General features: G+C 43.4%; 1 protein-coding gene across 1 annotated transcript; it reads left to right on the top strand.

The window, feature by feature from the left end:
• The first annotated feature begins 231,935 nt into the window (after positions 1–231,935).
• On the top strand, positions 231,936–556,354 carry RBM33 (RNA binding motif protein 33). Its single transcript, XM_070944365.1, has 19 exons — positions 231,936–232,046; positions 247,417–247,492; positions 287,663–287,711; positions 288,186–288,262; positions 303,573–303,882; positions 309,765–309,881; positions 314,248–314,419; positions 393,816–394,021; positions 404,114–404,402; positions 407,432–407,490; positions 416,426–416,455; positions 461,452–461,602; positions 462,383–462,711; positions 471,114–471,380; positions 485,077–485,364; positions 491,026–491,661; positions 551,078–551,290; positions 553,483–553,671; positions 556,289–556,354. The coding sequence occupies exons 1-19, from the start codon at positions 232,016–232,018 to the stop codon at positions 556,340–556,342; spliced, it is 3,543 nt and encodes a 1,180-aa protein (XP_070800466.1). The 5' UTR covers positions 231,936–232,015; the 3' UTR covers positions 556,343–556,354.
• Positions 556,355–576,716: the final 20,362 nt, after the last annotated feature.

The raw sequence follows: 576,716 nt of genomic DNA, 5'->3' as shown, positions 1-576,716 counted from the left end.
GGAGAATTCTTAAAACCTTGGGGTAATCTTGTCCAAGTATACTGACAATGTCTATACGTTTTAGAGTCTTTCCACTCAAAGGCAAACAAGTCTTGGCTATCAAGGTGTAAGGGTATAGTGAAGAAAGCATCTTTTAAGTCTATGACTGAGAACCATGCGGCCGTATGAGGAATGGTTCCCAACAAAATGTAGGGATTCGGGACTACTGCATGGAGCATGACCACCGCATCATTCACGGGTCTTAGATCTTGAACAGGTCTCCACCCCCATCCGGTTTCCGAACAGGCAGAATGGCTGTATTCCATGGGGATTGAGTTTCCCTTAGTATTCCTGCGACTAAGTATTTGTCAATTAAAACTTGAATAGCTTCTGCAGCCTCTTGAGGGAAGTAATACTGAGGCACTCTGATGGGCTTGTATCCCAATTTCAATTTTTTTTATATATAATTTTTATTAATATATTCTATACACCAATACACAAATAAAATATACAATCCTGCCACCATGGTATAATGTGATTACATTGTCCATAAGTATAAAGTCATTCCTTTATACATACATATTTGCCATCATATATATACATCATCATATATCTATTCTATCCCACCTTTTCTGGACCCAATCGTACCATACTTTCCAACTGTTATAAAATTCTGAATCTTTTTTACCATTGATCAATCTAGTTAATCTATCTGATTCCGCACACTCATTAATTTTATATATTATTTTCAAATCTATCGGTAAGTATTGATTTTTCCACTCCTGCGCATACGCTAATCTTGCTGCAGTAATAATGTGAATCAACAAGAACCATATATCTGATTTAACATTTAAAGGTTTTGCCCCCAATAGGAAAATCTCAGGCCTTAATTCCAAATTAATCTGTGTAATTTCCAAAATCCATTGCTGTATTTTTTTCCAATATTTAACCGCCTGCGGGCAGGTCCACCATTGGTGAAAATAAGTTCCATTACTGTAACCGCACTTCCAACAGCAGGCAGATGTCCCGGGAAACATTTTAGCTAATCTCGCCGGGGGAAGATGCCACCGGTAGACCATTTTATATATGTTTTCTTTATATGAGGAGGCCATGGTTAATTTCATATTTTTCAACCAAATCTGTTTTCATTGCTGGAAGTCAAGGGGATATCCAAAATTTTGCCCCCATGCTATCATACAATCCTTCACTACATCCTGTCCTATCTGCAGAGACAATAAATATGCATAACATTTAGATAGTATCCCTTTCCCTCCTTCTAATAAGATCTTATCCAATTCTTGTCTTTTACGGTAGATTCCTTCACTATATAAATCTTTTTTATACCTGGAGTTCACTTGAGAATAAGACCACCAGTCTATCTTATATCCTTGAAGAGTTAATAATTCTTGTGACTTCAGATTACCCTGAACATCCAAGAAACCTTCATACGTCAAGGTTTTCTCCCCTTTATACAATGTCAGGTAAATCTGAGCTTCCTGCGCCGAAATCCAACATGGAACTTTTGAATATACTCTTCTTCTAACCTTTTCCCAAGTGTACCCAAGCGTCCTATGTAAATAGTGATAATCAAAGTGTCTAGGGCAGCCGGATGCTCCCGGCCATAGAAAATAGTGCCAGCCATGTTGAAGACTGGCTCCCTCAAATGTCAAAAGTCGTCTCTTTTGTAGGACCATCCATTCTTTCACCCAAATCAAGTTCGCTACTTGGTGATAGAGCTCCCAATTTGGGAGTCCAAATCCTCCTCTATTTTTGGGTTCTTGTAACATTTTAAGTCTAATCCGCGGCCTCTTTCCCTGCCAGATAAATTTAGATATACTCCTATCCAAATTTGTAAAAAACTCTTTATTCAACCTTACCGGGGCTGTTTGGAATAGAAATAACCAATTGGGTAACACGCACATCTTAATGGTTGCCACCCTTCCCAAAATTGATAGCTGGAGATTTTTCCATCTTTCTAAGTCTCTGAGCATCTGGCTGTAAAGAGGAAGATAGTTATCCTCCTTTATGGAGGAGCATCTGGCGGTCAACCATATACCCAGATACTTAATTTTATTTGTTATTCTTAAACCCATTAACTGCTCCAGCTGTTGCCTTTGCATCTGAGTCATATTTTTCGCTAGGATTTTAGTTTTTTCTTCATTCATCAGTAATCCTGCTACCTTCCCATACTCTCTAATCAAGCATAATAATTTCAGGCCCGAGTCCAGTGGTTGATCCAAGATAAATACAAGATCGTCTGCATAAGTCTGGACTTTAACTTCCTCCTGCCTAATCTTCATTCCTCTTACTTCCATGTTTCCTCTCACTTCTCTAAGCAGGGGTTCTAAAGTTAATACAAATAGCAATGGGGAAAGGGGACATCCCTGTCTTGTACCTCTACGAATTTGAATTCTCTCCGTCTCCTCTCCATCTATTATTATTATTATTATTATTATTATTATTATTATTATTTAAATTTCTATACCGCCCTTATCCAGAATAGGACTCAGGGCGGTGAACAGCCGGAGTAAAAAACAATACATACAAAATTTAAAAACAATTTAAAATAATTAAATATTGGCCGTAAATTAAAATAACCCAATTTAAAATCAATTTAAAATTAACTCAAGCCAGCCCCGCTAGTTGAAATAAATGGGTTTTCAGGGCCCGACGAAAAATCCGGAGGTCTGTTATTGTACGTATCTCTGGGGGGAGGTTGTTCCAGAGGGTGGGCGCCGCCACAGAGAAGGCTCTCCCCCTGGGGGTCGTCAGCCGACATTGTCTGGCGGACGGCACCCTGAGGAGGCCCACTCTGTGCGAGCGTACTGGCCGGTGGGAGGCTATTGGTGGCAGAAGGCGGTCTCGTAAGTACCCCGGCCCTAAGCCATGGAGCGCTTTAAAGGTGGTCACCAACACCTTGAAGCGCACCCGGAAGACCACCGGAAGCCAGTGCAGCTCGCGCAGGAGAGGTGTTACGTGGGAGCGCCTCGTCGCCCCCATAATCCACCGCGCGGCCGCGTTCTGGACCAGCTGGAGCCTCCGGGTGCTCCCCAGGGGGAGCCCCATGTAGAGAGCGTTGCAGTAGTCCAGGCGGGAAGTAACAAGTGCCTGAGTGACTGTGCGTAGGGAGTCCCGATCTAGAAAGGGGCGCAATTGGCGTATCAGGCGGACCTGATAAAAAGCTCCCCTGGCCACGGCCGTCAAATGATCTTCTAATGACAGCCGTGCATCCAGGAGGACACCCAAGTTACGAGCCCTCTCCGTGGGGGCAAGTGATTCGCCCCCAATAGCCAGCGATGGCGTCAGCTGGCTATATCGGGACGCCGGAAGCCACAGCCACTCGGTCTTGGAGGGGTTGAGTTGGAGCCTGTTTCTCCCCATCCAGGCCCGCACGGCCTCCAGGCACTGGGACATCACTTCAAGGGCATCGTTGGGGTGGCCTGGGGTGGAGATGTACAGCTGGGTATCATCAGCGTACTGATGGAACTCCACCCCGAAGCCACGGATGATCTCACCCAGCGGCTTTACATAAATGTTGAACAGAAGGGGCGAGAGGACCGACCCTTGTGGCACCCCACAAGCAAGGTGCCTCGGGGTCGACCGCTGCCCCCCTGTCAACACAGATTGCGACCGGTCAGAGAGGTAGGAGGAGAACCACCGCAAAACGGTGCCCCCCACCCCCAACCCCGCCAACCGGTGCAACATGATACCATGGTCGATGGTATAAAAAGCCACTGAGAGGTCTAACAGGACCAGGATAGAGGAGCAACCCCTATCCCGAGCCCTCCAGAGATCATCCACCAACGCGACCAATGCCGTTTCCGTGCTGTGCCCAGGCCGGAAGCTGGACTGGAGCGGGTCTAGATAGACAGCTTCATCCAGGTACCGGGGAAGCTGTTGCACCACCACACTCTCAACAACCTTCGCAACAAAGCGAAGAGCTCTTGCAGTCTGCTCCCGGTAGATAGCTCGAATTGCCTGAATAAAATTCCCACCAAACTCCATATATTCCAATTGAGAAATCATAAATTCCCAACTGATTCTGTCAAACGCCTTTTGGGCGTCAACAAAAATTAAAGCTAATTGTTTATCCGGGCGATTTTTGAAAAATTCTAGTGTATTCATGATAATTCTAAGATTATCTCGTAGATATCTATTAGTGTGGTAGACAGGTAAATCCCATTATCGTTTTAAAGAGACAAAGACCAAAATAATCCTGGAACACAGTTTATTCTTTGCAAAGGGCCTTTCTCTCTAGAGTAGAGAAAGACGAAAATAAAACAATTTACACAAGTTTTTATAGTCTTCAGGACATTCAGAATACACGTCAATAAAGTACCTTGGGAATCAGTTTCAGATCTTACATAACATCTTATATAACATATGCAGTACATAATTCCACCCTGGAAATTCCCCAATTCCCAACAGAAATACCCCTCAAAAACATCAATTGCGTACTTCCTTTAATTAATGAGGGCAAGTTGACCCAAGAACATATTTCCTTCAAAACAAACATCCTCTAAAAAACACAGGAATTACACACTTCCTTTCTCATGTTCTTAAATGTCAGCTAAATTATATAATCAGGTTATACAAGGTAAAACAAAACCTTAACATGATTTCAAAATGGCGTAACTCAGGTTATGCTTTTACAGGAATGATTCTTATTTTTCTCACAATCCCCAATTCTCCTCTTCATTATCTTTTATTCCTGTAAACTATGAACATCCTATAACAGTATAGAAACTCTTCTCCATACAATAGGTAATTTGGTCAATGCCATGTTATCACATAAAAACATTAACTTGGAGGGAACTTGTATCCTTAGACATAAAAAATGTAACCCTTCCTCCAAAATCCAAAACTTCTTGTATGAAGGTATATAATTACCAAATAGCTCAGTGCACTGCTTATATAAAAATTCCATTCTATTTGTAAGGCCAATGTATTGAGGAACTATCTCATATGTACGTTTGCACTTAGCACACACCATCTTCAAAAGATGACTTAATACATATCTCAGCTTCCTCAGTGGTGTCTATTAGGGTTAGTGGTGTTTCTATAAAAGAATAACGGTGCTCGAATTCAGTATGGAAACATAGCTGCTACCATGTTATAGGGTAACTAGGCAACACAGCCAAAATCCCCATTCCTATCCACACCTGTAGAATAACAAACACTACCACAAAAAACCCCATTATTCCTAGTGAACTAGCTCCCCCAACATCAATCAATCAATCAATCAAGGAGAACTTACATCCACTGGATACCAAAACATAGATTTACACCAATCAATAATATCTTTCCTCAATACAATCAAAAACACAACAAGAATTATTACCACTCCTAGCCAAATACAAAATTCTTCATAAAACTCTTCTTCCATCCATTGGTCCCCAATCGTCTAAGGTTTGTCATCAAAAAGTCAATTTAAAAGGGTTTGCAGGTTCCGTAGCAACTGTCCTTCCATAAGGCAAAGCCACCAGTCCCTTGACTCTGGAATAACATACCCAACCTTGTTTCTTAGTCCTTACAGCCGATTCAGTAGTCAGCAAAACTTGGAACGGTCCTTTCCACACCAGCTGCAACTTCTTCTCAGTAATGGCTTTTATTGGACCCAGTCTCCACTTATGTATTCATGTGCTTGGAAATCAAGCGGTGGATTCTGTCCCTTTTACCTTAAATGAGAAAAACACTGGGACAGTCCCTGTATATATATTTTCAGAAAAAACATCCTTCAATTCTATCCTAGGCATTCCAACTTTCCCCACATATGACAATCCAAACATCATTTCATACATAAATATCCCAGATCTTTCCTGGAACTTTCTTATTCTTAATAGAGCTAAAGGCAAACACCTCATTCAAGGTAATTGAAGCTCTAACATTTTTTTATAACATAGATTTACTTATCTGATTAGCACATTCACAACACCCTATAGAACTTTGCATAAACAATAAATGTAATTGCCAATCATTTCCTAATTGTTCCATAAGCTTCATCACCTTGGACAATGAAATGTATACCCCTATCACTATCAATAAGATCAACCAATGCATATTTGAGTATTATTCACTCCAATATAACTTAACAATCTTCTGAACACCTATCTTTACACAAAGATTACATATATCAATAGTCACACCACCAGCATTTCAATGTAATCTACTTAGATTCACTGAAAAGGCCAAATGGTCAAATCTCTACATATTTTTTACATACACAATGTATTCATTTCCGTACCATTTATATAACTATTGTATACACACCCCTAGACACATATATGCATATACATTTAATAAAATCAATAAGTGCTTGCGTTCCCCAATAGGTTCCCTCATGCACTCATTCAATCACATTCCACATCACAACTTTAGTAAAAATATAATATCAAGTTTAGAAGGATCCCCAGCTGCCTTTAAAACAGCTGTGATAAGTTCCACCTATCGCAATTCCTTTTACTAAATATCAACTCCCTTTCAATCCAGATTATCCCAAAAGTATGTAAGATACCATAAGCATAGTTCAAATCAGCATAAATATTCCCTACCTCATTAATTAATATGCTTACAATAAAGCAAAAACCTCACATGTCTGCACTGACCATTCAAACGGTAACCTTCCCGCTTCCAATATCTCAATAGTGTCTCCATTCACAACTGCATCTCCATCCAGTCTCATCCCATTCTCAATTCGTTTATTCATAACCACACAATATCCCATCTCTCTCTCCTATTGGTCAAGAGAACCAAACTCTCTTGAGACAATTTTAAAAACCTAGCATTTGTGCACCACCTTTAGTTCCCAGTCCACATGCGAACCAACACTCCTCTGGCTATACCATCTTCCATTACTACAGACAAGTGGAAATTTTTCCCTAAACCAGGCAAACATAACACTGGAGCAACACTACATTATTACTTTCTTCAACTCTTCAACCTTTCTTCCAAACAACTTAGTTTAAAATTAACTATCAATAAATCAATAAAGTCTCAATAAATACTCAACTCTCCCCACTTCAGAGGAATCACACCACACCTCTATCACAAATTAGCTAAACTATTTCCACAAGCTTCAAAGAAATGCAAAGCTTAATCTAAATTCACAAGTCTATACAGACTAACTTACAAGTAACTTCCTAGCTAACCAGACCAAAAGTCCATCTTTACCTTCTATCAGTAATTCTTCCCTCAAGGGAACATCCCTTATCTAGACAACACTAAGCTAAAATAACATAGTCAACTATTCCCCAGACTATCCAGTATCTAAAAATCTCCTTCTCAGCATTCAAAATCATTCAAAATACACAGACATAAAAACATAAAAGAGGTTAATAAAAAAACTTCAAAAAGCAAAAGAAAATCACCTAATAGAGGTACTCCGGATCTCTACTCCCAAAAACTTTTCAAACTTTCAATGTCACTTCTCTAGAGCAGGACAGGAAATACATCTACATAGCTGCCAATGCAGTCAGAAACAATGCAGAATCAAATCACCCATTCGCCCCTCCTTTCTCTCAGACAAACTCAGCAAAGGAAAAAAAAATGTGTAAAAGGGAAAACAAACCGCACCTTCCCTCCCCCCTTTCTTACTTCTCTTATTCAGAACAAAAAGACGGGGAAATATAGAGAAGAAAAATACTACTCCTGTCTCCAATTAACATCGCAAATACCTCTACCTAATCCTACTTCTCCATAGGATCTCTCTCATCTCTCACTTGCTCATTCAAACACTTGCTATTACAACATAACAACAACTACAACAACAAACTCTTGCCACTCACTATTTCAATATACAAAGGGAGATTTCTCAGGTTCAACGCACAGGCATTCACAAATATCATGATCACCTTACCACCCCCATTTAAGGGCTTACCACACACACTCATATTTATTCTGCAATCAGACCTTTTAGTGTATTCCAACACACACATGCCTTTTCCCTGCCAATTAGTCAGCATAAATACTTCAAGGAACTTTATTATCATTCTCAGTATTATTATTTTACAAGACAATGAGCTCTATTGCCTAAACAACTCTCATTACACATACATATACCATTTAACAACATTTGCAAACCTGGAATAAAACCTAGAAAGGTTCCATCCTTTCAGATACCCATTTCATTTTTATCCTTGACATCTTGTAGCCCATTCCTCAAGCAGTGGAAAACCTCAGGATGCAGTTTTTAATCAAAAACTTGATTTCGGGCCCTAACCACACCTGTTCTCCACAGCTCCAGGCTTAAGCCAAGAAGGTCACTTAATTAGCCGGCACACACATATCACCATCACATCACATTAATCAAAGACAAAATATTCACATTCAACCTCAGGTAAGAAGAACAATAAACCCTCATTACCACATTCCTACAGAGTTTTCTGCCTCATCCAAGAACAAGAACGATCTGTATACCAAGCTCACATCCCAGAAGAGACAATGCATCTCTCCCAAGCAGATTAAGACCTACTTCTAGAACAAATATCACATCCAAACATATAATACACTTTCCACAACTCAATTTCACATTCTTCAACAATGGCACATCAAAAGGTATACCCTTGACACCCCTTATCTTAATAGTTACACCTGTGGGATGCACTCCTCTAGGCAATTTACAAATATAGATTCTAGTCACACCCGTATCTATTAGAAACACATGATCTTCCTCTTCTGGACCCACTAATCATCCTCTTCTCAGGACAAATTCTAGCAAAATGCCTCTCCTACCTGTTGCAACACAGACACTATCATTCAACTTTTCTTTCTTTCTTTTTCTCTTCTAGTCTTGGCCTTGTCCCTATTCACATAGACCTTTTAAGCTTCTTTCAACAGAGCAGCAATATCAGTAGTAGCTTCTGTATGTCTGGCCATGATTTCGTCACAAATTTCATTTTCATTAAGGACTCATAAGCCGGCGTTTCAGGAGAAAGACCAGTGTGCTTATTCAAATTGTCCTTAATATTTTCCAGAAACACAGATGGTGTTTCTTCCCACAACTGTTCCACCTCAAAAACTTTTGTTAGAGTTTCTTCCTTGAGGTACAGCTGTCTTAACTCCCTCCATTTGCTCCCGATCAGCTAAATTATTATTATTCCAACCAGGATCAACTAATGGAGACTTAACATCTGCAGCAACGGGCTGAACAGCCCCCACTTGGGTTTTATCCCAACAAAAAAGCCATAGCTGCCTTTTGAATTTGTGACCTCTCCTCAAGGGAGAACAAATAACCCAATATATGCTGTAACTCTGCAAAAGTATACAGATTGGGTCTCAGGAATAAATCCAATGACTCAGACAACTTGATCAGATCCGCCTATAAAGACGGCATATTTCTTTTATAATCTTCCAGATCAGAAGATGTCAAAGACTCATTCACAAAAGCCGCAATACCATTCGACATTCCTTTTAAAGGAAACATTCCTTTAGTTTGTGAACATTTAACATGAGGAGAAGTGGATGGATTCTGTTTCACAATTACTAACAATTCTCCAGCTACCTATATTACTGCCCTGCTGAAGTCTCTTCCTTTCTGCTCCCAGCAGCAACATCAATTTCACCCACAACTTCCATTATACGAAGGAAGGGGAGGTGGGCATGTAGCATAAGCTAAAGGATTCCAACCTTCCTCTTCTTCTTCCTTCCCATACAAAACTCTAGAACTTCTCGGGGAAGAGGGGTTAACATGGAACTGAGGTTCAACATATAACAATTGAGCTTTCAACTTCTTTTTTTCACCAAAACGTTCTTCAAAGCATTGATCCAATATGGGTCTGACTCCCCAAACTTACTCCACCTATAATTAGGCTGTATCAACACAAACATCAGCCAAACCTCCTTACAATAATTAATCATAGTCACCTTATCTAATACCTTTGTACAAGCTTTCAACCAATCCTCTAACCACTGTACTAACAATTTCCCTAATGGAGATATGGGGGATGGAGGATATTTCAGTCTCAGCAGCACCTTTCCCTAGTAAAGGCCCCATACTGTCCCCAACCTGTATTACACTAATTATACACACAAATCATACAGGCCATACACACACAAACATACACAAATCCAAACCACCAAAAAGAAAACATATACTCACTCCTGGTGCACCGAAGTTTTCAGGAACGTTCCTCTCTCTGTCCAGGCATTCAGGTCTCTGCCTCAAGGTTCATAGAAAAGCAATTCCGGCTGGAAAGGAAATAACCCCATCTCACTGAAATCAGTGTTTGTGCGCACGTATCAGGGAATTCCATTCCAGACAGAATGTTTTCAGTCCCTGTTCGGGCGCCAATTGTGGTAGACAGGTAAATCCCATTATCGTTTTAAAGAGACAAAGACCAAAATAATCCTGGAACACAGTTTATTCTTTGCAAAGGGCCTTTCTCTCTAGAGTAGAGAAAGATGAAAATAAAACAATTTACACAAGTTTTTATAGTCTTCAGGACATTCAGAATACACGTCAATAAAGTACCTTGGGAATCAGTTTCAGATCTTACATAACATCTTATATAACATATGCAGTACATAATTCCACCCTGGAAATTCCCCAATTCCCAACAGAAATACCCCTCAAAAACATCAATTGCGTACTTCCTTTAATTAATGAGGGCAAGTTGACCCAAGAACATATTTCCTTCAAAACAAACATCCTCTAAAAAACACAGGAATTACACACTTCCTTTCTCATGTTCTTAAATGTCAGCTAAATTATATAATCAGGTTATACAAGGTAAAACAAAACCTTAACATGATTTCGAAATGGCGTAACTCAGGTTATGCTTTTACAGGAATAATTCTTATTTTTCTCACAATTAGGAAGGAAGCCATTTTGGTCTGAATGAATGAATTGGTTAAGGAAGCAGCTAAGCCTGGCTGCAAGAACCCCCGCAAATATCTTATTTTATTTATTTATTTTTATTTTTATTTGATTTATATGCCGCCCTTCTCCGGAGACTCAGGGCGGTTTACAATGCGTTAAGCAATAGCCTTCATACTTTTGTATATTTATACAAAGTCAGTTTATTGCCCCCACAAACTGGGTCCTCATTTAACCTACCTTAGAAAGGATGGAAAGGATTATAATCGGAATTTAGTAATGATATTGGTCTATAGTTCTTAATAAGAGATAGATCAGTTCCTTCTTTTGGGATAATAGAAATATAAGCCTCAGTCCAAGATACTGGAACCTGAGCCTCTTTCATAACCACATTGAATAAATCCGTCATGTGTCTTCCTACCACGTCAAACACTATTTTGTATAATTCAACTGGAAGGCCATCTCTACCCGGGGTTTTGCCATTCGCCTGTGCTTTCATAACTGTTTCTACTTCCTCCATCATAAATTCTGCATTAAGAATTTCCTTCATTGTTTCCGAGACTTTAGGCAAGTCTGTCTTTTCCAAATATTTCTGAATTTCACAAATATTTTCCTCTCCTTTCTGATAAAGCTGTGTGAAAAAATCCTGAGCTACCATTCTCTTGCCTTCCTTAGTACAATGAAGATTCCCAATTACATCTTTCAGCCCTTCTATTCTCCGTTGTTCCTGCTCCTTTCTAAAACGGTAAGCCAACCATCTTCCTGTTTTATTCGCCCTTTCAAAAAAAATTTGTTTAGTCCACTTTATTTTATTTGCTAATTCCTCTTGATCTAATAATTTAATCTGGTGTTGCCAGTACTCCCTTTCCTCTATCAATGTTGTCTGGGTTAATCCATTTTGCATCCTTTCTTCCACCCGTTGTAATTTATTCAAGAGGTTGTCTCGGTGTTTCTTACCCGCCCTACGTTTATCAATCATATATTTGATTAACCATCCCCTCATCACTGCCTTAACCGTATCCCATATATTGTATATTGATGTATCCTCTTTCTTATTTTCCTGGAAAAAAAGATATAACTCCTTCTTAAATTTACTCATAAATTCTTCATCTTTCAGAATACCTATATTCATTCTCCATCTACCCTTCCTACAATGTGGGATCTTCCAAGTTACCATTAACGGGTTATGGTCCGCCCACTGGTTGGGCCCTATTTCCACTTCCGAGACCAGCCCCCTCAACTCAAGAGACATCCATATCATATCTACTCGGGTCCATGAGTGGTGTCTGGGAGAGAAATAAGTATATTGATTTTTATTGGGATTTCTCAACCTCCATATATCCTGTAATCCAAATTCCTCCCTTAAATCATTACATATTTTTGGTAATGTTCTCTTAATATCCTTCAACCTTCCTTGTATGTTTCCTGGGACATAATCCTGCATTCTATCCGTTACAGCATTGAAATCCCCCACTAAACAGATATGTTCATATTCCAGTTCCCCCAGTTTAACATATAAGTTTTGATAAAAAGTCCTCCGATTGTCATTAGGGGCATAAATACAAACCAATAAAGACTTCCACTGGGCAATTTCTATTTCGAGCATGAGAACCCGGCCTTCCTGGTCAGCAAAAACCTGTTGGGATTTCAAATGATGTCGTACATATACCACTATGAGCAATTGCGCATGTCCAAGATGGCGGCGTCTGCCTGAGCCGCGGCGTGAGGATGGGGGCTTTTTGCCCCACGGGTCCATTTTGGGGGTCCTTTGAGCAATTTTGACCCCCCGCCCTGTCGTGGGAGCTCCCCACCAGTCGGCTGAGGGGTCTGTCTCCCCGGAAGATCGAGGCTGGGGGGGATGGTGGCGTCAGCGAGATCCGGTGCTCGGGCGCATCAGCGGGGCGGCGGCGGCGTTTTTCTGGGCCGGAGCCAGCTCAGAAGTCGGAGCAGCGGCGGCGACGGGTCCATTGAGGTCGTCGGGTGGCCCCAGGCCCAGGGACGTTTCCCAGTTGCCTTGGGGCCGTCGGACTCCCTGGTGAGCTCGGGGACGCTGCCGGAGTTTTTTCTTTGGCAGCAGCAGTGAAAGCGGCGTTAGCGGCGGCTGCGGCTGCAATGGCGGCCGTCTGGCGATGGCGGGAAGGAGAGCGTCGGCCATCAACCCTGCTGTGGTGCTTGATGGACTTAACGGCAAACTATAACATCGTCCGGGATGGGCTATGACCAGCGGGGGGGGGGCTGCCCAGTTGATGGGTTAGTCCCTCACGTCGTTGGGAGGCCTCCGCTGAATTTTGGGGGCTGGGAGATTTCTCCCCCTATTTTCCACCGTTTCCACCGTTCCCCTTGGCATTATACCTATCTCGGACTGGTTACCGTTTATGGACTCGCTGGCACTGAAATCCTGGTTCATATTCATCAGAGCCCTTCTCCCTGCCGTGGAGGGGGACTGTAAATTGTGTTGGGAGCTTATGGGGAGCCGGTACACTTCTTCCATCCCACGGGCAGAGGGGACTGTCCATCATACCAGCCACCATGAGAGGGTGGTCTTGGGTTTTTTTTTTTGTTTTTTTTTTGTGCCCCTCGAGCGGAGTCGGTATGGTATTATCTGCACGTCACCAGCAAAGGGGACTGAACATCAGACCAACCACCGTGAGAGGGTGGTTGAGGACCATGAGACAAGCCACTGTGAGAGGGTGGCTATGGACTTTAACCCCTTATGCTGAACTGATATTGCAAAGGTTCACTACTTCCATCTCACCAGTAGAGGGGACTGACCATCAGACCAATCACTGTGAGAGGGTGGTTGGATTGTATCCCCCTTGAACTGTGTCGACTTGGCAAGAGATCCTTCCCACTGTGGTGAGGGGACAGTGGACTTTGGACCTCGGATCTTGGATGCCCCCATTTTATTTGCTCCCTTTTGGACCTCTTATTTATTTTCCATCTGACCCTTGGGACATGGTCACTTATCCTCTGTGGCAAGAATGTATTCAGCAGCTGAGCTTCTTGTTCTGCGAGACTCCCCCCTCTCGCAGGATTGGCCCTCCACTCTATCGAGGGCCTACCTCGATGACGGATTTTGGAATCCCGAGAGGTGGCATGCGGCGAAGAGGGGGTTGAGGGGTTTTTTAAAATTGTCATTTGCCAATCTTTTAAGGGGTTCTGGGAGGGGGGAGGGTTGTTTGGCAAAGGACAGGGAGGGTGATTTGTTGGGGAGGGGACCAGGCCCGGCACAGGGTCGCGCTAGGGGAGGTGCGGAGCGGGGATCAGAGGGGGTTGGTGTTGGTAGGGAAGAGGGCGATGTCATCAGGACCGTGGGTGGGAGGGGCAGGTATGGTGGGAGCAGGGGGCCATATCATGTTGTGGGGGCACGTATCCGCTGTCTCCAAGCGGTGACATGCTCCGGCTCCCAATGCTCTTCTCGTTCCCTGGGTTGTCCGGAGTCTCAGAGCCTGGGTCTTAGGCTGATGTTGTGCAACGCCAGGTCCATGGTTAATAAAGCCCCCCTCATTTGTGAGCTGATTCAGGAGGGGGGAGCAGACCTGGCGGGTATTACTGAGACCTGGCTGGGCCTGGAGGGGGGTTCCCCCTCGTAGAAATGTGCCCACCGGGTTTCCGCGCATTTCATCAGCCGAGGGCCCAGGGTAGGGGTGGGGGGGGGGTGGCGGTTATTGTAAAGGAAGGTCTTGATCCTAGGGAGGCCACTGTACCTCAGATAGCCGGTTGTGAGTCTCTCCTTGTGAAGTGGGGCCATGGGAGGCAGATGGGCCTGCTGGTTACGTACCTGGCTCCTTGCTACGTGGCAGCGACCCTGCCCGAGCTCCTCAATGTTGTAGCCGGGGTGGTGGTTGATACCCCCAGGCTTTTAGTCATGGGGGATTTCAACCTGCCGTCCACCGGCGAAGCATCTGAGGTGGCTCGGGAGTTCATGGCTTCCATGACGGCCATGGACCTGACCCAGTTATTTCAGGGCCCCACTCACATAGGAGGAAACACGCTGGACTTGGTTTTCGTCTCTGGTCAGTGGTTGAATGGCTTAGATACAGGGGATATAGTTATTGAACTCTTGTCATGGTCAGACCATTCTCTCCTTAGACTTGACTTCCTGACCGCTATGCCCCACCACAGGGAGGCGGAACCGATCAGGTGGTTCCGCCCCAGGCGCCTGATGGATCCTGATAGGTTCCGAATGGAGCTTGGGCCATTTCCTGAGACTCTGGCGTGCGACTCGACGGAAGACCTGGTGGCCGCCTGGGATAGGGCGGCCGCTGGTGCTTTAGATCGGGTCGTGCCTTTGCAGCCTCTGACCCGGCGCCGAATCTGCCCAGCTCCTTGGTTCTCCGAGGAGCTGAGGGGGATGAAACGCCGGAAAAGACGCCTAGAGAGTAGTTGGAGGGCCAGTCGCTCCGAATCTGACCGTACACTAGTGAGGTCTTATATCAAGACCTACTTAGTGGCGATAAAGGCGGCAAAGTGTAATTACTTTTCCGCTCTTATCGCGTCGGCAGAAAATCGCCCAGCTGCCTTGTTTAGGGTGACTCGCTCCCTTCTCCATCTGGGAGCGCGGGAAGACCCTTTGCAAGGTCGTGCTGAGGATTTTGCGCATTATCTGCACGATAAAGTCGCTCAGATTCGGGAAGGCTTGGACTCTGACTGGGTAGGTACAGGCGGGTTGTCCGAGGTCTGTCTTGAGACGGTTATCTGGGATGAGTTTGATCCTGTGACTCCCGAGGACGTGGACAGGATGCTGGGGAGGTTGAACGCAACCACATGTTTATTGGACCCGTGTCCCTCCTGGTTGGTGCTGGCTACCCGGGAGGTTACACGAGGCTGGCTCCAGAGGATTATAAATGCTTCCTTGAGTGAGGGGTTCTTGCCTCCCACCCTGAAAGAGGCGGTGGTGAGGCCCCTCCTCAAGAAGCCCTCTCTGGACCCAGCTGTTTTAGCCAATTATCGTCCAGTTTCCAACCTTCGCTTCTTGGCGAAGGTTGTTGAGAGTGTGGTTGCGCGACAGCTCCCGCAGTACCTGGATGAATCCGTCTATCTAGATCCGTTCCAGTCCGGCTTCAGGCCCGGGTACAGCACGGAAACGGCATTGGTCGCGTTGGTTGATGATCTCAGGAGGGCTCAGGACAGAGGTTGCTCCTCTGTTCTGGTCCTATTAGATCTCTCAGCGGCTTTTGATACCATCGACCATGGTATCATGCTGCGCCGGTTGGAGGGGTTGGGAGTGGGAGGCACTGTTTTATGGTGGTTCTCCTCCTATCTCTCCGACCGGTCGCAGTCTGTGTTGGCTGGAGGGCAGAGGTCGACCTCAAGGCACTTGGTTTGTGGGGTGCCACAAGGGTCGGTCCTCTCGCCTCTCCTGTTCAACATTTATGTGAAGCCGCTGGGCGAGATCATCCGTGGTTTTGGGGTGCAGTGCCATCTGTACGCTGATGACACCCAGCTGTACATCTCCACCCCAGACCACCCCAACGATGCCCTTGAAGTGATGTCCCGGTGCCTGGAGGCCGTGCGGGTCTGGATGGGGAGGAACAGGCTCCGACTCAATCCCTCCAAGACTGAGTGGCTGTGGATGCCGGCATCCCGATAGTCAGCTGGTGCCATCGCTGACTATTGGGGGCGAGACATTGGCCCCCACGGAGAGGGCGCGTAACTTGGGTGTCCTCCTGGATGCACGGCTGTCTTTAGAAGAGCATATGACGGCCGTGGCCAGGGGGGCTTTCTATCAGGTTCGCCTGATACGCCAGTTGCTGTCACTGCGTTATTTTATTTGCCAGCTGAGCTCATTATTTCTGGACTATCTGACTTTCCGTACCTTGCCAAGAATTGTTATCAAAAGCTACTACGCATGTCCATCCACCCACATTCCTTCACACACTCTTTCCTTTTGTTCTCCTGCCAGCAAGGTCCGGCTTGGACCGGCAGGAGACCTCGCTTGCCAAAATGTAACAATTAACTTTTCTTAGTTAGTGAGGTGTTTTATTTTCTTTATAACAAATAAATGAGTTTTATTAGAAACCTTTCTCGCGTTTCTTTTTCGGAATATTGCAAACAAGGAGAAGCCACGATTCATCTCCTCTAATTAAACCAGGGTAATTAGTCCCAGAGCCAAACATGGGATTAATAAATGCCCTGACATATGGTAGCAGATCGGACGGTTTGATTTATGGCTTTTTCCTTGTTTTGTTACTTCTGATAAGAGCGCATAGGCAATTAGTTTTTAGCTACTGAGGTACGCTAATTATATTGCTAAGATGCCAAAACAGAAGAAGAAAAAAGGCAAAGTGAAACCAAGACCACTCTTCGTAAATGATTTGATTGATCTTTCCAACGAAGAGGTGGCAGACAGGAGATTTTCAGATTTCCAGCCCCTTACTTCAGCCACACGCCTGGAACAAGAAGCTGTGGGAACAGAAATGGAGGGAGATAAGACAGAAGCTGTTTTTGAAGATGATGATTTACGACTGAGGTCAGTAACATTTTCTTCTGATCTTCCAAGCTCTGAAAAAGTCTTCCCAGAACCTTCTGAATTTGTAACGCTCGATGCAAGGCTAAAGCAAACTGCTGAGCAAAATTACTCCCACGCAGAGAGAGAAACAATTCATTATTCTCCTCGAAGCTCTAAGCTCACCCTGGATGAGCTGGCTATGAAAGCCTTTCGTGACCGTATAAAACTCTATGAACAGCAGCTATCCCAGGCAAAAATGGCTATATCTATGCTTGAGCAAGATAAGGGAGATAACTTAAGATTTTCAAAAAGCGCCATATTGCCTTCTTCTCCAGAGCCAAAGACACTCCCCCTGGTGGATTTTGTGTCAGGCCAATTAAGGCAAAGAGCACTGCATACGTCACATGAAAGTCTCCTTGATCAAGTTACACATGTCTTACATAACCACTCCTACTCTAAAGCATACAATGCCACGTATGCAAAGCTGCCCAAAGGTGCAGCACCATCTGCTGGCAAAAGTAATTTACTACAGGAAGCTGAAATGCCACAAGTGTTTCCACAGGCCCAAACTCAAACACCCCCTGGCGGTGTTGGTGTCCTTTTAGATGGAACACAGCAAAGGCAAATGACTGCATCTCCAGCAGGTCATGCCAATATTGCAGATCAAGCACAAATGGCAACTGGAATACAGCAGATTCCAGTGCATCAGCCACAGCAGCTACAAATGCCTGCATATGTGCCACAGCCACAAGTGCAAATAGGGCCACCTCCTGGCCCACCTCCAATGGCACAACCAAGACCATTTTTAGGTCCACAACAGGCACAGCAAATACCACAGGCATTTCTGCCAGCACATCCAGCATATCAAATGCAGGCTCCTCACCAGGCATTTTCTGTCTCTCCACTAACTGGTGAGTCAAAACTAAAAATGTCAGGACACAATTACAAAGCCTGGGTCAGTGAGATTACACTATTGCTTCTTAGAGAAGGTACTCACTGTATGGTATTTAATCCTCCTGCTCAACCATGGGACTTTGCAATAAGAGATTTAGAGATAAGGGCTCGCACAACATTATTGATGTCCATGGATACTGAACTGCAGGTCACTTTTCCACCAAATACAACAGCCCGTCAAATTTGGGCTGAATTGGAAAATTGCTACAGGCCTATCTCAATTGAATCTTCATGTTTACTCATGTCTGAACTCCATGGTTCGAGATTGAAACCTGGTGAACAAATTGGAGGACATTTGACCAAACTGAAAGGTCTGAGAACAGAATTGAGAGAAAGAGGCCATAACATTGAAGATATTCAAATGATCAGCATCATTATTAACTCTTTGAATTATGAATGGAAAGATGCTGTTACAAAAATTAACCAAGTCCCAATTGCTCAACGCACAGTGGACAATGTCTGTAGACTTTTAATTGAAGAAGAGGCATTCATGTTGGCCACGCCACATTTGAGAGGACCACCCGCATCAAGAGCTCCAGCTAGGCGCCCCTTCCGAGGAAGGACCTACGCTCCAAGGATGCCAAGATGCAACACCTGCAATCGTGTGGGACATGCCACCCGGGATTGTCCCCAACGAGTTCCAGTTCCCGTCACGCACCAGCCCAGAGGAACAGATTCCAGAGGCAGAGGCAGAGGTGGTAGACAAGGTCGTCGTGGTCCCCGGCGTGATCCACAAACTCCACTTGCCACATTGGCTTTAACCAATGATCCACAACCTCAACCAGAGTACGACAGACGACTCCTGTGGACTTTGGACAGTGGTGCAGCATTGCATGTTACCTACAGAAAGGAACTTTTCACAGAAATGCACGAGCCTGAACCAGAAATACGTGAACTTTATTCTTTTTCAAATCATCCTTGTCAGGTCAAAGGAAAAGGAACTGTTTATGTTGAAGAGCTCGATGCATTCATTCCTGATGTTTATTACATACCAACAGCAACCAGTAATTTGCTTAGTCAGTGTCACTTGTCTAGAATGTTAAAGTTCCAAGTTCACCACCTTGAAAAAGCAAGTTACATAGTTAAAGATGGAGATATTGTTGCTGAAACCATATTAATTGGTGGTGTTTATTACTTAAAGCCAAAGCCTAAAACACAAACACAGGCAAGTATACAAACTCCAAAAAGGGAAAGCACAGGCCCAGAGAGAGATGCTCCAGTGAGAGATCCTGTTGCTATTCCTAAGGCTCCTAGAGCCAACAAAAAGAGAATTGGTAAACAGGTTGCTCAGAGCCAGCCTGAGGTTCCGCATAAAAATGTTAATGTTGAGAATTCACTAACTGGTAAACCTTTGCATTCCAGGTGTATCCATAAATGGCATAGAAGATTGGGGCATGCCAGTTTCCGTGTTCTTAGGAAGATGCCGGAGTTCGCAAAAGGTTTGGATCTAAAGGGGTGTAAGGTGTTTTTGGATTGTGCTGTCTGCAAAAAGGCCAAATCCAAAGCAGCAGCCATTCCCAAACACGCTACACGCCTGTCAACACGCATTTTTGATTTGGTTCACATTGACATAGTTGGTCCATTCCCGCCATCATTTGGTGGTAGAAAATATTTTCTAACAATTGTTGATAATTACTCTAGATATGGATATGTATATCCTATGAAAGAAAAATCAGAGACTTTTCAGATCTTTAAAGACTTTGCAGCCCTTGTTTCTACCCAACACCAAGTTCGCATCGCCAGAATCCAGAGTGATCGTGGTGCCGAGTTCATGTCTCAGCGTTTCCAGGACTGGATGCGTAAGAATAAAATTATTCATCAGACTTCACCCCCTGACATACCGGCTCACAACGGAGAGGTACTGCAAACCATGATGCGTTGTCTCCTAGAAGACGCCAACCTTGATATGATATACTGGGGTGAAGCTATCAAGTACGCAAATTACATTGTCAATCGTACTTGGAGCAGTGTAACAAATCAGACTCCTTTCTTCATGTTGTATGGCTACAAGCCTGATCTTAAAAACATCCATATTTTTGGTTCATATGCTATGGTGAACATTCCCTTAGCTCAAAGAAGAAAAGGAGGTCCAGCAGCAAAGAGACTGAGATTTATGGGTATTGATGATAATTCAAAGTGGAGCAAATTTATTGACTCTAAACATGTAATTGTGATTTCCCAATCTGCTAATTTTGAAGAAGATATTGACTGGTCCAGGATTCATTCCAATGATCCTGGAGTTTATTTTCCCAGAGATGTTACTGCTGATGCTACGCAGATTGATGATCAAGATTCCACTGATTCTTCTCAACCCGATGTTCTGTCTTCGCAAGCCGCGGATGCTGACGCTAGCGACGAAAGTGAGGACGAGGACGAACCAGAAGAAGACTGGACAGTTGTTCCGAGACGTTCCAAGAGGGCCACAAAAGGGATCCCTCCACAACGATATTCTTGGCAACTGACAAAAGCACCCTTGCCTTTGATTTGCAATGTTACACTTCCACCTGATAATTTCACACAAATCAAGCAGCTCCCTGATTCAGAGCAAGACAAATGGTATGAAGCAATGCAGGTTGAAATGGACAGTCTAAAGAAACTTAAAGTATTTACACCTGCAAAACCTCCAGCAAACAAAAAGATCATTGGCACTCGATGGGTCTACAGAATCAAAAAGAAACCAAATGGTGAGTCACTGTACAAGGCCAGACTTGTAGCTCAGGATTTCGCTCAACGTTATCCTGAGGACTACACAAATACTTACTCACCGACAGTCAGAACTGAGAGTGTAAAAATTGCTTTAGCAACTGCAACTATCCTTGGTTTAGAAGTTTTCCAGTTTGATGTTGACACGGCTTATCTACATGCAGACCTAGATGAAGAGATCTACGTGAGAAGTCCTCCAGGATTCCGACAGCAAGAAGGGGATACCTGGTTTCTAAACAAAAGTCTTTATGGTCTGAAACAATCTGGTTTAATGTGGTATTTATGTCTTACTGACAAACTAAATTCAATGGGCTTTATTAAGTCCGAAACTGATGAGTGCGTGTTCACAAAATGATCTAACAATGCATATGAGATAGTTCTTGTTTATGTTGATGATATTGTTTATATTGGTCCAAATAAGCAAATGAGTGAGATTTTTGCCAAAGCTTTGCAGAGATACTTCACATTGAAATCATTAGGTCACATTGGCACTTATTTAGGTGTTCAGATTGAAAAAACACAGAAGGGGTTTAGTCTTTCACAAGAAGATAAAATTGAACAAATTTTGCATCATTGCAACATGAAAGATGCTAACACAACAAAGACACCCATGCAAACAGATTTTCACAACTTGACACAAGAAGAAAGTCCTGAGTTCGAGGATCAAACACTTTATCGTTCAGTCATTGGGTCACTATTGTACATTAGTAGTTGGACCAGACCCGACATTGCACTTAGTGTTAATCTCTTATCTCGACACGTAGGTAAGGCAAAACAGTTTCATTGGACATGCATTAAGAAATTATTGAGATACCTAAAATACACTAAACACTTGAAGTTATTGTTAGAACCAACACATACTGATTATGCAGAATTATGTTGTTATGCAGATTCTGATTGGGCAAGTGATAAGAAATCACGCAAAAGTACTTCAGGTTATATGATGTTCTTAAATGGATGTCCTGTTTATTGGCAAGTACGTAAACAGAATTTTGTTTCTTGTTCATCTACTGAAGCTGAATATGCTTGTGTTTCAGATGCATGTAATTCCCTAACTTGGTTTGATGCTTTAGTCACAGATATCTGGACACACCCGATCCGACCGATCACCGTGATGGAAGACAATGAATCGGTGGTTTATATTTCTGAATCTCATTTTACAGGTTCTAGGTCCAGACACATTGACATTCGTTACCAAAACATAAAGCATTTAGTGAAAAAAGGTTTTGTCAAAATGCAATATGTATCTACACATGATCAAATTGCTGATATGCTCAACAAACCACTTCCAGCAGCTCAACACGAGTATCTGCGCAAGAAGATGTGCCTTATTTGATGATGTACTGATATTCACTCAACTGGCAAAGAAGGGGAATGTCACTGCGTTATTTTATTTGCCAGCTGAGCTCATTATTTCTGGACTATCTGACTTTCCGTACCTTGCCAAGAATTGTTATCAAAAGCTACTACGCATGTCCATCCACCCACATTCCTTCACACACTCTTTCCTTTTGTTCTCCTGCCAGCAAGGTCCGGCTTGGACCGGCAGGAGACCTCGCTTGCCAAAATGTAACAATTAACTTTTCTTAGTTAGTGAGGTGTTTTATTTTCTTTCTAACAGATAAATGAGTTTTATTAGAAACCTTTCTCGCGTTTCTTTTTCGGAATATTGCAAACAAGGAGAAGCCACGATTCATCTCCTCTAATTAAACCAGGGTAATTAGTCCCAGAGCCAAACATGGGATTAATAAATGCCCTGACAGTTGCGCCCCTTTCTGGATCGGGACTCCCTATGCACAGTCACTCATGCCCTCATTACTTCCCGCCTCGACTACTGCAACGCTCTCTACATGGGGCTCCCCTTGAGGAGCACTCGGAGGCTCCAACTGGTGCAGAATGTGGCCGCGCGGGTACTTATGGGGGCGACATGGCGCTCCCACGTGACACCTCTCCTGCGCGAGCTGCATTGGCTTCCGGTGGTCTTCCGGGTGCGCTTCAAGGTGCTGGTTCTCATCTTCAAAGCGCTCCATGGCTTAGGACCCGGTTATTTACGAGACCACCTTCTGCCTCCGATAACCTCCCACCGGCCAACACGCTCCCACAGAGAGGGTCTCCTCAGGGTGCCGTCTGTCAGGCAATGTCGGCTGGCGACCCCCCGGGGAAGAGCCTTCTCTGTGGGGGCACCCGCCCTCTGGAATGAGCTACCCCCAGGGATATGACTAATCCCGGACCTCTGTACCTTCCGCCGGGCCCTGAAGACATTTTTATTTCAGCAAGCCGGACTGGGTTAAAAATTTTAATTGGGTGTATTTTATGGGTAAGGGGTTTTAAATTGGAGAAGCCAAAGATAATTTAATTTTGTTTTTAATTGCATTTTAATATTTGTATTGTGTGTTTTAATTTTGGCTGTTCACCGCCCCGAGTCCTTCGGGAGAGGGGGCGGTATAAAAATTTAATAAATAAATAAATAAATAACTATCCCTCTTTTTTTTTGACCTGCTAATGAGGTATAAGTTTTACCCAACGCCCGGCATTCTAACAAATGGTTTTGATCTTTTTTTATATGGGTCTCCTGCATGCAGACAATATCATACTTAGCCTTTCTTAATTTATTCAAAATCCTACTACGCTTATTAGGAGCATTTAAACCATTAATATTTACAGATATCAAACGCACTAATTCCCCCATTTCCTTTTCTCACCTAAGTTTTTACTTTCCCGCTGTTATAGCCTTCTTAACTGTTTGTCTTGTCTCCCTCTGAGGTGCTGTTAATTCCTCAACTTTTCTTTTTTTTTTTTATTAAAAAGTTTTATAAGAAATACAAACAATTTTCTCCCCCCCACCCTTCCCCTTCCCCACATAAATTATACATTTTCTTATACATAAGAAATCCTCCATATACGTGTTTCCCTTAAAGAAAGCATTAAAATAAAACATTTTAATTATATTCGGAGTTGCTCTTCTCCTTCTTCCCTCATTCCACAACAAACCTTCTTCTCCTCCTCCTTTCTTTCCCGTCCCTCCCTCCTCTTCCCTCCTACCTCTTCTCCCACCTCATCCTACTTCCTTTCCCTTTCCCCCACTTCTCTCTTCTTTTCCCCCTTCTCGCCTTCACTCCTACTCCTGTCCCCTTCCCTTCCCTTCCCTTCCTCCTCTCCTTTCTTCCATTCCTCTCCCTCCCTCTCCTCTTCCTACCCCCTCCTCCTCTCTCCTTTCTAACTTCTTTGCTGTGAAATATTTTCCTCCTTTAGTATCTGAGCAACTCCTATATTCTAGAATACACTTTCTTCTGCTAAGACCTTTCTCTAATCATCACTTTTCCCCCCCTCCCTTATCCCCCCTCCCCACCCCACCCCTGACTTCCCAGAGCAAAAACAGGGTATAGCATCTAACAAACATATGCTAAAATAAATTAACAAATTATAAAGTTCAAAGCTCCCACATGTTCTTTAACTCCCTTTGCTCCAATTCAACAACCTCCCTTTTATAAATTCTCAATACCAATTAAATTAAATCATTCTTCCTACTTATATAGAAAAAAAAGAAAAAAAACCTTTTTCTTAATGCATAATCCGATACTTTAGCAGTCTTACAAACAATAAAAATCATGAATAAATTCCATTTCTATACCAGAAAAAAAATTTTCATCTTAAAATCTTGCACATTTTATCTCATATATCTTTTAAAATAATATAGTCTAATGTTAAGCATTTTAAAAATCTCTTAATACCTTTAAAACACTTATTTACCAAATATAAATTTCAGAATCTATAGGAGGGTATCTTTCAATTTTTCAATTAACTGTCTTAATACCTCTAACTTTTTAAAAGAACAACCCTTAACTATCCAAAACTAATTATCAGTTTACAATAAAATTCTGAGTTTAACATTAATCCTCTTCGCTTCAAAGGGTTAGACATCCTAAAAGCTTATGCAATTTATCTCATATATCTTGTAGAATAATATAACCTTATGTTAAACATTTTAAAAATCTTTTAATACCATTAAAACACATATTTGCCCGTTGCCAATTTCAAGATCCACAGGAGAATATCTTTCTTAATCTTCTGTTCTTCACTTCTTTTTGTATTTTTTCCAATCCTTTTTTTTATAAATTCTTTCAACAATCCCCCCAGTTTTATTTTGGAAACTTTTAAAATAGTGATTTGAGGTTGATGTTTCTGAAATACTCGCTCTCTTCTTGAAGTCAGATTTTCTAATTTAAAATCCTCATCTCGTCTCTTCTGGTTTGTATAATCATTCAATCCATTTCTTTGTCCATATAGCCAAAATTTGTTGCCATAAAGATTGTCAGCTTGCAATAAAGAAACCATTTGTTGCTTTTCTGTCATTGGAATGGAAACGTCCACCAAAACCTTTGTTTCAGCTGTACCAGCCAATCTCTTAATCCTGTCCATTTCCTGATCTTCCAAAAACAAATTCTTCTGAATAATTTCCTGCTTATAATTTCCCAAGCTATTTTTTGAAAAAGCCCTTTCGATTGTATTCAGCAGGGCTGAAGTAAAAAAGTCTAGAAGTTCTTGAAAAGCCTGGACAGTCACGGCTTGGGAATTTGCTGATTCACCAGCCCTGTTGTCAGCCATACTTCAGCTACTTTGTATTTATCCAGCTATCAGGACAACAATTCAACTTTTTTCCACGCAGTATAAAGACCAGATTTTAGTTAAAATCAGAACCAAATTCTTTTCCTCAATACCAAATTCTTTTCCTGGCCGCTTCCATTTAAAACTTTCTCTTAGGGTGTAATCCAGTAGCTGTAAAGTGTTAACAAGCCTTAACGAGCGCTTCCCCTGGTAGTTTCTTCCTCCCGCCCTCAGGCGCCATTTTCTGCATATTAAAGCGGAGTTAAAGTGTTACTTGCAAATTTCCTTTTGTTTTCTCCTGATTTGCTCCATCTGCGATCGAAGTAAAGATGTTAAAAATCCCCCCTGTTGATTTTCTGCAGATTCTGGTCGCAGCTTCTAGCTCCGCTTCAGCGGAGTCGTTTCTGGTCCGGAGTGGCTTGACAGGCTTCAATAGGGAGCCCACACCCTTTGCGCCCCAGGATTTCTCCTAGCGCACTTGGGGGGGCTCTACCCACGCCTGTCGACTCTTCTCTCTCCCCTTTGCCCGGGGAGAGGGTTCCAAGCCTCCAGACAGCAGTTTTTCGGCTGTTCTGGGGCTTTTACGGAACCAGAGAACGGGCGCTCAAAAAAGAGCGTCTTCAAAGCTGCGGAGCCAGGCAGGAAGTCAATTCCTCAACTTTTCGTGTTCCCCCACCCTTCTTTCCCGCCTTTCCTTCTCTCCTCTCCTCTACCTCTTCTTCCTCTTGCGATTCCTCCAGACTTCTACTTTCCCCTTCTCCTTCAACATCTAATTCTGACAAATTAAATTGTTGTTCCATGAATTCTCTTGCTTCTTGAAGACTCCGAATCCTCACTTTCTTATCCCTCTATGTCATCAATAAACCTTCAGGTAATAACCAACGATACAAAATTGCATTTTTCCTCAGGAAAGTTGTCAAAAATTGGTATCTGCGTCTCTGTTCTCTTACCCGACGTGGGATTTGTTTCAAAACTATCATCGGTTGGCCTTTATATGTAATAGTTTGATCCCTTATTCGTTTATAAAATTCTTCACACAAAGCTTTCTTGTTAAAATGAACATGAATTTCCCGAGGGAGATTGTTCCTTTTTGCGTAGCTAGTGAATACTCTAAAGGCCTCATCAATATCCCGTTGGATCATGAGTCTATCTGCCTCCAAAGTTTCTGCAACTATTTCTCCTACAATGTCATCCAGTTTTTCCCCTTTCTCTTCCGCCACATTCTGTATTCTAAGAAAAAAAGAAGATCTCTCCATTTCCAGAAAAATTATTTCTTCCTCTATTTATCGTTATTTGTCTCTTCTCCCAACTGTCCATCCGTCCTTCGCATTTCTCCATCTTCTTCTCTATCTCCTTCATTTTTTCCTCTTGTTGTATTAATGTCTGTCGTATATCTCCCAGTTCACTTTGCATCTGTTTAATTTCTTCTTTAACCCCTCTCATTTCCGCTTTCACATCTGCTCCCAAGTCCTCAAAGTTCTTAGATGTTGACTCCTGGTTTTTAGCCATCGATTCCTGGATGGCTTGTAACATATTTTGAAGAGCCTGCATAGAGGGCGTCTTCCCCGTCGCCAACATATCTTCCGATGTTCTTCTAGAAACTAAATATGTCACACTTGGGGTTACAGAGGTAGGCAGAGAGATAACTTTCTTATTTGTTGTGGTAATAGTTGAAGATGTAGACATAACTGAAAACAACCACTGTTCCTCTACTCTTTATTGAATAAATATATCAATCAAGTCTTTTAAATCAAATAAGTTAATCCATCAGCTCTTGATATATCCAAATTAGTCAATTTTCAATGTTTACTATGAGGCAGTGTATATATATCTTCCCCCTCCTCCTTTCCTTTCTTTTCCTTTCCTTTAGTTGTAATATCCAAATCCACCACTAGGTGGCAGTACAAGACCAACCAAGGGCAGTCTCCGTCTTCAGCAATGGGGAAAAAAGAAAAAAGTGTCAAGTCACGATGTAGCAAAAAGCTCACCTCTTCTGATAATGTGACAAAGAGAGAAGTAAAAGAGAAAATCTCACTATGTCTTCAACAAGATCAATCAATTATTCCTCATCCAACAGACAATATATTCAAATTAAAAAAAAGGGAGAAGATGAAGTTTTGATAATATCAAAGTTCAAAGGGAGATCAATAACTGCTTCTGAGGGGGAAATAACAGCTAGCAGCAAGAAGTTTACAAGACAGCCGTTTCTCCGTTTCAGCCACTCCCCCAGTAAATGGCAAATCTTACATGTTTCTTAGGCAGGAGGTTCAGTCAGCTCGGAGCTAACTTAGTAAAGTAGAATTCTTACACCATGCTGGCGGGCTCCCCTCTCCAATTGGTATAGTCATGATTTCGGGGCGATCCCACGCCACCCTCTTTCTGTGCTGGTACCCTGAGAAGAAATCTGCTGGCGTGCGGGAGAGCCACCTCCTCGCATGCCCCGATGCCTCCCCTTCTTCGCGAGCCTCTCCACGGCTCACGATGGCGCAGGAACAACCGCCAGACACAGAAAAGGGAGAACTAGGATAAGCAGCTACACAATTCCTAGTCCTCCATTTCAGCGTGACGCAACCGGAAGCCCTATCCCAATTTCAATTTAACTTCGACTGGGGAGGCGAATTTAGCTAGCCCAGGGGGATTGTCCTCTGCCCACAGGGTGGGAACATTAAATTCCTCCCAATTATTTTCTGGGGGTGTATCTTGCATTAACATTAATCACCAAGTTTCTTCCACTGGGTGCGACACTGTTAGGTATTGTCCATTATCATTGAAGGAAATGGTGGCTCTCATCTTAGAAAGTAGGTCTCTTCCTAATAGCAGGACTGGGCATTCAGGCATGTACAAAAATTGGTGTTCTACTAGGCCATTTCCGACTTTGCATTTAACAGATTTCAGGAGGCTGTGTGTGGCAGCTGTGCCTGACACTCCTTGAATTCTGACTTTCTTATTTGACAAGGGGGCCACTTGTTTATTAATTACTGATCGACTGGCTCCGGTATCGATCATCATGCGGACTTGACGTCCTCCCACCCATAAATCCATCATGGGCTCCAGGGGTGGGTCCGTGGGGCCCTGGCTTCTTCAGTCATCCCATTCCATCTCGGCTAGGCCGATTACTTCCTCATTCTGGTACGACTGGCTGGGTTGTCATCTGTCAGTACCTCTTCTTCCTCTAAAAGCTCCTCTCGGGGTTCCTCTAAAACTTCTTCCTCTAAACATAGGTCACCCACGTCCGTAGGATACTCCTCTTGATTCCATCCATCTACGGGGGCACTCTCTTTGCCAATGTCCTTCTTCTTTACAGATGGCACATTGGTTGGGCCCTAAGGTAACTCCTCCCAGGGCCAAAGCTAACATTTCAGTCCTCTTTCTCTCTCTAATATCTTGCTTTTTTTCCTTTTCTCTATCTCTATTCAGGTAGACCTTTCTGGCAACTTCCAGGAGTTCACTGGTATTTTTCCCTAGAGCTCCTTCTAGTCTCTGCAATTTTCTCCTGATATCCATGGCACTTTGAGTGATAAATCGTTCATTTAACAGGTGCCTATTTGCTGGATCTTCTATGTTTATCCCAGTATGAACTTTGTAGGATTCTACTAGTCTGGCCAAAAAGCCCTCAGGACTCTCATCTTTTTCTTGGAGTATGGTGGCGGTTTTGACATAATTAACGGGACCTTTTGCTGCCTCTCGTAAACTGTTTATGCATAAGAGGCGGTAGGCATTTAATAGAGTCTGGTGTTGGTTATCATTGGGATTCCAATTGGGATCAACCTCTGCAGCTGCGACGGCTTTTTGCGCTGCATTTGCATTATCCGGATACATTCGGGACAGAACCTTTTCTTTTGCAATTTTGAATTTCTCCCTATCTTCCATGAAGAGTAAAGTATTTAACAATTGTTGGATATCTCCCCATGTGGGTCTATGTGTTTGCATTATGGTACTAAAGAGATCTACTATTTCGGCAGGTTTCTTGCTAAACGGGCCATATTGCTGTTTCCAATTAAGTAGATCAGTAGTAGTGAATGGCTGATATTGGAGCAAGGGACGAATGCTGGGCTGTCCCTGGGCATCAGTTCCATGACTCAAAACTTCCCTCAAAGGGGCCAGAGTCTCTACCTTCTTCAAACTCGTCTGGCTCCAAGTTCGAGAACTAATGGGTTTAGATTCTTCTTCTGTCTCTTCTTCCCCATCATTCTTAGCTTCCCATTTAACTTGTGGTTGGCATCTCCGGGGCTGGATGGTTCTCGGCACCATATCCACTGACAAGGGTGGATAGGGGTTTTGTCTTGGGGGCACGGGGTGTGGTGCATATGGGGGAGGACGGCTAACATCTTCCTCATCCTCCTGACTAAAAACTTTGGTTTTAACTATCTTTCTGTTGGTCCTACTTTTCTCCTTCATCAAACACACTCTCACACATTCCATCTGACATTTCTTAAGCCAAGGGGGAGCTGCCTTCTGAGTGATCTGCCACTGATCTATGTATGGGTATTGGTCCCAATGGCCATCCCGCGTAACAATCTGATGTACCTTGTGTGACGAAATGGGGTTGAGGGGTACCCCGGACTGTGAACCAGCTCATGAGTAAACACACTGAGACTGAAATAATTCTGACAGAGGCGTCTTGTGTAAAAATATAATTTACTTTAAAACATTTAAAAAGCACTATGTCTTTAAGAAAACACATTAAAAACAAAGTCTTATCTGGGTATGTGAAGCAAGGCTATCTCCCTAGATCCCTCTCCACAATACCGAAACAGTTCACAAAAGAATAAAGCTAGCATGAAGGTAAGCAGCTTCGGCGTCGATACATCATCAAGGCCATCATAATGGGAGCAGCATGAGCTTCACAGCTGAAAGTCACCTGAAGTAAAAACAGTTCAAACAGCAAACATTGCTTGAAGCTTGTGGGAGGAAGAAGGTCCAGCAACAGCAGTCCCGATGATAGCTTGCGTGCTACAAAACAGCAAAAGGCAAGCATCCATGGGAGTCTCTCTGTAGCGACGTCTGGAGTCCTTATCTGCATTCTTCTCCCATCTGCGGCGTTGAACCAAGCTTCCTGCAGGAGCTGTGCATTTAGGCCTAGAAGACTAGGCCCAAGTAGCAAGCAAAAGGTCCTTGCTTATATAGGGAGTTAACCTGCAATTAACTAGGGCGGGGAAGGCTTGCAGGTAATTGCCAACAGTAGATGGCTTGATTAAAACCATACTGTTTGTGAGTAGGCAGATAGCCACAGCAATCCTGGAAACACTCGTGACAATCCCCTTCTCTGTGGCTATTTGACTGGTTAACAAACATACATTCTACATTGGGTACATATATACATCAATGGTAAGTACATTCACATAGCCATCGACATTTTACCCAGAAGATAGAGGTGTTGGTCACGGGGCAGCGGTTTGGTAAACACGTCCGCTACCTGTTCCTTGGTTTCACAATACACAGTCTTAATGAAACCTGTTTTCACCAATTGCCTCACATGTTTGTTTTGTATATCAATATGGCGTGATCTCTGGCCTACAGCATCAGCTTCCGATATGTTAATGGCAGCCATGTTATCCTCATAGACTTTTATAGGTTGCATGGGCTGCCTCCATAAGCTTACCAGAAGATCGTCAAACCAAACTAGGTTATTGGAAGCTTTGGACAAACTCACATACTCAGCTTCCGCTCTGGAGGTTGCAATTAGCTTCTGCTTCCCAGAGTACCAATACACGGGGCTACTATTTAGGTATACAATGTACCCCGAGGTACTTTTTCTAGATCTAACATCCCCTGCCCAATCGGCATCCGAAAAACAACTCAATCTTAATTCTCTAGTTGCTTCTGGTTCCAATAACAATGAATAGTTCACAGTACCCTTTAAGTATCTCAGGAGTCATTTAATTCCGCTCCAATGGTACTGTGTGGGATGTTCAGAATGTCTAGATAACACATTTACACTTAGACTGATGTCCGGTCTAGTCCAATTTGCAATGTACAACAACGACCCAATCACGGACTTGTAAAGGGTCTTATCTTCAAACTCCGTGCTCTCAGTGTACATGTTCTTAAGGAAGTCTGTTGCCATAGGGGTATCGCATGGCTTCGCTTCTACCATGCTACACTTTTTAAGCAATTCCTGAATCTTATCTTCCTGAGAGAGCTGAAACCCCTTCTCGGTTTTTACGAATTGCACCCCTAAAAATTTGCTAATGTGACCTAATGGTTTTAAGGCGAAACTCTTACTTAGGTCCTCAGAGAACTTCTTATGCCTGTTCTCTGATCTGCAAATATATAGTATGTCATCGACGTACAACAGTACTGTTTCCCTAATGCCCTGATCTTCCTTGACAAAAACACACTCGTCAGCCGACGATGGTAAAAAGCCCATCTCAATCAGGCTTTTTGTGAGACACTCGTACCATCGTTTACCAGATTGTTTTAAGCCGTATAGGCTCTTGTTCAACAACCACACATCGTCTTCCCGATGGCTTACTCCCTGAGGAATCCTCACGTACAGCTCTTTGTCTAACTGGGCGTGCAGGTACACGGTCTGAATATCGAACTGATATACATGTTCGCCTCGCATGGTAGCGATGGTGAGAGCTGTTCTCACACTCTCAGGGCGCACCGTGGGCAAGAAGGTGTCCTCATAATCGTCAGGGAATCTCTGCGAAAATCCCTGCGCCACTAATCTTGCCTTATAAATAAAGCCCCCACCTTCAATGGGCTTTTGCTTGAAAAGCCACCTGGTGCCGATCACCCTCTTGTCCTTGGGCAATCTTGTTGGCATGAATACATCGAGCCTTCTCAGGCTATCTAATTCTGTATCCATAGCGGCCAGCCACTTCTGTCGTTCATGGTCAGGTAAGGCCAACACATCCTCATATCTGTGAGGGGTGGCCAAAACCTGGTCGACTGAGGTAACAAAGTCGTTGTACCTCTTAGGCTTATTGCCCCTGGTAACCCTAACTGGTCTGCCTTTAGGAGAGTCACTCACATCAGAGTCGTCCGATGAGTCATCTACCTCGTGACTATCACTATGCGTCTCAGAAGCTGGGTGCCTGTCCTTCCTGGCTACCCCCATCTTACGCTTCAATACCCCTTTCAAGGGTGCCTGGGATGCACGCTTCCCAGAACCAGATGTATCCCTATCCTCGGGTAGGTTCTCCAATACATCCTCCGCTCGCCTATGACAACTACGGGAAGGGTTCTGAGTAAGAATCTCATTGGCATGGATCTTACTCCAATTGGCCCCTTCGTGAAAGGTGGCAGACCTTGATATCATTAGTTTCCCGTTAGGGTAGGCAAACCTAAATGCCTTGGAGCCCTGCTCATAACCAACAAATCTCAGTTTAACAGAGATTGGGTCTCCCTTTCTCCTGAGCTCCTTCGGGACATGAACATCGGCCATCGCTCCGAAAACGTGGAGGTGTGCCAAGCTAGGCTTATGGCCGTATAGCACCTCGTATGGGGTCTTCTGCACCACGCTAGACCACACACGGTTCAGGGTGTAATTCGCGTATCTAACTGCTTCTACCCAATACGCGAAGTTTAATCCGGAATCCTCTAGGGCGCACCGCATCATTGTTTGTAATACGTCGCTGTGCTGTTCTGCAACGCCATTTTGAAACTTAGAGTAAGGCACGGTGCGTAAGTGGACTATGCCCTTACTCCTCAACCAGCTGGAGAACTGCCTGGAATTAAATTCAGTCCCCCTGTCAGTTAAGATCTTCTTAACTCTGACCTGGTGCTGGTTCTGGACTAAGTTACAAAATTCCTTAAACTTAGTCAACGTTTCACTCTTGGACATTAGGGGAAAAACGAATCCAAATCTGCTATGGTCGTCTACTATGGTAAGAAAGTACCGTCTCTTACCCACGGAAGGTGCGAATGGACCCACCAAATCCATGTGGACGAGCTGAAACGGGTGTTCAGAGTACCTCTGAGACCTCTTGGGCGCAGATTTCACCTTCAATTTTGCGCTCCTACAAATTGAACAGTCTAGAAATGTGTTACAATCATTGATCTTGGTTCCCCTTGAGTGTTCGGTTACCTTTTTCACTACGGGAAAACTCACATGACCTAGCCTGCGATGCATCAAGTGAGCACATTCATTGTGCAACGGCTCACCTATAGCAATTGCATTAGCATTTTCAGGTTCCCTATTATCTGACTCTAAGTTAAAATTTAAAAACTTTTTATTAACTTTACATTTGTCTTTACAAGGCTTCCTCTGGTGAAAGTCTTGATCCTCATCACCTAGTTCTAACTGTGATTCATTGTTACTACCAAATGAGATAGTATAATTGCTATCACTGCAGGACTCAGCATTCGTATTGGGGGAATAATAAGGCAAGCCACCTATCTTCAAAACCTCCCCAATGACACATTTGTTGTTTTTGATCACAGCTGTTCCTCCTGAGAACAGAATCTCCATTCTAGGGTTCTCACATATCCTCATTAGGCTTAGCAAATTGTGATCTATCACTGGTACGTACAATGCTCCATGAATCTTTCCTATCCCAGGAATATAAACATCTCCAATGCCAACAACATTCACCTTTTTACCGTTTGCAACTTTGACCATGGATTGATGCCTTCTCATATTAACAAACAACCTTCAGTCACTAACAACATGGTTACTGGCTCCACTGTCCATTAACCATAGTTGCTCTCTCTGTTCCCTTGTAAGCTCTGACTCAGTAGTTTCCACTATACCTACAGAGCTATCATTAAACCTGGGATTGTTCCCTTTGTTGCCTCCATTTGGCTTTTTACCCCTTCTGTGGTTAGGAACATCTACACTTGGCTTTCTACCAGGAGGTAATGGCCTCCTTTTACATTTATTATCAGAAGGTACCTTTGAGCATGCCCTAGCATTCACATTATGTGGGCAATCCCTTCTATAATGTTCTCTTGAACCACAATTGAAGTATTCTCCGATAGCATATGCTCTATCTGAACTATCGGGCCTTCTTGAAGGTTTTTCCTTTTTGTGAAAAGCCGCCCTGCATTTTCGCAAGTTATCTTCAGCAATCAGTCTGCCAGATAACACTTCTAAAGATAAGTTATTACAACTAACATTATCCAATTGCGATATAAAATTATCCCAGCTGGGATCAAGGGAATTGAGTATAACAGTAATGAGGGTTTGTTCAGACACTGTTTCCCCCCTCAACATCAATTCCTGCCTTAACCTGTTTAACTCACATAAGTGTTCATTAATATCTACTCCCGCCTTCAACCTTGCGGAATAGAACTCCCTATAAACTCTGTTTGTAACATGGGAGCTTTTTGAACAAAATAGCTTATGCAGTTTCACCCAAACTTCTGTTATGGTTAGGTTACAAGATATACTGGGATATAATGCAGGGTCAATAGACATCAATAAAATACAAAAGGCCTTATGATGTAAAAGATCAACTTCTAAGGACCATGGTCTAGGTGGGGGTTTTAACAGCAACGATAAAACACTCTCTTTCATTAAAATTACTTGAATACTTTTAACCCATTCCTTAAAATTTCCTCCACCCACACTTAAACTTTTCAAATTAGGAGGAAGGACCTGTACATTATTAAACATAGAAACAGACATTAATTGATGTTCAAAATGTGGTCCATCCTGGAACGGGCAATAAGGCATTGGAATGGAAGCACACAACACAGTGTCTTCCATCTGGCATTCTGACGGTCGTTCCTCCCCAATGGGAGGGATTAAAACTTCACGTTGTGCGGATGCAAAGCTCATCCTGGCTTGATCACAAAAACTCGAGGGTCCTCTCTGGTGCACATCTCTAGGAATTTTTGGACGCGCTCCCAAATTCCTATCTTCAGTTGAGGCAGCCTCCGGAACCATCCTGGATGTCGATGTCATCACGGATGGATATATCCCACTCGTGGCGTGCGCTGAATTAGTCGCAGACATCAGGGGTGCTTTGGTATGTGCAGCTACTATTTGTTGAGCCGATGGTGCCTGCAAACCATTGCCTAAAATGGTTGCCAAAGTTTCTATCACACTTGCAACCTTACGCTCAACATGAGAATCTCTTAAATTTTTAGCAGAAGTCACTGATGTCATCAAGGGAGCTAAAGTCTTTATGGCCTGATCTATGATGGCTTCAACAGCAGGTGGCGCAATATCAACTTGGCCATGCTGGTTTAACAAAGAAGAAGGAACATTCGAATCAGGCAGTCTGTTATCCCCCATTCTCCACTTATGGTCTGAGGTGGGGGTTTTAGGAAAAGATTGAAAGTCTCTTACCAATCCGGTGTTTTCTAGGACTTCGATCTTCTTTCCTTTCACGGCTGGATTCTTTAATAATCCGCTAGAATCAGCAGTCGGGTTCTGACTTACTGTGGGAAAACCTAAAAACTGAAGGATTGCCTTCCTAAACTCATCATCCACCTCTGTATTTGTTTTCAAGACCTGAAGTGGCGTTCTTCCAGTCTCTACTTCTTTAGGTGATGATGGTTTACTCACTATCTTAGGCCCTTCAGAAGTTGAGGCCTCTGCTCCAAAACTTACAGCTCCACTATTCTCTAAATCAATTAGAGTTTGGGGTTTTTCAGCCAAAACATTTTTGGCCTGAGCCCCAGACAGTCCAGTTTGTGACTTCATACTTTTTGCTGCTGCTGCTGCCCTAGTCAACATCTATTCAACTGCAGACATTCCAGTCTAGCGTGCTACCACATGAGCGTAAGTTCGTTAAACCATCCTCTGCTACCAACTGTGATGAAATGGGGTTGAGGGGTACCCCGGACCGTGAACCAGCTCATGAGTAAACACACTGAGACTGAAATAATTCTGACAGAGGCATCTTGTGTAAAAATATAATTTACTTTAAAACATTTAAAAAGCACTATGTCTTTAAGAAAACACATTAAAAACAAAGTCTTATCTGGGTATGTGAAGCAAGGCTATCTCCCTAGATCCCTCTCCACAATACCGAAACAGTTCACAAAAGAATAAAGCTAGCATGAAGGTAAGCAGCTTCGGCGTCGATACATCATCAAGGCCATCATAATGGGAGCAGCATGAGCTTCACAGCTGAAAGTCACCTGAAGTAAAAACAGTTCAAACAGCAAACATTGCTTGAAGCTTGTGGGAGGAAGAAGGTCCAGCAACAGCAGTCCCGATGATAGCTTGCGTGCTACAAAACAGCAAAAGGCAAGCATCCATGGGAGTCTCTCTGTAGCGACGTCTGGAGTCCTTATCTGCATTCTTCTCCCATCTGCGGCGTTGCACCAAGCTTCCTGCAGGAGCTGTGCATTTAGGCCTAGAAGACTAGGCCCGAGTAGCAAGCAAAAGGTCCTTGCTTATATAGGGAGTTAACCTGCAATTAACTAGGGCGGGGAAGGCTTGCAGGTAATTGCCAACAGTAGATGGCTTGATTAAAACCATACTGTTTGTGAGTAGGCAGATAGCCACAGCAATCCTGGAAACACTCGTGACACCTTGGATATCACTATCGGATTCAACGATCCTTCTTCTGGCCACCTTATGCCAAAAGTAGGCCACTCATTTCTACAATATATCTTCAAGGTATCAGGATCACACAGGGGATCACCATAGTCTTCACTAAAGGCACTCTTAAAATTGGCTAACATGCATTATAACGGTGTCCTGGGGACACTATTACGACCACCCATCCTAACAACACTACCCTTGGCTCATGACGCTGGATGTTCCGACAGTCGTCAATGAGAACCGCAAGGGTTTAACTACCCACACAGTCCTAATAAGAGACTTGAACTCCCTACTGGAGACTTTAGGACGACGCCTTGTCTCCTAGGCGGGTGATCAGGCCCCCTCTTCCACCGCTAAATTGGTGGGTACCCCTTTTACATATACTTGCCTGCAGGTGTCTTCCTCCTGGACTTTTGTTGAGTTCTTTCGGTCTGGCTGACCTTGTGGATCCTTGACTGATCTGCTTCTCCAGCGGGTTCACGGCACCTCCTCACCGAAAGATTCCGTAGACTTCAATGGAGTCCTAATGGCTGGCCAGTGGACTTTCCTTGGGAAGGCGTCGGCCCCCATTGGGGCAGGCCATCAGGCAGAGCAATGGTATCTGTTCCTTAGTCCCATCTGGGGTGCCATGAAATGTTATGGAATGATGAGACCAAACAACATTCCTGGTCAGCCAGAGACAGTTTATTGCGCAGTTTCAGAAATGTCAAATAAGCCGGTGCAACTTGTTCTGTCCCGACCCAGCTGTCCTGAGTCAGCCATGCCCAGTGAGCGCCGTTGAGCTGGCCATGCCCATCCAGCCACGCCCACCTAGTTGTGGTGACCCGGCTGTGACTACTCAGCCACACCTATGCAGCCATGGCCACCTGGCCTCTGTGAGTTGACATAGTCTTACATGAAACTGGCCCTTTGAGGGCAAGCATAATGCTGATGCGGCCCTCAATGAAATTGAGTTTGACACCCCTGGTATAAGATATCCTTGTATCACAGCTTTGCAAGGATCCCAAACTGTTGACAAATTAGTTCCCTTACCCAAATTGTTATTAAAATAATCTTGGTGTACTTGTTTACATTCTTTAACAATCTGTGGCTTCTGCAATACAGACTCATTAATCTCCATTTAAAAGACTGGGAACCAAATTTAAGATATAAGGACACTGGAGTATGATCAGAAAAATATTTTGGAAGAATATTGGCTTTGATTGTTTTGTGAATCAGATTTTTTTGTAATCCAAATCATTTTGATTCTAGAAAAAGATTTGTGTCTCTGAAAACAAAGTAAAGTCTTTTGTCAGTCCATTTTTACATCTCCATACATCGATCAAGCCTAAAGTATCAGTTAAAAAAAAGTTTGGGGCAGTTTCCCTTGTGTTCCTTTAATTCCTTTGTCAGCTGATCTGTCCAGTTGTGGGGTTGCTACTGTCAGCACTTCAACCTGCATTTACTCTAGTGCTGACATAAGAAGGAGAAGAGGGGGCAGCTGGCAAGAGGACGCTTGACTTCTCACCTACTTATTTTCCCTGAAGATAATATCCCCTAGGAGATGAGATGGGAGGGGGGACATTCCTGGGAGCTGAAGTAGTAGATATGGGGAGAGTGATTTGGGAAGAGAGCCAATGAGACGCAGAGAATTGGGGAACGGAAAGGGAAGGTTTTGGGGTCAGGAAGTCAGAGTTGTCGTGCTTAATAAAATGAAAGATTTCTTCAAAGACTGTTTGGAAATGCAATTTATTTTATTTGAGACGACATCGAAACCTGACAGCTACCCCATTATAGTCTTCAATTACACACCAATATTGAAAGGAATAGGAGAGTAAGTGTTCAGACAGATGTTTAAAAAACATAGCTTTTTCTTGGTGTGGGGTGTATAATCTCACTACAAGAGATTTTATTCCCTGCAATTCAATTTGCACAATTACATATCTGCCTTGATCATCGGCAAAAAGTAAATATGGATGTAATTGGGGTTTTATGTACAAAACTACTCCATTAATTTTCTTCTTGGAATTAGCAGAAATAAATTCCAGACCTAAAGTCTTATTTATTAAACACTTTTTATCAGTCTCTTTAATATGGGTTTCTTGCAGACATATTATATCATGATTTTTTTTCTTCGAATAGTGAAATAACTTATTTCTCTTTTGTGGGGAATTTGCCCCATTTACAATCCATGTCAGAATCTTTCAATCCATCTGTTATGAAGAGAAGGTTCCAGGCACTCCAGCTATGGCTTCCATCTCCACAGTCTGTTCTTGATAAGCATCTGACCTCTTGTTATCTTTTTTTTTTCAGACCTAGTTCTTGTGGCAATTGATCTTTATCCTTTGAAAAAATGATGCAGTTCCAATCCATATCATTCCATAAAATCTTGTGCTTTAGAGACTGAGTTTAGTTTAGTCTATAACATTGGTTTCTAAAAGTAAAGATAACCCCTTCCAAGGGAATGTTATTTTGCTTTAAAAGATCTGTCAGGAAGGAATATTCTTTACATTTCCTTAATATTGCAATTGGAATTTCTCTGAATATTTGCACTTCCTTCCCCAAAATGTTAAATCTCTGATGGTATTGTTTCTGAATTACTTGCTCTTTGATAGATTTTCTTACAAATTGGAACATAGCAACTCTTGGCAATTGTCTTCTAATTCCATATTCTGAGTTTATGCTGTAAATTTTATCAATTTCTTTAGAGAAGTCTAATTTCTCATCATTAAACCATTTGGAAATTTCTGTTACAATTACATCTCTTAAATTCTGGATCCCCTCAGAAATTATTCTAAGTCTCAGAAAAACTTCACTTTGTGTCAGGGTTCTGACCGATGCCCTAATTAAATCATGAGCCTCACACCAGAGTTCAAAATAAATCCAGTTATTTATTAGGAGCTTCATGTCAGCACAGACCAGATGAAGCCAACTCTGACCTCACTTAATTTACGTCCCGGCTCTGACCTTGTTTCCCCCCCTCCCCCCAAGGTGTGTCATCAGTCACATTCTCCAATGAAGCAATTTCATGGGTTGAAGAGATCACTCCCCTCCGGCCACTGTGGGTTTCCATGGAGACGACCTCAGTGTCAGACCTGGAAGCCATCTTTCTACCTTTGTGCCTTCAGGCTTCAGGCCTGCCACAAGTCCTACCATGGGAAGTTGGGAGGGGGGATAGTATAGAGTGAAGAAGACATGTAGTCAAAACAAAATCCCATCCCGTGCTCTTCCCGCTGCTGCTCAGCCTCCCTGATGCACGGAGGCAGGAGGTGGTGGTTTCTTTCTCTGCCTGTGATCTGCTGCCTGCCTCTAATCTGCAGTTTACTCGTGAACATGGTGCTCACGATTAAACTGCAGATTACAGGAAGCCGGCAGATCGTTGGCTTACTCGCTCTGCTGCTCGCCTGGCAGAGCGCAGACTGGCAGCTCCAGGTCGTCTCTCAGCCGTTGTGTGCAGGGAAAAACCTTGCAAAGTAAAGAAAAACTGAGTGCGAGAAGTTAGTTGCCTCGCACTCCCTGCACGCAATGGCTGAGAGACGACCCAGAGCTGCCACTCTCCAGTAAAATGCGTGTCTTGCAGTGGGGCACAATTTGGGGTGGCAGGTGGGGCAGGGGATGGGGGAGAGCTCAGCAAGCTTTGCAGCTGTGTGGCTACAAAGGTTGCTGTGCCGGCTCCCTTCTCCCTGCCAGCCAGCACCTCCCAAAGTCGCCGGCGTTGCACGCAGCCACTGCGCTGGGACTGATAGGGGCAGCAGCAGCCCTCTCCTGTCTTTCTTCAGCTGAGCAGAAAAAAAAGGAGGGGGACTTCACAAACAAAAGAGAATTCTCTCTTTTGGCACCAGAGCCAAAGCTAAAAGAAACTGGTGGGGAGAAAAAGAGGGAGGGTAGGAACAGGGGAAGGGCAATTTTTTCATTGTTTTAACTCTGTAGCAACATCTTTCCCAGCTACTGCTTTCTCTGCTCAGCAGCAGAGCTTTTTTTGGGGGGGGGGCGATTTTTTTTTTATTTTTAAACAAACAAAACATAAAATCCATCTTCCATTAACAATTACAAACAGTCTGTCAATTTGTTACATATCCTTTGCGGTTCGTCCCCATATTCATATTTTACTAAGTATCCAATTTTTCATACTATTAATCTAATATATATTTTTATATCATTATCATCATTTGTCGTTTATCTAACAATGGCATTATCATTCCAAAAGAAATTATTTTCACCTATTGTCTTATAACATTCATTTTATAGTTCATATTTCATTTCCATGTTTTAGTATCTAGCCATTGGTAAAATAACTCCCATATCTTATAACATTGTTTATCTTCTTGTTCTCTAATTTCAAATGTCAATTTACTCATTTCAACACATTTCATGATTTTTTTCTTAATAACTTCATCTTGCATTGGTATTTTCTCATTTTTCCAGTTTTTAGCAAACACAATTCTAGCCGCCGTCAATACATTCACAATCAAATATCTCAATTCTCTGTTATATGTTTCTGGCACAATTCCTAATAAAAAAATCTCTGGTTTAAAGTCTATGTGTTTTTTTTATCATTTTTTCCAACCATCTGTGGATTTTAGTCCAGTATCTTTTGGCTTCTACACACGTCCACCACATATGGTAATATGAGCCCGGTATCTGATGACATTTCCAACACTTTTCCGATTTATTCTTGAACATTCTGGCAATTCTCGTCGGGGGAAGATGCCACCTGTAAAACATCTTATACAAATTTTCCTTATATGCTGTTGACATTGTCATTTTAAAATTTTCCAACCACAATTTTTGCCATTTCTCTAAGTCAATACCATAACCAAAATTTTTCCCCCATGCTATCATTGTTTCTTTAACCTGTTCTTCTTCCAATTTTACCTCTAGTAAATAACCATACAGTTTTTTAATTACATAGTCATCAGAACCTGTTAAAATTTTATCTAAATTAGTCGAAGTGTTATAAAGACCTTCTGCCTTACAATCCTCGTCATATCTAGCATGTATTTGCAAATAAGAAAACCAATTCATCTTTAACCCTTGATCTTCCAGTTCTTGCTTCGATTTAAGTTCACCCTTTTCATTCAATAGTTCACTATATCTAACAATTTGTTCCCTTCTAAATATTATTGAATGTGAAAATGCTTCAATGGCATGGGCCCAGGGTACTTGCAGGACCACCTCCTACCAGCCTCCCACCGCCCAGTGCAGTCACATAGGACTGCCCTCCTCCGGGTGCCATTGGCTAGACAATGTCGGCTGGTGGCCCCCAGGATGAGGGCATTCTCGGTGGCTGCACCGACCCTCTGGAATGAATTACCCACCGGGCTTCGAATGGCCCCCGACCTCCGCGCTTTCCGCGCCGAACTGAAGACATGGCTTTTTCAGCAAATTCCCTGATCTGTTATGAGATTTTAGTTGTTGGGGTTTTTACATTTGGATGTTTTTAGTTTTATTTATTGTTATATGTTTTTTATTCTGTGAGCCGCTCCGAGTCCTACGGGAGAAGGGCAGCATAGAAATCTATATAAAATAATCAATCAATCAATCAATCAATCAATCAATCAATCATCGATACTCAGACTGGAATTTTCAAATAATGTTGTTTTTTAATCTTCTCCCAGTTTAACAACAAAGCCTCTCGTATATAATGTCTTCTAAAATACCCGTGTTTTTGTTCCCTTATACCATAGAAAAGCGTGCCACCCCATCAACAAGTCATGTCCTTCCAAATTCAATAATCTGGTATTTCTTAACATTATCCACTCTTTAATCCACATCAAACTTGTCGCTTGATAATAAAATTCCCAATTAGGTAAACCAAAACCCCCTCTCATTCTAGCATCTTGTAAGAATTTTAATTTTATCCTCGCCTTTTTTCCCTGCCAAATATATTTTAACACTATTTTGTTCAATTCTTCAAAATAATATTTCCCCAGTCTAATTGGAATTGTCTGGAACAGATATAAAATTCTAGGCAATATATTCATCTTAATAGTTAATATCTTCCCTATCAGTGATAATTGCAAATTTTCCCATTTCGCCAAATCTATTCCGATCTGTTGTTTGAGTTTATTATAATTATTTTCTTTAAGTCGTCTACATCTTGCTGTCAAGTATATCCCCAAATACTTAACCTTATTTGTGACCTGCATCTTTGATATTTCCGCCAATTCTTCTTTTTGTTTTAATAACATATTTTTTGTCAAGATCTTCATTTTATCTTTATTGATTTTCAAACCTGCTACTTCCCCAAATTCTCCTATTTTGTCTATCAGTATAGTTATTGATGTTAATGGATCTTCAAGAATAAAAACCAGGTCATCTGCAAACGCTTGTAATTTATATTCTTCCTTTTGAATTTTCATTCATTTTATGTCTTTTTCTTCTCTGATATTTCTGTTTAGCACTTCTAATGTTAATACAAACAACAGAGGGGACAGCGGACAACCTTGTCTGGTACCTTTTTTTATCTCAATAGAGTCTGTCAATTCTCCATTTATCATTACTTTTGCTGTTTGTTTACAATATATAGCTTCTATTGCTTGAATAAACTTTCTGCCAAAGCCCATCTGTTCCATTTGAGACAGCATAAATTGCCAGTTCACATTGTCAAAAGCTTTTTGTGCATCTAGAAATATCAAAGCCATTTGGTTTTCAGGATGGGCCTCATAATATTCCAAAGTGTCCAGAATTATTCTCATATTATCTCTAATCTGTCTCTTTGGCAGAAACCCATTTTGGTCAGAATGTATAAAGTTGTTTAAATATTTTTAAGTCTTTCTGCCAGTATTGAAGCAAAGTCTGAATTTAGCAGGGATATAGGTCTGTAGTTTTTGATTTGTTGTGGGTCAGTATCTTCCTTTGGAACAAGTGTAATGTATGCTTCCGACCATGACTTAGGTATTTCCTTCTTTGTCATAACTTTGTTCATAACTTCTAGGAGTGGGAGACTCAAGGATTCCTGTAGTGTCTTATAAAATTCCGCTGGTAGTCCATCTGGACCTGGTGCCTTTCCATTCTTTTGTTTTTTAATTACTTCAGTTAGTTCCATCATAGTAATATTTCCTTCTAACATCACCTCAATATCTTTGGGGATCTGGGGTAGGTTTGCATGTTGGAGATATCGTATGATCTTTTCCTCTTCTATACTTTCCTGCTCATATAATTGTCTATAATAGTCCTGAATAATTTTTTTCTTCTCCTTATTCCCAAATCTACTTTGTCCTTGGTCATCCATTAACTGTGTTATTTTTCTTGATTCTCTCTCTTTTTTCAGTTTATACGCTAACCATCTACCTGGTTTGTTAGCATTCTCAAAATTTTCCTTCTCCTTCTCATGCTGAAGTATCGTCTGAATAGATCGCTGTCCTCCAGATGGTGATGAAGAAGGCATGTTTAAGGAGGAGCCTACAGTCGTTACCTTTCTACTCATTCTGGAAAGTAGTTACAAATAGCCAGAAAAAAGAAAGCCAAAAAAAAGGAAAAATAAAAATTCTTCAGGTTCTTCTATACCCTAATCCAATTTTAAGGGAGCATATATTATGTCGAGCCTAGCAACCTGCTCGACATCGCTAACGCGTGCTGAAAGCATCGAGGGACATATACATACTTGGTGGTGGTGGCACTGGGTGAAGGCGGCCGTATGCGGGGTGTGGGGTGGTGGTATCGGGTGCGACGGGATTAGGGCCATTCCGGAGGACACAGCGGCAGCACCTTCCAGAACACGCTGAAGACCAATTACGCCCCTAGAAGAGGGGCGTGGTACTAAACAAGGGCGCGATCTACGCCCCTAAACGAGGGGCGTGGTAACAAACAAGGGCGCAGTCCTAATGAGTTAATGGAAAGATGGACTATATAAACGCCCCATTCTTGGTGTAATGTAGCGCCGATTTCAATCGTGTTTACGAATCACAGCGTGTAGCCGGATGCGGATGCGAATAAACCAGCGTGCCAAAAGAGCTGAATAAGGCTGTAGCTGTGTTTTGATTGCGTCTCGCACGGCATTCCTGAGAGGAAATCGGCGCTTCCCTTTGCAAGCCTACAGAATGGCAGAGGGAGTGGATACGACTGTTGCAACGCCGCCCTCAGAGGAGGAGGGGCTGCCTGCAGCTAAGGAAAGCCCGGCTGAAGCTCAGCCCTCGGTACGTCCGAAAGAACGCTGTCAAAGCCAGGAAGTGGATGGTAAGGATGCTGTTGCAGCAAGGGGGGGGGCGCCCCGGCATTACTAGGAGAGTGGTGGCAGAGCCCCGCTTTGGCTGCTCCGGCAAGGGCCCCGAAGGACCAGGTGTCGCCCCCTTACAGCGAACGTTTCCACCGCTGGAGAGAAAGGCGCTGGGCGGAAGATGATGACGGGGAGTGGAGCTATTCAACAGGTTTGGGCCACTCCACCATAGAAGTCCTTCGGGAGCGTTTTGGTGAAGCCAGCTTCAGGGATGCACAATCATGGCAACCGTGGATGATGGGGACGGAACCTAACCCTGGCTGGCCAACATCCTCCGCAGGGACAGAGATCCGGTTCCGCCTGGCTAGCCCCAAATTACGGGTGGGTCCCTCCCAAAGCAATCCCCGACCACCGGCCACACAACATGCTGCAACCCAATCGCTTGGATCTTTGGCGGGCGTGGCTACAGGGACAGCATCTGGGTCGCTTCGCCCCCCTCCAGGGCAGGGGCCAAGTCAGGTCTCAGGACAGATAGCTTATCCTCCAGTACCGGCTGGACAGCCTGGGGTATGGGGATCCCAACCAGTCTGGGGACCACCCCCCTTGCAGACCACGTTTGATGGCAACCCAGACCGTGTAGCCCTGTTCTTGAGCCAGGTACTCAGTTATATTGATTTATATGGGCGCTTATATCCAACTCAGTGGTCCATGGTAGTGGCCATTACAACGACTTTAACAGGTGAAGCTGCGGATTGGGTAGCGGACTTGCATAACGACCACGCTCGAGAGCTCACTGATGTTGGCTTATTCCTGGAAGGCCTCAGGGTACGATTTGAAGATGACACACGAACACAAGTAGCTGAGGGGGAGCTTGTGGCCTTGAAACAACGGGGCCGTTCGGCAAAGGAATACGTAAAAGAGCTTCGTCGGCTAGCGGGGAGAGTTAGGGGTTGGCCCGAACGCATGCTTGTTCATCAATTCCATCTTGGACTGGATCGTGACCTAAGACAAGCCTGTGTATATCGGGGCATGCCACCCCGTTTGTCTGAGTGGTGTAAAGCAGCTATCGACCTGGACGTGGGACTAAGAGAGTTCCGGGTTAGGGGAGGTGTGAGTACGATCCCCATCTGACGCCAACCAGATCGGCTGGGTCCTGTCAGAGCAGCGGGGCGAGGGGAGCCTGATCCTCGAGTAGCTGATTCCACACGGTGGCTGTTACGCTGTTTCCGGTGTAATCAACCTGGCCATAGGGCTCTGGAATGCCCGCTACCACCGGCTCAACCACCTGGACCGAACGCCCTGACAGCTAGTGGAAAGTCTCGTGGGCGACCAACCCCGGAAAAGACCAGAGGTCTATCGCAACCAGGACAGAGCCCCAATGGAACCACAACAAAGGAACCGGGTCCTGCTGTACATCCTGGGATAGTTCCTGTGGTGCTAGCTGATAGTGATGAGGAAGAGGACACCAATGACCCAATGGTAAGTGAACCCATCCGTCCCTTCCTCATACCCATAACCCTGACACCATTACAGGGGCCAACACGAGTACAGCATGAAGCCCTTATTGATTCTGGGTGTACAAGGTGTTTGATAAGGCGGACTGTAGCCACCCGTTTGGGTATACGGTTACGGTCGTTAAAAACCCCAATAACATTCGAACAGATGGATGGATCTACCTTAGGGGGAGCCCCAGCAACCCAAGTGACAGAATTAGTAAAAATGGAGATAGGAGCTCACTGGGAAAACATACGGTTTGTGGTGGTGGACACAATGATCGAACCCGTGATTTTGGGATTGGCTTGGTTGGATAAATGGAAGCCCACAATCTGGTGGGAGGGGGGTTTCAGGAAACTCCGTCTGTCGATAGGACCAGATCCAGGTAGCTCACAGAAGGTTCCGAAAGAGCAAGGAGCTTCATTGGGGCTGGATAGCGATATATGTCCCGTTGGAGTACCAGCAGTATATGCAGATCTAGCGGCAGTGTTTGATGAAGGGGAATGTGATACGTTGCCGCCACACCGTCCCACTGACTGCGCTATTGAACTAATACCTGGGGTAAAGCTGCCAAAACCACGCATGTATGCCATGACCCCACGTGAGGTGGAAGAATTACGTAGATACATTGACAAAAACCTAGCCCATGGGTTTATACAACCTAGTCGGTCACGTATGGCCGCTCCGGTGTTGTTCCGTGAGAAAAAGGATGGAGGGCTTCGTTTATGTGTGGACTATCGAGGTTTGAACGCAGTAAGCGTAGAACCATTATACCCATTACCCTTAATGAAGGACCTGTTAGCTGCATTAGCGACCGGAAAGTATTTTACAAAATTGGACTTACGGGAGGCCTACTATAGGGTACGTGTAAAACAAGGAGACGAGTGGAAAACCACCTTTAACTGCCCGTTGGGCAGTTATAAGTTTTGTGTTATGCCGTTTGGATTGCAGGGCGCTCCCGCAGTCTTTATGCAATTGATTAATGAGGTATTACACGATTATCTATACCAAGGGGTTCTAGTGTATCTAGACGATATCTTAATATACACTGAGTCTATGGAGGAACATATTAGTTTAGTCCGTCAGGTACTGGAACGGTTGTTAAAAGCCCGCCTGTATGTTAAGGTGTCCAAGTGCGAATTCCATCGCACAGAACTAGACTATCTCGGATATAGGATATCCAAGGACGGTATAGCGATGGATCCAACAAAAGTAAATACTGTGTTGGAATGGCTGGCCCCTACAACAAGGAAACAGTTACAAAGCTTCCTTGGGTTCGCTAACTTCTATCATCAGTTCATCCCAACATTCGCACATATTTCTCTGCCGTTAACAAACCTGCTACGCACAAAAGGGGAGGGGCCTCCGCGACCTGGACGGCGCTTGGATTGGACGATGGAGTGCCAGACAGCTTTTGAAACCCTGAAACGTTGTTTTGCTGAGGCACCCGTACTACAACATCCTGATCAATCGAAACCATTCATAGTACAAGTGGATGCAAGTGACGTTGCGGTAGGGGCCGTGTTGTTACAAACCGATGTCCAAGGTCAGTTACACCCGTGTGCGTACACCTCCAAAAAATTCAGTCCCACAGAAAGGGGTTGGGCTATCTGGGAAAAGGAGGCGTTTGCTGTTCGTTGGGCTCTTCTCACCTGGAGGCATCTTTTGGAAGGAGCACAGGAACCATTTGAGGTGTGGACGGATCACCGCAACCTTATAGCATTACAAACTCCCAGACGACTGTCTCCTAAACAAGTCCGGTGGGCACATTATTTTCAGCGGTTCCGATTCACGCTAAAACACATGCCCGGTGGCAAGAACTTCTTGGCCGACGCTCTCTCTCGGATGCCTCAATTCCAGAGCAAACGGGATGAAATAGTACAAGCTATGGTGCCCAATGGTGGTAGGACTGCAGCAGCCGTAACCACAGAGACTACAATAGACTGGAAAGAGCAGGTGCAAAGGGAGTTAAACACTGATAGCTGGTTTAAGGAAAACAAACACCTGCTCACGCATAGGGACGGGTTTTCTTGGAAAGGGGACAAAATGTATGTACCGGAAGGGGTCCGGGGCCTGGTGTTACACCGATGCCATGATAATAAATCGGCTGGGCATTACGGTTTCCTTAAAACCCTGCATTTAACACGGCGTCAGTTTTGGTGGCCACATATGAGGAAAGATATAGAAACATACACACAAAACTGTTCCATATGCGCCAAGGCCAAATCCCACCCTGGAAAACCTTTGGGAGTACTACAGACTGTAGCCACACCTACCCAACCGTGGGAGGAGATAGGGATGGACTTTATAGTCGATTTGCCAGACAGCAATGGGAACACAGTTATTTGGACTGTTATCGATTTATTTTCTAAACAAGCTCATTTCATTCCGTGCCGAGGATTACCCTCCGCTCGTAAGCTATCTAAGCTATTTATACAACACATTTATAGGTTACACGGGGTACCCCGTCGTATTATTTCTGATAGAGGGGTGCAATTTACAGCCCGATTTTGGAGAAACTTCCTTTCGGCTATTGGATCAACGCAAGGCCTCAGTTCGGCATTTCACCCTAGTACCAACGGGGCTGCAGAGAGAGCAAATGCAATGATAGAGCGATACCTTCGTTGCTATGTTTCATATCAACAGACCGATTGGTCTTCACTGCTACCGTTTGCGGAGGTCGCCTATAACAATGCGGTTCATAGCAGTACGGGTCTCACTCCTTTTCGGGTGGCAATGGGACGAGACTTCGTAGCGATACCCGAGTTAGATCAACCACCGACAACGTCGCCAATGCCCCATGAGTGGGCCGATAAGATAAATACGGTATGGCCCCAGGTCAGAGAGGCATTAGATAAAGCAGCCCTCGCATATAAAAGCCAGGCGAATAAGAAACGAGCACCGTTTCAACCATTCAAGGTAGGGGACATGGTATTTCTCTCTACCAAATACATCAAATTAAGGCTTCCTAGTAGGAAACTGGGACCAAAATACCTGGGCCCGTTTCCGGTGATACGAGTAGTAAATCCTGTGACTGTAGTACTAAAGTTACCTCCGTTATTGGGGAAGATCCACCCCGTATTTCATAGTAGTCTTCTCAAACCCGCCAAACATATCCAAGTATTCGACCGTCCTGGGCCGGTCACGGAGGGCCATTACGAGATTGATGAAGTCCTAGATTCTAGATGGACAAGGGGGGTCCTCTCTTACCTTGTTAAATGGAAGGGTTATCCAGTAGAAGAGGCTTCTTGGATACCGCATAGTAATGTAAAAGCAAACCGATTGATTCGACGGTTTCATAGAACGTATCCTCACAAACCACGGTTATCTACTAATACGTGTAACTTATCTCTTACAGAAGGACACGTGGTGAAAGGGGAGCCGCCTGTCGAGCCTAGCAACCTGCTCGACATCGCTAACGCGTGCTGAAAGCATCGAGGGACATATACATACTTGGTGGTGGTGGCACTGGGTGAAGGCGGCCGTATGCGGGGTGTGGGGTGGTGGTATCGGGTGCGACGGGATTAGGGCCATTCCGGAGGACACAGCGGCAGCACCTTCCAGAACACGCTGAAGACCAATTACGCCCCTAGAAGAGGGGCGTGGTACTAAACAAGGGCGTGATCTACGCCCCTAAACGAGGGGCGTGGTAACAAACAAGGGCGCGGTCCTAATGAGTTAATGGAAAGATGGACTATATAAACGCCCCATTCTTGGTGTAATGTAGCGCCGATTTCAATCGTGTTTACGAATCACAGCGTGTAGCCGGATGCGGATGCGAATAAACCAGCGTGCCAAAAGAGCTGAATAAGGCTGTAGCTGTGTTTTGATTGCGTCTCGCACGGCATTCCTGAGATATTAGTCCAAATATCAAAAAAATATCAAAAAAACAAAAAGAAAAGCGGGGAAAAAAGAAACCAACAAAGAGAAGAAAAAACAATCTTCAGGCACTTGTACGCCTTAATCCAATTCGATTTATTTATATGATAGGCCTATTAAAAATACTTAAACAGGGGAAGGGTACAGAGAGCTGTAACTTAGCAAAAAAAAAAAAAGGAAAAAGGAAAAAAAAAAAAGGTAGGTTCCAATTTTTATTTACAATTCTCTTTCCAAAACACTAGCAATTCTCTCTCATTCAGTCTCTGACTCCTGCTTCTGATAGTTCCCTGAAGAACACCTGTATAAACAGTTACAGATAGCTCAATTGTTCTCAGATGTGCCTCCAACTATCTTATCTGTAAGAAAGCTCAGAGTCATTGAATTGTAACATATTGTAGCACAGTTGTTACTGCTTGAGCAAAGTAGGAAAAGAAACAAATTTTCCAATCCACTAGATGGCAATGTTACACACTCTCCTTCCTTTCACCCTGTTATAGTCAGTAAACTTTAAACAGAACAAAGGGCCCAGCAAAAAAAAATCCTCCAAGAAGAAGGAAAGATTAAGTCCAAACAAAAGAAAAAAAATATATAGTAAAAAGGCACTGAGGTTTAAAAATGCAAAACGCAAACTCTAAATTCTGTTTGTCCATACCAATCCAGTCCAGGTTAAAAAAAAAAAAATTAAACATCCACCAATCCAATGGTTTAAGAATGAAAAAAATATAAAAAAAACCCAAGTTTAATTTCGTTGCTTATTTTCCTTTTGTCTCCAATTTAGTTCCCCCTTCAATCTCAGGGTGTTCTTTATATTGATTTAAATTGAAAGTCTCTCACCGAATCGACTCACTGTCCTTCTGATCTTCTTCCATTCCGGAGCTGTCCCAACTTCAGCAGCTACAATGGCTGCCACCCCACCACCGGAAAAAAGGGCTTCTCCTGGATCAACCAGGGACTTTGCAGTGTCCCTGGGATCAACAGGACATGCCCTCCACTATCACAGTCACAATAAGACTGTGAGGTCCAAAAAGGACCATCTAGCGGCGGGACTATCGGCGGCAATCCTGGAGCCCCAGGATTCTTCTGTCCGTCTTGTCATGATGTCAGCTCTACCCCCCAATTTCTGTATCAGCTTTTTTTTTTTTTTTAAGGTTAGTCCCCTTCTTCCCAGGAGAGAGAAGAGTGGGGGCAGGGAGAGAAAAAGAAGGCAGCGCGGGATGGTGGAGGGTGGGAGCGGGGGGCGTCTTAGTCCCGGCCGGTTGCTGCTTCCTTGGGTCCCCTCAACTTTTCAGTCCCAGAAAGCGGCTGAAAAATGCCCTCCTCCATGCACCATTTTCTGTCCTTGCCTCCTTCCCATTTTTATTTGGTTTTCCCTCCCACCCTAAAAGGAGTTTCAAGCAAAAGGAAGTGGGGGGGGAGAAGGATCTGGGAGTGGGAAGGGATTGGGAAGAATGAGAACAAGGAGGGCTTCCCGGCTCAGGGAAGGCTTGGAGTCCGGAATCCAGAACGTGTCTTTCCCCTTTTCTCTTGCTGCGCTTTTATTTCCAAAGCCCCTCCCCTCCAGTCCACTCTCTTTCCCTAAAAATGGAGCTCTTGGTCCGAAGCGGGCAGTGTGTAACGAAAGCAAGATTTAAAGGAAACAAAGTTGAGCTAGTTTGTAAGGAAAACAAATACTGTCAAGGTTAAGTGCAAGCCATACTAGTATTCCAAACTAATGAGTCTTAATGTCTGGTTAAAATGGGTAGTACTTCCATTTAAAGAAGAAAAGCATAGCTCAGACTATTGCTATGATTTTTTGCTCCTATATTCTGTTGTTTAGGTATAAATTTTGTTAATGTAGACATTTTACTTACAGCCTATTAAACAACGGAGCTAGCTGTCTGCCTGCAATCATGTGTATCTATTAGGAGTAAATCCCACTGAAAGAGAGTAGCCTTACTGCCAAGTAAACATGCATAGGCTTTACGTAGTTGAGAGATAGGGTATCGATTAGTATGAGGTGTATTATAGAGAGAAATGAGATCTTCTGTAACAACAGATACTTTGTGCCCAGACCAGGTGTGTGTGTGTGTGTGTGAGAGAGAGAGAGAAAGAGAGAGAGAGAGAGAGAGACAGACAGACAGACAGACAGATAGAAAGAGAGAGAGAGAGAAAGAAAGAGCGAGAGAGAGAGAGAGAGAGAGAGAAGAGAAAGAATTCCTCCTTTCAGTGGTCCATGAAAGTACAGCTATCTATCTTTATTATCTACATACTATACATACATACTATAGTATGTAGATAATAAAGATAGATAGTATCTATCTTAGATAGATGTAGATAGTATGTATGCATAGTATGTAGATAATAAAGTTGAAAAAAGGTGAACAACATTTTTATAGAACTATAGATACGCTGAGGCTGGGTGTGACAAGGAATGGCTGGGAAGGGAGGGGCCAGCTGAGGCACCCCTTGACATGAGTGACATTGAGTGACATTGAGTTGGCCATGCCCACCCAGTCACATGACCATCAAGCTACACCCACAAAATAAGTCACGCCCACAAAACCGGTAGTAAAAAATTTTAGAACCCACCCCTGGTGAGGGGCAACATCTTGAACTTTCTTTTGGGTGTGGAAAACCTGGAAGCTCTCAGATTCGGGTTTTCCCAGATGTGCCAATATGACATCTCTAATAAAAGTTAGCTTTGAGGAATTTCAAGCCTCGGAATTTGATTTCGTTGGGGGTGTTACTTAGAACCCTGACATTAACTGGAATCCCCTTTCAACCTAAAGCAGCTCTCCCGAATTTTGGGGTGCTGTCCGGGGTCCTGAGCCCCAAGCGTTGACCCGATACCGGGCGGCACGAAGACTCAGGGAAGTTGGAGGAAGAAAAGAAGTCCATGGAAGGAGCAGTGGGCATGGGCTCAGCAACTACTCCTGAGACCCTCTACTCTCCTTCCCCAGCTATGGAGGAAGCCATGAAGGCCGTGGAAACCGAACACTAACTGGGCACCCGACGCAAGGAGCCGATGCCAGAGCGGAGATCGCAGCCAGACCTGGCCCTGCAGGATGAAGCTATGGGAATTACCCTGATTCAAGGATTGCTGTGGGAATCATGAGTGGGTGCAGGACAAGCCTCAACCCTCAGCTGGGAAGTGCCATGGCAGCCGCGCCGCCGATGCTCCGAGGAATGGGGATTCCCACCACCATCGTGCAGCCAGTCACTAGCTGGTCTCCCTGAGCAGTTGAGCCAACTCAGCATGAGCAGGATGACCCAGCCTTTCGGCACCAGCCAGCTTAGGTGGACATTGGAGCAGCCAACTATCACCTTTCTGAGCCAGGGAGTTACAGCACAATGGACCGGAGCATCAGCCTCTTTCCACTCGGTCCTAAGTGGCTGTGGATTCCCTTCACCCTGGGGCACAAGTGACCCAGAAACCAGCCCTATTCAGCCAAGCCAGCCACAGAGTGCAGGTACTGCTGCAGAGGTTCTGGAGTCTACCTGCCCCACAACAACAACCCGGGCTTGGGTTGCCACCAGCAAGCCAAATCCCTCCTGGGTGGGCTTTCTACCCAGGGCAATAATGGGTGCAATGCCAGTGGGCACCGGCCCCAATCCAGCCGTAGCCGCTCCTGCAACCCCAAGCTGCAATCCCTCAACAGGTGCCAGTGGTTTCGCAGCATGCTCCGGTCCAGCAGCAAGCGCCTGGCCAGCCGCCTGTGCAAGCCCAGCTGCCAGTCCTGCCAGCCGCTCCTCCCCCACAATTTCGGGCAACTTTCAGTTGGATCCCTGGGAAGTTGGCGTACTTCCTTAACTGTGTCTGGGCCCACATTGACCAATATGGAAATCAATACCCATCTGATCGAGAATTGATCTCCGCCATCTCGGATGGCATGAATGAAGGAGAGGTGGCAGAATGGATAGCTGAGCTTCACAACGAGGAGGCTCCTGAGCTAGAAGATGCTGATGAGTTTGTCCAATTGATGCAGGTCAGATTCAACAACGTTGCCCAGCAAGTAGAAGCTGAGACTCAAATAAAAATGCTGAAGCAAGCTGGAAGACCTGCAAAAGAATTGGTATGGGAATTCCAAAGACTGACTGGAAAACTGCGAGACTGGCCAGAGTGCCTGATGACGCACACCTTCAAAGACACCCTGGACCCAGATCTCAGGCAAGCCTGTAGCATAAGGGGGATACCAAACCGGATACAGTTGTGGTACAACACTGCTGTCATTCTGGACCTAGAGCTTCACCCTCACAGGAAACCAACAATGGACAAACCAACCAGGAGACCCTTAGGGCACCGAGCACAGGCAAAAAAACCTAAAGAGCCTCTTTCCACCCCATCTGGGACTATCAAATGCTACCGGTGTGGTCAGCATGGGCACCGGGCTTCAGAATGCCTGGTTCTGGCCCCCATCCCCAAGACCAGGTTGCCTGCTTGAGCTGGGGCAAAGAGAGCTCCGCGGAAGCCACCTGAAAAGGGACAGAGCATCAAACAAGCAGCAGAAACCCCACTCCTGCCCATCGAAGCAGAGGGGACACCAGCCAGCGGATCTCCCCCAATCTCCCCGGGAGAGAGCACTGGCAGTGACGACCCAATGGTAAGTGGAGCCATCCGCCCCTTTGTCCTCAAAATTACATTAATGGTCCCAGAGACGGGGGTCCAGGGGGAAGTAGAAACCATCATAGACACTGGTTGCACACGATGCCTGATCAGCCTCCCCATAGGTGAGCAGTTGGGCATACGCACTAGACCCCTGCTACACCCCATCAGCTTTGAGCAAGTTGCTAATTGGCAGGGCTATGGCCACCTTGGTCACTGAGCTGGTCAGGTTACAGATGGGGTGCCATCGGGAACTCCTTCGGTTTGTGGTCACCCCGAAGATGACAGATTCAGTCATCTTGGGACTCTCCTGGCTTGATAAGTGGGGTCCCACAATCTCCTGGGATGGCAGCCATAGGAAGCTAGTCACTGGGATTGGACCATTGTTACCGGTGAGGCAGGACCATCCCCCAGAAGTCATCACCCCAAAGGAGACGACTGTGCCGGAACCCACAGCCCCGGCCCACAACACCCTACCTGGCAGCCAACAAGTGCCCAAGGAGTATTGAGACTTGTGGGGGGGGGTTTAGTGAAGAGGACTGCAATTTCCTCCCCCCCTCATCGTTCAACTGACTGTGCAATAGAGTTTGTGCCAGGGGCTAAATTACCCAAGCCAAAAATGTACTCCATGACTCCAAAAGAAATGGAGGAATTAAGGAAGTACATAGATGCCAATCTGGAGCAAGGCTTCATCTAGCCCGCAAAGTCCAAAGTGGCGGCCCCAGTGCTCTTTAAAGAGAAAAAAGATGAGAGGGGATGAGGCTCTGCATTGACTTTTGTGATATCAATGCCGTACGCATGGAAAACACCTGCCCCCTCCCCCTCATGAAAGACATGCTCAACCACTTGTCAAAGAGCAAGGTGTTTACCAAGCTGGACTTAAGGGAAGCCTATTACCGCATAAGAATCAGGGAGGGGGGTGAGTGGAAGACTGCTTTCAACTGCCTGCTGGGCAGTTTCCAATTTAAAGTAATGCCATTCAGACTGCAAGGAGCCCCCGCGGTGTTCATGCAATTCATTAACAAAGTGCTACATGAGCACCTCTATAAGGGGATACTTGTTTACTTAGATGACATTCTCATATTTAGTGAAACCCTTGAGGAGCACATAAAACTCATCCGGCAAGTGCTGAAAAAACTCCTTGCCGCCAAACTTTATGCGAAGCTGTCAAAGTGTGAGTTCCACAAAACCTCCCTGGACTATTTGGGCTACCAAATTTCCAGCGGAGGCATAGAGATGGATCCAGGGAAAGTGAAAGCAGTTCTGGATTGGCAACCCCCATGAACCCGCAGGCAACTCCAGAGTTTCCTGGGATTCGCTAACTTCTGTAGGCAATTCATCCTGGCTTTCGCGGAGGTGGATCTACGCCTAACCAAACTTTTAAAAACAGGACCCCTGCCAACGAAGCAAAAGCCAACCCAACCAATCGCATGGACGATGGATTGCCAAAAAGCCTTTGAGAACCTAAAAAGACTGTTTGCCCAAGAGCTGATCCTACAGCACCCAGATCCAGAGCAGCAATTCATTATACAAGCCGACACTAGCGATGTGGCAGTGACTGCCATGCTCCTACAAAGGAACACCAAAGGACAATTATTGCCCTGTGCCTACGTGCCCAAAAACCTCAATGACACAGAGAGACGATGGGCCATCTGGGAAAAAGAGGCTTATGCAGTTTGATGGGCTTTACTCTCTTGGAGACATTTCCTAGAAGGGAGTAAGGTGCCTTTCGAGGTCTGGACTGATCACAAAACCTCGAGGCCCTGGCGGCCCTAAAGACCCCCAGGAAACTCTCCCAAACAGGTTCATTGGGCTCAATATTTCAGATGCTTCAAATTCGAACTGAAATACATACCAGCAGGGAAGAACCTGTTAGCTGATGCCCTATCAAGGAAGCCTCAATTTGACAGCCGTCGAGAGGAAGTGGTCCACACCATCATTTCCCCCCCCAAGCAGCTGCCCAAGTCACCACAAGAAGTCAAGCCAGATGACCCAAAACGGGATGGATTGACGGCTAAATTGAAAGTGGCACTACCCTCAGACCCTTGGCTCACCGACAATAAAGACGTCCTGACCATGAGGGATGGGTTAGCATGGAAAGGATCCAAATTGTATGTCCCAGCAAGTCTACGACTCAAAGTACTTCAGCGCAGCCACGACTCCAAGCTAGCCGGCTACTTTGGATTCCTGAAAACCCTACACCTCACTAGGAGACAATTCTGGTGGCCAAAAATGAAAGCAGAGGTGGAAGACTAGGTCAGGAGCTGTGCCACACGTGCAACAATGAAACCGAGACGTGGAAAACCGCCAGGACTTCTTCAACAAGTGGCAACCCCCAGCAGACCCTGGGAAGAAATCGCAATGGACTTTATAGTCAAGCTCCCAGAAAGTGGGGGGAACACAGTAATTTGGACTGTTATTGATCTGTTTTCAAAGCAAGCCCATTTCACTGCTTGTTCCGGACTACCGTCCACAAAGAAACTCGCAAAACTGTTCATCAAACACATCTACCGCCTGCATGGAGCACCCCGCCCCATCATCTCGGACCGAAGAGTCCAGTTCACAGCAAAGTTCTGGAGAGAGTTCTTGAGGTCCATTGGGTCCACACAAGGATTTAGCTCAGGATTCCATCCAAGTACGAACAGAGCGGCAGAACGTACGAACACCATGGTGGAACAATACATAAGATGTTATGTGGATTACCAACAATAGAACTGGGCAGATCGATTACCGTTTGCAGAAGTGGCTTACAACAATGCGGTGCACAGTAGCACTGGACTCACCCCTTTCCAGGTCACCAGCGGCATGGAGTTTGTCCCCATGCCTGAGCTACCCAGAGAGCCCCCCTCATCCATGTCTTTAACAGAATGGATGGATTCATTAAAGAAGGGGTGGGAAAATACTAAGAACATGCTGTCAGAAGTGGCAGAGGAATATAAAAAGCAAGCAGACAAGCACCGTTCGCTCCAACCCCCCTTCCGGGTGGGAGATAAAATTTTCTTATCCACCAAATACATATGGTTAAGGCTGCCTAGCAAGAAGTTAGGACCAAAGTTCCTAGGTCCATTCCCTATAGTGAAAATAATCAACCCCGTGACAGTTCAATTAAACCTCCCTCGCATGCTAGGGAAAATACACCCTGTATTTCATTGTAGCTTGTTAAAACCATCAGTTGGGTCCAACATAAGACCTCAAACCCAACCACCTCCTCTTCCTTTTTTTTTTTTTTTTTGTAAACAAACATACATATACAAACATAGACATTAAAACAAACTATACATAAACTAACTATACAGAAAAGTCAAGTCTTACAGCTTGAACTTTGAAAGTAGAGCTACTTCGGTAATTATATATCTATGTATCTATATATATTTATCTTTCATCATGTACCAATATTTATACAACGATATTTCATTTTATTTCCTTATTTTTGTGTCATTGGGTGGTATTCCCTTATTTCGTGTTCTTTTTATCTAACCAGTTGTACCATTCCTGCCAAATTAAATAATACTCTGAATCTTCTTTTCCCTGTATCTCTTTGGTAAATTTGTCCATTTCCGCACATTCCATTGTTTTTTGCATTATTTTTTCCTCTGATGGCGTGTCCTCTAGCTTCCACATTTGTACGAAAGTGATTCTGGCGGCGGTTAGGATATGTATTATCAAGTATTGTGTCTCTTTGTTATAGTCCTTTGTCAGTATTCCTAGTAGATATGTTTCCGGTCTGAGGGGCACTTTTTGGGTGGTGATTTCTTCCAGCTGATTCTGAATTGTTTTCCAAAATTTTTTGGCCTTTGGGCATGACCACCACATATGGTAGTAGGTCCCCTTCTGTGTTTTGCACTTCCAACAATTCTGATTCGCGTTAGGGAACATCCTTGCCAAGCGTGCGGGGGGAAGATGCCACCTATAAAACATCTTGTATGTATTTTCTTTATAGGGCACGGACATTGTCAGCTTAGTATTTACCTTCCACATTTTCTCCCAATTTTCTAAGTTGATATTATATCCAAAATTTTTAGCCCAAATAATCATATTTTCCTTCACAACTTCTTCTTCCAATTTGTATTTTAATAGATAATTATATATTTTAGTTATTAATTTATTATCTGATTGCATTATGATTTTATCTAATTCATTCCTTTCTTTTTGGATTCCAAATTTTTTTATGTCGATTTTGTATCTTGATTTTATCTGTAAATACGGCCACCAATCAATGTCCGTGCCCTGTTGTCTCAGTTCGTCTCTTGTTTTCATTTCTCCCTCGGTATTCAACAATTCGTCATAGGTTTTCATCTTGTCTATATCCATTGTGTTCGGATAAATTTGGGCCTCCATAGTTGATAACCATCTTGGGATTTTATCGTAGTGTTTTCTCCTTATTTCGGTCCAAATTTTTGCCAATGCTCCTCTGATATAGTGTCTCCTGAAGTGTTCATGTTGCCTTGGTTTTTCCTCCCATAAGAATGCGTGCCAGCCTTTCGACAGGTCAAATCCTTCTAATGCTAACGTTCGTTTATTTTCGAGTGTTATCCAATCTTTGATCCAAGTTAAAGCTGTTGCAGTGTAGTAGGTTTGCCAATCTGGGAGTCCCAGACCACCCTTTTCTCTAGTGTCCTGTAGGTGCTTCAGTTTAATCCTGGCTCTTTTCCCTTGCCATATATATTTTAAAGTCATTTTATCAAGGTCTTTGAAATATGATTTCCCTGGATTTATCGGTATTGTTCTAAATAGGTATAATAATTTCGGTAAGATTGTCATTTTGATTGAAGCAATTTTGCCTAATAGTGATAATCTCAATTTACTCCATGCCTCTAAGTCCTTTTGGATTTGTTTGGCCAATTTATTATAATTGTCTTCTTTAAGGGATGATACCTTATTGGTAAGCCAAATTCCTAGGTATTTTATTTTTGTTGTTGTTTGTATTCCTAGCGTCTCTTCCAATTCTTTCTCCTGGGTTTTTGTCAAATTTTTGGTTAGTAGTTTTGGTTTTTGTCTATTAATTTTCAATCCAGCGACTTCACCATATTGTTCTATCTTCCTTAGTAAATTCAATCCTGATTGTTTTGGTCTTTCTAAAATAAATACTACATCGTCCGCGAATGCTTGTAGTTTATACTCCTGGTTTTTTGTTCTTAATCCTTTTATTTCATTGTCATTCCTAATTTCATTTAACAGTGGTTCCAATGCTAATATATATAGTATAGGAGAGAGGGGACATCCTTGTCTCACCCCCTTGGATATTTTAAATTGGTCTGTTGTCTCTCCATTTATCCATATCTTTGCGGTTTGGTCGGAGTATATTGTTTTGATCATATTTAGGAATTTATCGCCGGTTCCCATCTTTTCTAATTGTAATATTAAGAATCCCCAATTAAGATTATCGAACGCCTTCTGTGCGTCGAGAAAAAGTAAGGCCATTTTTTCATCCGATTTTTGCTCATAGTATTCCAGGATATTGATTATTGTTCTTGTGTTCTTATTGATTTGCCTATTTGGAATAAATCCATTTTGATCTGGATGGATATAATCCACGATAATTTTCTTCATTCTCTGGGCCATAATTGATGTGAATAATTTATAGTCTGCGTTTAGAAGCGATATGGGTCTGTAGTTTTTGGTTTGGGTGAGATCTGAGTCTTCTTTGGGTATCAATGTAATAATTGTCTCTGTCCATGATTTGGGAGTTTTGGCTTCTAGAATTGCTTCATTCAGGACTTGTAGTAAAACATCATCTATTGGCTGGTGCTCAATTTTGTAAAATTCCGCCGGGATGCCATCTGGACCTGGTGTTTTATTGTTGTTCTGTTTCTTCTTTGCTTCAATTAATTCTGACATCGATATTGGTCTGTTCAAGAGTTCTCTTTGAGTTTCCTTTATTTCCTGAATGTTGGATTTATTTATATACTCTTTAACTTTTTCCAATTGGACTTCTTCTTGTGTATATAATTCCTGATAGAAGTTCCTTACGATTCGCTTTTTTTCCTCATCCATATGCTGCAATTGCCCTTGTTCATCTTGTAGTTGATGTATTAATCTTTTGTCCTTTTCTTTCTTTAATTTATAGGCCAACCAACGTCCTGTTTTATTTGCGAATTCAAATTGGTTTTGTTTTGCCATCTTGATTTTCCTTGCTATTTCTGTTGTTGTTATTAAGTTTATTTCATGTTTAATAAAGTTTATTTTTTCTTTAATCTCTTTCCCGTCGGGTCTATTCTGTAATTCTGCTTCATGTTTTGCAAGGTCAATCAATAAATTGTTTCTTCTTTGCTGTTTCTCTCTATTTTTCTTCGCCTTAAATGAAATTGTTAGTCCTCTTATATATGCTTTTGTGGTATCCCATAGAACTTGCAATGATGTTTGTTCCCTATTATTGATTTGGAAGAATATCTCCATCTCTTTCTTTATCATCTCAATGTATTCTTTATCTTTGATGATCTCTCTGTCCATCATCCATCTTCCTCTTTTTTGCTGGCCTTTCCAGACTATTGTTATAGGACTATGGTCTGCCCATACATTCGGTGTAATTTCGATTTCTTTTATGTTTTCTCTTAATTCTGCAGTCATCCAGGCCATGTCTAGCCTGGACCAGGACTGATGTGGATTTGAGTAATATGTATATTGTTTTTTAGTTTTATTCAATTCTCTCCATGCATCTTTCAGTTGTAACTCTTGAATCATCTCCTTAAAGGTGTCAGGTAGTGTCTTTTTCCTAGATTTATTTTTTTTATTACTTTGGTAGTCATAATCCGTATCCACGATTGCATTATAGTCCCCTATTATACATATATGTTCATAATCTAATTCTTTAATTTTATTATGTATTTTTTTGAAGTATTCTGTTTGGTTCCCATTTGGAGCATATATTGATATCAGTAGCATATTTCGGGCCTCCATCTTAATGTCTATCATTAGTATCCTGCCATCTCCATCTGCGTAGATTTGTTTTGCCTGAATATGGCTTTTAATGTATATTGCAATGCCTCTTTTTTTTTGATCTGATAGTGAGGTGAATAATGTTCCAAGTCTTCTATTTTCTAGTAGCTGTTGATGTTGTTTTTTGATATGTACTTCTTGTAAATTGATAATATCTATATCTAATTTTTGTAGTTTTTTGAAAGTGTGTGTTCTTTTAGTTGGTAGGTTAAGGCCGTTTATATTGATTGAAATTAATTTCACTTCTCGTCCCATTTCCCTTAATTTTTCTTTGTTAGTCTAAGTCTACTTGTGTTTCTTGTTACCATTTGTGTTTTCCCCCTAGCCCCTTCTCTCTCCATCTTCTCCCTTTCCCTAGACTCCTTCTCTTCCTTTTCTTTTTTTGTTTCCCCCATGAAGTGTTCCTGATTTGTGTTTTCTGAGTCACGTCTAGTTTCATGTTCTTCTTCTATTATAAAGTGAGTGTCAAGAAATTCTTGTGCCTTCTCTATCGTGTCGATTTTATATTTTTTGTCGTCCCAAGATATTAGAATTCCCTCTGGCACCAGCCAGCGGAACATTATTTTATGTTGATTCAGTAGGGTTGTCAAGAAATTATAATTTTTTCTGTATTCTCTTATTCTTCTTGGAACTTGTTTTAGGGTTATTATTTCTTTTCCTTTATAACAGGGTTTTCCCTCTCTCATTAATGTGTAGATCTCTTCTTTTACAGTTTTGCGTGCGAATCTAACATGTATTTCTTTTGGTAGTTTGTTCCTACGAGCGTAGTTCGTATGAACTCTATAGATTTCGTCAATCTCCCTACTAATATCGTTTTTTTCCTTCTGGGTAGCCTCTACTAATATATCTGTCATCAGGTCCCTTAGATCTTCTCCTTTTGTTTCTGCAATATTTTGAAACCGTAAAAAAAATGACGCCTTTTCTAATTCTAGATGGGTAATTGACTCTTCGAGTTCTCTATTTAACTCCATTTGATTTTGTTCAATGTTATCCATCTTTTTCTCAGTTAAGACCATTTTTGCTTCCATGTTTTGAATTCGTTCTTCATTTTTAACTATGTTTTGCTGTATTCTCTCAATCTTGTCGTCCATTTTTTTTATATTATCATTTATTTGTCCTACTTCTGATTTCAGTTCCTCATGGTTCTTTTTTGTTTCTTCATGATTATTCGCTATTGTTTCTTGGGTCTTGTTCATCCCCTCCTGGATCATAGCTAATATAGACTGTATATTCTGTATGTTGTGTGCAGTGGCAGCTTTTTCCTTGTCTGTAGTTAGCATCGTGTCTATGGTTTTTTGTTGTGCAGGTGAAGATTGTGTAGGTGTTAATTTTTTCCCTGTTTTAGTTATTGTTATTGAGGATGTTGCCATCGTTTTTTGTGTTATTTTTCCCCAAATTTTCATACACTGATTTGGTTGGGGGTAGATGAAATATCGTTATATAGGAATCTGGTTAATTAATTCAGAGGGGTTAGGGGGAAAATACAGTGTTTTAGCAATTCATTCTTCTATTCTTGCTCCTATGCAATATATTACAATTAATATTTAAATACCAAGTTATATTAATGATAAATCACATTTATGTTTTAACTTTCCTGGTTTCACAGTACTTAAGTTCACTTTAATACTAAACAATTTCTATATAACCTTTATGTAATAAATCAATGGGATTTAGGATTCTCTATAGATCGTCTAAGATATTCTATTAAATTATATCACAATTACCAGTATACAATGTCTATATTAATATCTAACTTTCTAATCAATATACAATATAATTCCCCTTAATCAATATATTACCGTAAAATCTATAAACTTATTTCAATGGGGTGGGAAACTATAAAACAATAAAAAGAAAGATAATATTAAATCAATTCTTTAGTATATATTATAATAGCTTCAAAATTCAATATTAATATTATTTAAGCAAAGTTAAGTAAGTTTTAAGTTTGAATTTTATAAAATAAATGAAATAACTATATTTTAATAATTTAATATTTAAAGTTCTCCACTATATCACTTTCAGATCAATTAGGATTACTTCCTTCTCGTTCTTCCTTCGTTCCTCAGTTCGCCTTCTTTTCACCCAGCTTTCACAGTTCTTTTGTAATAGCTTCTGTTAAATCTGTGAGTCAATTGTTCCAATTTTCCTGTGTAGCAAATTGTATCTCCTTTACCAACAACGTCAATTTGTCTAGTGTCTCGTTGCAAATCCCGTGTCTGTAGTTTGGGTTTGTTGATTGCCGCTGGATACAAAGTAAAAGTTTCCTTCTCTGAATCCACAATCCTCAATCCGCCATTCACTACCATTCAGCTGATTTCCTTCCGCCCACGACAGTCTGAAATAGTCTCGGTTCTTTGAGTTTCGCTTTCTACAGTCACTCTCTTAATTAATGTTTTTTCCTTGTTAAATCAAGATATATTGTTGTAAAATTGTAATCCACCGCTTACTTATAATCCTTTCCTTCTGTCGCTCGTTCCTTTCGCCAGTCAAATCTGCCTTGTCACTTTGGGTATTAAGCTTCGCTCCGGTCACTGTCTCTCGACGCTTGCCTGACGATCTAGCCGCCGCTTTTTGGAGTCCTATTCTCGCCAATATCTTTAAATCCTTATGATTATACCTTCGTATTCGATTAGCTTAGTCCATTACCGATGTTTCTCTTTACAATCTTCGCTTCCACACTTGTCGGTTGACAGCGCTCCGGCCAGCCAAGATGGCTGGTTTTTTCCCGGCTGGAGTTAGGAGGTTTTTCTTCTGAACCTTCGGAGTGATTGCTGTCACACCGAGGTCCTAGAGAATCCTCCTTTTCCTATCGACCTCTCCGCGGTCAATAGTGCCAAAATCGGCTTCCAATCAAGAAATTTGGAACTTCGGGGACGGAGCCTCGTTCCCCTCGTTCCTTACACGCTGACGTCACCGCCGGAAGTCCAACCACCTCCTCTTCCTATAGTAATACAAGGAGAGACCCATTATGAAGTCAAGAAAATATTAGACTCTAGGCTATATAGGGGTCAATTACAATATTTAGTACACTGGAAAGGGTACCCTTTGTCTGAAGCTACCTGGGTCAAAAGTACCTGGACAAACCAAACGGGCCCCCTGGGGGGGATGAGGGGTGGTTAGAGATATGATTAAACCCCCTTGTATTATTCTCTTTTCAGGACACGGATCTTTTCTGAGGGGGGGGCAGCCTGTCAGACCTGGAAGCCATATTTCTACCTTTGTGCCTTCAGGCTTCAGGCCTGCCACAAGTCCTACTGTGGGAAGTTGGGAGGGGGGATAGTATAGAGTGAAGAAGACATGTAGTCAAAACAAAATCCTTTATAGAAAGTCAAGGCCAAGGTGCCCTGCAGCTGTGCTGAGAAGAAGAGGAGGATATCTTCTGTTCCAGACTGTATATGATTGGATGTGTGGTGGACATGTCAGTGAGGGGCAAGGTCTTGAACTTTCTTTTGGGTGTGGAAAACCTGGAAGCTCTCAGATTCGGGTTTTCCCAGATGTGCCAATATGACATCTCTAATAAAAGTTAACTTTGAGGAATTTCAAGCCTCGGAGTTTGATTTCATTGGGGGTGTTACTTGGAACCCTGGCACTCAGCTTATCAGTTGGAATGTGCTTTGTTTTGACTGAGATACCAGCTCCTTGGTGCAGCTGCAAAGTTCATTTTCCCATCCCCCTTGCCTATGGCAACTCAAAAGCAGGCCAGGGATGCTTTGCGAGTTGACATTCAGTTCCCCTCACTTCCTGAAGGTGACCTGTGCAAAGCAAAGACAGTTTGAGTACAGGTATAGATTTTAGGGTTGTGATTCCCCCCCCCCAGGCTTGTTTGGGTTGTCTTCATGGAATTTAGCTATGAGGCGGTCAGCTTGGATGTTTCTGCTCTTTACCCAAGACGCCTCTGATAAGGGGTAGCCCTTCCACTTGATTAGGTATTGGAGCTGTCTCCTGTGCCACCTCGAGTCGAGTATTCGTTGCACCTCATAATGGGTTTGGCCCCCTATGACCACGGGGTCCAGGGGCTCACGGGGTAGTGGTCTCAGGGTCAATCCAATCACGGGTTTTAAGAGGCTACTATAGAATACCAGCTGTATCTTCACTAGCAGTTGGGGCAATTTTAATTGCTCCGTGACCAGGTTGATGATCTTCACTATGGGGAATGGCCCCATGAAATTGGGTCCCAGGTTCTTGCTGGGGAGTTTTAACTTCAAGTATTTTGTGGAAAGGTAGACCTTTTCCCCCAGCTGGAATGGTCGTTGCAGGGCTCGGTGTTTGTCTGCCTGTTGCTTATAGGTCTGCGCCACTTTAGCTACTGTTTTCTTGACATTTTCCCATGCTGCTTTCAGCGTTGACAGCCAGTCTGTCAAGCTGACTGAGGAGGGGGGGATCCCTTGGATATTCTGGCATTGGGGTGAAGTCCATGCCGCTCACTACTTTGAACGGAGTTAGTCCCATGCTACTGTGAACAGCATTATTGTACACGACCTCAGCATGTTGTAGGAAAAGACGGGACCAAGGCCAAGCTCTTCAATGCAGGAAAGGTTTATTATGCATAAAGGTTCAAACAGCAATAACACAGCAAAATGTTTGAACCCTGAAGGGTGTACAAAGGTGTTGTTCTTATACTCTAAATTACGTATACATCATCTGGGTGTTACATTTAGACATATATGGTCTTAGGAGGAACCGAAAGACGCCTAGTCCAGACATTTGGTAACAGATAAGAAGGAAAAAGGGAGTCACATGAATATACAGGGAGTTGCATACACTATCATATGTTACACACGACATTTAGGGTGGAATGCAGAAGTGAACAACAGGATGCATCTGTCTGGGTCAGTCTGCTCTTTTACAGATAAAAATACCTTGTGTCATCTCAGCAACTTCTTACTGGCAGGGAGAGAAACATTTAGCCTTGACCAAAGTTTTGGGCCTTTAATATTGATACTTTAGGTCTGAACCAAGACTTTGGTCTGAACCCCAAATCTAGTCCTCCTCACTCCCCCCTTTGTGACTCATCTGACATATCCAGAAGAGTCACATACTCAGGTTCCTCCCTTGGTTGGAGTTTTTCATATTCCCACATAGCTATTACCTGAGCTGTTGCTTTTCGCTCTACTAACAAAGATAAACTATTAGAAATTGTTTTAACAAAAATGGGTAAAATACATGGAAGCAATACACAACCTGCAGCTATTAATCCAATCAGACCTACAATTGCTTGCAATCCTGGTAGTTTAGGCCACCATCCTGAAAACATATCTCTCAAATTTAACCCTCTCCATGTTTGTACTGGTACATGAGCTATCTTAACCATCTTATCAGTAATTTCTTTTATGACCTTACCACTCTCATCTATCTCAATGCAGCAATTAGTTAAATTAAATTTTCCACATACTCCTCCTTCCTTGGCAAGCAAATAATCTAAAGCCAGTCTATTTTGCATGATGTAAGTTCTTGATTTGACACTTTCTCTGGCTAATTGAGTAAGACCCTTTACTGTTTCATTGGTGATTATTTCAACCACAGCCTGTAGACGAATTAACCGATTCAGGATATACACAGGAGTTCGATAGCCATATAAACCATCTTCTGCCCAGGTGGCTGGTCCATATACCTGGATAATTCATTCTGCAGGCCATTCCTCCTCTCCCCACGTAGGCTGATTGCCACCCACGTGAACTTTTCCTATAAGGGATGTGTCTACATGTCTCCTTCTTCTATTCTGATTTCCCACTTCATCATACACTGGAACCCCTAGAATTTGTCTAGTCTTCAAAGGTAGTAGAAAGAACCCAGGTCTAATTATTCCTAATACACATGCTCCACACCAATTTTCAGGTAGATATCCATATGCCATCTTACCACATATCCAATATAGTCCGTCGGGCGCCATCCATCCAAGGGTTTGATTATCCGGATCGTTTAAAAACGCCAGCCCTTTAATTTTAAACAGGGCTTGCTCATCAATACCCTCTGTTGCGTTACTTCCCGACCACCATATCTTACTTTCCCACTTTCCGATGCATATTAAGTTTCCGACTTCTTTGCATCCTTTTGTACTTTTTCTTTTGAAACATACATTGCCTACCAAATTAGTGGTGAGTGTCCAATCTCCATCCTTTCCTTTAGTATAGGATAAATTACCTTTCTGATCCATTTCCAATACCTTTGAATAGTTTAACTCCTGGGCTTCCCATGGCCATTTTTCTCCCATGTTGGTCCCTCCACAGACAAAACAATTAGACACATTTAGAGTGTGAGCTATGTCTTCAGCTAATTTAACAAATGTATTAGTAACATATTTGGGGATTTCGGGTATGTTGAGTTTTTCCATCTCTAAATAAAATGACCAAAATAGTCCCTTGGTATCCTGTAGTTTCCTGGTGATCTTTGTGACTTTCCAACTAAGTGCTACATGAGGATCTGCTCCTTTGGCATAAATTCCTAATCCGTACCTTACATCCCATGTTCTAGTGGGAGTACAGGTAAACTTAACAGGATTACATCTATTCCTTTGACAGTTACTGGTTGCCACTCCTGTTTCTAGCTTACACTTCTGATTGCCTATGGGAGAGTCCCCAGACCACATAGTTACACAGGACCAATAGGGGCAATAACTATAAGTATTTTGGTCATGACATTCACCTTGATTATAACACATATATTTCTGGTTCAGCATATAGCTTCTTTCCCATTCTAAAGTCCCACAAGAAGCTTTCCAGCAATTCCAATTAATGGCTAGGCAAGCATCGAAAGATAATTCGACTTGCCTATTCAAGGACCGGAATTCAGTCTTATTTAACAATTCCTCTCTTCCACATTCAGTGGTATATATTGACATTTCATATGTGGTTATTAACTTAGCCTCTGCAGGGTTATAGCATTGTACTTTACCATTTAATATACACATATGATATACCGTGGACTTTACCTGACATGTGGGTGGTATATACGGTAAACATCCATCTGGTTTGTGAGTGTGATATACCAGAGTGTTGGAAATTAAAGTACCCTGTATAGTAGTTTGTATACAGGGATGGCATTGCTCTTTTCCTCCTAGTTTTGGCTTTGCTGTTATTGTTGGTTTCATTACAGGAGATGCTATTACAGGAATCATCATAGCTGTACTAAGAGAAGTGGTTGGCGCTCGTAATGCAGGGGTCAAAGTGGTGGTTGTTGTTCGCTTAGCCCAGTTTTTAAGCACTTCCTCTAATGTCATACCTCCCCTTTTCAAAGTATAACACAACACCCCTTCAGTTCCATTACACCTATAAATGACCATCGGGCGACTGGAGCCAAAGACACAAGTGGTCAAATCAAACCACTCACAAGAATTTGGTATCCCTGATCTCAGTCGGATAGCTGTGCCATCCTTACTGACACAAGGTACACAAGGTCCACGTCCTAAGTGGTTTTTAAGCTCCCTGGTTTTTCTCATTTTCCCTTTACCTTGCCTCGTCGCCCCGAATTCAATGGGTTCTATCTTTAACATACATGTCCCTTGCCACCCAGGTTTTAATTGAGCAGGAGAAACTACATGCTCCCAACCCCAATATCGAGGGGCTCCACAATTTAGAGTTACGGAGGAGCTCCCCCCTTTGGATGGGGTTGTAGCACAAATCCCTTTTCTCAAGACATAACCCACATATTGGCACACTTTAGAGTTGGAATAGCCTCGAGTTTGACAAGTGATCATTGCTATTTTATCAAATATTCTAGGTGTTTTACAGGGATGTGGTAAAATACCATTCCAGCAATCCGGGGTAAACGCGATTGGTGGTGATCCATCACAGCTACCAGTTCCAATGTTGTAGGACTTCATTATACGTGGTTGCTCCTCTGGATTGCTCCACAAACCCAAGTTGCTAACACATACTGAGTTGCTTTGTATTCTCATAATCAATACACTTACCAACCACCACTCAATACCATATTTCACAGACATACTTATCTGCCTCTCGCTCTTCCTGTTCCTCTCGTCTGGCATCTTCCAATACAGCCTGTATAGTAGGGCTAGGCTTAAGAGTGTAATAGGAGGGTCCACCTGTACCTGTCACTTGATAATGCTGTAACACGTCCTCTATGATTATTATATCACACTCTACATTACAATGTATGCAAATAACAAAATCAATGCAATGTGCACAACAACAACATCCACACTTACATTCGCAAAACCAACACATAGAAGCAGCAAAAGAGAATGTATACTAAGTAAAGAGAAAACAAAAGACTTCTTCATCCAAGCTTCCCCCGTGCGTAGAAAGTCAGCTTCCGGAGTGACTTAGCAAGGGTTTCTTCCTTCCTCAAGGAACTCCAACCACGTGATCAACTCTGGAGGAGGGATTGACTGGGTGAGGAGAATTGACTGGGGTAGTTGAACCACAGGATCAAAGGGTTCAGATTTTCCACAAAATCTTAGTCTGTATTGATAGAATATAATTGGGGAAAGAGATAATATCGCTACTATCCAGAGTCCCCACATCCAATTCTCCCACATGAGTCAGTACCAATCTTCTGCCGTGCGCTGGGAAGCAGCTTCCAGTGTGCTTCAGCAGGGCAAACGTTCCTTCTTCACACCACCACTCGGATATACTCGGATACAGCATACACTCTTAACAATAACCTATATACATACAGAATACACTTTTATTTAGCTGCGTTTAAAAGTAAGCTTGGTTGGATTATTCGGGTCCATGGACACCCTCCAGCTCGTGTCTGCTGCTGCTTTGACCCGTGTCCAATGGATCCAAGACTTGGACTCTGCAATCTTAATAGCAAGTGGAGAAGACATAACAACAGTGAAAGGTCCTTTCCATCTCCCCTCTAGCTGTTCTTTCTTCCAATGTTTTACCCACACTTGATCTCCAGGTCTAAAGGATGACAATGAGTCACTAGTCTGGGGGGGCACCTGTTCCATTACATATTTCTGTAGTTTCTCAACTTGCTTATTAAGCTCTTGCACCATCTCCATGTTCCAGACACCCCCCTTATGACCTAGATCCGGCCACCCCACCAGGTGTTTCCTTAGGAGGTTCGGAGGTCGCCCAAACATCAATTCATAAGGTGTTAACTTATGTTGCCCTCTTGGGGAACTCCTAATTGCGTACAGGGCCAATGGTAATGCGTCAGGCCACTTCAAATGACTTTCAGTACAAATTTTAGTGATTCTTTCTTTTAGGGTCCTGTTCAATCTCTCTATAGCGCTTCCTGATTGCGGATGAAATGCACTGTGAAACCTCCATCTGATCCCCACTGCTTGAGTTACTGCCTGATTAATATGATGAACAAATTCCGGACCGTTGTCAGAAGAAATATTGGTAGGCATTCCAAACCTAGGGATAATTTCTTTTAGCAATACCCTTGCAACTTCCCTTGCCTGTTTAGTCTTAGTAGGAAACGCTTCAGGCCACCAGGTATACATATCCACTATGACCAACATAGCTTTAAACAATCCACACCTAGGCATATCTGTGAAGTCAATCATAATATAATCCATGGGAATATATGCACGAGGTATTGCTCCAGGGGGCAGCAGGGGTCCCTGTCTAGGATTGACCTTTGCACAGGTGACACACTTAGCCACCACCCCAGCAGCAATACCTGCTAATCCATTGATGTAATAGTCCCTTTTTAAAGCTGTTTCCAGGGCTGTCTTTCCCATGTGAGTAGTATCATGAGCTAATTGAGCTAGGGTCCAAGCTACAGACGACGGCACATACACTCTCTTATCTGGCAAAACATACCATCCGCTTTCTACTCTAGCTTTTAAATCGGTTACAGCTTTTACACTTTCTTGTTGGGAATAGGTAGGTTTAATTTCAGGAGGTATCACCCCCATATCCATGGCTACACATATTGATAAATCAGGAGTTGGTTCCAGATGCCTAGCTGCCTCTCTTGCTTCCAAATCAGCTGCCCTATTTCCCAAAGCCACCTTATCATCTCCTCTTTGGTGTCCCCTGCAATGCATCACTGCCACTCTTTTAGGTTGCTCTACCGCATCAATCAACCGACTTATCAAATGTCCATGCAAGATATACTTCCCAGCTGAATCTCTGAATCCTCTTTCTCTGTACACTGCCCCATGAGCATGCAAAGTTAGGAAAGCATACTTGCTGTCTCTCCATACATTCAAACTTTCACCCTTGGCTCTCTCCAGCGCTCTTATTAGTGCCCATAATTCAGCTACCTGTGCACTGTGTCCTTTTCTCAAGGGACCACTTTCTACCACTCCTTCATCATCCACGATTGCATATCCAGACACTCTGTTTCCTTCCACCATATAACTGGATCCATCTGTATACCAATTAAGTTTTGCATCCGACAAAGGTATATCTGTCAAGTCCGGCCGGCTCGAATACACTTTATCAAGTACCTGTAAGCAATCATTTACCGGTTCTAACTCGGTTGGTAGCAGAGTAGCGGGATTCAATCTATTAGAAACAACCAAACGTACTTGTGGATTTTCAATCATGATAGCCTGATATTTTGCTAAACGCTGTCCACTAATCCACAAATGCCCTTTTGCATCTAGCACAGACTGCACTGCATGAGGAGTATGTACATTTATAGGACAGGAAAAGGTAAGCTTGTTACAATCTTGAATTAGTTCCGCAATAGAAGCTAATACTTTTAGACAGTGAGGCCAGCCCTTTGCAACTCCGTCCAACTGTTTAGAAAGATAAGCCACCGGCTGCTGCCAACTCCCGAGAGGCTGAGTCAACACCCCCAAGGCAACATTTTTGTTAGTATCCACATATAAATTGAAAGGCTTTTGTAAATTTGGCAAGGCTAACGCAGGGGCTTGTGTTAAAGCTTCCTTGATGTCACGAAAAGCATTCTTCTGCTCTCCTCCCCACTCAAGTGGTTCAATATTTGCCCCCCTCATCGCGACATACAACGGGGCTGCCATCAAAGAGCCTTGGTAGTACAGGGGTTTAAGGCACCCTGTTATTAAAGCTGGTTATTAAGACCAGCTGCCTGCAATTACTGCAGGGTTCGAATCTCTCCAAGGCTCAAGGTTGACTCAGCCTTCCATCCTTTCTAAGGTAGGTGAAATGAGGACCCAGTTTGTGGGGGCAATAAGCTGACTTTGTATAAATATACAAAAGGATGAAGGCTATTGCTGAGCACATTGTAAGCCGCCCTGAGTCTTCGGAGAAGGGCGGCATATAAATCAAATTAAAAAAAAAAAAAAAAAAGCAAAATTTGGAATCCAAATACGACAAAAACTTGCCAGCCCCAAAAAGTTGCACAACTGTCCTTTTGTCCGAGGCTCAGCCAGAGCCAAAATGGCCTGCTTTCTTTCCGGTCCCAGCGTTCAACATCCTTGTTCAACATCATATCCTAAATACCTAACACACTGTTGCACAAGTTGGGCCTTTCTCCTAGAAACTCTATATCCACATTCCAACAACAGATCTAACAACACCTTGGTATTTTCCCAACAAGCATCTTTATTTTGTCCTGTTACAAGCACATCATCTACATATTGCAACACAGTATCCCCTTGTTGACATGGCACATAATATTGCAAATCCTTCGCCAAAGCCATTCCAAACAAAGTAGGGGAATTCTTAAACCCCTGAGGGAGCCTAGTCCAGGTATATTGTGATTTTGTTCCATTCCTGGGGTGCTCCCATTCAAATGCAAACAAAGGCTGACTAATTGGGTGGATGGGTATCGTGAAGAAAGTGTCTTTCAGATCTATAATGGAAAACCAAGCAGCTCGGGGTGGAATTAAACTAAGGAGAGTATAGGGATTCGACACAGCGGGGTGCAGGGTTACTGTTAGAGTGTTCACGGGGCGCAGATCCTGTACCAGGCGGTAAGAGCCATCCGCCTTTTTTATTGGAATAATTGGAGTATTCCAGGGTGATTGAATAGGTACAAGGACTCCTGCCTCTAGGTATTTCTGAATGCTTTCGTATACAGCATAGATTGCTTCCCTGGACACAGGTTGTTGGCCTATGCGTATAGGAACGGCACCCGGCTTCATTTCCACCACTACCGGCGGATGGTGAGCTGCGAATCCCGGAGGATTATCCTCAGCCCATAGCCCTGGCACATCAAACTGCTGCCATAAATCACCCTTATTGTCTCCATTAATTTGTCTTCCTACCATCAATCTCCAAATCTCTTCCGGGGGATGTCTCACCATCACTCTTTGTCGACCCTCATCAAAAGAAATAGTTGCCCCTAATTTACTAAGCAGATCCCTACCTAATAATGGAATAGGGCATTCGGGAATATACAGAAACTCATGCTCAATCTTTGCTCCTTTAAAGTCACAAGAGACAGGTCTCAAAACTTGATGTCCCAGTACTTGTCCTGATACTCCTTGGACCTGAATCGTATATGGTCCAGGTGCTGCTATAGGCTTATTTACAACTGATCTCCCCACTCCAGTGTCTACCAAAAAGGTTGTCTGTTGACCCCCAACGTCCACAGTAACCAGTGGCTCAGATGGGGCCTCCTCCAAGCCTGGTCCCCATCAGTCCATCCAATCTGTTTCAGCCAACCCCACAGTCTCTGGTATCTCTCTGAGCCTATTGGGGTTTCCAAAACCTCTGGTAAATCCTCTGCCACCTCGCCGTCCATGAAGTCCATCTCTTCCTATGAACTGACTAGTTCCCTGGCCTCCTCTATTACCCCCGTCCGGTTGCGGTCTTCCTTCTCCTCTCCATGTTCCCCTACCTCTCATCATACGCCGTGGACATTCCCTCTGCCAGTGTCCCTCACCTTTACAATAAGCACACTGATTTGGCCCCAATGACATTCCTCCTTGTAAAGCCACGGCCAACAATTCAGCCTTTTTATGTATTTTAGCCTCTTTCTCTTTCTTTTCCAACTTTTCTCTATTTACGTACACCTTCCTCGCTATTTCCAACAGCTCACTCGTATTCTTCCCTAAAGCCCCTTCTTGCTTCTGCAATTTCCTTCTAATGTCTTCATAGCTTTGAGCTATGAACCTTTCATTCAACATTCTCACATTCTCCAGAAGCCTCGGATCCACCTGCGTGTATAACTCATATGCCTCAATCAATCTCTGCAGGAAACTCTCAGGACTTTCATCTGCCCCTTGTGTTATTAATGAGGGCTTAGACATATTCACTGGGGGTTTTCCTGCCTTTCTCAGAGCTTGTACCACCGCATTCCTATATTCTGTTAAACGAGTCAAATCATCAGGCACCCAGGGATTCCATCCCGAATCCACCTCTGGCACTCGCAGCGGTAATTCTCTAGCAAAGTCAGCGTCGTCTCGGAACGCTTCCCTAACCCCCTTCCTCATAGCTAATTTCCACTTTTCTCTCTCTTCAGGGGTTAGTAAAACATTCAGCAATTGTTTTATATCATTCCACGTAGGGTTATGAGTTTGCATAATAGTTTGAAAAAGATCTGCCATCTCTGTGGGCTTAGCAGAGAGGGGCCCATAATGTTGTTTCCAATTCAACAAATCAGTAGTGGAGAACGGAACATATTGAAACATAGGCTGTATTTCTGCTTGACCTTGTACATTATTTGCTGGTCCACCTGTCTTTTTTATTGAAAAAGTTTTTCAAATACAAATTTTTCCCCTTTCCCCCCCCCCTCCTCCCTAACCCCCCCTCGGCCTCCCCTCCCCCTGTGGCTTCTTCAAGGTACAACCCAAATTCATAACAGATTATATAATACTTTACCATCCCCTTGCTCCATCCCCCATATGCTGACCCTTTCTTTCTAATAATATTATTATATCCCCCTTATACTATACATTTCGAAATAACATTCTACTATAACATTATATAATAACTCCTAATTTAGCGTAGTAATATTATTATATCCCCCAATTTAACAATTTCTACTCATGATCTACTCCTTTACTCCTCCCCCATACATATATCTCTTAAATCAAATCTTTTTTGTATATTAATATGACATTTCAAAGCAACCTTCCACTATAAAACTATATAATAAATCCTAATTTAACATTTATTCAACTCTTAGTCTGCCCATTTCCTCCACCCCCATAGATATATCTCTTAACTAAAATCTTTTACATATATTCATATCTAAACATAATATCCCTTTTCTTCAACTAAACAATCAATAAGCTAACCTATCTCCACCCACTTTCCTACAGAACTACCATACATAATAGTTCTTGATATCTTTATTCTTCTGCCCACACCACTAAGAAGTATTCCCTTATATAAATAAAATCCTCAAATGACTTTAAGCTTGTAATCCATATAATATCTTCTGTAGTGTCTTTCAGCTGGATTGTTAACTCCATCACCCATATTAGGGTAACATCACATCCTAATTCCAACAGTATGTTCGGTATCTTCAATTACCATCTGCCCCCATCAACAATAGATGTCTTGATATATAAAAAACAACCACCTGAGTGACTTTATATTTGTATTCCATATAGTGTCTATAGTAGTGTCTTTCATCTAAATTATTAATTCCAACCACCGTAATAGGGTAACAACCAGATCTTCTGCGTGCCCCAATCCCATAACTCTCTTGCCTTTTAGTTCAACATAAACGTAATACATTTATCAAAGAATCCAAAATAGATAATTCCAATCCATTCAGTTTAAGGCCCTTTTCACATCCCAAAAGTAGAGCACTGCAGAGGTCTGTCACTCTCCTCGGGATAATATAAATCAATACTTTGCCTCAGCTATCTTTTCATATATTCAATCATCTCTTAGATAACTGGCATTGCACTGTTGTTTAGTTTAAAAGTTTTGTTTTTGTAAGACCTGCTTCTTCTTTTCTTGACTTTTTGTGGGTTAGATCTCCATCCCGATTTCCTCTATAAATTGTGTATCAACTATTTGGTTTTCATGCTGATCTATAACTTGATCTTGTTGGTTTTGCTTTTGTGGCTTAAATCTCCATTCTGGTTTCTTTTCTTTGAGCTGTATGTCAACGGATTGATTTCTATGCTGGTCTGTAACTTGATGAATCATCACATTAGAATCCAAAGCCGCCTCTCTTGTATTTATAAATAATCCAGCTGTAACCTCTGAAGGAGAATCCAGAAGCTGCTCATCTACAAAGTCCTCTGTAACTTGTTGTTTTTCCATTACTTCCATCTCTTTCTGCTTATCCTGAATTTCTATCTCTTGTTGATTTTGCTTTTCTTTATTCCACTCATGTATTATACATGAAGATGTTGAACCCATTTTAAGAACCTTATAGTAAAATTCGTCCGCTTTTTCAACAGAATTTAGTTGGTATCTTTCTCCTTGATATCTCAATATTATGCCAACTGGGACATCCCACCTGAATGAGATGTTTTGTTTGTTTAGCTCAGTCACCAAAAATCCGAATTTCTTTCTATCTTTTAATATCTTGGGCGGCAACTCTTTATATATCCAGATCTTTCTTCCATACAATTGTAGAGTGGAATTAAAAGATTTTTGCACAATATCATTTCTTATTTCTTTATCTGTAAAATAAATCACCACATCTCTAGGCAATTGCCTTTGCTTTGCAATCCAAGAATTTACTCTATAAGCCTTGTCGATCTTACAAGATACCTCCTCTGGATGAATCTTTAAAATCCCAGCCAGAACTTCAGCAGATATTTTTCTTAAATCATCTCTATTATTTTCCTGTAACCCTCTCATTCTAACCGCAAATTCTGTGAGCCTGTATTGCATCATTGTAACTTCTTTTTCAATCCCTTGTTTTATATTTTCTGCATTGTAAGTCTCGTGATCAGCTTCCTTTTTAGACTTTACTTCAGAGCTATTGTCTTGAATATTTATCAAATCATTTTCCATTCTTTGTATTTTATTGTTCAAATTATAAATCTTATCATCAACTTCCTCCATTTTAGACTCTAATAACTTGATATTTGTATCCATCTTTATAACTATTTCTGAAAAAGCATTAGTCACTGTTACAATCTTTCTTTGTAAGTTATCATACTTTAATTGTATGAATTCTTTAATTTCCTGCTTAAATTTTTCAAAATTCTGGTTCACAATCTCATCATGTCTTGCCATTTCCTTCAAAACAAATTCTTTTAAATTAAAACCATTCTTCTGAGTCTGTAAACTCGAAACTTGTTCACATAATTGTAAATGGGGGAAACCCCCCCCCCCCCGCTGCTTGTTTGTCTGGCTTTGTTAATTTTAACGCCATCCTGCCACACAGACAAACTCTTTTTGAGGAAAGAGGACTTCTCTCCAACAAGATCAATATCAGATCTCCAAGAAAAAAAAGAGACTTAGAATAGAGATTTTTTCTTTTCTCTATTCTAGCCAGCACTGTTTGCTCCGCTACTTTGTAACTTGTTACAGAAGGACTTTCACTTTCGGCTACTTCTCAAGCCTCAGCGGTCGCCATTTTAAGCTTTTTTTTTTTCCTTCACTTAGAAACGCTTATAAAATCATTAAAAATACTTGCAATTTAGGGTCCCAAGTCCAGATCTCATCCTCTTTAATTAAGCAATCTGTTGTTTTCGTTAGTAGTGGAGAACGGAACATATTGAAACATAGGCTGTATTTCTGCTTGATCTTGTGCATTAATTATTTGCTGGTCCACCTGTCTTAATGGGGCACTCAGCTCAACATTAGCAGCTCTAGCCTTAGCCTTAGCTGCAGCTGCAGCCTTCGCCTTGGCTTCGGCCGCACGGGTCTGCACTCCTTCCACCACTCCCCCAACTGCTCCAAGAGCCTCCTCTTCTTCCACATCACTCTGACCACTTTCATCTGTAGAAGGGCTAGTTTTTACTTTTAGACCCTTCCTATCATCATCCTTCCCTGCCTGATCGCCTGCCACCCCTCCACCAGCAGCACCCCCTACAGCACCCCCTCCAATGGGCGGCTGGTATGGCGGCAGCGGCGGCACACTAGGAGGATGGTGAATGACCTCTTCCTCATCCCCAGCCAAAACCTTCCGTGTTCTATATGGCGTCTTTACGTATTTCTCTCTCCCTTCCTTCACAGCATTCCTCCTACTACACCTAGTCCTTGGTCTTGCAACACACAGGCGCACCATCTCAGCTTGGCATTGTAACAGATCATCAGCTTTTTCAGTTAATGCATTCACCCACTGATCAATGTATGGAAACTGATCTGGGTATTTCTCCTGAGCTACCGCTATAACCCCCCACAGCTCATCTGCCACTTCCTCCTTAAACGAGCCCTCTGGCGGCCACCCAGTTCCCATATGGGGCCACACATTCTTGCATAAATACTTTAAATGTTCTTTTGTTACTTTGGGATATGAGGGATCCCCAAAATATCTATCAAATCCTTTCAACATGCATGCCAACGGGGTGTTGGGCACACTCTGGGTATTCCCCCCCATCCTAACACACTGCCACCAACTCGCAGCCCCGGAACTCACGGCCACTGATGAGAAATGCGGTGACTTAACCTTCCCACACAATAACCTCACACGGACTTCTTTAGGACAATCGTCCCGAGTCCAGGGGAGAGATCAGGTCCCCTCTTCTGTCTTCAAATGAGACAGGTAACAATCTCTTACATATACTCGCCTGAGGTGTCTTCACTTCACATGTCCTGGCCAGGAACCATTCACACTTCCTTTCCTACACCGCAGGGTTCTTGGACTCGCTCACAGCACCGTCGGCCTCACAGGGAAGTTGCTGCCACCTCCCGGAAGCTGGAAACTCCTGTGGCGCCCGGAGGATGTTCAGGAGCGGTTGCCCCGAGGGCCCGAGGGGTTGAACGGCCCTCAGCAAAATATTGCCTCAGCCTCAGAGTCCCGGCAGAGTCGCCATCAACTGTTGTAGGAAAAGACAGGACCAAGGCCAAGCTCTTCAATGCAGGAAAGGTTTATTATGCATAAAGGTTCAAACAGCAATAACACAGCAAAATGTTTGAACCTCCTCAAGCAAAAGGCAGGAGGTCCGTCCAATTAGACTACTGATAGTTCACGTAACACCTCAGGTACTGCTGTACCATGACGTTCAGACATTCTGCCCCTCCATTGGTAGCCAGATGAAAAGCTGAGCTAAGGCCCTGCATTCCCTGACAGGCATGTTCCCTGTGCCATCGAAATCATCCCCGGGGCAAAATTACCCAAACTGTGCACCATGACACCCCAGAAAAGTCAAAAAGCAAGGCAGTTCATCAAGCCAGCCAAGCCACAAGTCGCAGCCCCAGTCCTATTTAAAGAAAAAAAGATGGAACTATGAGATTATGTGTAGATTTTAGTGATATAAACTGTATGTGTGTACACAACCTATACCCCCTCCCTCTCATGAAGGACACGCTGTCCCACCTAGCCAAAGGAAAAGTCTTTACTACATTAGACCCAGGGGTAGTATTCACTTACCTTCGCTACTGGTTTGTAAATGTGAGTGCACGCACTCCTCCGCACATGCGCAGATCATCAAAAATGGGACGTGATGACATCCGGGCAGGTGGGCGGACCCTCCTGCAGCCTCCACTACCGGTTCGCCCAAGCCGGGTAGAACCGACTGAATACCACCACTGATTAGACCTCATAGAAACAGACTACCGAGTCCACATCAGGGAGGGAGATGAATGGAAAACAGCATTCAACTGTCCCCTAGGAAGCTTCCAATTCAAAATAATACCTTTTGGACTGCAGGGCCCCCTGGTGGTGTTCATGCAGTTAATAAACAAGGTGTTGCACGAGCACCTCTATAAGGGGGTCCTTGTCTACCTGAACGACATCCTCATCTACACTGAGACCATGGAGGACCACATACCCCTAGTCCGCCAGGTACTGGAAAAATGTCTGGCTGCAAACCTGTATGTCAAGCTGTCAAAATGCGAATTTCACCGCATTTCACCAGCTAGACTACCTGGGCTACTGAGTGTCAAATGAGGGCATAGAGATGGACCCAACCAAAGTAAAAGCCGTCCTAGGCTGGCAGCCCCTTCACACCTGCAGACAGCTACAAAGCTTCCTAGAATTTGCAAACTTTTACAGGCAATCCATCCCCTCCTTCGCAAAGATTGCCAAACCCATGACAGACCTCCTAAAGACAGGGGGCCCAGGGATGATGCCCCACCTGGGACAACCCCTACAGTGGGATCTAACCTGCCAAAAGGCATTTGAAACACTAAAATAACTTTTTACAAAGGAACCGGTGCTGAAGCATCCTGACCCCGAACAACTCTTCGTCATCCAAGCAGATGCCAGCAACGTGGCAGTGGGAGCACTGCTACTCAAAAGAAATAGCCAAGGAAAATTACAGCCCTGTGCCTACATCTCCCACAAACTCAGGGACATAGCAAGGTGATGGGCCGCATGGGAAAAAGAGGTTTTTGTGGTAAGATGGGCACTGCTAACCTGGCACCACCTGCTGGAAGGGGTGGAGAAACTGTTCAAAGTCTGGGCTGACCACAAAAATCTGGAGGCCCTTAGGACCCTGCGGAAATGATCGCCCAAACAAGTCCGTTGGGCTCAAAACTTCAACCAATTCAATTTTGTGCTAAAGCTCATCCCGGGGGGAGGAATTTCCTAGCGGACACCCTCTCCTGCATGCCCCAGTACAAATGCAAATGGGAGGAGGTAGTAGAGGCCATCATCCCCCCTACCCAAACAGCAGCCCAAGTAACCACCAGACAACAATGCCGCAACCGGCAAGACCGACCCACAAGCGATCTAACCATGAAACTCAAAACCGAACTGCTATCAGACTCCTGGTTCCATGACAACCAACATATCTTGACAAAAAAGGAGGACCTAGTGTGGAAAGGAACAAAACTCTATGTCCCAGAGTCCCTACACACCGTAATCCTCCAGAGGAGCCACAATGTCAAATAGGCGGGCCACTTTGGGCTCTGGTGGCCCAGCATGAAAAAAGACGTGGACAGTTATGTGAAAATTTGCACCATCTGCGTCACTATGAACAAGTGACCAGGAAAACACCCCGGACTGCTGCAACCAGTAGCAGAGCCAACGAGGCCATGGGAGGAAATTGTAATGGACTTTATAGTGGAGTTGCCAAAGAGTGGGGGGAACACTGTGATCTGGACTGTGATTGACCTATTCTCCAAGCAGGCACACTTTATACCCTGCAGCAGACTACCCTCAGCCCACCAGTTAGCCAAACAGTTCCTGAAGCACATCTACTGCCTGCATGGAGTGCCACGAAGAATCATCTCAGACAGAGGGGTCCAGTTCATGGCAAAATTCTGGAGGGAGTTCCCACAGTCCATAGGGTCATCCCAGGGCCTTAGCTCAGCTTTTCATCTGGCTACCAATAGAGGGGCAGAACATCTGAACACCATGGTAGAGCAGTACCTGAGGTGTTAGGTGAACTATCAGCAGTCCAATTGGGTGGACCACCTGCCTTTCGCTGAGGTTGTGTACAATAATGCTGTTTACAGTAGCATGGGACTAACTCCGTTCAAAGTAGTGAGCGGCATGGACTTCGCCCCAATGCCAGAATATCCAAGGGATCCCCCCCTCCTCAGTCAGCTTGACAGACTGGCTGCCAACGCTGAAAGCAGCATGGGAAAATGTCAAGAAAACAGTAGCTAAAGTGGCGCAGACCTATAAGCAACAGGCAGACAAACACCGAGCCCTGCAACGACCATTCCAGCTGGGGGAAAAGGTCTACCTTTCCACAAAATACTTGAAGTTAAAACTCCCCAGCAAGAACCTGGGACCCAATTTCATGGGGCCATTCCCCATAGTGAAGATCATCAACCTGGTCACGGAGCAATTAAAATTGCCCAACTGCTAGTGAAGATACACCCAGTATTCCATAGCAGCCTCTTAAAACCCGTGGTCAGGTCAACCTTGAGACCACTACCCCATGAGCCCCGGACCCCGTGGTCATAAGGGGCCAAACCCATTATGAGGTCCAATGAATACTCAACTCAAGGTGGCACAGGAGACAGCTCCAATACCTAATCAAGTGGAAGGGTTACCCCTTATCAGAGGCATCTTGGGTAAAGAGCAGAAACATCCAAGCTGACTGCCTCATAGCTAAATTCCATGAAGTCAACCCAACAAAGCCTGGGGGGTGGAGGTTGCACCCCTAAAATCTATACCTGTACTCAAACTGTTTTTGCTTTGCACAGGTCACCTTCAGGAAGTGAGGGAAACTGAATGTCAACTCCCCCCCAGGTGACTGAATGTCAACCCCCCCCCAGGTGACTGGAGACTGGATCCGGGCGATTATCAATGCTTCATTGAGAGATGGGGTCTTCCCCACCCTACTTAAGGAGGCAGTGGTTCATCCCCTCCTCAAGAAGCCTGCCCTGGATCCAGCCTCCCTGAACAACTTTCGTCCTGTCTCCAACCTTCGCTTTATAGCGAAGGTTGTTGAGTCTGTGGTGGCGTACCAACTCCCGCAATTCCTGGAGGAAACTGATTATCTAGACCCATACCAATCAGGCTTCAGGCATGGACACAGCATGGAAACGGCATTGGTCGCCCTGGTGAATGATCTCTGGCGGGCCCGGGATGGGGGCTATTCCTCCATTGTGGTGCTACTTGACCTCTCAGCAGCTTTTGATACCATCGACCATGGTATCTTACTGCGACGACTCAGGGGGTTAGGGGTGGGGGGCACTGTTCTACAGTGGTTCTCCTCCTACCTCTCGGGCTGTATGCAGTTTGTCTGGGCGGGGGTCAGAGATCCTCCCCGAGGCCCCTCACTTGTGGGGTGCCGCAGGGGTCGGTTCTCTCCTCCCTGCTGTCAGCGTTCCAATTTATGATTTTCCCCAGCGCTGACATGAATGAGAGAAAGAGAAGCCTTGCTTTAATGCTGAGATGAACTTTCACTTAGTTTCCTGCTCCTTGGTAGATAACGTTACTTAGGTGATAGAGGGAGGGGGGAATTCCTGTGACTGGAAAGGGCTTGGGACGGAGAGATGGATCTGCACAATGGCCAATGAGACATTGGGGAATAAAGAGCGGAAAGGGAGGAGTTTGGAAGGAGATGCCAGTTCTGGCTGCACTAAGAGTTCAGGAATGATGTAGTTAATTCTGAAATAAAGAAAAGATTCATCAAAGACTTTGCGTTTGAGAATGAAGTTTATTTGAGATAACACCGAATCCTGACAGACAGACAGAACTCTTCCAAAGCCAGGCTGGCTGACTTTAAATCATCCCGCTCCCTCCCAGACGTGTGGGCGGATTGGAGGTTATCGCCGGACATGATGGCTGAAGCCAAGCTTTCAGAGGAAAGTTTACTTCAAGCGACGGGAGGAGAACCGGCCATGATTCCAGCCAGTTTGGAAAGTACGAAGGCTCACCTCTCCCCGCCTTCCCCCCCGGCAGAACTTCAAGCCAAGAAACAGAAACCAGATAAGTACCCGGGGATTGTGCCCAAAGCCTCCGAGGCTGAATTTCCCTTTCCAAACATGAAGGATAAAGGGAAACCCCTAAGTGAATTGAGGAGGGCAGACTGGCTATGGGACTGGCAGCAAGCCAGGCACCAAGAAATTCTAAAGAAGCCACTCGAAAGCCCCATAGATGAGTTGAAAGAGAAATTTGATCGTGCCACCCTTCGGGGGGAGGGGCCATCTTGCAGACCCAAAGAAAAGAGGGAACCAGTCTGGGCTGTTGATCCAAGAGGCCGTAGGCTGAAACGCAGCCCTTCCCCCCCCCACAGCAGAAGGAGAAGGAGCCCAACAATGCATCCATGGGTTCCCCCCGGGCCCAGCAAGCAGAGAAGCCTAGATGAGGCAGCACCTCCCTACCCCAGGATGAGAGACGAAGAAGAGGACTATCAACACCAAGGCCGGGCCTACAGAGTTCAGCACAGAGAGGAGAGGGCAGAGAGGGAGGAACCACCCCAGTTCAGAGGGAAGTTCGATGGTGACCCAGACAATCTCGCCCAATTCCTCGATTCAGCTGAGATATACATAGAGCGTTTTGGACACCTCTATCCTTTCCCCAGAGCCCTAGTGAGTGCTATCTCGGAAGGGCTGGAGGGAGAAGCAAAGAGGTGGTCAGCATCACTCTACAAATACAGGGGCCCCCAGCTACAAAATGCGGATGGGTTCTTGCAACTATTGAGAGCCCGTTATGAGGAGGAGGAGGAGGACCCCTATGTGGAAGACGAGCTCAGAAACCTAATGCAGAGGGGGAAGCCTATCAGAGAGCATATCCGTGAATTCAGGAGAGTCATTGGGACACTGCCTCCCCTACCAGAGCGATTGCTGGTGTATTTTTTTAGAACAAGCCTAGATAAAAGAATTTCCCAAGTGACTGCCTATCGTGACATCCCAAACCGACTCGCTGAATGGTTCCGGGTAGCGATAAAAGTCGACAGAGGGCTGCGGGCGAGTGACACGTCAAAACCACCAGAGGGAAAGGAGAGAGGCCGACCAGACCAGGGGCCACTCAACAGACGAGAAACCCCAACATCACAGCCCTCCTACAGACCAACTGCCCCACGGAGCCCACTGAAATGCTACAGATGTGGGGGAAGCGGCCACATAGCAGCAAGATGTGGAACGCCTAGACCGGGACCAGCTCCACCGCCCAAAGCACGACCGGAACGAGGGCCCAAGCACGTCACCCACGTACCGCAGGAAGCTCCCCAAATCCCTGAGTTTTTTGCTCACCTGACTGAAACAAGAGGAATCCCAGATGAGGGAGATCAGTCCCCCGAACCCTATGACACCGAGGACGAAGGTGAGGACGACCCGATGGTGAGTGGACCCGTCCATCCTTTCCTTTTCCCCATACGCCTAACAGCCCCCAAAACAGGGACCCAAGGGACTTTCCAAGCCCTAATAGACTCTGGCAGCACAAAGTGCCTAATTAACCTACCCACAGTTCTAAAATTGAGGATCTGAGCTAAAAAGCTCAACCAACCAATTCGTTTTGAGCAAGTTGATGGGTCCCTAGTGGGGGGAACTTACGCCACACACTTGACTGAACCCGTGAGGCTGGAACTAGCAGTTCACTGGGAAACGATCCGGTTCATAATAGCCCCCAAGATGACAGACCCAGTCATATTGGGACTCTCGTGGCTGGACAAATGGGGCCCAATCATTTGGTGGCAAGAGGGGACCCGCAGGCTGAGGATAGCAAAGGGCCTCCAACCCCTACTCCCCCGACCAGGAGAATTCCCCCCCACGCAGAGACCCCAAAGCCGCCCACCACTGCAGAAGAAAACACCGCCAACACAAGGGCCCCTCCCAGAAGGTACAGCGAAACAACTGGCAGCCGCACCCGATAGCGCTTGTGATACAGATCAGATCCCAGGGGAGTACCAAGACCTTGCAGAGGTATTCAGCGAGGCCGAGTGTGACATTCTACCCCCCCACCGCGAGACCGATTGTGCCATCGAGATTATCCCAGGAGCGAAACTGCCCAAACCTAAACTGTATGCCATGATGCCCCGTGAAATGCAGGAAATGTGGAACTACATAGACAAGAACTTACGAAGGGGATTCCTTGAGCCAGTAAAACCAAGGGTAGTGGCACCGGTCCTTTTTAAAGAGAAAAAGGACGGCTCTATGAGACTGGTGGTCGATTTTCGAGATATCAACACCGTCTGCGTACACAACTTATATCCCCTCCCCCGCATGAAGGACATGCTAGCCCACCTAGCTAAAGAAAAGTTTTCACCAAACTAGACCTTATTACCGAATACGCATCAAGGCAGGAGATGAATGGAAAACAGCATTCAACTGCCCCCTGGGGAGTTTCCAGTTCAAGGTAATGCCCTTTGGACTGCAAGGAGCCCCAGCAGTGTTCATGCAGTTGATAAATGAAGTCCTACATGAGCACCTTTACAAAGGGGTCCTCGTCTACCTGGATGATATTCTCATCTACACGGAGACCATAGACGAACACATACCCCTCGTCCGCCAAGTACTGGAAAAACTGCTGAGGGCGAACCTGTATGTCAAACTGTCAAAATGCGACTTCCACCAATCACAGCTAGACTACCTAGGCTACCGAGTATCAAACAAGGGGATAGAGATGGACCCAGCCAAAGTCCAATCATTTCTACAATGGCAGCCCCCTCGCACCCGCAGACAACTGCAAAGCTTCCTAGGATTCGCAAACTTCTACAGACAATTCATCCCCTCGTTCATGAGAATTGCCAAACCTTTGACAGACCTCCTAAAGACAGGAAGCCCGACAACAAAACCCCGCCCGGGACAACCCCTACAGTGGGATCTGACCTGCCAACGGGCATTCGAAACGCTAAAAGGGATGTTTGCAAAAGAACCTGTCTTAAAACACCCTGACCCTGAACAGCCCTTCGTCATCCAAGCAGATGCAAGTGATGTGGCAGTGGGGGCCATGCTGCTCCAAAAGAACAGCCAAGGGAATCTACAACCTTGTGCCTACACCTCCTGCAAAATCACCGACACGGAGAGGCGATGGGCGGCGTGGGAGAAGGAAGCGTTCGCGGTGAGATGGGCGTTGTTGACCTGGCGGCACCTACTAGAGGGAGGCCAGAAACCATTCGAAGTCTGGACTGATCATAAAAACCTCAAAACCCCACGGAAATTGTCGCCCAGGCAAGTCCGGTGGGCTCAATAGTTCAATCGTTTCAACTTCGAGCTTAAGCACATCCCAGGGGGGAGGAATTTCCTGGCTGACGCCCTCTCCCGGATGCCCCAATACAACAGTGAGCGGGAGCAGGTAGTGAATGCCATCATCCCCTCCACCCAAGCAGCGGGTCAGGTGATCACCAGACGGCAACAACGTGACCAGCAGGGCCAATCTGCAAGTGACTTAACTGCAAGACTAAAAAATGAAACAGTGACAGACCCCTGGTTCCGAGACAATCAACATCTCTTGACAAAAAGAGATGACCTAACATGGAAGGGGACAAAGCTCTATGTCCCACAGACTTTACGCACCCTGATCCTCAAGAGGAGCCACGACGTTAAACCAGCGGGACACTTCGGGTTCCTAAAGACTCTGCACCTAGTACAAAGGCAGTTCTGGTGGCCCCACATGAGAAAGGACGTAGACAGTTATGTAAAAAGTTGCACCATTTGTGCCACGATGAAGAAAAGACCAGGGTGCCCTCCTGGACTGTTGCAACCAGTAGCTGAACCGACAAGACCATGGGAGGAGATTGCGATGGACTTCATAGTAGACCTACCGAGGAGTAGTGGAAATACAGTGATCTGGACTGTAATAGACTTATTCTCCAAACAGGCACACTTCATTCCTTGCAGCGGACTGCCCTCAGCCCGCCAGTTATCCGAACTGTTCCTGAAACACATCTACCACCTGCATGGAGTCCCCAGGAGAATCATCTCCGACCGAGGGGTCCAGTTCACAGCAAAGTTCTGGAGGGAGTTCCTACGATCCATAGGGTCATCCCAAGGGCTCAGCTCAGCATTTCACCCGAGCACCAATGGGGGGGAGGAGAGACTGAACGCTATGATAGAACAATATTTAAGATGCTACGTCGACTACCAGCAGTCCAATTGGGCAGACCTCCTATCTTTTGCGGAGGTCGCGTATAATAATGCTGTCCACAGTAGCACGGGGTTAACCCCATTCAAAGTAGTGAGTGGTATGGATTTTGTCCCCATGCCAGAGTACCCGAGGGAGCCCCCTTCCTCAGTCAGCTTGACCAACTGGATGGCAATGTTGAGAGAAACCTGGGAGAATGTTAAGCGGGCGCTAGCCAAGGCGGCCCAATCCTATAAGAAACAAGCAGACAAGCACCGAACTCCCCAAAGACCATTTCAACTGGGAGAGAAGGTCTACCTTTCCACCAAGTACTTGAGACTTAGACTCCCGAGCAAGAAATTGGGCCCGAAATTTATAGGACCGTTCCCTATAGTAAAAATAATCAACCCGGTTACAGTACAACTGCAGTTGCCCCGGCTCCTAGGGAAGATTCACCCCGTTTTCCACAGTAGCCTTCTGAAGCCTGTAGTGGGGTCTACTTTAAGGCCGACGCCACGTGACTCCCCTGGGCCCCTGGTGGTTGGGGGCCAAACTCACTACGAAGTACAGCGAATTCTTGACTCAAGATGGCACAGGGGGCGCCTCCAATATTTAATTAAATGGAAGGGCTACCCATTGTCAGAGGCTTCCTGGGTGAAGAGCTCAAACATCCAAGCTAACCGCCTTATAGCAAAATTCCATGCAGACCACCCGGGCAAGCTGGGAAGGGGGGGACGCGCCCAAGGAGGGGATAATGATACTTAACTTGTTGTGGTTTTTTTTCCCTTTGGGGCAGGTCGCGTTGGAGAAATGAAGGGAGAGGGGCCGGATCAAAGACTTTGCGTTTGAGAATGAAGTTTATTTGAGATAACACCAAATCCTGACACCTACTCTTTAACATCTACATGAAGCTGCTGGGTGAGATCATTCGTAGTTTCGGGGTGAGGTATCATCAGTATGCTGATGATACCCAACTTTACATCTCCACCCCGGATCAACCCAGGGATGCCCTTTCCGTGATGTCTAAGTGCCTAGAGGCAGTGCGGGTCTGGATGGGTAGGAACAGGCTCAGACTCAACCCCTCCAAGACAGAGTGGCTGTGGATGCTGGCATCTCATGATCTAGTATCCCCATCGCTTCTGATGGGAGGGGAGTGTCTGGCTCCCTCGGAAAGGGTTCGTAACCTTGGCGTCCTCCTGGATTCACGGCTGTCCTTTGTCACTGCGTTATTTTATTTACCAGCTGAGCTAATTATTTTTTGGACTAATAGACTTACTGTAGTTTGCCAAGTTCCTTATCAGTATTTTACTACGCATGTGCATCCACCCACATTCCTTCACATTCCTTCACACACTCTTTCCTTTGTTCTCTTGCCAGAAAGGTCCGGCTGAGAAATAGCCGGCAAGAACTATTTCAAAATGTAGCAATTACTTTTCTTAGTTAGTGAGGTGTTTTATTTTTCTTTATAACAAATAAATGAGTTTTATTAGAAAACTTTTCTTCGTGTTTCTTTTCAGAATATTGCAACTTGGAATAAGCCACGATCCATCCTCTAACCAGGGTGATTTGTCCCAGAGCCAAAGATGGGATTAATAGATGCCCTGACATCTGGTAGCTCGGACGGTTGATTTATGGCTTTTTTCCTTGTTTTGTTATTTCTGATAAGAGCGCATAGGCAATTAGTTTTCAGCTACTGAGGTACGCTAATTATTTTGCTAAGATGCCGAAACAGAAGAAAAACAAATACAAAATGTATTTTGCTGAGAAGGTGGCAGAAAGGAGGTTTTCAGATTTCCAGCCCCTTACTACAGCCACACGCCTGGAACAAGAAGAAGCCGTGGGAACAGAAATGGAGGGAGATAAGACAGAAGCTGTTTTTGAAGATGATAATTTACGACTGAGATCAGTAACATTTTCTTCTGATTTTCCAAGCTCTGAAAAAGTCCTCCAAGAACCTTCTGAATTTGTAACGCTCGGTGCAAGGCCAAAGCAAACTGCCGAGCAAAATTACTCCCACGCAGAGAGAGAAACAATTCATTATTCTCCTCGAAGCTCTAAGCTCACCCTGGATGAGCTGGCTATGAAAGCCTATCGTGACCGTATAAAACTCTATGAACAGGAGTTATCCCAGGCAAAAATGGCTATATCTATGCTTGAGCAAGATAAGGAAGAATCTCGTGACTTAAGATTTTCAAAAAGCGCCATATTGTCTTCTTCCTCAGAGCCAAAGACACTCCCCCTGGTGGATTTTGTGTCAGGCCAATTAAGACAGAGGGCACTGCATACGTCACATGAAAGTCTCCCTGATCAAGTTACATATAAACCTGCCACACAGTCATTTCTTGTAACTGGGCTGCCCGAAGGTAAAGGTGCAGCACCATCTGCTGGCGAAAGTAATTTACTACAGGAAGCTGAAATGCCACAAGTGTTTCCACAGGCCCAAACTCAAACACCCCTTGGTGGTGATGGTGTCTTTTTAGATGGAACACAGCCACGCTTTATGCAGCAAAGGCAAATGACTACATCTCCAGCAGGTCATGCCAATATTGCAGATCAAGCACAAATGGCAACTGGAATACAGCAGATTCCAGTGCATCAGCCACAGCAGCTACAAATGCCTGCATATGTGCCACAGCCACAAGTGCAAATAGGGCCAGCTCCTGGCCCACCTCCAATGGCACAACCAAGACCATTTTTAGGTCCACAACAAGCACAGCAAATACCACAGGCATTTCTGCCAGCACAGCCAGCATATCAAGTGCAGGCTCCTTACCAGGCATTTTCTGTCTCTCCACTAACTGGTGAGTCAAAACTAAAAATGTCAGGACACAATTATAAAGCCTGGGTCAGTGAGATTACACTATTGCTTCTTAGAGAAGGCACTCACTGCATGATTTTTAACCCTCCTGCACAACCATGGGATTTTGCAATAAGAGATTTAGAGATAAGGGCTCGCACAACATTATTGATGTCCATGGATACTGAACTGCAGGTCACTTTTCCACCAAACACAACAGCCCGACAAATTTGGGCTCAATTGGAAAATTGCTACAGGCCTATCTCAATTGAATCTTCATGTTTACTCATGTCTGAACTCCACGGTTCGAGATTGAAACCCGGTGAACAAATTGGAGGACATTTGACCAAACTGAAAGGACTGAGAACAGAATTGAGAGAAAGAGGCCATAACATTGAAGATATTCAAATGATCAGCATCATTATTAACTCTTTGAATTATGAATGGAAAGATGCTGTTACAAAAATTAACCAAGTCCCAATTGCTCAATGCACAGTGGACAATGTCTGTAGGCTTTTAATTGAAGAAGAGGCATTCATGTTGGCCACGCCACATTTGAGAGGACCACCCGCATCAAGAGCTCCAGCTAGGCGCCCCTTCCGAGGAAGGACCTACGCTCCAAGGATGCCAAGATGCTACACCTGCAATCGTGTGGGACATGCCACCCGGGATTGTCCCCAATGAGTTCCAGCTCCTGTCACATACCAGCCCAGAGGAACAGATTCCAGAGGCAGAGGCGGAAGACAAGGTCGTCGTGGTCCCCGGCGTGATCCACAAACTCCACTCGCCACACTGGCTTTAACCAATGATCCACAACCTCAACCAGAGTACGACAGACAACTCTTGTGGACTTTGGACAGTGGTGCAGCATTGCATGTTACCTACAGAAAGGAACTTTTCACAGAAATGCACGAGCCTGAACCAGAACTATGTGAACTTTATTCTTTTTCCAATCATCCTTGTCAGGTCAAAGGAAAAGGAACTGTTTATGTTGAAGAGCTCGATGCATTCATTCCTGATGTTTATTACATACCAACAGCAACCAGTAACTTGTTTAGTCAGAGTCACTTGTCTAGAATGTTAAAGTTCCAGGTTCACCACCTTGAAAATGCAAGTTACATAGTTAAAGATGGAGATATTGTTGCTGGAACCATATTAATTGGTGGTGTTTATTACTTAAAGCCAAAGCCTAAAACCCAAACACAGGCAAGTATACAAACTCCAAAAGTGGAGAGCACAGACCCAGAGAGAGATGCTCCAGTGAGTGATCCTGTTGCTACTTCAAAGGCTCCTAAAGCCAACAAAATGAAAATTAGGAAACAGGTTGCTCAGAGCAAACCTGAGGTTCCTCATAAAACTGTTAATGTTGAGAATTCACTAACTGGTAAACCTTTGCATTCCAGGTGTATCCATAAATGGCATAGAAGATTGGGGCATGCCAGTTTCCGTGTTCTTAGGAAGATGCCGGAGTTCGCAAAAGGTTTGGATCTAAAGGGGTGTAAGGTGTTTTTGGATTGTGCTGTCTGCAAAAAGGCCAAATCCAAAGCAGCAGCCATTCCCAAACGCGCTACACGTGTCAGCGTTCCAAATTAGGCTCTCTTCCAGCGCTGACATAACAAGATGAACTTTTACCTAGTTTTGTATGTACAGATAGTGTTTCCTGGGAGACGAGGATGGGGGCTACATTCCTGTGAAAAGAACGTGCCGGGAGGTAGAGATGGATCTGCATGATGGCCAATGGGACATTGGGGTTGGAGAGCGGAAGAGGAGGGGGTTGGAAGGAGGGGCCAGTTTGGCTCCAAAATGAAATCAGGAATGTCGGACTCGGCTATTCTTAAAATAAAAGTGATTCATTAGAGTTTGCATTTGAGAATGAAGTTTATTCAAGATAGCACCGAAACCTGACAGACAGCCAAACTCTCCTCCAAATCCAGGCTGGCTGAGTTTAAATCATCCCGTTCCCTCCCAGACATCTGGTCGGATGGACTATGGCTGAAGCCAAGCTACGGGAGGAAAGCCTGCTTCAAGAAACGGGAGGAGCAGAAGCGGTCGTGATTCCAGCCAACTTGGAAAATACAAAGGTTCAACTTTCTCCACCTTCCCTCCCCGCAGAACTTCAAGCAAAGAAACGTGAAGCAGATAAGTACCCGGGGACTGTGCCAAAAGCCTTAGAGGCGGAATCCCCTTTTGCAAAGGTAAAAGATAAAGAAAAACCCCTAAGTGAATTGGGAAGGGCGAGCTGGGGATGGGAATGGCAGCGAAGCCCAGACAAGGCAGCACCTCCCCACCCCAGGATGAGAGACGAGGCAGAGGACTATCAACACCAGGGCTGGCCCTCCAGAGCTCAGCACAGAGAGGAGAGGGCAGAGAGGGAGGAGCCACCCCAGTTCAGAGGGAAGTTCGATGGTGACCCAGACAACCTCGCCCAATTCCTCGATTCAGCTGAGATATACATAGAGCGGTTCGGACACCTCTACCCTTTCCCCAGAGCCTTAGTGAATGCTATCTCGGAAGGGCTGGAGGGAGAAGCAAAGAGGTGGTCAGCATCACTCTACAAATACAGGGCCCCCCAGCTACAAAATGCGGATGGGTTCTTGCAACTATTGAGAGCCCGTTATGAGGAGGAGGAGGAGGACCCCTATGTGGAAGACGAGCTCAGAAACCTAATGCAGAGGGGGAAGCCTATCAGAGAGCATATCCGTGAATTCAGGAGAGTCATTGAGACACTGCATCCCCTACCAGAGCGATTGCTGGTGTATTTTTTTAGAACAAGCCTAGATAAAAGAATTTCCCAAGTGACTGCCTATCGTGACATCCCAAACCGACTCGCTGAATGGTTCCGGGTAGCGATAAAAGTCGACAGAGGGCTGCGGGCGAGTGACACGTCAAAACCACCAGAGGGAAAGGAGAGAGGCCGACCAGACCAGGGGCCACTCAACAGACGAGAAACCCCAACATCACAGCCCTCCTACAGACCAACTGCCCCACGGAGCCCACTGAAATGCTACAGATGTGGGGGAAGCGGCCACATAGCAGCAAGATGTGAAACGCCTAGACCGGGACCAGCTCCACCGCCCAAAGCACGACCGGAACGAGGGCCCAAGCACGTCACCCACGTACCGCAGGAAGCTCCCCAAATCCCTGAGTTTTTTGCTCATCTGACCGAAACCAGAGGAATCCCAGATGAGGGAGATCAGTTCCCCGAACCCTATGACACGAAAGACGAAGGCGAGGATGACCCGATGGTGAGTGGACCCGTCCATCCTTTTCTTTTCCCCATACGCCTAACAGCCCCCAAAACAGGGGCCCAAGAGACTTTCCAAGCCCTAATAGACTCTGGCAGCACAAGGTGCCTAATCAACCTACCCACAGTTCTAAAATTGGGAATCCGAGCTAAACAGCTCAAACAACCAATTCGCTTCGAGCAAGTTGATGGGTCCCTAGTGGGAGGAACGTACGCCACACACTTGACTGAACCCGTGAGACTAGAACTCGCAGATCACTGGGAGACAATCCGCTTCATAATAGCCCCCAAGATGACAGAACCAGTCATATTGGGACTCTCATGGCTCGACAAATGGGGCCCAATCATTTGGTGGCAAGAGGGAACCCGCAGGCTGAGGATAGCAAAGGGGCCCCAACCCCTGCTGCCCCGACCAGAAGAATTCCCTCCCACGCTGAAACCCCAAAGCAGCCCTCCACTACAGAAGAAAACACCACCAACACAAGGGTCCCTCCCAGAAGGTGCAGCAAAGCAATTGGCAGCCGCACCCACCACCGCTTGTAACGCAAACCAGATCCCAGGGGAGTACCAAGACCTTGCGGGGGTATTCAGCGAGGCCGAGTGTGACATTCTGCCCCCCCACCGCGAGACCGATTGTGCCATCGAGATTATCCCAGGAGCGAAACTACCCAAACCTAAAATGTATGCCATGACGCCCCGAGAAATGCAGGAAATGCGGGACTACATAGACAAAAACTTACAAAGGGGATTTATTGAGCCAGTGAAACCAAGGGTAGCGGCGCCGGTCATGTTTAAAGAGAAAAAGGACGGCTCCATGAGACTGGTGGTCGACTTTCGAAGTATCAACACTGTTTGCGTACACAACTTGTACCCCCTCCCCCTCATGAAAGACATGTTAGCCCACCTAGCTAAAGGGAAGGTTTTCACCAAACTAGACCTTCGAGAAGCTTATTACCGAGTACGTATAAGGGCAGGAGATGAATGGAAAACAGCATTCAACTGCCCCCTGGGTAGTTTCCAGTTTAAAGTAATGCCTTTTGGATTGCAAGGAGCCCCGGCAGTGTTCATGCAGTTAATAAACAAAGTCTTACATGAACACCTTTACAAAGGGGTCCTCGTCTACCTGGACGATATTCTTATCTACACGGAGACCATAGACGAACATATACCCCTCGTCCGCCAAGTACTGAAAAAACTGCTACGGGCAAACCTATATGTCAAACTGCCAAAATGCGATTTCCACCAATCACGGCTAGACTACCTGGGCTACCGAGTATCAAATGAGGGGATAGAGATGGACCCAGCCAAGGTCCAATCAGTTCTACAATGGCAGCCCCCTCGCACCCGCAGACAACTGCAAAGTTTTCTAGGCTTTGCGAATTTCTACAGAAAATTCATCCCCTCGTTCGCGAAGATTGCCAAACCTTTGACAGACCTCCTAAAGACAGGAAGCCCAGCGATGAAACCTCGCCCGGGACAACCCCTACAGTGGGACCTGACCTGCCAACAGGCATTTGAGACGCTAAAAGGACTGTTCGCGAAAGAACCTGTCTTAAAACACCCGGATCCAGAACAGCCTTTTGTCATCCAAGCAGACGCAAGTGATGTGGCAGTAGGAGCCGTGTTACTCCAAAAGAACAACCAAGGTGATCTACAACCCTGCGCCTACACCTCCCGCAAACTCACCGATACGGAGAGGCGATGGGCGGCGTGGGAGAAGGAAGCGTTTGCAGTAAGGTGGGCCTTGTTGACCTGGCGGCACCTTCTAGAGGGAGGCCAGAAACCATTTGAAGTCTGGACTGATCATAAAAACCTAGAGGCCCTAAAAACCCCACGAAAACTGTCGCCCAGGCAAGTGCGGTGGGCACAATACTTCAATCGTTTCAATTTCGAGCTTAAGCACATCCCAGGTGGGAGAAATTTCCTGGCTGATGCCCTCTCCCGGATGCCCCAATACAACAGTGAGCGGGAGCAGGTAGTGAATGCCATCATCCCCTCCACCCAAGCTGTGGCCCAAGTGGTCACCAGACGGCAACGACGTGACCAGCAAGGCCAACTTGCAAGTGACTTAACTGCGAAATTAAAAAATGAAACGCTGACAGACCCCTGGTATCGGGACAATCAACATCTCTTGACAAAAAGAGATGAACTAGCATGGAGGGGGACAAAGCTCTATGTCCCACAGAGTTTACGCATCCTGATTCTCAAGAGGAGCCACGATGTTAAACCAGCAGGACACTTCGGGTTCCTAAAGACTCTGCACCTAGTACGAAGGCAGTTCTGGTGGCCACATATGAGAAAGGATGTAGACAGTTATGTAAAAAGCTGCACCATTTGTGCCACGATGAAGACAAGGCCAGGGTGCCCGCCTGGATTGTTGCAACCAGTAGCTGAGCCAACAAGACCATGGGAGGAGATTGCAATGGACTTTATAGTAGACCTACCGAGGAGCAGTGGAAATACAGTGATCTGGACTGTAATAGACTTATTCTCCAAACAGGCACACTTCATTCCTTGTAGTGGACTGCCTTCAGCCCGTCAGTTATCCAAACTGTTCCTGAAACACATTTACCGCCTACATCAGTGGTTCTCAACCTTCCTAATGCCGCGACCCTTTAATACAGTTCCTCATGTTGTGGTGACCCCCAACCAGGGGTGGGTTCTAATTTTTTTTACTACCGGTTCTGTGGGCATGGCTTATTTTGTGGGCATGGCTTGGAGGTCATGTGACTGGGTGGGCGTGGCTAGCTGGTTATGTGACCGGGTGGCCATGGCTATGTGTATAGGGACTACTCAAAGGGCTGAAAAAAGTCATTTTTGACAGGTCCTCGCACTTTTGACTGGTCCTCACACTTATGACCATCCTCACATTTATGCCCATGCAGCATTCTTAACAACCATGTCACTCATTTCACAACTGCTTCTCTTCACCATGGTGACAAGATAGGGCAAAAACGTAAAATGTGAGGACAGTCGTAAGTTCGAGGACTGGTCAAAAGTGCGAGGACCAGTCAAAAATAACTTTTTCAGCCCTCTGAGTAGTCCATATGCACAAAAGGACTACCCAGAGGGCTGAAAAAAGTGATTTCTGACAAGTCCTCGCACTTTTGACCGGTCTTCGCACTTATGACTGGTCATCATTTATGCCCATTGTAGCATTCTTAACAATGTGTCACTCATTTCACAACTGCTTCTCTTCACCATGGTGACAAGATAGGGCAAAAACGTAAAATGTGAGGACAGTCATAAGTTCGAAGACTGGTCAAAAGTGCGAGGACCAGTCAGAAATAACTTTTTCAGCCCTCTGAGTAGTCCATATGCATAAAAGGATACAGCAATAGAGAGGGATGAAGGAAGGGAAGGGAAATTAGAGTAGGAGTGAGGGTAAGAGAGGGAGGAAGAGAGGAGGAGAAGGAGAAAGGAAGAGGAAGTAGGAAGGAGAAGAAGAGGGTGAGGAAGAGAAAGTAAGAAGGAAAGAAAAGAGAAAGGTGGTAGGTTTGAGGAGAAAGATTGCTGTACAATAAAAAAGATGAAAGGGAAGAAAGGCAACCCCAAACAAATATAAAGATATTAAGATAAAGAATGAATTGTTAAACTTTAAAGAATAAAAGAGAACAAATATGAATAAATAACAATAATTAGAAACACACATACAAACATACAATGTATTTTCTTTGAACAGAGTATTTGGCCAGTTCACAAATTTAAACAGTGTTTAGTCATTTCAATTAAATTTACAATTTCTATATTTCCTTTTTGCCATATTTATTCCTCATCTATTTTTGTAAAAAAACAATATTACCCTTCATCCTCATCTCTAATCTTAATCAAATTCAATTTTTCCCTTCTATTCTATATTATACCCCTTCTCATTGTCATCTATTTTTATATCCATCCTCACATTGGTTGATTATGTAATATTACAGTTGTTTAATATAAATTCAACATTTTAATATAAATCAATTAGTTATATAACTACCTTTTTTGTATATTAATCAATATGAACATGAATATTCCAATTATTTCCATGCAATCCAATTTCTTACAAATCAATTAATTATATTTACCAATAATAATAAACCAAATAATTTCCCCCATATATTCCTCCAAACCACAACTTAACCATTTCTGCTTTCAACACAATATACAATTAATAGTATCTCTGTTAGATCAGGCGCAGGAAATGAAGACGTGACCAGCTCGATACATTTAGTAACTTTATTGGCTACAAAAGTAACAAGTCAAGACTGCTGGCGCGCTGCCGGAGCTCTCCTTATATTCGCTCCCGGCAGACGCACCGCCCCTTGACAGGGATTCAAATCTCCCGCCCGATGGCTAGCAGCCAATCAGGGCGGATGTCCTTATAAGGACATAACACTCCTCCCCCCTTAGTCCGAACTGTCAAATCTCGTCCACAAAAGTCACGTAATCGCGCAGGTACGTAGGACGCCTCGGCACCCTAGCTGACCTGCGCAGTCTCACTTCTTCTCCGTCTCCGGCCTGGATGGACGGGGCTCTTTCGTCTCCTGGTTCCCTCTCCGGAACCGGGCTTAGTTCGGCTGTCGAGTGAGCGGGGTCACCCCCAGCGCCTCCGGCCGGACCGCAGACCTTGGATGGCTGGTTCTGGTGGTCTTCCTCCTGGCCTGTGGATCTATCGCCTCGTCTCGGTTGCTCGGTTCCGACCTGGGAAGAGCGTCTGAGTCTCGGTAAGTCTGTCGCCTGCCCCTCCCTGGTCTCCCGGGCGCTGTGGTTCGGTTGCGGTCCGGCCTGCTGCCGGTTGGGTGGTGGTTCCGCTCGGTGCCCTCGGGTCCGGTCCGCCGGCTGCGGGTGGTGCTGGCTTGCGTTGTGCTGTCCGACCTCGCAGGGATGGCGTTGGTCCCCTCGGTTGGGCTGGCGTTGGTCTACCCCGTCTGGTTGGTGGTGGTCGACCTGGTCGGGATGTTGTTGCGGGACTACCTCTGCGGGGCGGCGGGGGTCTCTCCTGCCGGGGTGGTGTAGGTCTCCCTGGCCGGGTTGTTGTCGGCTTTCCCTTCCCCCTAGTCCCTGGTCTACCGTCGGGTGGTGCCTGGGGTCATCCGGGTTGGGTTGTTGTTCCCTGGCTGTCTTCTGAGATGGGCGGGGGTCCCTCTCGCCGGTGAGTCGTGTGCCACCCTTGCCCATGGGTAGTGGGTTGCCCGTCTCGGCTGGGTCCTGGTCTACTCGCCTGGAACTGCAGTCTCCCTGGCTGGGCTGGCGTAGGCTGCCGTCACTGGTGGGGTGCGCTGCTCCTCCTCTGGGCAGGTCCCGGTCTACTTGTAGGCTGGGTTGGTGGTCCCTGGCCCTGTTGTGCCGGGTGCCCACCTGGTTGGGTTGGTGTTGCCATCCCCCGTGCGTCGGCAGTCTTCCTCGCTGGACTGCCGACGTGACAGTACCTGGTAGTGTGCCGGGCCGACCTCGTCGGGATGGCGTTGCTCTGCCTCGCAGGGGTGTGGTAGGCCTACCTCGTCGGGGTGTTGTAGGCCTACCTCGTCTGGGTGTGGTAGGTCTACCTCGCCGGGGTGTTGGAGGCCTACCTCGTCTGGGTGTTGGAGGCCTCCCTCGTCAGGCTGGTTTTCGTGTGCTCCCCCCCACCTTTTCCAGAGTTGGTCGATGTGACGTCTACAGACCTGTCCATCTTCCAACTCGACGGTGTAGGATTTGGGGCCGGTTGTGCTGGCAATCTTCCCCTTCAGCCACTTAGGCTGAAATAAAATAAAAGTGATTCATTAGAGTTTGCGTTTGAGAATGAAGTTTATTCAAGATAGCACCGAAACCTGACAACACGCCTGTCAACATGCATTTTTGATTTGGTTCACACTGACATAGTTGGTCCATTTCTGCCATCATTTGGTGGTAGAAAATATTTTCTAACAATTGTTGATAATTACTCTAGATATGGATATGGATATCCTATGAAAGAAAAATCAGAGACCTTTCAGATTTTTAAAGACTTTGCAGCCCTTGTTTCTACCCAACACCAAGTTCGCATCGCCAGAATCCAGAGTGATCGTGGTGCCAAATTCATGTCTCAGCGTTTCCAGGACTGGATGCGTAAGAATGGAATTGTTCATCAGACGTCGGCACCTGACACATCGGCTCACAACGGAGAGGTACTGCAAACCATGATGCGTTGTCTCCTAGAAGACGCCAACCTTGATATGATATACTGGGGTGAAGCTATCAAGTATGCAAATTACATTGTCAACCGTACTTGGAGCAGTGTAACAAATCAGACTCCTTTCTTCATGTTGTATGGCTACAAGCTCGATCTTAAAAACATCCATATTTTTGGTTCATATGCTATGGTGAACATTCCCTTAGCTCAAAGAAGAAAAGGAAGTCCAACAGCAAAGAGACTGAGATTTATGGGTATTGATGATAACTCAAAAAGGAGCAAATTTATTGACTCTAAACATGTAATTGTGATTTCCCAATCTGCTAATTTTGAAGAAGATATTGACTGGTCCAGGATTCATTCCAATGATCCTGGAGTTTATTTTCCCAGAGATGATACTGCTGATGCTATGCAGATTGATGATCAAGATTCTACTAGTTCTGGGGACTTCCGGTTTGCTGCTTGTTCCCGCTGGACGCTCCTCTGGGATCGTCGAACCCACTGCCTGTAAGAGCCGCCTTTTTCAGCGGAATGGCGGCTCGAAAAAACTCCGTTTCCATTAGGAAACGGAGATAGAGCCGGCTGGGGTGGGTAGAGTCCTCTGCCTAATCCCAAAAGTTTTTTATTTACTTTTGGGAGGGAGCGGAAGAGACTCCCCGTATCCCCAGCCGACGCTCCGGGCTCTGGGAAATCTCTGCTACACGCAGAGCTAGGGGGCAAAAGCAAGCCTGTAAATCTGTCAAATAAATTAATTAAAGAAGATATGAGCTGGACCTTTGATCCTGAAGCGCAAGTATTCCTTTTATTCTATTTTGCCTAAGAAGTGAAGTGAAGGGAAAAAAGTTTTTTTTTAAAATGGCGATTGCTGCTGCGGCTTGAAGAGAGGCTGAAAGGGAAACTCCTTCCGTTTTCAATTACAAAGTAGCGGAATGAATACTTTTGGCTGTAACTGAAGGCAAAATCTCACTCTCATTTCTGTTTTTTTTTTCTTTTCTTTTTTTTCTCTTTGAGGATCTGATATTGATCTTGGTTGGAAAAAAGTTTTTTTTTCTCTCTTTTCCAGTAAATTTTGTCTGCGTGGAAAAATGGCACTGAGACTTATAAAACTAGACAAACAGGCAGTGGGGGGGGGATTCCCCCATTAATAAATTACATCAACAAGTTTTAACTCTCCAGTCACAGAAACCTGACTTTAATATAATAGAATTTCTTCTTGAGGAGATTGTAAGAAGGGATGAGATTGTGAATCAGCAACTTGAAAAATTTAAGTTGGAAATCAAAGAAATTGGTGAATTGGTGAAATCTAAGTTTGGCTTTTTGGATCGAAAGATTTTAAAAGTAGCTAATGGCTTAGCAGACTTTATGACTCAGTTGGAAGCAAATACTAACTCTAAAATGAAAGAAACTGAGGAGAATTTGGATGACAAGATCCAAAAAATTAAAAAGGATTTGGCAAACATTCAGGATAATAGTTCAGAAGACAAACTTAAAATGGAGGCTGATCAAAAGACTGTTATTGAAGAAAATGTACAACAGAGGATTGAAAGAGAAGTTTTAATGATCCAATACAATTTTTCAGAATATGCAATTAGATTGAGAGGTTTGCAGGAAGATGACAGAGATGATTTAAGGAAGATATCTTCTGAAATTCTGGCTGGGATTTTAAAGGTTCAACCTGATGAAGTGTTTTGCAGGATTGACAGAATTTATAGAATAAACTCCTGGTTGGCAAAACAAAGGCAATTGCCTAGAGATGTGGTGATTTATTTTACAGACAAAGAAATTAGAAATAATATTGTCCAGAATTCTTATGACTCTGCTTTGCAATTTCGTGGAAGAAAGATTTGGATTTTTAAGGAACTCCCGCCCAAGATGTTAATGGAGAGGAAGAAATTTGGTTTTCTAGTGAATGAGTTAAAAAAAAGGAATATTCTATTTAGGTGGGACGTCCCAGTTGGTTTAATATTGAGACACCAAGGAGTAAGATACCAACTGGATACAGTCGAAAAAGCGGAAGAATTTTATCAAAAAAATTTAAAAATAAATTTAACATCTTTAGGCATAACACAGGACAAGCAAAAGGAGTTGGAAATAAAGGGAAAACATCAAATTACAGAGGCTGTGGTAGATAAACTGTCTTTGGACTCCTTGGATACCCCAGCTGGACTGTCTATAAATTTGAGAGCAGTGTCATCTGATTCTAATGTGATGAACTATCAACTTACAGACAAGTGCGTAAATCAACCAGTTGATATACAAGTGAAGGAAAAGACATATGAGATAATAAAACAAAACCAACAAGATCAATTTACAAAGCAGAATGACAACCGATCAGCTGATACACAACTTGTAGGAAGGAAATCTGGATGGAAATGCAACCCGCAAAAGAAAAAGAAAAGAAACAGATCTCGTAGAAATAGTAGTTTCTAAACCAAGCAACAGTGAAGCCAGGGATTTTAAAAAAAATAAATGAATATGTGAAAAGATATTGGAGGCGAATTATCGTTTAATACTATCTTGAGGAAAGTGGCAGATCTCTGCAATGCCGTGATTTTGGGATGTGGAAAGAGCCTTACATTGTTGGATTTGAACTATCTATTTTGGATTTCTTTTACCGATAAATATATTATATCTATTTTGAGTTACAAGGCAAGAGAGTCATGCTGGGGCATGCAGAAGATCTGGCTGTTACCCACAAAGACGATGGGGATTTATAATCCTGATGAAAACCACAATTACAACTATATGGAATATAATTATAATGTCACTCGGGTGGTTGTTTTTATTTTTATATATACATGAGGATATTCATTATTGATGGGGGCAGAAGATGACTGAAGATTTTGAATAAACTGTTGCACCAGGATGCTATGTTACCCTATTATGGATGATGGATTTAACAATCTAGTGGAAAGACATCAAAGAAGATACTAAATGAATTATAAATTTAAAGTTATTGTCTTTTTTTATAAAATGGAATGTATATATAGACATATGTATATTTTAGCAGAGTGGGCAGTGGATTATATTTAGAATTGTAGTGCATGGTAATCTTGCAGGAAACTGGGTTGAAATAGGCTAGTTTAGTGATTGATTAGTTTAAGAAAAAGGATTTTTAAGTCATATATTTTGGGGAGTGGAAGAATCGGATAGAACTGAACAAATGTTAAATTTGGAGAAGGCTGCTTTGAAATGTTAAATTAATATATATAAAAGTAAAGGTTATGTTGTTGTAATAATAATAATATTTTATAAGTTTGGGGGAGGAGAAAAAGGGTAGATTGTGAAAAGCGGAGAAAAGCGGAGTTATAAGAATACTTTGCTAAGGGTCAGTACTTTGAGGAGTGAGTAAGGGCATGGTAAAATATTATGTAATTAATTATGAATTAGCTTATTGTTGTGAAGAAGAAGTCACAGGGGGGGATGGGTGGTGAGGGGGGGTTAGGGAAGAAGGGAGGAAAAGGGGGAAAAACTTGTATTTGAAAAACTTTTTCAATAAAAAAAAAAAGATTCTACTAGTTCTTCTCAACCCAATGTTCCGTCTTCGCAAGCCGCGGATGCTGATGCTAACGACGAAAGTGAGGACGAGGACGAAGCAGAAGAAGACTGGACAGTTGTCCCGAGACGTTCCAAGAGGGCCACAAAAGGAATTCCTCCACAACGATATTCTTGGCAACTGACAAAAGCACCCTTGCCTTTGATTTGCAATGTTACACTTCCACCTGATAATTTCACACAAATCAAGCAACTCCCTGATTCAGAGCAAGACAAATGGTATGAAGCAATGCAGGTTGAAATGGACAGTCTAAAGAAACTTAAAGTATTTACACCTGCAAAACCTCCAGCAAACAAAAAGGTCATTGGCACTCGATGGGTCTACAGAATCAAAAAGAAACCAAATGGTGAGTCATTGTACAAGGCCAGACTTGTAGCTCAGGGTTTCGCTCAACGTTATCCTGAGGACTACACAAATACTTACTCACCGACAGTCAGAACTGAGAGTGTAAAAATTGCTTTAGCAACTGCAACTATCCTTGATTTAGAAGTTTTCCAGTTTGATGTTGACACGGCTTATCTACATGCAGACCTAGACGAAGAGATCTACGTGAGAAGTCCTCCAGGTTTCCGACAGCAAGAAGGGGATACCTGGTTTCTAAACAAAAGTCTTTATGGTCTGAAACAATCTGGTTTAATGTGGTATTTATGTCTTACTGACAAACTAAATTCAATGGGCTTTATTAAGTCTGAAACTGATGAGTGCGTGTTCACAAAAAGATCTAACAATGCATATGAGATAGTTCTTGTTTACGTTGATGATATTGTTTATATTGGTCCAAATAAGCAAATGAGTGAGATTTTTGCCAAAGCTTTGCAGAAATACTTCACATTGAAATCATTAGGTCACATTAGCACTTATTTAGGTGTTCAGATTGAAAAAACACAGAAGGGGTTTAGTCTTTCACAAGAAGATAAAATTGAACAAATTTTGCATCATTGCAACATGAAAGATGCTAACACAACAAAGACACCCATGCAAACAGATTTTCATAACTTGACACAAAAAGCAAGTCCTGAGTTCGAGGATCAAACACTTTATCGTTCAGTCATTGGGTCACTGTTATACATTAATAGTTGGACCAGACCTGACATTGCACTTAGTGTTAATCTCTTATCTCGACATGTAGGTAAGGCAAAACAGTTTCATTGGACATGTATTAAGAAATTATTGAGATACCTAAAATACACTAAACACATGAAGTTATTGTTAGAACCAACACATACTGATTATGCAGAATTATGTTGTTATGCAGATTCTGATTGGGCAAGTGATAAGAAATCACGTAAAAGTACTTCAGGTTATATGATGTTCTTAAATGGATGTCCTGTTTATTGGCAAGTGCGTAAACAGAATTTTGTTTCTTGTTCATCTACTGAAGCTGAATATGCTTGTGTTTCAGCTGCATGTAATTCTCTAACTTGGTTTGATGCTTTAGTCACAGATATCTGGACACACCCGATCCGACCAATCACCGTGATGGAAGATAATGAATCTGTGGTTTATATTTCTGAATCTCATTTTCACAGGTTCTAGGTCCAGACACATTGACATCCGTTACCAAAACATAAAACATTTAGTGAAAAAAGGTTTCGTCAAAATGCAATATGTATCTACACATGATCAAATTGCTGATATGCTCAACAAACCGCTTCCAGCAGCTCAACACGAGTATCTGCGTAAGAAGATGTGCCTTATTTGATGATGAACTGATATTTGCTCAACTGGTAAAAGAAGGGGAATGTCACTGCATTATTTTATTTACCAGCTGAGCTAATTATTTTTGGACTAATAGACTTACTGTAGTTTGCCAAGTTCCTTATCAGTATTTTACTACGTATGTGCATCCACCCACATTCCTTCACATTCCTTCACACACTCTTTCCTTTGTTCTCTTGCCAGAAAGGTCCGGCTGAGAAATAGCCGGCAAGAACTATTTCAAAATGTAGCAATTACTTTTCTTAGTTAGTGAGGTGTTTTATTTTTCTTTATAACAAATAAATGAGTTTTATTAGAAAACTTTTCTTCGCGTTTCTTTTCAGAATATTGCAACTTGGAATAAGCCACGATCCATCCTCTAACCAGGGTGATTTGTCCCAGAGCCAAAGATGGGATTAATAGATGCCCTGACATCCTTGGTGGACCATCTGATGGCTGTGACAAGGGGGGCTTTTGCACAGGTTCGCCTGGTGCGCCAGTTGCGCCCTTTCCTAGACAGGGATGCCCTCTGTACAGTCACTCATGCTCTCATTATTTCTTGGCTGGATTACTGCAATGCCCTCTACATGGGGCTGCTCTTGGGGTGCACCTGGAGGCTCCAACTGGTCCAGAATGTGGCCGCGCGGGTAGTTACGGGTGCTTCCTGTTACTCCCATATAACACCATTGTTGCACGAGCTGCACTGGTTGCCGGTGGTCCTCCGGATCCGCTTCAAGGTGCTGGTGCTCACCTATAAAGCCCTTCATGGCATGGGCCCGGGATACTTGCAGGACTACCTCCTACCGGCCTCCTACCGCCCAGTGCGCTCACATAGGACTGCCCTCCTCCGGATCCCATCGGCCAGACAGTGTCGGCTGGCGGCCCCCAGGATGAGGGCATTCTCTGTGGTCGCACTGACCCTCTGGAATGGTTTACCCACTGGGCTCCGAACGGCCCCCGACCTCCGCACCTTTCGCGCCGATCTAAAGACATGGCTCTTTCAGCAAATTCCCTGATCTGCTGTGCATTTTAATTTGGGGCATTCGGGGTTTTTAATCGGATTTTAACATTTTAATTCTATTTATTGTTGGGTTGTTTTATTCTGTGAGCCGCCCTGAGTCCCTCGGGAGAAGGGCGGCATATAAATATGACAATAAATAAAATAAACTCACGAAGCATTCCTGACCTGCTCTTGAGTTGCCATAGGCAAGGGGATGGGAAAACTGAGCCTTGCAGCTGCATCAAGGAACTTGCATTTCAGTCAAAATAATGCACATTCCAGCGGCAACTTCAAGGTCATCTCCAGGGGGACCCACAGTGGCCAGAGGGAGTGACTTCTACAACCTGCGAAATTGCTTCGTTGGGGAATGTGACTGATGACACACCTTGGGGGGAGGGAGAAACAAGGTCAGAGCCAAGGCATGAATTAAGTGAGGTCAGAGTGGGCTTCACTTGGATCGTGCTGACATGAAGCTCCTAATAAATAACTGGATTTCTTTTGAAGCTTGGCTTGAGGCTCATGATTTAATCAGTTGGAATGTTTCTACTTGGAAACCTCTTCCAGATTTTGTGCTTGAGATGAAAAAAAGTGAAACTTTGATTTTGGGTTTTGCTGATTAGATAAGTTTGTTGTTATAGAAATGGCTTTTATACGGTACATTACCATGTAAAAGTAAAAAGTTAAGGCTGTAATATTACTATCTTATTCTATTGCACTAAAAAAAGTCAGAAATCTTTTCTTTAAATGCACACAGATCCTAATTTGGAGCTGAGGTTTTGCATTTACAAAATTCAGAGACATAGGAATCTTCAAGGAGTTGCATGTGATAGTCACTTTTTATTAGCATACTTAACTTCTCCACTTCCATTCATTATTTTACTTATAACTGGGGCAGATTTGCCCGCAGTCTCCTGTGGTTTGGCTTTAGGGCTGAGGAGTACCACAGTAGCCCCCCACCTCAACAGACTCAATTCTCTGAGACCAAGATAAACTGGACATTATGAGATGACACAGTGAGGGCAAGTAGATGACTCACGTGTGTGGAAAAGATACCCAAAGGTTATGTGAGAGGTGCTAAAAAGTGAGGCCCCTACCCATACCATCTCTTAGATGCCTTTATGGTTCTGATGGACTTCCCTTTAAGACAACCTGTCAATGCTACAAGACTCCATTCTTAACATTTTTAAAAAGTCCTGTAGGAGATGACCAGGCTGAGCCCAAGGGAGGGGTCAAACTCATCATCAGTCATGAGTTCCTTCATGCCCACCAGAGATCTAAGTCCACTGCATGTTGAATTCCTTCTATTCTTAACTCCTTCTAATTTCCCTTTAAAAAATTTGTTTCTATCCTCACACTTCCCAGTGGTCAAGTTGCAGACTGGATCTGTCTGGGCTGGGGCAATGCCAACCCATCCAGAGTCAAAGCTGACAAAGTCCCAGATCCCAGAGCCCCATGTACCCAAAGCCATTCGGTCTTGCCAGGGTTCAGTTGAAGCCTGTTGTCCCCCATCCAGGCCCCCACAGCCTCCAGGTACTGTGAGAGGACAGCCACAGCATCACTTGGGTCACCAAGAGTGGAAATATAGAGTTGGGTATCATCGGCATACTGTAGATACCTCAACCCATGGTGACAGATGATCTCGCCCAGCAGCTTTATATAGATGTTGAGGAGACTTCCGGTGGTGACGTCACGCCAGCACGGAGCAAGCAAATGGGGCTCCGTTTTGCTTGCCCAAACTTTTGCGATTTTGAGGCCCCTAGGGCGAAGTTGATTCTCGGAGGGAGCAACGGTACAGAGGGGACTCCTCAGCATTGGCGGTGAGAGGTGTGATCTCCCTAAATAACAAGAGGAAGCCCTCAGATCAGACGCAAAAGAAATCGGCCTCCATGGCAGATCCGGAGGCATGATGACCTGACTGTTTGAATGGAGTAGGAAGAAAAAAGAGGTAAAGCAGCCTGAAACATCAGTGAGGAGGGACAAAAAAGAGACTGAAACGGGAAAGACTCTCAGTGACTTTGAGTAAATATAAACAGCTGCTGAGTGAATCTCCGAGAAGGTAGAAAAGCGGTGACTTAGTGGTGGGAGCGGAGACAAGGCGACGGACGATTATGATAAAGATTGATTGCGTGGAAGGTGGGAAGGGAAGTTCTGACAGGGCATCTTGTGAAGAGTTTAAAGATAAACGTGTCAGCACTAGAGTAAATCTGGACTAAGACTGTGATAAAATACATGTCAGGTTTCGATGTCATCTCAAATAAAATAAATTGCATTTCCAAACAAATAGTCTTTGACTATTGCACTTCAACCTGCATTTACTCTAGTGCTGACAATACGAGGTTTGGAAGGAAAAGCCAGTTGGAGAAATAACAGTGACTGAGCTAAATAGAAGGCAGACATCTTGGATTTAAAGAGACACTCACCAAATTGGACATTAATAGAGATGGACTTTTCTGTGGAGATGGTACATACCAGAAATTTTAGAAGAGGCTTTTTTATAAATAAGACATAAACTGAAAACGGACTATATTTATTAACGGTGGGCAGTGAGAAATCAGGTTCTTTGCTGAATCTACAAAGTGTGTAATCAACGTTGATGATGATTCAAGAAACAATGATGAAGATGCAGAAAACAATCACGAGAAACCACAAAGAAATAAAGAATGAAATGGGAGAGGTAAAAGGAGACATCCGCAAATTAGATGACAAAATTGGTACAATACAAGAGACGATAGCTAGAAATGAACAGAAGATAAAGACAGTGGAAGCTAGAACAGAACAAACAGAGAAGAAATTGGAGGAGACAGAAACGAAATTGATGGCGGTAAATCAAAATCTGGAGGAGGCAATAACACACTTGGAATTGGAGAAATCAGCATTTTTCTTACAATTTCAAAATATAGTATAGTTCCGGTTGGCGCTGCGGGGATACAGATGGGGAAATGGCGAGCTCCGTGGAGCTCTGCCAAAACCCCATCTGCCAAGCTGCCACCGACAGGTCATCGGACCTCCCCTGTCTTGAAGGGACAGGGGGACAAGAAGGGACCCCTTGGGCAGCCGAGAGGAACGGGCAGGTTCCTCGGGGCCGGAGGCTTTCCCTTCACGCCGGCGGCAGTGGAACGACAGTCATGGCGGCTGTCCTGAAACCGCGGCAACCAGGAACAAAGATCGTGCTGGAGGAGAGGAGGAGAAGCGGAGAAGAACAGGGAGCTTGTATGCCGGGTGAGTTTAACAATTGCCCAGGCGGGAGCTGCCCTCAGATGTGGATTGCAACAAGTGAGCCCCTGTTTTTAATAGCAGCTAACAACTACAGGGGCTAAAAGACAAAGGACCTGTTTGATGGAAAGCACTTATTATGACTGTGTGGAAATGGCTTAGTTACAATTTTTTAAACTATTTTTATTTTATTTTCATTTTCCTGTGGATAAATGAGGCTAGACTGATTTTGTAGAGTGAGACTGGATTATATCTGGGAGAGAGGAAGGAGAAGAGGAAACAACTATGTTTTAAAAGTAAAGACAAAAGACAAACGGTGATGGATAAAATGGCTCCTAGCTCTGAAGTGAAAGTATGAATCCCAGACTATTTGTTAATTGAAAAGAGAAACTATGTCGCTTGTTACTTGTATTGAATTGACACTGAGAAAAGACTTAGAGACCTTGGTTTCTGATACATAATCTGTTCACTGGAGGATTTATGGAAGATTTGAAAGAAGAAATTAAATGGAATAATGGAAACTGAACTAAATAAAAGTGATTATAAGAGAAAGGAGTGGCAGCAAAAGGAAGGCATGATGATACCATATATGGAATAGTTCCAGAATTAACTTTGCAGAACTTATAACTTTGATGACATTGAAAGGGAAAAGAAATACATTTGGACAGATTGGAGGGGAAAAAAACAATGGAATAAATCAAGTAACAAGATAACAAAATATCACATTTTGATTCAAATGGATGTAATGGTTATTGGGTGAATGATTAATGTTAGGAGATACTTTTATTTCTTCTCCATGCTTTCTTTTTATTTCTTATTTTTCTTTTTTCTCTTTGTTTTACTCTTTTATCATCTGCTTCCCCCCCCTCTTTATTTCTTCTCTCTTTTCTCTCTAGTATAATTGTTTATTTTTTTTGTTATTTTTAAACTCCCCTTTCCCTTTTTACTGATGTCTCTATTACTTCCTTATTTTTTTTATTGTAATTACTATTGTTATTATTTTCCTTGTTATTACTATCACCACCTTGTTTTAATATATATATATAAATACACAAATAATTTGATTAAGAAATAAGAGCACAAATGATCTAAGAAAAATATGATCTCTGGAGGCTTTAAGTTTTTCTTAAACTTTGACTTTTCCATAGATTCAACAATTTAGAAGAAAAGGTTTTTTAAGACATTGGAAGATATTTGTTAAAATATATTTTTATTTTAAATTAGAAATATGGAGGAGAATAAATGGAAAAACAATATGAGTAATACAGTGTGAAGTAATTTGAAGCTAACAGATTGAATAAGAGAAGTTGGAAGGGAGGAAAATGTAAGCAAGATAATAATTAAAACAAAATGTTATTAATCAATTAAATATGTGAAACTAGGAGTAATGTGAAATATGATTTTGGAAATTAGCTAAAGTAGAGTTTTGCTCCAGGTTAATAAATATGGTAGGAGTGGAGGAAGGTATTATATTAGAAAACAGTTGAAACAAAGCTTGGAATTAGTTAAAAATTAAAATAAGAGTTAGGAGTGGAGGTAAGCATGAGCTGGAAAACAGTGAAAGCAACGCTGTGGACCAGCCAATAAACAGAGTTAGGAGTGGAGGAAAGCATACGCTGGGTAACAGTTTATATGAACTGTGAACCAGCTAAAAATAAGAAGGTAGGAGTGGAGGAGACTATACCTGGGGATCAATTGAAATATAATTGTGAACCAGTTAAAAATAAAGGTAGGAGCGGAGGAAAATATGCACTAGAAGACAGTTAAAGTAAAGCTGCAAACCAATTAATATATAGGTTAGGAGTGGAGGAAAGCATATATTGGGTAACAGCTAAAGCTAAACTGTGAACTAGCCAAAAAATATAAAGTTAGGAGTGGAGGAGACTATATCTGGGGAACAATTGAAATATAGTTGTGAACCAGTTAAAAATAAAGGTGGGAGCGGAGGAAAGCACTGCTGGAAAGCAACTATTTAAGTTGCAAACCAGTTATAAAATAAATATAGGAGGAGTAAAGGAGATAAGGTTGGTGTGTAGTTAAAATCATACTGTGAACCAGCCAAAATAATTTAAGATCAGGAGTGGAGGTAAGCCTTGCTGGAAAGCAGCAGATCAAGATGTGAACCAGCTAAAAAATAAAATTAGGAGAAAGTGAAGGAAATTTACAGGAGAATAATAATATAACTGTGAACCAGTTAAATAATCAGATTGGAGTTATATAAACTATGAATTAGCCAAAATAATTTTAATAGTATAAGAGAATAACTATGGAGTAACTAAATCAAAATAAAATATTTTGGAAGTAATAAACTACAGAGCGAAATGTTGATTGATTTTGTAAAAATTCTAAGAGAAAAGGGAAATAAATTTTTGATAAGATTTGGATATTAGTTGTGATCAAGAAGAGGTGAAATATAGATTTGGCGTAATGGGTCTTAAATTGAGAAATGTATATGAAATATTGATTGTTTAAAATGATAGAGATTTAGAATGGTGTTTATAGTTTAGAACAGCGGTTCTCAACCTGGGGGTCGCGACCCCTTTGGGGGTCGAACGGCCATTTCACAGGGGTCGCCAAAGCCCTCTCTCGCCCCCCCATGCCTTCACTCACCCTCACTCTCTGCTCTGTTGGATCGCCGGCCGTTCGTTTACCCCGCCCACTCCCAATCTATTGCTGCCTCCTATGGCTAGAGGAAAAAAAACGGTTTAAATTCTTGCTGCGGGGCTTCAAAGGGCCGCCTATAACCAGTGGTGCAGCCGAACCGTTTGTTAAATTGCTGGCTTGCCCCGCCCCTCCGCACCACTATTTATTGCCAATAAATAGTGGTGGGCGAGGGGCGGGCGAGCCAGCAATTTAACAAATGGTTCGGTGTTTTTTTGTAATTTTATTGGCCCGTGGAGCTTCAGCATAGGCTAATTAGCCCTTGATTAGATCAGCTCCTGACCCCCAGCTGATTTGCTCTCAGCTGTTTTGCTCAGGGCTCTGCTGCTTGCTCGAGCAGATTTTTTTTCCCCTATTTATGCTGAAAAACAAAACTGAAACTGCTTTGCTGTTGCTGCAACCTGGAAAATTAGGCAGGCAGATTTCTTTTCTTTTTCCTCACCAAAAAACAACGGGAAATTTAGGGAAAAAGAGGAGATTTTAAAACACAAAAGAAAAAAAGCTCTATTTAACTAGGGAATTGTAATAATTGAGATTGTTATGTCCTTATAAGGACATCCGCCCTGATTGGCTGCTAGCCATCGGGTGGGAGATTTGAATCCTTGTCAAGGGGCGGTGCGTCTGCCGGGAGCGAATATAAGGAGAGCTCCGGCAGCGCGCCAGCAGTCTTGACTTGTTACTTTTGTAGCCAATAAAGTTACTAAATGTATCGAGCTGGTCACGTCTTCATTTCCTGCGCCTGATCTAACACTGGCGACGAAGGACTAGAGAAGAGAACCTGAGCAAGACTCGTGGCACGATCGCCCACCGAGCTGAAGTCACTACACCACAGCGACTTCCAGAATGGCAACCCCGCAAGCCCCGATGACCGTGCTGAACCCATTCGACCCATCCCAGGAGAAGTGGAGGTCGTACATGGTCCGCTTCCGGCAGTTCCTGCGAGGTAATGGCTACCAGAACCTCGACGATGAGCGGAAAAGAGCCCTCTTCCTGGCTCATTGCGGATCGGACGTCCTAGAGATGGCGATTGACCTCGTGGCACCCAGGGACATTGAGGAGATGTCCTGGAACGACCTGCAGGAAGTCCTACAGGAGCACTACGCACCCACAGGCACCCCTATCGCAAACAGGTTCACCTTCCAGCAAAGAAACCAGCGGGAAGGTGAATCCATCAAGGAAATCGTGGCAGCGCTTCGCCAAATCGCTGCCAATTTCGAGTTCGACAACGTGGATAATGCCATCCGAGACCGCGTTGTTTTTGGAATGCGAGATGTGGGTCTGCAGAAGAAGTTCCTCAGCCGAAAGAGGATCCCGCTCAAAGACGTCCTCGACGAAGCAACAGCGGCTGAAACATCTGAGCAAGCAGCCGCCGCGATGGTAAAGGCAAGAGGGATCCATAAGATCCACAAGTCGGGCCTGACCTCATCAGACGAGGCAACCACGCAATCCGAGTCAGATGAGGAAATGGCCATCCACAAGGTTTCCCGCCCCCCCAGGCGGGAAAACCCACAGCATGGCGACCGGGGAGAACGATGCAGCAGCTGCAGAGGCGACCACCCCAGGGCAACCTGCAGATGGAGGGACGCGACCTGCCGCCGATGCCTGAAGAGAGGGCACATTGCCGAGGCCTGCAGAGCCACAGATCCAGCCCCGGAACCGCCCAGACCACGATTCCGGGAGAATCGCAAAGACAATCAGAGGACATCCAAACGGTCCTCAAACCAGTCCCGGCGCGGGGAGGAGGAATATCCCCGAAATAGAACGGTGCACCAGACCACCATTGCTCACACAAGCGACGAGGGGACCACCAAGTTCCACGTGACGCTGCTGGCAGAGGGGTCACCGTGCAAGATGGAGGTAGACTCCGGATCCGCCTACTCCATCATGGACTGGCAGCACCTACAGCAGCTGAAGCCATCCTACAAAAAGGCCCAGCTGAAAACCCCGAAGTCGAGGCTTGTGGACTTCAACGGAAACCCCATTGGAATCCTGGGCAGAGCTACCATCCACGTAAAATACAACAACTTCAACGGAGAGCTGCCCATCACCATCGTGGAGCACAGCCGACCGAACCTGTTAGGTGTGGAGTGGTTTAAGCCGCTGGGGCTTTCCATCGAGGGCATCCACGAAATCCACAGGGACGAACTCAACACCATCATCGAAGAGTTCAAGGAAGTCTTCGATGGTAAGCTGGGGAAATTTGTGGGGAGGCCAATCTCCTTTAATCTGGATAAGGGAATCACCCCAATTAGGCTTAAGCCCCGCCGAGTTCCGTTTGCCCTGCGGCCTAAAGTAGACGAACAGCTGGATAAGCTGATCGCCCAGGGCGTCCTGGAACCGATCGATCATGCCTCATGGGAGACCCCCATTGTGACCCCACTGAAGCATGATGGGTCTGTGCGCATCTGCGCCGACTACCGTTGTACCATCAACAAAGCGTTGGCACAGAGCGCATACCCAGTCCCAGTAGTGCAACACCTGCTGCATTCCCTGGGATCTGGCTCAATTTTCGCGAAACTGGACCTGGCCCAGGCTTACCAGCAACTGCCAGTGGATGAAAAAACGGCGGAGGCACAAACAATTGTCACGCACAGGGGGGCATTCAAATGTAACCGCCTCCAATTTGGAGTCAGCGCTGCCCCCGGCATTTTCCAATCTATGATGGAACGCCTCCTCCAAGGCGTTCCAGGGGTGGTGCCTTACTTCGACGATGTGCTCATCTCCGGTGACTCAAGAGCTCAACTCCTTGAAAGGCTCAGGCTTGTCCTGCAGCGGCTTCCTGGAAGTGGGGCCAGGAAGAGGAAGCAGCATTCCGGGCCATCAAAGGACTATTGACGTCCAAAAGCGTCCTCATCCAATACAGCGAGACACTTCCCATCAAGCTGACTTGTGATGCGTCGCCATACGGGGTGGGGGCAGTCCTCAGCCACGAACTGCCCAAAGGCACGGAAGCCCCGATCGCCTACTTCTCAAAGACGATGTCCGGCGCGGAACGGAACTACAGTCAGCTGGACAAAGAAGCCCTGGCCATCGTGGCTGGAGTGAAGCGTTTCCATGAATACCTCTACGGAAGACGCTTCACCATAGTCACCGACCACAAGCCACTCCTGGGACTCCTCGCAGGCGACCAACCCACCCCGACCTTCATGTCCCCACGGATGACGAGATGGGCCATCTTCCTAGCCGGCTACTCCTATAGGCTCGTGCACCAGCCAGGCACAGCCATAGGAAACGCCGACGCGCTCAGCAGATGCCCGTCGAAGAATCCAGTCGAAGACCCAGCCCCCACGCTCCACCTATTCCATATAGATGACGACGCCAGCTGTCCAGTGTCATCCGCAGATGTGGCCGTTCACACCCAAAAGGACCCCACACTCCGCCAAGTGAAGTCCTGGATCCTCAGGGGGTGGCCATCGGAAAAGACAGAGGAGAGGTTCAGCCCGTTCGCCAGGAAACAGAAGGAGCTGTCCACCATAAAGGGCTGTCTGCTATGGGGAGACAGGGTGCTGATTCCAAGCACTCTGCAACGGCGAACGTTAGAGACTCTGCACAAAGGGCACCCGGGCATCGTCCGCATGAAGGCCCTGGCACGGAGTTACGTCTGGTGGCCCTCCATGGACAGAGACATTGAGCAATGGGTCTCCAGATGTGACCCGTGCCAAGAAGTTCGCCCAGCGCCGCCGCAATCCGAAGTCGCAAAGTGGGAGACCCCCAGCAACCCCTGGTCGAGGATCCACATCGACTTCGCGGGTCCGATGCAGGGGCGACACCTCCTCATCGTGGTAGATGCCTTCTCCAAGTGGCTCGAGGTGGTACCCATGGCATCTACCACAACAGAAGCGACGATCCGAGCCCTGCGCCGTCTGTTCGCCACACATGGACTACCGGACGTGCTGGTCTCGGACAACGGCCCCCAGCTCACATCCCTGGCTATGGAGTCCTTCCTGGCAGGACTGGGCATCCGCCACGCCCTGTCCGCCCCGTACAGGCTGGCCGGAAACGGACAAGCTGAACGCATGGTCAGACTCACCAAAGAAGCCCTCACCAAGATGGGCCCGGGAGACTGGCAAGAACGCATAGATAACTTCCTCCTCACCCAGCACATCACGCCGCATGCCACCACCCACAAGAGCCCGGCTGAACTGCTGATGGGCAGAAGGTTGAGATCACCCTTGGACCGGCTGCACCCCCAATACAGCCCGGAAGTGACCGCAACCGCCAGCCGCCCGCTTCGCGCCTTCAGCAAGGGAGATTCAGTTTTCGCGCTGAATTTCAACGGCTCTCCTAAGTGGCTGAAGGGGAAGATTGCCAGCACAACCGGCCCCAAATCCTACACCGTCGAGTTGGAAGATGGACAGGTCTGTAGACGTCACATCGACCAACTCTGGAAAAGGTGGGGGGGGAGCACACGAAAACCAGCCTGACGAGGGAGGCCTCCAACACCCAGACGAGGTAGGCCTCCAACACCCCGGCGAGGTAGACCTACCACACCCAGACGAGGTAGGCCTACAACACCCCGATGAGGTAGGCCTACCACACCCCTGCGAGGCAGAGCAACGCCATCCCGACGAGGTTGGCCCGGCACACTACCAGGTACTGTCACGTCGGCAGTCCAGCGAGGTAGACCGGGGCCAACCGCACGGGGGATGGCAACACCAACCCAACCAGGTGGGCACCCGGCACAACAGGGCCAGGGACCACCAACCCAGCCTACAAGTAGACCGGGACCTGCCCAGAGGAGGAGCAGCGCACCCCACCAGTGACGGCAGCCTACGCCAGCCCAGCCAGGGAGACTGCAGTTCCAGGCGAGTAGACCGGGACCCAGCCGACACGGGCAACCCACTACCCATGGGCAAGGGTGGCACATGACTCACCGGCGAGAGGGACCCCCGCCCATCTCAGAAGACAGCCAGGGAACAACAACCCAACCCGGATGACCCCAGGCACCACCCGACGGTAGACCAGGGACTAGGGGGAAGGGAAAGCCGACAACAACCCGGCCAGGGAGACCTACACCACCCCGGCAGGAGAGACCCCCGCCGCCCCGCAGAGGTAGTCCCGCAACAACATCCCGACCAGGTCGACCACCACCAACCAGACGGGGTAGACCAACGCCAGCCCAACTGAGGGGACCAACGCCATCCCTGCGAGGTCGGACAGCACAACGCAAGCCAGCACCACCCGCAGCCGGCGGACCGGACCCGAGGGCACCGAGCGGAACCACCACCCAACCGGCAGCAGGCCGGACCGCAACCGAACCGCAGCGCCCGGGAGACCAGGGAGGAGCAGGCGACAGACTTACCGAGACTCAGACGCTCTTCCCAGGTCGGAACCGAGCAACCGAGACGAGGCGATAGATCCACAGGCCAGGAGGAAGACCACCAGAACCAGCCATCCAAGGTCTGCGGTCCGGCCGGAGGCGCTGGGGGTGACCCCGCTCACTCGACAGCCGAACTAAGCCCGGTTCCGGAGAGGGAACCAGGAGACGAAAGAGCCCCGTCCATCCAGGCCGGAGACGGAGAAGAAGTGAGACTGCGCAGGTCAGCTAGGGTGCCGAGGCGTCCTACGTACCTGCGCGATTACGTGACTTTTGTGGACGAGATTTGACAGTTCGGACTAAGGGGGGAGGAGTGTTATGTCCTTATAAGGACATCCGCCCTGATTGGCTGCTAGCCATCGGGCGGGAGATTTGAATCCCTGTCAAGGGGCGGTGCGTCTGCCGGGAGCGAATATAAGGAGAGCTCCGGCAGCGCGCCAGCAGTCTTGACTTGTTACTTTTGTAGCCAATAAAGTTACTAAATGTATCGAGCTGGTCACGTCTTCATTTCCTGCGCCTGATCTAACAGAGATACTATTAATTGTATATTGTGTTGAAAGCAGAAATGGTTAAGTTGTGGTTTGGAGGAATATATGGGGGAAATTATTTGGTTTATTATTATTGGTAAATATAATTAATTGATTTGTAAGAAATTGGATTGCATGGAAATAATTGGAATATTCATGTTCATATTGATTAATATACAAAAAAGGTAGTTATATAACTAATTGATTTATATTAAAATGTTGAATTTATATTAAACAACTGTAATATTACATAATCAACCAATGTGAGGATGGATATAAAAATAGATGACAATGAGAAGGGGTATAATATAGAATAGAAGGGAAAAATTGAATTTGATTAAGATTAGAGATGAGGATGAAGGGTAATATTGTTTTTTTACAAAAATAGATGAGGAATAAATATGGCAAAAAGGAAATATAGAAATTGTAAATTTAATTGAAATGACTAAACACTGTTTAAATTTGTGAACTGGCCAAATACTCTGTTCAAAGAAAATACATTGTATGTTTGTATGTGTGTTTCTAATTATTGTTATTTATTCATATTTGTTCTCTTTTATTCTTTAAAGTTTAACAATTCATTCTTTATCTTAATATCTTTATATTTGTTTGGGGTTGCCTTTCTTCCCTTTCATCTTTTTTATTGTACAGCAATCTTTCTCCTCAAACCTACCACCTTTCTCTTTTCTTTCCTTCTTACTTTCTCTTCCTCACCCTCTTCTTCTCCTTCCTACTTCCTCTTCCTTTCTCCTTCTCCTCCTCTCTTCCTCCCTCTCTTACCCTCACTCCTACTCTAATTTCCCTTCCCTTCCTTCATCCCTCTCTATTGCTGTATCCTTTTATGCATATGGACTACTCAGAGGGCTGAAAAAGTTATTTCTGACTGGTCCTCGCACTTTTGACCAGTCTTCGAACTTATGACTGTCCTCACATTTTACGTTTTTGCCCTATCTTGTCACCATGGTGAAGAGAAGCAGTTGTGAAATGAGTGACACATTGTTAAGAATGCTACAATGGGCATAAATGATGACCAGTCATAAGTGCGAAGACCGGTCAAAAGTGCGAGGACTTGTCAGAAATCACTTTTTTCAGCCCTCTGGGTAGTCCTTTTGTGCATATGGACTACTCAGAGGGCTGAAAAAGTTATTTTTGACTGGTCCTCGCACTTTTGACCAGTCCTCGAACTTACGACTGTCCTCACATTTTACGTTTTTGCCCTATCTTGTCACCATGGTGAAGAGAAGCAGTTGTGAAATGAGTGACATGGTTGTTAAGAATGCTGCATGGGCATAAATGTGAGGATGGTCATAAGTGTGAGGACCAGTCAAAAGTGCGAGGACCTGTCAAAAATGACTTTTTTCAGCCCTTTGAGTAGTCCCTATACACATAGCCATGGCCACCCGGTCACATAACCAGCTAGCCACGCCCACCCAGTCACATGACCTCCAAGCCATGCCCACAAAATAAGCCATGCCCATAGAACCGGTAGTAAAAAAAATTAGAACCCACCCCTGGTTGGGGGTCACCACAACATGAGGAACTGTATTAAAGGGTCGCGGCATTAGGAAGGTTGAGAACCACTGGTTTAGAATGTTGGGCGAAATAATTGAATGATAAATGTTTAGAATAAGATTTTTTTTCTTTCTTTTTTTTTTTAAAAAAAAGATGTAATTGGATAAAAATGGGAACAAAATTGATTGTGGGAATCTTAATAATTGTACTTATTATATGATGGAACAAGCACCTGCTCTAAAAAGATGTATTTTATGTTTTGTGTTTTGAAAAATAAAAAAAAAATTGGAAAAAAATATATATATAGTAGAAAGTAAGGAGGAAGATCTTCCAACCTTGTTGGCAGAATTACTTGCCGATCCACTGCAGAAAAGTGCGCAAGAAGTTCAAAATGACATTGATGAAGCATATAGGATTCATACCAATTACACATGTCGCCACAAATTGCCCAGGGAAGTCCATATAAGATTTAGAAGAAAAACAGTTAGGGACGAAGTCTACGGTAAGATGAGAGAGGAACCATTAATCTATAAGAGTAAAGAAATTTTAACTTTGAAGCAAGTACCAAGGAGATTAAGAGAACAAATAAGGAACTACCATTTTTTATTGTCACAATTAGTCAAATACAAAGTATTATTCAGATGGCTCATACCGGAGGGTATGCTAATTACGTGGCAAGATAAAAAGTTCCTAATAGACACCCTGGACAAGGCACAAGAGTTCTATGACCATTATATAATAGGAGAAGAAGAACAAGATAGTAGGGAGGAACTAGACAATAAAAGTCAAGAAGATCACATTTCAGAAGAGAAAATATCCGAACAAGACTTAAGAGAAAGGAGGGAAACGGAGCATTATGAAAGTGAAGGAGCCAGGACAAGAGCATAAAGGGAGGCGAGAGCAAGGAAAGGACCAAAACCTTCTGACAAACAGTAAGATGGAAGAAGGAATTAAGTTGTTATCACTTAATATTAATGGTTTAAATTCCCCGGTGAAACAAAAAAAAACATTGATAAAGCTTCAAAGATAAAATATGGACATTATCTGTTTGCAGGAGGTCCATATTAAGAAAAAATACAGCAGTATTCTAGAATCCGCGAAATTAGGAAAACTTTATCTGGCACTGTCATCAAAAAAGAAAAGAGGTATAGCAGTATACATAAAAGAATGGTTAAACCTGAAACAAATTTATGCGGATGAAGATGGAAGAATTGTAGTAATAGAAATAACAACAAACCAAAAAAGAATGATCTTAATGGTAATATACGCACCAAACACAAATCAGAAGAAATTTTATCATAAATTGCATCAGAAAATAATAGAGCTAGAATGGGATAATTTATGCGTAATAGGTGACTTCAACACTGTGGTGGACAATAAGAGAAATTATATGAGCCAAAAAACAAATAAGAAGAAAAGAAGACAACTACCGAATACATTCACAGAAATGATGCAAGAGTTAAATCTCCAAGATGTATGAAGAGAATTAAATCCAAGGAAGAAACAATATACTTTTTTCTCTAACCCACATAATTCCTGGTCGAGAATTGATATGGCATGGATAAATCCGGAACTGATTAGTGACATTGAAGAAATAGAGATATTACCAAATACATGGGCAGATCACAACCCACTAACAATAAAATGGAAGTGATACCAAAAAAAAGCGAGATGGACATTAAATCAGAGGATATTAAAGGAGAAACCATTTGCGCAAATGACAGAAAAAGAACTTGGATTTTTCTTTACAGAAAACTGGAAAGAACAAACAACACTACAAAACTTATGGGTTACAACAAAAGCGCATATTAGAGGCTTAACAATAGCTTATACCGTGAGAAAAAATAAGAAAAAGAATAAAAAACAAAAGACGCTCCAGGAAAAAGTTAAAGAATTGGAATGTCTACTGCAAAAAGAACCACAGACAAGGTTCTCCCAGGATGGAATACTGGGTGTATCTTCACTAGCAGTTGGGGCAATTTTAATTGCTCCGTGACCGGGTTGATGATCTTCACTATGGGGAATGGCCCCATGAAATTGGGTCCCAGGTTCTTGCTGGGGAGTTTTAACCTCAAGTATTTTGTGGAAAGGTAGACCTTTTCCCCCAGCTGGAATGGCCGTTGTGGGGCTTGGTGTTTGTCTGCCTGTTTCTTATAGGTCTGCACCACTTTAGCTACTGCTTTCTTGACATTTTCCCATGCTGCTTTCAGCGTTGACAGCCAGTCTGTCAAGCTGACTGAGGAGGGGGGATCCCTTGGATACTCAGGCATTGGGACAAAGTCCATGCCCCTCACTACTTTGAATGGGGTTAGTCCTGTGCTACTGTGAACCGCATTATTGTACGTGACCTCAGCAAAAGGCAGGAGGTCCGCCCAATTGGACTGCTGATAGTTCACGTAGCACCTCAGGTACTGCTCTACCATGGCATTCAGTCTCTCTGCCCCCCCCCCCCCCATTGGTGCTTGAATGAAGGCCGAGCTAAGGCCCTGGAACAACCCAATGGACCGCAGGAACTCCCTCTAGAACTTAGCCGTGAACTGGACCCCTCTGTCTGAGCTAATTCTCCATGGTACTCCATGCAGGCAGTAGATGTGCTTCAGGAACAGTTTGGCCAACTGGTGTGCTGAGGGTAGTCTGTTGCAGGGTATGAAGTGCGCCTGTTTAGAGAATAGGTCTATTACAGTCCAGATCACCGTGTTTCCCCCATTTTTCAGGAACTCCACTATAAAGTCCATTGCAATCTCCTCCCATGGTCTCGTTGGTTCTGCTACCGGTTGTAGCAGTCCGGGGATTTTCCTGGATGTTTTTACATAACTGTCCATGTCTTTCTTTATGCTGGGCCACCAGAACTGCCTCTGTGCTAAGTGTAAAGTCCTTAGGAATCTGAAGTGGCTTGCCGGATTAACGTCGTGGCTCCTCTGGAGGATTAGGGTGCATAGGGATTCTGGGACATAGAGTTTCATCTCCTTCCATGCTAGGTCATCTCATTTTGTCAAGATGTGTTGATTGTCTCAGAACCAGGGATCTTCTAGCAGTTCAATTTTGAGTTTTGTGGTTAGGTCGTGGGTAAATCTGCTTGTTTTTAGGGGGAAGGGGAGTGTCTGTTTGAGTGAGTGAATCATGTGACTGCAGGGAGGAAAGTTCTCCAGCTCTCCTCATGGGTAAATCTGCTTGTTTTAGGGGGAAAGGGGAGTGTCTGAGTGAGTGAATCATGTGACTGCAGGGAGGAAAGTCCTCCAGCTCTCCTCATGAATGAATCTGCTTGTTTCTAGGGGGAGGGGAGAGTGGCTGTTTGATTGAGTGTAAGTGGGAAGTCTTGTTAGCTGTGTGCGTGGGAAAAACCGGTTAGATGGTGTCCGATAGCCTTGGAAGGCAACTTATGTAGGAGAAGGAAAACTCCGATCTCAAACCTCCACTGCCTTGTGGCTATACCCATCTATGGGAAAGTCTTCAGGAGTCAACCTCGAGGCAAAACCTGGAGCAGGAGTCCTGGAGTGAGGAGGAGTGCTAGAGGAGTAATACCTCTCTAAAAAAAAAACCTTGGTCCAGCTGGCCTGGCTGGTAGCATGTGGAAATTGGGATCGTAGAAACACCCAGGAGCATAGAAGAGTCCAAAGGCAGATGCATGAATAAATGTGATAAATGTATTTATTCATATAACAAAACATATTAACTATATACAAAGGCTGTCTTAATATCCATTGGGATAGGGGGCACACAGCGTGTGTGACTACCCCTATCAAAGATCATGTCTCATGGAGAACAAACGTAAAAGAGAGAGCTTGGTGGAAAGGTTAGAGGGGGTTTTATACTCAGTGTAAGCCCCTCCTCTCCACATAGGGGTGGGGGTACTTTCTGCCTCCACTAGTGTCTGTATGATATATGTGCCAATGGCTTGCAAATACTTGACAGTTCCCCTCCTTGCGAGCCAATGGCATGCAAACATACAAATGCAATGCACAACAGATTTTACCCTGTGAGACATAACTTTTTACACAGATCTTTGTGCCTATCTGCTGGTAGAGGTTTTGTGAAAATATCAGCTGTTTGATATTTGGTCTGACAATGTGATAAAGATATAAACCCCATCTCTACTAGTTGCCTAACATTTTGATAGCGGATATCAATATGTCTGGACCTTTTTCCCACCGCATAGGCTTTGGCAATGCCTATGGCCCCGGTGTTGTCTTCTATAATTTGGATGGGCAAAGTCGGTGGTGTCCAGATGCTAGAAATTAAGGCATCAAACCATATCAGATCGTTCCCTGCCTCTGATAAGCATGCATATTCGGCCTCAGCGGTGGAGCACGAAACAAATTTCTGTTGCCCCACATGCCAATGGATGGGTGCCTCATTTAATAGTACCAAGAAGCCCGAAGTACTCCTACGTGTCTTGGTATCTCCGGCCCAGTCCGCATCCGTGAAGCATTTTAATTGGGCCTTGTCTCTATTCTCAGGTTCCAAGCGAAGCATGTAATCTGCTGTGGTCTTGAGATACCTTAATAGCTTTTTAATGGCCAACCAGTGGAACTGGGTAGGATGTTCCACTTGTCTAGATAGCAGGTTTACGGCCAGGGCAATATCTGGATGGCTCCAGTTACTTATATATAGTAATGAGCCGATCACTGACCTAAATAGAGTATTATTTTGGAACTCTGGGCTATCCTTGTGTGCCAATCCATAATAGTCGGTCTGCATTGGGATAGCCGTTGGCTTGCTATCTTCCATTTTACATTTCACCAAGAGTTCCTCTATCTTTTCCTTTTGGGAGAGAGCAAAACCTTTTGGTGTAGTGATGATTTGTACGCCTAGGTACTTGTCTACATATCCTAAAGACTTTAGAGTGAACTTTTTTTGTAGGGTCCTGGCAAATATAATACTTCCCCCCTTGTCAGGCCCTATATATAAAAGATCATCGACATACACTAGGACTTTCTCCAGCCCCCCTTTGGTATCCCTTGTGAAGGTACATTTATCAGCTGGAGATGGATGGAAACCCAGTGATTTGAGAGTTTTAGTCAGGCATTTGTACCACAGTCTGCCTGATTGTTTGAGGCTGTACAAACTTTTCTTCAGAAGCCAGGTGTGGCCTTCCTGCCGTTGAAATCCAGGGGCACCTCTGACGTAAATTTCTTGTTTTAGATGTGTGTGTAAATAAGCAGTTTGCACATCAAATTGAAAAATGTGTTCCCCATGTGCTGCTGCGGTGACTAAAGCAGCCCTCACACTTTCCGCTCTCACGGTGGGGGAGTATGTTTCATCAAAGTCCTGCAAGTAGCGCTGTGCGTAGCCTTGTGCTACCAGCCGGGCCTTATAGAGGAGTTTGTTGTTGGGCATTGGCTTGACCTTGTAGACCCAACGGGTGCCAATTGCTTTCCTCTTTTTGGGGACTTCCATGGGGATGAAGACTTTCAATTTTTTGAGACTGTCCATTTCCCGCTCCATTGCCACCCTCCACCTGCGCTGTTCTTCCTCGGGAAGCTGGAGGACATCTGAGTACGTTTTAGGGGCCATGGTAACACTGTTGACCGAGGCAACACAGCCAATGTCCAACCTTTTGGGTGGCACCCCTTTATTGGAGCGTTTTGACCATCTGGGAAATTGCCACTCACCATCATCATTGTCATCCGGAGCATCGGTGTCAGAATTGGAGCTGCCGGAGGTATCTTTCCAATCAAAATGGGGCGGGCCTCTGTCCCAGGCGCTGCGAAGATATGGTCATTTAGGTGAGGCAGGAGGTGTGAAGTCACCCAGGAATTCCTTGTCTGAATCGTCAGAGTCAGGTAGGGATTCATCACCATCCGGATCTTCGCTGGTCAGTTGCTTGGAGTTTGTTGGTTCATCCTCTTCAGGTGGTGCTGCTTGTTCAGTGTCGCTTCTAATAGGGGAATAACCGGGTTCATTGGAATGAATTTTTGACCAGTTTGACCCCTCCTCAAAGGAAGCTGATCTAGAGACAATGACAAGGTTATTTTTGTCTACAAACCTAGAGGCCTTGCTGCCGGTTGCATAACCTATAAATCTGAGCCTCCTTGATGCCTTGCCCCCCTTTCTTCTGAGGTGCTTGGGAATATGGACCCAGGCATAGGAACCAAAAATTCTCAGGTGTGAGAGGCTAGGTTTCCTTCCATGGACCAGGAAGTATGGGGTTTGGTTAATGGCACTACTCCACGTCCTGTTGACTAGATAATTAGCCATTTTGACCGCTTCTGCCCAAAAAACTTGGCTCATGTCAGCATCTGCAAGTAGGCAGTTCATGACATTCTGCAGCACGCCATTTCTCCTTTCTACAATGCCATTCTCGGACGGAGTTCGAGGGGATGATTTAAAATGGAGGATACCTCTCTCCTTCATCCACTTTTCAAAAATCTTGGATGTAAACTCAGTCCCCCTATCACTCTGCACCTGAGCGATGCACACCTTGTGTTGCGTTTGGATCTGGTTGTAAAGATATTTGAAGTTGGTAAAGACTTCAGTTTTGTCCTTTAAAATAAATACATGGCCATAACGAGAGTAATCATCTACTACCGTTAAAAAATAACGCCCCCTACCAAGGGAGGGTCTAAAAGGACCAACCAAATCCATGTGTACCAGCTGATAAGGGTACCTTGCACGACGGGAAGAGACCTTAGGTATAGCAGCAGTTTTAGATTTTGCTGCCTTACAGATGGCACATTCCAAGTAGGTATTACAATTCTTTATCTTAAGCCCATCAGAAAAATCTTGCATTTTCTTAATAACCGGGAAGCTGGCATGGCCGAGCCTGCGGTGTAATATATGAGCACAATCCAAATGTAAAGGTTTACCCATGCATACTTTGTCAACCTTATGTATCTTACTATTACAAGCCTTGGTCTGTTCAGTAATGAGAGTAGGCACTGGATTAATGGTCACCTTAGAGTTCCTCAGGGTAGGCTGAGGAGTTGTGACCTTAATGGGCTCAGCCTTAATTGCAGCCATATTGTCACTATGGAACAAATTATATAGGGCAGTCCAAACTTCCTGAGCTGTGAGGCCGTCTGAAAGACTGGCATACAGAGCTGTGTCTATAGAACTTAACAGGGTTGTGTAAGCTCTTTTATGCAGGAGCTCAATTTCAGGGCTCCAAGGTAAAGGGGGTGGTCTTTTGATCATGTCCAGAGTATTTTCTCTTAAGAGAATTATCTGAATCTCTTTACACCATTTTTTAAAATTCTGACCACTTAAATGTAATTTTTCAAAATTATTTGACAAAGTTACAAAATTATTGCCATTAAACTGCATGGGGAGTTGTTCAAATGGCTGAAAAGAGCCTGTTGTGAATGGCATTGGGATCCCTAAGCCTGGGATCGATTGCTTAGGTCTGGCTCCTTTTTGTAGTCCTTCTGTAGTTTGAAGCAACTGGGCACGTGTAGGAAATGGAGCATGCTCCAAAGCCTTTTCTTGTTGGAGCTCCGATCTCCCTCTCTGAGCTCTGAAGTCAGGTCTGGCTGGAGCTTCAGGGTAGGCCAGAACATCAGCGATGTGGCGGGGAAGCCTTGGAGGAGTGGGAAGAAGGCCTGGAGATCTTTCTGGAGACTGGAGGCCCATCAGATGAGGTCCATGGGCTGGGTAGGCCTGGAAATGTCTCTGGATCTCCTCTTCTCCATCAGAGGAGCAGGATTGCAGCTCCGGATCATCCCAGCAGGACCGGAGAGGTGCGGAGGCCTCAGCCTGGGCCTCCCTGGAGCATTCAGTGAATGGTGAGCGCCTCTGCAGTGGGGGGTGGGAGGCTGCAGGTCCATCTGGGTTCCTCCGGGGGTGGGAGGTTGGATTTGGAGCCCTCCTTGAGTGGGCAGCTGGGTCTGGGGCCTCGGGGGGGCCGGTGGGTGGTTGCTCCATAAGTTGCAGGGCAGCGACCAGGGCCTCTATGGCCTCTTTGATGTTTGCCATGGCAGGCGGGGCCTGGCAAGGGGCTTGTGGGTTCGGAGTGGTCCTCTGGGCCGCTGGAATGCTGAACTGACTGGCTGGCGTTGTAGGCCTGGGCTGTGGAGCTGGGGAGGGCCTGGCTCGTGGTGCTGGCAAAGTGCCCAGGGGAGCAGCCATCTTGGAGGAAGTTGCCTCCGGAAGTGGCCTGGCGGCCATTTTGTTTGGCGGGAAACTGGGTGGGGGGGCAGTCTCTCTGGCGGCAGGCGCCATCTTGGAGAGATCAGGCAGGGGAGTCCTTACCGGGATGGCAGGCATCTCTGGTGCTGCCTCCTCAGGCCTCTTTCTGGCTGCTGCCCTTGTCCTCAGGAGGGAGGCGAGCGCTGCTCGGCACTCCTCTTCTGACATCTCAGCCACTTGCCTGTCCAGGCTTTCATCTGGTCCTTCTGCCCCCTCTTCATCAGTGCTGAAGAAGCCTTCTCCAACATTGCCTGGCTCGGCCCCTGGGGTCTCTTGCTGCATCTGGGTGGCCTCTGGCTGCCAGGGTGTAGCTGGATGGAAACCCCCTTCAATGTTTTCCATCGTTGATTCAGACTGGGGCTGCTGTGAAGTTCTCCTCCATTGAAGGCCTCTGGTCACAACAGGGGAGCTTCTCTCACAGGTTATTTTGGAGGGCATCTCACCTTTTCAACAGCTCCTGGAGTGGAGTTCTGCTACCATTCCCTCTGCTACCATTCTGTGGAAATTGGGATCGTAGAAACACCCAGGAGCATAGAAGAGTCCAAAGGCAGACGCATGAATAAATGTGATAAATGTATTTATTCATATAACAAAACATATTAACTATATACAAAGGCTGTCTTAATATCCATTGGGATAGGGGGCACACAGCGTGTGTGACTACCCCTATCAAAGATCATGTCTCATGGAGAACAAACGTAAAAGAGAGAGCTTGGTGGAAAGGTTAGAGGGGGTTTTATACTCAGTGTAAGCCCCTCCTCTCCACATAGGGGTGGGGGCACTTTCTGCCTCCACTAGTGTCTGTATGATATATGTGCCAATGGCTTGCAAATACTTGACATAGCACCTCGTAAGGGCCCCTTTCCAGGGTTACAGGAGAAGATGGTCAACTGTTTTGAAGGCAGAAGAGGGCTTTATGCCCCAACGGCAGATAAAACGGCAGAACATCTCCTAGGAGAAGGGAAACTCTGATTACAAACCTCCACTGCCTTGTGGCTATATCTACTACTGGAAAAGGCTTCAGGAGACAACCTCGAGGCAAAATCCGGAGCCGGAGTCCCGGAAGCAGTTCGTGACTATGTACAATCACGTTCTGGTAACTCCTGTGATGCAGTTGGAACTAATCGTATCGGCTTTGCCATTCCATTGGACTATTTCAGCGATGTGGAGAGGGGTGATCTGCTGCTTGGGTAACAGTCTATCCTCCATATTAATCTACCCAGGCCTCGTGCTCTGGAGAGGACACTCCAGCTTTGCATACAGCATTGAAACAACATGGGAAGTGGCAGTTACCGGTTATAAGTCTTTGCTTGATTGGTGTAGAGCGTGACGCCAGGGGCCACTTTCGTCGGTGGGAGAGGTCATTGTACCTCATTGAGCAGCTACCACCCGCCTTAAGCTGGGCAGCCCCCAGCCAGTAAGGTGCTGCCCCGCCACGGTCTGTTAACCTCACAGGGTGCGTGGGGTTTAGGGTCAAAGTTGACAAGCAGATCGATAACTTTGCACCATGCAACAAACATAAGAAAACTTTAGCCCTAAAGTTGGGCACCTGGAATGTTCGGACAATGACCCCCGGACTTTCTGACGATTTACAAGAGATGCATGACGTATGTAAGACAGCTGCCATTGACATGGAGTTGAGCAGACTGCAGATGGACATCATTGCCCTTCAAGAGACAAGACTGTTAGACTCGGGATCTATTAAGGAGAAAAACTTCTTGTTCTTCTGGTAGGGAAAACCATCAAACAACTCTAGGGAATATGGGGTTGGCTTCGCGGTCAGAAACACCCTACTAGGATCCATTACTCCACCTGCTGCAGGAAGTTGTTCTGTCCCCGTCTCACACACGGACACCAGCAGTCGACCAAGAGTTAAAATAAACCAACAGACAAGAATTTCCTTTGATAACGGAATTGGCAGCAACCCAGTGGCTGCTTGCCAACAGTCTTTACTTACAAAGGAAGGTTTATCTCCTCCGACCGAAAACATCAAAGTCCACAAAAGCCAAAGAATAATCAAATCCAGTGCAAAAAATCAATCCAAGCAGAGCATATAACAAAGTTCCAGAAATGCAGAATGACTTGCTAGCTTTCCGTTTTGTCCGTCACAAAGCCTGAATGGCCACCACACCCCCTTTTATCCCCTGTGGGGTGTGGTCCAGTGACTCAGCTTAATCTCTGGCACGCCTCCTTCTCTGCTGCACGTGCTTGTCTTTCTGACACTGTCGGGGATCCAGCCAAGACTTATCTCCGTCGCTGTCTAACTGCGGCTGCTCGGAAGTGCCTGGCTCCTGGCCTATCTCTTCTCCTTCGGAAGACACCTGAGGCATTGCAAGAGAGGAGGGTCCTGGAGAGGGAGGCCTTGCCAACTCCTCTCCTTCACTTTCGGAGTCTTCTCCCTCCGATAAGACGGGCTCAGGGGTCGGAGTCACAACAGAAGTGAAAGAATTCTGTCCTTGCAGCTCCACTCATCAGCAGGGCTGGTTACTCTTATTAGCGCATATGCTCCGACATTATCATCTTCAGTAGAATCCAAAGACAAATTCTACGACGATCTGTCTGCTACTATCAAGAAAACCCCTGAGAAAGAACCACTGTTTATCCTTGACAATTTTAATGCCAGAGTTGGAGCTGATTATAGTTCTTGGCCCACTTGTTTAGGTCAGTTCGGCGTCGGAAAGATGAACAAAAATGGCCAACGACTGCTGGAGTTTTGTTGCTACTATGGTCTTTGCGTTAGCAATACATACTTTAAAACAAAGCCTCAACACAGAGTCTCTTGGAGACATCCAAGATCGAAGCATTGGCACCAGCTCGACTTGATTCTTACCAGGCGCTCCAACCTCCCCAATATTACAATCACACGCAGCTATCAGGGTGCTGATTGCGATACAGACCACTCTGGTGTTCAGCAGAATAAAACTGCAAACAAAGAGATTGCATCACTCGAAGAAGGAAGGAAGACCACGAATTGACATCAACAAGACCCGCAATCAGGGCAAAGTGGAGGAATTTGCAGAAGCATTCAAGGAAACTCTCCCAGGCCCAGCTGAAGTAAATGCATCTGAACGATGGGAATATTTCAAGAATGCTGTTTATAACACTGCCTTGTCAGTATTTGGTAAGGAGATCAGAAAGACAGCAGATTGGTTTGAAGCCCATTCGGAGGAGTTGACACCAGCCATCGAGGAAAAAAGGAGAGCTCTAATTGCATATATATGTATTTCCAATTTTTTATATTTCCAATTTATATACCGCCCTTCTCCCTGAGGACTCAGGGCGGTGTACAGCCAGAATTAAGAACATGAAATACAAATATTAAAAAAACAATTAAAATATATATAAATTTGGCCCATATAAAGCCTGTTCCAGTGAGCGCAACCTACAGGTTCTGCAAGCTGCTCGTAGCAAAGTCCAACAGACTGCCAGGAGATGTGCTAACGATTATTGGCTGCAGCTTTGCTCTCGGATCCAAATAGCAGCTGACACAGGCAACATCAAGGGGATGTATGATGGCATCAAGCAGACCTTAGGTGCAACACAGAAGAAATCTGCCCCTCTGAAGTCTGCTACAGGTGAGGTTATCCAGGACTGAGCACAGAAGATGGCATGCTGGGTGCAGCACTACTCTGAGTTATATTCCAGAGAAAATGTGGTAACTGAAGAAGCATTAAATAACATTGAGTGCCTGCCTGTCTTGGAGGAGCTTGACAGTCAACCAACTTTAGAAGAACTAAATGTGGCCCTGGACTCCCTTGCCTCTGGCAAGGCACCTGGGAAAGATAACACTCCTGCTGAAGTTCTGAAGTGCTGCAAAGAGAACATCTCCACTGAACTACATGAAATCTTCTGTCTTTGTTGGAGGGAAGGTGGAGTACCACAGGACATGAAAGATGCAAATATCATCACACTGTACAAGAACAAATGTGACAGGGGTGACTGTAACAACTACCATGGCATCTCTCTTCTTAGTGTTGTAGGGAAGCTGCTTGCCTGTGTCGTACTGAAGAGGCTCCAGGTGCTTGCAGAGAGAGTCTATCCAGAATCACAGTGTGGATTTCGAGCCAACAGGTCCACTACTGACATGGTATTTTCCCTTAGACAGTTGCAGGAGAAATGCAGGGAAGAAAGACAGCCACTTTTCGTAGCCTTCATAGATCTTATGAAGGCTTTTGACTTGGTTAGCAGGGACGACCTTTATAAAATTCTCCCTAAGGTTGGATGTCCACCTCAGCTACTCAACATCATCAGGTCCTTTCATGAGGAAATGAAGGGCACTGTAGTTTTTTGTTTTGTTTTTTTTATTGCAAAAGTTTTACAATTACATTTTCACCCCTTTTTCCCCCCACCACCACCCACCCCAAACTTCCCAACCTCCCTAACCCTCCCTAACCCTCCCCTCCCCCCAGACTTCCACACAATATACTCATATCAGGTAAAAAAAACCCCTTAGTATAAAACTTGTATAAAACTTGAACCCCTCCCTCCCCCTTATAATTTTTCTTTTTATCTTCATTACATTAAAATATTTCTAATACATTATTTTCAAATAAAAGCTATTTGATACTTCCTAGTTTGATATTTGTTTTGAACATATTCTATCCACTTTTTCCATTCCCATTCATAAGTCTCTTGTGAACAATCTTTTAAGTATGCTGAAATCTTCGCCATCTCTGCAAAACTGGCCATCTTCAAAGTCCATTCCTCAATAGTGGGCAAAGCTTCGTTTTTCCAGTATTTACCTATCAACAATCTTGCTGCTGTTATCATATACAATATCAATTTTGTTTCACCCACTGTAAAACCCTTAACTATACCCAATAAAAACAATTGTGGAGAGAATTGAATTTTTTTCTTCAAAACATTCTGCATGACCCACCAAATTTTTATCCAAAAAGCCTTAACTTTCCTACAGGTCCACCAAACATGATAATATGTAGCATCCAAACATTCACATCTCCAACATTTTGGCTGAACATTAGGGTACATACATGACAACTTTTTGGGGTCTAAATGCCATCTATAAAACATTTTATAGAAATTTTCCCTCAAATTCTGCGACTGTGTAAATTTAACGTTCTGAACCCAAATTTTTTCCCATGTTTCCAACATCACTGGTTCTTCAAAATTTTGTGCCCACTTAATCATACAATCTTTAACTAATTCGGTTTCTGAATCCCTTTCTAACAAAACATTATAGAGCCTTTTAATATGCATTGGACCTTTCTCTTTTATATGTCTAACCAATTCTTCCTCATGCAACGTAATACCAGTTTTTTGGTCCTCTTTCCATCTCAATTGCAATTGATTATATTGTAGCCAAGTTAAATTAATCCCTTCAGCCAACAGTGTCTGTAGTGTCTTCAGCTGCCATCTGCCCGCATCTGTAAAAAGAACCTCTTTATATAAAAAGCCCCTGAGTGACATTATATTTGTATTCCACAAAGTATGACCAAGATCCAGCCATAGCGGTATTTTATAATCCCATTTGAATCGGTGCTTCTTCCAAACTCTCATCAAAGAGTCTCTAAGTATATGGCTTTTAAATACTTTGTCGACTTTGTTGTCATAAAATAAGTAGGCATGCCATCCAAATTCAAGATCAAAACTTTCTACATTCAATATTCCAGTCTTTTTCCTTCCAAACCAATCACTTGTTAGAGTCAAAGCTGCTGCATCATAATATAGCTGTAGGTTTGGAAGTTTAAGACCTCCCCTTTCTGGAACATCTTGCATAATTTTCAATTTCACTCTCGGTTTTTTCTCGTTCCAGACAAACTTATTCACTCCAGTTTGCCACACTTTCAATTGTTTATCACTTTTAAGCACCGGAATCATTTGAAACAAAAAAAGAAATCTTGGCAAAATGTTCATCTTAACTGCTGCTATTCTTCCAAGTAGAGACAGTTGCAGTTTTTTCCAAGTCTCCATATCTTTCTGCACCTCTCGCCACAACACCTCATAATTATTTTGAAACAATTTCGTGTTTGATTCTGCAACCTGGACTCCTAGATATTTTACCCTTGGTACAATCTCAAAACCTGCCCTCCTTTCAAGCTCGTGTTTATGATCTTGTGTCATATTTTTAACTATCATCTTAGTCTTTTTATGATTCAGTCTAAAACCTGAAACTTTACCATAGTCTTGTATAATGTCCTTCATCAGGATTATTGATTCCATTAGCTGTGTTAGGGTAACAACTAGATCGTCTGCAAATGCCTTTATTCTGTAATCCTCTTGCCTTATCATTATACCTTTCAAGATATTAGAGTCCCGTATTGTATTTAACAAGACTTCTAGTGTTAAAATAAATAAAAGTGGGGACAGCGGACATCCCTGTCTTGTTCCTTTTTCAATTTTAAACTCTGTTGTCAAACTTCCGTTAATAATAATCTGTGCCTTTTGCTCTTGATAAATTGCTGAAATCGCCTGTATAAATTGATCCCCAAAATTCATCTTTTTTAAAGTCTTTAGTAGAAAATTCCAATCCACTCTATCAAAGGCCTTCTCTGCATCCAAGAAAACCAGCACTGCAGGGATCTGTTTATTCTTCTCAAGATATTCCAATAGATCTATTACTTGCCTTACATTGTCCTTCATGTATCTACCCTCGATAAATCCCGCTTGATCATCATGAATCACCTTTTGAATTACTGGCATCAACCTGTTGGCTAATACTTTCGCATAAATTTTATAGTCAGTATTCAGAAGAGATATTGGTCTATAATTCTCCGTTTTTTTAGGACCGGCTTGCTCTTTTGGTATCAAAGATATGTAAGCTGTTGTCCATGATGGGGGTATTTTACCCCCTTGTTGAATATTACAAAATAGATCTCTGAGTTGTTCCACCATTTCGACTTGCAAAGTTTTATAATAGACTGCAGTCAAGCCATCCGTACCAGGAGCTTTAGCTGTTTTTAATTGTTTAATTGCTACTATTATCTCCTCCTCTGTTATGGGATAATTCATTCTTTCCTTTTGTTGGTCAGTAATTTTTGTAACTCTTTTATCATCTAGGTATTTTTCTATAAGTCCATTCTGCACATCCTCTTTAGCATATAATTTAGTGTAATAATCCACAAAAGCTTCTTTAATTAATTTTTGTTGAAAAATTTCTTTCCCTCCAATATCAATACTATCAATAGTCCGTATACGCTGTTTTTTCCTCAATGTATAGGCCAACCATCTGCCCGGTTTATTAGCGTTACAAAATGTATTATGCTTCGCATATTGTAAGTTTGTTGCAACTTGTTCCGCCATAAGCATTTGAAATTGGTCTTTCAGAAGTTTTATAGCACCACATATTCTTTCATCTGTTGGATTTTTAATAAGTAACTGTTCTTTATTCTTTATTTCTGCTTCCAATTCAGATCTTTTCTTTTGTCGAATCAGTCTATGTTTAGAGTTCATATACAGTCAGGTCCATAAATATTGGGACATCGACACAATTCTAACATCTTTGGCTCTATACACCACCACAATGGAGTTGGAATGAAACAAACACAATGTGCGTTAACTGCAGACTGTCAGCTTTAATTTGAGGGTATGTACATCCAACTCAGGTGAACGGTGTACGACTTACAGCAGTTTGCATATGTCCCTCCCACTTGTTAAGGGACCAAAAGTAATGGGACAATTGGCTTCTCAGCTGTTCCATGGCCAGGTGTGTGATATTCCCTCATTACCCCAATTACAATGTGCAGATAAAAGGCCGAGAGTTCATTTCAAGTGTTCTATTTGCATTTGGAATCTGTTGCTGTCAACTCTCAAGATGAGATCCAAAGAGCTGTCACTATCAGTGAAGCAAGCCATCATTAGGCTGAAGAAACAAAACAAACCCATCAGAGAGATAGCAAGAACATTAGGCGTGGCCAAAACAACTGTTTGAAACATTCTCAAAAAGAAGGACTGTACCGGTGAGCTCAGCAACACCAAAAGACCTGGGAGACCATGGAAAACAAGTGTGGTGGATGACCGAAGAATTCTTTCCCTGGTGAAGAAAACACCCTTCACAATAGTTGGCCAGATCAAGAACATTCTCCAGGAGGTAGGTGTATGTGTGTCAAAGTCAACAGTCAAGAGAAGACTTTACCAGAGTGAATACAGAGGGTTCACCACAAGATGTAAACCATTGGTGAGCCTCAAAAACAGGAAGGCCAGATTAGAGTTTGCCAAACAACATCTAACAAAGCCTTCACAGTTCTGGAACAAGATCCTATGGACAGATGAGACCAAGATCAACTTTTACCAGAGTGATGGGAAGAGAAGAGTATGGAGAAGGAAAGGAACTGCTCATGATTCTAAGCATACCATCTCATCAGTGAAGCATGGTGGTGGTAGTGTCACGGCGTGGGCATGTATGGCTGCCAATGGAACTGGTTCTCTTGTATTTATTGATGATGTGACTGCTGACAAAAGCAGCAGGATGAATTCAGAAGTGTTTCGGGCAATATTATCTGCTCACATTCAGCCAAATGCTGCAGAACTCATTGGACGGTGCTTCACAGTGCAGATGGACAATGACCCAAAGCATACTGCAAAAGCAACCAAAGAGTTTTTGAAGGGACAGAAGTGGAATGTTATGCAATGGCCAAGTCAATCACCTGACCTGAATCCCATTGAGCATGCATTTCACTTGCTGAAGACAAAACTGAAGGGAAAATGCCCCAAGAACAAGCAGGAACTGAAGACAGTTGCAGTAGAGGCCTGGCAGAGCATCACCAGGGATGAAACCCAGCGTCTGATGATGTCTATGTGTTCCAGACTTCAGGCTGTGATTGACTGCAAAGGATTTTCAACCAAGTATTAAGAAGGGAAAGTTTGATTTATGATTATTATTCTGTCCCATTACTTTTGGTCCCTTAACAAGTGGGAGGCACATATGCAAACTGCTGTAAGTCGTACACCGTTCACCTGAGTTGGATGTACATACCCTCAAATTAAAGCTGACAGTCTGCAGTTAACGCACATTGTGTTTGTTTCATTCCAACTCCATTGTGGTGGTGAATAGAGCCAAAGATGTTAGAATTGTGTCGATGTCCCAATATTTATGGACCTGACTGTAGATAAGCACCCCTCTCATATAAGCTTTGCTTGCATCCCACACAATTTCTATTGGGGTGCCTTTATTCAAATTTATTTCAAAAAATTATTTCAAGTGCTTTTTAAGTTCTATTATATTTTTTTCATATCTGAACAAGTTCTCATTTAATCTCCAAGAGCGTCTCTCAGTCTTGCCTATCTCAATTTCTATCCATACTGGGCTATGGTCAGTCAAAGTTCTTGGAAAAATCTTTGTTCTTTTTGTCTTAACGAGTAAATCATCTGACAACAAAATGAAATCAATCCTAGAGAAGGATCTATGTCTGTCTGAAAAGAAAGTATAGTCCAATTCTTTTGGATTGTGTATTCTCCAAATATCTTTTAATTCCAAATCTTCTTTCATATCAAAAAAGGTCTGTGGTAACCTGATCCTAGACTTCACCAAACTCTTTTTATCTAATTTGGAGTCAATTACTCCATTCCAGTCTCCCATAATTAAAATAGATCTATAGTCCCATTGCAGTATTTTAGTATGTAACATTTTGTAAAAGTGATCCTGTTGTTGATTGGGAGCATAAATTCCAATCAGAAGAATTTGGCCATTTGTTGTAAATAATTCAATTGCTACAAACCTACCATCTTCATCTGCTTCTATAACTTTAGCCGAAAATTTTTTATTTACATAAATAACCACACCATTCTTTTTTTGCAAAGTTGAAGATATAAAATGCGTTCCTAATTTGGAGTTTATCAAATATTTTTGATCTTGAACTGTAATATGCGTTTCTTGTAGACAAATTATATCATTATTAAATTGTTTCAAGTATGCAAATAATTTCTTCCTTTTCTGTGCTGAATTCAACCCATTCACATTCCAAGACAAACACTTAATCGTCATCTTTATCTTTCTGGAGCAAAGAGCAGAATAACCGAATGTCTTCCGGAATCTTCGGTCTTGCTCCCCCCCATGGCTCCAGTCTCTTGTGTAGTACTCTTAACTCCCTTTTTATCTTGTCGTTCCTGTTGTTGCTTTTCTTTAAGTTGCTTAGATTTTGCTCGAGTTATGCGCTGATCCTTAACTTCAATCATCCGAGCCGGGTCCAAAATTGGAGAAGATTCCAGCAAAGGCTCATCCAAAAAACCTCCTTCAGTGCCCTGCATTTCCTCTGGTTCCTGCTTAGACTGTTCTTGCAAATCTTGTTGAGGTTGCTTCTTATCACTCTCCTTAATCTCCAAAACTGTGGATGTACGTGGAGATGGTGTTCTTTCTTTAAAAATAGTAGTGTAAAAATGCTCCGCCTTCTCCACAGTGTTCAAGCGATGTCTTTCTCCCTTGTATCTCAAAATTATACCAGTTGGGGCATCCCACCGAAATGGTATCTGTTGGTTTTGCAATTCTTTAACAAGAAAGCCAAAATCCTTTCTGGTTTTCAACATTTTAGGTGGTAACTCTTTATAGACTCCAATTTGTGAGCCCCCCACTTGTACAGAAGTATGAAAGGATTTTTGCAGGATGTCATTCCTTATTGCTCTATCTGTAAAATATATGACCACATCTCTAGGCAATTGTCTTTGTCTGGCCACCCAAGAATTCACTCTGTAAATTTTATCTATTTTGTAAAAAACCACATCAGGATTAATTTTTAAAATCACAGCCAAAGCCTCAGAGCAGACCTGTCTCAAATCTCGAATTCCTCGAAGCCGTATAGCGAATTCCATTGCCCTGAATTGCATCATAACAATTTCGTTCTCGACTCTCTGCATTTTATCATCAACATCAGAAATTTTATAGTCATTATCTTTCATCTTAACATTAACTTCTGGTTTAAGTTCTTCCACTTTAGAATCAACTTTGATAATAAATTCTGCCAGGCCAGACGCAACTTCTGATATTTTTTTGGTCACCTTATTTTGATTCTGTTTCACCATATCTTTAACTTCATTAATTTCCTGCATAATTTCCTGATGAGACTTTTGAAGTTTGTCATCTATTTCCTGTTGGGATTTTTGAAATTTATCATCCAAAATTTTAGAAATAAATTCTTTTAAATCTCCCACATCAAAATCTTTTTTCTGAGTCTGTAGCTGTTGAGCAGGGGGAAGCTGCGTTTCATGTTTATGTGTGGGGGATCCCCCCCCCCGTTGCCTTCCCTTCCTGCTTCTTTGAAGCCATCCTGCCACGTAGTCTAGTTTTTCTAAAGAGGGAAGTTCCTTTTCCTTTCCCACCTCCACAGAGACTTCTAAAAAAGTCCCCCAGATTTAATCAGGTAAAAGCTGAAGTAAAGCAAAGTCAAGTATTGAAAAGGGAGAAATTTTTCACTTATTTCTCTTATTACAAACGAGGCAACTTTGTAGCAACTTGGAAACTTTGTAACAAAGCAAGATGACTTCACCAATCCACACTCGCTGGCTCGTTAACTCTAAGGCTGAGCGCCATGTTTTTTCAAATCACTTTCACTCATTTGCATTTTTCTCAGGTTAAAGAGTCAACAAAACGCTAATACTTGCGTTTCCGAGTTTCAGGGTTCAAGTAGATTTTCTCTGCTTATTAAGGCTGGTTCCTTTTGCTTTAAAGTTTCCTGCAGCCGGCTTGTTCCGCAAGAGCAGAATCGTCCCACGCCGCCCGGAGTTTCAGCAGGTTGGGAGGGAGCCGTGCCTGTTCCCTCCCCAGAAACAATTCCCTGGGGGGTTACAGGGGCTCGACCTGTGCCCTGCGATCTCTTCTTCAGCAATCCTGAGGATTTTGAAGTTTTCGAGCCACTTCTGGGTCGCGAAGCGGCTCTACAGGCGGCGGGGCTGGCGGAACTTCAAAAGGCACCGCCGTCGCCGAAAACAAGGAAACCGGCACTGTAGTTTTTGATGGCTTAACTTCAGATTCCTTTGATATTCGAAGTGGAGTGAAGCAGGGCTGTGTCCTCGCACCAACTTTATTCGGGATCTTTTTTGCTGTCATGCTGAAACATGCTTTTGGAACTGCAACAGAGGGTATTTACCTCCGGACCAGATCAGATGGAAAACTCTTTAATCTCTCTAGATTGAGAGCAAAGTCTAAAGTCCAGCTGAAATGCTTACGGGATTTCCTCTTCGCTGCTGCTGCTGCTGTCACTGCTCACTCTGCTGAAGACCTTCAACAACTTATGGACAGTTTTAGCAAGGCCTGCCAAGACTTTGGACTAACAATCAGCCTGAAAAAAACACAAGTCATGGGTCAGGACATGGATTCACCTCCCTGTATTACAATCTCTGCACAAGAACTGGAGGTCGTCCATGACTTTGTGTACCTCGGCTCAACTATCTCTGACACTCTCTCTTTAGATACTGAGCTGAATAAACATATTGGTAAAGTAGCCACCACAATTTCCAGATTTACAAAGAGAGTATGGCTTAATAAGAAGCTGATGGAACATACAAAATCCAGGTCTATAGAGCCTGCGTCCTGAGCACACTCTTGTACTGCAGTGAGTCTTAGACCCTCTATGCACGGCAGGAGAGAAAGTTGAACACCTTTCATATGCGCTGTCTCCGACAAATTCTTGGCATCACCTGGCAGGACAAAGTTCCAAATAGTGCAGTCTTGGAACGTGCTGGAATTTCTAGCATGTATACACTATTGAAACAGTGACATCTATGCTGGCTGGGGCATGTCGTGAGAATGGCTGATGGTCGGATTCCAAAAGATCTCCTGTATGGAGAATTAGTGCAGGGAAAGCGCCTCAGAGGGAGACCACAGCTGCAATATAAGGATATCTGCAAGAGGGACCTAAAGGCCCTGGGAATGGACATTAACAACTGGGAAACCTTGACCTCTGATCGTTCAGCTTGGAGGCTAAAGACGCAGCATGGCCTTCTCCAATTCGAAGAGACACTTGTTCAGCAGGCTGAGACAAAGAGGCAGTCCTGGAACCAGCGAAATCTGGGGGCTGGGCAGGGGACAGAATGTATCTGCCCTCAGTGTGGAAGGGATTGCCACTCTCGAATAGACCTTTTTAGTCACACTAGATGCTGTTTTAGGACCTCTTTCCAGAGCATGATACCATAGTCTCTTGAGACTGCAGGATGCCAATGCCAATGGTTAGGTCACTTACGGGTTGGTCTTGCTGGTCACGGCGTTGTCATCCGGTGGTCACTTGGGCAGCTATTTGAGGGGGGGGACGATGGTATCCACTATCTGCTGCCGCTCACATTTGTACTGGAGCATGCGAGAGACGGCGTCAGCTAGAAAGTTCCTCCCCCCTGGAATGTGCTTTGGCACGAAGTTGAAATGGTTGAAGTATTGGGCCCAACGGACTTGTTTGGGCGATAGTTTTCACGGGGTCCTAAGGGCCTCCAGATTTTTGTGGTCAGTCCAGACTTCGAACAGTCTCTGGCCCCCTTCCAGCAGGTGTCGCCAGGTTAGCAGCGCCCATCTCACCGCAAAAGCCTCTTTTTCCCATGTGGCCCATTGCCTCTCTGTGTCCATGAGCTTGCGGGAGGTGTAGGGGCAGGGCTGTAGGTTTCCTTGGCTATTTCTTTAGAGTAGCACTGCTCCCACTGCCACGTCACTGGCGTCTGCTTGGATGATGAAGGGTTGTTCGGGGTCAGGATGCTTCAGCACCAGTTTCTTTCCAAGCATTTCTTTTAGTGTTTTGAATGCCTTTTGGCAGGTTAGGTCCCACTGTAGAGGTTTTCCTGGGTGAGGTTTCGTCCCTGGGCCCCTTGTCTTTAAGAGGTCTGTCATGGGTTTTGCGATCTTTGCAAAGGAGGGGATGAATTGCCTGTAGAAGTTTGCGAACCCAAGAAGCTTTGTAGCTGTCTGTGGGTGCAAGGGGGTTGCCAGCCTAGGACAGATTGTACTTTGGCTGGGTCCATCTCTATACCCTCATTTGACACTCGACAGCCCAGGTAGTCTAGCCGTTGGCAGTGAAATTCACATTTTGATAGCTTGACGTACAGGTTGGCTGCCAGACGTTTTTCCAGTATCCAGCGAACTAAGGGTATGTGGTTGTTCGTGGTCTCAGTGTAGATGAGGATGTTCAGGTAGACGAGGACCCCCTTATAGAGGTGTGCATGCAGCACCTCATTTATTAACTGCATGAACACCGCTGGGGCTCCCTGCAGTCCAAAAGGCATCACTTTGAATTGGAAACTCCCTAGGGGGCCGTTGAATACTGTTTTCCACTCATCTCCGTCCCTGATGCATACTCAGTAATATGCTTCTCTGAGGTCTAATTTGGTCAAAACTTTTCCCTTGGCTAGGTGAGATAGCATGTAAGTAAGTAAGTAAGCTTTTATTGCGGTCAGAGACCAAATTAAAATAGACAAAGAAAGGGAGCATATTTTACAAATATGGATAGATCATGGGACAGTACACCATCTACTGCCTCAAATACAATCTGTACTGTCAATACTAGTGATCCTCTGCCGTCGGCCTTACCCGTTTCTTTTCCCGTTTTTTTCCAGCCACGACTGCAGCAAATTTTTTTGCCACCTTTAGAGTTATATTGGGGTCTGCGTCCTGGAGTAGGAAATAAAGGCTGAACATATCAGGTGAACCAGGGAATCTCTGGGAAATAGGAGAAATGAGTCTTGATCTTATATCTCGGTAGTGGGGACATATGAATGTAATATGGAACAGGGATTCCCGGGATTGGCCGTCACATGTACAATGGATGGATTTTACACACACACACCCCGAAAGCCTACTGTTGAGGACATTCGAGGGTATCACATTAAATCGTGCCTTCATAAATGCGAGCCTGTGTTTGATAGACTGTAACGTGGAGAGGTAAGGCGGAGGGTGAGACGAGGGAACAATACCAAGGGAAAACGGTGAGCATGTTCCCGATCCATGTGCCAGATTTAGTTGTCTATCAATGTCGTCCAGCCGTTGAAAGATCAACGATTTGGCAGCATCAGGGCCTAGAATAAAAGCTTCAATGGGGGAAATTTCGATCTTCAAAAGTTTTGTATGGATATTACGGGCCCAGGGACTATGAAAAGGGTCCCTCCATAGGCATTGGCGTAGGTAATAGCCTGGGAGTCTGGTCCACAGGAACAACCAATAGCCAATTGCACGTTTCCACAAGATTGTTGCAAGTGAGGATATGCCCAGTTCCAAATGAATTGTGGCGTTACTTACGCAGGGGGGGACTCCCATCAGACAGCGTAGGAACTGGCTGTGAACAGACTCAAGAGAAGAAATGTTGGATTGGACCCAGAGGGAGGCGCCATAGGTGATAGCAGCTATCACCTTTGCCCTGTAGACTTTTAATGCTGAGGGGATGTGATGAGCTCCCTCAGTATGAAAAAAGTGCAGGAGGGCATGGGTGGAGAACTTAGCCTTATTACAGAGGGACTTAACCTGCGCAGGCCACTTGGTATTGGATTGAAAGAGGATACCTAGATATTGGAATCTGTGGACCTGTTCCACTGGGATGCCATCAAGGTTCCATTGATAGATTTTCCTGCTTCTTGCAAAAATCATGATTTTAGACTTTGAGTGGTTTATATGCAGTTGGTTAGCAGAGCAATAGGCAGAAAGGATTTTTAAGGCTCTAAGTAGGCCCACCCGGGAAAATGAAAGTATTGCGGCATTGTCAGCGTAGAGCAGGAGCGGACATCTATAATCAGCTAATCTAGGGGCATGGATGTAGACCATGTGATCCGAAAATGCCTTTCTCCAGTCACTGATATATAAGTTGAAGAGAAAGGGTGCCAGAATACATCCCTGCCTAACCCCCTTGTTAACGGGGATAGCGTTAGAGAGATCCCCCTGCGGGGTAAGGCACACTTTTGCTTCTGTTCCGTCGTGCAGTTGGGAGATAAGCCAAAGTAATCTTTCATCAATACCCCAGGCGGAAAGTTTGGCCCACAGCTTAGCTCTAGGGATGCTGTCGAAGGCAGCCTTTAGGTCTATAAAGGCAACGCAGAGACGACCCTTCCTGGGGGTGGAATATTTTACGGCAAGATAATGAAGGATCAGGGCATGGTCAATTGTAGAATGGTCTGGACGGAACCCCGCCTGCTCATATCCGAGCAGGTCAGCCTCTTCAGTCCAGCACTCCAGTTTGGACAGGAGATAACGGGCATAGAGTTTCCCCAAAATTGAAAGAAGACTGATGTTACGGAAGTTGCCGGGATCGGAATGGGCGCCTTTCTTATGTATTGGGATAATTATGGCATCCTTCCAGAGCTTGGGGATGAGGCCCGTCTGGTTGATCGCATTAAATACCTCGGTGAGAACCGGTGTCCACCAGTCCTTATGGGCTAGAATGGCTTCAGCTGGGATGAGATCCGGGCCAGGAGCTTTTCGAGGTTTGAGTTGTCCGATTAGTTTGGCAATCGTGGATGGTTCCACAGGAGGCCATCTGGGAAGGTGGTTAGGGAAAGAGCCTGAGGTCAAAGAAACTGGCACGTCGGTGTCGTAAAAGACTTGGCGTAGAAAGAGTTCCCATGTGGTGGCAGAGATGGAGTGAGTGAGCCTACTAGTTGGCCTCCTGTTTAACAGACTCCAGAAATCTTGGGGGTTGTTGGATTTCGCGGCCTCTAGTAGTGCATTCCACCTTAGCCGGTGCCAGTCTTGCTTGGCTCTTGAAAGGGCTAGCTTGTATGCCTTCTTGGCCTCGAAATAAGCGGGGGGGGGGGCGTCGATCAACCTGTTCGTTTGTGAGCAGAATATATAAATCTCATATGGTTCCTGGCGTGTTTGCACTGTGAGTTAAACCAAGGGGCTCCCTTCCTCCGGGAAACTCTACCAGGGGTAAGAGTGGGGGGCTGAAAGGAGGCTATAAGACCGCTTAAACACTCAGTGAAGGCGGTCAGTAACACACCGGGTGTAGCCTTGGTGCCGATTAAGGCTGACAAAGTATTGGCTGCTTCTTCTTTTTTTTTTATTGAAAAAGTTTTCAAATACAAGTTTTTCCCCCTTTCCCCCCCTCTTCCCTAACCCCCCCTCACCACCCATCCCCCCCTGTGACTTCTTCTTCACAACAATAAGCTAATTCATAATTAATTACATAATATTTTACCATGCCCTTACTCACTCCTCAAAGTACTGACCCTTAGCATAATATTCTTATAACTCCGCTTTTCTCCGCTTTTCGCAATAATCTACCCTTTTTCTCCTCCCCCAAACTTATAAAATATTATTATTATTACAACAACATAACCTTTAATCTTTTATATATATTAATATAACATTTCAAAGCAGCCTTCTCCCTACATCCAAATTTAACATTTATTCAGTTCTATCCAATTCTTCCACTCCCCAAAATATATGACTTAAAAATCCTTTTTCTTAAACTAATCAATCACTAAACTAGTCTATTTCAACCCAGTTTCCTGCAAGATTACCATACACTACAATTCTAAATATAATCCACTGCCCACTCTGCTAAAATATACATATGTCTATATATACATTCCATTTTATAAAAAGAGAAAAGACAATAACTTTAAATTTATAATTCATTTAGTATCTTCTTTGATGTCTTTCCACTAGATTGTTAAATCCATCATCCATAATAGGGTAACATAGCATCCTGGTGCAACAGTTTATTCAAAATCTTCAGTCATCTTCTGCCCCCATCAATAATGAATATCCTCATGTATATATAAAAGTAAAAACAACCACCCGAGTGACATTATAATTATATTCCATATAGTTGTAATTGTGGTTTTCATCAGGATTATAAATTCCCATCATCTTAGTGGGTAACAGCCAGATCTTCTGCATGCCCCAGCATGACTCTCTTGCCTTGTAACTCAAAATAGTTATAATATATTTATCGGTAAAAGAAATCCAAAATAGATAGTTCAAATCCAACAATGTAAGGCTCTTTCCACATCCCAATATCACGGCATTGCAGAGATCTGCCACTTTCCTCAAGATAGTATTAAACGATAATTCGCCTCCAATATCTTTTCACATATTCATTTATTTTTTAAAATCCCTAGCTTCACTGTTGCTTGGTTTAGAAACTACTATTTCTACGAGATCTGTTTCTTTTCTTTTTCTTTTGCGGGTTGCATTTCCATCCAGGTTTCCTTCCTACAAGTTGTGTATCAGCTGATCGGTTGTCATTCTGCTTTGTAAATTGATCTTGTTGGTTTTGTTTTATTATCTCATATGTCTTTTCCATCACTTGTATATCAACTGGTTGATTTACGCACTTGTCTGTAACTTGATAATTCATCACATTAGAATCAGATGACACTGCTCTCAAATTTATAGACAGTCCAGCTGGGGTATCCAAGGAGTCCGAAGACAGTTTATCTACCACAGCCTCTGTAATTTGATGTTTTCCCTTTATTTCCAGCTCCTTTTGCTTGTCCTGTGTTATGCCTAAAGATGTTAAATTTGTTTTTAAAATTTTTTGATAAAATTCTTCCGCTTTTTCAACAGTGTTCAGTTGGTATCTTACTCCTTGGTGTCTCAATATTAAACCAACTGGGACGTCCCACCTAAATAAAATATTCCTTTTTTTTAACTCATTCACTAGAAAACCAAATTTCTTCCTCTCCATTAACATCTTGGGCGGGAGTTCCTTAAAAATCCAAATCTTTCTTCCACGAAATTGCAAAGTAGAATTATAAGAATTCTGCACAATATTATTTCTAATTTCTTTGTCTGTAAAGTAAATCACCACATCTCTAGGCAGTTGCCTTTGTTTTGCCAACCAGGAGTTTATTCTATAAATTCTGTCAATCCTGCAAAACACTTCATCAGGTTGAAATCCCAGCCAGAATTTCAGAAGATATCTTCCTTAAATCATCTCTATCATTTTCCTGCAGACCTCTCAGTCTAATTGCATATTCTGTAAAATTGTGTTGAATCATTAAAACTTCTCTTTCAATCCTCTGTTGTACATTTTCTTCACTACCAGTCTTTTGATCAGCCTCCATTTTAAGTTTGTCTTCTGAACTATTATCCTGAGTGTTTGCCAAGTCCTTTTTAATTTTTTGGATCTTGTCATCCAAATTCTCCTCAGTTTCTTTCATTTTAGACTCTAATAATTTAGTATTTGCATCCAACTGAATCACAAAGTCTGCTAAGCCATTAGCTGTTTTTAAAATCTTTCGATCCAAAAAGCCAAACTTAGATTTCACCAATTCACCAATTTCTTTGATTTCCAACTTAAATTTTTCAAGTTGCTGATTCACAATCTCATCCCTTCTTACAATCTCCTCAAGAAGAAATTCTATTATATTAAAGTCAGGTTTCTGAGACTGGAGAGTTAAAACTTGTTGATGTAATTTATTAATGGGGGAATCCCCCCCCCCACTGCCTGTTTGTCTAGCTTTATAAGTCTCAGTGCCATTTTTCCATGCAGACAAAATTTACTGGAAAAGAGAAAAAAAAACTTTTTTCCAACCAAGATCAATATCAGATCCCCAAGGAAAAAAAAAGGAAAAAAAAAACAGAAGTGAGAGTGAGGTTTGCCTTCAGTTACAGCCAAAAGTATTCATTCCGCTACTTTGTAATTGAAAACGGAAGGAGTTTCCCTTTCAGCCTCTCTTCAAGCCGCAGCAGCAATCGCCATTTTAAAAAACTTTTTTCCTTTCACTTCACTTCTTAGGCAAAATAAAATAAAAAGAATACTTGCGCTTCAGGATCAGAGGTCCAGCTCATATCTTCTTTAATTAATTTGTTTGACAGATTTACAGGCTTGCTTTTGCCCCCTAGCTCTGCGTGTAGCAGAGATTTCCCAGAGCCCGGAGCATCGGCTGGGGATACGGGGAGTCTCTTCCGCTCCCTCCCAAAAGTAAATAAAAAACTTTTGGGATTAGGCAGAGGACTCTACCCACCCCAGCCGGCTCTATCTCCGTTTCCTAATGGAAACGGAGTTTTTTCGAGCCGCCATTCTGCTGAAAAAGGCGGCTCTAACAGGCAGTGGGTTCAACGATCCCGAAGGAGCGTCCAGCGGGGACAAGCAGCAAACCGGAAGCTGTATTGGCTGCTTCTTGATGATAAAAGCGTGTGTGAAAAAGGGCCAGAGACTTTAACCATTTCGGCAACATCAGGGAGCCTCTGGGATTAGAGTCTATTGAGACAGTGTGAGCAGAATGGTCTTGAGGTCTATATAGCCGTGCAACCATAATGAGAGGAAGGTGATCACTGAAAATCCTGTCATCTACTTTGAAGGAGGAAATGTATGGCAAAAAGGCTCTCGAAACCAAGGTATAGTCTATTGTGCTGTTGCCATTTTTGGCCAAGTGGGTAAATTCCTCGGGGACATCCGGGGCACATCTGCCATTAAGGGGGAAGAGGTCTAGTTTGACGGTAAGAAGAGCTAGACAAGTTCCCGCTTTGTCAATTTTCCGATCCTTGGAGACTCTCCCTTTCAAGGTATCCAGGGGGTGGTCATCCCTAGTCGGGCCTGTCCACCAACGAGAGGCAACCAGGGTTTCCCAAGTCCCCGCAGTGCGGGCATTTAGATCCCCCGCCAGAAAAACCAGAGAATGAGGGAATCTAAGTGTGATGGTAGCGAGAAAGTCTTCCAGACCGGCCCACAGCTCATCCAAGTCCCGGTGAGAGCCCCCAGGAGGAAGATAGACATTAAACACCAGGAGCGAAAGCTTCCCGATGGATATCAAATTTGCCTGGGCATAAGGGGGAAGGGAGTCCACAGGAGTCACGTTTGCGTGCAAATCCAGGGAGATACCTGTTGCAAGGCCGCCCTTCGAATGACCACCAAGCAGTGAGGGACGGGCTGGCAGGGATATGATTTCAAAACCACATAGCGAAATATCGTTAACCTCCCACGTTTCCTGAAAAATGAGAATTTGAAAGTTTTTGAGGTAGTTCAAAAAGTCCGGGTCGGCTTTTTTGGATGCCCACCCTGCAATGTTCCAACTCATGATGGACCAAGGAAGAGTTGGAGAGTAGATCTTTGACTGTCATTTGGAAGCAACAGGGGGCTGGTGGAAGGACCAGGGGACTGTTAGACCGAAGAAATCTGTTATCTTGCCTTGTTTATCTTGCTTAGTTTTGGGATCATTGTTAGATCTTGGAGAATTCTGGTGGGAAGCCAGATTTGGACTGAGGTTATTGTCCTGGTCTCAGTAGTGGCTTGAATGTCGTACAGATGGAACTGTCAGGGGAGACAACTGTATGGTATTGTTGTCATCAAAAGAAATACAGCCGTTATGTGATTTGGTGATAATGATAGATGGCAAAAGAGGGGGAGCCTGAGGAGTCTGACAGTTCAAACCAGCCAGTTGTGGGGACTGAGAGTGTGGCATTTCGGGAGGCGAGATTCTCAGGGCAGAAGGGGAACAAGTGATCAGGAATAAGGGGGCGAGTCCTGATAAGCCTTCAGCATCAGAGGTAGAGAGGGGTTGATTTGGGAGTGCAACATTTCTAGTCCGGAGGTCGTCCTCCCGTTGTTGCTGGGTCGCCAGCAAGTTTGTGGGACTGGTAGATGAAGCCCTCAGAGGGCTACCAGGTTCCGTGTGAAGGTCCTTGCACTCCGGCCCCATCCGACGGCAAGTGTCCACGTTGATCGGCTTCCTCCCAAGAGAGGATAGGTGAGTATTTATAAAGCATCTCTGAGGAAAGACTCCAAAGTGGGTCAGATGGTTGCGAAGACCACATAAAAGCGAGGGGGTCTTAGATGAGCTGAACTTGAGAATCAAACGTTTGTGGTGGGATGTGCTAGGAAGCCATTCCACGGAGAGCAGCTCATTGTTCAGGATGTGAGAATTGGATAGAAGCCTTAATGTGTCTAAAATGGTTTTACGGTTGGTCCAGTCGTACTTGTTAAAGTGAGAATGGGCCAAGTTCAGACATAAATTGGCTGTGAGCAATTGGAGATTCACTAACGGCGTTGGTCATGGAGGAAGATGGCTATCCGTTCGGGACGGACCCAGTGCATGTCTGGTGATTCTACAGGAATGTGATGCTGAGACCAACTTACTGAGGGATTCCACTTTGCCCTCCAGCACTCCAACGGAGGATGTCAAAAGGGTAATAGAGTCAGCCAGACGGACACAGAACTGTTGCAAAAGCTAGATATCCGAGGGCTGAACTGAGTCAATAGGGGAGGGCAATGCAGTGAGACAAGGCAAGACAGAACTACCATCTGATGGTGTCGGGCAATCCAGCAAAGAAGATGTGTTGCAAAGTGAGGCAGCCAGGGATTCCGATTCTTCCAAAGGAGAGCTGGGCAGAGTCTCCAGAGATGTTAAGTTTTGGAAGAATTCTTCCAAATAAGTAATTGATAAGTTTGGATCTTGGTTCAATTTCATGGTGTCAGTCTTTTTGATCTTAGGCAAGGGGCCCATTATGTTTTTGAGGGAGGTCTCCAGACTAAGGTCCCTCGGGGACAAGGAACGACGACGTTTGTGTGGACTCATATCAGGGCAGCCAGTTGATCTCTTGGTGGAGGATGTTGGGTAATAATAAGGCCCAATGCTGGTTAACGTTCTGATAGTAAATTAAAGAAGACCCGGCTTATAGAGTCCCCTGGTTAAAAACAAATTGTATGGGTAAAGCTTCAACGGAGGTCAGCCCATATACATCAAAGCAGTCAGAGCAGTCAAGGCAGCTCGTAGGGAACATTTGCCGGGTTGTTAGCAAGCAGTATGAGCAATGAAAGCAGGACGCTGGGCCACGCAATTAGGCCTAACAAACAAAAATATCAGAGGAATTGCAAAACCGGGCTCATTGCCAGAGTAAAATGGGAGTTGCCGGGAGAGAGTTGGAAAATTAACTGGTATGCAATTTTGCATTAAAACTCCCCTGCAAAAAATCGGGGGGTAAAGGCTAAAAGCACCGAGATAGCATGTTCTTCATGAGAGGGAGGGAGTATAGGTTGTGCATGCACACAGCATTTAGTTCTCTAAAGTCCACCCACAATCTGGCCTCTAGAAGTTGTAGGAAGTCATCTGCATCTTGCAGTTGTGGGGCTCTCGTCTTGTGGAGGGCTGCTAGCCATTCCCTTGCTTCTCCCTCTAGCCCCTCTGCGATGGTGTTCACCATGGCTCTGGGGGATGGATAGAGGTGTCCATAGCGTTCTAGGTGGATCTCAGCTGAGTAAAGGAATAGAGCTAGTTGGTCTGAGTCCCCATCAAACTTTCCCCTGAAGCAGGGTGGTTCGTTCAGCACTGATCCTCCCTCCTCCTGTCGGCCCCTGTACGTTTGTGCTTGATGCGGCTGGCCCTCTTCCTTGGCTCTAGTTTGGAGAAAGGGAGGGGGTTGTTTGCCCTGGATGGCCTGCCCTTTGCGTGGGAGGGGCATTGGCTGCAATCCCGGGCTCTTTCTCCTTCTGACAGGTGGAGAAGGGGGGCTGCGTTCCAGTCTGCATCTCCTCACTTCAAAATGATCCACTGCTCCTCCCCTCTCTTTTGGCCAGCATGACAGCCCCTCCTCCTGAATGGAGGCTCGGTCAAATTCCTCCCTCAGTTGCTCTATGGAACTCCCCAGGGGCTCCATCAGGGGCTTTGGGAGCCTGGCCTGTGCCCAGTCCCACATCCAATCCATTCTTCCCAGCTCGCTCAGGGGCTTTTCCTTTTTCTGGGCATTGGGGTGGGGGAACTCAACCTCAGCTGCTTTAGGGGTTATCTTCCACCAATACTCATTCCTTCTTGCTTTGGTCATCTCAGCTTTGATGTCTGGGAGGGGGTGCACTTCAGTTGCCATCAGGCTGCTAGGTCGTGAGATTGCCTGATTGGAGGTAATCTCTGCTTCCTTTTGGGTTGCTTGCAGCAAGCTTTCTTCAGATAGCCCGCCCTCGGCCATGGTTTCCTGAGTTTCTCTCCAAGCACCCCAGATATTGGGGAGCGATTGAAGAGTCCGGGATTCAGGGAGCCCGGTAATCTTGACTGATTTTAAAAGGAGAGTTGACCTATAGTGAAGGTTTCGACAGATGCCCTAATTAAGTCATGAGTCTCGAGCCAAGTTTCAAAAGAAATCCAGTTATTTATTTGGAGCAGCATATTGGCATCTATTTGAGTGTGGTCAACTCTGCCGCACGTAGTTTATGGCTCAACTTTGACCCTGTTCCCCCCCTCCTCTCAGTCTGTGTCATAAATCACATTCTCCAACAAGGCTCTCTCGGGGGCAGTAGAAAATAAACCTCACAATCCGGCTTTGGTAATCTGAGATCCAAGCTTGGAAGAGGGTATGCGTGGAATGTGCTCCCCCTTGCTGCCCATGGCAACTCAAGAGCAAACTAGAAATGCTTTGCGAGTTGACACCTGATATATGCCTATTGAGGGCATATAGTTGACAGTCGAATAAAACATGGGAATTGGGTCAAACTGATTGATAGGTATTTTTCAAATTGAAAAATTGAAAAATAGTTTTGTTCTTAGCCAAGCAACTTAAAGATCTATTTTTGCCAATACCTCCATGTCAGTTTGAGCCGGGGTGAAATGCTCCCAGTTTGGACCAGATCGGGCAATCCGGTAGCGATGGCGGTCGGTAGTTCAGAGAATCAATAGCAAAAATCACTGCCCCCCCCCCCCGTCATGCCCACCCAATTGCCCGGTCGCCTGCTTGCCTGCTTGGCCATTTGTTGCTTCTTCTTCTTTTTTTTTTTTTAATTTGATTTATGTGCCGCCTTCTCAGGAGACTCAGGGCGGCTTACAATGCGTTAAGCAATAGCCTTCATACTTTTTTATATTTATACAAAGTCAGCTTATTGCCCCCACAAACTGGGTCCTCAATTTACCCACCTTAGAAAGGATGGAAGGCTGAGTCGACCTTGAGCCTGGGGAGAATTGAACTCGCAGTAATTGCAGGCAGATGGATGTTAAATGCTGCCTTAGGAGGCATTAGCCTCCTATGCCACTCAGGCTTAGGAGCTCGCTCACTCACTTTTCCCACCACTCAGCGCTTCTGCTTCCGCCAGTTGCTTTTCCTGCCACTCAGCACTTCCGGCCCACCCACCCCAGCCCCGGTCTATATAGGTTCCCCTTTCTATGCGGCCCAGCTACTTTGCCCAGAAGTTCACCTGGCCGCTCGGACCTTGCCTCGCCTCGCCTTGTCTTGCCTCGCTCAGACGCCTCGCTGACTGCTGCTCGCTCAAAAAGGCAAGCATTGCCAGTTGCGGCCTAGTGTGCTGCCCCCCCCCAATACCTGGGCTTGCGTAGTTTGCGCAGCCTCCAGGGATCGTTTGCGGGCCTCGTGCTACCCCCCTGGTCCCTGGGTCCCCGTGCTTGCCTGCCTGGCCTGGCTAAGCCGACTAGCTAACCTTCCCCCCCCCACACAGCCTCCAGTTTGCTTACCTTAGCTCTTCGGACCGAATCCCGAGCCGCTGGTTGCAACGCCTGCCTTGCTTTGCTTGCTGCAATCCTTGCAATCCATTGCATCAGCAAGCAACTCAATCTGCCTGCCTGCCTGCCTTGTCCCTTCAATTGGGTAAGTAACTGGGGTTTTTTTTCCCTTTGAGAGCTTTAAAAAAATTAGTTAATTGGGAGTTTTTTTAGGAGTTTTTTTTTTTTTTTTTAGACATAGCCATTTAAAGTTTAGGAAGTTTTAAATTTAGCTGCTTTTATCTAAAAATAAAAATAAAATAAAATAAAATAAAATAAAATAAAATAAAATAAAATAAAATAAAATAAAATAAAATAAAATAAAATAATAAAATAATAAAATAAAATAAAATAAAATAAAATAAAAAATAAAATAAAATAAAATAAAATAAAATAAAATAAAATAAAATAAAATAAAATAAAATAAAATAAAATAAAATAAAATAATAAAATAAAATAAAATAAAATAAAATAAAATAAAATAAAATAAAATAAAATAAAATAAAATAAAATAATAAAATAAAATAAAATAATAAAATAAAATAATAAAATAAAATAAAATAAAATAAAATAAAATAAAATAAAATAAAATAAAATAAAATAAAATAAAATAAAATAATAAAATAAAATAAAATAAAATAAAATAAAATAAAATAAAATAAAATAAAATAAAATAAAATAAAATAAAATAAAATAATAAAATAAAATAAAATATTTGTGCAGCTTTCTGAGATTTGGTGGGTTTTTGTTTTTTTTATTTGATTTATATGCCGCCCTTCTCCGGAGACTCAGGACGGCTTACAATGCGTTAAGCAATAGCCTTCATACTTTTGTATATTTATACAAAGTCAGCTTATTGCCCCCACAAACTGGGTCCTCAATTTACCTACCTTAGAAAGGATGGAAGGCTGAGTCAACCTTGAGCCTGGTGAGATTCGAACTTACAGTAATTGCAGACAGCTGGTGTTAATCACAATGCTATCAGTCTGCTGAGCCACCAGGCCCTTTCTGTAGTGTTTCACTCTAACTACACAAACACACACAATCTCACAAAGCTGTATGTGGCATTTTGTGTGGAAAAAGTGTGAAAGTTGCTTTTTGGGCTTTTTGTGACTGTGTGAAGTTCCTGATTGTTGCCGGTGCCATTTTGGGTCAAGCACAGCTGCTTTTACATTGTGGGTGAGCCAGTTGTGTTGTGTTGTGTTGTGTGTGTGTAAAGTGTGAAAGTTGGTTTTTGGGCTTTTTATTTTATTTATTTATTTTTATTTGTTTCCATTTCTATACCGCCCTTCTCCAAACAGGACTCAGGGCGGTGAACAGCCAAAGTAAAAAACAGAACATACAAAATTTAAAAACAGTTTAAAATAATTAAATATTTTGGCCGTAAATTAAAACAACCCAATTTAAAATCAATTTAAAATTTAACTCAAGCCAGCCCAGCTAGTTGAAATAAATAGGTTTTCAGGGCCCGACGAAAAATCCGGAGGTCTGTTATTGTACGTATCTCTGGGGGGAGGTTGTTCCAGAGGGTGGGCGCCGCCACAGAGAAGGCTCTCCCCCTGGGGGTCGCCAGCCGACATTGTCTGGTGGACGGCACCCTGAGGAGGCCCACTCTGTGCGAGCGTACTGGCCGGTGGGAGGCTATTGGTGGCAGAAGGCGGTCTCGTAAGTACCCCGGCCCTAAGCCATGGAGCGCTTTAAAGGTGGTCACCAACACCTTGAAGCACACCCAGAAGACCACCGGGAGCCAGTGCAGCTCGCGCAGGAGAGGTGTCACATGGGAGCGCCTCATCGCCCCCATAATCCCCCGCGCGGGCCGCATTCTGGACCAGCTGGAGCCTCTGGGTGCACCCCAGGGGGAGCCCCATGTAGAGAGCGTTGCAGTAGTCCAGGCGGGAAGTGACGAGTGCCTGAGTGACTGTGCGTAGGGAGTCCCGATCTAGAAAGGGGCGCAACTGGCGTATCAGGCGAACCTGATAAAAAGCCCCCCTGGCCACGGCCGTCAAATGATCTTCTAAAGACAGCCGTGCATCCAGGAGGACGCCCAAGTTACGAGCCCTCTCCGTGGGGGCGAATGATTCGCCCCCAATAGCCAGCGATGGCGTCAGCTGGCTATATCGGGACGCTGGAAGCCACAGCCACTCGGTCTTGGAGGAGTTGAGTCGGAGCCTGTTTCTCCCCATCCCATGCCTCGGGGTCGACCGCTGCCCCCCTGTCAACACAGACTGCGACTGGTCAGAGAGAAAGGAGGAGAACCACCGTAAAACGGTGCCTCCCACCCCCAACCCTTCCAACCGGTGCAGCATGATACCATGGTCGATGGTATCAAAAGCCGCTGAGAGATCTAACAGGACCAGGACAGAGGAGCAACCCCTGTCCCGAGCCCTCCAGAGATCATCAACCAACGCGACCAATGCCGTTTCTGAATTGTTTCTTCAATTCAACAAGCTCGACAAAAATTGTTGGTGGGTCCTCTGAGTCCTCAACTTTTACAAAAACTATCAAAACTGGTTTTCAGGATACTGTTGAGGCTTCATCAATGATCAGACATATTTTCAGATTCTGTGCAATGATGCTGGTAAACATTTGGGTTTTAATTTCATTTGCAATGCACTCAACTATTTTCACAACCGTTGGCCTTGAATGCAATCCTACTCCCAGATCTACTCCATTTTCAGTTTGTAATTCTATCAATTCCTCTATGCTTGAAATTGGTCTGCATGCTTTTGCCAGGCTGTAAACAGTTTTGAACATTTTAGAAGTGGTGCCAAATTGCCTTTCAGAAATCTTGTCCATTGCTTTTGTTATGGCTTCCTGCTCAGCTTGTTTTATGTTGTCTCTACAAATGGTGCGCGATTTTGATACGAAATGTTCTCTCATTTTCTTCCAGAGAGACGCCTGGTGCGCTTCCTTGTTTTTCCCAGCCGGCTCAATCTTGAAAAGCTTCCACTCTTTGGACACATGAATACCGCTCTCTATTGCGAAGCCATGTTTTGCACAGTATGTATAACCCAGTTTCTTGTTTGAAACTTCCAACCCATCATACTTCTCTTGGAAGTAGCTGTACTGTTGCATGGTCCAGCAGTCTGGAAGAATGCTTCCAATTTCGGGTGTGGCAGGTGACTCTATACTTGATTTGCTGCTTTCTCCAGTTTCAAGTGGTGGTGCTTGTGGCTCGGGGGATGGTTTTTGTTCCACTTCTGCTGGTGGTTGTTCACATTTTGGTTTCTTGGCCAAGAAACCCATCAAAGTCTGTTGCCTTTTCATCCTTCCTGTTAAAGGCAGCAGCTACTGCAAAAAGAAAAAAAAGGAGCTTTGTTAGCTGATGACACACAATGTAAAAGCACACAAAAAGCCTCAAAAAGCCCCAAAACCAACTTTCACACTTTACACACACACAACACAACACAACACAACTGGCTCACCCACAATGTAAAAGCAGCTGTGTTTGACCCAAAATGGCCCCAGCAACAAGCAGGAACCTCACACAGCCACAAAAATCTAGCTATTTTGCCGCTCTTATCGCGTCATCACCGCCCTGTTTAGGGTGACCCACTCCCTCCTCCACCTGGAAGTGCGGGATGACCCCTTGCAGGGCCGAGCTGAGGACTTTGTGCGGTATCTGTATGACAAAATCGCTCAGATTCGGGAAGGGCTGGCCTCTGACTGGGTATGTCCGGACGGGATGACTGAGGCAGGTCTTGAGAGTGTTATCTGGGAGGAGTTCGATCCTGTGGCTCCTGAGGACATGGACAGGGTCCTGGGATGGCTGAACGCAACCACATGTTTCTTGGACCCGTGTCCCTCCTGGTTGGTACTGGCTTCCCGGGAGGTGACACGAGGCTGGCTCCAGAAGATTGTTAACGCTTCTTTGAGTGAGGGGGTCCTGCCGGCTGCTTTGAAAGAAGCGGTTGTGAGGCCCCTCCTCAAGAAGCCCTCTCTGGATCCGGCTGTTTTGGCTAACTATCGTCCAGTCTCCAACCTTCGCTTCATTGCGAAGGTTGTTGAGAGTGTGGTAGCGCAACAGCTTCCCCGGTACCTGGATGAAGCTGTCTATCTAGACCCGCTCCAGTCCGGCTTCCGGCCTGGGCACAGCACGGAAACGGCATTGGTCGCGTTGGTGGATGATCTCTGGAGGGCTCGGGATAGGGGTTGCTCCTCTATCCTGGTCCTGTTAGACCTCTCAGCGGCTTTTGATACCATCGACCATGGTATCATGTTGCACCGGTTGGCGGGGTTGGGGGTGGGGGGCACCGTTCTGCGGTGGTTCTCCTCCTACCTCTCTGACCGGTCGTAATCTGTGTTGACAGGGGGGCAGCAGTCGACCCCGAGTCACCTTGCTTGTGGGGTGCCACAAGGGTCAGTCCTCTCGCCCCTTCTGTTCAACATTTATGTAAAGCCGCTGGGCAAGATCATCCGTGGCTTCGGGGTGGAGTTCCATCAGTACGCTGATGACACCCAGCTGTACATCTCCACCCCAGGCCACCCCAACGATGCCCTTGAAGTGATGTCCCAGTGCCTGGAGGCCGTGCGGGCCTGGATGGGGAGAAACAGGCTCCGACTCAACCCCTCCAAGACCGAGTGGCTGTGGTTTCTGACGTCCTGATATAGTCAGCTGGTGCCATCACTGGCTATTGGGGGCGAATCATTGGCCCCCACGGAAAGGGCTCGTAACTTGGGCGTCCTCCTGGATTCACGGCTGTCCTTAGAAGAGCACTTGACGGCCGTGACCGGGAGGATTTTTCATCAGGTTCGCCTGATTCGCCAGTTGCGTCCATTTCTAGATCGGGACTCCCTACGCACAGTCACTCATGCCCTCGTCACCTCTTGTCTGGACTATTGTAACACTCTCTACATGGGGCTCCCCTTGAGGTGCACTCGGAGGCTCCAACTGGTGCAGAGTGCGGCCACGCGGGTGGTTATGGGAGCAGCGTGGAGTTCCCATGTAACACCTCTCCTGCGCGAGCTGCACTGGCTCCCGGTGGTCTTCCGGGTGCGCTTCAAGGTTCTGGTCACCACCTTTAAAGCGCTCCATGGCTTAGGACCTGGTTATTTACGGAACCGCCTGCTATCACCAATAGCCTCCCACCGACCAGTACGCTCCCACAGAGAGGGGCTCCTCCAGGTGCCGTCAGCCAAACATTGTCGGCTGTCGGCCCCTAGGGGAGAGCCTTCTCTGTGGGGGCACCTACGATCTGGAACGAGCTCCCCCCAGAGATCCCGGATCTGCGCACCTTCCGCCGCGAGCTTAAGACTCTTTTATTTCATCAAGCTGGCCTGGCCTAAATCTTCTCCCTTTCAAGTGCAAATTTTAAATTTTAGTGTGTTTTAAAATATGGGTATTTTAAATTAAGGGTATTTTAAATTCAGCCAAATTTATTTAATTCATTTTATTCGATTTTAAATTTTTTCTATGTATGTGTTTTATTTCCTGGCTGTTCACCGCCCTGAGTCCTTCGGGAGTAGGGCGGTATAGAAATTGAATAAATAAATAAATAAATAAGATGCAGAGACAATATGTTCTGCAGTTTTTGAAAGTTTACATAAGGTTGGATTTACCCGGGACTACCTACAAAAAATTTTAATAGCGTTCTGCTCTGATGGTGCCAGCATTATGCTTGGGAGAAAATCTGGAGTGAGCACCAGAATAGCAAAAGAGTTTCCAAACATCATCATATGGCACTGCTTGAACCATTGCCTCCAACTTGTTTTAGATGACGCCATAAAGGAAATAAAGCAAGTAAATCATTTTAAAAATTTTATTGATAAGATATGCTCTATTTTCCAGCAGTCCAATAAAAACCGAATTGAACTTGAAGAAATAACTGAAGAACTTGAAATTAACTTCATAAGGATTGGTTGAGTTTTTGGGCCAAAATGGGTTGCCTGTAGTTTACGGGCAACCATAGCTATGTGGCGTGCTTATCCTGTGCTACATCAATATTTTCATGGGAATGCAAAATACTCAGGTATGGCTGCCTGTCTGGAAAATAAACATTTCTTAAACAATTTGGCGTTGATGATAGACATTTTGGAGGAAATTTCACTTCTTTCAACTGCACTGCAAGCACGCAATACAGACATAATAAAAGCTGAAAAACTGGTGAGAAGATCAATAAAGGCATTTGAACTGCTAACAAAGGGAAAGGGCCCATACGAAAGAAACGTTGAAGGACTAATTACCTCAGAAACCTTCAGGAATATAAAATTCATAGAAAACCATCGATTTGTTGGTCTTCATTGAGAAAGACTTTTACAAAGTATCATCAAAAATTTGCAGAAACAACTGATGGACTGTGAGCATTTAAAAACTGGGAACCAACTGCAAGACACCACAAATAAACTACATTTTCTACAGTTTTTGGTGCCATAGTACTGGGATTTTGAGGAAATAGTCGTTCCATGGACAGCAGCTGAAGAACAACTGCGCACATTTAGTGACATTTTCAACTGCAACATTGACATCAATGACTATAGAGATTTTGTGGAGAACGTCTTAAAAGATTCGAAGAGGTATGCAATTCCTGACTGTATCAAAAAAGCAAAAGATATTGTCAGAACAATTGCAGTGAGTTCTGCAGAAGTGGAAAGGGGGTTTTCGAAAATGAACCTGATATGTTCAGAGAGCAGAAGTTGCTTAGCCGTTTCCAATCTAACCAACCTCATGACCATCAGTGTTACTGGACTACTTCTTCCAAAATGGGACCCTATTCCTGCAGTGAAAAAATGGTTCAGAGAACACCATCGCTCAGCCAATGATCCGGGCATCAAGTGCAAGAAAAGTGGAAGTGAGGAGAGTGTCACTGAAATAGCTATGTGGAAACATCTCAAAGCTAAATACGACTAACAGTTTTATGTAAGTATTTATGTACCTCTTTTATTGTTTTTTTATTGTTTTGTGTACTTCTGTTATTCTTATTTATGTATTAAATGGTTAAATTTGTATATCATGTTATATCTCCTTGTAGGTCATTATTATCATTGGTGCAAGAAGCGATGTTGAAGACTTTTATTGCTCTTATGTAAGTTTTTGTGTACTTCTTATTGTTTTGTGTAGTTCGTTTATTATTTAAGAATTGATTGCATGAAATAATTGGTATATCTTCTTTTTGTAGGTCAAAAAAGGGCAAAGAAGTGACGTCGACTTGGCCACACCCACCTGACCACCAAGCCACGCCCACCAGGTCATCTGACCACCAAGCCACGCCCACCAATTAAGCCACGCCCACAGAACCGGTAGCGAAAATTTTTAGATTTCACCCCGGTTTGAGTACTGATATCCAAGACTCTTCGGTTAAAAATTTTCCTTGCCTAGGAGGCAGTTGAGAGTAAATACTGGGTGGATAACTCATACTGTGAAATAATTTTGGTAAGTTGTCTTACCTAGGAATTGGACTGAGCTATACTTATCTGCTCTGCTAAACATATTTTGGGTAGCCTATCAGGGTCCATTGAATGGATGAAAACTGTGTGTGAAAACTTTGATTGGTGATGTATGGAGTGGATACCTGTTTCTGCTCTGACTGCAAGGGCTAACATATTCTTATCAATTCCTTCTGTATGCTTCTTAAAAAATTGGTATGTCCATATATGGGGATGTAATGATATGGAAGGGGTGGTGGGAATCCATTGATACATCTCTGCCTTTCAGTCTCCTTAAAAAGGTTTGGTTTTAAAGGAACAGGTGAGGTGAGAAGTTACTGTTCTATTTGTACAGAATTAGCAGACTTGTGGAGCATAGGCCCTTTGGGTGCAATGGGAAATAGCAATAGTAATAGCACTTATTTTTATTTTATTTTATTTATTTTTATTTTTTTTATTTAATTTGATTTATATGCCGCCCTTCTCCGGAGACTCAGGGTGGCTTACAGTGCGTTAAGCAATAGACTTATATACTATATATAAGTCTATAACTTAGACTTATATACTGCTCCATAGTGCTTTACAGCACTCTCTGAGCTGTTTACAATGTCAACATATTGCCCCCAACAATCTGGGTTCTCATTTTACTGACCTCGGAAGGACGGAAGGCTGAGTCAATCAGGATCAAACACCTGGCTGTGGGCAGTTAGCCTGCAATACTGCATTCTAACCACTGCACCACCAGGGCTCCTGAACTGAAATATTCAGTTGAGCCATTAACCTCCACAGAATACCTTGGGATTTCGCTGACTTCTCCATGTGTTGTTGAACAGGCCTAGTAGCAGCAAGGAGAACAGGGCCTGAAAGGATGCCTTAAGCCTCAATCCATGCCTTAAGCAAGCGTGCGCGCGCGGGGGGTGAACCAATGGTAACAAAATGTGAAACTCACCGCTGATTGGAAGGGCTGAAAGTTGAGGAAGGGCACCCTAGTTTTTACAGGTTCAATCCTGAGACCCCCACCAGTTTTATAACCATCCTACACACATCAACACTGAGACCCCTCCCCCCACACACACCAGTTTTATAACCATCTTGCACACATCGGGTGGCCAAATATCTTCACCAAGTTATACAACTGTGCAAAACTTTTAATTAGATATGTTGTTTTATTGTCCTATTAATTTTTTCCTTTCTCCAATAACAAATTGGACCACTGTGCCTCAGATTGCCGGATGCGAGTCCCTCTTCGTGAGATGGGGTCATGGGGTTCAGATGGGCTTGCTGCTTGCGTACCTGGCTCCCTGCCGCGTGGCAGCAGCCCTGCCTGAGCTACTCGACGTGATAGCCACGGTGGCAGTTGATACACCCAGGCTTATGGTCATGGGTGATTTCAACTTGCCATCCGTTGGTGAAACGTCTGGGATGGCTCGGGAGTTCATGGCTTCCATGACAGCCATGGACCTGACCCAGTTAGTTCATGGCCCCACTCACGAGGGGGACACACTCTAGACTTGATTTTTGTCTCTGGCCAGTGGTTGAGTGATCTTGTTATAGGGGATATAGATATGGAACCCTTGTCATGGTCAGATCACTCACTCCTTCGTCTGGACCTTCGTACCACTACACCCCGCCGCAGGGAGGCGGACCCAATTAGATGGGTCCGCCCCAGGCGCCTGATGGATCCTGATAGGTTCCAGACGGAGCTTGGGCCAATTCCTGATGATCTGGCACACGACTCGGCCGAGGACCTAGTAGCTACCTGGGACCGGGCGGCTGGTGGGGCCTTGGATTGAGTCGTGCCTTTGCGGCCTCTGACCCGGTGTTGATCCCTCGTGGCTCCTTGGTTCACCGAGGAGCTGAGGGAGATGAAACGCCGGAAAAGACGCCTAGAGAGCGGTTGGAGGGCCAGTCGCGCTGAATCTGACCGAACACTGGTAAGGTCGCATATTAAGACCTACCTAGTGGCGATAAAGACGGCAAAGTTTAATTACTTTTCCGCCTCTATTGCGTCATCAGGGAATCGTCCGGCTGCCCTGTTCAGGGTAACCCGCTCCCTGCTCCACCTGGGAGCGCGGGAGGATCCCTTGGAAGGCAGGGCGGAGGATTTCGGACAATACCTGCATGACAAAATCGCTCAGATCCGGGGGGACTTGGACTCTGACTGGGTAGATCAGGGCAGGGTGACGAGGAATAGTCTTGAGAATGTTATCTGGGAGGAGTTTGATGCTGTGATGCTAGATCTAAGGCTGACCATGTTATGGCCCAGATGGTCACCACGAAGTTGCAGATCAGCGCCGCGCCCACCACCAGGACTTCCATGGCCCGCTCACTGGCCTTGCAGCCCATGAGTGTTTCCCTTTCACCGGGACTGCCCCCCCCCCCGGTGGGAAAGCCACAGCCACCAGTGGCACGGCCACCAGCGGCACAGCCACTGGCCATGCTGCCAAACTCTCCCTCTCCCTTTGTCGCTTCCTGGGTGCGGAGGGAGGGAAGAAGAAAGGAAGGAAGGAAGGTATTCTGCCCCAGCTACGGACCCCAAAGAATGCAGCACACACAAAGTCTGTACAAACCTTAGTTTACTAAATTAAATCAGTCTTTTTCAAACAAAGGCTGTTAATTAACTTTCTTAACAGCCTACAAGAATCTAAAGAATCTTACTATGGTTGGCAGAAAGCCGAGAAGCAATTTGCAGGAAGCTGATAAGAGAACTAAGATCAAGACGCGAAGGAGAGTGAACGAAGTTGTTCCCTGCAAATTGCCTCAGTCGTCGTCCTTCCTTAAATAGGCTAAGGGAGTGGCCAATTAGCCCCAAGCCTTACTCTCAAGGAGATCTTCTCCTGCCTTTTGACAGCTCTGCGCGCCCATGCATCGAGAAGAGGCTCCTCCTCTTCTTCCTCTTCACTTATGGGAGCTTCTGGAGGTTCTGAAGGCCCTGGTTGAATCCCACCTCTGGCACCACATCTTCTCCAGCCTCCTCATTGTCTGACTCGAGTGCCAGCTGCACAGGCTGCTGACGCAGCACCACACCAGCCTCCTCGCTGTTGGAATCAGCTACTAGCTGCATAGGCCGCTGACGGGCCACAACAGAAGGAAGGAAGGAAGGAAGGAAGGAAGGAAGGAAGGAAGGAAGGAAGGAAGGAAGGAAGGAAGGAAGGAAGGAAGGAAGGAGATGGGAATGAGAAGGAGGCAGGCAGGGAATGAGGGGAAGGAGGAAGGAAGGCGGGAGATTTGAATGAGAGGGAGGGAAGATCTGAAGGAAGTCCTTCCTTAGCACTTAGCCACCAGCAGCCCTGCTGCCCTTTCACCTTCCCCTTGCCCCCTCCTCCTGGCCTCTCCTGGTGGTCTCCAATCCTATTGCTGAGGATGCTTTCATTACAGAGCTGGGTCTCCTTGCATGGAGAGGGAGTGAGCCGTCCTCTGACCCACACACTTTGCCCTCCTGCACCCACCATGAGCAATCTGGCCAAGGAGAGCAATGACAGCAGCAGCAGCCTTGATGAGGAGGTAAGCACAGCCAGGCGCCCCCTCAGAGAAGCGGGGATGGACTGGGCTGGGCTGTGAGGTCCTGGTGCCCCAGGAGCTCAAGGGCCAGGCTGGGGGCTTATTGGTTCAATTTATTTATTTATTGGTTCAATTTATATGCCGCCCTTCTCCGGAGACTCAGAGTGGCTTACAATGCATTAAGCAATAGCCTTCATACTTTTGTATATACCTGCTTAGTAGGGCTTTCGGCACCCCCAAGCGGTGTTCTTTTTTATACAAAGTCAGCTTATTGCCCCCACAATCCGGGTCCTCATTTTACCTACCTCGGAAGGATGGAAGGCTGAGTCAACCTTGAGCCTGGTGAGATTTGAACTCGCAGTAATTGCAGGCAGCTGGCAGCTAAGTGCTACTTAACAGCACTTTAGTCCGCTGCACCACCAAGGCTCTTCCCACCACCAAGGCTTGCCCTCCACTTCCCAGGGCTCTGGCAACCTGCCGTCTGAGGGTCCTTGTGTGGCCTGAGAGGGATGGTGAGGCTCCTCTGGTGGACAAGGCTTTGGCACTCATCCTGGTCTTACCTTCCTCCACTGGAGACCTCTGGATCTCCCCTTCCAGCCTTTACTGGCCCCCCACAGGAGGCGGAGGATGCCACTGCTGTATGTGGAAGTGCAGATCTCTGGAGGGGAGGAGGGGGTGGCATGAGAGATGCATGAGGGAAGGCTGCCCCAACAAGCCAGCATCCTTATCACACATGATTGGAAACTGGGATTCCCTTTTGAGAATCCCCTTTCGTGCTACTCCCCTGCCTCCTCCTCTTGCTCTCCAGAGATCTGTCAAAGCAGAAGTTGGACCCGGAGGAAACTGCTTCCTGAAAACTTTCTCCTCCGTGCTTCCACATGCAGTAGTGTTGTCCTCTGCCTCCTGCTTTGACGGGAGAGGGCACCGGACAGGGAAACGCCAATGATGTCTGGAATTGGAAGAAGAACATCTCCTTTGGCATGCTGTGTGCACGCATGCACACACACACACACACACACCATTCCAATCTTGGAGACTTTTATCCACATCTCAGCTTACAAACTGCCAATCATGCCTGGGCTTGAGGAGAAGGCCCTCTCCTGCTTCTGTGGATAGAAGTCCCCAAACTTGGAATGTGGTGTGTATGTGTGCACACATATGCACGCACTTGGCTGTCAACAGTTTGGGGAGGCAAGGAGCTTGTGGGGCACCAAATTGTCCCCACATTGAGTTACTTGGTGCAACTTGTTCCATCATGACCCAGCCATCCCAAGTCAGCTGCGCCCATTGAGCCAGCCATGCCCACCCTGCCACGCCCGCCCAGCCACACCCACCTAGTCGTGGCAACCTGGCTACTAGCCCTTTGAGGGTACCTATAGTGCTGATGCGGCCCTCAATGAAATTGAGTTTGATACCCCTGGCTTAGGGGATAGCTTTCAGGGGGGCCTTCAGCGCTTCCAGGTTTTTATGATTCATCCAGTCCTTGCTACCCTCCAGGAGTTGTCTCCATGTCAGGAGAGCCCATCGGACTGTGTAAGTCTCCTTTTCCTAGATAGCCCAGCGCCTTTCAGTGTCAGACAACTTGCATGGTTGTAATTCCCCTTTGGCATTCCTTTGGAGTAGGGTCTCTCCCACAGCTACATCACTGGCATCCGCCTGTATTACAAACAGGTCCTCTGGGTCAGGGTGTTTATTTATTTATTTATTTATTTATTTATTTATTTATTTATTTATTTTATTATATTTCTATACCGCCCTTCTCCTACGGGACTCAGGGTGGTGTACAGCCAGAATAAAACATAGCATATAAAATTTAAAAACATTTTAAAAAACAATTAAATAATTTTGGCCCAAATTTAAAACAACCCAATTAAAAACCGAATTTCGATTGAGTCTAAATTTCGATTAAAAATGGGATGGGATCAAGCCAGCCCAGCTAGATGGAACAAGTGTGTCTTCAGGGCCCGACGAAAAGTCTGGAGGTCTGATATCATGCGTATCTCAGGGGGCAGGTCATTCCAGAGGGCAGGTGCTGCCACAGAGAAGGCTCTCCCCCTGGGGGTCGCCAGCCAGCACTGCCTGGCCAACGGCACCCTGAGGAGGCCCTCTCTGTGTGAGCGAACTGGTCGGTGGGAGGTTATTGGCGGCAGAAGGCGGTCTCGCAAATACCCCGGCCCTAAGCCATGGAGCGCTTTAAAGGTGGTCACCAACACCTTGAAGCACACCCGGAAGACCACAGGAAGCCAGTGCAGCTCACGCAGGAGAGGTGTTATATGTGAGCGCCCCGTCGCTCCCATAATCCCCCGCGCGGCCGCGTTCTGGACCAACTGCAGCCTCCGGGTGCACCCCAAGGGGAGCCCCATGTAGAAAGCATTACAGTAGTCCAGGCGGGAAGTTACGAGTGCTTGAGTGACTGTGCGTAGGGAGTCCCGATCCAGAAAGGGATGCAACTGGCGTATCAGGCGAACCTGATAAAAAGCCCCCCTGGCCACGGCCATCATATGCTCTTCTAAAGACAGCTGTGCATCCAGGAGGACGCCTAAGTTGCGAGCCCTCTCCGTGGGGGCCAGTGATTCACCCCCAATAGCCAGCGATGGCACCAGCTGGCTATATCGGGACGCCAGAAACCACAGCCACTCGGTCTTGGAAGGGTTGAGTCGGAGCCTGTTTCTCCCCATCCAGGCCCGCACGGCCTCCAGGCACTGGGACATCACTTCAAGGGCATCATTGGGGTGGCCTGGGGTGGAGATGTACAGCTGAGTGTTGTCAGTGTACTGATGGAACTCCACCCCAAAGCCACGGATGATCTCGCCCAGCGGCTTTACATAAATGTTGAACAGAAGGGGCGAAAGGACCGACCCTTGTGGCACCCCACAAACAAGGTGCCTCGGGGTCGACCGCTGCCCCCCTGTCAACACGGATTGCGACCGGTCAGAGAGGTAGGAGGAGAACCACCGCAAAACGGTGCCCCCCACCCCCAGCCCCTTCAACCGGTGCAACATGATACCATGGTCGATGGTATCAAAAGCCGCTGAGAGGTCTAACAGGACCAGGATAGAGGAACAACCCCTATCACGAGCCCTCCAGAGATCATCCACCAACGCAACCAATGCCGTTTCCGTGCTGTACCCAGTCCGGAAACCGGACTGGAGCGGGTCCAGATAGACAGCTTCATCCAGGTACCAGGGAAGCTGCCGCGCTACCACACTCTCAACAACCTTCGCAACGAAGCGAAGGTTGGAGACTGGACGATAGTTAGCGGTTGCTGGTTGTGGTGTGAGGCACTCAGTTGCTCAGTGACCCTCCTTTCCGCAGTGGAAGCATGCCCAAATATTGAACAAATAGCGATCATGTAGCCCTGGGATGCTGCAACTATTGAAAATACATGATGAATGCCAACTGCCTGAATGTTGATCATATGACTGTGGGGTTGCTGCATCGGTTGTAAATGTGATGACCCGTTGTAAGTCACTTTTTTCAGTGTCGTTGTAACTTTGAACAGTCACTAATTGAGTGGTTGTAAGTCACGGACTACCTCTGTTAAGTATTACTGAATTCAACTATACTCACAATTGCTGGTACAGGTTGGTAGTAACAAGAAAGAAAAATAAACAATGAATATATACAGATTTATTTTGTGCCTGAATAGCTACCAAACTTACACAGAGGCAAAATATCTAAGAAAAGAAATATTTCAGCCTATACTTCCAGTCTAAAGAATACTGTCAATGTCTGAGACAGCATGCCGTTCAAAGTGGCCACAATGCGCTGTTTCGGAGTTGCCACATATGCGTAGGGGGAGGGAGATGCATGGGGCCACAGATGGATGTTGGGTGATGGGACTCATGCTGGGAGAGGAGCCAGGAAGGCAAGCCAGCTGCGGTCAGTTCAGAAGCCATCCAGGCCTGAAGAGTACTTGCTGGAGCCAGCCAGAGAGCAACTGGGCTCAAGGAGTGCTTGTTGGAGCCAGGCCAAAATAGTACTTGCTGGAGCCGGCCAGGGAGCAACTGGGCTGCAGCAAGAGTGGTCCACCAGCAGCCTGCAGAGCTGGCAGCAGAGTCGGACAGTGAGGAGGCTGGGGAGGAACATGGGCCAGTCCTGGAGTCTGGGGAAGGCTCGGAAGAGGGCTCTGCGTCAGAGGCAGAGATGGGGCCAGGGCCATCTGGGAGTTGTGTGCAGACTCTGGAGCCTCCAGAGTCGGACATCAGAGAGGCAGAGGAACAGGAGGAGCCTGTTCCTAGTGCGCGCATGCGCAGAGCTGCCTCAAGGCAAGAACAGTTAAAACAAAAGGGACCACTCAGGATTAGGCCTGGAGATGATTGGCCCCTCCCATAAGTCTTAAAAGAGGAGCAGAGGCACATGGGCCCTTTGCAGAAAAGCAACATTGTTAATTCTGTTCCCAGTCGGCATCTCTGTTTGATTCTGGACTCCGTATGGCTTTGCCAAGTAGGTCTTTGGCAGCGTGTCAAGGGAGATAAAGGTTGGTGATTATCCCGAAGGACTTCTCCCGAAGGACTTTTTGCAACTAATTGGGACTCAGCTGTGAATGAACGTAATTCACAGCTGTTGCAATAAAAGAGGTTTTTGGGACTACTTGCGTGTTTTAATGACTCGGGAAGCCTAGGTCACAACAGAGCCAGCCGGGAGCAACCAGGAACAGGAGGGTGGAGCATGCTGAGTCCATATAGCCAGCTGGCTAGCAGAAGCCAATAATGCTGGCTAGAAACCCCTTTACTCTATTGTTCACCATGTGCCAAGCTAGTAAAGAGACCCATTCTACTCACAGTGTGGCCTCTTCCTTTGCTGGCTTGGTTTGGAAAAGTGACAGGTAGCCAGCATTCCTCATCCTCTTTCTTCTGCCTTTTGAGCTGCTAGCTGCTTCTGGCCTGCTCGTAGGGAGCAGATGATCGTTGGCCGCTGCATGCTGATTCTGGTTGGTTTTGCGGAGTCAGATGGTTGTTGTTGTGGTCCACCAGCAGCCTGCGGAGCGGGCAGCGGAGTCAGACAGTGAGGAGACTGGGGAGGAACATGGGCCAGTCCTGGAGTCTGGGGAAGGCCCGGATGAGGGCTCTGCGTTGTAGGCAGAGATGGGACCAGGGCCATCTGGGAGTGATGCGTGGGCTCCGGAGACCCCAGAGTCAGACAGCAGAGAGGCAGAGGAATAGGAGGAGCCTGTTCCTAGTGCATGCATGTGCAGAGCTGCCAGAAGGCAAGAACAGCTAAAGCAAAAGGGACGACTCGGGAGTAAGGCCAGGAGATGATTGGCCCCTCCCATAAGGCTTAAAAGAGAAACAAAGTCACTTGGGCCTTTTTTTTTTTTTTTAATTTGATTTATATGCCGCCCTTCTCCGAAGACTCAGGGCAGCTTACAATGTGCTCAGCAATAGCACAATGTGCTCAGCAATTTTGCAGGAAAGCAACGTTGCTAACTCTGTTTCCTGTGTGAAGTTTCCAAAGATGCCCTAATTAATTCATGAGCCATGAGCCAAACTTCAAAAGAAATACAGTCATTTATTAGGAGCACCATTTTGGCAATATTCGGATGCAGTTAGAACTAATCCTACGTAGATTTACATTCCCCTATGAACCTGTCTCTCCCCTCCTCCCTGGCCATGTCATAAATCACATTCTCCAATTAACCACTTTGTCTGGCTGTGAAACCCAAAACTCTCCTACTGATTGCGGTAGAAAAGCATCTGTGGAATGTAATTTCAGTTATGGAAATCAATCAACTCCATCAGTTCTCCCTTCCTCCTGCTCATGGCAACTTGAAAGCTTTGCAAGTTGACATTTGGCTCCCCTCACTTCCTGAGGGCGACCTGCGCAAAGCAAAACAATTTGAGTACAAATGTAGAGTTTAGGGACGTGACCCCCCCCACCCGGCTTGTTTGAATTTTCCACGTGAAATTTGGCTATAAGGCGATCGGCCTGGATGTTTTGACTCTTTACCCTAGATGCCTCTGATAAGGGGTAACCCTTCCACTTGATTAAATATTGGAATTGTCTCCTGTGCCACCTCGAATTGAGGATTTGCTGCACCTCATCATGGGTCTGGCCCCCTATGACCACGGGGTCTGGGGGCTCACGGGGTAGTGGCCTCAGGGTTGATCCAACCACGGGTTTTTAAGAGGCTACTATGGAATACTGGGTGTATCTTCCCTAGCAGTCGAGGCAATTTCAATTGCACCATGACCAGGTTGATTATCTTTACTATGGGGAATGGTCCCATAAACTTTGGCCCCAGTTTCTTGCTAGGGAGTTTCAACCGCAAATATTTTGTGGAGAGGTAAACTTTCTCCCCCAATTGAAATGGCCTTTGAGGAGCTCAGTGTTTGTCTGCCTGTTTCTTATAGGTTTGTGCCGCTTTAGCTAGCGCTTTCTTGACAATCTCCCAGGTTGCTTTCAGTGTCGCCATCCAATCGGTCAAGCTGACTGAGGAAGGGGGCTCCCTTGGGTACTCAGGCATTGGGACAAAGTCCATGCCGCTCACTACCTTGAACGGGGTTAGCCCCATGCTACTGTGAACAGCATTATTATACGTGACCTCAGTGAAAGACAGGAGGTCCGCCCAATTGGACTGCTGATAGTTCACGTAGCACCTCAGGTACTGCTCTACCATGGCATTCAGCCTCTCTGCCCCCCCCCCATTGGTGCTTGGATGAAAGGCCAAGCTAATGCCCTGGGATGACCCAATGGACCGTAGGAACTCCCTCCAGAACCTAGCCATGAACTGGACCCCTCTGTCTGAGATAATTCTCTGTGGTACTCCATGCAGGCGGTAGATGTGTTTCAGGAACAGTTTGGCCAACTGGTGGGCTGAGGGTAGTCCGCTGCAGGGTATGAAGTGCGACTGCTTGGAAAATAGATCTATTACAGTCCAGATCACCATGTTTCCCCCACTTTTCAGCAACTCCACCATAAAGTCCATTGCAATCTCCTCCCATGGTCTTGTTGGATCTGTTACTGATTTGGGTAGGGGGAATGATGGCATCCACTACCTGCTCCCGCTCACATTTGTACTGGGGCATGCGGGAGCGGGCGTCGGCTAAAAAGTTCCTCCCCCCTGGAATGTGCTTTAGCACGAAGTCGAAATGGTTGACGTATTGAGCCCAACGGACTTGTTTGGGCGATAGTTTTCACTGGGTCCTGAGGGCCTCCAGGTTTTTGTGGTCAGTCCAGACTTCGAACAGTTTCTGGCCCCCTTCCAGCAGGTGTCGCCAGGTTAGCAGTGCCCATCTCACCGCAAACGCCTCCTTTTCCCATGCTGCCCATCATCTCTCTGTGTCTATGAGCTTGCGGGAGGTGTAGGCGCAGGGTCGTAGATTTCCTTGACTATTTCTTTGGAGTAGCACTGCTCCAACTGCCACCTCGCTGGTGTCTGCTTGGATGACGAAGGGTTGTTCAGGGTCAGGATGCTTCGCAAACATTTCTTTCAGTGTTTCAAATGCCTCTTGGCAGGTTAGGTCCCACTGTAGAGGTTGTCCCGGGCGGGGTTTTGTTCCTGGGCTCCCTGTCTTTAGGAGGTCCGTCATGGGTTTGGCAACCTTCGCAAAGGAGGGGGTGAATTGCCTGTAGAAGTTCATGAACCCTATGAAGCTTTGTAGCTGTCTACGGGTACAAGGGGGTTGCCAGCCTAGGACGGCTTGCACTTTGGCTGGATCCATCTCTATTCCCTCATTTGACACTCGATAACCCAGGTAGTCTAGCCGTGCACGGTGGAACTCGCATTTTGACAGCTTGACATACAGGTTGGCTGCCAGAAGTTTTTCCAGTACCTGGTGGACAAGAGGTATGTGGTCACCCATGGTCTCAGTGTAAATGAGGATATAGTCTAGATAGATGAGAACCCCCTTTTAGAGGTGCTCATGCAGCACCTCATTTATTAATTGCATGAACACCGCTGGGGCTCCCTGCAGTCCAAAAGGCATCACTTTGAATTGGAAGCTCCCTAGGGGGCAGTTGAATGCTGTTTTCCACTCGTCTCCCTCCCTGATGTGTACTCGGTAGTATGCTTCTCTGAGGTCCAGTTTAATGAAGACTTTTCCTTTGGCCAGGTGAGATAGCATGTCCTTCATGAGGGGGAGGGGGTATAGGTTGTGTACACACACTGCATTGATATCTCAAAAGTTCACACACAATCTCATAGTTCCACCTTTTTTTTTCTTTGAAGAGGACTGGCGCCGCGACCCATGGTTTGGCTGGCTCGATGAACCCCCTTTCTAGGTTTTTGTCTATGTAATTGCGCATGTCTTGCATTTCCCGGGGTGTCATGGCATACAGTTTGGGCTTGGGTAGTTTTGCCCCAGGGATGATTTCGATGGCGCAGTCTGCCTTGCGGTGGGTAGGCAGGACGTCGCACTTGGCCTCGCTGAATACTTCTGCAAGGTCCTGATATTCCCTCAGGATCTGTTCGGTCTCTGGGGTTTTGTCGGATGTGGCTGCCAGTTGTTCTGGTGTGCTCTTTTGGAGGGTTCCCTGCATGGGTGGTGTTTCTGCTCGCTGGTGTGGGAGGGGTTGGGGCCCCCTTGCTATTCTCAGTCTACAGGTACCCCCCTTGCCACCAGATGGTTGGTCCCCACTTGTGTAGCCAGGAGAGTCCCAGTATGACTGGATCTGTCATTTTGGGGGCTATTACGAATCCAATTACCTCTCAGTGATCCGCTAGCTCTAGCCTCACTGGTTCGGTCAGGTGAGTGGCATAGATTCCCCCCATTAGGGACCCATCAACCTGTTCGAACCGGATTGGGTGGATCAGTCTTTTTGCTCTGATCCCCAGTTTCAGGACTGTGGTTAGGTTGATCAAGCATCTAGTGCAGCCTGAGTTTATCAGGGCTTAAAAAGCCCCCTGGGACCCTGTTTTTGGGGCTGTGGCGTATTGGGAAAATGAAAGGGTGAACTGGTCCCTTCACCATTGGGTCATTTTCACCCTTGTCCTTGCTGTCATAGGATTCTGGTGACTAGTCATTGTTGCCTGGGGTTCCCCCACCCTTCAGCTGGGTGGAGAGGGACCTCTTCAGCCTGGAGGGCCTTCCGGGATGTGTTGGTGGCCCGTTTGGGGCCTCGTTCCAGTTGTGCCCTGGGTGGTGGCTCTGGCCTAGGCCTTGGGGCTGGGGTCATGCACGCAGATGCCATGTGGCCCTTTCCCCCCACATCTGTAGCACTTCAGCAGACTTTGAGGGAGGGCTGGCTTCGGGGCCTGCCATGGTGCTGTGGTTCCCCATTGGCTGGGCAGTTTCAGGTCGGGTTGCCCCCTCTCTTTCGTGTCTAGTTGCTTTTTCATGTTGTTGGCATGCAATCCACTTTCAACTTTTATTGCTACTCAGAACCACTCAGAGAGCTGGTTCAGGATGTCCCAGTAAGCGGTTACCTGGGCAATTTGCTTGTCCAGGCTTGTTCTGAAAAAATGCACTAGCAACCGCTCTGGTAAAGGGGGTAACCTCCCAATGACTCTCCTAAATTTGCGGATGTGTTCTTTAATGGGACGGCCCCTCTGCTTTAGATAGCTGAGCTCTTCTTCCACATACGGGTCTTCATCCGCCTCCTCGAATCTGGCCTCTAGCAGTCATAGGAAGTCATCTGCATCTTGCAGTTGGGGCGCTCTCCTCTTGTAGAGGGCTGCTAGTCATTCCCTTGCTTCCCCCTCTAGCCCCTCTATGATGGTATTCGCCATGGCTCTGGGGGATGGGTAGAGGTGTCCATAACATTCTAGGTGGATCTCAGCTGAGTCAAGGAATAGAGCTAGCTGGTCTGAGTCCCCATCAAACTTTCTTCTGAACTGGGGCGGTTCATTCAGCACTGCTCCTCTCTCCCCCTGTTGGCCACTGTATGATTGCATTTGATGTCGCTGGCCCTCTTCCTCAGCTCTAGTTTGGAAGGAGAGAGGGGTTTGTCTGCCCTGGGCAGCCTGCCTGCTGCATGGAAGAGACACTGGTTGCAGCCTCCTTCTGATGGGTGGAGAAGGGGGGCTGTGTTCCTGTCTGCTTCTCTTCACGTCAAAGGGATCCACTGCTCCTCCCCTCTCCTTTGGCCTGCATGATGGCCCCTCATCGGGAAGGGTGGCCCAGTCAAATTCCTCCCTCGGCTGCTCTCTGGAACTCCCCAGGGGCTTTGGGAGCCTGGCTTGTTTCCAGTCCAGCCTCCACTCCACTCTTCCCAGCTCGTTCAGGGGCTTCCCATTTTTCTGGGCATTGGGTGGGGGAACTCAACCTCAGCTGCTTTAGGGATTAACTCCCAACAATACTCATCTCTTCTTGCTTCCGCCGCTGGAGCAGGCATCTCAGCTTTGATGTCTGAGGGAGGCTGCACTCTGGCTGCAATCAGGCTCTCTTCAGATAGCCTGTCTTCAGCCATAGTTGCCTGATTTTCCCTCCCGGCACCCCAGATATCGGGGAGCAATTGGAGAGTCCAGGATTCAGGAAACCTGGTGATCTTGATAGATTTTAAAAGTAGTTCTAACTGTCTGTGAAGTTTCTGAAAGATGCCCTAATTAATTCATGAGCCATGAGCCAAACTTCAAAAGAAATACAGTCATTTATTAGGAGCACCATTTTGGCAATATTCGGATGCAGTTAGAACTAATCCTACGTAGATTTACATTCCCCTATGACCCTGTCTCTCCCCTCCTCCCTGGCCATGTCATAAATCACATTCTCCAATTAACCACTTTGTCTGGCTGTGAAACCCAAAACTCTCCTACTGATTGCCGTAGAAAAGCATCTGTGGAATGTAATTTCAGTTATGGAAATCAATCAACTCCATCAGTTCTCCCTCCCTCCTGCTCATGGTAACTTGAAAGCTTTGCAAGTTGACATCCTGTCGGCGTCTCTTGTTTGTTTCTGAATTTTGTGGGGCTTTGCCAAGTAAGGCCTTTGGCAGGGTGTCAAAGAAGATAAAGGTTGGTGATTATGCCCAAGGACTTCTTTCGAAGGACTTGTTTTGCAACTAATTGGGACTCAGCTGGGAATGAACGTAATTCTCAGCTGTTACAATAAAATAGGTTTATTTGGAACTAATTGTGTCTTGTAATGACTCAGTAAGCCTAGGTCACAACAGTTGTCAGTTTGTTCAGAATCAGCTGTTTGTTGGGGCAGCTTGCTACTTCCAGAGGCAGCTGCATGTCAGTGCCAACCAGTGGGATGGGCGAAGAACCAGTGAAGGAGACTGACATGGGACCAGCGGAGGGGGCTGTATTGGAAGGTCTGGCAGCGCAGGCTGCTGGAGAGTGGGGGAAAAATTCCACAGCTGCTGCTGGGACTGGGGCTCAACTACCAGGAGGTGGCCCTGACTATTGTCTGTCTGGTGTAGCCTCCTTGGGACTAGGGGCCTCTCTAGGCTATTGGCAGCTGTGGGCCAGGGACCCACCACACCTGAGGGCCACTTATTTATTTATTTATTTATTTATTTATTTATTTATTTATTTATTTAATTTTATTTCTATACCGCCCTTCTCCTGCAGGACTCAGGGCAGTGTACAGCCAAGATAAAACATAGCATATAAAATTTTAAAAAAACATTTTAAAAAACAATTAAATAATTTTGGCCCAAGTTTAAAACAAACCAGTTAAAACTGAATTCAAATTAAAAACTGAGAGGATGGGATCAAGCCAGCGCAGCTAGATGGAATAAGTGTGTTTTCAGGGCCCGAGGAAAAGTCCGGAGGTCTGATATCGTGCGTATCTCAGGGGGTAGGTCATTCCAGAGGGCAGGTGCTGCCACAGAGAAGGCTCTCCCCCTGGGGGTCACCAGCCAGCACTGCCTGGCCGACGGCACCCTGAGGAGGCCCTCTCTGTGCGAGCAAACTGGTCAGTGGGAGGCTATTGGCGGCAGAAGGCGGTCTCGCAAATACCCCGGCCCTAAGCCATGGAGCGCTTTAAAGGTGGTCACCAACACCTTGAAGCGCACCCGGAAGACCACAGGAAGCCAGTGCAGCTCACACAGGAGAGGTGTTATATGTGAGCACCCCGTCGCTCCCATAATCCCCCGCGCGGCCGCATTCTGGACCAACTGCAGCCACCGGGTGCACCCCAAGGGGAGCCCCATGTAGAAAGCATTGCAGTAGTCCAGGCGGGAAGTGACGAGTGCTTGAGTGACCGTGCGTAGGGAGTCCCAATCCAGAAAGGGACGCAACTGACATATCAGGCGAACCTGATAAAAAGCCCCCCTGGCCACGGCCGTCATATGCTCTTCTAAAGACAGCTGTGCATCCAGGAGGATGCCTAAGTTGCGAGCCCTCTCCGTGGGGGCCAGTGATTCGCCTCCAATAGCCAGCGATGGCACCAGCTGGCTATATCGGGACGCCGGAAGCCACAGCCACTCGGTCTTGGAAGGGTTGAGTCGGAGCCTGTTTCTCCCCATCCAGGCCCGCACGGCTTCCAGGCACTGGGACATCACTTCAAGGGCATCATTGGGGTGGCCTGGGGTGGAGATGTACAGCTGAGTGTCATCAGCGTACTGATGGAACTCCACCCCAAAGCCACGGATGATCTCACCCAGCGGCTTTACATAAATGTTGAACAGAAGGGGCGAGAGGACCGACCCTTGTGGCACCCCAACAAACAAGGTGCCTCAGGGTCGACCGCTGCCCCCCTGTCAACACGGATTGCGACCGGTCAGAGAGGTAGGAGGAGAACCACCGCAAAACGGTGCCCCCCACCCCCAACCCCTTCAACCGGTGCAACATGATACCATGGTCAATGGTATCAAAAGCCGCTGAGAGATCTAACAGGACCAGGATAGAGGAACAACCCTTATCCCGAGCCCTCCAGAGATCATCCAGCAACGTGACCAATGCCGTTTCCGTGCTGTACCCAGGCCGGAAGCCGGACTGGAGCGGGTCTAGTTAGACAGCTTCATCCAGGTACCAGGGAAGCTGCTGCGCCACCACACTCTCAACAACCTTCGCAACGAAGCAAAGGTTGGAGACTGGACGATAGTTAGCCAAAATAGCCAGATCCAGGGAGGGCTTCTTGAGGAGGGGCCTCACCACCACTTCTTTCAAAGCGGCCGGAAGGACCCACTTACTCAAAGAAGCATTAACAATCCTCTGGAGCCAGACTCGTGTAACCTCCCGGGAAGCCAGTACCAACCAGGAGGGGCACGGGTCCAATAAACATGTGGTCACGTTCAGCCATCCCAGGATCCTGTCCACGTCCTCGGGAGCCACAGGATCAAACTCCTCCCAGATAACACTCTCAAGACCTGCCTCAGTCATCCCATCCGGACTTACCCAGTCAGAGGCCAGGCCTTCCTGAATCTGAGCGATCTTGTCATACAGATATTGCACAAAATCCTCAGCTCGACCCTACAAGGGATCATCCCGCGCTTCCAGATGGAGGAGGGAGCGGGTCACCCTAAACAGGGCGGCTGGGCGATTATCTGATGATGCGATAAGAGCGGCAAAATAGCTAGATATGATGGGGACCCCACCAGATTGGCTCTATTTGTACGCCAGGTCATTAGTTACATGAACTGCTATGCACACTTATACCCCAGCCAGTGGGCCATGGTGGATGCAGTGACAGTGGCCCTGGACAGGGAAGTGGCAGACTGGGTAGCGGTGGACCAGTGATAATGCTTGGGAGTTGGGAGATGTCAACCTGCAGCTGGACACTTTACAATGCCATTTCGAGGACGTGACATGGACCCAGAGGGCTGAAGGGCAGCTGATGGTATTAAAGCAGGGGCCTCACCAGGTGCTGGACTATATACGGGAGTTCCGCCAGCTTGCTGGCAAATTATGGCATTGGCCGGAACAGCTTCTGGTTCATCGATTCAAAGCAAGGCTTGATAGAGGCCTACAGCAGGTCTGTGCATACCGTGGCCTGTCCCCTCAGCTAAATGAGTGGTACCAGGCAACCACAGGGTTAAATGCCAAGTTGAGGGAGTTCCGACCCAAGAGGGACCTGGTACCTAGGCCACATAGGTTCCCTAAGTGGCAATTGACTGTCGAACACACAGACCCACCCATGGGGGAGCCCCCGGTTGGAGACCTTGTGGAAATTGGGATCGTAGAAACACCCAGGAGCATAGAAGAGTCCAAAGGCAGACGCATGAATAAATGTGATAAATGTATTTATTCATATAACAAAACATATTAACTATATACAAAGGCTGTCTTAATATCCATTAGGATAGGGGACACACAGCGTGTGTGACTACCCTTATCAAAGATCATGTCTCATGGAGAACAAACGTAAAAGAGAGCATGGTGGAAAGGTTAGAGGGGGTTTTATACTCAGTGTAAGCCCCTCCTCTCCACATAGGGGTGGGGGCACTTTCTGCCTCCACTAGTGTCTGTATGATACATGTGCCAATGGCTTGCAAATACTTGACAGTTCCCCTCCTTGCGAGCCAATGGCATGCAAACATACAAATGCAATGCACAACAGATTTTACCCTGTGAGACATAACTTTTTACACAGATCTTTGTGCCTATCTGCTGGTAGAGGTTTTGTGAAAATATCAGCTGTTTGATATTTGGTCTGACAATGTGATAAAGATATAAACCCCATCTCTACTAGTTGCCTAACATTTTGATAGCGGATATCAATATGTCTGGACCTTTTTCCCACCGCATAGGCTTTGGCAATGCCTATGGCCCCGGTGTTGTCTTCTATAATTTGGATGGGCAAAGTCGATGGTGTCCAGATGCTAGAAATTAAGGCATCAAACCATATCAGATCGTTCCCTGCCTCTGATAAGCATGCATATTCGGCCTCAGCGGTGGAGCACGAAACAAATTTCTGTTGCCCCACATGCCAATGGATGGGTGCCTCATTTAATAGTACCAAGAAGCCCAAAGTACTCCTACGTGTCTTGGTATCTCCGGCCCAGTCCGCATCCGCGAAGCATTTTAATTGGGCCTTGTCTCTATTCTCAGGTTCCAAGCGAAGCACGTAATCTGCTGTGGTCTTGAGATACCTTAATAGCTTTTTAATGGCCAACCAGTGGAACTGGGTAGGATGTTCCACTTGTCTAGATAGCAGGTTTACGGCCAGGGCAATATCTGGATGGCTCCAGTTACTTATATATAGTAATGAGCCGATCACTGACCTAAATAGAGTATTATTTTGGAACTCTGGGCTATCCTTGTGTGCCAATCCATAATAGTCGGTCTGCATTGGGATAGCCGTTGGCTTGCTATCTTCCATTTTACATTTCACCAAGAGTTCCTCTATCTTTTCCTTTTGGGAGAGAGCAAAACCTTTTGGTGTAGTGATGATTTGTACGCCTAGGTACTTGTCTACATATCCTAAAGACTTTAGAGTGAACTTTTTTTTGTAGGGTCCTGGCAAATATAATACATCCCCCCTTGTCAGGCCCTATATATAAAAGGTCATCGACATACACTAGGACTTTCTCCAGCCCCCCTTTGGTATCCCTTGTGAAGGTACATTTATCAGCTGGAGATGGATGGAAACCCAGTGATTTGAGAGTTTTAGTCAGGCATTTGTACCACAGTCTGCCTGATTGTTTGAGGCCGTACAAACTTTTCTTCAGAAGCCAGGTGTGGCCTTCCTGCCGTTGAAATCCGGGGGCACCTCTGACGTAAATTTCTTGTTTTAGATGTGCGTGTAAATAAGCAGTTTGCACATCAAATTGAAAAATGTGTTCCCCATGTGCTGCTGCAGTGACTAAAGCAGCCCTCACACTTTCCGCTCTCACGGTGGGGGAGTATGTTTCATCAAAGTCCTGCAAGTAGCGCTGTGCATAGCCTTGTGCTACCAGCCGGGCCTTATAGAGGAGTTTGTTGTTGGGCATTGGCTTGACCTTGTAGACCCAACGGGTGCCAATTGCTTTCCTCTTTTTGGGGACTTCCATGGGGATGAAGACTTTCAATTTTTTGAGACTGTCCATTTCCCGCTCCATTGCCACCCTCCACCTGCGCTGTTATTCCTCGGGAAGCTGGAGGACATCTGAGTACGTTTTAGGGGCCATGGTAACGTTGTTGACCGAGGCAACACAGCCAATGTCCAACCTTTTGGGTGGCACCCCTTTATTGGAGCGTTTTGATCATCTGGGAAATTGCCACTCACCATCATCATTGTCATCCGGAGCATCGGTGTCAGAATTGGAGCTGCCGGAGGTATCTTTCCAATCAAAATGGGGCGGGCCTCTGTCCCAGGCGCTGCGAAGATATGGTCGTTTAGGTGAGGCAGGAGGTGTGAAGTCATCCAGGGATTCCTTGTCTGAATCGTCAGAGTCAGGTAGGGATTCATCACCATCCGGATCTTCGCTGGTCAGTTGTTTGGAGTTTGTTGGTTCATCCTCTTCAGGTGGTGCTGCTTGTTCAGTGTCGCTTCTAATAGGGGAATAACCGGGTTCATTGGAATGAATTTTTGACCAATTTGACCCCTCCTCAAAGGAAGCTGATCTAGAGACAATGACAAGGTTATTTTTGTCTACAAACCTAGAGGCCTTGCTGCCGGTTGCATAACCTATAAATCTGAGCCTCCTTGATGCCTTGCCCCCCTTTCTTCTGAGGTGCTTGGGAATATGGACCCAGGCATAGGAACCAAAAATTCTCAGGTGTGAGAGGCTAGGTTTCCTTCCATGGACCAGGAAGTATGGGGTTTGGTTAATGGCACTACTCCACGTCCTGTTGACTAGATAATTAGCCATTTTGACCGCTTCTGCCTAAAAAACTTGGCTCATGTCAGCATCTGCAAGTAGGCAGTTCATGACATTCTGCAGCACGCCATTTCTCCTTTCTACAATGCCATTCTCGGACGGAGTTCGAGGGGATGATTTAAAATGGAGGATACCTCTCTCCTTCATCCACTTTTCAAAAATCTTGGATGTAAACTCAGTCCCCCTATCACTCTGCACCTGGGCAATGCACACCTTGTGTTGCGTTTGGATCTGGTTGTAAAGATATTTGAAGTTGGTAAAGACTTCAGTTTTGTCCTTTAAAATAAATACATGGCCATAACGAGAGTAATCATCTACTACCGTTAAAAAATAACGCCCCCTACCAAGGGAGGGTCTAAAAGGACCAACCAAATCCATGTGTACCAGCTGATAAGGGTACCTTGCACGACGGGAAGAGACCTTAGGTATAGCAGCAGTTTTAGATTTTGCTGCCTTACAGATGGCACATTCCAAATAGGTATTACAATTCTTTATCTTAAGCCCATCAGAAAAATCTTGCATTTTCTTAATAACCGGGAAGCTGGCATGGCCGAGCCTGCGGTGTAATATATGAGCACAATCCAAATGTAAAGGTTTACCCATGCATACTTTGTCAACCTTATGTATCTTACCATTACAAGCCTTGGTCTGTTCAGTAATGAGAGTAGGCACTGGATTAATGGTCACCTTAGAGTTCCTCAGAGTTGGCTGAGGAGTTGTGACCTTAATGGGCTCAGCCTTAATGGCTTTGGATGTCCTAGGAGTTGGTGTAAAAGCTTCATTGGTTTTAGGTCCAGGGTCCTTGAGTTTGGACAACCTGGGGGCTGGCACAGAAGCTTTCTGCTCTATCTGGGCGTTAGCTCCCTGAGCCCTCTTGTTAGGTTTCTTGTGCCTCTTGACCTGTGCTTTTGGGGAAAAATAAGGCAAATTGTTGATTTTTACAATATCGCCAACAACACCCCCACTTTCGAAAACATAATCTCCACCCTTCTCAAAAACCAGTTTTACATTTTTATCCTCAGTCAATTTTAAGATGCTTAAAAGGTTGTTCTTGATTGAGGGAACATACAGTGCCCCCGTGACATCTCCTATACCAGGCACATTGATCACGCCTTCCCCAGTTACCTCTGCCTTGTCCCCAGTGGCAACTTTTACTGAGGACTTGAGTGGGTGTAAAACCTTAAATCGTTGCTTCGTGTTGGCTATATGCGTTGATGCACCTGAATCAAGAAGCCACAGCCCCTCAGCATCCTTTACCTGGGAGGTGTGATTGTCACTAGTGACACTACAGAATTGGTATCCTTTATGACCACCTCCCCCTCTTCCACGGCCTCTTTTATTTTTATTGTGCTTAAGTCCAGCCGTGTTGGCCCTAGAGCGAGGGCACTCCCTTTTAAAGTGACCTTGTATGCCACAGTCAAAGCAGGTGGGAAGGGTATTAATCCTTTCACTTGTGTCCTGGCGCCTCCTCTGAGGCCTAGGCCTGTGATATGCCTCCTTCATTTCTTGTTGTTCCTCATCTCTGCGCCTTAAATCTTCCTCAATAAAGCAGCCAGAAAAGTATTCTATATTTCTTTGTTCCCTAGAAACCCCTTCTAGAGAAATAATAAAGGGACTCCAGGATTTGTCTAGGGAGTTCAACATCACACTAATTAAAGTGGATTCAGAAACAGGCTCCCCCCTCTGTATAAGCTCATCCCTCATGGCTTTAAGCGTTGCCAAATGTTCCCCCATTTTGACACCAGGTTTGAGTTTATAGTTGTGGAAAATTCTTGACAATCTGCTGGTTGCAGCCATATTGTCACTATGGAACAAATTATATAGGGCAGTCCAAACTTCCTGAGCTGTGAGGCCGTCTGAAAGACTGGCATACAGAGCTGTGTCTATAGAACTTAACAGAGTTGTGTAAGCTCTTTTATGCAGGAACTCAATTTCAGGGCTCCAAGGTAAAGGGGGTGGTCTTTTGATCATGTCCAGAGTATTTTCTCTTAAGAGAATTATCTGAATCTCTTTACATCATTTTTTAAAATTCTGACCACTTAAATGTAATTTTTCAAAATTATTTGGCAAAGTTACAAAATTATTGCCATTAAACTGCATGGGGAGTTGTTCAAATGGCTGAAAAGAGCCTGTTGTGAATGGCATTGGGATCCCTAAGCCTGGGATCGATTGCTTAGGTCTGGCTCCTTTTTGTAGTCCTTCTGTAGTTTGAAGCAACTGGGCACGTGCAGGAAATGGAGCATGCTCCAAAGCCTTTTCTTGTTGGAGCTCCGATCTCCCTCTCTGAGCTCTGAAGTCAGGTCTGGCTGGAGCTTCAGTATAGGCCCGGACATCAGCGATGTGGCGGGGAAACCTTGGAGGAGTGGGAAGAAGGCCTGGAGATCTTTCTGGAGACTGGAGGCCCATCAGATGAGGTCCATGGGCTGGATAGGCCTGGAAATGTCTCTGGATCTCCTCTTCTCCATCAGAGGAGCAGGATTGCAGCTCCGGATCATCCCAGCAGGACCGGAAAGGTGCGGAGGCCTCAGCCTGGGCCTCCCTGGAGCATTCAGTGAATGGTGAGCGCCTCTGCAGTGGGGGGTGGGAGGCTGCAGGTCCATCTGGGTTCCTCCGGGGGTGGGAGGTTGGATTTGGGGCCCTCCTTAAGTGGGCAGCTGGGTCTGGGACCTCGGGGCGGCCGGTGGGTGGTTGCTCCATATGTTCCAGGGCAGCGACCAGGGCCTCTATAGCCTCTTTGATGTTTGCCTTGGCAGGCGGGGCCTGGCAAGGGGCTTGTGGGTTCGGAGTGGTCCTCTGGGCCGCTGGAATGCTGAATTGGCTGGCTGGCATTGTAGGCCTGGGCTGTGGAGCTGGGGATGGCCTGGCTCGTGGTTCTGGCAAAGTGCCCAGGGGAGCAGCCATCTTGGAGGAAGTTGCCTCCGGAAGTGGCCTGGTGGCCATTTTGTTTGGCGGGAAACTGGGTGGGGGGGGAGTCTCTCTGGCGGCAGGCGCCATCTTGTAGAGATCAGGCAGGGGAGTCCTTACCGGGATGGCAGGCATCTCTGGTGCTGCCTCCTCAGGCCTCTCTCTGGCTGCTGCCCTTGTCTTCAGGAGGAAGGCGAGCGCTGCTCGGCACTCCTCTTCTGACATCTCAGCCACTCGCCTGTCCAGGCTTTCATCTGGTTCTTCTGCCCCCTCTTCGTCAGTGCTGAAGAAGCCTTCTCCAACATTGCCTGGCTCGGCCCCTGGGATCTCTTGCTGCATCTGGGTGGCCTCTGGCTGCCAGGGTGTAGCTGGATGGAAACCCCCTTCAATGTTTTCCATTGTTGATTCAGACTGGGGCTGCTGTGAAGTTCTCCTCCGTTGAAGGCCTCTGGTCACAACAGGGGAGCTTCTCTCACAGGTTATTTTGGAGGGCATCTCGCCTTTTCAACAGCTCCTGGAGTGGAGTTCTGCTACCATTCCCTCTGCTACCATTCTGTGGAAATTGGGATCGTAGAAACACCCAGGAGCATAGAAGAGTCCAAAGGCAGACGCATGAATAAATGTGATAAATGTATTTATTCATATAACAAAACATATTAACTATATACAAAGGCTGTCTTAATATCCATTAGGATAGGGGGCACACAGCGTGTGTGACTACCCTTATCAAAGATCATGTCTCATGGAGAACAAACGTAAAAGAGAGCATGGTGGAAAGGTTAGAGGGGGTTTTATACTCAGTGTAAGCCCCTCCTCTCCACATAGGGGTGGGGGCACTTTCTGCCTCCACTAGTGTCTGTATGATATATGTGCCAATGGATTGCAAATACTTGACAGACCCAGATTGGCCTGCTTGCCTTCCTATAATGTACTTTAGATGCGGTCAGCCCGGCCATCAGGCAGCTGAGTGCCCTGCCCCCATGCCGAAGGGGAAGAGCAAAAACTCCGGACCAGGGAAAACTGAGAAGAACACCAGGAAGATCCCTGAGAAGTCCAGGGCAGCCCACCATATGGGTGGGGCCCTGCCAACCCAACCACATGAGGGAGAGACGCTCGCTGAGGTGGAGCATGCACAGGTGCCAGATGACAGAGATGATGAAGGGGACCAACATCTGATGGTGAGTGCCCCCATCCGACCTTTTGTGATCCCAGTGTGTCTCACAACCCCTGGAAGGAAGGCTCGTTGAGTGTTCAAGGCATTGATTGACTCTGGGTGCACCCGATGTCTGATTAGCTTGTCGGCAGTCAATGAGCTGGAGGTTAGGACATGGCAGTTGACCAAGCCGATGCGGTTCGAGCAGGTGGACGGGCCCCTGCCACCCACATTACAGAGCCCGTAAGGTTGGAGATGGCTATGCACTGGGAGATGATCCACTTCGTGGTCATACCAAAAATGACCGAAGCTATGATCCTGGGCTTGGCAGCCTGGTTGGACAAATGGGGCCCAACTGTATGGTGGGAAGGTGGATACAGGAGGCTGAGGATAGTTCGGGTCCCCTTCCCTCCACCACATGAACACGTCTGTAGGAAGACTACCTGCGCTGGATGGGCTGTATATCAGAGAACTGGGAGCCTCCCATATCCCTCGGAGTACACTGATCTAGCAGACGTGTTCAGTGAAAAGGAGTGTGACATTTTGCCACCTCACCAGTTGACAGATTGTGCTATTGAGATTATTCCCAGGGTGAAATTGCCCAAACCCAAAATGTACTCAATGACTCCCCGGGAACTGGAGGAGCTGCGGGAATACATTGACAAGAACCTGGCCAGGGGATTCATCCAGCTGGCAGATTCCAGGATTGCTGCCCCGGTGTTGGGTCGATGCGCTTGTGCATGGACTTTCGAGAAATAAACAAATGTCAGGCCAAAGGAACGGTCAGGGGGAAAAAAGCCTATAGAAGGTTCACTGCAGGCAGAGGGCGCAGAACAGGGTGAACCAAAGGAGTGGTGGTTGGACAATACCAGGACAAGGGACTTTCGCAGCTGCCCACCTCCAGGACCAGTGCTCACCCCATCGGGACAACATTTCACACAGTGGCGCGAATGTCGGATCTCTGAAGATGACAAATGGAGCTATTCCACAGCAGTTGGAAACTGAACCATTGAAGTGCTCCAGGAAATGTATGGGGCAGCAGGGTTTCGAGAACAGGGGTGTGGTAGTGTTTGGCAGAGGCCTGGGGTGGGACCACGCCCCTCACCGGGGTCACAGGGACCGGAGGGCCCCCCTCACCACTCCAGGGGTAGGCCGTATGATATCTCAGGGAACTTAGGAGGCGTGGGCCAGAAGACCATAGCAGGGGAACGTAGAGCAACCAAGGGCCCCTATGAACAACTAGGTGGGGGTGATAGGCCCCAAGGGTATGAAGAGCAGACGTCCGACCTCCCGATTGGCCAGCAAGCGCACCAGGGGCCGGTGTATATGGGATGATCCCCCCGCCATGAGGGCATCATTTGATGGAAGTCCCGAGACAGTGGCCCTGTTTCTTGGGCAAGTACTCAACCATTTTGATCGTTACAGCAGATTGTACACCTCCCAATGAGACATGATCATGGCAGTGACTACAGTCATGGAGAGAGAGGCCATTGAATGGGTGGCGAATTTATATGGGGACCATGCAGCTGAACTGAGGGATTTGGGCCTTTTCCTGTCCGCCCTACAGGAGACATTTGAAGACAATACGAGGGCACAACAAGCTGAAGGAGAACTATTAAAGGTAAAGCAGAGAGGGAGGCCCGTGGTACAGTATATCAGAGAGTTCAGAAGGATTGCTGGGAAGGTGCAGGGATGGCCTGAATGACTGGTAGTGTATCAGTTCAAGGCCGGGTTGGACCGGACATTGTGGCAGGCTTGCGCATGTCACAGCTTGACACCCAGATTGGCATCCTGGTTCCAAGTGGCCATGGAACTAGACATTGAGTTTAGGGACGATCAACAAAAGAAGGAGTGGATTCCGCGAGGCCAAAGTCCACCACCCCATCCACTCAGCACTAGCACTGTCCCAATAGCACGTCCTTCCACCACTCAGGTTCCACAAGCGACTGTAGTCCCAACAGCCAGGCCAGTGATGACGTGTTTCCGGTGTGGTAGACCGGGACACAGAGCAGCTGACTGCACCGATGAAAGTACCAGGTCACAGTCGGGTCCAGGTAGTACCAAATGGAAAGACCAAAATGGGAGGACTGCCAAAAAGACCATTCGAGCCACACCGGAGAAATCCCGTGGAATGCAACAGAGGATCCAGGCCCAGTCAATGCCAGTGGAAGAGAGTACCGTGCCCGGTGACAACACAGATACCAGTGAGAGCGATGGGGAGATGGACCCAATGGTTTATAAGCCTATCAAGCCCTTTATTGTGCCAGTAGTTTTGGAGGCTGGCAAACGTTGGACGTGCTCAGCCCTCATTGATTCAGGATGCACATGGTGCATCATGAGCATGGGGGTGGTGTTTGACCTTGGAGTTCGCCTACATAAATTGGTGCAACCAATTCGTTTTGAGCAAATGGACAGGTCAGTGTTGGGGGGGTCAACCAGCAACACACTTCACAAGTAATGTGGTTATGGAACTAGCCCAGCAGAGAGAAGTGTTGTGGTTTATAGTGGTCCCTTGAATAACCGAGGAGATTGTTCTTGGCCTAGCTTGGTTAGATAAGTGGGGTCCTACCATATGGTGGGCTGGTGGTTGCAGACACCTGAGAATCGGGTTAGGACCCGAGCCACCACCACATGAGGCCCAATCCCAGACCTGGGCCCCGTCGAATAAGAACCAAATTGGGGATATGGGCAAATCAGGGGGGAAATTGGCTTTCCCCGAGGAATACAATGACCTGAGGGAAGTATTTAGTGAGCGGGAGTGTGACGTTTTGCCACCTCACCAGGCCACAGACTGTGGAATTGAGATCATCCCTGGGGCATCATTACGAAAACCAAAGATGTATTCGATGACTCCTCAGGAGTTGGCTGAGATGAGAACCTATATTGAGAAGAACCTCAAGAGAGGCTTCATCCAGCCTGCCAGGTCCAGGGTAGCGGCTCCCATCTTATTTAAGGAGGAAAAAGACGGTGGGTTACATCTATGTGTGGAGTTTAGGGGAATCAATGCAGTTTGCGTAGAGCATCAATACCCCCTCCCCCTCCTAAAAGACATGATGGCTCGATTGTCAGAAGGTTGTTACTTAACGAAGTTAGAGCTCTGTGAAACCTATTACAGGGTCAGGATTAAGGCTGGGGATGAATGGAAAACGGCTTTTAACTGTCCCCTGGAGAGGTATCAGTACAGGGTGATGCTGTTTGGACTCCAAGGCACACCGGCAGTGTTCATGCAGTTCATCAATGAGGTGCTGCATGAACACTTGTATAAGGGGGTGCTCATCTATTTGGACGACATCCTCATATACCCCCGGTCTATGAAAGAACATGTCCAGTTGGTACGGCAAGTGCTATGCAAACTGTTGAACGCTCACTTATATGTTAAACTCTCCAAGTGTGAGTTCCACAAGACATCCCTGGACTATCTTGGCTTCAGAATATCACCAAAAGGTGTGGAGATGGACCCCAATAAGGTCAAGGCGGTTTTAGATTGGCAAGCCCCTAAAACCAGGAAACAATTACAAAGTTTTTTGGGGTTTACTAACTTCTACCGTCAATTTATAGCATCATTTGCCCAGGTAGCACTTCCACTCATGGATCTATTGCAGACTAAACACCTGACTAAAACCCCACGTCCAAGTTACCCTCTCACGTGGACAACCACTTGCCAAGAGGCATTCAAACACTTGAAATACCTGTTCGCTAGGGAACCAATCTTACGACATCCAGACCCATCCAAATTGTTCATGGTACAGGTGGATGCCAACGAGGTGGCAGTAGGGGCACTACTTCTCCAGACCAATGAGGAGGGAACCCTCCAACCGTCTGGTTGTTAGGGAACCCTAACAACCAGATCATCTGCAAATGCCTTTATTCTATAATCCTCTTGCCTTATCACTATACCTTTCAAAATTTTTGAGTCCCGTATTGTATTTAGCAAGACTTCCAATGTTAAAATAAATAAAAGTGGGGACAACGGACATCCCTGTCTTGTTCCTTTTTCAATTTTAAACTCTGTCGTCAAACTTCCATTAATAATAATCTGTGCTTTTTGCTCTTGATAAATTGCTGAAATCGCCTGTATAAATTGGTCCCCAAAGCCCATCTTTTTTAAAGTCTTTAGTAGAAAGTTCCAATCCACTCTATCAAAGGCCTTCTCCGCATCCAAAAAAACCAGCACTGCAGAAATCTGTTTATTCTTATCAAGATATTCCAATAAGTCTATTACTTGCCTTACATTGTCCTTCATGTATCTGCCCTCAATAAATCCCGCTTGGTCCTCATGAATCACTTTTTGGATTACTGGCATCAACCTGTTGGCTAATACCTTCGCATAAATTTTATAATCTGTGTTCAAAAGAGATATTGGTCTGTAGTTCTCTGGTTTTTTAGGACCAACTTGTTCCTTTGGTATCAAAGATATATAAGCAGTTGTCCAAGATGGGGGTATTTTACCCCCTTGTTGAATATTGCAAAATAAATCTCTAAGTTGTCCCACCATTTCAGCTTGTAAAGTTTTGTACACTGCAGTCAAACCATCCGTGCCAGGAGCTTTGGCTGTTTTTAGCTGCTTAATTGCTGCTATTATCTCCTCCTCTGTTATAGGATAGTTCATTCTTTCTTTTTGTTGATCAGTAATTTTTGTAACTCTCTTATCCTTTAAATATTTTTCTATAAGTCCATTCTGCACCTCTTCTTTGGCATATAATTTAGTATAATAATCCACAAAAGCTTCTTTAATTAATTTTTGTTGAAAAATTTCTTTCCCTCCAATGTCAATACTATCAATAGTCCGTATACTTTGTTTTTTCCTCAGTGTGTAAGCCAACCATCTGCCCGGTTTATTAGCATTGCAAAATGTATTATGCTTCGCGTATTGTAAACTTGTTGCAACTTGTTCCGCCATAAGCATTTGAAATTGGTCTTTCAAAAGTTTTATAGCACTTCGTATTCTTTCATCTGTTGGGTTTTTAATAAGTAACTGTTCTTTATTCTTTATTTCCATTTCCAACTCAAATCTTTTCTTTTGTCGGAACAGTCTATGTTTAGAATTCATGTAGATAAGTACCCCTCTCATATAAGCTTTACTAGCGTCCCAAACAATTTCAATTGGGGTACCTTTATTCAAATTTATTTCAAAAAATTCTTTCAAATGCTTTTTAAGTTCTATTGTATTTTTTTCATATCTAAACAAGTTCTCATTTAATCTCCAAGAACGTCTCTCAACCTTATCCATCTCAATTTCTATCCATACAGGGCTATGGTCAGTCAAAGTTCTTGGAAAAATCTTTGTTCTTTTTGTCTTAACAAGTAGATCATTTGACAACAGGATAAAATCAATCCTAGAAAAAGATCTATGTCTATCGGAAAAGAAAGTGTAATCCAATTCATTTGGATTATGTATTCTCCAAACATCTTTTAGTTCCATATCTTCTTTCATATCAAAAAAGGTCTGCGGTAGTCTAATTCTAGACTTTGCCAAGCTCTTTTTGTCTAATTTAGAATCAATTACTCCATTCCAATCTCCCATAAATAAAATAGATCTATAGTCCCATTGCAATATTTTAGTATGTAACATCTTGTAAAAATAATCCTGTTGTTGGTTGGGAGCATAAATTCCAATCAAAAGAATTTGACCATTTGCTGTGAGCAATTCAATTGCTACAAACCTACCATCTTGATCTACTTCTATAACTTTTGCTGTTAATTTTTTATTTACATAAATAACCACACCATTCTTTTTCTGCGAAGTTGAAGATATATAGTGTACTCCTAATTTTGAATTTATCAAATATTTCTGATCTTGAGTTGTAATATGCGTTTCTTGTAAACATATTATATCATTATTAAATTGTTTCAAATATGTAAATAGTTTCTTCCTTTTCTGTGCTGAATTCAACCCATTAACATTCCAAGATAGACACTTAAGGGTCATCAGCCTGTTTCTGGAGCGCAGAGCAAAATATTTGAAGTTCATCCAAGAGCTTCGATCTTGCTCCTCCCATAGCTCCACTCTCTTGTGGGGTACTCTTAGCTGCCTTCTTGTCTTGTCTTTCCTGTTGTTGTTGTTGCTTTTGTTTAAGTAGCTTGGATTGAGCTCTAGTTATACGTTGATCTTTAACTTCAGTCAACTGAATCAAATCCAAAATTGGAGAAGAATCCAGCAAGGGCTCACTCAGAAAACCTCCTTCTGCACCTTGCACATTTTCTAATTCCTGCTTAGACTGTTCTTCCAATTGCCTCTCTTCACTCTCCTTAATCTCCAAAACTGTAGATGTACGTGGAGATGGTATTCTTTCCTTAAGAATAGTACTATAAAAATGTTGTGCCTTCTCCACGGTATTCAATCGATATCCTTCTCCCTTATATCTAAAAATTATCCCAGCTGGTGCATCCCACCGGAAGGGTACCTGTAAATCTTTCAATTCCTTAACAAGAAAACCAAATTCTTTTCTAGCTTTCAGCATTTTAGGAGGTAATTCTTTAAAAATTACAAGTCGTGAGCCCCCCACTTGTACAGAGGTGTGAAAAGATTTTTGGAGGATTTCATTTCTAATTTCTCTCTCAGTAAAGTATATGACCACATCTCTAGGCAGTTGTCTTTGTCTGGCCACCCAAGAGTTCACTCTGTAAATTTTATCTATTTTATGAAATACCAAATCAGGATTAACTTGTAAAATCTTAGCCAGGGCTTCAGAGCAAACTTGTCTCAAGTCCTGTCTCTCCTCCTCTCGAATTCCCCGAAGCCGTATGGCAAATTCCATCGCCCGGAATTGTATCATGACAATCTCATCTTCAATTCTCTGCATTTTATTGTCAGCTTCTTCAATTTTATAGTCATTATCTTTCATCCTAACATTAAATTCTAATTTGAGTTCTTCAACTTTAAAATCAACTTTCCCAATAAAATTTGCCAGGCCAGACGCCACTTCTGATATTTTTTTGGTCACCATATTTTGATTCTGTTTCACCATATCTTTAACTTCATTAATTTCCTGCAAAAATTCCTCATGTGATTTTTGAAGTTTATGATCTATTTCCTGTTGAGATTCTTGAAATTTTTCATCCAAAGTTTTAGAAATAAATTCTTTTAAATCTCCCACATCAAGTTCTTTTTTCTGAGTTTGTAGCTGTTGAGCAGGGGGAAGTTGCGTTTGATGTTTGTGTGTGGGGGATCCCCCCCCTGATGCCTTCCCTTCCTGCTTCTTTGAAGCCATCGTGCCACGTAAGCTAGTTTTTCTAAAGAGGGAAGTTCTTTTTCCTTTCCCTCTTCCACAGAAGCTTCTAAAAAAGTCCCCCAGATTTAATCAAGTAAAACTGAAGTAAAGCAAAGTCAAATTTTAGCAAGAAAAATTTTTTCCTTTAGGTAGAACAACTTTGTAGCAACTTTTCAACTTTGTAGCAAAGCAGAGAGGCTTCGCAAATCACTTTCACTAGCTCGTTAACTCAAGTGCTGGACGCCATATTTTTTCAAATCACTTTCACTCGCTCACTTTCTCTTTGATTTAAAAAGTCAATAAAGCACTAATACTTGCAATTTTCAGGTTTCTGGATTCAAGTTGATATTTCCGCTATTTGTTAGAATTAGTTCCTCTCACTTTAAAAGTTTGCTGCTATCGGCTTGTTCTGCTGAAGGCAGAATCGTCCCACGCCGCCCGGAGTCTCCGCAGGTTGGAAGGGAGCCGCTCCTGTTTTCACCCCCAGAAGCGATTCCCTGGGGGGGTTACAGGGGCTCAACCTGTACCCTGCTGTCTCTGCTCCTGCAATCTTCAAGATTTCGGAGTTTTCGAGCCGCTCCTCGTTCGCGGGGCGGCTCTACAGGCGGCGGGGCTGGCGGTCTTTAGAAAATCACCGCCGTCGCCGAAGCTCGCAAACCGGAAGTTTATCTGAACCACGTATTTTATTCAACAAAAATTCCAGAGTTAAAATAAACAATAATGGAGATAAAGGACATCCTTGTCTTGTTCCCTTTTCCATATTAAAAGTTTCCGTTAAACTACCATTAATTATTACTTGTGCTGTTTGTTGCTGATATATTGCCTTAATAGATTGTATAAAATACTCTCCAAATTGCATCTTTTCAATTATTTTCAATAAAAAATTCCAGTTCAATCGATCAAACACTTTTTCCGCATCTAAAAATATAAGCACCACAGGGACCTGGTTGTTTTTTCCCAAATACTCCAATATATTAACTATTTGTCTTACATTACTCTTCATATATCGCCTATTAACGAAACCAGTTTGGTCATTGTGAATCATTTGTTGCATAACTGGCATCAGCCTATTTGCCAATATTTTAGTAAAAATCTTGTAATCTGTATTTAACAATGATATAGGCCTGTAGTTTTTTGGCTGAGTATGATCTTGGTCTTCCTTTGGAATCAGGGAAATAAATGATGTTCTCCAAGAAGGAGGCACTTGTCCTCCAGTTTGTATTTTATTAAATAATTCTTTAAGTGGTTCCACCATTTCTACCTGCAGATTTTTATAATAAACTGCTGTCAACCCATCTGTCCCGGGGGCTTTTCCCACCTTCAATTGTTTAATTGCTAAAATAATTTCCTCAACAGTTATCAATTGATTCAAACCTTCCCTTTGCTCTTCTGAGATTATAGAAATATTCCCCCTCTGTAAATATTTATCTATATCTATACCTTGAATCTTATCACTAGTATACAACTTTGTATAGAATTCTGAGAATGCTTTTTTAGTCATATTTTGCTGGTACACCTCTTTACCCTTATATTCTATTTTCTCTATAGTACGTAGCTTTTGTTTTTTCCTAAGCAAATATGCCAACCATCTGCCTGGTTTATTCGCATTACAAAAGGAATTATGTTTGGCATATTGCAAATTAGTTGCTACCTGGTCTGCCATCAACATATTAAATTGTCCTCGCAATAAGTTAATTGCTTCTTTTGTTTTCTTATCAGTTGGGTTTAAAATGAATACTTGCTCTTTATTTTTTATTTCTTCTTCTAACTCCTTCCGTCTCCTTTCCTGTTTACATCTATATTTATTATTCAAATAAATTAAAATACCTCTCATATATGCTTTACTTGCATCCCAAACCATCTCCATAGGTGTACCTTTATGCAAATTCATAACAAAAAATTCTTCCATAAATTGTTTACATTCTTTCACATTTTCCTCATATCTAAACAAATTTTCATTCAGCCTCCAGGACTTCCTGGGTGCCTTTTCATATTCTAATTCCATCCAAACCGGACTATGATCTGTTAATGTTCTTGGACATATCTTCGTTTTCTTCACCCTAGAAAATAATTCATTAGAAATTAATATAAAATCAATCCTGGAAAATGACTGATGTCTGTCAGAAAAGAAAGTAAAATCTTTCTCTTCTCCGTTCCTCTCACACCAAATATCTCTCAGCTCCATATCCTCTATCATATCAAAAAAAAAGATTTAGGCAATCTAGCATGTGTTTGAATATTTTGTAGAGATCCTTTTTTGTCCTTTTTAATATCCAAAACTCCATTCCAGTCTCCCATCGTTATATGTGTTTTATAATTCCACTGTATTAATTTAGCATGTAAAGTCTTATAAAAACTTTCTTGTTGCTGATTTGGTGCATATAGTCCAATCAATAATGTTTTTTTTCCTTTCTATTAAGATTTCAATTGCAATATATGTTCCTTGTGGGTCTGCTTCAATTAATTTAGCTATTAAGCCTTTTTTTAGGTATATAACTATACCATTTTTCTTCTCCGGTGCAGATGCTATAAAATGTGTCCCCAATCTTGCATTTGTTAAATATTTTTGATCTTGCATTCTAATATGTGTCTCTTGTAGGCATATAATGTCATTTTTATACTGCTTCAGATAATGAAATATTTTCCTCCTCTTTTGCGGTGAGTTTAATCCATTGGCATTCCAAGTTAGAAATTTACTTGCCATTTTTGGCACTTTGAAGCTTTCCAAGCATTAGCTGAAGGTCATCTTTCACTTTGATCTTCGGCCTAGCCCCTCCCACTGCTTCTGATTTTGTAGTTTCTTGTGCTTTGATCTGAACTTGCTGCACCTTTAATTCCTCTTGGCGTTTCTTTGCTGCTCGAGTCTGTCTTTCATCCCTCGGCTCCTCTACTTTGCCAAATAACTCCATATCTTGGGCAGAGCTTGTAAGTTGTAGTAAATCATCTTCAACAATCAAAGCCCCTCCTTGAGCCTCTGCCTGAGCCTGAGTAATTTCTTTCACTCCCATTCTTGTTTCCTGTATTTCCTTTCTTCTTCTGGTTTCTGGAGAGGAAGAACCTCCAGCCTTTAATACATTAAAGTAAAAATCCCTTGCCTTCCATAATGTATTCAGACGGAATCTCTGTCCTGAATAATCCACCACCAATCCAGTTGGAATCTCCCATCTGTACTGTATCTGACGTTTTCTGAGTTCATCCACCACAAAAGCATAGTCCTTCCTTGCTCTCAACATTTTGGGAGGGATTTCTTTTAATGTTAAAACTTCCTGCCCTGCCACTTGAAGTTTATTTTTGTAGGAAGCCTGCAATATCATATTTCTTAGCCTTCTTGTTGTAAAGTAAATTACAATATCTCTTGGTAAATTTCTCTGCCTAGCCACCCATGAATTAACGCGATAAATTTTATCCATTTGCCAATCCAGTTCCTCCTTTCTTTCTTGAATTATCTGTGCAAAGGCTTCTGCAAAGATCTCTCTCAAATTCTCTTGGGTATTTTCTTTCAGGCCTCTTACTCTTATAGCAAATTCCATCGATCTGTATTGTATCATCATCACTTCTGAGTCTGCTTTTTCTATCTGAGTCTGAACCTCTCCCATTTTAGTCTCCAAATTCACGTTTGATTGATTAACTTCCTCTAATCTTTCATCTAACCCTTCAATATGACTTGCCAAACCTTTAAATGCAAAGATAATATCTTCTCTAATTGCCTTGTTTCGAGCTTGAATTTCATCCTTAATTTCTGTCACTTCTCCAGTTATTTCATCCATTTTATCAGTCACCACTTTTATTTTTTCATCAAGAACAGAAGTAATTTTTTCTTCTAAAGAGTAGGCTTGCAGCTTTAAGGCTTGCTGCAAGGCTTCCAGAGTTAAAACTTGTGGTTCTGCTGGAGCTGTCAAAGATTGCGGTTTGGGTGGTGGAATAGGGGAACTCACAGTAATTTTAGCCCCAACAATCTTTATTTGCTTAGAAGCCATTTTCCAATTTTCAGTTCCAAATTAAAACTTTTACAACAACCAATCCCAGAAATTGACTCAGTTTCCAATTAGTTTCAGTCCTCAGTAAATTTAAATTTCTCTACAGTCCAATTTAATTCTTCTTTCTTTTGAAACAAATTCCATTTAGAAGCAGCAGAGACTATCAGCACAGATGAGTACTTTGAAGTTAACTTTCGTTACCACACCCAATTAAGGCTCGGCGCCATTTCCTTTCACTTTCTTCCCACAGCAATCAAGAAGGAAGTGCTCAATACACAGGAGTTAAAGTTTAATACTTGAAATTGGAGTTCCTCCTGCCTTTGCTCTGCCTGCTTTTGTATCCAAAATAGTGTTAAAATGTTGCAGGGATGGTCGCGGCGTCTTGTTCTGCTAAATGCAGAAGCGTCCTCGGTCCAGAGCTTGTGTCAGTCTTCTAGGGAGCTCTCACCCTTCGTGCCCCAGGAATTATTCCTGGGACTCTTGGGGAGCAATACCCAAGGCTGGCTGCTCTCTTTCCCCTCTTTTCCCGAGGGGAAAATTTTAAAGCCGCTAAACAGCTGTTTTTTGCTGTTTTAGCGGCTTTGACGAGATCGTGGGGCTAGCTCTCCGAAAGGAGCTGCTATCGACGACGCGTTGCCACCAGAAGTCGACCAAATTGTTGAAAGAATTGGGTCCGTTCTTCAAACTGGGAGAGCAAAAGTGGCGGAGTGACAGCAAGTGAAAAGAATGAGCTGTGAGGCGAGCTGCTAGGAAAGGAGGTTGTTAATTCCCAATAACAACAGCAAGCATGTTCTTGGGGGCAGCTGGCCAGTTGGATTGGTGAGTGAGTGAGTTTTTATATGTTTAGGGTTCTTTGTTACAGATATGTTGGTATCTGTGTTCTTTCTATGTTCTAAAGACTGGAGATAATATTTTAAATTTTGTTCTGAGTTTTTTCTTTGGGGAGTGTGGGGTTGTGACTGGTCTTAAGGGCAAAGGGAGATGTAAATCTTAAGAGTGTGTAATTTTTCTGATTTGGTCTTGCTTGCAAAGTCAGTTTCAGTTCCTGCCGTTTATTCGGAGATTACTTTAGCCACGCTTTTTTTATGAATGGAAGTCGGTTTTATAAATGGATACAATGTATGAATGTATCCATTCATAAAACTTAAGCTTCTCCTGCAGCCATTTTAATTCTTTAGAAATTTTTAAATTCTTAATGAGCTAAGAAAAAAAAATAAACCATGGAAAAAGAGACAGACAGTTCAAAACAGGGAAGATAGTGATTAATTATTCAAGACTGAGAACAAAAGGCCAAGAACTCTTGTACACTATTGTAAACTGACACTTCGCAACAGGGAAAATATTTAAATTTGTAGAAATTTTTAATTTTTTAGCAAACAAAGAAAAAAGTTATGGAAATAGAGACTGACAATATAGTGACTTGCAAGGTGTGTCATACGTTTGAGCTTATGCCCACAAAAGACCCAAACCATGTTTCAAATATAAACTATTTATTTATTTATTGGTTCGATTTATATGCCGCCCTTTTCTAGAGACTCAGGGCGGCTTACAATGCGTTAAGCAATAGCCTTCATACTTTTGTATATACCAGCTTAGTAGGGCTTTCTTAACAGTGCTTTAGTCTGCTGCGCCACCACGGCTCTTGAATTACTAGAAGAAAAAGTAAAGGCTCTAAAGGCAACTCTAGCCACTCTGAAACTCAATGAGCAAAGTGAGAAATCCCAACCTAAACAAGAAGACTACACCAAAATAAAACACAATAGGGAGCAAACAGCTTCCAAAAAAAAGATGACCCCTTATATGAACATAAAGAAAAAAACTGATGCACCTAAATTGAACACAATTAGGGAACAAACAGCTTTGGTAAAAAATGTCCCTACATGTGTACCTAAAGAGCAAGACTGATGGACACGTGCCACTTTTAGAAGAAAACAACAACCAAGAGCAAAGCCCCTATTATCTACCCTAGCCCACTCCAATGAAGCCCCTCTGGAATTGAACAATGGCTTTCACAGCCTCCCCCTGGAAGAAAATATACAGAACCCACAAAAGAGCATTCATCAAAAATTTCTTAAAAAGAGGCACAACTCGGCATTCCTACGATAGGAAGAAAAGTATTCCAGACTTCCCTAGGGAAAAAAGGCAAATATTGGTGATAGGAGATTCAATTCTGAGGGGAACAGAAACTATAGTCTGCAAACCAGGCAGTCAATCTATGGCAGGGGTGTCAAAACTCTATTTCATTGAGGGCCGCATCAGGGTTGTGGTTGACCTTGGGCTGGGTGTGTGTGGCTGGGGTGGGCACGGCCAGCTCGACATCGCTCATGTAGGGGGGATCCATTGTCTCCAGCGGAGGAAGGCGAGACCAGGGCGAGCACCAAACTCTTGTCCAGCAGAGGAGCCTCGCTGTCCCTCTCAGGCCACGCAGAGGACCCCCTGACAGTGTAGGCTGCCCGGAGCCCTGGGCAGTGGAGGGCAAGCGCCCAGCCTGGCCCTTGAGCTCCCAGGGCACCAGGACCCCACAGCCCAGCCCAGCCCCGCTTCCCCAAAGGGGCACCCGGCTGCACTTACCTCCTCCTTGAGGCTGCTGCTGTGCTTGCTCTCCTTGGCCAGGTTGCTCATGGTGTGTACGGGAGGGCAAAGTGTGTGAGTCAGAGGGAGGCCCACTCCCTCTCTATGAGAGGAGACCCAGCTTTGTAACCAAAGCATCCTCAGCGATAGGATGGGAGATTACCAGGAGAGGTCAGGAGGAGGGGGCAAGGGGATGGCAAAAGGGCAGCAGGGCTGCTGGTGGCCAAGTGCTAAGGCAGGACTTCCCTCAGACCCTGCCTCTCAATGCGCAGATGAAACAACGGGGGGGAGGGGTCAAAATGGGAAGCCTCTGCACAGGGGCCTCTGCCAGCTTAAAAAAAAAAAAACTGGAGCAGTGGCTTCCCTTTTTGCCCACCCTTCCCTCCGTTGCCTCCATGCCTGGACTGACTATGCCTGATGCCAAAAGGGCAGTTCTGCTTCTGCCCCTCTGCAATGCCAGAAGCCGCACACCACTGCCATTCACAGCCCCTGCGATCGCCCATTGCACGCTGGCAGGCAGAAGTAGCATGATCCTAAAGGTTTCATTCCATCTCATTCCCTCCTCCGCACTCAGAAACGGATGAGGGGAGGGGGAGAGATTGGCAGCACAGCTGGGGGCCATGCTGATGCTGGCCATGGCTTTCCCACGTGGGGGCAGGATGGTCCCAGTGAAAGGGGGCTGCGAGGCCAGGCTGGCGAGTCTGGGTTTTCCTCTAAGCTCAGGGTTTTCCTCTAAGCTCGGGAATCTGCAGGCTGAGTTAAGTTGAAAATGCAGTTAATGAGTTAACTGCATTTTCTGATCTTTTCTCCCCAAGTCCATAGAATAGTGTTTCTCTATCTTGACCACTTTAAGATGGGTGGATTTCAACTCCCAGAATCCCCCAACCAGCATCCATGGACTTCAACTCCCCAAATTCTCTAGCCAGCCAGAATCTATGGACTTCAACTCAGCATGCTAGCTGGGTAATTCTGGGAACTAAAGTCCATGCATCTTACAATAGCTGAGATGGAAAAACACTACCACAGAAAGGATTTAAAATTCTGCTGAAAGGGTTTTCCTCTAAGCTCAGGGGAATCTGTAGGCTGAGTTAAGAGGTCAAAAAAATCAAGGTGGTGGCTTTGATGGTGCGGATGTGGCTGATACCATGACTTTTTTGACCCCCCTCTTTCACAGCCAGCCCATCTAGTCTGCTACAGATGCTTCACATCTAGAATTTCAGTGTAGAGGTAGTCCTCAATTTACTAATGTAACTGAGCCTGGAATTACTGTAGTAAATCATGATGGTTGTTAAGTGTTAAATTGGTTGTTAAATCCAAGAAGAAACAAGCATGGTTGCACAAAGATCTCTCTGATAAACTGAAAGACAAAAAGGACAAGTACAAAAAATGGAAAGAGGGACACATAACTAAGGCAGAATATTAACAGATAGTCCAAATCTGCAAAGATGAAGTCAGGAAACCAAAGGCTCCGAATAAGCAAATATTTGCAACAAAAGTCAAAGATAATAAAAAAAGTTTCAACATATAAATAACACAAAAAATGTCAAGGAAACAGTTGGTCCGCTAAAGAGAGAAGACGGCAAGGAAGTAACAGGCAGCAGGGAGAAAGCAGAGCTGATTAACTCATTCTTTGCATCGGTCTTCGCGCAAAAAGAAACTAGACCAACCTACCAAAAACATAACTGTAAAAGACAGACTAGAAATAAAAGTTAAAATAAGCAAAAAAAATGGTAAGAGAACATTGGTCTGATCTTGATGAATACAAATCACTGGGACCTGATGGATTACATCCCAGAGTTCTGAAGGAGGTGGCAGATGTTATCTCAGAACCACTGTACCACATCTTTCAAAAATCCTGGAGCACTGGAAAAGAACTGATGCGGTTCCCATCTTCAAAAAAGGAAGAAAAAAAAAACAGACCCAGGAAACTACAGACCAATCAGCCTAACATCAATACCCGGGAAGATACTGGAAAAGATAATAAAAAAACAGATCTGCCAACATCTAGAAACGAGTAAAGTAATAACTAGCAGTCAGCATGGGTGTGTTAAAAACAGATCATGCCAAACCAATCTTATTTCGTTTTTCAACATAGTGACTAAATCAGTAGACCGCCGAAATACTGTGGACATAATATACTTAGACTTCAGCAAGGCATTCGACAAAGTAGACCACAACCTACTTCTTGGTAAGCTAGAAAAAAGTGGGATAGATAGCATCACCATCAGATGGATTTGTAACTGGCTGACAAACTGTAGTCAATGAGTAGTCCTTAATGGTACTACATCTACATGGAGGGAAGTAAGCAGTAGGGTACCACAAGGTTCCGTCTTAGGCCCAGTACTCTTCAATATCTTCATAAATGACTTAGATGAGGGAATAGAAGGGGACCTCATCAAATTTGCAGATGATACTAAGCTGGCAGGAATAGCCAACACCCTAGATCAGGGGTGTCAAACTCACGTCGTCACGGCAACATGACGTGACGTATTGGGACTTTTTCCCCCTTCACTAAACTGGGTGTGGGCGGGGCCAGCACGTGACGCATCTGGCCCACGGGCCAGGACTTTGACAGCCCTGCCCTAGATGATAGGTTCAAGATCCAAATGGATCTTGACAGACTTGAACACTGGTCCCTATCTAACAAAGTGAAATTCAATGTAGAGAAAAGTAAAGTTTTACACTTAGGCAAAAAACACCAAAAGCACACATATAGACTGGGTGAAACCAGACTTAATAGCAGTAACTATGAGAGGGATCTTGGAGTCTTAGTGGACAACCAATTAAATATGAGCCAACAGTGTGTGGCGGCAGCCAAAAAAGCCAATGCAATCCTAAATTGCATTAACAGGGATACAATCAAGATCAAGTGAGGTACTAATACCACTCTATAAAGCCTTAGTGAGACCACACCTAGAGTACTGCATCCAGTTTTGGGCACCACACTATTGAAACACTGTTGAGACTCCAGAAAGAGTGCAGAGAAGACCAGCCAAGATGATTAGGGGACTGGAGGCTAAAACATACGATGAACGGTTGCAGGAACTGGGCATGGCTAATCTAGTGAAGAGAAGGACCAGGGGAGACATGATAGCAGTGTTCCAATATTTGAGGGGCTGCCACAGACAGGAGGGATAAAAGAGGCATGGGGCTTCAATAACCCAATCATGGAATTCATCTTGATTTTTTTTTTCACAGTCCCTCACCTTCAGAATTCCCTTGACCTGAGTTTAGTAATCTAGGAAATTCTCAGCTATATACTGCAGTTGTTTATAGCCAAACCCACCCACAGACACCATCAAAGACAATTCCATTGATGAGTCTTAGATCTACAAAGTTTGTTGTTATGCCATTATCAGCACAGCTAGGAGAGAGATGACAGTTATCACATTAGCTGTATGTCCATGAGCTGCTTTACTTAACAGCTTTTGAACAAATATGTAGTCTTATAGCTATTATTTCAATCACAGATTTGTGATCTTTATACAACTTTATATAGCTCTCATTTGATCACTTGCTTCATGTTAGCAAACATTTTTATATAAAATTCTGAAAAGGTTTTGAGGTAGCCGCTACAACAACACACAGATTTTATCTACCAAGGAAGCTCTTTATCAGGGGTTCTTGGTGGTCTCTGAGCTTGGTTGTTTTCTTGCAAACATTTCATTGCCCAAACTAGGTAATATTGTAAGGGCTACTAAGAAGTGGGTTTGCTTTCATTTTATATTCTACTGACTTGCCCTGTCGGTGCTGGTGGGAGTGGTCTTGGTGGTTCTTTGATAAGAATCAAAATCATGTGAAGTATTAGTACCACTTTCAAAAGCCTTAGTAAGACCACACCTGGAATACTGCATCCAGTTTTGGTCACCATATTACAAAAACATGTTGAGACTTTGGATAAAGTGGAAAAAAGAGCAGCTAAGATGATTAATGGCCTGGAGACAAAAACACATGAAGAATGGCTGCAGGAATTGGGTATGGCCAGTCTAGAGAAAACAAGTACTAGGGGTGACATGATAGCAGTATTCCAGTTTTTGAGGGGTTGCCACAAAGAAGAGGGCTCAACTTATTTTCCAAAGCACCAGAGGACAAGACAAGAAACAATGGATGGAAACTAATCAAGGAGAGAAGCAACTTGGAATTAAGGAGAAACTTCCTAACAGTGAGGACAATCAACCAGTGGAACAGCTTGCCTTCAGAAGTTGTAGGTCGGGGTGTCAAACTCAATTTAATTGAGGGCCGCATCAGAGCTGTGGTTGACCTTGGGGCGCCGGGTGGGCGTGGCCAGCTTGACGCCACTCACTGGGCATGGCCAGCTTGACGCCACTCCCCAAACTGCTGGCATGTTTCCTCTTCGCACTGGGTAGACCGGGCCGAAGCCACGCTGGCCCGATGTTTCCTCTTCGCATTGGGTAGACCGGGCCAAAGCCACGCTGGCCGATGTTTCCTCTTCATATTGGGTTGACTGGGCCGAAGCCACGCTGGCCCAATGTTTCCTCTTCGCATTGGGTAGACCAGGCCGAAGCTACGCTGGCTGATGTTTCCTGTTCACATTGGGTAGACCGAGCTGAGGCGATGCGGGTAGACCGGGCCGAGGCGACGCGGGCCAGCCCCTTAAGTTTTCCAGGATGGCCACACGGGCCGGATCTGACCACATCACGGGCCAGATGCGGCCCACGGGCCTTGTGTTTGACACCCCTGTTTTAGGTGCTTCATCGCTGGAGGTTTTTAAGAAAAGACTGGACAACCACCTATCTGAAATGGTATAGGGATTCCTGCTTGAGCAGGGGATTGGACTATAGAAGACCTCCAAGGTTCCTTCCATCTCTATTCTGATTCTGATGGTTGCCATGTGTGTATTCTACTTTTCCAAAGGGCCTTAATTTGTAAAGGAGTATAAAGCTTTCAAATTACAAATCTGTTTGTTGCAAAAGTTTTTTTTTCCAATCCTGAATGACATTAACTTGTATTTTGAAAAGAAGTAAGTTGAACCTAGCTGTTTTCCTGCTTGCTTTTAACATTCATTCAGCTCATACTGCTTATGTTTGATCTGTCTTAGTTGTCAGCGTTCCAAATTATGTTCTCCTCCAGCACTGACATGAATGAAAGAGGGAGAAGCTTTGCTTTAATGCTGAGATGAACTTTTACCTAGTTCCCTGCTCTTTACTAGATAGCGTTACCTGGGTGACAGAGGGAGGGGGGAAATTCCTGTGAAAAGAAAGTGCTTGGGACGAAGAGATGGATCTGCACGATGGCCAATGAGACATTGGGGTTGAAGAACGGAAAGGGAGGGGTTTGGAAGGAGGGGCCAGTTTTGGCTGCACAAAGAGTTCAGGGATGTCGTTCTCCTATTCTTAAATAAAAAAAAAGATTCATTAGAGACCTTGCGTTTGAGAATGAAGTTTATTTAAGATAGCAACGAAACCTGACATTAGTCTTGACTTAGTTCTGGATATAGCAGTGTATCCTTGCCATGTGTCTTAAAGTTAAGTACTTACAAATATCATGATTAAAAAAGGTTGTTACATATTAAGTCTGAATTTCTCATATGCTTTGTTGGATATTGCTCTTTTGCCCAATTTTGTAAATTAGAATTTCTTTGATATGTTTGGCCCCAGTGGCTGCAATTCAGTGTTTTTGTACAGGTATCAAGGTTTAAATAATTTAGTAGTTGTGTGATTTCATTACTTACAGTGTATATAAAACTTCCAAAAATTTTGTGTTGTAACAAAAGTGAAAAATAATTCAAATGAAACATTTTGTGTCTATCCAGAAGCAAAGCTGATCATGTGGGAAGAGCCAGAATGATATAGTGGTTGAATCTCAGTTAAAATTTGCTGCAACGTTTGTTTACTCATCTTGGATTGCCTGTATATCTGTCAGTTTAGCCTCCTTTCCAGTAGAATGGTGTTAAAAAAGGATATAGGGTAGAGCTCTGTTGCAGACCTGAGCATACACACAATTAATATAGTTGTAAATTCACTTGAATTAAAGCAGTTCTCCATGAAACATGGTGGGAGTGGTCTTGGTGGTTCTTTGGTTGGGCCGTTTACTGTTAGCTTGTTTGGCAGTTCCTTGATTGGGGTATTGTTTGCTGCTTGATTGCTGATCTAGTGTTAATCTTGGTGTTAATCTCTGTTCATCTGGGTGTTGATTGCTGGTGAGGAGGTGTTTTGGTCTTTTCGTTTCTTTTTTGGCTTTTTGATTGTCTCCTTTGAATGGTATATAGATGTTTATCCCATGTGCTTATTGATGGCTGATTTGTCAGAGGGCCTTGCTTCCAGGAATTCTCTACAATTTTTGGACTTGGCTTGGTCTGGGATGGTCACAGTTTCCCAGTTGAAACCATGGTTAAGTCTGTCCATATATTGTTAAAGATTTTTCATCACGTCTTCTGACCACTAGTTCAGTGGTGGGCTGCTACCGGTTCGGCCCGGTTCTACTGAATAGGTAGTAACTTTAGGGACTGGTTCTCTGAACTGGTTGTAACGGCAGCCTGGCCACGCCCCTGAACTGGTCCCCTGGTCGCTGCTCGCTCGCCCACCTGACGCGTCCATTGGACAGTAAGCTGACCAGAGCTGGGAAGCAGCTGGCTGGCAAAGAGAGAGGCGCCCTCTCAGCCGCCTGGCTGCAGGGCGCCGAAAAGTCCTTCAGCTAGTGAGAAGAAAGCTGCGCATGCACGAAGATGGCGGCAGCGACCAGAGGTCTTTTCGGCACCCTGCACCAGCGGCTGGGTGGAAAAGAAGCCTCTCGGCTTCCACGTTCAGCAACAGGCTCAGTCCCTTCACAGGGTCGCTTTTCTCCGCGCCCAAGAAAGAGGAGGCGTGGAGCAGCCTTTAATGACAAAGTTGGCATAGCCACCTAGACGAGGTAAAAGAAAAGGAACCACTGAGGGAAGGAGCCCCCCGAAGCTGCCGGCGTTGCAGCTGCCCCCCCTCCCCCTCCTCACAGCTTGGAGCTCCAAACTGAAGAGGTCCTCGGCTGTTGCGAAGAAGCAGCAGCTCTGGGTGCGCCATGCCCGCTTCGTTCTCTTTGAGAGCAGCTTTGCAAACAAGGTGCAAAGTTAAAGCTATAGCATCATGCAGGCTCCCTCCCTCACCTATCTCCCCAGAATGTTTTAGGAAGTGCATGAGAGTGGCTGGAGGGGGATGGCAGAACCCTTGGCTCTAGCAGGAGGGAGGTTGGGGAGGAGAGATGATGATCATCTTGGGGGACATGGGGCAGGACTGTCGAAGCATAAATCACCCTCGTTTTCCCCCTGGGGTAATTGCACTTAATTAGAGATGGATGGATCTTGTTTTCCATGCTGTATACTTTAAAGAAAGAAAACCCGAATATATTCTAATAAGGATTTTATTATAAAAATAGAAAAACTAGCTAACTACATGTTTTACCGGCAGCTTATCACACAGACGAACAAAGGAAGTGTAAATCAGGAAGTTAGAAAAAAAAATGTAGACATGCGCAGTAGCTCAAAATTTCACAAGACTAGTCTTATCTCTATTGCTATAGATACGTGATAAAGTTCTCTGGCAGACTACCGTAACACTCAGAATGGACACTCGGCTGACAAAGACATAACGCAGTGACAACCCCTTCTTTGTCAGTTGAGCAGACATCAGGTATAGCCATCAGGTAAGGCACATCTTCTTACGCAGATACTCGTGCTGAGCTGCTGGAAGTGGTTTGTTGAGCATATCAGCAATCTGATCATGTGTAGGCACATACTGCAATTTTACAAAATCTTGTTTCACTAATTGTTTGATTTTTTATAACGGATGTCAATGTGTCTGGACCTAGAACCCGTGAAACGTGATTCAGAAATATAAACCACAGATTCATTGTCTTCCATCACGGTGATCGGTTGGATCGGGTGTGTCCAGATATCTGTGACCAAAGCATCAAACCATGTTAGAGAATTACATGCATCTGAAACACAAGCATATTCAGCCTCAGTAGATGAACAAGAAACAAAATTCTGTTTTTGCACATGCCAGTAAACAGGACATCCATTTAAGAACATCATATAACCTGAAGTACTTTTACGTGATTTCTTATCACTCGCCCAATCAGAATCTGCATAACAACATAATTCTGCATAATCAGTATGTGTCAGTTCTAACAATAACCTCATATTTTTAGTGTGTTTTAGGTATTTCAATAATTTCTTAACACATGTCCAATGAAACTGTCTTGCCTTACCTACGTGTCGGGACAAGAGATTAACACTAAGTGCAATGTCAGGTCTAGTCCAACTACTAATATACAACAGTGACCCAATAACTGAACGATAAAGTGTTTGATCCTTGAATTCAGGACTTGGTTCATGTGTCAAGTTGTGAAAATCTGTTTGCATGGGTATGCGTACTGTATTAGGATCTTTCATGTTGCAATGATGCAAAATTTGCTCAATTTTATCCTCTTGTGAAAGACTAAACCCCTTCTGTGTTTTGACAATCTGAACACCTAAATAAGTGCTAACATGACCTAAAGATTTCAATGTGAAATATCTCTGCAAAGCTTTAGCAAAATTCTCACTCATCTGCTTATTTGGACCAATATAAACAATATCATCAACATAAACAAGAACTATCTCATACATATTATCAGATCTTTTTGTAAACACGCATTCATCAGTTTCGGACTTAATAAAGCCCATTGAATTTAGTTTGTCAGTAAGACATAAGTACCACATTAAACCAGACTGTTTCAGACAATAAAGACTTTTGAGGGGCATCAGAGGAAAAAAAACAGATGGACAATGAATTTACAGGTAATCAAAGAGAAAGAATATAAGAAGTATTTGGAAAAAGAACTAGAATTGTTCTATAAGGAAAATACAAAACAACACACCTCCCTACAAAATTTATGGGACACTACTAAGGTGTATGTAAGAGGCCTTACAATAGCGTATAATGCAAAAAGGAGAAAAGGGAGAAAATCAACAAATACGGGAGGAAATTCAAAATTGGGAACATAAATTGCAAGGGAAACCAGGAGATGAAGAAATAAGGGTGAAGTGGATAGCGGCAAAACATAAGCTCAACATATTAGAACAAGGGAAATATGTACTAAATTTGAAATATATAAGGCAGAACTATTTTGAGCACGCAAACAAACCAGGGAGGTGGTTGGCGTATAGGCTAAGGAAAGAAAGGGAAAAAAGAACAATTCAGAAATTACAAGATGATGAGGGGAAGATCCAACAAAGCATAGAGAAGAAAAAGGAAATAATACTTCAATATTATCAGAAGCTTTATGAGAAGGACATAGCAACAACAGAGGAAATTGAACAGTACTTAAAAGGAGAGGGGGTACAAATATTAACAGAGGAGGAAAAAGAATTACTAAATAGAGAGATCACGATGGGTGAATTAAAAGAAGCATTGAAGAGACAGAAAAATAATAAAACCCCGGGGACTGATGGTTTACCAACAGAATTTTACAAAACATTTGGAGAATTATTAAATGGAATATTATTAGAAGTGTATAATGAAGCCCTGTCGGAGGCAAAATTACCAAACACATGGAAGGAAGCGTATATCTCCCTAATACCAAAAGAAGGGGCAGATGCCACATTAATAAAAAATTACAGGCCGATTTCTTTGTTGAACACCGATTACAAGATCCTAATGAATATAATCGCTAATAGAATGAAAAAAATATTACATAACAAAATACATCAGGACCAAAACAGTTTCTTGCCCACAAGACAAATAAAAAATAATTTAAGGATGGTAATGGATGTTTTAGAGTATTATGAAGTGCATTCAGAAAGACAGATAGCCCTGATCTTTCTGGATGCACAAAAAGCATTCGACCAAGTAAACTGGCAATTTATGAAAGAACAAATTAAAAGTATGAATTTCGGCGATAAATTCACAAAAATGATATCATCAATATACCAGGACCAAAAAGCATGTATATTGGTAAATGGGGACCCAACGGGATTTTTTGGAATAAATAAAGGAGTAAGGCAGGGATGTCCGCTGTCCCCTTTGCTTTTCATTTTAACGTTAGAAAATTTATTAATTAGAATTAGGGCAAACAAAGAGATACAAGGACTAAAGATTAAGAGAGAGGAGTACAAGGTCCAAGCTTTTGCGGACGACCTTGTCTTTTTTATAGAAGACCCAATAGAAACAATCCCCAAGTTAATAAAAGAAATTGAAAAATTTGGAAGAGTAGCAGGCCTAAAAATCAACAAAGAAAAAACAAATATGATAACAAAAAATATGACAGCAAAGCAAGTAGAGCAATTAGTAAATGTTTCACAACTACAGGCAGTAAAGAAAGTGAATGTGAGAAATAAAGAAATTAGGATTATTCCTGTAAAACCATATAGCCTAAATTACGCCATTTTAAAATCATGTCAAGGCTTTATTTTACTCTGTATAACCTGATTATATAATTTAGCTGACAGTTTAAGGAACATGAGGAAGGAATTGTGTGGTTCCTGTGTTCTTGAGAAAGTGTTTATCTAGGAGGAAGTATGTTTTAGGTCGATTTGACCTCGTTAAGAAGGGGAAGTACGCATATGCTGATATTACACGTATAAGCAATATTTTTAAGTCGGGTATTTTTATATATTGGAGTTATGGGGACTTTCCATAATGGGGATATCATGTGTTTATGTGCTTATCTGTTATATAAAGTCTGAAATTGTACTCAAGGGACATGCTTGTATCCTGTAAGGTGTAACCTGAAATTGTATAAAAGATGGCGAGAACGAATGGTAAACTGCTCCCTCACTTTGAGGGGGACCTTTGCAAAGAAATAATTAATAAATTGTATTCTTGTCTTATCTCTCAACTCTCTGTCAATTATTTTCTGGGTGACAGGCATTTCCTGTATATCACAGTTGGCGCCCGAACAGGGACCTGAGGACCTTTCGTTGGGTAAGCAAATAAATCTAAAAAAGCGCGCTAAACACTGTTTTGGTGTTAAGGTTTGTTTTCTTGCTGGACGGGAGCAGCTTCTCTAACAGCCCTGGGACAGAGACTTGGAGGTTAGGACAGGAGACAAGAGGAACGTTCCGGGGGACTGCACTGGGAGTGAGTATTCTTTTTCTCTCTGGGGTTATTATTAGGTGTGCTTAGTGTGTGTGTGAATGTGACAGTATGGGGCTTTCTTGGAGTAAACGTAGTAATAATACTAACAATGAAATACCCTCTATCCCTCCGATATCACCTTTAGGGGAGTTGTTAACTCAGTGGACAGAGGATTGGTTGAAGGTTTATACCAAACAGTTGGATAAAGTAGCTATGATTAATTATTGTACTAGGGTGTGGCCGAAATTTATATTGATCAAGCCTAATTATAGGTGGAGTAAGTTTGGGGAGTCTGACCCGTATTGGATCAATGCCTTGAAGAAGGTATTGGAAGGCAAGAAACTTATTTCTCAGTTGCCATATGTTGAACCGTGGTTTCATGTTCAATGGTTTGACCCGTTCCCCCCCAGAGATTCTAGAGTGTTGTATGGGGAAGAGGAAGAAGAGAAAAGGTGGGACCCTTTGGCTTATGCTACATGCCCACCTTTACCTCCTCCATATAACCAGAATGCTGCTGGGGCAGTGGGTGGCTCAGATGAGGCAGCTGCTGCTGGGAGCAGTGGGGGAGTACCTTCAACAGCTCGGCGATATCAACAGATAAAGAGGGAGTCGGAGGAATTGCCAGTACCTGTAAGACCTCCTTCCCCTCGTAGGACACGTTTACAAACTAAGAAAATGTTGCCTTTAAGGGAGATGCCAAATGGTTTAACTGGTGCAGGCCTCCCAGTGACAACGTTTGTAAATGTGCCTTTAACATCTTCAGATTTGAGAAATTACAAGAGTAATATGCCGTCTTTGCAAGCGGATCCGATTAAGTTGTCAGAATCATTGGATCTGTTCTTGGGGCCCAATTTGTATACGTATGCTGAGTTACAGCATATATTGGGTTACCTGTTCTCCCCTGAGGAGAGGTCACAAATACGGAAAGCGGCTATGGCCTATTGGGATAAGACCCAGGTCGGGGCTGCTCAACCCATGGCTGCAGAGACAAAGTTTCCATTAGCAGATCCTGGTTGGAATAATAACAATGTAGCTGACCGGGGGCAAATGGAGGACCTGAAGAGGATTATACTTCAGGGAGTTAAGACAGCTGTACCTCAAGGAAAGAATTTAACTAAAGCTTTTGAGGTGGAACAGCTGCGAGATGAAACACCCTCAGTGTTTCTGGAATGTATTAAGGACAATTTAAATAAGTATTCTGGTCTTTCTCCTGAAACGCCAGCTTATGAGTCCTTAATGAAAATGCAGTTTGTGACAAAGGCATGGCCAGACATCAAGAAGAAAATACAAAAAATTGATGACTGGGCTGGGTCTGATATTACCGCTCTGTTGAAGGAGGCTCAAAAAGTGTATGTAAATAGAGAGGAAGCAAAGACTAGACAAAAGAGTCAGATGATGGTGTCAGTAATGAAGGCTGCAAATAAGCCAGCAGACAGGAAAGAGGTGATAGGGCGAGGAAGAAGTTTTGGAAAGAATCCGTCCACTGTATTGAAACAGCGTCCTGAAATAGGGAGAGGGTTTCCCCAGTTGAGAAGGCCTGGAGTTAGTGGCCAGGAAAGTAGGAAATGTTTTGCGTGTGGCAAGGAGGGGCATTTCGCTAGAAATTGTCCAGAGAAGAGGAGGTCCCAGAGGATGGAACCGCGTCTCTATACCCTTATGGGAGAAGAGGATGTTTAGTGGGGTCAGGGGCTTTTGATAGAGGGATCCCACCAAGAGCCCTTGATAAATTTGTTAGTGGGACCAGAAGAAGAGGAATATGTGTTTTTGATAGACACGGGAGCAACTAGAACTTCTATTTGTAAAATACCTAATGGAGTGCATCAAACAGGTGCAACCATTAAGATAAGGGGTGTTCAAGGAATACCTTTTGAAGTGCCATTATTGAATAATATGACTTTAGGTTGTGGAAAGCGAAAAATCTATCTAGATGTCATATTTGTACCAGAAGCTGGCATTAATTTGCTTGGGAGAGATGCGTTATCACTTCTTGGTTGTGAGTTAAAATTCTCCTGTAATGATTCTATAGTTAATGTGTTGACTGAAGAACAGGAAAGGAATATTGATCCTATTGTGTGGGAACAGGAAGGTAATAGGGGTGTTTTAGATATTCCCCCATTGAAAGTGACTTTGAAGGAAGGGACAGTTCCTGTGAAGGTTAAGCAGTATAATATTCCTATAGATTTGAGGAGAGAGTTAAAGCCAGTGATTGAGAAGTTGTTAGCTGATGGATTGATTGAACCTACTATGTCTCAATATAATTCACCTATATTACCTGTTAGGAAGCCTGATGGGTCGATTAGAATAGTTATTGATCTGAGGAAAATAAATTTATTGGTTGCCAATAGACATTCAATAGTGGGAAATCCTTATACGTTGTTAGGGAGAATACCACATAGTCATAAATATTTTAGTGTGATAGATCTGAAGGATGCGTTTTGGACATGTCCTTTAGATGAAGAGTCAAGAGATATTTTTGCTTTTGAATGGGCTGATCCAGATACTCATAGGAACCAGCAATATAGATGATGTGTTTTGCCACAGGGATTTTCTGAAAGTCCGAACTTGTTTGGACAGATGTTGGAACAGGTGTTGGAAGGATTTTGTATTCCTTCTGGACTGCAGGTGTTACAATATGTAGATGATTTGTTGTTATCTGGAGAGAAAAAGGTTGAGGTTGAGAAAGGAACAAATGCATTGTTGAATTTTCTGGGAAGAAGTGGCTTGCGGGTGTCCAAAAGGAAACTTCAGTATGTGGAGTTAGAAGTTAAATACTTAGGTCACTTGATAAGCCAGGGAAGTAAACAGATAAATCCTGAGAGAGTAGAAGGAATAATAACTCAGCCTTTGCCAAAAACTAAGAAGGAAGTTAGGAAATTGCTTGGTTTGGTGGGTTATTGTAGATTGTGGATTGATGATTATACAGACAAGGTGCGGTTTTTATATGATAAGTTAATAGAGGAAGAACCTTGGACAGTTGTATGGAAGGAAGATGATGAGTCTAAATTGAAGGAATTGAAAAGATCTTTGATGCAGGCTCCGGTTTTGAGTTTACCAGATTTGAAGAAACCGTTTCATCTGTTTGTGGCAGTAGAAGATGGAATTGCAAAAGGGGTGCTTGCTCAAAATTGGGCAGGAAAGAAGAAACCTATAGCTTTTTTGTCAAAATTAATGGATCCTGTAGTACGAGGGTGGCCGTTGTGTGTGCAGGCAGTGGCAGCTACTGCCTTATTGGTGGAAGAGAGTAGAAAATTGACATTTGGGGGTGCATTAGTTGTGAGTAGCCCACATCAGGTTAGAACTATCTTGATGCAGAAGGCGCATAGGTGGTTAACTAATGCAAGACTTTTGAAGTATGAGGTTATTTTATTGTCTCAAGAGAATTTGGTTCTTTCTACAGATAGGAATTTGAATCCAGCAGAATTCTTGTCAGGAGAGAGACAGGAGTGGGATTCTATAGAGCATAATTGTGTGGAAGTAATTGATTTGCAAACCAAGGTTAGGGAAGATTTAGAGGATAGTCCATTAGAGGGCGGTATTAACTTATTTATTGATGGTTCTTCTCGAGTTGAGGGTGGAAAGAGAGTCAACGGATATGCTGTTGTGAATGGAGATACTTCAGAAATTTTAGAAGCGGGGAAGTTACCATCTGAATGGTCGGCACAAACGTGTGAGATTTTTGCTTTATTGCAAGCTCTGCATTTGTTGGCTAATGAAGTGGGAAATATATATACAGATTCAAAATACGCTTATGGTATTTTAAATACTTTTGGAAAAATCTGGATGGAGAGGGGATTGATTTCCACTAAGGGAAAAGAACTTAAACAAGTTGATCTTATAACCGCTGTTTTAAAGGCAGCTGAAGGTCCTACTAAGCTTGCTGTTATACATGTTGAAGCTCATAAGAAGGGAACTTCAAAATTGATAGTGGGAAATAGGTTGGCAGATGAAGCAGCTAAGGAAGCAGCTTTAGGGGAAGAAGCTATTATGATTTTAGTCCCGGCTTTGACTGTTGACGTGACACCGGTATTTACTAATGATGAAGAACAACAAATGATAAATGAGGGTGTGCGTCAGGTGAAAGGTAAATGGATAACTAAGAATGGGGTGCAAGTTTTGAATAAAGCAATGATGAGGAATGTGCTTGAACGTGTGCATGAGGGAACTCATTGGGGAACACAAGCTCTTATTGATTTTGTTAAACGTACATATGTGTGTAGGGGGATGTATACAATAGCTATGCAAATATTATGAAAGTGTATACATTGTGTAAGAATTAATAAAAAGATTATGAGAAAACAACTTATGGGAGGTAGAGAGTTGGCTGTCTGGCCTTTTCAACGAATTCAAGTGGATTATACTGAAATGCCAGCGGTTGGAACTCTTAAATACTTATTGGTTATAGTGGATCATTTGACGGGATGGGTTGAAGCTTTTCCTTGTGCTAGGGCAAATGCTCAAATGACTGTTAAAATTATATTGGAGCAATTGATACCACGTTATGGGTTAATTGAATCAATAGATAGTGATAGAGGTACACATTTTACGGCCCAGGTGGTAAAGCAAGTAATGAATCAATTGGGAATTGATTGGCAGTTTCATTTAAGTCATTTAGCTAGTTCCTCTGGACGTGTGGAAAGAGCTAATCAGACTATAAAATCTGCGTTAAAAAAATTAATACTAGAATTGAAATTGCCTTGGACGAAATGTTTGCCTTTAGCTCTATTGAGGATAAGAACAAGTCCGAGAAAGGATATAGGAATATCTCCATATGAGATGATGTTTGGATTGCCGTATACAGGAAAAGTTGGAATAGAATTGAAGGATGTTTTTCTAAGAAAATATATACAAGGACTGTCCCAGTGTTTTTCTCTTTTAAGGTCTAAAGGATTATTGGCGCAAACTCCACCGCTTGATTTTCAAATCCATGAATATAAGAGTGGAGACTGGGTCCTGATCAAAGCACTTAAGGAGAAAAAGTTGCAGCCGGTGTGGGAAGGACCGTTCCAAGTTTTGCTGACTACTGAATCGGCTGTGAGAACAAAGGAACGAGGTTGGGTGCATTATTCCAGAGTAAAGGGACCGGTGTCTTCGCCATATGGATGGACGGTGGATGCGAAATCTACAGATCCACTTAAACTGACCTTTCGTCGACAACCCTTAGATGATTGATGACCAACGGATGGAAGAGAAGTTTTATGAAGAATTTTGTATTTGGCTAGGAGTGATATTAATTTTTGTTATATTTTTGATTGTATTAAGAAAAGATATAATTGAATGGTGTAAATCTATGCTTTGGTATCCAGTGGATGTAAGTTTACCTCGACAGTTTGATACTTTGGTGGTGAGATAATAATATTTTATCTTTCTGGAAGCTATATAGAAGAGGGGGATTAGTCCACTAGGAAGATGGGGTATATGGTGTTTCTGTTTATTTTTTTGGAGGTGCAGATAGGGATGGAAAAAGAGATGTTGGCTGTGTTACATGATTATCCAATAACATGGCAGCAGTTATGTTTCCATACTGAACTCGAGCACCAATATTCTTTAATAGAAACACTGACCCTGATAGAAGGTGCTGAAGAAGCTGATATATGTATAAGATCATCTTTTGTAGATGGTATACCCTTGGGCAGATATGCCAGTTGTAATAACACATATGACATTACCCCTAAATACACTGATTTGTCAGACAGAATGGAGTTTTTATATAATCAATGTACTGATCTTTATGGTAATCATACTCCTTCATATAAGATGTTCCGTATTTTGGAGGAGGGATTACATTTTCCATATTTTGAAATAAAGGCCCCTTCGAAGTTATTGTTTTTATGTGGAAATTTGGCTTTGCCTAAATTGCCTTATTTCTGGAAGGGAAGATGTGTTGTTGGTTATCTTAAAGCACCTTTACGATATACCAGAGGTATTGCTGAACGGAGAACGAGAGAAGGCAATATATTTCTGGATTTAATGAAGGTAGCTTTAAACAGTACTTCCTTTTGTATCAGGGGTGAGACAACTGTCTCTGACATAATGGCTACATGTTTTGTGGGGGTACCAGTACCGGGAAAGTTTTTGTTTGAAGAAGCAAATATTATAATAGAACCAAATAATCTTAATTTGTCACATATTATAACATTATTTGGGAGTCCACAAAAGCCAACTAAGTGGACTAATCAGAAGAAACTGGTGATTGAAGTTAAAATGATATTACCAGCATATGATTGTGTAATATATAAACATCCTGAGAAACGACCAGAGAAGGTAATATATGTTCCTGTGCCTAATAAAAAGGTTTTTCACTGCTCAGAAATGGAGGAAGTGGAAGCTATAAATCAGGTTCTATATTTGCCTAAAGGTTGGTTTCTCTTTTGTGGATTATATGCTTATGCATATATTCCGGCACATGCCGTAGGTGGTCCTTGTACCATTGGCCGTTTAACTACTGTAATGGCTGTTGCACATTTCAAAGATATAAACTATAAAACAGAGTTTTATTATGAAATGATGAATGCAAGTCTGTATCATACTGACCGTGTTCAGAAGAAAGTGATGACTAAGGTAACTACGCATGAAGGTGTTGAAACTGTAGAGGGACATGGAGATGGAGAAATTCCTAGGCCTGAAAGAGAACCTCATTTAATCATATATGCTCCTAAAGATCCTACTAAATGGCATATTACTCCAATAGAATCATATGACCATGTTGAAGAAGGAACATATAAGGGGATTTATAGAGGTAAAAGAGATGCTACACATTTAGAGTTTGATGCTAACTGTAATGATGAAGTGGTAGTACTGAATAAGGTTCAGGCTGGACTTTTGGGAATGTTTCCATGGATGTCTACACAATATAGTCAGAATCAACTTGGACACCTAGCTTGTGCTTTAGCTAAGAGTATAAATGAGACATCGTCTGCTATTGCTGCATTAGCTGATGTGATGGGAGAAATAAGACAATCATTATTACAAAATAGAGTGGCTATAGATTATATGCTATTAAGAATGGGTCATGGGTGCGAGGAATTCCACGGCCTTTGTTGTTTCAATGTATCCGATAGGTCTCAATTTATAGAATCTAAGATAAAAACATTACATAATATTACTACACATTTAACATATGTAACTGAGAATACAGCTTTTAGGGGAGTTTGGGATATATTAACTTCATGGTTACCTAGCTTTGCATGGTTAAGGGAATTGTTTGTAGGCATATTATTGATTGTAGTTATATGTCTTATTTCTTGTCTTTGTATTAAATGTATACCTCTTTGCTGTAATGTTTGGAAGTGTTGCTGCCGAATAAAGAAGCAAAATAAATTAGTTGGAGATTCGCATGGTGGCTTAGGGAGAAGAGAGGTTTCTATAATGTTGCAAGATATACATAGTTTACAGGAATAAAAGATAATGAAGAGGAGAAGGGGGGGATTGTGAGAAATAAAGAAATTAGGATTATTCCTGTAAAACCATATAGCCTAAGTTACGCCATTTTAAAATCATGTCAAGGCTTTATTTTACTCTGTATAACCTGATTATATAATTTAGCTGACAGTTTAAGGAACATGAGGAAGGAATTGTGTGGTTCCTGTGTTCTTGAGAAAGTGTTTATCTAGGAGGAAGTATGTTTTAGGTCGATTTGACCTCGTTAAGAAGGGGAAGTACGCATATGCTGATATTACACGTATAAGCAATATTTTTAAGTAGGGTATTTTTATATATTGGAGTTATGGGGACTTTCCATAATGGGGATATCATGTGTTTATGTGCTTATCTGTTATATAAAGTCTGAAATTGTACTCAAGGGACATGCTTGTATCCTGTAAGGTGTAACCTGAAATTGTATAAAAGATGGCGAGAACGAATGGTAAACTGCTCCCTCACTTTGAGGGGGACCTTTGCAAAGAAATAATTAATAAATTGTATTCTTGTCTTATCTCTCAACTCTGTCGATTATTTTCTGGGTGACAGGCATTTCCTGTATATCACAGTGAAGTACTTAGGGATCCATCTGACGTCTAGAACAGTAACAATAAAACAGGACAATTATGAACCCTTGGTCCAGAAAATTAAAGAAGATTTAGATAAATGGGGGAAACTAAAGTTGTCCCTTCTGGGGAGGATAGCAGTGGTAAAATCCAACATACTTCCAAGACTCCTTTATTTATTCCAAACGATCCCAATAAAATTGGATAAGAAATTTTTTGACAATTTGGATAAAATAACCACAAAATTTGCATGGGAGGGGAAAAAATCGAGAATAAAATTAAACATATTACAAGATGATAAAATTAGGGGTGGTTTCGGTTTTCCAGCGTGGCAAAAATATTACAAGGCTGCCAGTTTACTATGGATCAAGGAATGGATAACTTTGGAGAATCAAAGACTGTTAAAGCTGGAAGGACATGACCTAATGAAGGGATGGCATGCCTTTATTTGGAATTCCGGAAACAAATCATACAAACATTTTAACAATCATACCATTAGGAAATCTTTAATTAGTACCTGGCAACAAATTCAGCGCAAACATTATATGAAAATCCCTGGTTGGTTGTCGACAATAGAAGCAACCACCCACCCAAACATATTATCAAAACAAAAAATACTACGATACAGAGAAATATTGGATACACAGGGTAAATTAAAAACTAGGGAAGAATTAAAAGAACAAGGAATAGCAATAGAATGGTGGCCCTACTCACAAAAAAAAATAAGATACAGGAAGGATCAGGAGGAGGGGGGAATAGACTTGAAACAAAACAGGTTGGATAAATTATTAGAATCTAAAGAAGGGAAATTAATTTCGAAAATCTACAAATATTTACTTGAATATGATTTGGCAGAAGAATTAGTGAAAGGGCAGATGATAGCATGGGCGAGAAACATTGGCCACAGTCTACAGCTAGAAGATTGGGAAAGAGTGTGGGAAACTAACTACAGCATGACAAAATTGGTGGCCTACAAAGAAAATCATTATAAGATGTGGTATTGATGGCATCTGGCCCCCGCAAGACTTGCGAAAATGTACCCAAATGTAGATTCGACCTGTTGGAAGTGTAGAAAAACACAGGGAACCTTCTACCATGTTTGGTGGCTGTCAGATGTAAATGCCTTATTCTCCAATGTGTAAATAGTATATGAACGGGGTATCAGGGGTTAATTTATTCTTCACTCCTTAATGTATTCATAATTCACCACTCCCACATCTAGCTCCTCCCATTGTATATATAAGGAGCTGTCTGCATCTTCTTCCTTGCTTCTATCTGTGAATATTCAGTGAATATAGAATGCCTGCTGTAAATAAAAGAAAATATATTCAAACCTCTAACTCTCACTAATCTTATTGAGTCTGATCCTGAAAATATTGCAACAAGCTGGTAGCAGAGGATGGTTAATTGACTCAATAAAAACTTAAAAATGTCTAAGAAAGATAGGCCCAACACCAGGGCATACAGCAAAGAAATGGAAACAGAACAAGAAATAATCAACGAATCCACAAACGCAATTTCGAGAGAATCCGAAGAATACACCACTGAAGACGAAGAAATTATAGATGAAAATGATGACCAGGAGGAAATCGAAATAGAGAATAACGAACTCAGGTCAGAAATATTAAAACTATTAAAGAGCCAGAAGAACGATGAAAGCCTCATCGCGAACCTCCAAGATATGCTGAAGAACAGCGGAGCAGCGAGAGAGAAAAACATCACTAATGAAAAGTCTAAAGACCCAAAAACAGTGAGTGATATGACTGCAGAAAAAAATATTGTGAAGAAGAAAAACGGTGATCCAGCGCGAAATTTTGAATGGCAGCCATCTTGGTTTCAACAGGCCTCCAAGGTGAGCGAAGCAGAGCCAATCAAAAAGCTCAATTCAAAATTTCTGGCGCGAAAAACGTTATCAGACAACGAAAATGAAAAAGAAGATTCAAACTCCTCAGAAGAATCAGAATCAGAAAGTGAAGGTGATTCAACAAACTACCAAATAAAATCAGCAATGAAAACGCTTTTTGCTGCATTTGGGCCAAAACTAAAAATTACTAAAAAGCTAACGAAGAAGCGAGCGAGCAAGCCAATGCCTCAAGACCTGCCCGCTCCCATCCTGACTACGAGAGCGCCGACGCCCGAACCCAGAGAGCCCTGCCGATACCGCCCCACGCCACAGACCGAAGCAAGCACCAACGCCCTCAGAAGAAAAGGAAGAACAGCCGCCGTCGTCAGGACTCCCAAAATCGAACCAGAGACCGATTCATCTGAGGAGGAGCGGAACGAGCGAGCCGCGGTGAGGAGAACCTTTCACGACGACTCCAAGGAAGAAATGGACAACGCGCATGCGCAAGACTACGCAGACGGCCCGGGAAGACATGAACTGGCGAGGAGACCGTGCAGGCTCGTTGCGAGCATCCCCATGCCGTTTTGTAACTTTCTGCATTTACGAGACCACGGACTACCTCAGGTTGTAAGTAATGGACCTAATAATGTCGGAAATTTACCCAGTGACTTCCCAAAGCTAAGGGTAGATGGCATTAATTTGCAAGAATGGTATCAACAGCTCCAGGTTGTCTTTATGAAGGAAAACTTACTGTTTTTTATCACTAGTCCCCCAAAAAGACCTTGGACTCTAAAAATAGATTGTTTACACCATAGAGCATTTTTCTTATTAATATCTAGTGTGTCTCCTGCAATGTATCACAGCATTAAGCCAAATCTGACTGTTTCAGAAATTATTCAATGCATGTTTAATTTGTTTCACAGTGACAGTGTAGCTACCACCACAAGGATGTCTAAAGATTTCTTTTCATCTAGGATAAAACCAGGGGTTTCCATAAGTGAGCACTTAATATCTTTAAACAAAATAAGAGCTGAGCTGCATTTGAGGGGGGAGGTGATTTCAGACCAAACAATGAAAAGTGTTATTATCAACTCACTTGATCCATCATGGGACAATTATATAACACATTTAGACACAATCAATCTAGGATACTTATCCATAGAAAGTCTATCCAATAAATTAATAGCAGAAGACAATTCAAGAAGGAATCGTTCTAACAATCACATAGAACACAAACCATATAGGAAAGTAGCTTTCCAAGAAAAATATAATGAAACATTTAAATGTCATAACTGTGGATCCAGGGAACACAATAGGAGAGATTGCCCCAAGATTTCAAAAGAAAGACATAGGTCAGAATATAGAAACAAATACAATTATAGACAGTCTTCCATAGATAGACATAGATATAGAAGCCCACCAAATTACAAAGAGAATAGAGGGGGCAGAGATAATTCAAAGGATAGAAAATCTGGTTCACTAAATGGATTAAATAAACAAGACAACACTAACATACAGCAAAATGAGAACAATAATTGGCTTATTGATTCTGGAGCAACTAATCACACCACTAATAACAAAAATATATTGTCTTCATTTATAGAAGATAAATTTGTAATAAAGGTAGCTAACCAAGAAAAGGTTCAAGTATTAGGTAGAGGGAATGTAACCCTGCCTGGTCTAGGAAAAATAGAGGGGGTATTGTTAATACCTGAAATACCTCATAACATACTAAGTGCCATAAAACTAAGTAGAGATTCTGACATTAACATTGTTTTTTCTAAAGGAAAAGCGACTTTGGAGAAGAATAAAATAAATATAGGCACTGTGATGATTAAAGGAGGCCTACCTTATCTGATAACAAAGGAAAAATGGTTGCATAACATTGATTCAAATATGGAAGATTGTATTGAAGTAGATAATGAAAATATTAGCAACAGTGACAATGATGAATGTAAAATATCTCATGATCACATAGATACACACAATGAAAAAAAACCAAAAATAGGTAAGCCAATTCATGATGAGTGTGCTCACATCTTACATAGGAAGTTAGGACATGCCAGTTTTCCTGTAGTACAAAAAATGACTGAACACGCAGAAGGTGTTAAAATAAAAAATTGTGAAAACTATTTGGAATGCTCAGTATGTAAATCTACAAAACTAAAAACTAGTCCCAGACCAAGAAAATCTACTAGATCAACCAACAAAATTTTTGATTTAGTACACATGGACTTAGTTGGTCCATTAACTCCATCAATCACTTATAGAAAACGTTACTTCTTGACAATAGTAGACGATTATAGCCGCTATGGATTTGTTTATACATTAAAACACAAAGATGAAACCTTTCAAAAATTTAAAGAATTTTACAAACGCATAGAAACACAACACAATATCAAAATAAAACAAATTATGACAGATAGGGGATGTGAATTCATGTCTAAAGAATTCTCCCAATGGTTAAAAGACAAAGGAATGTTACATTACACATCTAGCCCATTTTCTGCGTTCCAGAACGGGATTGCGGAGAGGAAGAACTCAACATTACAAACCATGATTAGATGCACATTGGAAGATGCTGGCTTAAGCAAACAATTCTGGTCAGAAGCCTTACATTATTCAAATTACACACAGAATAGAACCTGGTCCAGCATTGTAAATAAGACACCATATGAAGTGATGTATAATAGGAAACCAAAATTAGCACACATGCACATATTTGGAGTCACTGCAGACGTACACATACCTAAGCAATTAAGAAGAAAGGGAGAAAACGTATCCAGAAGACTCAGATTTATGGGTTACGAGACAGGCACTAAAGGATACAGATTCATTGATAATAATAACAAATTTATAGTCTCCAGAACAGCTGTGTTCCATGAACAGGCCAACTGGTCTAAAATACATCTTAATGAAATATTTCCAAATAACAACAAAGATACAAAATCTCATGAGGAAGAGACTATAGAAAAGCAAGATATCAACAAATATAAAAACAAAACCAAAACATGGACAAATAGCCAACACAAAATAAAAACAGATACACTAACAAAAAAGGAAGCAAGATATTTGCATGATAACGATAGTAAACCTAAAAAAACTATTAGAAACACCAGAAATCAAATACCAAATAAATACAAGGATTATATAATGCATATGGATGGTGAGCCAACAACACCTAATACATATGAGGAAGTGTTAAAACTCCCTAGTAAAGAAAAAGAAAAATGGGAATTAGCGATGAAAAAAGAGATGGAAAGTTTACAAGGACTAAATGTATTTACACCTGCAATTGCACCTAAAGATAAAACAATTATTGGTACCAGGTGGATATATAAAATTAAGAACTTAGAGGGAGGCAATACCCTATACAAAGCTAGACTAGTTGCACAAGGTTATGCACAGAAATATCCGGAGGACTATACTGACACGTATTCCCCCACAGTAAGAACAGAGAGTGTCAAAACAGCTCTAGTGGTAGCATCAGCACTCAATCTTGATGTATTCCAATATGACATACAGACTGCGTATCTACACGCAAAACTAGATAAGGAAATATATGTAAGAGCACCTCACAGTCAATACACAAACAAAAATGAGATTTGGTTGTTAAACAAGAGTTTATACGGGTTAAAACAATCTGGTAAACAATGGTATGATTGTTTAGTAAAAGTACTTAAAACCATGGACTTCAATGCTACCACTGCTGATAACTGTTTCTTTGTCAAAAAGGGTGATGATTACATAGAATTTGTATTGATTTATGTGGATGACATTTTATACATAGGAAAACACAAAGAGAGAAGAGAAACTTTTGTAACTAAGCTAAATGAACATTTCTCGTTAAAATCTCTAGGCAAAGTAAACAAATATCTTGGTGTTCAAATTAATAAGACTAAAAGAGGATTCAAACTTACTCAGAGAGATAAGATCATAGAACTTTTAAATAAATGCAATCTAAATAATGCCAAACCTTGTGATACTCCTATGCAAACTGACTTTCTAAGAAATACTGATGAATCTTCTCCCGAATTCAAAGATAACACATTTTATAGATCAATCATAGGTTCACTTCTTTATATATCTAATTGGACAAGACCAGATATCGCTTTACCACTCAATTTATTATCCAGACATGTCAGCAAGCCAACAATGTATCACTGGGAAGCTGTTAAAAGAATTTTAAGATATCTGAAAAGTACACTAGACTTTTGTTTAATGTTAGAACCTAACGATAATAAAGAACCAAAGCTTACATGTTACGCAGATGCGGACTGGGCTGGAGACACCTCATGTAGAAAAAGCACATCTGGCTATATATTCCTCTTAAATGACTGTCCAGTTTACTGGTACACTGGTAAACAAGAACTAGTGGCCACTTCAACGACAGAAGCAGAATATGTTTGTTTATCCAAAGCTGCAAATAACCTTGTATGGTTTAATGATTTAATTTCAGATGTTTGGAAAAAACCTGCTTTGCCTTTTGTTATGCATGAAGACAACAAAGCAGCCATTGAAATATCTAGATCTGACGCCATTGGACAAAGGTCCAGACACATAGATATAAAATTTAAACATGTGAGACAATTATCTCAGGATGGATTTATTAAAGCAGTGCATTGTGATACTTCAGAACAATTAGCTGACATATTGACAAAGCCTTTACCTTCTAAGCAGCACAAATATTTAACTTCTAAATTGTATGTTTTGTATTGTCCTGAATCTGAATGTAATTGGTGTTGCATAACGAATCGGCATTTAGAGGGGGATTTGTCAGATGTAAATGCCTTATTCTCCAATGTGTAAATAGTATATGAACGGGGTATCAGGGGTTAATTTATTCTTCACTCCTTAATGTATTCATAATTCACCACTCCCACATCTAGCTCCTCCCATTGTATATATAAGGAGCTGTCTGCATCTTCTTCCTTGCTTCTATCTGTGAATATTCAGTGAATATAGAATGCCTGCTGTAAATAAAAGAAAATATATTCAAACCTCTAACTCTCACTAATCTTATTGAGTCTGATCCTGAAAATATTGCAACAGTGGCTTTGCCCGGTCATTAAGAAATACTGGAACAAGGTAAGGATATGGATAAGAGAAATTACAGATTGTGAAATTGAATTAGAACCTGAGATTTTCCTATTGGGCATGATCAAAAAGAACATCCGAAATGACATAAAATACCTAATACTTCATATAATCACGGCGGCAAGATTAGCACTAGCACAATTTTGGAAAAGCGATCGACTGCCAACAGACCAGGAATTAATACAAAAAATATATACATGCGCAGAGATGGACAGACTAACTTTAGAGTTACAGGATAAGGAGGACTCTAAATATTATGAAACATGGAATAGATGGTACCAATGGATAAACCAGAGGAAAGGAAATGGGTAGAGATGAAATTTAGAAGAAATTAATACAACAAAAACAGCACTGTCAGAGATATAGAATATGGAATATTTTATTGTACGTTTGTATATATGTACATATAATACATATATTTATATAGAATAATGGAAATTAGTCAATAGGTGACGTTTATGTACTGTATATGTAAATTTGTTTCTCAATTGAGAGAAACTTGTATGTTTTTTAAAATGTTTTTTCTTTTAAACAATAAAGTTTAATTAAAAAAATAAATAAATAAAGCCCATTGAATTTAGTTTGTCAGTAAGACAAAAGTACCACATTAAACCAGACTGTTTCAGACAATAAAGACTTTTGTGTAGAAACCAGGTATCCCCTTCTTGCTGTCGGAACCCTGGAGGACCTTTTACGTAGATCTCCTCATCTAGGTCAGCATGTAGATAAGCCATGTCAACATCGAACTAGAAAGCTTCTAAACCAAGGATAGTGGCCGTGGCTAAAGCAATTTTTACACTTTCAGTCCGGACTGTTGGTGAGTAGGTATTTGTGTAGTCCTTAGGATAACGTTGAGCGAAACCCTGAGCTACAAGTCTGGCCTTGTACAATGACTCACCATTTGGCTTCTTTTTGATTCTGTAGACCCATCGAGTGCCAATGACTTTTTTGTTTGCTGGAGGGTTTGCAGGCGTAAATACCTTAAGTTTCTTTAGACTGTCCATTTCAGCCTGCATTGCCTGATACCACTTCTCTTGCTCTGAGTCAGGAAGATGCTTGATTTGTGTGAACTTATCAGGAGGAAGTGTAACAGTACAAATCAAAGGCAAGGGTGCTTTAGTCAGTTGCCACGAATATCACTCAGGAGGGATCCCCTTTGTGGCCCTCTTGGAACGCCTCGGAACAGCCATCCATTCTTCTTCCGTTTCGTCCTCGTCTTCACCATCATTGCTAGCGTCAGCATCGGCGGCTTGCGAAGATGGAACATCAGGTTGAGAAGAACTAGTGGATGGAACATTTACCTGGGAATCTTGATCATCAGGCTGCGAGGCATCAGCAGCATCATCTCTAGGAAAATAAACTCCAGGATCATTGGAATGGATCCTGGACCAGTCAGCATCCTCCTCAAAATGAGTGGATTGGGAAATCACTATTACATGTGTGGAGTCAATAAATTTGCACCACTTTGAATTATCATCAATACCCATAAATCTCATCCTCTTTGCTGCTGAACCTTTCTTTCTTTGGGATAAAGGAATGTTCACCATAGCGTATGAACCAAAAATATGAAGGTGTTTGAGGTCGGGCTTGTACTCATATAACATGAAGAAAGGAGTCTGATTTATTACACTACTCCAAGTACGGTTGACAATATAATTTGCATATTTAATAGCTTCACCCCAGTATGGGATACTGAGGTTGGCGTCTTCTAGGAGACAACGCATCATGGTTTGCAGGACTCCATTATGCCTTTCTACCACCCCATTCTCAGCCGGCGTATAAGGGATCAAGGTCTAATGAAGAATTCCATTTTTACGCATACAGTCAGGCTGTTACAGGGGAAGATGCCCCCAATGTGTAGTATTGGTGGTGTGTTCCAGTCCCCTGAGCTCATTTCCAGTTCCTGGATAGCATACCTACAGAGGCCCTGAGGTTCATCTACTGCTGGTAAATTCCAGATCAGTCAATAATAAGGCTCCCCTTATTCAAGGTCTTATTGAGGAGCAAGCTGACTTGGCATGCATCACTAAGACCTGGCTGACTACAGTGGGTTTTCCTGCTTGGAGATGTGTCTAGCTGGGTTTGGCAACAGCTGAGACCCCAGGGTAGGGGAGGTGGGGTGGCAGTGGTCATCTGAGAATCTCTTCTGGCACTCAGGGAGCTTGCTCTACAAATTTCTGGTTGTGAGAACCTGTTTCTGAAGCTGGGCTCACAGGATCCGTTGGGAAAGTTCCTACCAGCCTCCCTGCTGCATAGCAACCTCCCTGCCTGAACTGCTGGAAGCCATCTCTGGGCTGGTGGTGGAGTTCCCCAGACTCATGCTTCTGGGAGACTTCAACCTGCCATCCCTGGGTATGGCCTCGGAAGCGGCCCAGGAGGTCATGGCCGCCATGGAAGCCATGGGCCTATCCCAGATCATCTCAGGTCCAGCTCGGGACAGTGGTCATACACCAGACATGATTTTCTTGATGGAGCAATGGCAATGTGATCTGGTGGGTGATTTAACATTATCTCCCTTGTCATGGTCAGATCACGCCCTGGTGTCCCTGAGACTCTCTTATGCCATCCCCCTCTGCAAGGAGGCTGAGCCCATTCAAATAGTCCACCCCCAGTGACTGATGGACCCAATTGGGTTCCAGAGGGAACTGGGGTACTTCCTGGAGATTTTGCTGCACAGCCCTGCCAAAGCCTTGCTAATGTCCTGGAATTAAAGGGCAGCCAGGGCCCTGGACAGGATCACGCCCATGTAGCCTCTCTTGACCCATCACTCCTGACTCTTCCTGTGTTTCATGGAGGAGTTGCAGGTTCTGGGTGGGTGCAAGCAGTGATAAATTCCTCACTGCAGGAGGGGACATTCCCAGGGCCTTTCAAGGAGGCCCTGGTTCACCCCCTCCTTAAAAAAGCCATCACTTGATCCCACCTGCCTGGACAAGTTTCCCATCTTCCTGTCAACTCTGAAGCTGGCCTGACCAAGGCCATCTTGGAGGCTTCAGTGTTGCCACAATGGTGATGAGGAATGGGGGGGGGAGTAGAGAGAGTTGGAGTTCTGTAGCCAAAACAAAATAGTTTCCCCTGAGAACAAAGGACATTCCCACAGGTGGCTGAAAAGAGGAGGAGTGAAGTTTCCAAGGAACTGGACAGCACCTTGATTGGACCATGTGACTGATTGTTTGGGAAAGGGGGAAAAACGTTTACTTTTAATTAGGTGAAAACCACGGGAACCTTTGGAGTCGGTTTTAGTTTGTGCCAATGTGATATATCCAATAAACTGGTTCTTTGAGGAACCTGCTTGCCTCAGAGTTCAGAACTGGTCAGGCTCCACCCTCAGTTCCCCAAACAGCAGCCCATAAATTACCTGACCAGTCCACAAAGCAAAAGTCCAGACAGAAAGCAAGGGCAGGGCTCAGAGCAAGGCAAATGTCCAAGACAAGGAGCAGTTTTCCCAAAGAGCACAGTGAAGCAACAGACAAATGCAGTTCACAAACAAGGGCACAGTTCAAACCAAAAGGTCAAGAACACTTCTCGAAACAAGATGGGGTCCAAGGCAAGGCAGGTCTGAAAGGAGAATCTTCAGGGCTAGGGCAAGCCAAGAACTCAAAATAAGGCAAAAGCAATCTTTGAAACAAAGCAGTCTGAGTCATAGCCGAGGGAGTGTAATCCGAAAACAAACACTTGTTCCTGGCAAAAGCCCCTCCTCATGGCATCTCCTTAAGTGTTACTCTCCAGGTGAACCTCGTGAGGAGGGGCAGGGTGCCCTCCTCCTGAGTAGTCAGGTCGCCATGCTGACTCTGCCTTCTCTCCATTCTTCACACTTGGGGATCGGGCGGGGGAGGTATTTGCTCATCTCCAGAGCTCTGCCGCTCCTCTGCTCCACTGCCTGCCCTTTCTGTCTCCTCCCCCATTCCTTGATCAGCCTGAGCCCTCTCTTCCTCCCTGCCTACTCTTCCGAGGCCGGATGGACCTGGGACTGCCTCGTCCTCAGGTCATTCCTCCTGAGCCATAGGGACTGCACCATCCCCCTGCGCCGGCCCCAGCTCCATCTCCTCCTCCTCAGAGCTGAACTCCAACGGGGCCATGACAGGCAGTGTCAGAGGTTTCTGTATGGAATGGATTATCTGGACCCCTTTCAGTGAGGATTCAGACCCAGTTAAGGGATGGAAACTGCATTGTGTCAGAGTTTGTTGCAGAAATCAAACATCCAGAAAGCACACACAGGTAAACTGATTCAGCAGGATTCATTAACTTCTCTTTATATACAATATAACACATGAAGTAAATTTACAATACCAACAGCAGATTCTTCCAACGTGGTAGAGAGGAGAGATTGCTTTCAGTTCCAGCAGTTCAGAGCAGACTAATTTCAGTTCTCAGCACAGAGCTTAATACAGAGTTTAAAGAACCTCCTCTATACAGGGCAGTTAAACTAAGCCTAAGCCACGCCCAGGCTCCAAAACTGTTTGTCACCAATCAGCTCCCATTGGCTGACCTTATTACCATGTCTCTGCCAGTTCATGAATATTCTGACACATTGGTCATGCTTGCTGATGATCTCTGGTGAAAGCGGGATGGAGGTAGTGCAACCATCCTTGCACTCCTTGATATCTCAGCAGCCTTTGATACCATTGACCATGATATCCTTTTGGGCTGGTTGCCATGGCACAGTTTTGCGTTGGTTTGGCTCCTTTCTCTAAGGCTGGTCCCAATCGGTGTTGATAGGGAGTGAGAGGTCCAGCCCACAGCTGCTCCTCTGTGGTGTATTGCAGGGCTGGGTACTCTGCTCCTTTTTAACATCTACATTAAGCCTCTGGGTGAGATCATTCGCCACCAGGGGTTGAGTATGCTGATGATACTCAACTTTATAGATCCATCCCTGGTGATCCAAGTGATGCTGTTGACAACCTCTCGTGGTGCCCAGAGGCTGAGGAGGCCTGGATGGGGAACAACAGGCTTTGGCTGAACCCTGGCAAGATGGAATGGGTTTGGGTGCACAGAACATCAAGGCTTTAACCAACTGAGTTCTGTGTGGGGTTGCACTACCCCAGACAGACCTGGTTTGATGCAGGCCCCATTGGTCAAGGAATTCCGGCTGGTGGGGTCCAGGAGAAGGGGCTTCTCTGCTGTGGCTCCTGACCTTTGAAACATCTTACCCCTGAGGTGAGATTGGCTCCCACCCTTCTGTCCTTCTGCAGTAGCTTGAAGACCTGGCTCTGCCAGATGGCTTGGGGCCCCAATGGGGGTGTTAGAAGAAAAATCCGTCTGATTCAGTTCCAAGCTGGGAGAAAGAAGCTGGAAACAACATGGAGGCTGATTGGAAAGTTGGTTTATTGAACAAAACCACAAAGACAGTGTGCAGTGCTGGGTCAGCTGACAAAATGGAGTTGAGTGTGGGTGTTTTTTATACCTTCTTTGGGCTTTGTATTTGAGCTGCCTGTTCCTGTGTAAGAACATGTCCTTTAATATTCTATTGGCTGTTGTCAGATTCCTATGGGGTCAAGTAGGGGTTATGTAGGGCTCATAGCTGGCTCTAAAGGCAAAAGAGGAAATGCAAATCCTAGGTGCTTGTCTGAGCTAATCTGGTCAACCTCTGGTTTATTGTTTATCTGAGCTCCCAGGTTTCTGTGACTTTTGAAGTTTCGACTGTTCTGGGATGGTGCAATGAAGGGGCTTGTGTTCTGAAAGGGTGTTGGGCAATTCCTATTGTGGCTAATGGCTTTCGTCCTGTGTTGGATCTTGGGTGAGGGGCTGCTTTCTAAGCCTACTATTCTGCCAAGGAGTTTCAAAATATCCTGTCTTGAATGGATTTCTGCCTGCAGTATTTGCTTTGCTTGTGAATAGAGCTGTCTAGATACTCGTCTTCCTCTTTCAATAAGCTTTTTATCTCTTAAGTGCTGCCATCTGCTGTGGGCTATTAAGAAAGACTTGGGGGCTGCTTTCTGTCTTTTAAGAGCATGTTTCTCCATTTCTCCCTTTGGGGAAATATAATATCCTGCCTTTTTAATATTCCTCAAAATATTTCATTCTTCGTGGGGGGAGGGCTTCCCACAGGGGAGTATCACATTGGAGGTGGTTGTTCAATTAAGAGGCAATCTCACCTCCCACCCCCACGCAACTTGTTCCCTCCCTTCCCATCTTTTAACTATATTTTATCTCGATTGGGATTGATGAAGATGAAGATTCTGATACAGGAACATATGTACAACTCGCAACCGGGGGAACTGGAGAAAGTGCCTTCAGAGATTGAGATTTGAGTCATTTCATATGTATTACTTGTCTTTTTCCTTCTCACTACTATATATCTTTATCCTGAATTGATTATGTTATGCCAAATATTATATGCTTGCATTGCTGATTTAAGCTCTGTAATAGGTAAGACTCAATTGTAGCCAAATAAAATAGAGTCTTAAAGGGGGGGGGTAAAGTAGGATGTAAAGTGAGATTTGGACATAAGAGTGAAATGATACGGGGTTGGATTGGATGACCTCTGAAGGTCCCTTCACCTAGATATTGTAAGAGACATTTTCTGAGTTTAAAATGTCAAACCACAGAGTTAGCTAGCTTTCTCACCTCTGAGGCAAAGCGCAGAGCTAAAAACCACATAAGTCAATATGAAACTAGTATTTCCTGCATGATACCTGTGTCTCAGACCCAAGATATAATCAGCTTTTCTGCTCAGCAATAGGGGGCCTAGCCAATAGGAACGATCTAACATATTTCCGTGTTTTGCTGCTTTTGAAGACTATAAGAATGCGTGTCTTACTCAGAACGTTGTTCAGATATTAGATGGTTATCTTTTCTGTCTGAACCTTTGGCCAAAATAAAGCTTCTCTTGATCTGGAAGCCTGAGTCTTTTGATTTTCTGCAACAGTTTCGTTAGGAGATCGGCGGCAAATCAATTCAATAATAAACAAGTAAAACTAAAAAAAAAAAATTCTTACGCGCATGCGCCTGGCAATCCAGGTTTTTTTTTTGGTCAGTATGATCATAAAGTCATGGGAAAGAGAGGCTCGCTTTTCTCGGTTTATGCTACAATCCGTGGCGTCACCGCAACGCCCTCCCCCTTCTCCCTCGCCTTGTATCCAGTGCGGCAGATTGGCCATTCCGCTGAGTCCACCATCTTCCGCACCGGAGCGGAACAGTCAGTCTTCCAGTATCCCAGACTACAACGCGGCGCTTCTAGCGGCGCTCCCCACCCGCCTCCTCTGCTTTCTCTTCACCAGCCGGCCGCCATGTTGTGCTAGATTTACCTTCGCGGCTGGCAGTCGGTTCTGAACGAGAGTAGCTCCTGCAGTTGGGAGAGGTACGAGGGTTGCGGGCTTTCACGCCGCGACCCGGCAAGATTCGACGCCATGGCAGCCACCCTAGGAGGAGGAGGAGCAGGTGCGGAGGTTTCCTTCTCGTACTCCCAAGACCAAGTGGGTGCGGCTGACGCGCGGGGAAAGCTGCGGGCCCCAACCGGGTGGGGGACGCCCCAGGGTGAGTGGGAAGAAGAAACTGATCTCATTGATCTCGTGAGCTACTGGAGAAGAGATGCTGCTGTTTGCGCCGCTGCGTGTGTGTTTACTCGCGAGAAGACACACTGGGCTATACAGGAGCGTTAGGCTTGTCCTGAGGGGGGGTGGGTGGTTGGATTGAGGGACACCTGGGGAGGGTTTCCTGGGTTTGAGGGCGCTACGATGAGAGAGGAAGCGGGAAGACATCAGAGGTAGAATAAAGTGTGGCGGGCATGTTATTGTGTTCCGGTTTTATTTCCTATTTTCTTCCATTTGACCTTGTTCTTTTGAGGGATTTGCTTTCCTCCCACCCATCCGTATGCCTTTATTAGATACCCTCAGCACATTGAAGATTGTTGCTGTTTCTTCCTCCAATCTTTACCCCGATTTTTTATTCTTCAAGATCTAATTTCCTCATGATCATTTCGGCATACAGGTTGAATAAGAAAGGAGAGAGAATGCAACCTTACCACACTCTTTTCTCTATCTTAAACCAATTGGTGTTTCCATATGGTGTTCGCTCAGTGGCTTCCTGATTTGTGTAGTGATTGCACCAATTTGACCAGATGTGCTGGTCCCCCCCCCAGATCTTGTAGGGCTCTCCATTGCTTCTCATGATCACGAAGGCTTTATCTCTTCTCTATTCCTGGGACAGTTGAACTATATCGAGCAGAGGAGGAGGAATATATATGGCATAAGGGGGAGGGCAACATCAAGATTAGCTACAGGAGGGAACAAAAAAAAGAACTTGAACTCCTAGAACAAAAAGGTGAGAGGTAGCCCAGCTGAGAGGCAGCTCTGTCCCAACTGAGAGGTGGCTCAGCAACCCATTTGAGAGAAGGAGAGACAGCTGAGGTAAGAGTCCGAGAGGCAGCCCAGCCTGACACCTGAGTGGAGGCAGTGCGGTGCAAATGGAGGCCACTGAGCAGCAGCGAAACAGAGCTAGGTGGTGGCAGATCAGTGGCTGTGAGCAGCATGGCAAGTCTTGAGCAGGCAGCGGTGGAGAGAGAAGTGAAGCGCCCAGACCTGCGACTAAGAGCAGCGCAGGGGACCAGCAGTGGCTGAGAGCAGCGCGACGGATCAGTTAAGCAGAGCAGAGTGCCCACATCAGCTATACCTGAAAACCCCAGCAGTGGCCAGACAAGAAAGCAGGGAAGAAAAGGATAAGTACAAAACACTTGTGGACAGGGAGGAAAGGAATAAACTTTCAAGGCAGGGAGAAGAGCAGGGGTGTCAAACTGGCAGCCCGTGGGCTGGATGCGTCACACGCAGGCCACGCCCACCCCAGGTTCGCAAGTGTGAAAAACGTCATGTGATGACACCCGTGGCATATCATAGAAAAACAGTCTGAGATTTCCAACAAAAAAGAAGTGCATATTACTTCATAAAGGGCCAAGGACTCGTGTAAATTTTAAAATTTTTAAAATCTCTGAATTCCTTTTTTAAAAAGTTTTTTTTCAAATTTTTATTTTTTTAATTTTTAAATTCTTTTTTCAATTTTTTCAATGTTAATTTTTTCAATATTTTTAAAAAATCTTAAACTTTTTAATTTTTTTCAATTAAAAATTGAAAAGTTATTTTAATTGTTTAGAAATTTTTAAATTCTTAATGAGCTAAGAAAAAAAAATAAACCATGGAAAAAGAGACAGTTCAAAACAGGGAAGATAGTGATTAATTATTCAAGACTGAGAACAAAAGGCCAAGAACTCTTGTACACTATTGTAAACTGACACTTCGCAACAGGGAAAATATTTAAATTTGTAGAAATTTTTAATTTTTTAGCAAACAAAGAAAAAAGTTATGGAAATAGAGACTGACAATATAGTGACTTGCAAGGTGTGTCATATGTTTGAGCTTATGCCCACAAAAGACCCAAACCATGTTTCAAATATAAACTATTTATTTATTTATTGGTTCGATTTATATGCCGCCCTTTTCTGGAGACTCAGGGCGGCTTACAATGCGTTAAGCAATAGCCTTCATACTTTTGTATATACCAGCTTAGTAGGGCTTTCTTAACAGTGCTTTAGTCTGCTGCGCCACCACGGCTCTTGAATTACTAGAAGAAAAAGTAAAGGCTCTAAAGGCAACTCTAGCCACTCTGAAACTCAATGAGCAAAGTGAGAAATCCCAACCTAAACAAGAAGACTACACCAAAATAAAACACAATAGGGAGCAAACAGCTTCCAAAAAAAAGATGACCCCTTATATGAACATAAAGAAAAAAACTGATGCACCTAAATTGAACACAATTAGGGAACAAACAGCTTTGGTAAAAAATGTCCCTACATGTGTACCTAAAGAGCAAGACTGATGGACACGTGCCACTTTTAGAAGAAAACAACAACCAAGAGCAAAGCCCCTATTATCTACCCTAGCCCACTCCAATGAAGCCCCTCTGGAATTGAACAATGGCTTTCACAGCCTCCCCCTGGAAGAAAATATACAGAACCCACAAAAGAGCATTCATCAAAAATTTCTTAAAAAGAGGCACAACTCGGCATTCCTACGATAGGAAGAAAAGTATTCCAGACTTCCCTAGGGAAAAAAGGCAAATATTGGTGATAGGAGATTCAATTCTGAGGGGAACAGAAACTATAGTCTGCAAACCAGGCAGTCAATCTATGGCAGGGGTGTCAAAACTCTATTTCATTGAGGGCCGCATCAGGGTTGTGGTTGACCTTGGGCTGGGTGTGTGTGGCTGGGGTGGGCACGGCCAGCTCGACATCGCTCATGTAGGGGGGATCCATTGTCTCCAGCGGAGGAAGGCGAGACCAGGGCGAGCACCAAACTCTTGTCCAGCAGAGGAGCCTCGCTGTCCCTCTCAGGCCACGCAGAGGACCCCCTGACAGTGTAGGCTGCCCGGAGCCCTGGGCAGTGGAGGGCAAGCGCCCAGCCTGGCCCTTGAGCTCCCAGGGCACCAGGACCCCACAGCCCAGCCCAGCCCCGCTTCCCCAAAGGGGCACCCGGCTGCACTTACCTCCTCCTTGAGGCTGCTGCTGTGCTTGCTCTCCTTGGCCAGGTTGCTCATGGTGTGTACGGGAGGGCAAAGTGTGTGAGTCAGAGGGAGGCCCACTCCCTCTCTATGAGAGGAGACCCAGCTTTGTAACCAAAGCATCCTCAGCGATAGGATGGGAGATTACCAGGAGAGGTCAGGAGGAGGGGGCAAGGGGATGGCAAAAGGGCAGCAGGGCTGCTGGTGGCCAAGTGCTAAGGCAAGACTTCCCTCAGACCCTGCCTCTCAATGCGCAGATGAAACAACGGGGGGGAGGGGTCAAAATGGGAAGCCTCTGCACAGGGGCCTCTGCCAGCTTAAAAAAAAAAAAACTGGAGCAGTGGCTTCCCTTTTTGCCCACCCTTCCCTCCGTTGCCTCCATGCCTGGACTGACTATGCCTGATGCCAAAAGGGCAGTTCTGCTTCTGCCCCTCTGCAATGCCAGAAGCCGCACACCACTGCCATTCACAGCCCCTGCGATCGCCCATTGCACGCTGGCAGGCAGAAGTAGCATGATCCTAAAGGTTTCATTCCATCTCATTCCCTCCTCCGCACTCAGAAACGGATGAGGGGAGGGGGAGAGATTGGCAGCACAGCTGGGGGCCATGCTGATGCTGGCCATGGCTTTCCCACGTGGGGGCAGGATGGTCCCAGTGAAAGGGGGCTGCGAGGCCAGGCTGGCGAGTCTGGGTTTTCCTCTAAGCTCAGGGTTTTCCTCTAAGCTCGGGAATCTGCAGGCTGAGTTAAGTTGAAAATGCAGTTAATGAGTTAACTGCATTTTCTGATCTTTTCTCCCCAAGTCCATAGAATAGTGTTTCTCTATCTTGACCACTTTAAGATGGGTGGATTTCAACTCCCAGAATCCCCCAACCAGCATCCATGGACTTCAACTCCCCAAATTCTCTAGCCAGCCAGAATCTATGGACTTCAACTCAGCATGCTAGCTGGGTAATTCTGGGAACTAAAGTCCATGCATCTTACAATAGCTGAGATGGAAAAACACTACCACAGAAAGGATTTAAAATTCTGCTGAAAGGGTTTTCCTCTAAGCTCAGGGGAATCTGTAGGCTGAGTTAAGAGGTCAAAAAAATCAAGGTGGTGGCTTTGATGGTGCGGATGTGGCTGATACCATGACTTTTTTGACCCCCCTCTTTCACAGCCAGCCCATCTAGTCTGCTACAGATGCTTCACATCTAGAATTTCAGTGTAGAGGTAGTCCTCAATTTACTAATGTAACTGAGCCTGGAATTACTGTAGTAAATCATGATGGTTGTTAAGTGTTAAATTGGTTGTTAAATCCAAGAAGAAACAAGCATGGTTGCACAAAGATCTCTCTGATAAACTGAAAGACAAAAAGGACAAGTACAAAAAATGGAAAGAGGGACACATAACTAAGGCAGAATATTAACAGATAGTCCAAATCTGCAAAGATGAAGTCAGGAAACCAAAGGCTCCGAATAAGCAAATATTTGCAACAAAAGTCAAAGATAATAAAAAAAGTTTCAACATATAAATAACACAAAAAATGTCAAGGAAACAGTTGGTCCGCTAAAGAGAGAAGACGGCAAGGAAGTAACAGGCAGCAGGGAGAAAGCAGAGCTGATTAACTCATTCTTTGCATCGGTCTTCGCGCAAAAAGAAACTAGACCAACCTACCAAAAACATAACTGTAAAAGACAGACTAGAAATAAAAGTTAAAATAAGCAAAAAAAATGGTAAGAGAACATTGGTCTGATCTTGATGAATACAAATCACTGGGACCTGATGGATTACATCCCAGAGTTCTGAAGGAGGTGGCAGATGTTATCTCAGAACCACTGTACCACATCTTTCAAAAATCCTGGAGCACTGGAAAAGAACTGATGCGGTTCCCATCTTCAAAAAAGGAAGAAAAAAAAAACAGACCCAGGAAACTACAGACCAATCAGCCTAACATCAATACCCGGGAAGATACTGGAAAAGATAATAAAAAAACAGATCTGCCAACATCTAGAAACGAGTAAAGTAATAACTAGCAGTCAGCATGGGTGTGTTAAAAACAGATCATGCCAAACCAATCTTATTTCGTTTTTCAACATAGTGACTAAATCAGTAGACCGCCGAAATACTGTGGACATAATATACTTAGACTTCAGCAAGGCATTCGACAAAGTAGACCACAACCTACTTCTTGGTAAGCTAGAAAAAAGTGGGATAGATAGCATCACCATCAGATGGATTTGTAACTGGCTGACAAACTGTAGTCAATGAGTAGTCCTTAATGGTACTACATCTACATGGAGGGAAGTAAGCAGTAGGGTACCACAAGGTTCCGTCTTAGGCCCAGTACTCTTCAATATCTTCATAAATGACTTAGATGAGGGAATAGAAGGGGACCTCATCAAATTTGCAGATGATACTAAGCTGGCAGGAATAGCCAACACCCTAGATCAGGGGTGTCAAACTCACGTCGTCACGGCAACATGACGTGACGTATTGGGACTTTTTCCCCCTTCACTAAACTGGGTGTGGGCGGGGCCAGCACGTGACGCATCTGGCCCACGGGCCAGGACTTTGACAGCCCTGCCCTAGATGATAGGTTCAAGATCCAAATGGATCTTGACAGACTTGAACACTGGTCCCTATCTAACAAAGTGAAATTCAATGTAGAGAAAAGTAAAGTTTTACACTTAGGCAAAAAACACCAAAAGCACACATATAGACTGGGTGAAACCAGACTTAATAGCAGTAACTATGAGAGGGATCTTGGAGTCTTAGTGGACAACCAATTAAATATGAGCCAACAGTGTGTGGCGGCAGCCAAAAAAGCCAATGCAATCCTAAATTGCATTAACAGGGATACAATCAAGATCAAGTGAGGTACTAATACCACTCTATAAAGCCTTAGTGAGACCACACCTAGAGTACTGCATCCAGTTTTGGGCACCACACTATTGAAACACTGTTGAGACTCCAGAAAGAGTGCAGAGAAGACCAGCCAAGATGATTAGGGGACTGGAGGCTAAAACATACGATGAACGGTTGCAGGAACTGGGCATGGCTAATCTAGTGAAGAGAAGGACCAGGGGAGACATGATAGCAGTGTTCCAATATTTGAGGGGCTGCCACAGACAGGAGGGATAAAAGAGGCATGGGGCTTCAATAACCCAATCATGGAATTCATCTTGATTTTTTTTTTCACAGTCCCTCACCTTCAGAATTCCCTTGACCTGAGTTTAGTAATCTAGGAAATTCTCAGCTATATACTGCAGTTGTTTATAGCCAAACCCACCCACAGACACCATCAAAGACAATTCCATTGATGAGTCTTAGATCTACAAAGTTTGTTGTTATGCCATTATCAGCACAGCTAGGAGAGAGATGACAGTTATCACATTAGCTGTATGTCCATGAGCTGCTTTACTTAACAGCTTTTGAACAAATATGTAGTCTTATAGCTATTATTTCAATCACAGATTTGTGATCTTTATACAACTTTATATAGCTCTCATTTGATCACTTGCTTCATGTTAGCAAACATTTTTATATAAAATTCTGAAAAGGTTTTGAGGTAGCCGCTACAACAACACACAGATTTTATCTACCAAGGAAGCTCTTTATCAGGGGTTCTTGGTGGTCTCTGAGCTTGGTTGTTTTCTTGCAAACATTTCATTGCCCAAACTAGGTAATATTGTAAGGGCTACTAAGAAGTGGGTTTGCTTTCATTTTATATTCTACTGACTTGCCCTGTCGGTGCTGGTGGGAGTGGTCTTGGTGGTTCTTTGATAAGAATCAAAATCATGTGAAGTATTAGTACCACTTTCAAAAGCCTTAGTAAGACCACACCTGGAATACTGCATCCAGTTTTGGTCACCATATTACAAAAACATGTTGAGACTTTGGATAAAGTGGAAAAAAGAGCAGCTAAGATGATTAATGGCCTGGAGACAAAAACACATGAAGAATGGCTGCAGGAATTGGGTATGGCCAGTCTAGAGAAAACAAGTACTAGGGGTGACATGATAGCAGTATTCCAGTTTTTGAGGGGTTGCCACAAAGAAGAGGGCTCAACTTATTTTCCAAAGCACCAGAGGACAAGACAAGAAACAATGGATGGAAACTAATCAAGGAGAGAAGCAACTTGGAATTAAGGAGAAACTTCCTAACAGTGAGGACAATCAACCAGTGGAACAGCTTGCCTTCAGAAGTTGTAGGTCGGGGTGTCAAACTCAATTTAATTGAGGGCCGCATCAGAGCTGTGGTTGACCTTGGGGCGCCGGGTGGGCGTGGCCAGCTTGACGCCACTCACTGGGCATGGCCAGCTTGACGCCACTCCCCAAACTGCTGGCATGTTTCCTCTTCGCACTGGGTAGACCGGGCCGAAGCCACGCTGGCCCGATGTTTCCTCTTCGCATTGGGTAGACCGGGCCAAAGCCACGCTGGCCGATGTTTCCTCTTCATATTGGGTTGACTGGGCCGAAGCCACGCTGGCCCAATGTTTCCTCTTCGCATTGGGTAGACCAGGCCGAAGCTACGCTGGCTGATGTTTCCTGTTCACATTGGGTAGACCGAGCTGAGGCGATGCGGGTAGACCGGGCCGAGGCGACGCGGGCCAGCCCCTTAAGTTTTCCAGGATGGCCACACGGGCCGGATCTGACCACATCACGGGCCAGATGCGGCCCACGGGCCTTGTGTTTGACACCCCTGTTTTAGGTGCTTCATCGCTGGAGGTTTTTAAGAAAAGACTGGACAACCACCTATCTGAAATGGTATAGGGATTCCTGCTTGAGCAGGGGATTGGACTATAGAAGACCTCCAAGGTTCCTTCCATCTCTATTCTGATTCTGATGGTTGCCATGTGTGTATTCTACTTTTCCAAAGGGCCTTAATTTGTAAAGGAGTATAAAGCTTTCAAATTACAAATCTGTTTGTTGCAAAAGTTTTTTTTTCCAATCCTGAATGACATTAACTTGTATTTTGAAAAGAAGTAAGTTGAACCTAGCTGTTTTCCTGCTTGCTTTTAACATTCATTCAGCTCATACTGCTTATGTTTGATCTGTCTTAGTTGTCAGCGTTCCAAATTATGTTCTCCTCCAGCACTGACATGAATGAAAGAGGGAGAAGCTTTGCTTTAATGCTGAGATGAACTTTTACCTAGTTCCCTGCTCTTTACTAGATAGCGTTACCTGGGTGACAGAGGGAGGGGGGAAATTCCTGTGAAAAGAAAGTGCTTGGGACGAAGAGATGGATCTGCACGATGGCCAATGAGACATTGGGGTTGAAGAACGGAAAGGGAGGGGTTTGGAAGGAGGGGCCAGTTTTGGCTGCACAAAGAGTTCAGGGATGTCGTTCTCCTATTCTTAAATAAAAAAAAAGATTCATTAGAGACCTTGCGTTTGAGAATGAAGTTTATTTAAGATAGCAACGAAACCTGACATTAGTCTTGACTTAGTTCTGGATATAGCAGTGTATCCTTGCCATGTGTCTTAAAGTTAAGTACTTACAAATATCATGATTAAAAAAGGTTGTTACATATTAAGTCTGAATTTCTCATATGCTTTGTTGGATATTGCTCTTTTGCCCAATTTTGTAAATTAGAATTTCTTTGATATGTTTGGCCCCAGTGGCTGCAATTCAGTGTTTTTGTACAGGTATCAAGGTTTAAATAATTTAGTAGTTGTGTGATTTCATTACTTACAGTGTATATAAAACTTCCAAAAATTTTGTGTTGTAACAAAAGTGAAAAATAATTCAAATGAAACATTTTGTGTCTATCCAGAAGCAAAGCTGATCATGTGGGAAGAGCCAGAATGATATAGTGGTTGAATCTCAGTTAAAATTTGCTGCAACGTTTGTTTACTCATCTTGGATTGCCTGTATATCTGTCAGTTTAGCCTCCTTTCCAGTAGAATGGTGTTAAAAAAGGATATAGGGTAGAGCTCTGTTGCAGACCTGAGCATACACACAATTAATATAGTTGTAAATTCACTTGAATTAAAGCAGTTCTCCATGAAACATGGTATTGTTTATCACAAACAACATGCTATTTGTATATGAGTTAGCTATTTAAAGTAAATTTGAATTGTTAAACCTAGAAACTTATTTAAAACAAAAACTTAAAATGGTACCTGGTAAATCAGATGAAATGTTGATTTGGTCCAGCATCGTTTTTTCCACAGTGGCTAGCCAGATATGTCCGAGATGCCCACAAGCAGAATTTGAGGACAATTTAATCTCTTTGGTTTATGTTCTCCAGCAACTAATATTTACAGATATATTGCCTTCAAAACATTTGGGCCTAATAGTCATTAGTAGCTTTATTCTCCATGAATTTGTCCAGCCTTTTTTTCAACTGACCATGTTTGTGGTATCATCCCATCATAAGGAAGTACATTCTGTAGTTAAAAACAAAGCTTCCTCTTGCCTGTTGACTGTCTGCTATATTCAGCTTTATTGGGAAATTTGGTGGTTTCAACATAAGAGAACAAAAACTCTTCATTCTATTTTCTTAATAAAAGTGATGGGAGTTGTAGGTCAGCAAACATGGAGGACATCAGGTTAAAGAAAACTGGCATATTTCTACCATCGTTACTCTTTTTGAAAGTAAAAGCCATGCAACAGAAGCATTGTTAAGAATCTTCATGAATCTGTAAATCAGTGACGTGTATATTCCAATACACTGTTAATATAGAAGACATTGCATACATTCCATGTGTGTAAAATGAGTATTGGGTAGTACAAGAAGTGACCTTAGTATGCTTAAAATTAAGATGCCTAATACCTTAATTATTCCTGAACAGTGTGTAACTTAGATTTTGTGAACATGTTTATTTCACATTATTTTGTATGCTACCCACTCCAGTAGATTTTTGGTAGCTTATAACAGTAAATCATATTTACCCAACAATATAGGTAAAAATTCTTAATACCTTTCCTTGAAGGCCAAAGTATGATGTTCTCGTAGTGTTTTTGGAACCCAATAAAGGAAGGAGCTGTTTAATTTCAGAGAGAAAGGAACAAAGAATTCCAAGAGAAACTTGTTTTGTGCTGCCATCAACTAAGCCTTTGGGGGAAAGAGGTGATTTCATTAGTCCCCAGCATACTTTCTTCAATAGAATGCAAGGGGGGGGGGGATTTGCGATTCCAGTTTGGAAACAGCCCTGAAGACCCCAAACCATAAAGGGCTTTATAAGCAATGACCAGCATGTAGAATTGTACTCAGAACTGTACTGATATCCAGTGCAGCTCCTGCAAAATGGAAAACATTTTCTTAATCTGGCATTGGCCCCATCAGCAGTTTGGCTGCTGCAGTCAGTTGTAATTTCTGAGTAGATTTCTTAGGAAATAATTTATTTATTTATTTATTTATTAGATTTCTATACCGCCCTACTCCCGAAGGACTCAGGGCGGTGCACAGCCAGACAATAAAAACACATACAATACAAAATTTAAAAAATAGAATAAAATCAAATTAAATAATTTTGGCCCCGACAAATTTAAAACCCCAAACTTTTAAAACCAATTTAAAATTGAATATATAAATACTAAAAGATATTTAAAATTTTAAAAATCTTTTATAAAAGAGGGGGAAAATTAGGCCAGGCCGGCCTGGTGAAATAGTAAGGTCTTTAAGGCGCGGCGGAAGGTGCGCAGATCCGGGATCCTCCGTATCTCTGGGGGGAGCTCGTTCCAGATAGTAGGTGCCCCCACAGAGAAGGCTCTCCCCCTGGGGGCCGCCAGTCGGCATTGTTTGGCTGACGGCACCCGGAGGAGCCCCTCTCTATGGGAGCGTACCGGCCGGTGGGAGGCTATTGGTGGTAGTAGGCGGTCCCGCAAGTACCCGGGTCCTAAGCCATGGAGCGCTTTAAAGGTGGTAACCAAAACCTTGAAGTGCACCCGGAAGACCACCGGGAGCCAGTGCAGCTCGCGCAGGAGAGGTGTTACATGGGAACGCCATGTCGCTCCCATTACCACCCGCGCGGCCGCACTCTGCGCCAGTTGGAGCCTCCGGGTGCTCCTCAAGGGGAGCCCCATGTAGAGAGCGTTGCAATAGTCCAGGCGGGAGGTGACAAGGGCATGAGTGACCGTGCGTAAAGAGTCCCGATCCAGAAAGGGACGCAACTGGCGAATCAGGCGAACCTGATGAAAAATCCTCCCGGTCACGGCCGTCAAGTGCTCTTCTAAAGACAGCCGTGAATCCAGGAGGACGCCCAAGTTGCGAGCCCTCTCCGTGGGGGCCAATGATTCGCCCCCAATAGTCAGTGATGGCGTCAACTGACTATATCGGGACGTCGGAAACCACAGCCACTCAGTCTTGGATGGGTTGAGCCTGGGCCTGTTCCTCCCCATCCAGATCTGTACGGCCTCCAGGCACCGGGACATCACTTCAAGGGCATCGTTGGGGTGATCCGGGGTGGAGATGTACAGCTGGGTGTCGTCAGCGTACTGATGGTACTCCACCCCGAAACCACGGATGATATCGCCCAGCGGCTTCACATAAATGTTGAACAGGAGAGGCGAGAGGACCGACCCTTGCGGCACCCCACATATGAGGGGCCTCGGGGTCGACCTCTGTCCCCCTGTCAACACAGACTGCGACCGGTCAGAGAGAAAGGAGGAGAACCACCGCAACACAGTGCCTCCCACCCCCAACTCTTCCAACCGGTGCAGCATGATACCATGGTCGATGGTATCAAAAGCCGCTGAGAGATCTAACAGGACCAGGACAGAGGAGCACCCCCTGTCCCGAGCCCTCCAGAGATCATCAACCAACGCGACCAATGCCGTTTCCGTGCTGTACCCGGGCCTGAAGCCCGACTGGAACGGATCCAGATACGTCGTTTCATCCAGGTGCTGGGGGAGCTGTTGCGCGACCACACTCTCAACAACCTTCGCAACAAAGCGAAGATTGGAGACCGGACGATAATTTACCAACATTGCCGGGTCCAGGGAAGGCTTCTTGAGGAGAGGCCTCACCACCGCCTCTTTCAAGGCGGCGGGAAAGTCACCCTCACTCAGCGAAGCGTTTATAATCCCCTGGAGCCAGCCTCGTGTCACTTCCCGGGAAGCCAGTACTAACCAGGAAGGACACGGGTCCAATAAACAAGTGGTCGCGTTCAGTCTACCCAGAATCCTGTCCACGTCCTCAGGGGTCACAGGATCAAACTCATCCCAGATAACATTCTCAAGACCTGCCCCTGTCTCTCCCCCTGAGACTACCCAGTCGGAGTCCAAATCTTCCCGAATCTGAGTGATTTTGTCATACAGATACTGAACAAAATCCTCGGCTCTACCCTCCAAGGGGTCCTCCCGCGCTTCCTGGTGGAGCAGGGAGCGGGTCACCCTAAAGAGGGCGGCCGGGTGATTATCTGATGACGCAATAAGAGCAGCAAAATAACTACATTTCGCTGCTTTTATCGCCACTAAGTAATTCCTAATGTGGGATCTTACTAGTGTCCGGTCAGATTCAAGAAGACTGGCCCTCCAACTACTCTCTAGGCGTCTTTTCCGGCGCTTCAACTCCCTCAGCTCCTCGGTAAACCAAGGAGCCAATTGAGATCGGCGCCGGGTCAGAGGCCGCAAAGGCACGACCCGATCCAGAGCACCAGCAGCCGCCCTATCCCAGGCGGCCACCAGGTCTCCAGTCGAGGCGTGTGCCAGAACCTCAGGAAATGGCCCAAGCTCCGTCTGGAATCTGTCAGGTTCCATCAGGCGCCTGGGGCGGAACCATCTGACCGGCTCTGCCTCCCTGCGGCGGGGTGCAGCGGTTCGAAAGTCGAGACGAAGGAGAGAGTGATCTGACCATGACAAGGGTTCAGTAACTATATCCCCTATATCAAGATCCCTCAACCACTGTCCAGAGACAAAAGCCAGATCCAGCGTGTTTCCCCCTGTGTGGGTAGGGCCATGAATTAACTGGGTCAGGTCCATAGCTGTCATGGAAGCCATGAACTCCCGAGCCATCTCTGACGTCTCACCCACGGACGGCAGGTTGAAATCCCCCATGACCATAAGCTTAGGGGTATCAACCGCCACCGCATTCTTCGCAGAAAACGTGCTGCAGAGATAAAAGGAACACATGGATAGGAATAGAATAGAATAGAATAGAATAGAATAGAATAGAATAGAATTAATTGTAGTATAAGTGATTGCCAGAATATCCTGTTTCAGAAACTATTGCGGGGCAAAGGGTCTCCTGGCTATGACTTCCATCAGCTCTCCAGTTGGAGTCATGAGTCCAGAAACCCCCCCAGATTTTATAGTATCTCCTTCCTGGAGGTTATAACTGCAACTCTGTCATGGCCTAAATAATTAACTTGAATTCAAGTAACTTCTGGATAAACAAAGTCTTCATCTTGCTGAGGTTTAATTTGATTCCATATATAGGATTATAGTGTAAAACAGATTTCTAAATGACAGGCAAAAACATTCAAATGTTGAACCTTTTTAGTAATGATCATCTGGACAATACATGTACCTGAAAATACTACTTGAAGCACTATGTGTCAGACCTGCCCCAGTCAAGTCCCTTAGGAAAGAAAGACTCGACTCAATTTGGGTGAAATGATAGGTTCTTTTACTAAAGGTTGCTGGCTACAGTAAAGTCAGGCTAGAACTAGGTTTCCTGCGTGAAAAGTTACAAATTTCCCCCCCTCATCCCGGCCTTCCCCCCCATGACCAGTTTGTCTTCAGCCAATGAAGAGCCACATAGGTGTTTTGAGAAACACTGAGATGTTTGGGGAAGTCCACATTCCATTCTCAGGGTGTGTGGCCTTGAGTGCTGGCACAAACTGGTTCCCTGGTCTTTGTCAAGCTATCATCCCCCCTCCGCATTTCCCATTGTATCCCCACACAGGTTTATTGCCCATATGTCCCCCTGTGCCCTATCCCCGTGGTCTTTGATGGTAGGATGCCAGCGTGGTGCCAAGTCAAAAATGGCAGACCTGACACTAAGTTGTGAATGCCCATCAGTGTTGTGTAATTAATTCAGAGCTGCCAATAGATATTAGAATTTAAAAAAGGAATGCCTATTCCTAAATCGGGGTAGGCAGCCTAGGGTGTTTTGGACTACAGTTCATATAGTTTTTAATAATTAGCCATATTAGATGGGTTTATAGTCAGATTATCCAGATGGCAGGAAATTACTTATATTTCCCATGAAGAGTCAGGTCTGGTATGGAGTTGGTAGATAGCCAGAGTCCTGTAAGAATTAGATGCCATAGAAACACTTGTAAGTCTAGAGATATTTAACCAATTTGTTTTAAGCAATGAAAACAGGCCTATTTTAACATCTGAGCAGAGCAGCCAGTAGCAACATGAGGCAGTTTGGGACAATCAGAAGTGATATTTATGGGAATTGTACTGTTAGGAAATGATTATTACCTAACTTGTTGGGTTGGCAATATATAAACCATCATTATAGCTTTAAGACTGCTGTATTGCTGTATTGCATCATACTGTGTCCTGATTGGTTAGCTCTGTAGCCAATGTCCTTAAGAGGGAGCTAGAAACATGGTTTGTTTCTCTTTGATTCTCTTTTGCTGACTCTTTGCTGATCTTGCTCTGTATGCTACTGTTTGCAAATCCAGAAGAACTGTTTATTGTGAATGACTACGACTGGTAAGAAGACTTTGTTATTGGATTATCCCTGGACTATTGTTTTACTATCTACTGCTTTATACGTGTATGACCTGGACTGTTATTTGGACTGTGCCTTATTACTATTTTCCTGAAAGTAAACACAACTCAGTGTATCTGTGTGTTGGCAGTGTTATTTCCTAACTACTCTCAATTGCTTTTCATGTGCACACCCTACCTACTCAAGGGTTGCTCTGCGAATTCCTCAACATGTATCATACGTTATTAGTTAAATTATTAAATGAAGAAATAAACTATCAATCTATTTGCATACTTCAATTTTCTTTCCCATTGTGATTGGTAAGGGAGAAAACCTAAAGCCCTTTGTTGTACCACAGGAAAAAAAGCCAAAAATGTTTTAACTGGGGAGTGGAGTACAATAATTGCTATTGTCTTCCCTTAGATTGTTGTGCATTCTGTTTCTGTGGCACATGCCAGTCTATAATTTAATTTTTTAACAAGTATCAGCAGTATCTCTTACTTTGCTATTAAAAAAAAGATTAAAAGCAATTTGAAAAAAGTTGTTCTCCTAGAAGGAATGTGCAGAAACACAGCATGATTCCTCAAAAGAATATCAGTACTGCTGTCTTAGAATCCAAGCATTTGGTTCATGTTGTGCAAATCATTAAATACCTTCTGTTTATAGATGATGACTTTGATCATCATAAGCCTGGTGCAGAAAGGTCTTGGAGAAGGAGAACTGGAGATGATGATTGGGATAGGTAAGTCTCTTTTTCTTTTATGCTGAGATGTTTTCTACTGTATGTCATTTGGTTTCACTCACATTCTAATTTACAGGGTTTTGAAAATGTATAAATCAGGGTGGATTTGATTTAAACCAAACTGATTTAAATCACAATTTAAATCACGATTTAAATCACTAGTCAGTAAGGCTTGATTTAAATCATAGTTTTCTACAGGGTGGATTTGATTTAAATCGAGTCGATTTAAATCATGATTTAAATCATGATTTAAATCACTAGTAAAAAGACTTGATTTAAATCAACTCGATTTAAATCATAATTTTTAAAGAGCAACTGTCATCTCTGCTACTCCTTTGACCCACTGTTGACTCACCGATAGTCCCAGTGTTGCAGAATATACAGCCTTGTGCTACATAACTAAGCTCCATTTCATGCTGAATAAACTAAATTATTTATGTATCTTAAATAGAAAACTATCTTACGATAGATTTTTACCACAAAAGTTTTTTATTAAAATAAATTCAATAAAAATCAAAAAATTCTGATTTAAATCAAAAAATCCGATTTAAATAAAAAAAATCCAATTTAAATAAAAAAAATCTGATTTTTTTGATTTTTTTAAAAAAATCATTGATTTTTATCCACCCTGGTTTTCTACATAAAGACTAATTCTTGCTGGTATAACTTTAATATGCAAGTAGATGAAGATTTTTAGAATAACAACTTTTCATATTAGTTTTTTTATCCCCAGTTTAATAGGTTAATCATTCATATTTGGACAACTTTTCTGTTGTACTTAGGAAGGAGAAAAATAATCATTACCTTAATAATAACAATTTAAATAGATTTATTCAACTGAAACAATAACATTACAGCATATGTTATTTGCTTAAACAAACATCCATGTTTGTTAACTAATTTGGCTAAACAAAATATATATATTTTAAGAAACTTAGACTGTCAGCCCAGCCTACACATGAAAAACTTAAATACTGTCCTCTGTAGCTCACTCGTCATCTTCATCTTCTTCTTTGTTCATAATCTGGAAAAGAAAAACAAGCTTTCCTGCTTTATCGGGTCCCAAACGATTTCTCAATTTAGAATGAATGAGTCCAAAGGAAGAGAATATTCTTTCAACGCCTGCAGAAGAAGCTACTGCTGTTAAAAGTGAAATCATTACTTGAACAGTCTCTAAATCCAAGTGCTTAAGTGACTTCCACCAGTTCACTGGTGTGACTTTCTTTAAAATATCTTCAGCAAACATATATTTCTTGAATGGTTCCCCCTTAGCTTTGAGGTTTATTATAGTTGGCATTACAGATGGATGATTGCTGGATACCCATGTCATAGCTAACTCCTCTTCCTCAGCACTTAAGTTTTGACCCTGATACTGGATATTGACAATATTTGCCAAAAAATGAGCTGGAGACAGTACTTGTCCCATTCGTTTTTTTAATGCTTGTAATTTAATTCTGTCCATGTGTAGTTCTGTTTTTAAGTGTTCACTCAGTTCCTTCCAAATTTCAACAGCATCAGCAATAAAACAGCTATTTTTCTGTATTTTGTTTAAAGCTTCAGAGATGGGTTTCAGGATGCTCAGCATATGTTCAACATTTCTCTTAAGCCCAATGTTGAGGATTTTGGCCGTGACAGTGCCATCTATTTTATCTCGATTTTCTTCACAAACTGTCATCAGAATAGGCCAGTACTTGATATACTGCTCAAAACAGTCCACCACAGAGTTCCATCTAACATCTTGTGGGAGCGTTAGCTTGGTTCCACCCATCCTTTTCAGAGCTGCTGCAGCAAAATGATTGTTACGGAAGTATTTAGCAATTTCAACAACATTAGTCTTTATTTCTGGAACACTTAAGTCTTTGGCTAAGAAGTGCAGCAAATGAGCACTGCAACCATATGTTATTAGCTTTGTATTCCCTTCCTGCTCTTCTAAATTTCTTCTCATCTTGGATACATTTGCAGCATTGTCTGTGACCAAACTGCGTACTAGACATTTGAATTTTTGTTCACGTTATTATAGCTTTTACTGCCACTTCTTGTAAGTATTCTGCTGTGTGTGCATTTCCTGACGTATCAATTGTTTGTGCAAGGAAGACTTTCCCTTCTTCTGTTGTTATACAAGCACATACAATAGGATCATTGTGGACATTACTCCACCCAGCAATACTTAGGTTAACAATTCTACCCTCCAGAGCTGTTGCACATTGCTCCATTTCTCTGTCATACACTTTATCCAGCAGTTTCCCTGCAACATCTGCTCTGCTGGGTGGACTGTATCCTGGTCTCAGTGACTGAACCATATTAATGAAATGTGGGTTCTCAGTCAGACGGAAAGAAGAGTTTGTTGCATAAACAAACTGGGCAATTTTTTCATCAGTTAACTCTTTTTCTAATCTGCTAGTTTTTATCACAAACTTATCTATGGTGGTTCCAGGAGGGAAGGATTTTTTCTTTCTTTTAGGTGATAGTGATATGTGGCTGTGGGTGTCTGATGATGATGATGATGCTAATGAAGCACTATCCTGGATGGATAACTCTGAAACTGTAGAACAGGAGGATGGTGATCTTGAAGGTGGATAGTTTCCAGAATCCATGAATTCCCCTAAACAAAAAGTCAATGCTGTTATTTTATTGTTTATACAATTTCTGCTTATTGTACACAGCACTGCCCCAAAAGGAATATTTGCTTTTCTTCATAACTGTACCAAATGACAGTAACATGCAGTAATAGTAAGAAATATAATTTTGCTCAAACATGACAGTTCAAGGCAGTCTTTAGAAATATGATTCAATAAAAATGTTTACCAACCTGAAGATCCTGCCTGTTCAAATGTGTTTCTTTGGTCATCTTCATCACAGCACTTCTCATGATGTTGCCTCATTCGGGCCACCAGGCCTTGCATTTCTTTGTTGCAGTGTTTGCAGTTTGCACGCATGCCTGCCTTACCGATAGGTAAAGGAACTTCATTAAAATATTGCCAAACTGGGTCTCTTTTACGGCCTGCTGCCATTATAGGTTTTTTCCTCCAAGGAAAGAATGTGATAAACCTCAGGTCATACACACAAAAAGATCCAAAGACTTGTCTGTCTGTGGCTGTGCAGTATTGTGCTCAGAAAGTTTCACTTTCATTTTGTACTGCTTGTCTGCTTGCCCCTTCCTCCTCACACTTAGTTTCACTTTCTTCTTGTGCAGATCTATTCCACTCCAAACAATCAGAAAAATATTGTTTCTATTCTATTCACTGAACTTCTTGAAACTTAGCACTGAAGGGGTTGATTCTGTATTCATAGGTTTGTAGAACAATAGGATTAAGGTCTTTTTCTCAACTCTGTTCATGTTATAACATTTTTGCTGTGAAGAAGAGGCATGTGATCTCTGCTGAGTCAAATTCAGTTTTGAGAACTGCAAAAGTAAACCAAGCATCTGTGATAATATCTTGTAGGCAGAGAAACTGCCCAATAATCTTACAAAAACCTCTGGAAGAGCATGACATTGTGAATGGATTAATGGAATTTATTTACCAAAAAAATTAAACATATACAGCCTTATTCTACATAATTAAAAAACTAATCTTTATTTCATGATGGAATAACCTTTGGATGGTAATATATTTTCCTCAAAAAGCATTTTATTTAAAAAAATCCGATTTAAATCAAAATCCGATTTAAATAAAAAAAATCTGATTTTTTTGATTTTTTTAAAAAAATCATTGATTTTTATCCACCCTGCCCTCAAAACGATGCTACAGAGCACTGTACACCAGAACAACTAGACACAAGAACAGTTTTTCCCCGAATGCCATCACTCTGCTAAACAAATAATTCCCTCAACACTGTCTATTTACTAAGTCTGCACTACTATTAATCATCTTCATCGTTCCCACCACACATCTCCTTCCACTTATGACTGTAATTTTGTTGCTTGTATCCTTACAATTTATATTGATTGTTTCCTGATTGCTTATTTGTACCCTATGACTATCATTAAGTGTTGTACCTTATGATTCTTGATGAACCTATCTTTTCTTTTATGTACACTGAGAGCATATGCACCAACACAAATTCCTTGTGTGTCCAGTCACACTTGGCCAATAAAAAATTCTATTCTATTCTATTCTATTCTATTCTATTCTATTCTATTCTATTCTATTCTATTCTATTCTATTCTATTCTATTCTGCATACTAACGGGGAAATACAATAAAATAATTCAATATTTAATGTTACATGTAATAACAATGGCTAGAATTACGTATGCACAAAATTGGAAAAACAGAAGCATACCTAACAGAGGAAATGGTAATAAAGAAAATATTAGAATGTGCAGAAATGGACAGGTTAACAATGGAAATTAAAGACAAAGGAGAAACAGAGTATTACTTAATATGGGACCTATGGTACAATTGGACAGATAATAGATGCAAAGATTAGAAAATTAATGATGAAAGACAATCAACAAGCTAGAAATAAATACAGGTATAAAGCTATATAGAAGAATACGTATTGTAAGCAATATTACTACCACACTTTACAAAATTGTAAATTAAAAAATATAGAATGATAAATGTATAGAGAATTAAGACAGAACCATGGAAACAATAGATATTATATCTTGTATAATATCAAGTTTCTATTTTTTTTCTACGGACTATACTGTACGAATAAGAGGGAAAAATGGTTGTAATTAGGAGGTATAAGACATGGAAGAAAGACTGATACAAGCCAATAAAGATCTGGAACTGTCGGTTATCCATTTAGAAACAGAAAAGGCAGACCACTTCCTGCGGTTCCAAAACGTGAGGGAAGAAAAGAGTGAAGACCTTCCAGAGATGATGGCAGATTTATTGGCGTGTGCACTAGGAATCGGGTGAAAAAAGGTTCAGACTGGACACAGTGGACAAAGTAGAAGAGTTTTACAGACAGAATTTTGGTAATGAAGGGGAGGTGGAAAAAAGAGAAATAAATGAAGAAGGAGAACTAAAAGGACAGTCACCAGAGAAGAGGGAATCTCAAAGTAAAGAGAAAGGTAATGGGAAAGGAGAGAATGTAGATAATGAGAAAGATGATGATGGAGGACACAAAGAATACAAAGAAGTCAGACAAACGAGGGCAACAAGGCCTAAATACAAGTAGAGGTGTACAAGAGGAAATATCAATCTTATCTGTAAATGTTAATGGGTTAAATGCTCCAGGAAAAAGGATTTTTTTTCAATAAATTGTATAAGACGAACTTGGATATACAGGTGAAACTCGAAAAATTAGAATATCGTGCAAAACTTCATTTATTTCAGTAATGCAACTTAAAAGGTGAAACTAATATATGAGATAGACTCATTATATGCAAAGCGAGATAGTTCAAGCCTTGATTTGTCATACTTTTGATGATTATGGTTTACAGCTCATGAAAACCCCAAATCCACAATCTCAGAAAATTAGAATATTACATGAAATCAATAAAACAAGGATTGTACATAGAACAATATCGGACCTCTGAAAAGTATAAGCGTGCATATGTACTCACTACCTGGTTTGGGCCCCTTTTGCATCAATTACTGCCTCAATGCGGCGTGGCATGGGTGCTATCAGCCTGTGGCACTGCTGAGGTGTTACGGAAGACCAGGATGCTTCAATAGTAGCCTTCAGCTCTTCTGCATTGTTCGGTCTCATATCTCTCATCTTTCTCTTGGCAATGTCCCATAGATTCTCTATGGGGTTCAGGTCAGGCGAGTTTGCTGGCCAATCAAGCACAGTAATCCCATGGTCATTGAACCAGGTTTTGGTACTTTTGGCAGTGTGGGCAGGTGCCAAGTCCTGCTGGAAAATGAAGTCAGCATCCCCATAAAGCTCATCTGCAGAAGGAAGCATGAAGTGTTCCAAAATCTCCTGGTAGATGGCTGCATTGACCCTGGACTTAATGAAGCACAGTGGACCAACACCAGCAGATGACTTGGCTCCCCAAATCAACACAGACTGTGGAAACTTCACACTGGACTTCAAGCATCTTGCAGTGTGTGCCTCTCCATTCTTCCTCCGGACTCTGGGTCCTTGGTTTCCAAATGAGATGCAAAAGTTGCTCTCATCAGAAAAGAGGACTTTGGAACACTGAGCAACAGACCAGTTCTTTTTGTCTTTAGCCCAGGTAAGATGCTTCTGACGTTGTTTGTTGTTCAGGAGCGGCTTGACAAGAGGAATATGACATTTGAAGCCCATGTCCAGGATCCATCTGTGTGTGGTGGCTCTTGATGCACTGACTCCAGCCTCAGTCCACTCCTTGTGAAAGTCCCCAACACTTTTGAATGGCCTTTTCCTGACAATCCTCTCCAGGCTGCGGTCATCCCTGCTGCTTGTGCACCTTTTTCTTCCACACTTTTCCTTTCCACATAACTTTCTATTAATGTGCTTTGATACAGCACTTTGGGAACATCCAAACTTCTTTTGCAATTACCTTTTGAGGCTTTCCCTCCATATGGAGGGTGTCAATCATGGTTTTCTGCACAACTGTCAGGTCAACAGTCTTTCCCATGATTGTGATTCCTACTGAACCAGACTGAGAGACCATTTAAAGGCTCAGGAACCCTTTGCGGGTGTTATGGCTTAATTAGCTGATTAGAGTGGGACACTTTGAGCCTAGAATATTGAACCTTTTCACAATATTCTAATTTTCTGAGATTGTGAATTTGGGGTTTTCATGAGCTGTAAGCCATAATCATCAAAAGTATGACAAATCAAGGCTTGAACTATCTCGCTTTGCATGTAATGAGTCTATCTCATATATTAGTTTCATCTTTTAAGTTGCATTACTGAAATAAATGAACTTTTGCTCGATATTCTAATTTTTCGAGTTTCACCTGTAATAGTTTTGCAAGAAACGCACATAAAAAAGCAACATCACCATCTATTAAAATGCAATAAGCTAGGGAATATGTTTGTATCCTCATCACAGCACAAGAAAGGGGGAATTGTTATGTATGTAAAGGATGGAATTTTGGCTAAACAAGTATTTAAAGATGAGGAGGGTAGAATGGACGTTGTCTTACCTGAACGTCCCTTTTCGGAACGCTGCGGATACACTCCAGGATAGGGTTAAACCCTCATTTCTGCCAGCAACTGAGAGAACTTTACTAAATTAACTTCCTACTCTGTGCTCTTACCACGCCCCTTTTCCACACAGTTCCCCAGTCTTGAACGAAGACACAGCATGTGAAACACAAAACCACTTTATTAATCCAACCAGAATCCAAACTCAGAAACAAACATAAACCAACTGGGGGGGAAATGGAGTGTATCCGCAGCGTTCCGAAAAGGGACGTTCAGGTAAGACAACGTCCATTTTCCAGAACGCTGCTACTACACTCCAGGATAGGGACATACCCAAGCCTAATTCCCAGGGTCAGGCAACTCACTGCTCCCTACAGAGGGACCAGAAACCACAGTCTGCAAAACTCTCCGCCCAAATGACGCCTCCGCAGAAGCGTAAACGTCAATGCGATAGTGTCTAATAAACGGTGACAAGGAGGTCCACGTGGCTGCTCTGCAGATGTCCAACACCGACGCCTGGGTAGCCCAGGCGGCTGACGTAGCAGCGCTCCGAGTCGAGTGAGACTGTATCCTCGCGGGCACCAGGCGTGCCTGCCTCTCATAAGGCAAGGAGATGCAGGCCTTAATCCAACATCCTATTGTGGCCGACGACACCTTCTGACCCATAGAAGCTGGATGAAACGAAACAAAAAGCGCCTCCGTCTTGCGGAATGACTCTGTCCTGCGAATGTAACGCCTCAGAGCTCTGCGAACATCTAGCGTGTGCCAAAGAACCTCACGGTGATGTCTGGGCGACGGACAAAAGTCCGGAAGAATCAGTTCCTGCGATCGGTGAAACCAGGAATTAACTTTGGGTATAAACGCAGGGTCAAGTCGAAGCACAACAGTGTTAGTGTGGAAAATACACAAATCCTTCCGGACGGACAAAGCCGAGAGCTCAGATATGCGCCGAGCCGACGCAATCACTATCAGAAAGGCAACTTTAAACGACAAAAACTGTTCATCTTAACTGCTGCTATTCTTCCAAGTAAAGACAGCTGCAGTTTTTTCCAAGTCTCCATATCTTTCTGCACCTCTCGCCACAACACCTCATAATTATTTTGAAACAGTTTCATATTTGATTCTGCAACCTGAACTCCTAGATATTTTACCTTTGGTACAATCTCAAAACCTGCCCTCCTTTCAAGCTCGTGTTTACGATCTTGTGTCATATTTTTAACTATCATCTTAGTTTTTTTCTGGTTCAGTCTAAAACCTGAAACTTTACCATAGTCTTGTATAATGTCCTTCATCTGGATTATTGATTCCATTGGCTGTGTTAGGGTAACGACCAGATCATCTGCAAATGCCTTTATTCTGTAATCCTCTTGCCTTATCATTATACCTTTCAAGATATTAGAGTCCCGTATTGTATTTAACAAGACTTCTAGTGTTAGAATAAATAGCAGTGGGGATAACGGACATCCCTGTCTTGTTCCTTTTTCAATTTTAAACTCTGTTGTCAAACTTCCATTAATAATAATCTGTGCCTTTTGCTCTTGGTAAATTGCTGAAACCGCCTGTATAAATTGGTCCCCAAAGTCCATCTTTTTTAGAGTCTTTAATAGAAAATTCCAATCCACTCTATCAAAGGCCTTCTCTGCATCCAAAAAGACCAGCACTGCAGGTACCTGTTTATTCCTCTCAAGATATTCCAATAAGTCTATTACTTGCCTTACATTATCCTTCATATATCTACCCTCGATAAATCCCGCTTGATCATCATGAATCACCTTTTGGATTACTGGCATCAACCTGTTGGCTAGTACTTTTGCATAAATTTTATAATCAGTATTCAGAAGAGATATTGGTCTATAATTCTCTGGTTTTTTAGGACCTGCTTGCTCTTTTGGTATCAAAGAAATATACGCTGTTGTCCATGATGGGGGTATTTTACCCCCTTGTTGAATATTACAAAATAGATCTCTAAGTTGTTCCACCATTTCTGCTTGCAAAGTTTTATAATACACTGCAGTCAAACCATCCGTTCCGGGAGCTTTAGCTGTTTTTAATTGTTTAATTGCTACTATTATCTCCTCCTCTGTTATAGGATAATTCAAACTGTATCAATTCCTCTTAATGGATTGGATCGGACAGGAGGTTATCAAGGACTCAATGATTGCCTGGGGGAGAAATTTGGGATATTTGATAGAGCTTGAAAAATGGGAAGAAATTTGGGGGAAAACCCTAAAACTAACAATGTCGGTTTCCTATAAGGAAAATACATATAAAATGCTGTATAGATGGCACCTCCCTCTGGCTAGATTATTGAAGATGTTTCTGGGAACCTCCCTGGTTTGTTGGAAATGTAATGCCGCTATGGGAATTTATTTTCATAGCTGGTGGACTTGTCCCCGAGTAAGAGAATATTGGACCAGAATTCAAAAATGGATTTTAGAAATCATAGGCTGTAGGTTAAAATTGAACCCAGAAACGTTTTTACTAGGCATGAAACCAGAGAACTTAAACAAATCTAATTGGTATCTCGCTCTCCACATCATCATTGCAGCCAGGATCTCGTTTGCGCAAGAATGGAAATCCAAAAATACCCCATCAGAGGCTATGTTAACCGCAAAGATCATGGACTGTGCAGAGGCAGACAAGCTTACCGGACTTTTGCGAGATAGACAAGAATCGGGGCTATATATGAGTTGGGACCGGTGGTATGCTTGGCTGCAAAAAAGAAATCTTAAGAAGAATGTAAAATAATAATCTTAGTGTGACTGTGGGTAAATATTTATAGGAATATTGCATGGCAGCTGAGAATTCTTTCTTATGGATAATCTTTTCTTTTTTGATGATTTGGTTTAATGGAGGTTTGTACTATTTCTAGGCGAAAATTGATGCTTTAAAACTCTATATGTATTATATCACTCTGCAATTCTATCCATATTGCTATATTTTTTTCTGTAATTTTTAATAATTTTCAATAATTTTTTTTAAAAAAATAGAGTCCAATTTAGGGGTTGGCTTGGTCGCATTTGCTGAGCCCCTCCCACCCCCCCAGTCTTTAACAGCTCGATAATGGGCAGAGCAATTTCAGCGAAGGGAATTAATTGCCAAGAAGCTCTGAAGCTGTTTTCGTGTGCAAGGGGTTGCCAGTCTAAGACCGCTTTAACTTTAGCCCATTTCTACGCCCTCGCTTGACACTCGGTAACCCAGGTAGTCTAGGCTAGTCTTTTGGAATTCGCATGTTGACAGCTTTGCATATAGTTTGGCCGTGAAGAGTTTTTTCAACACCTGGCACACCAATTTAACATGCTCCTCTAGGGTCTCAGTGAAAATGTCGTCCAGCTACACAAGGACTCCTTTATATAGGTGCTCATGTAGCACCTCGTTTATCAGTTGCATAAAGACTGCAGGGGCTCCTTGTAACCCAAAGGGCATTACTTTGAATTAAAGGCAGTTTTCCACTCGTCTCCTTACCTTTTTTTTTTTTTTTGAAAAAGTTTATTTTATAGACAAAGAAACATTTAATACATCAATCATCCCTTCCGTGTGACATCTCCGCGTTTTCTACGTGACTTCATCTGGGTTTTTTTTTTTGGTGTTATTTCTTCTATCTTCATTTTCACTTTTCTCCAAAGGTACAATATTCTAATTATATCATTTTTTTAAAAAAAAAGTTTTTTATTTTTTTAAACAAACAAACATTTAATACATCAGTCATTCTTTCCATGTGACATCTCGGTGTTGTCTCTAATCGTTCTTCTTTTTGTTATTCTCTTTGTTCTCATCGAATCAATTACAACAATACATCAGTAACAAAATATTCTGATTATGGCATTTTTATACATAACTATAAATTTACTTATTTGTATCTCTTTTCTAACCAATAGTAGAATTGATTCCATATCTTAAAGTATTCCGAATCTTCTCTTTCTTTAATCATCAAAGTCAATCTATTCATTTCTGCACAATCTAAAATTTTTTAAATTACTTCTCCTTCCAAAGGTATTTTCTCTGCTTTCCAGTGTTGTGCATAAACAATCCTTGCAGCCGTTATTACACGTATAATCAAATAAATATTTTCTTTGCTATTTTTTTCTGGCAGGATACCCAATAGGAACAGTTCTGGTTTTAAATCAATATGTTGTTGTATCATTTCTTCCAGCCATATCTTGTATGCCAATACGTTTTTGCTTCTGGACATGTCCACCACATATGGTAATAAGAACCTGGTAACTGGTGACATTTCCAACATTTAGCTGATTTATCTTTAAACATTTTTGCCAGTTAATCAGGGGGCATATGCCATCTATAAAACATTTTATATTGATTTTCCTTATATGCAGTGGACATTGTTAATTTATAATTCCTTTCCCATAACTGTCTATTGAATGTCCAAAATTCTTTGCCCAGGCTATCATTGTTTCCTTTACTTGCTCCTCCTCCAGTTCAATGCCTAGTAAAAAATTATAGATTTTTTTAATTAATTTATCCACTGTTCCCATGAGTATCCCATCCAACTCTGTTTTTTCTAAGTGAAAACCATATAATTTAGCATCTTTTTCTTTTTTTTTAAATAGTTTTTATTGAATATAAATATTAAAAAAGACATACGTAACATATACACAACGAACATTTATACAACATATACACATAAAAGAGTGTAATTTCTTCTTAAGCATTTTTTCAGAGTGACGTTCTACAATTCTACTTATAATATATTCCTTCACCTCTCTTTAATCTAATAATATTTTTTATTATATATATATATATATATATATATATATATATATATATATATATATATATATATATATATATAAATCGGTAATATATCCCCTATATTTTTTGTATATTTCTGATTTTTAACCAATTATACCAATTATTCCATATTTTATAATAGTCTGATTCTTCTCTTTCTTGTAATTCTTTGGTTAACCTATCCATTTCAGCGCATTCTAAAATTTTCCCTATTACTTCTGTTTCACTTGGTATTTGTTCTTGTTTCCAATTTCTTGCGTAAGTTATTCTTGCAGCAGTTAATATGTGAATTGTAAGATATTTAATATCCTTAGGGTATGATTTGTTAAAGATTCCTAATAAAAATGTTTCTGGTTCTTTTTCAATCTGTGTTTTTGTTATTTGTTCCAACCATTTTTTGATGTTAGACCAAAATTTCTTTGCTGCCGGGCACGTCCACCATAAATGATAGAAAGTCCCTTGCGCCTTCCGGCGGTGATGTCATCACGAACGGGTGAGGAAACGGAGGCTCCGTCTCTGAAACCCAAATTTCCTCATTAATTGCTCTTTAAGGGCATTCCCGAACTTGGAGGGATCGGGAAACGAAAGAGGAATTCGCGAAGCCCCCTGGTGTTGCGCTGTCACCAGGGAGGTCGAGCGATCAACCTCTTAAATTGGTAGAGAAGAAGTCGGCCTTATTGGTGGACAGGAGTGATGGCGCCCGCCTAGATCGAAGCAAAAAGTGGAAGCAAATCCGAGTGACTGTCAGATAGATCACCTACAATAGAGACGGCAAACGGGACGCACGATCGAATCAGAGGAAGACAAGTGAGTTACAACAGCGGCGATACAAGAGGAGAAGGAAAAAAGGGGAAATAACTACAGCGCGGAAGAGAGAATCCCATAGAATGACTAAGCAAAACATCAGAAAAGGAGAAATAGCGCTCGAAGCGGTGTGAGTGCGGACTTTTACAGTTGATCAAAGGGAGCAGCCTGTGGACTCTGTGGATACAGACAAGCCGTTTTGAACTTGGGAATTATAACTGATTCAAACCCCAAATATCGGAAACTGAGTGCAGAGACTGAAAGACTGGACTAAGTGGTGAGCTTCACGGATACTGATACAGAAGACCTGTCTGGATTTCGAACTCTGGACTTACAAATAACTTTGGATAACAAGGATTTAAGTTAAAAAAAAAATTGAAAATTGAATGCAGAGATCCGATTACTGGGAGAAAAAATAGGAAAAAAAAAGACTGGGACGACACAGATCGCATTTTTTATGATTGTGAAAGAACAGATCGAGAGAGGTAAAGCAAGAAGACAATAAAGACTAAAGAAAATTAAAATTAAGTGAATTATTAATTTTGAACTGTTTAATTAGTTAATAAGTTTAATATTTGAAAGAAATATATAAGTTGATAATATTTTTATAGCTATAAACTGTATTGTGAAATTGTAGTTAGACAAGGAATTATTGTTAAAGTGAAAGACTGATTTTCATATAAAATAACATGAGTTGACTATCTCTGAGATAGACTGATTGAAAAAGGGGTAATTGAAAAGATTGCTAATTAGAAAATTAAGAAAATTAATTTAAAATTTTGATTGATAAGTAAATTGATTTATATTGTGAATAAGAATTAATTGCTCAATTGGGATAACTGGCAATATAATATAATATAACTATATATAAGCTGTGCGGTGTATAAGCAGTATTTGGAGGGGAATAGAGATACTAAGGAATAACTTAATAATTGATGTTAAGGTTGGAAAGCCTTACACGAATATTAAAAATGTCTACAACATCCACCATAACAAAAACGGGGAAAAAACCTACAACCAGTACGTTAGTAATGACTCCTTCCCCCTCACAACAAAAAACAATAGATAGCATGATGGGGAAAGAAAAAGAAAAAGAAAAACTGGAAATGGCACCAAATGTAATACAAGATATGTTTCAAAAGATCCAGGAAACACTGCTCCAAACACAAGAAAAAATAGCTGAAAACCAGGAAGAAATGAGAACGTTCCATGCAGAGATCAGAAATGAATTAGGAGAAGTCAAGGAAGATATCAAGACCATGAAGGAAAAAATTGGGGGCATTCAAAATTCTATAGCAGAAAATCAACAGAGAATAAGGAAAACGGAAACAAAAATAGATCACGTGGAATTAAAAGTAGAAGCAATGGAACAAAAAACCCTACAACTAAATAAAGAAATGTCAGATTTCTTGGCCATGCTCGAAATGGAAAAGGCCTCATACTTCTTGCGTTTTCAAAATGTTCCAGAAGAAAAAAATGAGGATTTAGAAGGAAAGATGGTGGAGATTATTGCAGGAATGATACAAAAAGAACCAGAAGAAATAAAAGGACAATTGGAAGAAACTTACCGTGTACAAACAAATTATATAAGAAAACACAGATTGGTGAGAGAGGTTCATGTTAAATTCTTAAAAAAATCAATCCGAGATGAAGCTTATAAGAAATCTAGAGAAGAAACGGTGATTTATAATGAAAAAGAAATTACAATTTTAAAACAGATACCCCGAAGAGTAAGAAATCTATGACAACAATATCAGTTTTTAACACAACTATTGATTAAATACAAGATAATGTTTAGATGGCTGCCAATAGAGGGGATCCTAATTACGTGGGAAGACAAAAAATATAAAATAGACACTCTAGAAAAGGCAAGAGAATTTCATAACATACATTTTAGACTAGAAGAAGAACGGGAAAGCAAGGAGGAAATAGATAGTAAAAGTCAAGAAGAAGAACCAATAGAAACAAATGAAGAAAAAGAAATAAGACAGAGGCAAGAAAGAGAGAACAGAGAGAAGGTGCAAAACCTAGGGAACGGATGGAAACAAGAAACACAAAAAAAACAGATACAATAGGCAATGGATGAACAGATCAAACTCTTTTCGGTAAACATCAATGGCTTAAATGCCCCAAATAAAAGGAATTAAATCTTCACAAAATTACGAAAATTAGAAGCAGATGTGATATGTCTGCAAGAAGTACACATTCAAAAAGATCATCAAAAAATTCTAGAAAACCCCAAATTAGGAAAACTATATTTATCTCTGGCCCCTAAAAAGAAAAAAGGAGTAGTGATTTACGTAAAAGAAAAACTACAATCTAAACTAGTCTATACCGATGAGCAAGGTAGAGTGGTGATGGTTGAATTAGAAATAGGAAAGAGGAAAATGTTAATTGTAGTGATTTATGCACCTAACCAAAAACTACAGGTTTTTTTTAAAGACCTACATATAAAATTAGCAGAATTAGAATATGATGATATTTGTGTAATAGGGGATTATAATGCAATAGTAGATGCAAAGAAGGACTACAAAACCGGGAAGAAAAAACAAAAGAAAAAAGAAATACTTCCAAAAGAATTCTTTACTATGGCTGAAGAATTAAACCTGGCAGACGTATGGAGGGAAACACATGAAGAAGAGGCCCAATACACCTTTTACTCCCATCCGCATAACTCCTGGTCAAGACTGGACATGGCATGGATGACCCCAAATATTAAAATAGAAGTAGAAAAAATTGAGATAGGCACAAACCAATGGGCAGACCACAATCCACTATTCATAAACTGGAAAGGGGAAAGAAGACATAAGAGATGGACAATGAACCAAAGATTATGTAAAGAACATCTGAACAAGTTCTCATTTAATCTCCAAGAACGTCTTTCAGTCTTACCTGTCTCAATTTCTATCCATACTGGGCTATGGTCAGTCAAAGTTCTTGGAAAAATCTTTGTTCTTTTTGTCTTGATAAGTAGATCATCTGACAACAAAATGAAGTCAATCCTAGAGAAGGATCTGTGTCTGTCAGAAAAAAAAGTGTAGTCCAATTCATTTGGATTATGTATTCTCCAAATATCTTTTAATTCCAGGTCTTCTTTCATATCAAAAAAGGTCTGTGGTAATCTAATCCTGGACTTCGCCAAACTCTTTTTATCTAATTTAGAATCAATTACTCCATTCCAGTCTCCCATAATTAAAATAGATCTGTAGTCCCATTGCCATATTTTAGTATGTAACATTTTATAGAAATGGTCCTGTTGTTGATTGGGAGCATAAATTCCAATCAGAAGAATTTGGCCATTTGCTGTAAGCAACTCAATTGCCACAAACCTTCCATCTTCATCTGCTTCTATAACTTTAGCTGTTAACTTTTTATTTACATAAATAACCACACCGTTCTTTTTTTGCGAAGTTGAAGATATAAAATGTGTTCCTAATTTGGAATTTATCAAATAATTTTGATCTTGAGTTGTGATATGCGTTTCTTGTAAACAAATTATATCATTATTAAATTGTTTCAAATATGCAAATAATTTCTTCCTTTTCTGTGCTAAATTCAACCCATTCACATTCCAAGATAAGCACTTAATCGTCATCTTTATCTTTCTGGAGCAAAGAGCAGAATAACCGAATATCTTCCAGAATCTTCGGTCTCGCTCCCCCCATGGCTCCAGTCTCTTGTGTAGTACTCTTAGCTCCCTTTTTATCTTGACTTTCCTGTTGTTGCTTTTCTTTAAGTTGCTTAGATTTAGCTCGAGTTATACGCTGATCCTTGACTTCAACCATCCGAATCGGGTCCAAAATTGGAGAAGATACCAACAAAGGCTCATCCAAAAAACCTCCTTCAGCGCCCTGCATTTCCTCTGGTTCCTGCTTAGACTGTTCTTGCAATTCTTGTTGAAGTTGCTTCTTATCACTCTCCTTAATCTCCAGAACTGTAGATGTACGTGGAGATGGTGTTCTTTCTTTAAGGATAGTAGTATAAAAATGCTCCGCCTTCTCCACGGTATTCAAACGATGTCTTTCTCCCTTATATCTCAAAATTATACCAGTTGGGACATCCCACCGAAATGGTATCTGTTGATTTTGCAGTTCTTTAACAAGAAAGCCAAAATCTTTTCTGGTTTTCAGCATTTTAGGTGGTAGCTCTTTATAGACTCCAATTTGTAAACCCCCCACTTGCACAGTAGTATGAAAAGATTTTTGCAGGATATCATTTCTTATTGCTCTGTCCGTAAAATATATGACCACATCTCTAGGCAATTGTCTTTGTCTGGCCACCCAAGAATTCACTCTGTAAATTTTATCTATTTTGAAAAAAACCACATCAGGATTAATTTTTAAGATCACAGCCAGAGCCTCAGCACAGACCTGTCTCAAATCCTGTCTGTCATCTTCTCTGATCCCTCGAAGCCTTATTGCGAATTCCATCGCCCTGAATTGCATCATAACAATTTCATTTTCAACTCTCTGCATTTTATCATCAACATCAGAAATTTTATAATCATTGTCTTTCATCTTAACATTGACTTCTGATTTAAATTCTTCCACTTTAGAATCAACTTTAATAATAAATTCTGCAAGGCCAGACGCCACCTCTGATATTTTTTTGGTCACCTTGTTTTGATTCTGTTTCACCATATCTTTAATTTCATTAATTTCCTGCATAATTTCCTGTTGAGACTTTTGGAGTTTATCATCTATCTCCTGTTGGGATTTTTGAAATTTATCATCCAAAGCTTTAGAAATAAATTCTTTTAAATCTCCCACATCAAAATCTTTTTTCTGAGTCTGTAACTGTTGAGCAGGGGGAAGCTGCGTTGCATGTTTATGTGTGGGGGATCCCCCCCCTGTTGCCTTCCCTTCTTGCTTCTTTGAGGCCATCCTGCCACGTAGACTAGTTTTTCTGAAGAGGGAAGTTCCTTTTCCTTTCCCACCTCCACAGAGACTTCTAAAAAAGTCCCCCAGATTTAATCAAATAGGAACTGGAGTAAAACAAAATCAAGTATTAAAAAGGGAGAAGTTTTTCTCTTGTTTCTCTTATTACAAGCGAAGCAACTTTGTAACAACTTGGTAACTTTGTAACAAAGCAAGATGACTTCACCAGTCCACACTCGCTGGCTCGTTAGCTCTAAAGCCGAGCGCCATGTTTTTTCAGATCACTTTCACTCATTCGCATTTTTTCTCAAGTTAAAGAATCAACAAAGCGCTATACTTGCAATTCAGAGTTTCAGAGTCCAAGTAAATTTTCGCTGCTTATTGAGGTTGGTTTCTTTCGCTTTGAATGTTTCCTGCAGCCGGCTTGTTCTGCAAAAGCAGAATCGTCCCACGCCGCCCGGAGCTTCAGCAGGTTGGAAGGGAGCCGCGCCTGTTTCCTCCCCAGAAACAATTCCCTGGGGGGTTACAGGGGCTCGACCTGTGCCCTGCGATCTCTCCTCCAATAATCCTATGGATTTTGAAGTTTTCGAGCCGCTTCTCGATCGCGAAGTGGCTCTACAAGCGGCGGGGCTGGCGGTCCTTCAAAGGGCACCGCCGTCGCCGAAGACGAGGAAACTTGAAAGAATTTTTTGAAATAAATTTGAATAAAGGTACCCCAATTGAAATTGTGTGGGATGCAAGCAAAGCTTATATGAGAGGGGTGCTTATTTATATGAACTCTAAACATAGATTGATTCGACAAAAGAAAAGATTTGAATTGGAAGCAGAAATAAAGAATAAAGAACAGTTACTTATTAAAAACCCAACAGATGAAAGAATACGTGGTGCTATAAAACTCTTGAAAGACCAATTTCAAATGCTTATGGCGGAACAAGTTGCAACAAATTTACAATATGCGAAGCATAATACATTTTGTAATGCCAATAAACCGGGCAGATGGTTGGCCTATACATTGAGGAAAAAACAGAGTATACGGACTATTGATAGTATTGATATTGGAGGGAAAGAAATCTTTCAACAAAAATTAATTAAAGAAGCTTTTGTGGACTATTATACTAAATTATATGCCAAAGAGGATGTGCAGAATGGACTTATAGAAAAATACTTAGATAATAAAAGAGTTACAAAAATCACTGACCAACAAAAGGAAAGAATGAATCATCCTATAACAGAGGAGGAGATAGCGGTAGCAATTAAACAATTAAAAACAGCTAAAGCTCCTGGAACGGATGGTTTGACTGCAGTGTATTATAAAACTTTGCAAGTAGAAATGGTGGAACAACTTAGAGATTTATTTTGTAATATACAACAAGGGGGTAAAATACCCCCATCATGGACAACAGCTTATATATCTTTGATACCAAAAGAGCAAGCAGGTTCTAAAAAACCGGAGAATTATAGACCAATATCTCTTCTGAATACTGATTATAAAATTTACGCAAAAGTGTTAGCCAACAGGTTGATGCCAGTAATCCAAAAGGTGATTCATGATGATCAAGCGGGATTTATTGAGGGTAGATACATGAAGGACAATGTAAGGCAAGTAATAGACTTATTGGAATATCTTGAGAGGAATAAACAGGTACCTGCAGTGCTGGTCTTTTTGGATGCGGAAAAGGCCTTTGATAGAGTGGATTGGAATTTTCTACTAAAGACTTTAAAAAAGATGGACTTTGGGGATCAATTTATACAGGCGATTTCAGCAATTTATCAAGAGCAAAAGGCACAGATTATTATTAATGGAAGTTTGACAACAGAGTTTAAAATTGAAAAAGGAACAAGACAGGGATGTCCGCTGTCCCCACTTTTATTTATTTTATCACTAGAAGTCTTGTTAAATACAATACGGGACTCTAATATCTTGAAAGGTATAATGATAAGGCAAGAGGATTACAGAATAAAGGCATTTGCAGATGATCTGGTTGTTACCCTAACACTGCCAATGGAATCAATAATCCTGATGAAGGACATTATACAAGACTATGGTAAAGTGTCAGGTTTTAGACTGAACCAGAAAAAAACTAAGATGATAGTTAAAAATATGACACAAGATCGTAAACACGAGCTTGAAAGGAGGGCAGGTTTTGAGATTGTACCAAAGGTAAAATATCTAGGAGTTCAGGTTGCAGAATCAAACACGAAATTGTTTCAAAATAATTACGAGGTGTTGTGGCGAGAGTTGCAAAAAGATATGGAGACTTGGAAAAAACTGCAGCTATCTCTACTTGGAAGAATAGCAGCAGTTAAGATGAACATTTTGCCGAGATTTCCTTTTTTGTTTCAAATGATTCCGGTGCTTAAAAGTGATAAACAACTGAAAGTGTGGCAAACTGGAGTGAATAAGTTTGTCTGGAACGAGAAAAAGCCGAGAGTGAAATTGAAAATTATGCAAGATGTTCCAGAAAGGGGAGGTCTTAAACTTCCAAACCTACAGCTATATTATGATGCAGCAGCTTTGACTCTAACAAGTGATTGGTTTGGAAGGAAAAAGACTGGAATATTGAATGTAGAAAGTTTTGATCTTGAATTTGGATGGCATGCCTACTTATTTTATGACAACAAAGTCGACAAAGTATTTAAAAGCCATATACTTAGAGACTCTTTGATGAGAGTTTGGAAGAAGCACCGACTCAAATGGGATTATAAATTACCGCTATGGCTGGATCTTGGTCATACTTTGTGGAATACAAATATAATGTCACTCGGGGGGTTTTTATACAAAGAGGTTCTTTTTACAGATGCGGGCAGATGGCAGCTGAAAACACTACAGACACTGTTGGATGAAGGGATTAATTTAACTTGGCTACAATATAATCAATTGCAATTGAGATGGAAAGAGGATCAAAAAACTGGTATTATGTTACATGAGGAAGAATTGGTTAGACATATAAAAGAGAAAGGTCCAATGCATATTAAAAGGCTTTATAATGTTTTGCTAGAAAGGGATTCAGAATCTGAATTAGTCAAAGATTGTATGATTAAGTGGGCACAAAATTTTGAAGAACCAGTGATGTTGGAAACATGGGAAAAAATTTGGGTTCAGAATGTAAAATTTACACAGTCGCAAAATTTGAGGGAAAATTTTTATAAAATGTTTTATAGATGGCATTTAGACCACAAAAAATTGTCGTGTATGTACCCTAATGTTCAGCCAAAATGTTGGAGATGTGATTGTTTAGATGCTACATATTATCATGTTTGGTGGACTTGTAGGAAAGTTAAGGCTTTTTGGATAAAAATTTGGTGGGTTATGCAGAATGTGTTAAAGAAAAAAATTCATTTTTCTCCACAACTGTTTTTACTGGGTATAGTTAAGGGTTTTACATTGGGTGAAACAAAGTTGATATTGTATATGATAACAGCAGCAAGACTATTGATAGGTAAATACTGGAAAAATGAAGCTTTGCCCACTATCGAGGAATGGACTATGAAGATGGCCAGTTTTGCAGAGATGGCGAAGATTTCAGCATATCTAAAAGACTGTTCACAAGAGACTTATGAATGGGAATGGAGAAAGTGGATAGATTATGTTCAGAACAAATACCAAACTAGGAAGTATCAAATAGCTTTTATTTGAAAATGATATATTAAGATAGAAATATGTTAATGTAATGAAGATAAAAAAGAAAAGGGGGAGGGAGGGGTTCAAGTTTTATATAAGTTTTATATAAAGGGGGGGGTTATTTGATATGAGTATACTGTGTGGAAGTCCGGGGGGAGGGGAGGGTTAGGGAGGGTTAGGGAGGTTGGGAAGGTTGGGGTGGGTTGAGGGGGGGAAGGAAAGGGGTGAAAATGTAATTGTAAAACTTTTGCAATAAAAAAAAAGATTATGTAAAGAAAAAGAATTTAATTCGATGTTAGAAAAGGAAGTAAAAATATTTTTTCAGATAAATAAAATAGAGGAAACCTCTTTACACATGGGATACTTTAAAAGCATATATAAGGGGCCTAGTAATAGCATATACGAGGAAAAAGAATAAAGAGAAGAAAAAACAATTAGATAATTTAGAGAAAGACCTAAAACAAATAGAACAAAAACTCCAGGAAAAGCCCCAGAACAAAACAATAAGAGAAGAATGGGAAATGATTAAGCATAAATTGAATTTGATAAACCAAATAGAACTAGCCCAAAAAATAAAAATGGCGAAACAAAATTATTTCGAACACGCAAACAAAACGGGCAGATGGCTAGCCTATAAACTGAAAAAAGAACAGAAAAAAAGAATGATATACCAATTGAAAGATGATAAAGGAGAAATTCAACATAGTAAAGAGGCAAAAAAAGAAATTATTAAGAAATTTTATGCGAACCTATATAACCAAGGGAAAATAGAGGAAGACAAAATAAAACAGTACATAGGGAAATCAGGAATGCCAAAAATCACAGAAGAACAAAGAATTACTCTCAATAGGCCAATAACCAAATTAGAATTAGATGAAGTACTGAAAAAGCAAAAAAACAATAAAACACCGGGACCCGACGGGCTACCGGTAGAAATATACAAAACAATGCAAGAAGTATTGGGAGAGAATATGTTGCGATTATATAATGAAGCTATGGAGAAAGCCAAAATACCAAATTCATGGACAGAAGCCATAATAATTATCCCAAAAGAAGATACAGATCTCCAGTTAATACAAAACTATAGACCTATTTCATTATTGAATGCCGATTACAAAATATTTGCAGCAATCTTGGCCGAAAGGATTAAATTAGTATTAAATACATATATACACCCAGACCAAAATGGATTTCTGCCGGGACGCCAAATAAAGAACAACATGAGAATAATACTTAATGCTCTAGAATAATATGAATCACACCCGGAGAAGCAGGCAGCGTTGGTTTTTCTTGACGCCCAAAAGGCCTTCGATAACCAAAATTGGGAATTTATGATTGAACAACTACAAAATATGCAAATTGGGGAAAAATTTGGGAAAATTATAGCAGAAATCTATACCAAGCAATCAGCAAGGATAATTATGAATGATGACATAACAGACAAATTTAATATAACAAAAGGAGTCAGACAAGGCTGTCCACTTTCCCCCTTACTATATATTCTATCATTGGAAATCCTGTTGAAAAAAATTAGAGAAGACCAAGGAATTGAAGGTTTAAGGATCAATAGAGAAGAATACAAAGTTCAGGCCTTTGCTGATGACTTAGTGTTTTTGACAGAAAATCCTATGGAATCTATACCTAATTTGTTTCAAAAAATAGAAGAATTTGGAGAAGTGGCCGGACTAAAAATCAATAAAAGTAAATTGAAGCTAATTGTTAAAAACCTTACGGAAATCCAAACAAAAGATTTGACAGATAATACACAAATTCAAACAACAAAAAAAATAAAATATCTAGGAATCTGTTTATCTACAAGAACATCAACAATTAAAGAAAACAATTATGATAAATTACTAGAACAAACAAAGACTTAGAAAAATGGAAAAATTTACACATTTCATTCCTAGGAAGAATTTCGGCCATTAAAATGATTATATTACCTAAATTTTTATATTTGTTTCAGGTCACTCCAATTAAAATAGACAAACCGTTTTTTGAAAAGCTGAACAAAATAACATTAAATTTATATGGCAAGGGAAAAGGCCACGAATAAAATTTAAACTGCTTCAGGATACAAAAGATAGAGGAGGAGCTGCACTCCCTGATTGGGAGATATACTACCAAGCAGCAGTACTATCGTGGGTTAAAGATTGGATAGAATTAAAGGACTCTAGAATTTTAACAATTGAGGGACACGAACTTCAATCTGGCTGGCATTCTTTTATGTGGGATGAGAAATACAAAACACATTCATATTTTAAAACACACACAATAAGGAATTCATTATTACAAATTTGGCTTAAAATTAAAAAACAACATTATATGAAGATACCAAATTGGCTAGCACCGGCAGAATCAATTAGGCACCCAAATTTAACAGATAAGACAAAATAATTAGATATAAAGATATAATTGATTATCAAGGCAAATTAAAGACAAAACAACAATTGGAGACAGATTTACACAGAGGAATAGACTGGTGGACTTACACTCAAATACAATCCAAATACAGAGAACATATAAAAACATGAAATTTATAATCAAAAACAAGAAATAGATAAAATTATATTAGATTCAGAAAATAAATTAATTAGTAGAATTTATAAATTTCTTTTACGCTATAAATTGGAAGAAGAGACAGTCAAAGAAACGATGATTAAGTGGGCTCAAAATATCAAACACACAATACCTTTGGAAAAATGGGAAAAGTTCTGGCAGGTAAATCTAAAGTTAACGATGGCAACGGCGTACAAGGAAAACCAACTGAAAATGTTTTATCGGTGGCATATGTCTCCAACCAGATTGGCAAAAATACAACCTAAAAATAGCCCAATTTGTTGGAAGTGCAATTTAGCATCTTTTTCATATCTTGTTTGTATCTGCATGTACATATACCAATCCATCTCAATCCCCTGTTCTTCCAACTCTTGTTTCCCTTTCAAATCCCCCTTATCTGTTAGTAAATCCTTATATCTAACAATATTTCCAACATTAAAAGCATTTGGGTGTATTAAAGCTTCCATTGTTGATAACCATATTGGTATTTTCAGATAATATTTATCTCTGACCTTCTCCCATACCAATAGCAATGCATTCCTTATACAGTATAATGTCTATGAAAGTACATATGTATCTTATTTCTACCATACCATAAAAATGCATGCCATCCCAATTGTAAATCATGACCTTCCAGTGTTAATAGTCTTGTATTTCTTAATTCAACCCATTCCTTCATCCAAGTCAATGCTGCTGCCTGGTAATACAATTCCCAGTTTGGTAACCGAAATCCTCCACGTAGTCTCATGTCCTGAAGCATTTTTATGCTTATTCTTGCTTTTTTCCCTTGCCATATAAATTTCCTTATTATCTTATTAAGCTGTTGAAAATAAGTCTTTTAAATTTTTATCGGTACTGTCTGAAATATAAATAATAATCTTGGTAATATATTCATCTTTATTATTGCAATCCTTCCCATTAGTGACAATTGAAGGTTCTTCCACTTCTCCAAGTCTTTCTCGATTTGTTGTTTTAATCTATAATAATTATCCTCTTTTATCGTTACACATCTTGAAGTTAGACATACTCCTAGGTATTTAACTTTTTTCACCACTTGTATATCTAATTTCTATCTCTCTTTTTTGCTTTTCTGTAATATTTTTCACCAAAATTTTCATTTTTTCTTTGTTTATTTTTAGACCAGAGACCTTCCCATAACTCTCTATTTGTTCTAATAATTTAGGGCCTGTTGTTTGAGGTTCTTCTAAAATGAATACTAAATCATCAGCAAAAGCTTGCAATTTGTACTCTTCTTTTTTAATTTTCATCCCTTTTATCTCTTCATTTCGCCTGATATTTCTGTTTAGGACTTCTAAAGTCAAAATAAACAACAACGGAGATAAGGGACATCCTTGTCTTGTACCTTTCGTTATAATAATATTTTCTGTCATTTCTCCATTTATCATTATCTTAGCAGATTGTCTATCATAAATTGTTTTTATGATATTTACAAATCTCTCCCCAAAGTCCATTTTCTGCAATTGTTCTATCATGAATTTCCAATTCACGTTGTCAAAAGCTCTTTGGACATCTAAAAACATCATCGCCATTTGTTTTTCTGAGTGTGTCTCATAGTATTCCAACGTATTTAAAATTATCCTCATATTGTCTCTGATTTGTCTCTTAGGTAAAAAACCATTTTGATCCACATGGATAAAGTCATTTAATAGTCTTTTTAACCTATTCGCCATTATTGAAACAAAAATCTTATAGTCCACATTTAATAATGAAATCGGTCTATATTTTTTTATTAATTGTAGATCAGCATCTTCTTTAGGTATAAGTGTTACATAGGCCTCCCTCCAAGAGTCTGGCATTCTTGCCTTCATTAAAAGTTCATTAAACAGTTCCAAGCATTACATTACTCATCACTTCTTGTAGCGTTTTATATAGTTCCACTGGTAGACCGTCCGGTCCTGGTGCTTTCCCATTTATTTGTCTTTTAATTGCTTCTGTTATTTCCATCATTGTTACCTTTTCTTCTAACATTCCTTTGTATTGTTCAGTTATTTTAGGTAAATCTGAGTTTTCTAAATATTTTATTATCTCTTCCTCTGAAACTTCTTGGTAATAAAGTTTTTCATAATATTTTTGAATTATTATCTTCTTCATTTCTATAATGTAATTTCCCTTCTTCATCTTGTAAAGGTTTTATTATTTTCTTCTCCTTCTCTTTTTTTATTTTATATGCTAACCATCTTCCCGGTTTATTTGCATTTTCAAAAAAAAATTGTTTAGATGCTCTTACTTTATTTGCTAAAGATTCTTGTTTAGTTTATTTCATGCTTTTTCAATGCTATTCACTTCTTAATTGTTTTATTTTGGATATCTTTTTGAAATTCTTTCTCTAAGTTTTTATAATCCTCTTCCAATTCTTTCTGTTTTTGTCTTTTCCTTTTGCTCTTTTTCCCCAAATATGTTATTGCCAGACCTCTAATATAAGCTTTCATCGTGTCCCATACATTCTGGAGTGATGAATCTCCATTTTTATTTATTTTAAAGAAGAACTCTAATTCTTTTTCCATATTCTGTTGAAAATCCTTTTCATTTAATATTGTTGCATTCAAAGTCCACCTTGTCTTTCTCTTTTGTCCTTTCCATATTATTGTCATTGGATTATTATCTGCCCAAATGTTTGAACCAATATTTACTTGTATATTATCTATGAGTTCTGTTGACATCCATATCATATCTATCCTTGACCACGATAAGTGTCTATTTGAATAAAAAGTATATTGTTTTTCTTTCAAATGTTTTTGTCTCCAAATATCTTGAATACTCAGTTGTTCTATCATTGTGAAGAAAGATTTCAGCAATATCTTTCTAGATTTTTTATTTATCTTCATTGTTTTGTAGTCCAAATCTACATCTATTACTGCATTGAAATCACCCATTATACATATGTATTCATAATTCAGTTCTAAAATTTTCCTATGTAATCTCCCATAAAATTCTTCTTGTTTTTCATTTGGTGCATACACCGCTATCAAGAGTATTTGTTTAAGATTCATTCTTATTTCCACCATCAAAATCCTGCCTTCTTCTTCAAATAATAATTTAGGTTCTAATTTTTCTTTGATATATAGAGCTATGCCTCTTTTACTTTGTTCGATCAATGAAGTAAATAAGACTCCTAATTTTGGATATTCTAATAATTTTAGGTGTTGTTTTCTAATATGTACTTCTTGTAAACATACAATGTCCATCTTCAAGCTATTTAATTTATTCAAAGTTCTATTTCTTTTTATCGTCGAATTCAATCCATTTACATTTATTGATATTGCTTTTATTTCTTCTTCCATATTTTACTTATTACTAGATTTTAAATTCATCGCCCTTGTCTCTCTTTGTTCCATTGGGTCCTTCGATCTTGCTCCTTCTCTTAGTGCTTTTTCTGCTCTTTCTTTTTTATCTTTCTCATCTTTTTGCTTTGTCTCTCCCATTGCTCCCAAGTCCTCTTCTAATGGTCCACAAAATCGTTCATAAACTAATTTTGCTTTTTCAATGGTATCAAGTCTATGTCTTTGTTCTTGCCATGTCACCAAAATTCCTTCAGGTATTAACCATCTGAAATTCACTCCTTTGGATATTAAAAATTTTGTTAGGAACTGATATTCTCTCCTCAAATCTCTAACTCTTCTGGGTATTTGCCTCAATATCATGATTTTTTTGTCTTTATGTTTCAGTGCTGTGTCTCTTACTGCTTGCAATATCTCTGTTTTTAATGCCTTCTTTGTAAATCTTACATGTACTTCTCTCGGTAGTTTATTTCTCATTGCATATCTTGTATATACTCTAAAAGCTTCATCAATCTCATTTAAAATCTTTTCTTTGGGTTGTTCCAAAACTTCTGTCAGTATCTCAGCAATCACCTCTGGTAAGTTTTCTCCTTTTTCTTCCTCTATATTTTGAAATCTTAGATAAAAATCAGAGCACTCCATCTCCAACAGGATAATTTTTTTTCCTTGCAATTTGTCAGCTGACACAAGTTTCTCTTCTAGTTCCTCAACTTTTTTTTCTGTCGTTTCCGCTTTTTCTTCTACTTTCTGAATCCTCTCTTCATTTTTCCCAATCATATCTTTCATTTCTTTTAACTCCTGTTTCAAATCATCATGAAGCAATTGCATGAAATTTTTTAACTCCATCATCTCCGAAGTTTTCTGTGTTTCTGTCGATGAGGGACTTGCTGTTGAGTGTAGATGTGATGTAAATTTCTTCATATTTATAATCCAAGTGCCTAATCCTCCCCAGTGGTTGGATTAGCGAAAAAAAAAATAAAAAAATACAAAAATTAAAAAACAAAAATTCCAATCAACCACATCCCTCAAAAATCAAATTTCCAAATACCCGAACAGAAAAAATAGAGAAAAAAATCAACTGCCAAAAATAAAAGACAAAAGTACAAATCCAAACAACCAAAAAGGAAAAATTTTCTTCTGACTCTTCCAGTCTTAATCCAATTTCTTGTCAATCTAATTCTTTTTTTAAAAAGGCATAGAGAAAAAATCCCTAAAAAAAAATAGAAAACAAAACACAAAATAGCCTCTCATCCACCAGCAAAGATCAAAACAAGGAACTTCAAAGCAGTCACCAGTCCATGAGTAATAATAATTGTTGAGGGTAAAACTGCCCTCTGCAAAGTGGTGCAACGGACCAGACAGCGAATAGATACGTTGCTTAGCAAAACACACAGATACTCACAGACTCTGAACGTTTAAAGAAAAATAAGCAGTCTTTACTTGTAGTAAGAAAAACAGACTTGGCTTCTCAAAACAAAGATAACACTTCTTCAAATAATCACGGTTCAACACAAAACATAGTTTGCTTACAATTCCAGTTCTCTTCAGTAACACAGACACAGTTCCTTTCAGCAGTTCAACCTTCTAATAGCAGGAGCAGAAGTGAATGAACTTCCTGCCTTCTTTTATGTCTGCTTAGCACAGCCAATTAGTCATCTTGTAGCAGTTAAAGTTACAGAACATAGTTTTCTATATATTACCTACCCAACCGTAGGATAAGCATCCAAGAATAATAAAAGATTAAAAGCCAAAAGGAAAGTCCAAAATCCAATCTTCTCTCTTGCACATCTGTTTTATTTATCAGTCAACCAGAATGTCAAGGTCAACTAGTCAAAATTTCTTCCAAGTCAAAATCTTTTTCCCTTCTGCCACTAGGTGGCACCCGTAGACTAGCTTTCAATAGAACACAGTACTTTCAATCGTTTAAACTCTTTAAGAAAGATATTCAAAGTTTCTTCTTGTCAATTACCACCATTCCAACATTTCAATAGAATGGGATTCAATCATTAATTCATTTAATCCCAATTTCTTATTTTTTAAGGGATTACTTTTCTTTTTTCAATCACAAAAAAAAATATAAGAAAAAAGAAAAAGGCTTTTACTTTCTCTTTTCTGCCACCACATTGCCGGATGTGAGAGCGAATACACACCCGCTCTCACTCCTCACTCTCAGCCAGTCTATTTCCTCTTATTTAATTTCCATGTGAATTCAAAGGGAAAAGTCTTTTATAAAAAATCAGAGTCTCTCTCACCTCAATGTCTCACATTGTTTTTCTTTCTTCCTCTTTTATTGCAGCCACCCCAGCTTCCTAGCGACTTCTATGGTCGCTTTCGCAGCAGTCCGGTTTGAGGAGCTTTTTCTGGTGCAGCCAGGGAGTTTGCGATCCCCCTGTGCTGACCAGTCTGTGCTCCTCTTGTTTGTCGTCCCTACAGGACGACTTAGGTCACTTAGGAGCCCCAGACTGCAGAGATATTGACGGGTCTTCAAGAGCCCTTAAAGAGCCTGTCTTGCCGCCGTGACATTGGCCACGCCTCCCCCACTCGTCCCTTGATTCGCACCCAGTAGTATGCCTGTCGTAGGTCTAGCTTGGTGAACACCTTCCCCTTGGCTAGGTGTGCCAACATGTCCTTCATGAAGGGAAGTGGGGTACGTGTTCTCCACACATACTGCGTAAATTCCCCTAAAATCAATGCAGAGCTTCATTGACCATCTTTTTTCTCTTTAAAGAGGACTGGGGCGGCCACTCTGGTCTTGACCAGCTGTATGAATCCCCGGGCTAGGTTGGTGTCAATCTACTCTCTCAGTTCTCTCATCTCATTGGGGGGTCATGGAGTACATTTTGGCTTGGGTAGTTTTGCTCCTGGTACAATTTCTACGGTGTAGTCTGTGGGGCGGTGGCGGGGTAGCATGTTGCAATCCTCCTCACTGAACACCCCAGCTAAGTCCTGGTATTCCTTGGGGATGTGGGTGGTGCCTGGGGGCGGCTGTGAGGAAGCTGCAGCTCTTTTGCTTCGCTTAGTGCCGTTCGGTTACTGGACAGCTCTGGTAGTGTTGGGGGGGGGAACTATTCCCAGCTTCAGCTTCCTGTAGCCACCTTCCCATGAGATGGTGGGGCCCCATTTGTCCAGACATGCCAGGCCTGGAATCACTGCTGTCATTTTTGGTGCCAACCGGATTAGCTCCCAGTGCCAGCCCGTCTCTAATCTTACAGGTTCGGTGAGGAGCGTGGCAGGGGCTCCCCCTATTAGCGACCCATCGACTTGTTCAAAGCGAAAGAGCTGCAGCTGGTTTAATGTCAGGGTTCCAAGTAATACACCCATAGGAAACAGAACTCCAAAGCAGGTAAATTCAGGGGTGAAATGTAAAATTTGTTACTACCGGTTCTGTGGGCATGGCTTGGTGGGGTGGTGGTGGTGGTGGTGGTAATGTGACTGGGTGGGCATGGCCAACCTTTTTTTTTAAACTTTTCAAAGCATTTTTTCTGCAAATGCAAAAAAATGCTTTGAAAAGGCTCTGCCGATCAGGCAACACAGCTGGGATCGTCAGAGCCTTTTCAAAGCATTTTTTAACCACCTCTTCCCCGGAAGAGGTTGCAGAAAAAAATGCTTTGAAAAGCCTCTGACGATCCCAGCTGAGCCGCGCGATCATCAGAGGCTTTTTTTCACTTTTAAAAGCATTTTTTCGGCGAAAGAAGTTGTAGAATAAATGCTTTTAAAAGTAAAAAAAAAAAGCCTGTGATGATCGTGCGGCTCAGCTGGGCATGGTGGGGTGGGGGCCGCAGGGATTTTTGCTGCCGGTTCTCCGAACCACCCGCTGCCATCGCTACGGGATTGGGTGATCCAGTCCGAACTGGGAGCATTTCACCCCTAGGTAAATTCCTCAAAGAACAGTTTTATTGGACATACCATATTGGCACAGGCTGGTGAAAGCCGACTCTGAATGTTCCCACGGTTTTCACCTAATTAAAAGTACAAGTTTTCCCCCTCCCCAATCAGTCACATGGTCCAATCAAGGTGTCGTCCGGTTGTCTGGTAACTTCACTCCTCCTCCCTCCGACCACCTGTGGGAATTTCCTTTGTTCCCAGGAGAAATATTTTGTTTTGGCTACAAACCTCGGCTATCTCTTTTCCCCCCTCCCTATCCCCCAGCTCCAGTGTGGGAACACTGAAGCCTCAAAATGGCCTCAGTCAGGTCAGCTTCAGGGTTGACAGGGAGCTTTGCTCCTGGCAGGATCTCGATAGTGCAGTCGGTAGGGCGGTGGGGGGAGAGAATGTCGCACTCCTTGTTGAACACCTCCGTGAGGTCTCTGTACTCCTTAGGAATGAGCGGAATTCCTGACGGCTTCTCTAAGGCGGTCTTCAGACGCTCGGTTTTCTCCCTCTCCACTCTGCTGCTCAGCTTCCCCACGGTCTCTTGGGGAAGGGAACCTTTTCCTCAGCCTCTTCTTCCTCTCTCCTTCCTGCCACCATATGGTAGGGCCCCACTTGTCTAGCTAGAATGGCCTTCGGTCAGAGTTCCCTCTCTCTTGCTGCTAGGGGAGGAGACATCTAAGACCCAGCGAGCTACTTCTCTTGTCCTTTCTGCTGTGGGTTCTTTGGTTTTGCCAGAGCTGGTGCTTTCTCTCTTGGTTGAGGAGCGGACGCCAGGCACTCGGCTGTCCTATGGCCCTGCTGGCCACATCAGACGTACAGGACGCCTCTGTGGGCTGGGGCAGCTGAGGCGTTGGTCGCCTGGGTGTACGTTGGTCTTCATCCCAGCTTTTGCCACTCTTGACTCCTTTTTGGCTTTGAGTCAGAGGTGCTGCATCTCTTGTACTCTCTCAAGTCGATGTCTATCAGCATGGCCATCCAGTGCCACTTGCAGATCTTCTTGGGCACTCCTTGGGATAGGCAGGCCTGGAACTGTTCCCGGTTCAGACCCTGCCTGAAGTGGTAGACTAGCAACCGTTCCGGCCAGTTTCTCAGCTTCCCGGCAACCCCCTGAAACTCTCAGATGTACTCTTCCACTGGCTGGCTCCCGGAGATCCCGGATCTCCAACTCTGGTTTCCGGGCTTGGGTTTCGTATTTGAACCTGGCTCTGAACTCATCCAGGAAGAAATAGATGTTTCCCAACTCCGATGCATCTTTGTCATGGAGGCTCGTCACCCATTCCGCTGCTTACCCCTTGAGGTTGGCCATCATGGCGTTCACCATTGCCACCTTGTCCGGATGAACCCACACCTGGTTAAAGAAGAACGCCAGCTTCTCTGGGATTCCATCGAAGGTGGGCTTTTTTGGCAGGGGATCCACTTGCGGAGGTGGGGGTTCCCAGTGCCCAGGGAACCAGCCAGGCCCAGGGTGGTAGGGCCATGGCATGAGTCCAGACCATCCCGGGGGGACCGTCCGTCCGCCTGAGCCAGCAGGTGGGCTCTCTGCTCTCTGGGATTGTTGTGAGCCTGGATTGTTGTGGGCCGCCAGCAGCCTGCGGAGCTGGCAGCGGAGTCGGACAGTGAGGGGGCTGGGGAGGAACATGGGCCAGTCCTGGAGTCTGGGGAAGGCCCGGACGAGGGTTCTGTGTTGGAGGCAGAGATGGGGCCAGGGCCATCTGGGAGTGATGCGTGGACTCCGGAGCCCCCAGAGTTGGACAGCAGTGTTCTGCCCCAGCTACGGATCCCAAAGAATTTAGCACACACAAACTCCGAACAAAACTCAGTTTACTTCAAAACACAGTCTTTTGCAAATGCAGGCTGTTAATAAAATGTTCTTAACAACCTGCCCGAAATTCCACAGGTAAGATAGAGTCTTACTGGAGTTGGCAGAAAGCCCAGAAGCCAGGTTTGCAGAGAAAATTCAAACTCAGTGATCAGCGAACGAACGGACGAACACACGTTGTTTCCTGCAGCTTTTTACAAGCTGCGTGCAAACTTAAATAGGCTAAGGGAGTGGCCAATTAGCCCCAAGCCTTACTCTTGAGGAGACTTTCTCCTGAGTAACCACTCATGCCTTTTGGCAGCTCTGCGTGCTCGTGCATTGAGAAGAGGCTCCTCCACTTCGCTCTCTCCACTTAAAGGAGCCTCTGGAGGTTCTGAAGGCCCTGGCTGAATCCCTGCCTCTGGCACCACATCTTCTTCAGCCTCCTCGCTGTCCGACTCGAGCGCCGGCTGCACAGGCTGCTGGCGCGACACCACACCAGCCTCCTCGTTGGGATCAGCAACAATCCGCGCAGGCCGCTGGCGGGCCACAACAAGCAGAGGCAAAGGAACAGGAGGAGCCTGTTCCTAGTGCATGCATGCGCAGAGTTGCCAGAAGGCAAGAGCAGCTAAAGCGAAAGGGATGACTCGGGAGTAAGGCCAGGAGATGATTGGCCCCTCCCATAAGGCTTAAAAGAGAAACAAACGCACTTGGGCCTTTTTGCAGGAAAGCAACATTGCTAACTCTGTTTCCAGTCAGCATCTCTTGTTTGTTTCTGAACTTCATGGGGCTTTGCCAAGTAAGGCCTTTGGCAGGGTGTCAAAGAAGATAAAGGTTGGTGATTATCCCGAAGGACTTCTTCCGAAGGACTTGTTTTGCAACTAATTGGGACTCAGCTGGGAATGAATGTAATTCTCAGCTGTTACAATAAAATAGGTTTGTTTGGGACTAATTGTGTCTTGTAATGACTCAGTAAGCCTAGGTCACAACATGGATAAATGACCTCAAGGTACTGTATCACTGTTCATGGTGGAAGGAGGAGCCTTGAAACACAAGGCCGATTAGTGGTTCCCCTAAAATTTGTGGGACTTAATTGATGATTGGGGACGGACTTAAGGAGAGAGACTAACACTTTAAAGAGGACTGATGTGATAGCACGATAGAACATAACTACAATTACCATAACAACCAGAAGCAAGATTGGAGAATGGAAGAAGAATCAAAGAACAACAAAAAGAAGAATAAAACATATATTTTTATATACAAGAATATATATACAAACACTAAAGTAAGGGGGAAGAAAAAAAAGATTGTATTACAGCTATAGTTAATTATTGCATTGTGAATTTATATTTATTAATTTTATAATTACGGAATATAAAAGCAAAAGAAAGCTAACTTAATTACAATTACACTGATTGAAAATATTATAAAGAAATAATTGATAATAATTGATAAGTTGCAAGATAATAACTGATTATATTGTGATATTGTTATAGTGTTATAGTGTATATTTGCATAAATAGATAAATTCAGAATAAGTTGAAACGTATATAAGATAAAGATATAGGTGTGTGTATCTAAGACTGTTTTTGTATAAGTAAAAGGTAGAGAAAAAAGTATAAGTATATCAAAAAAAAAAAAAGAAAACAGGGAGAGAAAATAAGAATCAAAGATTAATATTTATATGTTAGTGTGGGAAAACTTCACACGAGCTTTAAAAATGTCAACCATAACCACCATAGCGAAAACAGGAAAAAAACCAACTACAAATCCTACAATAACAGTGGCATCACCACTACAGCAAAGAACAATAGACAGCATGATAGGAAAAGAAAAAAGAAAAGCCGTAAATGACATTAAATGCTATGCAAAACATGTTTCAGATGATTCAAGAAACACTATTAAAAACACAAGAAAAAATCACGGATAATCATGAAGGAATGAAAATGTTTCATGCAGAAATCAAAAATGAAATAGGAGAAATAAAAGAGGATATTAAAAATATAAATGATAAATTTGGGGATATCCAACAATCAATAATAGAAAATGAAGAAAGAATTAAAAAAGTGGAAACAAAAATAGATCACGTAGAGACAAAAGTGGAGACAATGGAGCAAAAAACTTTTCAACTAAATAAGGAATTGTCTGACTCAATAGCGATGCTGGAGATGGAGAAAGCTTCATATTTTTTGTGCTTTTAAAATATAATAGAAGAAAAAGATGAAGTTCTGGGAGAAAAAATGGCAGAGATAGTGTCAGAAATAATACAGAAAGACAAGTCAGAAATAAAAGGACAGTTGGATGAAATATACCGGGTACACACTAATTACATAAGAAGACATCGATTGGTGAGGGAAGTGCATGTAAGATTCTCAAAACGAACAATTAGAGATGAAGTATATAGAAAATCAAGAGAAGAAACTTTGACATATAAGGGCAAAGAAATTATAATCTTAAAACAAATACCTCGAAGAATCAGAAACCAACGCCAACAATATCAGTTCTTAACAACCCAATTGATTAGATATAAAATAATGTACAGATGGCGGACACCGGATGGGATTTTAATCACATGGCAAGACAAAAAGTACAAAGTAGAAACAGTAGAGAAAGCAAGAGAATTTTATAATTTACATTTTACACAGGAAGAGGAACAGGAAAGTAAAGAAGAAACAGAGAGTAGAAGCCAGGAGGAAGAACAAATAGAAGAAGTGGCACAAGAAAAGTAAGAAAGAGTCAAGAAAAAGAACGAGAGGAAAGAGAAGGTGCGAGAGCAAAAAGGTGGATGGAGACAAGACACAGCAAAAAACAGTTACACTAGGCAATGGAAGAGGCAATCAAACTTCTCTCGGTAAACATAAATGGATTAAACGCGCCAAAGAAAAGAACACAAACATTCACAAAACTACAAAAATTGTAGTTTTAAAAAGACATATATATCTTTTTAAATTGGTTTTAATGTTTGTATCTATGTTTTTACTTTGGCTGTACACTGCCCTGAGTCCTTCGGGAGAAGGGCGGTATATAAATTTGAAAAATAAATAAATAAATAAATAAATAAATATCAAAAAAGGATACCAAAAATTATTAGAAAACCCAAAATTAGGAAAATTATATACATCTTTGATGCAAAAAAATAAGAGAGGAGTAGCGGTCTATGTAAAAGAAAGGTTACAATCAAAACTAATATATGCAGTCGAGGAAGGAAGAACGGTGATGGTCGAGTTAGAAACAGAAAGGAAAAAATCACTATTAGTAGTAATATATGCCCCTAACCAAAATCAACAGGAATTTTTTAAAGGAATACATAAAAAATATTAGAATTAGAATATGAAAATATCTGTCTAACTGGAGATTACAATGCAATAGTAGATGCCAAAAAAGATTATAAAAGTGGTAAGAGAAATTAAAAAAAAGAAAGAAACACTACCAAAAGAATTTTTCAATATGGTCGCGGAAATAAACCTGAGATGTTTGGAGGGAGACTCATGAAGACGAGAATCAATATACATTTTACTCTAATCCACACCAATCCTGGTCTAGAATCGATATGGCTTGGATGACTGCGGATATTAGGACAGGTGTAGAAACAATAGGGATAGGAGTAAATGAATGGGCAGACCACAACCCAATACTCTCATAAATTGGAAGGGAAAAAAAAGATTTAGGAGATGGACAATGAATCAAAATATATGGAAAGAAAAAGGGTTTAAACAAATGCTGGAAAAGGAATTAGAATCGTTTTTTAATATAAACAAGAGAGAGGATACTTCCCTACAAAACATTTAGGATACAACAAAAGCATACATAAGAGGACTGACGATGGCATACTTAGGGAAGAAAAATAAAGAAAGGAGACAACAGCAAGACAAACTATATGAAGAATTAAAAAACACAGAATACAAATTACAAAAAGATCCCCAAAATAAAAAAAATAAGAGGAATGGAACATAACAAAACATAAAATAAATTTGATAAATCAAAAAGAAATAGCCCAGAAAATAAAGATGGCAAAACAAAACTATTTTGAATTTGCAAAAAAAACAGGCAGATGGTTGGCATATAAATTGAGAAAAGAAAAAGATAAAAAAATGATATACCAACTCAGAGACGAAAAAGGAGAAATTCAATACAGAAGAGAAGCTAAAAAGGAAATTATCCAGACATTCTTTTCAAACTTATACAAACAAGAAGAGGTAGAGGAGGAAAAAGTAAAACAGTATATAGAAAGATCAGAAATGGCAACAATTACAGAAGAACAAAGAGAAATATTAAACGGACCGATAACTAAACTTGAATTTGAATTGGCACTGAAAAAACAACAAAACAACAAAACACCGGGGCCAGATGGGCTACCGGCGGAATTATATAAAAACCTACAGGAAATATTGGGAGAAACCATGTTAGAACTATATAACAAGGCTTTGGAAAAGGCAAAAATTCCGACAACCTGGACAGAGGCAATAATTACTATCATACCCAAAGAAGATATGGACCATCAGTTAATACAAAATTACAGACCAATCTCCCTGCTAAATACAGATTACAAGATATTTGCAGTAATTATAGCTGAAAGAATTAAAAAAGTATTAAATAATCATATACACTCGGACCAAAATGGATTTCTGCCGGGCCGACAAATCAAGAATAACATGAGAATCATAATAAATACATTAGAGTTTTACGAATCACATCCGGAAAAACAAGCTTCACTGGTTTTCCTTGATGCCTAGAGAAGAGTACGACTATAAAATATATAAATAACAAATGTATGGAGTGAAATAAAAATGTATATAACAAGAATGTAGAAATGTATAATATTAAAGATATAACTAAAATATATAGATCTTTACGGGGGGAAGAAAAAAAAAGGAGAATGGGGGGGGGAGAGGAATGAAATGAAGACATGGGGGAAAAAAACAAAATAGTGTTCTGTCCCCGTCCCCACACACACACAAACAGCCAGCCGGGGGTTAAAGAATTACTTGGCACACACAAGGTTCGTTATCAGGAACTTGGCAGCAATACGATAACCGTCTGCCAAGTGCTTTACTTCAAGAAGAGGGAGTTTTCCTCCACCAGATAATCAACAAATACACACAGTTTTCAAAAACAGTCCAGCTCAAACAGAAACCTTCAGCAGATTCAGGCGTTGTACAAAGTGACTAGCCAGAAGTTAGCTTTGTCCGTCACAGAGTCTAAATGGCCACCACACTCTCTTATATAGCCTGTGGGGTGTGGTCCAGTGACTCAGCTTAATCCCTGGCACGCCTCCTCATCTGCGAACGTTTATCTCGCCTTCGTTGGCGTGGATCCAGGAACGACGTATCACCGTCATCTCTGTCATTGGAGACACCTGGCTCCTGGCCAATCTCCTCTCCCTCGGCAGACACCTGAGGCATAGCCAGAGAGGAGGGGCCTGGAGAGGGAGGCCTGGCCGGCTCCTCTCCTTCATGTTCGGAGCCTTCTTCCTCCGATAAGATGGGCTCGGGGGTCGGAGCCACAACAAATAGCAGAAGGAAGACCATGATGAAACGATGCTTAAAAATGATAAAGATATTTATATGTTGTATGTTATGTGAATGTCATATATGTGTTATAATAAAATTACAAATTTTAAAATTAAAAAAAAACAAGCAAAGAAAAAAAAAGATAAAGGAGTTAACCAACCTCTCTGGATTGCTCCAGGGGGAGGCAGGACATGGGCTTATGATTGGCTTTCCACCTCTGGCCTTCAACTCCCGGGCAGGGGGCTTCTAACACTGTTTCTGTATTTCAGCAACTGCCACCTGGCTCACCAGCCGCTTTAGAAGCGGGGGAGGCAGATTTCTTTTGAGAAGGCTTCTCTGTGGCCCTTGCCCATTTTCCATGAGAACTCAGACTTTGAAGAGACTATGCAGGAGGGGGAGAGCAGCTCTGAAGAACCCATGGAGGAGGGGGGACCAAGTTGGAGGGGGGAATGATGTAGAAGATGACCAGGCTGAGCCTGAGGGAGGGATCAAACACTTCAACTGTTTGGAGTTGCTCTGCTCCCACAAGAGACCTAAGTCCAGCCCCTCTTGAATTCCATTGACTCTTATCTAGTGCCATGTTGCCGTGACTTTTAGTAGATCATATTCTTGTGTATAGGTAGCATGGAATAAATTCCTAGTATTTTTGAACTCTATCCTGGCTCCTGATTTCTTGCACCTGATAGTCCTGCTCTCACATGACCTTGATTTACAAAGATTTTGCTAAAAACTAGTGTTTACTTCCGATTTTCAGCAAAAACGTGCAATAGCAAACAATAGGTTTGCTTAACACCCATGGCATTCATTTAAATGACCGCTGCAAAAAAAGTGTGTAAAATTGGGTCGGTCACCTGATGACCTACAACTGTCATAACTTATGACTGTAATGTGCAGGCTCTATTATGGCCGTAGGTTGAGGACTATCTGTAGGTCCTTCCATATGGAATTCTATGATGCTTGTTAATTCTATGATAACTATTTAGTAATGTGAGTGTACTGATAGAAATGTCCTGCACTCTCAGATCATGTTTCACTTGGCTTAATTAAAGTTTAACAATCTTCCTTTGGCAGATGCTTGATGACGTGCCATCAAATCAGTGTTGACTGTTAGTGGCCACATAGATTTTCTCCTTGAGAATCTGTCCCTAACTTGGTCTTTCAGGTCTCCCAACAGTGTACTGATTTCCACTGTAACTGAGTCTGTCCGCTTTGCTGCTTGGCATCCTCTTCTCTTTCCTTCTAACTGTCCCAGTCTTATCCAGAGAACTAGGTCTTTGCATAATGTAATAATGAAGTATGCTGATGTTTCCAACTATCTTTATGCAGAACAAGTTTGCATTTTTTCATTAAAAATGTTTATGCTTATCTTGTAAAGAATTAAAACAAGCCACACCTTTGAATTAGACTCTGCTGCAGTTGCACATTAGGGCCCTTTCTGTTGACATAGTACACTTCAGCTTTGTTAGGTATTAGTGGGAGAAAATGTTTCAGAGAATTCTGAGTGAATTATTGTGCTATTGAAATAGAAACTGTCTTTCTTTGGAATTAATCAGAATTCTAACTTACATTTAGCAATTACAGAGTAATGCAGTTGGAAGGGACCTTGGAGGTCTTCTAGTGCAATGGCCCCCAACCTTTTGGGCACCAGAGACCAGTTCCATGGAGAGAGGTTCTTCTGTGGACCGGAGGGGTGTGGTTTTGTGTGCTGCCTGCATCCCGTGGATGGGGCTCCACTTGTTTGCGCGACCTGGTTTCTGGCATGTTGCAGACTGGTGCCAGTCCACGGACCAGGGGTTGGGGACCCCTGTTCTAGTCCAACCCCATGCTCCAGTGCTCCAGCAATTCTGTTTCTCTGCTTTAGTTGACTTCAGTGTAGAAGTCTTTCTCGTTTAATGAAAAATTAGGTTACCCTCTTTTTAGTTTGCATTGCTGTTGAGATCTTTAAGTATATTTTGGGTAAAGTAGAATGATACTGACAAAGGAACTGCTGCTTTGCCACTGTTTTGAAGAATTGATTACTATATCTCTTTTTTTTCTAGTGAATTAGATGATGACTTACTAGGAGAAGATTTGTTGACTGGCAAAAAGGTAAATCAGTCTGTTTAAAGTATATGCTTGCATATATGGGAAAAAGTAATTTGATTACTTTGTAATAAACTACAATGGTGCAGCTCCTGACTGTTTAGAATCATCTTGTCTCCTGCTGTTCCAGTAAAGAACTCCAAATGCCTGTTTGTTATCAGTTCATGTTTATTAATTTGTGTCTAAGTATAGTACTAAATCTATTTTTCCCCACCACAGCAACAAGTCTGTGAGGTAGGCTGAGTGAAGAGATTCTTGGATCCAGGACAGCTTTTATCTTGTCTACCCACCACAGATCCCTTATGGGGATTATTGTTTCCAGATCCAGAAGAAAGTAATTGAGGGAGACAGAAGAGGAAGAATCTGGTGTCAGATTTCCTCTTTCAAGACTGGATACTTCACAGGGAAAATAAAGGAAGTGTATGGCCTTTTACAAGCTTCTAAAATCAGTTCAAGGTTGTTGTTTTTTTCCAATTTTAGACTCAGTCAGATATGTCAGATGAAGAACTGAATGATGATCTTCTGCAAAGCGATAATGAAGAGGATCAACATTACAGGTTTGTGTTTTGCTGTTTGAGCCAAATAGTGTAACTTGTTTTCTAGATCAGTACTTTCAGATTAGTTATTTGTATTCCTATGATAGAATAGCACATATAATGTGCTGTTAGGGATAAAAGCATTAACATTTGAGGTTCCAAAAGTGATACATGAACATTGTTGTTTCTGTGCAAGTATATGAGTAGGAATTCAACTCATTTTTGGCTGGGTATTAAAACAAAAAATAATGGTAGTATAGAACCTGATTTCCCAACCTGCAAAGGCTCAGGAACCCTTTGCAGGTGTTATGGCTTAATTAGCTGATTAGCGTGGGACACTTTGAGCCTAGAATATTGAACCTTTTCACAATATTCTAATTTTCTGAGATTGTGAATTTGGGGTTTTCATGAGCTGTAAGCCATAAAAAGAGCCTTGCTGGTACAGTGGTCTAAGCACCCTGTTATTAACACAGCTGCCTGCAATTTACTGCTGGTTCGAATCTCTCCAAGGCTCAAGGTTGACTCAGCCTTCCATCCTTTCTAAGGTAGGTGAAATGAGGACCCAGTTTGTGGGGGCAATAAGCTGACTTTGTATAAATATACAAAAGTATGAAGGCTATTGCTTAACGCATTGTAAGCCGCCCTGAGTCTCCGGAGAAGGGCGGCATATAAATCAAATTAAAAAAAAAATCATCAAGATTATGACAAATCAAGGCTTGAACTATCTCGCTTTGCATGTAATGAGTCTATCTCATATATTAGTTTCACCTTTTAAGTTGCATTACTGAAATAAATGAACTTTTGCACAATATTCTAATTTTTTGAGTTTCACCTGTAGGGTTTCCTGCTTGAGCAGGGGCTTGGACTAGAAGACCTCCAAGGTCCCTTCCAGCTCTATTCTGATTGATTGATAGAAGTATCACCTGAATACATTAAAACAAATAATTGATCTCACATGTTTCTCAGTTGCACAATTGTTCAACCTCTGATGTTTTATAACTGTGGGGTCCTTGGTGCTCTCTGAGCTTGGTTCAACCAAGCTCCGAGAGCACCAAGGACCCCACAGTTCAACCCTGAGCTACAAGTATTCTCTTCTATCAGTAGTTATAACTGTCTTTAATCTGTTCTGCCTATTAATTAAAATATAGCAAATGCCATATAAAAGTATATTTATAATTCAGAAGGCTATATAACAACAGAACAATTCTGACACTGAACTCCTTATTCAGGAATCAGCTTGCTCAGAGGGGGCTGACAGGCACAACTCAGCATAACAGTTGAATTGTGGTCTCACTAACTTTACAGCCAGGACAGAACTGCATCTTTGAAACATTTCTGGCTATTGCTGCCTTCTAATTTGTTCATTTCCATGACTTTTGCATGCCATGTTTTTTTGTGATTGACAAATTAAAATGGCATTGGGAAGATCCAAGTTTAGTTCCACCCTCAGCCATGGCAGTTCGCTCGGTGACTTTGAACCAATCACACTCTCATCCCAACCTACCTCCCAGGGTTATAGCTGTGTGTGGGGAGGGAAATAAAGGAGGGAGAGCCCCATATGCTGCATTGAGTTCCTGAAGGGCAGACAGGATATAAACGGGGAAAAAAATATAGTTTTCAGAGAGAGAGAGAGAGAGAGTAAAAAGAAACTCCTAGAGAATCATTACGTCATTCATTGAAAGTTGGTATGCTTTATTGGCAAAAAAACTCAACTATTATTTTTAATTGCCTGAATTGATAGCCCTTTATGGAAATTTTTTTCAGAAAACTTGATTGCTCTTCAAATTTTAGATAAGACCTATTAAAGGAAAGACCTATTAAGGACATAATTCAAATTGGAGTTGTTGAAGTTTATAAGGACTAAGTGCAAATCCCTGCATATTGAAGTATATTAAGCCATACCCTGTTTAAAAATACTTCATTACAGTAACTTGTAAATCCAAAACATTGATGCTTGGCAGTATTAATGCAGCTAGTATAATGGATAACTAATGTTGCACTAAATGGAAAATAGATGCTGATCACCTTCTGCCTATATTTGTTAGCCTGGGTTTTAAAAACGAATGCACCATGCTTAGTTACCCTTTACTTCATACCAGGCTAACCTGTTAGAACATATAGAGCATTCAGAAAGTATTAAAAACCCCTTCACTTTTGTCAATTTTGTTATGCTGCAATCTGATTCTACAGTTGTTGAAATTCATTTTTTTCTCATTAATCTACACTCAGTACCCCATAATGACAAAGTGAAAACATAATTTTAGAAATGTCTGTAAATTTATTAAAAATAAAACATTGAAATATCACATTGGCATAAGTACAGTATTCAGACCCTTTGGAACAACACTTGAAAGTTAGCTCAGGTGCCTCCCATTTCTCTTGATAGTTGCTGACATGTTTCTACACCTTGATTGGAGTCTACCTGTGGTAAATTAAATTGGACATGATTTGGAAAGGCACACACCACTCTATAGAAGGCCTCACAGCTGACAATGCATACTGTAGCAGAGCAAAAGCCATGAGGTCAAAGGAACTGTTTGCAGAGCTCAGAGACCGGATTATTGCAAGGCACAAATCTGGGGAAGGCTACAATAAAATTTCTGCTGCACTGAAGGTTCCTAAGAGCACAGTGGCCTCCATAATTCTCAAATGGAAGAAGTTTGGCACAACCAGGACTCTTACAAGAACTGGTTGCCTGGTCAAACTGAGCAATCGGAGAAGGGCCTTAGTAAGAGAGGTGACCAAGAACCTGATGGTCACTTGTGACTGAGCTCCAGAGATCCTGTGTGTAGATGGAACGCAGTTCCAGAAGGACAACCATCACTGCAGCCCTCCACCGATCTGGGCTTTATGGCAGAGTGGCTAGACAGAAGCCTCTCCTCAGTGCAAAACACATGAAAGCTGGCTTGGTGTTTGCAAAAAACCACCTGAAGGACTCTCAGACTTTGAGGAACAAGAGTCTCTGGTCTGATGAAACGAAGATTGAACTGTTTGGCCTCAATTCTAAACATGTCTGGAAGAAACCAGGCACCGCTCATCACCTGCCCAATATCATCCCAACAGTGAAGCATGGTGGTGGCAGCATCATGCTGTGGGGGTGTTTTTCAGCAGCAGGGACTGGGAGACTGGTCAGGGTTGAGGGGAAGCTGAACAGAGCAAAGTACAGGGATATCCTCAATGAAAACCTGTTCCACAGTGCAGTATCTCAGAACCTCAGACTGGGCCGAAGGTTCACTTTCCAACATGATAATGATCCTAAGCACACAGCCAAGACAACATAGGAGTGGCTTAGGGACAACTCTGTGAATGTCCTAGAGTGGCCCAGCCAGAGCCCTGACATGAACCCTATTGAACACCTCTGGAGGGACCTGAAAATGGCTGTCCACTGACAGTCGCCATCCAACCTGACTGAGCTTCAGAGGATTTGCAAGGAAGAATGGCAGAAAATCCCCCAATCCAGGTGTGCAAAGCTTGTCATGTCATACTCAAAAAGACTCGCTGTAATTGTTGCCAAAGGTGCTTCAACAAAGTACTGAGTGAAGGGTCTGAATACTTATGCTAATGTGATATTTCAGTTTTTTCTTTTTAATAAATTTACAGGCATTTCTAAAATTCAGTTTTCATTTTGTCATTATGGGGTACTGAGTGTAGATTAATGAGAAAAAATGAATTTCAACAACTGTAGAATCAGACTGCAGCATAACAAAATTGAAAAAAAGGAAGGGGGTTTTAATACTTTCTGAATGCACTGTATATTCTAACACAGGGGTGTCAAACTTGATTTCATTGAGGGCCGCATCAGGCTTGTGGTTGACCTCGGGGTGGGGCGTGGCCAGCTCAACATTGCTTGTGGCTGGGGGTGCCTGTGGCAGTCCGGGTGGGGCTGAGGGGATCCATTGTCTCCAGCAGAGTAAGGCGAGACCAGGGTGAGTGCCAAACCCTAGTCCACCAGAGGAGCCTTGCTATCCCTCTCAGGCCATGCAGAGGACTCCCGGACGGCGGTGCAGGCTGCCTGGAGCCCTGGGCAGTGGAGGGCAAGCACCCAGCCCAGCCCTTGAGTTCCCAGGGCACCAGGACCCCACAGCCCAGCCCAGCCCCGCTTCCCCAAAGGGGCACCCGGCTCCACTTACCTCCTCCTTGAGGCTGCTGCTGTGCTCGCTCTCCTTGGCCAGGTTGCTCATGGTGTGTGCAGGAGGGCAAAGTGTGTGGGTCAGAGGGAGGCCCACTCCTTCTCCATGCAAGGAGACCCAGCTTTGTAACCAAAGCATCCTCAGCGATAGGATGGGAGACCACCAGGAGAGGTCAGTAGGAAGGGACAAGGGGATGGTGAAAAGGCAGCAGGGCTGCTGATGGCCAAGTGCTAAGGCAAGACTTTCCTCAGACCCTCCCTCTCATTATAATTCCCTTCCCTTCCTCCCTTTTCTTCTTTTTCCTTCCCTCTTCTTTCTTTATTCTTCCTTCCCCTCTTTCCTTCTTTTTTCTTTGTCTTTCCTCTTTCCCTTTCCCTTTCCTATCCCATCTTGATGCTCAATTGCAAATGGCATTTCTAAATGCCTCCGTGCTGTGATCAAATGCCACTTTTGCTAGTAGTTTGTGGCCACTTAAAAGACTGAGAACAAACCAGGCTCAGTTTATCTCGTGCTTGCATTTAGTGGGGACGTCCACAAACAACAGTACAACAAAACTGTCAAAATGGCGGCTGTGATAGTTGATCAGAGCTCCTCTTTTTTTTATGTGCAACAGCTTTAGCACTTAGGAACAGAGGTAAGTTAGTTGCTTTTCTATTAATACATAATCCTTAAAAGGGCTCTCCTGTAGGGACCCTGCATGGTCTAATTCAGACTGGAAATATAGCAAAGGAAAATACTTTCCTCCACTCTGGTTTGTCCTGTTTTCCCCACTGGAAATGGCTGTTTGCAACACACAAAGAGGGGATACTTTCCTAAGAGCTCACAATTCAAGGAATACCAATGTTAACTTGGATTGCCAACAAAGTTCTGTCTGTGACAAAACAGAACACAAAATTGCTTTCTCCTTTGAACTGGGGCATCTCCAACCAAGTTGCTGTTCTGCCCCAGCTACAGATCCCAAAGAACACAGCACACACAAACTCTGAAAAAAACTTAGTTTACTCAAATAACGCAGTTTTAGCAAATGCCGGCTGTTAATAAGCATTCTTAACAGCCTGCCAGAATTCCACAGATAAGATAGTCAGAGTCTTACTGGAGTTGGCAGAAAGCCCAGAAGCAAGGTTGCAGAGAAATCCCAATGCGATGATTAGCGATCTAAAGTTGTTTCCTGCAGCTTGTTACAAGCTGCCTTCTCTCTTAAATAAGCTAAGGGAGTGGCCAATTAGCCCCAAGCCTTACTCTCGAGGAGACCTCCTCCTGAGGAAACACTCCTGCCTTTTGGCAGCTCTGCGTGCCCGTGCATTGAGAAGAGGCTCCTCCTCTTCATCCTCTTCACTTAAAGGAGCCTCTGGAGGTTCTGAAGGCCCTGACTGAATCCCTGCCTCTGGCACCACATCTTCTTCAGCCTCCTCACTGTCTGACTCGAGCGCCGGCTGCACAGGCTGCTGGCGCAGCACCACACCAGCCTCCTCGTCGTCGGGATCAGCAACAATCCGTGCAGGCTGCTGGCGGGCCACAACAGTTGCCTTTCCGTCCTTCCTCCCTCCCTCCCTTCCCTGCTTTTCTTTTTAAAGCTGCCAGAGGCTCTGGGCAGGGGCTTCCCATTTTGACCCATCCTCCCTGCCGTTGCCTCTGCACCTGATGGGCCTCTGTTTGGCTGTTAGCTCAACTCTACCGTCTACTCAACTCTAACACAAGCACACGTGTTTGTGTATGTGTGTGCGCACGGAGGGGTCTCCTTGCAGCCCCGTCGTTTTTGGTGCCACTACAAAACAGATGATTTCCTAGTGCTGACCCATCTCTAGCCTTATTGGTTCGGTAAGGAGCGTGGTGGGGGTTCCCCCTATCAGTGATCCATCGACCTGCTCAAACCTCATAGGCTGGGGTAACTTTTTAGCTCTGATGCCCAGTTTCAGAACCATCTGTAGGCTGATTAGGCGGTGGGTGCAACCTGAGTCTATTAAGGTGTCCACAGCCCCCTGGGTTGAGTCGTCCTCGAATCTAACCCTTAGTTCTTTTTTTTTTTTTTTTTTTATTGAAAAAGTTTTTCAAATACAAGTTTTTCCCCCTTTTCCTCCCTTCTTCCCTAACCCCCCCTCACCACCCATCCCCCCCGTGACTTCTTCTTCACAACAATAAGCTAATTCATAATTAATTACATAATATTTTACCATGCCCTTACTCACTCCTCAAAGTACTGACCCTTAGCAAAGTATTCTTATAACTCCGCTTTTCTCCGCTTTTCACAATCTACCCTTTTTCTCCTCCCCCAAACTTATAAAATATTATTATTATTACAACAACATAACCTTTACTTTTATATATATATTAATTTAACATTTCAAAGCAGCCTTCTCCAAATTTAACATTTATTCAGTTCTATCCGATTCTTCCACTCCCCAAAATATATGACTTAAAAATCCTTTTTCTTAAACTAATCAATCACTAAACTAGCCTATTTCAACCCAGTTTCCTGCAAGATTACCATGCACTACAATTCTAAATATAATCCACTGCCCACTCTGCTAAAATATACATATGTCTATATATACATTCCATTTTATAAAAAAAGACAATAACTTTAAATTTATAATTCATTTAGTATCTTCTTTGATGTCTTTCCACTAGATTGTTAAATCCATCATCCATAATAGGGTAACATAGCATCCTGGTGCAACAGTTTATTCAAAATCTTCAGTCATCTTCTGCCCCCATCAATAATGAATATCCTCATGTATATATAAAAATAAAAACAACCACCCGAGTGACATTATAATTATATTCCATATAGTTGTAATTGTGGTTTTCATCAGGATTATAAATCCCCATCATCTTTGTGGGTAACAGCCAGATCTTCTGCATGCCCCAGCATGACTCTCTTGCCTTGTAACTCAAAATAGTTATAATATATTTATCGGTAAGAGAAATCCAAAATAGATAGTTCAAGTTCAAATCCAACAATGTAAGGCTCTTTCCACATCCCAAAATCACGGCATTGCAGAGATCTGCCACTTTCCTCAAGATAGTATTAAACAATAATTCGCCTCCAATATCTTTTCACATATTCATTTATTTTTTTTTTAAAATCCCTGGCTTCACTGTTGCTTGGTTTAGAAACTACTATTTCTACGAGATCTGTTTCTTTTCTTTTTCTTTTGCGGGTTGCATTTCCATCCAGATTTCCTTCCTACAAGTTGTGTATCAGCTGATCGGTTGTCATTCTGCTTTGTAAATTGATCTTGTTGGTTTTGTTTTATTATCTCATATGTCTTTTCCTTCACTTGTATATCAACTGGTTGATTTACGCACTTGTCTGTAAGTTGATAGTTCATCACATTAAAATCAGATGACACTGCTCTCAAATTTATAGACAGTCCAGCTGGGGTATCCAAGGAGTCCAAAGACAGTTTATCTACCACAGCCTCTGTAATTTGATGTTTTCCCTTTATTTCCAACTCCTTTTGCTTGTCCTGTGTTATGCCTAAAGATGTTAAATTTATTTTTAAAATTTTTTGATAAAATTCTTCCGCTTTTTCGACTGTATCCAGTTGGTATCTTACTCCTTGGTGTCTCAATATTAAACCAACTGGGACGTCCCACCTAAATAGAATATTCCTTTTTTTTAACTCATTCACTAGAAAACCAAATTTCTTCCTCTCCATTAACATCTTGGGCGGGAGTTCCTTAAAAATCCAAATCTTTCTTCCACGAAATTGCAAAGCAGAGTCATAAGAATTCTGGACAATATTATTTCTAATTTCTTTGTCTGTAAAATAAATCACCACATCTCTAGGCAATTGCCTTTGTTTTGCCAACCAGGAGTTTATTCTATAAATTCTGTCAATCCTGCAAAACACTTCATCAGGTTGAACCTTTAAAATCCCAGCCAGAATTTCAGAAGATATCTTCCTTAAATCATCTCTGTCATCTTCCTGCAAACCTCTCAGTCTAATTGCATATTCTGTAAAATTGTATTGGATCATTAAAACTTCTCTTTCAATCCTCTGTTGTACATTTTCTTCAATAACAGTCTTTTGATCAGCCTCCATTTTAAGTTTGTCTTCTGAACTATTATCCTGAATGTTTGCCAAATCCTTTTTAATTTTTTGGATCTTGTCATCCAAATTCTCCTCAGTTTCTTTCATTTTAGAGTTAGTATTTGCTTCCAACTGAGTCATAAAGTCTGCTAAGCCATTAGCTACTTTTAAAATCTTTCGATCCAAAAAGCCAAACTTAGATTTCACCAGTTCACCAATTTCTTTGATTTCCAACTTAAATTTTTCACGTTGCTGATTCACAATCTCATCCCTTCTTACAATCTCCTCAAGAAGAAATTCTATTATATTAAAGTCAGGTTTCTGTGACTGGAGAGTTAAAACTTGTTGATGTAATTTATTAATGGGGGAATCCCCCCCCACTGCCTGTTTGTCTAGTTTTATAAGTCTCAGTGCCATTTTTCCACGCAGACAAAATTTACTGGAAAAGAGAGAGAAAAAAAAAACTTTTTTCCAACCAAGATCAATATCAAATCCTCAAAGAGAAAAAAGAAAAAAGAAAAAAAAAACAGAAAAAAAACTTTTTCAGCGGAATGGCGGCTCGAAAAAACTCCGTTTCCATTAGGAAACGGAGATAGAGCCGGCTGGGGTGGGTAGAGTCCTCTGCCTAATCCCAAAAGTTTTTTATTTACTTTTGGGAGGGAGCGGAAGAGACTCCCCGTATCCCCAGCCGACGCTCCGGGCTCTGGGAAATCTCTGCTACACGCAGAGCTAGGGGGCAAAAGCAAGCCTGTAAATCTGTCAAATAAATTAATTAAAGAAGATATGAGCTGGACCTTTGATCCTGAAGCGCAAGTATTCCTTTTATTCTATTTTGCCTAAGAAGTGAAGTGAAGGGAAAAAAGTTTTTTTTTAAAATGGCGATTGCTGCTGCGGCTTGAAGAGAGGCTGAAAGGGAAACTCCTTCCGTTTTCAATTACAAAGTAGCAGAATGAATACTTTTGGCTGTAACTGAAGGCAAAATCTCACTCTCACCCTTAGTTCTTGAAGGAAGGTGTCGATGTTTCCCAGTTCTGGTGCACCCTCATCATAGAGCTGGGTCACCCATTCTGCCACCTCCCCCTCCAGATTTGAGGTCACCACATGAACCATCGCCTTGTTGCTTGGGTAGTCTGACACATGGTCGTCCAGGTGAGCCCATACCTGATTTAGAAGGAATGCAAGCTTCTCTTGGTCTCTGTTGAACGTGGCCTTCATCGGGTGAGGGGCTGGTGGCCGAGGGGGAGGAGGAGGTTGCAGTGGCTCCCAAGCTGGAGGCCATTGCCCCTGGAACCAGCTGGCTTCGGGGTAGTATGGCTATGGCAGGGGTCCCTGCCACCCCAGAGGGTTACGCTTGTGGCCAGGCAGGCTCACTACCTGTTGATGGCACAGAGGACTTCGTTGCAGCTCTGGGGATGACCTTGCCGATGGTACCGGGGGCAGGCTAGCTGACTGAGCCGCTGCGGCTGGACTCGGGCTGCTGCGGGGTGGAAATGATAGTGTGGGTCAGCTCAGGATCACTCCGTGCGTCTCAAACTTACACGACTGTCCCATCCCCTCAATGCTCATCCGGTCAAACCTCTCCTGCAGATTCTCCACCATCTGGCCGGGGTGGGCGGTCAGGTATCACCATTGCCCTGACTCGTCCAACTTGATGGGTCTCCTCGCCCTCTAGCGTGTAGTGAGGGCGGCCAAGTCCTGTGTGGATGTCAACGGATGTCAATTTCATTCCAAATCCCTGGCCGGAGCCCTGGCATCTGAGGTCGTCCTCGGCCCGGTACTGGTTTCTGGTGGCCGGAGCCTCCTTCCGGGCCTTCGGAGGGGTTTCTGCTGAGAGTGCAGCCTCCCCCAGTGGTACCGCGGTCTGCTGGCTCTCAGTAGGGACTGCACTGGCACTGGCGGCCCGCTCTCGCTCCTTCTCCATCTTCTTGGTCTTCCCTGAGTCTTCTCTGCTTCCTCAAAAGTTGGGTGGGCAGTCGGGGCTCAGGACCCTGGAGAGCGGCTCCAGATGGAGCGGAAAGTTAGGACAGTTGGTTTACTGTCAGCCTTTCTTTTTTTTTTTTATTGAAAAAGTTTTCAAATACAAATTTTTTCCCCCCTTTTTTCCCCCCCCTCCCCCTCCCCCTCCCTAACCCCCCCTCCCCACCCATCCCCCCCGTGACTTCTTCGTAACAAAAAAACCCTAATTCATAACAGATTACTTACTCCCTCCTCAAAATACTGACCTTTACTTACTAAAAATATTATAAATATTATAACATCCCCCTTTATCCATACCTTTCAGAAAAGAAGAGAAAAAAAAACATTATACTATAACTATTATAAAATAACTTCTAATTTAACATAATAGTGTTTTATATCTATATATTATTACAACAATTCAAAACCACCTTCCGCTTTAAAACTATACGATAAATCCTACTTTAATATTTAATCTTCTATATATATTACTATAACATTTCAAAGCGGCCTCCCCATAAAATCTAATTTAACATTTATTCCACTCTATCCATTTCCTCCACTCCCCTAAATATATCACTTAAAAATCCCTTTTCTTAAACTAATCAGTCTGTAGCTAGCTTATTCACCCACTGTCCTGCAAATTTACCATACACAACAATTCTTAATATCTTTAATTCACTGCCCACACTACTTAAAAATATATATATATATATTCCATTATATCTAAATAAAAAAAAAAAGAAAAGACAATAACTTTAAATTTATAGTCCATATAATATCTTCTTTGAGGTCTTTCCACTGGATTGTTAAAACCAACATCCATAATAGGGTAACATAGCTTGCTGATGCAACAGTTTATTCAAGATCTTCAATCATATCTGCCCCCATCAGTAGTAAATATCTTCTTATATGTATAAAAGTAAAAACAACCACCCGAGTGACATTATAATTATATTCCATATAATAATAATTGTGGGTTTCATCAGGATTATTGATTTCCATCATCGTAGTGGGTAACAACCGGATCTTCTGCATGCCCCAGCATGATTCTCTTGCCTTATGATTCAAGATAATTATAATATATTTATCAACACAAAAAGAAATTTCAAAGTGGATAATTCAAATCCATCAGTTTGAGGCTCTTTCCACGTCCCAAAATTACGGCAATGCAGAGATCTGCCACTATCCTCAGGATGATATTGACCAATATGTCGCCTCCTCTATGTTTTCACATAATCATTCATATTTTAAAGTCACTGGCTTCACTGTTGCTTGAGTTAGAAATTTCTATTTTTATACAACCTATTTCTTTTTTTGTTTTCTTTTTGTGGGTTTGACTTCCATCCTGGTTTCCTTTCTACAGATTGTATGTCAACTGGTCGGTTTTCATTCTGCTTTGTAGATTGGTCGTGTTGATTTTGTTTTTGTGTCTCATGTTTCTTTTTTATCCCTTGTATATCCCCTAATTGGTTTCCATGCTTGTCCTTGCCTTGATAAGTCATCACATTAAAATCAGATGGCACTTCTCTCAAATTTGTAGATAATCCAGCTGGGGTATCCGATAAATCCAAAGGCAATTTATCTGGTACAGTCTCTGTAATTCGATATTTTCCCTTTATTTCCAGCTCCTTCTGCTTATCCTGTATTATACCTGAAGATGTTAAATTCATGTTCAACCTATTTTGATAAAATTCTTCCGCTCTTTCAATAGTATTTAACTGATATCTTTCTCCTTGATGTCTCAGTATAATACCAACTGGGGCGTTCCACCTATATGAGATATTTCTCTTTTTTAACTCAGACACCAGAAAACCAAATTTCTTCCTTTCTGTTAATATCTTAGGTGGGAGTTCCTTGTAGATCCATATCTTTCTTCCATACAGTTGCAAATTAGAATTGAAGGAATTTTGCACAATATTATTCCTAATTTCCTTGTCCGTAAAATAAATCACCACATCTCTAGGCAGTTGCCTTTGTTTAGCAATCCAGGAATTTATTCTGAAAACTCTGTCAATCCTACAAAACACTTCCTCAGGTTGAACCTTTAAAATCCCAGCTAGAATTTCAGAAGATATTTTCCTTAAATCATCTCTATTATTTTCCTGCAAACCTCTCAGTCTTATCGCATATTCTGTAAAATTATATTGTACCATTAGAACCTCTTTTTCAATCCTCTGTTGCAGATTTTCTACATTACCAGACTTTTGGTCAGCATCCATTTTAGGTTTTTCTTCTGAGCTATTATCCTGAGTGTTTATCAAATCATTTTCAATTTTTTGAATTCTATTGTCCAATTTATCTTGAATTTCATCCATTTTAGACTCTAGTAAATTAGTATTTGTATCCAACTGTATCATAAATTCTGAAAAACCATTAACCACTTTTAAAATTTTTCGCTCCAAAAAATCAAACTTAGATTTTACCAATTCTTTAATTTCCTGCTTAAATTTTTCAAGATGCTGATTCACAATCTCATCCCTTCTTTCAATCTCCTCTAAGAGAAATTCTATTATATTAAAATCAGGTTTCTGAGACTGAAGAGTTAAAACTTGTTCCTTTAAATTGTTGGTAGGGGAATCCCCCCCCCCTACTTGTTTATCTGACTTTGTAAGTCTCAGTGCCATGTTTCCGCCCAGGCAGGCTTTGTTAAAAAGAAAAAAAAAAAAACAAGAAAAAAGACTTCTTTCCAGTCTACAACAATATCAAGTCTCCAGGAAAAAAAAGAAAGAAAAACACAGGAGCGAAGTTTTGTCTACAAATGTAGCCAGTGGTATTTATTCCGCTACATTGTAATAATAGAAAACGGAAGGACTTTTCCTTTCTGCCTCTTCTCCAGCTGCTGCAAGCGCCATTTTAAAAGGCTTTTTTCCCCCCCTTTCCTTTCCTCTTTTCTCTTAAGTAATTTTTTTAAAAGATAAGTAAAATACTTGCGGTTCAGTATTACAGATCCAACTCACATTTTCTTTGAGTAATCTGTTAGATTCACAGGCTTGCTCTTGACGCCTGGCTCTGCATTAGCAGAGGTCTCCCAAAGCCCGGAGCAACGGCTGGGGATATGGGGCATCTCATCCGCTCCGTCCCAAAAGAAAAAGAAAAACTTTTGGGACTCTGCAGAGAGTTCTACCCACCCCTGCCGGCTCTATCTCCGTTTCCTCATGGAAACAGAGTTTTTTCGAGCCGCCGTTCCGTTGTGAAGGCGGCTCTAACAGGCAGTGGAAGCTGACGATCCCAAAGGAACGTCTGGCGGCGGCCAGCAGCAAACAGGAAGTGGTTTACTGTCAGCCTTTCGAGTAATGCATCCAAAGAAATCAGAACTCCAAGGCAGGAACATTGCTCAGAGAACATGTTTATTGGACACATATTGGCACAGCCAGTGAAAACCAACTCTAAAAGTTTCCTGTGGTTACCATGTAATTAAAAGAGCAAAGGTTTCCCTCCCCAGGTGTCACAGCTCACATTGTCCAATGAAAGCAGTTGGCAGGCACCCTCGATAACTTCTGCTCCTCCTCCTACTGCTACCTGCTGAGATGGTCTTGGTTCCCATGGGAGAGCACTTTATTTTGTCTACGAGGTGTTCTAGCTATTTCCCCCCCATCCTCCCCCCCCATAGTGTATGGCAACTGAAGCAGCACAAGATGGCTTCAGCCTGGTTTGATTCAGAGTTGACACTAGCTGCATTATTACTGCTGAGCACTAATGTTTTGATGCAGCATAACAAAATTGAAAAAAAGTGAAAGGGGTCTGAATACTTTCTGAATGCACTGTATAGTTGCTTTGATCTCTTCGGTCAAATAGTCCACAATTGGTGATAAATAGTAATATAAATATGCATATTATGAGTTTATAGCATGAAATCAAATTTATTTATTTACCATATTTTTCGGACCATAAGACGCACCTAAATTTAGAAGAAATCAACAGAAAAAAGTTTTTGGCCTCCGTGTGCCCCATTTTTGGGCCTTTTCCAGCCTTTTTTGGCCCATTTTTAAGGTTTTTTTCTGCCCATTTTATAGGCCTTTTTGGCCCGTTTTCGAGGCTTTTTTTGGGCCATTATTGAGGCTTTTTTCAGCCTGTTTTCGAGGCTTTTTTCAGGCCATTTTTTCCCCAAAAAAAAATGACCAAAAAACCCTCGAAAACGGGCTGGAAAAACCCTCGAAAACGGGCTGAAAAAACCCTCAAAAACGGGCTGAAAAAAGCCTTGAAAATGGGTCAAAAAAGCCTCAAAAACGGGCCCAAAGAAGCCTCAAAAATGGCTGAAAAAAGCCTAAAAAATGGGCCAAGAAAGCCTCAAAAATGGGCTGAAAAAAGCCCCGAAAACAGGCCGAAAAAAGGCCTGAAAAAGGCTGAAAAAAGGCCTAAAAATGGGCCGTGTGGAAGCAAAAATACAGCTTGTGGGTGAGCGGGGCTTTGCCAATATTCGGTCTATAAGACACACACACATTTTCACCCCCTTTTGGGAGACAAAAAAGTGCATCTTATAGTTCGAAAAGTACGGTATTTAAGAAAATTTGTATGGCTTCTCAACTCACTCCCAGTGACTCCAGGCAGCGTACAAAGATAGAATTCTCATATAAAAACAATAACATATGATTTCCTCCCCCCCCCCCCGTGACAATTAGTCAAACAAGCCACTTGATGGGCTGCATCCCACTCGGGGTTCCCCAGTCCCACTGGTAAAACCATGTCTTCAGGGCCTTGCGAAAGAGTGTCAAAGTGGGGTAATCTCCATGGGGATGATGTTCCGAAGGGAAGGAGGCACCATGGAGAAGGCCGTTCTTCTTGGTCCCACTAGTTGTACCTCCTTAGGAAAGGGGACCTGCAGCATTCCCTGCCTCCCCTCTGGTAGATCGGATAGATGTGACTGGGAGAAGACAGCCTTTCAAATAACCTGGTCCCAAGCCTTGTAGGTCTTTAAAGGTGACAACCAGCACCTTGAATTGGACCTGGAAGCAAATTGGCAGCCAATGCAGTTCCTGCAGGAGAGGTGACAAGTGCACACCTAGGCCTGCACAAACCCATGTGGGCCGCTGCATTTTGAACCAATTGAAGCTTCTGCATACTTTTCAAAGGGCAGCTCCATGTAGAGTGCATCAATTATTATTTTTTTTTTGTTAATGTGGAGACTATTGCATTCCATGCAAAATCCATGTGCTTAGTATTTAATGTGTTGGTTTAAATTAAAAATCTTTTTTTGCTGTATTGTAGTACTCAAGATGTCACTGTGAGTCTTAATGCTGCATCTAGCATGGTTACATCCTTTGAGCTCTCAGTGAATGCTAATGACCCATCTATTGAACAAGACTCAGAGTATGAACACGGAGAAGATGAAATTGGTTATGACAAATCAGATGTTCCTGAAGAGTATGCAGAGGAGTATTCAGAAGGACAATATGAAGGCCAAGAGGCTGAGTTGACAGAAGACCAAATAGGCTACGGGGAAGATCAGGTTGAAGAAGACAATTATAATGATGAAGTGCTGGATCTTGAAATCAATGAACCTCTAGATGAATTTCCAGTAAGTTTTTTTCTCCTATTTTAGTTTTTGAGATAACATTGCTACATATCAGTGGTGAAATGTAAAATTTGTTACTACCGGTTCTGTGGGCGTGGCTTGGTGGTGGTGGTGGGTAATGTGACTGGGTTGGCATGGCCAACTTTTTTTTTTTTTAACTTTTAAAACCATTTTTTCTACAACCTCTTCGGCCGAAGAGGTTGTAGAAAAAATGCTTTTAAAAGCTTCCGACAATCCCAGCTGAGCTGTGCGATCATCAGAGGCTTTTTTTTTTTACTTTTAAAAGCATTTTTTCGGCTGAAGAGGTTGTAGAAAAAATGCTTTTAAAGATAAAAAAAAGCTTCTGATGATTGCGCGGCTCAGCTGGGCATGGCGGGGGGCAGGGATTTTTGCTACCGGTTCTCTGAACCACCCGCCGCCATTGCTACCGGATTGGGCGATCTGGTCTGAACCGGGAGCATTTTACCCCTGCTACATATGCTTAACTTTTTAGACTGATTTGAAATCTGTTTACCTCCCTTGGGACCAGAGCAAAATTAGACCTATTATCACTGACTGATTTTCTTTATCTAAACTGTGACAAAGTTTGTGTTGAGTTGTAGGTAATGTTCTTTTGTCCTTCTGGAAAGCTGTTGAGAATCATGACCTTGAAGATTGTAACTTTAAGGAAGAAAACAACTTTGTGTGGTGGAGACGGTGCCAATTGTTAGAAGTACTTAATGCAAAAGCATTTAACCAGACTTTAGACAAGATCTGATAAAGTCCTTCGAAGGTGAAAAGATTATTGACCTGTTAAAAGACATCTTTAGGGTGCTAATATTCCAAAGTGAGTGATGTTTTGCTCACTCATTTCCACCCCCTTTTTTTTGTAATTGAGAATTGTCTAAACCTGAATAAATAGAATTGAGGTTACCTTAGAACATGTCAGATATACCGTGTTTCCCTGAAAATAAGACCGGGTCTTATTTTCTTTTAGGCTTGAAAATAACCACTTGGGCTTATTTTCACGGAGGTCTTTTTTTTTTTTTTTTGAGGTGCAGGAGGTGGGGAGCGTGGTCACCTCATTGCTGCTGGGCCTCTTAACCATGGCCCGCGGATCAGCTGAGCCAGCAAGGGCCAGTGAGGCAGAAAGCCATGCGGCCTGTTGGAATCGGCTGCCTCCCTCCCCCAGCCTCTACCCGGCTGCTGCTACTTGAGAAAAGGACAATTCTGGAAGATTGTGGGAAGCGTGTGATTACGGTAGAAGCAAACCACAGCCTGTCCCTTTCAAGCAACAAATGTCTGTGTGTTTGTGTGTGTGAGTGAGAGAGAGAAAGAGAAATGATGGAGGGGAGTAACAAAAATTGCAGGCAACGCTGTTTGAAAGGGTTTCCTCTCCACCGTCTCTCTCTCTCTCTCTCTCTCTCTCACACACACACACACACACACACACACACACACACACACACAATGAGAAACAGCGGAGGGCGACCGGGTAAGGGGACCGACCCTCCCCCGCCTCCAGCTCGGTGCCTGCTCAGGGTGGCGCCCCGAGGCCCGGCCTCTGCGTGGGTGACCCCCGCCCAGCCAATGCAAGAAATGGGCTTGCTTGCAGTGCCTCCTCTCCTGCATGAAGCCAGCTGGGCTTGAACCCCCCCCCCCCCCGAGCATTGGCAGCCAGGATCGGGTCAAAGCCGCCACTGGCCAAGTTCAGCAGGCCAGACTCAAGTGAGCTGGACACACCATGGACGCACCGCTGCCCCCTGAGAGAAGAGCACACCGGAGTCCAAATGCTGGGTCTCGCTGGACTCAGAAGCCAGGGATCCTGCAAGCATCCCGGCTATGTAAAGGCTGCCCAAATCCCCGGGCTCTTCGCAGCTCAAACGCTGTGTGGTTTGTCATACTGGCGCAGCCTCTTGGAGCAGGACCCTGCAAGGCTTTTTGTGGTGTTGCACTTGAGAACGGCAGCACCGCCACGAGCTTCATCACACCAGCGCAGCTGGCATTCTGCCACAACCAGCTGCGCCGGTATGTCGGACCTTGCAGTGATGCCGATCGCAGCGCGCAACACCACAGCAATCCTTGCAGGGTCCTGCTCCAAGAGGCTACGCCAATGTGATGAACCTCACGGCGATGACATCGCTCACACGTGCAACACTACAACAAGCGTTGCAATCCTGGGATATGCTGAAGGCTTGGAATGGAGCCTTTTTGGCGAATGGATTTCCTGCCTGTCATTCTTTCCTCAAGCTCAGCACAGACAGACATCTCAAAAAGGCTCCATCCCGAGCCTTCAGTGTTGCAATCCTGGGATGTGCATCCTTTTCTCAAGCGACATTTGATCGCTTGAAAGGGACAGGCTGCGCCCGGAGAGAAGGAATGAGAGGCAGCTCCTGGCCCTTGCTGGCTCAGCTGATCCGCGGGCCCCGATTAAGCAGCTGAACAGCCATGAGATGACCGGGGAGGGGAAGGGAAGGGCTGCCTCCTGTGCTGGCCACGCCCACCCCTACACTAGGGCTTATTTTTGGGGTAGGGTATATATTAGGCCCACCCAAAAAAAAATCAGGCTAGGGCTTATTTTCGGGGTAGGTCGTATTTTCGGGAAAACACAGTATAATTTGTTTCAGTGTTTTTTCTGCAACGATTGCTCTGAGCTGAAATGAGAATAGATTTATTGCCATTTATTAGAAGTATTTCTCAATTAAAAAAAACTCTGGCAAATGTAAATGGATTTATTAGTCCTTTATCTTTGCTTTAAAACTATGTGTAAATCACATGATAAAATGCTGTATGTTATTCTTAGATGCATAACACATAATAAATGAGAAAGCACATTTCATGGGAAATAACAGGTATTGTATTACTCTGAAATTAGTCATAAATAAAACCCCAAAATCCTACATTTTAAAGGAATTAATATGAGATGTCATATCATGCCATGTAAACTGCTCTGGGAGCAATTTTTATTTTGTGGAGTAGGATATACAGTCAGGTCCAGAAATATTGGGACATCGACACAATTCTAACATCTTTGGCTCTATACACCACCACAATGGAGTTGGAATGAAACAAACACAATGTGCGTTAACTGCAGACTGTCAGCTTTAATTTGAGGGTATGTACATCCAACTCAGGTGAACGGTGTAGGACTTACAGCAGTTTGTATATGTGCCTCCCACTTGTTAAGGGACCAAAAGTAATGGGACAATTGGCTTCTCAGCTGTTCCATGGCCAGGTGTGTGATATTCCCTCATTACCCCAATTACAATGTGCAGATAAAAGGCCCAGAGTTCATTTCAAGTGTGCTATTTGCATTTGGAATCTGTTGCTGTCAACTCTCAAGATGAGATCCAAAGAGCTGTCACTATCAGTGAAGCAAGCCATCATTAGGCTGAAGAAACAAAACAAACCCATCAGAGAGATAGCAAGAACATTAGGCGTGGCCAAAACAACTGTTTGAAACATTCTCAAAAAGAAGGAATGCACCGGTGAGCTCAGCAACACCAAAAGACCTGGGAGACCATAGAAAACAAGTGTGGTGGATGACCGAAGAATTCTTTCCCTGGTGAAGAAAACACCCTTCACAACAGTTGGCCAGATCAAGAACACTCTCCAGGAGGTAGGTGTATGTGTGTCAAAGTCAACAATCAAGAGAAGACTTTACCAGAATGAATACAGAGGGTTCACCACAAGATGTAAACCATTGGTGAGCTTCAAAAACAGGAAGGCCAGATTAGAGTTTGCCAAACAACATCTAACAAAGCCTTCACAGTTCTGGAACAAGATCCTATGGACAGATGAGACCAAGATCAACTTGTACCAGAGTGATGGGAAGAGAAGAGTATGGAGAAGGAAAGGAATTGCTCATGATCCTAAGCATACCACCTCATCAGTGAAGCATGGTGGTGGTAGTGTCATGGCGTGGGCATGTATGGCTGCCAATGGAACTGGTTCTCTTGTATTTATTGATGATGTGACTGCTGACAAAAGCAGCAGGATGAATTCTGAAGTGTTTTGGGCAATATTATCTGCTCACATTCAGCCAAATGCTGCAGAACTCATTGGACGGCGCTTCACAGTGCAGATGGACAATGACCCAAAGCATACTGCAAAAGCAACCAAAGAGTTTTTGAAGGGACAGAAGTGGAATGTTATGCAATGGCCAAGTCAATCACCTGACCTGAATCCCATTGAGCATGCATTTCACTTGCTGAAGACAAAACTGAAGGGAAAATGCCCCAAGAACAAGCAGGAACTGAAGACAGTTGCAGTAGAGGCCTGGCAGAGCATCACCAGGGATGAAACCCAGTGTCTGGTGATGTCTATGCGTTCCAGACTTCAGGCTGTGATTGACTGCAAAGGATTTGCAACCAAGTATTAAGAAGGGAAAGTTTGATTTATGATTATTATTCTGTCCCATTACTTTTGGTCCCTTAACAAGTGGGAGGCACATATGCAAACTGCTGTAAGTCCTACACCGTTCACCTGAGTTGGATGTACATACCCTCAAATTAAAGCTGACAGTCTGCAGTTAACGCACATTGTATTTGTTTCATTCCAACTTCATTGTGGTGGTATATAGAGCCAAAGATGTTAGAATTGTGTCGATGTCCCCAATATTTCTGGACCTGACTGATTTATATGCTTTAAATAAGTAGATGTAATTTTTCCTAGCTTGTTATTTTTTAAAGAACTGCAATAGTTACCGTATTTTTTGGTGTATTAGACCCACTCCCCCCAAAAGTGGGTGGAAATGTCTGTGTGTCTTATAGAGCGAATGTTGCCGAAGCCCCGCCTACCGGCCGGTCCCCACCCCCCAGCAATTTGCCTCCTTGCAGCAAACAGCCTGGTCAGCTTCAGCACAGCCTGATTTAGCACGAGCAGCTGATTGGCGGTTGGATCTGCCTCCCGGAATACCCCCTATCAGCTGTTCCAGGCTGCGGGGAATCGCCGCCGCCCATCACTGCCGCCACCTATCACCGCCTCCATGCGCCCCATTTTTGGCCTCCGCACGTCCCGTTTTTGGTTTGTTCCAGGAGGCACCCATCGCCACCTATCCCTGCTGCCTGAACGGGCCGAAAACAGGACGCGTGGAGGCAAAAAACAGGATGTGCGGAGGGCGAAAATGGGCTGCACGGAGGTGATAGGTGGCGGTGATGGGCGGTGGCAATCCCTGCAGCCTGGAACAGCTGATAGGCGGTATTCCGGGAGGCAGATCCAACTGCCAATCAGCTGCTCATGCTAAACCAGGCTGTGCTGAAGCTGACCAGGCTGTTTGCTGTTTGCTGCAAGGAGGCAAATTGCTGGGAAGCAGAGGCAGATTTTTTTTTCTTGTTTTCCTCCCCAAAAGTTAGGTGCGTCTTATAGTCCAGAGTGTCTTACAGTCCGAAAAATATGGTATGTTATTTTCATGTATTAGAATCTTGGGTTTTTTAATCTTCTAAATTAACTATTGATGTAAAAAGTAAATAGCTACATCATATGGATATAATTTTAAATGTGCTGTTTGGGATTAGTGCAGATCTAGCTCTCAGTTACTTAAACATAGAAGTAATGTTACATTTCACCCTTCATAACCTGTTTATGACCATGTAGATTCCCACTTCTCATCCTAAGTAAGTTTTAGTTGCAACTAGGTATACAGTTGTTGTCATGGTTAGTATTAATTACATTTTCTCTTAAGCACCATTCACTATTTAAATCTGATTAACTAATAAACACTGGTTTACATAAATCTGCTGGAGATGGAAAACCTACAGAAGTATGGAAGTTTGTGACTTCTTTCCAGTCTGTTAATCAGGGCAAACAAGTTGGGAAGATTGCATATATACCAGCCCCTTCTGAATAAATACATTTAGAAACTAAAATTAGTTTAAAAGACAGGCTTCCTTGTGCATTTCTTTCAGGATGAAGATTTTATGCAGTCTTACAGTGAACAGCAAGTAATCAAACAAGAATATGTAGCTGAAGAAGAGTTAGAAGAGGTTGTTGATACCCAGACACCTCCAAATGAGTCAGAAGAGGTACTGCAGAAAAGCTGAAATATTAAAAACAAAACGTTTAAATATTTCAGTTAGAATTTTCAATTTGGTATTTACCCTTGGCATTGTTTTTGTCAATATTTCTATTACTAAAGTTGGTATAAAGAGAAACTATGATCCTATGTTAGCTTTTACAAATATTATATACCAGGATGGTCAACATTCCTGAATGCTCATTTTCAGGGAAAAACTTGAGATAAGAAGATGAGTTTTGTGCATGCTACTCCTGTCTCAGCAGCTTCTCCACTGTTTCTCACTTTTAGCAGCCCTTACAAATACCGTGTTTCCTGGAAAATACGACCTACCCCAAAAGCCCTAGCCTGATTTTTTGGGATGGGCCTAATATAAGCCTTACCCCCCAAAATCCCCCCCCCCGCCTCTGCCCGGCTGCTGGGCCTGCTGCATCTGCTGGCCTCGCCGTCCTGGCTGCGCTGCTCTCAGCAGCCCTGCTGGGCTGCTCCTGCCTGGTGTGGGGCAACTCGGCCCAGATCTCTGGAGCACCTCCCCCACTGCCGGCCTGCCAGGGCCCCCTTCGCCAGCGGTCACGCTGCCCTACGCAAGCTCTGTGGCGGCCCTGCAGTACGGAGGAGGAGATCACCCCTTCCTTCTTTGCATCCCAAAACCCTATCTTCCGTGGCCGCCAAACCCCAGGCCTGCACCCCTCTCGCTGTAGCAAGACACACAAGTCGAATGTTACCCACGGAGTCCTTCCAGTGCAATGCTCTGCTGCACCTTCAGAGCAAACCTCCGCCTTCCCTGTGCAGGATTGCAAGGCTGAAGGGGCAGGGCTGTGCAGGGCTCCCCAAGGAAAGGACAATCGGCAGGAAAATGGGGGGGGGGGAGTTTCCTGCCGAATTTTTTTTTCCATGAGCGGCCACCGGTGGAGCCATGCTGCCTGTGCCGCCTCACCCGCCGTCACCTTTGGGTTGCTGAGTGCCGGCCTGCACGCCTACTTGGTGCTGCAGGAGCTGGGCTACGCTGAGCCCAGCGCTCTTCGGGCCCAGGCGGATGCTGCAGCTCTCTTGCCAGCTTGTACATAAGGTAGCTCCAGCGGGAAGTAGTGGAGGCTGCTGGGTAACTGTCAGGGCTTGGCAGTTGGCTGGGCTGGGCTGGGCGGAAGGCGAGGTGGCTGCAGAGCCACCTCAGGTGAGGCAGACACCAAAGGCGACCAGGGGCAGCCCCATGCCTGCCTCGCACAGCCAGCAAGAGAGCTGCAGGACCCGCCTGGGCCCGAAGAGTGCCGGGCTCAGTGTAGCTGTAAGCCCGGCTCCTGCAGCACCAAATAGGCGTTCAGGCCAGTGCTCAGCAGCCCAAAGGTGGCGGGTGAGGCGGCATATGCAACATGGCTCCACTGGCTGGCAGCCTCTCACAAAGGGGCCCTGGCAGGCCGGTGGTGATCCAGAGGTTTTCGATCTGGGACAACTCGCCCCACACCAGGCAAGAGCTGCCCAGCAGGGTGGCTGAGAGCAGCACTGGCAGGAGGGTGATGAACCCCTGCGGGGCCAGCAGCAGCATGTACAGCCGCTTGGCCAGCACGGTGCCCGCCCTGGCCGAGAAATGTCTCGGCAGCAGCTGGGCCTGCAGGCAGGGCAGGTGGAGGCTGGGGCATGCCAAGAGCTTGGCCCGTTGCAGCCACAGGCAAGCAGACAGTGGGATGGAGAGGGTGGGGCCAGCAGTAACTGTGCTCCCACTCCCATCGGCCCCCGCGCTCGCTGTCTCCTGCATGTCAAAAAAATAAGACCTCACCGAAAATAAGCCCAAAGTGCTTTTTTTTCAAGCCCAAAAGAAAATAAGACTGGGTCTTATTTTTGGGGAAACATGGTAGCAGTGGAGTAATAGAGCTCACTCCAGTCATTAGCCAACTTTCCATTTACTTTTTATATCTGAATTTTCTTAACCCTGTCTATAGTAGTGCTTTTGACAAAAAAAAGAAACCAACACTACTTACTTACTTTCTTCCTTACTCTTCTTTGTGACCAGAAATTCAAAACTGCTTATGAGTACATTAGAGCTAGCTGTGTCACATTGAAGCATCTTTTGCTTGATATAAAGTCCTTGATCTTTTTTCACTTTGTTTTGAGGGAACCAAGTCATCTCTTTCTAGCATTACTTATATGTAGTTGAAGCAGTTTCATTCATCTGCTCACAGTATTGTCATTAATTATTGTTAATCCATAGACAACATGACCTATCTGCTTGCAAGTAGATGTTAAAAACCTCAAGTAACAGCTCAGTTTTGTCTGAGTGACATTTTAGTAAGTCTTTGTTGACAGAGTTTTCTGTTGATAGTTCTCGTTGTCTGCTCACTTTGATTTCCTTCTCCCCTGCACCAAAGGAGAAACAGTCATAGAAGTTAGTGATGAAGCCTAAATCTTGGCCAAATGTGTAATGTAAGTGCTATATATTCTCCATTCCAGAGGAATTCTGATCCTTGACATTTCAAAACTTGTGGATGAACAGATGTCTTGTTAGAAGATAGAGACAAGAAATTTGGAGTGACTTAAGGCAGCCGTCCATGAGAAGACGAGTTATTACCTGAGGAATTCGTTTATTTTTTTGTGATGCATTTATTTTATTTTCCTCTTATGCAAGAGGCTAGCTGCCACTCTTAGCTTTCACTGCCTGTATTTGAGGGAAGGGATTATATTTGGTCTTAAGGTTTTCCTCATACTCGGTTTCTTTTGAAGTCAGGAGTAGGAGCTTTAGCTGAATTGTTTGACAGGCATTTTTTTCTTTATCACCTTAAAATAAGGGCTCATCACCCAAGTTAGAGTTTTCCTTAGAAACCTAGTTGGTTTACGTGGTATTTAAAACCTGCTGTTTTATTCTTAAGTACCTGTGAGGTACTTCTCGCAACAGAAAATACAGAACTCTAGATTGAAAATAAAATTGGGTTTGGAAAAAAATATCTTAAAGGCACCATAACTAATACTTAGCACTGATCTTTTTTTCTTGTTCAATCATTCCTAACAAATTAATTTCAGTAATTTAAGAATGTAGCCTATGCGTATTAAGACAGTAGCTTACATCATTCAAACTGTTTCTGTTCCAAGTAAGAGAATAGTTTAAGGCTTTGAACTGAAAATGCTATACTTCCCCTCTGTTCAAATGTTAATGCTACTACAGTTCCAAGAATTTTATTAACTGATTTTCTATATGGTTATGATTTACTGGAAGGTTATTCAAAAAGAAGAAGTGAGCAGTGAGAAAGATTTCCAAACTTTTGTTAAGAGTTATGGCTGTGATCCTTACTGTAATGGTATATGGCACCAGGTTACCTAAAAGATCACCTTTTTTCAAGAGTCTGTAGTAGTCCAATTCGATCTAGCAGAATGGGCATGCTGCAGATCCTGTCAGCCACCCATAAGGTGGTTTAGCCATAATTGTTATCAGCTGAGTTTAAGCATGTGTTAATTAGATCAGTTCTTTTCCTATTTTATTTTAGTGCATTGGATGCAGAAATTTCACCTAGTACTATAATTTTGAACAATGTGAATTTTAAGAAATGATCGGTATTTTATTATTGCATGGTGAAGTAAACATACAAGCAGTGCAGAGGTGGGTTTCAGCAGGTTCTGACCAGTTCTGGAGAACCGGTAGCGGAAATTTTGAGTAGTTCGGAGAACCAGTAGTAAAAATTCTGACTGGCCCCACCCCCATCTATTCTCTGCCTCCCAAATCCCAGCTGATCGGGAGGAAATGGGGATTTTGCAGTATCCTTCCCCTGGAGTGGGGTGGGAATGGAGATTTTACAGAATCCTTCCCCTGCCACGCCCACCAAACCACGCCCACCAAGCCATGCCATGCCCACCAAGCTACACCCACAGAACCGGTAGTAAAAATTTTTGAAATCCACCACTGAAGCAGTGGTGGGTTTCACATTTTGTTGCCACTGGTTCACCACGTGCACACCTTCCGCACATGCGCCCAGCCTTCCGCGCATACGCTTTGCTTGTACGTGCACCTTCCGCACATGCGCCCGGCCTCAAAACTGTGCCTAAATAGCATGGCATAGAGCTGCGGCTTGTGGGGTGGGCCAGGGTGGGCCGGGGTGGGGTGGGCCGGGGTGGGGTGGGCCGGGGTGGGCCCACCCCCACACACCCCTCACCCCCCCAGTCCCCCACCCCCCATGATCTCCACTACCGGTTCGCCCAAATCAGTACGAACTGGCTGAATACCACCTCTGCATACAAGGGTCATGATTTTAGAGTCATTTAGATACCATATATAGGCAGCGCACATGATGTTACATATGAAGGACTTCCCACACTGATTTAAAGTTTTCTTTTAATTTGAAAGCCTTGTAGATGTGAAGGTCAGTATTCTATTCTGTCCTCCTCTGTTACAGGCTGTTATTGAAAATCTGGAATTTCAAGAAGAGACAAAAGAAGAATCAGATGAGGAGGAGGAAGATGATGAAGAGTCTGGTCGGTTACGTTTCAAAACTGAACGGAAAGAAGGGACAATAATTAGGCTATCAGATGTAACAAGGGAGCGAAGAAACATTCCAGAAACTTTGGGTAAGAGTTTTGAGGAATAGTCAGAAAACTAGATTCTTTTTTGGGTACTGAGTAATAATATAAACATTAAAAATATGAATAATTGTGCACAAGGTGTGAATTATAAGCAGTGAGGATGAAGAGGAAGTAAAATATATGAAGTGAAAACAATGGTAATTTGCAGTTCAAGAGCACCTTTATAGTGTTAAACTGTGTATGGCTAGTCATCGGCTTACGTCCATTCGTTCAACGACCGTTACAGTGCTGAAGTTATGACAGTGCTGAAAAACTAGACGTACAATTGGTCCTCAAAGTTCCAGCCATTATACTATCCCTGTGGACATGTGCTTGTGGTCTAGGCACCCAGGTGCCCGGCTTGCAAATAGATTTCACAGGGAGCTGTGGTCATGTAATTGCCATTTGTGACATTCCCTGCTTGTTTCCCACAAGCAAAATCAATGGGGAAGCAAGCAGGGAGTGGTGTCACAGGTTGCTCTGGTAGTTCACTCCTGCTTTTTCTCCTGTCCTCCCCTGACTTCCGTATGGCAACCCCTGCATTCCTTACCTGGGACCCTCACTTCTTCCCACTTAACAAGCTGCACATCTTGGGGTTACAACAACAACCAGGACTTCCAGGATTGTCATTGCTAAGCAATATGACATCACATGATTTCATGCTGTATGACCGCATCACTTAGCGACTGCAATTTTGCTCCAAATTGTAACATGACTATCTGTATTCAAGATGGGAAGTGGTTAAAGGTCTTGTGGCAGTGTTATTTTTAGTTATTTATTCAACTTATATGCCACCCATCTCACCTGGAGGTGACTAGGCAACTTACAATATTTAAAAACCAATAAAAAACATTAAACCTTCAAAGCAATAAATAGTAACATCAAGCTAGCTTAAAATTGAGAAAGATGGGGAAGAAGGGAGCAAGATGCACAACCGGGGGTGGGGGGAGGTGGGGTCTTATCTTGGTCTGTTAACCACCTCCAGAATGATGTGCCCCCAGTGGGACCCTAGGCCAGCTGGCAGAGCCAGGTCTTCAGGCCCTTTTGGGAGGCCAAAGGGTGGGTGCGGATCTCACCTGGGGGGGAGGGGGAGAGATGTTCCAAAAGGCAGGAGCCATGGCAGAAAAGCCTCTTCTCTTTGAGCCTGCCAGCCAGAATTCCTTAACAGACAGGGTCTGCAGCAGGTCCCTTCTGCTGGAGAAAGTGGGGCAGGCTAGTCCCATTGGGGCAAGATGTCTCCTCAGATAGCCTGGACCCATGCCATGAAGGGCTTTAATAGGCTTATATATATAAAAATAATATAATCTGGTAAATTTGGATATGCCTTATTCTTCCTAATATGGGAACAGACGTGTTAAGGTGTCCCACAGTTGTCTGCTCAGCTTCACAGACATTGGCTAATTAAAGATGATACTGAAGGAAATCTCAGTTTGATGTCATAGCAAGGTGGAATCAGGTTTACTAATGAATTGTTTAGAATCTCAGTGTGACATTTTGTGAAACTACACACAAATAAGACTTCTTTTGAAGTGTCCTGTGTTACAAGAGCAATATTAAGATACATTACAATTTTCTAACCGAACATGTTGCTGTGAAACTTATCTCAGGAGTACATTTCTTCTGTCATACTAGAGACATGGGTATTTCATTGTCTGGTCTGATGTCTCATGCAAAAGTAATGTAGGTGTTTCAAGTCTTGTAGATGGAAAGTCTTGAAGAAATTCTGCTGTTTTTAAGACTGATTTAGTAATTCTGTGAATTATAATTTTCCTGTACAGTATGCATCTGTTTCTAAAGTACATATTAAACAGCAAATATATTCCATTGTCTTCTGTTTCAAAGATATGTCTGAGAAGTTCTCAGCTAATTGAGCTCCATGAACTTTGTTTTAGATTAATGAGGGATGTAGTATTTATGGTTTTCTGGGTGTTGTGGAACTCTAACTTGAAGCTTCTTTTAGCAATGCTGGTTGATGTTGATTGGAATTGAGTATATTTCTGATCTAGGCAAAGCAGATTTGAGAGCTGAATGGGTGGAAATAAATCTGTCATTCCTATTGTAGGAGAGGTTTGAAGACTGTAGTGCTTTACATTCCACCTTGAACTTTCAGGTAACCATTATGGCTGATACATCTCTCAACAACTTTGATTTGTCTATCTCTGTGTTCACAACTAGTCCTCAACTTATGATCATTCATTTAGTGACCATTCAAAGTTACAATGGCATGGAAAAAAGTGACTTATGACCGTCGCACCGTTCCTATGGTCATGTGATTGTGATTCAGGCATTTGGCAATTGTTGCATATTTACAAAGGTTGCAGTGTCCTGCAGTCATGTGATTGCCATTTGCAATCTTCCTAGCTGGCTTCTGACAAGCAAAATCAATGGTGAAGCTGGCAGGGAAGGTTGCAAATTGCCACCATGTGATGTCTTGCTTAATGACCATGGCTAAAAGAGGGTGTAAAAGGTTGTAAAATCGGGTGCAGTCATGTGATGCCTCATTTAATCACCACTCATTTAGTAACTACTCCTCTTAATGAATTTTCCAGTTCCTATTGTGGTCAGAAGTCGAGGACTACCTGTAGTGTTTTTTTTTTTTGAAAAGTTTTTTTTATTTTTTAAAACATGAAACATAAAATACATCTTTTTAGAGCAAGGATTTGATCCGGTATAAAGTAAATACAATTACTCACATTCCCTCAACCAATTTTGTTCCAAATTTTATCCATTTACCTCTTTTAAAAAAAAAGGAAAAAAAAAAGAAATCTTATTCTAAACATTTAGATTTTGAACATTCCACTGTCACCCAAAATTCTAAACAATTATTTCCAAATAGACATCATTCCAAATCTTTATCATTTTAACAATCAATATTTCATATATATTCCACATTTCTAGGACCCATTCCATCAAGTCTATATTGTACCTCTTTTAAATGGCAACTAGTATCCATAATCTTGACAAAGAATATTTTCCTCCTCTCTTAATTGTTTCTGAATCAATCAACATTTCCATCTAAAATTTGTCACTCCCAAAATACTTTATTTTAAAGTCTAATATTTAACTGATTCATAATAGCTATTTCCCAACAGTGTTTTCCGCCACTTCTATCTCTATTTATTTAACTGGTTCACAGTTTGGCTTAACTATTCTCCAGTATTGTCTCCTCCACTTCCTCCTGAGTTTATTTTTTGGCTGGCTCGCAACTTAATCAGTTGCTTTCCAGCGATGCTTTCCTCCACTCCTGACCTTACTTATTTGAGCTGGTTCACAGTATAATTTTAACTGCATACCAACGTTATCTACTTCAATCCTCCTAAATCTATTATGAAACTGGTTCGCAACTCAAATAGTTGCTTCCCAGCAATGCTTCCCTCTGCTCCAACCTCTATTTTTAACTGGTTCACAACTATATTTCAGTTGCTCTCCAGGTATATTTTCCTCCACTCCTAACTTTTTATTTTTTGGCTAGTTCACAGTTTTGCTTTAACTGTTACCTAGCGTATGCTTCCCTCCACTCCTAACTCTAATGGCTGGTTCACAGCTTTACTTTGGTTGTTTTCCAGCCCGTGCTTTCCTCCACTCCTAACTCTTGTTTTTATTTTTAACTGGTTCCCAGTTTTGCCTTAACTGTTCTCCAGTATGATGCTTTCCTCCACTCCTACCTTATTTGTAAGACTAGATCACAGCTTTACTTTCAGTGTTCTCCAGAATCATGCTTCCCTCCACTCCTAACTTCATTTGTTTAACTAATTCATAACATTTTATTTTAATTATTGTCCGGCTTTATGTTTTCCTCCATTTCTACATCTCTTATTCAATTATTTAACTTTAAATTAATTCACAATATATTACTCATATTCATTTTTGAAGACCCTGTTGTTCCGCCAGGCCGGACTATCAACACAATAGTTTTAAATTGGGGTATTTAAATTTATTGGGGTTTTAAATCTGAGCCACTTTATTTAATTATTTTAAATTTTATATTGTTGTCTTGTCTGTGTTTTTAAATAGGCTGTACACCGCCCTGAGTCCTTCGGGAGAAGGGCGGTATAGAAATAAAATTATTATTATTATTATTATTATTATTATTATTATTATTATTATTATTATTATTATTATTTTTAAATCCATTCTCCTCCATGTCTTTAACTGATTAAAAATAAAAAAGTATATCGACAAATATCTTAGCTCCTATTCTCTCCTAGGCTTTCTCCCGTGACATATTTATTTCCAGTGAATATCAACATTTTAAATCACTTTAAAATCAATTTTCTACAATTATTAAGTCTGTAATTAATTCTTCTTAATATCCAGCACCTTAGAGAACATTTTCTTCTAAATTATTAGATCTGTAAATAGAGCTTAAAAATTCCAAGTTTAAAAAAGTATTAAAACATCCAAAAATCATAATTTTCAATCATTTATACTCATTTTTTCCAAGTCAAATTGTTGTATATTCATAAAATCAACTTAGATAAAAATAATAGTGAAAAAAGAGAGAGAATAGTAACAATATTAATAATAGTTAAAATAAAAACAAAAGAAAAAAAACAAGAATAAAAATAGGAAAGAGAATAGAAATATAACAAAAGAAATTGAAAAGAGAATTTGAAAAAATAGAGAGGGGGAAAGGGACAAAAGAAAAAAAAAGAAAAAGGAAAGAAAAAAAAATAAAATAGAATTGAGAGAGAGCCCAGAGAAGAAGGAAGGTATATCCTAAAATTATTCAAAGATCAAACTCCCAGACACCATTACATCCATTTAATTCAAACTATAGTATTTTGTTATCTTGTTACTTTATATTCCATTTTTTTTCCTTCTCCAATCTATCTGAGTATATTTATTTTCCATTTCAATGTCCTCAAAATTGTAAGTTCTATAGAGTTAATTCTGAATTGACTATTCCATATATGGTATCATCATGTTCTTCTTTTGTTGCCACGCCCTTTTTCTCTTGTTGCCATGCTTAATCGGGTGCAGTCATGTGATGCCTCATTTAATCACCACTCATTTAATAACTACTCCTCTTAATGAATTTTCCAGTTCCTATTGTGGTCAGAAGTTGAGGACTACCTGTAGTGTTTTTGAAATGGTCCTGAAACCTGGAATGCCATTCCCTGGAAATTACTATCTGGGCAAAACATCTTACTGCTTTTCCATTTAATTTATAACTGACTGGGCTAAGAAGACTTTTCTAAAAACTATATGTACTTCTCATTTTTAGCTTAATTGACAAATGTTTATTGTAAATAATAAAAATAATTCTGCCATACTCTTCACATAGCTGTTTAACATGTGAGGTTGGGTAGATGAAGCTGCCCACTTGAAACATCTTTCATATTCTGGATGTTACCAAGACATTTTATAAATAAAAGTTCACCAGCTGGGCTGAATTGTTACAAATTTCTTGGAATCTGAACTGAACTATTGCTGGGGATTACTGAGGTCTATCAAGTAAAATACTGTGTTTCAATTAACAAAAGTTGTTGGGTAGTGCTCAGAGGGGCAGGTATGGAAATGGTTTTTAGATATCCAAATCATAAATCAGACTTCTCCAAACTGCCATCCCCCCACCCCAATGTTCCCTGTATTTCTTATTCCCAGAGTTTATGTTGGTTGGAATTGCTGGGAGTTGTAATTTACAGGTAGTCCTCGGTAATTATCTTACTGTAAGCTTCTCAGACGCCTTGAACTGTGAGATAGGCAGCAAATAAACTTAATAAACAAAGAAATAATGGTCTGTTATTACAGATCAAGCCAAACAAGAAGAGGATATTTGAAACGAATGCATCAATTCTGGAAAGAACATCCAGAATCAGAAATAACAGAACAGAGGCTAGCAGATCAATGTTGATTTATAATATGAAACAAAGTATTCACAGAAGCAGAATTGGAAGAAATGCAAAGGTCTACCCAAGGCAAAGAAATCAAAGCCTTGCCAGTAGTAACTCAGATTGTACCGGCAAACCAGGGGGAGTTGGCAGTAGAGGAAGCCAGCACAGCTATAGAATTGTTTCCATTCCAAAACCAGACACCCTCTCCTCTGCCTCAGAAAGAACAAAGCGCTCTAACCATAAAGAAGTAGAAGAATTGAAACAAAGACTAACTGAGCATCTAGAACTGCACAAAAACATCAGAATAAGGCTACCTGCATTGAAGCTTGTTCCAAAGAAACGACTAGCAGAAGCATTAAAAATGTCAATACTGCAATCTTTCTTCTCTCTCTCTCTCTCTCTATATATATATATATAAAAGGGTGTATGTATGTTCCAGTATAACTCTGGAACGCCTCGAGCAATTTCAACCAAACTTGGCACACAGATGACTTACTCTCTGGAAAAAATACTGTGTGGGTAAGACACCCCTAACACCCCTCGGGGTGTATGTTCTGTTAAGATACACCCTGTTGTACCTTAAAATGGCTTCTACTGTACTGTCTTAAAATGGCTTCTACTGTACAGCACAGTGGAGTTGCCATGGTAACAGCGCACCCTCCCAGCCCCGCCATAGCCGGCCAGGGGTCGTGAGAGGAGAAGGAGGGGGAGGAGGAGGACCACCGGAGCCTTAGTGCAGGAGTGAAGTGGCTCTATACTTGCCTTTGTGCCACATTTGTGCTCAAGGCAGACTTTGCCTCCTGCCACTTCGGGCTGGAGTTCACGCCTACCGCGCTCAGCCGAAGAGCTGTGGGGGGGGGGGGCGGGGGACACGGCAAGGCGATAGCCAGAGCCTTAGTGCAGGAGCAAAGCGACCCTATACTTGCCTTCGTGCCACATTTGTGCTCAAGGCAGCCCTCCCGCTGCTTCGGGCTCAGCTGTAAGCCACGTCCTGTTGCTAGGGGCGAGTGGAGCAAGATCACATTGTTGCTCCGCGTTGTAATGAGCTCCAGGAGGAGGAGGGGACCCCATCTCCTCCATTGTGAAGCGCTCTAAAGTTCACTGTGCTGCACAAGGCGCTGCGAGAGTGCCTCATGGCCTGCCTGATGCCTCATATCAGAATCGGGGGGGGGGGGAGAGATACAGAGAGAGACACAGCGAGCGAGAGAGAGAGATACAGAGGGGGGAGAGGGGGAGAGAGAGACACAGATACAAAGAGAGGGGAGGAGATAGAGAAGGGGAGAGACAGACACACAGATACAGAGAGGCGGGAGAGAGGGTGAGAGAAAGAGACACACAGAGAGATACAGAGGGTGGGAGAGAGAGAAGAGAGAGATACAGAGAGGGGGGAGCTGGCGATAAATACCTGGGCAATGCCGGGTTATCAGCTAGTATCAAATATAAGCACCAGCTCAGTGCAAGAAACAAACCAACTAGTGTACAGTACAGCTGTAGTTATAACTGAATACCTGGAATGCAAAATCAACAAAAAAAGCCAAACAGTGTGCCACCAAAATGGAAGATTAGACTCGACAATAAGACCAGAGATGCAGGGAAGCTAGAACAGATGAAAGAAAAGAAGCTGAAGAACAAGAAGGAAAGCATGATGCTTGAAACGGTGGTAGTTCAAAAGGAAACTTTTACTTAAAGTGATTGCAGAGACGTCAGGCGGAATCTGAAGTTCCCACTCAAAGCATTTTTTAAAAATTAATATTTTTATTGCATTTTTACAAGTAAACAAATCTTACTCATCTTATGCAGAACTGTGACCATTTACATACCATAACATTCCAATTCAAATACACTCTATACATTTTTACTATACACTTTAATTCTGCTTCTATTTTGTCTATTTCTTTTCCTTTTTTCTGTTCTCAATCCAATTATACCACTTCTCCCATATTGCGTAGTATTCCAAATCTATTTGTCCTTTCAGTTCAATTGTTAATTTATCCATTTCAGCACAGTCAAATACTTTTTTAATTACGAAACCTTCGGAAGGTATGTTTGTATTTCTCCAACATTGCACGAAAGCTAACCTTGCTGCGATTATTATATGTAAAATGATATATATTATTCTTTGATCGTATTTCCTTTTAGCTATCCCTAGGAGAAATAGTTCCAGAGTATATTCTATCTGATGTCCTGTTATTTCCTCTAACCATCTATGTATTTTCTTCCAATACTTCTTCAGTTCAGGGCACAACCACCATGTATGATAAAAGGTACCTTGTTTTTGACCACATTTCCAACAGTTCGGGCTTAAATTTAGATATATCTTCGCTAACCTAGAAGGTGCCAAATGCCAGCGATAGAACATTTTATATTGGTTCTCTTTGTATTTTGCAGATTTAGTTATCTTATAATTTCTATTCCAAATTTTCTCCCAATCCTCCAATTCAATACTATGCCCGACATTTTTTGCCCGCACTATCATAACTCGCTTCACTCTATCTTCAGCTCTATCAAATTCTAATAAGTAGTTATAAATTTTTGTTATCAATTTTTCATCTGGGCCAATCAATAATTTGTCCAATTGTTGCGGCACCATCTCAATTCCATATTCATCTTTGTCTTTTTTGTACCATGATTGAAGTTGCAAATATATCCAATCTATAATTATGCCCTGTTCTTCCAATTCCTGCCTATTTTTTAAATTCCCTTGGCTGTCTAAAATTTCATTGTATTTAACCATTTTACCTATATCTAGAGTGTTAGGGTGAATCAATGCTTCCATTGTCGATAATCAAGTGGGGACTTTCATATAGTGTTTTCTTTTAGTCTCTTGCCATATTTGCATCAGAGCTTCCCTTATTTTATGTCTAAAAAAATATAAATGAGATTTATTCTCCTTGTCCCATAAGAAGGCATGCCATCCTTTTTGTAGGTCGTGGCCTTCCAGTATAAGTAATCTGTTTCTCAAGTTAATCCACTCCCTGACCCATACTAAATTTGCTGCTTTATAATACAGTCGCCAATCTGGAAGCCCAAAGCCACCTCTGATTCTACTATCCTGGAGATCTATTAATTTTATTCTTGCTTTTTTACCTGCCTTTACTTTTTTAACTTTGTTGTAATTCTATTCAACTCCGTAAAAAAATTATTCTCCAATTTTATGGGTATAGTTTGAAACAGGTAATTTCGGCAGAATATTCATCTTGATGGTTGCAATTCGACTTAGTATAGATAGCTGTAATGCCCCCCATCTTTCCAAATCCAATTTTATTTGTTGTATTAATTTCACATAATTGTCTTCTTTAATCGAGGAACACCTCGCTGTCAGCCAAATCCCTAAGTATTTAATTTTTTCCGTACTCTGTAGTCCTAATTCTTCCTCTAATACTCTTTTCTGTTTTGATGCTACATTTTAACATTTTTGTTTTTGTTTTATTGATTTTAAGGCCCGATACTTCTCCGTATCTCTCTATTTCCCGTATTAGGATAGGTCCTGTCTCCCTTGGGTCATCAATAAAAAATACCAGGTCGTCTGCAAACGCCTGTATTTTATACTCTTCCTTTCTGATTTTGGTTCCTTTAATCTCTGAATTTGCTCTGATTTTCATTAATAACGACTCTAATGTCAAAATGAAGAGCAGAGGTGACAGTGGGCATCCTTGGCGAACTCCTTTCGTTATTTCGAATGGTCTTGTAATATCTCCATTTATTATAATACTTGCTTTTTGGGAAGAATATACTGTTTCAATCATTTGTTCAAATTTGTCTCCAAATTTCATTTCTCTGATTTGTCGAATCATGTAATGCCAATTTAAATTGTTGAATGCTTTCTGAGCATCCAGAAAAACAAGCGCTGCTTGTTTCTCTGGATGGACTTCGTAATATTCTAATATGTTTAATACCATTCTTATATTATCTCTAATTTGTCTCAATGGGAGAAAACCATTTTGGTCAGGGTGAATAATCTCATTTAATTTTTTTTTTAATCCTTCCTGCTATGATAGTCATGAAAATCTTATAATCAGCATTCAAAAGTGAAATTGGCCTATAATTTTGGATTTGATTTGAATCGGTACCTTCTTTCATAATCACAGTGATATATGCTTCTCTCCACGAAACAGGCATTTTTGCTTCCATCAAAACCTCACTGTACAATTCTAAAAGTATTGGTTCTATTATTTCCCCCATGTTTTTATAAAATTCCCCTGGCAGACCATCTGGTCCTGGAGTCTTATTGTTCTTTTGTCTTTGAATTGCTTCTTTTAATTCCATAATTGTTATCTCCCTATTTAACAAGATTCTCTTTTCTTCCTCCAGTATGGGCATACTTTCCTCTTTTAAATAGTCCTCTATTTTGTCTGTCTCAATTTCCTCTTGTCTATATAGATTTTCAAAATATTTTAATGCAATCTTTTTTATTTCTTCTTCCTTGTTTTGTAAATTTCCTACCTCATCGTACAACGGATGTATTATCCTATTTTCTCTTTCTTTTTTTAATTTGTATGCCAACCACCTCCCCGGCTTATTTGCATTTTCAAAAAAATATTGTTTAATGTTTTTTGCGTACTCCGCTTGTTCTATTAAATTTAATTTATGTTTGATTAATGTTAACATTTCATTAGTTTGTTCATCGCTTGGCTTTACTTGAAGCTTTTTTTCTAGCTGAACTATTTCTTTCAGTAATGTGTCCTGTTGTTTCCGTTTCTCCTTATTTCTCTTTGACATGTAAGCTATTGTTATCCCTCTTGTGTACGCTTTCATTGTATCCCATAAATTCTGTAGGGAGGTGTGTTGTTTTTTGTTTACATCGAGGAATAGGATCAATTCTTTTTTAATCTTCTGGAGGTATTCATTTTCTTGTAATATCTGCGGATTCAAACTCCATCTTTTAATTTTCCTCTTTTGACCTCTCCATATTATTTTCAGAGGGTTATGATCCGTCCAGATGTTGGGGGGATCTCTATATTTTCTATCTCCTTGCTTAATTCCCTGTTTGCCCATACCATATTGATTCTCGAGAAAGATTTATGAGGATTAGAATAAAAGGTAATTTTTTTTCCATTGGGGTTTAATGTTCTCCACACACCTATCAAATTTAACTCAACCATATCAAAGAAAGTTTTCAGTAATACATTCCTCTTTTTTTGCTTTTTCTTATCACTAACACAATCTTTTTTAATATTTACTATTCCATTGTAGTCCCCCACTATACATATGTTTTTACAACCTGTCCCAATAATCCTTTCATGTGCCCTAGTCCTGGTACCTCTTTCTTCTTGGTTCTTCTTAGCTGGCTGTCCCTTCTGGCCTGGGCAAGTGCCCTGGAGAGGCTGAGTTTTTTGTGGCCTTAAGTTAAGGGCGGGCCATTGCGTTGCCTTTCCTGAGGGGAAGATCGCTGCTGCCCTTAATTCATCTTTCTTTATAAAAAAAAATTAAAAAAAAGAACCACGCCTCCTTGACACATAGGTGGGCGCCTGGTTTTTATGATGGCGGATTCATCATTTTCCTCTGACATTTAGAGGGAGACCAGCCCGGTCAAATCGAGCAAGTCTCGTAAAAAGCAGTCGGCCAAGCGGTACACGGTGGGAGGCCACAAGTCCCGGTCTACTAAGTCATCCTCTACGACTGACAAGAACGAACTTCGTCGTCATAAGGCCTTGGAGAAACAATGCGAGAAGGCCAGCCAGGCTTCGGCTTCCTCTTCGGGCCGGGACACGGGGCTCGCGCAGCAGGCATCGTGTGCTCCTTCAGATCCGGAGCGGAGGGCAGTCCAACCCATACCGTTGGCGTTGCAGAAGGGCATGTCCCAGTCGATGCCGGATGTCTCGATAGTTGGTCTGGATTCTTTCCCGCCTCCACGACGCCAACCGTCTGCCACTTTCACACCTACGGCGGCGGGGCTCCTCTCTGTGGACCATCCCCCGCCTCCTTCTCAGTATGACTTCCAGTCGATGCTTTCCACTGCCTTGGCATCTATTATGGCGGCGGGCGCTCAAACTGCAGCACTGACCTCTTCTGCGGGGACCTCCTCGGCAGGTTTGGGAGCTGCGTGATCTTGCAGGACCCGCTCCCCCTCGCGTCTGGAATCTGATTCGTCTGAGGCTTCAGACCAGGAGGAGGAAGTGACAGAGGACCTCGAGTTTTCGGAGGATGAGGGCCTTCCTCCTGACTCCCCGGCGTTCACGGGGTTGTTCCGGCCTGCATTATTCAAGTCTCTGCTTCACAAGGCCCGGCTGACAACGAATCTGGGGTCGGTGGGGGCTCAACCCCCGGCGTCCCAGCCCGAGTCTGGCCCGCATGATGCCTTGTTCAAACAAGTCAAGCAGGAAAAGGATTTCATTCCGTGCCCTCAACTGTTCACGGATGTGTTGCAGGAGCCTTGGAGCCAACCGGGGTCGTCTACCGCGCCCAGTAACCTTGACAAGAAACTGTTCTGTTCGCCACCCGAGTTGGAAGCAATGTTGGACTTGCCCACGGTGGATGCTCCGGTGGCCAGCCTCACTTCTCATTCAATGGTGTCATCTGATCCTCTTGAAGGACTAAAATCTGAGGACAGGCGTACCGAACTGGCTTTCAGGAGATCACATCAGGCCGTAGCTTGGACGGTCAGAACGGCCACGGCCACATCGTTCTTCAATCGAGCATCTCTGATATGGCTGCGACAACTCCAAGAACGGCTCCCGCCAGAGGAACGACGTATGCATCATGATATCAATAAGATCATCGCGGCCACGGAATACTCAGCGGATGCCTCGCTGAACTTTGTCAAGTTTGCATCCCGGGCGATGGCGGCTTCCATCACGTCACGTCGCCTGTTCTGGCTTCGCCCGTGGAAGGCGGATGTCAAGGCCAAATGGAAGCTAGCGGCAGCTCCGTACAAGGCCTCCAACCTGTTTGGCGCGGCTTTGGATCCAGTCCTGGTAGAGGACAAAGACAAACGAAAGATTATGCCTTCTTCTCGCAAACAAGACAGGCGCTATACTCCGTACTCACAGCGTCAGCCCTTTTGGGCTTATTCGGGGCAGGCAGGCCCCTCCACTTACAGACAGCCCTTCCAGCAGTCTGATCGTTTCGCAGATAGGCAACGCTTCAGAGACCGTGGCAGACCTCATTCCGCGTCGAAGCGTCCCTACCGCGGGGCCAATTCTAAGCCTTTTCGCAGAGGCAAATGACTCACCGACTCCCGGTCCCGTGGGCGGTCGACTTCAAGCGTTTCGTCACCAGTGGGACCGCTCCACGACGGACGAGTGGGTCTGTCGCACGATTTCCGAAGGCCTCTCAATAGAATTTTCGGAACGCCCTCCTCGACGTTTCCTACGATGTCCTGTGCCACTGTCCATGGACCGTCGCAACCAGATGGAGGAGGAGATCTCACACCTCTTGGAGATCAGGGCGATAGAACCGGTTCCGGTGGATCAACAAGGGACCGGATTCTATTCGGTCCTGTTTTTGGTGCCGAAGTCTTCGGGAGGCGTCAGGGGGATTCTCAACCTTAAGGATTTGAATCGTACGGTACGTTATCGGCGGTTCAAAATGCATTCCCTTCGCTCGATCCTGGCTTCGATTCGTCCAGGGGACCTGATGCAGTCTGTAGACTTACGAGAGGCCTATCTGTATGTTCCGGTGCTTCCTTCGCATCGTCAATTTCTACGCTTCGAGTATGCGGGCAGTCATTACCAATATTGTGCGATGCCGTTCGGACTTTTGTTGGCTCCCCGGACTTTCACCAAGTTGGTGGCGGTGGTGGCGGCAACACTCAGTGCCATGCCGGTCAGAGCGCTCTGTTACCTGGACGATGTACTGGTCCTTTCGGCATCCAGACGGCGAGCAGTGCGAGACATGGAGCAGGTGCTCTCGGCCTTCAGGGAGCACGGATTCACTATCAGTCTGGACAAGAGCCACCTCGTCCCTTCAACCTCGATTTTACATCTCGGGACAGTAATAGACTTTGGGAAGGGGCAGGTTTTCCTATCAGAAGACAGAGTGAGAAGCATTCTTTCACTCCTGGACCAGGTCTTGACCCAGAGGTCGGTTCCCCTGTTGACATTGTCCCGGTTGTTAGGGAAGATGGTGTCGTGCTTCCGCATTGTGCCGTGGGCGCGCAGACATTCTCACCCGTTACAGTGGCTCCTGCTCCCCTTTCAGCGGGAAGGCAGCTCCAATTCGGCAAGGAAGGTGCTGGTCTCTCCGCGAGTTCGCCTATCGCTACGTTGGTGGAAGTCGCCAGCCATTCGGAGGGGATGCAGCTTTCTGGAGCCAGAACGGACTGTGATCACCACCGATGCCAGTCTTCATGGCTGGGGAGCTCACCTGGGTGCCCAAGTGGCCCAGGGACAGTGGACTCAGGCGGAACGCTGTCACAGTATCAACTTGCTGGAGCTTCGAGCGATCCACCTCGCTCTGCTACACTTCAGGTCCCTGATTCAGGACCATCATGTTCTGATACTCACAGACAACACGTCCGCCAAGGCGCACGTAAACCGCGAAGGGGGGGACGAGGTCGAGGAGCCTGATGCTCGAGTCGGAGCGCCTGTTCAGCTGGGCGGAGCGTCATTTGGTGTCGATTCGTGTGGACCACATCTCCGGGGTAGCCAACACTCGGGCGGACTGGCTCAGCAGGGAAGTGATCGATCAGGCCGAGTGGCAACTTCTTCCCAGTCTGTTTCGAGAAGCCTCGCTTCACTTCAGACGACCGGTGGTGGACCTCTTTGCCAGCCTGGCCAACGCGCAACTTCCACGGTTCATCTCTCGATTTCCATCGCTGCTCGCAGAGGACACAGACGCCCTGCGATGCAGTTGGCCAGCCGGCCTTCTGTACGCCTTCCCACCAGTGCCATTGATTCAGCAGGTGATCCGGAAGCTGCTTGTGGAGAAAGCGGAGTTGCTACTGGTGGCGCCGTACTGGCCGCGCAGACCGTGGTTCGCGGACCTCGTGGAACTTTCAACATCGGATCCGTGGCTGATTCCTCCTCATCGGATTGTGCTACGTCAGGGGACCATTCGACACCCCGAGCCCCAGTGGTTCCAGTTGGCCATTTGGCATTTGAACGCGTCATTCTGAGGAAGGGCCGCTTGCCGGACGAAGTGATTGGGACGATCCAGGCGGGCCGTAGGCCTTCCACAACAAGAATTTATGAAGCCTCGTGGAGGGCCTTTTACCGCTGGTGTGCGGGGGCCCATGTGGATCCGACTTCCGCAACTATACAGGACGTCCTAGGCTTTCTCCATTCTCTCGGGGTTGGGCAAAGGCCTGGCTCCAGCGACTCTTCGGCACCAGGTGGCGGCCCTGGCCACGGTGCTTTCCTTTCCTCCGTACACGTCTCTGTCGCATCACCCGTGGGTGAGGGGGTTTCTACATGGAGCTACGAACCTGAGGCCTCCCACGGTTCACCGTTATCCCTCTTGGGATTTGGCGCTAGTTTTACAGGCCCTTACAGTCTCGCCGTTTGAGCCGCTGGGCTCTATTTCCTTGAAGTTTTTGTCGTTTAAAGTTGCCTTTCTGATAGCGATTGCGTCGGCTCGGCACATATCTGAGCTCTCGGCTTTGTCCGTCCGGAAGGATTTGTGTATTTTCCACGCTAACACTGTCTTCACTCTTTTCTTCCCTCACGTTTTGGAACCGCAGGAAGTGGTCTGCCTTTTCTGTTTCTAAATGGATAACCGACAGTTCCAGATCTTTATTGGCTTGTATCAGTCTTTCTTCCATGTCTTATACCTCCTAATTACAACCATTTTTCCCTCTTATTCGTACAGTATAGTCCGTAGAAAAAAAATAGAAACTTGATATTATACAAGATATAATATCTATTGTTTCCATGGTTCTGTCTTAATTCTCTATACATTTATCATTCTATATTTTTTAATTTACAATTTTGTAAAGTGTGGTAGTAATATTGCTTACAATACGTATTCTTCTATATAGCTTTATACCTGTATTTATTTCTAGCTTGTTGATTGTCTTTCATCATTAATTTTCTAATCTTTGCATCTATTATCTGTCCAATTGTACCATAGGTCCCATATTAAGTAATACTCTGTTTCTCCTTTGTCTTTAATTTCCATTGTTAACCTGTCCATTTCTGCACATTCTAATATTTTCTTTATTACCATTTCCTCTGTTAGGTATGCTTCTGTTTTTCCAATTTTGTGCATACGTAATTCTAGCCACTGTTATTACATGTAACATTAAATGTTGAATTATGTTATTGTATTTCCCCGTTAGTATGCAGAATAGAATAGAATAGAATAGAATAGAATAGAATAGAATAGAATAGAATAGAATAGAATAGAATTTTTTATTGGCCAAGTGTGATTGGACACACAAGGAATTTGTGTTGGTGCATATGCTCTCAGTGTACATAAAAGAAAAGATAGGTTCATCAAGAATCATAAGGTACAACACTTAATGATAGTCATAGGGTACAAATAAGCAATCAGGAAACAATCAATATAAATTGTAAGGATACAAGCAACAAAATTACAGTCATAAGTGGAAGGAGATGTGTGGTGGGAACGATGAAGATGATTAATAGTAGTGCAGACTTAGTAAATAGACAGTGTTGAGGGAATTATTTGTTTAGCAGAGTGATGGCATTCGGGGAAAAACTGTTCTTGTGTCTAGTTGTTCTGGTGTACAGTGCTCTGTAGCATCGTTTTGAGGGCAGGGTGGATAAAAATCAATGATTTTTTTAAAAAAATCAAAAAAATCAGATTTTTTTTATTTAAATCGGATTTTGATTTAAATCGGATTTTTTTAAATAAAATGCTTTTTGAGGAAAATATATTACCATCCAAAGGTTATTCCATCATGAAATAAAGATTAGTTTTTTAATTATGTAGAATAAGGCTGTATATGTTTAATTTTTTTGGTAAATAAATTCCATTAATCCATTCACAATGTCATGCTCTTCCAGAGGTTTTTGTAAGATTATTGGGCAGTTTCTCTGCCTACAAGATATTATCACAGATGCTTGGTTTACTTTTGCAGTTCTCAAAACTGAATTTGACTCAGCAGAGATCACATGCCTCTTCTTCACAGCAAAAATGTTATAACATGAACAGAGTTGAGAAAAAGACCTTAATCCTATTGTTCTACAAACCTATGAATACAGAATCAACCCCTTCAGTGCTAAGTTTCAAGAAGTTCAGTGAATAGAATAGAAACAATATTTTTCTGATTGTTTGGAGTGGAATAGATCTGCACAAGAAGAAAGTGAAACTAAGTGTGAGGAGGAAGGGGCAAGCAGACAAGCAGTACAAAATGAAAGTGAAACTTTCTGAGCACAATACTGCACAGCCACAGACAGACAAGTCTTTGGATCTTTTTGTGTGTATGACCTGAGGTTTATCACATTCTTTCCTTGGAGGAAAAAACCTATAATGGCAGCAGGCCGTAAAAGAGACCCAGTTTGGCAATATTTTAATGACGTTCCTTTACCTATCGGTAAGGCAGGCATGCGTGCAAACTGCAAACACTGCAACAAAGAAATGCAAGGCCTGGTGGCCCGAATGAGGCAACATCATGAGAAGTGCTGTGATGAAGATGACCAAAGAAACACATTTGAACAGGCAGGATCTTCAGGTTGGTAAACATTTTTATTGAATCATATTTCTAAAGACTGCCTTGAACTGTCATGTTTGAGCAAAATTATATTTCTTACTATTACTGCATGTTACTGTCATTTGGTACAGTTATGAAGAAAAGCAAATATTCCTTTTGGGGCAGTGCTGTGTACAATAAGCAGAAATTGTATAAACAATAAAATAACAGCATTGACTTTTTGTTTAGGGGAATTCATGGATTCTGGAAACTATCCACCTTCAAGATCACCATCCTCCTGTTCTACAGTTTCAGAGTTATCCATCCAGGATAGTGCTTCATTAGCATCATCATCATCATCAGACACCCACAGCCACATATCACTATCACCTAAAAGAAAGAAAAAACCCTTCCCTCCTGGAACCACCATAGATAAGTTTGTGATAAAAACTAGCAGATTAGAAAAAGAGTTAACTGATGAAAAAATTGCCAAGTTTGTTTATGCAACAAACTCTTCTTTCCGTCTGACTGAGAACCCACATTTCATTAATATGGTTCAGTCACTGAGACCAGGATACAGTCCACCCAGCAGAGCAGATGTTGCAGGGAAACTGCTGGATAAAGTGTATGACAGAGAAATGGAGCAATGTGCAACAGCTCTGGAGGGTAGAATTGTTAACCTAAGTATTGCTGGGTGGAGTAATGTCCACAATGATCCTATTGTATGTGCTTGTATAACAACAGAAGAAGGGAAAGTCTTCCTTGCACAAACAATTGATACGTCAGGAAATGCACACACAGCAGAATACTTACAAGAAGTGGCAGTAAAAGCTATAATAACGTGAACAAAAATTCAAATGTCTAGTACGCAGTTTGGTCACAGACAATGCTGCAAATGTATCCAAGATGAGAAGAAATTTAGAAGAGCAGGAAGGGAATACAAAGCTAATAACATATGGTTGCAGTGCTCATTTGCTGCACTTCTTAGCCAAAGACTTAAGTGTTCCAGAAATAAAGACTAATGTTGTTGAAATTGCTAAATACTTCCGTAACAATCATTTTGCTGCAGCAGCTCTGAAAAGGATGGGTGGAACCAAGCTAACGCTCCCACAAGATGTTAGATGGAACTCTGTGGTGGACTGTTTTGAGCAGTATATCAAGTACTGGCCTATTCTGATGACAGTTTGTGAAGAAAATCGAGATAAAATAGATGGCACTGTCACGGCCAAAATCCTCAACATTGGGCTTAAGAGAAATGTTGAACATATGCTGAGCATCCTGAAACCCATCTCTGAAGCTTTAAACAAAATACAGAAAAATAGCTGTTTTATTGCTGATGCTGTTGAAATTTGGAAGGAACTGAGTGAACACTTAAAAACAGAACTACACATGGACAGAATTAAATTACAAGCATTAAAAAAACGAATGGGACAAGTACTGTCTCCAGCTCATTTTTTGGCAAATATTGTCAATATCCAGTATCAGGGTCAAAACTTAAGTGCTGAGGAAGAGGAGTTAGCTATGACATGGGTATCCAGCAATCATCCATCTGTAATGCCAACTATAATAAACCTCAAAGCTAAGGGGGAACCATTCAAGAAATATATGTTTGCTGAAGATATTTTAAAGAAAGTCACACCAGTGAACTGGTGGAAGTCACTTAAGCACTTGGATTTAGAGACTGTTCAAGTAATGATTTCACTTTTAACAGCAGTAGCTTCTTCTGCAGGCGTTGAAAGAATATTCTCTTCCTTTGGACTCATTCATTCTAAATTGAGAAATCGTTTGGGACCCGATAAAGCAGGAAAGCTTGTTTTTCTTTTCCAGATTATGAACAAAGAAGAAGATGAAGATGACGAGTGAGCTACAGAGGACAGTATTTAAGTTTTTCATGTGTAGGCTGGGCTGACAGTCTAAGTTTCTTAAAATATATATATTTTGTTTAGCCAAATTAGTTAACAAACATGGATGTTTGTTTAAGCAAATAACATATGCTGTAATGTTATTGTTTCAGTTGAATAAATCTATTTAAATTGTTATTATTAAGGTAATGATTATTTTTCTCCTTCCTAAGTACAACAGAAAAGTTGTCCAAATATGAATGATTAACCTATTAAACTGGGGATAAAAAAACTAATATGAAAAGTTGTTATTCTAAAAACCTTCATCTACTTGCATATTAAAGTTATACCAGCAAGAATTAGTCTTTATGTAGAAGACTATGATTTAAATGAAGCCTTACTGACTAGTGATTTAAATTGTGATTTAAATTGTGATTTAAATCAGTTTGATTTAAATCAAATCCACCCTGTTTGAGGGTAGGAGTTGAAAGAATTTATGTCCAGGATGTGAGGGGTCTGTAAATATTTTCACAGCCCTCTTTTTGACTCATGCAGTATACAGGTCCTCAATGGAAGGCAGGTTGTTAGCAATTGTTTTTTCTGCAGTACTAATTATCCTCTGAAGTCTCTGTCTGTCTTGTTGGGTTGCAGAGCCAAACCAGACAGTTATAGAGGTGCAGATGACAGACTCAATAATTCCTCTGTAGAACTGGATCAGCAGCTCCTTGGGCAGTTTGAGCTTTCTGAGTTGGCGCAGAAAGAACATTCTTTGTTGTGCTTTTTTGATGACGTTTTTGATGTTAGCTGTCCATTTTAGATCTTGCGATATGGTAGAACCTAGAAATTTGAAGTTCTCCTATAGTCGGGCACGGCAGTCAGGATGGGTGGAGACTTGGTTGAGTTTCCATTGGACCGGGTCTGCAAAAAAATAAGGGAAGTCCTTCCTCCTGACTGTGCCTGTCAGTTTTTTGACTCGGTCGAGTCCGGACCAGTCGCATCTAGGATAGCTCCATTCCAAAGCAAAAAAGAAAAAATAATAATAATAATAATTAAAGAGGAAATCCAACAGAAGGGAATTGGAATTTATCCTCTTCTAGCTCCCTGCTAGCAATCGGCCCAGCGAGAGGCTTAGCTCCGCTGGAGACCGCGCTGCGGTTCAATTGCCAGCTGGCAATTGCCTCGCCCACGCGCACGAGTTCGCTCCGTCGCGTTTGGGCCTACTCATATCGGGCAGCTGCAGAGACGGCAGGAGAACGAAGATCGATCGCCCGGCTGCTCCCTCTTTGGCGCGACGTGTTTTCCGCGCCTCGTTAGTGCTGTAGGCCGGCTGGCTAGCACTTGCATCGGCGGATCGCCTCGGAGCGACTAATTAAGGCCTCAGGGAGACAGTGTGGCCTTTCTCTTCATCGGCTGGCAGCTCGTTAGCGCGAGGGAGATTCCGCGCATCTGGGAGTGCTTAGACCGGCTGGCTAGCACACCCCAGGGCCGTATCTGCCGTTGCAGCCTCCGTACTGTGAGTACAGCTCCTAGCGAACTTTGGTGGGCCCAGTTTATTCTTGGAGGTTGGGCGGCCATTTTATCCTTTCTTCAGGGCCTTTTCAAGATGGCGGACGCCAAGACTCGCAGTAAAAGTAGTAAAGGGAAGCGCCCTGCCTCATCTGAGGATCCAGGAGCAGGTACTTCCACTGGCACCCAGGCTAAGAGGTCTAGAACCCAGGCTCCTAACCAGGCCTCAATGTCCAGAGAGGAGAAGAGGAGACATAATGCGATAGAGAAGGCCTGCAATAAAGCGGCTTCTTCTTCAAAGGCACAGCCCGGGCCTGTTACTGCCCCAGTATCTGCCTCTTCCTCAGTGGGGGATATTACACAGTCTTCTCTGGTGCCAGATCTCTCCCCAGATATCTCAGTCACTGAGGATGCCTCAGCTCCAGTTCTAGAGGCTGTTTTTCCTTCAGGGGATTCTGGAGACCCTTCTCTACAAGCTGATGAAAATCCAGATCCTATTCCCCACTTGTCTGGAGACCATGATAACCAGGCCTCTCAAGGCCAGAAGCTTTGGCCCAGTTGATTGCTAATTCCATCAGACAGGGGATTGCCCAAGGTCTTCAGGAGAGATCTTCTTCCAAAGTTTCTGATTATTTGAGCCGCCACACCCCTTCCGTACGCTCCCAGCCTTTGCAAGCCTCATCTCAGGCCCCAACGAGAGCAGTTTCTCCTTCCAGGGCCAGCCAGGGCTCCCTTTCAGGAGAAGAGGAACAGGCCATTATTGAGCAGGATTTATCCGAGGATGAGGGTTTGGAACCTGATCAACCCCCCTTTGTCGGCTTGTTTCGCCCTCAGATGTTCCGCTCTTTGTTATACAAGGCCCAAACCACCACTGGCCTTGGCCTGCCAGAAAACAAAGACCAGCCTCTGCCAGGGTCATCGGCATCTTCTTCCTCCCTTTTTGAGGTGCCTACAATTCAAACCGAAATTGTGCCAGCCCCTAAATTATTTACGGATGTTTTGCAGAGGCAATGGAAAAATCCCAGTACAGGTCCCATTCCTAACAGCCTTGATAGACGTTTATATAATTTGGCGTCGGAGTATGCTTCTCTTTTACAGATACCCTCTGTGGATGCGCCAGTAGCAGCCCTTTCATCACCTTCACCTTCTTCAGGCCCTGCAGAGGAGTCTCTACGACCGGAGGAAAGAAAGGCGGAACGTACACTTATTAAGGGCCATCAAGCAGCAGCCTGGTCTGTCCAAGCAGCTTCAGCTGCATCTTTTTTTAATCGGGGATCGATCCTCTGGTTGAAACAGCTGCAGGGTCGTATACCCTCTGCTGATGTGAGAACACATCAAGATATTAACAAAATACTAGCAGCAGTAGAATTTTCAGCGGACGCCACCTTGAACGCGGCCAGATTTTCGGCGAAAGCCATAGGCTCCGCAGTCACTTCCCGAAGGTTATTGTGGTTAAAATATTGGCAGGCTGATGTGCGTAATAAATGGCGTCTTGCCTCATCACCATATGCGGGTGACAAGCTTTTTGGTCCTTCTCTTGAACCCCTTTTAATTGAGACCAGAGACCACCGAAAGATCTTACCAGCCTTGTCTCGCAGGGCAGAGGGTCGTTCGTCTAGCTCCTTTCGGTCGCAGTCCTTTCGAGGCTCCGATTCCGGCTATTTCCAGCAGAGGTCTCAGCGCTCCTTCCAACAGCGGGGGACTTTTCATCAGGACAATCAGGTCAGACAGGTTCTCAGATTCCCCCCCAGGAGACCCCAGAGGGGTGGCAGAGGACGTCCCTTCTGAAGGTCTCGCTAGAACTCTGATTCCGGCCCAACTGGGAGGCCGTCTAGCTCTTTTCTCCCAGGCCTGGGAGAATAGCATTACAGATGAGTGGGTTAAAAATACCATCAAATTCGGCCTTTCCCTTGAATTCATATCTACCCCTCCTAGTAGATTTATACGTTGCCCAGTTTCTCTTAACAGAGTGAAACGGGCTCAGGTAGAAGCAGCTATTGGCCACTTATTGTCTATACGGGCCATCCAACCTGTTCCCCCTTCCGAATTTGGCCAAGGGTTTTACTCCCGCCTTTTTTTAGTACAAAAGTCCTCAGGTGGTTGGCGCCCTATCCTTGATTTGAAATCCTTGAACCGGCACATAACTTATCGTCGGTTCAAGATGCATTCCTTACAGACAATTTTACTTTGTATACGGGAAGGAGATTTTTTGTCTTCCGTGGACTTAACTGAAGCCTACCTCCACATTCCAATCCTTCCCAACCACCGTAAATTCCTTCGTTTTTGTTATAACACCAAGCATTATCAGTACCGTGCCCTCCCCTTTGGTTTGTCCTCAGCTCCCAGAGCTTTTACCAAAATAATGGCTGCCCTTATGGGTTTTGTAGCCACCATCCCAATTAGGGTCTCCTTTTATTTGGATGATGTTCTAATTTTGTCACGCTCTTTGCAGCAGGCACAGACAGACCTAGCTACCACCCTTCAGATCCTCCAGAACCACGGGTTCTCGGTGAATCGGTCTAAGAGCCATTTAACCCCTTACACTAGGATCCGCCACCTAGGGGCGGTTATTGATACCTTGTCCTCTGAGGTCTTCCTTTCACCAGACCGCGTTGACAGCCTTAGGGATTTAGCTAGCCGAATACAAGATAGGGGGGCTTCTTCCGTCCTATCCCTCTCTCGCCTTCTTGGCAAGATGGTGTCTACTTTCGGGATAGTCCCTTGGGCTCGTTTACACTGCCGGGACTTACAATGGCTACTACTACCCTTTCAACGTTCACATAGGGACAACTCGACCACGAGGCTGATCTTGCCTCCTCCGGTTCTACGATCTCTCTCCTGGTGGACGTCGGGAGCATTGTTAAGAGGGACCAAGTTCCGAGAGCCTCAGCGTCTTCTTATCACGACGGATGCCAGCTTGTCAGGGTGGGGCGCCCATCTAGGTCCCCACCTAGCTCAGGGCCAATGGTCTGAGAACGAGCAACAGTTGAACATCAATGTGCTCGAACTGCGGGCTATCTTCCTCGCCTTGAAAGCCTTCAAATCTCACGTCCTGCACCGGGATGTCCTAATTCGTACCGACAACGTAACAGCCAAGGCGCACGTGAACCGCCTCAGGGGGACGCGTTCCAGGGCCCTGATGCGAGAAGCACGACGGTTGGGCCTATGGGCGGAAACCCACCTGGCATCTGTACAAGCGGCTCACATCTCCGGAATTCAAAACCAGATGGCAGATTCCCTCAGTCGGGCTCCGATAGACAACGCAGAGTGGTCCATTTCTCCTCAGCTGTTCCAGGAAATAGTCCGCCGCTTCGGGCTTCCAACAGTGGACCTCTTCGCCAGTGCATCCAACCATCAGCTCCCTCGGTTCTTTGCCAGGTTCCCCTGCCCCGAGGCGGAGGCAGTGGATGCGCTGCGGTGTCCGTGGCCATCCAGACAACTTCTATATGCCTTTCCCCCAATCAACCTCTTGCCCAGGGTAATTCGGAAATTACTACAAGAACAGGCGGAGATGATTCTCATTGCCCCATCCTGGAATCGGCGTCCTTGGTTTGCAGACCTCGTATCCCTGTCAGTTCAACCACCTTGGCGGATACCGGACAATCAGGCGACGCTTTCCCAAGGTCAGTTACAGCATCCAGACCCTCTCTGGTTCCAGCTCACCATCTGGCGGTTGAGCGGGGCTTGCCAACCGAACTTCCCTTATCGGAGGGGGCCATCTCCACTATCCAGGCGGCACGAAGGGCCTCTACTACCCGCATTTATGAATCCACCTGGCGTGCCTTCTCTTTGTGGTGTAAAAGGCGCCGTCACACACCTATGTCAGCATCAGTTCCTTTGATCATTGAGTTCCTTCAGGACGGTTTTGTCGCTGGTCTTTCTCCGAACACTCTTCGGCGTCAGGTGGCGGCTCTCTCCACAGTGTTGTCCAGCTCCTCCTCGGATCCTTTGTCCAAGGAACCTCTAATTCGACAATTTTTACGAGGCGCAACGAACATCCGACCGCCCGCAGTCCATAGGTACCCCACGTGGGATTTACCTAAAGTCCTACAGGCCCTCACCGGGCCCCCCTTTGAACCTCTACGAGACATTTCCTTGAAACACCTTTCTTTCAAGGTGGCCTTCCTAGTGGCAGTGACCTCGGCCCGTCGAATTTCAGAGATGGCGGCCCTTTCGATCCGGAAAGAGCTATGCATTTTCCACCAAGACAGGGTAGTACTCAGACTGGACCCTTCCTTCATCCCGAAGGTTAATTCAATATTTCACCGGTCACAAGAAGTGGTCCTCCCAGATTTCTGTCCAGCTCCTCGCCATCACCTCGAAAAGCGATGGCATACCCTGGACGTTCGACGAGCGGTCAAGATATACATCGCCCGCACTGCAGCCTTCCGGCGTTCGGATGCATTCTTCGTGTCATTCTTACCTTCTTCCCTGGGATCTAAGACCTCCTCTTCCAACTTGGGCCGATGGATTCGGGCGTGTATTTCCACAGCTTATGAGGCTTCGGCCCTTCGGGCTCCACGCAACATAACAGCCCATTCTACGCAAAGTGCGGCCACATCAGCGGCATGGTCCACCCGGGCCACTATCGATGACATTTGTCGGGCAGCCACTTGGGCTTCCCCTTCCCCTTTCGTCCGTCACTACCGCCTGGACAAGTTTGCATCGGCGGACGCGGCCTTTGGCCGAAGGGTTCTCCAAGGTGTCCATACATCCTCCTGAGTGCGGGACCGGCCTTCTCCCGCCCAACTGGACACCTCGCTTTGGTATGTCCCATCCTGACTGCCGTGCCCGACTATAGGAGAATGGGCGTTGGTACTTACCTGATATGCCTCTTCTCTGACTGTCGGGCACGGCAGTCAGCCCCTCCCTGTGTGGGGAAAGCCGGTCCCTGCACAACTTCACTGGGGAGGGGGCTGGGGTGTTTCTAATGTGTTTGTTTTCAATTCCTAGATACGACTATCTGCACAGGCTCCCTCGTCTCAAAACTGACAGGCACAGTCAGGAGGAGGGACTTCCCTTATTTTTTTGCAGACCCGGTCCAATGGAAACTCAACCAAGTCTCCACCCATCCTGATTGCTGTGCCCGACAGTCAGAGAAGAGGCGAATCAGGTAAGTACCAACGCCCATTCTCTGTTGTGGCCCCGCCCTCTGAGCCTGTCCCATCGGAGGAAGAAAGCTCCGAGCATGAGGAAGAGGAGTCAGCCAGGCCTCCCTCTCCAGGCCCCTCCCCTCTGGCATTGTCTCAAGTGCCGGCCGAGGGAGAAGAGACAGCTGATTCAAATCAGAGTGATGAGAAAACATCATTCCTGGACGCACGCCTCCGAAGGCGTGATAAACGTTTGCAGCAGCTTAGGAGGCGTGCTAGGGATTAGAACTGAGTCACTGGACCACACCCCAGAGACTATATAATAGAGGGTAGTGGTCAAAGGATCCTTGTGACGAACAAAGCAAAACCTTGGATAGTCACTAAAGCCTCGTCCGGAGCTGCTGAGAGAAAGATTTAAAGTGTCGGACATTTGGACTCTGGAGTATTTGTCTTTCTGTTTTACTTTGAAAATAAAGTCACTTGGCAGACGGTGTGTCTATCGCTGCCAAGTGGGAGATAAGAACTGGGTGCGTTCCAAAGTGTTTCCTTAACCCTCGACTGGCTGTGTGTGTGTGTGTGGGTACGGGGACAGATCATCTTGTTCGTCACCCCATACTCCATCGTTAACCCACGATGGACCAACAGCTGCAGCAGCAGATACAGCAGATGCTGGTGGCCAATCAGCTTCTGCAACAGCAAGTAGCACAGCTAACTGCCCAACTTGCTTTGGGAAATGCTCCTGCAGCTCCACCTCCTCCCCCTCCCCGTCCGAGATGCCCAGTGAACGTGCCAGATAGGTTTTCTGGGCAGCAGGAGATGTTTCCGGCCTTCTTGGGACAATGCCAACTGTTTATGGCGATGAGGCCGGAGGATTTTCCGGATGACCGGGCTCGGGTGGCATTTGTTATCAGCTCCCTCTCTGGCACTGCCGCCCGATGGGCCACGCCCCTGTTGTTGCAAGATAGCCCCTTGCTCCTGGACTTTCAGGGCTTTTTACAACACCTGCGCACCATGTTTGAGGATCCCCTCCAGGTGCAGACGGCAGCGAGGCGCATCAAGGACCTCCGCCAAGGCAAGCGCCCCCTGCAGGACTATATTGCAGAGTTCCGACTGCTAGGCCAGGATTCGGCTTGGAATGAGGTGGCGCTGATGGACGCCTTCCAGGACGGCCTTTCCGATGAGATGCAGGACGAGCTGGTTCGTGTGGAGGCGCCACCGACCCTCGACGTGCTGGTGACCCAATGCCTGCGCATCGACGCCCGCCTGCAACGGCCCCGTCGGGCTCTTCCGGAACCATCGACAGTGTCGGCACCCCCGCGTTTCGCACCGACAGCGCTCCGGACCGCACAGCGTTTTGTGGCGACGGCTGAGGAGCCCATGGAGCTCGGAGCAGCCAGACCTCAACTGACGGCCCAGGAGCGGATGCGGAGACGTCAAGGGGGGTTGTGCCTCTATTGCGGCGAGGCGGGACATTTTGCCGCCTCGTGTCCCCGGAAGCGGAGTGGACCGCTCAAGCCTGTTCCGGAGTCTCGGCGTGACCAGCCGGGAAACGGGCCAGGCCTGGCCTAGGGGAAACTCTGGGTCAGGCACGTGACCATGCCCCGCCGGAGTCGGCGGCTGTGGACTGTGAGCCCCCTCGGCACCTGATTTTGAACACCCGGGTGTTGTTGGCTAACCGGTCGGAGGGGCTCCAAGCGCACACGCTGGTGGACTCGGGGGCCACCACGAACTTTATGGACCAGGCCTTTGTGGCCCATTACAAAGTCCCCTTGGTTCCAGTGGACCCTCCGTTGAGGGTTGAAACTATAGATGGGCGGGAACTCGTGGCTGGGCCCATCAAAACCGCTACCCAGCCTTTGCGCCTCGCCATTGGAAACCACGAGGAGGCGATCCAGTTTTACGTAACGGCGGATCTGCACTTTCCCTTGGTCCTGGGGATGGCCTGGCTTCGGGCGCACGACCCTCAGGTGGCGTGGTCGAGAAACGCCATCTCGTTCCCGAGCCTGCAGTGTGTCGACCACCTTCGCCACACCTGCGCCGGCCAGGACGTCTTTGCCCCAAACGTCTCCTTGCCTCCGGAGCTGACGCCCTTCGCCGACGTGTTCAGCGAGAAGGAGGCGGACCGCTTGCCCCCGCACCGACCCTACGACTGTGCGGTGGACCTAATGCCCAACGCGCCCCTGCCCTCGGGACGCCTGTACTCCATGTCGGAGCCCGAGCTGGCCGCCTTACGGGACTTTCTGGAAAAGAACCTGGCCCGTGGGTTCATCCGGCCTTCGACCTCCCCGCTCTCGGCCCCGGTCCTCTTTGTTAAAAAGAAGACGGGGGACTTGCGCCTGTGTTGCGACTACCGGCACTTGAACGCCATCACAGTGCGAAATCGCTACCCCCTGCCGCTGATCCCGGAGCTCATGGAGAGGTTGCGGGAGGCCTCGATCTTCACTAAGCTCGATCTCCGAGGGGCCTACAACCTGGTGCGCGTGAGAGAGGGGGACGAGTGGAAGACGGCGTTCGGCACTCGGTACGGACACTTCGAGTATACCGTCATGCCGTTCGGATTGACCAACGCCCCCGCGGTCTTCCAGCACTTGATGAACGATGTGTTCCGGGACATGCTGGATCGGTTCGTGGTGATCTACTTGGATGACATTTTGATCTATTCCCGGACCCCGGAAAGTCACCTCCAGCATGTCCGCCAGGTCCTGCAGCGCCTGCGGGAGCACCAGCTCTATGCGAAGTTGGAGAAATGCTACTTCTTCCAGACTTCCATAGAGTTCCTCGGGCACATCATCACCCCCGAGGGCATCGCGATGGACCCACGCAAGGTGGAGGCCTTGCGCAGTTGGGAACCCCCGCGTCGGGTGAAGGACGTCCAGCGTCTGTTGGGATTCGCCAACTACTATCGGACCTTCATCCCGGGCTTCGCCACCCTGACCTTGCCGTTGACCCAGCTCCTTCGGAAGAAGGTCCCGTTCCAGTGGGGGCCCCCGCAGCAGCAGGCCTTCGAGGTCCTCAAGCAGGCCTTCCTCACGGAGCCAGTCCTGAGGCACCCCAATCCACACCGTCTGTTCGTGGTGGAGACGGACGCGTCCAACGTGGCGATTGGGGCGGTGCTGCTACAGGCTCCGGTGGATGGCGGCACTCTTTTTCCCTGCGCATACTACTCCCGGAAACTCAACCCTTCCGAGCGCAACTACACCATCTGGGAAAAGGAGTTGCTGGCCATCAAGGCCGCGTTCGAGGCTTGGTGACATCACCTCGAGGGGGCCCGACACCAGGTGGAGGTGCGGACGGACCATCGGAACCTGGAGCACCTCACCACGGCCAGGAAGTTGAACCAGCGGCAGATCCGGTGGTCGTTGTTTTTCGCCCGGTTCAACTTCCACGTCACCTACATTCCGAGCAACCTCAACCAGAGGGCGGACGCGCTATCCCGTAAGCCGGAATACTTTTGCCCCAAGGACTCCCTTCCCCCCCGGACGGTGCTGCCAGCGGACTCCTTGGCCGCGGTCCAGGAACCGGTGGACCTGCGGGCTCAGGTGCTGGAAGCGCAGCGACAGGATGACTGGTCGCAGCAGCGGAGAGCGGACGTCGGCCCCGCGTCCCCATGGACCGTGGAGGAGGGCTTGCTCAGACACCGGGGTCGGCTGTACGTGCCCACGAGTCCGCTCCGAGCCCTCGTCATGAACCAGTGCCATGACAACCCCGCGACGGGGCACTTCGGCTTCTTTAAGACTTTGAACTTGGTGACGCGGACTTTTTGGTGGCCTCGGGTACGGCACGACGTGCACGCCTACGTGACGTCCTGTGTGACGTGCCGACAGGCCAAAGCCGCGTCCGGCCCCCCTCCTGGACTCCTCCAGCCGCTGCCGACACCGGAGAGACCGTGGGGAGTCATCTCCATGGACTTCCTGACAGACCTGCCCCTGTCCGCTACGTACACGACCGTCCTCGTGGTGGTGGATGCGCTCACGAAGATGGCACATTTCATCCCGTGCCGCGGCCTGCCCTCGGCCCGCACCACGGCTCGCTTGTTCCTGCAACATATCTTCCGCCTCCACAGCCTGCCGGACCGGGTGGTTTCGGACCGCGGGGCCCAGTTCACGGCCCGCTTCTGGAAAAGCCTGATGGCCGCGCTGGAGGTGCAGGTGTGCCTGTCGTCGTCGCACCATCCGGAGACTGACAGGGGCACGGAGAAGGTCATCGGCATACTGGAGCAGTACCTCCGCTGTTTTGTCAACCAGCAGCAGGACAACTGGGCCGAGTACCTTCCCCTGGCGGAGTTCGCTTTTAATAACTCCCAACACACCTCCACCCAGATGACCCCGTTCCATGCCAACGTCGGATACCATCCACGGCTTTTCCCGTTGACCATCATGGACTCCCCTGTTCCCGAGACCCGGGACTTCCTCTCAGAGCTGCAGGCGGTGCAGCAACTGGTGCGGCGGCAGCTGATCCGGGCGAAAGAGGATTATAAACGGTTCGCCGATCGCGCCCGCCGGGCGACGCCACCCCTGGAAGTAGGAGATCGGGTGTGGTTGTCCACGAAACACCTCCCCATGGACCGGCCGGTGAGGAAACTGGCCCACCGCTTTATCGGTCCCTTCCCTATCGAGGCGGTCATCAATCCGGTGGCCTACCGATTGACTCTACCCCGCTCCATGCGGCTCCACCCTGTTTTTCATCGGTCCCTCCTGGTCCCTGAGGCCCCCGCGAGCCATCGCCGCCCGCCGACGCCTGCCCCCCCAGCCGCAGCCGACGAGGACGACGCCTCGACATACGAGGTGGACAGTATCCGGGACTCCCGTTGGCTGAAGGGGCGCTTCCAATACCTCATCGCCTGGAAGGGGTACGGGCCCGAGGATTTCACCTGGGTGGACGCGTCTGCCGTTCAGGCCCCTGACCTGGTGCGGGCTTTCCACGAACAGTTCCCGTCCCGACCCCATCCCGACCGTCAGACCCGGGGAAGGGCCCTGCGGTGGGGGATAGTGTTGTGGCCCCGCCCTCTGAGCCTGTCCCATCGGAGGAAGAAAGCTCCGAGCATGAGGAAGAGGAGTCAGCCAGGCCTCCCTCTCCAGGCCCCTCCCCTCTGGCATTGTCTCAAGTGCTGGCCGAGGGAGAAGAGACAGCTGATTCGAATCAGAGTGATGAGGAAACATCATTCCTGGACGCACGCCTTCGAAGGCGTGATAAACGTTTGCAGCAGCTTAAGAGGCGTGCTAGGGATTAGAACTGAGTCACTGGACCACACCCCAGAGACTATATAATAGAGGGTAGTGGTCAAAGGATCCTTGTGACGAACAAAGCAAAACCTTGGATAGTCACTAAAGCCTCGTCCGGAGCTGCTGAGAGAAAGATTTAAAGTGTCGGACATTTGGACTCTGGAGTATTTGTCTTTCTGTTTTACTTTGAAAATAAAGTCACTTGGCAGACGGTGTGTCTATCGCTGCCAAGTGGGAGATAAGAACTGGGTGCGTTCCAAAGTGTTTCCTTAACCCTCGACTGGCTGTGTGTGTGTGTGTGGGTACGGGGACAGATCATTCTCTACTGTTGATACTGTGTTGACTAGTATTGTGAGAGGTGGAAGTATGGAAGGGTTTCTCCTAAAGTCTACCACCATTTCTAAGGGTTTGAGTGTGTTCAGTTCCAGATTGTTCTGGTCACACCACGAGGCTAGTTGTTCAACCTCCCATCTGTATGCGGATTCATCATTGTCTCGAATGAGACTGATCACTGTTGTGTCATCTGTGAACTTCAGTAGTTTAACAGATGGATCGTTAGAGATGCAGTCATTGGTATACAGAGAGAAGTGGGGAGAGCACACAGCCTTGGGGGGGCCCTGTGCTAATTGTACAGATATCTGATGCGATTCTGCTTAGCTTCACCTGCTGCTTCCTGTTTGTTAGGATAGTTCTGGTTTTAGGTCTATTTGTTGTGTTACCATCTTCTCTAACCATTCTTTTATCTTTGCCCAATATTTTTTTGCCGATGGACAGGTCCACCACATGTGATAATAAGATCCCTGTGCCTGTTTGCATTTCCAACACTGGTGACTAGTTTGGAAACATTTTTGCCAATCTTGCTGGTGGCAGATGCCATCTATAGAACATTTTGTACAGATTTTCTTTATATGATTTATTTATTTATTTTATTTATTTATTTTTATTTCTATACCGCCCTTCTCCCGCAGGACTCAGGGCGGTGCACAGCCAAAATAAAATATCGTATACAATGCTGACATTGTTAATCTATAATTTCTTTCCCACAGTTTTTGCCAATTATCTAGTTCTATAGTGTACCCAAATTTTTTTGCCCATGTTATCATAGTTTTCTTTACTGGTTCTTCTTCCATTTTGAAGCTCAATAGGTAATTATAAAACTTCTTTATCAGTTTTTCATCTGTCCCCTGCAGTATCTTATCCAATTCTTGTGGTTCACTATAAAATCCATATTTATCTGTATCCTTCTTATATCTTGTCTGTATTTGCATATAAGACCACCAGTCCAAGTCGATTCCCTGATTGTTTAGTTCCTGTTTCGTTTTTAATTTCCCTTGTTCATTTAATATATCTTTATATCTTACTATTTTATCCAGATCTAACACGTTAGGGTATATTAGTGCTTCCATTGTGGATAGCCAGACTGGTATTTTCCTGTAGTGATTCTGTTTAATTTTTCCCCATACTAACAACAGAGCATTTCTAACCTGGTGTCTTTGGAAGTAGCTATGTGTTTTGCTTTTCCCATCCCATATAAATGTGTGCCATCCCAATTGTAACTCATGTCCTTCTATCGCCAGCATCCTTTTATTCTTTAGGTTTATCCACTCCTTTAGCCATGTAAGCACTGAAGCTTGATAGTACAACTCCCAGTCTGGTAACCCAAATCCTCCCTTATTTTTAGTGTCCTGTAGCAATTTTAATTTGATTCTTGGTTTTTTTCCTTGCCAGATAAATTTTGTTGTTGATCTGTTTAGATCTTCAAAAAAGTTTTTCCCTAACTTTATCGGAATTACTTGAAATAAGAATAAAATTTTCAGTAGAATATTCATTTTAATTGTGGCTATTCTTCTGATCAGCGAGAGTTGAAAATTTTTCCATTTGTCCAAATCCGTCTTTATTTGCTGCATTAATTTAGTATAGTTATCTTCTTTTATAGATATACATCTTGCTGTTAGCCAGATTTCCAAATATTTAACTTTTTTAGTTACCTGCATGCCCATCTTTTCCATCAATTCGTTTTTCTGTTTATTTGTAAAGTTCTTTGTCAATATCTTGGTCTTTTCCTTGTTTATTTTAAGTCCTGCCACCGCACCATACTCTTCTAATTTTTTTACTAATTTGGGTCCTGTTTCTAGTGGTTCCTCCAGAATAAATACCAAATCATCAGCAAATGCTTGTACTTTGTATTTTTCTTTTTTTAATCTTCAGACCTTTTATTTCCTGAACTTGTCTGTCCTGTCTTAAGTAGGACTTCTAGAGTTAATATGAATAGTAGAGGCGATAGGGGACATCCTTGTCTTACGCCCTTATTTATGTTTTTTTTTTTTTTTTGCTTTAATTTATATGCCACCCTTCTCCGGAGACTCAGGGCGGCTTACAATGCGTTAAGCAATAGCCTTCATACTTTTGTATATTTATACAAAGTCATCTTATTGCCCCCACAATCTGGGTCCTCATTTCACCTACCTTTGAAAGGATGGAAGGCTGAGTCAACCTTGAGCCTGGTGAGATTTGAACTTGCAGTAATTGCAAGCAGCAGATGTTAATCTGTTAATAACAGTGCTTTAGTCCACTGTACTACAGGCTCGTTCAATTTTCGTTCAATGTTAAATTTTCCTGTTGTTTCTCCATTTATTATCACATTCGCCGTCTGTTTGGAATATATTGTTTGAACCATCTTTACAAAGTTTTCTCCAAAATTCATATTTTTCAGTTGTAATATCATAAACTGCCAATTCATGTTGTCAAAGGCCTTTTGTGCGTCCAAGAAGATCAATGCTAGTTGCTTTTCGGGGTGGGCTTCATAGTATTCCAATACATTTATAATAATCCTCATGTTGTTTTTCAATTTGGCCCTTAATAATGCACCTCCAACAGTGAGGGTCCTAGTGTTTCTTGTATGTTTTTGTACAGTTCTGCGGGAAGCCCGTCTGGACCAGGAGTTTTATTGTTTTTTTGTTTCTTAATTGCCTCTGTTATTTCCATTGTTATTCTTTCATTTAACATTATTCTCGTTGTGTCAGTTATTTTGGTTAGACCAGTTTTTTCCAAATATTGTTTAGTAATATCTTCTGGTATCTGTTCTTGGCTATACAATTTTCTAAAGAATTCCTGAGTTATTTTCTTTTTATCTTCGTTTAGATGGTAAAGAGTTCCCTTTTCATCCTGCAATTGGTGTATTATTTTCTTCTCTTTTTCCTTTTTTAATTTATACACTAACCATCTACCTGGCTTGTGTGCACATAAAAAAAAAAAATTGTTTCGCCATTTTGACTTTTTGTGCCATTTCATTTTAATTGTTTATTTATTTATTATTTCGATTTATATGCTGCCCTTCTCCGGAGACTCAGGGCGGCTTACAATGTTTTAAGCAATAGCCTTCATACTTTTGTATATACCTGATTAGTAGGGCTTTTTGGCCCCCCCCCAAGCGGTGTTCTATTTTATACAAAGTCAGCTTATTGCCCCCACAAACCGGGTCCTCATTTTACCTACCTCGGAAGGATGGAAGGCTGAGTCAACCTTGAGCCTGGTGAGAATTGAATTCGCAGTAATTGCAGGCAGCTGGCAGCTAAGTGCTAGTTTAACAGCAGTTTTAGTCCGCTGCGCCACCAAGGCTCTTGGTTTTCTACTATTAAGTACTATTTTGTACTATTAAGTTCAATCTGTGTTTTATTAAATCCCTTTTCTCTTTTATTTTGTTTTTTTGCGGATCCTTCTGTAGGTCTAACTCTAGTCTTTTGAGCTCGTCTTGTAGTATATTTTGCTGTTGTTTCTTTTTCTTGTTTCTTCTTGCTATGTATGTTATTGCTAGTCCTCGGATATATGCTTTTGCCGTATCCCACACATTTTACAATGATGTTTCTTCTTTTCTATTTTCTTTGAAAAAGAGTTTCATTTCTTTTACCACCATTTGTATGAACTCCTTGTCTTTTAAAATATTTTGGTTCATTGTCCATCTCCATTTCTTCTTTTGTCCCCTCCATATAAGTTTTATGGGGTTGTGATCTGCCCATGTGTTCCTTGTTATGTCTACTTCTTGGATATCTGTTCTCATTCCCGATGTCATCCAGGCCATGTCTTGTCTAGACCACGATTGATGTGTATTTGAATAGAATGTATATTGATTTGTTTTTAAATTTAGCTCTCTCCATGCATCGTGTAGGTCTAATTCCTGTGCCATCTCAAAGAATGTGTTTTGAAGTGTTTTTTTTAATTTCTTTTACTGCTTCTGTAATCTTTTTTAACATCCACAATTGCATTAAAGTCTCCTATTAAGCATATATTTTCATAGTCCGTTTCTATTATCTTTTTATGTAATCTTTTGTAGAATTCTTCCTGTTTATTATTCGGGGCATATATTGCAATCAGAAGTGTTTGTTTCTGGTTTATTGATATCTCCGTCATTAATATTCTTCCTTCTTCATCCATGTATATTTGTTTGGGTTTTAACAATTCTCTGATGTACAGTGCTATCCCTCTCTTCTTTTGACGTGCTAGAGACAAGTACAGCTTCCCGATTTTAGGGTATTCTAATAGGTTGCCATGTTGTTTTTTGATGTGGACTTCTTGGAGGCAGACTATATCCAAATTCAATCTTTGTAATTTTATCATAGTTTGTTTTCTTTTTGCAGGAGAGTTCAATCCATTTATATTAACCGATAGCATCTTAACTTCCTCATCAATCTTTTTACTTATATATGGGTCTTGCTCTTCTGGTTGTTTTTGTCTCTCTCTGCGTTTTTGTTCTTGCACCTTCTAGTTCCACCCGGTCATTTCCCACCTGCTCTTTCTTCTCGTTCTACAGCTTTTTCTTCTGGTTGCTGTTCATCTTGGCTTTTACTTTCTATCTACTCTCTACTCTCCTGATCTTCATCCGTTGTGATGTTCAAAGAATTCATGTGCTTTGTCTAATGTGTCTATCCTGAATTTCTTATCTTGCCAGGAGATCAGAATTTCTTCAGGTATCAACCATCTGAACATCACGTTGTACTTAATCAATTGTGTGGTCAAAATTTGATACTGTCTCTGTTCTCTCACTCTCCTGGGTATCTGTTTTAAGATTTGGGTTTCTCTCACTTTGTACATCATGGGTTCATCTCTTGTTCTTTTATATACTTTGTTAAGGATATTGTTGTTGTGTTACCAACCAGCAGAGTGTAGAGCACAGAGAAACGTTGCTGAGAGCAATGAATAAGAGATGTGCAAACTGGTTTATCAAAAGTTTACTTTATAGTGAAAGAACAATCTCATAGTCTTTAAACAAATCCAAGTCTTTGCCAGTTAAATCAGTCCAGTGATATAAAATCTTACCACACAAACAGTAGTTGGTTAGAATAACAAACTCACTCTGGTTCACAAACCACGATGGTAGCAGATCCATCCAACTGATGATAGCACAATGGATAGCACTCCTCACACAATGGTAGCTTATCATCAACTGAATACGTTACAGTACCTTTCTTAAATACATTCACAACTAATTACAGCATGACTCAGCATTACAATGAATCAGCAGTAAAACTTTCAAGTCATACAATACATATTCATATTAAAGTCACAGAACACACATATTGCCTGGACAACTTGTTAGGCTCAAACCATATCCTAACATACTTCATTTCTCACTGTCTTTTTAGTGAACCTCACGTTCACCTCTTTTGGTAATTTGTGCCTTCTTGCGTAATTTGTGTGAATTCTGAAAATTTCATCTATGTCTCCTTGTATGTCATGCTTGTTTTTCTGTAGTACATCCGCCAGCAGGTCTGTCATCACTGTAGCCAAGTCTTCCTCTTTATCTTCAACATTATTCTGAAATCTCAGGTAGAAAGCTGCCTTTTCCATTTCAAGAAAAATTATTGTCTCTTCTAAGTCTCTGTTAGCTGAGGTTAATTTTTGTTCCATTTCTTCCATCTTTTTTTCTGTTTGTTCAGCCTTTATTTCTACATTCTGTATTCTCTGCTCATTCTTTGTTATCGTTTGTTCGATACTCCCTATTTTATCATCCATCTTTCAAATGTCCCCTTTCATCTCCCCCATTTCACTTTTAATCTCCTCGTGGTTTCTAGATATGGTTTCCTGGGACTTTGTCATGGTTTCTTGTATCACAAGCAGCATCGCCTGCATATTCTGCATAGAGCTTGACTTCTCCATGCCAAATATGCTTTCTATTGATCGCTGGTTAGACGGAGACGATGTTGCAGATGTGGGTGTCGCTGAGGCTTTCTTTCCTATTTTTGAGATATTTGATGTACTTGTCATCTCTAATAGTCACAAAGTATTTCTCCAAAATGACAGATGTAGTGATTTTAATTATTTTTTTTTCTTTCTTCTAGGGTTTTTCCCCCACACCCCTTGATATAGCTCCTTCAACACCTTGTTATTATAGCAATGACAATCAACCCACCGCTCAGTAACATATATAGAATATATATAATCTATCAAATATGTATGAATAGCTTAGACTAAACAATTACTACTTAACCATTAATAATTAGTAAAAGTTAATGTTTCTATCAATTTTTTAGATTATTCAAAAGCCTTCGGTGTGTGTGTTTCCTCAATCTTCTTTTTCCTTTGATGTTAAGATTTATAATCCACACTGAATTTGCCCCACTGTTATTATAGTTCTTTTGGCAGTCTTAAAGTTTTTAATCCATAAGGGCCCCAAACCTGAACAAATCATTAAGGTTTTCCCAAACAATACCTAGATGGTTATAGAATTTCCAAGTTCATCAGAAAATTTTCTCTTCTTTTTCAATCTTTCATTTCCAAATTTAATTAAAGTCCTCTAAATGTCACAGAAATCCTTCTGTAATTCTTATAGATGTTGCATCAGTCACTTTACTCTCAGACACACTCTTCTCATCCCTAGATGGCACTCTTACTCTTTTTAATACTAAAGAAAAACTCTTCCCAAAGTCTTAATCCCAGTCACAGTCAAAAAGAAAAGCGGATAAGAGTAAGCGTATTTTCTTAAAAGTTCTTACCAACTATTTAGTCTGGACTTTCCTCCAGCTTAATCTCCATTTTCTATAAATGTCCTATATCTCTTCTCCGGATCTGTCAAAGGCTCCAACCACTTGGTCGCCGCTGTTCTCATGGAGTGGAAATCCTCCTCCGATCTTTTTGAGACCCACTTTTACCGCTTCTGTCTTATGTCAAGGTAAATCTTTTGCAAAGCGTTAGAAATAAAAGGTTCTCACCCAGCGTAATCGCGTTGCTTCTTGATTTTGTCTTCCTGATTCTTGCCTGGTTGTCATGACTTTGGATCCACCATGCTGGCCGACTTCTCTCCCGCTGGCACCAAGGAGTTTCCCTTCGTCCTAGCAGGAGATTGCCTTTCTCCATGCTGATTTCAGGGCTTCCCCTCTGCCTTTGCTAACCTTTCCAGGTTTCGCAATGACCATTAAGGGTCTCCAGGCAGGAGAAATCGGATAGGGATAACGGAGCCTCCATTTCCCCGCTCTGCTCCGTCGTGACGTCATCACCAGAAGCCCGCACTAATTTCACATGGTCTTCCATTGTCTCAGAATAAATGAGGATATTGTCAAGGTACACCAACACCCCCTTATACAGGTGCTCATGCAGCACTTTGTTGATTAGTTTCATGAACACCGTGGGTGCTCCCTGCAGCGAAAGGCATCACTTGGAATTGGAAACACCCTAAGGAACAATTGAAAGTGGTTTTCCACTCATCGCCTTCTTTAATTCTTACTTGGTAATACACTTCTCTCAAGTCCAGCTTGGTGAACACCTTCCTCTTGGTCAGGTATCCCAGCGTGTCCTTCATAAGGGGGAGCGGGTACGTGTTTTCCACACAAACACCATTGATCCCCTGAAAATCCACGCATAATCTCAAAACACCCATCTATCTTCTCTTTGAAGAGCTCTGGGGCTGCCATCCTAGATTTTGCCGGTTGGATGAAGCCCCTAGCTAGGTTATTATCCACATAACCTAACTCCTCCATCTCTCTGGGGGTCATTACATCTTTGGCTTAGGTAATTTTGCCTTTGGCAGTATCTCAATGTCACAGTCAGTGGGGTGATGAGGAGGGAGTATGTCTGATTTCCGCTTGCTAAATGCTTCCGCTAGGTCTTGGTATTCCTTAGGAATGGTCAGTTCCTCTTAGGCACCCTCGGTTAATGAGTTGATGGGCGCTCTCTTTCCCCTCCCCACCAGTGGGCTTTCACTGCCTCTGCGCTTTGTCCCTACACGTTGCAGTCCACCTGCTCTACTCCTCCAGCGTTGTTGTTTTTCCAGTCAACCGCTGGGTTCCACTTTTTCAGCCATGCCAACCCCAATATCATTGTCTCTGCCACTTTCAGAGCTACTATGAAATATATAGTTTCCTTGTGGCTTCCTGATCTGGTTAGGCATGTGGCTGGTAGGCCCCCAGTAAGGGAGCCATCAACTTGCTCAAACTTCATAGGTTGTCTCAATTTTTTAAGTCTCAGTCCCATCTTTTCCACAGTTCTCAGGCTGACCAAGCAGCATGTGCAACCTGAGTCTACCAGGGCCGTAAGGACCCCTCTCGCCCCTGAGGGCACTAGCATCTCCACCCAGGCAGTCAAAGGGGTGATGGTTCCATTTACCATTGGATCGTCCTCCCCCTCGCTATCGCTTTAGTAGAAGACCAGGTTGGGGTTGCTGGAGGTTGGAGTTCCCTCACCCTTGCTAGAGGGGGAAGAGACCTCCACAACCTGCTGCTCCACCTGCGTCTTCTCTTTTCCCTTCCTCTGCGCCTTCTTGGCCTTCGGCTGGCCCGGGCCCCTTGCTGCCGACATGGGTTGTGGGGCCGGGCACTTGGCTGCTCGATGGTCCTCTTTTCCACACCAGAAGCAGGCTCCAGGCAGGCACTGTGGGTTTTCCCTAGGGGTGGCAGGAGGGGCTGTTGATCCTTTGTGTGTTGGCGGGCGTCTCTCACAGCCTCGTTGGGGGTGACTCTTGCATGCTGCCGGTACTCCAACTGGTCTAGCTCCACTGTGATTGCCAGCTGCTACCATGCCCTGAGGTTGTCTGGAATTCTTTGGGGCAGGCAGTTTTGGTATAGCTCCTTATTTAGTCCACCTTGGAAGTGGTAGACCACTAAGCATTCTGGCCACCCTCTCAGCTTCCCAGCCAGGCTGCAGAACTCCCAAATATATTCGGCTACCGGCCGGCTCCCCTGCCTTATGGCACGGATCCCCAGATTCTGCTTGGCAGACCCAGGCAGGGTCTCCAAACCTGGCTCAAAATTCCTCCAGGAGGACATCCACATTCCCCAGCTCGGGCGGTCCTTCATCGTGGAGGTACATCACCCACTCTGTCTCCTCATCCTGTTGGTTCAAAGTGATGGTGTTCATGCAGGCAGCTTCATCTGGGTACATTGCCCCGTATCGCTCCAGATGATTCCACGCCTGGTTCAGGAAGTAGGCTAGTTTCTCCGGCTGCCTGTCAAATATGGTTTTTAGAGGCAGGGGCTCCCGATCATCCCGAACTAGCATGTAGCCCAGTGGCAGCCCTCCCCTGGGGGGCTGCTTGAGCCTGGGTTCCTGTTGCTGCAGGGATTCCTTGGGCTTGCTCCTCAGCTGCGGGGGGAACAGCAGCCCCTGCTGGGGGAGCCCCAGCTCCTTGGACAATACCTCCCAGTCTCACTCTTTGTGGTGGAGAAGGGGAGGGGGCTGCCAACGCTTGGCCCGTCCCAAGCCTCTCTCCTGGGACTAACAGATTTACTAACAACAAATCTCTCATGCAGTTGCTCCACAGATGGGCTATGGCATGCTGTCAAGAATTTCCAGTCTCCTGGCTCTTCCCAGTCTGCGGTCCTCCGGGCTTTCCATTTGCTCCCTCGAGTCACAGCAACTTCAGGTGGAATGAAGGGGAACTCCAAGTTGGCTGCCTTCCCCACTGCGCTTGGCCATTGCGCCTTTGGGTCAGGGCAGATGGATCCAGCCACGATCCCCTCTTCATGCACCGGTCCTCTGTCTTCTCTGCTCTCACTTTGGATCGGGTTACCACCGTCTGCACCCCAGCATCTGCTTGGGCAACTGCTGGTGCCTCCCAAGGAGGGAGCTATCCAGGCTTTGCTGTGGCATCAGCTTTTTGCTCTGTTTCGGACATTGTTAGGTCACAGCTCTCACAGAGTTATCCGAGTAGGCTGAGTTGAGTTAGGAGATCTGGTTTAATGTCAACTGTCCAATTAGTGAACCCAAAACAAGGAAACACTCTCAGGAGAATTGGATTCCCAAAAGTAAAACTTTATTGGATACACCATGTTGGTACTGAAGAAATGAAACCAGCTCTGGTTTCCTGCGCAAATGCTTGCCATGTTAATACTTTCTCCTTCTCCCTACCCCGGTTGATCACATTGTCCAATTATGAGGAGGTCTTTTGTTATGAGAACAGTCCATCTCTTTCTCAAGCACCTGCAATGGTGACCTTGCCGGCTCCATGCTTGTTGTGGTCCGCCAGCAGCTTGTGAAGCTGGCAGCGGAGTCGGACAGTGAGGAGGCTGGGGAGGACCATGGGCCAGTCCTGGAGTCTGGGGAAGGCTCGGATGAGGGCTCTGCGTCGGAGGCAGAGATGGGGCCAGGGTTATCTGGGAGTTATGCGTGAACTCCGGAGCCTCCAGAGTTGGACATCAGAGAGGCAGAGGAACAGGAGGAGCCTGTTCCTAGTGCGTGCATGTGCAGAGCTGCCAGAAGGCAAGAACAGTTAAAACAAAACGGATGACTCGGGAGTAAGGCCTGGAGATGATTGGCCCCTCCCATAAGGCTTAAAAGAGGAGCAAAGGCACATGGGCCCTTTGCAGGAAAGCAACGTTGTTAATTCTGTTCCCAGTTCGCATCTCTGTCTCGGCTCCCCTAGGACTGTGTCCACGCTCAAAGAACACGCTTAAAGCCAAGCTGGTGTATCTTCATTTAATCGTGGCAATCAGCGCTTACAGAAACCGGAATGCAAAGCTAGCAAAACAAAGACGCAGCTGTCACGCCCTTGCAAGCGAGTCCTTATATACTTCCTTCCAGATTACATTCAGCTGGAAGGTCTCGTACTTCCTCATTTCCTTCGGACGTACTGGGATGCCGTCACTTTTCTAGAGTGTTCTCAGAGTAGTAAGCTAATCCCACGCGACCCCATAAGGCACCCGTGCACATAAACGCCTACTCGGAAGCCTATTCCACCACCATCACCCATGTGGCTCAACCCCCCCCCTTCCAGCCGGGTATCCATGTTCTGCCGGTGCATGGACACGATGTCGAGTGCTTCTTGATGCTCGACAGGCGGCTCCCCCTACCAGGCGTCCGTCTAAGAGGAGGAGACAAAAAGAGATGATATTAATGGTCAGGTAAGGGATGTGGTTTCTGGGGGTTTGCTTTGTGGAACTTTCTCAGTAATCTAGGGGCGTTTATGTCTTTTACAGGTACCCAGGATGCTTCACTATCAGGATACCCTGTCCAGCGGACTAAATAGTATAACTGGCCTCTACGTAGTTTGGAATCGATGATGTCTTGTATTTCATAGTGGGCACCGGTTACCGGGCCAGGAGGTGGTTTTGGTGTACACACTACCGGGTGTAGTGGCCGGTTTTAACAAACTAGAGTGGAATACCGGATGGGTCTTTCCCAATAAGGGGGGTAGTTTTAGCATGAATGTTACGGGGTTAATTACTCTAATGATAGGAAATGGGCCTATATATTTGGGTCCTAGTTTTTTACTTGGTAATCGTAGCTTTAAGTATTTTGTTGACAAATAAACCAGGTCTCCGATCTGAAAAGGTGGACATGTAGCCCTCCTTTTGTCTGCCTGGAGCTTGTATTCATCGGCTGCCCGTGTCAAAGCGGTTTTCACGTGAGGCCACACAGCATTCATGTTAGTAGCCCAGTCGTTGGGAGTCATAGGTTTTTGGAGGGAAAGGTCTAACTCCGGGATAGCAGGGAAGTCCCTCCCCATGACTACCCGGAACGGTGTAAATCCGGTACTCCGATGTACTGCGTTATTGTATGCCGTTTCAGCAAATAGAAGGTAATCAACCCAATCGTTTTGTTGGTAGGTAACGTAGGAGTGTAAGTATCGTTCTATCATGGCATTCGTGCGTTCAGCAACACCGTTCGTACTAGGGTGATAGGCTGAACTAAGGCCCTGGGTTGACCCTATATCACGAAGAAACCCTCTCCAGAATCGGGCGGTGAATTGTACCCCTCTGTCTGATATTATCCTCTTAGGCACTCCATGCAAACGGTAAATATGTTGTAGGAATAAACGTACCAGGCGTCGGGCAGAGGGTAAGCCTTTACATGGAATAAAGTGGGCTTGCTTTGAGAAAAGATCGACTACTGTCCAAATAACGGTATAACCTCTGCTACTGGGAAGGTCTACAATGAAATCCATGGCTATTTCCTCCCATGGTCTGTTTGGTTCGGCTACGGTTTGTAATAAGCCCAGTGGCTTCCCTGGTTGTGGCTTGGATACCGCGCATGTGTGGCATCCCCGGACGTATTGGTCAATGTCTTTCCTCATTTTAGGCCACCAGAATTGTCTGCGCGTCAGATGTAGGGTTTTAAGGAACCCGAAGTGTCCGGCGGTTTTCCTATCATGGCACTGGAGTAACACTCGCTGTCTCAATGTTGCTGGAATATAGAGTTTATCTCCCCACCACGCTAGGCCATCATGGTGGGTTAGGGATGCTGCATTGTTTTGTGCCCATGCGTCCGTCCGAATGGCTTTCCGTAAAAGCGTGAGCCAATCCTCGGTCTGCGGGGCTGTCAATACGTACGCTTTTAGGGGTGAGATTACTGCTTGTAAACCCTCATCTCGTTTACTGTGATATTGCGGCATCCGTGACAACGCATCCGCTAAAAACATTCCTCTAGCTGGCTTATACACGAGGGCAAAACGGAACCGCTGAAAATATTGTGCCCATCTCACCTGTTTTGGGGACAGTTTCCGAGGTGTTTGGAGAGCCTGTAGATTCTTGTGATCCGTCCAGACCTCGAACGGTATGGGATTACCCTCCAGTAGGTGCCGCCATGTCTGTAACGCCCATTTTACGGCATAGGCCTCTTTCTCCCACACTGCCCAGTTCCTTTCTGCGGTTGTAAATTTTCGGGAGGTGTATGCACAAGGCCTTAACATACCGTTCGCATCTTTCTGCATTAGAATAGCTCCTACTGCCACGTCACTAGCATCCGCTTGTATTACGAACAGTTGTGACGTGTTAGGGTGTATCAATACGGGTTCAGTGGCAAAAGCCCGTTTAAGATTTTCAAAGGCTTGTTGGCATTCAGATGACCATTGTAGTTTGTATCCCGGCCTAGGCTTTTTTCCAGGGGCCACCACACCTTTTGTTCGCAATAGCTCCGTTAATGGTAATGCTGTTGTTGCAAAGGACGGAATGAAATGTCGATAAAAGTTTGCAAAACCTAAAAAACTCTGCAGTTGTTTACGGGTTTGCGGAGCTTTCCACTCTAAGACCGCAGCTACTTTCTTCAGGTCCATCTGGATACCAGTACGACTAATTCGAAAACCTAGATAATCGATCTCCTCCCGGTGGAACTCACATTTTGAGAGTTTTACAAAAAGATGTGCGTCCAGCAACTTGGTCAGGACCTGTCTAACCAGCTGGACGTGTTCTTCCATTGTATCAGAGTAGATCAAAATGTCGTCCAGATAGACTAAGACGCCCCGATATAGGTGTTCATGTAAAATACCGTTTATAAGCTGCATAAACACCGCTGGTGCCCCTTGTAGACCGAAAGGCATCACCAGGAACTGGTAGCTGCCGAGGGGAGTGTTGAATGTGGTTTTCCACTCGTCTCCCTGACATATCCGTACCCGATAATAGGCTTCACGGAGGTCCAATTTCGTGAAGATTTTCCCTGACGCCAGGGTAGCCAACAAATCAGTTATCAGCGGCAGGGGGTACAACGGTTCTACGCAGACAGCATTCAATCCCCGGTAGTCAACACATAAACGTAAGCCGCCATCCTTCTTACCTCGAAAGAGGACGGGTGCCGCTAAATGCGAACGACTGGGACGAATAAATCCCCGGGCCAGGTTTTTATCTATATACGTTCGCAATTCCTTCAGTTCCTGTGGTGTCATCGAGTACATACGGGGTTTTGGCAACCGGGCTCCGGGAAGTATTTCGATACCACAATCCGTGTCCCGATGGGGGGGCAGGATGTCACATTCTTCCTCGCTAAATACTCGGGCGAGGTCATTATATGCTTGGGGGTATGTACCTTGCCTTGTTGTTGCTTGCTGGAGAGCCACCCTCTCTTTTGTACATGGCAGTCTGAGCCTACGATAACCCCCCTCCCACCAAATGTGTGGTTCCCACCTGTCCAACCACGCGAGCCCAAGAATGATGGGTTCGATCATCTGGGTTACTACAATGAACCGGATCATTTCCTGATGGGCTCCTATTTGCAGGAAAACGGGTTCTGTAACACTGGCGGTAGGTGTGCCTCCCAGGATGGACCCATCCATCTGCTCGAATTTAATGGGGGTACGAAGAGTCAGGATCCGAAGGCCCAAGCCCTCAGCTACCGACTGCCGCATAAGGCATCGAGTACAGCCTGTATCAATTAAGGCTTTTTGTTCACACTCCTTCTTAGTGACAACTCGTCTCCATTGTCGCTTTCTTCGGATGCGTCGGGGACACGAGCCGTCCCTGGCATGGTATTACTGGACCGGGTTGTCGGTTCTAACGAGGGCGTCTGCGTGGCCTCCCTAAAGCGTTCTGGTGTTCGTAGGGGTCGGTCACGTGGTGTGGTAGTCGGAACGGATGGCCGGGGAGTTGACAGTCGCGGGGCTGCGACGGGGCAGTCCGCAGCTCTATGACCCTCTTGGTTGCATCGAAAGCACCGGAACGGGCGTCTGTTCGCCTCAGTAGCAGTCGGCCCGAATGCCGGGGTTCCTCTAAACGCCCCGCGGTCACTGGATCTGCCACCTGGACCACGACGGGACTGGAACGGTGGTGTGTTCCGAGGCCTGAATTCTCGTAAACCAACGTCTAGGCTCACCGCTGCCTTGTACCATTCGGACAATCGTGGGCCTAGACCCCGGTATACACAGGCCTGTTTTATTTCTCTATCTAGCCCTGCCTGGAATTGGTGGATAAGTAAGCGCTCTGGCCACGAATGGAGTTTCCCTGCCAGATTACGGAACTCCTTGACATAATCCTTGGCAGGGCGACCACGCTGTCGTAGGTTGACCAATTCACCTTCGATGACCTGGGTCCGAGTTTCATCCTCGAACCTATTGCGTAATGCTTCAAGGAACAGGCCCAGATCCGTTAACTCGCGGGCGTGTTCACTATGTAAATCGGCGACCCATTCAGCTGCCTCCCCCGTTAGCACTGCTGTGACTGCCACGACCATGGACCACTGCGAAGGATATAATCTGCCATAAAGGTCCATATGGCTTATTACCTGACTCAGGAACAGTGCCACCTTTCCTGCAGTTCCATCAAATGCAGCCTGCACAGGCGGTAATCCCCAGGGATGTTGCTGGAGGGGGGTGCCCAGGGACCGTGGCCCCATGCCGGTAGCGGGTCTCTGTAACGCTGTTGCGGTGGCCTATCTCCTGTGCCGGGTAGCTGTCGAGGGGCGTGTCTCACGGGATCTACTCTCCTCTCTCTCCCAGGCTGTGTAGCGGCACCGGGAGTTGCGTCGCTGCCCTCGCCCCCACCGTATGAATGTACAGCCTGTCTCCGCTCTCCACTCACCCAGCGTTGTTCACGCCCCTCCAACTTCAGCTTCGGGCTGGCAAGGCGGAATTTGCTGTCAGAACTCCCACCCGCCGTACCGCGTCCCGACCAGGAGGTGGCTCCCTCCATGCTGGGCGCCCATGGCTGCCAGGAGGGCGCGTCACAAAAGCTCGCCTCGCCAAAACGGTCGCGTAGGATCTCTAGGGTGGAAGCCCCCAGGCCAGTGGAGTGGCTCCAGTCCCCTTCCTCGTCTTCCAGCCATCGCCGTTCCCTCCAATCCTGGAACTGGGAACCGGCATAGGGCGGGGTTTGAAGACGAATCCCACCTGTCTCTGGGCCGGGCGTCTCCCGGGCGTTGCGTTCGCGTTCCTTTCATTCACTAGGGGCGCTGTCGACCCCGGGCTCATGCTGTTTCGGCCGCACCACCGGCGGGCTGGCCGCCCCATCCATCCGGGCGTCAACCTCCTCCGCCGCTTCGCCCACGGTCTCCGCTGTATCCTCCGGCAGCACATCGGCCGCTATGCCCTCCGCCATCCTGTTCCTTCCTTCACGGGGGGGGGGGGCGGCTCCAAAACGGCTTGTGAAAAGGTAGAGCTGCGTCTTCCTCTCGGCTCCCCTAGGACTGTGTCCACGCTCAAAGAACACGCTTAAAGCCAAGCTGGTGTATCTTCATTTAATCGTGGCAATCAGCGCTTACAGAAACCGGAATGCAAAGCTAGCAAAACAAAGACGCAGCTGTCACGCCCTTGCAAGCGAGTCCTTATATAGTTCCTTCCAGATTACATTCAGCTGGAAGGTCTCGTACTTCCTCATTTCCTTCGGACGTACTGGGATGCCGTCACTTTTCTAGAGTGTTCTCAGAGTAGTAAGCTAATCCCACGCGACCCCATAAGGCACCCGTGCACATAAACGCCTACTCGGAAGCGTATTCCACCACCATCACCCATGTGGCTCAACCCCCCCCCCCCTTCCAGCCGGGTATCCATGTTCTGCCGGTGCATGGACACGATGTCGAGTGCTTCTTGACGCTCGACACTCTGTTTGATCCATCAAGTGTCAGCCCCTTCCAGTGCCAGCGTGACGACTGTCACTTTGACCCTTTCAGTGGGGATCTCGTGGCCATATTCTTGCATGTAGGTCAGAACATGGGCCAGGAAGAATCCCAGTTGTTGGGGGTCCATATCGAGTTTTACACCGAGGGGAGGTGCCTTCCGCCTTCAGGGCCCTGCAGCCTCTCCCACTCTTTGAGCATTAAGCCCCCTGGCATCTCTGGCCTGGGCCCCTGTAGCTGCAGCAGCCCCCGCAGGAGTGGCAGACACTGCCTCTGTGGTGTCAAGGGACGAGGTCTTCCCATCCCCCTCCTCGGGCTGGTTCCTGTGGTCGCCGCCATCCAACATGCCTCCCATCCTTTCAGGTTCTGGAATGCATCCATCATGAAGTGCATGGCTTCCTTCATGAGGAGGTAAGCATGGTCGAGTTCATCTCCTTCCTCATCGTCGTCCTCGAGTGCCTCCAGTTCTTCCTTCCAGCCACGTTGGCGGCTGCCTTGGGTGAGGGTGACCCCCTTGGTCCACCCCTCCCAGTCGTCTCTCTCTCTGACGCTGATGGGCCACATAGGCTTTGATGAGTCTCCAAGGCTTGCAGCTCCCAGAGTCAGCTCCTTGATGAGTTTTTGCAGAAGCTTCACCCCAACACTCAGCTTCCTCTTGGTCGTTGCCTTGGGTGGACATCATTTGCACGGTCCCCACAGTAGGGCTGTGTGCCTCTCCAGGTTGACCACTTTGCCGATTCCGCCTAATATAAGGACCTGCCTCATCTATCTTCTTAGGAAAGCATGACTCTTGAAATGGTGGTAGATCAAAAGGAAACGTTTACTTAGAGAAAGTGCAGAGATGTCAGGCGGAATCTGAAGTTCCAGCTCAAAGCATTAAGCTATTCTTCCCTCTTCAACGCCTACCCAATCCCCCAATCCATCAGTAGCCAATAATATGCCGCAAAAGTGTTATGAGAACTCCAAGGGTTCAGCTTAATAGCAGATCACTCTCAGGACACTGCAACCTTGGTAACTGGCTGGGAGGAAGCCCATCCATTGCACAGACCTGCTCACCTCCTAGATCCCACACATTACAGCAAAAGTGAAAGCATGCAAATTATCCGGCTCCAGCAACCTGCTCCCTCCCCCTCTAGAATGGCAGCATCTCGTTGGGGACCTGACAGAATACTAAATAAATACCACTTAGAAACAAGGAAGATCAAGGAAACACTGGAAATAGTAAAGCGGCATATAACAGTTGTAGCCAGAAAATCAGCAGATACAAAGCTCGAATTGTATTTGATAGGCAGAACCTCCAATTTCAATCCAATCAGAAACATTTCTACTGGTGGAAGAGGCGTAGCCAGCTGTCAGCTCGGAAAGTTGTGCAAACGGGCGCTCCGTGAAGTACAACTGATTTCCAGCCATCCTGTGGGCTTCTCAGTAGCCAAAGTTGCCCTGGAGGGGAGACTTGTGAGGAAGGTAGCAGATTGACTGAGTTCGGGCGGCGGTGGAGGCGGTGAAATTTTCGACGAGAGCGGACGGGGAAGAAGATGGCCTGCAATGGCTGAATCGTAGAGCTGACAGCTGGACAAAGATAGCAGTGTGAAAAGTGGTACGTTGGTGGACCGGGCTTGGTGGAAAAGAGCTCCGGCTTCTAAAAAGTGAGCGGAACAGGAGGAAGTGGATTGAAATCCCTAGCTGGCTAAAGTGAAAAGGGACTCCTAATAGAACGAGGGGTGAAGTGTGCCCCCCCCCCGGGTGGAAGAAAGGGCGAAGGAGATTGTGGAGCTTTATTATTAAGATCTTAAGACCCATAAAGATAGAAGATAAAAGGAGAGAGGCAGCAGAAGTTAACTAGAAAGGGAGGATTTGGAGCTGGAGAACTTTGTGGGCTGCTATTGGAAAAGCTGAATAGTGTGAAAACTGGAGAAGATCGGACAAACTTATGGGAGGAAATGGCTGTCTTCCTCTTCTTAGGACACTGACAAAGCACTTTTGTGTCAGAATTGAGACAAGGCTCTAGGGCTCTAAGGAGTCATCTACTGGCCAAGGAAGGTAACTGCATGCAAGTTGAAAAATATGAAGAAGGAAAATCTCTATAAGTGACATTATTTGTGCCTGTTGAATTGTAGATTTAGGAACTTCGGTGAAGCAATAACAAATGGACAAATAGGAGTCATATATAGTAATAAAAGAATACATAGAATCATGTGTTGAACATTTGATCTGAGCAGAAGGCAACATCAGAAAATTGTTGAACTGAACTTTAATAACTATCCAGAAGATACTGGAATCCAGAAGTTATCATCAATAGCGCTGTCAATATCAGAAGTATTTTTGATGTACCACTGTGACTATTGTAACTATTACAAGTATTATTAGGATTGTATATATTACGTTTAACGGTATTATCTTTATGCGTACTGATAATAGTATATATGGTGTTAGAGTTAAAGAGTTACGAGTTAAATACAGTTAGGTTTATATTTATTTTATTTTATTTTATTTTATTAAATTTCTATACCGCCCTTCTCCCGAAGGACTCAGGGCGGTGAACAGCCACAAGATAAAACACATAAATATAAAAATTTAAAATAAATTAAAAACGAATTAAATAATTTGGCTGAATTTAAAATACCCCATAATTTAAAACGAATTAAAATTTACATTTAAAAAGGGGAGAAGATTTAGGCCAGGCCAGCTTGATGAAATAAAAAAGTCTTAAGCGCGCGACGGAAGGTGCGCAGATCCGGGATCCTCCGTATCTCCGGGGGGAGCTTGTTCCAGATCGTAGGTTCCCCCACAGAGAAGGCTCTCCCCCTGGGGGCCGCCAGTTGACATTGTTTGGCCGACGGCACCCGAAGGAGCCCCTCTCTATGGGAGCGTACTGGCTGGTGGGAGGCTATTGGTGGTAGCAGGCGGTCCCGTAGATAACCAGGTCCTAAGCCATGGAGCACTTTAAAGGTGATAACCAGAACCTTGAAGCGCACTCGGAAGACCACCGGGAACCAGTGCAGCTCGCGCAGGAGAGGTGTTACATGGGAACTCCACGTCGCTCCCATAACCACCTGCGCGGCCGCACTCTGCGCCAGTTGGAGCCTCCGAGTGCACCTCAAGGGGAGGCCCACGTAGAGAGCGTTACAATAGTCCAGACGAGAGGTGACGAGGGCATGAGTGACTGTGTGTAGAGAGTCCCGATCTAGAAAGGGACGCAACTGGCGGATCAGGTGAACCTGATGAAAAATCCTCCCGGTCACGGCCGTCAAGTGCTCTTCTAAAGACAGCCGTGAATCCAGGAGGACGCCCAAGTTGCGAGCCCTTTCCGTGGGGGCCAATGATTCGCCCCCAATAGTCAGTGATGGCACCAGCTGACTATATCGGGACGTCGGAACCACAGCCACTCAGTCTTGGATGGGTTGAGCCTGAGCCTGTTTCTCCCCATCCAGATCCGTACGGCCTCCAGGCACCGGGACATCACTTCAAGGGCATCATTGGGGTGGTCCGGGGTGGAGATGTACAGCTGGGTGTCGTCAGTGTACTGATGGTACTTCACCCCGAAACCACGGATGATCTCGCCCAGCAGCTTTACATAAATGTTGAACAAAAGGGGCGAGAGGACCGATCCCTGCGGCACCCCACATATGAGGGTCCTCGGGGTCGACCTCTGCCCCCCTGTCAACACAGACTGCGACCGGTCGGAGAGAAAGGAGGAGAACCACCGTAATACAGTGCCTCCCACCCCCAACTCTTCCAACCGGTGCAGCATTATACCATGGTCGATGTTATCAAAAGCCGTTGAGAGATCTAACAGGACCAGGACCGAGGAGCAACCCCTGTCCCGAGCCCTCCAGAGATCATCAACCAACGCGACCAATGCCGTTTCCGTGCTGTACCCAGGCCTGAAACCCGAGTGGAACGGATCTAGATACGACGTTTCATCCAAGTACTGGGGAAGCTGTCGCGCAACCACACTCTCAACAACCTTCGCCACAAAGCGAAGGTTGGAGACTGGACAATAATTAGCCAATACTGCCGGGTCCAGGGAAGGCTTCTTGAGGAGAGGCCTCACCACCGCCTCCTTCAAGGCAGCGGGGAAAGCACCCTCACCCAATGAAGCTTTTATAATCCCCTGGAGCCAGCCTCGCATCACCTCCCGGGAAGCCAGCACTAACCAGGAGGGACACGGGTCCAACAAACATGTGGTCGCGTTCAATCTACCCAGAATCCTGTCCACGTCATCTGGGGTCACAGGATCAAACTCATCCCAGATAACATTCTCAAGACCTGCCTCCGTCACCCTCACTGGACCTACCCAGTGGTGGAGCAGGGAGCGGGTCACCCTAAACAGGGCGGCCTATTCTATATAAATAGAATAAGTCTGATATCTAACAATTAATACTAATAACCTAAGTATCACGCAATGGAGGGTGCTATTGGTGTGAAAAAGTGGTGGGAGTGCTGGTTGGAGACCAACTTTGTAGAAAATTTTCTAAAAATGACAAGTACTACGAACTTAACTAAGGTAGGGATAGGGAGGAAGCAAACTGCCCAGATATTATCAGCTACATCTAGTCCATCAATGCAGAGATCGATAGAGGACATGGTCCAAAGGGAGAGGTCTAATTCCTTTAAAGATCTACAGGCTATGCAGATACGTCAATGCAAGAAGCCATGACTTAAAATCACGAGGAAATGAAAAAAAGATAGGAGAGGTAACAAATGATACGAGAGAATTTAAAGAAAAAATGCAAAAGATGGACAATAAATTTGAATTTTTCCAACAGCAAATTACTAAAAATGAACAGAAATTGCAGTTGATAGAGGAGAGGATGGAAAAAAGAGTGGATGAAATGAGTGAGAAATTCAGGTGAATAAGGAATTAGAGACTACAGTTATCTTTCTCGAATCAGAAAAGTGGCGCATTACATACGCTTCCAGAATATTAGAGAGGAGAAAGGAGAAGACCTGCCAGATATTATGGCAGAACTAATAGCGAAAGCACTTGGAACAGAAAAGGAAGAAATGCTAACAGAAATAGATGAGATCTATAGAATCCATACATATTACACGAGGAGACACAATTTACCGAAAGAAGTACACGTTAGGTTTGTGAAGAAATCAATTTAGGATGAAAAATTACATAGAACAAGGGATGACCCAATAGAATATAGCGGGAAACAACTGACAGTTCTAAAGCAGGTCCCAAGAAGAGTTAGGGAACTGAGAAGACCGTACCAGTTCCTAACATCAATGTTGACCAAGTATAATGTGAGCTTCAGATGGCTGACACCGGAAGGTATAATGATTACCTGGCAAGAAAAGAGGTATAGAGTGGACTCTTTAGACAAAGCAGAGGAATTTTATAACCAACATTTTGGAAGCGAGGAAGAGAGGGAAATAGCAGAACAAAGAGAGCAAAGAATACCTGTTGTGGAAGAAAGAGAACTACGTCTTAGAAAGAAGGAAACAGAAAAAGGGGAAAGGCCAGAGAGCAATGGGGAAAGGCCTAAAGAACCAAGAGAGACCAGGATAACAAGAAAAACAAGACCTAGATATAAGACATGAACAGAGGCATGCAAGAGGAAAGTAAGATCTTATCCTTGAACATTAATGGACTAAACTCCCGCGAAAAGGAGAGAGACCTTTCATAAATTACAAAGTTACAATGGATATAATAGCGTTACAAGAAGTGCACATAAAAGAACAATACAAACAGGTATTGGAGTGCCCCAAATTGGGGAAATTATTTGTATCACTGGCACAACAAAAAAAGAGGGGGGTAGCACTGTATATTAAGGAAACAATACGGGCCAAACAAATTTACAAAGATGAAGAGGGTAGAATTTTGATCGTGGAAATAATAGTAAACCAAAAACAGATCCTATTAGTAGAAATCTACACCCCCAATGGGGGGCAGGAACAGTTCTATAACAAACTGCACAATATTATTCGAGATATAAGAATGTGATAACCTGTTAAGGATATTGTTGTGTTACCAACCAGCAGAGTAAGTGCACAGAGAAACGGTACTGAGAGCAATGAATACAATACATACAAACTGGTTTAAAAAGCTTTTACTTTGTAGTGAAAAACAATTGCATAGTCTTTTAGTCAATCCAAGTCTTTAGCCATTCAAATCAGTCCAGAGTTACAGATATCTTCTTACCAAACAGCAGTAGGTAATAAACAGCAATTCAATGCTGGTAACAAATCACGATGGTAGCAGATCCATCCACTTCTTCACACGACGACAGTAACAGTTCCAATCAACAGTTCCAGTCAAGCAGCAAGTCAAGCAATGATGAGAGCAGGTCCAACAATGCCTATAGCTCGGCTTCCTTCTTATATACAGTTTACACTAGTAATTATCCACTTAAGATAAGTGAAGTCAGCAGTGCAATGACTCAACAATACAATTATGATAATTGCAGTCAGCATTCAGTCAGCAGTCATTAGTCATTACAATGACTCAGCAGTACAATTACTCAACATTACATTTAAAGTGATAGAACACATATATTGCCTGGACAACTTGTTAGGTTTACACCATATCCTAACATAACCTTTGTTTGTTAGGAGACTTTAATGCGATAGTAGACAAAGAATTAGACTATAGAAAAAACAAATTAAAAAAAGGAATTAGAAGAACTTTGCCTAAAACTTTCTTCAAAATGGTAGATGAATTAAATTTACAGGACACTTGGAGGGAGATAAACCAGGGGAAGGAGCAATATACATATTATTCTAACAGACATCAGTCCTGGTTCAGACTTGACATGGTATGGATGTCAATAGAACTAAATGCAGAAGTAAAAGAAGTAGAAATAGAGACAAATACATGGGCAGACAATAACCCAATGAGGGTCTGTTGGAAAGGACAAAAAACAACAACAACAAATGGTAAGATGAAGTCTAAATAGGTCAATTCTAAAAGAGGAAAAAATTAGGCTGACAATGGAAAACCAAATGGACTTTTTCTTTAAAGAAAACAAGAAAGAGGACACATCCCTACAAAACCTATGGGACACTGCGAAGGCATATATGAGGGGAGTCGCTATACCATATATGGCGAATAAAAATAAAGAGAAGAAACAGCGACAGAAACACCTAAAAGAAGAATATAGAAGAGCCGAAGCAGAGCTACAGAGGGAGCCTCAAAAAAGGAAGCTAAAAAAACAAATGGATTTAATTAAACATAAACTGAATACGCTTGAGAAGGAGGAGTTGGTGAGAGATATAAAAAAAACTAACCAAAACTTCTTTGAAAATGCAAATAAACCAGGGAGATGGTTAGCATATAAATTGAAGAAACATAAGGAGAAAAGATGGATTAGTAAACTGCAAAATGAGGAGAAAAAGAACATAGTACAGGAATATTATAAGAAACTGTATGATGATATAGATAGTTATCCGGAAGATAAAGCAATGAAGTGTTTGAGGAAAGCCTCACTGCCTAAAATTCCAGAAGAAACAAAAAATATACTAAATGAAGAAATAAAGATGCCAGAATTAATAGAGGCAATGAAAAAACAAAAGAATAATAAAACACCAGGCCCGGATGGGTTGCCAGCAGAAATGTATAAAGAATTACAAGACACGTTTGGACAAGTGTTACTTGAGGTATACAATGCAGTGTTAAATGAAGCAAAGATTCCACTATCGTGGGTAGAAGCAAATACTACATTGATTCTGAAAGAAAACACTGATTTAACTTTAATTAAAAACTATAGGCCTATCTCGTTGTTGAATACAGATTATAAAATATTTATGTCAATAATAGCTGAAAGACTGAAAAGGTTTTTAAGTGAGTTTATACACATGGATCAAAATGGCTTTCTGCCAAAAAGACAAATTAGGAACAATATGAGAATAATACTTGATGCACTAGAATATTACGAAATACATAGTGAGACGCAAGCAGTATTGATGTTCTTAGATGCCCAAAAAGCCTTTGATAATGTCAAATGGAATTTTATGCTGCAACAACTAAGATACATGGATTTTGGTGATAAATTCGTAAACATGTTTACGGCAATATATTCCAAACAGGAGGCGAGGGCAATAGTGAATGGAGAGGTGACAAAAAATTTTAAAATCCAGAAAGGCACAAGACAAGGGTGTCCATTATCCCTGTTGTTATTTATATTGACTTTGGAAGTACTAACAAGAATAATAAGAAAAGATACACAGATTAAAGGAATGGAAATCAAAGGAGAAAGTTATAAATTACAAGCTTTTGCAGATGATTTTGTCTTCATACTAGAGGAACCATTGCAATCGGGTTTGAGGCTTATGGAGGTACTGGAGGAATATGGAGAAATAGCCAGACTAAAATTAAATAAGGAGAGACTTCTGGTTGGCGATTCATGGCGAGACGGTGGGAGGAGAGTGATCCCTGCTCTCCAGCCCCGGATTTCTTCATGTTTTGGGGACCCTTAGGGGCACAACATCCTGAAGAGCAGAGCATTGTGAACTAGAGAGGGAGTCCGACGAGCGGAAAAGCATGGGGCGAGTGCTCACCGCCCGATCGGACGCCTCTGTTAAACCCAGCATGAATGTGTCTGTCATCTTGATATGGCGGACCCGAGGCCGCGATAAACTGACGAAGAGCCGGGGAGCGAAGAAGATCGGAGTAGACAGTGCCAGGAGTGGAGATTTTGTTTCCCAGAACATCATAAAGACATAGAAATTTGGAGAAGTGTGATCAGTCCTGTCAGGAGAGAAGACTCACGGAAGTTGATCAAACGGCGACTGGATGGAAGGAGAGTGATCTAGCAGAATAACTTGAACTGGCAGGACGGCACGTGAGCGAAACAAGATCTTTGCTACAGCAGAGGCACGAGGAGGAAGAACCGGTGGTTCCCGTGAGTAAATAAATAAAGTGGAAGAAGCATTGGCATTACGGAGGGACAGAAGGAGATCTAGGCTGGGACGGAAAAGAAAGGAACAGGAAGTGCGGCCATTGCAAAGAGCAGATAGAGAAAGAGAAGGGATCAACAGAACTGAGAAAGGTCCACTATAAGATTAATAAATTTACATTTGAACAAATTGAATTAATTGGATTAATCTCCGAAACGGAACTGAGAAGACAAGGCGAGAACAGAAGGAAACTGAGAACACCCGAACTTAAAAGGATTGTAGAAAACAACTGGAACTATAGACGGAAACTGTTAAAAAGCTACTTAATGAGCATTGGGAAATAAAAATAATAACAAACTCTAACTTAACAAAGTGAAACAACTCTGGAACCGTACTTTGTAATATAATTATCAAGATAAATAGCTCTTCCTCTACTTTTCTATCACCTTGCATTCTCCCCCTCCTCTCCTATATGCTGTTTGTTGAATGATTAATTGTGTACATTTGAGATATAAGTTAACAACCAATTATTAATTAATTAGAATAAGTAAATAACGATTATATATTTTAGTAGGTGAATAATTGAATATCAATACATAGAACTATTGATTAATTTATCTTTTATATACTTATATACATATTTTATTGTATAGAAACGTAAGACATTGGTTAAGACTATCTGAACTAATTAATTATAAATTAAGTAGACTAATTGAAATTTAGATTTAACTATTGACTAATTCGCTTTTTATATATTTAAATATAAATATTACTGTATAGAAGTTTAAGATTATTTGTCAAGACTATAAGCATACTTTTGATTGTGTATACATCTCTTTGTAGGAAAAACAAAACATAAGAAATAGAAGAAATAGAAGTGACAAGGAAATATAAGGTATAGAATTAATAGATATAAGTTCCCTTTGGGTATAATTCTGGAAGGTTTTTCTTAGTGACACCATAGACAAATAATAATCGATAGATAAGGAGAATAAGAAAAAGTAAACAGGAAAAAAAACCACCTCAAACCCTACAATCACCATGGCATCACCTGCAACTCAACGATCAACAGAAGGGCTATCAAAAACTGAAAAATCGGTGGTAATCCCAACGATGCAGGCTATGCAATCTACTCTATCACTGATACAAGAGACGATAATGAAAATGCAGGAGAAAATGTCCAGCAACCACAATGAACTAAAAATAGATATTCAATCTCTGGACTGCAAAATGAATGATATCCAAGACTCAATCCACAAAAATGAACAAAAAATAAAGAACGTAGAAACTAAAGTGGAACAAAATGAAAAGAAACTCGAACTGGTAGATCAAAAACTGATGGCCCAAAACAGAGAACTCAAAGATTCCATTATCCAACTGGAAATGGACCGGGCAGCCTTCTACCTGCGATTCCAGAATGTAATGGAAGGGAAGGAAGAAGATCTGGGACAATTAATGGCGGAGATGATTGCCGAGGCCCTACAAAGGGACAAACTAGAAATAATAAAAGAGCTGGACGAGGTATACTGGGTCCAGTCAAACTACGCCAGAAGGCATAAGTTGCCAAGAGAGGTCCACATTAGATTTGCCAGAAAAAAAGTCTGGGATATAGTGTACAACATAACCAGGGAAGAACCGATGAACTTTAAGGGGAAGGATGTTACAACACTGAAATAAGTCCCCAGGAGAGTAAGGGAGTTAAGAAGAGATTATCGTTTCCTTGCCATGCAACTAAATAAAAGAAACATCCTATTTAGATGGATTCTGCCAGAAGGCATGTTTTTTTTTTGTTTTGTTTTTTGTTTTTTGTTTTTTTTTATTGAGTTTTAAACAGAGATATAAAGACAATACAAAAAATACAAAGACATTACAAAGACAAACGAGTTCCCACCACCAACCTACCCACACCATACTTTACATATATGTTTTGATCATCATCAGAATATATATTGCTTCCGGCTTCCTTGTCTTCGGCGACGGCGGTGCCTTTTGAAGCTCCGCCAGCCCCGCCGCCTGTAGAGCCGCTTCGCGACCCAGAAGCGGCTCGAAAACTTCAAAATCCTCAGGATTGCTGAAGCAGAGATCGCAGGGCACAGGTCGAGCCCCTGTAACCCCCCAGGGAATTGTTTCTGGGGCGAGAACAGGCGCGGCTCCCTTCCAGCCTGCTGAAACTCCGGGCGACGTGGGACGATTCTGCTATTGCAGAACAAGCCGGCTGCAGGAAACTCAAAGCGAAAAGAACCAGCCTTAATAAACAGCGAAATTACCTGAATCCTGAAACTTGGAAACGCAAGTATCAGCGCTTTGTTGACTTTTAATCTGAGAAAAATGCGAATGAGTGAAAGTGCTTTGAAAAAACATGGCGCTCAGCCTTAGAGTTAACGAGCCAGCGAGTGTGGATTGGTGAAGTTATCTTGCTTTGTTACAAAGTTTCCAAGTTGCTACAAAGTTGCTTTGTTTGTAATAAGAGAAACAAGCGAAAAATTTCTCCTTTTTCAATACTTGACTTTGCTTTACTTCAGCTTTTATCTGATCAAATCTGGGGGACTTTTTTAGAAGTCTTTGTGCAGGAGGGAAAGGAAAAGGAACTTCCCTCTTTAGAAAAACTAGATTACGTGGCAGGATGGCTTCAAAGAAGCAGGAAGGGAAGGCAACAGGGGGGCGATCCCCCACACACAAACATGAAACGCAGCTTCCCCCTGCTCAACAGCTACAGACCCAGAAAAAAGAATTTGATGTGGGAGATTTAAAAGAATTTATTTCTAAAACTTTGGATGATAAATTTCAAAAATCTCAACAGGAGATAGATGATAAACTTCAAAAATCACATCAGGAATTTATGCAGGAAATTAATGAAGTTAAAGATATGGTGAAACAGAATCAAAACAAGGTGACCAAAAAAATATCAGAAGTGGCATCTGGTCTGGCAGAATTTATTGGGAAAGTTGATTTTAAAGTTGAAGAACTTAAATTAGAAGTTAATGTTAAGATGAAAGACAATGATTATAAAATTGCTGATGTTGACAATAAAATGCAAAGAGTTGAAGACGATATTGTCATGATACAATTCAGGGCAATGGAGTTTGCTATACGGCTTCGAGGAATTCGAGAGGAGGAAAGACAGGATTTGAGACAAGTTTGTTCTGAGGCCCTGGCCAAGATTATACAAGTCAATCCTGATGTGGTTTTTCACAAAATAGACAAAATTTACAGAGTCAATTCCTGGGTGGCCAGACAAAGACAATTACCTAGAGATGTGGTCATATATTTCACAGATAGAGAAATAAGAAATGATATCCTGCAAAAATCCTTTTACACTTCTGTGCAAGTGGGGGGCTCACGAATTGGAATTTATAAAGAATTACCTCCTAAAATGCTGAAAGCTAGAAAAGAATTTGGCTTTCTTGTTAAGGAATTGCAAAATTTACAGATACCTTTCTGGTGGGACGCACCAGCTGGTATAATTTTCAGATATAAGGGAGAAAGATATCGTTTGAATACCGTGGAGAAGGCACAGCACTTTTACACTACTATTCTCAAGGAAAGAACACCATCTCCACGTACATCTACAGTTTTGGAGATTAAAGAGAGTGAAGAGAAGCAACCTCAACGAGAATTGCAAGAACAGTCTAAGCAGGATTTAGAGGAAATGCAAGGTGCAGAAGGAGGTTTTTTAGATGAGCCTTTGCTGGAATCTTCTCCAATCTTGGATTCGGTTCGGATGATTGAAGTTAAGGATCAACGTATAACTCGAGCTCAATCTAAGCTACTTAAACAAAAGCAACAACAACAACAGGAAAGACAAGACAAGGAGGCAGTTAAGAGTATTGCACAAGAGACTGGAGCCATGGGGGGAGCGAGATCGAAGCTTTCGGATGACCTTCAATTATTCTGCTCTTTGCTCCAAAAAGAGGGAGATGATGTTTAAGTGTTTATCTTGGAATGTTAATGGGTTGAATTCAGTACAGAAAAGGAAGAAATTATTTACATATTTGAAACAATTTAATAATGATATAATTTGTTTACAAGAAACGCATATCACAACTCAAGATCAAAAATATTTGATAAACTCCAAACTAGGAACACATTTTATATCTTCAACTTTGCAAAAAAAGAATGGTGTGGTTATTTATGTAAATAAAAAGTTAACAGCTAAAGTTATAGAAGCAGATGAAGATGGTAGGTTTGTAGCAGTTGAATTGCTTACAGCAAATGGCCAAATTCTCTTGATTGGAATTTATGCTCCCAATCAACAACAGGACCATTTCTATAAGATGTTACATACTAAAATACTGCAATGGGATTACAGATCTATTTTAATTATGGGAGACTGGAATGGAGTAATTGATTCTAAATTAGATAAAAAGAGTTTGGCAAAGTCTAGGATCAGATTACCACAGACCTTTTTTGACATGAAAGAAGATATGGAACTAAAAGATGTTTGGAGAATACATAATTTAAAAGAATTGGACTATACTTTTTTTTCTGACAGACACAGATCCTTCTCTAGGATTGACTTTATTTTGTTGACAGACGACTTACTTGTTAAGACAAAAAGAACAAAGATTTTTCCAAGAACCTTGACTGACCATAGCCCAGTATGGATAGAAATTGAGATGGATAAGGTTGAGAGACGTTCTTGGAGATTAAATGAGAATTTGTTTAGATATGAAAAAAATATAACAGAACTTAAAAAGCATTTGAAAGAATTTTTTGAAATAAATTTGAATAAAGGTACCCCAATTGAAATTGTGTGGGATGCAAGTAAAGCTTATATGAGAGGGGTACTTATCTATATGAACTCTAAACATAGACTGTTTCGACAAAAGAAAAGATCTGAACTGGAAATAGAAATAAAGAATAAAGAGCAGTTACTTATTAAAAATCCAACAGATGAAAGAATACGTAGTGCTATAAAACTTTTGAAAGACCAATTCCAAATGCTTATGGCGGAACAAGTTGCAACAAATTTACAATATGCGAAGCATAACACATTTTGCAACGCTAATAAACCGGGCAGATGGTTGGCTTACACATTGAGGAAAAAACAAAGTACACGGACTATTGATAGTATTGATATTGGAGGGAAAGAAATTTTTCAACAAAAATTAATTAAAGAAGCTTTTGTGGACTATTATACCAAACTATATGCCAAAGAGGAGGTGCAGAATGGACTTATAGAAAAATATTTAAATGATAAAAGAGTTACAAAAATTACTGATCAACAAAAGGAAAGAATGAATTATCCTATAACAGAGGAGGAGATAATAGTAGCAATTAAACAGTTAAAAACAGCCAAAGCTCCTGGCACGGATGGTTTGACCACAGTGTATTACAAAACTTTGCAAGCTGAAATGGTGGAACAACTTAGAGATTTATTTTGCAATATTCAACAAGGGGGTAAAATACCCCCATCATGGACAACAGCTTACATATCTTTGATACCAAAAGAACAAGTCGGTCCTAAAAAACCAGAGAACTATAGACCAATATCTCTTTTGAATACAGATTATAAAATTTATGCAAAAGTATTAGCCAACAGGTTGATGCCAGTAATCCAAAAGGTGATTCATGATGATCAAGCGGGATTTATCGAGGGTAGACACATGAAGGATAATGTAAGGCAAGTAATAGATTTATTGGAATATCTTGAGAAGAATAAACAGATTCCTGCAGTGCTGGTCTTTTTGGATGCAGAGAAGGCCTTTGATAGAGTGGATTGGAATTTTCTACTAAAGACTTTAAAAAAGATGGATTTTGGGGATCAATTTATACAGGCGATTTCTGCAATTTACCAAGAGCAAAAGGCACAGATTATTATTAATGGAAGTTTGACAACAGAGTTTAAAATTGAAAAAGGAACAAGACAGGGATGTCCGTTGTCCCCACTTTTATTTATTCTAACATTAGAAGTCTTGCTAAATACAATACGGGACTCTAATATCTTGAAAGGGATAATGATTAGGCAAGAGGATTATAGAATAAAGGCATTTGCAGATGATCTGGTTGTTACCCTATCACAACCAATGGAATCAATAATCCTGATGAAGGACATTATACAAGACTATGGTAAAGTTTCAGGTTTTAGATTGAATCCAAAAAAGACTAAAATGATAGTTAAAAACATGACACAAGATCGTAAATATGAGCTTGAAAGGAGGGCAGGTTTTGAGACTGTACCTAAGGTAAAATATCTAGGAGTTCAGGTTGCAGAATCAAACATGAAATTGTTTCAAAATAACTATGAGGTGTTGTGGCGAGAGGTGCAGAAAGATATGGAGATTTGGAAAAAACTGCAGCTGTCTCTACTTGGAAGAATAGCAGCAGTTAAGATGAACATTTTGCCAAGATTTCTTTTTTTGTTTCAAATGATTCCGGTGCTTAAAAGTGATAAACAATTGAAAGTCTGGCAAACTGGACTTAATAAGTTTGTCTGGAACGAGAAAAAGCCGAGAGTGAAATTGAAAATTATGCAAGATGTTCCAGAAAGAGGAGGTCTTAAACTTCCAAACCTACAGTTATATTATGATGCAGCAGCTTTAACTTTAACAAGTGATTGGTTTGGAAGTAAAAAGGCTGGAATATTGAATGCAGAAAGTTTTGATCTTGAATTTGGATGGCATGCTTACTTATTTTATGATGACAAAGTTGATAAAGTATTTAAAAGTCATATACTTAGAGATTCTTTGATGAGAGTTTGGAAGAAGCACCGACTCAAATGGGATTATAAAATACCGCTATGGCTGGATCTTGGTCATACCTTGTGGAATACAAATATAATGTCACTCGGGGGGTTTTTATACAAAGAGGTTCTTTTTACAGATGCGGGCAGATGGCAGCTGAAGACATTGCAGACACTGTTGGACGAAGGGATTAATTTAACCTGGTTACAATATAATCAATTACAATTGAGATGGAAAGAGGACCAAAAAACTGGTATTATGTTGCACGAGGAAGAATTGGTTAGACATATAAAAGAGAAAGGTCCAATGCATATCAAAAGGCTTTATAATGTTTTGTTAGAAAGGGATTCAGAAACAGAATTAGTTAAAGATTGTATGATTAAGTGGGCACAAAATTTTGAAGAACCAGTGATGTTGGAAACATGGGAAAAAATTTGAGTTCAGAATGTTAAATTTACACAGTCGCAGAACCTGAGGGAAAATTTTTATAAAATGTTTTATAGATGGCATTTAGATCCCAAAAAGTTGTCATGTATGTACCCTAATGTTCAGCCAAAATGTTGGAGATGTGAATGTTTGGATGCTACGTATTATCATGTTTGGTGGACCTGTAGGAAAGTTAAGGCCTTTTGGATAAAAATTTGGTGGGTCATGCAGAATGTTTTGAAGAAAAAAATTCAATTCTCTCCACAACTGTTTTTATTGGGTATAGTTAAGGGTTTTACATCGGGTGAAACAAAATTGATATTGTATACGATAACAGCAGCAAGATTGTTGATAGGTAAATATTGGAAAAATGAAGCTTTGCCCACTATTGAGGAATGGACTTTGAAGATGGCCAGTTTTGCAGAGATGGCGAAGATTTCAGCATACTTAAAAGATTGTTCACAAGAGACTTATGAATGGGAATGGAAAAGGTGGATAGAATATGTTCAGAACAAATATCAAACTAGAAAGTATCAAATAGCTTTTATTTGAAAATAATGTATTAGAAATATTTTAATGTAATGAGGTAAAGAGAAAAAATATACAGGGGAGGGAGGGGTTCAAGTTCACATATAAGTGTTATATTAAGGGTTCGTTATGAGTATGAGTATATTATAGGGACGTCTGGGGTGAGGGGAGGGTTAGGGAGGGTTAGGGAGGTTGGGAAGTTTGGGGGGGGAGGTGGGGGGGAAAAAGGGGTGAAAATGTAATTGTAAAACTTTTGCAATAAAAAAAAGAATATATATTGCTTTATAAGTTAATATATAGGTAATACATTGTCAATTCAGATGTTTTAGATTAGAAATAATCTTGCATCTCCTCTTTATTTATTTATTTCCGGTTTTATTTTTTCTACCCTATATTCTTTCATCTATATTTGTACTGATTTTCTTTTCCAGCCATTGATACCACTGGTGCCACACAAGATAGAATTCACTTTCTTCTTTATCTTGGAGTTCTAATGTCAGTCTATCCATTTCGGCACATTCTGTTATCTTTGAGATTAGTTTGTCTTTGGTTGGGAGTTGATCTGATTTCCAATTTTGCGCAAACAGTAACCGTGCTGCTGTCAAAATGTGTATGATGAGGTATTTTGTCTCTTTGTTGTGTTGTGTTGTTATCATTCCAAATAAAAAAAATTCTGGAGTGTTTTCTACTTGTTGGTTTATTATTTCTTCAATGATTTCCTTTGTGTCCTTCCAGTATTGTTGGGCCTTTGTACATTTCCACCAGGCATGGTAGTATGTCCCCTTTTTTATTTTGCACTTCCAACAGCGTGGGGAGGTGTTTGGATATATTTTGGCTAGTCTGGCTGGTGTTAGGTGCCATCTGTAAAACATTTTTATGAGGTTTTCTTTGTAGGGTATGGCTCTTGTCATTTTGATGTTCTGTTTCCACAATTTCTCCCAGTTTGCCAGTTGGATGTTGTGCCCTATATCCCTGGCCCATCTTATCATATTTTCTTTTACTGTTTCTTCCAGTAATTTATATCTAAGTAAGTAGTTAAATAATTTGGTTATCATTTTTTGTTCTGGGCCTTGTAAGATCTTATCCAATTCGTTCAAATTATTCGAGATTCCATATTGCTTTTTATCTGCTATGTGTCTTGAGTGTATTTGAGTATAGGGCCACCAATCGATATTTATGCCGGAGTTTTGGAGTTGCTGTCTTGAGATGAGTTCGCCTTCATGATTCAGTAAGTCTTGGTATCTCATCATTTTCCCTATTTCGAGAGTGTTCGGGTATATCAATGCTTCCATCGGGGACCACCATTTTGGTATTTTAGTATAGTGAGTTCTCTTAATATCCTGCCAGATCTTGAATAATGAAGCTCGAATTATATTACCTTGGAAGTACATGTGTCTTTTATCCGATCCGTCCCATAAGAAGGCGTGCCATCCTCTTATTAGGTCAAAGCCTTCTAAATATAAAGTTCTTTTGTTGTCGAGTTCCATCCATTCTTTAATCCAGGTCAATCCTGATGCCTTATAGTAGAGTTCCCAATCTGGTGTTGCTAGGCCTCCTTTGTCCCGTGAATCCTGTAGAGCTTTGATTTTAATTCTGGCCTTCTTTCCCTGCCATATGTAGTTCATTGTTGTTTTGTTGAGGTTCTTAAAGAAATCTCTTCCGGGGTGTATTGGTATCACTTGATATAAATATAGTACTCTTGGGAATATATTCATTTTTATTGAGGCAATTCTGCCCATCAATGAGAGTTGTAATCTACTCCAAATTTCTAAGTCTTTTTTGATTTGTTTTAACAATTTGGTATAATTATCTTCTTTAATTGTAGTTGCTTTTGCTGTCAACCAAATACCTAGGTATTTTATTTTCTTTACTATTTGAAGTCCTAATTCTTGTTCTAATTTCAACTGTTGTGTTTGGGTCATATTCTTCGTCAATACTTTCGTCTTCTGCTTATTTATTTTGAGGCCCGCAACTTCCCCGTATTCCTCTATCATTGTCATCAACCTGGTTCCAGATCGTATTGGGTTTTCCAATATGAAGATCACATCGTCTGCAAAGGCAAGTAATTTATACTCCTCTCCCCGAATCTTAAGGCCTTCCACGTCTTCTTCCTTCCTGATTTCCGTTAGTAAAACTTCCAGTGCGATTATAAATAATAGAGGTGACATGGGGCAACCTTGTCGTACGCCTTTCTGGATGTCAAAAGTTTGCGTCATGTCACCATTTATTGCAATTTTGGCTGTTTGACAGGAATAAATCTTTCTTATCAATTTAAGGAATTTCTCTCCGCAATTCATTAATTCAAGTTGTGATGTAAGAAAGGACCAATTTAAATTATCAAAGGCCTTCTGGGCGTCGAGAGATATTAAAGCTATTTCCTTATCTATTTTCTTATCGTAGTATTCCAGTATATCTATGATCGTTCTCAAGTTATTTTTAATCTGCCTCCTGGGTATGAAGCCGTTTTGGTCTGTATGTATGTATTTATGAATTATTGTTTTAAGTCTCTGCGCTAATATTGACATGAATAGTTTGTAGTCTACATTGAGTAATGAGATGGGTCTGTAATTCCTAACTTGGGTCCGGTCTAAATCTTCTTTGTGTATTAACGTAATAATGGTTTCTGTCCATGATTTTGGGATTTCAGCTGTCAATAATGCTGCGTTGAAGACTTGTAGCAATATTTCGCCTATTTCTTGTTGGGAGTGTTTATAAAATTCAGTAGGAATTCCATCTGGTCCTGGAGTTTTATTGTTCTTTTGTTTTTTACGAGCTTCAATCAATTCAGTCATTGTTATGGGACGATTCAGGGTCTCTCTATGGTCTTCTTCGAATTGTGTAATATTCACTTTACTAAGATATTTTCGAATTTGGTCTTCGGGGACATCTTCCTGCCGATAGAGATTCTGAAAAAATGTTTTGGCTATGTTTTTCTTATCTACGTGTGTATGGAATAAAGTTCCTGATTCGTCCTGGAGTTGGTGTATAATTCTTTTGTCTGTTTGCTTTTTTAATTTATGGGCTAACCAGCGTCCAGTTTTGTTTGCGTGTTCGAAGTTGGTCTGTTTTGCCATTTTTATTTTTTGTGCCAAATCAGCTTTTGTAGTTAAATTCAATTTGTGTTTAGCCAAATTAAGTTTTTGCTGTGCTATCTTATTATTAGGGTGCTGTTGTAATTTAGTTTCTTCTATCTTGATTTCTTCCAATAAGTCATTCCTGATTCTTTGTTTCTCTTTTTTTCTCTTTGCCACGTATGCAATGGTTAGGCCCCTAATATATGCTTTTGTCGTGTCCCATAGATTTTGTAACGACGTTTGATCCTTTGTGTTAATTTGGAAAAATATCTTAATCTCTTTTTCCATCATTTGTAGATACTCTTTTTCCTTTATAATACTTGTGTCCATTTTCCATCTTTTTTGTTTTCGGGAGCCTTTCCAAATTATTTTGATGGGGTTGTGGTCAGCCCATATGTTAGGCATAATTTCTACGTCGTGTGTTTCTTTACTTAGTTGGGGTGTCATCCAGGCCATATCCAATCTTGACCATGATTGATGTGGGCCAGAAAAGTATGTGTACTGTTTGGTTGTAGTATTTAATTCTCGCCAGGTGTCATGTAGACTCATTTCTTGTACCAAGTTCTTAAATGTTTGTGGCAGTGTCCTCCTTTTGATTTTATTCTTCCTGTTACTATAGTAGTCTTCTCGTGTGTTGACAATTGCATTAAAATCTCCGACAATGCAGATATTTTCATAATCCAGCTCTTTTAATTTATCGTGTAATTTTTTATAAAAGTCTATTTGGTTTCCATTTGGGGCGTAGATGGCTACTAACAGTATTATTTTTGTTTCCAGTTTTACTTCTATTATTAAGACTCGACCCTCTTTGTCCACATATATCGGCTTTGTTCTTATATGATCTCTAACATATATTACCACTCCCCTTTTTTTACAGTCGCCTAAGGATGTGTACATTACTCCTAATTTTTTATTTTCGAGTAATTTTTTCTGTTGTTTTTTATGTGTACCTCTTGTAAGGTGATTATATCTGCTCCTAATTTTTGCAGTTTAGTGAATATCTGATGTCTTTTGCTTGGTGAATTTAGACCATTTATATTTATAGAGATGAGTTTTAGTTCTTCTTCCATTCCTGGTGTTGTTTATTTGTCTGTTATTTTGAGTTTTGATGTATTTCTTGTGACTCTTTGTGTGATCCCCGTCATTTCCTCCTTCCCCAGCTTTCCCTTCTTCCGTTCCTTGTCCTCCTTATTTATTGGTTGCTCTTCTTGGTCACTGGGGTTTGAATCTTCTCTGCCTCCTCTGCTCTCCTGTTCTCCTTCATATCCTAAATGTTGGTCTGCGAAGTCCTGGGCTTTTTCTATGGTGTCGATTCAAAATTTTCTTCCTTCCCAAGAAATGAGTACTCCTTCTGGTATAAGCCATCTAAATTTAATCTTGAGTTTATTTAACTGTCAGGTTAAGAAGTTATATTCTCTTCTCCTATCCCTGGCCCTTCTCGGTACTTGTTTTAGCGTTAGAACTTCCCTCCCTTTATACATGACTGTCTCCTCTCTCATCTTTCGGTATATTTCTTCTTTCATTGTTTTTTTTGTAAATCTGATATGTACTTCTTTAGGGAGTTTGTTTCTTCTGGCATAGTTTGTGAAGGCCCTGTAAATTTCGTCAATACCACCTCTTATTTCATCTTTATCCTTATGTGTCGCCTCTGCCAAGATTCCAACCATAATTTCACCCAAGTCTTCCTCTCTCTGTTCTTCTATATTTTGAAATCTTAAGTAGAAAGATGCCTTTTCCATTTCGAGAAATGTCAGTGCATCTTCTGTGTCTCGACTTCTTGTTGCTTGTTGGTTCTCCATCTGTTCCAACCTGGTAGCTGTGGCTTCCGCCTTTTCCTCAACTTTATGGATTCTCTGTTCGTTTTCGGTTATATTTTGTTGAATTTTCTCTATTTTTTCATCTATATTTCTAATCTCATCTTTAATTTCCCCTACATCCAATCGCATTTGTTCATGGTTCTTTTTCGTTTCATCATGATTCAGGGTCATCTTATCTTCCATCCTTTTCATTCCCTCCGGAATCATTGCAAGGGCAGCTTGGATGTTTTGAATACCTATGTTGGTCTTTTCTTTATCTGTTGTTTCCCCTGTCTTCTGCTGGACCGGGGAAGCCACCAATAGTGTTTGGGTTGGGGGTATTTTCTTGGTTGATTTAATAGTAGTTGGTATGTTTGAGGTTGCCACGTCTAATGTTTATAACCTGGATGCAGGATTATTTTTACAAGGTTTTTTCAGAGTATTTCTGATTAGTAATACGATATTGGGAAAACAGCAAAAAGGAAGGCGGGGGGGGAAGCAAGAGAAGGGGGAAACAACGGGGAAAAAGTAAGCTTCTAACAATTCATTAGTTACCTTATTCTTCAATTACTTACAAAATAAAATGTATTTTATTATAATAGTTCTAAAATAGTATCAATATCAATTTAATTATTATAATTCTATCTAAATATTTAAAATCATTTACTGTATATGAATAAATTAATTAAATATAATTAAAAATAATATACTATAATTGTTTGATTAATTTCAAATAGACAAATTAGACAAACTACTTCAGAGAAAACTAATAAGTTATTGAAGGTTATTTTCCGGGTCTAGTATCTTATGATATATAGTAGAATAGACTTAAATCGAGCTAAGCATATATATATTGTCCATTAATTATAGTCTCTTATCTTTCTTGGTGGTATGTAAACTTATCTTTCTTCCAACCAAATACAGTTCCAAAGGTCTGAGTCACCCTATTCACTTTAATTATTCCACGATCCAATTTAATCTATAGTCCTCTGTATTCCTGTTGTTAGAATCCACATCCGATCCCAATAGTGTAATGTTGTATCCTCTATTTAAGTCCTTATCATCTGGTTCATCAGGTATTAGTCAATATTTAAATTGTTCACTCCAAACAGTTCAGTCTCTAGTAGTCCCTCACACTTTGTATCAGTTTTGTATCCTAATCTTCACAAGAAGTATTACTAAAAGATAGTTTGTATAAATCCACTCCAATCAATTTTACCGGGGTTTGTCCCAACTCTCCGCACTCTCCCACAAACTTTTTCTTCTTCGAATTATCTAATTCAATCCACTCTGGCCACTCCACATCAGTAAAATCCAATACGATCAATTTATAAATCCACTCTGGCCACTCCACATCAGTAAAATCCAATACGATCAATTTGTAGAGATCCGTCCAGGTTCCTCTCCTCTCCTCCGATCTCCGGCGCTCCACACTGCACACGCTCTCTCCGCTCGCTCCGATGCTGCACGTTCTGTTCTTATTTGTCCAACTCTCTCCGCTCAATCCAGTCCACACTCATAAAGTCCAATAATAATATCAAAATCTTTTTAAATTATTCACTATTCTCGTCACAATGTTCATAGGGATTACCTTCTTCCGTTCTTCCGCTCTCACTGTACACTCAGCTGTTCAGATTTTTGCGCTGTCACTTTGCTTTCAAAATGGCTCCATTCCGAGGCATGTTAATTACGTGGCAAGGGAAAAAAATAAGATCGACAGTCTAGTGACTGCGCAAGACTTCCTAGACCAACTAGTAGGGATGGACGAGGAACAGAGCAGTAAGGAAGAAACTGAAACGATAACCCAGGAAGAAGAAACTCCCCATCAACAAGACCCCAAAAAAGGACTTTTGGAGAAGAAGGACACAGAAGAAAAAGTGGACAAGGACACAAAAGGAAAAAAACCAAGAACACAAAGAGTCACAAGGGCAAACAAATACTAACACCCCTTAGGGAATCCAGAAATGGAAGATTGGAAACTAATATTTATCAATGTTAACGGACTGAATGAGAGTAGAAAGAGGAGACAGATATTTACAAAATTAGCTAAACAAAACATTGACATTATATGCCTCCAGGAGGTCCATATACGGAAACAAGACGAAAAACATTTAGAATATAATAAATTAGGGAAAACATTTACAGCGCTAGCGGGAAAAAAAAAGAAGGGGGTAGCAATATATATTAAGGGAGGGATTGCCGCTGAACAAAAATATGCTGATCCCAAAGGAAGAACATTAATGATGAAATAAAGAGAGGAAACATATCAATACTATTGGTAGCCATTTACGCTCCAAATAAAAATCAGGGAGAATACTACAGAAAACTGCATGAACGAATACGTAAAATGGAATACAGTAATATCTGCATAGTGGGCGATTTCAGTGGGATAATTGACACAGAAAAAGACTACAAGAGTGGCAAAGACAATAAAAAAAAAGAGACAAGCTACCTAAAACTGTTTTTGATCTGATAGAGGAATTAAATTTAATAGATATCTGGAGGACCTTACATCCAAATGAGAGAAAATATACCTTCTACTCAAATTCCCAAACATCATGGTCCAGAATAGACATGTTGTGGGCTAGCAAAAAATTAGGACTGGAAATTGAAACAGCAGAAATCAACCCCAACATATGGGGAGATCACAACCCCTTAGAAGTAAAATGGAAGACCCCACAAAGAAAAAAGTTTAGGAGATGGAGATTAAACGCACAAATTCTAAGAGAGAAGGAATACATAGAAAAAACAATGGGAGAATTGAAATTATTCTTTAAAGAAAATGAAAACCAAGATACATCCTGAACAAATCTATGGGATACAATGAAAGCATACTTAAGGGGGCTAACAATAACATACAACACACACAAGAATAAAGAAAAATGGAAGGTGCAGAATACCCTGCAGAAAGAAATTGGAGATAACGGAAAAGAAATTACAACAAAGTCCAGGAGATAAAGCGGCCAAAGAGAAATTGATGGTGTTGAAGCATAAAATGAATATATTAGATCAGGAGGAATTGGCAAATAAAATCAGACAATCCAAGCAATACTACTTCGAGAACGCCAACAAGCCCGGTAGATGGCTGGCCTATAAATTAAAGAAAGAAAATGAAAAGCGGATTATCCAACAATTGGAGGGTATGAAGGGAAACCTATAGAACAAAGAAGAAGACAAACTTGAAATTGCCCAAGAATATTATACAGAACTCTATAAAAAGGAAAAGGTCCCAAGAGAAAAGATTGAAGAATACTTATTGGAGGAAGAACCCCCATTGGTAGGAGAGGAGGAGAGGGAAAGGCTGAACAAAGAAATCACAATAGAAGAACTAAGAGCGGCAATCTCAAAACTAAAAAACAACAAATCACCAGGTCCGGACGGTCTCCCAGGAGAAATATACAAAAAATTTGATGAAATAATACTACCAAAACTATTGGAGATATGCAATGAGGCCCTATTGGAAGCTAAAGTACCCGATTCGTGGAGGGAAGCTTATATTACATTACTGCCAAAAGAAGGTACTGATCCAAAACAAATAAAAAATTATAGACCAATCTCCCTTTTAAATTTGGACTATAAAATTTTTATGAATGTAATGGCTGAAAGAATGAAAAGAATATTAAATTCTATGATACATTCGGACCAGAATGGCTTTTTACCCAATATACAAATTAGGAACAATATAAGTATAGTTGTAGACATTTTAGAATATTACGAAGCCCACCCAGAAAAGCAAATGGCCTTAGTATTTTTGGATGCCCAAAAAGCATTCAACAATCTTAATTGGAATTTTATGATTAAGCAAATTAAAACAATGAAATTTGTCATAAACTTCGAGAGAATGATAGAAACAATTTATAACCAACAAAGGGCAAGAATAATAATAAACGGGGACATGACCAAATCATTTCAAATCAAGAAAGGAGTAAGACAAGGGTGCCCATTATCACCATTATTATTTATCTTGACACTAGAAATCTTGCTAAATAGGATTAGGAACAACAATGAAATAAAAGGCCTAAAGATCACGAGACAGGAATACAAGACTCAGGCCTTTGCGGAGGACATAGTGCTCATTATTGAGGAACCGCTACAGGCCAAAAAACCCTCGAGGAAATAAGAAGATACGGCAAGGTATCCAGTTTTAAATTAAATAAGGGAAAAACCAAAATGCTGGTCAAAAATTTGACAGAAAGGCAAAAGGAAGAATTAGAAAAGGAATTAGACTTACAAATTGTTTAAAAAATTAAATACTTAGGAATCTGGATATCACCAAGATGCTTGGCCTTGAAAGAAGACAATTATATACCACTGATTAAAAAAATAAAACAGGATCTGGATAAATGGGAGAAATTGCAGTTATCACTCTTGGGCAGGATAGCATCGATAAAGATGAATATCCTGCCCAAGCTATTATATTTATTTCAAACGACACCAGTCACTTTAGATAAAAAATTCTTCTTAGAACTAAATAAAATCACCAGTCATTAAATGTGATCAAATACCGGGCACCTACTACCACTTATGGTGGACATGTAGAAAAGCAAAAGAATATTGGGAAATGATCCAAATGTGGTTAGAAGAAATGACAGGACAGAAAGTGGAACTCAAACCAGAACTATTTCTATTAGGAATTATAAAAGAAGGTTTAAGTAAAGGGTTAACATATTTAACATTGCATATCATAACAGCAGCAAGAATAGTTTATGCCCAACAATGGAAGAGTGAAAACATACCGAAAGAATGGGAAATAATTGTCAGGGCGTTGATTAATCCCATGTTTGGCTCTGGGGAAAATCACCCTGGTTTAGAGGATGGATCGAGGCTTATTCCATGTTGCAATATTCTGAAAAAGAAACGCGAAGAAAAGTTCTCTAATAAAACTCATTTATTTGTTATAAAGAAAATAAAACACCTCACTAACTAAGAAAAAATAATTGTTACATTTTGGCAAGCGAGGTCTCCTGCCGGTCCAAGCCGGACCTCTGGCAAGAGAACAAAGGAAAGAGTGTGTGAAGCAAGTGAAGGAATGCGGACATGCGTAGTAAAATACTGATAAGGAACTTGGCAAACTACAGTAAGTCTATTAGTCCAAAAATAATGAAGCTCAGCTGGGAAATAAAAAAACGCAGTGACAATAATAAAGAAAGTACTTGAATGTGCAGAATGTGATAGACTGACGTTAGAACTGAAAAATAAAGGAGAGACAGAATACTATGAGATTTGGAATAAATTTTACCAATGGTTAGACTTAAGGAATGGAAGTGGGAACAGATAAGAACAAGGATGTATAGATCGAAACAAGATGCAATATATGTAATATAGTATGGAAGTGTAAACATGTAAAAGAAGTTAAGTATGTGTATAGAATTAATAAGTAGTAATGCATATTGAAGATATAAGAAACTTATGGTATATTTTGTATGGTGGCGATATCGCCAAGACGGTTCCACCATGTCCAACTTTTGTTTTAACAATAAAGGTTCTTTTTTTTTTTTTTAAAAAAGAAATATTTCTACCAATCCACCAATGGAGAGACTGCAGTGAATCAGTCAGTACCTGACAAGGAAGAAACAGTGTAATTCTGGGCACAGATATAGGATAACCCAAAGAAATACAAGGGACGTGGTGGCTCAGTGGCTAAGACGCTGAGCTTGTCGATCAAAAGGTCGGCAGTTCAGTGATTCAAATCCCTAGTGCCGCGTAACGGGGTGAGCTCCTGTTACTCGTCCCAGCTTCTGCCAACCTAGCAGTTCGAAAACATGTAAAAAATGCAAGTAGAAAAATAGGGAGCACCTTTGGTGGGAAGATAACAGCGTTCCGTGCGCCTTTGGCGTTTAGTCTTGCTGGCCACATGACGATGGAGACGTCTTCGGACAGCACTGGCTCATCAGCTTTGAAACGGAGATGAGCACCGCCCCCTAGAGTCGGGAACGACTAGCACATATGTGCGAGGGGAACCTTTACCTTTACCCAGTGGTGGGTTTCAAAAATTTTTACTACCAGTTCTGTGGGCATGGCTTGGTGGGCGTGGCAGGGGAAGGATACTGTAAAATCTCCATTCCCACCCCAATCCAGGGGAAGGTTACTGCAAAATCCCCATTTCCTCCTGATCAGCTGGGACTTGGGAGGCAGAGAATAGGTGGGGGTGGGGCCAGTCAGAAATTTTACTACCGGTTCTCCGAACTACTCAAAATTTCCGCTACCGGTTCTCCAGAACTGGTCAGAACCTGCTGAAACCCACCTCTGCCTTTACCTTAAAGAAATACAACAAGGACACAGCTTGGTTAAAAGAGGTAGATATATAAAAAAAGTTAAAATGAAAGAACTAGTAATAACAGCAGAAATGGTAGAGAAAAAAGCAAGGAAGATCAAGAATTGGTCACTACCAGGTGAAGATGAACTGCATGGTTTTTGGTTGAAACATCTAACTGATCTATGCCCACTTGTTGCCAAACAGTTTAACAACATACTACAAGGAGGTGAAATTGAAGAGTGGCTAACATCTGGCAGAACCTACCTGATAATGAAATCCAGCAAAAGGGGCAGCACCAGGCAATTGCAGGCGAATTACCTGCTTACCAACAACTTTCAAATTGTTAACTGGTGTGGTAGCTGATGCAGTCCAACAGCATCTAGATTTAAAACAAGCTCTTTCCACCTGAGCAGAAAGGAAACTGCCTAAACAGCAGAGGAACAAAAGATCAACTCCTAATTGACAAGATAGCAATAGCCATAGCACATAGACTTGTATGTATTAACAGTCACTCATGCCCTTGTCACCTCACGGTTAGATTATTGCAATGCGCTCTACATGGGGCTACCCTTGAAAAGTGTTCAGAGACTACAGTTGGTCCAGAACGCAGCCACGCGAGCTGTCATGGGTGCACCTAGGTACACCCACATTACACCAATTCTCCGCGAGCTGCACTGGCTCCCTATTGGTCTCCGGTCACAATTCAAGGGGTTGGTTATTACCTTTAAAGCCCTACATGGCTCAGGGCCAGGTTATCTTCGAGACTGCCTTCTACCGCATAGCTCCCAGCGACCGGTAAGATCCCACAGAGTTGGTCTCCTCCGGGTCCTGTTAGCTAAACAATGTCGGCTGGTGGGCCCACGGGGGAGGGCCTTCTCTGTGGCTGCCCCAGCTCTCTGGAACCAGTTACCTCCTGAGATCCAGACCATCCCCACCCTATTGGCCTTCCGAAAAGCGGTGAAGACCTGGCTTTTCCGGCAGGCCTGGGGCCGTTGATCTCGCTGTTGCGATCTGGCGAGATCCGGCCATGAATGGTGTGAATGGGTTTTAATTGTTTTTAATGTTTTAATTTTTAATGTTTTTATATATGGTTTTTAATGCATTGTAAGCCGCCTTGAGTCTTCGGAGAAAGGCGGCATACAGGTTGAATGAATGAATGAACGAACAAACAAACAAACAAACAACTTTTGCAGTTCAAGCTGGAGCTGTTGAGCAATCTGCAATAATTGTCTATTAGTAAAAAATGTAAAAATAGTATAATAAATGTCACTTTCAGCATTGATTGCTCTTAATAAGAATTATGGGTATAGAAATGGAATTCCATTGAGTGGTTATAATTTCTCAATAAAATTGAGAAAACACTTAAAATAGAAATTAATATTTTAGTTGAAATTCCAAATGTAATTTCCTTTCTGTCACTTTTTGGTGACCTTTTATGATAGGTTGTCTTTGTTGGAGGAAAGCATCCTTGCTGATTAAAGATGGCATTTGAAACCATTTTATTACCAAGGGTAGCCAAATTATTTTGACACTTGGTGGGACTAGAGAAATAATTGCTGATTCACTGTATTAGCTGTGTGTGAAAGAATTCTGCAGTAAATATTGGATATATGTTGGTAAAATATGTTAAGCATTTTTCTTATGAATGTATCAGAGGTATGTCTTAAATGCTGCTTTTTTAATTAAAAGGAAAATCTTTTGGGCTAAAAGCATTTTAATGCAGGTGTGAATTTGAAATAGATTATTTAGGAACAACAGTTCAATGAATCATAAAGGTGAGAGAACAAAAAAGGATAGCAAGATTCCCTTTCTTCCAGTGGCTTCTTGTGTTTTATTGAATACTTCTGAAATGAGTCCCATCTTACCAAATACAGGTCATCCTCAACTTAAGACCAATTGCTTAATGACTATTTGAAGTTACAACAGACTCCCCCAAAACCTTATGACCTGATTTTTAAATTGTTATTGCTACACACACACTGCAGTCTTGTGATTTCATTTTGGGTGCTTGGCAACCCGCTCATTTTACAGCCCTTTGAGGTGTTCCATGGTCACGTGATGTTTTGATGTTTTTTGCCAGTTTCTGATGTTTCCTTCTGGTTTCCGGCAAAAAATACCCTTTGGGTAAAATGGATTCACTTAACGACCGTGCTGTTTGCTTAATGATTGCCACCAAAAATGCTGAAAAAATTGGTCTGGTCACATGATGCTTCAACTTATGACTGCAATGATTTCCAACCATAATTCCGGGCTCAATTATGGTCATAAGTTGAAGACTGTATATTTCTTATATCTATGGATTAATTACTGAATTTTTGCAAGTTATGATAGGAGAAAGAAAGATTAAAGTAAAACTATTTAATCTTACTTTAAAAATCAGTAATAAAGGTATTCTGGCAGGGTGGGAATGGGATCCGGGAGGAGGGGACAACGGAAAGGGGGACGGGCCCGCAGCACCCAGCTGCGGCTTTAAGAAGCTCAGGGCAGCAGGAAAGGGGGCTGGCCCCACCAAACCTCGCATGCCCACCCTGGGGGTCAGGCTCAGAGAAAGCCGGAGGGCCCTTGCCAAAGACGCTCACCCGTCAGCCGGTCTCCCCTTCTCTCTGTGTGTCTCTATGTCTGTCTGTGTGTGTCCGTCTGTCCGTCTGTCTGTGTTTATCTCTTGCTCCCTGTCTCTGTGCCTCTCTCTCTCTCAACACATGTGCACCCTCCCGGCCCCGCCACAGCTGGCCAGGGGGTTGCGAGAGGAGGAGTGGGGGGAGGAGGAGGAGGAGGGAAGCCTCCGCCGTGGCTTGCGCTTGTTCCTTAGCCAGCCCGGATTTCCAAAAAGAAAGAAAGAAAAGGAGTAGCGAAGAGCCTCAAGGAGAGCTTGCTGGGCTTTCCGAGAGAGTGAGAAGCTCCTTTTCTTTCTTCTTGGCAACTTTTTGGAAATCCGGGCTGGCTGAGGAGTGCGCGAAGAGAACCGGTGGTAACACCGGTTGGAACCCACCACTGCTCCTGGCCCCCTCCCTCCTGGGGACTACCTTAAAGGGACAGACTGCAGCAGCTCCGTTCTGAATGGAGGGAGAAAAGTTAGCATTCTCTCTGCTGCATTTAATATTGAATTCTGTGGAATATCAAGCGGCCGGAAGAGGTGAGCGGCGACCGGCCGGGTGTGGGTGGGGCCAAGGAGGGGTAATTACTACCGGTTCAGCGAACTGATGCCCATAATCCCTAGTGGTTCGTCTGAACCGGTAGGATTTCACCCGTGGGGGGGAGAGAGGGTGGTGAGAGAGACATAGAGAGACACACAGAGATACAGAGAGAGGGAGAGAGAGATACACACAGAGAGGGAGAGGGGGAGACAGAGATACAGAGAGGGGGAAGATAGGGAGAGAGAGAGAGACAGATACAGAGAGAGACAGATACAGAGAGAGGGGGAGAGAGATACAGGGAGAGGGGGAGAGAGACATAGAGAGATGGGGGGAGAGAGAGAGAGGGAGAAGGGTTTTGTGGTTCCTGGTGTGGTGTTTTTTAACAACCGGTTCTCTGCCCTAATGACCTGCTGGGTAGGCATGGCTAGTGGGTCATGTGACTGGGTGGGAGTGAGTGACGTGGAGTTGGCCATGCCCACCCAGGTTTTGTGGCTCCCAGTGGTTTTTTTTTCTGTGGTAAATGGGTCCAAATGGCTCTTTGAGTGTTTAAGGTTGCAGACCCCTGGTCTATGCCAATGGTGTTCAAGTGGCGCTTCAGTTGTTTTGGGATTATACCCAAGGCACCTGTGACTACTGGTACTACCTTTGCTTTCTTTTGCCACAGTCGTTCTATTTGTATCTGCAGGTCTTTGTATTAGAAATACAAAGTAGAAAATAAGTTAATTATTTTAAATGTTTTATTTTAATTTTATTTTAATGATGGAAATATGTTTATTCCAAACATATTTTTACACATATGCCAGTGTTGCTACTGTAGTGAAACTGTTATTAGTTTATAACACTTAATCCTTCTGGCAAATACTAAATTATCTTTTGTTTCATCTAATAGAACTTTCTGCAGAAGCCAAAGCAGCATTACTTGAATTTGAAGAGCGGGAAAGACAGCTAAAACAAGGGCGGTATGGCTTCCGAAGAGGAGCAAGACGAGGAGGGTCATTAATGTGTCGGCTGGGAGAACAAAGAAGAGACAGCAATGAAAGGGGAAGAATTGAGGATCACAGGCCTGCTTTACTGCCAACTCAGACAGCTGTTATGGTACCCTGAATGCAGTAGTGATGGGTTGGATTGGGGAATTAAAGTAGTGGACGGCCTGCTTGGGTTTAGCTGCTTAAATGTGAATGCTTGATTCAGAGCCTTATTCTGAAGACTCTTAAACTTGGGAGAACTGGGATTTATCATCTGAAGATCTGTTTTAGGATTTGTGATGGTTCTACTCTTGATACTTCTTGCAGTTCTCCATCATGAAAACAGAGGAAATCATGTTGATAAATGTAGGTTTAGAATTCTGAATTGTAATACAGGTAGTCCTTGACTTACAACCATTCCTTTAGAGACTGTTCACAGTTACAATGACACTGAAAAATTGATTTATGACTGATCCATAAACTTAACTACTATTGAAGCATCCCCATGGTCATGTGATCAAAATTCAGGTGCTTGGCAACTGGCATGTATTTATGACAGTTGCAGGGTGCCGGGGTCACATGATTACCATTTGTGACTTTCCCAGCCGGCTTCCGACAATGAAAGTAAAAGGGAAAAAAGCAAGACCAGTAAGAGCCGTATGAACAAACAAACTAAAAACCAGACAAGGAAAACAGGAATGAATGATCTGAAACTAATATCAGTAAATGTCAATGGACTAAATGATTATAAAAAGAGGAAATTAACACTAACAAAACTAGCTAAACAAAATGCAGATATAATTTGCCTACAGGAGGTGCACATAAAAAAGGAAGAGGGCAAATGTTTAGGATACAAAAAATATGGGAAAACATTCACTTCACTAGCAGAAAAAAAAAGAGGGGGGTGGTAATTTATGTTAAAAAAGGAATTGAGGCAGAGCTAAAGTATAATGACACAAAGGGAAGAACCCTTATGATTGAGGTTATGAGAGGGAACTCCAAAATATTATTAGTGGGCATATACGTCCCAAATAAAAAACAGGGAGAATATTTCAAAAAACTTCACGAGCAACTAGGAAAAATGGAATATAATGAAATTTGCATAATAGGTGATTTTAATGGAATCATAGATTTGGATAAAGATTATAAAAGCAATACAATTAATAAAAATAAAAGGGCAAATTTACCGAGAGTTTTCTTCGATTTAGCAGACGAATTTAATTTAATTGATATATGGTGAACTTTACACCCAAATGACAGACAGTATACGTTTTACTCTAACCTACAAAAGTCATGGTCCAGAATAGACATGGCGTGGGTCAGCAGGAAGCTTGGATTAGAAATAGGAATGGCAGAAATCAACCCAAACACCTGGGCAGACCATAACCCCTTACAAATAAAGTGGAAGAGTGCAAAGAGAAAGAAGCAACAGAGATGGAGGTTCAATGCCAAACTATTGAGTGATAAAGAGTGTGTAAAAAAACTTAAAGAAGAAGTAAAGTCCTTTTTCAAAGAAAACGAAAATCAAGGAACACCCCGTGCAATAGTATGGGATGCAATGAAGGCTTACTTAAGAGGGGTTGTGATATCATACAGTGCATACAAAAGCAAAGAAAAAAGAAAATCCCTGGAAGACTATTTAAACCACCTAGGAGAAGTGGAAAGAAAACTCCAGGAAGACCCGGGAGATAAAGCAGCAAAAGAAAGTTGGCTGATGTGGAGGCACAAATTGAACATCATAGATCAAGAGGATTTAGCACAAAAAATAAAAAGAATGAAACAATACTATTTTGAAAATGCCAACAAGTCGGGCAGGTGGCTGGCCTATAAACTAAAAAAGGAAAATGAAAAAGGGACAATTCATATATTAGAAGACTCCAAGGGTAACCTGTTAAATAAAGAAGAGGATAAACTAGAAAGAGCTAGGGAGTATTATGAAACCCTATACAAAGAAGAGGAGGTCTCAGAAGAAAAAATAGAGCAATATTTGGTAAACACAGAGCTTCCACGAATAACAGAGGAAGAGACAGAAATGCTCAATGGAAAGATAATAGCTGAAGAACTAAAAACAGCTCTTTCTAAACTTAAAAATAACAAATCGCCAGGCCTGGATGGATTCCCAGGGGAAATATATAAAAAATTAGAAGAAATATTACAACCAAAATTAGTGGAAATTTTCAATGATGCATTGATGGGTTCTAAAATTCCAGAATCGTGGAGGGAAGCACATGTTACACTACTGCCGAAAGAAGGTGCCGACCTAAAACAAATTCAGAATTACAGACCAATCTCCCTTTTAAACACCGACTATAAACTATTCATGAGTATAATGGCGGAAAGAACCAAAAAAATATTAAACACTTGGATACATAAAGATCAAAATGGATTCCTCCCGGGGAGGCAAATTAGGGACAACTTGAGAATTGTGTTGGATGTCCTAGAATATTATGAAGAACACCCGGAAAAACAGCAGGCCTTAGTTTTTTTAGACGCCCAAAAGGCATTCGACAATTTAAATTGGAACTTTATGATTAAACAAATTAAGATAATAGGATTCGGAACAAATTTTGAAAAGATGATAAATACTATTTATGATAACCAAAGGGCGAGCATTTTAGTAAATGGAGATAGGACAAAAACATTCCAGATCAGGAAGTGGGTAAGACAAGGATGCCCCCTGTCACCATTATTATTCATTTTGGCCCTAGAAGTCCTGCTACAAAAAATCAGAAATAATGAGGAAATTAAAGGCTTAAAGATTAGGAAAGAGGTTTACAAAACGCAAGCATTTGCGGATGATGTAGCCTTAATCCTAGAGGACCCAATAGAATCTGGACAAAAAGTGCTAGAGGAATTGGGCAAATATGGAGAGGTGGCAGGCTTTAAATTGAATAAAACCAAAACCAAAATATTAACCAAGAATGTAACCGAGGTACGGAAGAAGGAGATAGAAGAAATGCTGGGACTACAGGTTATTAAAAAAATAAAATATCTAGGAATTTGGATAACTACAAGGTGTTCATCCTTTTTTTTTTTTGTAAATATTTTTTATTATTTTTCAAACATAAACATAAAATATAACTTTCAAGAGCAAAAACTCGATCCGGTCATAGATGGTTACCACGCTTACATTCCTTTAACAAACTCCATTCACAATTTCCCATTACATCTTTAAAAGGTGAATATTCAAAACATAAGAAGAATAAATTTTAACATAAATTCTAACATCCTTATCTATATATATCTATTGTATCGATACAATTTTAATTTCATATTTACTTAAGCTCATTTATATTTAAGTATCAATCCTGCTTATATCTGGTTCTTCTCCACATTGTCTTTATCATCTCTTTTACCATCAGTTGCAAAATGCTTTTTAACAATATTCTAATCTCTTATTCTAATTATTAACCACGATTTTATCACCTTAGATCTTAATTTCAAATTCAATACATTTCCATTTTTCTTACCATTTATACAACAAAATTCTAACTACATTTCTTGGACTCTTGACCCATTCCATCAAATCTTGATATCTTAAATTTTATCATTGCTTTTACACATTTCAAATTACACAGATTCATCCCAGAAATTTTATTTAAACTAATTACTAGCATGTTCTCCTCCATACATCCTTCTATTGTTTGGCTAATTTCCAGCATGTTATGTTTGGCTGATTTCCAGCCTTGGCTGATTTCCAGCATATTCTCCTCTGATCCTCCCACCATTATTGGCTGATTTCCAGCATTTTATGTTGGCTGATTTCCAGCATATCTCCTCCAACTCTCCTCCTATTACTTGGCTGATTTCCAGCATTTTATTGGCTGATTTCCAGCATATTATATTTGGCTGATTTCCAGCATAGTCTCCTCTAGAACTCCCACCATTGTTTGGCTGATTTCCAGCATATCTCCTCCAACTCTCCTCCTGTTATTGGCTGATTTCCAGCATTTTATTGGCTGATTTCCAGCATATTATATTTGGCTGATTTCCAGCATAGTCTCCTCCAAAACTCCCACCATTGTTTGGCTGATTTCCAGCATTTTAACTAGTTTCCACATAATTCCCGAGTCTCAAACTCTTAACTAATTGGTGCCCATCACCTCTTCTAATTCCCTTGCAATATAATTATCTATTGCATGTCAGTTTTCCAACATACTTTTTCAAATTGGTTCTCCATGTGTTTCATGATAATCATTTCCAGCATATTTTAAATTAAATCACACTTTGTTACTAAGATCTGTGTAACTTCTTGTTTCATTCAATAAAACCATAATTAAACATATTTACCAATCTAACATTGCTTACAAGTTAAAGTCAAAACATATTACATCAAACATTTTTCTTAAAATTATCTCATATTTATACATACTCTTCTTTAATATTTTTAGCCACCTTTATCTCAATCCTCTATTTTAATTACCATCTCTTATTTTCTATTTTTATTACTCCAAAACCCCTCCAATTTTTATCTAAGAATCATTTATACCTTTAAACTTTTAAACATTACATTTCAATTTAATTACATTTTATTTTATTTTATTTTTCCTTCCTTCTCCTTTCTGTCCAGCTGTTCCACTTCAAAAGTCTATCTGCTCAATTAAAAAAATTATGTGTGTCACTTTAATGCTTTTGGAATGTCTGGTTCACATGTGATGCATCAACTTCCTGTCTTTGTTCCTACGCTGCACCCAGTTTTTTTGCTAGGCTTGTTAAATTCCATTGTAAAGAGTCCAAAATATTTTTTCTTTCTTCATAGAATTACCCAGGGACAGAGTAAGAATCTCCAAAATCCATAAATTTAGTGTTAATTTCAAAATAGTCCAAGGTATAAAGTCATTTACAATGTTTCTTTTCCAAACGAAAGGGAAATCTCTTTAATCCACTCTCCTGCTTAGTCACCGCAGACTCCATGGCAATTATGTAGCCACCCGTCTGTCACTCTTCATTAGCCTCGTTAACTTTCAAAAGGTGTAAATTCCAAGAAAAACATTTCTCCAATCAACTCCAAATAAGTAAAAGAAGAAAAAATCCACTTTTGAAATTGTTAAATGCCAATTATTCCAAATCGAATTTCAAAGTCTGTCATGGGTCTTTGTCTCCAAAAGTTTTTTTTTCTTTCCTTAATCTTCAAGCCCCGTAGATTTGCAGCCGCTGTTTAAGGCTTGGGGTCTTTTTTTTTTTCCCCATCCATTTAATTCTGTTACTTTGCCTGGGTCGGTGTCACTCACCCGGCTTCAAGGTATTGCTCTCTCCTCTTCTCTCCAGCACGATCTTTTTCCCGGTCCACCGTGGCTTTGTGACAGCCGCCATGGCTGCCTACCCCCATCTCCGACTTAGAGGATTTCCTCTGGCCTTTGAGGAACTTGCCTGTTCCTCTTGGCCCAACGAGGTGCTCCTCTTCTCCCCCCATCCCTACAGGATGGGGTCGGTCAAAGACCGATCGGAGGATGGATTGTCAGTCGGGGTTTTCGCGGGCTCATTAGAACCCGCCATTCCCCCAACTGTGTCGCCGCGGTTCCAGACCGGAAGTCCCAAGGTGTTCATCCTTAAAAGATGATAATTATACCCCTTTAATTAAGAAAATGAAACAAGACCTGGATAGATGGAAGAAAATACACTTGTCACTTTTGGGCAAGATAGCTGCGATTAAGATGAACATCCTCCCCAAATTATTATTCTTATACCAAAATATACCGGTGAATCTAGATAAAAAAATTTTTTTTAGAATTAAACAAAATCATTAGGGAATTTGTATGGGAGGGGAAAAAGTCGAGGTTCTCTCTTAAAATTTTACAGGGAAAAAGGAATATAGGAGGATTTGGACTTCCTGATTGGGAAACATACTACAGGGCAGCTAAGCTAGTTTGGATAAGGGACTGGGCTATCCTGGAAAATAAGAGGATCCTAACTCTGGAAGGCCACAATTTACAGAAAGGGTGGCATGCACACCTATGGGACACAGAGAAGAAAAAGAAAACATTTTTTTTTTATTGAAAAAGTTTTCAAATACAATTTTTTCCCCCATTTTTCTCCCCCCCTCCTCCCTAACCCCCCCTCACCACCCATCCCCCCTGAGACTTCTTCACAACAAAAACCTAATTCATAACAGATTATATAATATTTTACCATCCCCTTACTCCCTCCTCTAAATACTGACCCTTACTTACTAATAATATTATTAATATTATTACTTCCCCCTTTTACCATACATTTCAAAAAAAACATTCATCTATAACATTGTATGAAAACTTCTAATTTAACATAATATTATTATAACTCCCAATTTAGTAATAATCTGCCCTTTTTCTCCTCCCCCATACTTTTATCTGTATATTACAACATTTCAAAACAACCTTCCACTTTAAAACTATATAATAAATCCTACTTTAACATTTAATCTTTTGTGTATATTAATATAACATTTCAAAGCAGCCTTCCCCATAAATCCTAATTTAACATTTATTCAACTCTATCCATTTTCTCCACTCCCCTAAATATATCACTTAAACATCCCTTTTCTTAAACTAAACAATCAGTAAACTAACCTATCTCCACCCAGTTTCCTACAAAATTGCCATGCACAATCTTTAAACCACTGCCCACCCTGCTAAAAAAAATATATTCCGTTATATAAAAAAAATCAATAACTTTAAATTTATAATCCATATAATATCTTCTTTGATATCTTTCCACTGGATTGTTGAATCCATCATCCATATTGGGGTAACATAGCTTCCTGGTGCAACAGTTTGTTCAAAATCCTCCATCATCATCTGCCCCCATCAGTAATGAATATCCTCATATGTATATAAAAGAAAAAAAAAACCAACCACCCGAGTGACATTATAATTATATTCCATATAGTTGTAATTGTGGCTTTCATCAGGATTATTAATTCCCATCATCATATTGGGTAACAACCAGATCTTCTGCATGCCCCAGCATAGCTCTCTTGCCTTATAGCTTAAAATGAATATAATATATTTATCAATAAAAAAAAAGAAATCCAAAGTAGATAATTCCAATTCAACTATTTAAGGCTCTTTTCACATCCTAAAATTACGGCATTGTAGAGATCTGTCACTCTCCTCAGGATAATATTAACCAATACTTTGCCTCAACTATATATATATATATATATATATATATATATATATATATATATATATATATATATATATATATATATATATTCATTCATTTTTTTAAAAAATAACTGGCTTCACTGTTGCTTAATTTAGAAGTTTTTATTTTTGTGAGACCTATTTCTTTTTTTCTTTTCTTTTTGTGGGTTTGAACTCCATCCTGGTTTCCTTTCTACAAGTTGTATATCAACTGATCGGTTTTCATTCTGCTTTATAACTTGATCTTGTTGGTTTTGTTTTTGTGTCTCATATTTCTTTTTTGCTCCATACTTGTCTGTGACTTGATGAGTCATCACGTTAGATTCCGATGCCACTTCTCTCATATTTGTAGATAATCCAGCTGAGGTGTCTAAAGAATCAAAAGGCAATTTGTCCACCACAGCCTCTGTAATTCGATGTTTTCCCTTTATTTCCAACTCCTTCTGCTTATCCTGTATTGTGCCTAAAGATGTTAAGTTCATTTTCAAAAATTTTTGATAAAATTCTTGCGCTTTTTCAACAGTATTTAGTTGGTATCTTTCTCCTTGATATCTCAGTATTATACCAACTGGGGCATCCCACCTGAATAGAATATTTCTTTTTTTTAGCTCAGTCACCAGAAAACCAAATTTCTTCCTTTCCAATAACATCTTGGGCGGGAGCTCTTTGTAAATCCAAATCTTTCTTCCAAACAATTGCAAAGTAGAGTTGAAGGAATTTTGCACAATATTATTTCTAATTTCTGTATCTGTAAAATAAATCACCACATCTCTAGGCAATTGCCTTTGCTTTGCAATCCTATTGATCCTACAAAATACTTCCTCAGGTTGGACCTTTAAGATCCCAGCCAGAATTTCAGAAGATATTTTCCTTAAATCAACTCTGTTATTTTCCTGTAATCCTCTCAGTCTAATCGCATATTCAGTAAAATTATATTGCATCATTAAAACTTCTCTTTCAATCCGTTGTTGCATGTTTTCTGCATTACCAGTCTTTTGATCAGCCTCCATTTTAAATTTTTCTTCTGAGCTATTGTCTTGAGTGTTTGTCAAATCATTTTCAATTTTTTGTATTCTATTGTCCAAATTGTCTTCAATTTCTTCCACTTTAGACTCTAATAAGTTAGTATTTGCATCCAACTTGATCATAAATTCTGAAAAGCCATTAGCCATTTTTATAATCTTTCGGTCCAGAGTATCAAACTTTAATTGCACTAATTCTTTAATTTCCTGCTTAATTTTTTCAAAGTTCTGATTCACAATCTCATCCCTTCTTACAATCTCCTCCAAAAGAAATTCAATTATATTAAAATCAGTTTTCTGAGCCTGGAGCTTTAAAACTTGTTCACGTAGTTTATTAATGGGGGAATCCCCCCCACAGCTTGTTTGTCCGGCTTTACAAGCTTTAATGCCATATTTCCACACAGACAAACTATTTTCTTAAAAAAAAAAGAGAGGCAAAGAAGAAAAAAAGGACTTCTTTCCAACCAAGATCAATATCAGATCTCCAGGAAGAGAAAAACACAAAGATAGAACATTATCTTAAGTGTAACCAAAAGTATTTATTCCGCTACTTTGTATCTTAATGGAAAACGGAAGGACTCTCACTTTCAGCCCCTTCTCAAGCCTCGGCAGTCGCCATTTTTAAAAACATATTTTCATAGGCATAAAATTAGGGACTCATTAATACAAACATGGACTGGAATCAGGCAGCGATATTACACAAAAGTCCCAAAATGGCTCTCCACGATGGAGGCCCTGATCTATCCCAGTAGGTGGGGAATGGAGAAAATGTGTAGGTATAAAGACATTTTAGATGGAGGAGGAAATCTTAAATCTAATGACGCCCTGAGAGAGCAAGGAATAAATTTAGACTGGTGGACTTATTTACAAATAAAATCCAGGTACCAGAAAGACAAAGAACAATGCGGCATAGAACTAGGATATAACGGGCTGGATAAAGTTCTGATGGGAACAGGTAAAAAGATTCTGGCTAAATTATACAACTATTTATTGGATGAGGACAGAGCGGAGGATATAACTAAAAACCAAATGAGTGTATGGGAGAAAAATATTGGACATAGCATAAATTTTAATGAATGGGAAGAGGCATGGAATAAAAATTATAAATTGACCAGAGCTGCGACGTATAAGGAAAATCATTACAAAATGCTCCACAGGTGGTATTTAGCCCCTGCTAGGCTAGCAAAGATGTATCCCAACATGCACCCAAACTGCTGGAAATGTGGCTATGGTCAAGGCACCTTCTTTCACATGTGGTGGACATGTCCTGAAGTGAAAAGATATTGGAGTAAGATTAGGGGATGGTTACAAGAAATAATTGGAGAAGATATTGAATTGACACCGGAAATATTTATCCTGGGAATAGTAAAGAGGTCATATGGAAAGAAAAAGAATCACCTAATAATACATATAATCACAGCTGCTAAACTGGCCTACGCACAATATTGGAAAAAGAAAGCTCTGCCACCAGAAGAACTTATAATTAGGAAAATACTGGAGTGCGCAGAGATGAGTAAACTAACCCATGAAATAAACGATGACGAGAATTCAGAATACTATACCGTGTGGGGAAGGTGGTATGAATGGATGAATGATAAAATGAAAGAAATAGAAAAAGGTGTGTTAAATAAAAGGAAAAAGTAGCCTAAGTGACACCAGGTATATATTCTGTATATATGTATAAACACTGCACATCCAATATTAATGGAAATGTTATTTTATATATGTGTATAAACTCAATAAAATATTTTTTTTAAAAAAAGGGGGGGAATTGTGGTCGTAAATTGAGGACTATCTGTACTCATGTGCGTAAGAAAGTAATGCTATGTTGTACCCAAGAAACAGTCTTCTGTGCATTCAGTCTGCATGCATGAACCATGTTCAGCAAGGTTAGGATGTCTCCACTTTCATTTGCCCATTCCCCAAGAAAAACTGTTTGAAGGCACCCTATGAATTTGTAGGTACTATCAGCAGCCATGAATCTGCTTAATCCCATATAAAACTCATGTATTCCTTGTGGGGACATTTTTTTTAAATTTTCCAAGTAATATTATTTTCTGTTTTTAATTTCAGACACATTCAGAAAGGATATTTCGTCATCAGCAACCCATTAGGAATCTTTTTCAGCAGCGGCGGCAGCAGCAGCAACAACCACCACAGCAGCAGCAACAACAGCCACAAGGTCTGCTCCCTGTCCCCACTCAGCATCATACACCACCCCCTCCCTCTCAAGGAATTCATATGCCAATCCAAGTAGAAACCCCAAGGATACTGATGACTCCTCCTTCAGTGGCCTCCCAGCAGCCAAAAAACATACACATAAATCCACACTTCAAAGGAACTGTAGTAACACCTGTTCAAGGTAAGGATTTTTTCAAAGAAAGTGAAAGGTCTTTTATCCTTGTATGGGCATTAATATAAAATGCAATGGGAAAAGCCTATTGCTTAGAAGTAAAGCACGTATTTGGATGTAAACGTACTTGGATTTTTTAGAATCTCTTTGGAGGTACCACTGACAAGGAAATAGAAGCCAAGAAAACTGCTGTTGATCATTATCAACTATGCTAATCAGTGTAGATCAAATGTCTTTCTTGATATTGATATTCTTTTGATATTATCTTTATTTTCATAGTACAGCAGATTTTTATACAGAGTTCTTCAGATTCATCCCCTGGAAATAGATGATGGGAAGGACTTCTAGTGGAAGAACTGTAGAAAAAAAATCCCAGTAGCTTTGTGGATAGTACTGGGTAAAAGATTAGAAGTTGGGATGTAGAGTGCTGCAGAACTTTTATTGTTTGCTATTGCTCACAGTTTTGTTGGTTTTTATATATTTGTTATATTGTGCTTCGTACTGGTTTGTACAGGTAGTCCTTGACTTACAACCATAATTGAGCCCAAAATTTCTGTTGCTAAGCAAGACATTTGTTAAGTGAATTTTGCTCCATTTTACAACATTTCTTGTCACAGTGAATCACTGCAGTTGTTAAATTAGGAAAATTGTTGTTAAGTGAATCTGGCTTCCCCATTGACTTTGTTTATCTGAAGGTCACAAAAGGGGATCACATGATCCTGGGACACAGCAACAGTCATAAGTATGAACCAGTTGCCAAGTATCTGAATTTTGATGACGTGACTACAGGGATGCTGCAAAGAGCCTTGGTAGTACAGTGGTTTAAAGCACCCTGTTAACACAGCTGCCTGCAATTACTGCAGGTTCGAATCTTACCAGGCTCAAGGTTGACTCAGCCTTCCATCCTTTCTAAGGTAGGTTAAATGAGGACCCAGTTTGTGGGGGCAATAAGCTGACTTTGTATAAATATACAAAAGTATGAAGGCTATTGCTTAACGCATTGTAAGCCGCCCTGAGTCTCCGGAGAAGGGCGGCATATAAATCAAATTAAAAAAAAACAAAAGAAAAAAAAACGGTTGTAACTGTGAAAAACAGTCATAAATCACTTTTTTCAGTGCTGTTGTAACTTTGAATGGCCACTTTGAAAGAGTTCACAGTAACATGCTGAAATAAAACTATGTCATAGCCTAGCATAATCAGTGAAGGTTTAAATGAGGATATGTTCTTGAAACAGAAAAAAAAAACAGTACCTAGAGTTTTGTTTAGTGATTTCAGGGTTTTGTTCAGTGAGTTTTTAAATTATAATCAAATAAAACTTTAGCACAACTTTTCTTTATCATGCCAGAGTAATTCTGATGCAGAAATTTGCATAAAGTCAATGTGCTTTTATAATTTAGATGAGTAGCAGTAAAAGCAGGTTGTATATATTTACACTCTTGGTTACCCAAGTGATGGTGTGGCTGCCCTCTCGTAGTGCCTGGAGGCAGTGCAGGCCTGGATGGGGGACAACAGGCTTTCAACTGAACCCTGGCAAGACCAAATGGCTTTGGGTACACAGGGCTGCGGGCTCTGGGACTTTGTCATCTTTGACTTTGGATGGGTTGGCAGTGCCCCAGACAGATCCGGTCCGCAACTTGAGGGTTCTCCTGGACTTGCGACTCTTGCTTGAGGAGCAGGTGGCAGTCGCGGCTAGGAGAGCCTTTGTACAACTTCGTGCTGTGCACTAGTTGCGGCCTTTCCTGGATCAGAATTCCTTGTGCTCAGTCCTTCAGTCCCTGGTCATCTCATGGTTGGACTATTGTAATGCACTCTACACGGGGCTACCCTTGAAGAGCATCTGGAAGCTACAGCTGGTGCAGAGTGCGGTAGTGCAGGCAGTTTGGGGGGCCCAAGAATGGTCCCTGGAACATCACTGCTCTTCAAGTTTCATTGGCTGCCAGTCTGCTTCCAGGTGCAATTCAAGGTGTTGGTGATCACCTTTAAAGCCCTTCATGGCATGGGTCCAGGCTACATGAGGAACTGTTTCATCCCACTTGGATTGGCCCATCCCACTCATGCCGGCAGAGGAGGCATGCTGCGGGCCCTGTCAGCCCGATTATTCCGGCTGGCAGGGTCCAGGAGGAGGGCCTTCTCTGCTGTTTCCTCTGGAACATCTTGCTCCCTTCCCCCCCCCCTTCCCCAATGTGAGGCTGGCCCCAACCCTCCTATCCTTTTGTCCAGGCTCTGCCAGTTGGCTTAGCGTCCCGACGGGGGAACAGCACAGTGGAGGTGGTTGTTTGAGTAACAACAGATCCCACCTCCCACATTCTGTCCCTGCCCTCCCCACGTGTCATTAGATTTTAATGTTTGGTTTTTATTTATTTATGTTTTAATGTACATGTATAAATACACTTTTATCACTGTAAGCCTCCCAAAGTTACCTTGTGGTAAGATGGGCAGCCAATAAATTTTATAAATAAATAAAATATATATTGACAGCTTACTTCTAGAACAGCTAATTCAGTGCAGAGTCCTTCACATGTTTTTTCTTAATTTTGTATACTTCCTTTTTCCATTTGCTCCATTTGCAAAAATTTAAATCAATTGATTGCGTTATCTTAGGAGGTGCAACACAGTGTGAATGATATTCTAATATAGAACATGTTTACTCAAGAATATATGCAACTGAGTTTAACTAGTCTTACTTCCTAGTAAATGTATATGGTACTATAATGCATAATTGAATTAATGTGAATTAACCAATGGAATTGGTGTGGTATCTGGAATTTTGGGAAATTATGGCATGCCTCTGATGCCATTCTGTCAAGATTTTGTCCCTCATTCAGTAATGTGTGAAAGAAAACAAATATTTCAAATTGCGTATGCCTTGTCTAATCAGCATCCTAATTGTCCTGTTGCATGGTGTTAACACATATTGTCTGCTTGCAAGCTGTTGAGGAAAATGGGACAGCAGCTGCCTGTGAATTGGTTGCATATGAAAATGGCCTGGATTTTTTGCTAAACCAAATTGATTTAAAAGGTGTGTTCCTTGTTTTTAGTGCCCTTGCTGCCAGTCCCAACCCAGCCAAGACCTGCTGTAGGACCCCAGAGATTTCCTGTGAGTAGCAGCTGTTCCTTCTTCTCTGATATGGATAAGCATACATGTGTAAAGAAATATTAATAGGGGAAAGAAAAGTGGTGCCAATGAAATATAATATAAAGATAAAATATAAAGATTTGCAAATATTGACAGTGATCTGTGAGCTAGAAAATTGTTAAAAGCTTAAAGGTCAATGAATTTTTCAGACCTGAATTAATTTTAATTGTAAAATGTTCCAGTGGGGAGTTTTAAAAAAGCACATGCTGACTGGGTTTAAAATAGTAAGAACTCCAGCCATGAGAGCCCTTTCAGAATAAATAGTATTGCTTTTCTTTAATAAAAGGGCATTCAGTACTGCAAGTTTAAAATACAAATTGCATATTTCTAATGTAAAAGTAAGGTGTTTTTTTTTTTTTTGGTAGTCATTTGAGTGCCAGAAGGTTATTTGATACGGGCATCTCTGTCACCTCCTTATATTTTTTCTCCTAAACAGAGTAGCTCTTCCCATTCATATTTTTGTAGTATGCAAATTTCCCAGTTTTTTTTCCATTTTTGTATTCCTTCGGTTACAGTTTCTTCATACTGTGCTACATCATATTTTATTTAGTCCCTTTTCAGCATTTACTGTATACAAGTAAAAAATAATTCACATACTAGATTAACATTCAGAAATTTGGAAATATCTTTCAGAAATATGGGAATGTATTCTCATGGTATTATAATCAAAGGTCTACTGTACATTATTGCTGTTTACACCATTTTGACTTCTCTTTTTTAACTTAAAAAAATAAACTAGTTTACATGTGATGAGATAATTTTTGTTCTGAATACCTGCAGTCATCTTCTTCATAGTTTGTTATTTTGCCAGGAGTAAGTCAGAATTGTGAAGAATTTTAGTCTGTGTGGGAATACACTGTGTGGTAGTATGCGTTGCTTAATTGCTCTTTGTAGGTTCTCTAGTAAAGGGATGGTGGCAGGGGTGAAATGCTCCCAGTTCGGACCGGATCGCCTGACCCGGTAGCGATGGTGGTGGGTGGTTCAGAGAACCGGTAGCAAAAATCCCTGCCCCCCCCCAAATGCCCAGCTGAGCCGTGCGATCATCAGAGGCTTTTTTCTTTTATTTTTAAAATCATTTTTTCTACAACCTCTTCGGCCAAAAAAATGCTTTTAAAAGTAAAAAAAAAAGCCTCTGATGATCGTACGGCTCAGCTGGGATCGTCAAAGGCTTTTAAAAGCATTTTTTCTACAACCTCTTCGGCCAAAGAGGTTGTAGAAAAAATGGTTTTAAAAGTTAAAAAAAAAAAGTTGGCCACGCCCACCCAGTCACATTACCCACCACCACCAAGCCACGCCCACAGAACCGGTAGTAACAAATTTTACATTTCACCACTGGATGGTGGATGGTTCTCTCCATTATTCTTTTAGCACCTGTGACCTGGGAAATTACTTGTTACAAGAAACCAAGCGCAGCTTTCCAGTTTATACATATTGCTAAATGAAACTCAAAGCCTGATGGTGTTATTATTTATGCATTGTGGAAAGTGCAAGCAGTTGGTACATTTATGAGTTATCTTATAATTTGTGAATTTTGATGGGATTAATCTTCTTTTGGATCCAGAATGTTATAATTATTACATGCTGGTCACTTTTTCCCTCGAGAATGTGCATATTGTAAAACACATGTTTTGGAAAAAAAACTTTTAAAAGAACTTAATGTATTTGACACTGCCCATATAATTCATTATTCTGAGGATGAGTTATGTCCAACCCACATTTTTAGGTGCTACTCTATTTTCTAGGTACGAATCCAGTGAATATAGCAATAGCACTTAGACTTATATACCGCTCCATAGTGATTTACAGCACTCTGAGCAGTTTACAAATGTCAGAATATTGCCCCCAGCAATCTGAGTCCTCATTTTACTGACCTCAGAATGATGGAAGGCTGAGTCAATCAGGATCGAACACCTGGCTGTGGGCAGAATTAGCCTGCAATACTGCATTCTAACCACCATGGCGCATTGAATATCGATGATGAGCTTGAATAATATTGTAGGTATCACCAAACATGGATAGTAATTCAGAGCAATATAAGCTTTAATGGCTTGCTGCTATCAAGGTGTTTGTAGAGAAGAATGAACATGTCTTCTGAATCCCTCAAAGGCCAGGTAGTAGACCTTATAAAAGAATAAAATTTGTATGAAATTAACATTATTACAAGTGAACTTAAGAAGAATGAGTTTTAACCATATTCTCAGTAATATTTAATGGATAGTCTCATTAATAAAGGTAACGGTAAAGGTTTCCCCTTCCTACTATAGGGGGCGGTAGTCATCTCCATTTCTTAGCCGAGGGAGCCAGCGTTGACTATAAACCGAGGCGCGTGGAACACTGTTACCTTCCCACTGGACTGGTGCCTATTTATCTACTCATGTTTGCATGCTTTCAAACTGCTAGATGGCAGGAGCTGGGGCAAGTAACAGAAGCTCACCCCGTTGCACGGCACTCATATCTCGAACCTGGGCTGTCGACTTTCTAGCTGACAAGCTCAGCGTCGTTAACCTCTGAGCCATTCCCCCCCAGTCTCCCCATTAATAGTAATGAATGATATTTACTACAGCTACTGCTGCTTGCGATAGCACTGGTCCATAGGAAGCCAGCTTGTTCTTGCCCTGCACTATTCATAGAAATTGGGTATGTGGAAAGAAAATAGGATCATCACTAAATCTGACCTGGAAAAGAGGGCTGTTCTTAAACTTTTTCAACTCAGGGCGGATATATTTGCGGACCAATTTGTTCCTGCAATTTCTCCAGCAGGCCCAACAAGATGTAGGGTCAAATGGTCCCAACAACTTGACCAGAAGGTGAGGAGAGCTCTATCAGAGGACAATCTTCAAAAGCTTTGCTCAGCCTTTATTACAGCCAACCCTTCCCAAGTTTTACTAGAACTATATAAAAACATAGTTCATAAGCTACAACCAATACTAGTACATGACTGGAACTTTTCAGCTAAGAGGCCCTGTATCACCTCCAAACCATGGTTTGACAAGGATTGTGTAGAAGCCAAGAAAGCTCTCAACTTGGCTTATAAGATGTACAAAAGCAAGACTGGGAATGGTAATAAAACAAGTCTTAAACATCTTATTACTCTCAAAAAACAATATTGCAAATATTGCAAAAAACAACTGATTGCTCTTAAGAGCCTTGATAGTACAGGGGTTTAGTGCACCCTGTTATTAACACAGCTGCCTGCAATTTCTGCTGGTTCGAATCTCTCCAAGGCTCAAGGTTGACTCAGCCTTCCATCCTTTCTAAGGTAGGTGAAATGAGGACCCAGTTTGTGGGGGCAATAAGCTGACTTTGTATAAAATATACAAAAGAATGAAGGCTATTGCTTAACACATTGTAAGCCGCCCTGAGTCTCCGGAGAAGGGCGGCATATAAATCAAATTAAAAAAAAAAAAAGAAGAGACAAGACACAAGGTCCTCCTGGGAACAGCTTATTGTGGCAGCAAAGCAGAAGAACTCTTCTCTATTCTGGCATCTAATAGCTAGTCATTCTGACAGAATTCATACCCCATTAGACGTCCTCTTTCTTTCTTTCTTTCTTTCTTTCTTTCTTTCTTTCTTTCTTTCTTTCTTTCTTTCTTTCTTTCTTTCTTTCTTTCTTTATTACATTTTTATACCGCCCCCTCTCCCGAAGGACTCGGGGCGGTGAACAGCCAAAATTAAAAACACACAATACAAACATTAAAATACTTAAAACGAAATTAAATTTATCTTTGGCTTCCCCAATTTAAAACCCCTTACCCATAAAACCCAGCCCGGCTTGCTGAAATACCTCCTACATATACCTCCCACATACCTCCTACAACCTGGGAACTTCACTTTCGGAGAATGTACGAAGACCCGTCCAGCGGGAGTATAAGGTATACAATGAAGGACTTACCTGAATGGCCCCTGGTTTCAGAGTCCGAAATCAAATCGCTCATTGGCCAACTCAGGACTCGGAAGGCCCCAGGAGTTGACTCCATTACTGCTGAATTACTGAAGAACAATTTGGAGTGGTGGATACCAGTTCTGGCAGCGCTATTCACTTATATTGGCTCCACTGACTATGTCCCAGAAGATTGGGGCCTGGCAATTGTTGTCCCAATTTTTAAAAAGGGAAAGAGAGATGACCAGTGGTGAAATCCAAATTTTTTTACTACCGGTTCTGTGGGCGTGGCTTGGTGGGTGTGGTTTGGCTTGGTGGGCCTGGCAGGGGAAGGATACTGCAAAATCCCCATTCCCTCCCCACTCCTGGGGGAAGGATATTGCAAAATCTCCATTCCCACCCCACGCTGGGACCAGCCAGAGGTGGTATTTGCCGGTTCTCCGAACTGCTCAAAATTTCCGCTACCAGTTCTCCAGAACCTGTCAGAACCTACTGGATTTCACCCCTGGAGATGACCCTGCCAATTATAGACCAATAAGTCTGCTAAACATAATCAGCAAACTTTACGCCAAACACCTCCAAGATAAACTAAGGGAGTGGCTGGATTTTGAGAATTTGATCGCTGAAGAGCAAGCCGGGTTTAGAGAGGGGAGAGGCACCACCGATCAGTGCTTAGTTCTTCATCACCTGATTGAAAAATGCATCTCAAATAGACCTGTATCATTATACGCCAGTTTTATAGATCTCAAGGCAGCTTTTGATACAGTTACCAGGACTAAGCTATGGGAGAAGCTAGAAGCTGCCTCAATTGACCACAGGCGTCTTCATCTATTACGTGCCCTACATATTAAAACATCCCTCAAGGTGAGGTGTAATATGCAAGGGTCCCTCTCAAAGTCAGTTAAAATTCAAAAGGGGGTTAAATAGGGGTGCATTTTGGCCTCCCCGCTTTTCAACTTTTACATAAATGACATGGTAAAATGGCTAAACAAACCAAACCCCCCCCCCCAAAATAGGTGACTGAAGCATCGCCCTCCTACTCTATGCAGATGACACTGTGATCCTCTCCAGGACACCAGTAGGCCTTAAAAGAGCCTTGCAAGCCCTTCTCCAGTACTGTAATTACAGTAAACTGGACATAAATTATGAGAAAACAAAGATCATGGCCTTTGCAAAAAGGCCAAAACTTTACTCATGATATCTAAATGGCCACAAAATAGAGCAGGTAACCACCTTCAAATACCTGGGGGTGGTCATTCAGGCCAATGGTTCAAGAAAAGCACATGGAGAATATGCAGCTGCTTTGGCCCAAAGATCAGTGAGCACCATTCTTAAATTTTTCCACACAAAGGGAGGATACTATGTCCCTGCTGCTATTAAGCTTTTTGTGGCCAAGTTGCTAGCACAGCTCCTTTATGGGACCTTGCTCGGACCATCAGCTTCATGTTTTACATCATTAGAAATAGTTCAATCCAAATTCATTAGATCAATTCTCCAGATGCCACGTTGTGTCTCAAATGCACTTCTGCGCCTGGAGACAGGATTTATAAAAGTCGAAACAAGAATCTGTATAGTGTCCTTAAATTTCTGGCTAAAGCTTAACTTCTTTCCGCAAGGTCTTGCTCCATTAATCCTCCAAGACAAATTCTCTTCATCATGGAGCAAGGCTGTCGAGTCCAACCTTGCCAAATTAGGCTTCTCTCCAGCTTTAATACTCAAGATGGACTATGATCTAGCAAGACAAACTTTGCAACAAAGGGTGGAGGACATCGAGAGGCAGGTGGACTTAGGGAAAGCTCCGCTGTTTCTGGCTCCAGATGCCATTAGATGTGTTGTTGCTCCTGCCAGCTATCTTAAGTCAGTTGGAATCAGCAAACCACCGGAAAGCATTTGCACTTGCACTGTGCCATGCACTTCCATCTGCAGTCCTGTATGGCAAGTATAAAAGGATACCATTCACGGAAATACTCTGTCCCTGCGGCTCAGGAGAGGTGGAGACTGTGGGTCACATGCTCCTTAGATGTTCCTTTTATACGGAGATTAGGAAAAAACATATTCTGCCAATAACTGCTTGGTATCCTGGCTGTTCCGACACTACCTATCTTCAGTGGCTGCTTAAGGATGAACAGTCCATAACTACAGCGCAGGTGGTCAGATTCTGCTCAGCAGCACTGGAGATTCATCGCAAATACGATAGCGATGTTATATAACAATTGTGGCTAACCCTTTGCACTGCTTAGTCATTTCCCTTTTAGCGTTGAACCTACAATGGGCCACACAATTTAGGGATTGCAACTATCGTATAGTCAAGACCATGTATAATTGACACTGGATTTTAGTATAGATTTTAGTTGTTATATATTATTTTATACTAGAATTTTTAAGTGTATATATACTGAGTGCTTTTATTTTGTTCTGGTCTAAGACCGTAATAATAAATTGAATTGAACTTTTTCAACTCAGTCAAGGGCGGATATATATTGGTGTTTGAAAGTGAGTCACGACAACACCTTTTCCTCTCAAACCTTCTTTTGAGAGCTCCATTTGTTAACTAACTTTGGCAAGGATAAATCACAGTTCCTTGAATCTGTTGGTAATGAGGTTTTTATTTTATAGTGTTCCCTATTTCCCTTCTATGTATAAAGTGAAGGAAAGGTAGAGGACCCAAACAAGCTACCCTCCATTTGCTAGGGAGCTTCTGATTAATCACTATTTCCTTACATTATCACACTATCAAATGTAATCATATCAATGAGTTCCTATCAGCAGGAGGAGCAGCAGAAGCTAAACATGATGGTAACATTTATTAAGCTGGGAAGGGGGGCAGGATCTAAAATGAGCTAGCCATTTCCTGTCCTTCTCCTATAGTGCTTTCCGTTCATAAATGGTTGCTCACTCTTTTATTTGACTTGAACATTCACAGGCAACAACCTTTTTTGAACTATACAGAAAAATACCTATTCTTAAAATATACAGATCCCCAAACACTGAACCATAAGGTATCTGCTTTAAAAATTCATGTGGATATTAGAATTGAGTATGGTGTGACTTTCATACTTTGTAGGATCCCTGAACTAGCAGAATGTTTTGTTGGAAATCTTTTCCTTTAATCTGCAGAACAAGGGCCTTCTGGCCATAGGAAAGTGGCAGAATGAGCTCCAGTATATATGGCTTGGTCTAGAAAAGGGGACCAGTATAGGTATCACAGATGTAGACACACCTTATGCCTTAAAGCCAGTGATCTATGAAAATATTATAATCAAATAAAAAGCATTGCTTCTGAGATGTTTTTTTAAAAGAAAACATCAATGGAAGATCATTATTGCTGAATATTTATTTATTAAATTTCTATGTTGCCAAATCTTAAAATTTGTGGCAATTCACAACTGTGAACATATACTGACAATACAAATCATTACATAATTAAAATGAAAGTAAATAAGAATACAGCAATTAGTTAAGCAAAAACAAATATTAAGTTGGATTAGTTTTCAGCACCCTATGAATTGTTCAATTCCTTTTTTTAAATAGTTTATTTGTACATTTTCATTTAACATATATAAGTGCTTTGTGAACAGTGTATTGTCTGGATCAATTACATAATAATGTTTTTCCAGTTCCTAATTTCTACCTCTGTTATCCAACCATTTATAAAACAAATCCCATATTTGGAAGTAGTCTGTATCTTCCTTTTTTTTTTACCTTTAATGTCAGTCTATCCATTTCTGCGCAATCTACCCTGTTTCCCCTAAAATAAGACATCCCCTGATAATAAGCCCAATTGGGCTTTTGAGTGTATGGCAATAAGGCCAAGCGCTTATTTCAGGGTTAAAAAAAAATATAAAACAGGGTCTTATTTTTGGGGAAACACGGTAATATTTTTTTAATTACATCTTCTCTCCTTGTTTCCTCATTCTTCCAATACTGTGCAAATACAATTCTTGCTGCCATCAAAACATGCAATATTAAATACAAATTCCCCTTATTATATTTTTCTGGTACTATACCTAACAAAAATATTTCTGGCTTATAATCTATATGCAGCTTTAACATTTTTTCTAACCATGTATGTATTTTTATCCAATATTTCTTTGCTTTCACATATGTCCACCACATGTGATAGTACGTGCCTGGTGTCTGATTACATTTCCAACATTTGGCAGACATGTTTTTAAACACCTTTGCTAATCTTGCTGGTGGTAAGTGCCACCTATAAAACATTTTATATAGGTTTTCCTTATAGGCAGTTGCCATTGTCAACTTATAGTTTCTTTCCCAGAGTTTTTGCTATCTAATTTTATGGTATATCCAAATTTTTTTGCCCATGCTATCATTGTCTCTCTTACCTGTTCGTTTTCCATTTTTAAGCTTAATAGGCAGTTATATAGTTTCTTTATTAATTTTTCATCCGTTCCTAACATTATTTGATCAAATGTTGTTTGCACTTTGTAAAAGCCATATATGCCTTAACATCTTTCTCATATCGTGATTGTATTTGCATATGTGGCCACCATGATAGGTCCACACCTTGATTTTGTAACTCTTGTTTAGTTTTAAGTTTCCCTTCTGCATTCAAAATGTCTTTATATGTTAAGATTTTTTCCAAATTCACTACATTTGGATGTGTAAATGCTTCCATAGTTGAGAGCCAAACTGGTAATTTTATATAAATTTTTGTTTTCACCTTTTCCCATACTAAAAATAGAGCATTTCTTATGTAATGTCTTTGAAAGTATTTATGAGTTTTATTTTTGTCATACCATAAGAAAGCATGCCATTCTAATTGGAGATCATGTCCTTCCAGCAACAGTAGTCTTCTCTGTCCGAGAGTTATCCATTCTCTCACCCATGTTAAAACGGAAGCTTGATAGTAGAGCTCCCCATCTGGTAATCCAAACCCCCCATTGTTTTTTGATTCTTGTAACATTTTCAGACTTATTCTTGCTTTTTTCCCTTGCCAAATTTCAAAATTACTGTATTCAGCTCATCAAAGAATTTTTTTCCCTATTTTTATAGGGATCGTTTGGAATAAAGAAAGTAGCTTTGGTAAGATATTCATTTTTATAGTTGCGATCCTTCCTACCATTGATAATTGCAGATTTTTCCATTTCTCCAAATCTGCTTTAATTTGTTGAAGTAGTCTTATATAATTATCTTCTTTAATTGTTACACATCTTGCTGTTAAATATATTCCCAAGTATTTTACTTTCTTAACTATCTGAAGGTCTAGGTTTTTTTTGTCAATTCCCCTATCTGTTTTTCCGGAAGATTTTTGACTAATATTTTTGTTTTATCTTTATTTATTTTCAGTCCCACAACTTCTCCATATTCTTCTATTTTTCCCATTAATTTAGGGCCAGATTCCATTGGTTCTTCTAAAATGAATACTAGATCATTTGCAAATGCTTGTTGTTTGTATTTTTCCTTTTTTATTTCCATACCTTTTATTTCTGGATCTTGTCTAACATTAAATCAATGAGGACCTGGACTGAGGAGGCAAAGTTAAAGCTACAGGCCTGCCTTGACTGCACTGATTGGAATGTTTTCGAAAATACCTCTGCAGACTTAGATGAAGTCACAGATACTGTAACATCATATGTCAGCTTCTGTGAAGACCTATGTGTACCGACCAGGAACATGCGAATATACAGTAACAATAAACCTTGGTTCACAGCTAAACTTAAGCAGCTACGTCGTTCCAAAGAAGAAGCCTACAGAAAAGGTGATAAAATGCTGTACAATCAGGCCAGAAACGTATTAACAAGGGAGATCAGAGCAGCAAAAAGAAGCTACTCTGAAAAGCTAAAGAATCAGTTCTCAACAAACGAACCAGCAAACATGTGGAAAACTCTTAAAAATATCACCGGTTACGGCAAACCTCCTTCCCAGGCTGAAGGAAATCAACAACTGGCAGATGACCTGAACGTATTTTACTGCAGGTTTGAAAGGAAACTACAGCCACCTATCTCCACAACCCCCATCTCAGGCACACCAACAACAGCCAAACCTCCTACAACTGACCCCATCCCATTGGGTTCACAACCCCTAGTGATCACAGAAAAGGAAGTGCAAGACCTATTTCACAGACAAAAGCAGGAAAAGCTCCAGGCCCAGACAAGATAACTCCTTCTTGCTTAAAAGTCTGTGCTGACCAATTGGCCCCCATCTTCACCTGAATCTTCAATAAATCGCTAGAGATGTGCTATGTTCCTTCTTGCTTCAAACGCTCTACTATCATCCCAGTGCCAAAGAAGCCCACCATCAAGGAACTGAATGACTACAGACCAGTTGCTCTAACATCTGTAGTTATGCAAACCTTTGAAAGGCTAGTGCTGTCCCAGAACAGCTAGACACAAGAACAGTTTTTTCCTGAAATTTATTTATTTATTTATAATGCAATTTATATGCCGCCCTATCTCCAAGGACTCAGGGCGGCTCACAACGGTAAAAATGCACAGTTCCTCATTAAAAGACAATATAAAATTAAAATTCCAATTTAAAACAATTTAAAATTCATTAAGAAACCCCCCATCAGTCCAGGCTGCAGAACAACCAGGTCTTCAAATTGCGGTGGAACGAGCGAAGGTCAGGGGCCATCCGGAGCTCCAAAGGAAGTTGGTTCCAGAGGGTGGGTGCGCCCACAGAGAAAGCTCTCCCCCTGGGGGTCGCCAGCCGATACTGTCTGGCCGATGGCACCCTGAGGAGGCCCTGTCTGTGGGAATGCACCGGGTGATTGGGAATTGTCGCTGGCTGCAGGGGGTCCGACAAATATCCTGGGCCTAGGCCATGAAGGGCTTTGTAGGTAATAACCAGCACCTTGAACCTCACCCGAAGGGCAACCGGTAACCAATACAAGTCGCGCAGGAGGGGTGTAACATGGGAGTGTCGGGACGCTCCCATCACAACCCGTGCGGCCGCATTCTGCACCAGCTGAAGCCTTCGAGTGGTTTTCAAGGGCAGCCCTAGGTAGAGAGCGTTGCAGTAGTCAAGACGGGAGGTGACCAGCGCATGAGTAACGGTGCGTAGGGCATCTTGGTCCAAGTAAGGGCGCAACTGGCGCACAAGGCAGACCTGGGCAAATGCCCCCCTGGTCACGGTCATTACATGATCTTCCAGAGACAACCGTGAATCCAGGAGGACACCCAAGTTGCGAGCCCTTTCCACAGGGGGTAACACCTCACCCCCGATGGTCAACGATGGAATATCTCAATTGGACCAAGATGCCGGTACCCACAGCCACTCGGTCTTGGCGGGGTTGAGTCAGAGCCTGTTCCTCCCCATCCAGGTCCGTACCGCTTTCAGGCAGTGGGACATCATGTCAAGGGCATCACTGGGCTGGTTTGGGGTGGATATAAAAAGCTGGGTATCATCAGCGTACTGATGATACCGCACCCCAAAACCACGGATGATCTTCCCAAGCGGCTTCATATAGATGTTGAACAGGAGAGGCGATGTTAATGTTAATATAAATAGTAATGGGGAGAGTGGACATCCCTGTCTTGTGCCTTTTTTTATATTAAAATTCTCCGTATAGTCCCTATTGACTGTTACTTTTGCTGTTTGCTTATAATATAATGTCTTGATCATGTTTATAAAGTTTAACAGCTGTTTATCAAGTAGTTCAAATAATTCACTTTTCTTTACAAAATTACATCCAGTGTTCCAAAATATATTCCAATAGTTTAAATTGCTTTTCAAGTTGTTATAAATTCCAGTTCGGTCTTCTCTTTATTTTTAAACTAGTGTCCTCCCGTTAAAATTCCGTCTCTTTTTCGGATCTGTAGTCTGTCTCCTTGCCAATTAACTCACTGCTTTTTTTATGCTTTGGAGAATTTTTAATTTCTGTGATGTCGATCAGTTCAAATCTGTTCTTAACTTCAATTGCATATGCTGGGGGAATCTTCTCAATGTCAAATTTATGAATCATGGGTGGTTGTTTGACACTGCAGCACCTGAACTTTACCTTGGCAGCTAACAGTTCATGGTCTGACCCACAATCTGCACTAAGGAACGTTTTCATGGCAAGGATGGAATTTTTCCACTTCTTTTGACATAATATGTAGTCAATTTGGTTTCAGTGTTCTCCATTTGGTGAAGTCCAAGTGTAGTCACAACTTGGGTTGTTCAAACCACGTGTTCATTAGCTGTTGTTCATGGCATAGCTGAATCTTATTCTCCTGCCTCTTTACGTTCACCAAGGCCAAACTTGCCTGTGATCCCCTTTTCTTCCATTTCTCCCACTTTTGCATTGAAATCTCCAATAATATTTTGTTTGAAATATTCTGTTTGAAAACTTTCTATGGTTCTGTCCACATTTTTATGCAGTATGAAACCCACTCCTCTTCTTCTGATGGTATAATTGCTAGAGTAGTATACGATATGACCATCAGAGTTAAAGAAGCTACAGCCAGTCCAATGAACGTCATGGATGCCTAGTATATCAATGTTGAGCCTATTCATTTCGTTCTTGTTTTTTTTTTTTTTTTTTGAAACAAAAATTATTTTAAAACAAAAACAAAACATTGTTCTGCCCCAGCTATGGAACCCAAGAAATGTAGCACACACAAAACTCCGAACAACTCCGTTTACTACAAACACAGTCTTTTTCAAATGCAGGCTATTACTAAAAATGTCCTTAACAGCTTGCCAGAAATTCCAAAGATTAGATAAAGGCTTAGAAGAGTTGGCAATTAGCCCAGAAACCAGGTTTGCAAGGAAAATTCACTCTCAAATGCAGAGCTGTGGAGTCGGGAGATAAATGTTCCGACTCCGACTCCGACTCCGACTCCTCAGTTTTTTGTACTTCCGACTCCGACTCCGACTCCAACTCCCCGACTCCGACTCCTCTGTATTAATATGCGAATGTATTTTATACATTCCTTGAAGGAAAGAAAGGCAACATACATGTCATTACCACAGGACTACTGGCTGGGAAGCCAACAGTCTACTGTATTGAACAGTTTAAGCAAAAGACAAACACAATGAAAACAACAAAGTTTTATTAATTTTTTTTTATTAATTTAATTAATCAAGTTGCTGGATAGTAGCAGCAGGCATAAACATCAGGAACAGGAACTTTACCAGTTCAAAAATACAAACCACATTATTTGGTTGTTTTAGAACAAAAACAAAGCTTATCTATATGAACCAAAAACAAAATCTGTAAAACCTAGAAATGGTTTATATTAATCTTGAAATGTAGTTATAGGCTTAGCAAATGCAAATCAATTCAATGTAGAGTTCTAAGGAAGAGAATTGCCTCTGCCAGATCCTCTTTCATAGAGGCTCTTAAGTCAGACTTTATTATTTTTAGGGCTGAAAATAATCTTTCGACACTGACTTGGGTGGGTGGCATTGCAGTAACTATTCTGGCCACATCACTAACGATCTCTGGATAAACAAGGATGGCTTCTTCAACAGTAAGTTTTGATGAGCGATCATACTTTTCAACTTCTTTTAGTGCTTTATAAAACTCCTGTTGGAATTTTTTTATTTGGACATTTACTGGTTCTGTAACGCTTATGCGACGTCGCTTTCCTTTAGCAACTTCCATTTTGTCTAAGAAGGAATCAAAGTCTAATTCTTCGTTTGAAGAAGATGATTCTGAGTTACCACTATTGCTTAAAAGAACTCCATCCTCCTGTGGAGGTATTTCAGGTCGTAATCCCTTCATGCGAACTGCTACATCATAGAGGGCCTTTTTCCCAGTAGCAATCTGTTTACTGTTCAATAAAAGTCGGCTCATTGGGTCGACATAAATAGCCGCTAACAAGATTTCATTTTCCAGCAAAAGACTCTCTCTTTTCATCATTGAAGATGCAATGCCCTCAGCTATTAACCCTCCATTTTTGTTCAGGCGATATAACAGGCTCTTCCATTCCAAGAGGAATTTACCCGGGGTTAGATCATCACATTGCAACCTCTTGGTGACAGTGAAGGGGTGAGAAAGAAGGTTCTCCAGCTCTTTTGTTTGTGTCCACTGGCTTGCAGTTAATGCAAGATTTTCATTGTCCATTTCTTCTATGAAGTCTTTAAGTTCAAGCAAACGCTTCACCATTAAATAAGTGCTTCCCCAGCGAGTTGTTTGATCCAAAATGGCTCCTTTTCCTGCACGTCTTTTCAAAATTGCATCTGTTTTTGGGGCCCTGGCTGCAACAGTTACTTGCCGTAATTTGCCAATTAATGTAGCTGCATGGCGATCTTTTAATCCATCTCTTATGGCAAGTTGCAGTGTATGAACAGCACATCGCATATGATGAATAGTAGCAAGCTTCAATGCTTCTTCAACAAAGTTGTCTAAAAAAATGTCAGCATTCTCTTCAGTTTCTAAACTTTCTCTAATACTTGCAGAGCTGTCTTCCTCTAAGTCTAATATCTGTTTGATACCTTCTTCATCTGCCTTCATCTTCTCAATTGTGCTCAACATGTTAGAAGCGTTATCTGTCACAACACATAAAATCTGTTCCTTTTTAATTTCAAAATCTTCTAGAACACCCTCCACTAACTTCTGAAGGTAATCACTGGTGTGATGTGCCTGAGTGTCCTTTACTCCGAGGGTCCGTGTTATTGTTTTGTTATTTTCATCCACAAATCTAACATTAATAGCGAAATAATTGACTCTGTGACGTGTGCATGCATCCATTTTAAGGAAGACAAAACGTCCTTTCATAACTTTCTGTAGTTCTTCCTTTTTACATTTGGCCTCCTCAATTATAAGTTTCCTTATACTTTCTCTTTCCAGAGAAACACCAAGTTTTTTTGCCATTTCTCCATTTAGGCCTAAAAAGGCTGTCTGTGAAAAGAAGGATAGTGGTACACTATTCTTTACTACCATTTCAATAATGTGGTGTTTGAATTTTTCTGGTGTCATCCTTATGGTAACTTTGTCAGATATAAAGAATTTTCTTATTTGTGATTGTTCTCCAGTAGATTTCTGAACGTTTTTTGTCACAGAAGTAGATGCAATGTTTTCATTGCTATCTTTCTCATTCACGGCTTCTAACACTTTGGGATGAAAACGCTGTAAGTGTCTTTTCAAATTTGATGCTCTTGTAGGTGCATTTTTATCAGGCCCACTGAAACTGCTAATTTTTGCATCACATTGTTTTTCACCATCATCATCTTTTCTAATACATTGGCACACGTAATGTTTTCCATCACTTGATAATGCAAAGTGCTCATAAACAGTAGACTTTGTTGTGTTTGTTGTTAGCAGTCTTTTTGCCATTGTTTAGGATGCCTCTTTCCCTAAAATATAAAATATGTTATACTAACTGGCATATAATTAGATTTTTAATATCAACATACACAGTCTTGTAAGTTGTACGTACATGGCTTTATACAAACAAATAAGCTATATATCCCAGCACTAAACCTAGACATGATTTGTCCTATACAATATAAACACTTACAGTTGAATCCAAGAAGCTGTTCCACCAAGTTCTTCTAAGCCAGTGGTTCTCAACCTTCCTAATGCCGCGACCCTTTAATACAGTTCCTCATGTTGTGGTGACCCCCAACCAGGGGTGGGTTCTAAATTTTTTTACTACCGGTTCTGTGGGCGTGGCTTATTTTGTGGGCATGGCTTGGAGGTTATGTGACTGGGTGGGTGTGGCTAGCTGGTCATGTGACCGGGTGGCCATGGCTATGTGTATAGAGGGCTGAAAAAAGTCATTTCTGACAGGTCCTCGCACTTTTGACTGGTCCTCACACTTATGACCATCCTCACATTTATGCCCGTGCAGCATTTTTAACAACCATGTCACTCATTTCACAACTGCTTCTCTTCACCATGGTGACAAGATAGGGCAAAAACGTAAAATGTGAGGACAGTCGTAAGTTCGAGGACTGGTCAAAAGGGAGAGGACCAGTCAGAAATAACTTTTTCAGCCCTCTGAGTAGTCCATATACATAAAAGGATACAGCAATAGAGAGGGATGAAGGAAGGGAAGGGAAATTAGAGTAGGAGTGAGGGTAAGAGAGGGAGGAAGAGAGGAGGAGAAGGAGAAAGGAAGAGGAAGTAGGGAGGAGAAGAAGAGGGTGAGGAAGAGAAAGTAAGAAGGAAAGAAAAGAGAGAGGTGGTAGGTTTGAGGAGAAAGATTGCTGTACAATAAAAAAGATGAAAGGGAAGAAAGCCAACCCCAAACAAATATAAAGATATTAAGATAAAGAATGAATTGTTAAACTTTAAAGAATAAAAGAGAACAAATATGAATAAATAACAATAATTAGAAACACACATACAAACATACAATGTATTTTCTTTGAACAGAGTATTTGGCCGGTTCATAAATTTAAACAGTGTTTAGTCATGTTTAAAGTTTAAGCTAACAATCAGAGTTACAAGTTTTTATAGCCTTAGCTGAATGACAGCAGTTTTTCCAATGGTTTACAGCTTCAGTCTTGAACTATTGACCCTCCATTCCCTTCACTTATGCAAGTGTCTCTAGTCCTGCAAAAAACATATTTACTTAATCCCTTATCAGTGAGAGGCTAGGTTACCCATGGGCGCTGCGTTCCCTGTAACAGCAGAACACAACACTATGGAAAGTATAAGTATTGCCACTCCTAATTGTGTGTTGCGTGCCTTATAGTGAAGCACATGAAAAGCATGCTTCTTCACGGTCACTTAACGTGTTCATTTTGCGGTTACGTGAGGCACTGCATGCATTGGTCTTTATTCTTACAGTAGAGAAGTCATTAATTATAACTTTTTGTGAATTGGGACATTTAAACTTGCTTTTTTTAAAATTCCAATCTAAATTTAGTAGGAGTCGGAGTCGGAGTCGGTGCATTGTTTGCCGACTCCGACTCCGACTCCAGGTACCCAAAATTTCCTCCGACTCCGACTCCTCGACTCCGACTCCGACTCCGACTCCACAGCACTGCTCAAATGCTCAACGAACGACCGGACGAACACACGTTGTTTCCTGCAACGTTTGCCAGCTGTGTGCAAACTTAAATAGGCTAAGGGAGTGGCCAATTAGCCCCAAGCCTTACTCTCGAGGAGACCTCCTCCTGAGTAACCACTCCTGCCTTTTGGCAGCTCTGCATGCTCGTGCATTGAGAAGAGGCTCCTCCACTTCACTCTCTTCACTTGAAGGAGCCTCTGGAGGATCTGAAGGCCCTGGCTGAATCTCTGCCTCTGGCACCACATCTTCTTCAGCCTCCTCACTGTCTGACTCGAGCACAGGCTGCTGGCGCGACACCACACCAGCCTCCTCGTCGTCAGGATCCGCCACAATCTGCGCAGGCCGCTGGCGGGCCACAACAAACATAAAACCATCATCATTTCAAACAATTACAGTGTGTCGATCGGTTAACATTCTATTATGCTTGATCCCATCTTCAAAATACCAATTTGTGACAAAGCTTATTTGACTTCAAAAAGTTCACATATTTTCCTGCTTTCTTCGTGATTATTAGCTATTGATTCCTGTGTTTTATTCATCCCTTCTTGTATCATCACCAGGACTGAATGTATATTTTGAATATTGAAAGTTTGGGGAGTTTTCTCTTTTTCTGTGGCTAGCATTGTGTCTATCGTTTTCTGTTGTATCGGTGATGCAGTGGTCGATGGTTGGTTGGAAATTATTCTTTTACCTGCTTTTACTGTTGCTGATGGGCCGGTGGTTGTCATCCTAATTTTCTGTTTAAGAGCGTCCCAAATTTTCATACACAGTCTATATTATGGAGTAGAATTTCTTGTTGATAAGGTTATTTATATGGTTTATGTAAGTTATAGAAACTAAATATGCTTATTAAACTTTCAGATCAAATCAATATTCCGGAGTTCACTTTACAATATCGTTATATAGGGATCGAAAAAAAACTTAAATGGGGAGTAGGGAAAAATCAAATATTTCAGCAAATCATGTGTCTATTTCTATATTCCTATATTAAATACTCTATTAAATTCTTGATTATATATGTATTAAATCTTATCAGTATCAAACGTCTATTCTTTTTTTTTATTTACACTTTATTGATTTTTTTTTATACAAATAAAATATAGTAACAATTTCTATTTGACATCGGATTCGCAGTGTTTGTACATATATACATGAAAAAAATATATGGTGTTATTTATACTATGCATTTCTAATTGATTTCTACACCTTTTACTCCTTCCTTGATTCTATCATTTATCCATTCGTACCATCTTCCCCACACAGTATCATAATCTGAATTTTCATCATTATTTATCTCGTGCGTTAATTTACTTATCTCTGCACACTCTAAAATTTTGCTAATTATAAGGTCGTCTGGTGGTAGGTCTTTCTTTTTCCAGTATTGGGCATACGCCAGTCTGGCAGCTGTAGTTATGTGTATTAGGAGGTGGACCTTTTCCTTTCCATGTCCTTTCTTTGCCATTCCCAGGAGAAATATTTCTGGATTCAAATCAATTTCTTCTTTAATTATGTCTTTCAACCATCTCCGAATTTTACTCCAGTATCTTTTTGCTTTGGGGCATGTCCACCACATATGAAAGAAGGTGCCCTGACCATGGCCACATTTCCAACAATTTGGGTGCACATTGGGGAACATCTTTGCTAATCTTGCAGGTGCTAAATGCCACCTATGGAGCATTTTATAATGGTTTTCCTTGTACGTGGCTGCTCTAGTTAATTTATAATTTTTATTCCACGCCTCTTCCCAATCATTAAAATTTAAGCTGTGCCCAATGTTTCTCTCCCATGCTCTCAATTGGTTTCTGATTGTATCTTCCTCTCTGTCTTCGTCTAATAAGTAATTATATAGCTTAGCCAACGCTTTTTTCCCTGGTCCCATCAAAATTTTGTCTAGTCCGTTGTATCCTAATTCTAAGCCATACTCATCCTTATCTTTCTGGTATCTTGATTTTATTTGCAGGTAGGTCCACCAATCTAAGATTATACCTTGGTCTCTCAGGGCATCATTTGATTTAAGATTTCCCCCTCTGTCGACGATGTCTTTGTATCTGCACAGTTTCTCCATTCCCCACCTGTTGGGGTAAATCAATGCCTCTACCGTGGAGAGCCAATTTGGGACTTTTGTGTAATATCTCTGCCTAATCCCCGCCCACGTTTGTATTAGGGAGTCCCTGATTTTATGCCTGTGAAAGTAGGTTTTCTTTTTCTTGTCTTTGTCCCATAGATACGCATGCCACCCTCTCTGTAAGTCATGGCCTTCTAACATTAGGATTCTCTTGTTCTCCAAAGTGATCCATTCCCTTATCCATATCAACTTTGCTGCTCTGTAGTACATTTCCCAATTCGGGAGTCCAAATCCTCCCACATTCCTTTTTTCCTGTAAGATTTTGAGTGAGATCCTCGATTTTTTCCCCTCCCAAACAAATTCCCTAATGTTCTTATTTAATTCTAGAAAAAAATTTTTCTCTAAAATCACTGGTAAATTTTGATATAGAAATAGAATCTTGGGGAGAATGTTCATCTTAATTGCTGCAATTTTGCCTATAAGTGACAATTTGATCTTTTTCCATCTATCCAAATCTTGTTTTAATTTATTAATTAATGGAGTATAATTATCTTCTTTTAAAGATGAACACCTTTTGGTTAGCCAGATTCCTAAGTATTTTATTTTTGGGACAACCTGTAGGCCTAAAGTTCCTTCTATCTCTTTCTTCTGCGTCTCAGTTACATTCTTAGTTAGTATTTTGGTTTTAGATTTGTTCAATTTGAAGCCAGCCACCTCTCCATATTTACCCAATTCCTCTAATACTTTTTGTCCAGATATTAATGGGTCTTCAAGTATTAGCGCCACGTCGTCCGCAAAGGCTTGCGTTTTATAAATCTCTTTTCTAATTTTTAGGCCTTTGATTTCCTCGTTATTTCTAATCTTTCGTAGCAGAACTTCTAGAGCCAGAATGAATAATAGCGGTGACAGGGGGCAGCCCTGTCTTACTCCCTTCTTAATTTGGAATGTTCTTGTCCTATCTCCATTTACTAAAATGCTCGCCCTCTGATTGTCGTAGATAGTCTTTATCATCTTTTCGAAGTTTTGCCCGAATCCCATTATTTTAATTTGCTTGATCATAAAGTTCCAATTTAGATTGTCAAATGCCTTTTGGGCATCCAAGAAAACTAAGGCCAACTGCTTTTCTGGGTGTTCTTCATAATATTCTAGAGTGTCTAGCACAATTCTCAAATTATCCCTAATTTGTCGCCCCGGGAGAAATCCATTTTGATCTTTATGGATCCAGTTGTTTAATATTTTTTTGGTTCTTTCTGCCATTATACACATGAATAGTTTGTAATCCGTATTTAGAAGCGAAATCGGTCTGTAATTTTGGATTTTTTTTGGGTCGGCACCTTCTTTCGGCAGCAGTGTGACATGTGCTTCCCTCCACGAATCAGGGATTTTTGAGCCCGTCAAAACCTCATTAAAAATTTCCATTAATTTGGATTGTAGAATTTCTTCCAATTTTTTATATATTTCTCCTGGGAATCCATCCGGGCCTGGCGATTTGTTATTTTTGAGTTTGGAGAGGGCTTTTTTAAATTCTTCAATTGTTATCTTAGCGTTTAGCATCTCCTTCTCTTCCTCCGTTATTTGTGGGAGCTCCGCATTTGCCAAATATTGGTCTATTTTTCCTTCCGAGGCCTCCTCTTCTTTGTATAGGGATTCATAATACTCTCTCGCTCTTTCTAATTTGTCTTCTTCTTTATTTAAGAGATTTCCCTCAGCGTCTTCTAGTATCTGAATTGTCCCTTTTTCATTTTCCTTTTTTAATTTATAGGCCAGCCACCTGCCCGATTTATTGGCGTTCTCAAAGTAGTACTGTTTTGTTCTTTTTATTTTTTGGGCTAGCTCCTCTTGATCTAGGATGTTTAATTTATGTCTCCACACCAGCCAATTTTCTTTTGCTACAGTATCTCCAGGCGTTTTCTGGAGTTTCCTTTCTGCTTCATCTAGATGTTTAATGAGATCTTCCCGGGATTTCCTTTTTAATTTATTTTTATATGCTGTGTAGGATATTATTACCCCTCTTAGATAGGCCTTCATTGTGTCCCATACTATTTCACGGGATGTCCCTTGGTTCTCATTTTCTATAAAAAAAGTCTTTATTTCTCCTTTCAATTTTTCTACACACTCTTTGTCACATAGTAGTTTTGCATTGAACCTCCATCTCTGTTGTTTCTTTCTCTTTATGTTTCTCCATTTTATTTCCAAGGGGTTGTGGTCTGCCCAAATGTTTGGGCTAATTTCTGCCGTCTCTATTTCTAACCCCAGCTTCCTGGTAACCCAAACCATATCTATTCTCGACCATGACTGTTGCGGGTTGGAATAGAATGTATACTGTTTTTCACTTGGGTGTAAGGTTCGCCATATGTCAATTAAGTTCATTTCCTCCACTAAATCGAAAAAAGCTTTTGGTAAAGTCGCCCTTTTATTTTTGTTCATTTTATTACTTTTGTGATCGTTGTCTGGGTCTATGATTCCATTGAAATCGCCTATCATGCAAATTTCATCATATTCCATTTTCCCTAATTGTTCACGAAGCTTTTGGAAATACTCTCCTTGTTTTTTATTTGGGGCATAAATGCCCACTAGTAACATTTTAGTGTTTCCTCTCGTGACTTCAACCATGAGGGTTCTTCCCTTTGTATCATTATATTTCAGTTCTGCTTCAATTCCTTTTTTAACATAGATTGCTACCCCTCTCTTTCTTTTTTCTGCTAATGAGGTAAATAGTTTACCATATTTTTTATACTCCAAACAATTACCCTCATCCTTTTTTATGTGGACCTCCTGTAAGCAGATTATATCCATATTTTGTTTTGCTAATTTTGTAAGTGTTAATTTCCTCTTTTTACTATCGTTTAATCCATTGACATTTACTGAAATTAATTTCAAATCATTCATTCCTGTTTTCCTTGCCCGGTCTTAGTTCTTGTTTAGTCTTACGGCTCTTACTGGTCTTGTTTTTTTTTCCTTAGCTTCTTCTTCGGTCTTCTTCTCCTCCGCGGTTCCTTCCTCTTCTAAATTTGTCGCCTCTATTTCCTCCTTGCTACTTTGTTCTTCTTCTGCACCCCTTAACTGATCAAGAAAGTCTATTCTTATTCTAAATAGTGCTATATATATGGTTACTATTTATATATATAATAAACACAAAGTATATGTTTCATATTATCTGGGATGAGTTTGATCCTGTAACCCCAGATGACGTGGACAGGATTCTGGGTAGATTGAACGCGACCACATGTTTGTTGGACCCGTGTCCCTCCTGGTTAGTGCTGGCTTCCCGGGAGGTGACGCGAGGCTGGCTCCAGGGGATTATAAATGCTTCATTGGGTGAGGGTGCCTTCCCCGCCGCCTTGAAGGAGGCGGTGGTGAGGCCTCTCCTCAAGAAGCCCTCCCTGGACCCGGCAGTATTGGCTAATTATCGTCCAGTCTCCAACCTTCGCTTTGTGGCGAAGGTTGTTGAGAGTGTGGTTGCGCGACAGCTTCCCCAGTACCTGGATGAAACGTCGTATCTGGATCCGTTCCAGTCGGGTTTCAGGCCTGGGTACAGCACGGAAACGGCATTGGTCGCGTTGGTTGATGATCTCTGGAGGGCTCGGGACAGGGGTTGCTCCTCTGTCCTGGTCCTGTTAGATCTCTCAGCGGCTTTTGATACCATCGACCATGGTATCATGCTGCACCGGTTGGAAGAGTTGGTGGGAGGCACCGTACTACAGTGGTTCTCCTCCTTTCTCTCCGACCGGTCGCAGTCTGTGTTGACAGGGGGGCAGAGGTCGACCCCGAGGCCCCTCATATGTGGAGTGCCGCAGGGATCGGTCCTCTCGCCCCTTTTGTTCAACATTTATGTAAAGCCGCTGGGCGAGATCATCCGTGGTTGCGGGGTGAAGTACCATCAGTATGCTGACGACACCCAGCTGTACATCTCCACCCCGGACCACCCCAACGATGCCCTTGAAGTGATGTCCCAGTGCCTGGAGGCCGTACGGATCTGGATGGGGAGAAACAGGCTCAGGCTCAACCCATCCAAGACCGAGTGGCTGTGGTTTCCGACGTCTCGATATAGTCAGCTGGTGCCATCGCTGACTATTGGGGGCGAATCATTGGCCCCCACGGAAAGGGCTCGCAACTTGGGCGTCCTCCTGGATTCACGGCTGTCTTTAGAAGAGCACTTGACGGCCGTGACCGGGAGGATTTTTCATCAGGTTCGCCTGATCCGCCAGTTGCGTCCCTTTCTAGATCGGGACTCTGTACACACAGTCACTCATGCCCTCGTCACCTCTCGTCTGGACTATTGTAACGCTCTCTACATGGGGCTCCCCTTGAGGTGCACTCGGAGGCTCCAACTGGCGCAGAGTGCGGCCGCGCGGGTGGTTATGGGAACGACGTGGAGTTCCCATGTAACACCTCTCCTGCGCGAGCTGCACTGGCTCCCGGTGGTCTTCCTAGTGCGCTTTAAGGTTCTGGTTATCACCTTTAAAGCGCTCCATGGCTTAGGACCTGGTTATCTACGGGACCGCCTGCTACCACCAATAGCCTCCCACCGACCAGTACGCTCCCATAGAGAGGGGCTCCTTCGGGTGCCGTCGGCCAAACAATGTCGACTGGCGGCCCCTAGGGGGAGAGCCTTCTCTGTGGGGGCACCTACGATCTGGAACGAGCTCCCCCCGGAGATACGGAGGATTCCAGATCTGCGCATCTTCCGTCGCACGCTTAAGACTTTTTTATTTCATCAAGCCGGCCTGGCCTAAATCTTCTCCCCTTTTTAAATGTAAATTTTAATTTGTTTTTAAATTATGGGGTATTTTAAATTCAGCCAAATTATTTAATTCGTTTTTATTCTATTTTAAATTTTTGTATTTATGTGTTTTATCCTGTGGCTGTTCACCGCCCTGAGTCCTTCGGGAGTAGGGCGGTATAGAAATTTAAATAAATAAATAAATAAATAAATAAATAAATAAATAAATAAATAAATAAATAAATAAATAAATAAATAAATAAATAAATAAATAAATATTCTAGAACACTCTATTTCAGTTTATCAATATCGTAATGTATCTATGACTTCGATTAATAGTAAGTTATATCACAAAGAAAGGAAAGAAAGAGAATAAAAATAAACTATTTGTTATAGTGTTGTTTTCTATTCAAATCTTATATTATTATAAATCTACTTACTAAAGCCAGATACTATTCTATCTTTCTTCCTTATGTATCTATAGGTAAATATATACTCTCTTCTTATTTCTGTATATTTATCAATTCAATTTACTTAAAATACACATTTAAACTTAAAGATTATAATACAATTTACTATAAGTGTAGAAAGTTAAAGGAGGATAGAGAAAATTTGATTAATTAAATTTCAGAGGTTGTATTTAGCTTCCCGGATCGTAGTCATTGTAACTCTCAATTAGGAGCTCTGGTGGCTCAGCAGACTAATTAACATCCACTTACATCTGCTGCCTGCAAGTACTGCAAGTTCAAATCTCACCAGGCTCAAGGTTGACTCAGCCTTCCATCCTTTCTAAGGTAGGTAAAATGAGGACCCAGATTATGGGGGCAATAAGATGACTTTGTATAAATATATAAAAGTATGAAGGCTATTGCTTAACGCATTGTAAGCCGCCCTGAGTCTCCGGAGAAGGGTGGCATATAAATCAAATTAAAAAAAAAAAAAAAGTCTTGCATCATTCAAACTGTCTCTCCTGTAAATTGTTACCAGAGTCCTTCAGTTTATTTTCCAGTAGTGCTGGTATCACAATTTCAAAGCCCCAATATCACTTGATTATTCCAGGATAAGTACACTAATATAAGTTCACCGTTCATTCACTGATTCCAAATACTAAAATTCTGGGGTCACAGATACAAGTTACAAAAGTTCCTCTAAGTTCCCTCTCACATTCAGTAACTAGCTCTCCTCCGTCGTCTCAGCTCTGCTTCCGTTTACAATGAGTCTAACGTTTCCTTCTGTATTTCTTCCACAATCCAATTAGTCCTCGCCAAATTTTAAATCCCAATCAGATCAAATTCGATAGGTTTTATAATCCACAACTCTCCAGTATGTTCTTTTAAATCCACGTTGGTTCCGTCGCCTGTCAGCTCCACTTAGTCACCCTCCGGTTTGTTTTCTCCGCTTTGCTCCGTTCACTTTCACTTCGCCGCTTCTTTATGGCTCTGTTTCACCGATTGGTTTGGATTCTCTCTCTTAATTACATATTCCTCCACTCTATAATTGTACCTTTCAAAATCTTACTTTCTTGTTGTTCTTTGCCGATGTCTTCTTAATTCGATCTTCACTTCCTTCTTAGACAGCTGTCAATGCTCCGGCCAACCAGGGATGGCTGGGTTTTTTTCGGTCGGATTTAAGAGGTTTTCCCTGAACCTTCGGGGCATTTGCTTTGCCTCCGAGGTCCTCGGGATTTCCCCTTTAATCTATTGACCTCTTCGTGGTCAATAGCGCCAAAAAACGGCTTCCAGATCGAAAATTTGGAATTTAAGGAACGGAGCTCAGTCCCCCTTGTTCCTAGCGCGCTGACGTCACCGCCGGAAGTCTCACATATTTTATCTTTACATCAACCTCGTATTTCATATTTCATCTCCATGTTTTATTATCTATCCACTGATAAAACAAATCCCATATCAAATAATATTGTTTATCTTCCTGTTCTCTAATTTCAAATGTCAATTTACACATTTCAGCACATTCCATAATTTTCTTAATAACCTCATCATCAGTAGGTAATTTCTCTCCTTTCCAATTTTTAGCAAATACAATTCTAGCTGCTGTTAAAACATTCACAATTAAATATTGCAATTCTCTATTATATGTTTCTGGTAAAATCCCTAATAAAAATATCTCTGGTTTAAAGTCAACGTGTTTCTTTATCATTTTGTCCAACCACGTGTGTATCTTGGTCCAATATCTCTTAGCTTCTATACATGTCCACCACATATGGTAGTATGATCCTGGAGTCTGATGACACTTCCAACATTTCTCCGATTTATTCTTGAACATTCTGGCTATCCTCGTCGGGGGTAAATGCCACCTGTAAAACATCTTATACAAATTACAAAGCACTGTTATTAACATCAGCTGCCTGCAATTACTGCAAGTTCAAATCTCACCAGGCTCAAGGTTGACTCAGCCTTCCATCCTTTCTAAGGTAGGTGAAATGAGGACCCAGATTGTGGGGGCAATAAGCTGACTTTGTATAAATATACAAAAGTATGAAGGCTATTGCTTAACGCATTGTAAGCCGCCCTGAGTCTCCAGAGAAGGGTGGCATATAAATCAAAATTTTTTAAAAAATCTCCTTATATGCTGTAGACATTGTCATTTTATAATTTTGCAACCACAATTTTTGCCATTTCTCTAAGTCAATACCATGACCAAAATTTTTCCCCCATGCTATCATTGATTCTTTAACTTGTTCTTCTTCCAATTTTACCTCTAGCAAATATCCATACAATTTTTTAATTACATAATCATCAGAACCCATCAAAATCTTATCTAAGTTAGTCAAAGCATTGTATAAACCTTCTTGTTTAATATCTTCTTCATATCTAGAACGTATTTGCAAATATGAAAACCAATCCATCTTAATGCCCTGTTCTTCTAATTCTTGCTTCAATTTAAGTTCACCCTTTTTATCCATTAATTCGCTATATCTAACAATTTGTTCCCTTTTAAATATTACTGAGTATGAAAATGCTTCAATTGTAGATACCCAGACTGGAATCTTCAAATAATGTTGTTTTTTAATTTTCTCCCAATTCAATAGCAAAGCTTCCCGTATCTGATGCCTTCTAAAATACCCCTGAATTTTTGTTCCTTTATACTATAAAAAAGCATGCCACCCCATTAACAGATCATGTCCTTCTAAATTCAATAATCTAATATTTCTCAAAGTTATCCATTCTTTAATCCACATCAAACTTGTTGCTTGATAATAAAGTTCCCAATTAGGTAAACCAAAGCCTCCCCTCATTCTAACATCTTGTAACAACTTTCATTTTATCCTCGCCTTCTTTCCCTGCCAAATATATTTCAACACCATTTTATTCAAATCTTCAAAAAATTCTTTCCCCAATCTAATTGGAATTGTCTGGAATAAATACAAAATTCTAGGCAGAATATTCATCTTAATAGTTGATATTGTCAGTGTTCCAATTTATGATCTCCTCCAGCGCTGACATGAATGAGAGAGGGAGAAGCTTTGCTTTAATGATGAGATGAACTTTTACCTAGTTTCCTGCTTTTTAGTAGATAGTGTTACCTGGGTGATAGAGGGAGGGGGGAATTCCTGTGAATAGAGAGTGCTTGGGATGGAGAAATGGATCTGCACGATGGCCAATGAGACATTGGGGTTGAAGAACGGAAAGGGAGGGGTGTGGAAGGAAGTGCCAGTTTTGGCTGCACAAAGAGTTCAGGGATGTCGTTCTTTCTATTCTTAAATAAATAAAAGATTCATCAGAGACCTTGCGTTTGAGAATGAAGTTTATTTAAGATAGCCGCGAAACCTGACAGATATCCTACCAATCAAAGAAAGCTGCAAATTCCCCCATTTCGCCAAAACTGTCCCTATCTGTTGTTTATGCTTATTATAATTATTTTCTTTAAGTGTACTACATCTTGCTGTCAAATATATCCCCAAATATTTTACCTTGTTTGTGACCTGCATCTTTGATATCTCCATCAATTTTTCTTTTTGTTTTATCAACATATTTTTAGTCAAAATCTTCGTTTTATCTTTATTGATTTTCAATCCAGCTACATTCCCAAATTCTCCAATATTCTCTATCAGTTTATTTATTGATGTTCATGGTTCTTCAATAATAAAGACCAGGTCATCAGCAAATGCTTGCAATTTGTATTCTTCTTTCTGCACTTTCATACCTTTTATGTCTTTTTCTTCTCTGATATTTCTATTTAAAACTTCTAATGTCAATATAAACAACAGTAGGGACAGTGGACATCCTTGTCTAGTACCTTTTTCTATCTCGATAGAATCAGTCAATTCTCCATTTATCATTACTTTTGCCGTTTGCTTGTGATATATAGCTTCTATTGCCTGAATAAATTTTCTACCAAAGCCCATCTGTTCCATTTGAAGCATCATGAATCGCCAGTTTACATTGTCAAAGGCTTTTTGAGCATCTAAAAATATCAAAGCCATCTGTTTTTCAGGATGAGCTTCATAATATTCTAAAGTCTCCAGAATTATTCTAATATTGTCTCTAATCTGTCTTTTTGGAAGAAATCCATTTTGATCTGCATGTATAAAATTATTTAAATATCTCTTAAGTCTTTCTGCCAATATTGAAGCGAAAATTTTATAGTCTGAATTTAGCAGGGATATAGGGATATAGTTTTTAATTTGTTGTGGGTCTGTATCTTCTTTGTGGATCAATGTGATGTATGCCTCAGACCATGACTTGGGTATTTTCTTCTTCATCATCACTTCATTCATGACTTCCAATAACGGGAGACTTAAAGATTCTTGTAATGTCCTATAGTATTCTGCAGGTAAGCCATCAGGCCCTGGTGCCTTTCCATTCTTTTGTTTCTTGATTGCTTCCGTTAACTCCATCATCGTTATATTTCCCTCTAACATCTCCTCAATATCTTTGGGGATCCGAGGTAAGTTTGCTCTTTGTAAGTAACTTGCCACATTTTCCTCCTCTATCTTCTCTCTCTTATAAAGTTGTCTATAATATTCCTGTATTATTTTTCCCATCTCTTTATTTCCAAATTTGCTTTGCCCTTGGTCATCAATTAATTGTGTTATTTTCCTTGATTCTCTTTCTTTTTTCAATTTATATGCTAACGATCTTCCTGGTTTATTTGCATTTTCAAAATAGTTTTGTTTAGTACTTCTAATTTTTTGAGCTAATTCTTCTTTCTCCAGTAAGTCCATTTTATGCTTTATTGTATCCATTTTCACTTTTACATCTTTTTTATCTGGACATTTCTGGAGTTCCTTTTCAAATCTCTTATAGTCATCTGCCAAAATTTTGTGTGTTTGTCTTTTCTTCAAGTTTCTCTTCCTTGTATACTCCATTATTAAGCCTCTAGCAATGGTGTTAGGATATGGTGTAAGCCTAACAAGTTGTCCAGGCAATATATGTGTTCTATAACTTTAACAAGTTGTCCAGGCAATATATGTGTTCTATAACTTTAAATGTATTCTGTAACTGTAAGATGTAATGCTGAGTAATTGTACTGCTGAGTCATATATTTATTTATTTATTTATTTATTATTGAATTTCTATACCGCCCTTCTCCCTGAGGACTCAGGGCGGTGTACAACCAGAATTAAAAAACATGCAGGACAAATATTAAAAAACAATTAAAAGATATATAAATTTGGCCCAATTAAAACTCACTACCAAATAAAACATTTAAAACATTTAAAAACATTTAAAAATTTCTTCTTAAGCTTGCTTGAAAAAATGGGTTTTAAGGGCACGACGGAAGGCACTGAGGTCCTGGATTCTCCTTATCTCTGGGGGGAGCTGATTCCAGAGGGTAGGTGCCCCCACAGAGAAGGCCCTCCCCCTGGGGGTCACCAGCCTACACTGTTTGGCTGATGGCACCCCGAGGAGGCCCTCTCTGTGGGAGTGCACGGGTCGATGGGAGGTCGTCGGTAGCAGCAGGCGGTCTCAAAGATAGCTAGGCCCTATGCCATGGAGCGCTTTGAAGGTGATAACCAACACCTTGAAGCGCACCCGGAAGACCACCGGGAGCCAGTGCAGCTCGCGCAGGAGCGGTGTTACATGGGAGCGCCATGCTGCTCCCGTCACTACCCGCACTGCTGCGTTCTGGACCAGCTGGAGCCTCCAGGTGCTCCTCAAGGGGAGCCCCATGTAGAGAGCGTTGCAGTAGTCAAGGCGAGGTGACGAGGGCATGAGTGACTGTGCACAGGGAATCCCGATCAAGAAAGGGCCGCAACTGGCGAATCAGGCGAACCTGACAAAAGGTCCCCCTGGTTACAGCCGTCAGATGTTCCTCCAAAGACAGCTGCATATCCAGGAGGACTCCCAGATTGCGAGCCCTCTCTGTGGGGGCCAACGACTCGCCCCCAATAGTCAGTGATAGAGTCAACTGACTATATCGGGATGCCGGGAGCCACAGCCACTCAGTCTTGGAAGGGTTGAGCTTGAGCCTGTTCCTCCCCATCCAGACCCGCACAGCCTCCAGGCACTGGGACATCACTTCAAGGGCATCGTTGGGGTGGCCTGGGGTGGAGATGTACAGCTGGGTGTCATCAGCGTACTGGTGGTATCTCACCCCAAAGCCACGGATGATCTCACCCAGCGGCTTCACATAAATGTTGAACAGAAGGGACGAGAGGACCGATCCCTGCGGCACTCCACAAATGAGAGGCCTCGAGGTCGACCTCTGCCCCCCTGCCAACACAAACTGCGACCGGTCGGAGAGAAAGGAGGAGAACCACCGTAACACGGTGCCTCCCACCCCCAACTCTTCCAGCCGGTGCAGCATGATACCATGGTCGATGGTATCAAAAGCCACTGAGAGGTCTAACAGGACCAGAACAGAGGAGCAACCCCTGTCCCGAGCCCTCCAGAGATCATCAACCAACGCGACCAATGCCGTTTCCGTGCTGTGCCCAGACCTGAAACCCGACTGGAACGGATCTAGATAAGATGTTTCCTCCAGGAATTGCGGAAACTGTCGTGCGACCACACTCTCAACAACCTTCGCCATAAAGCGAAGGTTGGAGACAGGACGATAGTTGGCCAATATTGCCGGATCCAGGGACGGCTTCTTGAGGAGAGGCCTCACCACCGCCTCTTTCAAGGCGGTGGGGAAGTAACCCTCACTCAATGAAGCGTTGATAACACCCTGGAGCCAGCCTCGTGTAACCTCCCGGGAAGCCAGTACCAACCAGGAGGGACACGGGTCCAGTAAACATGTGGCCGCACTAAGTCTCCCTAAAATCCTGTCCACATCATCAGGAGTCACAGCATCAAACTCCTCCCAGATAACATTCTCAAGACTATTCCTCGTCACCCTGCCCTGATCTACCCAGTCAGAGTCCAAATCCCCCCGGATCTGAGCGATTTTGTCATACAGGTATTGTCCGAAATCCTCCGCCCTGCCTTCCAAGGGATCCTCCCGCACTCCCGGATGGAGCAGGGAGCGGGTTACCCTGAACAGGGCGGCCGGACGATTCCCTGATGACGCAATAGAGGCGGAAAAGTAATTAAACTTTGCCGTCTTTATCGCCACTAGGTAGGCCTTAATATGCGACCTTACCCGTGTTCGATCAGATTCAGCGAGACTGGCCCTCCAACCGCTCTCCAGGCGTCTTTTCCGGCGCTTCATTTCCCTCAGCTCCTCAGTGAACCAAGGAGCCGCACGGGATCGGCACCGGGTCAGAGGCCGCAAAGGCACGACTCGGTCCAAGGCCCCACCAGCCGCCCGGTCCCAGGCGGCTACCAGCTCCTCGGCCGAGTCATGTGCTAGAACCTCAGGAAATGGCCCAAGCTCCATCTGGAACCTCTCAGGATCCATCAGGCGCCTGGGGCGGATTCATCTAATTGGATCCACCTCCCTGCGGCGGGGGGCAGCGGTTCGAAAATCCAGGCGAAGGAGTGAGTGGTCTGTCCATGACAAGGGTTCCACATCTATATCCCCAATAACAAGACCACTCAACCACTGGCCGGAGACAAAAATCAGATCCAGAGTGTGACCTCCCCTGTGAGTAGGGCCATGAACTAACTGGGTCAGGTCCATGGCCGTCATGGAAGCCATGAACTCCCGAGCCACCTCAGATGTTTCACCAACGGATGGCAAGTTGAAATCACCCATGACTAAAAGCCTGGGTGCATCTACTGCCACCGTGGCTATCACGTCGAGTAGCTCAGGTAGGGCTGTTGCCACGTGGCAGGGAGCCAGGTACGTAAGCAACAAGCCCATCTGAACCCCACGATCCCACCTCACAAGGAGGGACTCACATCCGGCTATCTGAGGCACAGTGGTCTCCCTAGGACCCAGATCCTCGTTAATAATAACCGCCACCCCCCCGCCCCTCCCCTGGGCCCTTGGCTGATGGAATGCTCTGAAGCCTGGTGGGCACATTTCAACCAGAGGGACACCGCCCTCCGGGCCCAACCAGGTCTCCGTAATACCCGCCAGGTCCGTTCCTCTTGTATAAGATCGTGAATGAGGGGGGCCTTATTTACCACAGACCTAGCATTGCATAACATCAGCCGAAGGCCCAGATCCTGAGTGTCTAAGCCACCTAGTCTCCGAGAGGAGCCATGGGGACCGGGGCAAGCAATTGCTCTCAAACAGCGAGTGCGAGCCCCCAACACATGATATGGTCCCCTGCTCCTGCCATATCTGCCCCTCCCATCTACCGTGCTGATGGTACAGACCTCATAGGTATCGTCCCCCATCCCTTTCCCAATCCCTCGACCAGCATCTCCCGAATCGTTACCCTGTGCCGGGCTTGGCTCTGACCCTGGTGGATTTCCCCCCCCCCATCCCCCAAAGTCTTCTTCCCAATTTCTCTAGAAAGATCATTACAAACCCCCCTCCCAGAACCCCTTAAAATCTTAAAAAATTTCCGTAAAAAAACCCACAAATTCTTCCTTGCTCCATGCCATCTCTCTGGACTCCAAAGTCCCGTCATCGAGATAGGCCTTCGATAATGTGGAGGGCCAAACCTGCGAGAGGGGAGAATCTCGCAGGGCGAGGAGTTCTGACACCGAGTACATATAATCATCAGGGGAGCCAAAGTCCAAGGGTAGGGGGTACCACCGATGTTACAAACATAGGGAAAATTCCAGTCCATGGTCAGGCCACCAAGCTCCATTGTCCTCTCACGACAATGGCAAAGGAGGTGCGTATCATTCGACCCCGGAAGTTTCCAGGGCAGCCATGCTCTCACCTAGGCCACCCATGGAAACTCTGATGGAAATCTGGGCGTGAAGATAGCCATATTCCGCCTCCAACTGGCCTTACGTCCATAGAACCAGTATCCCTCCTGGGATTAGTAGCATCCGGGAGTCCAAGTATCCTGCTCAGAAGGAGGTTTGAGTTCGTAAATTCACGTCAAAGAGATTTTACATGGCAGGGAGTTCAGACAAGCTAGATGGGGAAGGGGGAAAATTAGGAATAATTCAGCAGGCCAAGATAGATGGGTAGCTGTAGCCGTAATGAGGCCCATAGGCCTAAACTCGGTCCAAAGGAAGGAGGAGGGAGGGGAAATTCAAACCGCATAAGTTTGTAGTCCTTTTCCGACCCCTGTAAATCCCTCAACCTTCCAATCTGATGGATAATGCTACCCTATTTTGTTCCCCCCCCCCGTCCAGCTCGTCCTGGGGGGCGGTCTCTGGGTCTCCATGGAGGTAACCCTTCCCCCAAGGGTCCAACACTCTCCAATCACCCAGGACTTGGTCTAAGGCTGCTGCTGAAGAATCCTATGCTGTCAGTAATTCAGGTCTGCAGGCCTTTGGGAGCCGACCCGACATCAGCTGCCATCACCGCGGTTGCCGCCGCGGCCGCCACCACTGCCATCGCCGTCGTCACCATCGGCCTGCCCACGGACGCCCCCAGCTGCCCCCTGCCTCTATAGATCTTCCTCGAGGCATCCAGTGGCGTGGGGAACCTCCGTAGGGGCCTCAAATGTCGCCGTCGTCAAGGGGCCGCCACCGCCGCTACTGCGACCGCCCGTAGCCGCCGGTGCTAGCGCCGCTCCCCACAGGCCGCATCCATTCACGCCCTCACCCGCCAGCGCTTCGACGTCGTCCTCCTCGGAGCTGGGGTGGTCCGGAGAGCTAACAAAGCTCTCAACGGGATCCCCAGATGCTCTTTTTCCCGAACGGGGGGTCATAGCTGTTCAAAATGACCCCCCCGAAGTCCCCCAAGCCGAGGCATCGCCCCCGAGGATCCGGGATTCAGCGCCGGGACGCCATCTTGGACATGCGCAGAAATGGGAATGAGTCATTGTAATAACTAATGACTGCTGACTGAATGCTGACTGCAATTATCATAATTGTATTGTTGAGTCATTGCACTGCTGACTTCACTTATCTTAAGTGGATAATTACTAGTGTAAACTGTATATAAGAAGGAAGCCGAGCTATAGTCATTGTTGGACCTGCTCTCATCATTGCTTGACTTGCTGCTTGACTTGCTGGTTGAAACTGTTACTGTCGTGTGTGAAGAAGTGGATGGATCTGTTACCATCGTGATTTGTTACCAGTGTTGAATTGCTGTTTATTATCAACTGCTGTAAGTAAGAAAATATCTGTAACTTCGGATTGATTTGAATGGCTAAATACTTGGATTGACTAAAAGACTATGCAATTGTTTTTCACTACAAAGTAAAAGCTTTGTTAAACCAGTTTGTATGTATTGTATTCATTGCTCTCAGTACCGTTTCTCTGTGCACTTACTCTGCTGGTTGGTAACACAACAATATCCTTAACAAATGGCCTTCATCGTGTCCCAAAGATTTTGTGTCGATGTGTCTTCTTTCTTATTCTCCTTAAATAAGAAAGCCAGCTCTCTCTCCATTTTCTGTACAAAGTCTTTCTCTTTTAATATTATATTAAATTAAATCTACGAGACCACCTTCTGCCACCAAGAGCCTCCCACCAGCCAGTACGCTCCCACAGAGAGGGGCTCCTCGGGGTGCCATCGGTCAAACAATGTCGACTGGCAGCCCCCAGGGGGAGAGCTTTCTCTATGGGAGCACCTGCCCTCTGGAACGAGCTCCCCCCGGAGATACGGACGATCCCGGACTTACGAACTTTTCGCTGGGCCCTAAAGACTTTCTTATTTCACCAAGCTGGGCTGGCCTAATTTTTAAATTTTTTAAATTTTTTAATTTTAATCTGAATTTTAATGGGGTATTTAAACTGTTGGGCCAAATTATTTAATTTATTTTAAATTGCTTTAAAATTTTGTAGTTTGTGTTTTTACCTTTGGCTGTTCACTGCCCTGAGTCCTTTGGGAGAAGGGCAGTATATAAATTTAAAAATAAAATAAAATAAATAAATAAAATATTGTTTGAAGTCCATCTAGATTTTCTTTTCCATCCTTTCCAAGTGACTGTCACAGGATTGTGGTCTGCCCATATGTTTGTTTCTCTTTCTATTTGTTCTATATTCAAAGTTAATTCCATTGTTGTCCATATCATATCTAACCTAGACCAAGATGAATGTCTGTCAGAATAAAAAGTGTATTGTCTATTTTCTCCATTTCTATCTCTGGACTTTTCGTCGGGCCCTTAAAACCTATTTTTTTCAGTTAGCCAGGCTGTCCTGATTTTATGGTGGGTTTTTAAAATTTGAAATTGGTTTTGAATTGAAATGTTTTAAATTATGGGCCAAACTTTATTTAATTATTTTAAATCTATTTTAACTTTTGTGTACAAATGTTTTACTTTGGCTGTTCACCGCCCTGAGTCCGAAAGGAGAAGGGCGGTATAGAAATCTGAAAAATAAATAAATAAATAAATAAACTTAACCAAAACAGGAAAAGATAATAAAAGTCAAAAAGAAGTTCCAATTTCTTCCGCAATGTTTCTGGACTCCTACTTTTAGTAAATCCACAAAGAACACCTGGGTAAACAATGCAGATAGTTCCAACTTCCTCAGATGTTCTCACAACAATCTTATCAACCAGGAGATTCAGAGTCCTTGAGTTATAATAACAATGATTATTCTCAACTTGCTACCTGTATAAAAACAAGTAACAAAGTTTCTTTTCCAGCAGATGGCAGTATTACACTCTCTCCTGTCTTTCCTGCAATTTATAATTCAAAGCTTCTTTGTCAGTAAAATAGTAAATATAAAATTTAAACAATCTTCAAAAAGAGAAAAGAAAAAACTTCAATCTCGAAAGAAAAATTATTTTAAAAAGAAAAGGCACAAAGGTTTGCCAATATTAGACTCTTAGCTTATCCATCTCTTTCAGTCCAGTCCCGGTCAATAGAAAAACAAAACTTTAAGATCTGTCAAATTAAATGTTTTGGGTAAAAAACAACAACTCCCAATTAAATTCGCCGCTTAATTTCTTTTAACCTCTAATTCTCGTGTCATTTACATCAGGGTGTTCTTTATGTTGCTTTAAATTAAAGCTCTCTCACCGCATCGGCTCACTGTCCTTCTATTTCTCTTCCGGAGCTGTCCCAACTTCAGCAGCCACGATGGCTGCCACCCCGCTGCGAGAAAAAGGGCTTCTCCTGGATTTAACCAGGGACTTTGCGGTGTCCTTGGGATCGTCAGGATGTGCCCTCCACTATCACAGTCAAAACAAGAGTGTGAGGTCCAAAATGGACCGTCCAGTAGCAGGGCTTTCGGCGGCGATCCTGGAGCACCAGAATCCTCTGACCGTTCCATCACGACGTCAAGCTCCTCCCCTCCATTTCGTTCTTAACAATGTTCAGCTTTCCTAGGTTTAAGCCATTGACATTCCATGTTCCTAGTTTGAAGAACTTTGAACAGCAGAGAGATCTCTTTTCACTGGGAGCTATGTGTCAACGGCTGGGGGGCCATTAGGATTTACTCAATCTGTGTCATGGATGCTCCTGCTACTATGATATTCTCTTTGCTCTTACCCTGTAGCTTTATTGGTACCTCCCAGCCAGTGGGACGCACTGCTCAGTACCATATCTTCCACATCTTTGAGTTGATCCATAAAGTTTTTTGGCAGGGAAAACCGTAGTAGGTTGCCAGGTGTTTGTTCAGGTCAGAGCTGTGTTGGCCAGTATAATAGGCTTATACTGTTAACCCACCACCACCATGGTGAGGTACAGTTGGGCTTTGGGGGGTGATGAATGCTACATGTTGACAAATAAGAATATAGCAGTTCTCTATAGCCAGAAACCCCAGTCATACAATTTTTACCCCTTTCCTCTGCCTTCCATTGTCCAAATCTCCTTAGTTTCAAATTCTAACAGAATATTCTGATTATTGATCAGTTTTATACATTAACTAGTTACATTCACCTGGAAGCAGAAAATATTTTCCTACCCTAATCTTTCTAAAGGAATAATTCTTGATCTACCAAGAAAAGTCTACAATAAATTATTGTTAAACTGGCATGTATGTGAGTTCATCTATTACAGTTCTGTATGGGTTATCATAGGGTGAAATCATGTTGTTCTGCTGACTGGGCTGATTCCATCAGTCTGAAAAGGAAATTTTCCCCCTGGTTGCAGCATTCAGCATTCCCACCTAAAATGTGGAATGTTAGGAGACTTAAGCAACTTTGAGCGGATGGGATGGTTACAAAGAGGAGTACCAGTTCCACTTATGTAGAATTAAATTGTTTATAGATCATTCATTTATCCTTGGCCTTGCCATAGCACCCATTGTGGCTTTTTCACAAGATCTAGAATTGTATTTAGAGCATGAAGCTCTTTTATTTCATAATAGCTTAAAGGCCTTCTTGTTTCAAGGTGTAGAGAGCCAGCATATTAAACATATATACAGGTAGACCTCAATATATGACCACAATTGAGCCCAAAATTTCTGTTGCTAAGCAAGACAGTTGTTAAGTGAGTTTTGCCCAATTTTACAACCTTTTTGCCACAGTTGTTAAGTGAATTATGTTGTTAAGTGAATTTGACTTCCCCCATTTACTTTGCTTGTCAGAAACTGGCTGGGAAGGTTACAAATGGTGATCACATGACCTCAGAACAGTGCAACTGTCATAAATACATGGCAGTTGCCAAGCTCCCAAATTTTGTTCACATGGCCATGGGATGCTGTACAAGTCATAAGCATGAAAACAATCATAAGTCACTTTTTTCAGTGCCATTGTAACTTCAGTCACTAAACAAATGATTGTAAATTGAGGACTACCTGTACTTAAACTGAGGTGTGAGACACAGAGCTTGGATCACTGCCATCTCTTTCTGCCATTGTACACACAATCTATGTATTTATTTTATTAGATTTGTATCCCACCAATAGGTGCTTAATTAAAGTGACTTATGTTTTCTGGAATTGATGATAGAAGGAGCTGAGAGTCTGGAATTTATGAGGAGGTGTTTGATTCCACCTTCCTTGGCTGCTGGGAGGTGAGTTAGACAGGTCTGGGGCTCCAGTCCGTCTTCCCCTCCCCTGATCTCATCAAAGGCAGCAATACGGAGTTCTGTCCCTTCTAGAGCACCTCCGGTTTTTTCGCTTAGCCGCCGGTGGAAGAGCTGGTTTACCGGTCCGCCAGCACAACCGCCACCGTCACAACAGCTCCAATTTAGCAAGGCGGCTCCGGAGTCACTGGACGGGGACCCGTGGCAAACTGAGGACCAGGTGAGCTTTGCGGCGCTGGGAAGAATCCAAAGAATAATAACTCAATTCTGAGGCACAGTATTTCAGATAACCGTAATCTTACTGTGGTTGGCAGAATGCCCAGAAGCAATTTGCAGAAAAAATGACAAGAGAGAAACAAAAGCCGAATCAAACGTTTCTGGAATCAAGATGCGAAGGAATATGAATGAAGTTGTTTCCTGCAAATTGCATCAGTCATCGTCCTTCCTTAAATAGGCTAGGGGAGTGGCCAATTAGCCCCAAGCCTTACTCTCGAGGAGACTTCCTCTTGAGGAACCACTCCTGCCTTTTAACAGCTCTGCGCGCTTGTGCATCAAGAAGAGGCTCCTCCTCTTCTTCCTCTTCACTTATGGGAGCTTCTGGAGGTTCTGAAGGCCCTGGCTGAATCCCTGCCTCTGGCACCACATCTTCTCCAGCCTCCTCATTGTCTGACTCAAGCGCCAGCTGCACAGGCTGCTGGCGCATCACCACACCAGCCTCGCTGTCGGAATCAGCTACTAACTGCAGAGGCCGCTGACGGGCCACAACACCTACTCCCTACCAGACTCATCACATGCCCAACATGGCCCCAACCCTGTTAGCCTTTCTAACGCCCTAAAACCTGGCTATGTTCCTGAGCCTGGGGTGTTGAATGTGTTAAGGGCCCCAATTTCTGGCTGTATTGCTAATTGGCCAAATATCTCCAAGCTTCTGCCTTAGTTTATTTTGGGGTTTAAAGTGTGCATGTATATTGAGTTGGTTGACAATCCTCCTGAGCTTTTCAGATACTCATGTAATGTATGGAATGACAACGTTGCTTCATTTGTTGTTCTCTTCTTTGTCTGTAATGAGCCATGGTGGCGCAGTGGTTAGAATGCAATATTGCAGGCTAATTCTGCTGACTGCCAGTAGTTCAAGTCTCACTGGTTCAAGGTTGACTCAGCCTTCCATTCTTCCGAGGTCGGTAAAATGAGGACCCAGATTGTTGGGGACAATATGCTGACTCTGTTCTTACTGTTTTAAAATGTTTTTTTGTATTTTGATTGTAATATATTTTTTGAATTGTAAACTGGCCAGACATTGACTGATATGGGCAGCTGTAGAAATTGAATAAACAAACAAACCTGCTGTACTGAATTGGATGAGTAGAAACAGCTGGGAGAAGATGGTCCTTTGGTAACCTGGTTCCAAGCCATGAAGGGGTTTAAAGGTGACAACCAGGACCTTGAATTGCATCTGGAAACACACTGGCATTCAGGGCAGCTCGTGCAGTAGAGAATAGAAGTGAAGTGGAGTGGAGTGGAGTGGAGTGAAGTATGATTGGACACACAAGGAATTTGTCTTGGTGCACATGCTCTCAGTGTACATAAAAAGAAAAGGTGTCGGCAGCAGCTCCTTTGGGAGCGCTAACCCCCGCGATCTCGTAAAGCCGCTAGAGCAGCAAAAATCAGCTGTTCTAGCGGCTCGGAACTTTCCCCTCGGGAGAAGAGGGGAAGGCGAGCAGGCAGATGTGGGTAGAGCTCCCCAAGACCCCCAGGATTAATCCTGGGGCGCGGAGGGTGAGAGCTCCCCAAGCACCTGAAGAAGCTCCGGATCCGGGATGTTTCTCCCTTGCGCTGCTTAGAGAGTCCATTGAGTGGGAGGTTCCTCATCCGATTGGTCTCTACTGAGTAAGAAATTTGCCTAAACACACCTCCTCTTCCTGCTTAGCCCTGTTCCTTACTCAGTCCGAGTCTCAATCACTTGTTTTTTCCTGGAGCTCCTTTCCTTGGACTCTCTAAGCCTAATTTTTGGTTGGATTCTTGGAATTTCTTATTTTTCTTCAACGGGGAGCAAGCACAGAGAGGAATTTCACAAGAGTTGATCAGCTGTAGAGCGCTAGCTTTGGCAGCGGCTCGAAGCACTTCTTTCAACCCAGCGTGTGATCGTGAGTTAATGAGGCGGGAATGGGGGCTGTTTCGTCGGCCTCAAGCTGTGTTTATAATGATTTGTGCTGCGGGTTGAATAGAATCAAAGGCTGGTTGACTTTTTGGGACTTTTTTTCTGACGTTGCAGAGAAAGGAGAGTGCGTGGGAGGCTGTGTTGCTCAGCCTTACGCTAAGGGAATGGAGAGTAGCCTCGTGGTGTCTTGGCTCAGCTCCTCCCTGTATTGCCTCGAGATAGGCTTAAAGGAGCTGTTTGCAAGGATTTTGGAGTGTCTTTGGGGCTGTTCCGTCGGTCCTGGGGCATTCTTCCCCGTTTTTATTTATTTATTTATTTATTTATTTATTTATTTATTTATTTATTTATTTATTTATTTAAAGGGTGCTAATTATGCTTGTTTGCTCTGGATCCTGGGATTACTCTGCAAGGCTTGGCGCCATTTTTAGAGTAGGACTGCCCTCCTCAGTCCTTCACCTGAGCCGCCATTTTGACCCGCCCTTAACGCTGAGTCATTGGGCGCCATTTTGTTCCTAACTGGGCCATTTGCAGTTTATTTTGTATGCCTGTCTCTTTTTACTAACTGCCCTAATATTCCCTGTTTATTTCAGGTACCTTTTGGGCAGGATTCAGTGAATCTTCTGACTGTTTATACATTCTTGCTGATTTATAATCATGGCAGAACGCACCCGTTCTACTAGAAGCTCCAAGGCCCACTCCCAGCATAAAGGAGGATCAGGGTCCAGCTCCTCCTCTCTAGCCTCTGCTTCTCTTTCTGCTGCTGCAGAGAAGGACGCCCAGAGAAGGCACATGGCCCTCAACAAGCAATTTGATAAAGCAAAAAAGCAAGCTGAAGCCATTGTGCATTCTCCTCCCTCTGTCATGCCTGTTCCCCTTGATCTCATTCCAGAAGAGTCTCCGGAGCCGCCTCCCATTCAGGACTCCTCCTCTTGGTCTCCAAACATCGATTCTTCTGCTCAAGGTGACCAGTCTATGGTGAGAGAGATTTTTATGCAGGGAACTGAGGTTCCATCGCCTGTGGTCGCTCAGCCCTCTGCCACATTCACTCCTACGTCAGCGGGGCTCCGCCCTCCAGAAGGTCAGTCCTTTTCTATTCCACCTGGGATGTGTGAGATGATAGCCCAGTCGGTGGCTAAAGGCATTGAATCTGTCTTCTCAAAAAGAGGCATTTTGGCTCCTCCTTCTGTGCCAGCTCCATCCAGACCTTCCTCAAGCTCTCCTCCGGTCTTGTCCCAAGAGGTTCCTGCTCCTTCCCGATCTCCTTCTCATTCGCACCACAGTGACCAGTCCTTTATTGATGAGGATGAATATCTCGACTTCTGTCTTTCTGATGATGAGGAGGATTCCCCTTCTAGCAATTCTCCTTCCACAGGACTCTTCCGTCACGAGATGTTCAAGACTCTCCTGCACAAGGCCAAGGTCACAGCAAATATGGGTCTGGCTCAGCCTACACCGCTGCCTGCTTCGGAGTCTTCTGATTCCAACGCCAGTCTTTTTACCGAACGTATCGCCCAACAAGATGCTGTTCCTTCTCCTAAGCTTTTTGTTGATACTGTTCAGCGTCAATGGTCTCAACCGGGTTCCATTTCCAACCCCAGTGGATTGGATAAGAAATTGTATTCTGTGGAGCAAGAGTTTGAAGAGCTTCTCAAGCTCCCTGTCATTGATCCTCCTATGGCCAGCCTGACTTCCCCCAGCATTCTTCCATCTGATGCTGCTGAAGGTCTCCGCATGGAGGACAAACGGGCTGAAATATCAACACGTAAGACTCATTTGGCCTCTGCATGGGCCATCAAGTCGGCTACGGCAGCCTCCTTTTTCGCCAGGACCTCTCTCATCTGTCTTAAACAGATGCAGGCCAGAGCATCCACAGAGGATACCCGTTTGCAACAGGACATTAGCAAGATAGTTGCCGCCACTGAATACATGGCGGATGCGACACTCAACTCGGCCAAATTCGCCTCCCGCGCCATGGCTTCCAACATCGCCTCACGTCGCCTCCTTTGGCTCCGTCACTGGCAAGCGGACATGAAGACCAAGTGGCATTTGGCGTCCGCCCCCTTTAAAGGGGGTGCTCTTTTTGGTGAGGCATTAGATCCTGTGTTGGTGGAAGGTCGGGACAAGAAGAAGGTCCTTCCTCTTTCGTCCAGGCGATATGACCGGAGGTCTTGCTTCCCGTATCGCAGACAGTCCTTTCGTCCCTCTGAACAGGGGTTTACAATTCCACAACGTGCAGGTCAATTCAGCCAGTCCTCCGACAGGATCCAGGACCATCAGCCCTACAGGGATCGTGGCCGTCAATCCCAGGGCAGACGCCCCCTTCGCCCCTATCACAGGAAATAACCTTGCAGCTCCTTTACTTCCCATTGGTGGTGGGCTTGCGCATTTCGCTGATTTCTGGCGCTCCACGACCACAGACGCATGGGCCCTTCAGACGGTGTCCATTGGAGTCACCCTGGAATTTGTTTCTTCCCCCCACGCAGATTTGTTCAATGTTCTATTCCCACGGACCCTGCCAAGCGGGCCTCAATGGAAGCTGAGATTCTGCATCTTCTCTCCATTCAGGCCATTGAACCGGTCCCTACAGAACACCAGGGCTCTGGGTTCTACTCCATTTTGTTTCTTGTTCCAAAGAAGTCGGGGGGTATATTTTGGATCTCAAACGCCTGAACGTTCACATTCGTTATAGGCGCTTTAAGATGCATTCCCTCCATTCCATACTGGGTGGCATTAGATTGGGGGATTTTTTGTCATCCATTGACCTCCGGGAGGCCTATTTACATGTTCCCGTTAGGCTCTCCCACAGGAGAGTTCTTAGGTTTTGTTACGGGCATGCACATTATCAATATAGAGCAATGCCCTTTGGCCTTTCCTCAGCCCCCCGTATTTTTACTAAGCTTTTAGACGTGGTGGCGGCCCATTTGCGTTCTTTCCCTATCAGACTGCAGTGTTACTTAGATGATATCCTTATTCAATCTCCCTCGTTTCAACAGGCTCAGGAGGATGTTCGACTCACCATCGAGGCTCTTCAACTACACGGTTTCACCGTGAACTGGGAGAAAAGTCAGTTAAGTCCTTCCACAGACTTAATTCACCTGGGAGCCCGCATCGATACAGCGTTGGGTCAGGTATTTCTGTCGCAGGAGAGGCGTCACAACATCAGGTCCACGATCAGGCAGATCAGGGCATTTCGCAGGGTTCCACTTCTCTGGCTCTCCCAGTTGCTGGGGCAGATGATTTCATGCCTGTCAATCGTTCCCTGGGCGAGATTACACTCCAGACCTCTTCAATGGCTCCTTCTTCCAAGCCAGAGGGCAGGCATCAGCACCTCTTCTACTCGGGTCAGGGTTCCACCCAAGGTCCTCAAGTCGTTCCTCTGGTGGACCTCTCCCGCCCTGGAAAAGGGATTCCCCCTGCTCGAACTTCACCACCTGGTGATCACCTCGGATGCCAGTCTGGCGGGTTGGGGGGGCCCACTTCATCTCCCAATTTGTTCAGGGTCGTTGGACTGCCAACGATCTCCGCAACGACATCAATTGGCTGGAGTTGCGAGCTGCCCATCTAGCTCTCTGTCACTTTCAGAGTCACCTGTCCGGTCATCATGTTCTTCGAACGGACAATGTCACGGCAAAAGGGTTGGGTCCTTGGGCAGAGAGGCACCTGCTCTCCTTGCAAGCGGAGCACATAGCGGGAATCCACAACACTCGCACGGACTGTCTCAGCCACACCGACATCGACCAGGCAGAATGGCAGCTGCATCCCTCTCTATTTCATCAGATCGTTCAACACTTCGGCCTACCAGCGTTGGATCTATTCGCCACTCCGGCCAATGCGCAAGTGAACTGGTTCTTCTCCAGGTACTGGGCACCAGGAGCAGAAGGCACCAACGCCCTACATTGCCGGTGGCCTCCGGGTCGACTCTACGCCTTTCCTCCCATTCCTCTGATCCCGAGGGTCATTCGAAAAATATTGGAGGAGAGGGCGGAAGTCATTCTAGTTGCTCCTTTCTGGCCCTTGGAGAGCCTGGTTTGCGGATCTCAAGGACCTCTCCGTCGCTCCTCCCTGGAGGATTCCACTGGACCAGGTTTCTCTGAGACAAGGGGCCGTGTCTCATCCAGACCCCCAATGGCTTCAGCTAGCCGTCTGGCTATTGAAAGGGACCTACTAAAGCGAGAGCTTTATTCCGAGGAAGTGATAGACATTCTCCTGGCATCTCGCAGGAGTTCCACCACTCGCATTTATGAAGCCAGCTGGTCCGCATTCCGTCGATGGTGTAATTCGGCGCACATCGACCCCACTTGGGCCTCCATCCCGCAGGTCTTGCAATTCCTACAGGTGGGTTTCAAAGCTGGTCTGGCGGTCAACACCCTCAGACGACAGGTGGCTGCCCTGTCTACTGTTCTTTCCTGCAAGGGCCACAGATCCCTGTCACTTCATCCTCGTGTCCGGTGTTTTCTCCGAGGAGTAACCAACTTACGTCCGTCTGTTGTCCACAGATATCCTTCCTGGGACCTTTGTCTGGTCCTGCAGGCCCTTATGGACTCACCCTTCGAGCCTTTATCAACAATCAGTCTTAAGTTTCTATCCTTTAAAGTTGCCTTTTTAGTTGCCATCACCTCTGCTCGCCGAGTTTCCGAGCTTGCTGCACTTTCTGTTCACAAGGACCTATGTTCTTTTCACCCCGATCGAGTCGTCCTTCATCTGGACCCCACCTTTCTTCCAAAGGTCAATTCCCACTTCCACAGATCGGAGGAAGTTGTTCTCCCAGACTTCTGTCCCCATCCCGTTCACCACTCTGAACGTCGCTGGCATAAGTTGGATGTCCGTCGAGCACTCCGTACCTACTTCTCCCGGCCAGCTTCCCACCGCAAGTCAGAATCTTTATTTATTTCATTTCAACCTACCTCACTCGGCTCCAAGGTTTCTTCGTCCACCATCGCTAGGTGGCTCAAGGCATGTATCACCCTGGCCTATGAACATAGACACAGACAAGTTCCTGGTCGTGTTACTGCGCACTCAACTCGCAGTGCAGCCACCACTGCGGCTTGGGCCACTCAGGCCCCCCTCCTCGAGATATGCAAGGCGGCTACCTGGGTGTCCCCGAACTCGTTTATTCGTCACTACAAGTTGGACAAATTTGCCTCAGCCGAGGCGGCCTTTGGTCGTAGGGTTCTTCAGCACGTCCTTCCTGTTGAAGGCGATTCCACCTCCTCTGTTTCTTCCCGCCCTGGGGATATTTAGCTTGGGTATATCCCACTCAATGGACTCTCTAAGCAGCGCAAGGGAGAATGAACATTGGACTTACCTGAAGGTTCTTTCTCCTTGCGCTGCGGGAGAGTCCATACCCACCCTTATTGTGTTTCTGTTGGAGTTTTTTTCTTTCCTTCTGTTATGTTTCGCTCAGGATGTCAGTTTCTTCGGATTCGGACTTCGTGCGGAACTGGGCTAAGCAGGAAGAGGAGGTGTGTTTAGGCAAATTTCTTACTCAGTAGAGACCAATCGGATGAGGAACCTCCCACTCAATGGACTCTCCCGCAGCGCAAGGAGAAAGAACCTTCAGGTAAGTCCAATGTTCATTCTGTTCTAAACAGAACAAGGCGCCGCGACCACCCCTGCGAACTAAATGATTTCACATCGATTGGACTTTAAAGCAGGCAGAGCAAAGACAGGAGAAATCACAACTGCAAGTACTAAACTTTAACTCTAATAAACTACTACTTTCTTCGGAGCTTGAGAAAGCTTAAAAAAGATGGCGCTGAGTTGCTTAAAGGCGTGAAAACAAAAGTTAAAGGAGAAAGTGCTTGTTAACGCTCATTAACGCTCGTTAACGCTGTCATTACCTTTTAAAAGACTTTGTTGGGGAATTTTGAAGATTGGAATTAAAGAATACAATATTGACTTATCAATAAGCCATAATAATTATTAAGGACTGAGATTAAGAAGACCTGTTGGTTCTGCTGAGTGGCTGGTGGGAAAGTGCAGTTTAGAGATGGCTTCGAAGCAAATAAAAACTGTTGTGACTAAAAGTGCGGGGACTTCCCCAGCTCAAACATCAAAAATGCAGTCTTTGTTAGCCCCACCAGATACACAAATACTGACATTAGAAGTTCTTCAGGGAGCCTTAAAGAAATTGTCTACTGATTTGGAAGAAAAAATCACATTCCGTTTTGAGGAAAAAATTAAAGAAGTGTCTGAAGAACTGCTTGAAATTAAAGAAACAATTTAAACCCAAAATAATGCAATAAGAGAAGATATTGTGGAAGCATTTAAGGGACTGGTGGGTCATGTTACATCATTGGAAGAAAGGGTGGATGAAATTGATCAGTTTAATTTGAATGTGGAAGCTAAATTGGGAGAGGCTCAAAACAAGATGGAAAAGGCGGAAGCAGAACTCATAATGACACAATACAGAGCGATGGAATGGGCAGTGAGGGTCAGAGGCTTGAAAGAAAATAACCAGGAAAATCTCAGAGAGATTTTTGCAGAAGCCCTTGCTCAGTTTACTGGAGAATCTAAAGCAGAGTGTGACTGGCAAATAGACAAAATTTATCGCATTAATTCATGGATTGCCAGACAGAGACAACTACCAAGAGATATTGTGATCTACTTTGTTACAAGGAGAACAAGAAGTGGAGTTTTACAGTTTCTTATAAGAAGAAACTTCAAGTGGCAGGACAGGAGGTTTTAGTAATGAAGGAAATTCCCCCAAAAATGTTGAGATCTCGAAAGGACTATGCATTTTTAGTTGATGAACTTAGAAGGCGTCAGTTGCAGTACAGATGGGAAGCTCCAGCCGGATTAGTGGTGAATTATTTGGGTGAGAGACATCGTCTCAACTCAGTTTGGAAGGCAAGAGACTTTTACACTACCATACTAAAGGCTGGAAACCCACCATCTCCAGAAGCCAGAAGAAGGAAAGAACCAGGAGAGGCCAGAAAGGGGGAAAAGTGGAAATGTGATTATGTTGATGCTACCTATTTTCATGTTTGGTGGACTTGTAAAAAAGTTAAAGCATTTTGGATAAAAATATGGTGGATTATTCAAAATATTTTTAACAAAAGGATAAAGTTTACTCCACAGTTGTTTTTGTTTGTATAATTACAGATTGTACGGTTATAGAGACTAATTTGATTCTGAACTTAATAACTGCAGCAAGACTCTTGGTGGCGCAGTACTGGAAGAAGGAAGATTTACCTACTATTCAAGAATGGACATTAAAAGTAGTAAATTTAGCAGAAATGGCGAAAATCTCAGCATATCTAAAGGACCATTCAAATGAGAAATATATGTTAGAATGGAGAAGATGGATTGACTATATTCAAGGCAAATATCGGACTAAAAAATTTCAAATAGCTTATGAATGACCAAAGAGATTTTATAAAGTACTTAAATTTAGTTTAGTAAAAGGGGAGTTAAAAGTTCAAGAGGGGGATAGGAGGCTATAGATAATTAGCTTATGTTAGCTTATGAGTGTCAATTGTTATACCCTGTATTTTGCTCTGGGAAGTGGGGGGAGGGAGGGGAAGGGGAGGACTGGAAGGGGAGGAGGGAGGGGGAAGGGGAAATGTCTGTAAAACTTTTTTAAAACTTTTCAGTAAAGAAAAAGAAAAGATACATTCGTCAAGAATCATAAGGTACAACACTTAATGATAGTCATAGGGTACAAATAGCAATCAGGAAACAATATCAATATAAATCGTAAGGATACAAGCAACAAAATTACAGTCATACAGTCATAAGTGGAAGGAGATGGGTGGTGGGAACAATGAGAAGATTAATAGTAGTGCAGACTTAGTAAATAGTTTGACAGTGTTGAGGGAATTATTTGTTTAGCAGAGTGATGGCATTCGGGGAAAAACTGTTCTTGTGTCTAGCTGTTCTGGTGTGCAGTGCTCTATACCGTCGTTTTGAGGGTAGGAGTTGAAAGAGTTTATGTCCAGGATGTGAGGGGTCTGTAAATATTTTTACAGCTCTCTTTTTGACTCGTGCAGTATACAGGTCCTCAATGGAAGGCACGTTGGTAGCAATTGTTTTTTTCTGCAGTTCTAATTATCCTCTGAAGTCTGTGTCTGTCTTGTTGGGTTGCAGAACCAAACCAGACAGTTATAGAGGTGCAGATGACAGACTCAATAATTCCTCTGTAGAAGTGGATCAGCAGCTCCTTGGGCAGTTTGAGCTTTCTGAGTTGGCGCAGAAAGAACATTCTGTGTTGTGCTTTTTTGATGACGTTTTTGATGTTGGGTGTCCATTTTAGATCTTGCGATATGGTAGAACCTAGAAATTTGAAGGTCTCTACTGTTGATACTGTGTTGTCTAGTATTTTAAGAGGTGGTAGTATGGAAGGGTTTCTCCTAAAGTCTACCACCATTTCTACGGTTTTGTGTGTGTTCAGTTCCAGGTTGTTCCGGTCACAACACGAGGCTAGTTGTTCAACCTCCCGTCTGTATGCGGATTCATCATTGTCTCGAATGAGACCAATCACTGTTGTGTAGTGGTGTTACACATGTTGAATATCCAACACCAGTTAGTACCCATGTAGCCATATTCTGCAGTAATCCAGATGAGAGGTCACAAGGGCATGAGTGACTGAGCAAATTTTGGTGGGAGGGGGTTTCCTGCTTTCCAAAGGGATTTCATTGAGTCACTTGAGGGAAAGCATACTGTACTAGATCAGTGTTACAGAACATGGCAAATCTTACATACTTAAGTACAGGTAGTCCTTGATTTACGACCACAATTTAGCCCAAAAGTTCTATTGCTAAGCAAGGCAGTTGTTGAATTATGCCTCATTTTACAACTTTTTTTGTCACAGTTGTTAAGTGAATCATGTCATGAAGCAAATCGGGCTTCCCCCGTTGACTTCACTTGGCAGAAGCCAGCTGGGAAGGTTACAGATTGTGCACAAATGATCACAGGACAGTGCAACTGTTATAAATACATGCCAGTTGCCAAGCACCTGAATTTTGATCACGTGACCATGGGGATGCTACAATGGTTGTAACTGTGAAAAACAATCATAGGTCACTTTTTTCAGTGCTGTTGTAACTTCAAACGGTCACTAAACGAATAGTTGTAAATTGAGGACTCTACATGTGGCTAAGATGTTATGATCCTTTCTTATCCTATAACTGTGATGGCGAATCTATGGCACGTGTGGCCGAAGTGGCACACGGAGGCATGTCACCTGGCACGTGCGACATCGCCCGTTCCTCTTCCGGGTTTCTGGCGCACATGCGCAGGCAACGATCAGCTGGCCTTTGTGCATGCGGCAGTGCCGGAAACTGGAAGAGCTGGTCTTCCGTTTTCCAGCATGAGCATGCATGCCGGCCAGTTGATCAGCGCATGTCCATGCGCGGCAGTAACCGGAAGACTTGCTTGCTGGCGTGCATGCGCACTCCAGAAACCGGAAGTACCCTATCCAGTGCGCGTATGCCCCCTGGGCAGCTCCTCTTCCTGGTCGCGGCCCTGACAAGTGTGCACACGAAGTGCTCCCTTTTCAGCACTCGGTGCCGAAAAGGTTCACCATCACTTTCCTATAACATACTAATCAAAGCATTCACATTTATATGCATATAAAACAATCATTAACATAAAATAAGACTCCACTATCCAGGGAGTGGCATTACAATACCAAGTGTGCAAGTTAGCTGGACAACTGTTTCGTTCAACTGGTTCTTGAATGATGGTGGTGGTGATGATGATGTGTGACTTGAAGTATCAGTGGGAATAGAAACTGGGAAATGTTGCTATCTTAATAGTTTTTATTTTGGGTATAAGAATGATAATAAATTATTGACTTCCGGTTTGCTCTTCGTAGCCACCAGACGGTCTCTTGGGACCGCCAGCCCCTTCGCCTGTAAAGAGCCGCCTGTACAGCGCAAAGGCGGCTCGAAAAACCCCATTTCCAGGAGGAAATGTGGGATAGAGCAGGTGAGTGCAGGTAGAGCTCTCCGTAGCCCCCAGGGGTTTTTTTTTTTACTCTTGGGGGCGGGCGGAGGAATGCTCCCTATAGCACTTGCCGCCCGCTCCGGGCGTTGGGAGACTTCTGCCTTTTTGCAGAACAAGGCTACGAAGACAAGCCTTTTAAGATATTTAACAGATTAACTAAAGATGATGAGATTTGGATTTGGATCTGTGACCCTAAATTGCAAGTATTAATACTTATTTTACAAAGGATATTCAACAAAGTAAAAAAGACCTTTTAAAATGGCGATTGCCGAAACTGGAGCAGGGAAGCTGAAAAGAGAAAGTCCTTCCGTTTCTTATTAAGTTACAAAATAGCAGAATAAATGCTCCTGGTTACATTTGAAGGGATTTGAGCTGGATCTGTGACCTCGAATTGCAAGTATTTCACTTATTTTATAACAATTATTGAAGAAGGAAAAGGAAAAGGAAAAAAGAATCTTTAAAAAGGGCGATTGCCGAGGCTTGAGAAGGGGCTGAAAGGGAGAGTCCTTCCGTTTCTTATTGAGATACAAAGTAGCTGAATAAATATTTTTGGCTACACTTTAAAATAAAGCTCTACTTTTGTGTTTTTTCTTTTCCTGGAGATTTGATATTCATCTTGGTTGGAAAGAGGTTTTTTTTTTTCTCTGCTGCCTCTCTTTTCTTTTTAAGAAAAATAGTTTGTCTGTGTTGAAACATGGCATTAAAGTTGGACAAACAAGCAATGGGGGGGGATTCCCCCATTAACAAAATACGTAACCAAGTTTTAAAGCTCCAGTCTCAGAAAACCGATTTTAATATAATTGAATTTCTTTTGGAGGAGATTGTAAGAAGGGATGAGATTGTGAATCAAAATGGCTAATGATCTTGTAGGATTTATGACTAAGTTGGATGAAAATACTAACTTATTAGAGTCTAAAGTGGAAGAAATTGAGGACAATTTGGATAATAAAATACAAAAAATTGAAAATGATTTGACAAATACTCAAGACAATAGCTCAGAAGAAAAATCTAAAATGGAGGTTGAACAAAAGTCTTGTAATGTAGAAAATTTACAACAACGGATTGAAAGAGAGGTCTTAATGATGCATTATAATTTTACAGAATATGCGATCAGACTCAGAGGTTTACAGGAAAATAACAGAGATGATTTAAGGAAAATATCTTCTGAAATTCTGGCTGGGATTTTAAAGGTTCAACCTGGGGAAGTGTTTTGTAGGATTGATAGAGTGTACAGAATAAACTCCTGGATTGCAAAGCAAAGGCAATTGCCTAGAGATGTGGTGATTTATTTTACAGACAAGGAAATTAGGAATAAAATTGTGCAAAATTCCTTCAATTCTACTTTGCAATTGTATGGAAGGAAGATATGGATCTACAAAGAGCTTCCCCCCAAGATGTTAATGGAAAGGAAGAAATTTGGTTTTCTGGTGACTGAGTTAAAATACAGAAATATTCCATTTAGGTGGAATGCCCCAGTTGGCATAATATTGAGATATCAAGGAGAAAGATACCAATTAGATACTGTTGAAAAAGCGGAAGAATTTTATCAAAAAATTTTGAAAATGAACTTAACATCTATAGGCACAATACAGGATAAGCAGAAGGAGTTGGAAATAAAGGGAAAACATCGAATTACAGAGGTTGTGGTAGACAAACTGTCTTTGGATTCTCTTGATACTCCAGCTGGATTATCTACAAATATGAGAGAAGCGGCATCTGATTTCAACGTGATGATCCAACAAGATCAGTTTATAAAGCAGAATGAAAACCGATCAGTTGATATACAACTTGTAGAAAGGAAAACAGGATGGAAATCAAACCCACAAAAAGAAAAGAAAAAAAGAAATAGGTCTCATAAAAACAGAAATTTCTAAACTAAGCAACGGTGAAGCCAGTGATTTTAAAAAAAATGAATGAATATGTGAAAAGATAGTGGAGGCGAAGTATTGGTTAATATCATCCTGAGGACAGTGACAGACCTCTGCAATGCCGTAATTTTGGGATGTGAAAAGAGCCTTAATCTGTTGGATTTGAATTATCTATTTTGGATTTCTTTTCTTGTACTGATAAATATATTATAATTATTCTGAGCTACAAGGCAAGAGAGTTACGTTGGGGCATGCAGAAGATCTGGTTGTTACCCATTACGATGATGGGAATTAATAATCCTGATGAAAGCCACAATTACAACTATATGGAATACAATTATAATGTCACTCGGGTGGTTGTTTTTATTTTTATATATATATGAGGATATTCATTACTGATGGGGGCAGATGAAGACTGAAGACTTTGAACAAACTGTTGCACCAGGATGCTATGTTACCCAATTATGGATGGGGGACTCAACAATCTAGTGGAAAGACATCAAAGAAGATATTATATGGATTATAAATTTAAAGTTATTGTCTTTTTTTTTTTAAATAACGGAATATATGTATATATATATATATATTAGTAGAGTGGGCAGATATTAAGAATTGAATTGTTGTGTATGGTAATTTTGTAGGAAAGTGGGTGGAAATATGTTAGTCTACTGATGGATTAGCTTAAGAAAAGGGATGTTTAAGTGATATATTTAGGGTAGTGGAGGAAATGGACAGAGTTGAATAAATGTTAAATTAGGACTTATGTGGAAGGCTGCTTTGAAATGTTATATTAATATACACAAAGAATAAATGTTAAAGTAGGATTTATTATACAGTCTTAAAGTGGAAGGTTGTTTTGAAATGTTGTAACAATACATAGATATAAGTTTTGGGGAGGACAAAAAGGGTAGATTATTGCTAAATTGGGGGTTATAATAATATTATGCTAAACTAGAAGTTATCATACAATGTTATAGCAGACTGCTTTTTTTTTTTTTTTTTTTGAAATGTATGGTAAAAGGGGAAAGTAATAATATTAATAATATTTTTAGTAAGTAAGGGTCAGTATATAGAGGAGAGAGTAAGGCGATGGTAAAATATTATGTAATCTGTTATGAATTAGGTTTTTGGTGTGAAGAAGTCACGGGGGGATGGGTGGCGAGGGGGGGTTAGGGAGGAGGGGGGGAAGGAAAAAAGGGGAAAAAATTGTATTTGAAAACTTTTTCAATAAAAAAAAAGAATGATAATAAATTATTGTCACTTTCTGTTAGCTTAGCTAATCAGCATTTGGGTCTTAAAAAGCCCTTGTCTTTTCTTTTTAATGGACAGAAGTACATTCTGTCATTGTGTTGTTACAGGGGAGAAAATCAATTATGGAGCTTACATTTTAAACAATTTCTTCCCTTACTGTTGATGAAATAGCTAAATATCTGTCTGTAACCCATTTATTTAAAATGAAGAGTAGGATGTCTATGTTAATTTTTCATACTTCTGTAATAATGAATATCTCAGCTGCCTAGATACTTAGGATAATGTAGGCATCAAATGTTGTCTTCCTTATTATTGAAATAAGCACATATATGTGTGTGTATATGTGTATGAAGGGGGCGAGGGATCATTGTTAGACATCATAAAATGTAAGTAGCTTCATTTTTAGTTGCTTAGGCTGTATTAAATAGCAAATAAATATGGTTTTAAAAGTGTTGGGAGCATAAAGTAGACATTCATACTTTGGGATCAATGGAATAGAAGTTCAATAATTGTATGGATTTCAGTAATCTTGAAAAGAAATGGCATTCTTGCAGGGCTGCTGTGATTATTAAAACATTTTGAGTTTCCTGTAAACATGATGTCCTTAGAATCTGGGTTCACAGTCACAACAAAAGATGGTGGTCATTTGTGCAGATTATAAATAGATACTTTCATCTATTAGACACTTTCTTCCAAAAGTAAATGGACTAATGACGAAATGCTACAGGAAGAATTGTGCCTCATTTCTCCCTCATCCCCCCTTTTTTTATCCTGCAGGGCTCTCCAGATTTTCAACAAAACCCTCCTGAACCTGTTCCTACCAATTTCAACCAGGCCCCACGACTTTCCCTCCAAGACCAGTGGCGAGGACCACCACCCCCTCTTCCGCCTCCACCTCCACAGGAGAGAGAACCTTTCTTCATGGGAGGTATGGCCATTGTCTTACCAGTGGGAAGAGACCTTTTCCTTGGTTCTCAGGGAGAGGATTGAGCATGAACTATGAAGCCAGAATCATCTTATCACTTGGCTAATCCCAAAATTGTCCCGTTTTGCTTTGTTTGAAGTCCAGCACTTACATACATACTCTTTTTTTTTTTTTTGGCTTTAATTTATATGCCGCCCTTCTCTGGAGACTCAGGGCGGCTTACAATGTGTTAAGCAATATCAATACTCTTGAAGCAATACTCTTGGAAGCAACGTGACTGTTACTCCAGCCCTTTCCTATACACTGTTTACCTTGTTTAATGCATCCTTACCACAGAAAAGTTTCAGGAAGTGATGCACTAACCAAAGAATGATTATTATCAGGCACAAAAGACCAGGTCCACATGTGAAGGTCCAATTAAACTGATTTATTACTAATCATGCCTATGCACAGGAATCTTCTCAAGTTTAACACCTGCTTGGAGTTAGGTAAGGGTCAATGGAATTCAAAGGAGGTTATAATCTTAGTTCACTTGTAGGGATTCTAGGCTGATCCCTCTTTTAACTCTGCCTCCAGGTTCTATCACTCCTTCTACTACATTTATCTACAGAACTGGTGACTTCTAGTTGGAGTAGAGAGTATTGGACTAATTGAAGAAATTGTTGGGCATGATCCTAGAAATTCTCCATGAGACTTTAATTTCCAGTAGGTTTGGGCCAAAACTGGTATTTTGCTTGGCAGATGGGTTGGTTTCATGCCGTCTCATTTTGATTTTTCCAACAGAGCTGAGATTTCCCAGCCATCACTTGTTTGAGCAGCGGAGCCCCCCTCCACCACCGTCTTCCCTTCTTAACAGTGTGCATCCTGTGCCCAGCCAAAACTCACTCCCATTCAGCCAGCCTGGACCAGGTTTCAGCCAGCAGGGGCAGCAACCAATGTTTCCAAGAGAAAGGCTGGTAAGGCCAAATCTGCAGCCTCAAGGCCCTATGGGAATCCTTCACTTCAGCCAGCCTGGAGCAGCCAATGCACGGCCTTTTCTTCCCCCAAGGCAGTCCTTCCTGCAGGTACCAGGGCAGCCGTTCTTAACCCCTCTCACCCAAGCCGGCATGCAGGTATGTAATGATCAGGACAGCCCTCCTCTCTGTCGAGTGCTCCTATGACCATTGTAGCCTGAACTTTCAAGATCTGTGTAGGTCCTCCAGTACAATTGTTCCTCCTCATTTTTCCCTCTTTGCAGGAACATGATTTTAGATAGTAATACAGATCTGCTATCCACAGTTACTTTAAAAATGAGATGGCAACTCTCTTGTTTGGTACTTGGGAGAATATAACTAGTTTCTACTGTGCCTTTTTGGCTCTACTACCAAACCCTCTTATATGTAAAACAGTAATTTCTTTGCTATTTCAGGCTAAGAGTAAAGTGAGTTGTGGATATTGACTGGCCTAACATAGTTATGCTGTTAGAGGGATTCTGGGAGTTGTAGTCCCAACCTATTGGGAGTGTGGCATTTGTGTGTGGGAAACTGTTACAGGTTATTACATTTAGTCTTAGCTCAGAACATACATTGCTTAAGCAGAATGCTGAGAGAAGCTCCTTTGTAAACAGAGCTTGAATGCTTAGCATTTGAAGCAATTTAAACATGCCTTTTTATTATTGTGCCAAGCATAACAATATTACTCTCATTAGTGGCCAGCACTAATTGAATTATAAGGGCTAGCTGCTTCAAAGTGAAGACATTAAAAAGCATTGATTCTCCAGTGTACTGGAAGGCTAATCCAATCGTGTGGATTGTAGACTTCTCTTCTGCTTTGGAGACTGAGTCAATCAGATCCTTGATCCCGCCTTCTCCTACTGAGAATGCCCAGAATTTGACTCAGTCACCGAGCGAAGGAGACGTGCAAGGGTGCTGGTGCAAAGAAAAGTGAATTCAACAAACTGTAAGCCCGGCTCTGCGTGAAGCCACTCACACTCTGCGAAAGGCTAATGGTTTCTGCCTTGTAAGGGCTGCAACAGTGCAGCCCACGGGTGCTTGTTGGGAGGGGGCGACACAAAGGGACGCCATGCCTGATTGAGAGAGGCTGGAGGTTCCTTCTAAGGAAAAACATTCAAGCCGCTCCAAAAGCGCTGAGCTGGGGAGTCAAAATCCGTTGTCTGCCTGTGAATGAGCTCTATTGAAACAGACAAAAGCAGGATTAATTTGAGGCAAGCTCGCCAGCCTAGTCTGAACAGCTTCGCCAAAATTCAGCCTGGAGCAATTCCTTAACAGCTAAACGGCAAGCAAGCAAATGGGGAAGATAGCCGGGACAGCAGAGGTCCTTTGTGACCGAGCCTGTCATAATCAGTGAGGCAAAAAAAGCATGGCTGATTTTTCACTTTCTCCAGACCGAGTCCAGGGAGATAAATCCCTCACCAGAGGGGCAGCTGAAAAATTAAAAGTGAGAGCCATTTCCTCTAGGAGAGTCACCAAGATAGAAGAGGAAGATGCCCTGAGATGCCCTAAAGCTATTAGCAAGACAATAGCTAAGGCAGAGAGGGAGGCAGAACAAAGGAAAGAGGAAGGACGCCCTGGGGAAAGGGAATTTGAGTCTTCCCGGAAAGGGAATTTGAGTCTTCCCGCGTTTCCCCGGCTAAGCAGGTAAATCAGCTTATTGAAATGGAGCAGCAGATTCCTTGCTGCCAAGCAGGGCCACTAGATGGCATCGGTGATCCACTTCAGCAACCATTGCTTTGTTCAGAAGGCAATGATGGCATAGCACAGGAAAGATCCTTGCAACTTAATACAGATTCAGAATTTATGGATCAGATGAAAAATCTGATCTCAGCATTATCACAGGCCATTAACACAGGTCATCTACAATGGCAACAGGCAGCCACAAGAACACAGGAATTACCTAGTGGTCAGGATAAGTTCAGATCACTGCAACGGCAAGAAGAGATGGGAGCCCCACAAGGGACACATTCAAATTTCTCTTCCACTCAAAGCGAGGCTGAGGCCTCAGGGGAAGAGGATCAGAGGGATTCAGACCTCTCAGAAGATGAAGGGAGGAACCCAGAGACCCCTGTGTTTACAGGACTCTTTCAGCCAGCCCTTTTTAGTTCATTGCTGTTTAAGGCCAAAGCAGCAACAAATATGGGGACTGGCCTGGCCACAGCAGAGGCGGCTACTAACCTGGCAGATCCAGGGGAGCTCCTATTCCCAAAGCCCTCTAGGGAGACCGAGGAGATTCCTTCAAATGAATTTTTCCGTAATATAATTCAGGGGCAATGGGACAAACCAGTGGTGTTCACTACACCAGGGGGTTCTGATAGGAGGTTTTATAATATGACTCCAGACCTAGCTGCGGATCTTCAATCTCCAGTGATAGATGAACCAGTGACTGCCTTAACTTCCTCCTCCATATTACTTAATGACGGGGAAGACTCTCTTAAGGCGGAGGATAAAAAGGCGGAAATGACACTCCGCAGAACGCACCAGGCGTCTGCCTGGGTGATAAGAGCTTCCACGGCCGCATCATTTTTTAACAGGGCCACACTTGTTTGGCTTCATCAGATGCGAGAGAGGGTGGTTCCTGGGGACGTCCGCGCCCAACAGGATTTTAACAAAGTGATAGCTGGAATTGAATTCTCAGCAGATGTCACGATGAATGCCACCAGGTTTGCCTCCAAAGCCTCTGTAGGGGCCCGACGAATGCTGTGGCTTCGGCACTGGCAGGGGGACATGAAGTCTAAATGGAAGCTAGCTTCTGCTCCTTACAAGGGCGGTAAACTATTTGGAGAGGCCTTAGATTCTGTGTTGGTGGAGAATAAGGACAGGAAGAAAGTCCTACCCTCGAGAAAATCGGACCAGCGTCAAGCATCCCCTTTTCGTAGGCATTCCTTTCGATCCTCAGATGCCAGATTTGGAACCCACCAGTTCCAGAGGGCATACACACACCGAAACAGACAGCCAAATAGATTCGGCTTCATTTTTCATTTTTTTTCATTTTATTAAATTTGTATACCGCCCTACTCCCGAAGGACTCAGGGCGGTGAACAGCCATAAAATAAAACATATAGATACAAAATTTAAAATAGAGATAAAACAAATTAAACAAATTTGGCTGAACCATTTTAAAACCCCAATAATTTAAAACCAAATTTAAAATTCCCAATTTAAAAAGAGGAAAAGTTTAGGTCAGGCCAGCTTGATGAAATAGGAACGTCTTAAGCGTGCGACGGAAGGTACGTAGATCTGGAATCCTCCGTATCTCCGGGGGGAGCTCGTTCCAGATAGTAGGTGCCCCCACAGAGAAGGCTCTCCCCCTGGGGGCCGCCAATTGACATTGTTTGGCCGACGGCACCCGGAGGAGCCCCTCTCTATGGGAGCGTACTGGTCGGTGGGAGGCTATTGGTGGTAGCAGGCGGTCCCGCAAATAGCCAGGTCCTAAGCCATGGAGTGCTCTGAAGGTGATAACCAAAACCTTGAAGCGCACTCGGAAGACCACCAGGAGCCAGTGCAGCTCGCGCAGGAGAGGCGTTACATGGGAGCGCCACGTCGCTCCCATCACCACCCGCGCGGCCGCACTCTGCGCCAGTTGGAGCCTCCGAGTGCTCCTCAAGGGGAGCCCCATGTAGAGAGTGTTACAATAGTCCAGACGGGAGGTGACGAGGGCATGAGTGACCGTGCGTAACGAGTCCCGATCCAGAAAGGGACGCAACTGGCGGATCAGGCGAACCTGATGAAAAATCCTCCCGGTCACGGCCGTCAAGTGCTCTTCTAAAGACAGCCGTGAATCCAGGAGGACACCCAAGTTGCGAGCCCCTTCCGTGGGGGCCAATGCTTCGCCCCCAATAGTCAGCAATGGCACCAGCTGACTATATCGGGACATCGGAAACCACAGCCACTCGGTCTTGGATGGGTTGAGCCTGAGCCTGTTTCTCCCCATCCAGATCCGTACGGCCTCCAGGCACCGGGACATCACTTCAAGAGCATCGTTGGGGTGGTTAAGGGATAGGTATGGTCAACAAGGCCAAAACAAGCGACCATTCAAGGGGACGAACAGCCATCCCTTCCGCCGCTCCAAATGACAGCCAAACAAACCCTCCCATTGGCGGTCAACTAAGCCTATTTGCCGAGCAATGGGAAACAACAACAACAGACACCTGGGTGCTGAGATTAGGCCTCTCCCTTGAATTTCTCTCCACACCCCGGAACCTTTTCATAAACTGTCAGATATCAAATGACAGGGCAAAGAGGAGGCTCATGGAAACAGCAATACAACACTTACTAAACATCCAAGCCATTCAACTGGTCCCTCAGGACGAGCTAGGACAGGGGTTCTACTCCATTCTGTTCATAGTTCCGAAGCCTTCGGGGGGCTGCAGAGTGATTCTGGATTTTAAAAAAGCTGAACAGATACTTAATATACAAAAGATTCAAAATGCAGTCCCTTCAGTCCATACTGGGGAGCATTCGGGAAGGCTCTGACTTCCGTAAACCTTACGGAGGCCTATCTACACATTCCCATCCTGCCAGCGCATCAGAAATTCCTGCGATTTCAGTATGCGGGCCATCATTTCCAATACAAGGCCCTTCCTTTTGGCCTATCGTCAGCGCCCAGAACCTTCACCAAGATACTGGCAGTGCTGGCGGCGCACCTCAGAGTGATCCCAGTGCGCGTACAATGCTACCTGGATGACATTGATACAGTCCTCTTCCCCGGACGGGGCAGCAGAGGATCTACGGATCACCATCAGGACGCTGCAAGAACATGGGTTCTCGGTGAACTTCGACAAGAGCCATCTGTTTCCAACAAAGCGACTACTACACTTGGGAGCAGTCATAGACACCAGGTTGTGCGAGGTTTACCTATCACAAGAACGGCAAGCCAGCATCAAGGTACTGGCGGCCCAAATTCAGTCGGCACGAACAGTATCGCTGAACGTACTGTCACAACTCCTGGGGAAAATGGCGTCCTGCATAGCAATCATACCTTGGGCACGGCTTCACACAAGGACACTGCAGTGGTTTCTCTTGCCATACCAGAGATCTGGCAGGAGCAACTAGAAACTCAAGGTCCAGGTTCCACCAAAGGTACTACACTCCCTCCAATGGTGGAAGTCACAGGCCATAAGCAGGGGTTGTGGTTTCAAGGAACCCAAACGCCTATCCATCACCACGGATGCCAGCCTCTTCGGCTGGGGTGCTCACTTCCAGTCCCAGATAGCACAGGGACAGTGGTCCAAAACAGACCTCAGAAACAACATCAATTGGCTAGAGCTCAAAGCAGTTCATCTAGCCGTGCAGAGATTCCAGAGCAGTATCTCGGGACACCATATACTCATTCTAACAGACAATGTGGCCACCAAGGCACATACCAACCGGCAAGGGGGGACTCACTCCAGGACACTCATGCAGGAGGCGAGACAATTAGGGCTCTGGGCGGAGAGACACCTCCTCTCCATCAAAGCAGAACACATTTCGGGAATAACGAATGTGCAGGTGGATTGGCTCAGCAGAACCACGGTCGACCACTCGGAGTGGTGACTACATCCAGACCTGTTCAGGGAGTTGTCAAGGAAGTTCGGGAACCCGATCCTGGACCTCTTTGCCTCTCCATCAAACACCCAGCTGCCAAGATTCTTTTCCAGATTCCCAACACCGGGGACGGAGGAGGTCAACGCCCTCCGCATCCCATGGTCCAGGGGGCTTCTATACGCCTTTCCCCCACTTCCACTAATCCCGAAAGTGGTAAAAAAAACTGATAGAGAAGAGGGTGGAGGTCCTTCTCCTGGCTCCACACTGGCCAAGATGCCCGTGGTATGCGGATCTGGTCAGCCTATCAATAGCCAGACCATGGAGGATCCCTCGAGACAGAATAGTGCTCAGTCAAGGTGCCTTGTCTCATCCAGATCCGCAATGGCTCCACCTAACCGTATGGCACTTGAGTGGTCAGCTCTGAGCAAGCTAAAGTGTTCTAGTAAAGTCATACAAACATTGCAGGCCGCCAGGAGACCTTCAACTAACAGAATTTACGATGCCACATGGAGAGCCTTCTGCAACTGGTGCTCCAAAGAGCATATCGAGCCCACAGTGATATCAGTGACCAAAACCCTGGAGTTTCTCCAGGAAGGCCTAGACAAGGGCCTGTCTCCCAACACCTTACGCAGGCAAGTGGCGGCCCTGGCATCCATATTAGATTGTGGGAAGTTAGATTCCCTAGCCAGACATCCGCTGGTGCGCAGTTTCATCAGAGGCGCAACCAACCTAAAACCACCAGTGGTACATAGATATCCCACTTAGGACCTACCAAAGGTGCTTAGGGTGCTCATGGCAGAGCCGTTTGAACCGTTACGTTCAACCAGTCTAGAATTCCTCACTTGGAAGGTAGCGTTTTTGGTGGCCATTACATCAGCCAGAAGAATATCGGAGTTAGCAGCCCTATCCATGAGGAAGGACCTTTGTTTAATTCACTCAGATAGGGTGATCTTACAATTGGACCCCACCTTCCTCCCGAAGGTGAATTCCCTATTTCACAGGGCACCAGAAATCATCTTACCAGACTTTTGCCCGAAACCAAGTCACAATCTAGAGAAGGAATGGCACTCCCTAGATGTTAGGAAAGCTATTCACATTTACCTAAAGAGGACAGCTCCTATTAGGAAAACAGAATCACTGTTTGTGTCATTCAAACAGAAGACATTGGGCAACAAAATCACACCTTCAACCATAGGTCGGTGGATACGAGATTGTATCACCAAGGCCTACGAGACCCAGGCTCTTCCATTGCCCAAACGGGTAATAGCTCATTCGACTAGAAGTGCAGCCACGACGGCCGCATGGAATACGCAAGCCTCTATTGAGGACATTTGTAGGGCAGCAACGTGGTCTTCTCCATCCCCATTCATAAGACACTACAAGCTAGATGTCTTTGCCTCGGCCGAAGTCGCCTCTGGCAGAAGAGTCTTGCAAAAGGTACACACAGAATCGGGGATTCAGGACCAGACCATTTCCCACCCTTAGGACAACCGGCTTTGATATGTCCCACACTATTGGATTAGCCTTCCAGTACACTGGAGAAAGAGCATTGGTCTTACCTGATACGCTTCTTCTCAGTGTACTGGAAGGATAATCCAATCCCACGCTGGCAATGGTCTAGTCTAGAGTCCCAGGGACGTAGGCACCAGCACCAAAACAAAACAAGTCAATCAGGACGTCTTCGTCAAATTCTGGGCATGCTCAGTAGGAGAAGGCGGGATCAAGGATCCGATTGACTCTGTTTCCAAAGTGGAAGAGAAGTCTACAACCCACATGATTGGATTATCCTTCCAGTACACTGAGAAGAAGCGTATCAGGTAAGACCAATGCTCTTTTTTGTGAAGCTGTTCACAGACCTAATGGGATTAGAAAAGTTTGTAACATGGCATTCTGTTACATATTCCTTGGTTTCCTAAATTGATTTACTCCAGGAGAGATACTGAAATCTATTTTGTGAAAACAAGTTTCTGTACTGTGAATCACTTAATCATGCATCTAAAAACATTAGGTCTGGAACACTACAAGGCTTAGAGCTCCCTCTCTTGGTGCTTTGCTTTCTTCTATGAAAGCTTGAATAACAAACACCAGCTTTTAGTAATTTATTTGCTGAAGCATATTTTAGAAAGATTCTGTATTTTATTATCAAAAGCATTCAAATTCCAGATGTGATCTTCACTTTCACCCCCAAAAGCAGGAGTGCCAGTATAATACCTTCATGCAGGAAAGCCCCTAGGTTAATTGAATTTATCAGATTAGAACTTGGTGGGAAATGGACTGTGCAGCTCTTTAGATCTGAAGATTGAAAGTTGGTCATAGCAAACAGGTTCAAACTTTAAACTAGACAGTACAGGTAGTCCTTGACTTAACAACCACAACTGGCCCAAAATTTCCATTGCTATGCAAGGTGGTGGTTAAGTGAATCATGCCTGATTTTTATGACCATTTTTCCCACAGTTGTTAAGAAAATTACTGCAGTGATTTGTGCAATGAATCACACAATTGTTAAACAAATCCAGCTTCCCCATTGACTTTGCTTGTTGGAAGTTGGCTGGGAAGGACACAAATGGTCACATGACCCCAGTTCTGCAATTGTCTTAAATACTTGCCATTTGTCAAGCACCTGAATTTTGATCATATGATTGTGGGGATGCTGCAATGGTCATAAATTTGAGAACCAGTCATAAATCACTTTTTCAGTGCTGTTTTAACTTCAAATGGTTGCTAAACAAACGGTTGTAAATCAATTACTACCTGTAATGTCTTTGTCCTGGATTACCAAGATTCTGCTGCTGTGTAATCCTAGGAAAATGTATTTTTTGTTTAAAGAGTTGCAGTCAGCTGCCATATGTGCCAAAGCATTTTTTGTCTTCAGCTCCCAATTTCTGAACAACCTTACTTTCTGTTAGAGGCTTTTTGTTTCCTTGTTAAGTGCTGATTCTGTCTTGCAGTTAGGGAATAAGCCTGACCTCACAACTGCCATGTTTTCAAATGTACAGGGTCATTTGCACCCTCCTATGCAGCCACAGCATCCACAGCCACCACCACAACATCCACAGACGCCCCAGCAGCACCCCCAACCACCCCAGCCTCACCACCAGATGCACCAGTCCCACCACCAGCACCACCTTCTGCCTGTGCCTCCCCAGCCTCTGATTCCAGTGGCCCCATCCCAGTTCAGGCTGCACCTGCAGACTTCACAGCAACAGCCAAGTGGCAACTGGATGCAGTGCCAGCAACAGCAAGGTCTGGTAAAGGCCAGGCATGTAAGTGTCCTTTCCATACAGTAAAAAACATGGGCTCTTATTGGGCAGGGGCAAGACCTGAACAGTCATCTTTGAAAAGGTGTGAGTTCTGATCTCTCTTACTGCTTACCCCATCTACTCCCTCTGTTTGTATTTATTTATTTCATCTTTTCTACCCCACCAAATTAATAGACTCTAGGTGGCTAGAATCTGTGTAACATTTTCATTTTTAATATTTATTTATATCCCGCCTTTATTATTTTTATCCCACTTTTCCTCTGGGAGTTTGCAGGAAGTAGTGCTGGGGCTGTCCACTAGTTGTTAGTTATTTAAATGTATTGGCTGCCAAACTCTAATGGACTTTGGGTGGTATATGAAAGGGGGGGGGACATAAAAGCAGCAAAAAGCTTTATACAATGGATATCAAAAGTCTACACACTCCTGTTAAAATGCCAGGTTTTTGAGATGCCCACTGTGTCAAGATGGGCAGCCCAGATAAAAATAATCTAATAAACAGCAAAGCAAAACATTAATATTATTATTATTATTTATTGAATTTATATACCGCCCTTCTCCCCGAAGGGACTCGGGGCGGTGAACAGCCAAAAATTAAAATAACATACAATATAAAAGTTAAGATAACTAAAAATAAATTAAATTAATCGGCCTCCCAATTTAAAACCCCAAGCTATACAATTAAAAACTAACCCATAAAACCTATTCAGGCCAGGCTGGCTTGCTGAAATAAAAACGTCTTCAGGGCCTTACGGAAAGTGCGGAGATCCAGGATCAGTCGTATTCCGGGAGGTAGCTCGTTCCAGAGGGCGGGTGCTCCCAAAGAGAAGGCTCTCCCCCTGGGGGCCGCCAGCCAACATTGCTTGACCGACGGCACCCTGAGGAGGCCCTCTCTGTGAGAGCGTATTGGCCGGTGGGAGGTTATCGGTAGCAGAAGGCGGTCTCGTAAATACCCTGGCCCTAAGCCATGGAGCGCTTTAAAGGTGAGAACCAACACCTTGAAGCGCACCCGGAAGACCACCGGGAGCCAGTACAGCTCACGCAGGAGAGGTGTTATATGGGAGCGCCATGTCGCTCCCGTAATCACCCGCGCGGCCGCATTCTGGACCAGTTGGAGCCTCCGGGTGCTCCTCAAGGGGAGCCCCATGTAGAGAGCGTCTAGACTTGATTACGGCTAAGTCTTATAGCACCAGCTAAGTCTTATAGCACAAGTCCGGCAATGCAGAATGGCGTGGAAGCTTTCAGCTTTGTTCGTCACAAGGTTTGACTGGCCACCACACTCCCTTTTATATCCTGTGGGGTGTGGTCCAGTGACTCAGCCTAATCTCAGGCACGCCTTTTCTTCTGTTGCACGCGCTTATCTCTGCGATGCTGGCGTGGATCCAGCCAAGACTCATTACCCTCATCACTGTCCATCTGTGGCTGCGTGGACGTGCTTGGCCCCGGCCCTATCTCTTGCCCTTTGGCGGACACCGAAGGCATTGCCAGAGAGGAGGGTCCTGGAGAGGGAGGCCTTGCCAACTCCTCTTCTTCACTCTTGGAGTCCTCTCCTGCCGATGACACAGGCTCAGGTAACGGAGCCACAACAGCCAGTACCAGCCAGGAGGGACACGGGTCCAATAAACATGTGGTTGCGTTTAACCTCCCCAGAATCCTGTCCACGTTCTCAGGAGTCACAGGATCGAACTCGTCCCAGATAAAATTCTCAAGACCCGCCTCAGCCACCCCGCCGGAATCTACCCAGTCAGAGTCCAGGCCTTCCCGAATCTGAGCGATTTTATCATGCAGATACTGTGCAAAATCCTCAGCCTGCCCTTGCAAGGGGTCCTCCCGCGCTCCCTGATGTAGGAGGGAGCGGGTCACTCTAAACAAGGCAGCTGGGCGATTATCTGCCAATGCAATAAGAGCGAAAAAGTAATCACACTTTGCCACTTTTATCGCCACTAAATAGGTCTTAATGTGAGACCTAACTAGTGTTCGATCGGATTCGGAACGACTGGCCCTCCAACCACTCTCTAGGTGTCTTTTCCGGCGCTTCATCTCCCTCAGCTCCTCGGTGAACCAAGGAGCTGGGCAGGTGCGGCGCCGGGTCAGAGGCCGTAAAGGCACGACACGATCCAAAGCCCCGGCGGCCGTCCTATCCCAGGCGGCCACCAGATCTTCAGTCGAGTCGTGAGCCAAAGCCTCAGGAAATGGCCCAAGCTCCCTCTGGAATCTCTGGATCCATCAGGTGCCTGGGGCGGAACCACCTAATCGGTTCCACCTCCCTGCAGTGGGGTGCAGCGGTCAGAAAGTCCAGCCTCAGGAGAGAATGGTCAGACCATGACAAGGGCTCAATAGCTATATCCCCTATACCCTGGCCATCCAACCACTGACCAGAGACAAAAACCAAGTCCAGAGTGTGTCCTCCCGTGTGAGTAGGGCCATGAATTAGTTGTGTCAGGTCCAAGGCCGTCATGGAAGCCATGAACTCCTGGGCCACCTCAGACGCCTCACCGGCCGACGGCAGGTTGAAGTCCCCCATGACCACCAGTCTGGGGGTATCAACCGCCACTCCGGCAATAACGTTGAGAAGCTCGGGCAGGGCCGCTGTCACTTGGCAGGGAGCCAGGTACGTGATCAGCAGGCCCACCTGCATCCCATGGCCCCACTTCACCAGGAGAGACTCACATCCGGCTATCTGTGGTACAGTGGTCTCCCTCGGATCAAGACCTTCCTTTATGACAACTGCCACCCCCCCCCACCCCTGCCCTGGGCCCTCGGCTGATGAAATGCTCGGAAACCTGGTGGGCACATTTCTACGAGGGGGACCCCCCCTCTTGGCCCAACCAGGTATCTGTAATACCCGCCAGGTCCGCTCCCCCTTCCTGAATTAACTCACAGATGAGGGGGGCCTTATTAACCACAGACCTGGCGTTGCACAGCATCAGCCTAAGGCCTGGGCTCTGAAGCTCTGGACAACCCGGGGAACGAGAGGAGCCTTGGGGGCCGAGGCACGCCACCGCTTGAAGACATGGGCCTTAGACAAATCATAAACATCAACCTCAGGTCTGGGACCAAAGCCAGATTTTCAAAGCTTTCTAGAAGCCTAGGAGAAGGCACTGTCTTTATCTCTGGGAGGATGTTGTTCCAGATGGTGGGGGCCCCAACAGTGAAGGCATGCTCCCTTGGTCCCATACAATGACAAGGTTTAATAGAGGGGATCTGGAGCACACCCACTGTGCCAGTATCTACTGGGCGGGCAGAAACTATTGGAGACCACTGGTCTCTCAGATACCCAAACTGTATGCAGTATACAAATTATAGTTATACCAGATGAAGTCTTTCAGGTAAATTAGACTGAGAGAGTTGTCCAGTTATCTCTATAGAAGAGTAGGGGGTTGAACCAAGACCCCTTGGCCCATGTCCACTCTCTTAACCACTGCAAATTGCTCTGAGGATAATTGTGTCCTACCTGCTTGCCTTTCTTTCACACTCCCTTCTATATCCCTTGTGAACTATATTTTAATATGACTCCCATTCACTCATCTGTTGACATATTAGATAGGTATAGAATAAAAACAAGCTACCACCATATAGGTAAGTGGTTGTCTTTGAGTTGAGTGGGACTCTCAAGTGAAAGATGCTAGGAGCTGGAAATAAGTACTGTAGTTTATAAAGTGCTACAGATTACCTACTGTTACCATAGATTATGAGTTCAGTAATATCAGGAGGGATAAGCAGTGTCTCATTCATCCCACCACCAGACCTGCCCCACCCAAATAAGATAGCCTGGAAAGAAAGGAGCTGGGGTTGCTTTCTCTGGTAGTTTTATGACACCACCACCCCTCTCCCAGGGAGTCATGAGTAAGGTTGAAAGAAAGAAAACGTCTTCCTCATTCTAATAATAAAAGAAAACACAAAGACAGTTTAAAAGCAGCAGCTTTTAATTTACAAAGGTGTAGTTTACCTGAAGGGGGTTATACCACATAATTCCCAATACACAAACTGGCACCCAAAGTATTTACAGTATTTATTAGAAAACATGGTAGCAAAGAGAAGCATGGATGAGCATCACAAAAAATAATATGTTTAAATAAAGTAATAATAAGGCAAACTCATTTGAAATGGCGAATGAGCCTACTGGAATAATAGTTGTGAAACTATAAACAATCAGAATAGAGCTGGAAGTGACCTTGGAGGTCTTCTAGTCCAGCCCCCTGCTCAAGCAGGAGACCCTGTATACCGTTTCAGACAAGTGACTGTCCAGTCTCTCTTAAAAACCTCCAGTGATGAAGCACCCACATCTTCTGATGACAAACTGTTCCACTGGTTAATTGTCCTCACTGTTAGGAAGTTTCTCCTTAATTCCAGGTTGCTTCTCTCCTTGATTAGTTTCCATCCATTGTTTCTTGTCTTGCCTTCTGGTGCTTTGGAAAATAAGTTGACCCCCTCTTCTTTGTGGCAGCCCCTCAAATACTAGAATACTGCTATTGTGTCATCCCTAGTCCTACTTTATAAAATGGTACTAATACTTCACTATTTAAGTGATTGTCCACTAGCACTCCAAGGTCCCTCTCAGAGTTACTGTTTTTGAGCCACGTTTCACCTAATCTGTATTTGTACCTTTGGTTTTTCCTGCCTAAGTGTAAAACCTTGTTTTTCTCCACATTAAATGTCATGTTGTTGGGTAGGGCCCATTATTCAAGTCTGTCAAGATCTTTTTGGATCCTGAGCTTGTCTTCTGGGGTGTTGGCTATTCCTGCCAGCTTAGTGTCATTGACAAATTTGATGAGTTCCCCCCTCTCGCAGGTTTGGCCCTCCACGTTATCAAGGGCCTATCTTGATGACGGGTTTTGGAACCCCGAGATGGCATGCGGCAAAGAAGAGACTGAGGGGTTTTTTAAGTGGGTTTTTAATTAAAATTTTAAGGGGTTCGGGGGGTCCAGGGTGGGTTTGGGGGGTAATCCACCAGGGTCAAGACCGGGCCCTGTGAGGGGCTGCGGCATTAGGGACACAGGGTCGGATGTTAGGGAGGGGGCTGGAGCTCGACCTAGGGAGGGCTGTTCTATCAGTACTGTGGGTGGGAGGGGCAGATATGGTGGAAGCAGGGGGCCACATCATGTTTGGGGAGTGCACACACGCTATCTTCGAGCGATTGCGCACTCCGGTCCCCAATGCTTCTCTCGTTCCCCAGGTTGTTCAGATCCTCAGCGCCTGAGCCTCCGGCTGATGTTGTGCAACGCCAGGTCCGTGGTAAATAAAGCCCCCCTCATTTACAATCTTATTCAGGAGGGGGGAGCGGACCTGGTGGGTATTACGGAGACCTGGCTGGGTCCGGAGGGGAGGTGCCCCTTGTGGAAATGTGCCCGCCAGGTTTCCAGGCATTCCATCAGCCGAGGGCTCAAGGAAGGGGCGGGGGGGGTGGCGGTTATTATTAATGAAAGCCTATGTCCGAGGGAGGCCACTGTTCCTCAGATAGCCGGATGTGAGTCCCTCCTTGTGAAGTGGGGTCAGGGGGTGCAGGTGGGCCTGCTAATTGCGTACCTGGCTCCCTGCGACGCAACAGCGGCCCTACCCGAGCTACCTGATGTGATAGCCGGGGTGGCAGTTGATACTCCCAGGTTTATGGTTATGGAGGATTTCAGCCTGCCATCGGTTGGTGAAACGTCAATGGTGGCTCGGGAGTTCATGGCTTCCATGACGGCCTTGGACATGACCCAGTTAGTTCATGACCCTATTCACACAGGGGGACACACTCTGGATCTGATTTTTGTCTCTGGTCAGTGGCAGAATGATCTAGAAATAGGGGATTTAGTCATCGAGCCCTTGTCATGGTCTGATCATTCACTCCTTAAAGTGGACTTTCGAACCGCAAACCCTTGCCGCAGGGAGACAGAACCGGTTAGATGGTTCCGTCCCAGGCGCCTGATGGACCCGGATAGGTTCCGGATGGAGCTTGGGCCACTCCCTGAGGCTCTGGCTCACGGCTCAACTGAAGAACTAGTGGCGGCCTGGGAGAGGGCGGCCGCTGGGGCTTTGGATCGCGTCGTGCCTTTGCGGCCTCTTGGTTCTCTGAGGAGCTGAGAGAGATGAAGCGCCAGAAAAGACGCCTGGAGAGTGGTTGGAGGGCCAGCCGTTCTGAATCTGACCGAACACTGGTGAGGTCTCATATTAAGACCTACCTAGTGGCGATCAGAGCGGCAAAGTCTAGCTACTTTTCCGCTCTGATTGCGTCTGCAGATAATCGCCCAGCCGTCCTGTTCAGGGTGACCCGCTCCCTTCTCCATCCGGGAGCACGGGAAGACCCCTTGCAGGGCAGGGCTGAGGATTTTGTGCAATATCTGCATGACAAAATCGCTCAGATTCAGGAGGGTTTGGACTCCGACTGGGTAGATCCAGATTTATTTATTTATTTATTTATTTATTTATTTATTTATTTATTAATTATACTGCCCTACTCCTGAAGGACTCAGGGCGGTGAACAGCCAAAAGATAAAATACACATAGTACAAATGTTAAAAAACCATTTAAAAATACATTAAATACTTTGGCCCAAAACAAATTTAAAACACCCCAATTTATAAAACAAATTTAAAAGCAATTAAAAGGGAGGTTAGGCCAGACAAGCCTGCTGGAAGAAGAATGTTTTGAGGGCACGGCGGAAAGTGCGCAAATCCGGGATCCTCCGTATCTCTGGGGGGAGCTCGTTCCAGATGGCAGGTGCACCCACACAGAAGGCTCTCCGCCTGGGGGCCGCCAGTCGACATTGTTTGACTGACGGCACCCTGAGGAGACCCTCTCTATGGGAGCGTACTGGTCGGTGAGAGGCTACTGGTGGCAGAAGGCGGTCTTGTAGGTACCCCGGTCCTAAGCCATGGAGCGCTCTAAAGGTGGTAACCAAAATCTTGAAGCGGTCGGAGAGAAAGGAGGAGAACCACCGCAACACGGTGCCCCCCACCCCTAACTCTTCCAACCGGTGCAGCATGATACCATGGTCGATGGTATCAAAAGCCACTGAGAGGTCTAATAGGACCAGGACAGAGGAGCAACCCCTGTCCCGAGCCCTCCAGAGATCATCCACCAATGCGACCAATGCCGTTTCCGTGCTGTATCCAGGCCTGAAGCCCGACTGGAACGGATCTAGATAAGCCGATTCATCCAGGTACTGAGGAAGCTGTCGCGCTACCACACTCGCAACAACCTTCGCAACAAAGCGAAGGTTGGAGACTGGACGATAATTAGCCAACACTGCCGGGTCCAGGGAAGGCTTCTTGAGGAGAGGTCTCACCACCGCCTCCTTCAAGGCGGCGGGGAAGACACCCTCACTCAAGGAAGCATTTATAATCCCCTGGAGCCAGCCTCGTGTAACCTCCCGGGAGGCCTGCACCAACCAGGAGGGACATGGGTCCAATAAACATGTGGCCGCACTCAATCTGCGCAGTATCCTGTCCACGTCTTTGGGAGTCATAGGATCAAACTCTTCCCAGATAATATTCTCAAGACCTGCCTCCATCATCCCTCCTGAATCTACCCAGTCAGAGTCCAGGTGTTCCCGAATCTGTGTGATTTTGTCATACAGATACTGTACAAAGTCCTCAGCTCTACCCTCTAAGGGGTCCTCCCGCGCTCCCTGGTGGAGCAGGGAGCAGGTCACCCTAAACAGGGCGGCCAGGCGATTATCTGATGATGCAATAAGAGCGGAAAAATAATTGTATTTTGCCGCTTTTATCGCCACCTGGTAGGTCTTAATATGAGACCTTACCAGTGTTCGGTCGGATTCAGAACGGCTGGCCCTCCAACTGCTCTCTAGGCGTCTTTTCCGGCGCTTCATCTCCCTCAGCTCCTCGGTGAACCAAGGAGCCAGGTGAGACCGGCGCCGGGTCAGAGGCCGCAAAGGCACGACCCGGTCCAAAGCTCCAGTGGCCACCCTATCCCAGGCGGCCACTAGGTCTTCAGTCGAGCCGTGAGCCAGAGCCTCAGGGAATGGCCCAAGCTCCGTCTGGAACCTATCCAGATCCATCAGGCGCCTGGGGCGGTACCACCTCATCGGTTCCGCCTCCCTGCGGCAGGGTGTGGCGGTTCGAAGGTCAAAGCAAAGGAGGGAGTGATCCGACCATGACGGCTCAATCGCTATATCCCCTATCTCAAGATCACTCAGCCACTGACCAGAGACAAAAACCAAGTCCACCGTGTTTCCCCCCGTGTGAGTAGGGCCATGAACTAACTGGGTCAGGTCCATGGCCATCATGGAAGCCATGAACTCCCGAGCCACCTCAGATGCCTCACCGATGGATGGCAGGTTAAAATCCCCCATGACCATAAGCCTGGGGGTATCAACCGCCACCGCGGCTATAACGTTGAGCAGCTCGGGCAGGGCCGCCGCCACGTGGCAGGGAGCCAGGTACGTAACCAGCAAGCCCATCTACACCCCATGACCCCACTTCACACGGAGGGACTCACATCCGGCCATCTGAGGAACAGTGGCCTCCCCCGGACCAAGACCTTCTTTAATGACAACCGCCACCCCCCCCCGCCCCTCCCCTGTGACCTCGCCAGATGAAATGCACAAAAACCAGGTGGGCACATTTCAACGAGGGGGATCCCCCCTCCTGGCCCAACCAGGTCTCCGTAATACCCGCCAGGTCCGCTCCCCCCTCCTGAACAAGATCGTAAATGAGAGGGGCTTTATTTACCACGGACCTGGCGTTGCATAGCATCAGCCGAAGGCCCAGAGCCTGAGGGTCTGTGCAACCTGGGGAACGAGAGGAGCATTGGAGGCTGGAGCGCGCCACCGCTCGAAGACAGCAAGCGTGCACTCCCACAACATGATATGGCCCGCCATGTCTGCCCCTCCCACCCACAGTACTGATATAATGTCCATCAACAACACAAGCTCTGACCCCCTCCTTGATCCCGAGTCCCGCACCTCCCGTGCCGTGCTCCTCAGCCGGACCAGGCCTCCTCCCCCGCGGGTTCTCCCCCAAACCCACACAACCCACCCCCCTTCCAGAACCCTTTAAAATCTTGTTTAAAAACTTCCCCAAAAAAACCCACAGCCCCCTCCTCGCAACATGCCATCTCTCAGGATTCCAAAATCCGTCATCAAGATAGGCCCTCGATAGAGTGGAGGGCCAAACCTGCGAGAGGGGGGAGTCTCGCAGGGCAAGGAGCTCAGACACCGAGTACATCCGATCATTAGGGGTGAAAATAGTCCGTGGTCGGGAGACCACCATGGTGTTATAAGTCCACAGGGGAAAAGTTCCAATCCATGGCACAAGCAACTGGACTCCATTGCCCTCTCACAGCAGTGGAGGGGAGATACATGCCATTCGACACCCGGAAATTTCTTGGCCCAGCCATCCTCTCACAAAGGCTAACCAGTTGAAGTAATCCTAGGATTGATGGAAACCGGTAGTGAAGGGCAGCCATACACCGACTCCCTCCGGACTTGTGTCCCGAGATGGGGTGATGGAGGTGGGTCTTGAGAATGTTAGCTGGGAGGAGTTTGACCTTGTGACTCCCGAGGACGTGGACAGGGTTCTGAGTAGGTTGAACGCGGCCACATGTTTATTGGACCCGTGTCCCTCCTGGTTGGTGCTGGCTTCCCGGGAGGTTACACGAGGCTGGCTCCAGGGGATTGTCAACGCTTCTTTGAGTGAGGGTTTCTTTCCTGCCGCCTTGAAAGAGGCAGTGGTGAGGCCCCTCCTCAAGAAACCTTCTCTGGACCCGGCTGTTTTATCAAACTATCGTCCAGTCTCCAACCTTTGCTTTGTGGCGACGGTTGTTGAGAGTGTGGTGGCGCGACAGCTTCCCCAGTACCTGGATGAAGCGGACTATCTGGATCCGTTCCAGTCGGGCTTCAGGCCTGGGTATAGCACGGAAACTGCATTGGTCGCATTGGTTGATGATCTCTGGAGGGCTCGGGACAGGGGTTGTTCCTCTGTCCTGGTCCTATTATCATGCTGCGCCGGTTGGAGGGGTTAGGGGTGGGGACTACCGTGTTACGGTGGTTCTCCTCCTTCCTCTCTGACCGTACGTAGTCTGTGTTGGCAGGGGGGCAGAGGTCGACCCCGAGGCGCCTAGTTTGTGGGGTGCCGCAGGAGTCGGTCCTCTCGCCCCTCCTGTTCAACATTTATGTGAAGCCGCTGGGTGAGATCATCCGTAGCTTCGGGGTGGATTTCCATCAGTACACTGATGATACTCAGCTGTACATTTCCACCCCGGGCCACCCCAATGATGCTCTTGAAGTGATGACCCGGTGCCTGGAGGCCGTACGGATCTGGATGGGGAGAAACAAGCTCAGACTCAACCCCTCCAAGACCGAGTGGCTGTGGTTTCCGGCGTCCCGTCATAGTCAGTTGGTTCCATCACTGACTATAGAGGGTGAGATCTTGGCCCCCTTAGAGAGGGTTCACAACTTGGGCGTCCTCCTGGACTCACAGCTGTCTTTAGAAGACCATCTGATGGCTGTGGCCAAGGGGGCTTTTTATCAGGTTCGCCTGATCCATCAGTTGCGTCCCTTTCTGGACCGGGACGCCTTGCGCTCGGTCACTCACGCCCTCATCACTTCCCGTCTGGACTACTGTAACGCTCTCTACATGGGGCTTCCCTTGAAGAGCACCCGGAGGCTCCAGCTGGTCCAGAATGCGGCCGCGCGGGTGATTATGGGGGCAACTCGATGCTCCCATGTAACACCGTTCCTGCGTGAGCTGCACTGGCTCCCGGTGGTCTTCCGGGTGCGATTCAAGGTGTTGGTCGCCACCTTTAAAGCCCTCCATGGCATAAGACCTGGGTACTTATGAGACCGCCTTCTGCCTCCGATAGCCTCCCACTGACCAGTACGCTCCCACAGAGAGGGTCTCCTCAGGGTGCCGTCGGTTAGACAGTGTCGACTTCCCCAGGGGGAGAGCCTTCTCTGTGGGGGCACCTGCCCTCTGGAACGAGCTGCCCCCGGAGATTCGTCGGATTCCCGACCTTCGTACTTTTCGCCACGCCCTTAAAACACTATTATTCCATCAAGCAGGTCTGGCCTAAAATATTATTTTTAATGGGTTATTTTATTTTAGATTATTGGCCAAACTATTTAATAATTTTAAATTGTTTTTAACTTTTATACTGTTGGTTTTTTATCTTGGCTGTACACTGCCCTGAGTTCTTCGGGAGAAGGGCGGTATAAAAATTTAATAAAACTAAACTAAACTAAACTAAACTTTTATTTCAACTAAGTCATTTATGAAGATATTGAAGAGTACCAGGCCTAAGACAGAACCTTGTGGTACCCCACTGCTTACTTCCCTCCATGTAGACATAGTACCATTAAGGACTACTAATTGAGTATGGTTTCTCAGCCAGTTACAAATCCATCTAGTGGCGATGCTGTCTATCCCACATTTTTCTAGCTTACTAAGAAGTAGGTTGTCTACTTTGTCGAATGCCTTGCTGAAATCTAAGTATATTATGTCCACAGCATTTCGCTGGTCTACTAATTTAGTCACTTAGTCAAAGAATGAAATAAGATTGGTTAGGCATGATCTGTTTTTAACAAACCCGTGCTGGCTACTAGTTATAACTTTATTTGTTTCTAGATGTTTGCAGATCTGGTTTTTGATCATCTTTTCCAGTACCTTCCCAGGTATTGATGTTAGGCTGATTGGTCTGTAGTTTCCTGGGCCTGTTTTTTTCCCTTTTTTAAAGATGGGAACCACATCAGCTCTTTTCGAGTCCTCTGGTAGTTCCCCAGTGCTCCAGGATTTTTGAAAGATATGGTACAATGGTTCTGAGATGACATCTGCCATCTCCTTCAGAACTCTAGGATGTAATCCATCAGGTCCTGGTGATTTATATTCATCAAGGTCAGACAGATGTTCTCTTACCGTTCTCTTGCTTATTTTAATTTTTATTTCTAGTCTGTCTTTTACAGTTATGTTTTTGGTAGGTTGGGCTATAGTTTCTTTTTGCATGAAGACAGACTGATGCAAAAGCAGTTCTGCTTTCTCTCTGCTGCCTGTTACTTCCTTGCCATCTTCTCTCTTAAGTGGACCTACTGTTTCCTTGACTTTTTCTTGTTGTTTATATGTTGAAAGAAACTTTTTTTTATTATCTTTGAGTTTTGTTGCAAGTCTTTGTTTATTCTGAGCCTTTGCTTTCCTGACTTCATCTTTGCAGATTTGGGCTATATGCTGATACTCTGCCTTAGTTATGTGTCCCTCTTTCCATTTTTTGTACTTGTCCTTTTTGTCTTTCAGTTTATCAGAGAGATCTTTGTGCAACCATACTGGTTTCTTCTTGGATTTTCTGTTTTTCTTTTTCGGTGGTATTGTGTTGAACTGGGCTTTTATGATCATATTTTTCAGGGTTTCCCATGCTTCTTGAGTCATTTTCCCCTTTAGGATTTTCATCCATGGAATTTTAATTAGGCTGTCTCTGAGTTTGTTAAAATCAGCTCTTTTAAAGTTTAAGACACTGCTTGGATTATGTTCAATTGCTTGTATTTGCATTATATTGAATTCCAATATGACATGGTCACTTTCACCCAAAGTTCCGGCAACTTCAACTCCCTCTATCACTTCTTCTCTATTAGTAAGAATTAGGTCCAGTATAGCTTTTCCTCTAGTTCCCTCCTCTACCTTTTGGATGACAAAGTTGTCAGGTAGGTTGGTTAGGAATCTGTTCGATTTCCCACTTGCTACAGAGTTTCTCCCAGTTGATATCAGGGTAGTTAAAGTCTTCCATTACTACTGTGATTTGTTTCCTACATACATTTGTAAGTTGTTTAGCAAAAAGTTCATCTATTTTTTTTTTTGCTTGGTTTGGTGGCCTGTGTTATACGCCTATAACAATGTCATTTTTTTTCCCTTTTATATTGACCCATATGGATTCTAGGAGGTTTTCATCCTTGGTTTTGTGGAATTCTGTAGAGATGTAGTGATCTTTTATATATAATGCAACTCCACCTCCTCCTTCGTTAGGTCTGGGTTTTTTGAATAGTTTGTATCCTTCCATCAGTACATTCCAGTCATGAGTTTCATCCCACCAGGTTTCAGTAATGGCAATTATATCATATCTGCCTTCATGTACTAATACTTCAAGTTCACCCTGTTTGTTCCCTAAAATTTGAGTGTTCGTGTATAGGCACGAGATCTATGGATCTTAGGTATGTTTCTTATATCTTCTACTTTGTAACTGGGTTTTCCAGCTTTTCCATCACTTTCTACTTCATTGTATTTTTCCTTTTTTTTCTTCTTCTTTCTCTTTACTCCCTGCCTCCTTATATGATTGGTTATCTAGTGTTTTTTTGCTAATAAGACTCTAGAGTTTGAGCACATGGAAAATAAAATCAAAGTTTATAACCCAGTCCAACTGATTACTTACAACTGATCCTGGAACTCTGGATGCCATTGATTCTTTGCTGAGTTCTGGAAATTTCTCATTCCATATTACTTGGAACAGGGCAGTCTTTTCCTTCCCCCAGACAAACCTTGACATAAAATGTCTCTAGCGAAATTCTTTCTGGCTAGTTAACTTCAGGACAGGAGTGGGGCAGGGGTGTAGGAGAGCTGTTTCATGTAATTTAGCCAAATGGGCCTCCTAGCTTTCCTTACTAGAGGGGGAAGGTTATATTGCCTGTACATCAATTCTGCTCTATTAAGAAACCCTGAATTTTGACTTGTTCGAGATACTTGTCACAGGATAAGTTTGTAATAACTTTTTTTTCTTTCAGAACACACCAACACAAAGCATTTTAAAACGTCCAAACCAGCAGCTCCAGTCATCTACCCCAAGGAATAGTAATTTGCGTGAATTGCCAATAGCACCTTTGCATTCTGTTGAGGCTGCTAACAACCAACGAACTTCAGCTCCTGCTGCTCAAGTGAAACCTATTACTAGCACAACACCTGTTACAAGGCCTGTTACAGGTGTCAAGAACCAACTGGGAAGGACCGAGACCAAGCCTAGAGCAGTTATGCCCGTGACTCAACCTAAAACGGAGGTCCAATCTGAACCAGAGGTAGGGGTTCTATCTAGCAAAGGCCCATTGGGTACTCATCTTCAATTCAGCAGTGGTTTTGAACAAAGGTCACTTGAGATAGACTGTACTCTTCTGTACTTGTGTTCTAGTTTTATTACCTGCCAAAATATGTTCATTTTAAATGTTCAGGAATTTAAAAAAAAATTGATTTAACCTACCATTCAGGAAGAAGAGGTGTTTGTTAAGCCTCAATGACTATTAAATCTGAAAGGTACTTTTGTACATACTTAAAAAGTCAGATTGCTATTTTGCATATGTCTAAAAGTATACAGCCTGAAGTGCCCTGTTGCATTGCAAATGGAGGCTAAGGAAAACTCCTTCCCACCATTTTTTCTGCTGGCCTACATCTCCACTCTTCCCAGCTTTTATTTGATGGATAGAGCTGCTCATCTCACATCAGTGATTCTGTGTGATGTACAGAGTCCCATCATAGCAGTACAAAGTATTATTGAGGCACAGTGGCTCAGTGGCTTAAAGTAGCTGAAGATGGTCTCAAGTCCTAGCACCGTGTGGCAGAGTGAGCACCCATCACTTGCCTCAGCTTCTGCCCACCTAGCAGTTTGAAAGCATTCTACATGTGAGTATATAAATAGGTACCACTTTGGTGGGAAACGTGGTAGCGTTTTTTTATTTGAAAAGTTTTACAAATACATTTTCTCCCCAGTTTCCCCCCCCCAAAAAAAACCCCAAAACCCTCCCTAACCCTCCCCTTTTCCCCCCAGGACTTCCTCAAAATAAAATCCTAATCAAAAATACATTTTATGAAACTTAAACCCCTCCACCCCCTGTATACTATTTATACCTTCATAAAACTCAATTAATCTATCCCTACGTAATACATTCATTCAGCTAAAAGCTATCTGATATTTCCTAGTTTGATATTTATTCTGCACATAATCTATCCACTTTTTCCATTCCCATACATAAGACTCTTGAGATTGGTCTTTTAAATATGCTGAAATCTTCGCCATCTCTGCGAAACTGGCCATCTTCAAAGTCCATTCTTCAATAGTGGGCATAGCATCACTTTTCCAATATTGACCTATCAATAATCTCGCTGCTGTCACCATATACAATATCAGCTTTGTTTCACCCAATGTAAAACCCTTAGCTATACCCAATAAAAACAGTTGTGGAGGAAACTGAAGTTTTATCTTCAAAACATTTTGCATAACCCACCAAATTTTTATCCAAAAAGCCTTCACTTTCTTACAAGTCCACCACATATGATAATATGTGGCATCTAAGCAATCACATCTCCAGCATTTTGGTTGAACATTAGGATACATACACGATAATTTCTTAGGATCTAAATGCCACCTATAAAACATAGCGTTTTGTGCAGACAGTCAGACCCCTGTCAGTGCTAGACCTGCCCGGATACAATGCCCAACTGTGAGGCAACATAAATGGTGAGAGAAGGCCCTGGATGACACTGCAGGATGCTGCTCATCTTTTTAATGTGGAGCTAGTTTGCCCCCTGTGGTGCACCATGGATAAGTGTGTCAGCGTGAACTAAACGAGCTAGCACTCTTTGGCAGCCAAATAACTACCGTATTTTTCGGAGTATAAGACGCACCTTTTTCCCCCCAAAAAGAGGGTAAAAATCTGGGTGCGTCTTATACTCCAAATGTAGCCCCACCCAGCCTCGCAAACAGAGATTTCAGAGGCTGAAAGAAGCCTCTGAAAGAAGCTTCAGAAAAAAAGCCTCTGAAAGGCTTATTATCTAAAATAATATGGCAAGCAACAAAAGAAGAATCAATAAAAGTTCTAACCAAACTATGCTAACAAATCTGGAGAATGACACAATAACCAACAGGTTGGAAGAAGTTAATCTACATACCAATACCAAAGAAAGGAGATTGAACAGAGTACAGATAGTCCTTCAGAATAAAAGCCTCTTGAAATGCCATGCTAGCGATTAGGAGACTCAGGAGCTTTGATGTTTTAGTCATCTCATTTGTCAATTCAATTTGAAATAAGAGATTTTTGTCTTATGAAAGTAGCTCTTGAAGTCTGTGTTAGTTCAGGTGTTACGTTGCATTCTCGTTTCTCAGCTTTCTCCAAAGCTGCTGCTTTTGTCTGACAAGAAATTTTTCTTGATCCATGTTGTTTTTCAATAAGTCTAGTCTCATTTATGAATCTGTTCAGGTTGTTTGTTTATTTATTTAGCCTAAAACAATCTTTGGGGGCGGGTTCCCGGTGGGCCAAACAAATGGATACAATGGCTAAGAATATGCAGAGTGCGAGTATTCAGTAGTAAACAATGCATATTTAGGATTTGTACACATTCTATAAAAAATATAGTCACAGTTTCACTTAGTGATTAATATTATGTCTCTTTCCTCTCAGTTTTTTCCATTTTCTTGTAACTGCTTACTGATTGCATAATAGTTTTCTTAGCAGTATAAAATTAATAATAGACAATGGTGTATTTATATCATCAGTATTCCTTAGTCGAAATTCTATATAGATAATATAACCAGTTTATTTATTTATTATTTATTTATTTATGTAATTTATATGCCGCCCTTCTCCCGAAGGACTCAGGGCGGCTTACAAGAACGAACAAAAAATTACATAAACATTAAAATCAATTTAAAATTAATTAAAATTAATTTAAATTATTTAAAATCACCCCTACGGATTCAGCCCATTTGGTGAAAAAGCCACGTCTTCAATTCACGGCGGAAGGAGAGGAGGTCAGGGGCTGTTCTGAGGCTGGTGGGCAGCCCATTCCAGAGGGTCGGCGCTCCTACAGAGAACGCTCTCCCCCTGGGGGCCGCCAGCCAACATTGTCTGGCTGACAGCACCCTGAGGAGGCCCGCTCTGTGTGAGCGCACCGGACGATGGGAGGATGGCAGGAGATGATCCTGCAGGTACCCTGGGCCTAAGCCATGTAGGGCTTTATAGGTGAGCACCAGCACCTTGAAACAAACCCGAAGGACCACCGGTAGCCAGTGCAGCTCGCGCAGGAGAGGTGTCACACGGGAGTACCAAGAAGCCCCCGTAACAACCCGCGCGGCCGCATTCTGGACTAACTGTAGTCTCCAGGTGCATCCCAAGGGCAGCCCCATGTAGAGGGTGTTACAGTAGTCCAACCGAGACGTAACAAGGGCATGAGTGACCGTGGCAAGGGCATCCCGATCTAGGAAAGGGCGCAACTGGCGCACCAGGCATACCTGAGCGAAGGCCCTCCTGGTCATGGCCGTCAAATTATCTTCTAAAGATAGCCATGAGTCCAGGAGGACACCTAGATTGCGAACCCTTTCTGAGGGAGTAAGGACCTCCCCTCCCATCACAAGTGACGGGGCCACTAGATCACGAGATGCCGGTATCCACAGCCACTCAGTCTTGGATGCGGGACATCACAGAAAGAGCATCCCTAGGGTGATCCGGGGTGGAGATGTAAAGCTGAGTATCATCAGCATATTGATGGTACCTCACCCCGAAACCACGAATGATCTCACCCAGCGGCTTGCTTTGCTTTTAATTTATATTTCATATAGATGTTAAAGAGCAGGGGGGAGAGAACTGACCCCTGAGGCACCCCACATGTGAGGGGCCTCGGGGTGGATCTCTCTCCCCCCGTGCATACAAACTACGAGCTGCCCGAGAGGTAGGAGGAGAACCACCGTAAAACGGTGCCTCCTACCCCCAACCCCCCGAGTCGCTGCAGTAGGATACTATGATCGATGGTATCGAAAGCCGCTGAGAGGTCAAGAAGGACCAGGATGGAGGAGCAACCCCCATCCCTGGCCGGCCAGAGATCATTCACTAGGGCGACCAATGCCGTTTCCGTGCTGTAACCGCGTCTGAAACCTGATTGGTCCAGGTCCAGGTAGTCAGTTTCCTCCAGGAACTGCGGAAGCTGCTGTGCCACCACGGACTCAGCAACCTTCGCTATAAAGCGAAGGTTGGAGACTGGACGATAGTTGTTAAGGGAGTCTGGATCAAGGGTGGGCTTCTTGAGGAGGGGTCGAACCACCGCCTCTTTAAGTGTGGCGGGGAAGACCCCTTCCCTCAGAGAAGCGTTGACAACCACTTGAATCCAGCCTCCAGTCACCTCTCTGGCTGCAGAAACAAGCCAGGAGGGACAAGGGTCCAATAAACACGTGGAGGCACCCAGTCGACCCATGATCCTGTCCACTTCATCCATCGAAACAGGCTCAAACCCAACCCAGATGCTACCATCAAGACAAGCCCCTGTTGCCTCGCCAGACTCTGCCCAGAGTCCAACCCAGTCAGAATCTGAGCGATTTTATCTTGCAGAAACTGTACAAAATCCTCAGCTCTGCCCTGCAAGGGGTCAAATTTAAGTTAAATTTATTGTCAAAGAAAAGTATATTTATTATACAGTGTATATGGTTTGTAGCTTTCTGTAGAAGTGAAGACTGCTGTTATATTTAAAAAGCAGCAATTCACATTACAGGTAGTCCTCGACTTACAAGAACTGGCTTCCTCATTGACTTTGCTTGTCAGAAGGTCGCAAAAGGTGATCACATGACCTTGAGACACAGCAGTGGTCATAAATATGTACCAGTTGCCAAGCATCTGAATTTTGATCACATGAACATGGGGATGCTGCAAAGGTCGTAACTGAAAAACGGTCATAAACCACATTTTTCAGTGCCATTGTAACTTTGAGCGGTCACTAAATGAGCTGTTCTGAGTGGAAGACTACCTGTATTAAAGTATGTTGAACCTGCAAATTTAAAAACAACAAGAAGAATTGTCTTTTGCTTTTAATTTCTCAGTAGCTTTGAATAAAGATATATATCCTGCTGGAATTTTAAGTCTACTGGAAAGATGATTTGGCACACAAAGGCTATAATACTTTCTAAAACGCTTAAGACTGGAATATTAAAGCCATTCCTGATATTAATATTTCAACCTTGTATTTGGCAACATTTTAATTCTGAAGAGAGTACATGAGTTCAAGATCAGAGAGACTGACTTCTGTTCGTTATAAACAATGATTGTGTGACAAATGAGTTTCAGATCAGAAAAATCAGTAGTTCTGATCAGGGCCTTTCAGGTCATTTACCATCCTACCTTTTGTTAGTTTGTCAGAAAAGAGCAAGATAAAACCTGTGTGACACAGTGGGCTACCTCATATTGTTACTGCATCCATCTGAAAAAGTATTTGAGTTCTTGAATTATATTAATAGTTTAATTAGTTTCAGCAACTTCTAAATGAGTTCCAATTTAGAAGGCTTCAGTTTCAGCTTTCTGATTTACTGTATTTAAAAGTCCAAAATTGAGTAGCATATTCTTTGCCTCTTCATTGCTTGTTTGATTAATAGCTCATAAACATTTGTTAGTGGCTGTCATTAAAGACAGAGTTAATTTAAAAATACCACTGGGAAAATGTGCCATCTTATTAACAAGTGTCATCTCTTCTTCTTCTTCTTCTTCTTCTTCTTCTTCTTCTTCTTCTTCTTCTTCTTCTTCTTCTTCTTCTTCTTCTTCTTCTTCTTCTTCTTCTTCTTCTTCTTCTTCTTCTTCTTCTTCTTCTTCTTCTTCTTCTTCTTCTTCTTCTTCTTCTTCTTCTTCTTCTTCTTCTTCTTCTTCTTCTTCTTCTTTTTTGACAAAGTTGGTTTTTACCATGCATAACTTTCTTTTCTGGCTACTTTGCAGTTTCCTGATGAAGATGAAGAAACCAGACTGTACTGTTTGAAGATCGAGGAACAGAAACGCCTCAGGGAAGAGATCTTGAAACAAAAGGAGCTCAGGCGACAGCTTCAAGCTGGGGCCCGAAAAAGAGAATTGCTGGAAAGGCTGGCACAGCAACAACAAGGCTCTTCAGGCCAACAACAGGAGGAAGACCCTTCACAGCTGCCCACCAATGGAAATCCATTGCTTTCCCTTCCTGGTGCACAGCCCCGCCAAAATGTAAAATGCAGGCTAATGGTTAAAAAACAAGAGCCAGTCATTCTAGGTTCCACAGTTGTTCAGCCTAAGACTGTAAATGTTCTCCAGGCTGGAGACAGTGCGCAATGTCAAGGACAGCAAATAAAAACTATAAAGCAGCTAAGGCAGGCTAAGACAGTGCCCAAAAACAAGCTCCAGCTACCCAATAAAGCTTTGCAAACAAAGCTTTCCGCTGCTGTGCACTTGAACCTGTCCGAGATTGCTCGGGTGGCATCAGTGCAACGCCAGCCTCAAGAGCTGAAGTCTGGGATGAAAAGAACCGTCATGCACCGGGCAAATAGTGGGAGTGGAGATGGCCCCCATATTGGCACCAAAGTCAGGGTGATAAAATTGTCAGGAGGGGTAAGTTACCAGGCATGTCTGTCTCTTATTTTTGTGTGGTTGGTTTCTGATCTCCATCTGTCTTCTTCTTGTCATTTTCAGAAGCTCAAAGTAAGTGATCTGGGAAAGAATAAGCTAGCCAACACCCATGTTTATTTTGAACTGGCATAGTTGCATGTGGAAAGATAGATACAAAGATATACACTGTGTGCACAATTATTAGGCAAGTGAGTATTTTGACCATATCATCATTTTTATGCATATTTTCCACCTCCAAGCTGTATATACTTGAATGCTTATTCGATATAAGCATGTCAGGTGATGTGTATTTGTGTAATGAGGGAGGGTGTGGCCTAAGGAGATCAACTCCTTATATCAAGGTGTGCATAATTATTAGGCAGCTTCTTTTCCTCAGGCAAAATGGGCCAAAAAAGAGATTTAACTGATTCTGAAAAGTCAAAAATTGTAAAAAGTCTTTCAGAGGGATGCAGCACTCTTGAAATTGCTAAGATATTGGGGTGTGATCACAGAACCATCAAACGTTTAGTTGCAAATAGGCAACAGGGTCACAAGAAATGTGTTGAGAAAAAAAGACACACATTAACTGCCAAAGATGTGAGAAGAATCAAATGTGAAGCTACCAGGAACCCATTATCCCCCAGTGCTGTCATATTCCAGAACTGCAACCTACCTGGAGTGGCCAGAAGTACAAGGTGTTCAGTACTCAGAGACATGGCCAAGGTAAGGAAGGCTGAAACCCGATCACCACTGAACAAGACACATAAGTTGAAATTGCAAGACTGGGCCAAGAAATATCTGAAGACAGATTTTTCAAAGGTTTTATGGACTGATGAGAGTGACTCGATGGACCAGATGGATGGGCCCGTGGCTGGATCAGTAACAGGTACAGAGCTCCACTTCGACTCAGACACCAGCAAGGTGGAGGTAGAGTACTGGTATGGGCTGGTATTATTAAAGATGAGCTAGTTGGACCTTTTCGGGTTGAAGATGGACTCAAAATCAACTCCCAAACTTACTGCCAGTTTTTAGAAGACACTTTCTTCAAGCAGCGGTACAGGAAAAAGTCTGCATCTTTCAAGAAGACCATGATTTTTATGCAGGAAAATGCTCCGTCGCATGCATCAAAGTACTCCACTGTGTGGCTAGCCACTAAAGGCCTTAAAAATGAAAGAATAATGACATGGCTCCCTTCCTCACCTGACCTACACCCTATTGAGAACTTGTGGACCCTTCTTAAACAGGAGTTTTACGGAGAAGGAAAACAGTACACCTCTCTGAACACTGTCTGGGAGGTGTGGTTGTTGCTGCACAAAAAGTTGATCGTCAATAGATCCAGAAACTGACAGACTCCATGAATGGAAGGCTTATGACTGTTATTTTAAAAGAAGGGTGGCTACATTGGTCACTGTTTTTTTTTTAACTGTCAAATGTTTATTTGTAAATTTTGAGTTGTTTATTATTCTCACTTTAATAGATGCAAATAATTTGTAAACAAATTTATTTATTTATTTATTTATTTATTTATTTATTTATTTATTTATTTATTTATTTATTGTTTATATTTATATACCGCCCATCTCCCGAAGGACTCGGGGCGGTGAACAGCCAACAGATAAAACACAAGAAATACAAAATTAAAAACAATATTAAAATCCGATTAAATTAATTTGGCCCACAATTAAAAGCACCCCTGTTTTAAAACCCATAATTAAACAGTTAAAAATTAAAACAATTTAAAAGAGTTAGGCCAGCCCGGCTTGTTGAAATAAGAACGTCTTTAGGGTACGGCGAAAAGTGCATAGATCCGGGATCCGCCGTTTCTCCCTTGCGCTGCTTAGAGAGTCCATTGAGTGGGAGGTTCCTCATCCGATTGGTCTCTACTGAGTAAGAAATTTGCCTAAACACACCTCCTCTTCCTGCTTAGCCCAGTTCCTTACTCAGTCCGAGTCTCAATCACTTGTTTTTTCCTGGAGCTCCATTCCTTGGACTCTCTAAGCCTAATTTTTGGTTGGATTCTTGGAATTTCTTATTTTTCTTCAACGGGGAGCAAGCACAGAGAGGAATTTCACAAGAGTTGATCAGCTGTAGAGCGCTAGCTTTGGCAGCGGCTCGAAGCACTTCTTTCAACCCAGCGTGTGATCGTGAGTTAATGAGGCGGGAATGGGGGCTGTTTCGTCGGCCTCAAGCTGTGTTTATAATGATTTGTGCTGCGGGTTGAATAGAATCAAAGGCTGGCTGACTTTTTGGGACTTTTTTTCTGACGTTGCAGAGAAAGGAGAGTGCGTGGGAGGCTGTGTTGCTCAGCCTTACGCTAAGGGAATGGAGAGTAGCCTCGTGGTGTCTTGGCTCAGCTCCTCCCTGTATTGCCTCGAGATAGGCTTAAAGGAGCTGTTTGCAAGGATTTTGGAGTGTCTTTGGGGCTGTTCCGTCGGTCCTGGGGCATTCTTCCCCGTTTTTATTTATTTATTTATTTATTTATTTATTTATTTATTTATTTATTTATTTATTTATTTATTTAAAGGGTGCTAATTATGCTTGTTTGCTCTGGATCCTGGGATTACTCTGCAAGGCTTGGCGCCATTTTTAGAGTAGGACTGCCCTCCTCAGTCCTTCACCTGAGCCGCCATTTTGACCCGCCCTTAACGCTGAGTCATTGGGCGCCATTTTGTTCCTAACTGGGCCATTTGCAGTTTATTTTGTATGCCTGTCTCTTTTTACTAACTGCCCTAATATTCCCTGTTTATTTCAGGTACCTTTTGGGCAGGATTCAGTGAATCTTCTGACTGTTTATACATTCTTGCTGATTTATAATCATGGCAGAACGCACCCGTTCTACTAGAAGCTCCAAGGCCCACTCCCAGCATAAAGGAGGATCAGGGTCCAGCTCCTCCTCTCTAGCCTCTGCTTCTCTTTCTGCTGCTGCAGAGAAGGACGCCCAGAGAAGGCACATGGCCCTCAACAAGCAATTTGATAAAGCAAAAAAGCAAGCTGAAGCCATTGTGCATTCTCCTCCCTCTGTCATGCCTGTTCCCCTTGATCTCATTCCAGAAGAGTCTCCGGAGCCGCCTCCCATTCAGGACTCCTCCTCTTGGTCTCCAAACATCGATTCTTCTGCTCAAGGTGACCAGTCTATGGTGAGAGAGATTTTTATGCAGGGAACTGAGGTTCCATCGCCTGTGGTCGCTCAGCCCTCTGCCACATTCACTCCTACGTCAGCGGGGCTCCGCCCTCCAGAAGGTCAGTCCTTTTCTATTCCACCTGGGATGTGTGAGATGATAGCCCAGTCGGTGGCTAAAGGCATTGAATCTGTCTTCTCAAAAAGAGGCATTTTGGCTCCTCCTTCTGTGCCAGCTCCATCCAGACCTTCCTCAAGCTCTCCTCCGGTCTTGTCCCAAGAGGTTCCTGCTCCTTCCCGATCTCCTTCTCATTCGCACCACAGTGACCAGTCCTTTATTGATGAGGATGAATATCTCGACTTCTGTCTTTCTGATGATGAGGAGGATTCCCCTTCTAGCAATTCTCCTTCCACAGGACTCTTCCGTCACGAGATGTTCAAGACTCTCCTGCACAAGGCCAAGGTCACAGCAAATATGGGTCTGGCTCAGCCTACACCGCTGCCTGCTTCGGAGTCTTCTGATTCCAACGCCAGTCTTTTTACCGAACGTATCGCCCAACAAGATGCTGTTCCTTCTCCTAAGCTTTTTGTTGATACTGTTCAGCGTCAATGGTCTCAACCGGGTTCCATTTCCAACCCCAGTGGATTGGATAAGAAATTGTATTCTGTGGAGCAAGAGTTTGAAGAGCTTCTCAAGCTCCCTGTCATTGATCCTCCTATGGCCAGCCTGACTTCCCCCAGCATTCTTCCATCTGATGCTGCTGAAGGTCTCCGCATGGAGGACAAACGGGCTGAAATATCAACACGTAAGACTCATTTGGCCTCTGCATGGGCCATCAAGTCGGCTACGGCAGCCTCCTTTTTCGCCAGGACCTCTCTCATCTGTCTTAAACAGATGCAGGCCAGAGCATCCACAGAGGATACCCGTTTGCAACAGGACATTAGCAAGATAGTTGCCGCCACTGAATACATGGCGGATGCGACACTCAACTCGGCCAAATTCGCCTCCCGCGCCATGGCTTCCAACATCGCCTCACGTCGCCTCCTTTGGCTCCGTCACTGGCAAGCGGACATGAAGACCAAGTGGCATTTGGCGTCCGCCCCCTTTAAAGGGGGTGCTCTTTTTGGTGAGGCATTAGATCCTGTGTTGGTGGAAGGTCGGGACAAGAAGAAGGTCCTTCCTCTTTCGTCCAGGCGATATGACCGGAGGTCTTGCTTCCCGTATCGCAGACAGTCCTTTCGTCCCTCTGAACAGGGGTTTACAATTCCACAACGTGCAGGTCAATTCAGCCAGTCCTCCGACAGGATCCAGGACCATCAGCCCTACAGGGATCGTGGCCGTCAATCCCAGGGCAGACGCCCCCTTCGCCCCTATCACAGGAAATAACCTTGCAGCTCCTTTACTTCCCATTGGTGGTGGGCTTGCGCATTTCGCTGATTTCTGGCGCTCCACGACCACAGACGCATGGGCCCTTCAGACGGTGTCCATTGGAGTCACCCTGGAATTTGTTTCTTCCCCCCACGCAGATTTGTTCAATGTTCTATTCCCACGGACCCTGCCAAGCGGGCCTCGATGGAAGCTGAGATTCTGCATCTTCTCTCCATTCAGGCCATTGAACCGGTCCCTACAGAACACCAGGGCTCTGGGTTCTACTCCATTTTGTTTCTTGTTCCAAAGAAGTCGGGGGGTATATTTTGGATCTCAAACGCCTGAACGTTCACATTCGTTATAGGCGCTTTAAGATGCATTCCCTCCATTCCATACTGGGTGGCATTAGATTGGGGGATTTTTTGTCATCCATTGACCTCCGGGAGGCCTATTTACATGTTCCCGTTAGGCTCTCCCACAGGAGAGTTCTTAGGTTTTGTTACGGGCATGCACATTATCAATATAGAGCAATGCCCTTTGGCCTTTCCTCAGCCCCCCGTATTTTTACTAAGCTTTTAGACGTGGTGGCGGCCCATTTGCGTTCTTTCCCTATCAGACTGCAGTGTTACTTAGATGATATCCTTATTCAATCTCCCTCGTTTCAACAGGCTCAGGAGGATGTTCGACTCACCATCGAGGCTCTTCAACTACACGGTTTCACCGTGAACTGGGAGAAAAGTCAGTTAAGTCCTTCCACAGACTTAATTCACCTGGGAGCCCGCATCGATACAGCGTTGGGTCAGGTATTTCTGTCGCAGGAGAGGCGTCACAACATCAGGTCCACGATCAGGCAGATCAGGGCACTTCGCAGGGTTCCACTTCTCTGGCTCTCCCAGTTGCTGGGGCAGATGATTTCATGCCTGTCAATCGTTCCCTGGGCGAGATTACACTCCAGACCTCTTCAATGGCTCCTTCTTCCAAGCCAGAGGGCAGGCATCAGCACCTCTTCTACTCGGGTCAGGGTTCCACCCAAGGTCCTCAAGTTGTTCCTCTGGTGGACCTCTCCCGCCCTGGAAAAGGGATCTCCCCTGCTCGAACTTCACCGCCTGGTGATCACCTCGGATGCCAGTCTGGCGGGTTGGGGGGCCCACTTCATCTCCCAATTTGTTCAGGGTCGTTGGACTGCCAACGATCTCCGCAACGACATCAATTGGCTGGAGTTGCGAGCTGCCCATCTAGCTCTCTTGTCACTTTCAGAGTCACCTGTCCGGTCATCATGTTCTTCGAACGGACAATGTCACGGCAAAAGCCCACGTGAATCGCCAGGGCGGCACCCGTTCTAAGCTTCTCATGGACGAGGCCGCCCGGTTGGGTCCTTGGGCAGAGAGGCACCTGCTCTCCTTGCAAGCGGAGCACATAGCGGGAATCCACAACACTCGCACGGACTGTCTCAGCCGCACCGACATCGACCAGGCAGAATGGCAGCTGCATCCCTCTCTATTTCATCAGATCGTTCAACACTTCGGCCTACCAGCGTTGGATCTGTTCGCCACTCCGGCCAATGCGCAAGTGAACTGGTTCTTCTCCAGGTACTGGGCACCAGGAGCAGAAGGCACCAACGCCCTACATTGCCGGTGGCCTCCGGGTCGACTCTACGCCTTTCCTCCCATTCCTCTGATCCCGAGGGTCATTCGAAAAATATTGGAGGAGAGGGCGGAAGTCATTCTAGTTGCTCCTTTCTGGCCCCGGAGAGCCTGGTTTGCGGATCTCAAGGACCTCTCCATCGCTCCTCCCTGGAGGATTCCACTGGACCAGGTTTCTCTGAGACAAGGGGCCGTGTCTCATCCAGACCCCCAATGGCTTCAGCTAGCCGTCTGGCTATTGAAAGGGACCTACTAAAGCAAGAGCTTTATTCCGAGGAAGTGATAGACATTCTCCTGGCATCTCGCAGGAGTTCCACCACTCGCATTTATGAAGCCAGCTGGTCCGCATTCCGTCGATGGTGTAATTCGGCGCACATCGACCCCACTCGGGCCTCCATCCTGCAGGTCTTGCAATTCCTACAGGTGGGTTTCAAAGCTGGTCTGGCGGTCAACACCCTCAGACGACAGGTGGCTGTCCTGTCTACTGTTCTTTCCTGCAAGGGCCACAGATCCCTGTCACTTCATCCTCGTGTCCGGTGTTTTCTCCGAGGAGTAACCAACTTACGTCCGTCTGTTGTCCACAGATATCCTTCCTGGGACCTTTGTCTGGTCCTGCAGGCCCTTATGGACTCGCCCTTCGAGCCTTTATCAACAATCAGTCTTAAGTTTCTATCCTTTAAAGTTGCCTTTTTAGTTGCCATCACCTCTGCTCGCCGAGTTTCCGAGCTTGCTGCACTTTCTGTTCACAAGGACCTATGTTCTTTTCACCCCGATCGAGTCATCCTTCATCTGGACCCCACCTTTCTTCCAAAGGTGAATTCCCACTTCCACAGATCGGAGGAAGTTGTTCTCCCAGACTTCTGTCCCCATCCCGTTCACCACTCTGAACGTCGCTGGCATAAGTTGGATGTCCGTCGAGCACTCCGTACCTACTTCTCCCGGACAGCTTCCCACCGCAAGTCAGAATCTTTATTTATTTCATTTCAACCTACCTCACTCGGCTCCAAGGTTTCTTCGTCCACCATCGTTAGGTGGCTCAAGGCATGTATCACCCTGGCCTATGAACATAGACACAGACAAGTTCCTGGTCGTGTTACTGCGCACTCAACTCGCAGTGCAGCCACCACTGCGGCTTGGGCCACTCAGGCCCCCCTCCTCGAGATATGCAAGGCGGCTACCTGGGTGTCCCCGAACTCGTTTATTCGTCACTACAAGTTGGACAAATTTGCCTCAGTCGAGGCGGCCTTTGGTCGTAGGGTTCTTCAGCACGTCCTTCCTGTTGAAGGCGATTCCACCTCCTCTGTTTCTTCCCGCCCTGGGGATATTTAGCTTGGGTATATCCCACTCAATGGACTCTCTAAGCAGCGCAAGGGAGAATGAACATTGGACTTACCTGAAGGTTCTTTCTCCTTGCGCTGCGGGAGAGTCCATACCCACCCTTGTTGTGTTTCTGTTGGAGTTTTTTTCTTTCCTTCTGTTATGTTTCGCTCAGGATGTCAGTTTCTTCGGATTCGGACTTCATGCGGAACTGGGCTAAGCAGGAAGAGGAGGTGTGTTTAGGCAAATTTCTTACTCAGTAGAGACCAATCGGATGAGGAACCTCCCACTCAATGGACTCTCCCGCAGCGCAAGGAGAAAGAACCTTCAGGTAAGTCCAGTGTTCAATCTCCGGGGGCAGCTCATTCCAGAGGGTAGGTGCCCCCACAGAGAAGGCTCTCCCCCTGGGGGCCTCCAGTCGGCATTGTTTGGCCGACAGCACCCTGAGGAGCCCCTCTCTATGGGAGCGTACTGGTCGGTGGGAGGCTATCGGTGGCAGAAGGCGGTCTCGTAAATACCCGGGTCCTAAGCCATGGAGCGCTCTAAATGTGGTAACCAATACCTTGAAGCGCACCCGGAAGACCACCAGGAGCCAGTGCAGCTCGCGCAGGAGAGGTGTTACATGGGAGCGCCGAGTCGCCCCCATAACCACCCGCGTGGCTGCATTCTGGACCAGCTGGAGCCTCCGGGTGCCCTTCAAGGGGAGCCCCATGTAGCGAGCATTACAGTAGTCCAGGCGGGACGTGACGAGAGCATGAGTGACCGTGCGTAAGGCATCCCAATCCAGAAAGGGATGCAACTGGCAAATCAGGCGAACCTGATAAAAAGCCCCCCTGGCCACAGCTGTCATATGCTCTTCTAAAGACAGCCATGTATCCAGGAGGACGCCCAAGTTGCGAGCCCTCTCTGTGGGGGCCAACAACTCGCCCCCAATAGTCAGCGATGGCACCAACTGACTATATCAGGATGCCGGAAGCCACAGCCACTCAGTCTTGGACGGGTTGAGCCTGAGCCTGTTTCTCCCCATCCAGATCCGCACGGCCTCCAGGCACCGGGACATCACATCAAGGGCATTGTTGGGGTGGTCTGGGGTGGAGATGTACAGCTGAGTGTCATCAGCGTACAGATGACACTTCACCCCGAAACCACGGATGATCTCGCCCAGCGGCTTCACATAAATGTTGAACAGAAGGGGCAAGAGGACCGATCCTTGTGGCACCCCACATACAAGGGGCCTCGTGGTCGACCTCTGCCCCCCTGTCAACACAGACTGCGACCAGTCAGAGAAAGGAGGAGAACCACTGCAACACGGTGCCTCCCACCCCCAACCCTTCCAACCGGTGCAGCATGATACCATGGTCGATGGTATCAAAAGCCGCTGAGAGTTCTAACAGGACCAGGACAGAGGAACAACCCCTGTCCCGAGCCCTCCAGAGATCATCAACCAACTCGACCAATGCCGTTTCCGTGCTGTACCCAAGCCTGAAACCCGACTGGAACGGATCTAGATAGACGGTTTCCTCCAGGTACCGGGGAAGCTGTCGCGCCACCACACTCTCAACAACCTTTGCCACAAAGCGAAGGTTGGAGACTGGACGATAATTTGCTAATAACAGCTGGGTCCAGGAAAGGCTTCTTAAGGAGGGGCCTCAACCACCGCCTCCTTCAAGGCGGCGGGGAAGTAACCCTCACTCAAAGAAGCGTTAATAATCCCCTGGAGCCAGCCTTGTGTAACCTCCCGGGAGGCCAGCACCAACCAGAAGGGACATGGGTCCAATAAACATGTGGCCGCACTCAGTCTGCCCAGACTCCTGTCCACATCCTCGGGAGCTACCGGATCAAACTCCTCCCAGATAACATTCTCAAGGCCCGCCTTTGTCACCCTGCCTGAAACTACCCAGTCAGAGTCCAATCCTTCCCGAATCTGAGCGATTTTGTCCTGCAGATATTGCACAAAGTCCTCAGGTCTACCCTGTAAGGGGTCTTCCCTCGCTCCCAGATGAAGCAGGGAATGGGTCACCCTAAACAGGGTGGCTGGGCGGTTATCTGCTGATGCGATAAGAGTGGAAAAATAGTCAGATTTTGCTGCTTTTATTGCCACTAGGAAGGTCTTAATATAAGACCTCACCAGTGTCTGGTCGGATTCGGATCGGCTGGCCCTCCAACCGCTCTCTAGGCGTCTTTTCCGGCGCTTCATTTCCCTCAGCTCCTCGGACAACCAGGGAGCTACATGGGATCGGCACTGGGTCAGAGGCCACAAAGGCACGATGCGATCCAAGGCTCCGGCGGCCGCCCTATCCCAGGCGGCCACCAGGTCCTCAGTCGAGTCGTGAGCCAGAACCTCAGGGAATGGCCCAAGCTCCCTCTGGAATCCATCTGGATCCATCAGGCGCCTGGGGCAGAACCACCTGACCAGTTCCGCCTCCCTGCGGCAGGGGGCAGCGGTACAGAAGTCCAGTCGGAGGAGCGAATGATTAGACCATGACAAGGGTTTCATGACTAAATCCCCTATATCTAGATCATTCAGCCACTGACCTGAGACAATAATCAAGTCCAGAGTGTGTCCCCCCGTGTGAGTAGGGCCATGAACTACCTGGGTCAGGTCCATAGCCATCATGGAAGCCATGAACTCCCGAGCCGCTTCCGACGTCTCGCCGACAGATGGCAAGTTAAAATCCCCCATGACCATAAATCTGGGGGTATCCACTGCCACCCCGGCTATCACGTCGAGCAGCTTGGGCAGGGCCGCGACTACATGGCAGGGAGCCACGTACACAGTCAGCAGGCCCATCTGAACCCCACAGCCCCACTTCACAAGGAGGGACTCACATCCAGCTATCTGAGGAACAGTGGCCTCCCTCGGACCAAGATCTTCTTTAATGATAACCGCCACCCCACTGCCCCTTCCCTGAGCCCTCGGCTGATGGAATGCGCAGAAAACTGGTGGGCACAGTTCAATGAGGGGGACCCCCCCCTCCTGCCCCAACCAGGTCTCAGTAACACCTGCCAGGTCCGCACCCCCCTCCTGTATAAGGTCACAAATGAGGGGGGCTTTATTTACCATGGACCTGGCGTTGCACAACATCAGCTGAAAACCCGGGCCCTGAGGGTCTGAGCTACCCATGGAACAAGAAGAGCCTTGGGGGCCGGAGCGCGCAATCACTTGGAGACAGCGGGTGCGCACTCCCCTAACATGATGTGGCCCCCTGCTCCCGCCATATCTGCCCCTCCCACCCACAGTACCGATGGAACAACCCTCCACAGTATGAAAACTAGCCCCCTCCTTAACCCCGGACCCCGCGCCCTCAGTAACGTCGCCCCTTGCCAGGCTAGTCCCTACCCCTTGTGAGTTATCCCTCCCAGAGCCCCTTAAAATACTGTCTAAAACCTTAATCAAAAAGCCCCTCAGCCCCCTTCTTGCAACATGCCACCTCTCGGGGTTCCAAAACCCGTCATCAAGGTAGGCCCTCAATAGAGTGGGGAGTCTTGCAGTGCAAACAGCTCCGCCGCTGAATACATCCAGTGAAACCAGGATGGGGAAAGCAGCTTGGTAGGGTCCAAAAAGTCCTGGGACAGAAAGAGTCTCCATATAGGTAGTATAATTACTAGTCTACATGGACAGATTACCTATCTAGACTCTCTAATCTGTGCTCTCCAAGCAGAAATTAGGTGCCCAATTCCGTCATTCCACTCTATTGAGCTGCCACGATATCAGCCCCCTCTACCACAAAGATCCTGCAGGAGAAGGGCAGTATGGACAACCGTGGGATCTGGTAGGGTGAGAGCTGTGAACCATAAACACAAAGCTTTTGCTGTGTCCCAGCATAACAGATACAGTGCCCTTGCTGACCTTAATAGGAACACTAAAGTGACATGTCAAGGTAGTTGTGATAATGATAACTCAAATAAGCAGGGGATCGTGATGCGAGATGAAGAACTTACTTTGGAAAGGGGAAAGGTATTACAGATTAGTCATGCAAGAAGAGCAAGGTATCCAAAAAGAGAAGCCACCTTCTGGTTGGTGATTCAATTGTAAGGGATGTAAATTTAGGAAAGGATATGGAGGTTTTGAAAGAGGTCAGGTGTCTGCCAGGTGCTACTGCCAGCTGAGACAAAAGGTGTATTCTTTAGATAGTCAAGAATGCCAGTAAGGATTGTGATGTTGATACTATTATACATCTTGGCACAAATGATCTGTCCCAAAAAGATGTACTTTCTGTGCAGAATGATTTCCAGAGCTTGGGGTATGAACTTAGTAGTATAGGTTGTAGGCTTAGCTTTTCAGAGGCTTTACCAGTATATAAGGAACAAAAAGGGAAAGGCCAGCGTGTAGCGGAGTTTAATGTGTGGCTAAAGGAGTGGTGTAAACGGGAAGGCTTTGGTTTTATTAGTCATGATGTCTGCAGCTGGTCCAATGAAAAACTGTACAAAAGATATGGTTTGCATCCATCAAAGAAAGGGACTAAGTTATTTGGCATTAAATTCACAGATTTTTTGGATAAACATTTAAACTGAACAGTGGGGACAGAGAATTAATTGATACAGAACATTTCTGTCCCCAGCAATCTAAAATTAATAGGGTTATCAGTGCATGTAACTTAGATGTTTGTGCAAGTAAGATTATCAACCTTGCTGTCAAGCAAAACCAAGCATTTAATAGTGAGTGCCATACCATGTGCACTAATCAAACAGGTGGCAAGAAAGTAGGGGCAGTCAGGTACAACACAGGTTATGTAGACAGTAAACACAGGGTCAATCAAAATGGACTCAAACGTCTATACACCAATGCACAGAGTATGAGGAATAAACGGTGAATTAGAAATTCAAGTAAATGAGGGCAGATATGATATTGTTGCCATTACGGAAACTTGGTGGGATGAAACCCACAAATGGAACATACAGCTAGAGGGATTTAAATTATTTAAAAGAAATAGACCAAATAAAAGAGGAGGTGGAGTTGCACTATATATAAGAAATAACTACATCTCTACAGAAATAGAGCACAAAAATGATGAAAAATATCTTGAATGCATTTGGGTCAGGGGTGAAATCCATCAGGTTCTGACAGGTCCTGGAGAACTGGTAGCGGAAATTTTGAGCAGTTCAGAGAACCGGTAGCGGAAATTTTGAGTAGTTCGGAGAACTGGCAAATACCACCTCTGGCTGGCCCCAGAGTGGGGTGGGAATGGAGATTTTGCAATATCCTTCCCCCAGGACTGGGGAGGGAATTGGGATTTTGCAGTATCCTTTCTCTGGAGTGGGGTGGAAATGTAAAAAATTACATTTTTTATAGTAAAAAATTACTAAAAAATTTTGAATTTCACCACTGGTCTGAAGTCTACGCAATAACTCAAATGACTGAAATATACAGTAACAATCTGTTTACAATCAACACCATGCTGCATTTAAACTGAAGCTACAGGAACCTTGGGGGCAAGTGATCATGCAATGTTGGAATTCAACATTATGCAAGCACAAGTAGTAGAACAAAGTCAAACTAGTGTCTTGGACTTTAAGAGAGCCAATTTCAATAAACCTAGAGAGAGTTTGGGAAGGATTCCATGGATGAGAATCCTCAAGGGGAAACAACTCAAGAAGCTTGGGAAACTTTGAAAACAGAGATTATAAAAGCCCAGTCTAGCACAATACCAGAGAAGTAGAAAAATAACAGCTCTCAAAAGAAACCAGCATGGCTGCATAAAGAACTCTCTGACAAATTGAAAGAGAAAAAGGACAAGTATAAAAAGTGGAAAGAGGGGCAAATAACTATGGCAGAATAGCCCGAGCCTGTAAAGATGAAGTGAGGAAAGCTAAGGCTCACAACCAACAAAGGCTTGCGACTAAAGTAAAAAATAACAAAAAAAGCTTCTTCCAACATGTTAAAAACAAGAAAAAAGTCAAGGAAACAATTGGCCCATTGCTGGGAGAAAGTGGCAAGAAGGTGACAAGCGACAGGGAGAAAGCAGAACTACTTAACTCATTTTTTGCATCTGTCTTTACACAAAAGGAAAAAACAGTCCAACCTATCAAAAACAGCACCACAAAAAACAGATTAGGAACACAAGTTAAAATAGGGAAGAAAATCGTAAGAGAACACCTGTCTACCCTAGACGAGTTCAAATCACCAGGACCTGATGGATTACACCCCAAGTTTCTGAAGGAACTGACAGACGAGATCTCAGAACCAGTGAACTATATCTTTCAAAGATCCTGGAGCACAGGGGAACTGCCAGAGGACTGGAAAGGAGCTGATGTAGTTCCCATCTTCAAAAAAGGAAAAAAAACAAATCCAGGAAACTACAGACCTATCAGCCTGACCTCAATACCAGGGAAGAGTCTGGAAAAGATAATCAAGCAACGAATCACCGAACACCTAGAAGCAAGCAAAGTAATAATCAAAAGCCAACATGGATTTGTCAAAAACAGATCATGCCAGACTAATCTTATTGCATTCTTTGACAAAGTGACAAAGAATGAGCCTTGGTGGTGCAGCGGACTAAGTGCTGTTATGTAGCACTTAGCTGCCAGCTGCCTGCAATTAGTGCGAGTTCAAATCTCACCAGGCTCAAGGTTGACTCAGCCTTCCATCCTTCCGAGGTAGGTAAATTGAGGACCCAGATTGTGGGGGCAATAAGCTGACTTTGTAGAAACACCTCTTATGTGGTGGCCAAAAGCCCTAATAAGCAGGTATATACAAAAGAATGAAGGCTATTGCTATAAGTGCATTGTAAGCCGCTCTGAGTCTTCGGAGAAGGGCGGCATATAAATTGAACTAATAATAAACAAACAAACAAACAAATAAATAAATAAATATTAGTGGACCAGAGGAATACTGTCGATATAATTTACTTGGACTTCAGTAAAGCATTTGATAAAGTAGACCATAACCTACTACTAGATAAAATAGAAAAATGTGGGTTAGACAGCATCACCACCAGATGGATTCATAACTGGCTGACCAACTGCACTCAACGTGTAGTCCTCAATGGAACTGCATCTACATGGAGAGAAGTATGCAGTGGAGTACCCCAAGGCTCTGTTTTAGGCCCAGTACTCTTCAACATCTTCATCAATGACTTGGACAAGGGGATAGATGGGGAACTCATCAGATTTCCAGATGACACCAAGCTGGCAGGAATAGCCAACACTCCAGAAGATACAGAAGGATCTTGACAGACTTGAACATTGGGCACTATCTAACAAAATGAAATTGAACAGTGAAAAAAGTAAGGTTCTACATTTAGGCAAGAAAAATAAAATGCACAAGTACAGTATATGTGGTACCTTGCTCAATAGTAGTAATTGTGAGAGGGATCTTGGAGTCCTAGTAGACAACCATTTAGATATTTTCATTTCATTTTATTTCATTTTATTAAATTTGTATACCGCCCTACTCCCGAAGGACTCAGGGCGGTGAACAGGCACGAAATAAAACACATAAATACGAAAGTTAAAACATGATTAAAACCTAATTAAATAATTTTTGCCCGAGACAATTTAAAACTCCCAATAATTTAAAACAAATTAAAATTTGAGTTTAAAAATTTAAAAGAAGGGGAAAAAATTAGGCCAGGCCGGCCTGCTGGAATAGGAGTGTCTTCAAAGCATGGCGGAATGATATGAGCCAGCAGTGTGCAGCAGCTGCCAAAAAAGCCAATGCAGTTCTAGGCTGCATAAACAGGGATAGAATCAAAGATCATGTGAAGTGTTAATACCACTTTATAATGCCTTGGTAAGGCCACACTTGGAATACTGCATCCAGTTTTGGTCGCCACGATGTAAAAAGGATGTGGAGACTCTAGAACGGTGGGTCTCAACCTTCCTAATGCCGCGACCCTTTAATACAGTTCCTCATGTTGTGGTGACCCCCAACCATAAAATTATTCCTAAAACCATTGAAAATATGTGTTTTCCGATGGTCTTAGGCGACCCCTGTGAAAGGGTTGTTCGACCCCCAAAGGGGTCCCGACCCACAGGTTGAGAACCACTGCTCTAGAAAGAGTGCAGAGAAGAGCAACAAAGATGATTAGGGGACTGGAGGCTAAAACATATGAAGAACGGTTGCAGGAACTGGGTATGTCTAGTTTAATGAAAAGGACTAGGGGAGACATGATAGCAGTGTTCCAATATCTCAGGGGCTGCCACAAACAAGAGGGAGCGAAGCTATTCTGCAAAGCACCTGAGGGTAGGACAAAAGCAATGGGTGGAAACTAATCAAGGAGAGAAGCAATTTAGAACTAAGGAGAAATTTCCTGACAGTTAGAACAATTAATCAGTAGAACAACTTGCCTCCAGAAATTGTGAATGCTCCAACACTGGAAGTTTTTAAGATGTTGGATAACCATTTGTCTGAAGTCGTGTAGGGTTTCCTGCCTAAGCAGGGGGTTGGACTAGAAGACCTCCAAGGTCCCTTCCAACTCTGTTATTATATTATATATAAATAAATGAGTGAGATGGGCAAATGTACATACATACAGGTTTGCAGTTTCTTAACACTTTGGATTGACCGAGAGCACTGTAGTTGTTCAATAATAAAAATTAATCCTCAAAAATACAACTTGCCTAATAATTGTGCACACAGTGTACCGTGGATATAAAAAGTCTACACAACCCTGTTAAAATGCTAAGTTTTTGAGATATTAAAAAAAAATCAGACCAAGATAAATCACTTGAGAATGTTTTCCACCTTTAACAACATGTAAGCTGTACACGTCAATTGAAAAACAAACTGAAATCCTGAGATCTCCAGAAAATGGTGTGCTGAATGGCCGGGGGGGGGGGGGGGTGTTCTCCTGCCGAAAAATAGCTGACTTTGCTGCCATAGTCAGTTCTCTGGCAGCACGCTCCCTGGGTTTTGAATGGGAGTAATTAGGAATAACACACGACCCTCAAATGACTATGTACCTGCCTGGGAAGAGAATCCAGAGGATTGCAATTCTCAGTAAGAGCAGCTGGAGTGGTTGGGTTCACATCTTTTCCTGTTGCTGTTTGCATTTTTAGGTGCGCCTGTTTTAACACCACATTTTGATTTTTGAGCTACACTTTTAATTATTAATAGCTTGGCTGAATGCTGATGTGTTTTTGCACCCTCTTGTTGGATTACAATGTGAACTTTCACTGTTTTATTTTGGAGTTAAAAAATACTACCACTTTTGCCATAAGGAAGCTGACAGCATGAGGGTTTTTTCCTTTTGTAGTGAAAGTCATTTGATCTGATTTATACTGGATTCTTATTGTAAGGATAAGTAACAATAAATTAAGGACTTGGGACATTACATATTACATACTTTCTACAATGCCCCTAAAAAGAGATTTAAAAGAAAGACAGGAGCCGAATGACTTTAATGTTAAAACTTCGTTGGAATTTTTTTTTAAAGAAATATTTCTGTCAAGCGCAGGATATCAGTTCTCCTGTGGCTGGGGCTTTTCTGGCTGTCCCAAATTTCATCTTCGCCCTCCAAGTCTGGAGTGGTTGGGAGGCTCAGGGTGGTGATGGGAGGTGGCAGCTGTGGGGGTGTATGGTAGGGACTGCTGGAGAGTGCCCAGATTTCTGCAAGGCGTGATTCAGCTGTTACAGAGACCAGGAAGATGCCCTCTAGTGTATTCCTTGTCTGATCAGTTCTTTGGCAGTGCTCCTATTCAGCCCGCTTCTGAACTGTGAGATCAGGGCTGGCTCATTCCAATCTAAATCAGCTGCAAGGAGTTTGAATTCTTCAATGTAAATTCTCATGGTGGTGTTGCTTTGGTGAAGCTGGTGGAGGCGGTGATCTGCAGTTTCCATGCGAATGGGGTCTCCTAAGTGTTGTCTAAACCTGGCAAGGAAGTTTTGGAAGTTATCTAGGACGGGGTCATTGTGTTTGATGAGTAGAAGTGCTCATCTGGCAGTAGAGTCAATTAACAGGCTGAGGATGAAAGAAACATGTGACCTGTCCGTTGGAAACTCCCCTGATCGGGTGGCAGTGAATACTTTACACTGGGCTAGGAATGTTCTCATCTTGTCAGACTCCCTGGTGAATCTCTGTGGTAGGCAGCTGGAAGTCTTGGGAATCAGTGTGGCAGCCACCAGCAGTTGGACCTGGGCGGGTGCAGCAGGCTGTGGAGGTTGCTGGGCAGGCATTTGTTGAGTCAGGACTTGTACTTGCTGAACTATCTGATGCACATTAGCTGCTAAATTTCTCATCTCATCTTACAAGCCGTCTTGGCGCCTGCTGATAATGCATACATCTGGCTTGTCTGCTGTTGCTACAGCTCTCGGATTGGATGCCATTGGTCAGGTCCTTTGAAGTCCATGAAAAATTTTGGTGTTGTGGAGTAGTTCAGATTAATGTCAAGTGCAGGAAATCGGGAGCCAAAGCGGTTCAACTGAATACAAGTTTATTGCATGCTAACACTCTACAAAAATCTGAACTACTAACAGTCAAAGCGAACTGGCGGTAGAGAAGAGTCAACAAAACTCAAGGTGGGCTGGACTTAGATCTCTTGTGGGCACGAAGGGACTCAAGACTCATGACACACTTCACCCCTCCCTCTGGCTTAGCCTGGTCATCCCCTACAATTTGTTAACTTACAAGTTTTAACTGAAAAATTAGATAAAAGGTTTGATGAATTAGTAACAGATTTAAATCAACCTACAGAAGACCTCCAGGTACAGGCAACAGCAGTTAAACTGGATATACAACTGGGAGGCTTGTTAGAGGAGGCTAAAGGGGCCATTAATTTAAAAGATGACATGACAGATTGGATGAGTGATGAACTGGACTTCCTTAAGAAAGCTGATGGAGTTTGTGGAATAGGCTTATTATTTGCAACCAGAAGACAATTGTCAAGAGATAGTATGTTCCACTTCACAGGAAAATTTATTGTACAACAAGCCCTGTGGAAATACCTTCAATGGAGAGTTATGATTTTGGGGAATGGGGCGTGGTTATGGCCGTGGTGGTGTGAGGACGTTTTCTCCACTTCGCAGGGCATTTTACGGAAGATAAATGTGGATTAAAGTGTTTGAAATGCACCGATAAGAGCCAACATTTTATAAATTGTATCGGAAGAGCTACTGGCCCAGTAGACTGACTTTGGAATCGGTAGGTCACCCTGAACCACTTGAATTTCGAAGCCTTTCATAGCGTGGGAAAGCGGAAGGAGTGAGGGGTGACCAGATAGGCAGTCGCGATTGTGTATTTGGAGCAAATAGTTGCCTTTTGTTCTCATTATCGCGATCTGTGTTTGTTTTTGCTGTGGGGTAAAGGCACGGAACATCAAAAGACCGGTGGAAAGGGGTTTCTTTTTGGAAGAATATGTGAATTTTAAGTTGATCTTTTGTTTGTGAAAGTGCCTGAGTCGAAGCGGCAAGACGTTTCTGGGCAGTGCCTTCCAATGGATGTTAGGTTTTTTTTTTAAAAGGAAATTACGCAAGCTGAATTGAGAATTATAAACTTTTATTGTTGGCCCTTTTGAGTGCAATAATAAGCTGTCTCAGCTTCAATTGGGAATTGCTGTCCCTTAATCTTCATTAAAGACCCTCTTGGCAAAAGTGGACAATTAAAAACTTATTAAAAAATGGCGACCCAACAATCTTTAGAAATGCAACAAGTTGCTGTGGCTTTAACTAAACTTGGTGAAAAGATATCAGGACTGTCAGATAGTATGGATAATATGACATTGGAAATTAAAAGAATGAAGCAAGAAATGAATGAAATTTTTGCAAAGCAAACAGTAGAAATGACAACAATTAAAGATGAAATTGAGCAGATTCATGCACATGATGTAAAGATAGATCGGCAAATTGGAGAAATCTTTTTTAAAAATGAACAAGATAAAAAAAATTGTCTTTTGGAAGAAGAAGCGAGGAAATATAATTTGATTATTCGAGGAATTCAAGAAGAAAAAGTGGACAATTTGAAACAACGAGTTTTAAAATGGCTCAATGACCTGGATACACAAATCACATTTACAGCAACAAATCTGGCAAGTGTTTTTAGAATTGGGTATAAAAGACAAAATGGCTTAAATAGAAATGTACTTGTCAGATTTGCAAATCTTAGTGACAAACTGGAAGTGATGGTGAAAGTGAGAGAGATGGGTGAAGCTTTGAAATTTGAAATTTGAGGAGAAAATTATTCAAGTCTTTCTGGATATATCAAGAGAAGAAAGAGCGTGGAGATTTTTTTTGAAGCCAATTACAAAGGTTCTGAGAGACAACGGAATTAAATATAACTGGAGGCCACCACAGCAACTAAATTTTTTTTATAAAGGAAGAATGCAAATAATTACTTTGGAAACAGATGCAGTGTCATACTTACATGAACTTGGATTGATTGTAAAGTATGAGGACATAACAGAGATAAAAGATCAAATGCTTAAGATGGGTGGAACATATGCAAAAACATCAACACCAGAAGAAAAAGGGGCTGCTGGACGACAAGACCCTAAAGGATTAAAGCGGAAGGAAATCTCACCTGTGATGGTTGAACAAAAGAAAAGTTGTGATGATATAATGGGAGATGGAGCAGATAAGAAATTGAAGGATCTTGAAAAAGAATTGCAGGAAGCTGAGTGCGGGGAAAAGTTACCACCTTTTTCTCTGAGAGATGAATTTAAGTAGACTACCCGAAAGAAGTGACTCGACCATTAGCACGTCCCCTCTCCCCCACTCTCTTTATAGAGGCGGAAACCAATTGAGGATGTGGGGGACGAAGATTGTTTGTTATTTAATGTTTGATGTGTTTTTTGTCCTTTTTAATTTTTTTTTATTTTATGTTGAATGTTGTTTGGAATGTGGGAGATTGGTGCTGGGATTTGGGCACAGAAAGGAAGAGGAGGGGAAAGGATTAAAAAAGTTACAGTTTAAATGGGTTTAATAAAAATAATGACATGGAATGTGATGGGTACAGGGAACCAGATCAAGAGAAGACGATTGGAACTTAAAATTAAAAGAGATTTACCAGATATATTATTTTTGCAAGAAACCCATCAGAAATCTGAAGGCTCAAATAAAATGTATATAAAGAGTATGCAAATTTATGAAAAATCTTTTGGAACTTCAAAAGCTAGAGGAGTTGCAACATTGATATCAGATAGGGTATATTTTGAAAAAGAACAAGTAATCGTGGATGATGAAGGAAGATATGTAATAATTGTGGGAAATATTAATGAGGAAAAAGTGACACTGGTTAATTTATATCTACCGAATGAGAAGCAAAAAGAATTTCTTGAAAAAATAACTAAAATCTTGGAAATTGAAAGTGTAGGGAAAGTAATTGTGGCTGGGGACTTTAATTTAATTAGAGATAAAATAGATAGTACTAACCCCACTCGTTGTGGAGGAGCAAATAAAATGGGGACCTTAAATAAATGGAAGTTTCGAAACGGCGTGGTGGATGCCTGGAGAGAAGTGAAAGGAACTGAAAGAGTGTACACTTTTTACTCTAAGATACATAATACATATTCAAGAATTGACTATATCTTAGTTTCTAAAGATTTGTTGAATAATGTGGATAAGATAGATGTGGGAATTTTTAAGGATTCTGATCATGCAGAAGTTACGATGGAAATAGATTTTAATTTTGAGAAAAAAGGAAGTTGTTGGAGATATGATGAAAAACTGTATAAAAATGAGGAGGATAAAAAATGGATATTTAAAAAATGGGAAGAATGTTGGAAATTGAATGATAATGGAGAGGTTAAATTTGAAATTGTTTGGGATGCGATGAAAGCAGTGTTTAGAGGGGAAAGTATCAAGTTATCAAGCAGAAAATATAAAAATTATAAAAATAAAATTGAAAAAGATAAAAGCCAGATTAAGGAATTGGAGAATCAATTTTTGTTTACTAAAGAAAATTTTTTTTTGGAGGAATTAAATTTGCTAAAAAATAAATTGATAGAAGAGGATATAGAATTGGTAAACAAGAATATGAGATATTTAAACAGGAATTTTTTTGAATTTAGTAATAAAAACTCTAAGTTATTGGCAAGGATGGCAAAAAATAAAAGAGAGAAGAGAGAAATTGGAGCCTTGATAGATGATAAGGGTATAAGATGCTATAAACAATTAGAAAAATGCGAAGTGGTCAGGAACTTTTTTCAAAATTTATATTCGAAAAAATTAATTGATCGGGAAAAACAGAGAAGTTATTTAGAAAAACATGTTGTGAAAATTGACCAAACATATAAAGACTTGATGGAAGAAGATATAACACAAGACGAGATTAATGGAGTAATACAAAAAATAAAATTAGGGAAAGCTCCAGGTGAAGATGGATTACCTGCTGAGTTTTATAAAGAATTTAAGGAAATAATAATACCAAAATTGCAAAAATTATTTAATGGAATTTTACATGGGGGAGAAGTTCCGTTGTCATGGAATAGAACGGTGATATCTATAATCCCTAAACCAGATAAAGACTTAGAAAGGATTGAGTCCTATCGGCCCATCTCTTTAATTAATCAAGATGCAAAGATATTTACCGCCATTATAAGTAATAGATTAAGTAGATTTATAGATAGATATATAAGTTATAACCAAGTAGGCTTTGTGAAGGGTAGATACATGAGTGATATTGTCAGAAGAGTATTAAATATTATAGATGTTGCTGAATATAATGCTGATAAAATAGGTATAGTATCATTAGATATTTTTAAAGCTTTTGACTCTGTACAATGGGAAACTATTAAAACAATCGTTGAGGTACTAGGTTTTGGTAATAAGTTTATACATGTTATTTCAAAACTGTATCAAAAAAGTAGCGCAAGAGTGAAGGTGAACGGAAGGTTGACAGAAGAGATAAGATTGGAAGCGGGTACGAGACAAAGATGTCCCCTGTCTCCAACATTATTTTTATTAGTTATGGAAATTTTGACTAAAATGATAGAAAAAGATGAAGAATTGGAAGGGTATAAGGGATATAAGATAAATCTGTATGCGGATGATACTTTGATTATTTTGAAAGATATAGAGAAAGATTTGAAAAAGATACATAAGCATTTGGAAGAATTTGAGGAAATGACAGGTTTGAAAATAAATTGGTCAAAATCTGAACTATTAATGAATAATAATGGTAAGGAGTGGGAGAATATGCAAGAACAACTTGGGATAAGGATTAAAAATACATTGAAATATTTGGGCATAACACTTTCACTCAAAGTTAAAGAAATGAAAAAACTAAATTATGACGTGGTGATGAATGAAATTGAGAAAAAGATAGATAAATATAAAATGATAAAGTTGTCTTGGTTTGGTAGAATTGCAATGTGTAAGATGATGTTGTTGCCAAAGTTTAATTTTTTATTTGAGATGTTACCGTTAAACTTGACAGAGAAAGATATTGAAGGATATCAGAAGAAATTGGATAAATTTTGCAATGGTGGGAAAAGACCTAGATTAGTGAAGAAAATGTGGTATCAAAAGGAAGGTGGATTGGGAATCCCCAAACTACTCAATTATTATTGGGCTTATGCTATTCGGACTGTGGTAAAAATATTTAAAGGTGAAGATAGTCATTGGAGAGATTTAGAATTAAAAGACATCAAGAGATTTGGCTCAACATGGTTTTTAGATAAAGCAAAATCAAAATGTGTAATTAATAGCTATTGGTTAAAGGGACTGAGTAAAATTTGGAATAAATTTGTTAAAATTTTAATTCCAGATATAATTTTCTTAGGGAAGACAATTGAAAATTGGCCAATTAAAACTAATATAAGTCGTGATAGGGTAATGGAAGATGAAAATATACACATTATAATAGATTGGTTAAAAACTTCAGAAAATGAAAGGAGGAAAAAAGAAATCATTGAAAAATTGGGTTTAGGCTGGTTTGAAAAAATACAGATAGAAAAATGGACTAAGAAAGTAAGGGACAATTGTTCGATAAGTAGAAGTAAAACTGAATTTGAACATGTTAGTATTCCAAATTATGAAAGATGAAATTAGGCTAAAGGGACTCGTTAGTAAGATATATAAGATTATAAATTTTGATGGAAAACCACAAAGGGTGATGAAGTTGAATTGGGAAAAAGAACTTAATATTAAAATATCAGATTTAGATTGGAATGTGAATTGGAAGAGTAGAATTATGAAGACTTTATCTGTAAGGATTAAAGAGCATAATTATAAGGTTGTTTGGAAATGGTATTTGACTCCATTAAGATTGTCATTGATGGATAACAAAATTAGTAAACAATGTTGGAGATGTGATATGGAATTAGGGATTTATGAACATATGTGGTACAAATGTGATAAAGTTAAAAAGTTTTGGCAACAATTGGAGAAAATGATATTTGAAATGATGGGGAAAGCAATAATATTGAGACCAGAAACTATATTACTGTTGATAATTAAGGAAATAGAACCAACAAAATATGAGAAAGAATTAATTAGAATTATGATTATAACGGGTAGAATTATAATAGCCAGATATTGGAAATTAGATGTGAATTTTAGAATAGAAGAATGGTATTGTGAAATGTGGAAATTAGCTTTAAACGATAAAATGACATGCGATATTAAAATTAGAAATGGTGACTATAAAGAAGATATTTTCTGGAAAATTTGGAAACCATTCGTGGACTATGCGCTGGGAAAATTGGATGCTTTGGTACCTGTACCCCGAGAACGTGGATTTTGGCGATCATGAGGATATATCCGAAGAACCAAATCTTCCTTTCTTATGTATAGCACAGGGTGAAGTATTGTATATGTTGTTTGTAATGTTATTTTAAAATAAATCAATTTTAAAAAAAAAAAATGATTTTGGGGAATGAGGTCCATAGGTTTGTAAAGATCCCAGTTATAATCTTAAGGGAAAGGAAGGACAATAAACTGGAAGGAGTTATTTTGCTATTAAGAGTCAATCAATGGTATTTGATCCTGGATGGATCAGGGACAATGGTTGTAGTGGGTTCATGGGAGATTAAGAGCCATTTGTGAACTTTCTGCAAGTTAAATACAATAATAGATTGTTAACAGAGGGTTTTGAAGCTTACTATTGTTCTTGGGATTACTTTTTAGCTTTTTTCTCTACAGTAAATAGAGGTAATACTCAAGATATGACCATAATAGAGCCTGCCCATTACCGTCAAATGTTGTGGCAGTCGAAACATGTTTGTTCTGACCCAGCCTTAGCAGAAGCAAGAAACAGACTCCTTGTCACGAAAACCCCCTCTTTATTTACCTCTTGTGAATTAATTGCATTCACCTACTAAAAAGTCCAGGCAATAGTCCTTCAAGGAGTTAACTGCAGTAACAGACCTTATCAGTTCCTTGCCCAGCCGAAAGGCTGCAAATTAAGTTCTGGCAAGCAGTCTTTGTGGCATGAAACACAATGAGCAAAATCTTCAGAAATACGAATGTCAGGTTTCGAGGTCGTCTCAAATAAATTGCGTTTCAAACAAAGTCTTTGAAGAAAAACTCCTATTTATTAAGCACGACATTCTAAGTCTGACTCCATCGAAGCCAACACTGACTTCCAGACCCAAAACCCTCCCTTTCCGTTCCCCACTCCCCTGCACTCATTGGCCATCTTCCAAGTCATTCTACCCTTTATCTACTGCTCCAGCTCAAGGAATTTCCCCCCTCCCATCCCATCTCCTAGGGATTATTATCTCCAGGGAAAATAAGTAGGTGAAAAGTCAAACATCCCTTTCCAGATGCCTCCGCTTCTCCTTCTTATGTCAGCACTAGAGTAAATGCAGCTTGAAGTGCTGACATCGAACTGCTGTCTCTTACGACAACCACTCTCCTTTCCTTCTATTTATTCCCCAGCCAGGAAGGGGCCATTCAGCGTCCACGTGTGCTTTGCTTCCCAAGTCGACTCCTTGTCCTCCATTGTTCATCTTTCCTAACTGCTCTGCGCATACGTGCATCTGGAACAGGCCCCAGCTGTTCTTCCTCCTCACTCATATCAGCTTCCAAAGGCAGCTGGGAAATGTTGGACGGCCATCTCTATCTCTGTGTCTGACGCAGAGCATCCATCAGAGCTTTCCCCAGACTCTAGAACTGGCCCACATTCCTCCCCAACCTCCTCATCATCCGAGTCTGCCGCCAGCTTTGCTGGCAGCTGGCAAGCCACAACAATGTTACCTAATGACACCCCCCCATCTTTGTTCTCCCCAGTGAAACGTTAAATGAACATGTGGGTCATTAAGCGGAGTGTGGGGTGCCTCCTGGGTGGGAGGGGCTATTGGAGGACTAGTACACACCCAGGCCCGCCTACCCTGACTCTCCAAAGGCCTCCCCTGTGACACCCCATGCTCCACTTCCCGCACCTTGGGTCCCAACTGGCCTTTTCCCATTCCCACTGGGTCCCCCCAGGCCTTAGAGCCAATTCCCACCCCACTAGACCATATACCCTCCTCACTTACCTTTTGAAGAGCTCCAAGGCCTTAGGGTTCCATGGAACACAGTTTAGGAACCGCTGGAGTAGGTGATGGACTTGTGCTTACCGGGAATAGCCTTGTCACCCTAACCTCCCATTTTTAGTTCGCATAAGGTAGCTAATGGCACATCCTTCCCGTTCCCATGTGTAAGTATTCTGTACAGAAGTTAATCAGGAGCATGTATAACAGAAATAACCACTTATTGTGGTCCTGCTTCTGTTCCTCTATTTCTCTAATGTCAGGTTCCAGATCAGGATGGGAAAGGAAACACCAGACAACAGGGTGGAGGTTGTTGTAAAGCTTTACCTTCTGCGACCCTGCATGCTCCAACAATCACCCAGTGCAGTTTCAGTGAAATATTGTCAGCTCTAGGCTCTTCATGCTCCCACCACCGTTTTAAACTTATCGCGCCCCACCTCGCTACTCCACCCCCAAACCCTGCCTCCGATGCATCCCTTCTGGGCTAGCAAGCCGCAATCAGTCCAGGGCCGTCGAGCCGTGGATATTCTTGGCAAGCCCCGATTAATGCTGGCTAGTGTGGCCGGCTTGGCCTCTGTGCAGGCGTGGTCCTGTCCACCTCTCAGCTGAGGGGCGGTAGTGCGTCTGGCGGTAATGGAGAGGATGGCGGTCCCGGGATCAGTGGGCAGAAGAGGGATCCACTGGCTGTCAGCAGGAGGAAGCAGTCGGAGACAAGGCAAGGCTTCCCGGGCAGCTGGAATGTGGAGCGGCGCGACCTGTTTGCCTCCGTCCCCGCTGGAATGGCAGCCCCGGCAAAGTGGGGCTGACATCTAATCTATCTATTCTCCCCTATATTGTATTGCAGACTATGCACACATTGGAGTAAGGACTCACCTACCATTTCCTACTTGGTAAATTGCCATACATAGTGTGATTTTTTTTTTTTTTAATAAAAGTAATTTCACACAATGTTGCTTCATAAAGTTAACAGAAGAAGCTTCTTGGATGAGAAGCGAAATGTTTACAAAGAAAAAAACAAAGTCCAGTTCCCTTTTAGAAAAAGCACCTTTGGGACAACGGTGACCTGGATGATTGATAATCTCCATAGACATTCATAAAGTTAACTATTTATTTGAAGAAATTTGTGACTTACAATATTTGTGAATTGGTGAGTTCACAAATAACATTGAACTTTTATTAGATTCTCTTTAAGAATTAAGTCTTTAACATACAGCTGTCAAGCACAGCAAACCAGGAACAAGGCGGTTCAAATGACTACAGGTTTATTGCATGCTAACAGTCTCTACTAGAATCTGAACTACTAACAGTCAAAGCAAATTGGCAGTAGATAAGAGGAATTCAAGGTGGGCTTGGCTTAGTTCTCTTGTGGGCGTGAAGTGACTTGAGTCTGATGATGTGCTTGACCCCACCCTCAGGCTCAGCCTAATCATCTAATACCCCAACCAGTGACTTAAGGAATTTTTTTCTCTAGTTTATTTTTCAAAGAAAAATGTTCATCCCACAGCATTGATGAACATTTTCCTATGCGGATTAATCTACTATGCACAAGGTAATTTGCATTTGAATTTTTTTCTAATGCAAACTGAAAATGGTTCCAAGCAAATATGTGAGACACTAATTTTGAGTCTGATAAATATCGTACTATATTTCTGAAGGATGCCAATAGGGAAAAGCTAGTTAAGTCTGAATCTGAACCTTAAATGCTACATTGGGGCTAACCCCAATAAACTCATTTGCAGTCTTCTCACCTTGACCTTAAAGGAAGAAAGAAGTACATACCTTTGTTTAAATCTCAGACCTCAAAAGTGATCCAGCACGTACCCTTCTTTAATTTCCTTGCCATAAAATTAGTTGTGGTTGGTTGGTTGATTAATAGAAATATTCAAATGAGATAAAATTATGGAAGGTTGCTAGCTTTGTGGTGATCTTACACCTTTTTGTTTTAAACTTATTTTACTGCCTAAGAATGCCTAAGAATTCTTTATTGGCCAAGTGTACATAAAAGATATAAGTGATAAATCATGATCATAGTCAACATAAATACATTCATCATGAATCATAAGATACAACACTTAGTGATAGTCATAGGATACTAAAAAAGCAATCATCATAAATCATACTAGGAAACTAAGTAAAAATATAAATCGTAAAGATACAAGCAACAAAGTTATAGTCATAAGTAGAAAAGGAAATAGGTAATAGGAAGGATGAGAAGAATAATAGTAATATAGTCTTAGTAAATAGTTTGACAGTGTTGTGGGAATTAGTTGTTTATCAGAGTGATGGCATGGGGGGAAAGCTGTCCTTGTGTCTAGTTCTGGTGTGCAATGCCCTATAATGTCATCCGTCGGTGAAACGTCTGAGGTGGCTCGGGAGTTCATGGCTTCCATGACGGCCATGGACCTGACCCAGTTAGTTCATGGCCCTACTCACAGGGGAGGTCACACTCTGGATCTGATTTTTGTCTCTGGCCAGTGGTTGAGTGGTCTTGTTATAGGGGATATAGACATGGAACCCTTGTCATGGTCTGACCACTCACTCCTTCGCCTAGATCTTCGAACCGCGACCCCTCGCCGCAGGGAGGCGGATCCAATTAGATGGATCCGCCCCAGGCGCCTGATGGATCCTGATAGGTTCCAGACGGAGCTTGGGCCATTTCCTGAGGATCTAGCACATGACTCGGCCGAGGACCTGGTAGCCGCCTGGGATCGGGCGGCTGGTGGGGCCTTGGACCGAGTTGTGCCTTTGCGGCCTCTGACCCGATGCCGATCCCGTGCGGCTCCTTGGTTTACTGAGGAGCTGAGGGAAATGAAGCGCCGGAAAAGACGCCTGGAGAGCGGTTGGAGGGCCAGTCTCGCTGAATCTGATCGAACACTGGTAAGGTCGCATATTAAGGCCTACCTAGTGGCGATAGAGACGGCAAAGTCTAACTACTTTTCCGCCTCTATTGCGTCATCAGGGAATCGTCCGGCCGCCCTGTTTAGGGTGACCCGCGCCCTGCTCCATCCGGGAGTGCGGGAGGATCCCTTAGAAGGCAGGGCGGAGGATTTCGGACAATACCTGTATGACAAAATCGCCCAGATCCGGGGGGATTTGGACTCTGACTGGGTAGATCAGGGCAGGGTGACGAGGAATAGTCTTGAGAATGTTATCTGGGAGGAGTTTGATGCTGTGACTCCTGATGATGTGGACAGGATTTTGGGGAGACTTAGTGCGGCCACATGTTTACTGGACCCGTGTCCCTCCTGGTTGGTACTGGCTTCCCGGGAGGTTACACGAGGCTGGCTTCAGGGTGTTATCAACGCTTCGTTGAGTGAGGGTTACTTCCCCACCGCCTTGAAAGAGGCGGTGGTGAGGCCTCTCCTCAAGAAGCCGTCCCTGGATCCGGCAATATTGGCCAACTATCGTCCTGTCTCCAACCTTCGCTTTATGGCGAAGGTTGTTGAGAGTGTGGTCGCACGACAGTTTCCGCAATTCCTGGAGGAAACATCTTATCTAGATCCGTTCCAGTCGGGTTTCAGGTCTGGGCACAGCACAGAAACGGCATTGGTCGCGTTGGTTGATGATCTCTGGAGGGCTCGGGACAGGGGTTGTTCCTCTGTTCTGGTCCTGTTAGACCTCTCAGCGGCTTTTGATACCATCGACCATGGTATCATGCTGCACCGGCTGGAAGAGTTGGGGGTGGGAGGCACCGTGTTGCGGTGGTTCTCCTCCTTTCTCTCCGACCGGTCGCAGTTTGTGTTGGCAGGGGGGCAGAGGTCGACCTCGAGGCCTCTCATTTGTGGAGTGCCGCAGGGATCGGTCCTCTCGCCTCTCCTGTTCAACATTTATGTGAAGCCGCTGGGTGAGATCATCCGTGGCTTTGGGGTGAGATACCACCAGTACGCTGATGACACCCAGCTGTACATCTCCACCCCAGGCCACCCCAACGATGCCCTTGAAGTGATGTCCCAGTGCCTGGAGGCTGTACGGATCTGGATGGGGAGGAACAGGCTCAAGCTCAACCCTTCCAAGACTGAGTGGCTGTGGCTTCCGGCATCCCGATATAGTCAGTTGACTCCATCACTGACTATTGGGGGCGAGTCATTGGCCCCCACAGAGAGGGCTCGCAATCTGGGAGTCCTCCTGGATATGCAGCTGTCCTTGGAGGAACATCTGACGGCTGTAACCAGGGGGACCTTTTGTCAGGTTCGCCTGATTCGCCAGTTGCGGCCCTTTCTTGATCGGGATTCCCTGTGCACAGTCACTCACGCCCTCGTCACCTCTCGCCTTGACTATTGCAACGCTCTCTACATGGGGCTCCCCTTGAGGAGCACCCGGAGGCTCCAGCTGGTCCAGAACGCAGCAGCGCGGGTAGTGACGGGAGCAGCATGGCGCTCCCATGTAACACCGCTCCTGCGCGAGCTGCACTGGCTCCCAGTTGTCTTCTGGGTGCGCTTCAAGGTGCTGGTTATCACCTTTAAAGCGCTCCATGGCATAGGGCCTAGCTATCTTCGAGACCGCCTGCTGCTACCAACGACCTCCCATCGACCCGTGCGCTCCCACAGAGAGGGCCTCCTCGGGGTGCCATCAGCCAGACAATGTAGGCTGGTGACCCCCAGGGGGAGAGCCTTCTCTGTGGGGGCACCTACCCTCTGGAATCAGCTCCCCCCAGAGATACGGAGAATCCAAGACCTCAGTGCCTTCCGTCGCGCCCTTAAAACCCATTTATTTAAACAAGCCGGGCTGGCTTAAGATGAAATTTTTAACTGTTTTTTAAATGTTTTAAACGTTTTTAATTGGTAATGAGTTTTAATTGGGCCAAATTTATATATCTTTTAATTGTTTTTAATATTTGTTCTGCATGTTTTTTAATCTGGCTGTACACCGCCCTGAGTCCTCAGGGAGAAGGGCGGTATAGAAATCCAATATAAAATAAAATAAAATAAAATAAATGTCATTTTGAGGGTAGAAGTTGAAACAATTTATGTCCAGAATGTGAGGGGTCTGTAGATATTTTCACAGCCCTCTTTTTGACTCATGCAGTATACAGGTCCTCAATGGAAGGCAGGTTGGTAGCAATTGTTTTTTCTGCAGTTCTAATTATCCGTTGAAGTCTGTGTCTGTCTTGTTTGGTTGCAGAGCCAAACCAGACAGTTATAGAGGTGCAGATGACAGACTCAATAATTCCTCTGTAGAACTGTATCAGCAGCTCCTTGGGCAGTCTGATGTTGTGACTCCGACCCCCGAGGCCGACTTATCGGAGGGAGAAGGCTCTGAACATGAAGGAGACAAGTCGGCCAGGCCTCCCTCTCCAGGCCTCTCCTCTCTGGCAATGCCTCAGGTGTCTCCCGTAGGAGAAGAGATTGACCAGGAGCCAGGTATCTCCTTGCAGTCGGACAGTGACGGAGATAAGTCTTGGCTGGATCCACGCCAGCGTCAGACAAGCGCACGCAGCAGAAAAGGAGGCGTGCCAGAGATTAAGCTGAGTCACTGGACCACACCCCACAGGGGATAAAAGGGGGTGAGGTGGTCATTCAGACTCTGTGATGGACAAAACTAACTACTAGCGAGTCACATTGCATCTTTGAAACAACGTTATCTGCCTTGGATTTAATACGGACTGGACTTGACAATTCTTGAACTGTGTGTATCTTGTTTGTGAGTTTATCTGTCGGAGGAACAACCCCTCCCTTATGAGTAAAGTTCTTGGCAAGCAGCTACTGGGTTGCTGCCAATCCTCTTATCGAAAGAATTTGTTGTCTGCCGAATTTATTTAACCCTTGGCTGTCTGTTTGTGTGCGTGTGTGAGACGGGGACAGAACATCTGAGCTTTCTGAGTTGGCGCAGAAAGAATATTCTTTGTTGTGCTTTTTTGATGACGTTTTTGATATTAGGTGTCCATTGATATTTTAGATCCTGGAAACTTGAAGGTCCCTACTGTTGATACTGTGTTGTCTAGTATTGTAAGAGGTACTATAGGAGGGGTTTTTTGTTTTTTTTTATTGGGTTTTAAACAAAGATATAAAAACAATACAGAAAATACAAAGACATTACAAAGACAAACAAATTCCCACCACCTACCTACCCACACCATAATTTACATATATGTTTTGGTCATCATCAGAATATATATTGCTTTGTATGTTTATATGAATGTTACATTGTCAATTCAGGTGTTTTAAATTAGAAATAATCTTGCATCTCCTCTTTATTAATTTCCAATTTTAAATTTTCTACCCTATTTTCTTTCATCTATATTTGTACTGATTTTCTTTTCCAGCCATTGATACCACTGGTGCCACACAAGGTAGTATTCACTTTCTTCCTTATCCTGGAGTTCCAGTGTCAATCTATCCATTTCGGCACACTCTGTTATCTTTGAGATTAATTTGTCTTTGTTGGGAGTTGGTCTGATTTCCAATTTTGCGCGAACAGTAACCGTGCTGCTGTCAGAATGTGTATGATGAGATATTTTGTCTCTTTGTTGTGTTGTGTTGTGTTGTTATCATTCCAAATAAGAAGAATTCTGGAGTGTTTTCTACTTGTTGATTTATTATTTCTCCAATAGTTTCCTTTATGTCTTTCCAGTATTGTTGGGCCTTTATACATTTCCACCAGGCGTGGTAGTATGTCCCCTTTTTTGTTTTGCACTTCCAACAGTGTGAGGAGGCATTCGGGTATATTTTGGCTAGTCTGGCTGGTGCTAAGTGCCATCTGTAAAACATCTTTATGAGATTTTCTTTATAGGGTATGGCTCTTGTCATTTTGATGTTCTGTTTCCACAATTTCTCCCAGTTTGCCAATTGAATGTTGTGCCCTATGTCCCTGGCCCACCTTATCATATTTTCTTTTACTGTTTCTTCCAATAGTTTATATCTAAGAAGATAGTTATATATTTTGGTTATCATCTTTTGTTCTGGGCCTTGTAAAATCTTGTCCAATTCGTTCAAATTATTCGAGATTCCATATTGCTTTTTGTCTGCTGTATGTCTTGAGTGTATTTGCGTATAGGGCCACCAATCGATATTTATGCCAGAGTTTTGGAGTTGCTGTCTTGAGATGAGTTTGCCTTTATGATTCAATAAATCTTGGTACCGCATCATCTTTCCTATTTCGAGAGTATTCGGGTATATCAATGCTTCCATCGGGGACCACCATTTTGGTATTCTAGTATAATGAGTTCTCTTAATATCCTGCCAGATCTTGAATAATGAAGCTCGAATTATATGACGTTGGAAGTACATGTGTCGTTTGTCCGATCCGTCCCATAGGAAAGCGTGCCATCCTCTTATTAAGTCAAAGCCTTCTAAATATAGAATTCTTTTGTTATCCAATTTCATCCATTCTTTAATCCAGGTCAGTCCTGATGCTTTGTAGTAGAGTTCCCAGTCTGGTATTGCTAGGCCTCCTTTGTCTCGTGAATCCTGTAGAGCTTTGATTTTAATTCTGGCCTTCTTTCCCTGCCATATGTAGTTCATTGTGGTTTTGTTGAGGTTCTTAAAGAAATCTCTTCCGGGGTGTATTGGTATCACTTGGTATAGATATAATACTCTTGGTAATATATTCATTTTTATTGAGGAAATTCTACCCATCAATGAGAGTTGTAATCTACTCCAAATTTCCAGGTCTTTTTTGATTTGATTTAGCAATTTGGTATAATTATCTTCTTTAATTGTAGTTGCTTTTGCTGTCAACCAAATACCTAGGTATTTTATTTTCTTTACTATTTGAAGTCCTAATTCTTCTTCTAATTTCAATTTCTGTGTTCGGGTCATATTTTTCGTCAATACTTTCGTCTTCTGCTTATTTATTTTGAGGCCCGCAACTTCCCCGTATTCCTCTATCATTGTCATCAACCTGGTTCCGGATCGTATTGGGTTTTCCAGTATGAAAATCACATCGTCTGCAAAGGCAAGTATTTTATACTCCTCTCCCCGGATCTTAAGGCCTTCTATGTCTTCCTCCTTCCTGATTTCCGTTAATAAAACTTCCAGTGCGATGATAAATAATAGAGGTGACATGGGGCAGCCTTGTCGTACACCTTTCTGAATGTCAAAAGTCTGTGTCATATCACCGTTTATTGCAATTTTGGCTGTTTGACAGGAGTAGATTTTTCTTATCAATTTAAGGAATTTCTCTCCGCAATTCATCGATTCAAGTTGTATTGTGAGAAAGGACCAATTTAAGTTGTCAAAGGCCTTCTGGGCGTCGAGAGATATTAAAGCTATTTCCTTGTCTATCTTCTTGTCGTAATATTCCAGAATATCTATAATCGTTCTCAAGTTATTTTTGATCTGCCTCCTGGGTATAAAGCCGTTTTGGTCTGTGTGTATGTATTTATGAATTATTGTTTTAAGTCTCTGCGCTAATATTGACATAAATAGTTTGTAATCCACATTGAGTAATGAAATGGGTCTGTAATTTCTAATTTGGGTCGGATCTAAATCTTCTTTGTGTATTAACGTAATAATGGTTTCTGTCCATGATTTTGGAATTTCAGCTGTCAATAATGCTGCGTTGAAGACTTGTAGCGGTATTTCATCTATTTCTTGTTGGGATTGTTTATAAAATTCAGTAGGAATTCCATCTGGTCCTGGGGTTTTATTGTTCTTTTGTTTTTTGCGAGCTTCGGTCAGTACAATCATTGCTATGGGGCGGTTCAGGGTCTCTCTATGCTCTTCTTCAAATTGTGTAATATTCACTTTACTAAGATATTTTCGAATTTGGTCTTCCGGGACATCTTCCTGTCGATAGAGGTTTTGAAAGAATGTTTTGACTATATTTTTCTTATCTAGGTGTGTGTGGAGTAAAGTTCCTGATTCGTCCTGGAGTTGGTGTATGATTCTTTTGTCTGTTTGTTTTTTTAATTTATGAGCTAACCAGCGTCCAGTTTTGTTTGCGTGTTCAAAATTGGTCTGTTTTGCCATTTTTATTTTTTGTGCCAAATCAACTTTTGTAGTCAAATTCAATTTGTGTTTAGCCAAATTAAGTTTTTGCTGTGCTATCTTGTTATTAGGGTACTGTTGTAATTTAGTTTCCTCTATCTTGATTTCTTCCAATAAGTCGTTCCTGATTCTTTGTTTCTCTTTTTTTCTTTTTGCCACGTATGCAATGGTTAAGCCCCTAATATAAGCTTTCGTCGTGTCCCATAAATTTTGTAACGACGTTTGGTCCTTTGTGTTAATTTGAAAAAATATCTTAATCTCCTTTTCTATCATTTGTAGATACTCTTTTTCCTTTATAATACTTGTGTCCATTTTCCATCTTTTTTGTTTTCGGGAACCTTTCCAAATTATTTTAATGGGGTTGTGGTCGGCCCATATGTTAGGCATAATTACTACGTCGTGTGTTTCTTTACTTAGTTGGGGTGTCATCCAAGCCATATCCAATCTTGACCACGATTGATGTGGGCCAGAAAAGTATGTGTACTGTTTGGTTTTAGTATTTAATTCTCGCCAAGTGTCATGTAGGCTCATTTCTTGTACCAAATCCTTGAATGTTTGTGGCAGTGTCTTCCTTTTGATTTTATTCTTCCTGTTACTATAGTAGTCTTCTCATGTGTTAACAATTGCATTAAAATCTCCGACGATGCAGATATTTTCATAGTCCAGCTCTTTTAATTTATCGTATAATTTTTTATAGAAATCTATTTGGTTTCCATTTGGAGCGTAGATGGCTACTAACAGTATTATTTTTGTTTCCAGTTTTACTTCTATTATTAAAACTCGACCCTCTTTGTCCACATATATTGGCTTTGTTCTTATATGGTCTCTAACATATATTACCACTCCCCTTTTTTTTACAGTCACCTAAGGATGTGTACATTACTCCTAATTTTTTATTTTCGAGTAATTTTTTCTGTTGTTTTTTTATGTGTACCTCTTGTAATGTGATTATATCTGCTCCTAATTTTTGCAGTTTAGTGAATGTCTGATGTCTTTTGCTTGGTGAGTTTAAACCATTTATATTTATAGAAATTAGTTTTAGTTCTTCTTCCATTCCTGCTGTTGTTTATTTGTCTGTTATTTTAAGTTTTGTTGTGTTTCTTGTGACTCTTTGTGTAATCCCCGTCATTTCCTCCTTCCCCAACTTTCCCTTCTTCTGCTCCTTGTCCTCCTTGTTTGTTGGTTGCTCTTCTTGGTCACTGGGGTTTGAATCTTCTCTGCCTCCTCTGCTCTCCTGTTCTCCTTCATATCCTAAGTGTTGATCTGAGAAGTCCTGGGCTTTTTCTATGGTGTCAATTCGAAATTTTCTTCCTTCCCAAGAAATGAGTACTCCTTCTGGTATAAGCCATCTAAATTTTATCTTGAGTTTATTTAACTGTCGGGTTAAGAAGTTATATTCTCTTCTCCTATCCCTGGCCCTTCTCGGTACTTGTTTTAGCGTTAGAACTTCCCTCCCTTTGTACATAACTGTCTCCTCTCTCATCTTTCGGTATATTTCTTCTTTCATTGTTTTTTTCGTAAATCTGATGTGTACTTCTTTAGGGAGTTTGTTTCTTCTTGCATAGTTTGTGAAGGCCCTGTAAATTTCATCGATACCACCTCTTATTTCATCTTTATCTTTATGTGTCGCCTCTGCCAAGATTCCAACCATGATTTCGCCCAAGTCTTCATCTCTCTGTTCTTCTATATTTTGGAATCTTAAGTAGAAAGATGCCTTTTCCATTTCAAGGAATGTCAATGCATCTTCAGTATCTCGACTCCTTATCACTTGTTGATTCTCCATCTGTTCCAACCTGGTAGCTGTGGCTTCCACCTTTTCCTCAACTTTATGGATTCTCTGTTCATTTTCGGTTAAATTTTGTTGAATTTTCTCTATTTTCTCATCTATATTTCTAATCTCATCTTTAATTTCCCCTACATCCAATCGCATTTGTTCATGGTTCCTTTTAGTTTCATCATGATTGAGGGTCATCTTATCTTCCATCCTTTTCATTCCCTCCTGGATCATTGCAAGGGCAGCTTGGATGTTTTGGATACCTATGTTAGTCTTTTCTTTATCTGTTGTTTCCCCTGTCTTCTGCTGAACCGGGGAAGCCACCAATAGTGTTTGAGTTGGAGATATTTTCTTGGTTGATTTAACAGTAGTTGATAAACTTGAGGTTGCCATATCTATTATGCTTATTATTTTTGCCCACAATTTCATAAAATTCTCACATATAATGTTTATAACCTGGATGCAATATTATTTTTACAAGGTTTTTTCAGAATATTTCTAATTAATAATACGATATTGGGGAAAGAGCAAAAAGGAAAGCGGGGGGGGAAGCAGGAAAAGGGGGAAACAACGGGGAAATTGTAGGCTTCTAACAATTCATTAATTACCTTATTCTTCAATTACTTACAGAATAAAATGTATTTTATTATAATAGTTCTAAAATAGAATCAATATCAGTTTAATTATTATAGTTCTATCTGATTATTTAAATTAATTTACTGTATATGGATAAATTGATTAAATATAATTAAAGATAATATGCTATAATTGTTTGATTAACTTCGAATAGACAAATTAGACAAACTACTTAAGAGAAAAACTAATAATTAATTAAAGGTTATTTTCCGGGTCTAATATCTTATAATATATAGTATAATAAACTTAAATCGAACCAAGCATATATATATTGTCCATTAACTATAGTCTTTTTATCTTTCTTGGTGTTATATAAACTTATCTTTCTTCCAACCAAATACGGTTCCAAAGATCTGGATCACCCTGTTCACTTTGATTATTCCACCATCCAATTTAATCTTTAGTCCTCTGTGTTCCTATTATTAGAGTCCACGTCCAGTCCCAAGGGTGTAATATTCAATATCTTATATCCGCTATTTAAGTCCTTATCGTCTGGTTCATCAGCTATTAGTCAATATTTAAATTGTTCAATCCAAACAGTTCAGTCTCTGGTAGTCAAATAGTCAAAGTCTCTCACACTTTGTATCAGTTTTGTATCCTAATCTTCACAGGAAGTATCACTAAAAGATAGTTTATATAAATCCACTCCAATCAATTTTACCGGAGTTTGTCCCAACTCTCTCCGCACTCTCCCACAGGCTATTTCTTTCTCGAATTATCTAGTTCAATCCACTCTGGCAACTCCGCATCAGTAAAATCCAATACGATCAGTTTGTAAAGGTCCGTCCAGGTTCCTCTCCTCTCCTCCGATCTCCAGCACTCCACGCTGCACACCCTCTCTCCGCTCACTCCGATGCTGCACGGTCCGTTCTTGTTTTGTTTTTTATCCAATTCTCTCCACTCAATCCAGTCCACACTTATAAGATCCAATGATAATATCCAAGTCTTTTTAAATTATTCACTATTCTTGTCACAGTATTCATAGGGATTACCTTCTTCCGCTCTTCCGCTCTCACTGTACACTCAGCTGTTCAGATTTTTGCGCTGTCACTTTACTTTCAAAATGGCTCCATTCCGATCTATCTTCCGTCGCCGCTTATCCTCTTTCTTTTTTCGGGTTTCTCTTCCACCAGCGCTGCTTCTTGCTATCAGGTAGTTTTTTTGGGTTTTTCTAGATAATGGTCTTCTGTTGATGATCTCTTTTAATTTTCAATTTTCGTTTCCCTCTTATACAGTTATCAGCGCCTCCGGCCAGCCCCGTAAGGCTGGTTTTTCCTCACTCTGGATTAAGGGCTTTATCTTGTACCTTCGGAGAAGTTGCGATCTCCTCCAAGGTCCTAAGATGTTCCCCTTTAAACTATTGATCACTACGAGATCAATAGTGCCTATTCCGGCTCCAGATGCGGGATTGTTAGGGACTCAGGAGCGGAGCTTCGCCCCTTTCGTCCCTAACGCGCTGAGATCGCCGCCGGAAGTCTATAGGAGGGTTTCAATTTGCTCACTACAAAATGCACACTAGTGATACTGTTTAGATGTGCAGTTTTAAGAATTAAATTAAGGTTTGATCTGTCAAATTGCACAAAGCTCTGACAGTATCAACGGGGCAGTATTTTATCAGGACATTCTTAAAGCGTTTGTTAGAAATGTAATTGTCTAGCTAATATTGGTAGCAAACCAACTTCATCTTCATTGTGACACTGTCAAGGTATTTGTGATAAAAGTACAGCTTACAAAATTCTGGTGCTCCTTCGTTGCTCTTATTTATTAAACTCTTTTCTAATATGATCAGAGCTTACATTTCTAAAAAATACAAAAAAATCATTCATGAATAATAGACTGGCATTTCTTCAAGAGGTTTTTTAAGGAAAACTTCACATACCATGGTTTGACTTATTTTCTTTGAATAATCTAGTACTATAGTTAGAAAAGGACTGCTCCATAAATGTCTTCCATGTAGAGATTGGCCACAATGGGGGACACAGGTGAACCCATGACACAACAGTGAGCCATGTGCAGATCTGTACATTGGGGAAACAAAACAATCACTTTATAAACGCATGGCATAACATAGAACAAATCCATCAGGACTAGATTCAGCACTCCATATGTATTTAAAAGACAAAGGCCGGCTTCCGGTGGTGACGTCATGCTGTGGAGGTTCAGAGGAACAGAACTCCGTTCCTTGTGCCGGATTTCTAGTGATCGGGGGCCGTGGGAGGCGAAGTTTTGTCCTGGAGGGACAAACAATAGAAGGAGGAAGTCTCAGAGGCAGCGAGGAAAGGTGTGGTTCCCCGCGGCGCTAGGAAGAGAACCTCCAACCCAACCTGGAAGAAGCCTGCCTTAATGGCAGACCTGGAGGTGTGACGTGCTGGCCAAAGAAAAGGGAAGCAAGGAGAGAAGACAGTACAGCAGGCATAACACGAGCAGTGGATTTAGCCGAGTTTGGAAGACAGGCGAAGAAGAAGCCAGAGGAGCGATTAAAGATACAGAGGAGTCTCCAATAGAGAAAGACTATTTTGAACAATTGGCGGTATTCTGGCATCGGGAGCAGTATAGTGAGCAAAAGAGAACAATAAACAGTTAAAAGGCGAAAGGAGCAGAGCTTCACTCCATGAGATAAATAAGGAATTGTACTTTGTATTTTGAACTTCAGAAATTTGCACTCCAATGGAGAAACAAAAGGCTTACAGTCGAGAAGGAAAGATTGCGAGAGAGTGACTGTGCAGACAGAGAGAGACTGACATTGTAAGACGGAAGCTGATGCAACAGTGAAAATAACGGGATTAATAATATTCTAACATTCAAATATCCCTTTCCTTTCTTTTTCTTTGTTCTCTTTTCAATATTTATAGCTTGACATTCCCCCACATTTATACGTTTATAATATTATTTAGTATTTTTAGAGCTGGCTATAGATTATAGATTTAGTTTATATATGTGTGTGTGTGTGTGTGTGTGCAAGTTTTGGTGTATTTGGGTCTTTTCCCATGTAAGTTTGAGAGTATCTTGACGACGTTTCGACGAGGTCCCACTCGTCATCTTCAGGCTGCTGTCTTCGGCTTCATGCTTGTGCGAGGAAATATATATATACATATGTGTGTGTGTGTGTGTGTGTGTGTGTGTGTGTGTGTGTGTTTTCGTAGATTTTCACGGATAGAGGTATGCAAGTCTTGGCGTATTCGGGTGTCAGGTGTGCTTCCTTCAAAGTCCAGGAAAGAATGACCCAAACTCCATTGTTTATAGAGAAAGGTACTTTTACTAGAAAATGAAGTGAACGCAACCAAAGGAAAGCAGAATCTAAGGCAATAAGTGCGAAAATTGCATATAGAAAGCATCCCCTCCCACTGTCCACCGTAAATCATCCAATCCAAAGGTCTCCCAGGGGTCAGGTGGAAGCACACGTCTGGCAGCGTCATCAATCAGGAATGCCACGACCGTTGGCCCAACGGCAGCTTCAAAGATACAGTCCGGTGGCTTAACTATCAGTTTCATTTCCTCCAGCACACTTCCCCCCCCCCATGCTACCTAGCTCTCCCCCTTCCCGTTACTATGGCAGCCAAAGCAGTAAAGGCGCAGGCTGACATTCGGCCCCTCTGCAGAAAAGATGTTAGTCCTAAAGGGAAAGAAAAACAACACAATACAGAAATTAGGGTTTATCAGGATATTTGGTGTGAAACAACTGAACTTTCTTTGGCGCCCGGACATCACGTTTATTCACCCATTCAGCTTGAGATAATGGGAAATGCTTCCAGGCCACCAAATACTGCACTTTACCGTGATGCTTCCTAGAATCCAAGATTTCCTTAACTTCAAAATGTTGTTCCCCTTCTATCAGTATGGGGACCGGAGGAGAGTCCTGGTTCGGACGCAAAGGGGACGAATGTTCCGGTTTCAGTACGCTAACATGAAACACAGGGTGGATTCGTCTCAAATTTTTTGGCAATTCCAATTCAACTGTGACTGGGTTGATGAGTCTAGTGATTGGGAAAGGCCCCACATACTTTGGTCCAAGCTTTTTTGATTTCTGGGAGGTCTGTAAATATTTGGTGGAAAGATAAACCATATCACCCACTTTGTAAACGTGTGCCGGGCACCTCTTTTTGTGTGCATCATCTAAAGCTTTTTGAGTTACTGCCCAAGTACCCCGTAGTTGTTCGATCCACTCAATTAAAGAGGGGTTCTGTGGGTTATCCTGTGGTAGCTCTGGGATTGGCACAAACTCTTGGCCAGAGGCCACCTTAAATGGAGTGAAACCGGTGCTGCTATGTATGGAGTTATTATACGCCACCTCCGCAAATGGCAATAAGTCCACCCAGTTATCTTGCTGGTAATTTATGTAACATCTTAGGTACTGTTCTAACACGGCATTGGTTCTCTCACAAGCCCCATTTGTCTGGGGGTGGTGGGCGGAGCTTAACCCCTGGGCGGAGCCTATTAACCCTAAAAACTCCTTCCAAAAGTTGGAGGTAAATTGCACACCCCTGTCCGAGATTATACGTTTTGGAGCCCCATGTAATCGATAAACATGTTGAATAAACAATTTTGCAAGGGTTTTAGCTGAAGGGATTTTAGAACAAGGGATTAAATGCACTTGTTTGGAAAACAAATCCGTTACTGCCCAAATGACGGTGCACCCCCCACTCTCCGGCAGGTCTACAATAAAATCCATGGATATCTCTTTCCAAGGAGCATTTGGCCTTGCCACACTCTGAAGTAAACCAGGTGGCTTCCCTGGAGGTCTCTTAGCTGAGGCACACACCGGACAGCTAGCTACATAAGCCTCTATGTCCTTTTTGAGTGCAGGCCACCAGAATTGTCTTTTAACGAGATGTAGAGTTTTAACAAATCCAAAGTGTCCCGCCGTCTTGGCGTCATGAGCATGCTGCAACACCGCTACTCTTAAACTGGCCGGAACATACAATTTGGCCCCAATCCAAGCTAGTCCATCACGGAGTGTACATTCATTCGAGTGGGTTCAAAACCACTCGTCAGTCTTTAGGGCTTCTTGTAGTTTCTGAAGCAAATCGCCCGAGAGGGCTGGATCGGCCCTCGTCTGTGCTCTGGTAATTACTGGCGCTGCTAGTTGTGTCACAGGTATGATAGGCTGAACCACTTCCTCCTTGGTACTGTTGTATTGAGGCAATCTGGAAAGTGCATCCGCCATGAAGTTCTTTCCACCAGGAAGGTAGCGTAAAGTGAAATTAAAACGGTTGAAGTGTTGAGCCCAGCGAGCTTGCTTTGGTGACAGCTTACGCGGTGTTTTCAAAGCCTCCAAGTTTTTATGGTCAGTCCAAACTTCAAAAGGATGCTTAGCTCCTTCAAGAAATTGTCTCCATGTTAACAATGCCCATCGCACTGCAAAAGCTTCCTTCTCCCATATGGCCCATCTCCTTTCGGTCTCTGACAATTTGCGGGACGTATAGGCACAGGGTTGTAATTTCCCTTCTGCATTCTTCTGCAGAAGTACTGCTCCTACTGCCACGTCGCTCGCGTCAGCCTGTACTACAAAAGGCTCTTCCATGTCCGGATGTTTGAGGACTGGTTCAGCAGCAAACAACCATTTCAACTTTTCGAATGCCGCCTGACAGTCCATAGTCCATTCAAGGGCTCGTGAGGGCTTTGGTCTTACTTCACCTTTTGTTTTCAGAAGATTTGTTATTGGCAGCACGATTTTGGTGAACGAGGGGATAAACTGTCTATAGAAGTTAGCAAATCCAAGGAAACTTTGTAGTTGTTTGCGGGTGCGTGGTGCGGCCCATTCCAATACTGCCCGAACTTTTCCAGGGTCCATCTCTATTCCCTCATGCGATATGCGATATCCAAGATAGTCAATTTTGCTTTGGTGGAACTCGCATTTAGAGAGTTTGGCATATAGTTCAGCAGCCCTGAGTTTTTTCAGGACAGTTCACACCAATTTCACATGGTCGTCCATGCTCTCAGAGTAGATAAGAATGTCATCCAAGTAAACCAGCACCCCCTTATACAGGTGCTCATGCAGTACTTTGTTAATCAATTGCATGAACACAGCAGGGGCTCCTTGTAGTCCAAAAGGGAGCACTCGAAACTGGAAACATCCCAGTGGGCAGTTAAACGCAGTTTTCCATTCATCCCCCTCCTTAATTCTCACTCTGTAGTATGCCTCTCGTAAGTCCAGTTTGGTGAAAATTTTCCCCTTTCCTAAATGTGCTAGCATGTCCTTCATGAGCGGCAGGGGGTAAACGTTTTCCACACAAATAGCATTGAGATTCCTATAATCAACTACCAAACGAAAGGAGCCATCTTTCTTTTCTCGGAACATTTCAGGCGCCGCCAACCTTGGTCTGGCTGGTTGGATAAAACCCTGTTCTAGGTTTTTATCAATGAAGTTTCGCAATTCCCCTAGTTCTCGAGGGGTCATGGGGTAGATCTTTGGCTTAGGGAGCTTCACCCCGGGGAGTATTTCTCTTTTTTCTTTTTTTTATTGAAAAAGTTTTTCAAATACAGATTTTTCCCCCTTTTCCCCCCCCTCCTCCCTAACCCTCCCTCCCCCTCCCCTCCCCCCTTGGCTTCTCCAAAATAAGATCCAGATTGATATCACATTGTGTAATACTTTACCATCCTTTTACACTACCCCCCATATGCTAACCATTTCTTTCTAACATTATTATTTTATCCCCCCTATACTATACATTTCAAAGCAACATTCAGCTATGAAATTATATAATAAATCCTAATTTGGCATTTATTCAACTCATAATCTACCCATTTCCTCCACCCCCATAACATCCCTTTTCCTAAACTAAACAATCAGTAGCCTAACCTATCTCCACCCACTTTCCTACAGGTCTACCATACATAATTTTAATACCTTTGTTCTTCTGCCCACACCACTAAAAGATATTTCCATATATAAATAAAATCCTCAAATGACTTTAAATTTGTAATCCATATAGTATCTTCTGTAATGTCTTTCAACTGGATTGTTAATTCCATCGCCCATGTTAGGGTAACATCAAGTTCTGCTTCCAACAGTATATTCAGTATCTTCAATTACCATCTGCCCCCATCAATAATAAATGTTTTCATATATAAAAAACCACCCGAGTGACTTTATATTTATATTCCATATAGTATCTTCTGTAGTGTCTTTTATCTAGATTAATTCCAACCACCACGTTAGGGTAACAACCAGATCTTCTGCATGCCCCAATTCCATAGTTCTCTTGCCTTATAACTCAACATATACGTAAGCCATTTTTCAAAGAGTCCAAAATAGAAAGTTCCAGTCCACTCAATTAAAGGCCATCTTCCACATCCCAAGGACACCAGCACTGCAGAGATCTGTTATTCTTCTCAAAATAGTATAAGTCTGTAATTTGCCTCAGTTATATTTCATGTATCAGCCTTCTATGAATCCCGCTTATTATATTTAATCGTCTCTTATATAACTGGCATTAGTCTGTTGGCTAAAAAAAAAAAGAAAAAAAAGTTTAAAATTTTTTAGTTTTGTAGAACCTGCTTCTTCTTTTCTTAACTTGTTGTGGTTTAGATCTCCATCCTGATTGCCTTTCTAAGGCTTGTATATCAGCTGATTGAGTTACATGCTGGTCTGTAACTTGATAAGACATCAAATCGAAATCCAAAGCCGCCTCTCTTATATTTATAGGTAATCCAGCTATAGCCTCTGAAGGAGAATCCAAAAGCGTCTCATCCAAAAAGGCCTCTGTAACTTGTTGTTTTTCCATTACCTCCATCTCCATCTGCTTAGCCTGGGTTTCAATCTCTTGTTCATTTTGCTTTTCTTTATCCCCCTCCTGTGTTCTTAAGACCGATGACATACATGGAGATGTTGAATCCATTTTAAAAACCTTATAATAAAATTCTTCCGCTTTTTCAACAGTATTTAGTTGATATCTTTTTCCTTGATATCTCAATATTATACCAACTGGAGCATCCCACCTAAATGAGATGTTTTGTTTCTTTAACTCAGTCACCAAAAATCCAAAGTCCTTTCTATCTTTTAACATCTTGGACGGCAGCTCTTTATATATCCAAATCTTCCTTCCATTCATTTCTAGAGTGGAGTTAAAAGACTTTTTGCACGATATCATTTCTTATTCCTTTATCAGTAAAGTAAATCACCACATCTCTAGGCAACTGCCTTTGCTTTGCCACCCAAGAATTTACTCTGTAGGCCTTATCAATCTTACAGGATACCTCTTCAGGACTAACCTTTAAAATCACAGCCAGAACTTCAGCAGACATCTTTCTCAAATCATCTCTGTTATTTTCCTGTAATCCCCTTATTCTGACCGCAAATTGCATGGATCTAAATTGCATCATTGTGACTTCATTTTCAATCCTTTGTTTTATATTATCTGCATTATAAGTCTTGTGATCAGCTTCCTTTATTTTAGACTCTACTTCTGAGCTATTTTCTTGAATATTTATCAAATCATTTTCAATTCTTTGTATCTTATTATCCAGATTATGAATCTTATAATCAGCTTCCTTCATTTTAGACTCTATTTCTGAGTTGATATCTTTATCCATCTTTATAATTATTTCTGAAAAGCTTTTCAAAGCTGTTACAATATATCGTTTCAGGTTATCATACTTTTGTTGTACCAACTCTTTAATTTCCTGTCTAAATTTTTCAAGATTCTGGTTCACAATCTCATCATGTCTTGCCATCTCCTCCAAAACAAATTCCTTTAGGTCTTTAAAGCCATTCTTCTGCATCTGCAAGCTCAAAACTTGTTCATGTGATTTGTAAATGGGGGAGCCCCCCCCCCCCCCCGCAGCTTGGTTGTCTGGCTTTATCAGTTTTAACGCCATCCTGCCACACAAACAGACTCTTTTTAAAGAAAAAGACTTCTCTCCAAACAATATCAATATCAAGTCTCTAAGAAGGAAGAAGCATGAAATAGGAATTTTTCTCTTCACTTCTAACCAGCATTATTGCTTCAGATACTTTGCAACGTATTAAACTATTCAAACGGAAGGACTTTCGCTTTCAGCTTTCTTCTCAAGCCTCAGCCAGTCGCCATTTTAAACTTTCTTTCTTCCCCCTTTCACTCTTTCTTCGCTTTTAAAATCACTCATAGGGTTGTTAGAAATACTTGCAATTTAGAATCCCAAATCCAGATTTCATCCAGCTTGTTCAGACAATCTGTTAGTTTTTGTTGATTGGATTGGTCCCATCGCCTGGCTCTGCAAAGCGCAGAGTTCCCCCGAAGCCCGGATCAGCGGCCAGCTGGAGAGGGAGCCACATTCTGCTTCCTCCCCAAGAGTAAAAAAAAAAACTCTGGGGAGTTCGCAGAGGGCTCTACCTGCTCTCACCGGCTCTCTCTCACGTCTCCTCAATGAGATGGAGTTTTTCGAGCCGTCTCTCAGCTGTAGAGACGGCTCTTACGGGCGACGAGGCTGGCAGGCCCGAAAGACCGTCTGGCGGCGACGGAAGCCAAACTGGAAGCCACCCCAGGGAGTATTTCAATGGTACAGTCCGTAGCTCTGTGGGGGGGCAGCACATCCGAGGCCCTTTCACTAAAAACTTCTCGGAGATCCCAATACTCCTTTGGAATCTTTTCATCCCCTTCGATGTGGCCTATTGCCACTTCCGCCCTTTCATGTTCTACTCCGTCCTCCAGGGGAGTTTCTTCCCTCTCTAGTCTCGGTTTTCCGGTGCGAATGCACAAAACCCCTGTCTTCCAGTTAACACGTGGGTTCCATCTACGGAGCCAGGGCAGTCCAAGTATGAGGGGTCGTTCCATGCCAGGGGCCACAATAAACCTGAGGGTCTCTACGTGATCCCCCAATTGCATTTCAATGGGTTAGGTCACAAAACTGGCTGGGCCCCCTCCTGCAATCGATCCGTCCAACTGACAGAATGCAATGGGCCTTTTTAATGTTTTTAGCCTCAGGCCCATTTTCTCCACCACTTTCGGGCTGATTATGCACCTGGTGCACCCAGAGTCTAATAGGGCTAACATCTGCGCATGTGCCCCTGTGGACGGCACCCTTATTTCTATGGGGATGAGCATGGGGCCCTCAGTGTGACTCACCAGATCATCGGAGTCGGAGTCCGTCCCGCTGTCGTCCGCGGTGGTCGGATTTCCCAACTCACCTTGGTTTCGGGGAGCGAACTCAACGACTTCTCCTTTCAGGGCGGTTTCGCGAGCTTTTGCGGGTGCTTTGTCAGCCTTCTTTGGTCCCGAGCCAGTAGATTTTGGCACTGGCTTGGAGAAACATTTGGCGGCCCGATGGTCTTCCTTTCCACATTTGAAACACGTGAAGGGCTTCGATTTGGGTTTGAATTCCGCTCTCCCCGCGCCCGTCTTTGGTGCTCCTTTGTGGTAGAAGGAGGATGACGGGTCCCCTGCACGGCCCCCTCGGAGTCGGCTTCGGGCCAGCTCGATCTCCACATCCTCAGCTACTACATACCAACTCTGCAAGTCTTCGGGGACCCCCCGTGCTCTACAGACTTTGTATATGTCTTCATTCAGTCCGTCCTTGAAACTCTCCAGTAGGGCCGCTTCTGACCACCCTGTCATGTAGGGCGCCAGTTCGTGAAATTCTTGGGTGTATTTTGCCACGGATCTCCAGCCCCCATGAACAGGTTGTAATTCCTCAGCAAGGGGGAGTTATTGTAGAGGACCACCATCCATTCAGCTGCTACTCCCTCTAAGACATTCGTGCCGCATCTCACTCGTGCCACATCTGATAAGTAATCCTCCCCCCAGTCCTGCATGTGGTTCCACACTTGGGTCAAGAAAAGCCCCAAGGTCTTCGGATTCCCATCATATTTTCCGGTTAGGGGGTAAATTTTTGGCTTTTTGCGTCTGCGGGGTGGGGCTTGCAAGGCTGGGGGTCCCTGGGCTGCTGCATCCCTCGCTTGAGCTCCAGAAGCCTGAGATGTTACTTCCCCAGCTTCCTCTTCCTCTCCCCCACAGGCTGTCTCTTCTGGATCCAGCCTGGGGTAGTCTCCTCCCTCCTCCACAGGGAATACATAAGACTCACGTCTTTTCCGGCTTTCCTCGGCATTGCGGAGGAGTTGCATTGCTTGAGCAATCATGAGGCTCTCCTTTTGCTCTTGCAGCCACACTGCCTCTCCCTTACGAGGTCTGGAGCTGGTTACTCCTTGGGGGGTCCTCCCCAAGTCCAGCAACCTTCCTACTCCCCTCGACCATCTAGCTTCCTCTGGCTCCTCTCTCAGCCGAATTTTTTCCATCCATTCCGCAGCTTCCTTCTCCGCTTGAAGTGAAATTATAGTAGAGCCAGAAGCTCCCATCTGGTCTCCTTCACTCTCTTGGTCAGACATATTTTGGGTTCAGCCCCCTTGGTGTTTATCCGGGATGGCTGGAGAAGAGATTCTGCTTAATGTCAGGTGTGCTTCCTTCAAAGTCCAGGAAAGAATGACCCAAACTCCATTGTTTATAGAGAAAGGTACTTTTACTAGAAAATGAAGTGAACGCAACCAAAGGAAAGCAGAATCTAAGGCAATAAGCGCAAAAATTGCATATAGAAAGCATCCCCTCCCACTGTCCACCGTAAATCATCCAATCCAAAGGTCTCCCAGGGGTCAGGTGGAAGCACACGTCTGGCAGCGTCATCAATCAAGAATGCCACGACCGTTGACCTGACAGCAGCTTCAAAGATACAGTCCGGTGGCTTAACTATCGCTTTTGATTCCTCCAGATTCCTCCAGCATGCTTCCCTCCCCCATGCTACCTAACTCTCCCCCCTCCCGTTACTATGGCAGCCAAAGCAGTAAAGGCGGAGGCTGACAGGGTCTTTTCCCGTGTAAGATTGAGAGCATCAATCTTACTGAGTAGATGGCTGTGATGCCACATCCCGGGCTTTGGTTTGGCTCCAAGTTTGATGTCTTGCCATGTGTTCATGGCGTGTGTCAGTTTGCTTTGTGTGGGGATCAGAGGGGGGCGCAGCAGCTGGTGATGCCGCCATGGTCTGGCCTCTGGATGGTGGTTGCACTTCGTCTATGGGATGGGTTTGGGTTTGGGTTTGGGTTTGAATCTGGTGAGGATGATTGGTGGTGGTGTCATGTCTTATCTTGGGTCCGGTGTTAATCTTTGTGGCTGGGACTCGTCTGTTGACTAGGGCTAGTTTCCAGATGTCCGGTAGGCGGGAAGTATCGTCGCGTTTATTCATGTTATGGGGGTGTTTCTCTATTTGTTTTGGATTTGTCAAGGCTTCTTTAATAGGTATTTGGGTGAAGAGGGATATGACATCGAAGCTCACGATAAACTCGGAGCCAAACCAAAGCCCGGGATGTGGCATCACAGCCATCTGCTCAGGACATTACATCAACTACCCAGACCATTACCCAGGTCGTTACAACACAAAAGACTAATGGGCACACATCAAGGACCTCACTCACACAGGATGTTACAAAACAGCCGACTAATCTGCAAACATCAACTCCATCAACTAATCAAGATGTAACAACACAGGGAACCACCCCGCTCACAGCAACAAAGCCAGCACCCCACACCTCCCCACCAGTATTTATAGAGAGACGGCAGCTCCGATCACGCTTTGCTCGCGCAGGCACGAAGCCAAAGGCACCAGCCTGAAGATGACGAGTGGGACCTCGTCGAAATGTCACCAAGATGCTCTCAATCTTACATGGGAAAAGACCCGCATACGCCAAGACTTGCATATATATAGCCAGGTTCTACCTACATAAGCCAAGATATTATGCAGCCCTAGTTCAGTGAAATCACAATTCACTAGTTTCTGGGCTTTTTTTTCTTTTCCTTCTGGCAGCCAGCAGACCCTTTGCTGCCCATTGGGAGACTAAGATAGATCTATTTTGGCCTTATAAGGCCTCATCAGTTAGCCACACCCTCATCTCATGTATCCTCCCTGTAAAGGTACAATATTTGTACAATACAAATATTGTACCTTTACAGGGAGGATACATGAGATGAGGGTGTGGCTAACTGATGAGGCCTTATAAGGCCAAAATAGATCTATCTTAGAAAAACAAATATGCACCGCCACGCTAGCCAGCAGATCCGGGCCGATTTCACCGAGGCTCCACAGAGATTCCCGACGCCTTTCCTGGCAGCCACTCGGCGCGAGGCTATTTCCGCACCTTTCTCTGCCGCATTTTTTGCCGGATGGCTAGCGGCTTGACTCCACGCTCCCTCAGCGCCCGCCTTTCTCTAGCAGATTCAAGACTGCAATCTAACTCGTTCGGGTGCAGTAAGTAGCTGTTGGAAACAACGGCAAGGCTTGTTTGGGAGTGAGGGAGAGTAAGATATTGCCTTAACAAACGCACGGCTTCTCATTAGTGTGGGGAATTACTTTAATTTTCAAAATGGCGGACGCCAGGAACAGTAACTCTTCCCGCGTGGCAAGCGCCAGGGGAAAGAGGGGCCTCGATTCGAACCCTGGAGAGGGATCCTCGGGAGACCATCATCGTCCCAAGTCTGCTAGGACTACAGATAGGGCTTCTCATTCTAAAACCTCTAAGACCTCTTCCTTGTCTAAAGATGAGGACAGGAGGCACAGGGCGATGGAATGAGCCTTTCAGAAGGCTGAAAAAGAGGCATCTAAGGAACTGGTTCCAGTATAGGAAACCATTTCTTCTCCTCCCTTGCACCCGTGGCCAGCCTTTCACCACAACCCCAGGCTGGACCGGCCCTGTCGCCAGATCAGTCTGCCCAGGGGGACTGTATCAATACTCCAGATGTTTCTTCAGTGTTTCCCTCAGTCACTTCAGACAAACCTCCACCCGCTTCGTCTCCCCAGTCATCTCCCAGGGACACGGGGTGAATCCCTCATGGCTTCTACTATGGGCCCCAGACAAGGGGAGGATCATTCCCTGGTAATTCCCCCCGCTTTAGTGGATTTAATTTCTGAATCCATTAGGCAAGGCATTGCCCAAGGACTCCAACAAAGAGCTTCTTCAGAAGTTTCTAGTTATGTCGACCGCCATAGTCACTCATTGCGGTCTCAACCAGTTAACGACTCTGGGGAAGTTCGTGCTCGGCCAACCTCCCCTGATCATGTCAGTCAGGACTCGTTTGGAAGACGAGGTTCTCCTAGACCAGGATGTTTCTGAAGACGAAGGTTTGGAACCTGACCAGCCCTCATTTGTAGGTCTTTTCAGGCCTCAAATGTTTAGATCTGTTATTCAAGGCTCAAAATACTACACGCCTTGGGGGCACTTCATCCCAAAAAGAAGCTGTTCCAGCTTCTCATGATCCTACTACATCTCTATTTCAAGAGCCTTCGGTTCAAACAGAAGTGGTACCCGCTCCTAAACTGTTCTCAGATGTGGTCCAGAGACTATGGTCTTTCCCTAGTTCTGGTCCGGTCCCTAACGGCCTGGACAAAAGATTTTACAATATGGCTTCTGATTTTGCTAATCTTCTGCAAGTTCCTTCTCTAGATGCTCCAGTTGTTGCCCTAGCTTCGTCTTCTCCCATCACAGGTCCTCCCGACGAGTCTCTCCGCCCAGAGGATAAGAAAGCAGAACTTACTCTGATTAAAGGCCACCAAGCTTCAGCCTGGTCAGTCCAAGCTTCTTCAGCTGCTTCCTTTTTCAATCGAGCTTTAATCCTCTGGCTTCGCCAATTACAGGAGAGAATCCCATCTTCGGATGTAAGATCTCACCAAGACATCAACAAAATTCTAGCTGCAGTGGAATTTTCAGCGGATGCTACTCTTAATGCAGCCAGGTTTTCCGCCAAGGCCATTGGTACATCCGTCACTTCGCACCGCCTCTTATGGCTGAGGCAGTGGCAAGCTGATGCCAGAAACAAATGGTGCTTGGCTTCTTCGACGTTTTCTGGTGACAAGCTATTTGGGTCCTCATTGGAACCTCTTCTCATCGAAACAAAGGACCACCACAAGATTTTGCCTTCTCTATTACGTTGCTCAGACTCCCGGCAGCAGAGCTCCTTTCGCTCCCATTCCTTTCGTTCCGACAGTGCCTTCTATCAACACAGACCCCAACGATCCTTTCAGTCCAGAGGTGGACAGCAGCAAGATTCCCAAGTTAGACAGGGGTCCCGATTCCAATCTCGCAGGTCCTTCAGGGGTGGCAAAGGCCGTCCCTTCCGTAGATCCCGTTAGTTCCCCCCTGACTCCTTAATTGGGGGTCGACTGGCGCTTTTCGCCGAGCAGTGGGACTCCTCTATTTCTGATTCCTGGGTCAAGCACACCATTCATTTTGGTTTATCCCTCGAATTCATCTCTTGTCCCCCCCCCAACTGTTCCTCCATTGTCCCATTTCTCATAATAGGGCCAAGCAGGCTCAGATTGAATTGGCTATTCAACATCTTTTAAATATCAGAGCCATACAGACGGTGTCCCGGGCTGAGCAGGGGCAAGGATTTTACTCCCATTTATTTTTAGTCCCAAAGTCCTCGGGAGGTTGGAGGGCCATCCTTGACCTTAAATCCCTGAACCGGCATATACTCTATCGCTGCTTCAAGATGCAGTCCCTCCACACTATTTTACTTTGTATTTGCCAAGGTGATTTCTTGTCGTCCATTGACTTGACTGAAGTTTATCTTCATGTCCCCATTTGCCCTGAACATCGCAAATTCCTCTGGTTTTGTTACCAGGGTAACCATTATTAATATAGAGCCCTTCCCTTTGGCCTTTCTTTGGCACCAAGGGTGTTTACGAAAATTATGGCAGCCCTTATTGGTCATATCAGGTCTCTCTCCCTGTTTTATTTGGATGATATTCTCATCCTCTCCCAATCAGAAGCCCGAGCCCTGAGTGATCTTACTTGCGCTCTCCAGATCTTGCAAGTTCATGGTTTTTTAGTTAATCGGGCCAAGAGTCATTTACTGCCCTCCACTCACATTCAGCACCTGGGGGCCATTATTGACACAATTAGTTCAAAGGTTTACCTGACACAGGAGCGCCAGTCCAGCATTTCCGAGCTCGCGGGGCGGTTTCAGGCCCAACGCTCAACTTCCCTTCTGGGTCTCTCTCGCTTGCTTGGAAAGATGGTGTCTTCCTTTGGAATCATACCTTGGTCTCGTCTTCACAGCCGAGAGCTTCAGTGGCTTCTCCTCCCTTTCCAACAGGCTCACAGGAGCACCTCGGTGTCCCGGATTCCCCTCCCTCCGGTGGTCCTCCGATCTCTGGATTGGTGGACGTCCGATGCAGTGACAAAAGGCTGCATGTTCCAGGAACCTCACCAGCTAATCATCACAACAGATGCCAGCCTATTCGGCTGGGGCACTCATCTAGGTCCTCACATAGCCCAGGGCCAATGGTCTCAACAAGAGCGAAACCTCAACATCAACGTTTAGAACTCAGGGCCATTTATCTGGCTCTTCAGAGCTTCGCCTGTCATCTCCGGGGTCAGGATGTTCTCTTCCTGACGGACAACGTCTCGGCCAAGGCCCATGTGAACAGGCGGGGGGGACCTGCTCCAGAGCCCTCATGCAGGAGGCTCTTTGCCTGGGCCTGTGGGCGGAAGCTCATCTGGCATCCCTTCAAGCAGCCCATATATCAGGGACAGCGAATGTCCAGGCAGACGCCCTCAGTCACTCCCCGATCGATCAGGCGGAGTGAAGCCTTCACCCTCCTCTGTTCCAGGAACTGTCGTCTCGCTTCAGCATCCCAGCAGTGGACCTATTTGCATCCTGGGCCAATCATCAGCTTCCAAGGTTCTTCACCTGATTTCCAACTCCGGGAGCAGAAGCCGTGGATGCCTTACACAGCCCGTGGCCTCCTGGGCTTCTTCTTTATGCCTTTCCCCCACTTCCCCTGATATCCAGGGTCATCAGAAAGATGCTTCAGGAGAAAGTGGAGCTCCTCCTTCTGGCCCCTTACTGGCCTCGCCATCCGTGGTTCGCGGATCTGGTGTCCCTGTCGGTGGAACCACATTGGAGGCTGCCAGACGACAGAATCTCGCTACGGCAGGGCTCTCTGGTATATCCCGAACTACGGTGGTTCCGACTAACCACCTGGAGATTAAGCAGTTCCTCCTGACTAAAGCTCTCGTCTCACCGGAGGTCATCACCACTATCCAGGCCTCTCGCAGGTCATCGACCGATCGCATTTACAATGCCACGTGGCAATCCTTCTCTAGTTGGTGCAGACATCAAAATATTATCCCTACTTCGGTTTCCATTCTAAACATCTTGGACTTCCTACAGGATGGCTTCAAGTCTGGCCTGGCTCCCAACACTCTCCGACGACATGTGGCCGCTATCTCTTCCATTCTCACCTGTGGATCCTCAGACACCATTTCTAAACATCTGCTCATTCGGAATTTTCTGAGGGGCGCTTCCAACCTTTGCCCTCTGGTTGCCCATCAATTTCCCACATGGGACCTTCCCAAGGTCCTTTCAGCTCTCACCAAGTCTCCCTTCGAGCCCCTGCGGGATGTCTCCTTAAAGTTCCTATCCTTCAAAATGGCCTTTCTCATTGCCATTACGTCTGCCCACAGGATCTCCGAATTGGCGGCCCTTTCCACCCGCCAGGACCTCTGCATTATTCACAGTGATAGGGTGGTTCTCCGGTTGGATCCAGCGTTCTTCCCTAAAGTTAACTCTACCTTCCACCGGTCTCAAGAACTCGTGCTTCCCAACTTTTGTCCTTCCCCTCGTCATCGGCTGGAAAAAGCCTGGCACACGCTGGACATTCGGAGAGCACTCAAAATCTATATTGCCCGAACTTCCACTTTCCAGCGCACTGAAGCGCTCTTTATATCCTTCCAGCCTTCTTCTATGGGCTCCAAGGTTTCTTCCACCGTCCTGGGCCATTGGCTCAGAGCAACTATTTCCTTGGCATACAAGTCCCAGACCTTGCCAGTGCCTCGTAACATCACAGCCCACTCCACCAGGAGTGCGGCCACCTCGGCGGCCTGGTCTACTCAAGCCTCCCTGGAAGAGGTATGCCGTGCTGCCACTTGGACTTCGCCGACTCCTTTCATCTGGCATTACCAGTTGGATGCCTACGCTTCAGCGGATGCCTCATTTGGCAGAAGAGTACTCCAGAAGGTCTGCGCACAGGATAACTCACGGGGCTGGCCTTCTCCCTCCCTATAGGTATATGGACTTTGGTATGTCCCGTGCCTGACTGCCGTTCCCGCCGTTTGGAGAATGGGCGTTGGTTTTACCTGATATGCCCTTTCTCTGACAGGCAGGCACGGCAGTCAGCCCCTCCCTGTACTGGGCCGTCCCCGGTTCACAAATAGGGGGGCGGGCTTGGGATCTCTCAATTTCTTCTTCCTATTTGTAGACACGTCAGTCTGCCAGCATCCTCGTCTCTAAACTGGAGAGTCACAGGAAGAGGCAGGACTTATTTGATTGGCAGACTCGGTCCTATTGAAACAGACAAGGGTCGCCTCCCATGCCTGACTGCCGTGCCCGCCTGTCAGAGAAAGGGCGTATCAGGTAAGACCAACGCCCATTTTATAAAAATGTGTATGATAAGATAATAAAGATAGGGAATGACAATGTTTGTTTGATTGGTGATTATAATGCAATAGTGGACATTAAAAAAGATTATGCAAATAACCAAAAAACAAAAATAAAAAGGAACAACTTACCCAAAGTTTTTTTTTGAAATGGCAGAAGAATTAAATCTATTAGACATCTGGAGATTTTGTAACCCAGAAGAAACAAAATTTACTTTCTATTCCAACCCCCATAGATCCTGGTCGAGAATCGGTATGGCCTGAATATATGGAGATCTAGTTAAAGATATTGAAACTGTAGAGATTATGCCAAACACCTGAGCCGATCATAATCCTCTCAAAATAATATGGAAAGGGCAAAAAAGAAAGAAAGGCACATGGACATTGAATCCACAAATTTTAAAAGAAAAAGAATATATTCAAAAGATTCTAAAAGAATTGGAATTATTTTTTAGAGACAACAAAAAACACCATACCTCATTACAAAATCTCTGGGACACTATGGAAGCATATTTAAGGGGGATTACAATAGCATATATTGCAAAAAGAAATAAAGATAAGTGGAGAGAACATAACATTTTGTCTGAGGAAATTAAAAAATTAGAAAATCAACTACAAACAGATCCGGGGGATGAACAAATTAAACATAAAATGGCCCTAGTGAAGCATAAATTGAATATTTTGGACCAAAAAGAATTGGCAAGAAACTTAAAATTTGCAAAACAAAATTACTTTGAACATGCAAACAAGCCAGGGAGGTGGCTGTCTTATCAATTAAAAAAGGAGAGAGAAAAAAGAATAATACACCAACTACAGGATGAAAATGGAATTGTGGAAAGTAATATGGAGAAGAAAAAAGAAATCACACAAGAATTCTTTGAGATGCTTTATAGACAGGAAGAGACAGAACAAGGAAAAATAAGTGATTATTTGAAGGAAGGGACTGGGTTTTCATTGATGGAAGAAGAAAGGGAAACATTGAATAAGGAGATAACATTATTAGAAATTAAAGAAGCAATTTGGAAACAAAAAAGTAATAAAGCCCCAGGACCAGATGGGTTGCCAGGGGAAATTTATAAACACTTAGGAGACTCGATAGAATTATTATTATTGGAAGTATGTAATGAAGCCCTGAGGGAAGCAAAGTCACCAGAATCATGGAAGGAGGCATATATTACCTTGATCCCTAAAGAAGGCACAAATAATAAACAAATCAAGAATTATAGACCAATCTAATTGTATATGTGTTTAAACAAAATGTGTTTAAATATGTCGATTAAGTAGGAATATGCGGGAATAGATGAACAAAGTTAAGAATTACGTACTGTCAGAATGACGTTGAATTGTATAATTATTATGGATGTATTTTTGTTATAGATATATTTTAACTTTTTTTTTGTATTTTAAATGTTAATAAAGGTTTATAATAAAAAAAAAAAAAGACAAAGGCCACTCTTTTGACAGTAAAGACAGCAAAGTCCACATTTTGGACAGAGAGGACTGCTGGTTTGAAAGGGGTCAAAGAGGCCATCTATGTCAAAATTGAACAGCCCTCTCTCAACAGGGGCAGAGGGATACAACATCATCTCCAGTCTACAACACAGTCCTTTCAACAGTTCCAAGAAGGCTCCACATTCATTTGCACCACTCAGGTGACCCTGATGACACAGATAAACCTCCAGGTGGCCTTAACAGCTCCCTAAAAGAATGCAAATGACCAGCTGTCTGCAAGGAGTATAAATCCTTCCATTCCCCACCATCCAGTCAGAGCTGAAGAAGCTTCTTGGATGAGAAGTGAAACGTCTTCAAAGAAAAACCAGAAAGTCCAGTTGCCTCTTGAAAAAACACCTTTAGGACAACTGCTCCATAAAGACAGCAGCCTGACTGGATCAGACCAAAATCCTAACTCATCTTAATCCAGCATCCTTGCATTTCCATTAGGGATGTGCAAAATATTATGATCAGCAAGTATTGGATGGTTCATGTCCATACTGAAGTCATTAAGAGCTTATCTGGGCACAGATTGTGAATGCTTGTGTGCTAGCAAAAATGTTACAGGGTGAGAGGCAATGGCTAAAACATGGGACGGCTAGGCAAGGTAAGACAGGGGAGAGGGACATGTGGACCAGACAGAAATGAAGATGGGAAGGTGGTGTGGTGGAATCTGGAGCTAAATTGAGAGGAGGAGTGAAAAGGCTGGCTAGCCTTGAATCGATGATGGGGTGGAAGTGGGTAAAAGGAGATCCTCCCTAAAACTTTATTAGTTCTATAGTGAGTGCATTAATCTGGCAAGATTCCTGTCAATAGGCAAGTAGCAATAAACATACTACTCTGATCAGCTCCTTGTGTAGGTTCTGGTTCCTTGCGCCTGAAAGGAGGTGAGCATGTGCTGAGAAGTAATTAAAATTGAGGGCTTAGGTAGGTATACCTTTCTTGAATTCAAGTGCAGCGGTGGATAAGTGAAAGGAAGATGCTGGAAATATTGATGGGCAGGCTGATAAAGAGGTCGTGCAGGGATGGAGAAGAGAGAGGAACAGGTTTATCAACCTTCCTCTAGTTCCCCTGTCAGATGAAGGAGCCATCTGACAGGGAAACTAAGGCAATATAATCCATAAACTATCTGGGTTTGGTTTGGACAGATTTTTACTCCCTGGAAAAGTCTGGATGACCTTTTAAGCCAGAATGTGTGTGATGACCCAGGGCGTGGCACAAAAGCAACACAGCCAGAGAACAGGTCTAACTCCCCTTTATTGCTCCAACTTTGCCCCCAAACGTCCCCATGTTTACTACAAGTCCTGGAGCAAAGCTCTCACATGCACCTTCAGCAGCCTCTGGCTGTGAGTAGTCCAGTAAGCCAGGTTAGCCAAACAGTAACCAGAGCAAGAAGTTCAGCGAAGCAGGCAAGCCCCACAAAACAGAGCACAGTAATCTCCAGGCATCGGCAAGTGCACATGAGGCTCCACAGATTCAACGCTTGTTCCCGACAAATGCCCCTCCCACTGGCACCTCCTTACATCTCAATCCCCAGGTGTGCCTTGTGAAGGGGGGTGGGGCACTCTCCTCCCTCATAGCCGGCTCAGTCTGCGTTGTTCTTGCCTTCTCTCTTCTCTGCGTGCTCTAGGATCAGGAGGGGGTGGTCCTTGCTCTTCGCCTGAGCTCTGTCTTTCCTGCTCCTCCCTGTCTGCAAGCCTTTCTAATCCTGAAAAGCCTTGCCCGGACTGACTCTGCCCTTCCCTAGTTTCCTCCAAGGCCAATGGAGCCGCCCCCTCGATCTCTGTGGACTCTTGTTCCAGCTCATCTTCCCCCGCAGATTCAGACTCCGAGGGGGGCATGACAATGTGTTTGACCATCTTACCCTGTGGTAAAATGGGTGGTCAATAAATTTTATAAATAAAAAATAAAATAAAAATCCATGCTTGAATCAAAACACATTTTCCATTTTGTGTATATCTTCAAATGTTGACAGTCACCAGTATGAGGTATTTTCATGCCATAAGCAGGACATGGAAAGCAAGAAGTCCTCAGTGTTTTGTTACATAAGTAGTCAAACTGACTGAAAATTCTTGAGTTGAGAGCCTCAGAACTACAGTGCTCGAAATTGCAGAAAGTTGTACTAGCATTTGATTCACATATATGTCTGTTGAAAACTGTACAACTTGTGTCTTATAACTCCAAGAAATAATCATACAGGAAGAAAGTTCTGCTAAGTGCCTTCTCTTCCTAACCCCCTCCCAACTTTAGGAAGCCATGCATATTCTCTTCTGAATAAAGCATGGTCTTAATGCTTCTGAATCTGATAGCCAAGTTCTGTTCTACAGTAGCTGTTGCCAAAAATATGTAGTAGTTTTTTAAAAAAAAACTTGAACAGAATGTTTTTGACTTTCCTACAGGGTGGTGAGAATGTTGACTTTTCTCATTTGGAAGGACCACCTCACCGGCTTTCGCAGCCATCAGAGCAGAGACATCAGCCAATGCGGAAGGTCACACTGACAAAGGGGACAGTGCAGCAACCGCATCAGCCTCATCAGCACCATCTATCACAGATTCAGTCTATGTTTCCTCAAGGACTAAAAAATATCCCAGGGATACATCAAGTGAAAAAGGTACTGATTCTGGTTTGTACTGATATCTTCATTAGTTGCTTGAAGAAATAAATTTTCAGGGTTATTGAGACACTGAATTTATTACCTACATTAGCAGGTAAGGTAGGAGAAAAAGAATTTGTCTCAGTGGTATAGATTAGTGAGTTGTTTTGACTTCAGATAAAGTTTTGGATGATTGAAACATTCCTATGTGTAACGTGGTTCTCAGCATTTCCGTATCTTATACTCCCAGATAAGTTAGGTTCCAATTTTTAACATCTTGAGAAGCATCAATCAGAATTGATGGGAAATGTATTCTAACTGGAAGTAACTGTATTGGGGACTGTTGATGTAAAACCCTTTTGTAAGATCTTTGCAACTGTGCATTTTCATGTGGTATTATAAAAAAGCTTGGGGGCCTACATTTTGCAATCTATAGTTCTTTATTACCATAACATATATCAGAGTTGTTGGGACTTGTCTTATGGAACAGCTGTAAAGTGGGAAGGGTTAACTTGAGTTGAGGACACTGTTGGAAATAAAAGTTTTCATGAAGGAAAGGGATGTTGCTTTGGCAATCCTTGGTGATTTGGGAGTGTTTTCTCCTAAGGATGGAACTTTTTGTTACATTGGAGTTTTCCTATGATTTTGGAAATCATTGGAGCCTGGTGACACAGTGGTTAAGTGCAGTATTGCAGGCAAACTCTACCGACAGCCTGGAGTTTGATCCTGACTGGCACAAGGTTGACTCAGCCTTCCATCCTTCCAAGGTTGGCAAAATGAGAACCCAGATGGTTGGAGGAAATATGCAAATAATGCTGACATTGTAAACCACCCAGAGAGTGCTGTAAAGTGCTATTGGGCAGTATATAAATCAGTAATGCTATGCTGCTGTGCTGTTTCCTATCTGTGTACTATTAAAACTGTCTTGTCTGATTGTAAACTTCAATTGGACGAAACAGTTCATTGTAGGGCAGGGGTGAAATGCTCCCAGTTCGGACCGGATCGCCTGATCCGGTAGCGATGGAGGCGGGTGGTTCGGAGAACCGGTAGCAAAAATCCCTCCCCCTCCATTGCCCAGCTGAGCCACGCAATCATCAGAGGCTTTTTTTTATTTTTAAAAGCATTTTTTCTACAACCTCTTTGGCCGAAAAAATGCTTTTAAAAGTAAAAAAAAAGCCTCTGATGATCGCGTGGCTCCGCTGGGATCATCAGAGGCTTTTAAAAGCATTTTTTCTACAACCTCTTCAGCCGAAGAGGTTATAGAAAAAATGTTTTTAAAAGGAAAAAAAGCCTCTGCCAATCAGGCAAGTCAGCTGGGATCGTCAGAGGCTTTAAAAGCATTTTTTTACAACCTCTTCAGCCGAAGAGGTTGTAGAAAAAATGGTTTTAAAAGTAAAAAAAAAAAGTTGGCCACGCCCACTCAGTCATATTACCTCCCCAAGCCACGCCCACAGAACCGGTAGTAACAAATTTTACATTTCACCACTGTCATAGGGCAACAATTTGTAAATCAACGTACCTCAAAAGGGCTAATTTACAGAAAGCACCACAAATCTGGGACCCATGTCAAGGTTGACTCAGCCTTCCATCCTTCCGAGGTAGGTAAAATGAGGACCCGGATTGTGGGGGCAATAAGCTGACTTTGTATAAAAAAGAACACCACTTGGGGGGGGGGGGCGAAAGCCCTACTAAGCAGGTATATACAAAAGTATGAAGGCTATTGCTTAATGCATTGTAAGCCGCCCTGAGTCTCCGGAGAAGGGCAGCATATAAATGGAACCAATAAATAAATGTCTCCAGTGGGATTGAAATTTGTGGCCGTTTGAGTGCTGCCACAGTTAGCCACGGTCACATCAACATCATTTCTAATGTTCCCTGCCAGCTTCCTACAAGGAAACTCAATGAGGAAGCTAGCAGGAAGTCAGAAGTTGCTCCCACTGCTTTTTTGCCCTCATGTGGTCATTCTGTTTCTCTGTTTGGCTAAGGAAATATCTCTGAAATGATGACTCAGTGGGTCATGGGCTGCCTAGTTCGTAATATAAATGAGAGTGAATCTAAGAGAAATGTGACTGCAAGGCCAATAGCTGTGTTTACTAGTGGAACTTTAGCAATTTGCCCTCCAACCCTTCTAAGAGAATATATAACTTTTGTGTTAATCTGTCATATTCTGTAAGCAGAAGCATGAAATCAAATACTTTTTTCCTCACCAGGGTATTCTGCATGGGAGAAGCAGGGGGATCACAGGCCAGATGGGTCGAGGCCGCTTGATGCCAAGTAAACCAAATCTGCGTGTGGTAGAGTGCAAACCTCAGCCCTGCATCGTGTCAGTGGAAGGGCTTTCTTCATCCACCACGGATATTCAGCTGAAAAACCTGCTCATGTCAGTAGGACCCATTCAGGTAGATCATCTCTGATTTTTTATACTTTTGCCAGAAATCTTAAATCCTACAAATCTCTATGCAAGTGTTTCTCAACCTTGGTACCTTTAAGATGACTGGACTTCAACTCCCAGAATCCCCCAGCCACCTTGCCCTATGGGGGATTCTGGGAATTAAAGTCCAGATACCTTAAAATTACCAGGGTTGAGAAACACTGCTTTATACTTTTGAAAGAAGAGGCACAATATGTGGTATCTGGCTGTTGACTACATATATTTAAAGATGTCCACCACCAATGTATCTGAAAGGAAAAAAACCCTTTTGGATCAGTAAATGATACTCACTTGCAGCCCAGTGGATGCTTTTGCAATCTTAACCTGGTCATTGATTTAACCCATTTTCTGAATTTGACATACACATTACATATGAATAAACCAAATGGACTGGGTTTGCATAGCACCAATAAGCCTCAAGAGAATTAACTAAAAATAAAACTGACCATGCTTAGCAGGTTACACAAATGCAGCCACCAAGTCTTTAGGTCAGTTAAAATGTGGTGGCTCAGTGGTTAGAATGCAGTATTGCAGGCTAACTCTGACCACAGCCAGGAGTTTGACTGGCTCAAGGTTGATTCAGCCTTCCATCTTCCGAGATCAGTAAAATGAGGACCCAGATTGTTGGGGGCAATATGCTGACATTGTAAACCACTCAGAGTGCTGTAAAGCACTATGGAGCAGTATATTAGTCTAAGTGTTAGTGCTAAAATGTGGCAGCATGCAGTGTTGTTCTACATTTTGCACCTACAAATATTTCTCCCAATTTTTATACAGCTCTTTTCTATCCCCTAATATGCTAACAAAGAATGGAAAAATTCATTCCATTCCATTCTAACAAGGAAAGTGGCGTAGGAGGCTAATGCCTCCTAAGGCAGCATTTAACATCCAGCTGCCTGCAATTACTGCGAGTTCAATTCTCCCCAGGCTCAAGGTCAACTCAGCCTTCCATCCTTTCTAAGGTGGGTAAATTGAGGACCCAGTTTGTGGGGGCAATAAGCTGACTTTGTATAAATATACAAAAGTATGAAGGCTATTGCTTAATGCATTGTAAGCCGCCCTGAGTCTCCGGAGAAGGGCGGCATATAAATCAAATTTAAAAAAAAAACTAATGAGAATATTTTCTTAAGCAAATGTTTTGGTGGATGCACATACTTATTAACACCAGTTATTCCCATGAGCCACCACTGAGCTCTTAAAGGACTGTTTTAGATGGGACTGCCTCCACCCAGTCTCACATCTAACTAAGTCAGAAGTGGTACCCAGGGTTAGGTTCTTCCTCACCATGTAGAGAAATTAACCCTTAAACAATAGAGGATCCTGCTTTTATTTGATTGCAGCACATCTTCTAAACCACAGGTGTCAAACTCAATCATGTCACGGGTCAGATTGTGATGTATCGTGAGGTTTTTTGCCTTTGCAGAGCTGGGGTGGGCGTGGCATGTGCGTGACATAACTGGCCCGCGGGCTGCCAGTTTGACAGGCCTATTCTAAACCATGAAGTGGCTGAAAAAGGAGGACTGGAATTTATGACGCAACCAAGTAATGTAGGGATGTTCTTATTCAGGTGTTCCTATCACCAGTGAAGGAAGGAAGCAAATATAGGGCCTGTTCTGTGAAGTAAAAATTCTCAGTGAAACATCCTTTGTTGACTGAATTTATCACCTTCCCTCCCTCCAAGTATTTTAAGGTAAAGCCTCCAAATTGGGTGTGAGTACTGAGGAGTTCCCAGCACTAAACAGAGCCCTTTGGTCTAGTTTTTCCAAGTCAGCTAAGTTTGGCTAGGTGCTGCCACATGGTGACTCAGGGATTACAGAAATAGGGTTTAAAGTACTATTATTTTAGGATTAGGCATGCATAATTTGAATAGATTGATATAGAGACCCATCTGTCTCTTGCTCTTGATACAAATTTTTGAGATTAGGATTATCAGCATTCTCTGAACCAGCTGGGAAAAATGTTTCTTGACAATCTGGGTCATTTCATGTCAAGTGGTCTGGGGTTCCCTGCTCGACCATCACAGATTTCGATAAAATTTGGTGTGAACATGCACACATGTCCCCAATGAACATTGGTAAAGTGCTATGTGTGCCGATGCAATACTTGCGGAGATATAGTCATATGTGTGACCCCATACTGCAGCCTTCTACAGTATGACTCGTTCTTTAGCATCACTTCTGGGAATTGATACTGTCGACCTGATGATGTACCTGAAGGCGCTGGAAGCACGCAAATAAGATGTGGTTCTGGAACCCAACAAACATCTTGTCTTTCAGGCCAATAAAATGAATAAGCAGGGCCTCGCGGATGCATAAATGTTACCAAAGCATCATTTGTTTGATCGAAATTTCCACGACGTTGCCTACCCACCATTTTTTGTCATAAATGCAGGCAACATAACAGCCGGGAAATATGTCAGCCAATTTTAAATTTGGATCAATGGTATTGGACATTTTGGCCACAAAGTTAATCGTGTCATTTGAAACTTTGCTGACAGAAATCGAATTTGAATCAACCGGCACAAACTGGTGATGATCTCTTGTGCCAGCTATTGTGCTGCTAACTTTCCATCTTTCTTTTTGCAGCATCCTGCTTTCTTCAATTTCTTCCTCGGAACGTATATATATTTAATTCCGTGAATGTTTCTGTCGCAAAAGTTGAACAGATCTGTCAGCAAATCACCATGCGATGGAGTTGGCGGCACGACAAAACGTTTGGCTACTCGAGCCAGCCTCCAGCGACCATCAACCGACCAAATACTGACGCCGACAGATCTGTTCAACATCCGCGAGGCCCTGCCCATTCATTTTATTGGCCTGAAAGCCAAGATGTTTGTTGGGTTCCAGAACCACATCTTATTTGAGTGCTTCCAGCTCCTTCACATCATCAGGTCAACAGTATCAATTCACAGAAGCAACGCTAAATAACGTGGCACGTAAATTCAATAATAAATAAGCAATCGTTGGAATTTGGCAGTTCATACGAATAGTACGGACTTCGGCTTGGGAACCATATAAGATACCAACTTTAGGCTTGGGGACCTAGGATAAACTGCCCAATTGCCGGCTTGGGAACCGGACAGATACCCACACAAGGCTTTGGAACCTCGAGGAAGAAACCAAACTACAGGCTTAGGATCCTGAACCAAGAAACCCACCCGTGGCTGGTATTGCATGGCTATCAGGCATGCCCCCTATGGTGATGGGGTTGCTGGGTCAAGTGCCTCAACTGGTATTGACAATGTCACCATGGACCAATGCAATATAATAGTAGTAATGATGTCTATATAAAACAAACAAGATGAAACAATAATAGAAAAAAATAAAAAACCCTACTTTTTTAGGGGGTTTGAAACATGCTCTTTCTTTTTTTTTTATCAATAAAGTTCTTATTTTTATTTTTCATAAACACATTTACATGTACAGTCATTTCCATCATTTTTCATTCATCTTTTCTTTTAACTTTCATTTTTAATTTTTACTTTTTCGGGGCTGCTCTTTTACCATTTACTTTTACTCCAACTTTTCTTCTTCTCCTCCCCTTCTCTTCCTTCCTCTTTCTCCTCCTACTTCCTTCATTCTTCCTCTCCTTCTCTTTCCTACTCCCCTTCTCTTCCCCCACTCCTCTCTTCTTCCCCCCTTCTAACCTTCTCTGCTCCTCTTTCCCCTCCCTTTTCTTCCTCTCCTTTTCCCTTTCTTCTTTCTCCTCTTCTCTCCTCTCCTCTCTTCTCCATTGAGAGTGGAGACAGCAGCCAGCGTGGGTAGTGCCCATCCAATCAGCTTGAAGGACTGAGCCTGCCAATTATTCTTAGTCCCGCCTTGTTGCCGGGCATGCCCAGTTTTTTGGCTCAGTCCTTCAGCGCTGACTGGTGTGTGGGACTTCTCTCTGGCTAAAATTCTCCCTTTATTTCCTTCCTATTGGGTTTTTTCGGAAAATTTGGACTTGGACTGTTTGACTGTGCTCTAGCGATTCAATTTGGACACTGACTGCTTCTCTGGCCGACTTGGACCGTCCCGACATCGTGTTTGTGAGTTTTTGAGTAAGGAAGTGGACCTCCGTTAATAGCGGTCTCTCCTGGCTCTACCAGGGGCGTGGGGATTCCTTGCCCTCGATCCCCTCAAGGGAGGGCTTTTGGAACATTTGATCTTCGGGGGACAAGCTCTTCCGTTGCGCTCTCCTCGCCCCCTCGCTTACTTTCACTTTCGCCTCCTTTCATTATCGGCGTTTCGGGAGGCATTCCATAGCGGCGCCCGCCATTTTGAACTGCAAACTTTGCCGCCGTTGGGGGAGAGCAATAGATAAGCAGCCTGCCGGAACACTCCCCTTTGCGGCCGCTCGCCTCCCGCTGTTTAAATTCAAGGTGAAGCATGGCGGGCTGAGTGATTCTCTTGAGGAGCCTCGCGCCCCCGCCTCTGTGTTACTTACCGGTAAATGCGGCCTGTTTAATTACCTCGTGGCTAATCTACGCTGATTTATAGATGCTGGCTGCGTGATCGCAGCTGAGGAGCTTCGCGCCCCCCTCCCCTCCTCCTATGCTGCAGTGGCCTTAATCTGGAGGCTTCTCTCATTGAGCCCAGTGGAGCTTCACGCCCCCTTAATCTGTTGCAGCATTTGTTTGTTTAGGCGCCGGCCACCATTAAAAATTAGTGGAGCTTCGCGCCCCCACCCATGTGCTTGCTTTATAACGGTCACAAGTCTGTGGCCTTAATTTGCCTGATTACTTGATTGATTGATTCCTCACCTACAGTAACGCTTCAAAGGCCTCCTCCCCCCCCCCCACCATCGCCACCACACCTTCCAGTTCGTGGAGTTTTTTCGCTCCCAACTTAATTTGTCTGGCCTTGAGTGTAACAATTGAGTGACAATTTATTCGAGACTGCCTTCCGTGGAGTTCCTCTCGCTCCCTTTACTTATTCAAAGTCTGATTATTGAGTCACAATCTGGTGGGGGGGGGGGGTTTACTTCCAATTTGTTGCCATGCCTAAGGCCCTTTCAAAGTCTAAGCACGGCCGGAAGGCCAGTGCAGGTGAAGTTGGCCAATCAGACTCCACGTCTGTTACCCAGCAATCTGCCAGGGAAGATTCCAGATCACATTCCAGGACTTCTCAACTGTCACGTTCCCATCACAAGTCTTCCACACGTGGCTTGTCATCCTCTTCTTCTAAAGTGGAACAACGTAGAGACAAAGTTTTGACCAGATTATGTGACAAGGCATGCGCCCAGTTGCCTCCTTCCACTCTTCAACCACCTGCCCCTTCTAATCCACCTACAGTCACCTTACCTCATTCACCTACTCCTGACCAGCTCTCTCTACAAGATTGTCCAGTGACTATTTCCGAGGAAAATTTGTGGGGCCCTGACTCAGTTTCTCAACAGCTGGTTCCTGATCCAGCAACGGTACCGGAGGCTCCTTCCTCTGACCCTGTGCCTGTCTGTTCTTTGAATTCAGTCGTTCCTCCAGATCAGCTACAACAAATGATTGAGGCGGCGGTTCAACGGTCCTTGGCCACCCGTTCGGGCTTCTTCAGTCAACATGGATCAGTGAGAGAGACCTCCCCCTTTTCAGCGGGCCACAGTGACGAAGGATGTTCACATTCAGTTCGATCCGCTTCTCCTACGTCTTCTCACTACAGTCACCCTTCAGCTTTGATCGATGAAGGAGATCCTGATTCTGACCTGTCAGAAGATGAGAACCTTCCTCCGGATCAGCCAGCTTTCACAGGTCTCTTTCCTCAAGCCTTATTCAAATCTTTGCTTTTCAAGGCGGTTAATACGGCCCGTTTATCCTCTCCAAACGCTGATCCAGTACCCCCTTCTTCTTCCTCTGCATCATTGGACCCGATGTTCGCAGAACCAGCTAGACCTATAACATCCGTTCCTACTCCTCCTCTCTTTCTGGATGTAGTGAAACGGCAGTGGGAGTCCCTGGCATCTGCTCCCCTCCCTTCGTCTAACGACAAAAGAAACTTTCAAGTATCCTCGGACCTTGAGGCTCTCCTTCAAATCCCTTCGGTAGATGCTCCAGTTGCAGCTCTTCTTCCTAACTCCAATGTTCCGGGCGAGCTGGACGAAGGGCTCCGCCCTGATGAACGCAGATCAGATCAGGTCCTTCAAAAGGCCTTTCAAAGTTCTTCCTGGGCAATTAAAGCAACCACCACGGCATCCTTCTTCAATCGGACAACTTTGCTGTGGTTGCGTCAATTACAAGACAAGCTAGCTCCAGGAGATGCTCGTATCAGACAAGACCTGAATAAAATTGTGGCTGCCGTACAATTTTCAGCCGACTCTACTCTGAATGCTGCCAGGTTCTCCGCTAAATCTTTGGCTTCAGCGGTCACGGCTCGTCGTTTGTTGTATCTCCGTCACTGGCAGGCAGATGCCAGACACAAGTGGCGATTGGCTTCGGTTCCCTTCAAGGGCACGAAGCTTTTCGGGGACGCTTTAGAGCCTTTCCTCACAGAAACCAGGGACAAAAAGAAGGTTTTAGCAGCTGTTTTCCGGAGAGGAGCGCCCCGCTTCTCACCTTATCCTTCTCATTCTTTCTCTCGAGGTGCGGATGGGGGGTCCTCCTCTTCTTCTCCTTTTCCCACATTTAGGAGAGATGGGTCTTTCAGCAGGCAGTGGGGTTCTTCCGATAGGTCATTCAGAGGGCGTTCCTTTAATTTCAAGCTGCCCTTTCGAGGGGGAGGAGGTCGTTTCGCCCGTCGCCGTCACTGATTGCCTTTTGGATCCTCCCATTGGTGGTAGATTGGGTCTTTTTGCCACTGTCTGGGAAGAATCCACTTCGGACAAGTGGGTCCACGCCACCTTAAAATCTGGGTTGGGCATTGAATTTATTGCCCCCCCCCTCGCACCTTTGTTTGCTGTCCGATTTCTCGTAATCCCGCCAGGAGATCCCTCATGGATTCTTCGGTTCAGCATCTCCTGACTATCAGGGCAATTCAACCTGTACCTCCGGGTCAGGAAGGACCGGGATTCTATTCAAGGGTGTTTCTGGTCCCCAAATCATCGGGGGGGTGGCGTCCTATTCTGGACCTCAAACGTTTAAACAGATACGTTGTGTATCGAAGATTCAAAATGCAATCATTGAAGTCTATTCTTGACGGTGTGCGAAGGGGCGATCTCCTCTCTTCCATTGACCTAACTGAGGCCTACCTTCATATTCCTATCCTCCCGTCCCATAGACAGTTTTTGAGATTTTGTTATAACGGAGCTCACTACCAATATAGGGCCCTCCCATTTGGCCTCTCTTCTGCCCCTCGCACCTTTACGAAGGTACTGGCTGCCTTGGCGGCTCGGCTCCGTCTCCGTTCAGTCCGCCTCATGTGTTATTTAGATGATATTCTTCTGTTGTCCCCTTCTGTGCAACAGGCTGCCCTAGATATTCGCCTGACGGTTGAGACGCTAGCGGCTCACGGCTTCTCTGTTAATTTAGAGAAGAGCCATCTTTCTCCCTCCACTAGATTAGTACACTTGGGTGCCCTGATTGACTCCCTTCAGGGCAAAGTTTTTCTTTCTCCCGATAGGCAAGCTAGTCTGAGGCAGTTAATTTCCCAGGTTGAGGGGACTCGGGTGGTTTCCCCCTATGTCTTATCTCAACTCTTAGGTAAGATGATATCTGCGATAGCTATTGTTCCCTGGGCTCAACTCCATGCCAGGGAACTCCAATGGTTTCTCTTACCCTTGCAGAAGGCTGGCAGAGGCACTTCATTGAAACCGATCCCACTTCCTCCGGCGGTACGAAGATCCCTCCGGTGGTGGCGCTCCCCTGCTCTATCGGCGGGTTGTTTCTTCCTCAAACCCTCGAGGGTGGTGGTGACGACAGATGCCAGTCTCCTGGGTTGGGGGGCCCATTGTCAAGGTCAACTGGCTCAAGGGACTTGGACAACCTCGGAAGCTCGACATCCCATCAATTGGCTGGAACTGAAGGCGGTATTTCTAGCTCTAAGGTCATTAGACTTCTGCCACCAATAGCCTCCCACCGACCAGTCCGCTCCCACAGAGAGGGTCTCCTCCGGGTGCCATCAGCCAAGTTATGTCGGCTGGCGACACCCAGGGGGAGGGCCTTCTCTGTGGGAGCTCCAGCCCTGTGGAATGAACTGCCCCCCGAAATACGAAAGATTTCCGACCTCCGGGTGTTTCGCTGCGCCCTGAAGACCCTGTTGTTCCGCCAGGCAGGGCTATTAACATAACGTTTTAAATTGGGGTATTTTAAATTTCTGGGATTTTAATTGGAGCCTAATTATTTAATGATTTTAAATTTTAAATTGTTGTTGTGTTTTTTGTGTTTTTAAATAGGCTGTACACCGCCCTGAGTCCTTCGGGAGAAGGGCGGTATAGAAATAAAATTATTATTATTATTATTATTATTCCGTCATCTGGTCTCCGGAGCCCACGTCCTCGTCCTCACGGACAACGTCGCCGCAAAGGCTCATTTGAACAAACTGGGGGGCACCAGATCGAAGTCTCTTCTGACTCTGGCAGTCGCGTTGGGTGTCTGGTCAGAGTGCCACCTGTGTTCCCTTCGGGCGGAACACATCTCCGGGGTACAGAATGTTCAAGCGGACTGGTTGAGTCGCCGGCGGGTAGACAATGCGAAATGGCATCTCCTTCCGCTCCTCTTCCAGGAACTGTCTCTTCGCTTCGGCCGTCCAGTAATCGACCTGTTCGCAACTCACGAGAACGCTCAACTTCCGCTGTTCTTTTCTCGGTACCCACATCCTCGAGCGGCCAGCGTCGACTCTCTTCGAACTCCATGGCCATTGGGCCTTCTGTACGCATTTCCTCCGACGGCCCTCCTTCCCAGGGTCATCCGCAAGATTCTATCCGAGCGAGCGGAAGTGATCCTTGTAGCACCTCATTGGCCTCGGAGACCCTGGTTTGCGGACCTCGTGTCCCTATCGGTGACACCATCGTGGCGCATTCCTCTCTCGGACAATATGCTCTCGCAGGGCGCTCTGAAGCACCCAGACCCGGCCTGGCTCAATCTAACCGCTTGGAGATTGAGCGGTGCACTTTGAGGGAGGTACAAGTCCTGGCAGATGTTGTACATACCTTATTATCCTCCCGACGGCCTTCTACGGAACGCATTTACTCTGCCACCTGGCGGAGTTTCTGTAACTGGTGTAATCAGGTCGGTGTCATGCCTCTACAACCATCTATTATACATATTCTGATGTTTTTGCAGAAGGGCCTTTCCCAGGGTCTCTCTCCTAACACTCTCCGCCGACACATTGCAGCTTTATCTTCGGTACTTACCTGCGGCTCCTTGTCGTCTCTCGCTCAACACCCATTGATCCGTCGTTTCCTTCGGGGAGCAAAGAACTTGTGCCCTCCTGTTCTGCATCGCTACCCTACCTGGGACCTTCCTCTGGTCTTACAGTCTCTTACGAGTCCTCCATACGAGCCTCTTCAGACTACCAGTCTCAGACTTCTCACCTGCAAGGTTGCCTTCCTGGTGACCATTACTTCGGCTCGCCGCATATCTCAGCTCGCCGCCTTGTCCACTCGTCCGGACCTTTGCGTTTTCCACACAGACCGGGTGGTGCTCCGTTTGGACCCGACATTCATGCCGAAGATCAACTCCGTGTTCCACCGTGCCCAGGAGTTTATCCTGCCAAATTTCTGCCCCCGGCCTACTCATCCTTGGGAATGTCATTGGCACTCCCTTGATGTCCGGCGGGCACTGCGGGTTTACCTGAAGAGGACGGCTCCTTTCCGTCGTTCGGAGTCTCTTTTTGTATCCTTCTTACCTACTTCTCAAGGCAGTAAGGTCTCGTCTTCAACCATCGGTCGTTGGATTCGCCAGACTATCACCACAGCCTATGATGTTAGATCCCTTCCGCGTCCTTCAGGATTGACAGCTCACTCCACCCACAGCGCAGCTACGACGGCAGCTTGGGCGACACAGGCTTCTTTGCTGGAAATTTGTAGGGCAGCCACGTGGACTTCTCCTAGCCCCTTCATCAGACACTACAAACTCGACCAGTTTGCGTCAGCCGAAGCCTCGTTTGGTCGCCGGGTTCTGCAAAGAGTTGTTGCCGGAGAGGACAATGCGGTCCAGCGTGATCCCCCCCTAACATCGGGACAGTGAACTTGGGTATGTCCCACGCTGGCTGCTGTCTCCACTCTCAATGGAGAAGGATCGTTGGTCTTACCTGATACGTTCCTTCTCGTTGAGTGGAGACAGCAGCCAGACCCTTCCCTGTTTCTTCACGCTGGACTCGGAAACCTTTTTTCTGTCTTTCTGTCTTGTTTTTTCCTTTGTCCCACACACCGAGTCTGTCTTCCAGTCTTCGCCAAAACTGGGCATGCCCGGCAACAAGGCAGGACTAAGAATAATTGGCAGGCTCAGTCCTTCAAGCTGATTGGATGGGCACTACCCACGCTGGCTGCTGTCTCCACTCAACGAGAAGGAACGTATCAGGTAAGACCAACGATCCTTCTCCCTTCCTCTCTCTCTACTCCTTCCTCTCTCTCCTGTTGTTTCCCTTTTCAGTTCAATCTAAAGTGGTATTCGAGCAGCCCTGATTTCCTAATTATCTTTATTCTCATTTCAATTTCTTATTCAATTATTATTTATTTTTATTTCATCATTTGCATACATTTTTATAATTCTCACTTTTTCTCTTTTACCCCCCCTCCCCTTTCTCCTTTTACTTGACATCAGCTGGGTATCTATTTTTCTAATGGTTTTCTCCCATCTATTCTCTATTTATTTTATCTCTATGTCCTTATTCATGTTTCTTTTCTAACCAATCATAAATATTTATCCCATGTCTTGAAATACATCGACTCCTCTTTATCTTTTATTCTCAATGTTAATCTATTCATTTATGCACATTCTAAAATTTTCTTTATAATTTCTCCTTCCAACAGGATTTTATCTGCTTTCCAGTTTTGTGCAAATACAATTCTAGCCGCTGTTATTATATGAATAATCAAATATGTATCTTCTTTACTATAATTCTCTGGTAAAATTCCCAATAAGAATATCTCTGGTTTTAACTCTATATGTTACTGCAACATTCCCTCTAACCATGTATGTATTTTCACCCAATATTGTTTTGCTTCTTTACACAACCACCACATATGATAGTATGATCCCGGCAACTGGTGACATTTCCAACACTTAGCTGATTTATCTTTAAACATCTTAACTAATCTTTCTGGTGGCATATGCCATCTATAAAACATCTTATACAGGTTTTCTTTATAGGCTGTTGCCATTGTTAATTTATAATTTCTTTCCCAAAGTTGTTGCCATTTCTCCAATTCTATGGTGTATCCGAAATTCTTTGCCCATGCTATCATTGTTTCTTTTACTTCTTCATCTTCTAGTCTAATACGCAATAAATAATTATATAATTTCTTAATCATTTTCTCATCTGTTCCTGTCAATATTTCATCCAGTTCTGATTTCCCCAAGTTAAAGCCATATTGTCTACGATCTGCTTCATATCTTGATTGTATTTGCAGTCTTGTATACCAATCTATCTCAACCCCTTGACTCTCTAGTTCTTGTTTTTGTTTCAGTTCTCCCCGATCTGTCAAAATGTGTTTATATCTAACAATATTCCCCATGTTCACAATATTTGGGTATGTCACCGCTTCTATTATAGAAAGCCACATTGGAATATTCAAATAATGTTTTTCTTTCACTCTCTCCCACACTGATAACAAACCATTTCTTACATAATGTCTTTGGAAATATCCATGTATGCTTTGTTTCCCGTACCATAAAAAGGCATGCCAACCCAGTTGTAAATCATGACCTTCCAATGTCAATAGTCTTGTATTCCTTAATAAAAACCATTCTTTAATCCATGTTAACGCTGCCGCTTGATAATACAATTCCCAATTCGGAAGGCCAAACCCACCTCTAATTCTTGCATCTTGTAGCATTTTTATGTTAATCCTTGCTCTCTTTCCTTGCCACACATATTTCCACATTATTTTCTTCAACTCTTCAAAAATATTTTTTCTCCAGTTTTATTGGTATAGTTTGAAATAAAAATAATGTTTTTGGTAATACATTCATTTTTAGGAGGGGTGTGGCTTGCGACTGGCGGAACGACGCAAACTCTGGGGCTCCAGAGTAAGTGTCGATACCTCAGCTGTTTTGGGGGTCCATAGGGGACCATAGCTGAACCGTAGGATCAGTGAAGAAAGGGGGCACAGGCTGGTGTGGATAGGGAATCCGCAAATTCCCTGTAGCACCAGCAAAGAGCCTTCGACTCTACAGCTGGGAAGACAGCCATTGAGAGCTGTCACAAAGCCGGAGCAGTCACGAGTAAAAAGAAAGAAAGAGGAAATGAGGCATTCCATCTGGGTGAGATAATTGCTGTCTTGGAATAAGACTTCTATCTTTTAAGAGATAACCTGAACTGTAGAAAATTAATTAGAATGAAAAGGAACGGCAAGAGCAAAAGGGGAGGAAGCGGATATCTGGCTACCTCCCCATTTTTGGATCAGCAGTGGCACAAGATGCTGGCCAAGTATAAAAATTATTTTTTTCAAAGAATATGAACCAATTGTGAAAACAATGGAAAGCAGATTAGGCAGTGTGTAATAAGATTGAAATACGGATAATTTTTGGACTTTAAATTAGAAATTAGAAACCAGAAAGGTCTAAGTCCCAACGAATAGACTTTAGATCAGTGAAAATAAGTTGTGGAGGTATACAGTGCCATCTAGTGGTGAAAAAAAATCCTTTTTTTTTTTTTTGAAGTGTGGAATGAACAAAGAATGACCTTGAGTAACATTTGAGATAAACTGTTTTATGACTCAGTGGGAGTAAAAGAGGAGAAGAGGAAGAAGAAAAAAGATTAACAACTGAATAATAGTTCAAAGACTACTTTGTTGGAATTGTTTTTTCTGCTGATATATTATTTTTGCTGACTATCTGGAGTGCAAATTTTTGGATCTTTTCTCTTCCTTTCTTCTATTTTTTTTTTTTTCTGTTTAAAACCTGAAATGTGGAAAAGCTAAAATTGGGATATTGTATTTTTCTTTCTTCTTTTTTTTTCCTTTTTTGGATTTTGCATTTCTTGACATTTAATATTTTGTATTTGGGATAATTACTCTTTTTTCTTCTACTTACTGTTTTTTAGTGCATTTTGATAATCAGAGTTTTATTTTTTATTTGCCTATATTTTTTCTTTACTCTCTTTTTTATAGTTGGGTTTTTTATATCTTTTGGCTGACCTTTGGACTTCTTGCTTTTGTTTCTTGATTATTAAAATTTTTTGGCAGTTGGTGTTGTTTTTTCTTTTTTCTTCCACTGCCTGGATATCCTTTTTTTTTTTCCTTCTTCTTTTTTCTCATTTCAGTTTCCCTTTAGGGGGAACATTAGTGTTTGGCTTTGTGTATATCATTTTTTATACGTATGGATTAGGGTATCAAGAACCTGAAGAACTGTGGTGACCAGGACAATAAATGTGGATTATAATTTTTTTAAAAAGAAATTATTTTTAAACAAAACATAAAACATCATCCTCCATTACAATTGCAAGCAGTGTGTCGGTCGGTTACAAATCTTTTGTGCTTCATCTCATATTCATAATTTACTAATTTTCTAATTTCTCATATTATCAATCTAATATATATCATTATATTATTATTCTTATTTGTCATTCATTTAAAAAAGGCATTGTCATCCCATAAAAATCACTTCCATATATTGTATTATAACATTTATTTCATATTTCATTTCCATGTTTTATTATCTAGCCATTGATAAAATAAATCCCATATCTTATAATATTGTGTGTCTTCCTGTTCTCTGATTTCAAATGTCAATTTACTCATTTCAGCACATTCCATGATTTTCTTAATAACTTCATCTTGCTTAGGTATTTCCTCATTTTTCCAATTTTTAGCAAACACAATTCTAGCCGCTGTTAATACATTCACAATTAAGTATCTCAATTCTCTATTTTATGTTTCTGGCAAAATCCCTAATAAAAAAATCTCTGGTTTAAAGTCTATATGTTTTCTTGTCATTTTTTCCAACCATGTGTGGATTTTAGTCCAATAACTTTTGGCTTCTACGCATGTCCACCACATATGGTAATATGAGCCTGGTATCTGATGACATTTCCAGCACTTTTCAGACTTGTTCTTGAACATTCTGGCTATTCTCGTCAGGGGTAGGTATAATTTTCCTTATATGCTGTTGCCATTGTCATTTTATAATTTTATAATTTTGCAACCACAATTTTTGCCATTTCTCTAAATCAATTCCATGACCAAAATTTTTCCCCCATGCAATCATTGTTTCTTTAACTTGTTCTTCTTCCAATTTTACCTCTAATAAATAACCATACAATTTTTTAATTACATAGTCATCAGAACCTGTTAATATTTTATCCAAATTCATCAAATTATTATACATACCTTCTGTCTTAACATCTTTATCGTATCTAGAACGTGTTTGTATGTAAGAAAACCAATTCATCTTAAAACCTTGATCTTCCAGTTCTTGCTTTGATTTAAGTTCACCCTTTTCATTCAATAGTTCACTATATCTAACAATTTGTTCCCTTCTAAATATTACTGAATGTGAAAATGCTTCAATCATCGATACCCAGACTGGAATTTTCAAATAATGTTGTTTTTTAATCTTCTCCCAGTTTAACAACAAAGCCTCTCGTATATAATGTCTTCTAAAATACCCCTGTGTTTTTGTTCCCTTATACCATAAAAAAGCATGCCACCCTAACAACAAGTCATGTCCTTCTAAAGTCAATAATCTAGTATTTCTTAACATTATCCATTATTTAATCCACATCAAACTTGTCGCTTGGTAGTAAAGTTCCCAATTAGGTAGACCAAAACCTCCTCTCATTCTAGCATCTTGTAAGAATTTTAATTTTATCCTCGCCTTTTTTCCCTGCCAAATATATTTTAACACTATTTTGTTCAATTCTTCAAAATAATCTTTCCCCAATCTAATTGGAATTGTCTGGAACAAATATAAAATTCTAGGCAATATATTCATCTTAATAGTTGATACCCTCCCTATCAATGATAATTGTAGATTTTCCCATTTCGCCAAGTCTGTACCAATCTGCTGTTTGAGTTTATTATAGTTATTTTCTTTAAGTGTGCTGCATCTTCCTGTCAAATATATCCCCAAATACTTCACCTTGTTTGTGACCTGCATTTTTGATATTTCCGCCAATTCTTCTTTTTGTTTTATTAACATATTTTTTGTCAAAATCTTCGTTTTGTCTTTATTAATTTTCAAACCTGCTACTTTTCCAAATTCTCCTATTTTATCTGTCAGAGTAGTTATTGAAACCAATGGATCTTCAAAAATAAAAACCAGGTCATCTGCAAACGCTTGTAATTTATATTCTTCCTTTCGAATTTTCATTCCTTTTATTTCTTTTTCTTCTCTAACCTTTCTATTTAGCACTTCTAATGTTAATACAAACAACAGAGGGGACAGTGGGCAACCTTGTCTCGTACCTTTTTTTATCTCAATAGAGTCTGTCAGTTCTCCATTTATCATTACTTTTGCTGTTTGTTTATGATATATGGCTTCTATTGCTTGAATAAATTTTCTACCAAAGCCCATCTGTTCCAACTGCAATAACATAAATCGCCAATTCACATTATCAAAGGCTTTTTGTGCGTCTAGAAATATCAAGGCCATTTGCTTTCCAGGGTGGGCCTCATAATATTCCAAAGTGTCCAGAATTATTCTCATATTGTCTCTAATCTGTCTCTTCGGCAGAAACCCATTTTGATTAGCATGTATAAAGTTGTTTAAATATCTTTTGAGTCTTTCTGCCAATATTGAAGCAAAGATTTTATAATCTGAATTTAGCAGGGATATAGGTCTATAATTTTTGATTTGTTGTAAGTCAGTATCCTCCTTTGGAACAAGTGTAATATATGCTTCTGACCATGACTTGGGTATTTTCTTCTTTAACATAACTTCATTCATAACTTCTAACAATGGGAGACTCAACGATTCCTGTAATGTCTTATAATATTCCGCTGGCAGTCCATCCAGGCCTGGTGCCTTCCCATTCTTTTGTTTTTTAATTGCTTCCATTAGCTCCATCATTGTTATATTTCTTTCTAGCATCTCTCCAGTATCTTTAGGAATCTGAGGTAAATTCGCCTCTTGAAGATATCGTTTAGCGTTTTCCTCCTCTACATTTTCTTGTTCATACAGTTCTCTATAGTAATCTTGTATAATTTTTTTCTTCTCTATATTCCCGAATCTACTTTATCCTTGGTCATCTATTAGTTGTGTTATTTTTCTTGATTCTCTCTCTTTTTTCAATTTATATGCTAACCATCTACCTGGTTTATTAGCATCTTCAAAGTAATTCTGTTTAGAAGTTCTAATTTTTTGTGCCAAAACTTCCTTCTCCATTAATCCCATTTTGTTTTATTGTATCCATTTTTATTTTGATATCCTTCTTTTGTGGAGATTTCTGAAGTTCCTTTTCAAATCTCTTATAGTCATCTTCTAATATTTTATAAGCTTGTTTTTTCTTAATATTTCTTTTTCTTGTATAATCCATTATCAGACCTCTGGCATAAGCTTTCATTGTATCCCAAAGATTTTGCATCGATGTGTCCTCTTTTCTATTCTCTTTAAAAAAGAAAGCCAATTCTTTCTCCATATTCTGTACAAAGTCCTTTTCTTTTAATACTGTATTATTTAAAGTCCACCTAGATCTTCTCCTTTGTCCTTTCCATTTCACTGTCACTGGGCTATGATCTGCCCAGGTATTTGCTTCAATTTCAACTTCCTCTATATCCGAAGTCAATTCCATTGTTGTACATATCATATCTAATCTGGACCAGGATGAATGTCTATCAGAATAAAAAGTATATTGTCTATTTTTTGCATTTCTTTCTCTCCATACATCTTTTAGATTTATTTCCTCTATCATCTTAAAAAAGGATTTCGGAAGAATCTTTCTACTGTGCTTTGTTGCCTTGTGCATTTTATAATCTAATTTCTCATCCACTATGCCATTAAAATCTCCCATCATGCAGATATTTTCATAGTCCAATTCAATTATTTTCTTGTGTAGTTTTCTATAGAAGTTGTCTTGATTATTATTTGGAGCATATATTGCTATTAAAGATTGATTTACGAAATTTGGATTATAAATTGGGCGATTTGAAAGTAGAGAGTAAAATGAAGAAGCAACCACAATATTTATCATCACCATCAATGATGCGGAGCACCAAGCTCCGCAGCACAAAAAGCAGTAGAAACAACAAGACAACAAGACAAAACCAACATGGAATTAAAAAGCATGATACAGGCAATGCATGATGATCTTAAGGAAATGAAAGAAATGATGGGAAGAAACGAACAAAGATTGATAGCAGTGGAAGAGAAAGCAGAAGCAACAGAGAAAAAGGTGGAAGAGATGGATTATAGGCTCACAAATATAGATAAAAGCCAGGAAAAGACAATTAGACAACTTGAAGTAGACAAGGCAGACTTTTACTTAAGATTCCAAAATATAGAGGAAGAAAAAGGAGAGAATCTACCAGAAAAAAATTACTGAAATATTAGCGGAAGCCATGAAAGAAAGTCCAGAAAAGATAATTAATGAGATAGACAAAATTTACAGAGTATATACAAGATATGCAATTGTTGTGGCTCCGTTGCCTGAGCCTGGGCTATCGACAGATGCAGACTCTGAGCGTGAGGGAGAGGAGTTGGCAAGGCCTCCCTCTCCAGGACCCTCCTCTCTGGCAATGCCTCCAGAGGACACCAAAGGCCAAAAGATAGGCTCAGAGCCAAGCATGTCCCCACAGCCACAGGTGGACAGTGATGAAGGAGAGAAGTGCTGGCTGGACCCTCACCAGAGGCGCAGGGAGAAGCGTGCGCAGCAGAGGGGAAGGCGTGCCAGAGATTAGCTGAGTCACTGGACCACACCCCACAGGGTATAAATGTGGGTGTGGTGGCCGGTTCAGTTTGTGACGAGCAAAAACTAGAACTAATTCATGATTTCTACATTACTGGACTTTGCCTGCTTTATCGGACTGCATTTGGATTAATCCTGGTATTGTTGAAAACTCTGCCTGTTTTATCGGAAGGCTGGCAGGCTAATCTTTGTTTTGAGTGAGTAAAGTCTGAATTGGCAGCTAGCCACTGGGTTGCTGCCAGCTTTATTTTCAAAGAATTTTGTCGTGTGGCTTATTAACTCCGGGCCGTCTGTGGGGGTGTGTGAGTGGAACGGGGACAGAACAGCAATGAGGAATAATCTACCTAGAGAAATACATGTTAGATTTACCAAAAAACCGCTGAGAACAGAGATCTTGCAACTCATGAGGAACACAACAATACAATATAAAGGTAGAGATATAGTGGCATTGAAACAAGTTCCAAGAAGAGTGAGAGATCTAAGGAAAGAATACCAATTTTTGATGAAACATTTGATTAAAAAAGGAGTGAGTTTTAGATGGTTGATACCAGAAGGAATCTCGGTGAATTTACAAGAACAAAGGCACAGATTGGATACAGTAGAAAAGGCAGAGCTATTTTATCGGCAATATATAGAACAACAAGAAGAAGTGAAAGTGAGAGAAGAAGAAGGGGCAAGCTGCCAGGAAGAGAAAAGAGAACAACTAAAGGAGACAACCAAGGAACAAGAGGAAAGAGCATTGAGAGAGGGAGCAAAAGCAAAAGAGATAAAACAACAAAGAGAAACAAGAGTGACTAGATCTACTAAACAAATAAACAAGTAAAAATGGAAGAAGTAAAAGTAATATCAGTGAATATAAATGGACTAAATTCAGTAATAAAAAGAAGGATATTCAACAAATTAGAAAAATTAAAATTAGAGATTATACAGGTGAAACTCGAAAAATTAGAATATCGTGCAAAAGTTCATTTATTTCAGTAATCCAACTTAAAAAGTGAAACTAATATATGAGATAGACTCATTACATGCAAAGCGAGATAGTTCAAGCCTTGATTTGTCATAATTTTGATGATTATGGCTTACAGGTCATGAAAACCCCAAATTCACAATCTCAGAAAATTAGAATATTACATGAAATCAATAAAACAAGGATTGTACATAGAACAATATCGGACCTCTGAAAAGTATAAGCATGCATATGTACTCAGTACTTGGTTTGGGCCCCTTTTGCATCAATTACTGCCTCAATGCGGCGTGGCATGGATGCTATCAGCCTGTGGCACTGCTGAGGTGTTATGGAAGACCAGGATGCTTCAATAGTGGCCTTCAGCTCTTCTGCATTGTTCGGTCTCATGTCTCTCATCTTTCTCTTGGCAATGCCCCATAGATTCTCTATGGGGTTCAGGTCAGGCGAGTTTGCTGGCCAATCAAGCACAGTAATCCCATGGTCATTGAACCAGGTTTTGGTACTTTTGGCAGTGTGGGCAGGTGCCAAGTCCTGCTGGAAAATGAAGTCAGCATCCCCATAAAGCTCGTCCGCGGAAGGAAGCGTGAAGTGCTCCAAAATCTCCTGGTAGACGGCTGCGTTGACCCTGGACTTAATGAAGCACAGTGGACCAACACCAGCAGATGACACGGCTCTCCAAATCAACACAGACTGTGGAAACTTCACACTGGACTTCAAGCATCTTGCAGTGTGTGCCTCTCCATTCTTCCTCCAGACTCTGGGTCCTTGGTTTCCAAATGAGATGCAAAAGTTGCTCTCATCAGAAAAGAGGACTTTGGACCACTGAGCAACAGACCAGTTCTTTTTTTCTTTAGCCCAGGTAAGACGCTTCTGACGTTGTTTGTTGTTCAGGAGCAGCTTGACGAAGAATACGACATTTGAAGCCCATGTCCAGGATCTGTCTGTGTGTGGTGGCTCTTGATGCACTGACTCCAGCCTCAGTCCACTCCTTGTGAAAGTCCCCAACACTTTTGAATGGCCTTTTCCTGACAATCCTCTCCAGGCTGCGGTCATCCCTGCTGCTTGTGCACCTTTTTCTTCCACACTTTTCCCTTCCACATAACTTTCTATTAATGTGCTTTGATACAGCACTTTGGGAACATCCAACTTCTTTTGCAATTACCTTTTGAGGCTTTCCCTCCTTATGGAGGGTGTCAATGATGGTTTTCTGCACAACTGTCAGGTCAGCAGTCTTTCCCATGATCGTGATTCCTACTGAACCAGACTGAGAGACCATTTAAAGGCTCAGGAACCCTTTGCAGGTGTTATGGCTTAATTAGCTGATTAGAGTGGGACACTTTGAGCCTAGAATATTGAACCTTTTCACAATATTCTAATTTTCTGAGATTGTGAATTTGGGGTTTTCATGAGCTGTAAGCCATAATCATCAAAATTATGACAAATCAAGGCTTGAACTATCTCGCTTTGCATGTAATGAGTCTATCTCATATATTAGTTTCACCTTTTAAATTGCATTACTGAAATAAATGAACTTTTGCACGATATTCTAATTTTTTGAGTTTCACCTACAAGGAGTTCATATTAAGAAACAGTGTAAGTATCTATTGGAGCAAAAGAAATTAGGAATACTATATAGAACACTTGCCAGTCAAAGTAAAAGAGGGGTAGCATTATATATTAAAAAAACAATTCAATCCAAACAGATTTTTGAAGATGAAGGAAGGATATTACTGGTTGAAATAACTATGAATCAAAAAAAAAAACCATTGTTAGTGGCAATATATGTTCCAAACAATAATCCAGAAGAATATTATGGGAAATTACATTAAAAAATAATAGAATATGAATATGAAGAGATATGTATATTAGGGGATTTCAATGCAATAATAGACAATGAGTTGGACTATAAACCTACAAAATTAAATAAGGAGATAAGAAAAAGCCAAAAGCTTTTTCCACAATGATAGATGAATTAAGAAGGGCCTGGTGGCTCAGCAGACTAAAAGCATTGTGATTAACACCAGCTGTCTGCAATTACTGTAAGTTCGAATCTCACCAGGCTCAAGGTTGACTCAGCCTTCCATCTGTTGTGGCCCCGCCCTCTGAGCCTATCCCATCGGAGGAAGAAAGCTCCGAGCATGAGGAAGAGGAGTCAGCCAGGCCTCCCTCTCCAGGCCCCTCCCCTCTGGCACTGTCTCAGGTGCCGGCCGAGGGAGAGGAGATTAGCAGGGAGACAGGTGTCTCGGATGAGAGTGAAGGAGAGACATCATTCCTGGACGCACGCCTCCGAAGGCGTGATAAACGATTGCAGCAGCTCAGGAGGCGTGCTAGGGATTAGAACTGAGTCATTGGACCACACCCCAGAGACTATATAATAGAGGGTGGTGGCCAGTGATCCCTGTGACGAACAAAAATAAACCTTGGATAGTCACTAGAGCATCGTCCGAAACTGCTGAGAGGAATATTTATTTTTGTTGGACTCTTGTATGCTGAGTATATTATCTTTCTGTTTTCTGTGGAAATAAAAGCACTTGGCAGACGGTGTGTATATCGCTGCCAAGTTGGAGATAAAGACCTGGGTGTGTGCCAAGTGCTTCCTTAACCCTCGGCTGGCTGTGTTTGTGTGTGTGTGTGGACGGGGACAGTTTGTGGGGGCAATAAGCTGACTTTGTAAATATAGAAAAGTATGAAGGCTATTGCTTAACGCATTGTAAGCCGCCCTGAGTCTCCGGAGAAGGGCGGCATATAAATCAAATTAAACAAAAGTCTACAAGATGCTTGGAGGCGAAGCCATCCAAAAGAAAAGCAGTACACATTTTACTCAAATAGACATCTATCGTGGTCAAGAATATTTATTTATTTATTATTTATTTATTAATCAAATTTCTATACCGCCCTACTCCCGGAGGACTCAGGGCGGTGAATAGCCAAGATAAAATACAGATAATACAAATATTAAAAATCCCTTAAAATTATTAAATATTTTGGCCGAAACACAGATTAAAACACCCAATTTATAAAATCAAACGAATTAAAAATTTAAAAGAGGAGAGTTAGGCCAGGCCAGCCTGCTAAAATAAAAAAGTTTTGAGAGCACGACGAAACGTGCGCAGGTCCGGGATCCTCCATATCTCTGGGGGGAGCTCGTTCCAGATGGTAGGTGCCCCCACAGAGAAGGCTCTCCCCCTGGGGGCCGCCAGTCGACACTGTTTGGCCGACGGCACCCTGAGAAGCCCCTCTCTATGGGAGCGTACTGGTCGGTGAGAGGCTATTGGTAGCAGAAGGCGGTCTGGTAAATACCCCGGTCCGATGCCATGGAGCGCTCTAAAGGTGGTAACCAAAACCTTGAAGCGCACCCGGAAGACCACCGGGAGCCAGTGCAGCTCGCGCAGGAGGGGGGTCACATGGGAGCGCCACGTCGCTCCCATAACCACCCGCACGGCCGCATTCTGGAGCAGCTGGAGCCTCCGGGTGCTCCTCAAGGGGAGCCCCATGTAGAGAGCATTGCAGTAGTCCAGGCGGGAAGTAACGAGAGCATGAGTGACCGTATTTAACGAGTCCCGATCCAGAAAGGGACGCAACTGGCGAATCAGGCGGACCTGAGAAAAAGTCCCCCTAGCCACGGCCGTCATGTGCTCTTCCAAAGACAGCCGTGAGTCCAGGAGGACACCCAAGTTGCGAACCCTCTCCGTGGGGGCCAATGACTCGCCCCCAATAGTCAGTGATGGCACCAACTGACTATATCGGGATGTCGGAAACCACAGCCACTCGGTCTTGGATGGGTTGAGCCTGAGTCTGTTTCTCCCCATCCAGATCCGCACGGCCTCCAGGCACCGGGACATCACTTCAAGGGCATCATTGGGGTGGTCCGGGGTAGAGATGTACAGCTGAGTGTCGTCAGCGTACTGATGGTACTTCACCCCGAAACCACGGATGATCTCACCCAGCGGCTTCACATAAACGTTGAACAGAAGGGGCGAGAGGACCGACCCTTGTGGCACCCCACATACAAGGGGCCTCGGGGTCGACCTCTGCCCCCCTGTCAACACGGACTGCGACCGGTCAGAGAGAAAGGAGGAGAACCACCGTAGGACGGTGCCCCCCACCCCTAACTCCTCTAGCCGGTGCAGCATG

This window comes from Pituophis catenifer, unplaced genomic scaffold (assembly GCF_029215685.1).
Source record: "Pituophis catenifer annectens isolate HBS135680 unplaced genomic scaffold, rPitCat1.0.hap2 SCAF_5, whole genome shotgun sequence".
NCBI lineage: Eukaryota > Metazoa > Chordata > Lepidosauria > Squamata > Colubridae > Pituophis > Pituophis catenifer.
Note: the sequence above shows the minus strand (reverse complement) of the source record. Positions and strands in the feature narration are given on the sequence as shown.

Bases quoted from the DNA above. Each gene is read 5' to 3' on its own strand.
- RBM33 (XM_070944365.1), top strand. From the start codon at position 232,016: ATGGCAGCCACCCTAGGAGGAGGAGGAGCAG. The intron at 247,493-287,662 runs GTAAGTCTCTTT...TTTTTTTTCTAG, and splicing joins GGAGATGATGATTGGGATAG to TGAATTAGATGATGACTTAC. The intron at 394,022-404,113 runs GTACCCTGAATG...TTTTAATTTCAG, and splicing joins CAACTCAGACAGCTGTTATG to ACACATTCAGAAAGGATATT.